This window comes from Ornithorhynchus anatinus, chromosome 5, assembly GCF_004115215.2.
Source record: "Ornithorhynchus anatinus isolate Pmale09 chromosome 5, mOrnAna1.pri.v4, whole genome shotgun sequence".
NCBI lineage: Eukaryota > Metazoa > Chordata > Mammalia > Monotremata > Ornithorhynchidae > Ornithorhynchus > Ornithorhynchus anatinus.
The window spans coordinates 72,114,198-72,601,784 of NC_041732.1; the positions used below are offsets into that span (position 1 = coordinate 72,114,198).

General features: G+C 48.5%; 10 protein-coding genes, 1 long non-coding RNA gene and 1 other non-coding gene across 19 annotated transcripts; 8 read left to right on the forward strand and 4 right to left on the reverse strand.

Annotated features, from left to right (window-relative positions):
- Positions 1-17,257: 17,257 nt before the first annotated feature.
- PLEKHG5 (pleckstrin homology and RhoGEF domain containing G5) lies at positions 17,258-64,130 on the forward strand. Of its 4 annotated transcripts, none has more exons than XM_029066013.1 (22): positions 17,258-17,291; positions 18,599-18,675; positions 44,543-44,672; positions 44,862-44,964; positions 45,706-45,766; positions 45,950-46,041; positions 47,186-47,322; positions 47,927-48,090; positions 49,428-49,613; positions 52,113-52,286; positions 52,466-52,561; positions 52,711-52,761; positions 53,116-53,265; positions 53,509-53,619; positions 53,752-53,901; positions 54,154-54,291; positions 54,591-54,710; positions 54,887-55,019; positions 55,255-55,370; positions 56,561-56,739; positions 61,941-62,870; positions 63,424-64,130. In XM_029066013.1, exons 1-22 carry the CDS (start codon positions 17,288-17,290, stop codon positions 63,431-63,433), a joined length of 3,312 nt encoding a protein of 1,103 aa, XP_028921846.1. In that variant the 5' UTR covers positions 17,258-17,287; the 3' UTR covers positions 63,434-64,130. The 4 variants fall into 4 exon arrangements, with proteins under 4 accessions (XP_028921846.1, XP_039768019.1, XP_039768018.1 ...); XM_039912085.1 differs by having other exon boundaries at positions 61,941-62,672; XM_039912084.1 differs by having other exon boundaries at positions 55,255-55,346.
- Positions 64,131-66,658: 2,528 nt separating this feature from the next.
- On the forward strand, positions 66,659-72,275 carry TNFRSF25 (TNF receptor superfamily member 25). Its single transcript, XM_029065968.2, has 9 exons — positions 66,659-67,841; positions 68,337-68,468; positions 68,947-69,114; positions 70,034-70,178; positions 70,676-70,728; positions 70,854-70,973; positions 71,162-71,202; positions 71,633-71,828; positions 71,986-72,275. The coding sequence occupies exons 1-9, from the start codon at positions 67,691-67,693 to the stop codon at positions 72,273-72,275; spliced, it is 1,296 nt and encodes a 431-aa protein (XP_028921801.2). The 5' UTR covers positions 66,659-67,690.
- Positions 72,276-73,342: 1,067 nt separating this feature from the next.
- ESPN (espin) lies at positions 73,343-131,862 on the reverse strand. Its single transcript, XM_039912086.1, has 15 exons — positions 131,150-131,862; positions 128,001-128,194; positions 104,462-104,648; positions 104,172-104,354; positions 103,067-103,198; positions 100,815-101,034; positions 99,107-99,381; positions 87,354-87,518; positions 86,700-86,755; positions 86,467-86,651; positions 80,871-81,016; positions 80,500-80,769; positions 75,524-75,603; positions 75,417-75,428; positions 73,343-74,824 (listed from the first exon to the last, which is right to left on the reverse strand). The coding sequence occupies exons 1-15, from the start codon at positions 131,441-131,443 to the stop codon at positions 74,677-74,679; spliced, it is 2,547 nt and encodes an 848-aa protein (XP_039768020.1). The 5' UTR covers positions 131,444-131,862; the 3' UTR covers positions 73,343-74,676.
- Positions 88,004-93,648, forward strand: LOC114812259. Its single transcript, XR_003759922.2, has 2 exons — positions 88,004-88,162; positions 93,341-93,648. It is a non-coding gene; the product is annotated as an uncharacterized LOC114812259 (long non-coding RNA).
- Positions 131,863-144,600: 12,738 nt separating the features above from the next.
- HES2 (hes family bHLH transcription factor 2) lies at positions 144,601-146,188 on the forward strand. Its single transcript, XM_001521333.2, has 4 exons — positions 144,601-144,735; positions 144,839-144,934; positions 145,077-145,173; positions 145,920-146,188. The coding sequence occupies exons 1-4, from the start codon at positions 144,640-144,642 to the stop codon at positions 146,186-146,188; spliced, it is 558 nt and encodes a 185-aa protein (XP_001521383.2). The 5' UTR covers positions 144,601-144,639.
- A 46,526-nt stretch (positions 146,189-192,714) lies between these two features.
- On the forward strand, positions 192,715-366,198 carry ACOT7 (acyl-CoA thioesterase 7). 4 transcript variants are annotated; one of them, XM_029065890.2, is made up of 10 exons: positions 192,715-192,952; positions 226,712-226,829; positions 239,969-240,125; positions 254,090-254,181; positions 266,305-266,419; positions 269,846-269,860; positions 275,142-275,228; positions 296,985-297,101; positions 320,730-320,914; positions 365,767-366,198. In XM_029065890.2, exons 1-10 carry the CDS (start codon positions 192,795-192,797, stop codon positions 365,869-365,871), a joined length of 1,149 nt encoding a protein of 382 aa, XP_028921723.1. In that variant the 5' UTR covers positions 192,715-192,794; the 3' UTR covers positions 365,872-366,198. The 4 variants fall into 4 exon arrangements, with proteins under 4 accessions (XP_028921723.1, XP_028921724.1, XP_028921725.1 ...); XM_029065892.2 differs by lacking the exon at positions 192,715-192,952 and adding an exon at positions 218,847-219,066; XM_029065891.2 differs by lacking the exon at positions 269,846-269,860 and having other exon boundaries at positions 192,718-192,952.
- LOC114812682 lies at positions 357,841-357,978 on the reverse strand. Its single transcript, XR_003760333.1, has one exon. It is a non-coding gene; the product is annotated as a small nucleolar RNA SNORA7 (small nucleolar RNA).
- Positions 366,199-377,403: 11,205 nt separating the features above from the next.
- GPR153 (G protein-coupled receptor 153) lies at positions 377,404-400,114 on the forward strand. The gene is made up of 6 exons (XM_029066899.1): positions 377,404-377,461; positions 385,433-385,952; positions 390,043-390,472; positions 396,861-397,050; positions 398,341-398,522; positions 399,276-400,114. Exons 2-6 carry the CDS (start codon positions 385,597-385,599, stop codon positions 400,053-400,055), a joined length of 1,938 nt encoding a protein of 645 aa, XP_028922732.1. The 5' UTR covers positions 377,404-377,461; positions 385,433-385,596; the 3' UTR covers positions 400,056-400,114.
- Positions 400,115-410,852: 10,738 nt separating this feature from the next.
- On the reverse strand, positions 410,853-413,084 carry HES3 (hes family bHLH transcription factor 3). Its single transcript, XM_029065969.1, has 4 exons — positions 413,004-413,084; positions 411,489-411,570; positions 411,229-411,352; positions 410,853-411,126 (listed from the first exon to the last, which is right to left on the reverse strand). The coding sequence occupies exons 1-4, from the start codon at positions 413,082-413,084 to the stop codon at positions 410,853-410,855; spliced, it is 561 nt and encodes a 186-aa protein (XP_028921802.1).
- A 17,220-nt stretch (positions 413,085-430,304) lies between these two features.
- ICMT (isoprenylcysteine carboxyl methyltransferase) lies at positions 430,305-442,280 on the forward strand. The gene is made up of 5 exons (XM_029065678.2): positions 430,305-430,529; positions 434,999-435,087; positions 436,038-436,207; positions 437,105-437,322; positions 438,499-442,280. The coding sequence occupies exons 1-5, from the start codon at positions 430,335-430,337 to the stop codon at positions 438,679-438,681; spliced, it is 855 nt and encodes a 284-aa protein (XP_028921511.1). The 5' UTR covers positions 430,305-430,334; the 3' UTR covers positions 438,682-442,280.
- A 2,607-nt stretch (positions 442,281-444,887) lies between these two features.
- On the reverse strand, positions 444,888-460,363 carry RNF207 (ring finger protein 207). Of its 2 annotated transcripts, none has more exons than XM_029064363.2 (18): positions 460,248-460,361; positions 458,276-458,466; positions 457,183-457,315; positions 456,457-456,601; positions 455,887-455,968; positions 455,654-455,729; positions 455,427-455,552; positions 455,130-455,176; positions 454,315-454,387; positions 454,025-454,093; positions 453,469-453,537; positions 453,279-453,376; positions 450,433-450,619; positions 449,156-449,341; positions 448,426-448,477; positions 447,875-447,992; positions 447,384-447,467; positions 444,888-445,132 (listed from the first exon to the last, which is right to left on the reverse strand). In XM_029064363.2, exons 2-18 carry the CDS (start codon positions 458,464-458,466, stop codon positions 444,961-444,963), a joined length of 1,908 nt encoding a protein of 635 aa, XP_028920196.1. In that variant the 5' UTR covers positions 460,248-460,361; the 3' UTR covers positions 444,888-444,960. The 2 variants fall into 2 exon arrangements, with proteins under 2 accessions (XP_028920196.1, XP_028920197.1); XM_029064364.2 differs by having other exon boundaries at positions 445,043-445,132; positions 447,361-447,467; positions 460,248-460,363.
- A 7,143-nt stretch (positions 460,364-467,506) lies between these two features.
- Positions 467,507-481,757, forward strand: RPL22 (ribosomal protein L22). Its single transcript, XM_001507363.6, has 4 exons — positions 467,507-467,589; positions 472,688-472,792; positions 475,524-475,648; positions 481,559-481,757. The coding sequence occupies exons 1-4, from the start codon at positions 467,578-467,580 to the stop codon at positions 481,701-481,703; spliced, it is 387 nt and encodes a 128-aa protein (XP_001507413.1). The 5' UTR covers positions 467,507-467,577; the 3' UTR covers positions 481,704-481,757.
- The last annotated feature ends 5,830 nt before the right edge of the window (positions 481,758-487,587 follow it).

Here is a 487,587-nt window from a genome sequence, read left to right on the forward strand (position 1 = left end):
GGAGCCTTGGAGCTGATACGACCCAGCGCAGGATTTATTGCTTCAACCATTGCCGCCCCCTCCGCTCCTCCCCCCTCACACTTCTCACCACTAGCATTTAGCCTTTGGCTTTGGCCTCATCAGCCACCCCCTGGCCTGACCCCTGGCAGTGGGAAGGTCCTCAAAAGGCCACATCTACCAGCATCCCAACCCCACCACTGCTCCTACTATTGCCCACCTAGGCCGAAGGGGCAAGGCAAAAGTGGAGGGATGGGCAGGGAAGAGGGATTGTGCCAGCAGAGCTACATGCCTGAACAGTGGGCATGGTATTTGTTAAGCGCTTACTATGTGCCGAGCACTGTTCTAAGCACTGGGGTAGACACAAGGGAATCAGGTTGTCCCACATGGGGCTCACAGTCTTAATCCCCATTTTACAGATGAGGTAACTGAGGTACCGAGAAGTTAAGTGACTTGCCCAAAGTCACACAGCTGACAAATGGCCGAGCCGGGATTTGAACCCATGACCTCTGACTCCAAAGCCCGTGCTCTTTCCACTGAACCACGCATGGCCCTGCCCCTCCTCTCCATGAGCCTCTGCCCCCCGGGTTGACCCCTGCCACCAAACCCTATCTCATTGTCCTCTCATTTGAGCCTTTTGCTGCTGGTTCCTACTTTCTCAGTCGGTCAAGTCAGTCGTATTTATTGAGCACTTACCATGTGCAGAGCTCTGTACTAAGCACCGGGAGAGTACAGTATAAAAATATAACAGACATATTCCCTGCCCACAATGAGCTTACAGTCTAGAGGGGGAGACAGGCATTAATATAAATAAATAAATTACAAATATGTACATAAGTGATGTGGGGCTGGGAGAGGGGATGAAAGCACACAGTAAGCACTTAATAAATACGATTGAATGAGTGAATGAATGCTCTTCCCCCTTTCCAGCCTGTTTTATTGTTGTATTGTATTTTCCTAAGTGCTTAGTACAGTGTTCTGTTCACAGTAAGTGCTCAATAAATACTATTGAATGAAGGAGACAAGTCAGGGCGATGTAGAAGAGAGAGGGAGAAGAAAGGAGGGCTTAGTCAGGGAATTCAATTCATTTTTTTCAATTCAATCATATTTACCAAGCACTTACTGTGTGCAAACCACTGTACTAAGCTCTCGGGAGAGTACAATACATAAGTAAACAGACACATTCAGGCAGGGAAGGCCTCTTGGTAGAGATGTGCCTTTAATAGGGCTTGGATTAATTAATTAATGTTGGTATTTCTGAAACGCTTACTATGTGCCGAGCACTGTTCTAAGCGCTGGGGTAGACACAGGGGAATGAGGTTGTCCCACGTGGGGCTCACAATCTTAATCCCCATTTTACAGATGAGGTAACTGAGGCACCAAGAAGTTAAGTGACTTGCCCAAAGTCACACAGCTGACATGTGGCCGAGCAGGGATTCGAACCCATGACCTCTGACTCCAAAGCCCGTGCTCTTTCCACTGAGCCACGCAGCTTCTCCCGCTCGGACAGAGCCGGGGAGGGCAACGACCCACTCCGGCCACTCCAGGTGTCCCTGTTGGAACTCCGGGTGTCCCTGTTGGAAGTGGGAAGAGTAATTGTCTAAAAGTTGATGATTTCCTAAGAGCCAGGAGCAGAGCCCACTGGGCCCCTGCAGGAAGAGTCTTTGCTTTCCCAAGGAGCTCAGGGCCCGGGGCCCCCCTTGGGCTGCAGGAATCTGGGAATTGGGAAGGCTGTCCAGAGGACAGGGGGAAGAGGCGGAGGAGAAGGCAGAGAGCCAGTGGCCTTTTGCTTACTTGTAGCCACACAGAGGCCGTTCAGTCCCCAGGATCCCCCATGCTATTGATCCAGGCTGGGAGCCTGAAATCTCCTTTTTCCTCTAAGCAGATGGCAAGCCTAGGCTCTACCCTGGGGTGGGTCCTGGTGGGGTGGGAGAAGGGCGGAGTCCAGGGCTGTGGTTGCCCGCTGCCCGGGCAGCGCCTCCTCTCTGAGTCATAGCCAGCCTCACCAGCCTGGATTCTCCCCACCCCCCGCCACAACTCCTCCTCCTCCTCCCTTCCAGCTACACCCAGGCCTCAGCCCCTGACCTACTGGTGCCTGAGGCCCAGAGAGGCATCTCCCTCCATCCCTCGACCTCCCACCAGGGACCTGTTTGGAGGGAAGCCAAGGTGAAGAGCAGAGGCTGGGGTGAGTCCACTCAGGTGACATGGTGGGTGGGTCATCTGGTGCTTTTTCTCCTTTGATGCTTCAAATTCCCTGGTGCCTCCCTTGGAGAACAGATTTGTATTTCTTTCTCTCTCGCTCTGGCTGGAGGCTGGGGCTGCCCCATCCCTGGAGTGAAAAGTGTCACCTCCCAAATTACCCACTTTTGAGGGGTTGGAAAAGGAGCAGGGCGTCTGGAAAGGGAGCCAGAGGAATCCACCCCCAAGCACTAACCCCACCCCTCAGCGCTTATATATAGCTCCTTACACACTGTTGCTACATGTTATTAATGTTAGTTAGTAATGTTATTTAATCTCTGTCTTCCCCACTAGATTGTAAAATCCTGGAGGGCAGAGATCATGCCTACCAAATCTACTATACTGACCCAAGGCTTTAGTTTAATGCTCTGCATACAGTAAGTGCTCATTAATACGACTGATCAATCGATCGATTGATTGGTAGAACTGGGGAGTAGTAGGCTGGCAAAAAGCTAGCAGGTGAGAAAGACCTGTTTTCAGCTGCACTTGGAAACTCCTAAACTCCTTTTGACTTTGCTTCAGGGCTCTCTGGTCTTGTTGGATTACTGGGTTTAAGGAGGCTGAGTCTAACCCAAAAAGTGTGGGTGACAGTGAAGTCTTCATCCGCAATAACTGGAAACCCATGCAGACATTGAGAAGCAGCGTGGCGCAGTGGAAAGAGCACGGGCTTCGGAGTCAGGGCTCGTGAGTTCGAATCCCAGCTCTGCCACTTGTCAGCTGTGTGACTGTGGGCAAGTCACTTGACTTCTCTGTGCCTCAGTTACCTCATCTGTAGAATGGGGATTAAGACTGTGAGCCCCACGTGGGACAACCTGCTTCCCCTGTGTCTACCCCAGCGCTTAGAACAGTGCTCGGCACATAGTAAGTGCTTAACAAATACCAACATTATTACATTAATTGCCAGGACTCCCTGCAGTTAATGAATTTTGTTGCATTCATTCATTCGTTCATTTTTTCAATCTTATTTTTGAGTTCTTACTGTTATGCGAAGTACTGTATTAAGCGCTTGGGAGAGTACAACATGACAATAAACAGACACATTCCCTGCCCACGAGTTTACAATCTAGAGGGAGAGGCAGACATTAATATAAATAAATAAACTTGTGTACGTACTCTCCCAAGTGCTTAGTCCAGTGCTCTGCACGCAGTAGCCACTCAATACATATCATTAATTGATTGATTGATTAGCAGCTGAGAAGCAGCATGGACTAGTGGAAAGAGCACGGGCCAGGGAGTCAGAGGACCTGGGTTCTAATCCTGACTCTGCCATTTATCTGCTGTGTGACCTCGGACAAATCACTTAACTTCTTTGTGCCTCACTTCCATCATCTGCGAAATGGGGATTCAATACCTGTTCTCCATCCTAAAATGGTCATTCATTCATTCATTCATTCATTCATTCAATCGTATTTATTGAGCGCTTACCTTATATTAAGAACTGTACTAAGCACTTGGGAGGGTACATTACAACAATAAACAGTCACATTCCCTGCCCACAATGAGCTAACAGTCTAGAGGGGGAGACAGATGTTAAAATAAGTAAATAAATAAATAAATAAATAAATAAACAAACAAATAAATATATATATATATATACTGTGGGGTTGGGAGGGAAGATGAATGAAAGGAGCAAGTCAGTGTGACGCAGAAGGGAGTGGGAGAAGAAGAGAGGAGGGCTTCCTCAGGGAAGGCTTCTTGGAGGAGATGTGCCTTCAATAAGGCTTTGAAGTGTGGGAGAGCAATTATCTGTCTGATATGAGGAGGGAGGCCGTTCAGGCCAAAGGCAGGATGTGAACAGTGAGATAGAGGTGATCAAAGTTGAGCCCCATAAGGAACCTAATGATCTTGTATCTACCCTAGGGCTTAGTACAGTGTTCGGCACATAGGAAGTGCTTAACAAAAACCACAATCACCTACTGTCCACCTTCAGCTCTGCCACCGGCTACAAGTCCGTCTGCCAGAAGACCATGTTGCAAGTCCCTGGATGACTCGATTTGCCCTGTTGGGGTTTCAGTGCTCCACTGGAATGTTGCTGCCACTGCCTTAGATGGAGTAAACGCCTTCTCCGGCCCCACCCAACCTGACAGCTAGCCAAGGACAGATTCCTCTCAGAGAGAGTTCGAATCTTGGAGAATCAGGATTGGCAATAAACTACCAGGATCTTTGGGTTGGGGGGCGTCTTTCCTTGCCTGAGGGTCACATAGTGTCACACCCACACTCTGCCCTTCTCAGACCCCATGGGTCTTCTGTGGCCGACTGGATCTCCCCATCTCATCTTCTCTCCCCACTCCTTTTCCCTTTGGTTATTGTCTCAGCCAAACTGAGGAGGGGAGGATTGAGGGAGATTGAGGGCTCTGTGTCCTGCTCAGGAACTTCTGGAATGTCTTGTCACCTGGCACCTTCCTCCCCAGCCCAGTACCCCTTACCTGCTCCAGGGCCAGCTGCTCCTCTTAATGTTTGACTCCATTGTCAGTATGTCTAGAGGCTGATAAACATCTCTGCAGGAGACAAACACACCCTGGGTCTCCCCTTAGTATTTGGCTCCCCCCATGCTCAATGTAACCTCTCCCATCTTGAGGCTAAGGAGATGTATCAGGTTCAAAGAACTGAAGGCAGAGATCCCAGCAGGAACAACCTGCCCACCAGCCCAAAGTGATGGTCCGCAAAAGGAGCAGTCCTGGCTCTCTTACCTCTGGAGTTTGAAGGATGTTTGGTATGGTATTTATTAAGCTCTCACTACATGCCAAGCACTGTGCTGAGCAATGGGGCAGATTTAAAAGAGTCAGCAAGTCACACTGTGGTTATTCAGAAGTGAGTTGCTTAAATTGGATTTAACAGATTCAATTATATTTTCTGAGCACTGTGTTCAGAGCACTATACTAAGCACTTGGGAAAGTACATTATAACAGAGTTGGTAGACATGTTCCCTGCTCACAGAGACCTTACAGTCTAGAGGGTTTTCCTGTGTGAGGGGCTTCAGTGATCCAGAAGTGAAGTATCAACCCAAAAAAGATGTGGATTTCAATCAATCAATCAATGGTATTTATTGAGTGCTTACAATGTTCAGAGCACTGTACTAAGCACTTGGGAAAAGTACACTACCAAAGAATTAGCAGACACGTTCCCTGCCCATAACAAGCTTACCACCTAGACGATTCTCCCGTGTGAGGGGCTTTGGTAGACCAGAAGTGAATTTCTGAACCAAGAGAGATGGAGATTGCTCAGAATTGGCTGGGAGGGTGGCAGGCATTATTGGCGTCTCTGTTCTTCACCACCTCTACTCCCTGCTAGATGCCTGGCAGGAGCCTGGGGATGTCCATCCCAGACCTGGCTCTCCTGATTTCTCCCCACCCCTTTGGAAGTGATTTCAGTTTGGGTGTAAAGTGTTCTGTGAGATTGTCTGTGAGTGCAGGGTGCCAGAAGTTTTCTGGTTTATGGACCCATGTGGTGCCAAGGAGCTAGGAGGGGACAAAAGGTTGAGGAGCCCTGGAGCAGAGCCCAGAAGGAGAGAAGGAGAGGGCATGGGGTTGTGCTTGTTGTCTCCCAAGGGGCCTTGTCACATTTTCTCTTGGAGCACCGGGTCAGTTTGGGAAAAACAAACATCACAAGCCCTAAGGCTAGCTCGGCTTTGAGCTGCAGGAAGAAAATAGGGAGGAATCCTGGGGTGATGAGCCCTTACCATGGAAACCATGGCCTGCCTCTGCATCCTCATCCTCTTTATGTCTCCCGGGACTCCGGGCCAGGTCTAAGCTGGGGCAGCAGAGAAGGAAGCTGTTTCCGAGTTAGTTTGGCCACACTGGCCAAGCTTGGATTTCCCTTTCATCATCTGGGATCCAGTCATGCCATCCACACTCCCGGGGTCTGGGGCTTAGCTTGTGGCCCCAAATCCATTCTTCACAGTTCCCTTTCAATCAGTGCTATTTACTGACCCTCTAATGAGTGAAAAGCACCATAATGAATCCTGGGGAGAGTAAAAGAGAAGCAATTTGGTATATCTGTAATCGATTTATTTATATTAATTGTATATATCTGAAATTTATTTATTCATTTATATTGTCTGTCTCCTCTCTCTAGATTGTAAGCTCGTTGTGGGCAGGGAATGTATCTGTTTATTGTTATAGTGTACTCTTCCAAGCACTTAGTACAGTATTGTACTAAGGAGAAATGGACTCCTTTTACTGGGGGACATCCAGGGCTTAGTACAATGCCTGGCCCATAGTAAGTGCTTAACAAATACCACAATTATTATTATTATTATTACATCTCTATTTGGATGTCTTGCCATCACCACAAACTTAACATGTCCAAAAAAGAACTCATCCTCCCACCTATATCCTGCCCTCCCACTGACTTTCCCATGACTGTAACCGGCACCATCATCTTCCCTGTCTCACGAGCCCGTAACCTTGGCCTTATCCTCAGCACATCTCCCTCATTCAACCCACATATTCAATCTGTCACCAAATCCCGTGGGTTCAGCCTTCATAACATCATTAAAATCTGCCCTTTCTTCTCCATCCAAACTGCCACCACGTTAATCCAAATACTTATCCTAGCTCTCCTTGACTACTCAATCGGCCTCCTTGCTGACCTCCCTGCTTCCTATCGCTTCCCACTCCAGGCTGTACTTCTCCTTGCTTTCCAGATCATATTTCTACAAAACCATTCAGTCCACGTTTCCCCATTCCTCAAGAACCGTTAGTCATTGCCCATCCAACTCTGCATTAAACAGAAGCTTCTTACCATTGTCTTAAATGCTCTCCATCACTTTGCCCCTCTTACTTTACCACTCTGACTTCGTACTACTAATAATAATAATGTTGGTATTTGTTAAGCGCTTACTATGTGCCGAGCACTGTTCTAAGCGCTGGGGTATACAGGGTAATCAGGTTGTCCCACATGAGACTCACATCCTTAATCCCCATTTTACAGATGAGGTAACTGAGGCACAGAGAAGTTAAGTGACTTGCCCACAGTCACACAGCTGATAAATGGCAGAGTCAGGCTTCGAACCCATGACCTCTGACTCCCAAGCCCATGCTCTTTCCACTGAACCACGCTGCTACTACAACCCGACCCGCACACTTTACTCCTCTAATGCCAACCTACTCACTGTATCTCAATCTCAACTATTTCTTACCTTTAGCCTGGAACTCCCCCCTCCTTAATATCTGACAGATGATCATTCTCACCACCTTCAATTGTTTATTAAAAGCATATCTCCACCAAGAAGCCTTCCCCACTAAGCCCTCACTTCCTCTTCTCCCACTCCCTTCTGTATTGTCCTTGCACTTGGATTTCCTCTCTTTATTCACCCCTCCCCTAGCCTCACAGCACTTATGTACAGATCCATAATATATTTGCTTCTATTAGTGTCTGTCTTCCCCTCTAGATTGTAAACGCATATGGGCAGAGAACATGCCTACCAACTCTGTTGTGTAGAACTCCCCCAAACGCTTAGTGCAGTGCTCTGCACACAGTAAGCACTCAGTAAATATTCATTTGTTCAATTGTATTTATTGAGCTCTTACTGTGTGCAAAGCACTGTACTAAGTACTTAGGAGAGTGTAATAATAAACACATTCCCTGCCCATAATGAGCTTACAGCCAATATGACTAATTGATTGATTAGGGGAGCAGATTCTGGAGGAAACCTGGATAATAATAATAACTGTGATATTTCCTAAGCACTTAGTATGTGCCAGGCACTGTGCTAAGCAGTGGGGTAGATTCCAGGTAAATGGGCTGGACACAGTCTCCGTTGCACATTGAGCTTACCATTTGTATGGGGGCTGTTGCTTTAGTGGGTGCGGGCAGAGAGTTTGTAGAGGCTCCATCAGGTCTGGAGGTCTGAAAGGGTCAACTTCAAACCCCAAGCCCCCTGCTAGTGACCAAATCCATGAGCGGCTCCTGGCCCTGGAGGGTGTGGAAGCACCAGACATATTGTTCTGGACTAGTTGGACTCTGAGGAGTTTCATCCAGGCTGGCTTCAGATGGTAAACACTCAAGCACTTAATACAGTGCTCTGCACAGAGTAAGCATTCAATTAATCAATGTCAATCATATTTATTGAGCACTTATTGTGTGCAAAGGACTGTACTAAGCACTTGGGAGAGTACATACAACAATATAACAGACACATTCTCTGTCCACATGAGTTTACAATCTAGAGGGGGAGAAAGGCATTAGTATAAATAAATAAATTACAGATATGTACATAAGTGCTGCAGGCTGGGAGCAGGCTGGTGAATAAAGGGAGCAAGTCAGGGTGACTCAGAAGGAAGTGGGAAAAGAGGAAATAAGGGCTTAGTTAGGGAAAGCCTTTTGGAGGAGATGTGCCTTTATTTATTCATTCAATTGTTTTTCTTGAGCATTTACTGTGTGCAGAGCACTTCAATAAGGCTTTGAAGACGGGGAGAATAATTGTCTGTCACATATGAAAAGGGAGGACGTTCCAGGACAGAGGCAGGACACAGGCAAGAGGTCGGCAGCGACATAGATGAGATAGACGAGATCGAGGTATAGTGAATAAGTTGGCACTGGAGGAGTGAAGTGTGCAGGCTGGGTTCTAGTAGGAAAGTAGGGAGGTGAGATATGAGGAGCAAGGTTATTGAGTACTTTAAAGCCAATGGTGAGGGGTTTCTCTTTTATGCAGAAGTGGATGGGTAACAACAACTGGAGATTCTTCATCAGTGGGGAAGCATGACCTGAACATTTTTGTAGAAAGATGATCCGAGCAGCAGAGTGAAGTATGAATTGGAAAGGGGAAAAACAGGAGGGAGGGAGGTCAGCAAGGCAACTGATACAGTAATCAGGGTGGGATAGGAGAAGTGCTTGGATTAATTAACATGGTAGTAGTTTGGTTGGAGAAGAAAGGACAGACTTTAGTGATGTTGTGAAGTTGAACCCACAGGATTTAGTGATATATTGAATATGGAGGTTGAATGAGAGAGGGGAATAAAGGTTTTGGGTTTATGAGACAGAAGAATAGTGGTGCTTTCTACAGTGATGGGAAAGTTAAGGGGAGGACAGGGTTTGGATAGGAAGATAAGGAGTTGTGTCTTGGACATGTTTAAGTTTGAGGTGACGGCAGGACATCCAAGTATAGATGTCTTGAAAGCAGGAGGAAATGTAAGACCATAGAGAGGGAGAGAAAGCAGGGCTGGAGTTGTAGATTTAGGAATCATCTGCTTAGAGGTGGTAGTTGAAGCCAAGGAAGCAAATGAGTTCTCCAAGGCATAGGTGTGGATGAGAAATAGAAGACCCAGAACTGAACCTTTCTGTGTGAGGCAGAGGAGGAGCCCAGGAAAAAGACTGAGAGTGACTGGCCAGAGAGATAAGAGGAGAACCAGGAGAGGAGAGTATCAGTATAGCCAAGTAGCCAAGGTTTGATAATGTTTCCAGGAGAAGGGGTTAGTTGACAGTGTCAAAGACAGCTGAGAGGCCAGGGAGGATTAGGAAGGAGTAGAAGCCATTGGATTTGGCAAGAAGAAGATCATTTGTGACCTTTGGGAAGGAAGTTTCTGTGGACTGAAGGGGATGGAAGCCAGATTGGAGTAGGTCAAGGACAGAATTGGAGGAGAGAAACTTGAGACAGTGGGTGTAGACAACTCATTCCTGGAGTTTGAAGAGGACTGGTAGGAGGGAGATGGGGTGATAAGTGGAGGGAGCCATGGGGTCAAGGGAGAGTTTTTTTTGAATGATAGAGGAGGCATAAGCATGTTTGACAGCAGTGGAGAAGAAGCCACTGGAGAGCTAACAGATGAAGATGGTGGTCAAGGAGGGAAGAAGGGAAGGGGCAAGCATTTTGATTAAGTGTGAATGGATGGGATTGGATGCCCAAGTGGAGGGGGTGGATTTTGAGAACAGGCAGGATGTCTCCTCTTGAGATACTGCTGGGAAGGATGGGAGAGTTGAAGAAGGGGCAGGAGGAGGGAGGGTCTGGAGAGAAGCAGGGGAGATTTTAGGGACATCATGCCTGATATTTTCAATTTTTTCAATAAACTAGGTAGCCAGGTCACTGGGGGCAAGTGTTGGAAAAGAGAGGAGGAGAGGGATTTGAGGAGGGAGTTAAACATCTGGGAAAATTGACAAGGGTAATGGGCATGGACAGAGGGAGTCAGTAAGGCTGGAGAAATAATTTTGCTGGGCAGAGTTAAAGCAAGGATGAACTTGAGGTTGGCAAGGTTGGCCTGATATCCAGATTTCTGCCAGCAGTACTCTGCAGCCCGTGCACAGGAGGGAAGGAAGTGGATTGTGGAGGTGATCCAGGGCTGTGAGTTAGTGATACAAGATCGGCGAAGGGATAGAGGAACAAGTGCATTGAGTTAAGTAGAGAGGGTGGGTGTTGAGGAAGTCAATTTGGTCATCGAGGGAAGATAGTTTGGGTATGGAGGCTAAATGAGGTTTGATTACTTGAGAAAATTGGATGAGGTCAAAAGATCGGAGGTCTCTGTGGGGGAATAGGACAGATTTGCGGAGAGGAGGTGTTTGGGAAAGAAGTCAAGTGAGGAGGTTGTGGTCAGATAGAGGGATTTCAGAGTTGGTAGAAATAATACAGTGACTAGAGATGAATGCAATCAAATGTGTGTCCAGGTTGGTGAGTGAGAGAGCTGGGGTGGGGCAGATGGTGGAGTTAATAATAATAATGTTGGTATTTGTTAAGTGCTTACTATGTGCAGAGCACTGTTCTAAGTGCTGGGGTAGATACAGGGAAATCAGGTTGTCCCACGTGAGGCTCACAGTTAATCCCCATTTTACAGATGAGGTAACTGAGGCACTGAGAAGTTAAGTGACTTGCCCACAGTCACACAGCTGACAAGTGGCAGAAGTGGGAGTCGAACCCATGACCTCTGACTCCGAAGCCCAGGCTCTTTCCACTGAGCCACGCTGCTTCCCCAGCGTTGAGGAAGAGTTGAGGAGTGAAAGAAAGCAGGTAGTTGGAAGGGTTGTCAGAAACATCTATTATGGTCTGGGCACTAGAGGTACTGGGTTCTAATCCCATCTCTGTCTCATCTGCTGTGTGACCTTGGGTGAGCGTGGCTCTGTGGAAAGAGCATGGGCTTTGGAGTCAGGGCTCATGAGTTCGAATCCCAGCTCTGCCACTTGTCGGCTGTGTGACTGTGGGCAAGTCACTTAACTTCTCTGTGCCTCAGTTCCCTCATCTGTAAAATGGGGGTTAAGACTATGAGCCCCACGTGGGACAACCTGATTCCCCTATGTCTACCCCAGCGCTTAGAACAGTGCTCGGCACATAGTAAGCGCTTAACAAATACCAACATTATTACTTATTATTATCTATGTGGCTACCGAAGTCTTCAAGGATCAATGCAGGGATGGAAAAAGAGAGAATGAATGTGAGAAATGGATTAAAATGGTTAAAAAAGATGGAGGTGGGGCCTAGGGGGTGGGAGATAGATGTGACTAGTATCTGAAGTGGGTGGTAGAGGCAGATGATATGGGCTTCAAAGGAAGGGAAAGAGAGGGACAGGAGGGTTGGAATGGTGCAAAAGCAGCCTTGAGGAGCAAGAAGGAACCCAGCTCCTCCCCTTTCCCAGTGAGTCTTGGAGAGAGGGAGACTGACACATAGTAAGTGCTTAACAAATACTATAATTATTATTAAGATGAAGCCCCCTCTAGAAAGAGCATCATGGGAGACCTGGTTATCTGGGGAGAGCCAGGTTTCAGTGGTGGTGAGGAGGAGCAGTGACTGGGTTAGGAACTCATCAAGGATTAAGGGAAGCTTTCATGATGGGGGGGTTTCATTCATTCATTCATTCATTTATTCATTCAAATCATATTTATTGAGCTCTTAGTGTGTGCAGAGCACTCTACTAAGAACTTGGGAAAGTGCAATACAACAATAAACAGTGACATTCCCTGCCGACAACGAGATTAAGTGTAGAGCTGGGGGAGACAGACATAATAATAATAATGTTGGTATTTGTTAAGCGCTTACTATGTGCAGAGCACTGTTCAAAGTGTTGGAGTAGATACAGGGTAATCAGGTTGTCCCACATGAGGCTCACAGTCTTAATCCCCATTTTATAGATGAGGTAACTGAGGCACAGAGAAGTTAACTGACTTGCCCACAGTCACACTGCTAAGTGGCAGCGCTGGGATTCGAATCTCTGACTCCCAAGCCCATGCTCTTTCCACTGAGGCACGCTGTTAATACAAATAAATGAAATTATAGATATGTATAATCTATATACATATATATTTGGGGCTGGAAGCAGGGAAGAGCAAAGAGAGCAAGTCAGGACACAGAAGGGAGTGGGAGATGAGGAAAAGTGGGGCTTAGTCTGGAAAGACCTCTTCAAGGAGATGTGTCTTCAATAAGGCTTTGAAAGAGGGAAAGAGTAATTGTCTGTCAGATTTAAGGAGGGAGGGTGTTCCAGGCCAGGGGCAGGATGTGGGCGAGGGATCGGCAGCGAGACAGGCAAGATCGAGGCAGTGAGAAAGTTAGCACTAGAGGAGTGAGGTGTGCTGGCTGGGTTGTAGAAGGAGAGAAGTGAGACGAGGTAAGAGGGGGCAAAGTGATGGAGTGCTTTAAACCCCATGGTGAGGAGTTTTTGTTTGATGCAGAGGTGGATGGGCAACCACTGGAGTTTTTTTGAGGAGCAGGGTGACATGCCAGGAACGTTTCTGTAGAAAAATGATCCAGGCAGCAGAGTAAAGCTATGAACTGGAGTGGGGAAAGACAAGAGGCTGGGAGGACAGCAAAGAGGCTGATGTAGTAATCCAGGTGGGTTAGGATGAGCGACTGTATTAACATGGTAGCAGTTTGGATGGAGAGGAAAGGGAGGATCTTAGCGATGTTGTGAGGGTGGTACCAACAGGATTTAGGAATGGGTTTAATATGTGGGTTGACTGACAGAGGGGAATCCAGGATAATGCTAAGGTTACAGGCTTGTGAGACAGGAAGGATGGTGGTGCTATCTACAGTGATGGGAAAGTCAGGGGGAGGACAGGGTTTGGGTGGGAAGATAAGGAGCTCTGTTGGACATGTTAATCTTGAGGTGATGGGAGGGCATCCAAGTAGAGATGTCTTGAAGGCAGGAGGAGATGTGAGACTGGAGAGAGGGAGAGAGATCAGGGCTGGAGATGTAGATATGGATATCATCTGCAGAGGTAGTAGTTGAGGTGGTTTGCTTGCATCCATCCCAGGGCTTAGTACAGTCCCTGGCATATAGTAAGCACTTAACAAATACCATTATTATTATTATTATTATTATTGTTATTAGTTGAAGCCATGGGAGAGAATGAGTTTTCCATGGGAGTGGGTTTAGATGGAAAATAGAAGGGAACCCAGAACTGAATCTTGAGGGACAGCCCCCCACCCCCACCCCCCCCAGTTAGGGAGTGGAAGGCAGAGAAGGAGCCCGTAAAGGAGACTGAGAATGAATGGCAAGACAGATAAGAAGAGAACCGGGAGAGGACAGAGTCAGTGAAGCCAACATTTCCAGCTGTCAAAGGCAGCTGAGAGGCCGAGGAGGATTAGGATGCAGTAGGGGCCATTGGATTTGGCAAGAAAATCATTGGTGATCTTTGAGAGGATGGTTTCTGTGGAGCAAAGGGGACAGAAGCCAGAATGGAGGGGGTCGAGGAGAGAAATGGAGGAAAGGAATTTGAGAACGAGAATGTAGTCAACTTGCTCAAGGAGTCTGGAAAGGAATGGTAGGAGGGAGTTGGGGTGATAACTGGAGGGAGCCATGGGGGTCAAGGGAGGGTTTTTTTTAGGGTAGGGGAGACATGGGCTTGCTTGGAAGCAGTGGGAAGAAGCCATTGGTCCCACAGGCCATACTAGGCTGAAGCTGCAGGGGAGGGTCCTGGGGGAGGGGATGATGTTAGGGGTGGGGAGGGGATGGGTGGGAGTGAACTGATGGGGGTTGGTGCGGGGATGAGAAGGATGAGGGGCAGTACTGGAACAGGATAACAGGGATGCGGTATGATAAATATGATTGATTGATAAATTAATGAGGTGGTTATATGAGGGTGGCTGGCAGAGTGGCCCGTCATAGGTTGATGGTGCCCATTCTCCCTCATGATTTAGAAAGCGGTGTCTGGATGAACAGTGATCTGGGAGGGGAATGCAGTGACTCTGGAAAACGGTGCAGGAGGTCGGGGCCTCATGGTGGGCAGGGGATGTGTCTGTTTATTGTTACGCTGTGCTCTCCCGAGCACTTGGTACAGTGCTCTGCACACAGTAAGCGCTCAATAAATATGTTTGGCTGTCTGACTGTCCACATAACGCTCAGGGTCTGGAGGACCAGGCAGAGTCAGATGAACTTCTCTTTGATGGCATTACACTGCACTGCGGGGCTGGTGAAATACAGTGTCAGGCAGCTGCCCTAGGAAAGGGATGGCTTTTTCTTTTTCCTATGCCTCAGGGTGGCTAAAATCTGAAGCCAGTCCAGAGTCCCAATACTGCACTTTTGCCTATAGAGGGATGGGGGGATGCTAGGAATTGCCTCTCCCCGGGCCCCTGATCCACACCCAAAGCTGGGCCGTCCTTTAGCTGCTGGAAGTAACTCTCAGGGGTCAAGTCCGGAGGTTGGAATGGAGAGACGGGGGTGGGGCTTAGAAACCCAAGCTGAACCAAGGGCCTGAGCTATTGAATCCCAAATAATCACTGTGATATTTGCGTGGCTTTCTGTTCGTAATTTACATGTGAATATATCCGCTGGTTTCCCCCTGCCCCCCGTCAGTGCTCCAGCCCTTGCTGGGTGAGCTTGGGAGAGCCCCAGTCGGGCCTGTCTCCTGTTTGCCGAACAATAGCTCGTTTCTCCCGCGGCGCGGCTCATGTTCATTGGGAATGGAGTCCTCCAGTCCACTCCAGCTCCCTCTCCTCCACTGAGGGGCGGGGAGGTGACCCCGGTTCCGGCTCTGACCCCAGCCCCAGCTGCAGGGGGACTCTCAGGTGCAGGGGCAGGATCAGGGCAAAGAGAGATTGAATGAATGAATGAAAGGGGCCGCCCCAGTCCCAGCCGCAAAGGGGCTCTCGAGTGCAGGGGCAGGATCGGTGCAGGGAGAGAATGAATGAATGAATGAATGAATGAATGAATACATTCATTCCATCGTATTTATTGAGTGCTTACTGTGTGCAGAGCACTGTACTACACACTTGGGAAGTACAGTTCAGCAACAGATAGAGACAATGGATGGATGAATGAATGAATTAGAGGGGCCGCCCCAGCCCCGCCTCAGGGGGGGGCTCTCGGGTGCAGGAGCAGGAAGAGAATGAATGAATGAATGAATGGGAGGGGCCACCCCAATCCTCGCCGCAAGGGGGCTCGTGGGTGCAGGGGCAGGATCAGGAAAGGTAGATAATTCATTCATTCAATCGTATTTATTGAGCGCTTACTGTGTGCAGAGCACTGCATTAAGTGCTTGGAAAGTACGATTCGGGAACAGATAGAGAGAATGAATGAATGAATGAATGAATGAATGAATGAATGAATGAATGAATGAATGAATGAATGAATGAATGAGAGGGGCCGCCCCAGCCCTGGCTGCAGCAGGGCTCGTGGGTGCAGGGGCAGGATCGGGGCAGGGAGAGAATGAATGAATGAATGAATGAATGAATGAATGAATGAATGAATGAATGAATGCATGCATGCATGCATGAATGCATGTATGCATGCATGAGAGGGGCCACCCCAGCCACAAGGGGGCTCTCGGGTGCAGGGGTGGGATCAGGTCAGGTAGAGAATAAATGAGAATGAATGAATACATGAATGCATGAATGAGAGAGGCCACCCCAGCCCTGGCCGCAGGGGGGCTCTCGGGTGCAGGGGCAGGATCGTGGCAGGGAGAGAACGAATGAATGAATGAATGAATTCAATTCATTCAATAGTATTTATTGAGCGCTTACTATGTGCAGAGCACTGTACTAAGCGCTTGGAATGTACAAATCAGTAACAGATAGAGACAGTCCCTGCCCTTTGACGGGCTTACAGTCTAATCGGGGGAGACAGACAATGAGAGGGGCCGCCCCAGCCCCGGCCGCAGGGAGGCCCTCGGGTGCAGGGGCAGGATCGGGGTAGGGAGAGAATGAGTGAATGAGTGAATGAATGAATGAATGAATGGGGCGCCCCAGGCCGCAGGGGGGCTCTTGGGTGCAGGATCAGGGTAGGGAGAGAATGAATGAATGAATGAATGAATGAATGAATGAATGAATGAATGGGCCGCCCCAGGCCGCAGGGAGGCTCTTGGGTGGAGGGAGGGAGGGAAGGCAGGGAAGGCAGGGAAGGCAGGGAAGGCAGGGAAGGCAGGGAAGAGAGGGAAGAGAGGGAAGGAAGGAAGGAAGGAAGGAAGGAAGGAAGGAAGGAAGGAAGGAAGGAAGGAAGGAAGGAAGGAAGGAAGGAAGGAAGGAAGGAAGGAAGGAAAGAAGGAGCCGCCCCAGCCCAGGCCGCAGGGTTCTCTCGGCTGCAGGGGCAGGATCGGGACAGGGAGAGAATGAATGAATGAATGAATGAATGAATGAATGAATGAATGAATGAATGAATGAATGAACGAATGAACGAACGAATGAATGAACGAATGAATGAACGAATGAACGAACGAACGAGCCGCCCCAGCCCAGGCCACAGGGGTCTCTCGGGTGCAGGGGCAGGACGAGAATGAATGAATGAATGAATGAATGAATGAATGAATGAGAGGGGCGGCCCCGGCCTCGTGCCCGGCCGCAGGGGGGCTCTCGGGTGCGGGGTCCGGCCGAGCCCCATCCCCCGCCCCTCGGTCATCGACTCCGGGCCGTTCCCGCCGGGGCTCCTGCCTCCGGATGGCCGCCAGCCCGCCTCCGCCTCCGCCTCCGCCTCCGCCTCCGCCTCCCGCTCCACTGCCCCTCCTCCTGCTCCGCCCCCTCCCCCGCCGCCCAGACACACACAGGCACACAGACACAGACACACAGACACACAGACAGAGAGTCCCGGGCTCCCCGCCCCTTCCCCGCCCCCTGCTCCCTCTGCTCCTCTGCGGGCCCGGGCCCTGCGCTGCCGGGGAGGGAGGTGGGGGGGTCCTCTCTCCCTCCCCCCCAAAACACAGCTCTATGGGTGAGTGCTGGGGGCCCGGGGAGAAGGGGGCAGGGTGGGGGCGGGGCCGGGCAGGGGGGCAAAGAGAAGGGGACAGGGCGCTCAGGCTTTGCCCCTAGATGCTGGACCGCCTGGGGTCTGCGGGAGAAGGGAGAAAGGCGACCATCCCCGCCTGAGCTGCACTGCCCGTTGCAGGGCGGGGATGGGCTCTATCTGTTGCCGATATCTTTGCAAGCGCTCCGTAATGATAATATTCATGATAATGACATTTGTTAAGCGCTCACTATGTGCCAAGCGCAGTTCTGAGCCCTGGGGAGGATACAAGGTCATCAGGTTGTCCCCCGTGGGGCTCACAGTCTTCATCCCCATTTTCCAGATGAGGTAACTGAGACCCAGAGAAGTGAAGTGACTTGCCCAACGTCACACAGCTGACAAGCGGCGGAGCCGGGATTTGAACCCATGACCTCTGACTCCCAAGCCCGGGCTCTTTCCATAGAGCCACACTGCTTCCCTAGAACAGTAGAGTGCCCTGCGCAGAGTAAGCGGTCAATAAATACGATTGAATGAATGAATGAATGTTGCAGAATCAGCGGAGGCCCCGGCGGCCTGGTGCTGGAAGCGGGCTCCGCCTCCTCCTCCCTGCAGCCCTCCTTTCCCCACTCCGGGCCCACTGGGCTTCTGCCCGCCCGGGGAAGCAGAGCCAAGCAAATAAAATCTCCAGCCCAGCCACCTTCCCCTGGCCACCCACTCCCGAAGCCGCTAGTGGTCGTGGGGGGAGGCCCCGGAGGGGTCCTGGGCACTGGGCAAGGATTTTGGTTGGGTTGAGATGGGCAGACACCTGGAGGCGAGGTGGCCCATTCCAGCCCCAGTCATATTCCTCCTGACAACTCAGTTCAGCGTTAGCTGAAGCCGGGCCCAGTCCTGCCTAACATGGAGGGGGCCTCCAGTTTGGGCAGGAGGGGCCCCGCGAACTATTGCCTTGTCCGCCGCCAGAGAGACCCGGGGAAAGGATCCAGAGACTTTTATTTCCATCGAGAATTTTCTTCCATTGGAATCTAGATAACTTCCCTGGGGAATAACAAAAAGAAAAGACATTGAGAGCAGATTCCTGGCTAGATAAGTTGGCATTTAAAAGTGAAAGTGACCCTGGCCTTCTCTGAAAGTCCAGGGGAGGCTGAACTCCCTCCCTCTTCTGGGCAGGAGGAGGGGGAAGGATGCGGGAGGGGAGGGCTAGGGGTAGGGGCGGTGGCCATGGTTTGTGGAGCAGGGAAAGAAGGGAGAAGGGCCAGGGCCACAAGGCTCACTGTCCCTCCCCCTCTGGTTTGCAGATGACCGGGCGCTGACAGAGGAGAAAGGGCTGCGCTGCCAGAACCCTGACTGCATCGACAGGAGACGAGCGGCCAAGGTAAAGGGTCTGGGGTCTTCCTTGGCCCTGGGCAGGTGGGTGGCTCTGCTGGTGCCAACTTTCACTGGCAGAGAGGCCTTGGGGCCCAGTGGGGAAGTGAGAACCACTTGTCCCAAGGTGTTTTTTTTTATGGTATTTGTTAAGCGCTTACTGTGTGCCAAGCACTGTACTAAACACTGGGATTGATACAAGCTGATCAGGTTGGGCACAGTCCACGCCCCACACAGGGCTCACAGTCTTAATCCCCATTTTACAGACGAGGCCCAGATAAGTTAAATGACTTGCTCAGGGTCACACAGCAGACAAGTGGTGGAGCTAGGATTACAACCAAGGTCTCTACGACTCCTAGGTCCGTGCTTTATCAAGTAGGCCACGCTGCTTCTCCCCAGGCAGGACACCTTCCAAAACCCACCTTTCCCCAAGGGTCTCGGGTTTTGGGGTGGGAGTCTCAGGGGCTCTCATGGTGATGGAGGGGCGCCATGCAAGCTTCTTCAGGATGAGCATCAGGACACTGCCTTCCCCCAGGGTCTGAATTAACAGTACTTCTGAACGTGCAGGCCCTCTCCTGGTGGTAATAAAATAATAATAATAATTGTGGTATTTCTTAAATGCTTACTGTATACCAAACACTGTACTAAGCACTGGGGTAGATACAGGATCATCGTCCCACATGGGGCTCACTGTTGAAGTAGGAGGGAGAACAGGTATCGAATTCCCATTTTGCAGATGCGGGAACTGAGGCACAGAGAAGTGAAGTGACTTTCCCAGGGTCATACAGCAGTCAAGTGGCAGAGCCATGATTAGAATCCAGGTCTTCTGACTCCCAGGCCCGTGCTCTTTCTAGTGGGCTGTTTTCTTTCCAGTGGGCCGTGCTGCTTCACAAAAGTTGGGGGTGTCCCCTAAGGGGAGGGAATGGAGGAGAGGGAGGCAGGTGGAATAGGGACAGGGTGGGAGGCTCATCTGTCCCCTGGCAATCTGGTCTCCTTGGGTGAAGCTGGTTCCAGTAAGTCGCTGGAACCTGGCAGAACTCTGGACAGCCAGAGGCCCTTCTTCAGGGGAAGCGTCTCCCCAGAGACGTTCCTGTTGGACCAGTTAGTGGCGTCTTTAGAGCTCAAGAGTTCCTGGCCCAAGGGCAGGGAGCCGCAGTTCTCTTCCAGCTCCAGAGAGAAGATGGTGGAAGGCAGCGTGGTGAGGTTTGGTGGTCTCAACTCCCAGATCGAGAGGGTGGGTCTGCCTCTTTGTTCACTCCCTTCTGCACTCAATCAGCTCCCCCCCCCATGTTACCTCACGAATCCCCTACTATAACCCAGCTCGCACTCCTCTAGTGCCACCTACTCAGTGGACCTTGATCTTGTCTGTCTCACTGCCATCTCCTTGTCCATGTCCTCCCTCTTATCTGGAACTTCCTCCCCATTCATACCTTCACTTTCCCCCTCTTCAAAGGCCTATTAAAATCTCCTCCAAGAGGCCTTCCCTGACTAACTCCCACCTATCATTTGCCCTCCTTTTGACATCAGCTGGCTTGCACTTGTCTCTCTAACCCTTAAGCACTTAGATACGTTACAGCACTTATGTACATATCTTTATACTCTGCTGTTTATCTGTAATTTTTTTCACTCCTCTGTGTCTCAGTTTCCTCATCTGTAAAATGGTAAGAATTAAAAACTTGTTCTGCCTCCTACTTATGATGAGGGACAGGGATTGTATCTGACTTAATTATCTTGTATCTACCTCAGCACTTAGTGCAGCGCTTAGTAAAAAGTAAGTGCTTAACAAATACCACTGTTATTATTATTTTAATGTCTCTCTCCCCTTCTAGACTGTAAGCTCTTTGTGGGCAGGGATCATATTTACCAATTCTAATGTGTCGTACTCTTCCAAACGTTTAGTACACTGCTCCGCACACAGTAAGCACTCAATAAAAATGATTGCGGGATTGATTGAAAACCTGGGCAGGTGGATGGCTCCACCTAGGCCCTTATGAAGTCGGGCCATTTTTTCCCTTGTGGGAGCAAAAACTGGACCAGTTGTTCATTCAACTGCCCCAAGACCGGGGCCCAGCCACCATGAATTGGATCTGAGTTTCCCCTAGGCCAAGGACATCTCCGTAAGTAGGGATTCTGGGTTTTTTACCCTGCCGGCCTAGCCTAAGGCACTGTTTTTGTGGTGTTCGCTAAGTGCTTACTTTGTGCCAGGCAGTGTAATAAGCTCTGGGGTTGACACAAGCTAATCAAGTTGGACACAGACCATGCTCTACATGGGACTCACAGTCTTAAATCCCCATTTTACAGATGAGATAAGTGAGGTACAGAGAAGTTAATTGACTTTTCCCAGATCACCCAGCAGGTAAGTAGCAGTACTGAGATTAGAACCCAGGTCCTTCTGATTCCCAGACTCACACTTTAACCACTAGGCCACACTGCTTCTCAGCAAGTGATTGACTCAGACCTAAAGGAGAAGACGGGTCACCCAGATTGTACAATCTCCTGTATGGATAGGGAGGCTTTTATGTGCCTGGCCCCGAGCCAGCAAAGAAGGGTCTGGGCGCAGCGTCCCTATAATAATAATGTTGGTATTTGTTAAGCGCTTACTATGTGCAGAGCACTGTTCTAAGTGCTGGGGTAGACACAGGGGAAGCAGGTTGTCCCACGTGGGGCTCACAGTCTTAATCCCCATTTTACAGATGAGGGAACTGAGGCACAGAGAAGTTAAGTGACTTGCCCACAGTCACACAGCTGACGAGTGGCAGAGCTGGGATTCGAACTCATGAGCCCTGACTCCAAAGCCCGTGCTCTTTCCACTGTGCCACGCTGCTTCCCTATGGCTTGGAAAGTTTGGGTCTGGGAATTCAGGGCCAGTTTCCAGACTTATCCTCTCTTTAGCTCCAGCTTGACTGAGCTTCTGGGGGCACCTAGTGGCAAAGCCTGATGAGCCCATGGGTGGATGTGACCATAACTTCATTTTAACCCAGCCCTGCCCACAGTTACCAGCCTACCTATGCTTCACCAGCCTGCCATGGAGTCTTCAAGAGTGTAGGTGAAACATCAGTCACCTGCCTCCTGTCTCTTCCCACTCCAGTCCATATTTCACTGTGCTGCACAGATCATTTTTTCCAAAAAACATCCAGTCCATGTTTCCCCACTCCTCAAGAACCTCCAGTGGTTGCCCATCCACCTCCACATCAAATAGGTACTGCTTACAGTTGGCTTCAAAGCACTCAATCACCTTGCCCTCTCCTACCTCATCTCGCTACTCTCCTATTGCAACCCAGCCTGGACATTTTGCTCTCCTAATGCTAACTTTCTTCCCTGTACCTCAAACTCATCCATCTTGCTGCCAACCTCTCACCCATGTCCTGCATCTGGCCTGGAACTCCCTCTGTCCTCATATCCAGCAGACATTCACTTTCCCTTCCTTCAAAGCCTTGTTGAAGGCACATCTCCTCCAAGGGGCCTTCCCTGACTAACCACTCCTTTCCTCTTCTTCCACTCCCTTCTGAGTCACCCTGACTCGCTCCCTTTATTCATCCCCCCTCCCAGCCCCACAGGACTTATGTACATATCTGTAATTTATTTATTTATATTAATGTCTGCCTCACCCTCTAGACTGTAAGCTTGATGTGGCAGCAAATGTGTCCATTTATTGTGGTAATGTACTCTCCCAAGTCTTAGTACAGTGCCCTGCACACAGTAAGCGTTCAATAAATATGATTGAATGAATGAGCCAATGACAGACATACTCTTTGCTTTTCCCCAGCAGAAATGGTGGCTCACCCTAGGCAATCCAGCTACTTGCAAAACTGAGGATATGGGCAAGCCCAGGGTCCAGAAGTGATTCTGAGAGGAAAGCTGGCATTTGCGAGGTAGCCGAAGCTCGCCTGGGGCTTGTTTTCTTGGCCTGCCCACATCCTGCTCCTTTTCATACATGGGGACAGAACCAGTTCATTCATTCAGTTGTATTTATTGAGCACTTACTAAGTGTACTAAGCACTTGGGAGATTTCGGTATAACAATAAACAGACAGTAGTAACTTCCTGCCTGCTCCATCACCTTGCTCTGCCTGGCAGGATAAACTGCTAGGGGTTGGGTGAGCCAACTCTGCTGCCAACCTTCTACCCCTTTGGTAGCTGGAGGAAAGTCACTGACTCTGGAGCCACCAGCCTCCTCCTTTTGCCTTGGAAGTATGGCTAACTAAAGTAGAAGTTCAAGTTTCCCAGCCCCCTAGAAGTGCAGGCCCACCACTCTACTCCTCCCTATAGGGGGGTGACCCTATTCCCTCCCCAATTCAGACATCAGACCCCAGGACAATATTTCCAGGACAAACATCAGACCCCAGGACAATATTTCCATCCCTAGGGGCTGGACAGTTGAAGCAATGTGGCCTAGTGGCAAGAGAGTGGCCCAGGGAATCAGAGGACCTAGGTTCTAAACCCTGCTCTGCCAACTGAGTTTTGTGTGACCTTGTGCAAGACACTTAACTTCTTTGTGCCTCAGTTTCCTCAACTGTAAAATGAGGATTAATCAATCAGTAGACTTTATTGAGCACTTACTATGTGCAGAGCAGCATACTAAGTACTAGGGAGAGTACAGTAGAACAGAATTAGTGGACTCATTCTCTGCCCTGATAAGCTTGTATTCTAGAGGGGGAGATAGACATTAATATAAATAAATAAGTTATAGTATATAATTTAAATATATGTACATAAATGCTGTGGGCTTGGGGGTGGAGCAGATGTCCAAAGATTACAGATTCAAGTGCATAGACGACACGGAAGTAATACAGAAAAACCTCTTCTTCCTCCTACTTAGACTGAGAGCCCCATGTGGGACAGGGACTGTGTTCAACCTAAGCAACCCCAGTGCTTAGAACAGTGTTTGACACATAGTAAGCACTTAACAAATACCATAAAAAAAGCCCATCCCAGAGGCTCTGTCACCAGGCAGCGGGATTCCCCTCCCTATTCCGTGGCGGTGGGTCTCACTGAAGACAGATATTGCTGGAGAGGGAGGGCACACGGCTGGGGAACTGGCTGATAATCAATGGTATTTATTGAGTGCTTTGTGCAGTCAATCAACCCAAAGCCACCTTCTTGGGAAGCAAGCTCAGGCCGTCCGGCATCCCCACCAAAAAGCCCAGCCGCAGCAATAGCAGTAGAAGAAGTAACAATATTTATTAAGCCACTTACTCTATGTAAAACATTGTACTAAGCCCTGGGGAAAAATAATAATGAGTGTGGTATTTTTGTTAAGCACCTACTATGTGCCAGGCACTGTATTAAGTGCTGGGGTGAATACAAGCAAATTGGGTTGGACACAGTCCCTGTCCCACCTGGGGCTCACACTCTTAAGCGGGAGGGAGACCAGGCATCGAATCCTCCTTTTAAGGGTGAGGAAATGAGACACAAAGGAGTGAAGTGATTTGCCCAAGGTCACCCAGCAGGTAACTGTCAGAGCCAGAACTAGAACGCGCCTCTTTTGACTCCCAGACTTGTGCTCTTTCCACTAGGCCGCCCTGCTCCTCACTATTCCACGGGCTTTCTGGCTGCCGCTGAATTCCCTCAGCTCACCTGAGGCAGGGGGCGGATTCCTCATGTCTCCTCTAGCTGTTGCCACTAACAATAACAATGTTGGGATTTGTTAAGCGCTTACTATGTGCAGAGCACTGTTCTAAGCGCTGGGGTAGATACAGGGTCATCAGGTTGTCCCACGTGAGGCTCACAATCTTAATGCCCATTTTACAGATGAGGTAACAGAGGCACAGAGAAGTTAAGTGACTTGCCCACAGTCACACAGCTGACAAGTGGCAGAGCCGGGATACGAACCCATGACCTCTGACTCCCAAGCCCGTACTCTTTCCACTGAGCCATACGACTGCTGCTGACTCCCAGATGGACCCGCCGGAGAGGAACTTTCCCTAAACACTGGGATGAGGGTAGCCAGGAGATTTTCAGCCCAGGTTGGGCAGGGCCCACTGACACATCCCCGCCCCTCCCATCCCGGCTGAAACTCTTAGAACAGTGCTTGGCACATAGTAAGTGCTTAACAAATACCATAATTATTAAAAGAAGCTTGGAAGCAGTTCCAGTTCATTGAGTCCTCCGTCTCTGAATCAGGTGCTTGCTGGCTGGGGAGAAACAGAGTTGTGGAGGAGGAAGGGAAAAAGAAAAGGAGGGGGAAGAAGAGGGAAGGATGGGAAGAAGAATGGAGAGTGGGAAGTAGGGGGAGAAGGAGGAGAGGAGGCGAGAAGGGTGAAAAGTGGAAAAGAGAAAGGAAGGGAATCAGTCAATTGTGTTTATTGAGCATTTACTGTGTGCAGAGTACTGTTTTAAACCCTTGGGATAGTATGATGCAAAAAAACCCTCCAGACACATCCCCTGCCTACAATGAGCTTACAACTGACTAAGATTTGGTATTTATATTAATGTCTGTTTCCCCACTGTAGATTGAAAGCTGCTTGTGGGCAGGGAATGTGTTTACCAACTTTGTTGTATTACACACTCCCAAGAAGTTAGTATAGTGTGCTGCACACAATAAATGCTCCATAAATACCATTGACTGATTGAGTGGTAGAGTTCAATAGAGTTGATAGACCAGATCTCTGCCCTGGAGGATCTTTCAGTCTAGCTGGGGAGACAGACATTAAACTAAATTGCAGGTGGGGAAGTAGTTTGGTTTAGAGGATAGAGCATGGACCTGGGAGTCAAAAAGACCTGGTTCTAGTCCTGGCTCCGCCATTGTCTGCTGTGTGACCTTGCGCAAATCACTTGATTTCTGTATGCTTCAGTTACTTCATCTGTAAAATGGGGATTAAGATTGTGAAACCCAAGTGGGACAAGGACTGTGTCCAACCCAAATATCTTGTATTCAGCCCAGCGCTTAGTACACTGCCTGGCACACAGTAAGCACTTAAATACCATAAAAAAGAGGTCAGAAAAGCAAAAGAGAATTAGGATGAGTACATAAGTACATGAGAAGCAATGTGGCTTAGTGGAAAGAGCACGGGCTTGGGAATCTGAGATCCTGGGTTCTAATTCCGGATCCACCATTTGTCAGCTGTGTGACTTTGGGCAAGTCACTTAACTTCTCTACGCCTCCGTTACCTCATCTCAAAAAGGGGGATTAAGACTGTGAGCCCCACGTGGGACAACCTGACTACCTCATATCTACCCCAGCGCTGAGAACAGTGCTTGGCAATGTTTGGCACATAGTAAGCGCTTAACAAATACCATCATTTATTTATTTATTTACTTTAATTTTTTTATCAATGTTGTGCGGGGAGGAGGGGAAGAGGGAGAGAGAGGTCTCTGGCATCCTCCCAACAACAGTTTTTAAGAAGAATGAGTAGTGCCTGAGTCACTAGCGTTGACCCTGGGCTAAGGTCATGGCTACTCAGGAAGGTGAGGGGCAGGATGCCAGAATTTTCTCTGCAGCTGCTGCTACTGGGCCAGGAGGCAGGGCGGGCCAGGGCTAGGCCTAGTCAGACCTAGGGTGCCAGGCTGGGCTCTCGAAACCCCTCCCAGGCTCAGCATCAGGGCTTGGGAAGTGTGGGTAGGGGGCAGACCAGCTCCCCACTGCCCCCAGTACGACCCTTTAATAGCCTGCGGGCGGGGGTCCCATCCTAATCCTCCCGCACTAATGGGTCTGGCTGGAGATGTAGGACTCTTTATCTAAGGGCTGTGTTGTGGCCTTCCCAGGCCTGGCGTCCCTCTCTGGTATCCGCCCCGCCGGAGGGCTGCTCTGTCAGACTCAGTTTCCCCGGGGGGGCGGGAGGAACCCGGATCTCCCCGGCTTGGGGCAGGGGCCCCGGGGGAAGTCGGGGGGGGCGAGCCTTCCCCAAGGCTCCCAGACTGGGGCTGGTCGGGGGCCTTGGGCTTCCTCCCGGCAGCCTCTGCTGACTCATGTCAAGCAGCAGCCGCCGCCGGGCGTCTTCCCGTCTTATAAATAGCCCCAACCCGGGGCTCGGTGGCAGGAACGCGGCCCTGTCCCTGCCCCGCTTTGCCGGACTGTCCGTCCCCGAGGCTCTGGTGGCGGGCCCGGGGCACGCACTGGCCGACATCGTGGTGTCGCGGTTTTATTTATTATTTTAAACTCGGGCCGCTCCCTCGGGGCTTTGGGAGGGGAGGAATCCCAAACTGACACGAGGTATTTTTTTCCCAGTCGATGCCAGGAAAAAGAAAGAAAGAGAGGGAGACAGAGTGTTTTGGAGAGAGGAGAGAGAGTTTCCAGGGCGCGGCCAGAATGATCTATTTAGAGGAGCAGCGGAAATCTGAGGGGGGCACAAAGCCCTTTCTCGTTCCTCTGGGCCCGCACTGTGGGGTGGGCCAGTGCCCTCAATCCCTTCCCCACCAGACCTGTGGCCCACGCAGAGGCCAGGGCCCTTGGGGTGCACATCCAGCTCAACCACAGGATGACCTCAGCCTCCATCTAGGAGTCTGTGACCCCCTTTCACCCTACCCCTCCATTTCTTCCCCGGAGTTCCTGCTTGCAGGGAGCAGGTGAGACTAATCTGCGAGTTTGACTGCTCTCCCTAGTTAATCAGTGCCATCTATTGAGCGCTTACTCTGTGCAAAACACTACCAAGTGCTTGGGAGAGTATAAAAATACAAGTTGGTAAATATGATCACAGCTCGAAGAGTGCTTGAAGTGGAACGGGGAGACAGACATTTAAAATAAATTACAGGTAGGGGAAGCAAGTGAGTATAAATATAGGTATCGAAGTGCCTTGGGGTGGACCGAGAGGTAACTAGGTGTTTAGGGGGTGCGAACAAATGCATAGGAGAAGCAGTAGGGAGGGAAAATAGAGGAGGGGGTTGAAGTCTTAATCTGGGAAAGCTTCCTAGAGGAGGTATGATTTCAGTAGGGTTCCAAAGATGTGGAGCCGATTTGTAGGAGGGAGGGTGTGAGCAAAGCGTTCAAGGGCTTAGTACAGTGCTCTGCACACAATGGGCACTCAGTAATATTGACTGATTGAGGGAGGTGATGTGAGAGCGACAGTAGGTTGGTAATAGAGGAGTTAAGTGTGCAGGCTGGGTTGAAGTGAGGTTAAGTAAAGGGGAGAGAACTAATTAAAAGCCTTGAATCTTAGGGTGAGGAGTTTATGATTTGTTTGGAGACGGATGGGCAACCACTGAAGATACTTGAGGGGAGACGCTTGCACAGAACTTTCTTTTTTTTAATTGATCCGGGCAGCAGAGTGAAGTATGGACTAGAGGGGTGAGAGGTCGGAGGCAGAGGTCAGCGAAGTGGCTCCCCGCGGTCCATTGTCACCCTCGGGGGGGGGGGCAGCCGAGTCTGTCCCTCCGGTCCACTGTGCTAGGCCCATTCTAGATTGTGGCGATTTCTCTTTTGATGTGGAGGAAGAATAAACTCTCTCGTGTCGGATCCCTGCGTCGGCAGCGCCTGAGGAGGTGTCCTTGCCAGCAAGGTCTGGAGGGTCCTGAGCCCATGTTCTTCCTTACCTCCCCACATACACACGTGCATGCATGCAGACGTACATTCATTCAGTAGTATTTATTGAGCGCTTACTATGTGCACTAAGTGCTTGGAATGTACAATTCTGCAACAGATAGAAATGCATGCATAATAATGTTGGTATTTATTAAGTGCTTACTATGTGCCGAGCACTGTTCTAAGCGCTGAGGTAGATACAGGGTAATCAGGTTGTCCCATGTGAGGCTCAGTCTTCATCCCCATTTCACAGACGTGGTAACTGAGGCACCAAAAATTAAATTAATAAATACCAACATTACTATTATTATTATTATTAATAATAATAATAATAATAATGTTGGTATATGTTAAGCACTTACTATGTGCAGAGCACTGTTCTAAGCACTGGGGTAGAAACAGGGTAATCAGGTTGTCCCACGTGAGGCTCACGGTCTTAATCCCCATTTTACAGATGAGGTAACTGAGGCCCAGAGAAGTTAAGTGACTTGCCCACAGTCACACAGCTGACAAATGGCAGAGCAGGAATTCGAACCCATGACCTCTGACTCCCAAGCCCAGGCTCTTTCCACTGAGCCAGTAGCGTGGCTTAGTGGAAAGAGCCTGGGCTTGGGAGTCAGAGGTTGTGGGTTCTAATCCTGACTCCACCACTTGTCTGCTGTGTGACCTTGGGCAAATCACTTCACTTCTCTGGGCCTCAGTTACCTCATCTGTAAAAATAGGGATTAAAAAATGTGAGCCCCACGTGGGACAAACTGATTACCCTGTATCTACCCCATCGCTTAGAACAGTGCCCTGCACATAGTAAGCGCTAACAAATACCATACTTTTAGAGAAGCAGTGTGGCTCAGTGGAAAGAGCCTGGGCTTGGGAGTCAGAGGTCATGGGTTCGAATTCCAACTCTGCTGCCTGTCAGCTGTGTGACTTTGGGCAAGCCACTTAGCTTCTCTGTGTCTCAGTTACCTCATCTGTAAAATGGGGATTAAGACTGTGACCCTCACGTGGGACAACCTGATTACCCTGTATCCACCCCTGCGCTTAGAACGGTGCCCTGCACATAGTAAGCACTTAAGAAATGCCAACATTATTATTATTATTCTCTACGCATGCAAGCATACATGCTTTAGCATGCATACACACACACACACATGCTTCTGCTCGCACACATGCACACACGTTTCTGTGTGCATACAGACATGCTTTTGCATGTACACACACATGCTTCTGCACACATACAGAAACACGTGCTTCTGCATGCATGCATGCATGCAGACATGTTTCTGCATTTACACACACATGCTTCTGCACACATACACGTAGTCAGCAGCATGGCTCAGTGGAAAGAGCCTGGGCTTCGGAGTCAGGGGTCATGGGTTCGACTCCCAGCTCTGCCACTTGTCAGCTTTGTGACTGTGGGCAAGTCACTTCACTTCTCTGTGCCTCTGTGACCCCATCTGTAAAATGGGGATTAACTGTGAGCCTCACATGGGACAACCTGATTACCCGGTATCTCCCCCAGTGCTTTGAACAGTGCTTGGCACATAGTAAGCGCTTAACAAATACCAACATTATTATTATTACACACATGCTTCTGCATGCATACATGCACACCCATGCTTCTGCACCTCTGCATGCATACATACATGCTTCTATGTGCATACACACAAGCTTCTGCACACATACATACACACATGCTTCTGTGTGCATACATACACATGCTGCTGCACACATGCATGCATACATGCTTCTACGTGCATACACACAAGCTCCTGCACGCATACATACATGCTTCTGCGTGCATACATACACGTTTCTGCATGCATACACACACCCATGCCTCTGCACCCCTGCATGCATGCATACATGCTTCTACGTGGATACACACAAGCTTCTGCACGCATACATACACACATGCTTCTGCATGCACACACACCCATGCTTCGGCACCCATGCATGCATACACACATGCTTCTACGTGCATGCACACAAGCTTCTGCACGCATATATACACACATGCTTCCACACGCACACATGCATGCCTACACCCATGCATCTGCACCCATGCTTCTGCTTCTTGGGCCCGGGGGGTGGCCTCAACGCTGGGGGCAGGCGGCCGGACCGGACCGGGGGCGGTGGCAGCAACCGGTCCCTCCTCCCCGGCGTCCCCGCTGCCCTTTCCCACGGGCTTCGGAGCGAACTCCGAGCCCCCCCCCCCCCCCCGCCCCGATGGTACATTCCGGCGGTCTGCGTCTCCGGGGGCGGCGGGTGGTAGAGTCCACCGACGCTACCGTAATTACCCGGCTGCGCCCTGCCGGGAAAGGGAGTCGCCTCCGAGCCGGGACGGGGGGGGGGGGGAAGGGGTCCGTCCGTCCGGACCTCGGACCCCCTGCCATGGGCTGCCGCTCCTTCCCCGCCGCCCCGGAGGATAATGGGGAGCTAACAGCTCGCCGGACGGACCCCTAGCCCGGCCCCTGCGCGAAACGGTGAGTCCCCAGCTGGCTGGAGGGGTGGAGGGGCATCCAAGGAGCAGCAGGGCGACCCTGGAGTGGCCCTCTTGGTCGCCCAGAAGCTGGGAGAGGCCGGGTGACCCAGACAGCCTCGACGAAATGAGGACAGGGCGGTATTTCTTCACCCCTTACTACCCGCCAAGCACTGTCCTGAGCGCTCCGCAGAGAATAAGAATTATGGTGGTATTTGTTAAGCGCTTACTATGTGCAGAGCGCTGTTCTAAGCGCGGGGGGGGGGGGGATCCAAGGTCATCAGGTTGTCCCACGTGGGGCTCGCAGTTTTAATCCCCATTTGACAGATGAGGTATCTGTACTGTACTGTTGGTATTTGGTATTTGTTAAGCGCTTACTATGTGCAGAGCACTGTTCTAAGCGCTGGGGGAGGTACAGGGTCATCACGTTGTCCCACGTGAGGCTCACAGTCTTCATCCACATTTGACAGATGAGGGAACCGAGGCCCGGAGAAGTGAAGTGACTTGCCCAAAGTCACACAGCTAGCAAGCGGCAGAGCCGGGAGTCGAACCCATGACCTCTGACTCCGAAGCCCAGACTCTTTCCACTGCTCTTTCCACTTCAGAGAAGCAGCGTGGCTCCGTGGAAAGAGCCTGGGCTTCGGAGTCAGGGGTCATGGGTTCGACTCCCAGCTCTGCCGCTTGTCAGCTGTGTGACTGGGGGCAAGTCACTTCACTTCTCTGGGCCTCAGTTCCCTCATCTGTCAAATGGGGATTAACTGTGAGCCTCACGTGGGACAACCCGATCACCCTGTATCTACCCCAGCGCTTAGAACGGTGCTCTGCATATAGTAAGCGCTTAACAAATACCAGCATTATTATTATTCTTTGGGCCTCAGTTCCCTCATCTGTAAAATGGGAATGAAGACTGTGAGCCTCACGTGGGACAGCCTGATTACCCTGTATCTACCCCAGCCCTTAGAACAGTGCTCAGCACATAGTAAGCGCTTAACAAATACCAACATTATTATTCTCTGGGCCTCAGTGACCTCATCTGTAAAATGGGGATGAAGACAGCCTGGTTACCCTGGATCTACCCAGCGCTTAGAACATGTACCCTATTTATTTTGTTAATGAGGTGTACATCCCCTTGATTCTGTTTATCGTGATTAAGTTGTCTTGTTTTTGTCTGTCTCCCCCGATTAGACTGCAAGCCCGTCAATGGGCAGGTATTGTCTCTATCTGTTGCCGAATTGTACATTCCAAGCACTTAGTACAGTGCTCTGCACATAGTAAGTGCTCAGTAAATACTATGAATGAATAGTAAGCGCTTAACAAATACCAACATTATGATTATGTCTGGGAATACCCAATGCGTGGCACACAGTGCTTAACAAATACCATCATGATTATTACCTACCCTGCGTCCCCTCAGTCTTTCGGTGTCTCCATCCCTGGAGTGGACATTTCCCGGCCCCGGGTGGGAGCAGCGCTTTGGCCCGTATTCCCACCCCCCTGGGAAATTCCCTCCCCGTTTTCCTGCTTTTCCGCCGCGTCGGAGGGGAGCTGAACCGGTGCAAGGTCCGGGTTCTCTGGGCCCTCCGGCCACAAGCCGACCTAGGGGGAGCGCAGATCAGTGGTTTTTTTGCAGAGGCCCTGCCTCAAAGCAGCTTGGTTTTGCTCGGGGTGACGTTCGTTCATTCATTCAGTCCTATTTAGTGAGCGCTTACTGTGTGCAGAGCACCATACTAACCTCTTGGAAAGTACAGTACGGCAGAAGGGATGCGGGGGGGCCGAGTTGGGCGCGTGGTTCCCATTCCGAAGCCGCAGCTCCTTAAGCCGAATTCAGAAGAGAAATGCAGTGTATCAATCATCAAAGGTATTTATCGAGGGCTTATTATGTGCAGAGCACTGTACTAAGCATCTGGGAGAGGGCAGTGCAACAGGAGTAGGGGAAAGGGCATCCAGGAGCTTCAAACCAGTAACCGTAGCTGCTGGGAACATTTTTGCAACAGCTCGTGCGGCAAGTAAGAGATCTCCCATTTCCCAGTCTGTTCCAAAGCAGGGTGTACCCTCTTTAGACAGGCGGTGTCCCCAACCAGATACCAACCACTGTGCCAAGAGAGGGAAGAGAGGGAAGAGAGCACCTGGAGGCTAGGGGCAGGGTATCTGGGTCTCGCCTTAGCCCTACCCTTTGTTTTTCATTTTTTTAAAATGGTATTTGTTAAGCGCTTACTGCGTTCCAGATCTATATTAAGTGCTGGGGTAGATATAAGCCAATCAGGTTGGATACAGTCCCTGCCCCACATGGGGCTCACGGTCTTAATCCCCATTATACAAATGAAGTAACTGAGGCCCAGAGAGATTAAATGACTTGCCAGTGGTCACACAGCAGACGAGTGACGGAGCTGGAATTAGCAGTTCCTTTTGACTCCCAGGCCTGTGTTCTTTCCACTAGGCTGTGCTGCTTCATTTCGGTCAAACGTTTCCTCCTTGCCATCAACAACCCCCCCAGGGGCTTGGAGAGGACCCTTCCCACCCAGGTCTGAGGGGGAAATAAGATTGTAGCCTCCAGATATGCCCAGTGGTGCGGCTCGGAGGGCAGCATTCCCAGAGCGGGCCTTTTCCATTCCTGTCGCCGGGCGCAGGAGCTTCAGAATGGGGATGGGTTTCGCCAGCTCTGGTGGCTGCATCTGTTTGGTCTCTCTGCACCTGCTGGGCCACGGCAACTGAATCCGACCCTGAGACCCCCAGGACTCTCTTCTCAAGAGTTGGATACGGGGCCCTGCGTGGTTGGGGAGACTGGCACAAGGCCTGGGCTGGAGCTATCTTCCCAGGAGCTCCCTCCGCCAGCCGGTGCAGTCTAGAGCCGTAGGGAGAGTCTGGGACTTCAGCTGGAGGGGAGATGTGGTCGGGGCTCGGGCGATCGAACCGTGACACAAGTGTTTCTGTCCTCAACCAGACTAGTGCTGTGGAAGAGGAGGAGGTCATATGGGAAGTCCAGGTGGAGGGTGTGTGGGAGAGTACAGACTGTACCTAAGTCATTTTCGATGATGTGGCTAGGGAAGGAGATGGGTTGTGCCGTGTGGCATAGGGTGGGGGTTGGCCTGGCTCTGCTGCTGCTTCTGCTCCTCTGGCCCAGGTCAGCCTGCTAGTTCCGCATAGAGGCCTTCAGATCTGTTCCTTTGTCCAACCAGGGTAGGAGGGAGGGGAGAGGGGAGAGAGGAAATCTTCGGGATCAAAGGCAGGAAGGTCGGGAAGACAGAACCATGGACATCCTGAGTCCCGGCTCTGCCTCTGCCCTCACCCACCCTGAGCTGGGGGAACACTAAGTAAACCTTCCCTCCTCCACATCAGGGCCTCAGTTTCACCATCTGTTCAGTGTGGGCTGGCGGCCGGGGGTGGGGAAGACAGGATGTAGACAGTCGCAGGCCCTGGAGTCTCAGGATCCTTCCCCCACTCTCACTCTGGGGCTGTGATCCTGGCCAGCGTGGCATCACTGAGGCAGGGGGTGATGGCAAAGGGCCTGGCTAGTGAGGGGGAGGGGAGGGTGGGGTGGTTGGGGTGATCTGCAGCTCCTTCCTTGGAGATTTCATTATTCATCTCCAGCGATCTGGTTTCTGCATATCAGTTTCAACCAGTCTGCCCCGACTCTTGAGCCGGCAGCCGGGAGACGGAACTCGGTTGAGGGGCGGAGGGGCCTGGGGACCGTGAGGCACTTAGCCTGCCCCCTGTCACCCTTCTCCAGCTCAGGGCCTTCGTGCTTGCTGGTGGAAAGGGTCAATCTGGGTCCTGCCCCAGGGGCCTGAGACAGAGAACCCTCCTGGGCTACCACAGAACCAGCACAGGGCAAGCCCCAGGGTCCTGTCCAGTTCTGGACCATTAGTTTTTGGGGTTCCCCCATTAAGGAGGGGTGGGGAAAAGTGGTAAAATAATCCTTTTGGGGAGGGAAAGCTGCAAAACTGACGTTAAGATTGGTGACAGAACCCAGGTTTTCTGGACTCCCAGTTTCTGGGAGTAACCTCTCCCAGATCCAAATGTATGCCTTCTGCCCCCCTGACCTCCCCTCATTGTTGGAGGAGGCAGAGCCAAGGGATGGAGCTTGGGGCAGCTGGATCGATTCACTTCCAGGATAATTTCACCCCACTGAGTCCTAATGCCTGAATGCTAATTCATTCAATCGTACTTATTGAGTGCTTAGTATGTGCAGAGCACTGTACTAAGCGCTTGGAATGTACAATACGGCAACCGATAGAGACAGTCCCTGCCCAACAGTGGGCTCACAGTCTAAACAGGGGAGACAGATAACAAAACAAAACAAGTGGTCAGGCATCAATACCATTGAGATAAATAGAATCATAGATATATACACATTAATAAAATAGAGTAATATATATAAATATGCACAAGTGCTGTGGGGAGGCAAAGGGGAAAGAGCAGAGGGAAGGAGTAGGGGAAATGGGGAGAGGAGGACGGGCAGAGGGAAAGGGAGAGCCCAGTCTGGGAAGGCCTCTTGGAGGAGGTGAGCTCTCAGTAGGGCTTTGAAGAGGGGAAGAGAGTTAGTTTGCCGGATGTGAGGAGGGAGGGCATTCCAGGTCAGTGATAGGATGTGGGCCAGGGGTCGATGGCGGGACAGGCGAGAACGAGGCACCGTGAGGAGGTTAGCGGCAGAAGAGTGGAGTATACACGGTGGGCTATAGAAGGAGAGAGGGAAGATGAGGTAGGAGGGGGCCAGGTGATGGAGAGCTTTGAAGCCAAGAGTGAGGAGTTTTTGTTTCATGCGAAGGTTGATAGGCAACCGCTGAAGGTTTTTGAGAGGAGTGACATGCCCAGAGCGTTTCTGTAGAAAGATAATCTGGGCAGCAGATTGAAGAATAAACTGGAGCGGGGAGAGACAGGAGGGTGGGAGATCAGAGAGGAGGCTGATGCAATAATCCAGTCGGGATATTATGAGAGCTTGTACCAGCGAGGTAGTTAATGCCTGCGGTGCCCCCTGCCCCCCAATACACACGCACACCACCCCATATTTTGAAGTGGGGAACATGGGACCACATAGCTGGAAGGGACGCTGAGAGGTCATCTGGTCCAGGCAGGTATTGGTTAATCTTTCCGATCAAGACAGATGGGTGCCTTGTCTTGTCTTAAAGTGCTCTATCCATCCATCTCTCCATCCCTGTCACTGTCATTATCCAATCATTTTTCCATGTTGTCTGCTGCTGCTATTTAAACCCATTAACTTTTGTACAGCTCGCTGCAGACATGGATACCTCCCCCACCTCAACAGCTCTCATAAATTTTTATTTACTGAGCAATCCATCTTCTGCCACATGTATGTTTAGTGTGCACATATGCACTGCTATGTTACATTTATTGCCTAGAGACCCTCACTTTTCTGTTACCTTCAGGTCATCCATTTGCTCCCACGTGTCATCCACTTCAGCTGTATCCATCTACATGTCATACGCCCTTCCCCATGTCACCCCAGGTCAGGGCCTTCCCCTCTCTTTCCATCCTTTGTCCTGTGCCCAGGCAGAGCCCGGGCTGTGGGAAGCCTGGGTTCCCTTACCTGCTCCTTCGACGGGCCCTGTCATGTAAGTCACTTACCTTATCTGGGCCTCATTTACCTCATCTCTAAAGTGGGAATTAAGAGTGTGAGCCCCATGTGGGACAGGAATTGTGTCCAACCTGATTAACTTGTATCTACCCCAGTGCTTAGAACAGTGCATGGCACATAGCAAGCACTTAACAAGTACTATTGTTATTATTATTATTATTATCATCACTGTGGCTCTGAAAGTCTCTTCGAACCTTGAAGGGACTGTGTTCTGTGACCCAGACCCCTGGGAATGCTAGAGAGAGGGAGGGGAGGATATAGAGAAGCAGCTTGGCCTAGCGGATAGAGCACGGGCCTGGGAGTCAACAGACAAGTGGTGGAGCTGGGATTAGAAACCAGGTCCTTCTGTGTGACCACAGGCAAGTCACTTCACTTCCCTGTGCATGTTACCTGATTTGTAAAATGGGGATTAAGACTGTGAGCCCTATGTGGGGCAGGGACTGTGTCCAACCTGTTTAGCTTGTATCTCCCCCAGCGATTAGAACAGTGCTTGATACAAAGTAAGCACTTAACAAATATCATCATTTTATATATAGGTTGGGAGCTATCGTTCTTCCGGAAGCAGTACTTCTCTAGCGGGCTTGTCTAGGGCCAAGGTGGCCCCAGTGTAAGCAGAGCCCCAATGCCAAAGGAACCCGCCCCCTCCCCTTCCCTCTGCCGACCAGAATCAATCAATCAACAGTATTTCCTAAATGCCTGCCATGAACCGAGCTCTGTACAAAGCACTTGGGCGAGTCAGTAGAAGTAGTAGATATATGGTCCCCACCCTCAGAGATCTTACAATCTAGAATGGGAGACAGACATTAAAATAAATTACAGGTAGGAGGAAGTAATAGAATTTAAAGATAGGTACATAAATGCTACATGGGCTGGTGAGTACTCGACTGCTTAGGAGGAAGGGAAGTGGCAGTTGGAGGAACACAGTGGAGAGATTAGAAATTATATGAGGGAATGTGAGGGATGTTAATTGATAGACTGAAAATCTGTGGTCAGTGGTTTGATACTATAATAATAATTGTGGCATTTAAGCACTCAATCAATGGCATTTAGCGCTTACTGTGTGCAGAGCACTGTACTATGTGCTTGGGAGAGTACAATACAACAGAGTTGGTAGACATATTCCCTGTTTACAGTGAGCTTACATTCTAGTGGGAGAGACAGACATTAATATAAATAAATACTTTGATTTAAAGACATTGCATAGATATGTTAAGCCCCTCCTATGTGCCAGACACTGTACTAAGCACTAGAAGAGACAGAAGATATCGGGTTGGCTATTGTCCCTGCCTATTTTGAACTCACTGTCTAAGCAGGTGGGAGAGCAGGTCTTGAATCTCCATCTTACAGATGAAGAAACTGAAGTACAGAGAAGTCAAGTGACTTGCCCCAGGTCACAGCAGGCAAACCCTCTGACTCCCAGGCCCATGCTATCTTGACAAGGCCACACCACTTCTCTGGGTGGGGATTAAAATGATCTAGATGACTGAAGAAGGTGACATTTGATGACATACGTAGAAGAGACTGAAAAAGGCTGGAGGCCACTGAAGCATCCTCTCTGAAAGTTGAGGCATATCTGACCCATGTGAAGTGGCCACCTGTGGGGACTGGAGGAGGCCTATGAAATGTTTGTGGGGGAGAAAGGGGTGTCCCCAGATCTCCATGGCAATGTTGGGGTGAAGGGGGCAAGACTGGTGGAGTTGTGACGGCGTTTCGCAAGGGCCTGATACAGCTCTGGCGACGGACTAGCAGGGTCCCCTGAAATCTCGTCCTTCCACCCAGGGACACTACAGTGCCCGAGCCCCAGGTTGTGCCCTCCCCCCTCCCTGTGGGAGCAATTGGAACCATGCACCGGGCACTGGGGGCGGGCAGGAAGGAGGCACTGATCCTGGCTCCATGCCCGCCTGCCCGTCCGCCCCCGGCACAGCCAGAGGCCCCAGTAATAAACCACCTCCGCGTCTCCTCTTCAAAGTAGCACGGAGTTCATGGGCCTGAGGGAGACGGCGGTCAGCATGTCCTGGTTCCCAGATGGGGCAAAGGGGCCAAAGGACCAGGGGCGTGGTTCAAGAGAAAGTACTTGGAGATCTGGGGTTTGGTGGCGGCTCGTGAGGGGTGGAGACTGCTTGGTTCTGGGGGTCACGGTACCCTCTGGGTTGACGGGTTGGGCTTGAGAAAATTGTGGTTGGAGAGAATCAATCAATCAGTGGTATTTATTGAGCATTTACTATGTGCAGAGCACTGAACTAAGCGCTTGGGAGAGTACAATACAAAAGAAAAGCAGCATGGTCCAGGGGAAAGAGCTCAGGCCTGGGAGTCAGAAGACTTGGGTTCTAATTCCTGCTCTGCCATATGCCTAATGTTTGACCTTGGGCAAATCACTTAACTTCTCTGTGCCTCAGTAACCCTCATCTGGAAAATGGGGATTAAATCATACTCCCTCCTACTTAGAGTGTGAGCCCCATGTGGGACAGGGACTATGTCCAACCTGATTAACTTTTATCTACCCCAGGGCTCAGAACAGTGCATGGCACATAGTAAGTGGAGAAGTAGCAAGGCGTAGTGGATAGAGCACAGGCCTGGGAGTCAGAAGGTCATGGGTTTGAATACTGGTTCCCCCACTTACCTGCTGCGTGGCCTTGGGCAAGTTACTTCTCTTTCCTGTGCCTCAGTTACCTCATCAGTAAAATGAGTATCTAGACTGTGAGCCCTATGTGGGACAGGGGCCGTGTCCAACCTGATTTGTTTGTGTAATAATAATAATAATAATGATGGTATTTGAGCATTTACTATGTGCTGAGCACTGTTCTAAGCGCTGGGGTAGGTACAGGGTAATCAGATTGCCCCATGTGGGGCTCACATTTTTTAATCCCCATTTTTACAGGTGAGCTAACTGAGGCACAGAGAAGTTAAGTGACTTGCCCAAGGTCACACAGCAGACAAGTGGCGGAGTTGGGATTAGACCCCATGTCCTCTGACTCCCAAGCCCGTGCTCTCTCCACTAAGCCACGCTGCTTCTCTATACCTTGTATCCATCCCAGTGCTTAGTATACATATGGCACAATACCATAATAATGATAATTATTATTATTAACAAATACCATAATAATTGTGAGCTCGTGTGGGCAGAGAATGTGTCTATTTTTATATTGTACTCTTCCAAGCAGTTAGTACAGTGCTTTGCCCACAGTAAGTGCTCAATAAATAAGAATGAATGAATTGAATGAATGAATATTATTATCAATAGTAATAATATAAGAGAAGTTTCTCATGCTGCCACGAGAAGCAACGTGGCATAGTGGATAGAGCACAGGCCTGGGAGCCCAAAGGACATGAGTTCTAATTCCATCTCTGCCACTTGTCTGTGTCCTTGAGTAAGTCACTTCACTTCTGTACCTCAATTCCCTCATCTGTAAAATGGGGATTCAAGACTGTAAGTCCCATATGGGACAGGGACTATATCCAGCCCAATTTGCTTGTATCCACCCCAGTATTTAGTACAGTGCCTGGCACATAGTAAGAGGTTAACAAATACTGTACTTATTATTATTGCCATTGTTCTTGTCTGTCCGTCTCCCCCGATTAGACTGTAAGCCCGTCAAAGGGCAGGGACTGTCTCTGTTACCGATTTGTGCATTCCAAGCGCTTAGTACTGTGCCCGGCACATAGTAAGCGCTCAATAAATACTATTGAATGAATGAATGAATATTATTAACAAATACCTGAGCTTCTTGTGGGCAGGGAATGTGTCTGTTGTTTTGTGGTTCTCTCCCAAGCGCTCAGTACAGTGGTTTGCACACGGGAAGCGCTCAGTAAATAGGATTGAGTGAATATTATGATTATTAATATTATTGCAAGTATTGAGAGAGTGAGCAGACAGGTTCCCCCGCCCCGTGGCCCTGTGTAAGGCTTTTCCTCCTCCTTTTGGGCCTGGGGGGTGCGGGAGGGTGCGGGACCCCCCTGCCCCAGCAGGGCTCAGCTCCCCGAGCCTGCGGTCCCGCAGCGCCCCCTCGTGGGGAGCGATGGTGCCGCGGGCAGGACGACCCCCCCCCCCCCCAGATAATAGTAATAATAATGATGGTATTTGATGAGCGCTTACTATGTGCTGAGCACTCTTCTGAGCGCCGGGGTAGATACAGGGTCATCAGATCGTCCCACGTGGGGCTCACATTTTTTAAATCCCCATTTGTACAGATGAGGTCACTGAGGCCCAGCGAAGTGATGTTATTTTGTTAATGAAATGTAATAATAATGTTGGTATTTGTTAAGCGCTTACTATGTGCCGAGCACTGTTCTAAGCGCTGGGGTAGACACAGGGGAATCGGGTTGTCCCACGTGGGGCTCACAGTCTTCATCTCCATTTTACAGATGAGGGGGCTGAGGCACCGAGAAGTTAAGTGACTTGCCCGAAGTCACACAGCTGACAAGTGGCCTTGATTCTATTTATTTGCTGTTGTTTTAATGAGATGTTCATCCCCTTGATTCTATTTATTGCCATTGTTCTTGTCTGTCCGTCTCCCCCGATTAAACTGTAAGCCCATCGAAGGGCAGGGACTGTCTCTATCTGTTACCAATTTGTCTATTCCAAGTGCTTAGTACAGTGCTCTGCACATAGTAAGCTCTCAATAAAACTATTGAATGAATGAAGTGACTTGCCCAAGGTCACACAGACATGTAGCAGAGCCGAGATTAGAACCCACGACCTCTGACTCCCAAGCCCGTGCTCTTTTCACTGAGCCACGCTGTTTCTGACCCCCGACCGCCTACCCGCCCCCCTGGCCTCCCCAGTTGTTCATTCATTCGTATTCAGAGAAGCAGCGTAGCTCAGTGGAAAGAGCCCGGGCTTGGAGTCAGAGGTCATGGGTTCTAATCCTGCCTCCGCCACTTGTCAGCCAGGTAACTTTGGGCAAGTCACTTCACTTCTCTGGGCCTCAGTTCCCTCAACTGTACAATGGAGGTGAAGACTGTGAGCCCAAGTGGGACAACCTGATTACCTTATATCTACCCCAGTGCTTAGAAGACAACCTGATTACCTTATATCTACCCCAGTGCTTAGAACAGCTTGGCACATAGTAAGCACTTAACAAATACCATGATTATTATTGAGCACTTACTGTGTGCAGAGCAATTCAGCAACAGGTGGAGATAATCACTACCCAACAAAGGGCTCCAGGCACTGCCTGGCTCCACCCTCCCCTGCCCCCAGGAGGATGAAGGCCGGCAGGGAAGCGGGGGGGGGGGCAGGTGGCCCCCCCGGAGGAAGAGAGCCCCCCCTTGGAGGGGGCGGGCGGTCCCGTGGCACAATGGCAGGAAGTGGAGGCCGGAGCATTGTCCGGAGCATCGTCCAGGGGCGGGGGTGCAGACCCCTGTTTCCTCCATCCTGTGATGTGGCCAGGACACGGGGCTCTGGGGGAGGCCAGGAGGACGAGGGGTGCAGGGCCGGCCCCGAGGCCCACTCTGGTTGTCCATCCCCCACCCCAGCCCCGGACCACCCCGCAGTCCGGCCTAGCCAGTGGGGAAGGTCCTGTCTGAGGGCTGGGCACCCAAAGCCCCTGCCCGGCCCGGGGAAGGGGGGCCCCGTCAGCTCTGTTCCTGCCCTGGGGTCACTTGTCCGGCTGGGTCCCCGCAACAGCAGGGTGGGGTGCGGGAGGGATTGCAAGGGGGTCCCCGACCCCCCCAGCCCCCGGTGCCGGGCAGAGGACAGACATTCTGGGCGGTGCCGCTGCATTGTCCACCCATCCGGTCTTTTTCCGGCCTCTCCCGCCGCAGAGGGCCAGCCACGGGGACAGAGGGGACCCTCACCCCGCAGCCTCCACCGTTTCTTCTACCGCTAGCTTCCTGAGGACCGGCCCCAGCCCCCCAAGGTTTCCCCTCGCCCTCCCCTACCAGCTCCCACCCAGGCAGCCGGGGTGGCCGAACTCTTTCCACGAGCCCGACTGAACCCTAAAACAATGTCCAGAGCAAGCTCAGGGCCCGGAAAAAGAGATGTTGGGGAGGTGGGGGGTAAGAGAGAGTGTGCTGCTTGTGTATATGTGGGTGTGAGAGCAGATGCAAGCCATACAAACATGTGCCTACCTGGAGGCATGTGGAGGGGGTGTGTATATCTGTGGGCACATGTATGAATTGTGTGCATTGGATTTTAGACATAGGGATATATGTTTACATGTATTTTGCAGCGTGGCCTAGTGGATAGAGCATGGGGTTGGGAGTTAGAAGGTCATGGGTTCTAATCCCAGTTCTACCATTTGTCTGCTGTGTGACCTTGGGCAAGTCACTTAACTTCTCTGTGCCTCAGGTCCCTCATCTGTAAAATGAGGGGTAAGATTGTGAGCCGCATGTGGGACAGGGATTGTGTCCAACCCGATTATCTTGTAACTGCCTCAGCATTTAGAACTGTGCCTTGCACACAGTAAGTGCTTAACAAAATACCATAAGTATTATTATTATTGTTATTTTCGTAGGCCTATGTGTATTCGTCCTCTGTTGAATACTTCTCCATCCAATACTTCATACCCACTGACTGCACCAGCTGTTTCAGACTTTTGACTCCCTCCACAAACCCCCATGCCCCTTCTTTTTCCACTAATGATGGGGCCATGTACTTTACTGATTAGGTGTGATCTCCCTAAAATCTCCCCTGCTCCTCTCCAGCAGCAGCAGAAGTGGCTTCTTCCCCACTGCTTTCAAACATGCTCATGTATCCGCATCCTAAAAAAACCCTCCTCTCGACCCTATGGCTCCCTCCATTTATCACCTCATCTCCTTCCTACTATTCGTCTCCAAATTCCTTGAGCGAGTTGTCTACACCTGCTGTTTCAAGTTCCTCTCCTCCAATTCTCTCTTTGATCCCCTTCAATTTGGCTTCCACCGGCAGCGCCCCCCGCCCCCACTCCACCAAAATTTCCCTCTCAGAAGTCGCCAATGATCTCCTTGCCAAATCCAACAGCCTCTACTCTACCCAATCCTCCTTGACCTCTCAGCTGCCTTCAACACTGTAGACCACCCTCCTTCTAGAAGCATCCAACCTTAGCTTCGTTCTTCTTGTTCTCCTCCTATCTCTCTGGCTGCTCATTCTCAGTCTCTTCTGCCGGCTCCTCCTCTACCTCCCACCTCCTAACTGGGGAGACCTTCAAGGTTCAGTTCTAGGTCCCCTTTTTTATTCTCCATCTGCACCCTCTCCTCTGGAGAACTCATTCGTCCCCTTGGCTTCAACTACCATCTCTACCTGGATGATTCCCAATCTACATCTCCAGCCCTGATGGCTCTCTTTCTCTGATGTCTTGCATTTTCTCTTGCCTTCAAAACTTCTCTACCTAGATCTCCCACCTACACCTCAAGCTAAACATGACCAAAACAGAACTCATCTTCCCACCCAAGCTCTAGACAATGCCACTATCCTCCCTGTCTTGAAACCCATACCCTTGGCATTATCCTCAACTCATCTCGCATTCAACCCACATATTCAGCCTGTTCCCAAGTCCTGTCAGTTCTACCTCAACAATATTGCTAAACTCTGTCCATTTCTCTCAAATTCATACTGCTACTAAGGTGATCATAGCAGTTATCCTCTCCTGCCTTGACTACTGCATCTGCCTTTATTATTACAGGGGTGTCGGGGTAGAATGAGACAGCTGATAGTAAAGTGTTTACTATTGCAATATACTGTTGGTATAGAACCATATTTCTCTTAATAGTAGAAAGCCAGAAATCCAAACCAGTTGGAACTGGAGCTAATTCAGATAGTTCAGAGTTCAAATAATTGAACTGGATTTGGTCACTGGAGTGTTTATCCAATTGTATTCAGTTTTTGAAATTCTTTCATCACCAAAACAAACCTGGATTCAGACAATCTGTTGGTTGTATAATCAGCTTCATGCTGTGCATGTCCTTCAGTGGTTTTGTTAGTTCCTAATAGTAGTAATGATGATGATGATGATGATACTTATTAAATGCTTACTGGGTGCCAAATGGTGGGGTAGATACGAAATAATCAGATTGAACTCAGGTCCTGCCCATACAGGTCTCACAGTCTAAAGGGAGGGAGAGTAGGTACAGAGGAGGAAATGGAGGTCCAGAGAGGTAAAGCGATTTGCCCAAGGTCACAAAGCAGGCCAGTGGCAGAGCTGGGACTAGAACCCAGGTCTTCTCAATACCAGGCCAGAGCGGCTGGGTACATCTGTTAGTAGGTCAGGTCTTCCATCCATCAGGACCCCTAGGAACTACCCAGAAATGATGAATTAGCGCAGTGCTCCCGATGGAGCGGGTGGAGAGGTTAGAGCAGGTGATGTCTGACCAGGATCCTCCTTGCCTCCTGCTGTTCCTCACCTGCACCCTTTGCCCCTCTCCTGGCTCCAGGTATGCCACCACGCAGACTGCCAGCAGCTCCATCACCGTGGGCCCCTCAACCTGTGTGAAGCATGTGACAGCAAATTCCACAGTGCCATGCACTTCGACGGACACATCCGCTTCGACCTGCCTCCCCAAGGTCAGAGAAGCAAGGGTTTTGGGGCGTCCCTGGGGCACGGCCCCTCTCTCACACCTTCCCAGCTGGTCCATGACCTTCCAACTTTGGAGTCTTTCCTGGGTGCCATGGGCACAGAATGTCTGGGAAAGAACCGATGGGGGAGGAGGGGCAGAGGTTTACCTTTTCTCGCTCCTCCCTCCTTATTTGTAGGCTCGGTCCTGGCGCGGAACGTCTCCACGCGGTCATGTCCTCCCCGCACCAGCCCCGCCTCGGACCTGGAGGAGGACGAGGAAGGGTTAATGGATGGCAAAGGGTACGTATGGGGGGCGTACGTGGGGGGGGTGGAAGTTTAGCTCAGGAGAGAGGGTAGTTCTTGCCCTTTTTAAAACACGTCGATGTAATTTCCACGCGGGCCATGGAAGGGCATGCCCACATTAGCCAGACCCTGGGCTGGCCCTGTATCCCTGGCTAATAATAATGTTGGTATTTGTTAAGCGCTCACTATGTGCAGAGCACTGTTCTAAGCGCTGGGGTAGACACAGGGGAATCAGGTTGTCCCACGTGGGGCTCACAGTCTTAATCCCCATTTTACAGATGAGGTAACTGAGGCACAGAGAAGTTAAGTGACTTGCCCACAATCACACAACTGACAAGTGGCAGAGCCGGGATTCGAACCCATGACCTCTGACTCCAAAGCCCGTGCTCTTTCCACTGAGCCACGCTACTTCTCCTAATGGGAGAAGCAGGGGCTGGGCTGGGCAGAAGCCAGGCCGGCCCAGTGCAGGTCTCCACCCTTGCATCTCCGGCCCAGTGTGGCTCCCCCTCTGGCTATCCCGTAGTCCCCAGCCTGGCAAGGCTCCCCCAGTGGTCCCGGCCTGGTGTGGGTCCCCACTGTTATGTGGAAAGTGACCACATCTGACCCTTTCTCTGCTGAAAATCAGGGCGCCAGCGGGGTGTAGTGGGGGTGGTGCAAGCGTCGGGGGCAGAGATGTCTCTGCAGCCCCTCCCAAACCCCCATAACCAATGCTCACCTGCCTGCCTCTGTGCCCCTCAGGGACAGGAAGAGTTCTGGCCTGAAACTGTCCAAGAAGAAGGCCCGGCGGAGGCACACAGACGTAAGGCAGCACCGGCTCCCCGCAGAGTCCTGCTCGGTTGTGCTTCCTGGCCCCTGAGTCCTCCCTTCCTCCTGCCCTCAACTCCCATTCCCAGCCCCCTGCTTTTGAACCACAGCTACAGAACTTATTTTCACTTGGGGTTCTGGAGTTTGAGGGTCCCTGATGCTCTCCCCGCACCTCCAGGATCCAAGCAAGGAGTGTTTCACCCTGAAATTCGACCTTAATGTGGACATGGAGACAGAGATTGTTCCTGCCATGAAGAAGAAGTCTTTGGGGTGAGGGCCCTGGCTATCCACAATTGGTGTATGTGAATGTGTGCATGTGAATGTGTGCATGTGTGTATTTGTCCATCTTCTGTGAGGAGTTGGGGTGTGTGTGTTTTTGTGTGTCTGTGAAAGTATGATTGAGTCTGAGTATGTATGAATCAATGGTATTAAGTGCTTACTATGTGCAGAACACTGTACTAAGCACTTGGGAGAATACAATACAACAGAATGTATGTGATGAGTTAGGGAAAAGTTGGGAATGTTGGAAGGTCCATTCCTAACCATGAGATTAGATGTGTAGGAGGGCAGACATCACATGCTTTCTCCCAAGTGTTTTTTTGCTGCTGACAGAGACAGAGTCCTTTTTTATTTTTTTTAATATGGTATTTGTTAAGTGCTTTTGTGTCAAGCACTGTTCTAAGCACTGGGATAGATAGTGTTTTATCGGGTTGGACATAGTCCCTGGCCCACATGGGGCTCACAGTCTAAGTAGGAGGGAGTAGGATTTTATCCCCATCTTACAATTGAGGAAACTGAATCCCAGTGCAGTTGTGACTTGCCCAGTGTCACTCAGCAAGTAATGGGCAGAGCCAGGATTAGAACCCAGGTCATCTGACTCCCAGATCCATGTTCTTTTCCTCGAGGCCATGCAGTCTTGAGCTGGATGGGGCCAGAGGTCAAGTCCAGCAATAGTGTGGCTATGGCCTTGGGTTCTTATATAGTTTAGTCTACAGGAGGTGGGGGTGTGTGTGTGTGTGTGTTTGCGTGTGCGCATGCATATGCATCCCACAGTGTATCAGTATGATTGTAACTGAGTGGGAAGGTCTTTGTAGTTTGTCTTTACATCTGTTGTATGTAATAATAGTAATATTAAGTACTTACTGTGTGCAGAATACTGTACCAAGCACTGACAAAGGTTCACAAGTGGGAATTAAACATGGTCCCTTGTCCCTTGTGGTGTTGACAATCTGAGATATTGTGTGTGTGTGTAAAATCATTTGAGGTTCTTGGGTTATTCAGGAAGAGGAAAAGAGGGACTGGGAATGAGGTTGAGGGGTTGCAGGGGGAGATGGGGCAGGGGCTCACTGCTCCCCCACCCCAAGGGGTGCAGGCCATGGGCAGCGTGAGCAGTGATCCATCCCCCGATCCCCAGGGAGGTGCTACTGCCAGTGTTTGAGAGGAAGGGTGTGGAGCTGAGCAAAGTGGACATCTACCTGGACCAGTCCAACACACCTCTGTCCCTCAACTTCGAGGCTTACAGGTTTGGGGGCCACTACCTGAGGGTCAAAGGTGAGTATCCCTCATCCCGAATGGAGGTTTGGGGGCTGGCGCCTGGAGCAGAGGCAGGGCTGGAAAGGAGGGCGGGGGCGTGGTCTTTCTAAACCTTCTTCTGTGGCTACAATCCGGCCCCAAATCTTCCTGCTGCTTCGGGATCCGAGGCCGGGCCAGCCCAGCGGGCTTGCACTCCCATTGGCCGGGAGCCAGTTCATTAGCATACAGGTGTGTGCCCCATTAGCTGCAGAGATCTTCCCCGCGCCCCAGGAAGAAGCAGTGGAGCTGGTCATGGGGCAGAGGTGCCGACAGCACTGGGGTGGGATCAGTGCAGCCACAGAAATGCCAGGCTCTGAGAACTTCAGGACAGAGCGGCGCGGGGCCAGGGGGCCCAGGAACCTGAGGAGGGGTGAGGGGGTTTTAAGATACGGGAAGGTAACTGGAGCAGGGAGGCTGAAACCTGGGAATAAGGGGTGACTCCCCGCATCTGGGGAGACCGCAGCTGTGATCCCAGGACTGGGCTCACCCTGCTTTCTGCCTCAGTCTCTGATGATAACGAGAGCTCGGGCCGGTGGTAGAGCCAAGTGCTCCGTCCTCACCGTTGCCTCCGACTCTTCCCCAGCTAAGCCCGGCGATGAGCTGAAGGTGGAGCAGGCAGTGAAGGACTTCAAGTCACAGAGCTTACCCATCCTGCGTCCGACAGGGGCCCTGCCCTCCTTGCCTTTCCACCCAGCCCTGGAGAGACCCGACCAGTCGGCCTGCCGTCGGGAGAGCCTGGACATCCTGGTATGTAGGGAGGAAGGGGCTTAGGGTGGGTGAGGGCTGGGCATGGAGCTTCCGGTTCCTGTGGGGCTGACTGCCTCATTGCAGCCCTACTTGGGGCCCTGACTGTGGGCTGGGAGATGAGGGGCAGGGAGCGGGGCTTGCTCAGCTCTTTGGGGACCACCCAGTGCCCTGGTCACATACATAAAGGGTCCCTTTCCCTCCCTCCCGCCCCCTCGGCTTCTGCTCAGCCTCAGCTATAGTAGTTCTGTTCTTTCCTGAGGCAACAGTCCAGAGGAGGGGCGACTGGGTGGAGAGGGAGCAGGATGTGGGTGAGCCAGGCTAGTGAGACTTCCAGTAGGGCTGAGTCCTTAGGGGCTTCACCTTCGGTGCGGGGCAGTCAAGGCAGGTGGGAAGTCAGGGAGTTAGTGGGGATCCCCAGTGCCCCAGTGCATTGTCCTCCTCCTTCTCTCCCTGGCGTCGTCCTGTCATAGCAGCTCTCCAGTGTCCAGGGAAGCTGGGCTAGGGCTTGTTTTTATCTGTCTAAAAGCATGTCCACTCACCTCCTTTCCCACCCCCAAACACTACAGCTGTTCTCTCCCAAATCTTTGCCTCAGGTCAGTCCTGGCTCAAGCCTGGGCTTCCCAAGCTCCAGCTGGGTTTGGAAATCGATAGTATCTCCCAGTCCCTCTACCTGACCCAGGCGGGTTACCCACCCGGCAGGGCTGGGTGATGGCTGGGCTGAGTGACCGCTGGGTGTGCTTGAGAACAGCTGTTTCCGGAGGTGTGGCCAGCCCTGGTTTATCAGCACCCAACAGGGCAAAGCCCAGGGCAGAGTGTGCCGGTGCTTGACTGTGTTCCTGTGTGAGTGGGTGTTTATGTGTGTACGTAATGTGTGTATGAATGATATTGTGTTTGCCTGTGTGTTCAGGTGAGGGGAGCTGAGAGAAGAGGGAGGGAAGGGGCTGGGTTGGTAAGACAAGGGCGAGGTCATCATGACTCAGAGATCCCCAGGCCAGCTGGATGAGGGAATGCGTTTCAGGATGCAATAGGCTGTGCCTGCCGGAGGGGAAGGACCCTCACCCTCAGGCCAGGAAAGGGCAGAGATCTCTCCTTCAGAGAGGGGAGCTGGCAGCCACATCTGTTCCAGCAGCAAGGACCTGCTTACCACTGGAGGAGAGCATGGTGGCGACAAGGGAAGGGTGGGAGAAGGAGGAAGAGGCAGCCCTGGGTGGCCAAGATGGGGCCTGGTACCACCGGGTGGCAGGGGTTGGCACCTGATGGGGTCTTGGAATGGGGTGGGCCTCTGGGTCCTCTCTCCACCACTGACTGGGCTCCTGCTTCCACTCCCCGGGCTGCAGGCCCCCGGTCGGAGGAGGAAGAACATGACGGAGTTCCTGGGGGAGCCCAGCATTCCAGGGCAGGAGTCACCGCTGCCGTCCAGCTGTTCCCTGCCCAGCAACGGCATCGACACTTGGAAGAACCGTGCGGCCAGTCGCTTCAGCGGCCTTTTCGGCTCAGGCCCCAGTGCCGGGTCCTTCGTCAGGGTGTGTGTCCCAGCCTGGGCCCCCTCCTCTTCCACACAGTAACACTCCAGCCCCTCTGTGGTCCTCCACCATGCTTACCTTGGAGGCGGCACGTACAGTCCTTCCCTGCTCCCCTGAGAGGGGCGCAGGCCTGCGGAGGGGGAATGGAACTGAGCTGCAGGACCCCTGAGCCTCACACTACTCTCTTCCCCTCACCTGGCAGTCCTGCCCCTCTCTCCCTTTCCCTCAACGGGCAGTCCTGCCCCTAAAACAGCAGGGCATAGTGGAAAAATCATGGGTCTGGAAGTCAGAAGGATCTGGGTTCTAATCCTGGCCTGGAACAAGTCACTTCACTTCTCTAGGCTTCAGTTTCCTCATCTATAAAATGGGGATTAAGACTGTGAGCCCCATGTGTGACAGGGACTATGTCCAACCTGATTAGCTTGTATCTACCCCAGCACTTAGGGGAAGACTATGTGCCTGGCACATAGGAAGTGCTTAACAAATATTATTGTTGTTACTATTCCCCTCACCTGGCAGTCGTGCCCCCTCGCCTCTTCACCTGGCTGTTCTACCCCATCTCCCCTCACCTGGCAGTCCTGCCCTCTCTCCTCTTGTCCGGCAGTTCTGTCCTTTCTCCCTACCCTTCTCTTAGGAGTCCTGTCCCTTCCCCTTGCCTGGCAGTCCCGTCCCCTTTCCCTTCCTCTTGCCTGGCAGTTCTGCCCTCTCCCCCTTCTTGCCCAGCAGTCCTGTCCCTTCTCTCTCCCGCTTGCCCGGCAGTCCTGTCCCCTCATCTAGCAGAACCGTCACCTCTCCTTTTCTCTTGCCCCGCAGTCTTACCCTCTCTCCTATCCTCTTACTTGGAAGTGTTTTCCCCTCACTTGGCAGTATCGCCCCCGTCCCCTCACCCAACAGTCCTGCCCCCTCTCTTGTCCTCTTACTTGGTAGTCCTTTCTCCTGGCAGGCCTGTCCCCTCCCCCTTCCTCTTGCCCAAAAGTTCTGTACCCTCACTCTCCACCCCCAGCAGTCCTGCCCCTGCTCCCTTCTTCTTGCCTGGCAGTCCTGTCCCCTCTCCCATCCTCTTACCTGGTAGGCCTGTCCCCCCTCCCTTTCTCTTGCCTGGAAATCCTATCCTCTCTCAGCCGGCAGTCTTCCCTACCTCTCCCTTCTTTTTGTCTGGCAGTCCTGTCCCCTCTCCTTCCCTCTTGCCTGGCAGTCTGTCACAGTCAGTTGTATTTATTGAGTACTTAATGTATACTAAGAACTTGGGAGAGTACAACACAATATAACTGACACATTTCCTGTCCACAATGCACTTATAGTCTATAGGGGAAGACAGAAATTAATATGAATTATGAATATGTGCATAGTGCTGTGGGGCTGGGCGACACAGAAGGGAGTGGGAGAAGAGGAGATTAGGGCTTAATTATGGAAGGTGTCTTGTAGATGTGCCTCAATAAAGTTTTGAAGGTGGAGAGAATAATTTTGGATATGAAAAGGGAGGGTGTTCTAGGCCAGAGGCAGGAGATGGGAGAGAGGTCGGCAGCTTGTTAGATGAAATCGAGGTACAGGGAGTAGGTTGGAAATAGAAGAGCCAAGTGTACAGGCTGGGTTGTAGTAGGAGAGTAGCAAGGTGTTGGGAGTGCTTTAAAGCCAGTGGTGAGGAGTTTTTGTTCGATGCAGAGGTGGATGGACAACCACTGGAAGATCTTGAGGAGTGGGAAACGTGGACCGAATGTTTTTGTAGAAAAATGATCCGGCAGCAGAGTGAAGTATGGTCTAAAGTGGGGAGAGACGGGTCACCCGAGTACTTAGTACAGTGCTTCGCAAACAGTAAGTGCTCAATAAATACGATTGAATGAGGCAGGTGGTCAGCAAGGAGGCTGATACAGTAATCAAGGTGGGATAAGATACACGCTTGGATTAACATGGCAGCAATTTGGGTGGAGAGGAAAGGATGGATTTTAGTGATGGTGTGGAGATTGACTTGACAGGATTTAGTGATTGAATATGTGGGTTGAAAGAGAGAAGTCAAGGATAATGGGCTTGTGAGATAGGAAGGATAGTGGTGCTGTCTACGGTGATGGGAAAGTGTTCCCTTCTCCCTCTTCCCTGGCAGTACTATACCCTCACCCAGCAGTCCAGCGCCCTTTTCCTTCCTCTTGCCCAACAGTCCTGCCCTTTCTGTCTCCCTTCCCCTCATTCGACAGTCCTGCCTCCTCTCTCTCTCCCTTCGCCTCACCTGGTGGTCCTGCCCCTCTCCCTTCCCCTTGCCTGGCAGTACTGCCTCTCTCTCTTCCCTTTGCTTGGAAGTCCTGACCCCCTCCTTTCCCCTTGCCCGGCAGTCCTGCCCTTCTCCCTTCTCCTCACTTAACAGTCCTGCCCCTTCTCTCTTCCCCTCACCTGGCAGTCCTGCTCCCTCTCCCTTCCCTTCACTTGGCAGTCCTACTCATCTCCTCTCCCCTCGCCCAGCAGTCCTGCCCCCTCTCCTTTCCTCTCATCCATCAGTTCTGTCCCTAGGAGCTCGACAAGATGGAGCAGCTGGAGAGCAAACTGCATTCGTACAGCCTCTTTGGCCTCCCTAAACTGCCCCAGCGGCTCTGCTTCGACCAGGACTCGTGGGAGGAGGAGGACGAGGAGGACACCGATCTGTGCCTGGAGGACAGCTGGCAGGAGCTCATCGATGGGTCCGAGGTGACACCCTTGGTCATACAACCCACCTGGGGGGGCGGGGGACATAAGCAGGGTGCCCTGGGTTCCAGCAACTCCTCCCTACCCCATCGCCTTCTGCCCCCAGCCCAAAGGGATAAGTGCTCCATCAGCCTTCCCCCAGTCACCCCCTTGCCTCAGCCCCTGCCCCTTCCCCCGCCCAGATGCTGACCCGCCGGCAGTGCCACCAGCAGGAGGCCGTGTGGGAGCTGCTGCACACGGAGGCCACATATATTAAGAAGCTGCGCGTGATCACGGATGTGAGTAGTCCCCGTCCCACCCCCAGAGCCGGAGCTCCGCTGCCAGCAGGGTCGGCCCGGAGGAGGGGCCCCTGGGCCAGGAGGATATGGGAGGGACTATGGACCAGGTCTTGCACTGACCCCCAATTTCCATCCTGCTGTCTCCACAGCTCTTCCTGTGCTGCCTCCTGAACCTGCAGGAATCTGGTCTTCTATGTGAGGTGAGGGCAGGACCCTGAGGCAGAGGAGAGGCTGAGTGACCCCCAGCCGGGAGCTCTGGAACCCAGAGTTGGGGTGTGCTCACTCTTCAGGGGTGTGGAGCAACAGGGCAGGTGGTAGGTCTGGCCTCTTGACTGAGGCTGGGCACTGCGGGCTTCCTGGGAGGGGGTGTGGCTTATTGGAGAGGGGAAGGGCAGAGCAAGGAAGGGGTGTGGTTGATTGGAGAGGAGTGGGGTGGAGCAAGGAAGGGTGTGGCTGATTGAGGAGGGGGTGCCTGCCTGGGGAGGGGGTGGAGCTGAGCTCTCTGTCTCAGCTGAGCTCTCTGTCTGTTTCCCCCCCGCCGGCGTGGGGATCAGGTGGAGGCAGAGCGTCTGTTCAGCAACATCCAGGAGATAATCCAGCTGCATCGGAGCCTGTGGAGCAGTGTGATGGCGCCAGTGCTGGAGAAGGCCAGGCGCACACGGGCCCTGCTGCAGCCCGGAGACTTCCTCAAGGGCTTCAAGATGGTACGAGAGTTGGGTAGGGGTGGGATGGCTGGGTCAGACGACTCTGGCCCAGGGCAGGGGGAGGTCCGCGTTCCACGGATCTTCCCACGGGGCCCACGCACTGCTCCTGGAGACGCAGAGCCTGGGTGGATTGACTGCCTGGGCAGGGAAGATGCACCCCTGAGCCTCCAGCCCTTCACAACCTGGGACCCCGGATCCCAGAGCTGCCGGTCCCTGATGCCCTCCCTACCTTCCCGCTCCCAGTTTGGCTCCCTGTTCAAGCCGTACATCCGCTACTGCATGGAAGAGGAGCACTGCATGGAATATATGCGGAACCTGCTGCGGGACAACGACCTATTCAGGGTCTACGTCACGGTGAGGGGGACCGGCGGGAGAGGTGGGCCCCCAGGGTGGAGGCGGGCGGGTGGGCCGAAGACCCCGGAAGAATTCAGGATTCAGGAATTCTTCGAGAATTCAGGAAGGCACTTCAATGCCCTGTGGTTGCAGTGGGCAGAGAAGCACAAGCAATGCCAGCGGTTGAAGCTGAGTGACATGCTAGTCAAGCCCCACCAGCGCCTCACCAAGTACCCACTGCTGCTCAAGTCGGTGCTGAAGAAGACAGATGAGCCACGCACCAAGGATGCCATCATCACCATGGTAACCGGGTGGAGGACGGCGGGGAGAGGCTGGACCAGTGCAGGGACCGACAGGGATTGAGTCCTGTCCCCCTGCCTCAGTGGATGTGGGTGTGGGTCCCACCTCTTTGGCCCTGCATGTGAGTTCTGCCCACTCTCCCACTCCCCCCGGCTCTGGGTACGTTATCCCCCTCCCTGGTCCCGACTGTGAGTCCTGCCCCATCCTGGCCATGTATGTGAGTTCCGTCCCCCCACCGGCCTTCGCCACCCCCAGATTGGCTCCGTGGAGCGGTTCATTAATCACGTGAATTCGCGGATGCGGCAGCGGCAGGAGCAGCTGCGCCTGGCAGCCATCGTCAGCCGCATCGACTCGTATGAAGTGGTGGAGAGCAGCACGGACGAGGTGGACAAGGTAACAGAGTTCCAGGCCCAGCTTCCCTCCCCCAGCCCCATCTCCCCAACTCCCCATGCCCCTGGCTCCTCATCTTCCCGCTTGCCGTGTCCCAGGAGGGAGGAGGCCTGGTTCGGAGAAACTCCCTTCCAGTGCCCTGGCCATGTTTCCTCAGAGAGTCTGGGCCAGTCCAAACTTTGGTCCTGCCCCCTACCCTGGGGCCTCTCTGCCTTGCCTCTTGCCCAAGTGTCACATTGGACACCCTCACCTCCCAGTCTTCCCTCCCCTGGCTTTCGATTCCTGACCCTTCCACCCCTTAGCTCCTGAAGGAGTTTCTGCGCCTGGACCTGACAGCCCCCATCCCCGGGGCATCTCCTGATGACACGCGGCAGCTGCTTCTGGAAGGCAGTATGAGGATGAAGGAAGGCAAGGATAGCAAGGTGGGGGCAGCTCCTTCTTGGCCAGCCCTGACCCCTCATCTGACCCCTCACCCCATAATGACTGTCACCGCGGAGGCCCCTCTGGAGATCCCCAGCCCCCCCGCCACCCAGTTCTCCCCTACAGCCCCCGCCAGTCCGCTTGGTAGTGACCCCGGCCCCTCGCCCTACCCCTCCAGATGGACGTGTACTGCTTCCTCTTCACCGACCTTCTCCTGGTCACCAAGCCAGTGAAGAAGGCCGAACGGACCAAGGTCATCCGGCAGCCGCTGCTTGTGGACAAGATCGTTTGCCGGGAGCTCCGGGACCCTGGTGAGTGCCTGCGGTGCTTCCTGCAGCACCCCCACCCCCACACCCTCCCAGTTCCCTCCTCCGGCCTGGCTGGGCTCCCCGGCAGCTTTCTCCAAGTGCCCAGGGACCCCTGTTTCCAATGGGAGGGATGCAACCCCCTGAGCTGGGGAGTGGGGAGGGGAGCCCGCTGGGGCATCTGTCTCCTGTGCTGCTGAGTCTCTCCTTCCTAACTGCTCTACCCCCACTGTCCCCTCAGGTTCCTTCCTTCTCATCTATCTGAATGAATTTCACAGCGCTGTGGCTGCTTACACCTTCCAGGCCAGCGGGCAGGCTCTGTGCCGGAGCTGGGTAGAAGCCATTTACAATGCCCAGGTGACGGGGAGGGGTCCAGCTGGGGCAGGGTCAGTAAGGGTAGAGCGGAGGGAGAAGTGGAGTCGATGATGGATCAGTCATTGAGTAGTAATGGTAGTATTAGCATATATTGAGCACCCACTTGGTGCGACATCCTGTGTTAGGCATTAGGGAAGTTCAGAATAATGAAGTGATGCCTTTTCTGCCTATAAGGAGCTTATGCGCTCATGAGGGAGGCACATAAAAAATGTCTACACCTCCAGTAGTCCAGATCAGTAAACTGAGCAGGCATTTGTACACGAGTACAAAGGAGTTCAGTCAGTTGTATTTATTGAGAGCTTACTGCGTGCAAAGCACTGTACTAAGCACATGAGAGAGAGTCATGAGATGAGGGGATGATATGGCCCAGGATGCTGGAGAAGGCTTGTTGGAGGAGCTGGGTTTTGAAGGGATTTGAAAGTGGGAACATTCATTCATTCATTCAGTAGTATTTATTGAGCACTTACTATATGCAGAGCACTGTACTAAGCGCTTGGAATGTACAAATAGGTAGCAGATACAGTCCCTGCCCTTGACGGGCTTACAGTCTAATCGGGGGAGTCAGACAGACAAAAACAATAGCAAATAAATAGAATCAAGGTGATGTACATCTCATTAACAAAATAAATAGGGTAATGAAAATTTATACAGTTGATTAATGATAACATGCGAAAGCGGTAACACAGTAACAGGATACAATAAAATAGTATTAATAAGCAGGTGTTAACCAGGGTCGGGGGTTGGGGGTTGATCTGTTGGTGAGGAGATCCATCTGATGTGGTGGGGAGGGAGCTCCCAGCCTAGGGGATGGTGTGATCGTGGGGACAGAGGACAGAGAACCGAGAGGGGTCCAAGGGGAGCAAGGCTAATGAAAGGAAGGGTTTGGGAGGACTTTTGAGGAAGCCTGTCTCCTGCTAGTCTCTGCTCAGAGGTTGGAGGCCGGGGTAGGAAACAGGTGCTGAGTCCTTGGCCAGGGGCCTCCCCTGTCCTACAACCTCTGCTTCCTGGGTTCTTCCTCACAGCCTCTAGACTGTAAGCTCATTGTGGACAGGGAGCGTGTCTACCAATTCTGTTATATTGTCCCTCCCAAGCACTTAATACAGTACTCGGCACACAGTAAGTACTCAATAAATATGAATGATTGATTTCTCCTCCCCCCCGCCCATTTCCAGAACCTGCTGAAGAGGTTGAGATTACAGGAGCACCAGAGGAGCCAGCAGCAACTGCAGAGCCTGGAGGAGGAGGAGGAGGAGGAAGAAGAGGAGGATGAAGAAGATGATACCAGCACTTCCGCCGCCAGCTCCCCTACCATCCTGCGCAAAAGCAGTAATAGTCCAGACTCTCAGACCTGGTATGTCTCCCTGGTGCCCTCCTGCCTACCCTACCGAGCAGCTCCCAGCCCAACTCGCACCATTCATTCATTCATTCGTATTTATTGAGCACCTACTGTGTGCAGAACACTGTTGTAAGCCTTGGGGAGAGTATAATTTAACAATAAGCAAACATATTCCATGCCCACATGAGCTTACGATCTAGAGGGTGAGGCAGACATTAATATAAATAAATAAATTTCAGATATGGCATTAGTGCTGTGGGTCTGGGATGGAGGATGAATAAAGGGAGTGAGTAAGGGAGTGTGAAAAGAGAAAAGGGCGACTTACTCAGGGAAGGCCTCATGGAGGAAATGTGCATTCAGTAAGACTTTGAAAGAGGGGAGAGTCATTGTCGGATATGAGGAAGGAGGGTGTTCCAAGCCAGAGGCAGGAAGTGGGCGAGGGGTTGACGGTGAGATAGATGAGGTCGAGGAACCGTGAGAAGGTTATGGCATAGTGGATAGAGCATGGGCTTGGGAGTCAGAAGATCATAGAGTCTAATCTTGATTCCACCACTTGTTTGCTGTGTGTCCTTGGATAAGTGATTTCACTTCTCTGGGCTTCAGTTACCTCATCTGTGAAATGGGGATTGAGACTCCGAGCCCCACGTGGGAAAGGGACTGTATTCAATCCAATTTCCTTGTATCCATCCCAGCGCTTAGTAACGTTCCTGGCACATGGTAAGCGCTTAATAAATACCTCATTATTATTATTATTAGGAGCGAAGTGTGTGGGCTGGGTTGTAATAGAAGAGTAGCAAGGTGAGGTAGGAGTGGGCAAAGTGATTGACTGTTTTGAAACCAATACTGAGGAGTTTCTGTTTGATGTAGAGGTGGATGGCCAACCACTGCAGTTTCTTGAGGAGTGGGGAAATGTGTCCTAAACATATTTGTGGAAAAATGATGTGGGCAGCAGAGTGAAGTGCGGACTGGAATGGGGAGAGGCAGGAGGCTGGGAGGTCAGCAAGGAAGTAATCAAGGCAGGATAGAATAAACTATTGGATTAGCCTGGTAGCGTTTTGGTTGGAGAGGAAGGGGCGGATTTATCGATGTTGTGGAGGTGGCACTTTCCCACCCCAGCCTCCTTCCGTGGTCCTCCCCCATAGTCAGCCAGGCTCCAGGACCAATGAAACCTAGATGCCCGGTGGAACTTAGTGAGATCCTCGTTCCAGCAAGAGGCGATCAAAGCATGCCTGTAAGCCACAGCCTGGGGCTTCTCTCTTCTTGAGAAGCAGCATGGCCTAGTGGGTAAACCACAGGCCTGGGAGTCAGAAGGACCTGGATTCTAATCCTGGATCCTTCATTTGTCTGCTGCGTGACCTTGGGCAGGTCACTTCACTTCTTTGTGCCCCAGTTAGCTCATCTGTAAAATAGGGTTTAAGACTGTGAGCCCCATGTGGGATATGGATAATGTCCAACCCGATTTGCTTGTATCTACCCTAGTGCTTAGTACAGTCTCTGGCACAAAGTAAGGTTTTAACAAATACCATAAAAAAATCCTCGGTCTAGGTCAAATTTCTGCAGTGACATATAAATAAATGCTCACCCAATGGGAGCTGAACATGGCTTGAGTAGGTGCAGCGAGAAAAGACCAGCAAGAGTCAGAAAGGGTCCCTGCCCTTGAAGAGTTAATCCAGGAGAGGACAGACACAGACCAGAAACACACAAAATGATGAAATAATTCAATGACACATAAATTCTACCAGGGCGTGATTCATGCAGGAAAGTGGAGTAAGAAAGGAGAGAGATGAGTGAGAATGGCAGAAGAGAAGGAAATATCAGAGAGCTCAAGAGAATAATGGGCACAGCTTGTGGGAGCCTCATTTCCTGGTACTGGATTTGCCCCAGTCACCCTCCCTCCCCTAAACGAAGCATCACAAACAATACCCAAGTTAGGGAAGCCCACAAAATGCACACATTCCCCAGCCCTATAATGTGCTGTGTTTGTGGCAATTGTAGATTCTGTGGATAAGGCAGGTGCATTGTGGGAATTGTTTTTTCTGCAACCCAGACAGGTGCATTGTATCGTAGTTTCTGTGGCAGAGGCAAGTGAGGCCAGGAAGTATGGCAAAAACGCGGTTGCCTGCTGAAACTTAAATGTTCTGCAGTGCTGTAGTGGAGACCAGAAAGATAAAGTGTGTCTGAGCATGTCGCCGTGCGTGCTCAGAAAATATGTCTCTGTGGGTGTCTGAGAGAGCACATTTGGTCTGGTTGGAGGATTGTGCACTTTGCGTACTGAGAAAACATCTCCAGGTTGGGCCTAACTGGCGAGCACATCTATGTTTGTCTGGGAGCACTTTTGTGTGAGTGTATGTCTGATTGGGTGAGAGAGCATAGCTGAGTTCGTACACGTCTAAGATGATGTCTCCTTTGCGAATAGGAGTACGTGCGAGGAAGCCCATCTGTGTGTGTGTGTCAGTGGGCGTGAGAGAAAGCCGGTCCGGGTGTATGTGCATATCAGCACAGGAGAGGCGAGGAGACACGTAAATTCTACCGGCGGGTGATTCATGCAGGGAAGTGGAGTAAGAAAGGCAGCAGGGAGATGAGCAAGAATGGCAAAAGGGAAGGAAATATCAGAGAGCTCAAGAGAATAATGGACCTAGTGTGGTGGAGTCTCATTTCCTGGTACTGGGCTTCCTCCAGTCCCCCCGTTCCCTGCCCCCCCCCCCCCCCCGCCCCGTTGGAGACTCTGAACACTGTTTCCTAGATCTTGAGGAGCCAGGAGTCCCCATAGATTCTAACAGGACTCCTCACCCCTCACAGACCCAAAATTCCAGAAAAAATTAACTCAGGTGGAGCCTACCCAAAGGGCACAGTTCAGATACAGGAAAACGCTGGCTTCAGCCCCTCCAGCACTCCCCCTATTCTTCCCACTTCCTACCCTCTGCCACCAGAAAAGAGCCCAGCAACTCAGGACTGCTCCAGTCCTAACATTCCTCCTAACAATCTGACCCTATTCCCCTCTCCCACCCTAAGAAAAGGGAGCAATCCTCAGTCCTTTGGCAGATATATACACACCACCTCCAGGTCATTCATGCTCCACCTACATTCACTCATGGGCATTCATATACACTCCGGTAGTCCTTATGTGTATACACACTCACACCCATGCATCTGTGAACACCCATGCAACAAATAAAGACAGTAAAGAAGAGGCAAAAGAAATGGAGAGCACAAATGCATAGTTTAGAGAGTGAGCCATTGGGTTAGTGTGGGAGCTGATGAGAGGAGAGGGAGCAGGAGAAGCTAGAGTATTGAAGTTCAGTAAGAGAGGTGGGTTGGTCCAACCTTGGCAGGAGGGGAACCAGAGCCAGGTTTCTGTAACTGACATTCAGTCAATCAGTCATTCAGTCATCAATTAATGGCACTTACTGAACACCTACTGAGTGCTAGGCACTGAACTAACTGCTTAGAAGAATTCAGCATGGCAGGATTCATTCCCTGTCCTTAAGGTGTTTCCAGTCTGATGGGGGGTTCCAGAGAACGGTGAGCCCCTCACCCCATTTTCCAGGAGGATTGATTCCTTGGTTCCAGCCTTGAGTGGTATTTGTTAAGTGCTTACTATGTGCTGAGCACTGTTCTAAGCGCTGGGGTAGATACAAGGTATTCAGGTTGTCCCACTTGGGGCTCACAGTCTTAATCCCCATTTTACAGATGAGGTAACTGAGGCACAGGGAAGTTAAGTGACTTGCCCAGAATCACACAGCTGATGAGTGGCAGAGCAGGGATTAGAACCCATGACCTCTGGCTTCCAACCCCATGCTCTTTCCACTAAGCCACACTGCTACCCCTGTAGTGCCTCCAGGTTCCTGGAGTCATTGGAGAATCCGAATCAGTGGGGAAAGGTTCTGTGTTTCATTTGGTGCAGCCGAGGCAGAGGGATAGGGTGTTGGGGACCCCACTGCAGGTGACCAATGGTTTTGACCTGAAAATAGTTCTTGGGGATGCTGGGATTATAGCACCAGTAGCCTCTGTGGACAGTTACCCAAGTGAATTAGTGCCCTTGGAATCAATCTATCAGTGGTATTAATTGAGCACTTACTGTGTGCAGAACACTGTACTAAGCGCATAGAAGAATATAATATGTAGAGCTGGTGGACATGATACCTGCCTACAAGGAGTTTACAGACTAGAGGAGGAGACAGACATTAATATAATTTCCAGATGGGTATGTACATAAGTGCTGTGGACCTGGAGGAGGGGTGAATATCAAAGTACTTAAGGGGTTCAGACCCAAATGGGTTCAGACCAAGACAGAAGGAAAGACTTAGAAAAGGAGGTGAGAGCATAGTGAGGGAAGGCATCTTTGAAGAGCTATGATTTCAGTAGGGCTTGGAAGGTAGGGAGAATGGTGGTCGGTTGCCTATTAAGTGGGAGGAGCTTCCAGGCCAGAGGGAGGATGTGAGCCAGGGGTCAGCAGCAAGAAAGGTAAAATTGAGGTACAGTGAGTAAGTTGGTGTTCGAGAAGTGATGCGTGTAGGTTGGGTTGTAGCAGGACAACAGGGAGGTAGGAGAGGAGGGACAGAACTGATTAAGTGCCTAAAAGCCAATGGAAAGGGGTTTCTGTTTGATGCAGAAATGGCTAGGCAACAAGTGGTAATTTTTGAGGATTGGGGACACATGGACTGAGCTTTCTGTAGCAAAATGACCTGGGCAGCAGAGTAGTCTGGAGAAGAAAGATATAGGAGGTAGGGAGGGCAGCAAGGAGGCTGATGCAGTAATCAAGACAGAATATCAACAGTGTTTGGATCAGAATAATAGCAGTTGGGTGGAGAGGAAGGGGCAGATTCTAGAATTGTGAAGATAACTGACAGGATTTGGTAATGACAGACTGAACGAGAGAGATGAGTTGAGCTCAGAAGTGAATCAGTCCCCGTTTCTAGGTCAGCTAAAGCTCACCATTCGGTTCAGTGCTCAGAGGCCGCAGATCGGGGCCGGTCCAGATGGAACGAGCCTGGGCCAGGCGTTCTTGGGCCCTGGATTTCCAGCCAATGGGCTTTTGCCTTAAGGAGCAGGCCTCCTGGTGGGGCCCATAGCACGGGCAACAGCTCTGAGGCTGGAAGATCGTGCCAGAGGAAGTGGGGCCAGCTTGCTTAGCTGGAGCGGAGGGCCCAGGCTAGTGGGTGGGTCAGAGAGAGTGGGCCCCTGCTCCCTGACCCTCTCCTCCTCTGGTTCTGTAGCCCGTCTGATGGCTCCACGGAGACCCTGGCGGTGGTGGTGGTGGAGCCTGGGGAGACGCCGTCTTCCCCCGAGTTTGGAGGGGGGCCATTCAGCTCTCAGTCGGACGAGACTTCGCTCAGCACCACAGCTTCCTCCACGCCCCCCGCCCGCGAGCTGCAGGGACCCGAGCCCACTGGCCGGGGCCTGCTGCCCCTGGTCCCCGGCGGAAGCTGCCGCTCCTGCTCCATCGACTCGGCCTATGGCACCCTTTCGCCCACCTCCCTGCAGGACTTCGTGGCTGCCGCCGTGGAGCCTTCCCCAGGGCCACGGGAGCCAGCCGAGCCCCCCGCCTCTTCCGCATCTCCCCGGCCGCCCTCTCCTCGTCTTCGCCGCCGGACTCCCGTGCAGTTCCTGCCCTGCCGGCCGGCCCTGTTCAAGTCCAAATCTGAGGCCAACCTGCTCCAGCTGTTCTCCACCCCCGGGCCCCCCAGGCCACTGCTCCCCCCGAGCAGGAGCCTGTCAGAGCTATGTCTGGTGGTCCCGCCCACGTGGGGCCTCCCCAGGACTCCGGGGGCTACGGGATCCCAGTCCCCATCCCAGGAAGTCCGGCCACACTTGGACTGCAGCATCCCCCAAGGCCCTGTGGGGGTTTCCGGCGGTCATGGCCATAGCGCTGGTGGCAGTGGAGGCGGCGGTGGTGGCAGCTCAGAGCTGGCAGAGGCCAAGGGCAGGGTTTCTCCTGCTGCCCCCAGGTACCCGAGGGGACAGGAAGGGTCCGAGCAGGGTGACCAGGCCCTTCCCCGCTGTGAGTCCAGGGAGCTGGCCTCAGGGGGCCCCCCCAGGACCCCACCAGAGTTCCCCCCAACCTCAACCCAGCACAGGAAGCTGACTTTGGCCCAGCTCTACCGTATCAGGACTACCCTGCTCCTCAACTCCACGCTGACAGCGTCGTGAGTGCGGGGTGGGGGTCCGGGGAGGGTGGCAGTTCAGGGACAACTGGGGACCATATCTTGGGGGAGTAGAGGGTACATACCTCACTCTGAATTCATATGCTCCCTCGGGAGGTCAGAGGTCATGGGTGGAGTTTGTGGCATTACTTGAATTCCCCTCTGTATCTGCACCCCTCATTGACAGGGCCTGGAGGAAGGTGGTACAGAAGTAGTGGAAGTAGAAGTAGTTGGAGCATTTATCGAGTGCCCACTGAATGAGACCCTTGAGAAATGCCGAATAAAGAAGTGACAGATTCCCTGCCCACAAGGAGCTTACATGCTAACAGGGGAGACAGACATAAAAGTATTTATGATTAGAAGGGTCAAAATAATTGAATTGATTACGAGTCCTAAGTCAGGTCGAAATTCGGTTATAAATGAAGGGATGTTAGGGCTCTGGGTGCTGGGAAATTAATCCGGGTAAACTTGGGGGAGGTGGGGATTTAGGGGCTTCGGATGTCAGGATTTGGAATTGCCATTCGCCATTGAGCCGTCCTCCCACTCTGTCCTGCAGGGAGGTCTGAACTGCAGGAGGATCCCAAGGGGCCGCAGCGGGCCAGGGAGCCAGGCAGACGTCCGACTGCCCCTCAGAGACGCCGTCTCGGGTCCCAGTTGCAGGCTGAGACTTCTGCTCCGGAAGCCCCCATCTCCCCCATCCAAGAGGAGGTCGGGGGAGAGAAGCGGGGCCGAATGCTGGGGCCCCCACCGAGAGGACCCCAATTTGCACTTTGTCAGAACTGGCTGGGATGGGAGACGGGAAAGACCTCAAGCCCCCAGGGACCAGGAACCGCCCCCCTCTCTCCCCAACCCCTCCAGCCTTCCCCAGTCTCTGCCCCTGCCCCACACTAATTCGCCAATGGCTTCCCTGCCCAGGGCCACCTTCCTTCCTACTGTCCTCTAGCACCACTAAGGGCTCCAGCCCAGCTCTCCACCCAGGACAACCTAACTGGCTCCGTTCCCACTGCTCGCTGGCCCCGCCCAACTCCACTCACCTTCTTCCCCTTTCCCCTTCACCAGCCCCTCTTCTGCCAATGGAGACCTCCAGTGAGAGTCCCTGGCCTGCTTAGAGTCAGTCCCCTGGGGAGCTCCCTTCCGCCCCCCACCTCCAACCACTGGGTCCTACCTGGGGCTGGGTCCAGGGTCCGCCACAGTCCCCGTCTTTGTATAAAGGTGCATATTTATTGAGCTTTTGGTTTCTTTTATAAAGACTTGTGTATATTCTCTGGTTTGGAAAAGCCTCCTTATGTTTCTGCCAGGCCTTTTGTGTGTCTTCGTGACAACAGACCTGGGGCCCGGGCAACCCTGCCCGCCTGCATGGTGGCTCAGTGAAAGCAGTGTGGCTTAGTGGAAAGAGCCTGGACTTGGGAGTGAGAGGTAGTGGGTTGTAATCCTGGCTTCGCTACCTGTCAGCTGTGTGACTTTGGGCAAGTCACTTCTCTGTGCCTCAGTTCCCTCATCTGTAAAATGGGGATTAAGACTGTGAGCCCCACGTGGGGCAACCTGATTACCTTGTATCTACCCAGTGCTTAGAAATGTGCTTGGCACACATAGTAAGCACTTAACAAATACCAAAATTATTATTAAAAGCTGCTCCTGAGTGGGTGGTCATATCAGCCATTTACCACAGTCTGATAGTGGGTGGAGAGAGCCTGGGCCTGGGAGTCAGAAAGACCCAGATTCTAATCTTGACTCCATCACTTGTCTGTTGTGTGACCTTGGGCAAGTCACTTCACTTCCCTGGGCCTCAGTTACCTCATCTGTACAATGGAGATTAAGACTGAGCCTCATGGGAGACAGGGACTAGGTCCAACCTGATTTGTTGGTATCCACCCCAGCACTTAATACAGTGCCTGGCACATAGTAAGTGCTTAACAAATATCACACTAATTAGTGAGTTGACCCATCTCAACCTGAAGCCTGAGGACTCGAAGTGGTCTGCTCTTGGGGAGATGGGGCCAGGGTCAAACTCCCTCCACCTAGCTCCTGGAAATGTTTCTGGGCCCAACTTCCAGAGAGCGAAGCCATCCTGTGTGATGTCACAGGATGTGGGGAGTGGGTAGAGAGGCTGCTGCACCCCCACCCTCCCTCTGAGGAAGAAACCAAATGGTGGCAATGCCCGGCTCCTGAGCCGATGTCCAGATGGCCGCTTGGTGCGTTGGGATGCGTAGTCTCCTGAGGTTCCCCTTTCCAACCGACCGTGTCCCTCTCCAGGTCCCGAGGGTGCCCACCTACCACCCCTGCTGTGGGGGGGTGGGGGCCCAGGCCAAGGTGTGATGAAGCGGGATGGTTGGGGGGAGAGGCAACCTGTGTACCCCCCGGTCTCAGGGCCTTACCCTCCAGCCGTCATGGGGTTCTGCGAGCCTGCCAGGAGCGGAGAAGGGACCCAGTTCCCTGGCTCGTGAACTCTCCCGTTTTTCTTCCTCGGGGTTGTGGGGGAGGACGGTGTGACCTGAGTCACTGGCCAGGTATAAGGGGGTCCCGGGCCTCGGTAGGCGGACGGGCCCGCCCCCTCTCTCCGCCCGGCAAGCTCTCAGGGCTTTGATCTCTCGACGTTTCCTCCTCCCAGCCTTTTCGCTCACCAGCTTCCCCTCGGGGGTGGTGCCGCGGCTTTGCTGAGAAACGGGGTCGGGGGAAAGGGAAGGGCGGCGGGGAAGCCCCGACCCAGGCCCGCCCCGTGCAGGGGCCCTGGCGCCCTGGCCCGGCGCGCTCCCCTGGGCGCGGAGTCATGCAGCTGCAGCCGGGGGGCCGGCCGGCGGCGGTGAGTGGGGGCCTGCGGCCGGAGAGGGGTCTCTATCCCGCCGACCTCGACGCTCTCGGGGGAGGGGAGAGGACCGGGGTTGGGGGCTGGGGGAGGTCTCTGCCCGTGGAAGAAGGAGGAGGTCGGGGCCGAGCTGCCTCTCGCCGGTAATGGATCCCAAAAGCAGACTTCGGCCGAAGGCAGGGGCGAGGGGATGGTCCGAGGGCAGCTTTGGGCAGCAGAGGGATTGTCCGAGGGCAGCGGCGTTCGGCGGGTGAGAGGGGGTTGCTTGGGATGCCTAGATTCTGTCAGCGGCCCTGTGGCGGGCTGGGGCGAGGGTGAGTCCTGAGGGGTCCTGGAGTTGGTGTCGGGGGGGTCTGGTAGGGCTGGGGCAATCAAGTAGTTAATCAGTTAATGATAGTTACTGCCCACTTATTGTCAGGGGAAGTTCTTCGGGGTGGGGGGTGGGGAGACACGGGACTTGTGGATTGGTGGTGGGAGGTGCTGGGAACTCTTTGGGTTGGTGTAGGGGTAGAGGCCCCTGGGGAATTTGGGCCCGAGGGCCTTGTGGGCTGGGTCTGGGATGGGGGGAGTCCTGGGAGTCGCATGGGTTGGAATGGGGGGTGCCGAGGACCTTTGGGTTATGGATGGGGGACCTGGCACCCTCAGGACTGGGACTGGAAGTGCTGTCGGTTGGGGTGGGAGGCTCTGAAAACCCTGCGGGTTTGGGGGGGTGCTCTGAGAATCCTGTGGGGTGGTGTAGGGGTACTGAGGGCTGGGTGAGCTGAGTCTGGGGGAGTTCTGGTGATCCTGGGGTTGGGGACCACAGTGAGTTTGAAGGGGCTCCGAGGACCTTGTGGGTTAGTAGTGGGTAGCCTGGGGGCTTGGTGGGCTGGGTCCGGGGGGAGTCCTGGGGATCCTGTGGGTTAGGGTCAGGGGGTACTGAAGAACCTGTAACCCACAGGGGCGAGGATGGGGAGGTTCCGAGAAACCTGTGGGTTGGAGTGAGGGAGCTCTGAAAACACTGTGGTTAGGGTTGGGGGGGCTCTAAGGATACTGTGGGTTAGGGTGAGGGTTGGGAGGACTCTGAGGATATTGTGAGTTAAGGGTAGGCCTGGGGGCCCGGACAGTGTTGGGTTGTTCCAGGTTGGAGAGAATCATGGGCCCTGGGTGGGTAGTCAGGGGAGGTGGTAGCCCTGAGGATCTTTCAGGCCCCGCCGTTTCAGCGTTGGCGTTGGGACCGGACGTGCTGCTACTCTCTGACCTAGTTCAGGGAAGAACCAGAGCCGGGGTCGGGGCTGGGGCCGGTGCTGGGGCGGGGCCTTCCGCTCAGAGGAAGTCCCCCAGCCCGGGGCAGGGAAGCCTCGAGGGAGCTGGGCCAGGAGGGGTGAGGGCAAGGGTGAGGGTCACTCCCTCTCCCGCTGAGCCCTGGCTTTCCCCAGATGCTGAACCCCGCTGTTTTATGCTCTGAAGTTGGAGATGGCAGAGGTTGGGGAGTGGAAGAGGGATACGGCCACTGGACAAGTCCCAGGGCTCAGAGTTAGGGGGTGAGAGGGGCCCAGGGGTTTCTGGAAACTACCAGCAGAGATCAAGAGAGTGGACAAGAAGGCCTCCCCTTTCTCTAGGCCAAGCCCTGGGTGCCCTGAAAAGTGCCCATTGTACTCAACCCTGGAGCGGGAGCAGATGGAGAGGGCACCTAGAGAGCCAGGAGCAGATGAGGGCATCCTGAGAGCCAGGAGAAGATGAGGAGGGCACTCTGAGAACCAGGTGCAAATGTAAAGGGCACCCTGAGACCAGGAGATGATGAAGAGGGTGCATCTTGAGGACCAGGAACAGATAAGGACACCCTGAAAACCAGGAACAGATAGATAGGGCACCCTAAGAACCGAGTCTAGAATCCTGACATGGGAGCAGGCGGCAAGCATGGCTTGGGGCCCGAACCCAGCCCCCTTCCTCCACCAAGGAGACTCACTCCCTCTTGCTGGCCCCACAGACCATCCTGCTGGTGGTTTTGGTGGCAGGGAGTGGGCCACGGGGGTTGGAAATGAGCACCTCACTGAGCACCCCAACCTCTGGAGCGGCAAATTTCAGTTTGGTCCAGAACCCCCACCAAAGAATGCCCCGGAGCCAGGAGTGCTCAGCTTCCCATTTCCTGGACAAGTCCAGCAAGTTGTGCTGCCAGAATTGCCCAGCAGGTGAGGAGACTGGGATGGGGTTCGGGGACAGGGATGGGGTTGAGGATGTGTCCGTTCATGGTTGTATTATACTTTCCCAAGCGCTTAGTACAGTGCTCTGCACACAGCGCTCAATATATATGACAGTGAATAATAATGTTGGTATTTGTTAAGCGCTTACTATGTGCCGAGCACTGTTCTAAGCGCTGGGGTAGACAGAGGGGAATCAGGTTGTCCCACATGGGGCTCACAGTCTTAATCCCCATTTTACAGATGAGGGAACTGAGGCACAGAGAAGTTAAGTGACTTGCCCACAGTCACACAGCCGACAAGTGGCAGAGCTGGGATTCGAACTCATGAGCCCTGACTCCAAAGCCCATGCTCTTTCCACTGAGCCACGCTGCTTCTCAGTGAATGAGGGGAAGAGAGGAAAGCAGGGTGAGGGGAGAAACATGGAGGCCTCTGGGCCCCTAGTACCCCGGGCTAACCCCCCCCAGGTTGGTCTTTCTCTTGTAGGGCACTTCCTGGTGACTCCATGCAGCAGCTTCGGGAGTCCTTCCTCTTGCCAGCCCTGCCGCCAGGGCACCTACCTGCCCAAAGAAAATTACAGTCGGAAATGTTTCCGCTGCCAAGAGTGTGACAAGGCGGGTGAGTGAACAGGACCACAGGCACCTTTTTAATTTTTAAAATTATTTTTATGGTTTTGGTTTACCATGTGCCAGGCACCATACTAAGCAATGGAGTAGATACAAGCTAATCAGGTTGGACAAGGTCCCTGTCCCATGTGGTTCTCAGAGTCTTTATCCCCCTTTTCCAGATGAGATAACTGAGCCACAGAAAAGTTAAGTGATTTGTCCAAGGTCACCCAGTAAACAAGTGGCAGAGTTGGGATGAGAACCTAGGTGTCCTGACTCCTAGGTCCCTGCTCTATCCACAAGACAACATTGTTTCTCATGTCTTTTCCGGAAGCAGAAAGGAGGCCTTGTCCCTCAGCCTCTCCAGCTCTAGCTCCAGAGGCCCCTCTGCTCTCTGCCCCACAACCCTGGCTGACCCCCCGGGAATGTCTCCCAGTCCTCCCGCCTCTAACCGTCTCTCCACCCGCCCCCCGTGCCTCCCTTCGGCCCAGCCCTGCAGGTCGCGATCGAGAACTGCTCGGCGACGGGGAACACGCGTTGCGGTTGCGCCCCTGGTTGGTTCAAAGAGTGCTTGGTGAACCGCTGCGAGGATGGCTCCCCCTTCTCCTGCCGCCTCTGCCTGGACTGCCACAAGCTCCACCGCCACAGCCAGGGACCCCGTGAGTCGTTCCCCCACCCTCAACCAACCCACCCACCCCGACCCCTCCGCCGCCCTCTCCAGCGGCCCTTCTCCCTAGGAACAGAAATAAGGCAGAGAACAATGAGGCACCAGTCAATAATAATGCTGGTGGTATTTGTTAATCGCTTACTATGTGCCAGATGCTGTACTAAGCACTGGGGTGGATATAAGCCAATCGGGTTGGGCACAGTCCCTGTCCCACATGGGCTCACAGTCTCAATCCCCAATTTACAAATGAGGTAACTGAGGCCCAGAGAAGTGAAGTGACTTACCCAAGGTCACAGAGCAGACAACTGGCAGAGCTGGGATTAGAACCCCTGACCTTCTGATTCCCAGGCCCATGCTCTATCCACTACGTCATGCAGTCAATGCTATTTTTTAGATAGGTACTATGTGCAGAGCACTGTACTAAGCAATTGGGAGAATATACTAAGCAACTGGGAGAATGCACTACAACAGAATTAGTGGACAGGTTCCCTGCCCATAACGAGCTGTAAAGCAATGTGAGCCCATGCGCTCCTTCCATCATGGATTACTTCAAAAAACACTTTTTGGGGGTGGGGGCTTTGGGGATCAGACTGCCTGTGAGCTCTATGGGGGCAGGGCCACCCTCACTGGCCGGTGCCGAGGAGCGGGCTTGGTCCCAGGCACACCCACCCACTCCGCCGGGTGCCGCATGGGTCCTGCGGGGCATGGAGACCGGGGCGGGGCGTGAGGGGCAGCAGGCCAGAGCTCCTGCTGCTCCAACCCCGGCAGCCACAAGAAGTCGTCCCTGGCTGACCACAGCGGTGGCTCCGTTAGATCTCTTGCCTCTAACTCCATCCTGGCATGAATTAATTTTTCCTTTCACCTCTCTCTCTCCCTCTTCCACCCCCCACTCCCCTGCTTCTCTCTCCAAGACTCTGCTGAGTGCTCCTCCGGAGCCCCCGCTCCTCCCCGCAACATGGAGCCGGTGTTGATTCTAGTTTCTGAAACAGTCTCCAACTGTGGACCCTGCTTATCCGGCTTCTATGAGGACCAGGGCAGCTGCTCCCCATGTCCCACGTAACTGCTCTCACTCCGGGTGGGCGCGGGAGGTTTCCAGGCCAACCCATGACCACGCCTGTCCTGCCCTCTGGTTCTCCCCAGAGGTCAGAGCTGGGGGTGCCCACCTGACTTGGTTTCTGGGCAGGAAAGCTGCCCCGGCTCTCCCCTGGCCCAGATGGAAATTCCCCTCCTCCTTGCCTGCTGACATTCTGGGGACCGAAAAGCTGAACGGGGTCGGGGTGGGAAAAGGAAGGGAGTCCCCTGAGGTCGGAGGGCTGGGGGAAAGAGGAATCCAGTAAAAATTGGGAACCGAGCACCCTCCGGACATCATCAGGAAAGAGAAGGCCTGATTTGGGAATGGGGCATCTGCTTAGACCCGGGGTTCAGGGTAGGAGGAGATGAGGCTGGATGGGGAGGGGATGGGATGGGGATGGGAGCTGGGTCTTTTGGCTTGGGCATCCTGGGCCAGGGGTCGCAGAGGGGGGCCATGATGGTTCCATGTACTTCCTTCGCAGGAAACCGTTTGACAGCTGCCCACAGGCCTGTGCAGGATACTGCTCCCAGATGGGTAGGAGGTAGAGGGATGTGGGGGTGGGGAGCGGGGAGAGAACAGGGCCGTTGCTTCTTCCGGGAGGAGAGAGGTTCGTAGTCTCCCAAGAGACCCTCACTCTTCCCTGCCACCCACCATCTCAGGGTCCTGGGTGCCGCTTCCTTTAACCGGGCTGATGGTGGTGCTGCTTTTCCTTGGGGGAACCCTCACCTACTGCTACTGGAAGCGTCGTCCCCCACAGTCTTCCAGCCGTGGGTATCACGGTAAGCCCTGCACTTCCTCCCACCCCTCGGGCTTAGCCCGTCCTCCTCAGCTCCCAGGGCACAGAGCGGTAGAAGATCCATCATGGAGGTTTGGGGGGGAAACTGAGGCCAAGATCAGGGTACTGAGAGTAGGATGGGGGGAGATGGGAGGGGAACCAGTTCAACGGCTGATTCCTCTTTGTCTCTAGTGGCAGATGAAGCTGTGGCAGAAGCACTGGCCCCGTCGTGGGTAAGAACACTAGAATCGTGGAAGGGCCCTCAAGAGGTCATTTGGTCCAGCACCCTGCCTCCAGGCAGGGGACTGCCTATGTCATCCGGACAGGTGGTTGTCTTTTCTGCCCTTGAAGGGCTACAGGGATGGAAACTTCCCAAACTCTCCTAGTTCTCTCTGAGGGTGGGAGCCAGCTTTCTTTGGGGATATTAGCATTTGCTGGCAGCTCTTCATTTCAGGGTTTTGGGGCCATGATCCCACCCCCAAACCCTTCCACCCGCACCCCAGGCCCTTCCTGACCATAGGGCACCCTGACTACAGTGTCCAGTGGCAGGAGACAGGCATTCTAGCCCAATTCCCAGTACCTTATGGCCTGTCGAGTCTCTGGTGGGGTCTAGCTGCCCCTGCCTTCCTTGGACCGATGGGCAATGGGGTTATTTGCTTCCAGGCCCCTGTGCCGCTGCTTGTGGAAAGCCCCCCGACCCTCCCCGCCCTGACCACCACGTCCAGTCAACAGAAGGTCTGCGACCTCCAGCTGCTGGGGAGCAACTGTGTCGCCAGCGCCCCGCTGGCCCACGAGGCTCCCTGTCCGGAGGACACGTGGCTCCTGCCCTGGAGCCAGCTGCCCGCTGGCAGAGGAAGCGGTGAGCTCCGTGGGACTGGGTTTCCTGAGAGGGTCAAAGGGCGGGTCAGGGCACCCTTCATCCTCCCCACGGAACCACCGGGATGACGGGGGGGACGGAGGGAGGTGGGCGCTGCCGAAGACCCCCGCCTGAATGCTCAGCGTCCCATTGCCCCCAGGCCCGGCGGCCGGATCGCTTCTGCAGCCGGGCCCGCAGCTGTACGATGTGATGGACGCGGTGCCGGCGCGGCGCTGGAAGGAGTTCGTACGGACCCTGGGGCTGCGGGAGGCGGAGATCGAGGCGGTGGAGGTGGAGGTGGTGCGCTTCCGCGACCAGCAGTACGAGATGCTCAAGCGCTGGCGCCAGCAGCAGCCCGCCGGACTGGGGGCCGTCTACGCCGCGCTGGAGCGCATGGGCCTGGACGGTTGTGCCGAGGAACTCCGCAAGCGCCTGCAGCGCGGGCTCTGAGGCGCGGGGGGGGGGGGGGGGGGGAAGGGGACGGGTGGCGGGTGGGGGCTGCGGGGTGAGGCTGGGGGGTGTCTCCCTCCTTCTCACCCACGACTCAGGACCCCCTTCCCTCTGGTCACCTTGGCCCAGGGACGGCGCTGAGCCCGACCCCCACCGGCCGTCCCCACGGGCCCCGGAGCAGGTCCCCGGGAGCCCGGGGCTGGTCGAAGCTCTAAGTATGGTTACTTATGCGTGTAGACATCTTATGTCACTTATTGTCTCTCTCACTCGGCCCTGCGTAGCAGCGGCCGAGCGGTCGGCTCCCCACTTTCCTCGGTTTCCCCCGTACCCCGGCAATCGGCCGTGGGCTTCTTAGCTGCTTCTCGGGTGGGCCTCACACTCTTCCTGTCTTGAGTGAGCGCAGACCTCGGCAGCATCCTCATTAAACCTCTGTAGCCCTGCTCATGTCCGGCTGCGTTATCGTAACGATGATGATGATGATGATATTAGTTAAGGGCTGACTATGTGCCAAGCACTGGGTTAGTTTCAAGATAATCAGGTTGGAGAACACAACTCTGACCCATATGGGGCTCACAGTCTAAGTAGGGAAGGAAATTGAGGCACTGAGAAATTAAGTGACTTGCCTAAGGTCTAGAGCAGGCAAGCGGCAAAATCGGAATAGAACCCAGATCCCCTGATTCCCGATCCTCTGCTCTTTCCACTAGACCCCAGTGCCGTTCGCCCTGAACGGGAATGGGGATGGGGAGGAAGAAGCACCGAGGGAGAGAGTCCGTGTTGGGAATGAGGGCTTGTCTTTGGGTCGGAGAGAGATCACCAAGGCCGCAGTGAACAACAACCTTACATCTGGCTGAGGGACCTAGGAAGAAAAAGTCGCCACAGAGGCCTGAAGAATGCGGTTATTGGCTCAACCCTGCGATCTCCTTACTCGGAATGGCTTATCAGTGGAGGCGAGGCTGAGGTCTGGAAAGCGGAGCGTTTTTCGGTGTTCCTCCCGATGGGAGGGCGGCACGAATTGGTCAATCAGTCGATCGCAAGGGAAGAAAGTCCAATAGCCATTGAGACAAAAGTCCCCAGACCCGAGGCGGAGGGTTAATTCCTTTAATGAGGCAAGGGATGAAGCTGAGGGGCAGAGAGCAGGAGACGGCACCCTGCAGTGGGCTCCGGGACAAACATGCCGAAAACGTCTAGAAAACCCCCCTCAATCTGGGTTCTCTCTCCCCAGATGCTCCAACGGCAAAGAAGTGGGGGAAGGAGGAATGTGGCAGCTGATGAATCTTCGCTGGGGCGGGGAGGGTGAAGGGGAGGCGATTTTTATATTTTCAAAACTCCACTTGCCAAATAGAAACGTAGAGGCGAAGGGGTTGGAGGAGCTAGGTGCTGGCCCGGTGGCAGGAAAGGAAAGGATCAGGCCCGCCTCCCGGGGCCCACGCTACTGTCGGGCCGTCACACCAGGAAAATCTCTGCCGCCGCTAAAGGTTGGGAGGGCAGGGGAGAGGAAGAGGAGGAGAAGGAGAGGAGAAGGGGAAAGAAGGGGGAAGAGGGAGAGGGAGGAGAAGGCAGAGCAGGGAAAGGAGGAACAGGGGAAAGAGGAGGAGGGGGAAGAAGGAGAAGGGAGAGGACGGAGAGGGAGAGGAGGGGGAAGAAGGAAAAGGGAGAGGAAGGGGAGGGAGAGGAGGAGGAAGAGCGGTGGAGGAGAAGAGTGGTAAATCTTCAGCTTCTGGTAAACAAATGACTGAGGAAGCGCAAGCGCAAGCGCGAAAGAGAGAGAGAGATAGCGATCGAAGCTGGGGAAATGAACGGGGAGTTGCAGGGAGGGGGTGGGCGAGGCACCTGACGGGGAGCGGGAGCGGAGATGACGGTATATTGCGGGGGAGGGGAGAGGTGGATTTAGGTCAGATTCCGCTTGAGAAAAACCCCTTCGAAGCGTCCGGATAGCCCAAGGCTGAGTTCACCCAGCAATTTTTCAGTGCCATTGAGGAAAAACGAAAAAGGACGGGGCTGGGGAGGGGCGGGAAGAAGAGGCTGGGTGTACACGCTGCGACAGAAAAGGAACTTCCAAACTGTATGCAAACTACCATGCGAACCAGCGTCACTTAGTTCGGAATCAAAGGCTCCGGCTCTTCTGTTGGGCGGCAGCGCGTTGGTGTTACAACTAAGCGTTCTGGGAAGGAAGTCAGCGGAGAAAAGCGGACAAAAGCGCTTTAGCGAGGAACGGTCACTGTTAGCGCGTTAATGGGGTGGAGGTTAGGATGGGGAGGGCGCGGGGGCGTCGCAGACTCCAGCGTCCCCACCCGTTCCAGCCGCCTCCGAATGAGCAGGTGGCGAAGATGAGGAGCTCAGGGAGGGATGGGAGATTCAGAAATGGGGAGCGTGGGAGAGAGAGGTGCAGTCTGTCCGGCTCCTAATGCTTCGCTATGTCTCCTTTCTTCAGGATTATCTGTCTCTGCCAGGGCGCTAGTTTGGTCTCGTCATACCCAAGAGTCCTGAGTTTTTCTGACTGCTCCTTCTCCTTCCGCTCCTCTTCTTTCCTCAGAGTTTCCTCCTCTTTTCTGGTTACACAATTACAAATGTCAGTCAATAGCGGAGGCTATTTGCGGGGGGAGGGATAAATGAACAAGGGCGAACAGCCGAGGCAACCGCGGGGAAGGGATGGACGAACGGGGCGAACAGCCGAGGCTACCGCGGCGGAGGGAAAGAAGAACAGGGGCGAACAGCCGAGGCTACCGCGGGGGAGGGATGGACGGAACGGGGCGAACAGCCGAGGCTACCGCCGAGGAGGGCTAGAACGGGCTGAATAGCCGAGGCTACCGCGGAGGAGGGCTAGAACAGGGTTGAACAACCGAGGCCACCGCGGGGTAGGGCTAGAACAGGGTTGAACAGCCGAGTCTAACGCGGGGGAGAGCTAAAAGAACAGGGGCGAACAGCAGAGCCTATAGCGGTGAAGAGAGACCCGAACAGTGGCGAACAGCCGAGGCTACCGTGAGGGCGAAAAGGGGAGAGGGCAGCAGGTGAGGCAACTGCTGAAGAAGCGTGGAGGACAGGGCGGCAGCCGAAGCTACCTCGGGGGAGGGGCGAATAACCGAGGGGAACGGAGGGTTTTCGGAGTGGGAGACGAATTCTGTCGGGCCGGGTGACACTCACCGTTTCTGCTCCCTGGAAGGTAAAGGGGAAGGAGAAAAAAGGTCACAGCGAGCCCCCGCCTCCAGTCCCCTTCGCGTGCCGCGTCCCGCGTCCGGCGACCCGCTCACCTCTCCTCCTCCAGTTTCTTCCGCAGGATGTCTCTTCTCCAGGCCGGCATGCTGGCCAGGCGCGCCTCCTCCTCCTGCTCCTGAAACACAACCACAGTCGCTCAGGGGAAGGGGGAAGAGAACGAGCGGGAGAGGAAAGGAGGGAATTGGGTCTGGGGGCGCGGGCAGGGGCGGGAGGAGGAGGCGGGGGGGAGAGCTGCCGCAGGAGGTGCCGACACGTCCTGGCCACTCCGCGGTCCCGCGGCCCCAGGCTCGTAGATCCACTCGGCCTCGACGAAGGCCTCTCTCACCGCATGTATCGCGACATAGGCGCGGGATGGGGAGGAGGCTAGCGCGATAGGTTGTCACGGCGACCGGCCGGGACGAGGCGCAGCTCCCGGGAGGAGGGGGAGAAGGAGGGAGGGGCTGGGGCGGGGGTGGACAGCAGCTGAGGTCGCGGGATCAACCGGACCCGCAGGGCTGCCGTCAGGGGGTGGGTCTTCGGAATTCGGGGAGAAGGAGCGTGGCTGCCTCTGCGGGGAGAGGATGCAGGGCCTGGCGTGAACCCCACCCGGACATTCCCAGGCTGATCAGCGCTCCCCGAGGCCCACCCGGAACGGACAAGGGCGAGCAGAGGCGGAGGGACCGGATTGTCCCGCCTTCCTCCTCCTTCCCCTCTCCGGCGACGCTGACGCCTCTCCAGAGAAGGGGGCTTTATTGTTCGCCGCGTTACAAAAGGAGGAAGGGGCAAGCACACATCACACCGCATGGCGACCAGCTCCGGGGAACGGCCGGATCGCCATTTTTAACCCCCAACCCGGGCAGAGCCGAAGGTCAAAGTCGGCCCTGCCCGACCGGAGGGTGTTGGGCCTAGCCGGTCCTCAAGGAGAGGAGGGCAGAGGAGGCGTTCTAGGGAAGCGGCGGGGCCCCTTGGTCCGTCCCGTCAAGGAGCCTGTAAGTCGAGGGTCGCTGAGGCTGCCCCCCACCCCAGAACCGGGGCCGGGGGGGGGGCGGCATTGTTTCGGCTCCTTTCCTCGCCGCGCTAGCTCTCCTAGATCCCGGCCCCATTTTGGGAAGCCTTGTCCGGCCTGGGCCTCCGTTCCCAAGCCCGTCTGACCGACGATTCGGTCCACAGAGGCCGCAGCATCGGTGCGGCCTGCGCCCTGGTTGCTGCCCGTCAGGGATCGTTGCTGCCCCGGGCTGGGGAGGGAGGCGGGGGGCGGAGGGGCGGAGGGCGACCCTTCCCCTGGCCGCCTCTCAGATGTCGAACATCTCCGCCTCCTTCTCCTTCCAGAACGAGAAGCTGCGGTCGATGTAGCGGCAGATGTCCTCGTTGCTGAATTCGCCCAGCTCGGCCACCAGCTGCAGGGAGTCCTCCCGGCCCAGAGTCCCGACGGGGCCCGAGGCCGGGCCGGGGGCGCTGCCCGGACGCTCCGCCCGGGGGGACGGCGGACAGGCCGGGGCCCCGGGGGCCTGGGACAGTTCCGGGGGCGCCGCCGTTGGCCGCGCCCCTTCCTCCTCCTCCTCTTCCTCCTCCTCCTTCTCCTCTCCGGGCTCCTCCGGCTCCTGGGCGGGCTCCGCGCTGTCCCCGAAGAACTCCAACTTGAGGTCCTCGAAGCCGTCGAGCCAGCCGCGCCTCCCGGCCTCCACGTCCTCCAAGACGGCGCGGTGGAAGCTTCGGATCAGCTCCCACGGGTGGCTGCCCAGCCGGTCGAACATCTCGTAGCAGAGCAGATGGCGGAACTTGCGCTCCTCGCGGCTCATGCCCATCTCCAGCAGCTGGAAGTAGCCGAGCATGAAGAGGTCCAGGGTGAGGCCGTCGTAGCGCACCGGGGTCCCGCCCACGGGCGGCAGGAACTGCTCGGGCCAGTAGAGCCCCGGCTCCCGGCCCCGCAGCGGCTGCGGGGGAACCTGCCGCATGAGGCTCCGCCAGTGGCCCAGCAGCCGGCCCACCACCTGCCTCTGCTTCATGAAGGTCAGCAGGCGCGCGTCCTCGCTGGGCCCGGGGCCGGGGCCGCCATCCGTCGGCTCGGTCCCGCCAGGGTCCGTGTCCCCGGGCTCCTCCGTCGCCGTGGCCGCCGCCGCCAGCACCTCGGGCCGCAGCCGGCGCACCGGTCCCTGGCCGGGCCTCCCGGCGCCGCTGCACGTCCACTTGCGCCAGTGCTCCAGGAACAGGTAGACGATGCGCTCCTTCCTCATGTCGATGTAGTCCTGCACACCACGCAGCTCCGGGGGCCGCGGGAGGCTCCAGTGGAGCGGCTCCGCCTCGAACGGGGCCGGGACCTGGGCCTCTCCCGGTTCCCCAGGCGGGTGGAGGCAGGCCTGCTGGTGGGAGGCCCCGTCCGGCTGGAGGGAGGCCCCGTCCAGGTGGAGGGAGGCCCCGTCCAGGTGGAGGGAGGCCCCGGCCGGCTGGTGGGACACCCTAGCTAGCTGGAGGGAGGCCCCGGCCGGTCGGTGAAAGTCCCCATCCGTCTCGGGCCCGTTGGGCGCGGGCTCCGTCCCTAGACCCCGTTCGGGCGGGAAGGCTTCGACCAGGCCGGACACGTAATCCTCCTCCAGGATGGGCTCGCGGGCGGGCAGCGAGAGTTTGCGGCGGGGGCAGCGCGGCGCGGGGGGCCGGTCCTGCAGGTGCCGCTCGTAGTTGACCTTGAGGTCCTTGACCGAGACGCCGCACTCCAGGATCTCCCGCCGTACCTCCTCCCGGCTCCAGCGGAAGGACTGGGAGCGCCCCAGGCCCGGCGGCCCGGCCTCCGGGGGCCGGCCCGAATCCGCCACCACCAGGTCGGCCACTCGGCCCGCCCGCCCGCCCAGCGCGGCCAGCAGCACGGCCATGCTCCGCAGCAGCGTGGAGATCTTGCTGCACCAGGCGGGGAGGTCGTCGGCGCGGCCCTGCATGCGCCGGGGGTTCACGGTGAAGTGCTGGTTGGCCAGCGCCGCCGAGACGGGCAGCAGCTGCTGCAGCTCCAGCTCCAGCTGTTCCAGCTGCGTCTCCACCTTCTGCACCTTGAGCATCACCTGCAGGTTCTCGATCTGCTGCTCGATGCGGTTAATGTCCTCCTCTGTCATGAGCTCCCCGAAGGGCCCCAGCATGGCATTGTGCGCCCGCGAGTACCTCCAGCCCTCCGGGTGACAGCAGCAGCAAGAGCCGGGCTCCAGCTAGAGGCGGGAGACAAGAGAGGGGAGGAAAGCGTCTCCCTCGGCCCGGCCCGGCCCGGCCCGGCCCGGCCCGCTGGCTCGAGGCTTTACATGTCCCGGGTGGTGTAATGGCGAGGCCGGCCGGGCTGCAGGGCCCGGGCTGCGCTGCAGGGAGGCGGCGGCGGCGGCGGCAGGCGAGGCGGAGGAGGAGCGGGGCGCTCGCTGCGACGTGCGGGGCCGACTCGGCTCAGGCGCTCGCTGGTCGAGGTTCCCGCCACTGGTCGCTCATTACATCACCGAGGGAACATGTAAAAGGTATTTAACCCAGCAGCGACCCCTCAGCCGTCTTCCCCGGGGCGGGGGGTGGGGAGGAGGAAGGAGAGGACGAGCGAAGGGGAGAGGCTGCGGTTAACCGCCTAGTCCCGGGCCCCCTGCTCCCGGCCCCAGCCAAGAGGGCCCGCACGGGGGTCGGGCGGGACGGGTGCGGGGAGCAGCGACTCTGCACGCTGAGGACTGCGGACAGCCTTGCAGCTCGGGCTTGGACGGGTGAGAAAACTTCACGAGGGAGGGAGAGGGGATGAGGGGGACGGAGGCCTGGCCCAGGACTAAAAGCTGACGAAGTCCAGGACCTTAGAGGGGGCAGACATCAGCCCGGCGTTTCGAGCCTCTGCTCTGGTCCTACAGAGCGCTGAGCTCCTGGAGCACCGGGCAACCGACTGGTCGGTCCGAGGAACGCCCCCCAAATCAAATAAAAACAGGACTGGACCCAGAGGTCTTCTCGGGACAAGAAGGACGAAGGTCCTTCGAAATGGGGTCAGCACGCGGGGGGAGGGGAAGGGCCTCTGCTTTGGCCTAGAAAGGCAAGGGGCGCTTCCTGAGGTGGGGAGGTATGTTAGCCCACACTTGACAGCAGAGGTGCGAGGGTGGGTTTTTAAGGGAGAGCGGCTGGTGGAGTTTTATTGGTAGGGAAGAATCCGATTTAGGGCCGGGAGGCGGGGGAATGGACCGCTTTTTCTAGCCTGGTTCAGAAGCACTTGTCCGAGACACGGAATGGGCGAATCTGGGAACCCGGTCCGGGCACAGCAGTGGGGAACCGATCAGTCAATTGAATTTATCGAGTGCCTACTGTGAGCTGACTTTCCCAACCACTTAGTACAGTGCTCGGGACGCAGTAAGCCCTTAATAAATATGATTGAATGCATGAATGCCGAGCACCGTACTAAGCGCTTGGGAAAGTACAATACAGCTGAGTTGGGGGAAACAATGGCCCCGCCCCCAAGAAGCTGGGAGGTGCCGGGCCCCATCGCCCCACGGAGTGTGGGGACGGTAGGAGGAGGTGGAAGGTGGGGGGTGTCCTGCCCTACTGAGAGCTCACCTCCTCCAGGAGGCCTTCCCAGATTGAGCTCCCCCTTTCCCTCTGCTCCTCCTCCCCTCCACCCTCTGCTCTTCCCCCTTCCCCTCCCCTCAGCACTGTGCTCATTTATATATATTATTTTGTTTATTTTATTTTGTTTATGAGGTTATATCTCCTTGAGTCTATTTATCTTGATGATGTTGTCGTTTTGTTTTGCTCTGTTTTGCTTTGCTGTCCGTCTCCCCCGTTTAGACTGTGAGCCCGTTACTGGGCAGGGATCGTCGCTATCTGTTGCCGAATTGTACATTCAAGCTCTTAGTACAGTGCTCTGCTCACAGTAAGCGCTCGATAAATACTTTTGAATGAATGAGTGAATGCGAGGCAGCGTGAGGGCCGGGCCGCGGAGGAGAGGCAGTGTCTGAAGTCTCTCGGGGCCGGGGGGCGGGGTAGGAAAAGAGGGAGGGTCCGCCAAGAGTCGCCCCCCTCCCCCTCCGGGCTCCGTGCCCACCTTGCGCCGCTGCTCCTCCTCCTCCTGCATCTTCAGCTGCAGCTTCCGCACCATGACCTGCCGCTTCCACTCGGGGATGGGACGACCCTGCTCGTCGTACGTGGGGATCAGCGCCTCGATGTCCAGCTGCGCGCTCGGCGCCGGGGCCAGAAGCGGGGCGCCGCCGTTGAGGACCGGCTCGGGGGCGCTGGCCGCGCCGGGGCCGGGGCCGGCCGGGGCGGGGGGACTCCTCGCCGGGGACGGGGGCGGGGGCGAGGCCGGAGAGTCCACCTGGAGGGGGAGGTGGGGAAGGGAAAGTCAGAGCTGAGCGCCGGAGCCGGGCTCGGGGAGGCCAGGCCGGCGGCGAGGGGACGGGGCGGGCCGGGTCGTACCAGGGAGGAGGGCTGACCGCTGCCCGAGAACACGGTGGTCAGCCCCTTGCTTTGCGGCGTGGGCTTCAGACTCTTGCCCGCCTTGATTTCAGCCAGCAGCTCCGAGTTGTCGCCCGTCGGGGACATCATGTTGAAGGACTTGGTACCTGGGGGAGAGGACAGGTCCCCTTTCCCGCCGCCGTCCCACCTCCCGCCCCACGGAAGCCGGTTCCCTCCCCGCGGGCCGCGGATGCCCAAGGGAGCAAAGGCCGTCGAGCTCGCTCCCCTGTGACTTCGGGGAAGCCCAAGTGCCAGGCCGGAGCGGGGTCGGCCGGGCATCAGCCCTGGGGGACCCGTCGCCTTGGGAAAATCAGGTGTGTCTGGTCCAGATCCTCCCTCCGGACCTACGGGGGTGGGCGGCCATTCCTCCGGGGAGCCAGCGGGCTTCTCAGCAGAAAACCCCCCAGCGGGGCGTCCCTCTCCCCGGGGTCCGGCCGGCCCCCTTCCCTGCTGCTCTAGGGCGGCCCCTCCATCCGCCCCGCAGCCCCCTCCTCGCAGCCCCCTCCCCGCATCCCCGTCCCCGCCGCCCCCCCGACCGGACCGGTCCTCACGCAGCGAGGCCGGGCCAGGTGGGCGTCTGCCAACCCTGGCGGAGCGGCCGCCTGGAGGCTCCTCCTGAGCGGTCATGGCGGATCCGAAGCTGGTCCCGGGCTGGGGCGGCGGGGAGAAGTAAATCCCGGTCCCCTGCCGTCCGGCCGCACGGTGACAGCTCCGGCTTGACCGGCGCGACCTTTGCCCCTTCGGTGCCTCCCCGCGGGGCCGGCCGGGGCGGGGCGGGCTGAGAAGAGCCCGGTAACGCCCGCCTCGCTGTGTCAGCACGGCCCGGCGAACCTTGAACCCCGCCGCCGGCCCGCAGCTGGAAATGGGACCCAGGAGTCTGGCATCCCCCCACCCCCCTCCACCCAGTAGCTCAGCAAAGCCTCGGGGCGCTGCCCTGCGCGGGGGCGGGAAGGCCGGGATCCTGTGTTTCCCTGCCCTTGGATAGATAACAGGCAAAGCAGCCGCCGCCTGTGCTTTTCCTAGTCATTTGCGTGCCGGGTTCGAGGATGGAGGGCGGAGGGGATGGCAGGGTGGAGACAACCAATAGCTCAATAGCCCAATAACCCAATAGCCAGGCCGCTTGTCCTGGGGCGGAGAGATGTGTGACCTGACCGCGGGGCTGGGGGGCGGGGGGGTGGCGGTTGAGTGGGATGGCAGTCCACGGGCCCAGTGCCACGGGTTCATTTCCCTAGGCAAAACGGGCGGCGAGGGACGAGGGGAGGGAGGGCGATGGGAGGGACAGGGGAAGGACTGGGGAAGCTTGGGGAAAAGGAGGGCGAGAGGAATGGGGCGCGCTGGTTGCAACCGTATGAAAGGGGGATGTCCGGGGGAGGGCCCGAGGGAAGGAGTAGGGACCGGACGCGGGAAGAGGAATGAGGAGGGCCCGGAGAGGGGAGGGCGCGGATAAGGATAAGGCACTGCCTGCAGTGGGATGAAAGTGGGACGTTGGTGTGAGGGGAGAATATGAGGCGTCGAGGGGAGAGGGCGAGGGATGGAGCCAGAATGGGGAGAGGGAGAGGAATGAAGGGCGCTGGGTGGGGGTGAATATGAGGCATCGAGGGAAGAGGGCGAGGGATGGAGTCAGGATGGGGAGAGGAATAGGGAACACTGAGGGGTGAATATGAGGCGTCGAGGGGGAGAGAGTGTAAAAGGAGCCGGAGTGAGGAGAAGAATGAGGGGCGTTGGGGGGGAAGGGGAGTGAATGTGAGGCATCGAAGGGAGAAGGCGAGGGAAGGAGCCAGAATGGGGAGAGGAATTGGCAACACTGAAGGGAAGGGGTGAATGTGAGGCGTTGGAGGGGGGAATGTGAGAGCGTCATGGGGAGAAGCCGAGGAAAGGAGCCGGGATGGGGAGAGGAATGAAGAGCGCTGCGGGGAAGAGAGGTCCATGAAAACAATGGAAGAAGCGGGAAGCGCTGGGGTATGTGGGGCGAGAGGAGCATGGAGGAATGGGGTATTGTTGGAGGGAGGGGAAGGGAAGGGCGGTGAGCACGGGGGGCTCCGGTCGTGGCCTCTCGCACCCCTGGGAGCAGCCGGGAGAAACTTTCCTGCTCTCTCCGCCCCTTCCCGACTTTCCAACAACAACTGCGGCCCTGAATCTCGACTCAGTTTCCTTCTGAGCCCCTAGCTTCCCCGCCGCCCGGTCTCTTACCTCCCCATCTAAACTTCTCCCCTCGACCCTATCTGCGATCCCCTCCCCAACCAACCGATATTGAGCACCGCCCCCAGCCCCAAAGCCTCCGACAGGCAGGGACAGGCAGAAAGAAAGAAGCAAGTGGCCGTACTCACTCTTCCTGCGCCTCAAAGCTCTCACTTCTACGAGGCAGGGAGAGAAGCGACAGAGCAGTTAGGAGGGAAGGGACCCGGAAATGGGGGAGAAGGAGGAGGAGGAGGAGGACAACCAGAAAGAGGACAGAGAGCATCTGCAACCTGGCTGAACAGGAGTGGAAGGAAGGAGTGAGGGGAGAGGAGAGGAAGAAAGGAGGAGGAAGAAGAGAAGGTGGGGAGCAGAGGAACCCCCCCAGGACCAGCCTTCTCCCCAACCCTAGGGGTGGTTTGGAGCACAGCTGGACTCTTGTTCCTAGGAGGAAGGGATTCAGGAGTCATAGCCCATCCACTCCACCTCTTAGATCCTCCTCAAACTGCTTCTTCCTTCCCCAAGGCTGATGGTGGGTGGCTGGTTGGGACTGAATCTTGGAAAATAGGAACTGGATTCAGGAAACCTCTTCTCCATCCTTGCCTGCATGGAGGGGCCCAGGGGATCCAGGGCCAGGCTGTTAGGGACAGGGTGAGGTAGTACCCTAGGGCACTTCCTGGGGTCTGTGAGAGACTGTAAGCTTCTCCTCTAGACTGTAAACTCATTGTGGGCACAGAACATGTCTGTCAACTTTGTTATATTGTACACTCCCAAGCACTCAGTTCAGTGCTCTGCACATAGTGTGTGCTCCATTGATTCTGGATTGATTGGACTCTAGCTTTCTGGATTGACCGTCTTGGTGTCCTGGTTAGGCCGAGTTTATACTTCTGGACAAAAAGGAAGCAGCATGGCCTCGTAGAAAGAGCACAGGCCTGAGAGTCAGAGATCCCGAGTTCTAATCTCGGCTCTGCCACTGGTCTGCTGTGTGACTTTGGGCAAATCCCTTAATTTCTCTATGCCTCAGTTTCCTCAACTGTAAAATGGGGATTCAGTACTTAAACTGTGAGCCCCATGTGAGACAGGGACTGTGTCCAACCTGATAGCCTTGTATCTCTACCCCAGCACTTAAAACAATGCTTGACACAAAGGAAATGCCAATAAGTACCATAATTAATGAAGGATGAAGCGGGGCCTCCTGCCTAGCATAGGTAGATCTGGGATGGCTATGGGGAAGGATTCCCTTGAGGCCTTTTTCAGCTTCTAGAGAAATTCAAGGAAATCTGGAGCCCAATCTGACCCATCTAGACTCTGTTTGGAATCACTCTTTCCTTGTGCCTGCCTAGCAAGGCCCTGCTCTGACAATGCTCCTGGGTCAGGGCTGACCAGAACAGGGCTGGAGTCTCCTCCGTTCCCGGCAAACTAGGGTCTGAACTGGGCCCCAGTCTGGCTGGCTTCCTTAATGCTGATCCAGCCTGTTCCACCAGGCTACCCAAGCCTGAGCAAGCTAGAAGCAGCATGCCCTAGAGGAAAGAACGTGGGCCTGGGAGTCAGAGAACCTAGGTTCTAATCCCAGCTCTGCCACCTGTCTGCTCTGTGACCTTGGGTAAGTCACTTAACTTCTCTGGGCTTCAGTTTCCTCACCTGTAAAATGGGGATTAAGGCTGTGAGCTCTGTGAGCCCTATGGCAGCTCTGTGACAGGGACTGTGTCCAACTCGATTATCTTTTATCTACACTAGAGCTTAGTACAGTGCCTGGCACATAGTGGCACATATGGCACACAGTTAAGTACATAGTGCTTAACCATTACCACAGTTATTATTATTATTATACACCTCCCCCAAATCCCATCCCAAAGCCACCATATCCCTCTTCCAACCTGATTCCAAGTAAATAGGGTCTTTGGGACTGCCCCTCTAGACTGCAAGTTTGTTGTGGGCAGGGAAAATATCTACCAACTCTGTTATGTTGAACTCTCCCAAGCACTTTATGTAGTGCTCTGCACAGACTGAGTGCTCAATAAATGTGATCGATTGATTACCCCAGCTGACCCCTCTGCGGGATGTATGATGGTGCTAGTCCAAAGGAGTAGGGTAGGGTAGCTCTGGTTCTGCTCACAAATCCCCCCTGCCAGTGCTTAGCCCAGTTTTGGACACATTGTAAGCAGTTAGCAAATGCTGTGACTATTATGGTTATTATTAGTCAAAGTCAGGTCAGATTGAAGCTGGCTTGACTTTTCCTGGACTTGCAGCATTGGCTAAACCTCATGTAGTTCTGGTCTACCTCAATCAGAGAGAAATGTGGAGAGACTGGGGAAGGCCTGGAGAAGAGCAACAGAAAGGACTGGGCAATGGAGCCCTCGAGGAACTAGGGATACTTAGGCTGGAGAAGGGAGGACCAGGGACTGGGTAATTAGAGTTATTTGAGGAAAAACACTAAAGGTCTTCTCCATTTCTACAGAAGACACTGTGGCCTAGTGAAAAAGAACATGGGTCTGAATATCAGGAGTTGAAATCCCAGCTCAGAGACTGGCCTGCTGTGTGATCTTGGGCAAATCACTTCACCTCTCTGGGCCTTAGTTTCCCCATCTGCAAAATGGGGGTTAGGTGACACCTGCTCTCCTTGCTTCCTCAGAGCCCTGGTGTGGAACTGGAATTGTGTCTGGTCTCATTACGCTGAAGGTACCCCAGCACTTAACACACTGTTTTGGCAGCTAGTAAGCTCTTAATAAACACCATCATAATTCTTATTAATACAGGACAAAAGGAAATGGGCTTAAGCTTCAGCAAGAGAATAAAGACTATTAAACAGTGGCGAAGTCCGCCAAGTACTATGCTCTCTGTTTCTTGAACTCTCTAAAAATAACTAGACCTTCACTCCCCCCGGCCCCTAATCTGTTATGGGTACTACAGACCCTAGCTTGGAATCAGGGGACTGAACTAGGTCCACTCCGGCTCTAGGATTTAGGATTCTCTGCCAGTCCCTCTCCTTGACCAACACCTCCCCTCCTTTCATAATAATCCTGTATCTAGTCCAGGGCTTAGTATAGCACTTGGCATATAATAAGCACTTATTGTTCTTTCCCTCCTACTCCCCATCTTGTTCAGTGGCCCGGTAGCCTCGCCCTTCAGCCTAAGGCTCCAAGGTCAGGACCTCCGGTCCGGCCTCCTATCGCTGCGGAGAGGCTTGGCCGGAGAGGCTTGGCGGGAGAGGCCGCTGCCAGGCCCGACAGGTGGGAGCAGAGCTGGGGGTACTGGGAAGGACCAGTGATGGGAGAGGCTCTCTCGGCACTCTGTCCCCCTTCCCCTTTGGGGGGTCTCCGCCCCGTGGCCGGCTCAGCCGTATGTCCCCACAAGCCCCCCAGCGCTTCTCCCCGAGACTCACTGCCGGTGGAGGAGGAGGAGCGGCGCTGGCTGCAGGCGGGGCCGGTCCCGTCGGCGGGCAGGGCGGGGATCGGGGTCGGGGTCGGGGCCGGGGCTGGGGGCGGGGGAGGGGGCGGGGGCGGGGCGCACGGGGCCTCGGGCAGCGGCGGCGGCGGCGGCGGCGGCGGCGGCGGCAGCTCCCGTTCCCTCGACGGCAGCTCCCGCTCCCTCGACGGCAGCTCCCGCTCCCTCGACGGCTTGCCCTCCGCCACGCTGCCGTTGTGCCCGGGGTTTCCGGAGAGCAGGGCCGCCTGCAGGGAAGGGGGAGCCAGGTGAGGGGGCGACCGGGGACGCCCCTCCCTCCCCTCCAGAACCCCCCACAGGTCTCCCACCCGTGGGTCCATGTACACAGAAGTTGTCGTCGGGGGCTGGTCAGGGGAGGAGGAGGGAAGCACAGTCCCCCGTCCGGGGGATAAAAATAATGATGGTATTTGTTAAGCGCTTACTATGTGCCACGCACTGTACTAAGCGCTGGGGTGGATCCAAGCTAATCGTGTTGGAGACAGTCCCTGTCCCACGTGGGGCTCGCAGTCTCCATCCCCATTTTACAGACGAGGGAACGGAGGCACGGAGAAGCGAAATGACTTCCCCAAGGTCACGCGGCGGACGAGTGGCGGAGCCGGGATTAGAACCCAAACGGGAAGCTCCCACGCGGGGAAGGACCGAGCTCGCCTGCTGGCGGGGTCCGGGGCGTGGGTCCAAGGTCACGCAGCAGACGAGTGGCGGAGGCGGGATTAGAACCCACGACGGGAAGCTCCCACGCGGGGACGGGCCGAGCTCGCCTGCTGGCGGGGCCCGGGGCGAGGGTCGACCCCGGGTCCTTTATCCCCGGGCGGGTGGGGCGCTCACCTCCTCGCTGTGCGCCATCCCTAGGCGGGCTACCAGCGGCTCCCCGGGAGCGAGGCCCAGCTGGCGGTAATAGTCCCCGGTGCTGGGCTGTTTCCCAAAGGTGCGAGATTTCCGCCCCGAGTCCACCCTGCGCAGCCCGTCCTGGCCGGCGTCGCGGGAGCTCAGCTGCGAGGGAGGAGCGCGGGGCGTGGGCGGGGGGGGAAGGGGGTCGGGCCTGGGGAGGTGGGCAGGGGGCAACTTCCCCCCTCCGACCCCCACCTCTCCCCTCCGCCCCCGCCACCCGGCCCGGACTCTGGCCCGGTCCACCGGAGGAACCGCGCTGACCACCGCTTTCTGGGCCCGACAGAGAGCTGGCCTTTTAAATCGTTAAATACTCTCCCAATGATTTAAAAGGGGTAATGCTCCTCTTTCATTCATTCTTTCAATCGTCTGTATTGGACGCTTACTGTGTGCGGAGCACTGTATGAAGCGCTTGGAAAGCACAATACAGCAATTAAGAGAGGCAATCCCTGCCTACGACGGGCTGACAGTCTAGTCCTCTTAAAGTCCGCTTAGTTCTTTAACAGTCCTCTTAAATGATTAACTTAATTCAGGGGGGAAATCGATGAATGGTATTTGTTGAGCGCTTACTATGTGCGGAGCACTGTACCGAGCGCCTGAGAGAGTTCCTTACAACACAGTTAGCGGACGCTTTCCCTGGCCGAGAGGCGCTTACTCTATAGAGTAAACTTTGACCCCGGAGAGCCGGACCCGGTCAGCTGCCTCGAAGCCCCCTCGACGACGCTGGAAGCCCGACGGCCCTAGGAAGGGTGAGTGGAGCCGAGCCAGCCCAGGGCCGGGGATTGCTGTGGGCAGAGCGGGGACGGCCTCCCCATCTGGTTCGGGGGTCCTTCCTCGCCCCCCTCCCCCCATCGACCTCCGGCCCGGTTCTTCCCCGTTGCCCTTTCGCCCCGGGCCGCAGTTGGTCCTACCTGCGCGTCTGGCCGGCTACGCCCCGCTCTGCCGCTGCCCGCCTCTGCCCACCTCTGCCCGCCGGCCGCTCGTCCGCCCGCCCGCCCGGGACCTGACACCTGCGCCACCCGATCTGGCCTCTCGGGTTACAGCCCACGGCCCCAAGCCTATCGGTCGGCGGCCCTGACATCACTCGGACGGCCAATCGCCGCCTCTGCGGCCTCCCCGTCCGTCCCCGTATCCTCCCCCCTCCTGGGCATCGAGCGCTGCCAGGGGCCTGCCGTCCGGGGGCCCTCGCCCGCCTCCCGAAGCCCTGGCACCACGCCACATGCTAGCCCCACCCCGAGGCGTGTGAGCCTTTTCGCCGCACCGCTCAGCGACCCTCAACTCCCCCCGCCCCCTCCCCCTCCCTAGCCCGATCCTCTCTCCTCATCCCACCCCGAGGCCCTGGGAAAGGCTTCAATCGTATTTACTGAGCCCTTACTGTGTGCAAAGTACTGTACTAAGCGCTTGGGAGAGTACAATACAACAGTAAGGAGACACATTCCCTGCCGTGTGCGTGTGTGTGTGTGTGTTTGTGTGGTGAGGGGGGTGGAGGGGGCAGTTCTACACCTACTGGGCTTTGGGCTCCCCGATCGGGTGGTCCAGGACGTCTGGGACCACCCTGTGCAATCGCTCCAACACGCTGTCCTCGACAGCTTCCGCGGGCCCGTAGAGGGGAAGAAACGCCACCAACCCCCTTCCTCCTCCCCCCACCCCGCGGCCCCCCGCATCTCGAAATTCGCCTAGGTAAGTGACACCGACCCCTGCCTCCGCCTCGGGTTTCCTGGGGGGTGGGGCCGGCTCAGATGACGAGGCCGGGATCCGGGCCTGTGCCCTTGTTGTGGCTTCCCCTATTTCCCCCATCCCTAATTCACCTTAATATCTGTTCCCCAACTTGGAGACTGTATAAGCTCCTTGTGGGTAGGGATCGTGTCTAACAACTCTGTTGTAGTGTACTTTACTAAGCTCTTAGTACAGTGTCCAGCACCCTATTAGGGCTCAATAAATACCATTGAATGATTCCATTGGGTGGCCCCGGCTGCCGCTCCGGGATGGCCCGGGATCAACACCTTGGGGGTCTCTTTTCCCCCAGTTCCCAGCTGCTTGCATTGCCTTCATTTCCTTGCCTGGCCCTGGATCCCTCTTCTCTTAACGCCGGCCCCGGTGAGCGGCTCATGTTGCAGGAAATCCGACACTCGTGGATTTCCTTTCTGTCCCGGGACATGGGCCACGGCCTCCTCCATCCCATACGGCTGGACCTACTTCCCCAACATACTTTCCCCATCCATATGGGAGCGGGCAGGGCGGACCAGCTCTTCCTCTTCCCCTCTGCATTCCCACTGTCCCCCCTCCCCCATTCCGCTCCCCCGTGCCCAGCCCCTTCCCCCTGCCCCATGTGCTTCGGCGCGGTGCCCTGTCTGCCCACCGGCTGCCCTGGTCAGGCCCGGCCCAGCCCGAGGACAATGGACCAAATGAGGCGCAGCAGGCAGGACTCCCAGCCCAGCCCGCGGGCTGCCGGGGCCCGGAAGCCCACAAAGGCCCATTGTTGTGTGTCTCCCTGGAGCACCAGTTCCCAGGCACGCACAGAGGGTGGGGGGCAGGGCAGACCCACAGCCCGGGCACGCAGGCAGCCCCCAGACATACAGGAGAAAGATCCCAGCCCCCAGATATACAAGGGACAGTCCCCAGTCCCCAGACATTCAGGGGACAGTCCCCAGCCCCTAGATATACAGGGGACAGTTCCCAGCTCCCAGATATACAAGGGAAAGTCCCCAACTCCCAGATATACAAGAGATAGTTCCAGCCTCCAGACATACAGGGGACAGTCCCCAGCTCCCAGACATACAGGGAATAGTCTCTGGCTCCTAGCCATTCAGGGGGCAATCCCTAGGCCCCAGACATACAGAGGACAGTCCCCAGCTCCCAGACATACAAGTGATAGCCCCCAGCCATACAGGGTACAGACCCCAGTCCTTAGCCACTCAGGGGACAGTCCCCAGACCTCAGCCATTCAGGGGAGAGGCCCCAGCATATAGGTGACAGTCCCCAGCTCCCAGACATACAAGGCACAGTCCCTAGCCCCCAGACAAACAGGGGACAGCTCTACAGCCCCACAGACACAAAAGGGACAAGCCTATAGCCCCAGAGATATATAGGGGACAGCTCTCGGCCTCACAACCTTACAAGGGACAGACACACAGCCTCATAGCCATACAGGGGACAATTCCACAGTCCCCAACCTCCAGTCCCTTAATACAGTGCTCTGCACACAGTAAGCACTCAATAAATACGATTGAATGAATGCAGGGTAGAGCCCCCAGCCTACATACATAGAGAGGATAGCTCCATAGCCCCACAGACATACAGGGTAAAGTTCAACAGTCCCATAGACATACAGGGGACAGTCCCCACAACACAGCCATACAGGATAAATACTGCTGACATACAGAAATAGTTCTACAGTCCCATAGATATACAGGGTCAACTCCACAGCCCACAGACATATAGGAGAGAGATCACAGACATACAGGGAACAGTCTTACAGCCCCACAAGCATTCAGGGGACAGTCCACAGCCCCACAGAGATATAGGGAACAAACATACAGCCCCATAGTCACACTGGGGACAGGCACAAAATCCTACAGACATTTAGAGGAGTGGCACAGAGCCCCAAAGACATTAAAAGGAGCAGTGCACAGCCTCACAGACATGTGGGGGACACTCCACAGTCTCACAGCAGTACGGACATTCAGGTGATAGGCACTCAGCCCCATAAACATTCAGAGGAGCATCATACAGCCCCGCAGACATTTAGAGGTGCAGCATCCAGCTCCGCAGAGGTACAGACATTCAGGGGACAGGCACACAGCTCCACAGACATTCAGAGGAGCCGTGGGGCTGTGTGATGCTCCTCTGAATGTCTGTGGAGCAACACACAGCTCCACAGATGTACAGAGGTCAGGCACACGGCCCCACAGACATGCAGGGTACAGTCCACAGTCCCATAGATGTACAAGGCACAATCTCCTCCGGTCCATACTTCACTCTGCTGCCTGGATCATTTTTCTACAAAAACATTCAGTCCATGTTTCCCCACTCCTCAAGAAACTCCAATAGTTGCCCATCCACCCCTTCATCAAACAAAAACTCCTGATCATTGGCTTTAAAGCACTCAATCACCTTGCCCCCTCCTACAACCCAGGCTGCACACTTTGCTCCTCTAATGCTAACCTTCTCATTGAACCTCAATCTCATCTATTTCACTGCTGACCCTTCGTCCAAGTCCTTCCTCTGGCCTGGAATGACTTCTCTCCTCAAATGCGACAGAAAATTACTTTCCCTGCCTTCAAAGCCCTATTGAAGACACATCTCCTCCAAGAGACCTTCCCTGACTAATTCTCCCTTTCTTTTTCTCCCACTTCTTTCTGCATCACCCTTCCATGCTCCCTTTATTTATGCCCCCTCCCAGACACACAGCACTTATGTATATATCTGTAATTTATTTATTTATATTAATGTGTGTCTCCGCTTCTAGATTGTAAATTCGTTGTGGGCAGGGAAAGTGTCTGTTTACTGCTATATTGTACTCTCCTAAGCACTTAGTACAGTGCTCTGCACATAGCACTCAATAAATACAACTGAATGAATGAATGAATAAAAATATACAGGGGACAAGGCACACAGTCCCATGGACAAACAAGGCACAGCCCCACAGACACACAGGAAACAGTCACACAGATCCACAGGTACATAGTGGACTGTGCACAGGGCCCAACAGAGGCACACAGACATTTAGGGGCATATACACAGGCACAGATGGTAGACCAAACCAACTGTCACCTATGCTTAGCTAAGGGGCAGTCACTTATCAGCTGATAGATCCAATCACACAGACATAGAGATGTATAAGAACCAGATTTTCAGTCATCTAGATACAAGCTGACAGACAGACATATGGGAGGAAGCACACAGACATTCACATAGATGTGGGTATACCTATTGATGCATATGCATTCAAAAACCTTTCTCTATATGTACCACTCTCCTCACGCCCCTCAGTCAGAGTTCAGTCTGCCTCCCTGCCCCCCTGCCACCAGCCTCCAGCAGCTGGGAGTCTCTCCTCTGGGAGAACCCAGGGAATTACACTTGGATTTGTACTCTTTATACACCCTTCCCTCAGCTCCACAGCACTTATGTACATATTCATAATGTATTTATTTATATGAATGTCTGTCTCTGTCTAGACTGTAAGCTCATTGTGGGCAGGGAACAGTCTTACCAAGACTGCTATATTGTACTCCCTCAAGCACTTAATACAGTGCTCTGTACACAAGTAAGTGCTTAAGTACATATGATTGATTGATTAACCCAGGGAGCAGGAGTGGGAGGACTGGTTGGATCAGGAGGGGAGAAGCCCCCTGGGTGGGGAGTCATTTCTCCCAGAGCCCCGGGGCAAGATGAGGAGAGTCAGTGACTTGTTGGGGGGATTGATGGGGGCAATGAAAACTCCAGTGGGGCCACACCCAAGAGCCCAAATGTCACGGGAGTACGGTTCATATGCATATTTTTTTAGCTCTTAACTCCATGAGGTGAGGATGGCATCTCTTAGATTGCTCAGAAACAAGGGGGATGATTAATGGTACTACCACCTCTTCTGCTGCCTACTTTCATGAGTTTAGAGGTTAGAGATGCAGCAGGTCTGGGAGTCAGAGGACCTGGGTTCTAATCCTGGCTCTGCCACTTTTCTGCTGGGTGACCTTTTCTGTGCCTCAGTTCTCCCATTTGCAAAAATGGGGATTCAGTGCCTGTTCTCCCTCTTATTTAGACAACGAACCCCACAAGAGACCTGATTATCTTGTGTGTACCCCAGCACACAGTACAGTGCTTAACATAGTAAGTGCTTAATTTGTACCACAGTTATTATTATTGTTTTTAGAGTTTGGGGAAGAATGACCAGCTCTGCTAATTTGGCAAACCCTCTATTTCTTTTTCAGCTGAAGTGATGGATTGCTCTGACCATCGCCCTCTTTCGCCCGGTCCTCTGGCAGCCAACCACACACATCGTGATATGACTGGCAGGGGTAACAGTGCTGCCTGGGGCCAAGAAACAGTATCTTCCTGGCACCCTGAAGCTGGCACCCTATTCCAGAGCCAGAGTGGAGTGAGCACCTGTGTTGGAATGGGGCCACGTTTTACTGGTTGACAAAATTCTGTGGCTATTTAGCAATTAAAAATAGAACACACAGCATAAAGACAACAACGTCCCCCAAATAACAATGAAACATGAAACTACAAAATCCTCTTCTTTATAGTCCTGTTCAGAGATTTCTCTCCTCACTCTTCCCGCAGCTAAATATCAGCCCTGCCTTTCTCCCCTCAAGGTTTCACGAGGGTGTGGGGCCCCGCTAGGGCATAGGGTTGATCCCCAAATCTTTTCTGCACCCTAAGGATCTGCACACCTTTCAGGTTCTGCTTTCACAATCAACGAACACCTAAGGGCAGACCCTCCTGCGGAAGCCCAAGGAATGGACCAGATCCCCACAATGAAGCACATGGATCAGGCCCTCAGGCACACCAGAATATGAGGGATGGATCTGTCACACAGACCCACAGACACACAAGACACAAATCAAGCTGATCGGTACACAAATCTTCAAGGAACAGATCAGATCAAAAGACCCATGGATGAGGGACTGACTGGTCAAGCTTTCAGAGACACTTTGACCTTCCAGTTTCAGGCCCACTCCCATGCAGATATTCAGGCATGCAGAGACCTACCCATATATATTAATGGTAGGCCCACGCATAAACCAGTGCTGGGTGCACACACGCTCACACACACACACACACACACACACACACATTTTACAGCGTTGCACACCTGTAGTAGTCCTTTGAATTTCAAAGATGAGGCCACTCAGGTAAATTTCACCTATGGGTGAGGTGTGGCTGCAAAGGTCAATGCAGGAATGATGTTCCCAACCACACCGTGCACACAAACAGACCCTCCTTTGTTGTGCTGTTGTTTGCAGCACCTGGTACTATTTCTCCTTTTGCTTTTGTCTCGCTATCCCCTTGAAGCTTCTGTCTAAGAGGAGCCGCGCCAGTTCTGGAGTTCTGGATTGTAGTGCACCAGGGTGGTCTGTCAGGGTTGTCTGACAGCTCTCAGCTTCCTTAAAATGATTCCTCCGTATGCCTGGCTTTTGCAGCCCCATTTCATTCTGCTCAGGAATCCCACCGCCATCCATTCTTTTCAGCCACGCCATCCAGTGAAGCTGGGTTGAGGCGAGCCTTGTTTCAAGGTTCAGAGGCTTCTCTTCATTCCAGGACTTTGGCTAACAGAGCCTGCCACTTGCCTGTCCTCTTGAATGTGTGCCTTTAGTACCCAGTCATGTAGATATAGAAACTCTTAAATAATTGTCTCTAGGGTTTTCAGTGATGTGCCTAGCCTGTTGAGTTGGAAGTTTTCTGGAAGATCGGAAGCATGGTCTAACTACTGCATTAAGGAGGAAGGATCATGGCCTCATGGCCTAGTGGGAAAAAAAAAAGCCCAGGCCCAGGAGTCAGCGGACCCGTGTTCTAATCCTGGCTCTGCTCCTTGCCTGCTGTGTGATCTTGGGCAAGTCAATTACTTTCTCTGTGCCTCAGTTTCCTCAGCTGTAAAATGAAGATTCAGTATGTAGACCATGACCCCCATGTAGGACAGGGCCTGTGTCCAACCTGATTAAATTGCATTTACCCCAGTGCTTATAACAGCGTTTTACTCATAGCAAGCACTTAACAGATATCATTTTAAAAGGTCCCCTGTCCATCCTCTAGGATGGATTAGTGGACTAAATTGAACAAATCTGTTTTTTTTCCTAATGGTATTTATTAAGCACTTACTATGTACCAGGCACTGTTCTAAATGCTGGGTTAGATACAAGATAATTGGGTTGGATACAGTCCATGTTCCACATAAGATTTACAGTCATAATCCACATTTTACAGATGAGGAAACTGAGGCACAGAGAAGTGAAGTGACTTGCCTGTGGTGACAAAGCAGGCAACTGGAAGAGTAGGAATTAGAGCCCACTACCTTCTGATTTCCAGGCCTGTGCTCTAGCCATGCTCTAGCCATATGCTAGAGCACAGATGCTGGCCAAATGCTATCATCATCATCATATGCTGATTCCTTCACTGGTAATGGGGACCTAACTAAGCACGCCCTGTTCAGTCACAGCTTGCCTTGCCGACATGGAGTAATCCGAGCCCTGTGGTGAGCTTCCCAGAGCCTCTAACTCTACTAACCAATTTCCAGAGCCTAGATCTCCTGTTAGTGTCAGAGCCTTTTGTAAGGTCTTTGAAGGCTCTAGGGAGACTGCTCCCTGCACATCTCCTGTATCTGACGTGATACAAAGGTCATTACCAATTCTGTTACATTTTTACATTATTCATATTAATGTCTGTCTCCCTCTCTAGACTATAACCTCAGTGCTGGACAACTCCGTTGTATTGTACTTTTCCCAAGCACCCAGTACAGTGCTCTATACTAAATCAAATCATTATTTGATTGGGCCACTGATTTATTTCTCTCTGAAGTTACTGTCACCTCATCTTTATGCAGCCCTAGTGGACTTTTCATTAGCAAAGAATTTAAGGCACAACCAGATTTGGGCAGATTGAGGTTGCCTTTGCAAAAAATCAATTCCTAATGATTTGGTCCAACCCCATTTTATTTCCCTTAGTTAATCCACCTACATTGGCTCTTAATGGTATTGGATTAAGACCACGGAGGCAGCACGGCACGTGGAAAGAGCACAGGCCTGGGAGTTGGAGGGCCTGGACTCTAATCATGGATCTGCCACTGTCTGCTGTATGACCTTGGGCAAGTCACTTAACTTTTCTGTGCCTCAGTTTTCTCATCTGCAAAATGGGGATTCAATTCCTGTCTTCCCTCCTATTTACACATGAACGCCATGTGGGCCCTGATTATCTTATGTCTGCCCCAGTGCTTAGTACAGTGCCTGTATCTACCCCAACACTTAGAAAGGTGCTCTGCACATAGTAAGCGCTTAACAAATACCAACATTATTATTATTACAGTGATGGGCATCTAGTAAGTACTTAACAAATACCTCTAGGGATTATGGGCAGGGAATGTGTCTGCTTATTCTGCTGCACTATATTCTCCCAAGCACTTAGTATAGTATTCTGCACAGAGTAAGCACTCATTGAATATCATTGATTGAATGACTGTGTCCTCCTTCCGTGCCCTGCTGGGGTCTGAAGCTGCACTGTGGTGCCAGGAGGTGGTGAGACTTTTTGGAGATCAGTCCAACCGGGATCTCAGTGCCCTCAGTGGAGTGGAATGAGGTGCCTCGAGCAATACCACAGTCTGATCTTTCACTTTTCTTCTCAGAGAAGGCATCTTGCGGATCTGGTGGCATGGCTTCAGGGTATTCCCTTCATACTTGTAGATATAAACAGAAGCCGTGTGGTCTGGTGGATAGAGTGCAGCCCTGGGAGTCAGAAGGACCTGGGTTCTAATCCCAGCTCCGCCACTTGTCTGCTGTGTGACTTTGGGCAAGAAGCAGCATGGCTCAAAGGAAAGAGCAGGGGGTTAGGAATCAGAGCTTGTGGGTTCTAATCCCAACTCCATCACTTGTCAGCTGTGTGATTTGGGGCAAGTCACTTCACTTCTCTGTGCCTCAGTTACCTCATCTGTAAAATGGGGATTAAGACTGTGAGCCTCACGTAGTACGACCTGATTTCCTTATATATGCCCGAGCACTTAGAACAGTGCTTGGCACACAGTAAGTGCTTAACAAATACTATAATCATTATTATTATCATTTTTATTATCTAAGCCTCAGTTATCTCATCTGAGATAACCATGCCCATGTCCGACTTTATTAGCTTGTATCTACCCCAGCACTTAGTACAATGCCTGGAACATAGAAAGTGCTTCATAAATACCATAAAAACACGTTGAGTCAGTTTTTTTTAATAATTAACAATAGTTGTGGTACTTGTTAAGTACTTGTTAAGTACTTGCCAAGCAGTGCACTGAGTACCAGGGTATTCAGGTTGGACACAATCCCTGTTCCAACCAAGGGTCTCATTCTAAGTTTGAGGGAGAGTAGATATTGGGTCCCCATTTTATAAATGAGGGAACTGCAGCACAGAGAAGTGAAGTGACTTACCCAGGGTCACCCAGGAGGCAAGTTAGAAGCAGCATGGTCTAATGGATAAAACACGGGGCTTGGAGCCAGAGAACCTAGGTTCTAATCCCGGCTCCACCACTTGCCTGCTGTATGACCTTGGGTAAGTCACTTCATTCTTCTGTGCCTCAGTTACCTGTTTTGTGGACTAAATTGTCACAGTTACCTCATCTGCTAAGTGGAGAGTTAATTAATCAATCAATCAGTCAATGGCAATGTGCTTACTATGTGCAGAACACTGTACTAAGTGTACTAAGTGCTTGGGATAGTATAACACAGCAGAATTAGCAGACACATTCCCTGCCCATAATGAACTTTCAGTCTGTTCTCCCTCTTACCTAGACTGTAAGCCCCTTAAGGGTCGGGGACTGTATTCAGCCTGATTAATTTAGAACAGTTAATCTAAGAGTTAGAACAGCGCTTAGAACGTATTTGATGCGTAATAAGCACTTAACAAATACCATAAAAAGAGGAGCAGAGCCAGAATTAGAACCCAATCCCATTCTCTGATTCCCAGCCCAGTCTTTCCACCAAGCCCTCCTGCTTCTCATTTTGTCATTACTCCAGGCTGTTTGGGGATAGTACCATGTCGTCACATGTTGGTGGATGGTCTATGCTGTGTGGGGCTTTGTCTTCAATAGTTGCAGGTAAATTCTGGAGAATATTGAAGTGTTGTGGCCATCTCCTAAGAACTGCCTTCTTATCTGATGAGGCTGGAGCCATTTGTCTTTTCAGAGATGCTGTGATAGTATGTGGAGCTCTTCTTTAGTCTTTAGTGAAGGCTTCTTGGTAGTGTTGGTGTTCTGTGAAGCTGTTCTGGATCTTTTAGCTTTTGGCATCCCTCCCCCGTCCCTTTGGTTCCTCAGTGTGATTTGTTTCTCATGACAGAGACTTCTAGAAACTTCTCTTTGGTCTGGATCATGAGGGGCCGCAAAGTGTCATCGATGCAGTACCTGTTTTTGCTGCAAGCTGGTTTAACTCTGTGTCATGTTCATTGATGAGTGCACCTAGCTAAGTCCCATGTCTTGTTGGCTGCCCGGTAGCCAATATTTTGGTGAAATGGCTGTTGGCGGTTTGAGGTAGAGAGTAGGGTTGAGGGTTGAGGGCTGCAGGAATCCTGCTGTAAAGTTGCTTGCAGGGGTATTTCTTCCCCAAGAGCCTAACATTTAGCCTTCTTCAGGGTTTGGGGAGGATGTGTGCACGTGGGAGTGTGCGCGCACGCGTACAAACACACACACACACACACACACACGTCCCCCACCCCACCAGGTGGGGAACGGAACAGAAATGAACAGGTGCTCTTATAATACCCATTCCTTCTTGGGTACACACACACCTTTTAAGAACCTCTATGCTCTGTCCACATCCACCTGGATCACAACCTGTGGTGGTCACCAAGACTTCCACCCCTCTGCACTGCCAGAACCCAGGGCCTGAGCGAGCTTTCCAACCGAGTGGGGAGACCAGATCAGTCATCCTTGGGGTGGAGGGGGAGGCCGCTCTCTGGGAGGTACCCGACCCTGGGAGAGAAGGACCAGGCCTCTCCGCTGACATTACCTCCCTCTTCAGGACTTGGCTCTCGACGTGACGCAGACTGTTCTTCGCCTGCACGTAGATGTCCGCCGTGGGCTGTCCGTTGGGGGGCCGGGGAGCTGGGTAACCGGGAGGGGGAGGGGGCAGTTCGGCATTGGGGGGTGGAGGAGGTGGGGGGGGGAAGCTGGGCGGGGGAGGGGGTGCAGCTAGGCTCCCCTTCTTGGTCTCATGCGGGTTGATCTCTGGGTTGAGCATGTCCATGTAGTTCTGCATGTCGGTGCTGGTGGGGTTCTGGAGCCCTGTCAGATAAGAGGGAGACCGTGGAGCAGCTCAGGGCCTTGGGAGGCACCACCAGGCCAGGCCAATGGGAGGGGCTGAGGAGGGTGGGACCCCAGTGTGTGGGTCTGGGTGACCCAAGCGGTGCCCCTGCCCCTCTCAGTGCCCCAGTTTCCCAAGTAGTCCAGGGCCCGGGGGCACAGCGCCAAGGATGGGCACGACAGGGGAGCCCCAGGTGAAACCAGGAGCATAGTTCAAGCCTGCACCTTCCAGAGGCAGAGGAATGGCCTGCTATCCTGGGGCCTGGACCGTTTCCTGAGGACAAGGACTGACCCCGTGGCTGCTGCTGCTGAGACCGGCCCTGGGATCGCTGTGCCATCCTGCTGGGAGGGGACAGGTGAGAGTGTGGGGCAGGGTTGACCACCCTCTAGTGTCATGGCAGAGAAGGTGCTGCAATTCTGCACCAACTGGAACTTTTATGATAATAATGTTGGTATTTGTTAAGCGCTTACTATGTGCAGAGCACTGTTCTAAGTGCTGGGGTAGACACAAGGAAATCAGGTTGTCCCACGTGGGGCTCACAGTCTTAATCCCCATTTTACAGATGAGGTAACTGAGGCACAGAGAAGTGAAGTGACTTACCCACAGTCACACAGCTGACAAGTGGCGGAGCCGGGATTCGAACCCATGACCTCTGACTCCAAAACCCGTGCTCTTTCCACTGAGCCACGCTGCTTCCAATGTAGACATGTGTGCTTATGGATGGAGACTGCGGTGCAGCACCACAGCGTGTGTGGAGACTGCGCTGAACCATCAGGGGTGAATGATAATGATGATGATGATGTTGGTATTTGTTAAGCACTTACTATGTGCCAAGCACTGTTCTTAGTGTAGGAGTAGATACAAGGTAATCAGGTTGTCCCACGTGGGGCTCACAGTCTTCACCCCCATTTTACAGATGAGGGAACTGAGGCACAGAGAAGTTAAGTGACTTGCCCAGTGTCACGCAGCTGACAAGCGGCGGAGCCGGGATTAGAACCCATGACCATGACCATGAATGGAGACGGCAGTGCAGCACCAGGGCATGGATGGAGACAACAGTGTGACACTACAGCGTGGATGGAGACCATGGTGTGGTACCACAGTATGGATGGAGATTGCAATGCAGCAGCACATAATGGATGGAGACTATGGTGCAGTACCACAGCATAGGTGGAGACTGCAGTGCAGCACCACAGGGTGTATGGAGACTTGTGGTGTGATCCCACCGAATGGGTGGAGACTGGTACAGCACCATAGCGTGGGTGGAGACTGCAGTGTGGCACTGCAGCGTGGATGGTGACTGCAATGCAGCACCACAGCGTGGATGGAGACTGGTGAAAAGCAGCTATTTGGGGTACAGGGAGGGCTCCTGGGGAGGTCCCACCCCACCACATCAGGGCCCCAGGTCACTCACTTGGGGCCCGGCCCCTGGGCTGGCTGCCCCGCTTCTCCCCGGTGCTGGACTGGCTGGAAGGGCAGGAGTCGTAGTTGGAGAGGGTGCTGGTGGGTGAGCCGGGGCGGAAGGGCAGGGGCTGGGCTGACATGGTGGTGTTGGGCGAGGACATGCCCGAGTCGGGCTGCTTGGCCTCCAGCTCGGCGGCTGGGTCTGGCGACAGGACGCGGTGCTCCACGCTCTGGGAAGGACACGGAGGACCAAAGCGGGGGTGACCTCAGGGGGCTGGCCTGCCAGGCACACCCCTCCCTGCCCTCAGGGCCCTTGCCACCTAAGGTGGGTGGCTTTGCTCCTGAATGCAGCTGCTCAGCTCAGGGGGATGATTCCAGAGCCCATCTGGGGGCTAGGGGCTCAGGGCAGGACCCAGGGACCTGGAAAGTTCCCCATGCTCAGCGCTGGGCAGGAGCTCCCCAAGGTCAGTGGAGGAGAGGGGATGGTCTCTCTGACAACACCCTCTCTTCCAAGAGCTCCCCTGAAGCTTCTGATTCCCTCTTCCCCCTCGGTCCGAGATTTGTGCCCTGGGCCCTCCCCGAGTTTTCTGGAGAAGCCACTCTGAGCCCCTGGCCCCAGCCTCCCACCCCGGGCAGCCAAGCAAGCTGGAACCACCACCTAGGCTGGGTCAAGGCAGGGGATGTGGTTAACCTCCGGTTCTCTGAGCGGCGGCAGCAAGTTTCAGGCCTCAGCCTGCCAGAAGAAAGCCAGTCTGGTTCCCCATTAATGCTTCTCTATACACTGCTGGGTCCCGGGACCTGGACCAGCCCACCCGGGTCCGTCCTCACCCCCAGGCCCTGGTCTGCTCCTGGAGACATCAAAAGGCCTGGCCCAAGGGTGGGAACGGGTAGAGGTTTCTCCCAGCTCCAGGTCTCTTCCCGTCTACTCTGTCTCCCTGTGGCGAGGAGGGTTTGAGCCCAAGGATCCCCAACACTCTACAAAAGGTTCTTTCTGGTCTGGGCAGCAGAGGCAGAGGGCGGTGGGATGTGGACTCCAGAGAAGATAGCTCATACCCCAGCTGGTGGGGAACCAGGGAAATGGGGAGAGGAGAGACTCCTTTCCATACCCCTCGGCCCGACCTTGCTTTGTCCCTGTGGCTGCTAGAGTGTGCCTGGAGTGTGCCCAGGGTGTGCCCAGAGCCCCAGAGAGTCGGGCCAGCTCAGGGCCAGGCCTGGCTCCCGGGCACTCTCAGCCTCCTTGCCACCTCCAGGCCCAAGGAAATCTCTGTCTGGGCCCCAGACCAGAGCCTGTCCCTCCCCGTGACAACCCCTGGGGACTCCTGCCGCTGCCTGGCACAGGCACCGCGGGCAGAGGGGAGCCGCTTACGTTGCCCATGCTGCTCTCCTGGCCGCCGGCCTGGCGGGGCTCTGCTCCCAGGCTCTCCCGGCACTGCCGCCGTCTTCTCTGGCTTCGTGTTCCCACAAACCCGCCCCCCAGTCCCGCCCCTTCAGCTTCTCTCCCTCGCTCCCCCCCACACCTTCAGGGCCCAGAAAACTGTCACAGGTCCCCGGGGAGAGCCCACTGCCCGCCCCGTGCCTGGCGCCAGGTAACGCCCCAGCTGCGGTGCGCTCATTGGCCCGGGTAATTAGGGACTCGGCGTGATTATTTTCCTTTCTAGGGCAGGAGTCCTCCGTGGCCTTCAATCTGTCACAGCTGCAGCCGGGGCCCTGGCCTTGCCAGCAGACACCCACAGAACTGCACCTGGAAGCAGTGAGAGGGGAGCATGCAGGTCTACCCAACTCCCACCCTGCCCACCTCAGCTCCTGGCCAAGGCCCTTCACAGCCATAAATTGGCACCTGGACCATCTGGGCCCTTAGCCAACCGCTGCAGAAAGGATGGTGACAAGGTGTCTGGGCAGAGCTTGTTTCACCAAGGGCTACTCTGTCCTCAGCACCCCCAGGATGGTGGCCCAGCTCATTGCTCGAGCTGTGGGTCCCAGCTGGGGCCTCAAGTCCACGCCCTTCGGCCAGTGCTAGGCCGGGTCGACCCTGTCAACCCCGACGGTGCTCTCCACTGTCAGGCTGGAAGCAGGCAGGTAGGGTAGCCCCACTGGGTGTCAGTCAAATGGGTTCCCTGGGACCAGGGCTGTGTGGACAGTATTTGGACGCCAGAGGCAATGTAGCAGCAGCGGCCCCGACGGCATCAGGGAAGGGAGGGGCACCTAGTTGGAGGAGCTGGAGGGCCTTGCCCCCGGGTGCCGCTGCCGCTGACCTGGCCTTACCATGTTGGCGACGGAGCGCAGGTATCGGGTGCAGTGGCCGTGCCCGTTGAGGTCGGAGAGGTCAGCGGCTGTGTAGCCATCCCGGTCCCGGATGTCCAGCTGCACGCCGTTCACCACCAGCACCTGGCAGCACTGGGGCGATGGGGCGGAGGGTTTGGGGGTGCAGGGGGCGGACGGACCGCCCCAAGGGGCCGCAAAGCTCAGGGCCTTGGGGGCTGGGAGTGGGGCAGGGGAATTCTGACCCACTCCCGCTCTTTCCAGAAGGAGCTTGCCCAAGTGGGCAGGAGGGGGTCCACCTACTAGGGATCCCCTCCCCCAACCCTGGGCCCAGGGCCAGGATCCCTCACAGTTGCTGGGCGAGGCCCCCCTCCTAGACCTATGGATCCTGAGCCTCTCCGGGAGCAGGACCCAGGCCCAGGGCCAGGCCAGGAAGACCTACTTCCTTTCCTATGCCCAGAGGGAGCCTGATCATGGGGAGGAGGTTAAACCTGCAGCCCCCTACTTCTCTTTCCCCTCCCCTTCCTTGACCCTCTCCCCTCCTGTAGCGATCCCTGGGGGTTCCAGAGAAATAGTGTGCCTAGTGGGTTCTAAACCTGGCTCTGCCACTTGTCTGCTGTGACCTTGGGCAAGTCACTTCACTTCTCTGTGACTTAGTTACCTCATTTGGAAAATGGTTCAGACTGTGAGCCCTATGTGGGACAGAGACTGTGTCCAACCTGATCAACTTGTATCTACCCCAGCTCTTCAGTGCCTGGTACATAGTAAGCACTTAACAAATCCCACAGTTATTTTATTATTATTATTATGATTACTATTTTCATTATTATTATTCCTCCCAGAGGAGTCGAGGAAAGAACGTCTGAAGAAAAGAAGTCAGGATGCCCCTCTCCCCTCCCATCTTCGCCCCCACCTCTCCCAAGCTGTTAGGAAGCTGTGTTTTGGGACCATGTTGGCTGAAGGGGAGTTAGGGAAGATGGGGGTTGGACCTAGACCAGGTAAACTGATGCCCTGTGAAGTACCACTAATAAAGGCCATCACATCAGTCAGGATGCTTCCCCCCAGATCCCCTCCAACTTTCCCCACCCACTCCACCCCGACTTCTGACCTCCAGCTCTCCATTCTCAGCTGCATCGTGCAGGGGGGTCCCGCCCCACAGGTCGGTGGTGATCTCACCGCCGTGCAGAAGCAGCCAGCTCAGCACCTTGGCATGGCCCCGGCTGGCAGCGAAGTGCATGGCCGTCGCCCCATCGTCATCCTGCTCCGAGAGACTGACGTCCGTGCAGCTCACCTGGAGGGGGCAGAGAGAGATAGACAGGTAGGCAGGCAGGCTCCGCTCCCCCTGCCCTTCCTGCCCTCCTCTTTCTGCCTCCCTCAGCCCAGGCGGGCAGGGCTCACCAGCCAGACGATGATGGTGTTGTGACCCATCTGGGCAGCAGCATGAAGCGGGGTCATGCCATCGTTGGAGCGCACGTGAGGGTCTGCCCCGCACTCCTGCACCAGGTACTGTGTCACCTCCAGGTGGCCCTCCTGGCAGGCAAGGTAGAGGGGTGTGGCACCATTCTTGGTCTGGGCACTCACTCCACTGGGGATGCAATGGAACAGCTCTTAGTGAGGGGAACAGTCCTCCCACTCGTCACTCCTGCCCCTCCCCCCGCACCTTGCCCCGCTCATGAGCTAGTGAATACAGCACAGGCCTGGAAGTCAGAAAGACCTGAGTTGTAACCCCAGCTCTGACACTTGTCTTCTGGGTGACCTTGAGCAAGTCACTTCACTTCTCTGTGCCTCAGTTACCTCATCTGTAAAATGGAGATTAAGACTGAGAGTCCCATGTGAAACAGGGAATGTGTCCAACCCAATTTGCTTGTCTTTATCCCAGGGCTTAGTTCAGTGCCTGGCACATAATAAGAGATTAACAAATATCACAGCTATTATTATTATTGTTATCATCCTTCCTTAGGGTCAGACTACCCAGACGACATTCAGCAGAAAGCTGCTCTTTCTTGCACTTTTCCACAAGGGGAGCAGCAGCATTTTTCTTTTTTAATGGTATTTGTTAAGCACTTACTATGTGCCAGGCACTTTACTAAGCACTGGAGTAGATATAAGCTAATCAGTCCGTGTCTCACATGGAACTCACAGTCTTAATCCTCGTTTTACATATGAAGGATCTGAGGCTCAGAGAAGTTAAGTGACTTGCCCAAGATCACGCAGCAGGTAAGTGGTGGTGCCAGGATTTAGAACCCAGGTCCTTCTGACTCCCAGGCCCATGCTCAATCCATTAGGCCATACTGCATCTCTGTTCTTATCTAATCCCACCCGCAGGGGGTCATTCGTGACTCAGTGGAAAGAGCACGGGCTTTGGAGTCAGGGCTCATGAGTTCGAATCCCAGCTCTGCCACTTGTCGGCTGTGTGACTGTGGGCACGTCACTTAACTTCTCTGTGCCTCAGTTCCCTCATCTGTAAAATGGGGATTAAGACTGTGCGCTCCACGTGGGACAACCTGATTCCCCTATGTCTACCCCAGCGCTTAGAACAGTGCTCGGCACATAGTAAGCGCTTAACAAATACCAACATTATTATTATTATTATTATTATCATAAATGGTACTTATTGAGCTGTTATTGTGTGCAGAGCACTGTACTAAGCAGGGTACTAAGGTACCACAGGATGTCACCAACACCCTGAAGTCTTGCTTCTGGGAGCTCTGCCCAGTGGTCAGGCATTCCAGGAATTCACCCAGCCAGTTGCAGGTAGTTGACTGCCACTGCCCCACCCCTCCTGTTGTCTCCAAGTTCCTTTCCTCCGAGCAACCCCTTCTCAGACAGCAGGACCGTCTTAAAGGGGCGCTAAAGGGGACACTCCAGCCAGACCCCACTCTTCAACAGAGCCCCAGGGGTTCCCTGCTCCCTCTCTGTTTGGCCTCTGTTGTTCTCCCCCATCCCCTCCTCCCTTCTCCAAGATGCATTCCACCCCTCCACCATGGGGCCAGGATGTTAAGCAGCCTGCTCGCCTTAATCCTGTTTGCTCAACTATTCTGGGCCCTGCAATTTAGCAATCTCAAAAAATAAGCAGATTAGCTGTCAGGCTGACCCAGAGTCATGGAGCTCCCTCCAGGTGGGGTCCGAGGGAGCAGCACGGAAAGACAAGAGCAATCTATGGACCTGGAAATCCAAAGCCCCTCCCCTGGGGATCGATGCCAATCCCAGAATAATAATATTCGTATTTGTTAAGCGTTTACTATGTGCAGAGCACTGTTCTAAGCGCTGGGGGAGATACAGGGTCATCAGGTCGTCCCACGTGAGGCTCACAGTCTTAATCTCCATTTTACAGATGAGGTAACTGAGGCACAGAGAAGTTAAGTGACTTGCCCACAAGTGGCAGAGCCGGGAGTCGAACCCATGACCTCTGACTCCGAAGCCCAGGCTCTTTCCACTGAGCCACGCTGCTTCCCTAACCAGAACCCCCTGGACTCAAGAACCAGCCACAGTGTTAATGTTCCCAGGCTGTAAACTCATTGTGGGCATGGAGTGTTTGTTATATTTTAATAATAATAATAATAACTGTCATATTTGTAAAGCACCTACTCTGTGTCAGGCACTGTACTAAGGGCTGGGGTGGACACAAGCAAATTGAGTTGGACATAGTCCCTGACGCGCATGGGCTTCACAGGCTTTACAGATGAGGTAACTGAGGCCCAAAGAAGTAAAGTGACCTGCCCAAGGCCACATAGCACAAAGGTGACAGAGCGGGGATTAGAACCCTTGACCTCTGACTCCCAGGTTCAGGCTCTATCCTCTACACAATCCGGCTTCCAAGCGCCTAGTACAGTGATCTGCAGATAATAAGCGCTCAATAAATGCGATTGACTGATGGACTGACTGACTAACTGCAAAGATAAGAAAAAAGGCTGTGCCTCCTCTCCCCACCCGCCTCCAGGCCTGGGCCTGCACCTGCGCCTGGACCTCTTGGGTCATGGCTAGGCAGTTACCCCTGAGCACCGCTAGATGGAGATGTAGTCCACTCCTCGACACTGGGCTCCAGTTCTACATTCATTCATTCAATCATATTTATTGAGCGCTTACTGTGTGCAAAACACTGTACTAAGCGCTTGGGAGAGTGCAATCTAGCAACAAATAGTTACATTCCTGCCCACAACGAGCTCACAGTCTAGAGGAGGAGACAGACGTTAATATAAATAGACAGATAAAGAAATAAATTACAGATACATACATACGTGCTGTGGGGATGGAGGGAGGATGAACGAAGGAGCAAGTAAGAGAGGCTCAAAAGGGAGTTGGAGGAGAGGAACACTTGGTCAGGGAAGCCTTCTTGGAGGAGATGAGCCTTCAATAAGGTTTTGAAGTGGGGAGAGCAATTAACTGTCGGATATGAGGAGGTAGGGAGGGCGTTCCAGACCAGAGGTAGGATGTGGGCGAGAGGTCGGTTGTGAGATAGATGAGAGGGAGGTACAGTGAGAAGGTTAGTAGTAGAGGAGCGAGGTGTGGGGGCTGGATTGTAGTAGGAGAGTAGGGAGGTGAAGTAGGAGGGGGCAAGGTGATTAAGTGCTTTAAAGCCGATAGTGAGGAGTTTTGTTTGATATGGAGGTGGACGGGCAACGAGTGGAGTTTCTTGAGGAGTGTGGAAACTTGGTCTGAACGTTTTTGAAGGAAAATGATTTGGGCAGCAGAATGGAGTATGGGTTGGAGTGAGGAGAGACAGGAAGCAAGGACGTCAACCAAGAGGCTGATACAATAATCGAGGCGGGATAGGATAAGTGCTTGCATTAATGTGGTAGTAGTTTGGACAAAGAGAAAGGGGTGAATTTTGGGGATATTGTGAAGGAGTGGCTGGCTGACTCCTAAAGGTTGGCAGCGGACCTGGAAGGGTCTGGAATGATGCCGATCTGACAGACAGACATGCTGGCAATGTGGATGCAGGATCATCTTGGTGGTCGAAGCAGAATTCTAATACCCACTCTTCCACTTGCCTACTGTGTGAACTTGGACATGTCATTTAACTTTTCTGTGCCTCAGTTATCTCATCTGTAAAATGGAGATTAAGACTGTGGGACCCATGAGTGACTGTATCCAACCTAATTACCCCAGTGTTTAGTAAGGAATAGTAAGAGCTTAACAGATATCATTAAAAACAAACAAACAAACAAACAAAACAGTGGCTTGGCTGGTGCTTGAAGTTAGGTTTGCCAGGGAGCAGATTCAAGCACTAAAGGGGCCTTTTTTTTTTTTAAACCAGAAAGTGGTCTTTGGAGAAAGTAAATCTCTCTCAAGCAGATCCAGCCAATGACCATACCTAGTTACAGGCACAGGCCCAAAACCCTTCTGGGCACACATACACTTATACTCATTCATTCATTCATTCATTCATTCATTCATTCATTCAATCATATTTATTGAGCTCTTACTGTATGCAGAGCACTGTACTAATATCTTGGAAAGTACAATTTAGCAAATAAAGAGAGACAATCCCTCCCCAATAGGGGCTCACAGAGTCAATTGGCGGTGTTTACTGAGTGCTTCTAGTGGGCAGAGCAATGTACTAAGGGTTTGGGGGAGTACAGCATAACAGCGTTGGCAGACATGTTCCCTGCCCACAGTTACTGACAGGCAGTCCCACAAACAGACATGGCTCAGGCACACACCCTCAGGACACACATTCACAGACTCACAACTACTCGCTGTCAGACATTCACCCACACAGTCAATCAATCAATGGTAATAATAATAATGTTGGTATTTGTTAAGCGCTTACTATGTGCAGGGGTAGATATAGGGTAATCAGGTTGTCCCACGTGAGGCTCACAGTTAATCCCCATTTTACAGATGAGGTAACTGGAGGCACAGAGAAGTTAAGTGACTTGCCCACAGTCACACAGCTGACAAGTGGCAGAGCCGGGAGTCGAACCCATAACCTCTGACTCCGAAGCCCAGGCTCTTTCCACTGAGCCACGCTGCAGCTTACTCTGTGCACAGTTGCTTACTAAGGCTTGGGAAATTACAGTACAAGAAGTTTGTAAACAAGTGAATAATAATAATGTTGGTATTTGTTAAGTGCTTACTATGTGCTGAGCACTGTCCTAAGCGCTGGGGTAGAAACAGGGTAATCAGGTTGTCCCATGTGAGGCTCACAGTCTTAATCCCTATTTTAACAGATGAGGTAACTGAGGCACAGAGAAGTTAAGTGACTTGCCCAAAGTCACACAACTGACAAATGGCAGCACCAAGATTAGAACCCATGACCTCTGACTCCCAAGACCCTGCTCTTTCCACTATGCCATGCTGCTTCTCTGTAACAAACACATCCCCCCAGGCAGGGGCACAATCAGTGGTACACAGGTTCACTGCCCTCTGACACATTGGCGTATGTGTACCTGGCCTACAAGGATGACTAGATTCATGAGCATATGGCCCCAAGCCCAGTGAACCACCCCTGACTGGGTCAGCACAGCCCAAAGGAAGAGTAAAATAGAGCATTGCGCCCAGCTGATATGCTCCATGTAGGCAACTGGACGGATTATTTTGGCTTCCGAGGGGATTTTCCGGCAGGAATGACCCGGTTTGGGCTGCCTCCTGGAGCACCTTCCCTGCCCCGGTCCCTGCAGACTTGGAAGTCAGGCTTATGCCCAGGGGGGTGAACATGTGCACACGCACGTGCCTGCTTGCCCACACCCACTGGGTCACACCTGTCTCCTTACATGCTGGCAATGCAAACCTGTTTAATATTTCATAAGAGTTCAGCCACCAACGCTTGGTTTTGTTATCAGTGCGGAACTGGGGCCTGAATTATTCACCCTGTAACCAGGAGTGGAACCAACAGGGCTGGCTTTCTGAGCCAAAACCTGGTCCCCCACTCCCATAAGTGGTTCCTCACCAGCCCAAAATTCAATCGCCAGAGGATTAGAGCATCCGAGGTGTGAGGGAAGCCTCCAGCTCCTGCTCCAGGGAATCTCCAGGTCCATTAATAAGGAAAGGCCTTCAAAACCTGAGCAGGAGATAGCAGCCTCTTTACCCTCTCCTACTGACTCTGTGGGTTCTTCTGGCATCCACGGGCATGGGCCGAGGGAACCTGGGTTCTAATCCTGGTTCCTCTACTTGACTGTTCTGTGACTTTGGGCAAGTCACTTAACTTCTCTGTCCCTCAGGTACCTCATCTGAAAGATCCTCGGGGTCAGGGATTGTGTTCTACCAACTCTGTTGTATTTTCCCAAGTACTTTAATTCTGTGCGCTGCACACAGTAAGTGCTCAATAAATACCACTGATTGTAAAATGGGGATTAAATACCTGCTCTCCTTCCTATTTAGACCGTGAATCAAGCCCACATGGCCAGCCTGAATAACCTGTACCTACTCCAGTGCGTAATTCAGTGCATAGCATGGAGTAAATGCTTAATAAATACTGTAAGCCCCATATGTGTCTGACGATTATTTTGTGTTTACCTCAATGTTTAGTACAGCACTTAGCACATGGTAGAAACAACATGTGGCCTAGTGGAAAGAGTAGGGGCCTGGAGTCAGAGGAACTGGGTTCTAATCCTGGCTCTGCTATGTGTCTGCTGTGCGATTTTGGGCAAGTCACTTAACTTCTCCGTATCTCAGTTTTCGCAACTGTACAATGGAGATTCATTACCTGTTCTTCTTGCTATTTAGACTGTGAACCCCATTCATTCATTCATTCATTCATTCATTCATTCATTCATTCATTCAATAGTATTTACTGAGAGCTTACTATGTGCAGAGCAGTGTGCTAAGCGCTTGGAATGTACTGTGTGCCACCTTTTTTTATGGTATTTGTTAAGCATTTACTATGTTCCAGGTACTGTTCTAAGTGGTGGGTTAGATTCAAAGTAATCAGGTTGGACACAGTCCACATCCCACATGGGGCTCACAGTCTTAATTCCTATTTTACAGATGAGGTAACTGAGGCACAGAGAAGTTAAGTGACTTGCCCAAAGTCACACAATTTACAAGTGGTGGAGCCAGGATTAGAATCCATATTCTTCTGACTCTCAGGCCCATGCTCTATTCACTAGGCCAAATTGCTTCTCACCTGATTAACTTGTGTCTCTCCCTGTACTTGGAGCAGTATTTGCCACACAGTAAGTACTTAACAAGTACTATTATTATTATTACTTAGCAAATGCCATCATCAAATACCATTATTAGTATTAGCATTATTATGCTATAGGCAGTGTGAAGGTTGCAGCTTCCATGTCTCCTTCCTGGATCTTGATTCCCCCCACATCCTTAGCCCACTGCTCCTGATGCGGAGATCCAGACTATCCTGGCACCTTTGTCCTGGGCTTCTCTTATCCTCTTCCTGCTGGGTTGAATGGGAGCTGACCCCCTGCTTGGACATCCACCAGCCTCTGCCACTCTCTGAGGTCTGTCTTTTATGGTATTTGTTCAGCACTTACTATGTGCCAGGCACTGTTCTAAGCACTGGGGTAGATACAAGGTAATTAGGTTGGACACAGTCCATGTCCCATCTGGAGCTCACAGTCTTAATCCCCATTTTACAGATGAGGTAACTGAGGCATAGAGAGGTTAAATAACTTGCCCAAGGTCACACAGCAGACAAGTGGCAGAGCTGGGGATAGAACCCCTATCCTTCTGACTCCCAGGCCCTATTCACTAAGCCACACTGCTTCTCAAGGATCTTCTCCTCCAGCCTGTGATGGTGCATAGGGCAAGGGAGAGAGGGACCAGAGGGCAGCCTGGGTTCTCCCCTACTGAAGCCAAGAATATTTCTGGGCTTCTGCTGGGCTCCATATGGGGGCACAGTGACAGCCTCAGACCCTGTGGCCATGGGACAGAGATGAGGGAAGGCAGGTTGAGAGACACTCCCCTCTCTTTCCTGGGCCACTGCCCTCCCCAGCACAGAACCAGCATCGGGGACCCAGCAGAAACCCTACCCAAACCCTCCTGCCCATCCCTCACTGCCTTGCTCATTCCTGAACTCCACCAGATACCAAACACCACCAGATGTTTCTGGCCCTACTCCAGTATGGCCCATACCCAAGTTCTCATTCTAGAAGAGGTTAATCTACCTGGGCATCTCCCTATCTTCAAAGCCCTCCTATTAAAATCATTTCTCTTCCAAGAAACCTTTCATGATTAAACTCATATTTCTCCACATTTCTCTATCTGCTCTCTTTTTTGAGAAACTTATCCACTGGGGTCTGTACCTCTTAAGCACTTGATATTCACCTCAGCCCCAGCCTCATATCACTTATATAGATAAGCTTATACTCTGCCACTCCCCTTATCTGCAATTCATTTAAATACCTATTTTCCCTCCTAGGCTGTAAACTCCTTGAGGACAGGGTTCGTATCTACCAACTCTTGTATTGTACTCTTCCAAACAATATAGTGCTCTGTGCACAGGAAATGCTCAATAAATACCTTTAATTGAATGATCCCAGACTGCCCAGAATCCACAAATTCCACCCTCACCAGTCCCTGGGTTCCCAATTTTTGCAGCTTGTCAGGGCCCATCTTTCCCCTGATCCGACCCATGGCATCTGTGACAATGAGTGTAGGGAGGAGGAGGAGGAGGAGGGAGGGAGGTGCCTCTGAGCGTGGGCAGAGTTCATTTGATCATATTTATTGAGCGCTTACTGTGTGCAGAGCACTGTACTAAGCTCTTGGAAAGTACAATTCAGGGACAAATAGAGACAATCCCTACCCAACAAAGGGCTCACAGTCTAGAAGGAGGGAGACAGACATCAAAACAAGTAAACAGGCATCAATATAAATAAGTAGAATTACAGATATAAACACATCATTAATAAAATAAATAGAATGATAAATATGCACATATATACACACATATGTGTACCTCCACTTGTGAGGGGAGGTCTAATTGGATCTGGGTCAGCAACAGAAGTAGGGCTGAGTCAGGATAACCTCACTCTTTCTTTATTCTCATTCATTCTTTCTCAATCTCTCTCAGCCAGCCCACATATACAGCTATTCTATATGTGATTCGCTGATATATCTTATGGAGTCAAAAATCTAAGGGTACCCAGATTCAATAGAAAAACAGGTTGTAGAGAACCATTTTTCAAATAAACAACTAAAAAGTCCTCAAGGAACACTAGAACATTTCTGGAAAAGATACTGCTTTAGATTTCTAGCATATCCCAGGATGCAGGCCAGCTGGGCCATGGGTCTTCATCTCAAACTTTGTCTCTAAGCAACAAGAAGTCAGAGGGGCAGCCATCCGCTCCACTGCCCCCACAGATATTAGCTGGCCAGGCGTCTCTGGCTCGGGCTCCTACCTAGAAGCCAGTTGGAGGGCTGACACTGCCTGAGGCTCAGATAGCATTCTATGGACCCATCCAGGGCTTCATCTTGGAGGCCAAGTTCTAGGCAGAGCCTCAGGCTTTTCATGTGACTGATTTGGAAGCCAAAAGTTGCCTTGGCAGCCAGCTCCCATAGCTCTCAGGAACACAGCCTCCCAAGTGGGTCCTCTGACCTTGGCATCCCTGTCAGTCTCAGTCTCCTGCCTGGCAGAGTCACGGAGATGGTCCCTCAGTGAGTGTCTAGGCCAGCATCACTGCTTCTCTGAGGGTCCTCCACCTCCAGGTTGTGGGGGTGGAAGGTTGAAGGTCCTAAGTTTGGCAAGGACCTGCCAGTGCCCAGCAGACCAGCCCAACATGCTTCCCGCTTTGCTTCTGCTCTGAGGCACCCAGCACTCAGTTGCAGAAAAATTCCCAGCCCCTTTCCCTGGAAGTAGAGCCCAATGCTGAGGCTTCCTTGCTATATAGAGTCACATGCCTGGATCCAGGTGCCTAACTTCCATGCTTCCACCCCTCACCAAGGAGCCAGCAGGCAGAGGAGAGAGAACTCTGTGATTTCTGGGGGTAGGTGGCTACTGTGTCCTCTATTCTTGGTGTCAGCTCCACAGGAGACTTTTTGCCTCAGCCCTGCCTCCAGGAGCTGGTCTCAGGTTTACACTGAATTTGGGAAGGAGCATGGTCTAGTAGAAAGAGCACAGGCTTGGGAGTCAGAGGATGTGGTTTCTAATCCGGGCTCCACCACTTGTAAATTGTATGACCCTGGGAAAGTCACTTAATTTCTCTTTACCTTGTGTCTATCCCAGCATTTAGAATAGTTCTTGACACATTCATTCATTCAATCATATTTATTGAGCACTTATTGTATGCAGAGCACTGTACTAAGCGCTTGTAGTGCACATGGTAGGCACTTAACAAATACCGCAATTATTATTATTGTTATTAATAATGATTTTAACTCTGCTGGATGGGTCTAGGGGCTCCTTCCTCTCAATGTGTGTGGGTGGGTGGGGGGGGAACTGACTGGCAGAGTCTCCATTTCTCCCCAGAGAATAAAGGAAGTATGAGATGGCCCCACTCCAGAGAGGCTCTGTTAGAAGCTTGGAAGGGACCCTTCTTCTCTGGGCCCCTCCCAGAGGCTGAGTGGACCTCTAGACTGTAAACTCATTGTGAGAGGGAACATCAGCTTCCTTCGACTCTGTAGACCATCTCCTTCTCCTCCACACCTTATCTCACCTTGGCTTCACGAACTCCGTCCTCTCCTCGTTCTCGTCATCTTTCTGGCTGTTCATTCTCGGTCTCCTTCGCAGGCTCCTTCTCCCCATCGCATTCTCTAACTGTAGGAGTTCCTCAAGGGTCAGTTCTCGGCTCTCTTCTATTCTCCATCTACACTCACTCCCTTGGTGAACTCATTCGCTCTCATGGCTTCAACTATCATCTCTATGCAGATGACACTCAAATCTACATCTCTGCCCCTGTCCTCTACCCCTCCCTGCAGGCTCGTATCGCCACCTGCCTCCAGGACGTCTCTATCTGGATGTCTGCCCGCCACTCAAAACTCAACATGTCCAAAACTGAGCTCCTCATCTTCCCTCCCAAGCCCTGTCCTCTTTCTGACTTCCCTATCACTGTGGATGGTACGACCATCCTTTCCGTCTCTCAAGCCCGCAACCTTGGTGTCATCCTTGACTCAGCTCTCTCATTCTCCCCACACATCCAATCCATCACCAAGACCTGCCGTTCTCACCTTTATAATATTGCTGGATTCGCCCTTTCCTCTCCACCCAAATGGCTATCTTACTGGTACAGGCTCTCATAATATCCCAGTTGGATTACTGTTTCAGCTTTCTCTCTGATCTCCCTTCCTGCCGTCTCTCCCCGCTCCAGTCTATTCTTCATTCTGCTGCCTGGCTCATCTTCCTGCAGAAACGCTCTGGGCATGTCACTACCCTTCTTAAAAACCTCCAGTGGTTGCCTATCAACCTCCGCACGAAACAAAAACTTCTCACTCTAGGCTTCAAGGCTTTCCATCACCTTGTCCCCTCCTACCTCTTCTCCCTTCTCTCTTCCTACTGCCCACCCCGCACGCTCCGCTCCTCTGCCGCCCACCTCTTCACCGTCCCCCGTTCTCGCCTATCCCGCTGTCGACCCCTGGCCCACGACCTCCCGCTGTCCTGGAATGTCCTCCCTTCTCACCTCTGCCAAACTAACTCTCTTCCCCTCTTCAAAGCCCTACTGAGAGCTCACCTCCTCCAAGAGGCCTTCCCAGACTGAGCTTCCCCTTTTCCCTCTGCTCCCTCTCTGCCTCCCCCTTCACCTCCCCTCAGTTAAGCCCCCTTTTGCCCCCCTTCCCTCTGCTCCTCCCCCTCTCCCTTCCCCTCCCCTCAGCACTGTGCTCATCAGCTCATTTATATATATTTTTATTACCCTATTTATTTTGTCAATGAGATGTACATCCCCTTGATTCTATTTATTGCTATTGTTTTTGTCTGTCTCCCTCAATTAGACTGTAAGCCCGTCAATGGGCAGGGATTGTCTCTATCTGTTGCCAAATTATACATTCCAAGTGCTTAGTACAGTGCTCTGCACATAGTAAGCACTCAATAAATACTATTGAATGAATGAATGAACATATCTACCAATTTTATTATATTGTACTCTCCCAAGCGGTTATTATAGTACTCTGCACATAATAAGTGTTCAATAAATAAGATTGATTGATTGGTCAGCATGTCTCCTCTGGCTCTGTCCAATGGGGAGCAATTATCTTGCCATTGACCAGGGTTTCTCACCCTGTCTGCAAATCTGAGCCACAGTCCCAACTCCAAGTGTTTGAGTTGGGAGGAGAGGACAGTGGTTTCTTCCAAGACAAAATCTGGGCATGTTTAGCTTAGTGGCAAGGTAAAACCCCCCTTTAGACTGTGAAGTCCTTAAGAGCAAGGAATATGTGCCTTATTTCTATTGTAGTCTCTTTAATGCTTGGAACAGTGCTGTGTTCTCTGTAGGCACTTAGTGGTGGGAAGACAGACTGGAGGCCCTGGGGCAGGGGCTCTTCCGAGATCTGGGGGACTATACCCCAGCCATGGGAATAAGGTTCTTCGCTTGGAGTTGTGTGCTAGCTCAGCTGGCTACTTCATCGGAGTCAGCCCCCCCACTGAGAGAGCCCCAGCCCTGGGCCAGAGGAAATGTCTCCTTTGGGGAAGGGGCTCACTTTCAGGCCAGTTGAAATTCTCACCTTAATTCCAGGCTCCAGGCCCAGGTAAGAGGGTTCTGGGCTTTTCTTGGCCATCCTATGGCCCTCACTGGCCCTCTCCTTACTCATTTGATGACCCTGATGAGTGGGGGAAGGAGAGTGGGATAGAAAGGAGTTGAACACTTGTTTCTTTGCCCCTCTGCCTTCTGGGGCCCAGGGCTGGAGGGGACCAGACCAGAGAGGAGAGATTTCTGAGTAGTCAGTTCCGCCCCCTCACACCGGGCTCCCATGGGCTGATAGTGTGACTGGTAGTGTGACTGGGAGCCGACCCTTGGGTGTTCCTCATTCATTCATTCATTCATTCATTCATTCATTCATTCATTCATTCAATAGTATTTATTGAGTGCTTACTATGTGCAGAGCACTGTATTAAGCGCTTGGAATGTACAATTTGGCAACAGATGGAGACAATCCCCGCCCAATAACGGGCTCACAGTCTAAACTGGAGAGACAGATTTAGTATCAGTCTTCCCTGGCAGCTCTGCCCCTCCTTTGTGGACCCTCTTGGGAGGAATAGGAGGTGGCTCAGGAAAATTTGGCCCCAAAACTTCCTTTTTCTGAGGATTGGGGAGTGGGATTTAGAGTTGGGCCTGGTGGGAAAGGAGTGAGAAATGCTCTGAGTTTATGCTGGAGAGGGACAGAAGCAAGGTAGGTCAAGAGATGAGGATGTTGAAGAGGGAGGATGGAGGAAGGGGGAATGAAGTGGAGAAGAAGAGGGAAGGGGGAGGAACACCGGGGCTGGGAGTCAGAAGGCCATGGGTTCTAATCCCCCCTCTGCCACTTGTGACCTTGGGCAAGTCCTTTCACTTCTCCGTGCCTCAGTTATCTCATCTGTAAAATGGGAACTAAGACTGTGAGCCCCATGTGGGACATAGGACTGTGTCCAACTCGATTTGCTTGTATCCACCCCAGGGTTTAGTATAGTGCCTGACACAGAGTAAGTGCTTAACAAGTACCCTCATTGTAAGTGGTTAGTACAGAGCTCTACACACAGTAAGTGCTTAATAAATACGATTGAATGAATGAGAAAGGAGGCAGGGCAAAATACTGAAAGAGCAGAAGAGCCGGGGCCTAGGAGAGGGTGGGAGGAACAGGCCTTGGGAACCGGGTGGAGAAAGCACATTCTTTGTCGTCTCCACCTGTAGATGAATCATTTGTAGGTACCTGGATGGGGGCTTTGGGCTTTCATTTCCCCTGGAGTTTCTATTTAGGCTGGAGGTGGGAGGGAGAGCGGTGGGCCCCCGCCATTCATCTGTATTAGCTTTCTCAGGCCCTGCGGCCCAGGGTTACCAAGGCTACTGCAACAAACAATACCCGATGGAAAACAGTGCCATGCGTTATCATTGATGGCCGCTGCCTGAGCTGATTAAGAATTAACGAGGACGAGCCTGAGTTGGCCCCCGTGCACTGATCAGGTTTAAAGGGCCTAGATTAGGGGCAGGATTAGAGCTCCAGACCGAGTTGACTCAGGCCACTGTCCTTCCACTCCAGGAGGCCAACATTTCCTTCTAAGCAGGCAGCGGGGCTTTCAGAAGAGGAAGTCGGGCTGGACAGTCTTAGAGGAGTTAAGGGTCAGGAAGATGGGGTTTGCTCGGAAACTCTTGGCTCCCTGTTCTGGAGTCCTCGGGCTTTGGCATGGGGTGGATCAGGCCAGGGAGAAGAAAGACTTAGCCCGGTATTTTGCACTCAGGAGGTGCTCAGTAAATGCCATTAGTACTACTAATTGGTACTACAGCTTCCTTCTTTTCCCCTCTCCCCTTAGCTGGGAAGCAGAAAAAGCAATGCTTGTCTCCCTAACTCTTTTTATGTTGTACTCTCCCAAGTGTGTATACAGTGCTCTACACACAGTAAGCACTCAGTAAATATGACTGTCTCATGCTCAACTCACTAGGGAGTGCTACCCACTGCTGGGAAGAGATCTGGGAATCCCAGAAGTTATTGTCAGTGTTCGTCAGGGGTAGAGGAAAGTCCTCCCGCTTTCAGTACCCCCTCACCACTGGCTCTGAGCTTGTCACAGTTTTGTGGTGAGGGTGACTCAGGAGCCAGAGGTGGACACAGGGAAGAGGTCAAAATGGGGTCAAAATGATCTACCTGTTCATTCATTAATTCATTCAATCATTTATTGAGTGCTTACTGTGTGCAGAGCACTGTACTAAGTGCTTGGAAGAATACAATACAACAATAAAAATTCCAGGCCCACAAGGAGTCCCTCCTGCTCTTCATCATCATTAATGGTATTTCATTCATTCAATTGCATTTATTGAGCGCTTACTGTGTGCAGATCACTGAATATTTATTGAGTACTTATTGTTTGCAGAGTTCTGAACTAAATACGGTGCAATACAACAGAGTTGGAAGACATGTTCTCAGCCCACACTGAGTTTACAATGCGCAGGGATAGACAGACATTAATATAAATGAATAATTTATAATATATAATTTATAGGCATGTCATAAATTCTGTGTGGCTGAGGGTGGGACGAATATCAAATACCCAAAGGTCACAGATCCAAGTACATGGATGACACAGAAGAAGAGGGAGCGGGGGGGAAAGCAAGGCTCAATTGGGGAAGGCCTCCTGGAGGAAATGTGACCTCAATAAGGCTTTCAAGGTGGGAAGAGTGGAGGTCTGGTGCATATGGAGGGGGAGAGAGTTCCAGACCAGAGGAAGATGTGGAAAAGGGGTCAGCAGTGAGCTAGATGAGATCAGGGCACACTGAGCAAGCTGGCACTAGAGGAGCCAATCCTACAATGCCCTTAAGTCTGAGGACTGTGGGGCAATGTTCCCCATTGTTTGGCACTGAAGAAATTATAGTCTGAGAATACCAAGTCCCAGAACAGCTCCTTTTTCTTTGTCATTCATCCTTGGAGAGACTTAACTCAGAGGTGTGACTCTCCATTGGCTTGGTGCAAGCCCAGAGGCAGAACATGTGTGAATCATAACAATATAAGGCCAATCACAATGTCATTTTTGGACAAAAACCAGGATTCTTCCAGCCCAGGATTTTGTCTCCCACAGGGGCAACAGGACGCTTGGAAAGGATGCTCGGAAGAACTGTGGCACAGTTCCCCTCCTGGACAGCAGTCCTAAGGTTGGTGATGAGGGACCCCTACCCAGACTTCTGCCTTAGCCAAAGTCCCTTACTATAGAGAGTGCCTGTAATCCTGCCCAAGATGATTTCTAGATTTCTGGTAAAAAGAGATTCCTAAAAATGGATGATTTTCCTGATTCCCAGCCTTTACACTAAGATTCCAAAATTTTCCTTTCTTTCTTAAACTGCTCTCTCAGAGTCAATTGTTAAAAACAATTATCCAGGCACTAATCAGTCTTCTCTTCTCCAGATCTTAATCCCAGGTCTTTTGGCTCACTCACAGATGATTTCCCAGCATGAGGGGTCCCTAGCCCCCACCCTTCAGACCCAGGTCCCCTGGCCTCAGGACCCTCCCTGCCCTCCTCCCCTAAGTCTGAAAATTGTCTTGAGAGCTAGTTGCCTCCAGCCCCCTCCCTGGGTCTCCCTGCCAGGGTCTGTATAGTTCCAAACTGAAGTTTCCAGGGAGTGTAATGGAGATTCCCCATCCCCCACCCCTAAATAATTAATAGGACTGTGAACTGAGAGAGAGTTCACAAAACAGGGGAGGGGAGGGGATGCAGGGGAGCCTAGGGATGCAGACCGCCCCCTTCCCTATGTCCCCTTGGTAGGTTGGGGTAGTGGAAAGCTCACAGAGGTACAGGTCAAAGGGCTGGGGGAGGTGGGAGGGGCAATCACAATCCCTGAACCATCCCTGACCCTTCTTCTCAAGGTTCTGCTCCAACCATCTGGGAAGCAGCGTGACCTAGTGGTTAGAGCACGGGCCTGGGAGTCAGATGGACCTGGGTTCTAATCCCGGCTCTGCCACCTATCTGCTGTGTACCTTTGGGCAAGTCACTTAACTTCTCTGGGCCTCAGTCACCTCATCTGTAAAATGGGGATTAAGACTGTGAACCCCAAGTGGGATAGGGACTGTGTCCTGCCTGATTAGCTTGAATCTACCCTAGTGCTTAAAACAGTCCTTGACACATAGTAGGTGCTTAACAAACACCATCATCATAACCATATCCCTGGAGATGGGGATTAATGCTGCATTCTTCATGACCTCAGCTCCCCTCTTACTCCAGGTACCGCGAGCACTCATGCATTCTGAGTGCAATCTGGCTCAACTTCCTGCTGTTTCTCTCCCATCTGCTTACTGCCTTGGACAGGCTTGTCTCAGGTAAGGGGGCAGAACCAGGGGGAAACAAGTCCTCTAGATTGTAAGCTAATTGTGGGCAGGGGATGTGTTTGTTATATTGTTAAATTGTACTCTCCCAAGCATTTTGTATAATGCTCTGCACACAGTAAGTGCTCAATCACTACAATTGACCGACGACTGACTTCTCCAGCCCTGATCTGCCAGTTTCTTCCTGCCTCAGGCTGCAGGCTGGCTGGGTGGATAACTGAGTGGAGGGAAAGAAGGCAGAAGCAGTAGAAATAGTAAAGGCTTTTAATGAGCATCTACTAAATTCAATGTTCCATACTAAAAGTTTTGGAAGTAGAAAAATAAGACGTTCCCTTCTTACAAGGAATCTATAATGTAGGAATAATAATAGTGGTATTTATTAAGCGTATACGATGTGTCAAGCACTAAGCACTGGAGTCTTGTCTTGCCTTATGCCATCGAGTTGTATCCGACCCATAGCAACTCCATGGCCACATCTGTCCCATATCACCCCACCTCTGCTATTGTTCTGGTAGTGAATCCATAGAGTTTTCTTGGTAAAAACATGGAAGTGGTTTATCGCTGCCTTCTTCCGCGCAGTAGGAGGAACAGCATAGCCTAGTGGCAAGAGCATGGGCTCGGGAATCAGAGGTCGTGGGTTCTAATCCCAGTTCTGCCACTTGTCTGCGGTGTGACCTTGAGCAAGGCACTTAACTTCTCTGTGCCTCAGTTACCTCATCTGTGAAATGGGGATTGAAACTGTGAATCCCACGTAGGACAACCTGATTACCTTGTGTTTACCCCAGTGCTTAGAACGGTGTTTGGCACATAGTAAGCACTTAAATACTATACTTACAATTATTGTTAAACTTTTGAGTTTCCACCCTAGACTCTCCCATTCTGCTGTTGCCCAGCATGGGTGAGTTTTGACTTGTAGCAGATTGTCTTCCAATTGCCAGCCACTGCCCAAGTTAGGAATGGAATGGGTATGCCTCCCAGGTGCGACCCTGAGAGGGACAAGCTCTGGGGTAGATACAAGATAATCAGGTCCCACATAGGACTCACAGCTTAGGAGGGAGAACAACTATTGAATCCCACACTTTGCAGATGAGGGAAGTGAAGCACAGAGAAGTTAAGTGACTTGCCGAAGGTCACACAGCAGATAAGTGATAGGGTCGGTATTGGAATCCAGGTCCTCTGATTCCCAGGCCCATGCTCTTTCCACTAGGCTATGCTGCTTCTCTAGAGAAACAGATATGTAGATATATTATTAAGCAGAGGAATCAAAATGAATAAAACTGAATGTTCAATCAAATATACCCATCTGTGCAAGTCCCAAGGAGGGACATAAATAAATGAATAAATGAGGGACATTAAGTGCAAGATGTGGCTGAAGTGTTGATCAAATGAGGGATTCTCCTATTTAGTTGAGGACACTTGGAGCAAGTGGGATTATAAGAGTTCAGTAGTAGGATTTGGGACGTGGGACAGCGCTGCTCCCCATCTGGGGCTCAAGGCTAGCCTGATTCCTTCAGGTCTCAGGCTGTCCTTCGAGAAAGTTAGGATCAACTTGGCAACACTCCAAGTGCTTCAGAAGAAGAAGAATCTCAGTCTTGTGAGGAGAGTGGAAAGGAATGGTCTCTTAGTGGATGGGGGAGGAGATGGGGCAGTTTGGGGGGAGCATAGCCAAGGAACTGAATCCCCTGCACGGACAACTCTATACTCTTTGACCCAACTGGTCACACTTTCACAACCAGAGAGGGACAGAAGCATCCTATTAAATGCACACTCACACACACTCTCAACACCCACAATATCATACAAAGTCTATCACGATTTTGCTAAATAGTGGATACACCCTAACATAGACACTCTAAGCATACTCATACACACACACACACACACACACACACACACGAGTAACATGCCCTGTCTAACCCACATCCAAATACATTCTCCCACAGTAATACAAGTGGACACTATTTTCCAAAGTGTTGTCTTTTGAATTCGAAGATGACACAGTCTGCAGTGAAGACTACCTAAAGAGTGAGTGTGGCTGTAAAGGCTGATGTGGGACAGACAACCTTGACAACACTTTTCACTCACAAAGATTGTCCCTTGCTCTACTGATATTTGCTGTTTGTGGCTCCTGGTGCTGTTTTTGATGTTGTTTCTTTTGTCTTAAAATCCCCTTGAGACTTCTACTTTCAAAGAGTAGCTCCTTTCTGGATTGCAGGGCACTAGGGTGCCTGTCAGCTGCAAGTTGCTTTCCATCTTTCAGTTGTGGTATCATATCATTTGAGGCTGTCTTTTGTTGCAGTCTTAAAAACATTTCCTCCACCCCATGTTGCTTTAAATTGGCCCATTTCAGCTCACCGTTTAGCAGCTGTTCTCTGTCACCTGTTCTCTCATGCCCCACTAGGCAAAGTGGGGTTGAGATGGACCTGACTGTGATGCTGGGGAGAATGACTCCATTTAAGGACTTTTTGTTTATGATCCTGCCTTGCCACTTCATTTTGAATATGGCCTGTATGGCTTATTGAACTACTCAAGTTAACTGAGGTGTTTTTGTTGAGTCATGAATTAAAAGTTTATATACAAGGTTGACAGCACTCCAGCTATTTAGATCTTCATTTAGGTCTGGTGCCCTATTCTCCACCCCCAAGCCCCCGACTCTGAGAAGCTCCCCACCAAATTTTCTGGCCTTCTTGACTTGATTTAATATTTGCGATGGTGTTTGTTAAGCACTTACTATGTGTCAAGAACTGTTCTAAGTGCTGGCGTAGATACAAGCTAATCAGGTTGATCACCTTCCCTGTCCCACGTGGGGCTCACAGTCTTAATCCCCATATAACAGATGCGGTAACTGAGGCCCAGAGAAATAAAGCGACTTGCCCAAGGTCACATAGGAGAGAAATGGTGGAGATGGGATTAGACCCCAGGTCCTTCTGACTCCCAGCCCCATGCTCTATCCACTAGCCCATTCTGCTTCCTAGTGCTGGAGTAGATATAAAATATACAGATCCCACTTGGGGCTCATAGTTTAAGAAGGAGGCAGCACAAGTATTGAATCCCCACTTTGCAGATGAAGGAACTGAGGCACCAGAAGTTAAGAGACTTGCCCAAGGTCTCGCAGCAGACAAGTAGCAGAGCTGGGATTATAACCCAGTTCCTCTAACTCCCAGGCCCATGATCTTTCTACTAGGCCACGCTGCTACTCATTCTTCATTGTATATCATTGCATCACTGAACTCTGTGCTGCTCTGATAGAGGGGCCATTCAATTCTGCACTGCCAATTAAGATCTTTGATTGTCTATAGGGTTTCCCTGGTGCAGGCTGATACATGACCTCAGTTTTCTTCAGACTTATTGTCGGCCATTGTGTTGGGCTGACTCTCCAAAGCAGTTCACAATGTCTTCTTGGGTGTGTGCCTCTAGGGTGCAGTCAACCACGTTTAATACTACTCTTGAATGACTGTCTCTACTTTCAATGATGCTCACGGCCTCTTGAGTGGGAAGAGTTTCTAGGAGGATTAGAAGTCTATTCGAATGCCAAGGCTCAGGTCCCTTGTTGCATCCTCCAGCATGACTGCAGAAAAGAAATTAAACTGACTTGGACCTCCTACACAACCCTGATTTCCCCATGGCCTATCAGTCAATCAATCAACTGATGTATTTAGTGCAGTGCATGGGAGAGTACAACATTCCCTGCCCATAAAGATTGACTATGGGGGGTAGATTAGTTAGGCAAGGCATGCCATCCAGCCATGCCATCTCAGGACTATGACCAGACACTCTTTAAACACACATGCTTACATGGGCAAGCATGTTGACTCATACCCTTACATGGATGAATATGCATGGCCTAGACCAATAAAATAACACATGAATGTACACTGGCCCAGTGGAAGTAAACAACACTCACTCACACAGTCACTCACACAGTCAGCCACCAATCCCTCTCCACCTGAATCCTCACTTCACTGATCCCCCCCCAGCTAGTGTCTTTTCCCTCTGCTACCTCTATGTCCGAGACAAAGGCGCTGTCTTATCTTCGCTCCACACACGCTGGGGACAAAGGGCCGGTGGGTGACCTGTCCCAGACTGAGAATCATGGCTCAGGTGGGGCTGATCAGGCAAAGCCATCTGGTCCCACGGTTGGTCGAAATCGCCACCTGCACTTTGGTGCATCCCGAGGCAGTGGTTCTTGTGGAGCGTGGTGGAAGCGCGGGGTACCAGAGCTTCCCCCAGCCCTGGTCTAGGGTAGTCTGAGTGCTGCCTCGAGGATAGGTCTACAATCCACTCTGGGAGCCTTGCTGGACCCCCCCAGCATTTTTTTGGGGGGGACTCAGAATCCCAGTCAATGAGAATCACACATTTGCAAGCTGTACCACCCCCGAGCAGCATAGCCTACTGGAAAGAGCTTGGGCCTGGGAGTCAGGGGACCTGGGTGGGTTCTAATCCCAGCTCTGCCACTTGCCTGCTTTATGACTTTGGGCAAGTCATTTAATTTCCCTGTGATTCAGTTTCTTCATCAGAAAATGGGAATAGAATATCTGTTCCCCCTCCTCCTTAGACTGTGAGCTGTATGTCAGACAGGGACTGTATTATCTTTTAATCTGATTATCCTTTATCAGTGCTGATTATCTTCTATCTACCCCAGCTCTATGCTCTCTATCCCAGTTCCCAGGGCTGACATATAGTGCTTAACCAATACCATTATTATCAATCTCACTAATAATAATAATGATGATAATAAAAACTTCTCACTCTAGGCTTCAAAGCCCTCCATCACCTTGCCCCCTCCTACCTCTCTTCCCTTCTCTCTTTCCACTGCCCACTGCGCACGCTCCGCTCCTCTGCCGCCCACCTCCTCACCATCCCCCGTTCTTGACTATCCTACCGTCGACCCCTGGGCCACGTCCTCCCGCGGTTCTGGAATGCCCTCCCTCCTCACCTCCGCCAAACAAATTCTCTTCCCTTCTTCAAAGCCCTACTTAAAGCTCACCTCCTCCAAGAGGCCTTTCCAGACTGAGCTCCCCTTCTCCCTCTGCTCCCTCTGCTCCCCCCCTACCCCCCCCTTCACTCTCCTCAACTAAGTCCTCTTTTCCCCGTGGCTTAGTGGAAAGAGCCTGGGCTTGGGAGCCAGAGGTCATGGGTTCTAATCCCGGCTCCGCCGCTTGTCAGCTGTGTGACCTTGGGCAAGTCACTTAACTTCTCTGTGCCTCAGTGACCTCATCTGTAAAATGGGAATGAAGACTGTGAGCCCCACGTGGGACAACCTGATGACCTTGTATCCCCTCAGCGCTTAGAACAGTGCTTGGCACATAGCAAGCGTTTAACAAATATCAACATTATTATTATTATTATTGTTCCCCCCTTTCCCTCTGCTCCTCCCCCTCTCTTTTCCTCTCCCCTCAGCACTGTACTCGTCCGCTCAACTGTATATATTTTCATTACCCTATTTATTTTGTTAATGAGATGTACATCACCTTGATTCTATTTATTTGCTATTGTTTTAATGAGATGATCATCCCCTTGATTCTATTTATTGCTATTCTTGTCTGTCTGTGTTCCCCGATTAGACTGTAAACTCGTCAAAAGGCAGGGACTGTTTCTGTTACCTATTTGTACATTCCAAGCGCTTAGTACAGTGCTCTGCACATAGTAAGCGCTCAATAAATACTATTCAATGAATGAATGAATAAAAAGTAGTTCCTGGCATAGCCAAATGGCGAGCCACTGGAACCAGTCAGAACCAAGTGCAGATAGGGCTGGTGAGGTCCTCCTCACCTTGTTTAGGGCTTGGCCCTCTTCAGCCCTTTCTGGTCCTCAGTGCTCCTCAACCCCTTCTGGGGTCAGTCCCTTAAAACCTTATGTGGGGCTTGGTCCCCCTCAACTCTGCCTGGGGCTCAGTCTTTTCCTCCCACTCTTCATCATTTGTCCTCAGATGTCATCAGTGGGATTTGATTTTAATACTCTTGTAAGTTGACAGAATGACGTTCAACCAGGGGATTCTAGATATTGTTTCTGAAGAAACCTTGAAACCAGATGGCTTCTTTCAAACAGCAGACTTGCCCTCCCCCTGCCTCCTCAGAAAGAGGCCAAGGAGTGAACCAGGGACCCCCCTGCTCTCTTATCAATCCTGCCTGGGGCACCCTGCATAGAAGCAGCATGGATTAGTGGAAAGAGCCTGGGCTTGGGAGTCAGAGGTCATGGGTTCTAATCCCAGCTCTGCCACTTGTCTGCTGTGTGACCTTGGGCAAGTCATTTAACTTCTCTGTGCCTCAGTTCCCTCATCCGTAAAAGGGGGATTAAAACTGTGAGCCCCATATGGGACAACCTGATTACCTTGTATCTATCCCAGCGCCTAGAAAAGTGGTTGGCATATAGTAAGTGCTTAACAAATACCACCATTATTATTATTATTTGGCCACAGTTAGGTCTGCCACACAAATTAGCACAGCTCCACAGGCCTGGGATGGGAGAGAAATAATGGTAAATGAAATTAAATTAAAATGGAAACTAAAATCTACAACCCAGTACTGCATGTTTTCAACCCAGTGGATGTTCTTTGTTATCAAGTGCATGATTGCTTGACACAGGGGAAAACTGGGGAAAGGGTTAGAGATGGGGGGAGGGTAATACACTCTTTTTCTTTTTTCCCATTCTGCCAAACAGCTTGTGTCCAGGGTAGACTACATGGGTTCATGATGCATAACGAGCTCTTTGGAAGTTTAGCGTTAAGGAAGAGAAGGTGGCTGGTTTCAAACAGCTTATTGGTAGGGTGAGGAAAGGGAGGGGAGAAAGAAGAATGGACGATCCTGGCTGTGAGAGAGTGGGGTGGTTATCATCCACAATGCCAGGTTTTCTATTTGCTTTAGCAAACCCCGGGGGAGAAGTCATTTTTGGAGACCCAAAGCCTGAGCAATGTTTGGAATGCCTCACCAGAGGGGATTGGGGGCTGTAGAGAGCTGAGCCCCCAGGCCAGAGGTAGCTGGAATCCTCTAATTCCAGTCTAATTCCTTAGAGAGAGGGGTGAGGGCCTCTCCTCTCTCCCTCCCCCACCCCCAACCCAGGATGAATCACACGCAGGAAACCGGGCAGCATCCCGAGCTGAGCGTCTTACTTTGGGCAGTGCCCTGCGAGGAGTCGCAGGGAAGGGAGGTCTCCTTTGGCTGCGGCGTAGTGGATTGGCAGGGCCCCGGTGTCCGTGGCCAGGGTGGGGTCGCTCTCCCCAAAGCGCAGCAACCAGTCCACTATCTCATGGTGGCCAAACCGGGCGGCCAGATGCAAAACCGTGGCACCAGAATTGTCCTTGTCCTGGTGGGGGGAGGGTAGAGACCAAAGTAAGAGAGACCAAAGCAAAAGGCCCCTGATTAGCAGGGATCAGTAGCCGGCCTGCCCTAGATTTTCAGCTTGCCAGCCAGCACATCTTAACACCCAAGCCAGTAACCAAACTCCCGATGGCCACCCCTGGGGCCTTTGAGTTTGAGAGCACACCGCCTCTCTCTACTGCTTCTCTCCACCTTGCCATATTAAAAACACAACCCAAGGGAATGAGTGTTCATTTGAAGTTCTGCTTGTCCTTTGAGTTTTTTTATGGCAGGAGAAAATGCTCCTTATCATAGTGAGCCTCTCAGCTGCTTCTGCAGAGATAGACAGGGCTCAGGGGCAGGGGGCATCTGCAGGCAGAGGTAGAGGCTCCTTAAACTTTTGCAGTGGATAAACTGCATCAGTGGGTCATGAATTGAGAGAGGATGACCCAGAGATAGGCCTGAGGCCCAAACTACTCTGCCCTTTCGAGTCTGGCGATCTTGGTATAGCAGTCCGATACATGGGAGTCTGGGAAAAAAGCTTTTGGTTCGCCCAAGGTTAGCTTTCTTAGCTTTCTGTTCACCCATCAGTCTTGGAATAAGTCAGATGGAGAGTTTGAGGAGGAGAAAAGAATTCAGAGATGAGAGGGATGACTCTTAAATAGCAAATAGTGGAACTGAGGAAGAAAGGAAAGGAACAAGGGGAATCTCATCTTAAGGGAAGTGTAGGGGAAAAAAACAAAGATTTACAGAGTCTGGCTTGTGTCCAGATCTCATTGCCTAGAGTGGACTCCTATGGGAGGTCTCTAGAGGAGGTGTCAGAGTGACCCAGGCTCTGCCCTAAAGGAGGGAGCCAGATGGAGATGGGAGGAGCTGGGAGGAGCAGGAGGAAGATTCGCCCTTCCAGAGGTGAAGCAGCTGGGTGTATAGTGTTGGGGCCCAGGGCATCATGTGGGTGTCCTACCCTGCAGCCTGGAGCCTCTGTGACATTGTGAACTGGTCCTTCCAGAAGCTTCTGTCCATTGGCCAAGTAGGGCCTCTGGGACCCTTGGAAATTGGGCCCCCCTGGAAGTCAGGTCAAAGCCTGGCTCCTGGGTCATTGGCACAACTCTGGACTCCCTGAGCCAGACTGAAGAATGGGTCATTTGAGCTGCACCAAGCTGCCTGCTCCCTCTTCCTCCTCCTCCTCCTTGTCCCCATCCTCATCCTCCTTCTATGCACCCCCCAACTCCCCGTAGAGGGAGCCTTTGGCTTTCAGACCTTGAACCTGCTTGGCAGCTAGAAGAGCTGTGAGGTCCAACAACAGTCTTAACCAAAGCCCTCTCCTCCCCCCCCCCCCCATACCCTGGCCTCCTCTAGTTGGCCTCTTAAGCCACAGGCGGACATCACATGCTCTCACCTGCCACACTGTAGCCAGCAAGCTTCTTAGGGTGGGGGAAGGGGAGAGAGAGGGAAACGGCCAACAGACTACTAGGAGGGTTTCTGGCTTTCTGCATCCCCATGTCTGCATGGGCTGGGCTGAAATGCGCCCTCCTTCCGTTCTTCCCACAAGGTTAGAGGTTGGGGGCAGCCTTGGGGAACAGCCACCCCACCACTGAAGGCCAGGGTGGCTAGGGCAGGGTCTGAATGGAAAACGCCTCTAAACTCAGGGAGGGGCAAGGGCATGCCCTCCCTCGGTGGAGGGGTCAATATGAGGAGCTCCCTCCCTCCAGCAGGAGGAAGCCCACTCTGCCCTGTTTACTTCTCTCATCTGGGTGGGTGGTGGCCCGGACGATCGCTTCTCCCAGCCCCCAGACGCCCCACTCGGCACACACTCTCCCTCTCAGCCCTCCCAGCGGGACCCCCGCCACGTCCTGGGTCCAGATGCTCCCTCCCCAGAGCTGGCTGCATCTCACAAGAGAGGGACGAGGCTCGCATGGGATCCGAGCAAGGGTGGAAGGCCCGCGCGGTGGAACGTGGTTTAGTGGAAAGACCAGGGACTTGGGAGTTAGAGGTCGTGGGTTCTAATCCCAGCTCTGCCACTTGTCAGCTGTGTGGCTTTGGGCAAGTCTTTTCGCTTTGCTGTCCCTCAGTTACCTCACTGGTAAAATGGGGATAAAGACTGTGAACCCCCCGTGGGATACGCTGATTACTTTGTATCTACCACCGCGTTTACTCACAGTGCTTGGCACATAGTAAGCGCTTTACAAATGCCATCATTATTATCATTACTTCACTTCTCTGTGCTTCAGTTACCTCATCTGTAAAGCGGGGATTAAGACTAGGAGCCCTACAACCTGATGACCCCAGCGCTTAGAACAGTGCTTGGCACCTAGTAAGCACTGACCAAATACCATAGTTATTACTATTTTTTTACCTCTCTGTGCCTCAGTTACCTCATCTGTAAAACGGGGATTAAGACTGGGAGCCCCACGTGGAACAACCCGATTGCCTTGCATTTTTCCCAGCTATTAGAACAGTGCTTGGCACATAGTAAGTGCTTAACAAATACCATTATTATTATTATTATTATTATTATTAAAAGGGGTACGCTCTTCGAGCTTCCTCTAGGAAAGCCGTCCAGGGTGGTGGCGGGAAGCCGGCTGGGCCGATGAGCGGTCCTAGGGGGACAAGTCCCAGAAGGACCGGTCCTAGGGGGACAAGTCCCAGAAGGACCGGTCCCTAGGGGGACGAGTCCAGAAGGACCGGTCCTAGGGGGACGAGTCCCAGAAGGACCGGTCCTAGAGGGACAAGTCCAGAAGGACCGGTTCTAGGGGGACGAGTCCTAGAAGGACCGGTCCTAGGGGGACGAGTCCAGAAGGACCGGTCCTAGGGGGACGAGTCCAGAAGGACCGGTCCTAGGGGGACAAGTCCCAGAAGGAACGGTCCTAGGGGGACACAAGTCCCAGAAGGACCGGTCTTAGGGGGCCCCGTGCGGGCCCCGGGCGGGGGTGAAGTGGAGGGAGGCTCGGGGCAGACCCACCTGCGCCCCGCAGCCGCCCTGGGTGAGCAGCCACTGCAGACAGGCCAGATGTCCGGTGGCGGCGGCGTCGTGGGCCGGGCTGGCCCCGTTGCGGGCCCGGGCGGTGGCGGGCAGCGAGGCCTCCTCCACCAGGAAGCGCAGGCAGTCGAGCTTTCCGGCGCGGGCGGCGTGGTGCACGGCCAGCGCGTCCAGCGGGTCCCGCAGCTCCGGCCGCAGCTGGCCGGCCTCCTGCAGCGCCTTCAGAGAGTCCACGTTTCCCTGCCGGGCGGCCAGCAAGACCCGCTCCAGGGCCATGGCCCCCCCCCTCCCCCTCCCCCTCACCGGCCCCGGGGAGCCATGAGCCGCTCCGGCCAGCCGGCCCTGCGCCCCGCTCCTCTGGGGGCACAGGCGGAGGGCACCGGGGCGTCGCCCCCGGGACCCGACCTCTGCCTCTCCTCCTGTCCAAGTCCCTAATGCGGCTCCCGATCCCTGCCGCTTAGTTTGGGCCAGGCCCTCTCTCTACCCTGTCCCTGCCCAAAGCTCTACCTCGTCCCTGTCGACGTCTCTGCCCGTCCCTGCCCCTCGTCTCTACTTCAGTCCTGTCCCCGTCTCTGCCCTGGCACCGCCCACGTCCCTGCCCCCGTCTCTACTTCACTCCTGCCCCCGTCTCTGACCTGTCACCGCCCACGTCCCTGCCCGTCCCTGCCCCTTGTCTCGACTTCACTCCTGCCCCCTTCTCTGCCCTGTCACCTCCCACGTCCCCGCCCGTCCCTGTCCCATTTCTGCCCGCCCCTTCCCCCTTCTCTGCCCGTCCCTGCCCCGTCTCCGCCCCGTTTCTGCCCGACTATGCCCCCGTCTCTATTTCACTCCTGCCCCCGTCTCTGCCAGTCCCTGCCCCGTCCCTGCCCCCTGTCTCTACTTCACTTCTGCCCCCGTCTCTGCCCCGTCCCTGCCCCCGTCTCTGCCCGTCCCTGGCTCCCTTCCTGCGCCCGGCCGGACCCTTGGCCCCTGCCAGCCCTGCGCCGCTGGCCGTGGTGGAGCTGGAGCGCGGAGGGCTCGGAGCCCGGAGAGCTGTCGCTGTCGCTTGTCGCCGTCGATGTCGCCGTCGTGTGGCTGTGGCCGCCCCTGAGACCCCGCTGCTGTCCGCCCTCCCCTCCGCCGGACTCGGGCTGAGAAGCCGCGACACCCACGGGGCTGAGAGGGGGCCGCCCCCTCCCGCCCCTCCCCGCCCCCGCCCAGGGGACACCCATAGGGGAGAGACGGGGGGGGGGTGGCTAGGGGAAGGGGGCTGGGGGCAGTGGGTCCTAGGGGCAGGGGGTCCCGGGGGGTGGCAAGGAGCAGGTGGTACCAGGAGGTGGCTAGGAGCAGGGGGGTGGTTAGGGGCAGGGGGGCCTAGGGGCAGGGGGTCCCGGGGGGTGGCTAGGAGTAGGGGACCTAGGGGAAGGGGGTCCTAGGGACAGGGGGTCCCGGAGGGTGGCCAGGGGCAGGGGGCCTAAGGGCAGGGGTACCGAGGAGTGGCTAGGGGCAGTGGGGCCTAGGGGCAAGGGGTCCCGGGAGGTGGCTAGGAGTAGGGCGCCTAGGGGCAGGGGGTCCTGGGGACAGGGGGTCCCGGGTGGTGGCTAAGGAGCAGGGGGCCTAGGGGCAGGGAGTCCTAGGGACAGAGGGTCCCGGGGGGTGGCTAGGGGCAGGAGGCCTAAGGGCAGGGGGTCCTACGAACAGGGAGTCCCGGGTTGGGGGGCTAGGGGCAGGAGGCCTAGGGGCAGGGGGTCCTAGGAACAGGGGGTCCCGGGGGGTGGCTAGGGGCAGCGGGGCCTAGGGGCAAGGGGGCCTAGGGGCAGGGAGTCCCGGAAGGTGACTAGGAGCAAGGGGGCTAGGGCAGGGGGTCCTAGGGGCAGGGGGAGCCGGGGACGGGGTCCCGGGGAGTGGGGGGAGCCGAAAGCAGGGGGAGCCAAGGAGTGGATAGGGGGCAGGGAGAGCCGAGGAGGGGGAGTTCATTCATTCATTCATTCATTCATTCATTCATTCATTCATTCAATCAATCGTATTTATTAAGCACTTACTGAATGCATAGCACTGTACTAAGCGCTTGGGAAAGTACATTGCAGCAATAAAGAGTGACACCCGCTGCCCACAACAAGCTCACAGTCTAGAGGGGAGGAGTCAAACATCAATATAAATAGACATCAATATACATAAATAAAATGACAGAATTATCCATAAGTGCTGTGGGGCTGAGAGATGGGGGAAGAGTAAGCGGAGCAAAAGGGAGTCGGAGTTGAGGAAAAGTGGGGCTTAGTCTGGGAAGACCTCTTGGAGGAGATGTGCCTTCAGGAAGTGTTTGAAGTGAAATTTTGGGGGGGAGAGTAATTGTCGGATTTGAGCCTGGAGGGTGTTCCAGGCCGGAGGCAGAAGGTTCTGGGTTCTAATCCCGACTCCGCCATGTGTCTACTGTGTGACCTTAGGCAAGTTGTTTCACTTTTCTGGGCCTCAGTTACCTCATCTGTAAAATGGAGATTAAAACCGTGAGCCCCATGTGGGACCGGGACTGTTTCCAACCTGACTGACCTGTATCTATTAATAATAATAATAATTGTGGTATTTCTTCCAGAGCTTAGAATAATACTTGGCACACAGTAAGCGCTTAACAAATGCCATCATTACTATTATTTAGCACTTACTGTGTGCCTGGCACTGTACTAAGCACTGAGGTGGATACAAGCAATGAGCAGATGAGGTAACTGAGACTCCGAGAAGCGAAGTGGCTTGTCCAAGATCATACAGCAGACAAGTGGTGGAGCCAGGATTAGAACCTATGACCCTCTGACTTCCAGGCCCATGCTCTACCCACTACACCATGCTGCTTCTCATACACCATCCTCCTTCTAAGCACTGGTGCCACTTAACAAGTACTATTATTATTATTATTATTTCCCCTCCATCAGGGCTCTCCTCCTTGTCCCCACTCCGAAGGGCTTCAGTCAGCTCGTCCCAGCTACTTTTGCCCTGCGGAACTGGGCTGGGGGGTCCAGGGACATCAGACCTTTCTCTTTCGGGGGTCTCACCCCGGCCCCCACCCTCCCAGGTCCGGGTCCTTCTCCCTCTCCAGAGAGGCAGAGGATGTGTCTCCCAGAAGTGACCTGGGGTGACCTCAGTTTGGCTGTGTTTTTCCAAGGCCTTGGAGAGGAATTGATGAAGTGGCCTAATGGGAAGAGCACAGGTCAAGGAGTGAGAAAATCTGAGTTCTAATCCCGGCTCTGCCCCATGCCTCATGTGTGACCCTGGGCTAGTTATTTGCCTGCTCTGTGCCTTAGTTTCCTCATCAGCATGGTCTAGTGAATAGAGTACAGACCATGGGAGTTAGACCATGGGAGTTAGACCATGGGAGTTAGTTTGTGTGACCATGGGCAAATCACTTCACTTCTCTGTGCCTCAGTTATCTTATTGGTAAAATGGGATTAAGACTGTGAGCCCATGTAGGACAGGGGCTCTGTCCAACCTGATTATCTTGTATCTGCCCCAGTGTCTAGAACAGTGCTTGACACATAGAAAGCTCTTAACAAATACTATCTGTAAATTGTGGATTCAGTACCTATTCTCTCTCTGCCTCAGACTGTGAGCCTTACGTGGGACGGGGACTGTGTAGATCAGTGACGTTTACTGAGTGCTTACTATGCTGAGCACTATACTAAATGCTTGGGAAAGTACAACGCTACAGAGTTGGTAGACACAAGGATTGTGTTGGACCGCTTGTCCACATCCTGACTTTAGCCAGGAACTTCCCCCCCTTCATAACCGACAGACCACCATTCTTACCACCTTCAAAACCTCACTAAAATCCCATCTCCTCCAAGAGACCTTCCCCAAGACCTTATTTTCCCTATTTCCTCACTCTTCTGTGTCACCCTCAAATTCGGATTTGTACCCTTTAAACATTCCAATCTCACCCCCACAGCATTTTTGTACAGATTCATAATTTATTTTAACGTTTGTCTTCCCCTCTAGACTGAAGCTCCTTGTGGCCAGGGGCATGTCTAACCGATTGTTAAATTGTACCCTCCCAAGCGCTTAGTATAGCTCTCTGTGACAATAAACACTCAAAGAAGAAAAGGAGAAGAGGAGGAGGAGGAAGAAGAAGAGTTTAGTTCTAGTAATAATAATGTTGATATTTGTTAAGTGCTTACTATGTGCCAAGCATTGTTCTAAGCGCTGGGGTAGATACAAGGTAATCAGGTTGTCCACGTAGGGCTCACAGTCTTCATCCCCATTTTACAGATAAGGTAACTGAGGCACAGAGAAGTTAAGTGACTTGCCCAAGGTCACACATCTGACAAGCGGCAGAGCTGGGATTAGAATCCATGACCTCTGACTCCCAAGCTCCACTGAGCCATGCTGTTATGTGCCAAACACCGGAGTAGATATAGGAATAATCAGATCTATCAGTCGTATTTACTACGTCCTTATTGTCACAGAGCGCTATACTGTATAATAATGGTGAAGAAAATAAAATAGAAAAGGAGGAGGGAGAAGAGTTTAGTTTTAGTAATAACATTAAACTTTGCGCCAAAAGCTGGTAGCAGCGTGGCTCAGTGGAAAAAGCACGGGCTTGGGAGTCAGAGGTCATGGGTTCTAATCCCAGCTCCTCCACTTGTCAGCTGTGAGACTTTGGGCAAGTCACTTAACTTCTCTGTGCCTTATTTACCTCGTCTGTAAAATGGGGATTAAGACTGTTAGCTCCACCTGATAGCCTTGTATCCCCCCCCCCCACCGCCCAGAGTTTAGAACAGTACTTTGCACATTGTAGGCGCTTTACAAATGCCATTATTACTATTATTATTACATAGGAATAATCAGATCAATCAGTTGTATTTATTATCTTCTTCACCACCATTATCGTTATCATCACCATCATCATTAATGATAAGAGAAATAATAGAAGACCTGCTAATCGGGAGATCCCAGATCAAACCTCCTCTCCTCCTTCCCTCCGGCAGCCCAAAATGCTCCGTGCTTTGAAGCGAGTGGGCGCTTTGCGGTGTTGAGGCGGTGCTTCCCCGTTCCTCTGTGCGACCACGGGGTGGCGCTGCGCAGCGAGGGCCGGGCGAGATTCACAGTCGCATTCAGAAGGGGCAAATGCCAGGGGCAAAAACGCGGCCACGGGGCAGAATCCCGGAGCATCCAGTGAGCAAAACTGTATTCAGCTCAGTTTCCTCCAGGTCTAACTTCCCTGGCCTGTGAGGCCTTTTGAGAACTGTTCTGTTGGTCTTCCCCTTTTTCTGGCTCCCGGTCCCTTTTCAGAGCGCACACCCGGGCGCAAAGTAATAATAATAATAATAATGTTGGCATTTGTTAAGCGCTTACTATGTGCAGAGCACTGTTCTAAACGCTGGGGTAGATACAGGGTCATCAGGTTGTCCCACGTGAGGCTCACAGTTAATCCCCATTTTACAGATGAGGTAACTGAGGCCCAGAGAAGTGAAGTGACTTGCCCACAGTCACACAGCTGACAAGTGGCAGAGCCGGGAGTCGAACCCATGACCTCTAACTCCGAAGCCCAGGCTCTTTCCACTGAGCCACGCTGCTTCCCTAGAAATCTATTTCCCGGATACAGGGACCTGTTAGAGAAGTAGCGTGGATTGGTGGATAGAGCACGGACCTGGGAGTCAGAAAGTCCTGGGTTCTAGTCCCGGCTCCACCACGTGTCTACTGTATGACCTTGGCCAAGTCACTTCACTTCTCTGGCCCTCAGTTACCTCATCTGTAAAATGAGGATTTATAGTGTGAGCCCCAAGTGGGACAGACTGTGTCCAATCCGATTCGCTTGCATCTACCCCAGCGCTTAGTACACTGCCTGACACATAGTAAGCGCTTAACAAAAACCATAATTATTATTATTATACACCAAGGCCCTAGGTCATGGATTCTAATCCTGACTCCGCCGCTTGTCAGCTGGGTGACCTTATGCAAGTCACTTAATTTCTCTGTGCCTCAGTTACCTCATCTATAAAATGGGGCGGAAGACCGTGGGACAACCTGATTACCTTGTATCTACCCCAGCGCTTAGAACAGTGCTTGGAACAAATTATTAAGGCCCTGAGCCATAAGGGCCAACTCCCCCGGGGAATTAAGAACCAGTGCCCCCATCAATTCTCTCCTATGAAGAAACGCCTTATCGTGACAGGAGAGTTTGCATTCGCTGCTGAAGCTTAAAACTTTGCCATAAAGGGCTTACCTGTAATGGAAAGGTCTAAGCCGAAGCGTCAGACAAAGTCGGTCCTGTGCTGGGCATCAGTGGCATGGGCAAGAGTCGAAAGCGGATGATCGAGTGATCAAAACGTTGATCAAAGACAACGCTTATACTGCACGGAAGAAAACAGTGGTATAACACTCCTTTATCTTTAACAAGAAAACTCTATGGATACAAATACCAGAACGACCTTATGATAGAAGATGGGATGTTTCGAAGAGGGTGTGTCCATGGAGGAGCTATAGGTCGGAAACCACTCGATGGCATTTGAAGAAGACCCCCACCAATGGCTTCCAGCTCTGAGGGCGAATGCGTTGTCTGCATCCTCATATTTATTCTATTTCTATTCTATTTATTTGCTACTGTTGTAATGGGATGTTCATCCCCTTGATTCTATTTATTGCTATTGTTCTTCTCTGTCCGTCTCCCCCGATTAGACTGTAAGCCCGTCAGAGGGCAGGGACTGTCTCTATCTGTTACCGATTTGTATATTCCAAGCGCTTAGTACAGTGCTCTGCACATAGTAAATGCTCAATAAATACTATTGAATGAATGAATGAATGAATGAATCCTCACGGTTTGGGGGTTTGACCGTCCAGCTTCAGCTCTCAGAGCTTCCTAGTAGAATTGAAAAGACCCCAAGTCAGTTTTCTTATTATTTCTTTTTTTGTGTGTGTGCATGTGGTATTTGTTAAAGTCCTTATTGTGTTTCAGGCACTGTGCTATTACAGGTTGGACACAGTCAGTGTCCCACATGGGGCTCACAGGCTTAATCCCCATTTTACAGATGAGATAACTGTGGAAAGAGCCTGGGTTTGGGAGTCAGAGGTCATAGGTTCTAATCCTACCTCAGTCACTTGTCCGCTGTGTGACCTTGGGCAAGTCACTTCACTTCTCTGGGCCTCAGATACCTCATCTGTAAAATGGGGATTGAGCCTGTGAGCCTCACGTGGGATAGGGACTGTGTCTAACCTAATATGCTGTATCTACCCCAGCGCTTAGTAAGGTGCTTGGCACATAGTAAGCGCTAAACAAATACCACAATTATTATTATTATTATTTTTATTTTTATAACTGAGGCAAAAGTCACGTAGCAGACGAGTGGTGGAGCCGGGATTAGACCCGGGTCCTTCTAGTAGCAGCGTGGCTTAGTGGGAAGAACATGGATTTGGACTTGGGAGTCAGAGGTCATGGGTTCTAATCCCGACTCCGCCTGACTGCTTTGTCACCTTGGGCAAGTCCTTGGTGAAGCAGTGTGGCTTAGTGGAAGGAGCATGGGCTTGAGAATCAGAGGTCATAGGTTCTAATCCCGGTTCCGCCATTTGTCAGATGTGTGACTTTGGGCAAGTCACTTCACTTCTCTGGGCCTCAGTTACCTCATAAAACTGGGGATTAAGACTCTGAGTTCCACGTGGGACAACCTGACTACCTTGTATCTATCCCAGCGCTTAGAACAGCGCTTGGCACACAGCAAGCGCTTAACAAACACCATTATTATTAGAATATTAATTATTATTAATTATAATTATTCCGACTCCTCGGCATGTGTCCTATCCACTAGACCACACTGCTTCTCCTGACCCCTTTCTTTCCTGACTCGTTAGGTCTTGGAAGCTTCCCCAAGGCCTCTCCCCACCCAACCTCACACTCTCGATGAAACTTTGACGCCACCTTGGGGACAGATCTATCCCCGCAAAGTAAAGTAGAGACTTAATAATTGCCTGGTTAATTAGATGGATCTATTGCGGTTTTGAGTATTTACTCTGTACAGAACATTGGAAACTGAGCGCTTGGAAGAATACACTAGAATTACTAGACACGGTGCCTGACCTCAAGTGTTCTACAAATCTAGAAGAGAAGGTAGGCAGTAAACTAAATTACAGGTAGGGGGAAGCAAAAAAGTTTAAAGATAGGGACATTAGTAATATGTGAGTGAGGGGGTGAATGAGTGCCCAAATGCTGAGGAATTGAAGAGACAAGGGCGTAGGTTTTGTGGAAGTATTGAAGTAGCAATAGAGGGGAGAAAGGGTGGGGAGATAAGAAATTAGTAAAGGAAGACCGCCTGGAGGAGGTATCATTTCAGAAGGACTTTGAAGGTGGGGGAAAGTGGTGAGCTTCCTCAGGTGAGTAGTGAGAAGCACCACTGCCTAGTGGGAAGAGCACGGATCTGGAGTCGGGGAACCTGGGTTCTAATCCTAGCACCGCTGTTTGTTTGCTTTGTGACCTTTTGTAAGTCACTTAACTTTTCTGTGCTTCAGTTTCCTCATCTGTAAAACGGAGATTCAATATCTGTTTTCTCTCCTACTCAGATTGTGATCCTCATGTGGGAACTGTTTATTTTAGTAGAGTGTTTGCTAGCTACTAAGCACTTAAATACCATTACTGTTAGTGTGTGAAGGGGAGGAAGTTTTAGGCTGAACGAAGATAGCAAGAGATCGAAGGCGAGAAAGACAAGAATGAGGCACAGTGAGTTGGAATTAGAGGATCGAAACGTGTGGACTGGATTGTAGTGGGAAAGAAGTGAGGTAGGAGGGAGGTAGGAGGGAGAGAGTCGATGTCTTAATGCCGAGAGTCAGGAGTTTCTGCTTGATGAACGCAGGAATAGACAAATATTGGAGGATTATGAGCAGGGCGATGTGCACAAAAGTGTTCTGGGGCCCAGTGGGATAATTAAAGATTTCAAAAAAAAATCACTCTCATTTTGGGTCCCGAATGATCTGAATTGACAGTCCATGTGGGTAAAATTAGTTGGATAATTGTCAGCTTTTCACTTTGTCCTAGGAAGAACTAGCCTGGGAGTTGTAGATGTGCACATGGATTTGCTTGAATAGCACTTCTTGGTGTCTGAGCCGCTAAAGCCGGGAAATACACGTTGGCCCCAACATTTCAACTCGAAAAAGTCACTTTTCCCCCATCACTGTAGTTTACCTGGGTTTTAGGGGTGGGGTTTGAATTATCTACTTGATTGGCAAGGTTAGAGGCACAGATTGTGTGATTATGGGGCTACGCCTGTGACTGCACACGCTCCCACCCATGTGGACGAAGTGGTATTTATGTCTTTAAGGGGCTATTCAACTATTCAGCAGTCATTCATTCATTCAATCGTATTTATTGAGAATTTACTGCGTGCAAAGCACTGTATTAATCGCTTGGAAGAGTACAATATAGCAATAAAAAGACACATTGCTTGCCCACAACGACCTTATAGTCCAGAGGGGGAAACAGACATTAATATAAATAAATAAATAATATTTCATATATTTATATTCATTCAATAGTATTTATTGAGCGCTTACTATATGCAGAGCACTGTACTAAGCGCTTGGAATGTACAATTAGGCAACAGATAGAGACAATCCCTGCCCATTGACGGGTTTATATGAAGTGTGAGGGTCAGAGCACGGAGCAGACAGACAGACATGAGGAGCAGCATGGTGTAGTGGATAGAGCACGGGCCTGGGAGTCAGAAGACCATTCATTCATTTATTCATTCATTCAATAGCATTTATTGAGCAGTTACTATGTGCAGAGCATTGTACTAAGCGCTTGGAATGTACAAATCGGTAACAGAGACAGTCCCTGCCATGTGTTCTAATACCGACTCTGCCACTTTTCTGCAGTGTGACCCTGGGCAAGTCATTTCACTTCTCTGGGCCTCAGTTCCCTCATCTGTAATATGGGGATTGAGAGTTTGAGCCCCACATAGGACCAATCCGATTTGCTCGTAACCACCCCGGCGGTGCAGGGCACATAATAAGCGCTTAACAGATACCATAATAATAATATTAATAATTATTGGTATTATTAGAAACACCCCCTCCCAGGGTTTCGAATCCCTATGAAGGGGCAACTTCCTTCCCGTCCTCTTTCCACGGCGTCTTCCCCATTCCGTCTTCCACTCTTCCAACGGTCCCACGTCGCTCTCTGCCCGGATTTGGGCCAATATATCGAGCTCAGCACCGGGGATAGCGCCCGGGGGGCCCAGGGAGACACAACCTGTCTTCGAGAGCCCTTTCCGGGGTGGGAGAGGAAGAGGAATAATAATAATAACAATAATAATAATAATGGTATTTAAGTGCTTACTACGTGCCAAGCACTGTTCTAAGAGCTGGCGCAGATACAGGTTGTCCCACGTGAGGCTCACAGTCTTAATCCCCCTTTTACAGAGGAGGTAACTGAGGCACAGAGAAGTTAATTGACTTGTCCAAAGTCACACAACTGACAAGTGGCGGAGCCGGGAATGGTCTGGGGGTCTCTGGAAGGCGGCTGGAAAGGGGGATCCCCCCTCCCTCCAGGGAGGTTTGAGGTGGGGTCTAGGCAGGGTAGAGTTGCCCTCAGGCAGAGGATGGACGAGAAGACTTCGGGAAGCCCCCATATCTCGGCCGAAAGGAACACTTCATCCCTCGCGTCTCCGGCTGCATGGCTTCTGGCTTGGCAGCCTTTCCAAATCTCTGTAAATTTTGCTTTTCCTCTATCGGCCCCCTCCCCCGCTGTCTCTCTATATGGCTTTATCTGTCTCTCTCCTCCTTCGCTCGCTGTCCCTCTAAATCCGTTGTGTCTTTCTGTTTCTCTAGATGGGGGGTGGTCCCAGGGATTCTCAGCGGGGGAGCAGTCGAGGAGAGGGGAAGAGAGGGGAGGGGGCTGCGGAGGGAGGCTTTAGGAAGCTGCACCGAGGTGGGGGGGGGACAGTTTATGGAGGGCTCAGGGATTCCCTCGGGGTCACTTGCACAGATGGGTTGGGGACGCTGGCGGCAACCGACACGCGTCCAAAGGCGGGCCCGGGCTCCGCAAGAAGAACCTTCCCTCCCCCTCCCGTCCCCAATCTAATAATAATAATAATGGTATTTGTTAAGCGCCTATTGTGTACCAAGCACTTTTCTAAGCGCCAGGGTAGAAACGAGGTAATCAGGTTGGACACAGCCCTCTCCCACATGGGGCTCCCAGGCTTCATCCCCATTTTTCAGATGAATAATAGTAATAATAATCGTGGTATTTGTTAAGTGCTGACTTTGTGCCAGGCACTGTACTAAACGCTGGAGGTGGTGCAAGCATATTAGGCTGGACACAGTCCTTGTCCCACGTAGGGTTCTCAGTCTCAATCCCCATTTTACAGATGAGGTAACTGAGGCCCAGAGAGGTGAAGTGACTTGCCCAAGCTCATACAGCAGACAAGTGGCAGAGCCGGGATTAGAACCCACCACCTCTGACTCCCAAGCCTGTGCTCCCAATCATGGTACTTGTTAAGTGCTTACTAGGTGCCGAGCACTCTTCTAAGCTCTGGGGTAGGTTTAAGTTAATTAAATTGGACAAGGTACCTGTCCCACATAGGGCTTACACTCTCAATTCACATTTTACAGATAAGATAACTGAGCCCCAGAGAAATGAAGTGATTTGCCCAAGGTCACACAGCAGACAAGTGGCGGAGGCGGAATTAGAACCCATGACCTTCTGACCCCCTGTCCCGTGCTCTATCCACTAAGCCAAAATTGTTTGGCTAAGCCACTAAGCCCAATTTGTTGCTGAATCGTACTTTCCAAGAGCTTAGTACAGTGCTCTGCACACAGTAAGCGCTCCAAGAGGCCTTCCCAGACTGAGCTCCCCTTCTCCCTCTACTCCCTCTACCCCCTCCCCCCCCCGCTTCACCTCTCCGCAGCTTAACCCTCTTTTCCCCCCATTTCCCTCTGCTCCTCCCCCTCTCCCTTCCCATCCCCTCAGCACTGTACTCGTCTGCTCAACTGTATATATTTTCATTACCCTATTTATTTTGTTAATGCAATGTACATCGCCTAGATTCTATTTAGTTGCCATCGTTTCTACGAGATGTTCTTCCCCTCGACTCTATTTGTCGCCATCGTTCTTGTCTGTCCGTCTCCCCCGATTAGACCGTAAGCCCGCCAAACGGCAGGGACTGTCTCTATCTGTTGCCTACTTGTTCATTCCAAGCGCTTAGTACAGTGCTCTGCACATAGTAAGCGCTCAATAAATACTATTGAATGAATGAATGAATACGATTGAATGAATTGAATGAATGAATGAAAATATCCGCCTCCTCTCAAGCAGGGTGCGTGCTGGGGAGAGTTGGAGGTAAAGGGGAGGAGGTAGGAGGGCGCTGGGGAATGGAAGGAAACTTGGTGGAGAAATGCCTGGGGCTCGTGAAAATTTTAAATTTTCTTTCCACCGCCCTCATCCCCGTTATGCAGCCCGAGAGAGGCCGGGTCCACCTGTCCTTTCCCGCCTCATCCATGTGTCCGCCTGCCCCTTCTCTCCCCAGGTCCGATCTCGTCTACAGTTCTCCGCTGCCTTGATGTGTGAGGGTCCGTCCTTCTGTGCCCGTCGGGTCCGTGTGTCCGTCGGCCCAGGCAGGCCTCCCCGTGTCCATCTGTCCCTCGGCCCCTTGCCCCGGGCCCGTTGTGAGGTCCATCTGCCCCTCCCCGCCCAGTCAGTGCGTCTGGCGGTCCCGGAGGCGAGGATCTTGGAGTGAACCCACGTCCTACCTCTGGCCTGGAACGCCCTCCCTCCTCAAATCCCCCAACAATCACTATTCCCCCCACCTTCAAAGTCCTACGGAAGCGCACCTCCTCCAAGAGGCCTTCCCAGACTAAGCCCCCTCTTCCTCAGCTTCCCCTCCCTTCCGCGTCACCTCGACTCGCTCCCACAACACTTATGCACATATGTATATATCTATAATTCTATTTCTTTATACTGATGCCTGTTTCCTTGTTTTGATGTCGGTCTCCTCCCCTCTAGACTGTGAGCCCGTTGTGGGCTGGGGTGGTCTCTCCTTATTGCTGCAAGGTACTTTCCAAGCGCTTAGTACAGTGGTCTGCACACAGTAAGAGCTCAATAAATACGATCGAAAGAATTCATTCATTCAGTCGATTCATTCTATCCTATTTATCGAGCACTGTACTAAGCGCTTGGAAAGTACACTGCAGCAATAAAGAGAGACCATCCCTATCCTCCCCGCCCTGGGCCCGTCGGCGAGTCTGTCCGGGCCTCGTCTGTTGTCCAGCCCACCAAGCGAGCCCGGACGGGGCGGGTAAGGAGGCCTCTCTCCCCAGAGAGTCTCGGGCCCTGCCTCCCTCCCTCCCTGGCAGCCTCCCTCTCAGCCCAGGCAGTGAGCCAGGAGGTGGAGCCGAGCCGGGGCGGGTCCTTCCATCCGGGGCGGCTCCTTATAGCCGGGTTGGCGGTCGGACGGCTGGGCTTCTAAAGTCCAGCGAGCCGCCGCGGAGGACCGGACCTCCCCGTTGGACGGCGGGCCGGCCGCATGCCTCCCCACCTGGCGGGGTCGAGGCCGGGCCTGCTTTTCCAGGCCAGGATGGGGGTGCCCCGGAGGGCGGGGGATGCCAGCGAGCTGCGCAAGGTAAAAGGGGGCGGGGGGCTGCGGGTCCCGACGGAGGACGAGGGGGGCTATTGGGGTGGGGATCCGGGGTCGAGACCCACGCTGGCCCCGCGTGTCCCCGCAGACCCTGAAGCCGCTGATGGAGAAGCGCAGACGGGCCCGCATCAACGAGAGCCTCAACCAGCTCAAGGGCCTCATCCTTCCCCTCATCGGCAAGGACGTGAGTGGCCCCGGACCCCGAGGATGGGTGGGTGGGCGTGGGGGGCGTGGACAGGGCTCCCGGGGCTAGCTGCCCGCGGGGCCCATCCGATCTCACGGGACCCCCTGTCCGTCCGTCCGTCCCTTCCCGCCCCCCCCAGCAGAGTTCCCGCTACTCGAAGCTGGAGAAGGCGGACATCCTGGAGATGACCGTCCGTTTCCTCCAGGAGCTGCCCACCTCCGGCGCCCCCGCGACGCCCAGTAAGTGACCTCTCCTTCTGGGCTCGGGGCGGGGTGGACGGGAGGGTTTGAGAAGCAGCGTGGCCCGGTGGGTAGAACACGGGCCTGGGAGTCAGAAGGTCGTGGGTTCTCATTCCGGCTCCGCCACTTGTCTGCTGTGTGATCGTGGGCAAGCCACGTCGATTCTCTGTGCCTCAATTCCCTCGTCTGTAAAATGGGGATTGAGAGTGTGAGCCCTGTGGGACAGGTACCTTGTCCAATTTAACTCACCTGAACCTACCCCAGCGCTTAGAACAGTGCCTGGTACTTAGTAAGCGCTTAACAAGTACCATGATTAGGAGCAGCATGGTCTAGCGGCAAGCGCGCGGGCTTGGGAGTCAGAGGTGGTGGGTTCTAATGCCGACTCTGCCACTTGTCTACTGTGTGATCTTGGGCAAGTCACTTCATTCATTCATTCATTCATTCAATAGTATTTATTGAGCCCTTACTATTTGCAGAGCACTATACTAAGCGCTTGCCTCAGTTCCCTCACCTGTAAAATGGGGATTGAGACTATGAGCCCCACCTGGGACAGGGACTGCGTCCAACCCCATTTGCTCGTATCTACCCCAGCGCTTAGTACAGTGCCGGGCACATGGCAAGCGCTTAACAGATGTCACAATTATCAGAGGTATTGTGGAAGGGGGCGAGGGTCTGACGGGACCTCCGGGAGCTCCCCCAACCCCACGCCGCCTCCCGGTTGACCGTTGCCCCTGTCGCCTCCCCAGCGCCTGCAGAGAGCTACCGGGAAGGTTACCGGGCCTGCGTGTCCCGCCTGGCCGGCCTCCTGCCCGCCTGCAGCCTGCTGGACCGCGACGTCTGTGGCCGCCTCCTGGACCACCTGCAGCGGAGCGGCGGCGCCGCAGCCCCGTCCCCCCGGGGGTCCAAGGCCCGGGGCCCCGACCCCCGCGCTGCCCCCGCGTCCCCCGCGCCCCCGGCCCACAGACCCGCCCCGCCGCCCCGGCCCGCCCCTTCGGGGCTCTGGCGGCCCTGGTGACCCCCGCCGCACGGCCGGGCCCGGCGGACTGCGGACTGTGGGGCCGGCGGCTATTTATTTGCCAGCGGGAGAGCGAGGACTGGACGCGTGGGACCGGCTGGACTGCTCTGGCCGGAGCCGCCCCGGCCCGCGGCGCTGGGCATCTGGTTGCCCCCGAGGGATGCAGTTTCCGGGGCTTTCGGACCCAATAAAGCCGGTTGGTGCGGCGCGGGGGTCTCTCTCGGCCGCGGGAGGGCAAAGGAGGGGAAGGGAGGGAGAGGGGCCTGGTCCGTCGTCCCCGGAACGGACAGTGAGCGCGGCCGTCGGGTCGGCGACGGTGGAGCCTGTCTGGGTCCACCCTGCTTCCCACCCCCGGCCTGTCCGGCCCTGTCCGGCCCACTCACACGGGCCTTGATCTGGGGCTCTGCGGAACACCTCTTTTTTCCTGGAGCGGGGGTGACAGCTGCAGCCCTCCGAAGCGGGCAACCCCGGGGCCTGAAAGGGGCGGCTGCCAGCGGAGGGGCCAGCTGATGGCGAGTGCGGGGGGTGCCCTCCCGTCCGCCCCCACCCCAGCGCCGGCCCGCAACCTCCCGGCAGGAGCCCCGACCCGCCTGATGCAATCCGGACCTCGCCGAGCCACTTGGCTGGGGCGGGGCCCTCGCCTGGGCCTGTCTCCGCAAGGAGGAACACTGGCACGCTGGCCACTACCCTCTTGCCTTTGCGTGGTCGGACCTGGCTGACTGTCGCCCTCCCCTGCCCACCAGCCCCCCGAAATCTGAGCCTCTCCCTTGGCCCCTCCTACCTGGGGATGTCCCTCTAGCCCTCCCCCCAACCCCTGGAAAGAAGTCTTCCCCTTTTAAACTGTGACACCTTAATGCGGTGGATATTTATTAATTGATAACGGTATTTGTTAAGCGCTTACTCCGTGCCAGGGACCGCACTAAGGGCTGGGATGGATACGAGCAAATCGGGATGGACACGGTCCCTGTCCCCTACCCCCATTTTAAAGATGAGGTAGCTGAGGCAAAGAGAAGTGAACTGATTTGCTTAAGGTCACAAAGCGGGCAAGTGGCCGAGGCGGAATTAGAACCCATGACCTTCCGACTCCCAGTCTGTACTCTACCCACTACGCCATGCTACTTCCCAGCTTGGATATTTATCTAAGATGGGGGCCTGGATGTGGTTTTTATAACTTCTGGGAGACCCGGAGGAGAAGGGAGGAGGTCAGCGTCCCATCCACTGTCCGCAGCTGAGGGTCCTCAGGACAGCTTTGACCAGGAATACGGTGAGAGAAGCTATCTATTTGGGAAACGGACTCTCAATCACTCTTAGGGAATGCTGCTGCTGAGGGGGTGTGGACCCTATGTGGGTGGGTGCCTGGCAGCTTTTAATAATGTTGGGATTTGTTAAGCGCTTACTATGTGCCGAGCACTGTGCTAAGCGCTGGGGTAGATACAGGGTAATCAGGTGGTCCAACGTGAGGCTCACGGTTAATCCCCATTTTACAGATGAGGTAACTGAGGCACAGAGAAGTTAAGTGACTTGCCCACAATCACACAGCTGACAAGTGTGTCGAACCCATGACCTCTGACTCCGAAGCCCAGGCTCTTTCCACTGAGCCACGCAGTCAAACCCACCTGAACTCAAGTGATAATTCAACCTCAGGCCCTACACCTTCTCTGTTTGAAGAGTCAGGAGACGGGGTGGTTTCCCCCTGTCTCGCTACTGGTCCATAGTGAAAAGCAGAAGAGCCGGGGTGGGGGTGACGTGTGTTCCTCCCGCAGTGGGCGAGAGGTTGTAAAGTGGGTGGGGATTCCTGGCGGCCGGCCCCAGCTCGGACCCTCAGAGGATCCTGCTGGGGTGAACTGATGACAAAGTGACCCCTTTTGCGTGAGTTCTAGCTTCCTGAAACGGAGCGGAGCGTCTGAGGATGTGGAAGAGTCAGCCAAGGCCAGGGGCGGAGGAATTCCCCAGCCCTGATTCGAAGCCGTGGGAACAGCTGGAAGTCTGGTGCCAATAGCAGGTTAGGAAACAGGGGAACACCTTTCCTCCTGTGTTTTCCCCACCACGCCCTCTGTTTATTCCCAGCAGGGTCCTGACAACAGCACCCTGTTCCCAAGTCCATACATGGGCCCGACTGAAGCTTTTTCCACACAGAAGCCAAGATGGATTTATGGCTGGGAGAGCTTTGGGAGGAGGATCTAGGTAGGCTCCAGGGCTCAGCTGCTGCTGCTGCTTGGAACCCCTGTGAGATTTGGGTGTTGAATGTGAGATCGCTGCAGGGAGGGCAGGCTAGCCGCTCCTTAGGGACCTAATCTTACCTAACCTAATCCCCCAGAAGCCACCCCAGTGCCTTGTGTCTGGGACCCCTTCCCCTTGACCCTTTCTTTCTGAATCATCTGAAGACAAACCCAAGAGATTCCAGGACAAAACCTCTAGCACCAACCACAGCAAAACTTAATTATGGGTTATTTGCTCCCATGATCGTTTCATTCCACCCATCCCTGAAAACCCAGGTCTGTTGTAAGACCAATTTCCTGGTCTGAGAGAGGAGCATGAGGAAGGAAAAACCACCAGAATGAGCTGAATATTCATCGTAGTAGTAATAATGGAAGCATTAAGTGCTTACTATGTTTTTTAAATGGTATTTTGTTAAGAGCTTACTATGTGTCAAACACTCTACTAAGCACTGGGGTAGATACAGCATAATCAAGATAAACACAGTCCCTGTTCTGCCCAGGGCTCAGAGTCCTAACCCCTATTTTACAGCTGAGGTAACTGAGGCACGAGAAGTTAAGTGACTTGTTCAAGGTTACAAAGCAGGTAAGTGGCAGAGCTAAGAATAGATGTGGGTTCCAATCTTGCCTCTGACACTTCTCTGCTATGTGCCTTTGGGCAAGTCACTTTGCTTCTCTGTGCCTCAGTTATCTCATCTGTAAAATCAGGATTAAGACTGTGAGACAGTCCCTTTGGGATAGGGACAGGAACTGTGACCAACCTGATTATCTTGGATCTACCCCAGTGTTTGCCTGGCACATAGTAAATGCTTAACAAATTCCATTAAAAAACACACACACACAAATTTCATTAAAAAACACTCCCAGACCTGTGGTCTTTCCACTAGGTCATGCTACTGCTCAAGCAGTATGTGTCAAGTTTTTACCAAGTGCTGGGGTAGTTAGAAGATAATCAGGTTATCTAGGGGATAGAACAACTTGAGGCAGCATTGTCTAGAGGATAGAGCACAGTCCTGAAAAGCAGAAAGACCTGGGTCCCAATCCTGGCTCTGCCACTTCTCTGCTCTATGACCTTGGGCAAATCACTTGGGCAAATCTCTGTGCCTCAGTTATGTCATCTGTAAAATGGGGATTAAGACTTTGAGCCCCATGTGGGATGGCACTTCGTCCAGCCTGATTACCTTGTGTGTACCCCAGCACTTAGAACAGTGTCTGGCAAATAGTAAGCGCTTAACAAATACCATTAAAAAAATGTGGGACACAGTCATTGTCCTTTATCAGGCTCATGGTCTAAGTAGGCGGGAAAAGAAACTGAGGCATAGAGAAGTTAAGTGACTTGTTCAAGGTCACTCAGTAGGTAAGTGGCAGAGCCAGCATTAGAATACAGGTCTCCTGAGTCCCAGCCCCCTGCTCTTTCTTCCCATCTTGGAGGGGCAAAGATTGGGTCACCCTCCCCACCCCCATATTTAGAAAGATTTTCCACCCAGTGTTTGGGGTGCTGGCCACTTCCCAGGTTTCATGGCTGTGGGCCAGAGAGTTCCGGCGACATGGCATTTCCAGTTGGAATTGGCACTTGGCTGTGTGGTTGCCCAACTGTCAGAAGCTTTTAACTCTGGCAAAGGCCGCGACCAAAATGTGCTAGAAGGTTAGGGGTCCCCAGGGGAGGGGAAGTGCCTTTGTGATGCATGAGCCTTTCCGTCTGGAGTTGCAACTCCCAGTACAAATGGACCAGGATCCACAGATTCACAGGGCCATCTGTCCCGGAATCCACCCTCCTTTCCTGAGTCTCGAGGTTCCCGAAGCCTGGGAAGCCTGTCCAGGACGAACAAGTCGGGGGTTGAGGGGGAAGGGGGGCGAAGACAGGGACTCCGCCTAGGCGAGGAGTTCAGAGGAAACATGAGCAAGAAGACGCACCAGTCTGGGGCTTCGTGGGTGACAGCGGCAGGCCTGGGCGAGGTTCTGTGGCCTGAGGCTAGAAGCTGGATCGCTTCCGAGCACAGAAGTGCAAGAGTTGCCCGGAAGGGTTCAGGCTGCAGCTCATTAAGAAATAGGAATGCTGCCACTCTTCCCAGGAGGAGTAAGAGCTGCAGGCCCGGGGAGTGTCCTGGGGAAAGAGGAGCAGGATTGGGCCCTAGGGGCAGAGTGGGGCCTATTTCTAAAAGTGGGTGGAACTCGTTACCCTCGGACCCACGGTGGACGTGGGCGGGAACCTGGGTCCCTCTCTGCTCCAGTTGACGGCCGCTTCAAATTGCAGAGGACTTCCAAGGCGCTCTTAAAAACATGAGCAGGGAGGAAAGTACCTTCCTCGTCTTTGTCTCTCGACATCCCGTTCGACCCCTGGATTCCACTTTCATTGTGCATTTCAGTGAGTCACTGGAGTCTCCCTTCTTGATTATCTCATTCTGAGTGTTGAAAGATCTTGGGAGATTACCTCTCTGCCTAGCACCAGAAGGTCAAGTGATTTAAGTAAGAATAAACAAATTTATCCCGGGTGCAAATGAGCTTTGGCTTCTGAATAGACTCCAGCCTACAGTCTCCACCCGTTTCCTTAGCAACAGCTAATATGGGGAGGTCACATTCGGTTTACTAATGACCATCAAACACGATTCTTACAATAAATTTGTACAAATTGTTCTGCTTTCATCAACCAGATCTCGGTCTCCTGCCTCTTCATCTGGAAGTGGGAGCGGGATGGACATGGGTGAGTGATTCACATATAGGTGCCATCCTGGGGCTCCAAGATAGACATTCGTAGAGTCCCAAATTGGTCCCCGTATGCCAGTCACTAAGAATGAATATCTGCATTAGTTTTTTGGGCACTAGTGTCTGTCCAGTGATCAGGGCTTCCAGGAGCTGGTAGAGATCATAAAAGTTATAGAGGTTTCTGGTTGTGACTATTCACAATATTCAAAAGTAGGAGTAACCTGGGGACTTAAAGCCAATGCCACTGTAGTCTTGCTCTAGAGACTTCATTTTTCTGCATGGTGTGTGAGGTTTCAGTAGCTCCAACTGATAGCCACATCTTCGGCCTTATAGGGGCTGACCATACATCCTGGTTTAGCTGGGACAGCTTTAGATGTTTTACTAAACTACGTGTGGCCTCATGGAAGGAGCACGGGCCTGAAAGTCAGAGAATCTGGATACTAAACCAGCTCTGTCACTTATCGGCTGAGTGACCTTGGGCCAATTGCTTAACTTCTCTGTGCTTCAGTTACCTCATCTGTAAAATGGGGATTAAGATTGTGAACCCTATGTGAGGCAGAGACTGTGTCCATCCTGATTATGTTGTATCTACTCCAGCATTTAGTGCAGTGCCCGGCACACAGTAAGTGCTAAACAAATACCATTAAAAAAATAGTCTCAGAATTGGAACTGTTCTGGCTTAACTGGTCAACCTAGTCAATCATTCATCCATTTCCAGCAGCTCTTATTCACCTTAAAAGTTTAGATTTCGATGTCTGGTCTGGAGCCCTCCCACCAAGTGCTTAGTCGATTTCTCATTTGTAGGATGGGCAGTCCAGAATGATGAGATGTTAATCCCTAATATTTTCTGCCCTCTCTCCCTTCCTCCAACTCAATCAGCCACCAAGAGGGAAAGAGAAGAAGGTGGGTGAGGTTGAAATGGGGCCCCGGGATTCAGACTTTCAACAAAAATGTTACGTTAAAGTATAATTGTAAATATTTTTATTTCTGTCTTTGCTCTTAGAGTGTAAGCTCCTTGTGGGTAGGGAATGTGTCACTCCATTTATCCATATCTCCTGAGAGCTTAGTATAGTTCACCACAACAAATTGGTGCTCAATAAATGCTCTTCCTCCTCCTTCTCCTTTTCCTCCCCCTCCTCTACACTTCAGAGGAGGAAATATATCTACAGACCTAGTTTTAGACAGTATGTGAGATAAGCCATTGACTCAGGATGGTTATCACTGGGGTGGCTGGCTGGACATTCCAGAGATTCATTCATTCATTCAATCATATTTATTGAGCACTTACTGTCAGTCAGTCGTATTAAGTGTTTACGGTGTGCAGAGCACTAAGTGCTTGGGAGAGTACAATATAACAATATAACAGACACATTCCTTGCCCACAGTGAGTCTAGAGGGGGAGACAGACATTAATTTAAATAAATAAATAACAGGTATGTACATAAGATTACAGAGAAAGCAACCACCCAGTTCTTCTCAAAGAAGATGGTGTACAGCCTCACTTGAAGATGGTTGTGCCACTGCCCTTCTCAAAGATGGCAGCCCGTTAAAGAGATCTATCAAGCAGGGTGTAAGTTGGGAGGTTTCAGAGTAGAGTTGTCTGGGACACTTCGTTAAGAGAGAGAGGAAGGTGTGGTGGTTAAACGTTGCATACAGTGTCATGTTATTACATTATGATGGCCTCACGCAGAATGCCAGGGGTGGCCCTTTTGGATCTGCTTCAGGCCATTGAAATGTTTGTAGCTGGTCCTGTATATATATATGGATGTAAAGCTATCGATAGAGAGGAAACTCTTATCTGCGAAATACAAGGTAAAATACTATTCCAAACAAAACGGTGCTACAAGGAAAAACAAAAAACTAGTCAAAATGTGTTTAATGTTTATTCCTTTGCTTAAAGAGAATATGCAGCATGGCCTCGTGGATAGAGCACAGGCTTGGGAGTCAGAAGGGTCTGGGTTATAATCCCGGCTCTGTCACTTGTCTGCTGGGTGACAAGTCACTTCACTTCTCTGTGCTTCAGTTCCCTCATCTATAAAATGGGATTAAGACTGTGAGCCCTATGTGGGAAAGGGACAGTGTCCAACCTGATTTACCTGTATCCACTGTAGCGCTTAGTACAGTAAATAGAGCATATACCACAATTATTATTATTGTTATTATTATCATTAAAACAAGGCCTACTGGATAGAGGATGGCCTAAGAGTCAGGAAACCCAAATTTTAATCCCAGCTCTGTTGTTGGCCAACTTTAATAACCTTGGGCAAATCACTCAACCTCTTTGAGCCTGTTTCCTTATCTGAAAAATGGAGTAAGACTCCCAATTTCCTTCCCTTTTGTTTTTTGGGCACAGTGTGGGGCAGGAATGTCTGATCTGATTATCTTATGTCTACCTCAGCCTGGGGCTTGACATACAGTATATTTAGCTCATTAAATACCATTACTATTAAAGTGCCCAAATTCAAAGGCACATGAAGGGTTCTAGGTAGATGTGCACATGTTTCTGAAGCTGTACGGGTATCTCGGAGAAAGTGTGGGTCTCTGGGTGATTGCTGATTGAGTTCCTACCTGTGGGCGGGCGAGTGTGTCTAAGTGACTTGAGCAGCCGCGAGGAAAGCTGCCCGGGCATGTGGCACAGAGCAGCCGCCTAGCCACCCACTGAGGTTTCCAGTGAGTAAGTAGTTTCGCTCAATGTTTCCAGAGGACTGGGCGAGGCCTCGGGCATCCAAAGAGCAGTAATAAAACCTGAAATAATGGCATCAGCAGCGTGAGAAAAGGGCGAGGGGGCATGCCCCATATGCTTATACACACTCACACACGCACCCACTATGGCAAGATTTCCACACACTATGTGGGTGCATGTGTGTGATATTTTTGCCATCAGATTCATGAGAAGTCAGGCCTAGAACAGACTGCAAGGCCCACCGAAGTATCCCACGCCATAGGAAAGGGGGTTCGATCAGTGTTCTAGGGGAGAAAGGGATCTGGCCTTGAGTGGAAACAACGTTCCCAGCTGAATATGATCCTAGGGAAATCCCTCTTTGGCAGAGTCGGAATCCACATTGAGGGGAACCGTTCATGTGGCATTAACACCATCAGGGGGCGCTGTACCGTTTTTTAAAGAATGAACTTTAATTCCACTCGAACCTGCTATTAGGAAGTCGCTCCAAAATTTTGTCTGCAGGCAAAGGCTATATCAGAAATTGAACGAATGAATATATTTGATGAAAGATTTTGAAATATCCTGTTAGTAATAATAATAATATTTATTGAGCGCTCACTGGATGTAATAGTACTAAGTGCTTGGGGCAGAACAACAGAAGACCCTGTTCCTTGCCCATAAGGAGTTTACACTCTACCAGGGAAGACAGTCATCAAAATATTCACACACACAATGTTTAAAATAATTCACTTGACTAGGAATATTCATTCCTGGACTGAGTGAAAACATTTTCTTCTCTTCTCCTCACCCTATTCCCATCCCTCCCCCCATCCCGCCCCCAAACCACCATCGCCAAAGATGTGGTAGTCTAGAGTTTTAAGGACTGATCTTTCAGTGTCTTTACTACATGGCAATAATAATAATAATTAGGGATGAGATAATAACATTTAGGGTTATTTAGGGCTTAGCATCTTCAAAGCCCTGCCTCCCGAAAATAAATTCAGCCTCTCTTGGCACTGTGGGAATGAAATTTCAGTTCTGTTCCAGGAATTAACAGAGACATTTGAAAGCCTCATGCCAAGAAGGAATTTGGATAATAGGTGTCACTCCGGAGCAAGTTTGAGGAGGAGACACCATCCTGAATGGGAAGAGAATTCCGGGCACGATACCCAGAATTCTGAGTGTCTCTGAATCCCGGAGAGGTAGAGTTGGAATCACAGTTTCGGTCTGCAGTGTCTTTCACAACCCATAAATGCGTTTGAAGCTCTCTGCAAACATCCTTAACAAATGAGATCCCTCTGGCAACTCAGAGAGCAGTTGCTTCGTGCTAGGAGCACGTTGTCATTTCCCCCAGGGGGACCTTGAGAAATGTATAATTACACCTCAGCCTCCTACTATAAAAGGAGATGGGCCGTGGGAAAAATAGAATTAGCAATGAATTTATGTTGTCTTTTATCAATGGTTTCCAGGTGTGTAGTGGAAGGGGTGACTTAAAGAGACACTTGGACAGATTTCCCGAAACAATTTCATTTTACTGTACTGACATTCCTGTTTTCATTGTTTTTCTTTAAGAAGAGAGGTCAAAAAAATGAAGCAATGGCCACTTTTAAGTGAAATAATTTCTCCTCCTTGTCATAGATTCATAGTTATGGGGCTCACTTACTTCCTCATTTCTAACTCGAAACTATGACCTGGTTGTGGGCAAGGAATATGTCTATTTGTTTTTATATTGTACTCTCTTAGGTGCTTATTACAGTGTTTTGCACACAGTAAGCCCTCAATAAATGCAAATGAATGAATGAATACCTTCTGGACTCCTTGCAATCTGGTTTCCCCCAATTCCCCTCAACAGTGACTCTCCTCCTCAAAGTTACCAATGACCTCCTCCTTGCCAACCCTACTCCAACCTCTTCCTCCTAGATCTCTCACACTGCATTTAAAACACTGTGGACCACCCCTGGCTCCTGGAAGCACTATCCTACATTGGCTTCATTGACCCTGTCCTCTCTTGGTTTTCCTCATCTCTCTGGCAGCTCCTTAGTAACTTCTGCTTGCTCCTCTTCTCCCTCCCATTTTCTAACTAAGGGGTGTCCCCAAGGCTCAATTCTGGGTCCCCTTTTGTTTTCCACCTGCATGAAGTCGCATGCAACTCTATCCATGCAGTTGCTTGGATAACTCATTAGTTTCCATATCTTCAACTACCAACTCTACAAGGATGACTCCCAAATCTATCTCTCCAGCCCTACCTCCTCCCCCTCTCTGCAGTTTTACATTTCCTCCCACCTTTAGGCTAACTCTACTTGGTTTTCCTGCCATTACCTCTCATGTCAAAACTGACCCTCTTATCTTCCTTCCCAAACTCTTCCCCACAACTTTCCCATCACTGTTGATGAAACTATCATCTTCCCTGTCTTACAAGCCCACAACTTTGACATTCTCTTGATTCATATCTCTGAATCACTGAATCATATTTAACCAACATATTCAGTCACTAAATCTTGTCAATTTTATCTCCATAGCATCTCCTTTCTCTCCATCCAAACTGCTACCATATTGATCCTGGTTCTCCTAGATCTATATCTCTGGACACTCCTTCTCAGTATCTTTAACTGGCTCTTCCTCTGGTTCCCACTCTCTAACTGGGGGAGCCAGTCAAGGCTCAGTTTTGGGTCTCCTTCTATTCTCTATCTATGCCCACTCCTTTGTAAAACTTATTTGCTCTTATAGATTTAACTACTGTCTCTATTCAGATGATTCCTAAATCTATTTCTCCAGCACTGGCCTATCTTCCTTTCTGCAGTCTCACATTTCCTCTGACCTTAGATTTATTTGGATGTTCTGTCAACACCTCCAACTTAACATGCCCAAAACATAGCTCCTCACTGTTCACAACACCTCCATCCTCCCTTGTCTCACTTGCCCATAACCTTGGCATTTTCCTTGACTCATCTCTCTTATTCAATACACATATTCAGTCACCAAATCCTGCTGGTTCTCTACCTTCACAGCATCTCTAGAATCTGCCCTTTCCTTCCCATCTAACTGCTACTACTCTGATCCAAGGATTTATCATATCCTATCTTGACTACTGCAACAGCCTTCTTGCTGCCCTCCCTATCTCCTGTCTCTCCCCACTTCAGTCCATGCTATACTCTGTTGCCTGGATCATTTTTCTAAAAAAAGTCCATCCCAAGTCTTCCCATTTCTCAAGAAACTCCAGTGGTTGCCTATCCACCTCCACATCAAACAGAAACTCCTTACCACCAGTTTTAGGGCAGTCATTCATTCATTCAATCATTTTTATTGAGTGCTTACTGTGTGCAGAGCACTGTACTGTTTGGAATCTATAATTCGGCAACAGATAGAGACAATCCTTGCCCAACAACGGGCTCACAGTCTTTTAGGGGGAGACAGCAAAATGAGGCACAGGGAGGAGGGTAGTGGCAGAGGAGCAGAGTGTATGGGGTGGGCTGTTGAAGAATAGAAGGGAGAGGTAGGAGGGGGCCAGGTGATGGAGAGCTCTGAAGCCAAGAGTGAGGAGTTTTTGCTTCATGCGAAGGTTGATAGGCAACCACTGGAGGTTTTAGAGGAGGGGAGTGACATGCCAGAGCGTTTCTGTAGAAAGATAATCTGGGCAGAGGAGTGAAGTATAGACTGAAGCAGGGAGAGACAGGAGGATGGGAGATCAGAGAGGAGGCTGACACAATAATCCAGTCAGGTTATTATGAGAGCTTGTACCAGCATGGTAGGAGTTTGGATGGGGAGGAAAGGCAGATCTTGGCGATGATCAGCTTTTCCCTCCTACCTGAACTAGCTGATCTATTTCAACCCAGCCTATGCTCTTCACTCCTCTAAAGCCAACCTAGTCACTGTACCATGATCTCTTCTGTCTCCCCAGTGACCCCTTGCCCACATCCTTCTTAAGGTCTAGAACACCCTCCCACTTCATATCTAACAGACTTCTTTTCTCCCAACCTTCAAAGCCCTTCTAAAATCACATCTCCTCCAAGAAGCCTTCCCTGACTAAGCCTTCATTTCCCCTATTTGTTCTCCCTTCTGTGCCACTTATATACTTCAACCTGTACACCTTAAGCGCTTGATACTCACCCCACTCTCAGCTCCACAGTACTATATACATATCCTTTCACTCTTCCAGGTCCCTTATCTATAATTTATTTTAATGCATTTCTCCTCCTCTAAACCATAAGCTTCTTGTGGGCTAGGACTGTGCCTAACAATTCTATTGCATAATGCTCTCCCAAGCATTTAGTACAGTGCTCTACATACAGTAAGTGCTCAATAAATATAACTGATTGATTGATTCATTAATCCAAGCACATAGCATATCCCACTTTGACTACTGTATCAGACTCCTCACTAATCTCTCTACTTCCAGCCTCTCCCCTCTCCAGCCCATATTTAATTCTGCTGTCCAGATTATCTTTCCAAAAAATCATTCTGCACATGTCTTCTCACTCAGCTTCTCCCAGTGGTTGCCCATCCATCTTCACATCAAGCAGAAACTCTTCACCGGCCTATTCAAGGCCGTCACAATCAGCACTTTCCTCTCTGCTTATCCTTATTCCTCTCTGACTACAAACCCAGCCGGCACACTTAGCTCCTCAAATACCAACTACTCATTGTGTCTCACTCTCAGGCTCCCCCTCTGTCGATCCCTTGCTCACACCCTCCCACCCGGAACTCCCTCCTCTTTCAAATCTGTCAGACCAGTACTTTTGCCAACTTCAAAGCCTTACTTAAATAATTTTTCCTCCAGTAAGTCTTTCCTGACTAAGCTCTCATTCCCCCGACCCTTTTTCTTCTCTCTATTGTCTCTTCTATGCACTTAGCCTCATTCCCATTGTTCTTATGTACATATGCTTATACTCAGTTGTGTTCATTATTTATAATTAATTTAAATGTTTTTTTCCCTTATTAGAGTGTAAACTCCTTGGGTACAGGGATTATGTTCACTTAGTTTACTCTCCCAAGCAATTAATATAGTGCTCTGAACAAAGTAAGCACTCAATAAATACCATTTATTGATTGATTGATTTTCATGCCTTTATCCCAGAATTTAGCATCATGCTTTTCCCAAGAGTACTCACTTAATTCAATGACTATGTAAGAATCAAGAACAAGAGTCAGAAATCCCTACTTCTAGATCTCAGAATGATGATGATCGTATTTGTTAAGCGCTTACCATGTGCCAAACACTGTTCTAAGCACTGGGGTAGATAGAAGGTTACCAGGTTGTCCCACCTGGGGCTCACAGTCTCAATCCCCTTTTTACAGATGAGGTAATTGAGGCACAGAGAAGTTAAGTGATATGTCCAAAGCTACACAGCTGACGAGAGGCAGAGCTGGGATTAGAACCCGTGACCTACGATTTACAAGCCCGTCTTTCCACTAAGCCACGCTGCTAGATCTCAGAACTAATGGCTTCACAGAAATTTTGACTAAATGCCCTCAAAATGTGGCCCTATGGAGCTTCATAGTTATAGATCGTGGCTCAGTGGAAAGAGCACGGGCTTTGGAGTCAGGGCTCATGAGTTCGAATCCCAGCTCTGCCACTTGTCGGCTGTGTGACTGTGGGCAAGTCACTTAACTTCTCCGTGCCTCAGTTCCCTCATCTGTAAAATGGGGATTAAGACTGTGAGCCCCACGTGGGACAACCTGATTCCCCTATGTCTACCCCAGCGCTTAGAACAGTGCTCGGCACATAGTAAGAGCTTAACAAATACCAACATTATTATTATTATTATTATTAGATTCGTAGTTATATATATACATATATAATATATACACATATATTATATATATAAATATATAATTTTTATGGTATTTGTGAAGTGCTTATTATGTTCAGGCACTGTTTTAACTGTTGAGGTAAGTACAGCTAATCAGATTAGACATAGTCCATGTTCCACATCGAGTTCACAGAAGTAAGTGAAGGCAAGGAGTGTGGACAAGATGGTAGGTGGGAGATGAGGTAGTAACTGGAAGGGTCAGTGTGGTCAAAGGAGGGTTTTTTTTAAGTTAGAGGATATGTAGAAGTGTTTGAAAACAGAGCCACTGGAGATTAAGCAGTTAAAGGTAGCAATCAGGGAGGGAAGAAGGATGAGCACAAGTGTTTTGTTAAGGTGTGAAAGTTTAGAGGGGAGAGGTTTAGGTGGGAGGGGTAAATTTGGAAAGAAGACGGGAGCTCTCCTCCCTTAGGAAACAGCTGGGAAAGATGAAAAAGTGGAGTGAGTGTTGGATAAATCATGGCCTGGGGAGAGTACGGTATTCTCCACATAGTAAGCTCTCAATAAATCATATTGAATGAATAACGGTGAGATGGGGGGGATTCGCCACTGATGGTTGCAACTTCATTCATGTAGTAAGGTAAAGCAAGGTCATGTGGGGCGAGAGATGGGGGAGGTGGAGAAACTACGGATTGTCAGAAGGGTGTTGAAAGTCATAAACAGAAGGACCGAGTCTGTAATCAATCCAGACCCAGTCTGTAATCAGACCAGACACAGATCCTGTCCCACATGGGACTAACATTCTAAGAGATGGGAGAGCAGGTATTTGACCCCAATTTTACAGATGAGGAAAGAGGCAGAAAGAGACCCAAGGTCAGAGCAGGTTGTGGTGATTAGGGTTAGAACCTAATTCCCCTGACTACCACTCCCATAACCTTTTTGCTAGGCCACACTGTCTCCCTGTCCTCTCAGTCTGTGGTTTTGTGCAGGTCTTTAAACTGTAGAAAAGAAATATTGTTATTAGTAATAATATTCTGACTCTTTAAAAGGGGTTAGAGCTTTTTTAAAAATGGTATTTGTAAAGCACTTACTATATACTTACTATATTACTATGGGAAGCAGCGTAGCTCAGTGGAAAAGAGCCTGGGCTTTGGAGTCAGAGGTCATGAGTTCAACTCCCGGCTCTCCCCCTTGTCAGCTGTGTGACTGTGGGCAAGTCACTTAACTTCTCTGTGCCTCAGTTACCTCATCTGTAAAATGGGGATTAACTGTGAGTCTCATGTGGGACAACCTGATTACCCTGTATCTACCCCAGCGCTTAGAACAGTGCTCTGCACATAGTAAGTGCTTAACAAATACCAACATTATTATTATATTCCAGACACTGTACTAAATTGTGGGTTAGATACAAGTTAATCAAATTGGACACAGTCCATGACCCACATGGGGCTCACAATCTTAATCCCCATTTTACAAATGAGGTAACTGAGGCACAGAGAAGTTAAGTGACTTGCTTAAGGTCACACAGCAAACAAGTGGCAGAGCTGGGATTAGAACCCTAGTCCTTCTGACTCCCAGGCATCTGTTCTAGCCACTAGGCCAAGCTGCTTCTCAATACCTGTGAGAAGCAGCTTAGCCTAGTTGTGCAGTGATCTCAATACCATGGATTCTCCATATTTTGAAGGGATAATTCATTTTTGCAGGATGTCCTGGATCATATATCTCTGACTGAAAGGAATCACACAGTCTTATCTTGTCTTATGCTGTCGAGTCATTTCCGATCCTTAGCAACACCACGGACACATTTCTCCCACAACGCCCCGCTCTCCACCTGTAATCGTTCTGGTAGTGTATCCATAGAGTTTTCTTGGTCAAAACATGTAAGTGGTTTACCAGTGCCTCCTTCCATGCAGTAAACTTGAGTCTCCACCCTAGACTCGCTTCCATGCTGCTGCTGCACAGCATGGGTGAGTTTTGACTTGTAGCAGATTGCCTTCCACTCGCTTGTCACTGCCCAAGCTAGGAATGAAATGGTTAGGCCCCTGCTTGACTCTCTCTCCCATAACTGAGACTGGTCAAGTACTGGAAACTCTCCAGGTGCCACCCTGAGAGGGCTAATCATACAGTACTTTCTAGTTTATGATAATATGGGACTCAACTAACATCATCATTCTGAACCCGTGTGCCTTCCAAAGTGTAGAACTGTGCTCCATATTTATAAACATGTTCAGTTTTTCTGATGAAATACTCCCACCCTGCAGCCTGGAAACTTTGTTCATTAGATTGTAAGCTCCTTGGTAGACAGGGAACATGTGTTTTACTTCTGCTGTACTTTCCCAAGTGCTTAGTAAAGTGTGTGGCACTTAGGTGCTCAGTAAATGCCATTACTACTTGACTGACTTAGAAAAAGTATTTGCTTTACTTGGCTTAGAAACAGCTTTTATGGGCCCTCAAATCCTAGCTCTGTTTGTCCGAGATTGCTGCCCCAGCCAAACTAAACCGGGAGACTTTTTTGAGGAGACCCAGTTAGGAATAGCCTGGGTTCCAAGTGTTTTTATTGAATAATAATAATAATAATTAGCAGATTCCCAACAGGTGTGATAAAAACCCGGGACTGCTTTACTGAGGAACAGCTGGCTTCACCCCAATCTTCAAGATGAGATTACTGTTTCCACAGTAAAACCCTAATTCACCAACATAAGCTAATATGGAGGACCCTCACTGCTTCGGCCCTCAATTAGTGTCTACCAATGCTACTATCTTCTCCCAAGTGCTTAGTACAGTGCTCTGCACAAGTAAGTGCTCAATAAATACTATTGATTGCTTGATTCCCACCTGTTCATTTCACCATCCCAGGCAACTAGATTCTCCCTTCTCTTCTCAGGTTCATTCAATAGTATTTATTGAGCACTTACCATGTACAGAGCACTGTACTAAGCGCTTGGAATGTACAAATCGAGCACTTGGAATACCACTGGAGGTCTTAAATCTTCCAAAATTCTAAATTTTCTTTCCTAATCCTCAAATGAGGCAAATCAAATTCTTTCAGCCTTCTGATTGGAAGCCAGCTAAATGTTTTGAGAGTCCCATAAAACAAAGCTTCAGTAGTACTGCACCCCAGTCAATCACTATTTATTGAGCATTTACTATGTGCAGAACACTGTACTAAGTGCTTGGGAGAGTAAAACACAACAGAATTAGCAGAACCCTCCCTGCCCATAACAAGCTTACAGTCTGGAGGGGGAGATGGATATCAATATGAATAAGTAATTTATAATATATAATTTAAAGATATATACATGAGTGCTGTGGGGTTGGGGTGAATATCAAATGTTCAAAGATCTTAGCTTGAAATATTTAAGAAGGGAGAATGCAGAAGGGAGAGCGAGCCAGAGAAAGGAGGGCTTAGTCAGGGAAGGCCTCTTGGAGGAGATATAACCTTAGTAATGCTTTGAAGATGAAGAGAGTGGTGGTTTGGCATATATGGAGGGGGCAAGAGTTCCAGGCTAGGGAAAGGACGTGGGAAAGGGATTGGGGGTGAGATAGATGAGATCATGGCACAGTGAGTATGCTGGCTCTAGAGGAGTGGAGTGTGCTTTTGGGCTGTAGTAGGAGATTAGTGAGGTGAGGCAGGGTGGGGCAACCTGATTAAGTGTTTTAAAGCCAATGGTAAAGAGACACAATCCCATTGCTGCAGAAGAGCCAGCGTGGCATACTGGAATCAAAAAAGGAGGGGCTTTTTTAGAGCAGAAACTTAGTAAAGACCATGAAACAAGAAGGCAAAAATGATAACTGCGCCAGGCTCTGCAAATACCAAACGTAACAACACAACAAGAGACTGATTTTGTGTGTTCACAGCATGGCCATGACTATTGGTCTCAGATTGATCTTTCCTGTCACACCACCTGCAGCTTTAACCTCCTTGCTTTAACACTCCCAAAACTCCCGGACAAGACACAGTAGCTTGGTTCGGAATAGGAGACCAGTGAGATAAGGTAGGTTAGGGAGAGATGATTGAGTGCCTAAAGCTGAAGGCGAGTAGCTTTTTTTTGATGCAGAGGTGAATGACTAGCCTTTGGGGTTCTTTTGAGGACTGAAGAGATATAAAATGAATAGTTTTGTGGTTTTTTTTAGATAAATTACCTAGGCAGAAAAGAGTGAAGTATGGACTAGAGAGGATCAGGGAGGTTAGTGAGGAGGCTGATGTAGTAGCCAAGGTGGGATATGATAAGTGCTTGGAGCAGCTTGGCATCAGGAAGAGGCAGATTCTAGAGATGTTGTGAAGGCAGAACCAACAGTGTTTGGTGATCAACTGAACACACAGGTTAAATGAAAGAGATGAGTAGAGAATAATGCCAAGGTTACAGACTTGCGAGACAGAGATTGTGGTGTTGTACAATCAATCAATCAATGCTATTTATTGTGTGCTTACTGTGTGCAAACTACTCTACTAAACATTTGAAAGAGTACAATCCAATAGAGTTGGTAGACACAATCCCTGCCCACAAGGAGCTCACAGTCTAGCCAGGAGACAAATGTTGAAATAAATAACTTAGGGGAAATAGGAGAGTATAGGGGAATCAATCATTCAATCCATGGGACTTGTTGAGTGCTTACTGTGTGCAGAGCACTGTTCTAAGCCCTTGGGAGAGTACAACACAGCAGAGCTGCCCACGACAAGCTTACAGTCAAAAGGAGGAGATGGACATTAATATAAATACATAATTTATAATATATAATTTATGATAAGTCCTGTGGGGTGGACAAGTACCCAAAGCCCAAAGGTCACTGGTCAAGTGCAAAGTCATAGATCAAGAGCATATACATAAGTAATAATAATAATAATAATAATGTTGGTATTTGTAAAGCGCTTACTATGTGCCAAGCACTGTTCTAAGCTCTGGGGTAGACACAGGGGAATCAGGTTGTCCCACGTGGGGCTCACAGTCTTCATCCCCATTTTACAGATGAGGTAACTGAGGCACCGAGAAGTTAAGTGACTTGCCCAAAGTCACCCAGCTGACAAATGGCCGAGCCAGGATTTGAACCTATGACCTCTGACTCCAAAGCCAGTGGAAAGTGGAAAGTGGAAAGTGGCTCTTTCCACTGAGCCACGCTGCCATGAGGCTCAGCGGGGTAGGGTTAATATCAAGTGCCGAAGGAGTACAGATCCAAGTTCATAGACGTTGCAGACGGAAGGGCCAGTAGGCCTAGTCAGGAAAGGCCTTTTGGAGGAGATATGATTTTAGCAGGGATTTGAAGGTAGGGAAAGTGGTGGTCAGTTTTATATGAAAGGAGAGGGAGTTTCAGACCAGAGAGAGGACTTGGACAAGGGGTTGGTAGTGAGTCAGACAAATGGAGGACAGTGAGTAGGTTGACATTAGATGAATGAAGCGTGCAGTTTGGTTGTAGTAGGAGATCGGCGAGGAAAGATAAGAGGGGGAGGACTAATGGAATGCTTAGAAGCCGATGGTAAGGAATTTCTGTTTGAGGCGGAGGTGGAAGGACAGCCATTGGAGTTTTCTGAGGAGTGGGGAGAATGATCCAGGAAGCAGAGTGAAGCATGGACTAGAGGAGAGAGTCAGTGATGGGAAAATCTGAGAGAGGTCTGGGTTTGGGTGGGTGGATGAGGAGTTCTATTTTGGACATGTTAAGTTTGAAACATCAGTGGGACAGTTAATAATAATGTTGGTATTTTTTAAGCGCTTACTATGTGCCAAGCACTGTTCTAAGCACTGGGGTAGACACAGGGGAATCAGGTTGTCCCACGTGGAGTTCACAGTCTTAATCCCCATTTTACAGATGAGGTAACTGAGGCACCGAGAAATGAAGTGACTTGCCCAAAGTCACACAGCTGACAAGTGGCGATCTGGGATTCGAACCCATGACCTCTGACTCCAAAGCCCATGCTCTTTCCACTGAACCACGCTGCTTCTCTGAGTTAAGTAGAGATGTCCTGAAGACAGGAGGAAGTGTGAGACCGCAGAGGAGAGTGGTTGGCTCTGGAGAATAGGTTTGGGAATCATCCATGTAGAGATGGTAGTTGAAATCATGAGAGCTTATGAGTTTTCCAAGCAGGTGGGTGTACATGGAGAATAGAGGGGGACCCAGAAATGAGCCTTGAGGGAATTCCACAGTAAGGGGGTAGGAGGCAGAGATGATGAGCTGGTGAAAGAGACTGAGAAGGAGCAGCCAAAGAGATAGGAGAAACAGGAAAGAATAAGGCTAGTGAAGCAAAGTTTAGATAATGTTTCCAGGAGAAAGGGGTGGTCCACAGTGTTGAAGGCAGATGAGGCCTCGAAGGTGATTAGAATGGAGTAGAGGCCATTGAATTTGGCAAGAAGGAGGTAATGGGTGATCCTAGAGAGGGTCACTTCCATGGAGTGTAGGGGACAGAGGCCAAATTGCAGAACTGTGCTAAGCACTTGGGTAAGGACACTTAGTCCCTGTCCCACATAGGGCTCATAGCTAAAGGAAATTAAGTAATGTGAGCTCTTAGGACAGTGCTCTAGACTGTAAACTCGTTGTGGGCAGGGAATGTGTCTGTTTTTTGGGGAAGCAGCGTGGCTCAGTGGAAAGAGCCTGGGCTTCGGAGTCAGAGGTCATGGGTTTGACTCCCGGCTCTGCCACTTGTCAGCTTTGTGACTGTGGGCAAGTCACTTAACTTCTCTGTGCCTCAGTTACCTCATCTGTAAAGTGGGGATTAACTGTGAGCCTCATGTGGGATAACCTGATTACCTTGTATCTACCCCAGCGCTTAGAACAGTGCTCTGCACATAGTAAGCGCTTAACAAATACCAACATTATTATTTTGTTGTAGCGTGACTCAGTGGAAAGAGCCCGGGCTTGGGAGTCAGAGGTCAAGGGTTCTAATCCTGGCTCTGCCGATTGTCAGCTGTGTGACTTTGGGCAAGTCACTTCACTTCTCTGTGCCTCACTTCCCTCATCTGTAAAATGGAGATTAAGACTGTGAGCCCCACATCGGACAACCTGATTACCTTGTATCCCCCCAGCGCTTAGAACAGTGCTTGGCACATACTAAGTGCTTAACAAATACCATTATTATTATTATTATTATTATTATTGTTATTATTGTACTTTCCCAAGCACTTAATACAGAGCTCTGCACACAGTAAGCGCTCAATACATACGATTGAATGAATGAATGAATGCTGTCATACAGAAAGCACTCAGTAAATATCCATTCATTGATTTCTATTAGTAGTCTCTTCCACTTTTAAGCTAAATGCCTTGATTTCCTCTTAAGAGATTTCTCCACCAGTACAAATTGGTAGCTGTGAGCCTATACGGTGACCTTTCTTTCTGGGTCACTGTCTCTTTCTCCCCGCATGCTCCCCACAGTTGCCCATTGGTAGCATTTGGCTTTGACAATTATTGGACTAAGATCACCATCTTAGTTCAGGATGGATGCTAAAGGGCTCACAAAGAGTAGTATGGTCCCAGTTAAAGGGGTCACTGGTGACCCACAAGAACCCTAGACAAGGAGACAGAGTCATGTTATATGCATCAATCAATCAGTGGCATTTATTGAGCACTTACGGTTGCTAAACACCTGGGAGAGTACAATATAACAGAGTTGATAGATGCATTCCCTGCCCAAGAGGAGCCTACAGTCTAGAGGAAGAACTTACATGCATAATTCTGGGCATGCAGTATAATGCAATGATGTCATATATGGCACTTTGCAGAGACCCATGCAGAGCCCCCAGGACCTACAGTATTTCTCTGGGTGGACCCTGGCCCCCCCACTCACTCTAGAACTTGTGTGTTCATCTTCTGGTTCCTGTGAACATGGCGGCTGTTTTTGAGACAAGGGAATCAGTGGAGAAGGAAGAAATGGAAGGAGGGTGGGCATGAAAATAAAAATACCAGCCACCAAAGTAGTCGGTGCCACATCCATGCCATAAAAGGATCGGACCACCTGAGAACTGGGACTTTTGCCCCCCTATTCCTAGTTCATTTGCACTACATTTGATCGGAGAGTATCATGACATAGTGGATAGAGCATGGGCCTGGGAGTCAGAAGGTCATGGGTTTTAATCCTGGCTCTGCCACTTGCCTATTGTGTGACCTTGGGCAACTCACTTGACTCACCTCTCTGTGCCTCAGTTACCTATATGTAAAATGGGCATGGAGATTGTGAGCCCCAGATGGGATGGGGACTGTGTCCAGCCCAATATGCTTGTATCCACCCTAGGACTCAGTGCAGTGCCTGGTACATAGTAAGCACTTAATAAATACTATAATTATTATTATTTTATTCTGTACTTCAGTGCTCCTCCTCCCTCCTACTTAGACTGTGAGCCCCATAGGGGACAGGGACTGTGGCCAACCTGATTATCATGCATCTACCCCAGGGCTTAGTACAGTGTTTGGCAGATAGCAAGCTCTTATCAAGTACCATATTTTTTTTTTGTCAAACATCCAAGTCACACTCAATTTGTCTTTGAAGAGAAACCTGGGGACCCAGACTGATAACATCTGGGAATTGCTCTAGACGATTGCTCGTAATATTAACAACTGGATGGCGTTGGGTGGTGGTTCTAATTGTTCTTAACTTTCAATTTAGATGACTCCAGAAGGTCAGGCTTTTGGATGGGAACCTTCTTGCAAGTACAGACAACCCCTGAAGTTTTAGGTGCAGCCAGCTTTGCCCTTAGGTATCGTAGATCATGACAAAAGGTACCTTCCTGTCTAGTAGAGCAGGTAGGACTAGAGGGACTAAGGCAAGCTTCCCATCAGAGATGCCTAGCAATTTGTAGGGAGTGAGTTGCCAGAGTTGTTTGCTACTTTAATTGCATAAATCACTCAGTATAGGTGATGGAGGGGCAGACTCAAATTATAGTTCAGCTATATAGTTCAGCTAATTAAGTATTAGCTAAGTCATAATATAAGGACTGAAATCTTTAGTTCTCGCCGCTTCAATCCTCTACCAATTCACGGCAGAGTATTTGGTAAATTCTTTTTCAAAGTTGAAATTATATATAACTGAAAAACAATAATATAAATTTGTGAACTTTAGGCATTTTTTTCCTTGAGTTAGGAATTTGGATTTTGTGTGCTATGATAGTTTTCCTGAAGTATTTTCTACAACACGGCCTAGTGGAAAAAGCATGGGCCTGGAGTCAGAGGAAGTGGGTTCTAATCCTGACTCCACCACATATCTTAACTTCTCTGGCCCTCAGTTCCCTCATCTGTAAAATGGGGATTAAGACTGTGAGCCCTATGTGGGACAGGGACTGTGTCTAACCTGATTGTTTTGTATCTACCCCAGTGCTTAGAAAAGTGCTTGGCATATAGTAAGCACTTAAATACCACAATTATTATTATTATTCTTGGAAAAATTGCCTGAGCCTTACCAGGTAGCACCAAGAGGGATACTGAGACAAACTTGGTAAAAGGTGGCCAATCAATCCATTGATCAAAGGTATTTATTGAGCATTTACTGTATGAAGAGCACTGTACTAAGTGCTTGGGAAACTTCAGTACAGTCGAGTTGGTAGACATGATCCCTGCCAACAGGGAAATTACAGTCTAGTAGGGGGAGACAGACAATAAAATAAATTACAGGTAGCAGAAGCAAGAAAATATAAGGACATGCACATAAATGCTGGGGGTGGGGGTGGGGGTGAAGTGAATATCAAAGCACTTAGGAGGTACAGACACAAGTGCATAGGTGATGCAGAAGGGAGTGAGAATACAGTGGGGTGATAAGAGGTTAATCAGGGAAGGCTTCCTGGAGGAGATATGATTTTAGTAGGAGAGAGTGTTGGTCTGGCAGATATGAAGTGGGAGAGAGTTCCAGACCGGAGGGAAAGCGTGAGCAAGGGTTTGATAATGAGACAATATAATAAAATGTATATATAATGTACACATTATATACTTTATACAATATAACTGTTATATTGTACTCTCCCAAGCAGTTAGTTCAGTGCTCTGCACACAGTAAGCACTCAGTAAGTGCAGTTGATTGATTGGTTGATAGGTTAGAGAAGCAGCAGGGCCTAGTGGATAGAGCCCAGCCCTGGGAGTCAGAAGGACCTGGATTCTAATTCTGGCTCTGCCACTTGTCTGTGTATGTGTTGTATGCCCTTGGGCATTCACTTAACTTCTCTGTGCCTCAGTTCCCTTATATGTAACAATGGGCATTAAAATAGTGAGACCCATGTGGGACATGGACTTTGTCCAGCCTGTATTAGCTTTTATCTACCCAAGCATTTAGCATGTAGTACACGCTTAACTAATACCATAAAACAAAAAGACGGAGACAGGATCGAGGCACAGCGAGTAGGTTTTTGTTAGAGGAGCTAAATGTAAGGGTCAAATTGTAGTGAAGAAGTTCAAGGATAGATAGAAGTCAGTCAAATTCATTAAGCACTTACAAAGTGCAGAGCACTGAACTAAGAACTTGAGAGAGTACAATACAAAATAAACACATTCCCTACCCACAGAGAGCTGATTGAGTACCTTGAAGGTAATGGTGAGTAGTTTCTGTTTGATAAAAAGATGGATGGGCCACTGACAACACTTGACAATACTGGACATAGACCCTTGGGATGTCACCTGTGTTATGTTAGGCATGCACTGTAATGTGATGATGTTATACATGGCATTTGTAGATGTACACCAAGTTCCCCTGGATCTAGAGCGTTTTTCCATGACTACTCCCATTCCGCTGTTCCACACATTTTTTGCTCACCTCCTAGGTCCCTGTGAACATGAACACTACTTGTAAACAATGGAATCTGGCAGCAGGAATTAAGGTGGAAGGAAACTGAGCACTGAAAATGTAAATACTGGACACAAAGGCACCCAGAGTCATAGCCATGCCAGAGAGGGACAGATCAGCTAGAAACTGGACTGTTCAGTGTAAAACTGGAGAAAGCAACATAGGCTCATGGAAAAACATGAGTCTGGGAGTCAGAGGACCTGGGTTCTAATCCTGGCTCTGCCAAGTGCTTGCTATATGACCTTGGGGAAATCACTTAACTTCTCTGTGCCTCATTTATCTTATCTGTAAAATGGAGATTAATACTGTGAGCCCTATGTGGGACATGATCGGTATCCAACCTGATTAACTTGTTTCTACCCCAGTACTTAGTACAATGTCCAGCATATAGTAAGCGCTGAATAAATGTTATTAAAAAAATCCTCCTCCCTCTTTTTTAATGGTATTTGTTAAGCACTTACTATGTGCCAGGCACTGTACTAAGCACTAGGGGAGATACAAGCTAATCGGGTTAAACACATGCCCTGTCCCACATGGGGCTTCCAGTCTTAACCCCCACTTTACAGATGAGGTAACAGGCCTAGAGAAGTAAATTGACTTGCCCATGGTCACACAACAGACAAGTGGCAGAGCCAGGATTAGACCACAGGTCCTTCTGATTCCCAGGCCTGCCTTCTAACCAATAGGCCAGGCTGCTTCTCTCTCCTACATAGACTGAGTCCAATGTGATTAACTGGCATCTACTCCAATATGTAGACCAGTGCTTTGCACATAGTAAGTGTTTAACAATTACCACAATTATTTTTTATTGTTATTTATTATGGTCACTTCAATGGGAGTTAGGAGTAGAAACTAAATATTTTGCTGTTGCCTAGAGAGAATAACAGGAGGAGCAGATAAAAATATAAATTGCTCCTGCCACCTCCACTTCCCCTTCCCAATCTCCACTGTGGAAAACTGGAGTGGGGTGTGGTAGGTGTAGCTATTGTTATTCTTATCTATTCCTTTTTTAATTGCATTTGTGAAGCACTTACTATATGCCAGGCATATAGTATGGTATGCTGTGGTATATAAGATAATCAGATTAGACACAGTCTATGTCCACTCTTAATCCCCATTTTGCAGATGAGGTAATTAATAATAATAATAGTAATTATAGTATTTGTTAAGTTCTTACTTTGTGCAAAGCACTGTTCTAAGTGCCAGGGTTGATACAAGGTCATCAGGTTGTCCCACGTGGGGCTCACCATCTTAATCCCCATTTTCCAGATGAGGGAATTGTGGCCCTGAGAAGTGAAGTGACTTGCCCAAAGTCACACAGCTGACAAGCAGCAGAACAGGGATTAGAACCCATGACTTCTGATTCCCAAGCCCAGGCTCTTTCCCCTAAGCCATGCTGCTTCCCTAATTGAGTTACAGAGAAGTTAAGTGACTTGCCCAAGATCACGTAGTGGAGCCAGAATTAGAAACCAGGTCTCCTGACTCCCAGGCCCATGCTCTTTCTACTAGACCACGTTGACTCCCATTTGTTCTAATGTGTTCTGTTCAGTGCTGTTCTGATTCTTGCTGGGCTCCTTGGAATTCTCACCTCCAGGGAGTGCTTAGAAAGAAACAGAAAGGCAGTACTTACTGGTGCAGGTCAAGAATATGAATTGTTACTGTCCCTGACTACTACCAGATTGTAAAATCCTTGAATTCATTCATTCATTTGTATTTATCAGGCACTGTGTGCCGAGCAGCTTTTGGAGGAGAAGCGCCTTCAATAAGGCTTTGAATGGGGGGGAGTAATTATTTGTCAGATTTGAGGAGGGAAGGTATTCCAGGCCAGAGGCAGGACGTGGGCAAGAGGTCAGCAGAGATTCTATTTATTGCTATCATTTTTGTCTGTCTGTCTCCCCCGATCAGCCTGTAAGGCCGTCAATGGGCAGGAATTGTCTCTATATGTTGCCGAATTGTACATTCCAAGCGCTTAGTACAGTGCTCTGCACATGGTAAGCGCTCAATAAATATTATTAAATGAAAATAAATGAAATGGAAGTACAGGGAGAAGGTTAGCATTAGAGGAGCAAAATGTGTGGGCTGGGTAGTAGTTGGAGAATAGCAAGGTGAGGTAGGAGGGAGCAAGGTGATTGAGGGCTTTATAACCAATGGCTAGGAGTTTTCATTTGATAAGGAGGTAGGTGAGCAACCACTGGAGTTTTTTGAGGAGTGGGGAAATATATCCTAAATGTTTTTGTAGAAAAATAATCTGGGCAGCAGAGTGAAATGCGGAATAGAGTGGGGAGAGACAGGAGGCTGGGAGGTCAGCAAGGAGTCTGATGCAGTAATCCAGGCAGGATAGGATAGGATAGGATAGCAGTTTAAATGGAGAGGAAAGGGAAGATTTTAATGATGGTTGTGAAGGTGACACAGGATTTAGTGATGGACTGAATATGTGTGTTGAATGAGAGAAAGGAGTCAAGGATAATGCAGGGATGGTGTCTACCAATTCTATTGTACTCTCCTAAGTGCTTAGTACAGTTCCCTGCACACTGTAAGCATTCAATAAATCCCACTGACTGAATGATTGATGTATTGATTGCTACTACTATAGTATAGGGGAAGCAGCGTGGCTCAGTGGAAAGAGCCTGGGCTTTGGAGTCAGAAGTGATGGGTTTGACTCCCGGGTCTGCCACTTGTCAGCTGTGTGACTGTGGGCAAGTCACTTAACTTCTCTGTGCCTCAGTTACCTCATATGTAAAATGAGGATTAACTGTGAGCCTCATGTGGGACAACCTGATGACCCTGTATCTACCCCAGCGTTTAGAACAGTGCTCTGCACATAGTAAGTGCTTAACAAATACCAATGTTATTATTATTACTAGCCTGGCCACTCCAGCTAACCACTAACCTTCAATGACACGTGTCCTTTCTACCCTAGGATGGAAATGGGTGCATGTAATTTATAACTGTGCTTAAAGCAAAACATATGACAGTAGATCAGTCAGTCAATCAATCAAATTTATTGAGTACTTAATATGTGTATAGCACTATAATAATAATTATTATGGTATTTGTTAAGCACTTACTCTGTGCCAGGCACTGTACTAAGTGCTGGGGAGAATACAAGCAAATTAGGTTGGGTTCAGATCCTGTTCGGCATAGGGCTCACACTCTTATTCTCCATTTTACAGATGAGGTAACTGAAACTCAGAGAAGTGAAGTGACTTGCGTAAGGTCACATAGCAGAGAAGTGGAAGAGCTGGGATTAGAACTCATGACCTTCTGACTCCCAGGGCCATGTTCTGTCCACTACATCACACTTGGGAGATTACAGAATAAGAGAGCTGATAAATGTGCTCCCTACCCACAAGGAGTTTACAGTCTAGAAGGTATTCAGGATATTTCCTAGATTCTAATATTTCATTCATTCAATAGTATTTATTGAGCACTTACTGTTTGCAAAACACTGTACTAACCACTTGAAAAGTACAATTTGGCAACAGATAGAGACAATCCCTACCCAACAATGGGCTCACAGTCTAGAAGAGGGAGACAGACAACAAAACAAAGCAAATAGACAGACATCACTACCATCAGAATAGATAAATAGAACCATAGATAAATGCATATCATTAATAAAATAAATAAAGCAACAAATATGTACAAATATATAGAAGTGCTGTGGGGAGGGAAGACAGTAGAGCAGAGGGAGGGAGTGGGGCAATGGAGAGGGGAGGAAGAGCAGAGGGAAAGGGAGGGCTCAATCTGCAAAGGCCTCCTGGAGGAGGTGAGCTCTCAGTAGGGCTTGGAAGAGGGGAAGAGAGTTAGTTTTCCAGATGTGAGGAGGGAGGGCATTCCAGGCCAGAAGTAGGACGTGGGCCAGGGGTCGACGGAAGGACAGGCGAGAACGAGGCACAGTGAGCAGGTGAGCGGCAAAGGAGCGGAGTGTACGGGATGGGCTGTAGACAGAGAGAAGGGAGGTGAGGTCGGTGGGGGCAAGGTGATGGAGAGCTTTGAAGCCAAGAATGAGGAGTTTTTGTTTCATGTGAAGGTTGATAGGCACCCACTGGAGATTTTTGAGGAAGGGCGTGAAATGCCCAGAGCATTTCTGCAGAAGGATAATCTGGGCAGCGGAGTGAAGTATAGACTGAAGAGGGGAGAGATGGGAGGATGGGAGATCAGAAAGCATCTTTTTTCTAGAATATTTGGATTATGTACACTTTAATTTTTTGGCATATAAAGAGTATTTTAGCAGTGATATTCATTCATTCATTCAGTCGTGTTTACTGAGTGCTTACTGTGGGCAGAACAGACATTAAAAATTAAGTGTTATAGTCCAACTTCCTCTATTCTAGAGTTTTTCACCATTGATTACGTATCCACTGGGTGAATGTAATAAACCTTATGGGAGTAAAAGATTGTGGGGGAAGACAGTTCCTGCTCTCAAGGAAATTAAAATATTAAAATGAAGAGAAAATGAACATGAAATAAGCAAAGGAACACAGAGCCTTCTGGATGAATGATGCTTGTTATTGAAAAGCAGAGTGGCCTAGTCGAAAGAGCAAAGGTCTGAGACTCATAGTACCTGGATTCTAATCCTGGCTTCCATCATTTTTTAAAAAAATCATATTTGTTAAGACAGTCCATCATATTTATTTAGCACTTACTGTGTGCAGAACATTGTACTAATAGCTTGGGAGAGTACAGTGTAACAATATTAGACATATTCCCTGCCCATACTGAGCTTACATTCTAGAGAGGGTGACAGACATTCACATGAATAAATAAGTGATTTACAACATATAATTTAAAGATATGTTCAGAAGTGCTGAGGGAGGCTGTTAAGCACTTACTGTGTAATGGCACTGTACAGAGCAGCTGGGGTAGATACAAGATAATTAGGTTAGACAAAGTCCCTGTCCCACATGAGGCTCACAGTCTTAATCCCCATTTTATACATGAGGAAACAGAGGCACAGAGAAGTTAAGTGACTTTCCCAAGGTCAAATAGCAGATAAGTGGTGGAGCCAGAATTACAATCCACGTCATCTGACACCCAAGACGGTCCTCTTTCCACTAGACCACACTGCTTCTCTCCACACTTGTCTAATGGTTGACCTTGGGCAAGTCAGTTAACTTGTTTGTGCCTCTGTTTCCTCATCTGTAAAATGGGGATTAAATCCTCCTCCCTCCTACTTAGACTGTTAGCTCCGTGTGGGACAGTGACTGTGTTCAACCTGATTATCTTGTATCTTCCCCACTGCTTAGTATAATGCTTGGCACATAATAAGTGCTTAGCACGTACCAAATGCAATAACAACAACAATAATAACTATTATTATTATGAATTTAGGAGGCAGAAAAGTATTCCACTAGCCCAATGAACATAATCAGGGTGATACCACAAGTATGAAATGCTTAGATACTGCGTACACCTAAATCAGTCTCAAATAGCATGTTTAAAACAGACACAAATACTCAAAACAGCTTTTGGGAATATCTCCAACTCCTGTAATACATGGCTGCTTACCCTGCCAAAATGAGATGGACAAAGGGTCCCAGCCATGTCAACTTGGGGAAGGAGATGGGCTAATTTGAGTTAACAATTAAGTCCCAGTGCCGCTTATAAGGGAAAGGGTGAGCCATAGGCTGAGGGTAGGAGTGGGTAAAAGAGGGGAAAGGAGGTATTGTAGATTTTATGCACCCTGATTTTTCCTTAGGAAAATCTGGTCACTATAGATAATTGACCTTGGTTCAAATATATATAAGTATTCATACATAGAAAACGCATTTTAAAGGATGAGTGGAGCAATGAGAATAGGTTGTGTTGGCAACGGTGCCAATAGGGTTAATGATGTGTGTGAAAGCCTTGTGACACCAAGCTAAATGCTCTTACATCCTAAGCTCTTAGAAGAGCCTCAACGCCCTGCCTCCTCACCTCCGCCAAACTGATTCTCTTTCCCTCTTCAAAACCCTACTTAAAAATCACCTCCTCCAAGAGGCGTTCGCAGACTGAGCTCCTCTTCCCCCTCTACTCCCTCTGCCATTCCCCCTTTACCTCTCCGCAGCTAAAGCCTCATTTTCCCCTTTTCCCTCTGCTCCTCCATCTCTCCCTTCCCATCCCCACAGCACTGTACTCGTCCGCTCAGCTGTATATATTTTCGTTACCCTATTTATTTTGTTAATGAATTGTACATCGCCTCGATTCTATTTAGTTGCCATCGGTTTTTACGAGATGTTCTTCCCCTCGACGCTGTTTATTGCCATTGTTCTCGTCTGTCCGTCTCCCCCGATTAGACCGTAAGCCCGTCAAACGGCAGGGACTGTCTCTATCTGTTGCCGACTTGTTCATCCCAAGCGCTTAGTACAGTGCTCTGCACATAGTAAGCGCTCAATAAATACTATTGAATGAATGAATGAAAATCAGGCACCTTTCCTGTTGAACTTTTTACTGAGATTCAGCAGGGAGTGACGAAGATTGCCAAGGGCTGGTTTGTAAATTCCATAAAGTAGTCCCTGTGAACCCTCCCCTGGTGGGAGCTTGTACTGCAGTGGTTTTGACCCCTCTCCCTCTCTCCTATTCTTTTAAGGCCATGTCCCTATCAATTAATCAATCGGTAAGCAGCGTGGTCTAGTGGATAGGGCACGAGCCTGGGTGTCAAAAGCACTTGAATTCTAATCCCGGCTCTGCCACTTTTCTGCTGTGTGACCTTAGGCAAATCACTTCACTTCTCTGGGCATCAGTTACCTCATCTATAAAATGAGGATTAGGACTGTGAGCCCTATGTGGGACATGGACTGTGTCCAACCTGATTACTTTGTATCTACCGCAGCGTTTAGAACAGTGCCTAGCACTTAGTAAGCACTTAACAAACACCATGATTATTATTATTATTTATTGAACAGGGCACTCTGGGGGCAGAGCACTATACTAAGCACTTGGGAGAGTACAATACAAAGTTTACCGAAATATCTCATTTCCTCCCCAAAATTCGGAGCGTGGGGGTTATATGGTGGAAGTGATTATGTGGGTACAGTACAAAGTTAGTAGTTTACACAATGCCACTGACACTCCCCAACACTTGTCATGGTCCCCGTGGGGCATAGAGAGCAACAAGAGAGGAGGGTGGGAAGGGGTGAAGCATATCGTGATGCTCACGCAAAGTTTTTTTATGAGAAGGACTCTGTTGTGGCGGAAGTAACCATGGCATAGTGGGGATGTGGCATTGCTCGGGCCTGGGAGTCAGAGGGTCTTGGGTTCTAATCCTGGATCCTCCAAATGTCTGTTGTATGACTATGGGCAAGTCACTTCACTTCTCTGTGCTTCAGTTACCTCATCTGTAAAATTTGGATTCCCATGTGGGTCAGGGACTGTGCCCAACCTAGTTAACTTGTGTCTACTCCAGCACTTAGAACAGTGCTTGACACATAGTGTTTAACAAGTGTCATAATTTTTTTTAAGAAGGCAGCTGCCATGGTAACAGCAGAAGTGAAAGTCCACCAGAATAATAATAATTAAAGCTGTGGTATGCATTAAACACTTACTATGTGCCAGGCACTATAGAGACAAGCAAATTGGATTGGACACAATCCCAGTCCCACATGGGGCTCACAGTCTTAATCCTATTTTACATATGAGGGAACTGAGGCCCATAGAAGTGAAATGACTTGCCCAAAGCCACACAGCAGACAAGTGGTAGAACTGGGATTAGAACCCATGATCTTCTGACTTTCAGGCCCATGCTCTATCCACAAGGCCAATAGAATAGATCAGAACACACCTCGACAAAACAATAAGTGCTGGAAAATTGTTTTGGTGTGTATTATTGGAAGAGCTAAGCCTCCCTCCACCCTAGCTCTGGTCGTTGAGTTCCAGGGCTGTGCCATTCATTCATTCAATAGTATTTATTGAGCGCTTACTATGTGCAGAGCACTGTACTAAGCGCTTGGGATGAACAAGTCGGCAACAGATAGAGACAGTCCCTGCCGTTTGATGGGCTTACAGTCTAATCGGGGGAGACGGACAGACAAGAACAATGGGAATAAACAGCGTCAAGGGGAAGAACATCTCGTAAAAACAATGGCAACTAAATAGAATCAAGGCGATGAACAATTCATTAACAAAATAAATAGGGTAACGAAAATATATACAGTTGAGCGGACGAGTACAGTGCTGTGGGGATGGGAAGGGAGAGGTGGAGGAGCAGAGGGAAAGGGGAAAATGAGGCTTTAGCTGCGAGGTCAATGCCAGAATTCACACTAACCCAGGAGGGAAATGCAAAGTCTCTGGAACAACCTTGGGGGCAGGCCCCCAAATCCTTCCTGGCCCAGTGCAGTCCTGGCCATGGGGCAGGGCATAGGTGACCAATGCCGGGACTGCGGTGTACGGTGGTGCTGACTGTTCTTGCAACAAGTACAGTATAACTCTAGAGTAGGATGTGGGGAAAATCCTAACCAGCACCCACGACTGGTCCAGTCCTTCAGCCAGTAATGTGGACCAGGTGGGTTGTGGAGACTTGGGCAAGAGCAGCTCTTGACAAACAATTACTCTCCCCGCTTCAAAGCCTTACTCAAGGCACATCTCCTCCAAGAGGCCTTTCCTGACTAAGCCCTCCTTTCCTCTTCTACTCCCTTCGGCATCACCCTGACTTCCTCCCACCTTCCAGTCCCACAGCACTTATGTACACATTTATAATTTATTTATATTAATGTTTGAGTCCCCCTCTAGATTGTAAGCTCACTGTAGGCAGGGATTGTTATATTGTACTCTCCCAAGTGCTTAGTACAGTGGTTTGTACACAGTAAGCACTCAATAAATACACTGAATGAATGTGCTGGTTGCTGCATGCATTGATAGCAGCAGCAGGTGGAAGGCATATTGGAAAAGGGAGCTGTGTCTGCTCTTCAGCCCTGCTGCCAGGTGCTTAGTAGAGCTGGCTTAGGTGATAAGTGGCTGTGAGGCAGTCGTATTGCAGTCGGCAAGGTCAATTGGATACTTACACCGGCTGGATACAGAGAATTAAACCAGGCACTTGGGTAAGTGTTGTGTCTCAGAAACCGATGTTTTAAATGCCCGTAAGTACCAGTAGGAAAGATGTTTTCCTTTCACCCCTGATCTGTGGTCCTTGCTACCCATGTTAGCCAGCTACTTTGAAGGCTTCCTGCTAGGCCTATCCACCTTGCAGAATTCCCTATGTGGAATGTGTCTTATATTGCTATATTGCCCTCTCCCGAGAGCATTCATTCATTCATTCATTCAATAGTATTTATTGAGCACTTACTATGTGCAGAGCACTGTACTAAGTGCTTAGAATGTACAAATCGGCAACAGAGACAGTCCCTGCCCTTTGACGGGCTTACAGTCTAATCGGGGGAGACAGGCAGACAAGAACAAGGGCAATCAATAGAGTCAAGGGGAAGAACATCTCATAAAAACAATGGCAAATAGAATCAGGGTGATGTACATCTCATTAAACAAAATAAATAGGGTGATGAAGATATATACAGCTGAGTGGACGAGTACAGTGCTGAGGGGGTGGAACGGGAGAGGGGGAGGAGGAGAGGGAAAGGGGGGACAAGAGGGTTTAGCTGTGGAGAGGTCGGGGGGGGGGGTAGAGGCAGCAGAGGGAAAAAGGGGGGAGCTCAGTCTGGGAAGGCCTCTTGGAGGAGGTGAGCTTTAAGTAGGGATTTGAAGAGGGGAAGAGTACACAGTTAACTCTCAATAAATGATTGATTGATGCAATTTGAGAAGCAGCATGATGTAGTGGATACAGCAAGGGTTTGGGAGTCAGAAGGTCATGGGTTCTAATCCCACCTCTGCCACTTGTCTGCTGTGTGACTTTGGGTAAGTCACTTCACTTGTCTGTGCTTCAGTTGCCTCATCTGTAAAATGGGATTGAGAGTGTGAGCCCCACATGGGACAGGGACTGTGTCCAACCCGATATGCTTGTATCCACCCCATCATTGCCTGGCAAATAGTACAGTGCCTGGCAAATAGTAAGCTCTTAACAGATACTATTCTTCCTCTTCGTCTTATTATTATTCAGTCAGCAACCACCCCCACTGATGGCTCAGATCTGGGGCTAAAGCCCAGATCTTATGATTTCCAGTGGTATTTATCGAGCTCTTAGGAGAGTTCATACAGTTTTTAGACTAGCCCCCTGCCCTCAAGGATCCTACAGTCTAATGGAGGAGTCAGACATTAAAATAAATTACAGGTAAGGGAGGTAACCCAGTAGAAGAGTATGAACATAAGTGCTATGAGGGTGGGGATTAGGGGTAGACCCGAGTGCTTAGTGGGTGGGTACGTAGGAGGGGCAGTAGGGAGGGAAAATTAGATAGGAAGATGAGAATGAGACCTTAGTCTGGGAAGGTTGTTTCCTGGGGGAGAGGTGATTTCATTAGGGTTTTGAAGATGGGGAGAGTTTTTGTCGGTCAAACATGCAGGGGGAAGAAGTTCCAGGAAAGAAGCAAGGTGTGATAGAGTTGATAGCAAGTGAAATGAGAGTGAGGAAAAGTGAGTAGGCTGGTATTAGATGAGCAAAATGTGCAGGCTGGATTGAATAGGAGGAGAAGCAAGGAAAAGTAAGGGGAAGAAAGCTGATTGAGAGCCTTGAATCTGAAGATGAAGAGCTTCTGCTTGATGCGGAGACTGATGGGCAACTATTGGAGCAGCGTTGGCCTGGTGGAAAGAGCAAGGACCTGGGAGTCAGAGGATATGGGTTCTAAACCCAACTTTATCAGTTCCCTGGTGTGTGACCTTGGGCAAGTCACTTAGCTTCTCTGTGTCTGTTTTCTGTAAAATGAGGATTCTGTAACTGTTCTCCCTCCTACTTAGACTGTGAACCCCATGCGAATCAGTGACTGTATCTAATCTTATTAATTCGTATCTATACCAGTGTTTAGAACAACATGACACATAGTATGTTTATGATAATAATAATAATGATGGTGATATAACCAATCATATTTATAATTCTATTTACTTGAATTGACACTATTGATCCTGCCTACTTGTTTTGTTTTGTTGTCTGTCTCTCCCCTTCTAGACTGTGAGCCCGTTTTTGGGTAAGGGTTGTCTCTGTTACCGAATTGTACTTTCAAAGCATGCAGTACAGTGCTCCGCACACAGTATACACTCAATAAATACCACTGAATGAATGAATGAGGAATGGGGAGATGTGAACAGAACAATTTTTAAGAAAGATTATCTGGGCAGCAGAGTGAAATATGGACTGGAGAGGGGAGAGGCTGGAAGCAGGGAGGTTACTGAGGAGGCTGATGCAGTAGTTTAGAAGGGATATGACAAGTGCTTGAACCAGTGTGCTAGGAGTTTGGATGGATAGGAAGAAGAGCAAATTCTGGTGATGTTGTGGAGGTAGAATCGATTAGACTAGTGACTGACTGAAAATGTAGATTGAAGGAGAGAGTTGACTCAAGAATAATGCCAAGGTTGCAGGCTTGTGTGACAGGAAGGATAATGGTGTTGTTTTCAATGATGGGGAAGTTGTGGGGAGGGAAAAATTTAATTTTGAATGTGTTCTCTCTCCTCCTCCTGTCCTGTCACCATAGATATCACCATCCTCCCTGTCGCACAAGCCCATAACTTTGGCATTATCCTTGTCTCATCTCTTTCATTCAACCCTCACAATGGCATAAAATCTTGTCAGTTTAACCTTCGCAAAAACCCTAAAATCTGCTCTTACCCCTCCATCCAAATGACTGCCATGATGATCCAAGCACTTAGCATTTCTCACCTTAACTATTGAATCAGACTCTGTGCTGACCTTCCTCCCTCCTGTCTCTTCTTCACACTTCACTCTGCTGCCCTGATCATTTTTCTGAAAAAACATTCAGTCCATATCTTCCCACTCCTCAAAAGTCTCCAAAGTTTGCCCATCCACCTCCACATCAAATAGAACCTCCTTATAATTAATTCTAAGGCACTCATTTGGCCCTCTCTCTTCTACCTTATCTCTCTGATCTCCTAATGTAACCCAGTCCACACCCTCTGCTCCTCTATGCCTACCTACTCTCTGCATCATGATCTTAACTCTCCTGTAGCCAACCCCTGCCCACACCTTCTCTTTGGCCTGGAATTCCCTACCCCTTTATACTGAACAGGCGATCACTCTCCCCAACTTCAAGACTCTCCTAAAAATCATATCTCTAAGAGGCCTTCCCTGACAAAGCCCTCATTTCCCCTATTGGGTCAACTGTACACTTGGCTGTGTACCACTTAAGTACTTTGATATTCACCACGGCCACACAGCCCTTATGTAACTATCCTTGTACTCTGCTATTTCCCTACCTGTTATTAATTTAAATATCATTCTCCACAAGAAGACTGTAAGCTCTTTTGGCGAGGATCATGTCTACCATCTCTACTATATTGTACTTTCCCAAGCACTTTCCCAAGTGCTCTGTGCACAGAAAGTGATCAATAAATATGACTGATTGAATATCGACTGAGGTGACAGTAGGACATCCAGGTAAAGATGTCCTGAAGGAAGATGGAAATGTGAGATTGTGGAGATGGGGTTAATGTTCACCCTAATTTTCTCCCTGCATCCCTGGTCCCTTTCAATAAAGCAGCAGGATGGACGCTGGTTGAGTTGCATGGAACACAGACTCTCGGTTTCTTCCCGAAGAGTTGTCCTGTCCTGCAGAGTTTTTGTCAGTGCCTAGGCTTTTGCCTCCCCTTTTTTTCTCAGAAAAATGTATGTCATGCTTTCTCAGAACAACATTGAGGACGATCTTCAAGGACTGGGAAATGTTATTCTGCACAGCTACTCAAAGGGAAATGATTTGTCATATTGAAATTAGCTTATTCTAGGTGGACCCTAGGTCTGGTGGCTGAAGTGATTCATTCCTAGCCCTCTGGGCAGCTTTAGCCACTGAGGGTACAGTGCTCTGCATCTCCTAAGAGGTCAATAAATATCATTGATTGATTGATTGTCCACCTGACCAAGCAATCACCAAGAATCAGCAAGATTTAGTCGATAAGAGCATGGGCCTGGGAGTCACAGGACCTGGGTTTTAGTCCTAGTTCTGCTAATTGAGTGTTGCACGACTCTGGGCAAATCACTTCTCTTTGACTCAGTTACTTCATCTGTAAAATAGAGATTAAGATTGTGAGCCCCTCATGGGTTTGTGTCTAACCTGATTAACTTGTATCTACTTCAGCAGAGATGAGAAGCAGCTGGTCTCTAGTGGAAAGACCCCAGCTTGGGAATCAGAGTTCATGGGTTCTAATCCCTGCTCTGTCACTTGTCTGCTGTGTGACCTTGGGCAAGTCACTTAACTTCTCTGTGCCTCTGTTCCCTCATCTGTAAATTGGGGATCAAGGCTGTGAACCCCACTTGGGACAACCTGATCACCTTGTATTCATTCAATTCTATTTATTGAGCACTTACTGGGTGCAGAGCACTGTACTAAGCACTTGGAATTTACAATTTGGCAACAGATGAGACAATCCCTGTCCAACAACTAGCTCACATTTACCCCAGGACTCAGAACAGTGCTTGGCACATAGTAAGTGGTTAATATCATTATTATTATTCAGTGCTTAGTAATAATAATGTTGGTATTTGTTAAGTGCTTATTATGTGCCAAGCACTATTCTAAGCGCTGAGATAGATACAAGGTAATGAGGTTGTCCCACATGGGGCTCACAGTCTTCATCCCCATTTTCCAGATGAGGTCATTGAGGCACAAAGAAGTTAAATGACTTGCCCAAGGTTACAAGTGGCAGAACTGGGATTAAAACCCACTACCTCTGACTCCCAAGCCCGGACTTTTTCCACTAAGCCATAGTACCTTGCCTGGCTCATAGTAAGCAGCCTGGGCTTGGGAGTCAGAGGTCATGGGTTCAAATCCCAGCTCTGCCACTTGTCAGCTTTGTGGACAATCTGATTACCCTGTATCTACCCCAGCGCTTAGAACAGTGCTCTGCATATAGCGCTTAACAAATACCAACATTATTATTAACAAATACCATTTTAAAAAAAGCCACTCCCAGATGCAGCATGGCTCAGTGGAAAGAGCCTGGGCTGGGGAGTCAGAGGTCGTGGGTTCGAATCCCTGCTCTGCCACTGGTCAGCTGTGACTGTGGGCGAATCACTTCACTTCTCTGGGCCTCAGTTCCCTCATCTGTAAAATGGGGATTAATAATACGAATAATAATTATGTTGGTATTTGTTAAACGCTTACTATGTTTAGAGCAAGGTTCTAAGCGCTGGGGTAGATACAGGGTCATCAGGTCGTCCCACGTGAGGCTCACAGTTAATCCCCATTTTACAAGACTGTGAGCCTCACGTGGGACAACCTGATGACCCTGCATCTCCCCCAGCGATTAGAAGGGTGCTCGGCACATAGTAAGCGCTTAACAAATACCAACATTATTATTATAGCCCCCTTCAATCTCTCTCCCGCCCTCAAACCAACAGTCACGGAATGTTCTAGAACCTCCCTGTGACCGTTAAAAACAACTGGGGGCGCGGTGGAGGATGTGCCTTTCCCTGCCAATTTGGGCCGGGCCCCAGGCCGTTGGCGTCCTCGGGGCCAGAAGGGGCGAGGGCAACGGCGAGGCCGCCAACGGCCTGCAGAGGGCGCCCCGCCCGCCGGTCCCCCGAGGAGGCGGGGCTGGAGGCGAAAGGCGGCTGCCCATTGGTCCGTCTCGCTGCTGGGGCCCCGCCCCCCGGGCCGAGGCCCCGCCCCTCCCCGCCCAGCTCCATGGCGCCGCCCGGCTCCATTCATTCCCAGCTGGGCCTGCCCCGCACCTGCCGCCGCCGCTCCCGCAGCCCGACACCTGCCTCCTTCCTGCCCTCCTCCCGCAGCCTCCTCGTCTTTGCAGCATCATGTCCGCCGGCTCCCCATCCGCCATCCAGATCAGCAGGTAAAGGACCGGCAGAGCCGAGGAGGGGGCTCCTCCTGGCTCCCCGGCCTGCTCCCCTCTTGGCTCCCAACGGGCATCGATGGAGGGAGAGCAGGTTTTCAATTTTCTAATCTCCTGTCACCCCTATTATTATTATTATCATCATTATTATCGCCCCCTCCAACCCCGAGCTGGGTCGGCATCGCTTTATCTCCAGGCCCGTGCAGTCTCCCCAGCCCAGGGCCTGCATTGGGGTTCCCCCGACCAGCCCCTTTTTCGGCCTCCGTGCCCGATCGGTTGGGGGCAGGTGGTGGAAACACAATTCATTCATTCGATCGTATTTAATAATAATGATGGCATTTGTTAAGCGCTTACTATGTGCGGAGCACTGTTCCAAGCGCTGGGGGGTTACAAGGTGATCGGGTTGTCTCACGTGGGGCTCACAGTCTTCATCCCCATTTTAGAGCACTGTATTCATTCAATAGTATTTACGGAGCGCTTACTATGTGCAGAGCGCTGTACTAAGCGCTTAGAATATATAATTCGCTGTAATAAGCGCTTGGTACAATACAGCAATAACGAGAGGGCATCCCTGCCAAAAAAGGGCTTACAGGCTAGAGACAACGGCCTTACAGTCCCATCCCCCATTCCTCTTGATGAAGTTCTGGATTTTTCTGATGCCACCCATTTTTAAAAACCTTGTCATCTTTAGGCATAGGTATCCAATCAATCATATTGACAGAGAGCTTACTGTGTGCGGTGCACTGTACTAAATGTTTGGGAGAGTATAGTATAATAGAGTCGGTAGGCACGTTCCCTACTCAAAATGAGCTTACCGTCAAGAGGGGGGGTGCAGACATTAATATGAATGAATAAATTACGGGTATGTACCTAAGCGAGAAGCAGCATGGCATGATAGACCACGGGTCTGGCAGTCAGAAGGTCATAGGTTTTAATCCCGGCTCTGCCACTTGTCTGCCGTGTGACCTTGGGCACTTCTATGTGCCTCAGTTACCTCATCTGAAAATGGGGATTGAGGCTGTGAGCCCCATGAGGGACAAGGACTGTGTCCAACCTGATTTGCCTATATCCACCCCAGTGCTTAATACAGTGCCTAGCGCAAAGTAAGTGCTTAACACCTACCATTTTAAAAATTATTATTATTATAAGTGCTGCAGGGCTGAGGGAAGGTTGAATTTAGAGTGCAAACGAAGGTTCAAAGGGGTCACGGAAGGGAGTGGGACAAGAAATGAGGGCTTAACTGGGGAAGGCCTCAGAGTGGATGTGCTTTTAATATCCCTTACCTGGCTGTTCCCCCTCCTAAATCCATTGTCTCTTGTTTCAGTCCACCTTACCCCATCCAGCATTTCAGAAAGTCCTCCTGACAAGTGCCTTGCAGAGATCCCTGTAGACTATGAGTTCCTTGTGGGCAGCAATACCGTCTGCCAACTCGACTGTATCATCCTTTCCCAAGCACTTAATACAGTGCTCTCTGCACAGTTTACACTCAGTAAATATCATTGGTTGATTGATAGCAGCAATTCCAGAACACAGAACAAACATGATTACAGATATTCAAGATCAGGGTCTTGGGATGCTGTGACTATCACTTCATATACCTCCCTTTCTTTAGAGCTGCAGTTCAGCTACTCCCAGAAACATTACTTCCATTGGTTTGCATTTTCATTTTGTAGCCCACATTTCAGTTTCTGGCTGTGAGTCTATGGAAAAAAACAAAACCTCAAGGACAACGGGGTACTAGTAAGGGAATTTGACCATGAAGGATCGTTGTAGAGAAGGATCATTGTAGAGACTGAATTACAGTAATTAACCTACTCTTCCTTGTAATCAGGTAGAGTATATTATCCTTGTCACTTCTGAGAGCCATTTAAGATGTGGCTTGTAATCTATATAGGTTGGGGACCTAGTTATTTTAGTCAAAGTTTATGCAGTAGTAAAAGCTAACCAGCATGTGAATTAGAAGGAAGAGACTTCATTTTCCTTGGCAACCTTTGCATATTTTTTTAAATAGTATTTGTTAAGCACTTACTATGTACTAAGCTCTGAGATAGGTAGAAGTTGTTCAAGTTGGATGTAGTCCATGTCCCACATGAGACTCAATCTTAATCCCCATTTTCAGATGAGGTAACTGAGGCTCAGAGAAGTGACTTGCCCAAGGTCACACAGTAGATGAGTGTTTGAAGGAAAATGTGAGAATTTTTTTCCTCCTTTTGGAGAAAAATGTACTCAATTATATGGAATTCTCCCAAGTACTTAGTTTAGTACTCTGTACACAGTAAGCGGTCAAATAAATACCATTGATTGACAGCAGTTTAGTGTACTGCCAGGCAGTGCTTTTGTACATCATGGTCTAATGTGGGCTGAACTTGGAGCTTTTATGAAATATAAACAAGAAAACCTATTTTTCCAGCAAGCAGGCTATTTTCTAAAGGAATAAAAACAAGTTTAGATGGAATCTGAGAGAGAACTCTGAGGTCCTGATCAACTGCCCTTTGAGGCAATTTTTGGTGAACCCACTGTGCTATTTTTTTAAAAGAACCCCACTTCTCAGGTATTTGGTGACAGGCTAACTGCCCACTTTTGAGTTGGGGTAGTGTGTTGACAGTGGTGAACACATGCATTCCTTGTTGATTCAGATGTTCCCCAACTTTCATTCATTCAATCGTATTCCCCAACTCAGTTGTGTATCCCCTCTCCCAGCAAGAGAGGTGGGGGCTGTCCCAACCATGCTTTCTAGGAATTGGGAAATGGGGTCACATGTGTCTATAATGGATCCTGGCTGTGGGTGTCCTGGTTACATATTTCCGATTATTCTTTCTTGCTCAGGAGTGGTTTGGTTGTATAATCTAATGCCAGTATCCTCACCTCTATTTCCTTTAGGGAAGATTCTAAAGATGTGGTGGGATTTTAAAGAGGTTAAGAGTTGAATTTTGAGTGGGTGGCTGTTGCAAGGGTAAAGAATGACTTAGTTGGGCGTAGGTGAACCAAACCAGGTGATAGAATGTGGTTTGGCAGGAGTGGACTTGAGGAACACGGGGAGAGGAGTCCTTGTATGATGTAGGCAAGAGCACTTGAGGAACCTATGAAAGGGAGGAAGTTTTATGAAGAGGAAACATGGAAATTTCCCATGCTCAAGTCCAGTAGTGTTATCAGTAAAATGAGGTCCTGTCTCAGGTGGATGTAGGTGGGACAGTGAAAAATGTCTTAAACATTTCCTCTTTGTCCTATTTGTGGCAACTAAAGTCAAGTGGAATTTCTACTGCCAAAACCTGGCCTCTTTGAAGAAAGGTTGTTTTTAAGAAGGTTCATGAGCTCTGGAACTCCCTCCTTCTCTTGATCTGATAGAGCTGTTTTTCAAGACCCATCCTTTTGGTTTGGTCTTTTTTAGGGTGGACTGTTTTGGAGAATTTTAGATTCAAGACTTAACGCTTGAATTTATATCTACCACAGGACCTTAGAGCAATGATGGCATGCCACTGGGCTTCTTCCGAAAGGCAAATTGGGAGTCATAGACTCTGTCATAGGTTTTGATGTTTTGTTATTATGGGATCAGTGATGATTGGTGCAGCTTTCTGTAGCAGGATACAGGGAAGTTCTCCTGAATTTCTGGGATTTGACTATTTCAGGAGTGCAAGATGGTGGCATTTCTGCTTCCCCCACTGGCCTTTCCTACCCACTGCCACTGGCTCATCTGCTGCCTATCCCCTGGCACCATGTTGTCAGAGATCCTGTTTCAGAAACGAGAGCCCTGGCTTCTTTCAATGTCTTTCTCTGATGTCAGTCACCAAAGTACAGGGATAAGGGAACTGCTTGATAAAATGTCCCCAAGTATGAGAAGGCCACATCCAACAGTCCTAGAGAAGCAGCTTGGCTGAATGGATAGAGCACGGGCATGGGAGTCAGAAAGGTCTGGCTTGTAATCTTGACTCCTCTTGACTTCTGTGTGACCTTGGGCAAATCACTTCACTGTGCCTCAGTTACCTCATCTGTAAAATGGGGATTAAGACCGTGAGCCCCATGTGGGACGTGGACTGTGTCCAAATGGATTAGTTTATTGTTTATTATGTGCCAAGCGCTGTTCTAAGCACTGGGGTAGGTACAAGTTAATCAGGTTGGACACAGTCCCTGCCTCACATAGGGCTCACACTCTTAATCTCCATAGAAGAGAAGTTGTGACATGCCCATGCCCACTCAGAAGACAGGTGGCGGAGCTGGGATTAGAAGCCAGGTCCTGACTTCCAGGCCCATACTCTATCCATTAAACTATGCTGCAGCTTGTATCTACTCCAGCTTTTTGCCCTTTAGAGAGTAAGCTCGTTGTGGGCAAAGAATGTGTCTCTTTATTGTTGTATGGCACTCTTCCAAGTACTTACTACAGTGCTGGGCACATAGTAAGTGCGTAATAAATATGACTGATAGTAAAAGCTTAAGAAATACCATAAAAATTATTGTTTATTAAAATCTTCTAGCCCAAGCAATGTCTGGCCTCAGTTTAGGAATAGGGGCAGGTGGGGGTGCAGGCCTCATTCCTTTACCCATTTGTGGATGGCAGGGGCAACCGTCCTTCATTTGCCAGCCATATTCACTCGGGATCCCTAATAATTAGCCCCTCGTGCCTGCTCAGCTATTTAAACAAGGCTGCAAGCCCTGTTAACCTCCTTTGAGGGTTAGTAATCTGCTTATTCCTCGGGGGCCTTCTGGCTCTTAGAATCAGGAGTCACTTAAAAAAAATTGCCTCCCCTTAATCCACTTCCCTCCCTGCAAAGCTATGTGTATTGTTTGGAGTTTTGCACAGCACCCACCCCGGACAACCTCAGGGCCCCCCCGCCGCCACAGGGTTATTTGGTCATGAGCTCTGGGACTCTCTCGGCCGCTGGCCGCTTGACTTGGAGTCTGATCGGGTAGGGTCGGCTCGTCCCCCGACCCTGGTCATCGCCTGCTTATTAACACTATTGTAGTGTGCCTTACTGTAGCATGTTGCTATATTTGCGATCTCGCTTTTTATTGTTTATTGTCGTCAGATTTTGAATTTGATCAGGTCGCCCCTTAATCGAGTCTACCCCCGACCCTGGTCATCACCCCTTTTATTAACACGACTATATTGTATCATACTGTATCATGTTGCTATATTAGCACCACTGTATTGTATCATATTGTATCATGTTGCTATATTACCGATTTCGTTTATTACTGTTTATTGTTGTCAGTGCTGCCACCCACCTCTCTGGCCTCGCCATGTCCCTCCTCCCTCCCTCCCCCCTCCCGCCCCTTCCTATCCTCCCCTTCCCCTTCCCCTTCCCCTCTCTCGCTCAGCTCTTTCCCGCTCTCTCCTCTGTCTCCTCCCCCCCCCTCCCGCCCTAGAACCCCACTTTACCAGCGCTACCCCTCTTCCCCCTCCCCCTACTCTTCCCCCCACCTAACCCCTCTTCACCCCCTCCCCCCTTCTCTCTTCCCCACCCATGCCCCATCCCAGTCCTCTTGTCCCACCGCCACCCCTCATCCCCCTCTCCTCGTCCAGGGCCCCGCCACCTCCTTCCCATCCAAACCCTCCCCTCCCCCCGCCCTTCCCCCTCTCCTCCCCTTGCACCCACAGCTACTTTCAAGTGTGGCCTCTGGAACCCCCGCTCTATTACAGGCAAAATCTTAGAACGAGTCGTCTACAATCGATGCCTAGAATTCCTTAACTCCCATTCTCTCCTAGACCCCCTCCAATCTGGCTTCCGTCCCCTCCACTCTACCGAGACTGCTCTCTCTAAGGTCACCCATGACCTCCTTCTTGCCAAATCCAATGGCTCCTACTCCATTCTGATCCTCCTTGACCTCTCTGCTGCCTTTGACACTGTCGACCATCCCCTCCTCCTCCATACCTTATCTCACCTTGGCTTCACGGACTCTGTCCTCTCCTGGTTCTCCTCTTACCTCTCTGGCCGATCATTCTCGGTGTCCTACGCCGGAGCCTCCTCCCCCTCCCATCCTTTAACTGTTGGAGTTCCTCAAGGGTCAGTTCTTGGCCCTCTTCTGTTCTCCATTTACACTCACTCCCTCGGTGAACTCATCCGCTCTCACGGCTTTGACTACCATCTCTACGCAGATGACACGCAGATCTACATCTCCGCCCCTGTCCTCTCCCCCTCCCTTCAGGCTTGCATCTCCTCCCGCCTCCGGGACGTCTCCACCTGGATGTCGGCCCACCACCTAAAACTCAACATGAGCAAGACTGAGCTCCTCATCTTCCCTCCCAAGCCCGGTCCGCTCCCAGACTTCTCCATCACCGTGGATGGCACGACCATCCTTCCCGTCCCGCAGGCCCGCAATCTCGGTGTCATCCTTGACTCGTCCCTCTCGTTCACCCCACGCATCCTATCCGTTACCAAGACCTGCCGGTTTCACCTCTACGATATCGCCAAGATCCGCCCTTTCCTCTCCACCCAGACGGCTACCTTACTATTACGGGCTCTCGTTATATCCCGGCTAGACTACTGTGTCAGCCTTCTCTCTGACCTCCCTTCCTCCTCTCTCGCCCCGCTCCGGTCTATTCTTCACTCCGCCGCCCGGCTCATCTTCCCGCAGAAACGATCTGGGCATGTCACTCCCCTTCTTAAACAACTCCAGTGGTTGCCTGTCGACCTCCGCTCCAAACAAAAACTCCTCACTCTAGGCTTCAAGGCTCTCCATCACCTTGCCCCTTCCTACCTCTCCTCCCTTCTCTCTTTCTACCGCCCACCCCGCACGCTCCGCTCCTCTGCCGCCCACCTCCTCGCCGTCCCTCGGTCTTGCCTATCCCGCCGTCGACCCCTGGGTCACGTCCTCCCGCGGTCCTGGAACGCCCTCCCTCCTCACCTCCGCCAAACTGATTCTCTTTCCCTCTTCAAAACCTTACTTAAAAATCACCTCCTCCAAGAGGCCTTCCCAGACTGAGCTCCTCTTCCCCCTCTACTCCCTCTGCCATCCCCCCTTTACCTCTCCGCAGCTAAAGCTTCATTTTTCCCTTTTCCCTCTGCTCCTCCACCTCTCCCTTCCCATCCCCACAGCACTGTACCCGTCCGCTCAACTGTATATATTTTCGTTACCCTATTTATTTTGTTAATGAATTGTACATCGCCTTGATTCTATTTAGTTGCCATTGTTTTTACGAGATGTTCTTCCCCTTGACGCTGTTTAGTGCCATCGTTCTTGTCTGTCCGTCTCCCCCGATTAGACGGCAGGGACCGTCTCTATCTGTTGCCGACTTGTTCATCCCAAGCGCTTAGTACAGTGCTCTGCACATAGTAAGCGCTCAATAAATACTATTGAATGAATGAATGAATGAACTCCAGGCAGAGTTTTTTCTGAGCCTTTGGGTATGTCCCAAGTTCAGAAATAGCGAGGAATCACTTGCTGAACTTGACTGGGAGGAAGTGGTGGGGGTGGAGTAGGATTTAAGGGGCTGCTGGCTTGAACGAAAAGGGGCGGTTCATCAAAAGAGGGAAAGGGAAGAACCCCGATTGGTCCTTGTCTAAAAGAAGGTTGGTAAACAACCTGACTTCCTAACGTTTGGCAGTCACGTGAATCATAATTGTAAAGGCTTACTCATTTTGAAAGAACAGAGTGAGGGAATGCAATCGAATTTGCCTGATCATTTCAAGAGAGGACGAGACTAGGCAAGGCCAGGATGATGAAGCTTCTGGCTGGTGCCCTCCAGATAGGATTGATTTTCAGCTGCCGGGTTCAAAGAAGGACGCTTGCTGTTCACCGAAGGTCTCTGCTGGTGTCCTATACTGGCTTAAGAAAAAAATCCAGTATTTCCTATGAAGAAGTGGTTGGAAGCAGGTCTGCCCTCTTTTTTAGCTCCTTTGGGAAATTGCATGAAGGAATGAATGCTTTAGGAGTTGGGGGATCCGGGCCAGGGGTTTATAGATGTGTGTTCTTAAATATCATTGCCAAAATCCCTGTCACCCAAAGAACAATAGTAAAGCTTCCAAGTAGAGTTCATTGCATTTTGGGAATTAGGGTAATTTTCCCCCAAAGACCCTGAAGCTCTGTAGCTATTTTCTTCAGCAGTGATGTACTTCTATCATATTTTAATTTATATATTTTGTTTGTTTAGCTGAACATTCAATTATTTATTAAGCTATTTTATCTTGATGTGTTTGTACTGCTTCATTCTTCCTACTGTAAAGACTATAAACTCCCTCTAGACGGTAAGCTCGTTGTGGGCAAGGACATTTTCAAGCAACTTTGCTATACTGTTCTCTACCAATCACTTAGTACAGTGCTCTGCACACTGTATGCACTCAGTAAATGCCATTGATTGATTTTATACTTGTTCTACCACTGGCTTTCACTATCTAAATACTTTCTGTCTCTTTCCCACATTACTTTATATGTTCTCTGAGGGCAGGAAATACATTTTAGAGAAGCAGCGTGGCTCAGTGGAAACAGCACGGGCTTTGGAGTCAGATGTCATGGGTTTGAATCCCGTCTCTGCTACTTGTCAGCTGTGTGACTGTGGGCAAGTCACTTAACTTCTCTGTGCCTCACCTGTAAAATAGGGATTAAGACTGTGAGCCTTACGTGGGACAACTTGATTCCCCTGTGTCTACCCCAGAGCTTAGAACAGTGCTCTGCACATAGTAAGCGCTTAACAAATACCAACATTATTATTATTATGTCTTTCTACTGTGATATTCTCTTGACTACTTAGTACAGTGCCTGGCACTTAGGGGCTCAGTAAATGGTAATGATTGATTAAAGAGTTGTTATAGTAAAACTCAGCTTCTGGAACAAGAGATGAGGGAGGCTCATCTCTACTAGAAATCGAGGTTATGGTTCACTAAAGCTTTGAAAGAGATACTCTTATTTAGACAGTGCCTCATTTTTTTGGATGATTTATTGTTTTATGGTGGATCTTGGGTTTTGTCCATTCATCCTGTGTTTTTCGTTGGGTGAAGGGTCAGTGAAGGGCCTTTTCTTTATGCCAGCTCACTGAGGCCATTGAGAAGAAAGGTCACTCTGCTGGGTGTTTTCTATTAGGTACAAGAAGTCCTGGGTTTCAGAGAGTGTGGGTGAGTTCTGAAGGATCCCGAGTATGTTTGTGATTTCTGTGTGGCCATTCTTGTGCAAGAGAACTTGCTTTCTGCAGTTGAAGCCCTTCCTCTCTTCCATGTTGGTTCTGCCTTGGAAGAAGACACGATACTGGTTCATCATTGCAGGCTGGGTAAGAAACTGCTCTTCTGTGTCCAAAAAAAAAAAATACGAGACATGGTCTCTCAGGTTTTCACTGCCACTGAAAGGGAGTTTTCCTGGTCTCTTCCCCAGTTTTTCCTCAGTTCTTTATTTCTGAAGGTCCTGCTGGCTCCTTCCCTATTCTAGAAAGTTTTTCCAGATTCCAAGAAGCATAAATGTATTTTCCTGAGTGAATGGAACCTATTGGGCTTCACACTTGAAAGGGAAGATTTGCCATGACAATAAGGTTAGGGAGGTTCCTTATTGTCAACTGGATTAAAGTTCAAGCAGAGGCAGCTACCAGCCATAAAATGGGCAGTGACCTTGTAGACTCTGAGAAGCTGAGTTGCCCAAGGAAGAATTTTAATAAGTGTTGAAATTGTCCTGCTGAATAAGTGCTGTACAACACCAGGCTTCTCGTACACTGAGCCACCAGGTGCATCAACTTGACACTGGTAAATGGAAGAAATGGACTGTTAAAACACTGGGGTGGGTGTTGCTGGGATAAAAAGCGTGAAGCAGCGTAGCTCAGTGGAAAAAACACGGGCTTGGGAGTCAGGGGTCATGGGTTCAAATTCCAGATCTGCCACTTGTCAGCTGTGTGACTGTGGGCAAGTAACTTAACTTCTCTGTGCCTCATCTGTAAAATGGGGATTAAGACTGTGAGCCTCATGTGGGACAATCTGATTACCCTGTATCTACGCCAGTGCTCATAACAGTGCTGTGCATATAGTAAGCGCTTAACAAATACCAACATTATTATTTAAAAGAAGACCTGTAAGGTCAGAATTGATCTCAGTGCTGCACAGGAGGCTGTATGGCCTAGTGGAAAGACTGAGGGACTGGGAATCAGGAGCCCCAGAGCTGCCACTGGCCTGCTGTGTTGGCTTGGGCAGGTCATTTAACTTCTTTGGGCTTCAATTACCTCGTGTGTAAAATGGAGATGTGCTACTGCTCTCCCTAGCTCTTAGAATGAGAGCCTCAAGTGGGTCAGATGGTGTCAGATCTGATGATCTCATTTCTACTCCAGTGCTTAGCAAAATGCTTGGTACGTAGTAAAAGTCTAAGCATGGCGTAGTGAAAAGCAGCATGGACTAGCAGAATGAGCATGAGTGTAGAAATCAGAGGACCTGTTTCTAATTCTGATTCTGCCAATTGCCTATGTGAATTTGGGCAATTCACTTAACTTTGTTCTGCCTCAGTTTCCTCATCTGCAAAATGGGGATTAAATACCTGGACTCCCACCTATTTAGATTGTGAGCCCCAAGTGGGACAGGGATTCTGTCCAAAACTTGGCACATAGTAAACACAACAAATGCCATGCTTATTCATTATTATAATTACCATGACTATTTGTGAGATTATCCAAGTTTTATGTGCCTAATAAAGGCTATTTCCAGGGCTATTGAAGAAGTGATTTAATTTTGTAGGAAACAAAGTCTGGGATTTACTCTTAGATGCTTGCAAGTAATCAAAGAGCATAAACAGACATGAGGATAAGATGGAGATAAGGAGCAGAAGGGCAGGGTGAGTGGGTCTTGCCCAAGCCCGTATGCAAAGGTAGTGCCAGTTCCGTGAGTGTGTAGAACTTCACTCTTCCTGGTCTGAGGCCTTAGCTTCAACACACATTCAGTGAGGGCCTTAGAGACTGGTTTCTGCTATAGCACCAGGACAGGAATTTTGTACTTGGTACAGCCGCTTCTGTCTTCAAGGAGTAGAAAGAACGTAGGCTTAGCCGAGAGGCTGGTGGTTACATAAATAATAATAATAATAATGTTGGTATTTGTTAAGCGCTTACTATGTGCAGAGCACTGTTCTAAGAGCTGGGGTAGATACAGGGTAATCAGGGTGTCCCACGTGAGGCTCACAGTTAATCACCATTTTACAGATGAGGTAACTGAGGCACAGAGAAGTTAAGTGACTTGCCCACAGTCACACAGCTGACAAGTGGCAGAGCTGGGATTTGAACTTATGACCTCTGACTCTCAAGCCCGTGCTCTTTCCACTGAGCCACGATTCATGATATGGGGTGGAGCAGGGGAGAGAGAGAGAGAGATTGTGATTCTTTGGGGACAAAATCTTATTAAATGCTTTGCACCTGCCCTCACAAAGTCCACTGGCCCTGACCTTTCAAGAAACCTACCCAGGGTCTAATAGGTTCTTTTTATATTGTTTCCATTGGAGTGCAGAAGCCTTCCTTTCAGGGGTGTCTGAAGTGGAAAACAAAACTAATGGTGGTATTATCAAGGGCTTAGTATGTGCTGAGCAGTGGGGACAATGCAGGATAATCAGTTCAGACTCAGTTCCTGACCCACAGGGGCTCACAGTCTAAGGGGAGGGAGAACAGGCTGAATGCCCCACCTCTCAAGAGGTGAGTGAAGATGGAAATTTGAGTAGGAATCCGCTCCCTTCCCCGTGGTAACTCCTGCCTTATGGAAGAGCACAAAGATTTTCTCTCCGGGAAGATGATGAAATCATCAAAGGCTTGTTCACGCTTGTTCTCTTGGGCTATGAATCACTGAGAAACCATAGGTTAGAGCTTCCCCTAATTTCAAAGGCTGCAAATATTTATTCCTTTAGCCAGAAACTTCCATTTATTTTCAGATACCTGCTTGGAGTGATGAAACTAACAAACTGAGCTTTCAAAGCGATATCCATTTGGGCATCAGCAGAGGTCCCCCTTGTCCCATGATGGTCTCTTGTTTGTAGCAGGGAGAAATGACGATCATCAACAGCTTCACTGGCCTAATAATAATGATATTTGTTAAAGACTTTCTATGTGCCAAGCACTGTTCTAAGTGCTAGGGTAGATACAGAGTAATCAGGTTGTCCCACGTGGGACTCCGTTTTAATCCCCATTTTATAGATGAGGCAACTGAGGCACAGAGAGATTAAGTGACTTGCCCAAAGCCACATAGCTGACAAGTGGCGGAGCTGAGATTAGAACCCACGACCTCTGACTCCCAAGCTTGTGCTCTTTCCACTAAGGCATGCTGCTTCTCTATCATCACAGCAGGTAGGTCTGGTCAGGGCACTGTGCTAGCTCCTCCAGGTGAGGCCACTTTGCAGCATGGTGCAGTGGATAGAGCATGGGCCTTGATAGGAGTCAGAAGGTCATGTGTTCTAGTTCTGGGTCCTGCACTTGTCTGTTGTGACCTTGGGCAAGTCACTTCACTTCTCTGTGCCTCAGTTACCTCATCTGTAAAATGGGGATTGAGACTGTGAGCCTCATGTGGGACAGGGACTCTGTCTAACCGGATAAACTTGTATCTACTTGTTATTATAATTCTGTCTTTTTTCTTTGTTTTTAAAATAGTATTTGTTAAGCACTTCCTGTTCTAATTGCTGGTATAAATACAAGGTTATCAGGTTGGCCACATTCACCTTTCCTGCATGGGGCTCGTAGACTAGATAGGAGGGAGGAGGAGGATTTAATCCTCATTTTACAGGTAGCGAGAAGCAACTTGCCGGAGGTCACACAGCAGACAAGTGGCAGAGCCTGGATTAGATTTTCTTCCTCAGGCCCCACTGAACACCCCATGACCTTGGGGCAGGTTTGGAAGTTAATTAGTGAACAACTCAGAGCAGGAGTAGGCAGAAGATCCTCCCATTCTCCTGCCTCCTATTCCCCAAGGGAACTTGGCTGATGAGGCACTGCAAACCACTGCCGATTAGTCTTCTCTGCTTACCCACGGTGGCGGGGTCAGGAAGGGAGAGGCAGGAGGGGATGGGGCTAAGTGTGGTTTCAGAGGCCAGCTGGAGTTGACATATTTTGTAGGCCAGGTCACTCATTCCTCACCCTTGCAGAGGCCTATGTCCAATAGCAGGTGCTGTTGAAAGCGGCAAACATCTCTTGTTATTCCTCAGGGTTTGAGTTTGTTGTATTCAGCTGGAATCAGTCAGTGGTATTTATTGAGCTCTTCTTATGTGCAGAGCACTGTTTTAGGCACTTGAGAGAGTACAACACAACAGAATTAGAAGACACATTCCCTGTCCAAAAATAATTTTCAGTCTGGAGGGGGAAGAATAATCTTACATCTTGGCCAGCCTTGGGCTAGGGACAGTCAAGCTTCAGTGACCGGAACGTCTTAAAAGATGGACAGAAATTGTAGTGAATGGAAACTTCGGCAGTTGTGTTTGATTGATGGTTGAGGTCGGGGAAATATCCCTGCTTTTGCAAGTAAACCAGAAGAACTAAATTAACCCTTTGAGTTTTTACTGTATTGATCCTTAAAACCGAAGCTGATCCTGAGAAGCTGCTGATGTAAGCACTGGACATTTTCCTAGCTACCTAATAATTCAGGATATTTAAAACTCTCCCTGGAGCTGCAGTTACAAGCAGATATCCATCTCTGGGCTAGCTAATCTACCCAGTTTAGAGTTGGACTGCTTAATTGGCCTCCATTTATAACTTGTATAAGTTGGCGATTTCAGTGTTTTTCACTGTTATAACCATATTTAAAAACTACCTCTTCATTTTTTGGGGGGGAATCAATTTTGAAGCAAGCAGAACTGTGTAAGATTTCACAAATATACGATGCTGTGGCTCTTCAGCCCTCTGCACCTTGGCCTTACCCTCAGCTCACTTTGACAGGGAGGACAGTGGAGTTGTTCAGCAGCTCCCACACCACCTTCCCAACACCCCCTAATAATAACGATAACAACTGTGGGATTTACTAAGGGCTTGCTGTGTACCAAGCACTGGAGTAGAGTCAAGACAGGTTGGATGCACTCCCTGTCCTATGTGGGGCTCATAGTCTAAGTAAGATGGAGAACAGATATTGAATCTCCATTTTCCAGATGAGGAAATTGAAGTGCAGAGAAGTGAAGAGACTTCCCCAAGGTCACCTGGCAGACAGAGAGTAGAGCCAGGCTTCGAACCAGGCCCTCTGACTCCCAGGTATGACGTAGTAGAGCTTGGACTTGGGAGTCAAAAGATCATGAGTTTTAATTCTGGCTCTGCCAAATTGTCTGCTCTGTGGCCTTGGGCAAATTACTTCACTTATCTGTACCCCAGTTACATCAACTATAAAATGGAGGATTAAGACTGTGAGCCCTATGCGGGACAGAAACTGTGTCCAACCCAATTTGCTGTGTCTACCTTAGTGCTTAGTTCAGTGCCTGGCATGTAGTAAGCACTTAACAAATACCATCGTTATTTTTATTATTTCCTTTATGCCTCACTGCTCAGCAAAAGCCTGAAATCACTGCTGCTTTCGGTAGGTCTCTGCCCTGCTTGCGGGCACTGACCTGAAGCTGCAGGTCATGTTCTGCTCTTGCTATGCTGTGCTCCTCCTCCCTTCCCCATCCTCCATGGCTCTCTTTCCTCCTTAGTCTGTGTATCTCTGTGTTGGTATTTCTTGGCCCAGGCTACTCCAGAGACGTGTCCTCAGACACTAATATTGCCGAAGAGAGATTGTTGCAACTTCCTTAATTCATTCCACCATTCTACCATTCCGGCACTCTTTGCCAACCACACAACTCATATATGTGCAACTACTTAAAAAAAATAATTTAATAGTATTTGTTAAGCACTTATTATGTGCCAGGCACTATACCAAATGCTGGGGTAGATTCAAGCTAATCAATCCCTGTCCCACATGGGCTTGTTTCAATCCCCATTTTACAGATGAGGTAACTGAAGCACAGAGAAATTAAGTGGCTTTCCCAAGGTTACACAGCAGGCAAGTGGGAGAACTGGGATTAGAAACCAGGTCCTGCTGACTCCCAGGCTCATGCTGTATCCACACGGCCATGCTCCATCTCTGTAGCAGTCTTTTACTTAAGCTTTGACCTAAAATGTGTATGCTTCCATAAAATGTAAATGGATATTCTGGTGTTATACAGCACTGATTCAGCAGAACAATTTCAACACATTTTAAAATCCTTCCTTGGCCTACTCAGCTTCTTCTCAAAGCTTTCAAGGTCATTCTACAGCATTTAGCAACTGCCCATTTTATGACTGGAGTCGCTTCTGGATGAACTCTCCTTTTTCCTTTCTTTCAATTATTTTCGTGTCCGTCAATCAATCCCAGTTTTTGAACACTTACTGCATGCAGAGCACTGTATTAAGTGCTTGGGAAAGTACAATATAACAGAGTTAGTAGACATGTTCCCTGTCCGCAGTGAATTTACAGTCTAGAGGGGGAGACAGACATTAATATAAATAAATAAATTACAGATATAAGCCCCCATAAGGGACGGGGAGTGTGTCCAACCTGGAAAGCTTATATCTACCCAGCGCTTAGTATAGCATCTGGCACATAGTGCTTAACAAATACTGTAAAAAAAACTCCACAAAACATAAGTGCTGTGGACCTGAGGGAGGGGTGAATAAAGGGTGGAAATCCAAGTGCAAAGGTGGTGCAAAAGGGAGTGGGAGAAGAGGAAATGAGGGCTTAGTCAGGAAAGACCTCTTGAAGGAGCTGTGCCTTCAATAACGTTTTGAAGGTGGGGAGAGTGATCTTCTGTCGGATATGAAGGAGGAGGGCATTCCAGATCAGAGGCAGGACGTGGGCGAGAGGTCAGTGGTGAGATATACAAGATCGAAGTACAGTGAGTAGATAACCCCAAGAAGCTCCTTGAGAGCAGGGATCATGTCTGTTAAATCTATTTTACTTGCCCAGGTGCTTAGAACATTGCTCTGCACACAGCATTCTGTAAATAATATTGATTGAAAATGCACCCAGAGTTCCTCTTTTCCTAATGGTATTTAAGTGATGATGATGATGATGATAGTAGTTGTAAAGTGCCTACTATGTGGCAGGCACTGTACTAAACACTGGTGTCGATGCATTGGTGATTGACATAGATTCCAAGATTTCATTTAGAGGAGTTCCTAGGTGTAAGCAGTCATAAACCTTGGCTTATATTCCATTTTGGCAAGGCATTAAATGAGAGAACTTATTTATAAAAGAATCAGATGGTTTCCCCCTTTGGTCAAAACCCAAGAGCTGAGTATGAATTTTGATCAGATATTGTTTGGAATCAGCTTGGGTGGTGGTGGTTTCCGCGTGTTGTAACATTCAGCTGCTAAAGCTGACAGAGACCAGTTTCCTGCAGCAACTCTTTATTTGGCTGACTGGAAATCAACTTTTTAGAGGGAATGCTTTTCTCGTTTTCAAAAGCAGGTCGCTTTGCTTATCATTGAGGATTCTACTTTTGCAGTCAGATTGACCACAGCTCATGTTTTAATTTTGCATTTTGGGAAGAACACTGTATTGTTAGTATTTTTTGAGCATTTATGTGCTGAGCACTGCTCTAAAGCATTTGGGAGAAAACATTTCAGTAGAATTGGGAGACATCGTTTCCTGCCCACAAGGAGCTCATAGGGAACGTGTCTCCCAACTCTGCTGCAATATTTTCTCCCAAGTGCTTTAGAGGGGTAGACAAATGTTAAAATTAATTATTGATAGATGAGAAGAGAGTATAAAGTTATGTGTATAAGTGCTGCAGGGTTGGGATGGGATAGGTATCAGGTGCTCAACAGTACAGATCCAGATGTAAGCTAATGTGGGCAGGGAATGTGTCTGTTTATTGTTGTATTTTACTCTCTCAAGTGCTTAGTACAGTGCTCTGCACAGAGTAAGCTCTCAATGCGATTGAACATGTTTAGACAACAAAGAAGGGAGGATGAATGGGAGAAATGGTATGGTCAGGGAAGGCCTCTTGGAGGAGTTGTGATTTTAGTAGGGCTTTGAAGGGGGGTAGAAAGGTGGTCAGTCGGACCTGACAGAGGGAGTAGTTCCAGGCCAGAGGGAAGACATGGACAAAGTGTTGGCAGCAAGACAGACGAGATTGAGGTATACTAAGTAGACTGACATTAGAGGAAGCAAGTGTGTAGGGTGGGTTTTTTAGGAGATCAGTGGGGCAAGGTAGGAGGGAAAGGCTGATTGCCTTAAAGCTGATAAGGACTTTCGGCTTGTTGCAGAGGTGGATGGGCAGCCATTGGAGGTTTGTGAGGAATGGGGAGTTGGGGATTTAAATTTTTTAAGGAAAATAATTCAGGCAGTAGCGTGAAGTATTATCTGGAGCCAGGGAGGTGGCTGATGCAGTAGTCAAGATGGGATATGATAAGGTTTGGATCAATGCGGTAGCAGTTCAGATGGAGAAGGAACAGATTCTAGAGATAATGCGAAGGCTTTTGCGACCATGGACTGCCTGAAAGACAAACAAATGGATTTTAGAGCAGTTTAAACCAAAGTGGTCTTTGGAAGGCCAAGTGACTTGACTTAGATTAGCATATATTGGACACATAATCAGGAGGACTAATTCTCTGGAGAAGTCACTAATGCTAGGAAGAGTCCAGGGAAAACGTGGAAGAGGCAGACCAGCAGCCAGATGGATAGAGACCATAACCATGATAAGTAAAACTACTAGAAAGGTTGTGGATTATGGCAGAGGACTGGACATTTTGGTGAAAGTATTTCCATGGAGTCATATGAATTGGAAACGACTTGATGGCACTTAATAATAAAGAATTGACAGGTTTTGGTGACAGATTGAACATGTGGGTTGAGTGAGAGATGAGTCAGAGATAATGCCAAGGTTATGGACATGTGAGACTGGAAGAATGGTAGTACTGCCAAGCAGTGATGGGAAAATCAAGGGGAGAGGGTTTGGGTGGGAAAATCAGGAGTTCTCTTTTGAACCTATTTAGTTTAAGGGACATCCGGTGGGACATTCATTCATTCAATAGTATTTATTGAGCGCTTACTATGTGCAGAGCACTGTACTAAGCGCTTGGGATGAACAAGTCGGCAACAGATAGAGACAGTCCCTGCCGTTTGACGGGCTTACAGTCTAATCGGGGGAGACGGACAGACAAGAACAATGGCACTAAACAGCGTCAAGGGGAAGAACATCTCGTAAAAACAATGGCAACTAAATAGAATCAAGGCGATGTACAATTCATTAACAAAATAAATAGGGTAACGAAAATATATACAGTTGAGCGGACGAGTACAGTGCTGTGGGGATGGGAAGGGAGAGGTGGAGGAGCAGAGGGAAAAGGGGAAAATGAGGCTTTAGCTGCGGAGAGGTAAAGGGGGAATGGCAGAGGGAGTAGAGGGGGAAGAGGAGCTCAGTCTGGGAAGGCCTCTTGGAGGAGGTGATTTTTAAGTAAGGTTTTGAAGAGGGAAAGAGAATCAGTTTGGCGGAGGTGAGGAGGGAGGGCGTTCCAGGACCGCGGGAGGACGTGACCCAGGGGTCGACGGCGGGATAGGCGAGACCGAGGGACGGCGAGGAGGTGGGCGGCAGAGGAGCGGAGCGTGCGGGGTGGGCGGTAGAAAGAGAGAAGGGAGGAGAGGTAGGAAGGGGCAAGGTGATGGAGAGCCTTGAAGCCTAGAGTGAGGAGTTTTTGTTTGGAGCGGAGGTCGACAGGCAACCACTGGAGTTGTTTAAGAAGGGGAGTGACATGCCCAGATCGTTTCTGCGGGAAGATGAGCCGGGCGGTGGAGTGAAGAATAGACCGGAGCGGGGCGAGAGAGGAGGAAGGGAGGTCAGAGAGAAGGCTGACACGGTAGTCTAGCCGGGATATAACGAGAGCCCGTAATAGTAAGGTAGCCGTTTGGGTGGAGAGGAAAGGGCGGATCTTGGCGATATCGTAGAGGTGAAACCGGCAGGTCTCGGTAACGGATAGGATGTGTGGGGTGAACGAGAGGGACGAGTCAAGGATGACACCGAGATTGCGGGCCTGCGGGACGGGAAGGATGGTCGTGCCATCCACGGTGATGGAGAAGTCTGGGAGCGGACCGGGCTTGGGAGGGAAGATGAGGAGCTCAGTCTTGCTCATGTTGAGTTTTAGGTGGTGGGCCGACATCCAGGTGGAGACGTCCCGGAGGCGGGAGGAGATGCGAGCCCGAAGGGAGGGGGAGAGGACAGGGGCGGAGATGTAGATCTGCGTGTCATCTGCGTAGAGATGGTAGTCAAAGCCGTGAGAGCGGATGAGTTCACCGAGGGAGTGAGTGTAAATGGAGAACAGAAGAGGGCCAAGAACTGACCCTTGAGGAACTCCAACAGTTAAAGGATGGGAGGGGGAGGAGGCTCCAGCGTAGGAGACCGAGAATGATCGGCCAGAGAGGTAAGAGGAGAACCGGGAGAGGACAGAGTCCGTGAAGCCAAGGTGAGATAAGGTATGGAGGAGGAGGGGATGGTCGACAGTGTCAAAGGCAGCAGAGAGGTCAAGGAGGATCAGAATGGAGTAGGAGCCATTGGATTTGGCAAGAAGGAGGTCACGGGTGACCTTAGAGAGAGCAGTCTCGGTAGAGTGGAGGGGACGGAAGCCAGATTGGAGGGGGTCTAGGAGAGAATGGGAGTTAAGGAATTCTAGGCATCGATTGTAGATGACTCGTTCTAAGATTTGGAAAGGAAGGGTAGTAGGGAGATAGGACGATAACTGGAGGGGGAAGTGGGGTCAAGAGCGGGTTTTTTTAGGATGGGGGAGACGTGGGCATGTTTGAAGGCAGAGGGGAAGGAGCCCTTGGAGATTGAGTGGTTAAAAATAGAAGTTAAGGAAGGGAGGAGGGCAGGGGCGATGGTTTTAAGAAGGTGAGAGGGAATGGGGTCCGAGGCGCAGGTGGAGGGGGTGGCACTTGCGAGGAGGGAGGAGATCTCCTCTGAGGATACTGCAGGGAAGGATGGGAAAGTAGGGGAGGGGGTTGTTGGGGGGGAGGGGAGAGGCGGAGGGGTGACTTTGGGGAGCTCAGACCTGATCGTGTTGATTTTCGTGAGGAAATAGGTGGCCAGATCATTAGGGGTGAGAGATGGGGGAGGGGGAGGAACAGGGGGCCTAAGGAGAGAGTTAAAGGTCCGGAACAATCGGCGGGGGTGACGGGCATGGGTGTCGATGAGGGAGGAGAAGAAGCTTTGCCTGGCGGAGGAGAGGGCAGAGTTAAGGCAGGAAAGGATAAATTTGAAGTGTGTGAGGTCGGCTTGGTGCTTGGACTTTCGCCAGCAGCGCTCAGCAGCTCGAGCATAGGAGCGTAGGAGGCAGACGGAGGAGGTGATCCAGGGCTGTGGGTTAGTGGAGCGAGAGCGGCGGAGGGAAAGGGGGGCGAGAGAGTCGAGATGAGTAGAGAGGGTGGAGTTGAGAGCGGAGACCTGATCGTCGAGAGTGGGAAGAGAGGACAGGGCGGCAAGGTGAGAGATGCTATTGGAAAGACGGATGGGATCGAGAGAGCGGAGGTCTCTGTGGGGCAGTAGCGAAGATTTGCAGGGGGAGGGAGTGTGAGAGATGAGGCAGGTGAGAAGGTTATGGTCAGAGAGAGGGATTTCAGAGTTGGTGAGTCCAAGTTGAGATGTTCTAAAGAAAGGAGGAAATGCAAGACTGCCGAGAGAGAGAGATCGGGGGCTGGAGAGAGAGATTTGGGAATCATCCACATAGAGATGTTGGTTGAGGCTGTAGGAGCATATGAGTTCTCCAGTTTTAGTGGGCATAGATGAAGAGTTGAAGGGGACCCAGAACTGAGCCTTGAGGGACCATCACAGTTAGAAAGGAGGAGTCAGTAAAGACGACTAAGAGGAGCGGTCAGAGAAATAGGATAACCAGGAGAGGACAGTGTTAGTGAAGTCAAAGTTAAGCAATGTTGGGGGTGGTCCACAGTGTTGAAGGCAGCTGAGAGGTTGAGGAGGATTAGGATGTGATAGAGTCCATTGGATTTGACAAGAAGGAGGACATTGGTGACCTTAGAGGGGGCAGTTTCGATGGAATGAACGGGACAGAAGCCAGATTATAGGGGGTCAAGGAGAGAATCGGAAGGGAGGAAAGTAGAGGCAATGGGCATAAACAACTCACTTGGAAAGGAATGGTTGGAGGGAGATGGGGTGATACCTGGAGGGTGACTGGGGTCAAGGGAGGTTTTTTAATACAGAAGATACCTAGGCCATTTTTGAAAGCAGTGGGGAAGGAGCCATTGGAAAGTGAATGGATGAAGATGACGGGGAAGAAGGGAGGAGACAAGTATTTAAGGTGGGAAGAGATATGATTGATGTTGCAGGTGGAGGGAACAGATTTTGAGAGGTGGTGAGAGAGCTCCTCTTGATACTGCTGGGAAAGATGGGAGAATCAAAGAGGGGGCAGGAGGATGGTGGGATTGGAGAGAAGCAGGGAAATTTTAGGGAGATACACTTGATGGCTTAAGTTTTATTAATGAAATAGGTGACAAGGTCATTAGGAACAAGAAAAGGTGGGAGCGGAGCACAGGAAGTGTGATGAGGGAGTGAAAAGTTTGCAACAGCTAGCATGGGAAGTGGATATGGGAGTTTATAAGGATAGAAAAGTATTGTTGCTGGGTGGAGAAGATGGCAAAGTTAAAGCAAGAGAGGAAGAGTGTGAGATGGACTAGGTTGGCCTGGTGTCTGGATTTCTGCCAGCAGTATTCGGCAACTCATGCCCCAGAGTGGAGGAAGTGCACTGTGGAGATGATCCAGGGCTGTCCATTCTGTCCATGTCTCCCCAGTTCTCAAAAATTTCCAATGGTTGTCCAATCACCTCTGCATCAAAAAGAAATTCCTTACCATTAGCGTTAAAGCACTCAAAATCTTTAAAAACTTTAAAGCCCTCTCCTCCTACCTCACCTCTCTGATCTACTACAATCCAACCCATACCCTTTACTTCTCTGCCAACCTACTTTTTGTACATCGATCTTATCTATTCCAAGGCTTGCCCACATCCTCCCTCAGGCTTAGCACTCCTTTCCCCTTCTAATCTGAAAGACCACCACTCTCCTGACCTTCAGAGTCCTCCTAAAGTCACAACTTCTCCAAGAGGCCTTCCCTGACTAAGGCTTTGTTTCTCTTATTGGCCCTCTCCTCTGCATTACCTATACATTTGGATCTGTACCCCTTAAGGACTTCCATTCAGCCCCACAGAATTTAGGTACATATTCTTACACTCTGCCGTTTCCCCTGTGTGTAATTTATTTAAAGTCTGTCAACCCTCTAGACTCTTAAATTCGTTGTGGGCAGAAGCTTATGACCTAGTGGAAAGAGCACAGGCCTGGGAGTCAGAAGGACCTGGGTTCTAATCCCGGCTCTGCCAATTGCTTGTTGTGTGAACTTGGGCAAGTCACATCACTTCTTTGTACCTCAGTTCCCTCAAGTGTAAAATGGGGATACCTGTTTTCCTTCTTACTTAGACTGTGAGCCCCATGCAGGACAGGGACTGTGTCCGACCTGATTAACTTGTACCTACCTTGGTGCTTAGAAAACTATTTGACACATAAGTGCTTATCCATAGCCATAAGGTTTTTTAACCATAAGAAACTTCTGTAATGTTGTACTCTCCCAAGCACTTAGTACAGTGCTCTATACATAGTGCTCAATAATAGTACAGTGCTCATAGTAAGTGCTCAATTAATTAATTAATTAATTCATTCAATAGTATTTATTGAGCACTTACTATGTGCAGAGCACTGTACTAAGCGCTTGGAATGAACAAGTCGGCAACAGATAGAGACAGTCCCTGCCGTTTGACGGGCTTACGGTCTAATCGGGGGAGACGGACAGACGAGAACAATGGCAGTAAATAGAGTCGAGGGGAAGAAGATCTCGTAAAAACAATGGCAACTAAATAGAATCGAGGCGATGTACAATTCATTAACAAAATGAATAGGGTAATGGAAATATATACAGTTGAGCGGATGAGTACAGTGCTGAGGGGATGGGAAGGGAGAGGGGGAGGAGCAGAGGGAAAGGGGGAAAAGAGGGTTTAGCTGCGGAGAGGTGAAGGGGGGGTGGCAGAGGGAGTAGAGGGAGAAGAGGAGCTCAGTCTGGGAAGGCCTCTTGGAGGAGGTGAGTTTTAAGTAGGGTTTTGAAGAGGGGAAGGGAATCAGTTTGGCGGAGGTGAGGAGGGAGGGCGTTCCGGGACCGCGGGAGGACGCGGCCCGGGGGTCGACGGCGGGATAGGCGAGACCGAGGGACGGTGAGGAGGTGGGCGGCGGAAGAGCGGAGCGTGCGGGGTGGGCGGTAGAAAGAGAGAAGGGAGGAGAGGTAGGAAGGGGCAAGGTGATGGAGAGCCTCGAAGCCTAGAGTGAGGAGTTTTTGTTTGGAGTGGAGGTCGACAGGCAACCACTGGAGTTGTTTAAGAAGGGGAGTGTCATGCCCAGATCGTTTCTGCAGGAAGATGAGCCGGGCAGCGGAGTGAAGAATAGACTGGAGCGGGGCGAGAGAGGAGGAAGGGAGGTCAGAGAGAAGGCTGACACAGTAGTCTAGCCGGGATATAACGAGAGCCCGTAGCAGTAAGGTAGCCGTCTGGGTGGAGAGGAAAGGGCGGATCTCGGCGATATTGTAAAGGTGAAACCGGCAGGTCTCGGTAACGGATGCGTGGGGTGAACGAGAGAGACGAGTCAAGGATGACACCGAGATCGCGGGCCCGAGAGATGGGAAGGATGGTCGTGCCATCCACGGTGATAGAGAAGTCTGGGAGAGGACCGGGTTTGGGAGGGAAGATGAGGAGCTCAGTCTCGCTCATGTTGAGTTTTAGGTGGCGGGCCGACATCCAGGCGGAGACGTCCCGGAGGCGGGAGGAGATGCGAGCCCGAAGGGAGGAGGAGAGGACAGGGGCGGAGATGTAGATCTGCGTGTCATCTGCGTAGAGATGGTAGTCAAAGCCGTGAGAGCGGATGAGTTCACCAAGGGAGTGAGTGTAAATGGAGAACAGAAGAGGGCCAAGAACTGACCCTTGAGGAACTCCAACAGTTAAAGGATGGGAGGGGGAGGAGGCGCCCGCGAAGGAGACCGAGAATGACCGGCCAGAGAGGTAAGAGGAGAACCGGGAGAGGACGGAGTCCGTGAAGCCGAGGTGAGATAAGGTATGGAGGAGGAGGGGATGGTCGACAATGTCAAAGGCAGCAGAGAGGTCAAGGAGGATCAGAATGGAGTAGGAGCCATTGGATTTGGCAAGAAGGAGGTCACGGGTTACCTTAGAGAGAGCAGTCTCGGTAGAGTGGAGGGGACGGAAGCCAGATTGGAGGGGGTCTAGGAGAAAATTAATATGATAGACTGATCAGGTCACCTTGGCTTAGTCCTTATGGTGGGTCAGGAGCCCCTGAGTGTCTCCATCCCTCTTGCCACTTGTCTTGACTCTCCCAAGCTCTTAGTACAGTACCCTGCACAGAATAAGTGCTCAATAACTACAATTGATTATGTATATAGCCTTACACTCTGCCAATTTTTCCTATTCCTAATCTGTTTTAATGTTTATCTCTACCTGAAGACTGTAAGCTCCTTGTGTGCAGGGATCATGTCCACCAACTCTGTTGAATTGTACTTTCCCAAGAGCTTAGTTCAGTGCTCTGCCCACTGTAAGCACTCAGTAAATACCACTGACTGATTTGGTTGGGGTCAACATCCTATCCCATTAGTGCGCTCTCAGGCTTCTGGTGAGTGGATTCATTCAGTTATTCACTTGTATTAATTGAGTGCTTACTCTGTGCAGAGCACTGTACTAAGCACTTAGAAAGTACAGTTCAGCAACAGAGACAATCCCTGCCTACAGTGGCCTCATAGTCTTGAAGAGGGGCTTCAAGGCATCAAAACAAGTAAATAGGCATCAATAGCATCAATATAAATAAATAGAATTATAGATATATCCTCATTAATATAAATAAATATTAGTGGGGATTAGTGACCCATCTTCTTTGTGCAGTTTCAGGCTCCTGGTGTGCAGAGTGGGACTAGAGGATTGCCTTCCTGCCTCCTTCACATGGTTTCAATGTCCATATATTTGGAGCAAGGCTGGGGAGGCAGGGGGTCAGCGTTCCTTACCCTTGGCGTGATCTCAGTGTCCACATGTATGGAGCAAGGGTTGGGGGGGTGGTTATTGTTCCTTACATTTTGCGTGGTCTCAGTTTCTCTATGTGTTGAGCAGGGCTGGAAGGGGGAGATGTCATCATTCCTTACTCTTGGCATGGTCTCACTGTCCACATGTGTGGAGCAAGGCTGCAGGAGTTAGAGTCCCTTCCCCTTGGAGTGGTCTCGGACTCCAAGTGTGAATTAGGAAACTTTCTTCCGAAAGCATCCATCTGCTGGGCTACAACATAATGAGATGGCTGAAGGAGTGATGGTTTTGCACATGGGCCCAGTGTCATACATGGCATGAGAACTATATCACCACCAAACTTTAAAGCCAAGTTCTTTAAGGACATAACCTTTTTATTTCATGGGAACTTGCTATACCCATTTTTGCTGGTTTTGGTTTCTTTTTCTGTTTCATCAGATGGCTGTTACTGCTTTGCCATTTTACTAGATCTTAGGACATGACAGCTTATTCATTCAATAGTATTTATTGAGTGCTTACTATGTGCAGAGCACTGTACTAAGCGCTTGGGATGAACAAGTCGGCAACAGAGACAGTCCCTGCCGTTTGACGGGCTTACAGTCTAATCGGGGGAGACGGACAGACGAGAACAATGGCAATAAACAGCGTCAAGGGGTAGAACATCTCGTAAAAACAATGGCAACTAAATAGAATTGAGGCGATGTACAATTCATTAACAAAATAAATAGGGTAACGAAAATATATACAGTTGAGCGGACGAGTACAGTGCTGTGGGGATGGGAAGGGAGAGGTGGAGGAGCAGAGGGAAAAGGGGAAAATGAGGCTTTAGCTGCGGAGAGGTAAAGGGGGGATGGCAGAGGGAGTAGAGAGGGAAGAGGAGCTCAGTCTGGGAACGCCTCTTGGAGGAGGTGATTTTTAAGTAGGGTTTTGAAGAGGGAAAGAGAATCAGTTTGGCGGAGGTGAGGAGGGAGGGCGTTCCAGGACCGCGGGAGGACGTGACCCAGGGGTCGACGGCGGGATAGGCGAGACCGAGGGACCGCAAGGGACATCACTAGCATACTTCTGGCTTCACTGATTTACAGTTTTAAAATGGGAGACCAAAGGAGAAGGTAAACCAAGGCATAGGGTACCAGTCTTTCATTTTGAGTTCATGTAAGTGGGACTGCGTTTGGAAGTGGCGGTCAGGTTTTGAAAAGTTGTGTTAGGCCTGATTTGTAGTCCTTTGAGCCCTGTTAAGAAACTCTTAAGTCTTGTAAGATCTAGACAGGGCTGAGAGAGACTTTGAATAAGTGATATTGGAAATCCAACTCCTAAATCTCTGAAGGTAAAAATGTCCTTTTCCAGACGGAAACCAGTTGTCTTGTTCTAAGTCTCATGCTGTTATAGAGTTGGTACCATTGGCTCAAGACTCTACAATCTATTAGATCGGGAGTTGGCATCCTCTTCGTGCAGAAGTCAAGTAGCATAGAGACTTCGAGCAATTGATGCACAAAGAGCCAGTCGTACATTTTGAACACATTTCGGCATGGGTTTAAATGCGTTGTCATCGTAGTCCCTACCCTTGTCCAGGGAAGGGGCAGGGGGTCTAGGGTTGCAGGCTAGGGCCTCGAGTTAAGGGTCTTTCTTCCTGGCTTTCGCCTGTCTCCACTAAAAGCCTCCTGTAAGTATGGTGTTTTTTATGGTATTTGTTAAGCACTTACTCTCTGCCAGGCACTGTACTAAGCTCTGGGATAGATACAAGCTAATCAAGTTGGATGCAGTCCGTGACCCTTATGGGGCTTAATCCCCATTTTATAGATGATGAAAGTGAGGCACAGAGAAGTTAAGTGACTTGCCTGTGGTCACACAGCAGGTGTGTGGTGGAGCCGGGATTAGAACCCAGTCCTCTGACTCTCAGGCTCATGCTCTTTCCACTAAGCCATAGTACTTTAAGCACACTTTCCCTCAGCTCCCACCAGGCACTATTAGTGCTTGTCCTCCCTCACCTTCATGGAGTCACCCTTACTTCCTACTTGTAGCCCCAGCTTCTCTTCCCAGTCCCAGGTGTGGTAATAGAGGCAGGGTCAGAGCAGAGCAGTCTTTGCTGTGGGTTTGACTTCCAGTGCCATCACACTTTGGTGCCACCTCTCTGTTTCTCTCCCCATGCCCTTCTCCTAGGCTTGGGTTTAAGGTAGGGGCCTGAAGAATGGGAAAAGGGATGAGGGTCTGGGGAACATGAGAGGGTGTCATGGGAGGCATTTTGGTGCCCTTGACAGTAGGCAAGAGCTAGCCCCCGACAAACTCTGTCATGACCCTGCTCCTGACTCCGGCCTCTGTCGTCGCCACAGTTGTCACTGCTGGGCATAAGCTTCACCCTGCGAAGGCCCTGGGGGTTCTGGATTTTGTTCTGACCTTTGGCTGCCTCCTTCCCTTCTACCCCCTGACGGCCTCCGCAGCAGGTCATGGTGCTGCACCCTGGAATTGCCGGACCTGACCCTGTCTCTTATTGCTACTCTGAGCGTGGAGAATGTGTCACTGTCACTTGTGACCGAGTTGTCCTTGATAAGCAAAACTCCTCTGAGGAAATGGCTCTCCAGGCAGTCGCCAGGCTTGGCCTGAGCCTGGGCCAGGCAAGCTCTTGACATCCAATCCATCACCAACACCTGCTGGTCTCACCTTCGGAGTATCACCAAGATCTGCCCTTTCCTCTCCATCCAAACTGCTACAGTGCTGATACAAGCTCTTATAATATCCCGACTGGATTATTGTGTTAGCCACCTCTCTGATCTCCCTTCCTCGTGTCTATCCCCACTCCAGTCTATGTTCATTCAGCTGCCTGGATCATCTTCCTACAGAAATGCTCTGGGCATGTCACTCCCCTCCTCAAAACCTCCAGTGGTTGCCTATCAACCTTTGCACAAAACAGAAACTCCTCACTCTTGGCTTCAAAGCTCTCCATCACCTGGCCCCCTCCTAACTCACCTCCCTTCTCTCTTTCTATGCCCACCCCGTACACTCCGCTCCTCTGCTGCTCACCTCCTTGCCGTCCTCTATTCATGCCTATCCTGCTGTCGACCCCTAGCTCACATCCTACCGCCGCCCTGGAATGCCCTCCCTCCTCACATCTGCCAAACTAACTCTCTTAGCCTCTTCAAAGGCCTACTGAGAGCTCATCTCCTCCAGGAGGCCTTCCCAGACTGAGCCCTCCCTTTCCCTCTGCTCGTCCTCCCCTCTCCATTCCCCCTTCTCCCTCCCTCTGCTCTTCCCTCTTCCCCTCCCCTCAGCACTGTGCATATTTGTATATATTATCTACTACCCTATTTATTTTGTTAATGATGTGTATATCTCTATGATTTTATTTATCTTGATGATGTCTGCGCTAGACTGCTTGTTTTGTTCTGTTTTGCTTTGCTGTCTGTCTCCCCTGTTTAGACTATGAGCCCGTTATGGGGCAGGGGTTGTCTCTGTATGTTGCCGGATTGTACACTCCAAGCGCTTAGTACAGTGCTCTGCACAAAAGTGCTCAATAAATACTATTGAATGAATGGGATCTGGGAAATGAAGGCTAGAGCTGGGTGGGCTTCCACAGGGAGGGGACTCAGCCTCTCGCTCCTCCTCCTCCTTCCCTTTCCCATCTCTCTTCTCACCCTTCTCAGTTCTGAGTTCATATAGAACCTGTGCAGCCTGGTGGTTTTGGCTCTGGGTGCGGGCTTCTCTAGCAGGAGCTACCACAGGCAAATCAGAGTCCCTGGGCTTAGGGCAGGGGGAAGCTGAGTTCTCAGCCTTGTTTCATCCACTGGATAACCCTTAAGCCCTTTTTCTTTCCAGAGGCACCCGCATAGCCACTGGCCACCTCCAGAAGGTGAGGGAGGGGATCATGACTGGGGAGAGACGAGTTAACACCTCCTCTCTGGCCCTGGCTCAGACACGTATCTGAGACAGGAGCCTAAAAAGGTACAGCTCTCTTTCCATTCCCCTCCCCATCTCACAGTTTTAGGGGGAGTAAGAAAAGACATTTAATCCCCATTTTACAGATGGGGGAACTGAGCCACAGAGCAATCAAGTGACTTCCCCAAAGGCACAAAACAGGCGAGTAGTACAGCTGGGATTAGAACCAAGACTCCAGCCTCCCATATCCATGCTTTTTCCACAAGGTCTCATGGCTTCTCTAAATTGCTTAGTCATTACTCTGCACAGAGCAATGGACTAAACTCTTGGGAGTACAGTGAAGCTAATAGACCCAATTCCTCCCTTTAAGGAGTTTGTAATCTAGCAGGGGAGATATACACTAAAATAAATTACAGATAGGAGGAAGCAACAAAGTTTAAAAGTATTTACATAAGTATTATGAGGGGTGGGGGCATCTAAGTACTTAGATGAAACAGAAGCACCGGAGTAGCAGTAGAGGGGAAAATAGGGTAGGGAGATAATCTGGGAAGACTTTCCTTATGATTTCCTGAGGGTTTGGAAAATGGGGAGAGCAATGGCCTGTCAGATATAAAGCGGGAGGGAATTCCAGGCAGAAGAGAGGTTAAAAGTAAGGAGTCGGCAGCGAGAAAGATGAGAATGAGGCACAATGGATAGGTTGCCTTAAAAGGAACTGAAGGGTGTAGTGGGACAGGAAGGAGGAAATATAGTGGGGAGGGGGTTGATTGAGTGGCTTAAAGCCAGTGGTTAGAAATGTCCACTTAATGTGGAGAGAAATGGGCAGCCATTGCAGGTTTTTGAAGAGTGGGGAGACGTGCACAAAACGATGTTTTAGAAGAATGATCCAGGCAGCAGAGTGAAGCATGGACTGGAAAGGCTGGAGGCAGGGAGGTCTGCGAGGAGATTGGTGCAGTAGTGGAGTTGGGATGTGAAAAGTGCTCGGACCAGCCTGATGGCAGTTTGGATGGAGAAGGAAGAGTGAATTCTGGAGACTTTGTGAAAAAATAATTGGTGACAAACTGAATGTGAAGGTTTAAAGATTCATTCAGTAGTATTTATTGAGCGCTTACTATGTGCAAGCACTGTACTAAGTGCTTGGAATGTACAGTTTGGCAACAGATAGACAATCCCTGCCCAATAATGGGCTCACAGTCTAAATGATAGAGGAGGGGTCAAGGGCAGCACCAGGGCTGGGGGCTTGAGAACCTGGGAGGATGGTGGTGGTGTCAACAGGGAAGGGAATGTTAAGAAGGGAACAGGAAATGTGAGAGAAGATGGTTACTCAGTCTCCTGGGTACAATCTCATTTTCATCTTCAAGCTGAAGGACTACTCTACTGGACTGACTTTTTTATTATTATTATAATTATTATTGTTATGCTATTTGTTAAATGCTTACTGTGTATCAAGCACTGTTCTAAATACTGGTCCTTGGACTTGGTCCTTGTCCCAAAAGGGGTTCTCGGTCTAAATTGGAGGGAGGAGAATTTAATACCCATTTGACAAAGTAACTGAGGCACAGAGAAGATAAGTGACTTGTCCAAGGTCACAGAGCAATTGGCAAATGACAGAGCAGAGATTAGAACCCAGGTCCTCTGACTCACAGGCCTGTGCTCTTTTCACTAGGCCCTGCTGCTTCTTGGAATTGACATTAATCATGGCTTTATGTTACCCTTGCACAGTGAGTGTTCAGTACATAATGTTAAATAACTGAAGAAGGCAGTTAAATAGATTCTCTCTGTAGGTGGGGAAGGTGTAAAACAATAAGGAGGAAGGGCGTGTGTTTGCCTTTCTCCTTTTGGCTGGTTTGCATCTTCATTGCGCTGACTGTACTAGGAGCTGGTTTAGAACAGAACGTACACTGGTATCCTGCCTTTGAGCTTTCTTTGAAAATAGCTCAACAGGAAAGTGTCTCTTGTCTCTCCACTTCTGAAACTGACTTATTGGTAAAGTTAGAGAATTTCAGTAATAGCAGTTGAATATTTGTTTTAATAAGTTATGTAGAACCTGAACTCTTGAGACAAGATGTGAACAGGTCTTTGTAAAACTGAGGAAGGAGCCAGACTCCTGAAAATTGTTTAAAACATTTAAAGAAAGTGATGACTACCTGATAATAGGAAACTTTTACACTATTTTAGTCTTTTTGTCCCTGTCTTTATCCTCTCCTTTATAACAGTATTTGTAATTTTGGTGGTTAAGTACTTGCTATGTGCCAAACATTGTGCTTAATCCTGGGATTGATAAAAAAAAAATTGGATTAGTTACATTCCCTGTTCCCCATGCTGCTCACCATCTAAGTAGGAGGGAGAAAAGGTGTTGAATCTCCATTTTACAGATGAGGAAACTGAAGTACAGGCAAGTCAGAAGATTTACCCGAGGTCACACAAAAGGGTTGTGGTGGAAGCAGGATTAGAACCCAGGTCTTCTGACTCCCAGGGCCATGCTCTTTCCACTAGGTACAGTGCTTTCCTCCTACTACAGTGTTCTGCACACAGTCAGCCCTCAAGCCTGGAATGCCATCCTGCCTCAGATCTGACTTACAATTACCCTCGCTCTCTTCAAAGCCTTATTGAAGGCACATCTCCTCCTAGAGGTCTTCCCTGACTAAGCTCTCCTTTCCTCTTCTCCAACTCCCTTCTGCATTGGCCCGGCTTGTTCCCTTTATTCATTCTGCCCTCCCAGCCCCACAGCACCTAAGTACATATCTGTAATTTTTTTTATTTATATCGATGTCTGTCTTCCCCTCTAGACTGTAAACTCGTGTGGGCAGGGAGTGTGTCGGTTTTATTATTGTATTGTACTCTCCCAAGTGCTTAGTACAGTGCTCTGAACACAGTAAGTGCTCAATAAATACGAGTCATTCACTAACTACATACCATTGATGACTTGGTCATGCTTCTGCTTATCCATTCTTCTCGCTGTTGTGCCGTCTGTCCTTCTTCCTCATCTTCCCCTCTGACTGTCCCTTTCTTTCTTCTCTCTCCCTCTGACTCTTGCTCTTTCCCTTTGCCTTTGCTTCAGCTTCCTCTTATCTATTCTGCTCACCTTTTTATCCCCTCTTTGGCCTCTGATTTTCTGCTTCTCTGTTCTGTTCACCACCCTTCTCCCATTCCACTAATCCCCTAACTTCACTTCTTAAGGGGTTCCTTACCTGTGGTGTGTTTGGAACTTTAGTTTGCCTTGGACTGGTTGGGGATGAGGGTGATCCTTAATGCTTTGGGCTCCAACAGCTCAGATGCAGGAGCACATTACTTTATCAAATAGGAAGTGCCTTATTTATATGCTGCAGGAAATGAGATAAAGTGCATTTCATTCTTTCACTGTTTCCATTATTGGTTTGATTTTTCTTCACTGCTGTTTTCTGGCCTTGTATTTCTCCCTTGAGCTCTCTGCCTACTTCTTGTTATTGTGCACACAGAATTGGTATCTCTGTCCCTTTCTGAGAATCCTGTCTGGGCCTTGGTGGCTGTGGAAAGGCAGGCCAGGTTTGGACAGAAGTGAAGTTTGACCTCTTCCCTGTTTCTTTTCCCCTTTCTTTCTCGCCCCACTGCACCCACATTACATCTCCCTGTTTATTTTCTCTCTGGGTTGGAAAGGAGGGGACCTCTGCCCTTGTTAAGAGTGAGTCCTGGGTTGTTCCTGCTTCACCGGTTTTGTGGGAGTGAACATTTTTTTTTTAAAAAGTGGTATTTAAGTGTTTACTTTGTGCCAGGCACTGTACTAAGTGCTGGGTTAGATACAAGCTTATCAGGTTAGGTACAGTTCCTGTCCCACAGGGGCTCACAGTCATGCATAAAAAGCAGCATGGCCTAGTGGAAAGTGCTCGGGCCTGGAAATCAGGACCTGGGTTCTAATTCCAGATCTGCCACTTTCATTTATTCATTCAATAGTATTTATTGAGCGCTATGTGCAGAACACTATACTAAGCACTTAGAATGTGCAAATCGGCAACAGATAGAAACAGTCCCTGCCCATTGACGGTCTGTGTGACCTTCGGTAAGTTACTTCATTTCTCTGTCCGTCAGGTTTTTCATCTGTAAAATGGGGGTGTTATCCTATTCCCTCTTACCTAGAAAGTGAGCCCCACATGGGACCGGGACTGTGCCCATTCTTATTATCTTGTATTTACCCCAGCATTTAGAAGAGTGCTTGGCGCATAGTAAATGCTTAATAAATGCCATTATTATTATTATGTGTTTCTGGGCACTCCGGTGGCCGAGTAGGTCTGGCCTCAGATTTTTAGTCCATGCAGAGGTCTGTGCAGCCTCTGGGAAGCCCAGCATCAGATTCCTTTTTAACTTATTACCAGTCTAGAAATAATTCCTTTCAAATTTGCATTTGAAAAAGATACATATGAGCATTTATAGAGAATCTTATGGGGGTAAGATACATTGCACTTGGATTTTTGAGCCATTTTCCCAAGTTATTTCCCCTTTCTGCAGGGATCTTTGAGCCTCATGACCTCAGCAAGTCAGCAGCAGAGCCAAAACTAGATCCTGCACTGTGACTTAGCACATTGAGATGCCCTGCCTCCTAGATGAGATTTTCCTTTCCTCAGAAAATCCGGGCTCAGCTGGCATGTAGAGCCGAAAGGAGGTTTTCAGGTCCTAAAATTCCCAGCTGGATCAAGCGAGCGGTTGTTGGTAAAGGTCAGAGTTCAGGCCAAGCATCGAAGACTTTGAAATTTCATATCACAGCAGCGAGGAAGTATTTTTTTCTTCTCCTATTGTTATAATTATTTATAAAATGAGGTTCCTATGACAACTGGCTTTCAGGAGAGCTTTCTGATTGGCCAAACGCAGTCTTCCTGGTTAGATTGGGTAGGACAGGAAGCCAGTGTGCTCTCCACCAAACACAGTGTGATTGGGAGGCTGACAGCCATTGCATCAGGAATGACCTCACGGGCTGTGTGACTACAAATGATGAATGACTGAAGCTGGTAGTGCTTTCTGCTTCCCATCCCTGCCCGGCTTAGTGCGCTGCTTCACAGGATTCGATCTTTTCAACAGCAGGGATGGTGACCTACAACCTCAGCAGGTACCGTATGCTCCAGGACCTCTTTGTGCCAGTTGCACGAAGGTGGCTTGCCAGGGATTATGCTTATGAAATTGTTAAGAGCAGTAGTGGGGTGAATAGAAAGTGCAGAATGGTGTGCCCCCCCCCCCCGTCAGCTCTCAGGGCTGGGCAGGGAGACGGTGCAGAAATGGAGAGCCGAGTCCTGGCTCTGTCTGGTTTGCAACCCTGACTGACTTCCTGGAACCAGTCCCCACAGCACGGACAAAGCTAAATGTTTCTCTTAACGAGAGCAACAGCAGGAAATCGAACCACTGACTGACCCGCGTGTGCTTGTAGAGTGGAAATCAGACTGGATTTCTGACAAGTCAGAGAGCGATGCTTCTCTCAAGACCAATGTATGATAAGGGCGCACCTTATCATTTTAGCTCAGTTTTCAAGTCTCTCTCTCTCATATGGAATGATTTTTACTGTGCTCTACACTGGCACAGACTAGCAGAGTATATAGTCCTAAGAGTATTAGCAGGCGTTTTAATATTTGCTCTAGGTATCTTTGGCTCTTTTATTTTCAACAGTTTTATTTTTCATAGCACTCTGCTTGTGCTTCACTTTCCAAATCTCTACCAAATTATGACTCATTTTAACTTGAGAATTAAGTTAATAGAGTAGCATTTAGGTAGGAGAAACAGCCATGCTAAGTGGGGAATTTTGTTAAGTTTCTTCATGACCACGAGGCAGAGGTGTCATGAATCTATGGCCTGGTCGCCTACCATGTGGATCCCTCTCTTCAGAATATTGCTGTAGTCATTGAAAGGATTAGGATTTAATTTGGGTCTTGGTCTTTTTGTTCTTTGATCCTTTTTTCTCCTGCTCCACAGCAGGCAATGTAGGGATGTTCTTTTTTTTTTTTTGAGTGATATTTGTTAAGCGTATACTGTGTGTCAAGCCCTGTTGTAAGTGCTGAAGTGCTGAGGTAGATACGAGTTAATCAGGTTGGACACGGTCCCTATCCCTCATAGGGCTACCAGTTCTTAATCTCCATTTTACAGACAAAGTAACTGAGACCAGAGAAGTGAAGTGACTTGCCCAAGGTCACACAGCGTGCCAGTGGCAGAGCCGGGATTAGGATCCAGTTCCTCGTTCCACAAAGCCACGCTGCTGCATTTCCTTAGTGGTATGTTGGTTCATTCAATTGTGAACCTAGCTAAACCAGTAGGTAGCACCCCATCCTACACCCTCAGAGTGTTTTGAAGGGTATTTAAAAGTTGGCCACGGTGCTGCTCCCTGCTTCAGACATGGAGACACGATGAGCTGCCCAGGGAGACAACTTCCTGCCTCCGCCAAACAGGTGGAAGCCCCGAGAGGACTTTCCAGAAAGCCTGTATTTTTAGCATGAAATAAATCCTCTAAATTCGGCCTTCACATCTTCCGTCTCTTACAGTTATTTTGGTTGCAGTTATTGTAAAGAGGAACCCAAAAACCCCCCGAGCCCTAACCTTCCCCTGGTTACCATGGATTTCACCCAGCGATACTTTAATTTTAGGGCTGGCTTTTCCTATCAGATTCGGGGAATATTGGCCACGAGCCCAGCCAGCTCCAAGCTGCTGATGCTGCTGGGGAGGACTGACGGGGTCAGACTTGCTGTTGTTGTTGCTGCCACCACCCACTCATGGTCCCCTTTGCATGGGGTAAGGAAACAGTGAGTATGGGATCAGGGTGCTGCACTCAGTCCCACGGCAGTCCATTAAGCGAGCGGGAGTGGAGGGAGGGGTGGGGGCCGTGATGGAATTCTTCCTTTGAGGACTGAACACTTAGGGGTAGTTTAGGAAAATTATAGCGAAGCAACATGGCCAAATGGAAAGGGTACAGGCTTGAGAATCAGAAGACCCGAGTTCCAATCCCATCTCCATCGCTTGTCTGCTGTGTGACCTTGGTCAATTACTTCACATCTTTGCCAGTTCCCTCATTTGTAAAATGGGGATCATAACCTGTTCTTCCTCCTACCTTAGACTGTGAGCCCTGTGATTATATTGTATCTACCCCACCATTAAGTATAATGCTTGGCACATAATAAGTGCTTAATAAATGCTAAAATTATTATTATCATTTCCACATGTCTCTCCTCTTCCTTCCTTTTTCACCTGGATAGTTTTAGCTCATTTCAGGGAGGGGAAAGCAGTTGTGTGATCTGGTTTTTTTCAGCATCTTGGGGGCTCCTACAACTAGAAAAGACACATTTGATCATATTGGCACCACCCTTGGAGCTGGTATTCCCTTCCGCAAGTTCTGCTGATCTTTGCTGCCTGTTTTTAACTGCCTCCTAGGGTCGAGGAGACAGAAAGCAGAGTGAGAGGGGAGAGGACTTTCTTGGGATGGGTAGGGGGTCCACTGATGGCTCTCTCCAGTGTTAAGTAAGGAGACACACATGACATAATACGTTATACACTGGGTCTGCTGCAGTCAGGCAATCGTATTTATTGAGCACTTACTGTGTGCAAAGTACGGTACTAAGTGCTTGGGAGATGACAATATAACAATATAACAGACACATCCAGTGCTTAGTACAGTGCCTGGATATAGTAAGTGCTTGACAAATGCCATAATTAGTGTTCCCTGCCCACAGTGAGCTTACAGCCTAGAGGGGGAGACAGACATTAATATAAATGAATAAATTACAGTTATGTACATAAGTGTTGTGGGGCTGGGAGGGTGGATGAATAAAGGGAGCAACTCAGGGCAACACGGAAGGGAGATGAAGAAAAGAAAGGAGGGCTTAGTCGGGGAAGGCCTCTCAGAGGAGATGTGGCTTAAGTAAGGCTTTGAAAGGAGGAGAGAGTAATTACCTGTCGGATATGAGGAGGGAGCGCATTCCAGGCCAGAAGCAGGATGTGGATGAGAGGTCAGCGGTGAGAGAGAAGAGATCAAAGTACAATGAGAAGGTTGGCATTAGAAGAGCAACATGAGGGCTGGGTTGTAGTAGGAGAGTAGCAAGGTGAGGTAGGAAGGGGTAAGATGATTGAGTGATTTGAAGCCAATGGTGAGAAGTTTCTGTTTGATTAAGAGGTGGATGGGCAACCACTAGAGGTTCTTGAGGAGTGAGGAAACAAGTCCTGAATGTTTTTGTAGATGTGATGTCACCTGGGCCTTTTGTGGATGTGTTCCTGGAGCTGCCCTATCCTAGAGTGTTTCTCTGAGAGTTCCTTGTGTTCCTTCCACCACCCTTGCTCTGGAAGTCCTTGTGTTCCCTTTCCAGGTCCCTCTTACTATACGCACCTCTTCTGAGCCATGGACCTCCGCCACTGGGGATGTGGCCGAAGGAGGCTGAGCTGAAAAATGAGACTGCTGGACAAAAAGGCGTCTGGTGCCACATCTTTCATTCATTCATGCAATCATATTTATTGAGCGCTTACTGTGTGGCGAGCACTGTACTAAGCGCTTGGAAAGTACAATTCGGCAACAGATAGAGACAATCCCTACCCAACACCGGGCTCACAGTCTGAATTGGCTAGGGGGTTCAGAGCAGCTGTAAATGGACTAGGTGTTCTAAAACCAGATGACTGGTCACACTAGGACTCAGGGGAGGAGAGGAAGAGCTCTTTAGTTGTGAGCGCTTTGTTAAGGGACAGCTGCTTACAAAGTTTTTTTATGGGGTTTTTTAATGGTATTAAGCGCTCACTATGTGCCAGGCACTGTACTAAGCACTGGGGTAGCTACAAGTTAATCGGACTGGACACATTCCCTGTCCCATGTGGGGCTCGCAGTCTTAATTCCCATTTTACAGATGAGGGAACTGAGGCCCAGAAAAGTTAAGTAACTTGCCTAAGGTCACACAGCAGACAAGTGGTAGAGTTGGAATTTAAACCCAGGTCCTTCTGACTTCCAGGCCCATGCTCTATCCACTGGGCCCAGGCTCTCACTCCCTATCCACTGGGCCCAGGCTCTCACTCCAGCTGTTACTGAGGGCTAAAGGCTGCAGCTTGAGGCCTGCTTCCTCCCTAAATCAAAGCCAAGTAAGCGGCAAAGACTCCTCAGAGCAGGTCCTGAAATGGGGTGAAGTGAACCGGCCTGTGTTCTCAAACCTGTTTTTGCCATCTCCACCTTCTCAACCCTTTGTTCAGGTAGAGCAGGTTGGTTTATCACAGAAGTTGAAGGGAATTCTGTTTTTCCTGTTTCTACTAGAGTAACACCTAAGGCCCTTTAAAATGCCGGCATTGTAATGGAAGTGACTCTGGATCCAGATAACCCACGGCACCCTTCTGCATGTTTTGTGTTCAGTGGAGAGGAGGTGAAATTCAAATCAGTTGCTCATTAGCTGCCCTTGGAGAAAATGTTCAAAGCAAGTTTGTAGATTATCTGGGTTAGTGCTCTGTCCCTAATCTTTGAGAGATGGCTGTTTTTGACTCAAGATAGGCCTTGTTAAGGAATCGAGCAGAAGAGCCTTCGTTCCAGCCTCAGGCTGTGGCCTTCTCTGCCACTGGAGATATAGCTGAATCCTAGAATACACAAATGGGACTGATTTCTTTTTTCCTGGCTTTTACCCTGGAGCATGCCCGTCTCATCCCCTAAATTAGGCCCCAGGCCAAGGTCTTCACACTGACAGCTTTGGCTGAGAGCCCGGCCTTTTCCTCTGTTGAGGGAATGGAAATCTGACTAATTAGAGTGTCCGAGTAAGTCTAAGGTGGAGGCTAAATTGCCTCTGAAAAACCTTGCAAACAGGGTCAGTCGGTTCTAATTGTTTACAACTAAATAATCTGTTCAAAATTCACTTCCTGTCATTCATGAAAGGGAGCCTTTCTCTTGCATATTGGGAGCAGATCCTGGTCATAGTCTTTCTGTGTGGTCACTTTCCAGTGGTTCAGTCAATCAATGGTATTGAGTGCTTACTATGTGCAGAGCACTATACTAAGCTCCTGGAAAAGTACAATACAACAGAATTAGTGGGCACATTCCTTGCCCTTCATCCCTGATCTTTCTCCCTCTCTGCAGTCTCACATTTCCTCTTGCCTTCAAGACCTCTCTACTTGAATGTCCTCCCATCACCTCAAGCTTAACATGTCCAAAACAAAACTCCCCGTCTTCCTACCTAAACCCTGTCCTCCCCTTGACTTTTCCATCACCATAGATGACACCACCATCCTTCCTGTCTCATAAGCCCATAACCTTGGCGTTATCCTTGACTCCTCTCTCTCATTCAACTCACATATTCAATCCATCACTAAATCCTGTTGGTCCCACCTTCCCAACGTCGCTAAAATCCACTCTTTCCTCTCCATCCAAACTGCTACCACATTAAAACAATCTCTTATCCCATTCCGCCTGGATTACTGCATCAACCTCCTTGTTGACCTTCCAGCCTCCTGTCTCTTCTCACTCCAGTCCATTTCCAGTTCATACTCCACAGTTCGGTCTGCAGTCCAGTTCACACTCCACAGTTCCCACTCCAGTTCACTCTGCTGCCCCGATCATTTTTCTACAAAACATTCACGACGTGTCACCCCACTCCTTAGGAAACTCCAGTGGCTGCCCGTCCACCTCTGCATCAAACAAAATTTCCTAACCATTGGCTTTAAAGCACTCAATCACCTTACCCATGCTATCTCACCTCGCTTCTCTTTTACTACAACCCAGCCTGCACACTTTGCCCCTCTAATGCTATCCTTCTCACTGTGCCTTGATCTCATCTATCTCCCTACTGACTCCTCTCCCATGTCCTATCTCTGGCCTGGAATGCCCCACCCTCCTCAAATCTGGCTGACAATTACTCTCCCCCCAATCCTGGAGGAGATATGCCTTCCCTGACTAAGCACCCCTTTCCTCTTTTGCCACTCCTTTCTGTTTTGCCCTGACTTGCTCTATTTGTTCTTCCCCTCTCCCAGCTCCACAGCTCTTACATACATATCTGTAATGTATTTATTTTAATGTCTTTCTCCACCCCCACCTAGACTGTAAGCTCATTGTGGGCAGGGAATGTCTGTTATTGTATCGTACTCTTCCAAGTGCTTAATACAGTGCTCTGCATATAAGTGCTCAATAAATATGGTTGAATGAATGAATGAACTCTCGATCTAGAGTCTCTGATGCAGAAGGAATCTACCTATTTAGTGTGCTTAGTCAGATGTAGACTTGGTGAGATGGAGCCGAGAGATAATGGTCTGCTAGACTTTAATGGGTTGGCTCAAGGTAGGGAAATAAAAAAGAGTTTGTGCAGAGTTGCAACGTTCATTTTAGTGTAAACCCACTGAATTTCTTGGCCCAGTAATCATTCTTAGAGAGGAAAATGGCTTTGGAGTGTTTTTCTGTCCAGTTTAGACCAGAAGACCCATCCAGTTAAGGACCTGGGTTCTAATCCTAGTTCTGCCACTTTGCTACTCTGTGACCTTGGGCAAGTCAATTCACTTCTCTGTGCCTCAGTTTCCTCATCTGTAAAATGTGGATGAAGACTGTGAGTGTAAAAATGTGGTCTGATCTGTGTCTAACCTGATTACCTTGTATCTACCCCAGTGCTTGGTATAGTGCCTGGCACATAGTAAGCATTTTTAAAATACCATTAAAGAAAGAAGGAAAAACAAAACTGCCTGCTGACCCACCAAAGTGGGAAACAGCATGGCCTAATGGAAAGAGCAAAGGCATGGGAACTGGAGGACCTGGGTTCTAATCCCAGCTCTTCCAATTGTCTGCTCTGTGACCTTGGGCAAGTCACTTAACTTCTCTGTGCCTCAGTTTCCTCAGCTGCCCCATGCAAATTGAATACCTGTTCTCCCTTTTACTTAGGTTCTGAGCCCCAAGTGGGACAGGGACTATATTCAGCCTCATTAAGTTTTATCTCCCAAATGCATAGAACAGTGCTAGATACATAGTGCTAGACAAGGGAACTGGGAATAAAAAAGCCTTGGAAACAGAATTCTTTCTGCTTCCCAAAGTTTTCTGTTTCCCTCCTTCCAGATAGCACAGAGAGAGCTCATTTCCTCCTTTTTCAGTCTGCACCGTCAGGTGGAAAGGAGAAAAGCAGGGAATTGGCTCATGGGTGTTAATCCAGGCTCTTTTCTCTTCCACTTTGCTTAAAGCAGCGTGGCATAGTGGATAGAGCACGGGTCTGGTAGTCAGAAGGACTTGGGTTCTAACCCTGGGTCCTCCACTTATCTGCTTTTTGACCTTAGGCAAATCCATTCACTTCTCTGGGCCCCAGTTACTTCCTCTGTAAAGTGGAATTAAGGCTGTGAGCCCCTTGTGGGTCAGGGACTGTGTCCAACCTGATGATCTTGTTTCTACCCCAGTGCTTAGAACAGTGCTTGATACATAATAAGCACTCACCAAATACGATTATTATTATTGATTCATTTACTCAATCATTTATTGAGCACTTCCTGTGTACAAAGCACTGTACTAAATGCTCTGGGAGAGTACAGTATAACAATAAACAGACACGTTCCTGCCTATAATGAGCTTAAGAAGATAAACTCTTTAAACATTTAAACATTTCTTATTCCTCTGCCCTCTAGATTCTGTAGGTGTACAATTTAGGCCATTATCTATTGACTTTCCTGTTGCGGTGTCTTTCCACTGACCTGGGTGAGCGGGTTGCGGGGAGATGGTCTAACAGTGTTGATTCCATATCCAGTGCTACTCCAGGAGGCTTCACTCTATTTTTCTTTCTCCCCTTCTGCTGTAGAATAATGCGCCCAGATGATGCCAACGTTGCAGGGAATGTCCACGGAGGGACCATTTTGAAAATGATTGAGGAGGCCGGGGCTATCATCAGTACCCGGCACTGTAACAGCCACAAAGGAGTAAGTACTAACGGGATAATCCATCTCTAGCTTCTAGCTGAGACTACATGGAAAAGCACCAGGCTTCCTTATTTGTCCTTTCTATGTGTGAGACACCCCCTCCCCCACCATGAAGCTTGTTGGGGTAGGGGGGAGGGGGTGTCTGTTATATTGTTATATTGCACTCTCCCAAGCACTTAGTACAGTCTGTGCCCACAGTAAGCACTCAGTAAAAACAACTGAATGACTGAAATTATTTTGCTGGCAGTACTCATATAATCTACTTTATCTTAATAATAATAATAATAGTATTGAACGCTTATCATGTGTCAAGCACTGTTTTAAGCGTTGCGATAGTTACAAGATCATCAGGTTGGACACAGTCTCTGTCCCACATGGGGCTCACAGTCTTAATCCTCATTTAACAGATGTGGTAACTGAGGCCCAGAGAAGTGAAGTGATTTGCATAAGGTCACACAGCAGGCAAGTTGCAGAGCCAGGATTAGAACCGAGGTCCTCTGACTCCCAGACCCTTGCTCTTTCCACTAGGCCACACTGTTTCTCCTCTGAGGGGCAAATGTTCTTTCCATGCTCAGTGGCCTGGGCCCCGTCAAAGAGGCCCTGGGACATCATTTTTACAGAAGGCATTGCGCTCAAAGGCTAAAGAACCCCATTTTCAGAGTGCTTTCTCTTTTTTTATGTATGAATAATTACCCCTCTCTCCTTAAATGAATGAGTGCCTGGTTACTATGCAGGTGAGGATAGCATTAGTAAAGCCCTTTCTGCTTTCACGGAGGAATGCTGATGGCAGATGTGCGTGTCTGGAGTCTGTTCTCTAGTCTCTGACTCGCCATCTTGCTGGGCCATCCTCTTTGGCAGCCTCCGTTGGACTTTAGGTGCTGTAAAAATCCAAATCTCAGTCCCTTCCTTGCCTCTGCAGCTGCCACCTTGTGGGAAAGACTGGGAGGCCCATATCTATTTGTGAAAAGTGGCTTCTAAGCCTATTGCCTTTCTCTTGTGGGAATAGAGTTGAATACTTAAAGTTTAGACTAAATGTTAGAAAACCCACATTTTCACAGATGACCTAGGAGTCTTTTTCCTGGCCAAGAAATGAGAGGCTTGGGCAAATCCTTGGCTCCTATATTTTAAGTCTTTGAAAGGTCACTTACCAGAAAGAAAGGCAAGGATATCAGTGACTCTTTGTGGTCTTCTGCTGTTCCTCAGTTGTGCCCTATGTCACTGCTAGGCAGAGCTATAGGTGAGACCAGTTCCCTCTGCTGGTCTACCCCTTTAGATTGTGCTTACCATGGAACAGTAGGGCCTAGTAGAAAGATCAGAGGCCTGGGAGTCAGAGGACCTGGGTCTTAATCCCGACTCTGCCGTTTGCTTGCTGCCTGGCTTTGGACAAGTCTCTTAACTTCTTTGTGCCTCAGTTTTTCAAATGTAAAATGGGGATTCAATGCCTGTTCTCCATCCTACTTTGACTGTGAACCCATATGGGACAGACACTGTGTCTGACTTAGTTATCCTATATGTACCCCAGCACTTAGTACAGTTTCAGTGCTTAGCACACTGTATATTGGCCTCCCTGCTACCAGTTTCTCCCCACTCCGGTCCTTCCTTCACACTGCTGCCAGGATCTTTTTTCTATTAAACCATCCATTTCACATCTCCCCACTCCTCAAAACCCTCCAATGGTTTCCCATCTACCTCCGTGTCAAACAGAAACTCCTTACCATCAGTTTTAAAACTCTCAATCTGCTTGCCCGCTCGTATATTACCTCACTGATTTCCTACAACAAAACCTGCATGCTTCGCCCCTCCAACACCAACCTGTTCATCGTTCCACAGTCTCGTCTGTCTCACCGCCAAGGCCTCACCCATGTCCTGTCTCTGTCCTGGAACTCCCTTCCCTTCATATATGACAAACTATCACTCACCCCACCTTCAAAGCCTTAGTAAAATCATATCTCCTCTAAGAGGCCTTCCCCCACTAAATCTCATTTCCCTATCTCCTTCTCCCTTCTGCATCATATATATCTTTGGATCTGTGTCCTTTAAGAACTTGATATTCACTCCATCCTCAGCCCCACAGCACTCATGTGCGTACTGGTAATTTTAATGTCTGTCTCTCTCTATATAGATTATATGCTTCTGGTGGGCAGGGAACATGTCTACCAACTCTGCTGTCTTGTACTCTATCAAACGTTTAGTACAGTGCTTTGTGCACAGTAAGCACTCAATAAATACCATTGACTGAGTGATAGGAAGTGCTTAAATACTACAATTATTCTAAGGAAATGCTTTTTGTAGCTGACTCAGGCTTGTGAGCTGGTTTGGGGTCTATTAACTTTTGATTACGTTCTGTGTCTGCATGTCTGCTACAAACAGGAGAATTTTTACTGTATGTGAGTCTGAATCAAAACATTAACTGGCCTTGTGAAATCTTCTTGTCATAGATAAGGAATCCCATAACAACCCTTCTTTGGGAATCCCCATCCTTAAAATAAGAAACTTCTGTCACAAGGGCAGTGAGAAATTGTTTTTTTCCACTATAACTGTAGAGACACTTGTGAAAGATTTCCTAAGTAAGATAAATATTCAACTTCCTTCCTCAGAGAGAGCATAAACAACCATAAACACAACCATTCCAGTTCATACTTCACTCTGCTGCCTGGATCATTTTTCTACACAATTGTTCAGTCTGTTTCCCTATCCCTCAAGAACCTCCAATGGTTGACCATCCACCTCACACCTTACAGTCAATCAATTAATTGTATTAAGCATTTATTGTATCCAGAACACCGCACTAAGCTCTTGAGAGACTACAGTATAATAGGGTGGTAGATACATTCTCTATCCACAGCCATTTTACAGTCTAAAAGGGGGAGACAGATGTTAATATAAATTACTGATAGGAGCATAAATGCTGTGGGGCCAAGGATGAGGTGAAGAAAGGGTACAAATCCAAGTGCAAGAGCAATGCAGAAGGGAGTGGGAAAAGAGGAAATGAGGGCTTAGTCGGGGTAGGCCTCAGAAAAGTGCTTTCAATGAGACTTTGAAGGTGGGGAGGGTGATGGTCTGTCAAATAGGAAAGGGGAGGGAGATTCAGACTTGAGGACGGACATGGGTGAGGGGTCAGTGATGAGATAGATGAGATCCAGGTACAGTGAGTATGTTGGCATTAGAGGAGTGAAGTGTATGGGCTGGATTATAGTAGGAAATCAGAAGGTGATTGAGTGCTTCAAAGCCATTGGTAAGGAGTTTCTGTTTGATGTGGAGGTCAATGGGCAACCACTGGAGGTTCTTGAAGAGTGGGGAAACATGGACTGAAAGTGATCCGGGCAGCAGAGTGAAGTGTAGACTGACATGGGAAGAGACAGGAGGCAGGGAGGTCAGCAAGGAAGTCACCAAGGTCAGCGGAATCAAGGTGGGATAGGATAAGTGCTTGGATTAATGGAGTAGCAGTTTGGATGGAGAAGCAAGGGAGATTTTAGCAATAAAGCATTCAGTCATCTTACTCCTTCCTATTTTACCTTTCTGACTTCCTCCCACAACCCAGCATGCTCACTTCACCTCTCTAATGCCAACCTATTCACTGTATCTCGATCTCGTCTATCTTGCTTCCGACCCCTTGCCCACCTCCTGCCTCTAGCCTGGAATTCACTCCCCCTTCATATCTGACAGACTATCACTCTCTCCATATTCAAAGCCTTATTAAAATCACATCTCCTCCAAGAGGTCTTCCCCGACTAAACCTTCATTTCCTCTACTCCTTCTGCGTCATCCTTGTACCCTTTGGATTTGGTAGGATTTGTACCCTTTAAGCACCCCATCCTTAGCTCCACAGCATTTATGTACATACGGATATTTTCTTTATATTCATATGTTTTTCCATCTAGATTGTTAGCTCCTTGTGAATGGGAAACATGTCTTCCAACTCTGTTATAATGTACCCTCGCAAGTGCTTAGTACAGTGCTCTGCACACAGTAAGCACTCGATAAATATGATTGATTTATTTTTTTCTCTTCCTTGATGCTTCCCAATGCTTCCCATTGACATTACAATCAATGAATAAGGCTTTGAAGGTGAGGAGAGTGAGGCAGATTTTAAGAGGAAGAGCATTCCAGGCCAGGGGCAAGATGCAGATGAGAGATCAGTGGCGAAATAGAGGAGATTGAGGTACAGTGAATAGGATGGCAGAGGAGTGAAGTGTGGGGGCTGGATTGTTGTAGGAAATCAGGGAGGTAAGATAGGAGGGGACAAGGTGATTGAGTGGTTTAAAGTCCATGGTTAGGATAATAATAATAATAATGTTGGTATTTGTTCTAAGCGCTGGGGTAGTACAGGGAAATCAGATTGTCCCACGTGAGGCTCACAGTTAATCCCCATTTTACAGATGAGGTAACTGAGGCACAGAGAAGTTGTGACTTGCCCACAGTCACACAGCTGACAAGTGGCAGAGCCGGGAGTCAAACCCATGACCTCTGACTCCGAAGCCCAGGCTCTTTCCACTGAGCCACGCATTTTTGGTGGATGTGGATGGGCAACCACTGGAGGTTCTTGAGGAGTGGGGAAGCATGGACTGAACATTTTTGTAGAAAAGTGATCCAGGCAGCAGAATGTAGTGTGGTTTGGAGTGGGCAGACACAGGAGGCAGGGAGGCCAGCAAGGAGGCTGATGCAGTAATCAGGGTGAAATAGGAGAAGTGCTTAAGATTAACATGGTAGCAGTTTGGATGGAGAGGAAAAAGGAGGATTTAGTGATGTTTAGAAGGTAGAACCAACAGGATTTGGTGACATTGAATGTGTGGGTTGAATGAGAGAGATGAGTCGAGGACAATGGGCTTATGAGATGGGGGATGGTGGTGCTGGCTACAGTGATGGGAAAGTCAGGGGAGGACAGGGTTTGAGTGGGAAGATGAGTTCTGTTTTGGACATGTTAAGTTTGTTGTTGGTGGGACATCCAAGTAAAGATGTCCTGTAGGCAGGAGGAAATACGAGAATGCAGAGGAGAGACACTGGGGCTGGGATGAAGATTTGGGAATCATTCTCAGGGTAGTTGAGGCCATGGGAGAGAATGAGTTCTCCAAAGGGAGTGTGTGTAGATGGAGGGGACCCAGAAATGAGCCTTGAAGAACTGCCATAGTTAGGCGATTGGAGGCAGAGGAGGAGCCTGTGGAGGTGACTGAGAATGAGTGGCTAGAGAGAGAGAACCAGGAGAGGACAGTGACAGTGAAGCCAAGGTTGGAAATGTTTCCTGGATAAAGGTGTGGTCTACAATGTCGAAGTGGGCTGAGAGGTTGAGGAGGATTAGGATGGAATAGAGGTTCTTGGATTTGGTAAGAAGGAGATCATTGGTGATGTGTTAGAGGGCAATTTCTGCTGAGTGAAGGGGCCAGAAGCCATATTGGAGGGGGTCAAGGAGAGAGTTGGAGAAGAAGAGGAGGCAGTGGGTACAGACAACTTGCTCAAGGAGTTTGGAGAGGAATGGTAGGACAGGGTTGGGGTGAAAACTAGAGGGAGCCAAGGGGTCAAAAGGGAGGGTCTTTTGGGGGAGCTAGGAGGGATAGGAACATATTTGAAAGCAGTGGGGAAGAAGCCATTGTACCGTGAACAGTTGAGGATGGGGATCAGGGAGGGAAGAAGGGATGGGGCAAACATCCCCTCTGTCCCTACTATATTTTACCTCTGGTCTGGGCCATTTTTTATCTTCCAGGTCTCTCTTAATTTAGCTGGAGGTACTGCATCTGTTTCCTTAGATGCAGTTCTCTCTGCCGAATCTTGGCACATAGGCTCTTAGCTCTGGGGTCTCTTGGCTTGATCCAGGGGTCCTTTAGCTCTCAAGGCTATCTCTTGCTCCTGAGCTATGATTCCCCCAATTTTCAAGGCAGCATTTCCCATTGCTTACTGTAACCACATCTAATAGGATTGGCACTAAATCTCTCTCAGTACAACCAGATGATATTTCTGAAACTGTGCCCTATACTGATACCGTTGCCTAAGGAAAGGTTCCCAAATGTCATTGTGGAGGGGCTCAAAACATAGTACAGCATAAAGAAATTCACCTTTCATAAAATATCAGTGATTATAGCATATCTTTAAAGTTCCATTTCATGTCTCTTTTCAGCCAGCATCTACATTTATAAATATTTTTCAAAGCGTTCTATATCACAAATATACTAAAATCTGTGGACCACATAAAGTACCGTGACATGTGGCATATGGCCCTAGTCAGAAGGACTTGGGAATCCCTCTGCTAAGGGTATTGACAGCTCACTAACAAACTAAAGTCCTCATATAGGTCAGTTGTCTAGTAACCAAATATCTGCCCTTGCTAAGCCCAATGGTAATTTGCTAATCAAATATTTGCTCCTTTCAAGTTGGCTCGTAATTTGCTAGTCTCTGTAAGGTGTAGATTCTAGATGGGTTTCTGTATTAACAAGGGTTTTCCTCAGCTTTTACCTTGAAAATAGTATCTGTTATTGAAAGGCTTTAGTAGCTGAAAACCAGACTCCTCCCAGATTCCCCATTCTTCCCCGATTCCCCTTTCCCCCAAAATCGCTTTCGGAAAAGAACCAAGGAGACAGACAGACACACTCCCTCTCTCTCTCTTTCTTTTTTCTCTTTCTCTCTCCCTTTAATCTCTTTCTTCCCCTCTCGTCTATTTCAGTGATTCTGTGAACTAGGCCAGTCTCCTGAAGATTAAGGTCTGCATTATTTAGACCTTTCTCTTTTTTTGGCTAAGAACACACGTGTCTCATCCATTGTTTTATCCTCCCAGATTCCATTAGGTGGTGCTATTGGTTTATCACTTGGCTTGTGTAAGACCAATTTCCAAGGGCAGAGAGGAAAAAAATCCTTTTCCCTCTGTAAATCCCGAACACTTTCTTAATGTAACTCACGAGCATCTTACCCCTGAGAAAAGTTCCACTGCTACTTACTTTTGCTCTTCCTCTTTAGGTCAGTCTCCCAAGTGAAGAGCTTAACGTTGAGATTTCCTTTTTTCTTTTCTTTTTTTTTTTTATGGAAATTCCTCTTTGATGATGGAGAACAGTACTGCCCTTCATTAGGAAACCTGAGGCTGCCTATAAAAGAGTGCCTGGAGGGCCTCTCTGTGGATATAGTGATGGTTATGCCTTAAGAGCTAAGTTTGGGAGGCAGCAATAATGGATGAAAGGCAATTGGTGAATTTAAAAATTGTCAAGGGAGGCAGACAGAGCAAAGCTTAATGGATAGAGCATGGGCCTGGGTTCTAATCCTGACTCTGCCACTTATCTCCCCTAGACTTTGGGCAGATCACTTCTCTGTGCCTCAGTTACCTCATTTGTAAAATGGGGCAAATGTAAAGTGAGACATGAACTGTATTCAAACTGATTGGCTTGTGTCTACCCCAGCACTTCATACAGTGCCTGATACATTTTAATTGCTTAACAAATGCCACCTGCCCACCCCTCAGTGCCCCCCAAAAAGGCATTTGGCTCAGCTCCAGTTTGCCAGTCTTTCTCACAAGTGATTTATTTAAAATGTATTCATGTGTATATCTAAAGCTGAATACTCAAGTGATTATGGATAATGTCTATAGAGGCAGGGTCCATGTCTAATTCCCACTTGTATACTCCTTCATTCAATCGTATTTATTGAGCGCTTACTGTGTGCAGAGCACTGAACTAAGCTCTTGGAAAGTACAATTCAGCAACAGAGACATCCTTACCCAATTCTCTCTGCTTAGTACAGTGCTCTGCACTCAGTAAGCACTTAATAAATACAATTATTGCTCTAGAAGCTATTATACAATTATCTTAAGTAACCACTCATAGTATTTTAGGCTTAAACTCTGAGTAAAGCATGTGAAAACAAAATCTTTTCTTTCATGGAGTTTACATACTAGGAATATGGGCAAATTAATAGCCCGGGCTTAGGAGTCAGAGGTCATGGGTTCTATTCCTGCCTCCACCGCTTGTCAGCTGTATGACTTTGGGCAAGTCACTTAACTTCTGTGCCTCGGTTCCCTCATCTGTGAAATGGGGAAGAAGACTGTGAGCCCTACGTGGGACAATCTGATTACCTTGTATCTACCCCAGTGCTTAGAACAGTACTTGGCACATAGTAAGCACTTAACAAATACCAATATTATCATTATTATTATTATTATTATTGAACTCTCCCAAGCACTTAGTACAGTGCTCTAAACATAGTAAGGGCTCCATAAATACCATCGACTGATTTCAGTGTTGTTGTTTTTTCATTGTATTTAAGCATTTGTGTTCTGGGCACTATACTAAGTACTGGGGTAGATACAAGATAATTGTTAGAAAGAAACAGGGAGATAAACCATCCTTTCAACCCTCTCTCATGGAGCAGGATGCAGGTTTTTTTTTTAATAGTATTTATTAAGTATTTACCATGTGCGAGGCATTGTACAAAGTGCTGGGGTAGATACAAGCTAATCAGATTGGATGCAGTCCTTGTCCCACATGGTCCTCACAGTCTTAATCCCCATTAATAGAGGCCCAGAGAAGTTAAGTAACTTGCCCAAGGTCACAGAGCAGACAGGGGGCAGAGCTGGAATAGGAACCCATATCTTCTGATTTCTGGGCCCAGGCTCTTTCCACTAGGCCAAACTGCTTCTCTGTAAAATGCAAACACAGATTAATCCAGTCAGGGGCAGTCGGGGCTGCAGCTCTCAGCCCTAGGCTAAAGGGAGGGAGGAGCCGAGTGTGGCTCTGTCTCTTGATTCAAGCTATCACCATTTTATATGGCAATCACAGGCTTCCTGAGCCTACCAAGGTGGTGGCTATTTGGGACGTTCAATGGAGGAGTTCATTCTAGACCGTATTAAAATTACTGCTGGGCATGCACTGTGTCAGAGGGAGTGGGTTGCTGTTCGAGTTTACGGTCACTGCCATCTGCCCTGACCTATGCGTAAGTGATAGTCATCTTTTTATTTCTAATCAATCAGTCAATCAGTGTGGTATTTGTTGACCACTTACAGTGTGCACAACAGTCTACTAAGCACTCAGAGAAGTTCTCCACTTTGCAAATGGTAGGGAAGAATATAGAGACCATTCCTTGGGGGAGAAGGGATTAGGGAAGGAAGAAATGGGGAGAAAGACTTCAGCGGGCAGGAAGGGGACTGGCAAAGCTGCTAGGGGTTCCAAGCTCAGAGCTTGATAGAGTATGGGCCTGGGAGTCAGAAGGTCACGGGTTCTAATCCTGGCTCTGCCATTTGTCTGTCGTGTAGTCTTGGGCAAGTCACTTCACTTCTCTGGGCCTCAGTTACCTCATATGTAAAATGGGGATTGAGACTGAGCCCCACGTGGGACAGGGTCTGTATCCAACCCAATTTGCTTATATCCACCCCAGCGCTTAATACAGTGCCTGGCACATGGTAAGTGCTTAACAAATACCACAATTATTGTGGCTCAGTGGAAAGAGCACGGGCTTGGGAGTCAGAGGTCATGGGTTTAAATCCCGGCTCTGCCACCTGTCAGCTGTTTGGGCAAGTGACTTTACTTCTCTGTGCCTCAGTGACCTCATCTGTAAAATGGGGATGAAGACTGTGAGTCTCATGTGGGACAACCTGATTATCCTGTATCTACCCCACCTCTTAGAACAGTGCTCTGCCCATAGTAAGCGCTTAACAGATACCAACATTATTATTAGTACTACTTACTGGTGCTGAAATATCTGGCCCACAGCCTCCTAGCCAAACACTGCCCAGGGATGAGGCAGCACATCCATCCCATGCTGGACAGCTGCTGCCTGAATGACTCTCCCAGGCAAATTAGGCTGCAGAGTTGAGATGAAAGGTAGCTGCTGGGTGATGGGTCCTAGGGATATCTTGAGTTGACCCTGGAGGCCTTTGGGAGCTGCTAGGGATCAGATATGGCCACCTACCGCATGTTGCAGGGGATAGAGCACATGTCTGGGAGTCAAAAGGTTGTGGGTTCGAATCCCAGATCCACCACTTGTCTGCTTTGTGACCTTGGGCAACTCACTTCACTTCTCTGGGCCTCAGTGACCTCATCTGTAAAATGGGGATTGAGACTCTGAGCCCCATGTGGGATAGGGATTGTGTCCAACCTGATTTGCTTGTATCTACCCCAGAGCTTCATTCAGTGCCTGGCACATAGTAAATGCTTAACAAATACTATCATTATTATTATTATTATCATTATTATTGTGTGCTCTTTCTCACACATTCTTTTCTGTTCTAGCCTTTTGGCCAAGTGATATCTCTTGGCTGGGGTCAGAGAGGGATCCCCTGCCACTTCTCCAGATCTGCCACCAAGAGCCAATATAGTAGTCACCTATCTTTCATTCATTCATTCATTCATTCAATTGTATTTATTGAGCACTCTATGCAGAGCACTATACTAAGCGCTTGGGAGGGTACAATACAACCATAAACAGATTCCCTCCCCACAATGAGCTCAAAATCTAGAGGGAAGAAGACAGACATGAGTATAAATAAATAAATTACAGATATATACATAAATCCTGTGGGGCTAGGCAGGGGGAGGAAAAAAGGGAGCAAGTCAGGGTGACTCAGAAGGGAGTGGGAGAAGAGGAAAAGGGGGATTTAGGGAAGGCCTCTTGGAGATGTGCCCTTTGAAGCAGGGGAGAGTAATTGCCTGTTGGATTTGAGGAGGGAGGGTGTTCCAGGCCAGAGGCAGGACATGGGTGAGGGGTCGGCGGCGAGGTAGATGAAATCGAGGCACAGTGACAGGGTTAGTGGGTGGCAGGAGGACAGGGTGGCAAAGCTGGGGAAGTGGCAGAAGACCCTGATCTGAATCCCATCAGTTATTGCCACGCTGCTCCTGTAACAGGACAGTAACAGGACAGCATGGCCCTCCTGGAGGATCCCAGCATCAGCAGCTGCTCCTGCCTTTCCTGGCTTTGGGGCCTGGGTCTGTATGGCAGGTTGTGGGAGGGTCATTGGGAATACGTGGATGTCTGTTGGTGGGACAAGACTGGAAGATGGGCATGGGAGAGCTTAGCACTGGGGGTAAGAGGGGGAGCCCCTAAAATTGGAGACCCATGGTGTTGTCCAGTGCCCCACCCCATGGTGCAGTGGAATGACTTCTGGGATGGGGTAGGATCAGGGTGAAGCTGGGGAGATTATCATCATTATTATTGTTGTTATTATTATTATGGTATTTGTTAGGTGCTTACTCTGTGCCAGTCATTGTCCTATGTGGTATTTGTTAAGGACATACTATGTGCCAGGCACTATATTAAGCACTGGGGTGGATACAAGCAAATAGGGATGGACACAGTCCCTGTCCCATGTGGGGCTCAAAATTTCAATCCCCATTTTATAGATGGGTAACTGAGGCACAGAGAAGTGAAGTGATTTGCTCAGGGTCATATAGTAGACAAGTGGAAGAGCCGGAATTAGAACCCATGACCTTCTGACTCCCCCAGGCCCATGCTCTATCTACTACGCCATACTAAGTGCTGGGATAGATACAGATCATCAGGTTGGACACAGTCCCTGTCCCATATGGCGTTCACAGTCTAAAATGGTCTTAAAGAAGCCATGCAAAGCATGACGTAATGTCATCAGATTGTGTCACGCCTTGTGAGTTAATGATGCCAACCACCACATACGGGAGTTACTTCCAGGTGGATCAGCTCTGGGGTTTCTGTCGGGGTTAATCCAGTCCTGATTTAATCAGATTAATGCTTTCAACTCTCTAACTCACCTAAATCAGTTTCAGTGATGTGGAATAGGCTTGTCTGGAGCAGGCCTAAGGTAGGGTTTGAGGGAGGTGAGAGAGAGAAGTGTATGGCTCACAGGAATTGGATGTTGTGTGTTGGCATGGGTGATTAACTTAAACTGTGAAATTACAATGAGCCATTCTGGATTGACAAGACCTATATAGAACTATCAGGTCATAACAGAGGAACTGGCTAGAGCAAGGCCAGCTAGACCTTCATTCATTAATTCCGTTGTATTGATTGAACACTTACTATGTGCAGGGCACTGTACTAAGCACTTGGGAGAGTACAATACAACAATATGCCCACTTGCCCACAACAAGTTTATAGTCTAGAGAGGAGCTTTCAGTCTAGAGACAAGTTTACAGTCATTCCTGTGGGTTGTAAGTTGCTGAAGTAGCCTTACAAGTGCTGGGGAAGCCTGAGGCCGCCTCTGTCGTACTCAACCCACATATTCAATCCATCACTAAATCCTGCCAGTTCCACCTTCACAATGCTAAAATCCTCCATCTCCTCTTCATCCAAACTGCTACATTAATTTAATCATTTCTCCTATCCCGCCTTGATTACTGCATCAGTCAGCTTGCCGACCTTCCTGCCTCTCTCCCCACCTCTCCCCACTCCATTTCATGCTTCACTATGCCGCCTGGATCATTTGTGTACAAAAAGGTTCAGGCCATGTTTTCTCACTCCTCAAGAAACTCCAGTGGTTGCTCATCCACCTCCACATCAAACAAAAACTCACCATTGGATTTAAAGCACTCAATCACCTTGCCCCCTCCTATCTCACCTCACTGCTCTTTTACTACAACCAAGCCTGCACGCTTCTCTCCTCTAGTGCTAACTTCACTGTGCCTTGATCTTGTCTAACCTGCCACTGACCTCTTGTCCATACCCTGCCTCTAGCCTGGAACACCCCCCTACCCCCCTCAAGTCCGACAATTCTCCCCCTTCAAAGCATTATTGAAAGCACATCTCCTATAAGAAGCCTTCCCTAACTATGCCCTCTTTTCCTCTTCCCCAACTCCCTTCTGCATCACCCTGACTTGCCCCCTCATCTGCCCTCCCAGCCCTGCAGCACTTAAGTACATATCTGTAATTTATTTATGTTAATGTCTGTCTCCCCCTTTAGATTGTAAGCTCATGGGCAAGGAATATGGATGGTTACTGTTATATTGTACTCTCCCAAGTGCTTAATGCAGTGCTCTGCATATAGTAAGTCTTCAGTAAATGTGATCCAATGAATGAATGAATGGATTTTATGTTTCTGGCTTGCTCATATTTACTGGTTTGGCTGAAATGTATTAGAGGCTGAATCCTTCTCTTTATTGGTGGCTTACAGCACTGGGCCCATGTTGTTTACAGGCCTGTTTGCCTGGGAAAAAGCCCTGCGGGAGTCCAACTAATCTGGTTTATTTTTGGATGACCCCTAGGAGACCTGTGTAGCTGCTCTGGCCCGAGTGGAGCGCACGGACTTCCTGTCACCCATGTGTATCGGCGAGGTGGCCCATGTGAGTGCCGAGATCACCTACACCTCAAAGCATTCGGTGGAGGTCCAGGTCAACGTGATGTCTGAAAACATTCTCACAGGTAACGCCCATGAGAGTCTCATTAGAGGCACTGGGGTAGAGAAGTGAGGCAGGGCGTGTTCTTTGATTTGTGTGAGCCACCAGTGGCGTTGAGGTTGGTGAGGAGGCGGAATGGCCGTGTGTGCTCTGTGCTTGTCTGTTTCCTGTTTTAGTTGTTATTTCCAAGTGTTATCTCTGTGGGGAGATGTGGAAACCCACACCTTTGCTGTTCCCAGAAGGTGGCCTGCTTTAAGGCCCCATTTTCTGCTGCTGCTCTAGGCTTCCAGCTAATCGCTTCTGGATTGGAGATTCACTGGGATGAACCTTTGGCTTGGGCTTGATCTGAATATTCTCTTCCTCAGCAGTGGTAACCATAGCAACCCATTTTCATCTTCCCACATGGCAACTGCAGGGGGATGTGGTGATGGTTCTAACATGCACACACATTTCTTTTTATAACTGGGTTTGCGGTGATCAAGGCAGGACTCTTCCTTTGTTTGTAATCTCTCTTGCAGATTCTCTTTTTTTTCCCCCCCACACAACTACAGTTCACGGTACTGACATACTCAGAAAAAATTCTGAAGTAATAATAATTATTATGCTTGCTAAGCACTTATTATGTGCCAAGCACTATACTAAGCCCTAAGATGATTTGAGTTTAAAGTATTTGCATATATATATATGCATATATGTATGCAAATACACACATGTATTGTCATCAACTGTTGCTCATAGGTTATTATGGATTTTCTTAATTTTGGAGAGTTAGGATTTTTTCTCATCTGTATTGTCTTCTCCCAGTTTTAGGTTGTGAGCTTCATAAGAACAGGGTCACAACTGTTAACCTTTATTTCATCTCCCAAGCCTGGCACAATGTGCACCCTTAATAAATAATTATAATGTTGCTACTGATCAATTTAATTCTGAGAAAACCTATTAAATTCCCTTAATGTGCAAGGTGCTACACTACGTGCTATTTTAATAAACTTTCACTTTTCCCACATGAACACATTAAGCGATTTTTCAAGTCCCATGGCAGTACAGCTGTTGAGAATGTTTTATTTATTTTGGTAATTGGGTGGTGTGAAATTTTTGTTCATCTCGGCATATACGATGAGTAGAATAATGCCTTAGTTGATCTAAATTATTGATTGTAGTTTGGTAAAAGAGCAAGAGTTCTGGAAGGCTGAAGGTGCAAGTGGTTGGGAAAGCAAACTGGGTGATTATCCCACATTTCCAGAATAAGGATGGGGTGACATCTAAGAAGGTGCAGGCCACTTTGGGGTAAAGATGCTTTTGGATAATTGCAGAATATTAGTGGGCTCAGGTAAGATCATAATGTGGCTCTCCCCTGCCCAGCTGGAAAGGGGTAGCCACTGGTTCAAATGCCGTAGAAAGGCTGAACTGAGGGGTAATGTTCATTCAACCATTCAGTCGTATTTATTGAGTGCTTACTCTGTGCAAAGCACTGTACTAAGCACTTGGGACAGTACAACATAACAATAAACAGACCCATTCTCTGCCCATAACAAGCTTTATGTCAGAAGGTTGTCTGGTTCCTCTGACTGGGTTTTGTGCTAGTTGGGGAGAAGGAGGGCAGTTGGCCTGTGAGTGTCACCCATCTGCTGCTTTTTCTTGCTGCTGCTATTGGATAGTTGCCAAGAGGAGAAAAACAGTAGAAGGAGGTTGCAGGGAAAGGGCTTGTAACTAAAGCACTGGTTAAGAGCACAGTTAAGACCAGGCATGTCTCTGCTTTCCTCTGTTCCCTCTTTAGTGATGGTTGGGGAAGAGATTGGGTGTTTGACCAGTTTGATTTCACTTTGTGTGGAGCCCTATCCATAAAAATAAAACCAGCCCTCCTTTGTATTTCTTATCTGACTTTTCTCAGAAGCTAGAGAATATTGTTCTTAGAGCAGGCTTTTGCAGTTCTGCCCGATCAACTGCACCTGGTGTTCCTGTGGTGCACTGCAAGCATGTGAGAAACACAGAGGGGACAAATTTCCCCATTTTCTGAAATTGCTGTCATGGGAGGATGAGAAGGTATAGCCCGGGTGAGCCCAAGAAAACAGAATATGCCACTGAGGTAACTAGAGTGGGATGGAAAATGTCCCCTGGAGTAAAAATGAGACCTGAATCCATATCTAATTGAGGACTAATTGATTCTGTTCTTTGACTTGCAGAATCGAAGTCATAAGTATCTCTTTTTCTCTATTTAAAATTGACTATTTCAGAACTGGGTTCTCCATTTAGGAGTTTTTGTAAAAGTTTTCTGGCTATTGGGCTGATCGAAGCTATCCTGTTGCAGTCAGATGGATTCTCTGCTTCCAAATGGGCAATTTTAATCCAGATTCTGACAGGGTGGTTCTCAATCAAAAAAATGAAGGAAGGGATTGGGAGATTTTTGACTTTGGAAAGGAACGGAAAGCATTTGAACACCATTTGCCAAATATTTAATCATAAACTTTTACCAACTGGGTAGTTGAATTAATAGGCGGTTAGGATTGTAACTGCAACACTGACGTGCTAAGGTAATGGAGTATGGAATGGTACCGAGAGAGCAACAGCCGATGTTTATGTATTATGTTGTTGGTGTTGGAGCCCTGAGATGTCTCATTATCTCAGAAAGCAGGACTGGCCCTTCATTTTTATAGCAGTACCAAATTGCAGTCTACTCACTGATGGAGCAATTAGAAAAAAAATCCATAGCTCCCAGTGGCAGAACCAGAGGGTCAAAGTCACTCTTCTTATCTGTCATTCTACTCCCCAGATTACGTAAACCTGTGCTCCCCAAGGTGCCCGAATAACTGCCCAGTACACTGAGTCAGCTTCATCAGCTTCTTCGCTTTTCAGGCCGTGACTTCTTTGTTCTTCTACCTCAAGGTGGGAGGGGGGGTGGTATTTTAGGACCCCACCCCCACTCCTGGAATCTCCAGTTGTTTCCAAGGTGTTGCCAGCTTAGATTTTCTGAGACCATCTTTCCTCCAAACAGTCGTTCCTCCCTCCTGCAGCTAGAGGAATTTTTTTTCTTTTCACATTGCTTAATATGTGGCGAATCACCATCCTATTAGCAGAATGTCTCCCATGTTACCTTCTCACGTAGGGAAGATCCAAGTTTCCCCTCATCAGTAGACCCTTCAGGCAGCATTTCCCCCTTTTCTGTTTGAGGATCATCTATCTCTTCATCCAGCTATGTACAGGGATAGACTGGCTTTTCCCTTCAATGAAGATTTTTAATTAGATTCTCTCACGTTAAGGCAAACTCTCTCCTTTTATTTTTCCGGAAAATTGAGTTCCTTTGTTTTGGGCTCCTGCCGAGTTTTAAAATTCATGACACATGTGGAATGGGGTTTTCAGTAGCTCTGAATTATTTGCAAACAAATTGACTCTTTGGTTAGCATGCTTATAGGCCTGTACTTGCTGGGGCCAAATACTCAGCTAAGATCATACTTCAGTTTAGGGTTGAGGAAACTTTACAGAGACTTCACTTTGCCCTGACGTTATGAAAGGGCTTACATTGCAATGGAGTTTCTAAATAAATCTGAGTTCTGAGATGCTCCAAGGGCAAAAGTGACAGCAGTATAGTAATCCCTTGGATAAACTAGTCTGTCTCACCAATTTCACACCTGAATGATTCCCTTTCTTGCACCCAAAATTTGTAAATATCAAGGAGGATTCACTGGTGAATGTTTTAGGGAGAAAAGAAATCAAAGGAATGAAAAAATAGAGAACGCCCCTCCTCCTCTCCCCGCCCCAGAGAAGAATTGTGGTATTGTGGTTGAGCATGTCATGTATGTACTTCAAAGGTGAAGTGAGACATTAAGTGTGTGGTATTGGAGCTGTGTATTTTTCAAGTCAAACTTGACTTGAATTTGCATGGACTTTCACCCACACTGGAGTCTCCCATTGGGAGAGGCGGATGAGACTCAGTCCTGGAACTTCAGGTTTGAGAATCTGCTTGAAACTGCTAGTGACTTGTACAGCACCACTGACACTCTCTCATTCCAGCCAGTCATGTTCCCGCTGGAATATGGAGAATGAGGGAGTAGGCACACCCCAATACAACAAATTGTGGAGTACCTGTAAAGGTTTCTTATGTGCAGGACGTATTTAGGGCTGAGGAGATCCCAGCAATGCTGTGCTGAAATATCACGACCCAGAAGGCAGTTGCCATGAGGGCTGCTGTGAGCTTTGCCGCCCACATTGACCAGCTATTTGTTTCAGGGTTCCTGCCGGACCTGTCCATCTCATGCAACGCCCTAGGAGATTCTTCAGTCAGAAATCTTCACCACTGATGGCATAGGCCCTAAAAGCAGAAGTGGGACTAGATCGTAGGGTTCCTTTCACTGGATCCACCGCAGACTCACCAATATATTCATTCATTCATTCAATAGCATTTATTGAGCGCTTATGTGCAGAGCACTGTACTAAGCGCTTGGAATGTACATTTCGGCAACAGATAGAGACAGTCCCTGCCCACTGACAGGTTTACAGTCTAATCAAGGGAAACAGATGGACAAAAACAAGACAACTTAATCACAATAAATAGAATCAGGGAGATGTATACCTCATTAACAAAATAAATAGGGTAATAAAAATATATACAAATGAGCACAGTGCTGAGGGGAGGGGAAGGGAGAGGAGGAGGAGCAGAGGGAAAGGGGGGAAAGGGGGCTTAGCTGAGGGGAGGTGAAGGGGGGGCAGAGAGGGAGCAGAGGGAAAAGGGGAAGCTCAGTCTGGGAAGGCCTCTTGGAGGAGGTGAGCTCTCAGTAGGGCTTTGAAGAGGGGAAGAGAGTTAGTTTGGCAGAGGTGAGGAGGGAGGGCATTCCAGAACAGCGGGAGGACATGGGCCAATACAGGTATTTTTGTGTAAGGGGTTAGAATAATTTCCTTTTCCTTTAATAACCAGCTCTTGACATATATGTGCCGTCAACTTTGAGCATGGCAGGTCCTGTCTAGCCACTTTGGGATTGCAGAGGATGTAATTGGAGTGCTGGTAACTCGTCACCTCTGGGATTTGAATTGCTGTGGTTGAGGAGTGAGCGATCTGTCAGCACCCCAGCCAGGAAGGGCTCCCGAAGGAGTTGCTTTTAGGAAGCAAAATATGTTAATCAACTTCAACGGTTTAAGGGGTTTCCTAGGAAAGCTGGGGAAGGAGGAGCACCCAGGGCAGTGAGCTATTCATTTTTGCATTTTTATGAAGCCATTCACCGAGGCATCTATGGAAGAAAAAAAAAAGTGTCCCTTAGGCAAAACTGCTAAGATAGCATGTAACAAACATGAAGTGGGGCTAGGGAATAAGTCAGTGCCCAGCCCAAAATGGCAGTCTCAGGAATGAGACAAGGATGTAGTTCAAATGTGGAAAAATGGTGAAGTCTGTTAGCGCTTTTCAGATTAGTCAGTGAATCCTGACTGTCCTTCAGTTGGACGATGGCACTGGTGAAGGAGAGGCTACATCTATGAGTGGTGTAGATTTTCTGCAAAAATGACTAAAAGGCTCTACAGTCCATGGCTATTGCTGTTTCAGGTTGCCTTGCTGACTCTCTGCCCCTAGGAAGCCTGAACAGTCTTTGTCTTTTCCCTCAAATACATGCTCCACCTTCCCTACCTCTTTGAGGGGTGGTTAAGGGTTGGATAGCACCCAGGATGAGTCTTTGACTGGCACCTGCTAACCTGAGCATCTTAACCAGACAATGTTGACTTCCTCTGAGATTCTGTCAGTCAAGCCATGTGGGCCCACACTCATTCAGACAGCCCCAGAAATCTTTGCAATTTAGATAGCACATTTGTCTAATCCAAGTGTCAAAATATTAAACTCACTTGGGAGTGAACAGGTGAGAATTACCCCAGAAAATATCTGTGCAGCTTTTAAGATTTTTAAAATGGATGTTTTCTGAATTTGAATTGTCTTTTGATGATTTTATTAGGTGATTGAAAAATTGAAATTAACATGTTTTGCATAATTTAGTGCACAGTGTTCACTTAGGCTTAGAAAAGGGACCCTCATTGTTACTATGGTAACCAGCTTGTCAGGATGGTTTTAGCCGAATGGAACAGTAAATCTTTATTCCCAAAAGCATGTTGTCAGATTCGCTCTCAGTCAAAGTGCAGTGAAAATATTTTTCCATATTATTTGCCTGTAGTTTCAAAATCATGGTGTCTCTTTTTTTTAATCTCACATTTGTGTTGGCAACACATTAAGAACTTGGAGCGACAAAATAGATTCAGGCTGGCAAGACCCAGGGAAGCAAGGTTAAGTAGAGATGTGCAAGGCCAAAACTCCAGGGCCCTCCTGGATTGCTTCAAGTCAGCCCAACCATGGCTCAAGCAAAGCCCAAGAAATTAAGTACCTCTACCTGGCCCAATACCTGTGCCTGGCCCAACCTCAGTCATTTGGACAATAATAATAATAACAACAATAATAATAATGATATTTAAGTGCTTATTATGTGCCAAACACTGTTATAAGCACTGGGGTAGCTACATGGTAGTCAGGTTGTCCCACATGGAGCTCATAGTCTTAGTCCCCATTTTACAGATGAGGTAACTGAGTCACAGAGAACTTAAGTGGCTTGCCTAAGGTCACACAGCAGACAGGCGGTGGAGTGGGGATTAGAACCCATGTCCTCGGACTCCCAAGTCCGTGCTCTTTCCACTGAGCCATGCAGGAAGAGAATGAAGTGTTGGAATAGGAAAGGGATGGGTGTTTGGTGCATTGAATATGTGCAGTTCTCCTGGCAGGCCCTTAGGTGGAGGGGGTAGGCAGATGGAGCTGTCTTATAATAATAATTATGGTATTTGTTAAGCACTTAACTATGTGCCTGGCACCATACTAAGCGCTAAGGGGTGGATACAAGCAGATCGGGCTGGACACGTTTCCTGTCCCACTTGGGGCTCACGGTCTCAATCCCCATTTTACAGCTGAGGTAACTGAAACCCAGAGAAGTGAAGTGACTTGCCCACGGTCACACAACAGACAAGTGGCAGAGCCGGAATAAGAACTCATGACTTTCTGACTCCCAGGCCCATACTCTATCCACTACACCATGCTGTTTCTGAAGAGGGGTAGCCTGTGGAGAAAACATCCATGACTGGGTCCCTAAACTGGTATGTCTCTAGCTCCAGACCCAGCATCCAGCCTTCCAGCTTCCCTAGCTATATCTACTTAATTAATGATGATCATTATAATAATAATAATTGTGGTATTTTTAAGCACTTACTCTGTGCCAGGCACTGTAAAGCGCTGGTGTGGATACAAGCAAATTGGGTTGGACACATTTTATAGATGAGGTAACTGAGGCATAGAGAAGTGAGGTGACTTGCCCAAAGTAACACATCAGACAAGTGGCAGAACTGGGATTAGAACCCACAACCTTCTGTCTCCTAGGCCTTGGCTCTGGCTGTGACTGAGTACCATTTCCATGGATATCTTCCCACCGAACCCTGGACCTCTTTGAAGATTTCTGTCAGTGATTATGGGATGCTCCAGGAATACTGTCTCCCTTATGCAGAAGAAACAAGGAAGTCCTGGAAACAGGAGGGAGGAGAGTGTTAGAGCAGCTAAATCCCTCTAAAATGTGGGCAAGGCAACAGTGCTTCATCTAGGTAGTGCAGCTCCCAAAGGGAACCATTTCTAGTGCTTAGAACAGTGCGTGACACATAGTAAGTGCTTAACAAAACATCATTATTATTGGGAGAAACATTGCCAAATATGTATATATATATATGAAGAGCGAGCTAGACTTTCAAAACCATGTTTCATTCAAGATAAAGCAAATGGTCATGGGTTTGAATCCCAGCTCTGCCATTTGGCAGCTGTGTGACTGTGGGCAAGTCACTTCACTTCTCTGGGCCTCAGTTACCCTGTCTGGAAAATGGGGATGAAGACCATGAGCCCCCCGTGGGACAACCTGATGACCCTGTATCTCCCCCAGCGCTTAGAACAGTGCTCTGCACATAGTAAGCGCTTAACATAGTAAGCACTTAGTTCTGCCTGTCTCCCCCGATTAGACTGTAAACCCGTCAAAGGGCAGGGACTGTCTCTGTTGCCGATTTGTACATTCCAAGCACTTAGTACAGTGCTCTGCACATAGTAAGCGCTCAATAAATACTATTGAATGAATGAATGAACAAACACCAACATTATTATTATTATTGGTGGGTTTCAGTGGCTTGGAAAGAATTCAAATAGCAGCAGTGGGGTGAACTGCCCCACTTCCCTTGCTTCCCTTGCCCCCAGCATCCAGAGTCTACTGCCGGGGAGAGAAACCACTCCACCCCGTGCCACTGGGTCTCCCATCTGCCCCTTCTCTAGGCCAGGAAGGACTCAAATAATGGCCGCAGTACGACCCTCTAGCTTCTCCAATGTTGCAACTTCCAGCACCCGCTGGGCGGGAGGAAGTCTTCTCCATCCCATGCCCCTGGAACTCCCCCATGGGCCCCTCCTCCAGCCTTGGCAGAACTCAAACAAGGGGCAGAATGCCATCTCAAATTTTAGAAAGTTTGGCAAGCCACAATCGTAACCACAGCTATGATTTGTGTGACTGTTCAGTTGTGAGGGCCTGAAGTTCTGCTGATTTTGTATTTAGCATCATCCTTGTCTTTTATATTTTTATTTGGTTTTTCATTTTGTGTCTGTCTCCAACCCCTCCACTCTCGCTTCCAAAACCATATTCTTAGATTGTAAGCCCCTTGGGGCCAGGGACCGTATCTATACCTCCTCCAGGTTCTTTCCCAGTGCTTAGTAAAGTACTTTGCAGATGGGTGCTTAACAAATCCTATTTTTACTAGTCATCTCATGTTTCCCATCTGAGAACCTCCATATCCTTTCAGAAACCCATGAATCAAAGCCTTCAAACCTGTATTAAAAATCCCAGTTCTCAATGTGATCTTGCTCACTTTAAAGAGAAAAGGGTGGCAGAAGATCCTGTGGTGGAGAAAATGAGGCTAAACATCTATAATTTCAACAGAAATTTGTTTAGTCCTTCACTGCCATTCTCCTGAGTTATTAATTTGTTTCATTCGTCATAGAGAACAATTCGTAAAAGAAGCTAGCCGGAATGACCTAATCAGACTCTTCCAGCTCTTAGTTTTCGAGCTTCTTTGAACTTGTTAAGAAGGCCTCATGGCCTCTTTGTTTTGTGTGGAAGGTAGTAATATGGTTCTGTTTGAACTTATACAATAGTTACCCCTCTTCCTGACCCTTCTCTAGTGTTTTAACAAGTGTGTCTATGTTTAATAATGTGTTCAGGTCATGTGTCACCCTCGATCTCACACTCAGCTGGGTAATTGGACTGTTTCCCTTTTTGTCAGTGTTTAGACAAGGGAAGAAATTTCTGTCAAAAGTCATCCCACATATGAAGACGAAGTTCCTCAACCAGGTATTTTGAGTTTGAAATTCAGTGTCAGTCATAATCTGTTAGTGGAGACCTAAGCATTGTCTGTGTTTGAAGAAGAATTCGATGAATTGCTCTCTGGCTTTGTTTCAACTTTTCTGCTCCTACAGCCTTCTTCCAAGCTGATTAATCTTATCCTCCTACTTAATTATTCAGCTATTTTCATCAGAGGAAGGCTTCCTTGAATTGTAACAAGGTTTAGAGATTCTAGTTAGAAACATATGACATATTTTCACAATCAGACCTTCTGCTTACACAAACAGTACCTGAGATGTGTGCAGTTTTCTTGACAGAGTGACAAGGAGCATACACGATATCAGAAGCATGATAAGCCCCCAGTACTCCCATGGGTCTGTAAGCCTTGGATCTTTGGCAAACCCTGCACTTGATCTGAGTTCTTTCTAGAGAATACTTGGGAGCTGAAATTTGTCAGAATGGTCTTAGCGATGCCGTCAAAAGACTTCAAGTGTGAGGGCTGATTCTGTCCTGAAATTTCAGATTCTAGGCTTAGTGGGCAAAGCACAAGATGGGGAATCAGGAGACTGGGAGTTCCAATCCCCTCTCTGTCACAGTATATAGTCAGTTATGTCAGAATGTGTGTTTTCAATATGCATCTGGATAGAAAACATGGCAGAGTTAGAGAATGTTCTTCCAGGAGTGTACTTCCGTTCGGGTAGAACACAGGGATCGCCTGTTAGAAGAAACAGTCATTGTGTTATAGAAACAACCCTGACCATGGAGTGAATGCTGAAACTAGAATTTTTAGCACGAGACTCTTCAAGAATCTTTCTCTCTAAAAGAGCTGACTGGCTCTATTAATTGAGCACCTATATATATGCAAGCACTGTATTAGTTGCTTCAGGAATTTACAGAAGAGGATGGGATTACTGCTCTTGTAAGAAGCTTTCAGTCTCATGGGGATGGGACAGACAAACTGATGAAAAGACAATAGTTTAGTAAAAGAATAGCTATGAGTAATAAATATAAGAGAAGGAATGAATAGCAAATAGATACATGTATGAGGAGTGTGGCTTACTGGAAAGAGCACGGGCTTGGGAGTCAGAGGTCATGGGTTCTAATCCCAGCTCTGCCACTTGCCAGCTGTGTGATTTTGGGCAAGTTACTTGACTTCTGTGTGCTTCAGTTGCCTTATCTGCAAAATGGGGATTAAGACTGTGAGCCCCATATGGGACAACCTGATTACTTTGTATCTACTCCAGTGCTTAGAGCAGTGCTTGGCACATAGTAGGCACTTAGCAAATACCATAATCATCATCATCATGTGCCTGCTAAGTGATCTTGGGCAAGTCACATAACATCCTGCCACTTGGTTGCTGTGTCATCTTGGGCAAGTAACACAAATTCCCTGTGCCTCCATTAACTCTTCTATTAAATGGGGATTAAATACCAGTTTTCCCTGCTACTTAGACTGTGAGCCACATGTGGGACAAGAACTGTATCTGATCTGATTGTAATATATCTTCCCCAGCACTTAGTATGGTGCTTTGGCACATAGTAAGCTCTAAACAAATACCCCAGTTATTACTAGATTTTGTGCACCTTGCAGGTTGGTACAGGATCTTCATTATTCCTCAGAGGACCTAGTGTTGTATCATGCATCCTGTGAGGGCTCAGTAACTAAAATGTTGGTGGTACCAGTGCTGTGCAAGACAAAAGTAAGGGATTGATTAATATGTGACATAGAGGAGATGATAGACATCTTGACTTATGAGATCAGTTGCACAGAACTTTCTTTCTGAACCTCTTTTCTCTCCTCTCCCTCTGTCTCGCTAGCTTTTTGTTTCCTTTTCCATATTTACACTGATAGCCCATTTCTCTTTTTGGAGAAGTCCATAGAGGGATGAACATTTGAGAAGTGACTAATGTATTCCTGCTTCTTAGCACCCATTTTCCCCCTGAAACCACACCAGAGACGACTCCTGCATCCACTGCCCCTGGTAGCAACCTGATTGAATTTCTCTGCCTTCATTACACTGTGAAGCCCAAACCTGAAACCACTCTGAGGACCCCTTTCTCCATCTCCTTAACCTCAACTTCTCTCCAGGCTTATCCTTCCTTCTGCCTCCAGGACATCTCTAGATGGTTGTCCCACTGGCATCTCAAGCTCAACATGTCCAAAACTTAAATCTTTATCTTCCCTACCAAATGCCCACTTCCCCTTGACTTTCCCATCACTGTTGATAGTAACTCCATCCTCCCATCTGTCAAGCATTATTCTTGACTTGTCTCTTGCAATCTGCATTATCAGCCAATCCCCAAATCATGTTGATTCTTCACAGCATGTGCAGAATCCACCCCTTCCTCTCCAGCCAAACTGCTACTATGCTGGTCCAACCACTTGTCATGTCCTGCTTCAACTATCACATCAACCTCCTCACAGATCTCCCTGCCTCCAGCTTATCCTGCCTCCAGCTTTTCCTGCCTCCAGCCTCTCCCCTCTCCTCTACATATTTCACTCTGCTGCCCAGATAATTTTTCTAAAACATCATTCTGCTTCAGTTTCCTCTCTCTTTAAAATCCTCCAATAGTTGCCCATTCCTGTGCCCATCAAGCAGAAATTCCTACCCATTGGCTTTAAGGCACTCAATCAGCTCTCTTCCCTCCTACCTATCCCCACTCCTCTAAAATTACCATATTCACAGGGCCACCGTTTCCCTCCTGTCTGTAACTCCCTTCCCTTTCACATCTGGCAGACCCTATTCATTTTCAAAATCTTTCTAAAATCACATGTACTCCAGGGGAGGCCTTCTCACCTGACTCTGACAGCTGTCACTTCTGTATCACCAGTGCACTTGTCTCCACCCTCCCAGCACTTGGATCCTCACTGACCCATCCCCCTTCCCAGATGGAGAATTTATAGACATAGCTTTAAACTCTGCTGCTTTTCCCATTTGTAATTTATTTTAGTATCTGTCTTCTGTGATAGATTGTAAACTCATTGAGGACAGGCATAATGCCTGCTAACGTTATATATTCCCTGAAAAATTAGACTAATCCTTTGTAGAACTGGGTATGTTTCCAATGATAATATCATTCAGTATTATATCCTGGGCAATATGAAATGTATACATCTACCCAAATATTATATACATAGTTGTCCTTCATACTCCAAGAAAATACAATTGACAGCAAAATTCATCCGGGGCAAATATGTGACTGAAAAGGCTGGTGTGGGACCCATAGGTCTACATGCATTGTGCACACACAAAGACTGGCCCTCATTTGGCTGTCCTGTTTATAGCTTGCTGCACCTGCTGCTCTTTTTGTTCTTGCTGCCTTGTTTCACAATCCTTGTGGAGCTTCTGCTCCAACAGAGCCACCCTTTTCCTGTTTGCAATATGCCATGCTGGTTGGTTTGCAACAATTGACTGGGTCTTTGTTTTACTTGATCCTTAAACTGTTTCCTCTAGCCTCCTTACTCTTGGTTTCCCAGTTTCAGGTCACCATACAGCAGCTGCTTAGATATCCTGATATTAGTGCATAAGTTGTGAGTGCATAAGTGCTGAGGTGGTAGTTGAAGAAGAAAAATTATTCAGGGGAAGTCTCCTGGATGTGCTGAAGGGATTTGAAGGTGGAGGGATCTGTGGTCTGGTAAATTTGAAGGGGGAGGAAATTCTAGATAAGAGTAAGGCTATGAAAGAGGGGTCAGAAGCGAGAGTTAGAGAATGAAGTACACTGAGTAGATTATCTTTGGGGGAATGAAGAGTGTGAGCTGGTATAGTGAGAAAAGAGTGCTGATAAGAAAGAAGAGCTAATGGTTTGCCTTAACGTTTCTGATTAATTTGGAGAGGAGTGAGTAACCATTGAAGATTTTTGAGTGGCGAGGAAACATGCAGAATAAAGTAAGGACTGGAGAAGGGGTGGAAATTATTTCTGCTATGACTGGGCCTAAAAATGTCAAGAATTAGTTTGACTTGATTCTTACTTTTCCATCTCATCACCATCATCAGTATTTAGTATGTATTTTATATTAGATACTGTAGATGTTGCTGTAAGGATTACAAAAGCTCTATAAAACAAAATCACAATCCATGAGGAGTTTATCTAATCAGAGAAAATGAACCTAGTGCACAAATATGCAAATTGATAAAGAGCAAGAGCATGAATTACAAAAGTCTATGCATAAATCGAATTGCATATGTAAGGAAATGAAAAGAAAGCAGCAGTAGTGGTGGGGTGGGGGAGGCATGATCAGAGTAACAGGAGTTTAGGATGGAGGTGACTTTTAATAGACATTTGAAAGGGGCAGGTTGTGGTCAGGTGAGGGATAGGAGGATATGGGGTGAGTGGTGGTGGAGGTGAGAAGAGCCAAGGGTAGAGGAGGTAAGGGGATTTAACCTGGGCAGATTAGACAAAATAAGCTGAGGTTTAGCTGAAGAAGAGTGTCATTGAGCTATGGGCAGTCAGATGGTGAAGGACCTTGAATATTTAGACGGGAGCTGAAATAGGCTACAAGCAATGATCAGGAGAACACCAGGTTTTTGAGGAGGGGAGTGTTGTGATTTGACGTTATGTCACACATTCATGGTGTGATGTGCCATTAGTGACCCAAGTGCATTTTTCTTTTCTCAAGGTACTAAGAGGATGACTAATAAGGCAACTCTCTGGTATGTGCCCCTTTCACTGAAGAATGTGGACAAAGTGGTTGAAGTTCCTCCCTTTGAGGTAAGATCGCCTGTTGCTTTCCCCTCGTCCTTCTTTCATGAACATTAAAAGGTTCCAAACCTCAAAAATGGTTGAAATGACAAAGCCTCCTTCATGTTAAGTCTGTTCTGTTAATACTGACCCTCAGTATTAAGTAAGGGGACTGACAACACTCCAGAGTACTAAACAGGAGGCAGACTAGTAGAAAACCGAACTGTCCAGTATAAATCCAGAAAAATGGCTGCTCTAATGTAAGGAAATTTGATCGATTTGAAAAACCTGGAAAAGTTGGTGGAATATGGGGGTTTTGTTTTCAGTTTTTCTCCCAGGAGTAATTGCCTAGAATTATCACCTAGCCCAACCGGGCTCTTTAAAGCCTTTGGAAAGAATATTTCAGTTTTTAATGAAATGCATAGCAAAGACATCTTAGGAAAACAAAACCTCTGCTTTTGCTTATTTTCACTTTTCCCCCCAATCATTCGTGTGTCTTTTTGTGGTTTTTGTATTGCTGATGACTCGGAAAGGTTCTTGAGAGTTAAAGGTGATGTCCTACTTGAAAATTCCTTCTAATTTCCTGAGACCATTTTTGGAAAATACATATATTGCTTTTGAAAACCTCAGATGGGGACTTTGGTGCCGGCGTATTTGTTGGCTACAATAAACCAGTTCAGTTCTTTTCTCTCACCCCTTTTTCAGTAATTTGAAGACCATTAATTGGTTCTCTAATGCAGTAAGTGAACAGTCTGAGCCGTGTCTTGATTCACTCTTGAAAAACTGCCACTTACTGACTCATGGACTATTCAGCAACAAAAAATGGATTTCCAATAGTGGGCCAAATTTCATTGCCACTGACTCTCTGATGGAATTTTCTTTCATATGGCTTTGATCACTGATGGATGTTATGCCCATGTAGCTGACCTTTTCTCACCCACATCATTGCCCTTCAGTTCTTGTGCATTTCTTGCCCGATGCCATTCAGCTAGGGATTTGGATTTTAAAGTTGTATTAGTGGCTAAAAGAGATGTAGAACAACAAATTTCTATTTTACATTATGGACAGTGGCCGAAACAGTAGAACTCCATTATAAACTGGCATGATCTACTGGAGATCCAGTATAACACTGCCACTTAATTGATCACAGTTTTCCTGCAGTTCCTCCTGGGAGGCAGCATGGCATAGTGGATAGAACACTGGTCTGGAAATCAGAAGATCGTGGGTTCTGGTTCTGCCACTTGTCTACTCTGTGACCTTGGGCAAGTCCCTTCACTTCTCTGAGAAGCAGCATGGCTCAGTGAAAAGAGCGTGGGCTTTGGAATCAGAGGTCATGGGTTCGACTCCCGGCTCTGCCACTTGTCAGCTGTGTGACTGTGGGCAAGTCACTTAACTTCTCTGTGCCTGTTACCTCATCTGTAAAATGGGGATTATCTGTGAGCCTCACGTGGGACAAACTGATTACCCTGTATCTGCCCCAGCGCTTAGAACAGTGCTCTGCACATAGTAAGCGCTTAACAAATACCAACATTATTATTCTCTGTGCCTCAGTTTCCTTATCTGTTAAATGGGAATTAAGATTGTGAACCCTATGTGGTACAGGGATTGTGTCCAACCCGATTTGCTTATATTCACCCCAGAAGTTAGTACAGTGCCTGGCACATAGTAAACTCTTAACAAATACCAGAATTATTATTATTATCATTATGCAGCATGGCCTAATGGAAAGAGCATACACCTGGCAGTCAGAGGACCTGAGTTCTAATCCCAGATCCACCACTTTTCTGCTGTATGACCTTGGACAAATCACGGAACTTCTCTGTGCCTTGGTTTTCTCAACTGTAAAGGAAGATTCAATTCCTGTTCTCCTTCCTACTTGGACTGTGAGCCCTAGATGGGACAGGGACTGTGTCTGACCTAATTGATTTGCATCTATCCCAGCACTTAGAACAGTGCTTGATACATAATAAGTGCTTGACAAATACCATAAAAAGAAAAAGAAAAACTGGGGAGCTCAGAAGGGCAAGGTAGCATGAAAGAAATATATCAGGCAGTAAGGGTACTCTCACCCCCTGTATTTATGTACATATTTTTATGCTCTGTTACCTCCTCCTGCCTGTCATTTATTATAGTGTTGTAAGGGACAGACCAGCTGTAAGAATGACTGCCTAATATAAGACCAAATGAGGGGCCACCCTGTGTGCAAACAGTTGTCTAGAGAAGGGAAGTGAAACTTCTTCCAGGTAACCTAAGTCCTTCCACTGGCCTGTGGTGGTTGTTGGCACTTCCGTCCTGCTTAAATCAGAAGTCAGCAACCAGTGGCTTTTAAGCCACGTCTGGCTCTTCTTGATACCAAACGTGACTCTCGTCCCAAGCAAGGTACCCACTGTATATGCCTTACTGAAGCCACATTTCCTTCAAGAGGCCTTCCCTGACTCTGACTCCTGTCCTCTTCTCCAACTCCCTTCTGCATCGCCCTGACTTGCTCCCTTTATTCATCCCCCTTCCCAGCCCCATAGCACTTATGTACATATCTGTCATTTATTTATTTATATTAATATCTGTTTCCCCCATCTAGACTGGAAGCTCACTGTGGGCAGAGAATGTGTCTTTATTTTATATAGTACTCTCCCAAGTGCTTCATACAGTGCTTTGCACTCCGTAAGCGCTCAATAAGTACAATTGAATGAATGAATATATGACTGCTATCATCCCCATGGACTCAGCACTGTGAGGAAAATGCTGTTTGTTTCACCCCTAATAGAAAATAGCTGGCCCACCATGCCACTTTGCTTTGGATCGGGGCTAAGGTGGAGCCAAGTGGCTGTTCTCCTCCTTGTCCTCTGTTGGCAGGATGTGATCTAACACAGCCTGGATCCTTGTGGGGTGCCCATCTTCCTCACTTGAACTGCTCTCAACCCTTCCTGTTGCCCATCCCCCCCAACAAGGTCCTCCCAGCACCTATCCAAGCAGCTGTAACACCAAGGCAGGTGAGCCAAGCAGGTCAGGGAGGGGACCGCTCAATTCCCATGGATGTCAGTGGCAAGAGTAGCCCCCATGCTGAGCATCCCATGGGCTGCATGCTAGGAAGGGAAGCTCTGGGGCAGGAGGCAAGAGCAGTTCCTATGCAGTACACCACATGCACTTTTTGCAGTCCCCATGGGTGCCACGTGTTTTTGATCCCAAGAGCTAAGCAGTGGCACAGGAGGAGTTGATGTGAGGGTGGTGAGTAAGATGGGATCAGCAGTAGGCAAGGGGGCTTACAACTGTCTTTAACCCTTTCCTTTTCCTAAATGAAAAGAACCAAAAATACATTCTTTCATTTTCACTCTCTCCTTCACTCTCTCCATCTCTCTGTCTCCTCTGTTGGTTTCTCTCTGGCTCCCTCTCTCTCTCCTCCCCAGTTTTTTTCTTTCCTGCTCTCCATCCCCTCCTCATCTTGCTTTTCTCTCCTTTTCTTCTTCAACATGATCACAGAGCCCTGAGGTTTGGGAACTGCACCATCTGTCATCCACCTACCTTTCCATCTTAATCCCAGAGTTCTGCCCCATCCTGTTCTGCCTGAACACAGGGGTGGGAAAGACTCAAGCAGTAGCAAGTTGTCTTTCCAAAGTATAGAACACTGGAAAAGCTTTGTCTATTGAACCATGAATAACTCCACCTGAGTGGTAAGGATCCTGAAAACAGTTCCTTCAACTACAATGTTCTTGTGCTTTTTTATTGTGCTTATCATTGTCCTTGTGTTATGTTTGGTTGGGGGAAGCAATAGAGTATAAAATTTGCCCAAGTGCTATGGAGGTGGAGGATAGTGAGTACCCAAGTGTTTAGGTGGTGTGGAAGTGCTGAAATGCCTTGGAGTGGGGGAAATAAGGTGAGGAGGTGAGAGGTGAATCAGAGGATATGTGATTTTAGAAGGGTTTGGAGATGGGGAAAGCAGTGATCTACCGAATGTGAAGGGGAGGGAGTTCCAGGCAGAAGGGATGGTGTGAGGAATAGGCTGGTGGTGGGACAGATAAGAAGGGGGGACAGTGAGTAGGTTGGTTTGAGGGGAGTGAAGTGTGCAAGCTGGGGTCTGGTGGGAGAGGAGTGATAAGTAAGCAGCACAGAGTTTGATTACCTTAAAGCCAATGGTCAGATTTATCTGATGCAGAGAGGAATGAGCAGCCATTGATGGTTTTAGAGGAGTTGGGGGAGATGTGTGCAAATTTTTTTTTTTAATGAACTGTGAAGCAGAGTGAAGTATGGACCTGGAGAGGGGAGAGACTGTAGGTAGGGAGGTTTGTGAGGAAGCTGATGCTGTAATAATAATAATAATTATGGTATTTGTTAAGCACTTACTATGTGCCCAGCACTGTTCTAAGCACTGGAACAGTGGAATACAGGATATTCGGGTTGGACACAGTCCCTGTCCTACATAGGGCTCATAGTCGTAATCCCCATTTTAAAGATAAGGGAACTGAGGTACAGAGAAGTTAAGTGACTTGCCCAAGATCACACAGCAGATAAGTGATGAAGTTGGGATTAGAACCCATGACCCTCTGACTTCCAGGCCTGTGCTCTGTCCACTAGGGAAGATATAAGGTTGTCGCACATGGGGTTCACAGTCTTAATTACCATTTTACAGATGAGGTAACTGAGGCACAGAGAAGTGATTTGCCCAGAGTCACACAGCTGACAGGGCTCTCAGTTATCCAAAATAAGTTCAGTCCTTCAAATACACATGGTCTAGAATGGCCATTCATCTAGTTTGCAGCTCATCTGAAAATGCAGATCCAAGTACACAATTGGCCCAGCTGGTGCTGATAAGAATGGCCAAGTAATTGTTCAGCGTACAATAAACCTCTCCTCTAGGGTGGCCATTTGTCTATTTTTCAGCTGGTCCTTCCCCTGACTGCTTCTGTGAGTTCATGAGTGTATATGGGGTTGGGGGTGGTCAGCAGTTATTGAGTGCCATCAGTGGTCACTCTACTGTGATCTCTGGGGCAAAATAACTGAAATGTATTCAATACCCATTTTTCTGGTGTCAGTAGTTATCAGATCAGCTTTTGCTTGGGTTAGAAAAGAAGAGGTGAGCACTCAAGGTTTCAAGGTGATGAGCTCAGATATTTGGAACTGTAGCCCCTAATTCTTTAAGGTGCTGAGGCATCTACACAGACTTGATTGAAGAAGTGCCCAAGTTGCCTCAAAAAGAATCCCCATTTCCAATAATATGGGATTTTTTTCACTTAATGCAAAATGGGAGTACCCTTGCATATTAAATGCTAATTTCACCCATGTGGCAAAAGGAGTTATACACCTAATGTCATAACTTTAAAGTATCTTTACATATCTAAATGCCTCAGAAACAAAGATAAACCTATTTAATCATCAGTGAGCACTTTTTATGCATTGGAATTTAGCCAAAATTATTTTGCTACATTCGAAGTTCTCATATCTTGCTTTCCTGAAGTTCCTATCCTTTCAATCTCATTCTTCCATCTCTCACACATCTGAAGAGAGTACACCGTGGGACAATGAGGGAAATAGTGCAAGATATATCTTTAAAAAATGCTGCTGTATAGATAGGAGGAAAAAGAGAATGTGAAGATGGATGAATGATTGTAAATCTATTATGGCATCAAGTAGAAACTCCTCACCATGAGCTTTAAGGCACTCAGTTATCTCCTGCCTACAGTAATAATAATAATAATAATAATAATAATAACAATTATGGTATTAAGTTCTTACTGTGTGCCTGGCATTGTACTCAGCGCTGGGGTGGATGCCAGCAAATTGGGTTGGACACAGTCTTAGTCCCAAATAGAGCCCCCATTCTCAATCCCCATTTTCATATGAGGTAACTGAGTCACAGAGAAGTTGTGACTTGCCCAAGATCACACAGCAGACAAGTGGTGGAGCTGGGATTAGAACCTTCTGACTCCTAGGCCTGTGTTCTACCCATTATGCCATGCTGACTTGCTTCTCTCTCACTACATCTGAGCCCACACACTTCTCCCCTCTAATACCAACTTACTCACTGTACTATGATTTCATCTTTTTCACCATCAACCCCTTGCTCATGCCCTCCCTCCTGTCTGAAACTGCCTCCTCCTTCATATCTGACAGACCAGTACTCTCCCCACTTTCAAAGCCCTACCAAAATTCCATCTCCTCCAAGAAGCCTTCCCTGAAAAATTCCTCATCTATCCTCTGTGTTTTCCCCTCTCTACGGTTTCACCCATGCACTTAATCTAACCCCTTAAGCACTTAGGAACTCACCCCATCCCCACCTACAGCATTTACGTACATATGGTTTCACAAAGGATTATTACTTTGAATTACAGTCCATTTATCAGGTGTACTTCAAGATGTATAAGTGTCCACAGTGCATCGCCACCTCATCCATTGTCTAAGTGGTTTGAATTACATAATCGATGGCCGGGTGACAAGGAGGTGGAGCCAGGGAAGAGAAAGATGGAATATTCTGGTGAACCTACCTTCTTCCCTTCTTGCAGCTGCTTGGTGTGTCTCCTCCCCAACCCTTGACACACATACACACCTCGTCTGTTCTCCAGAGGGGTGGCATGACACCCCGGAGTCTCCCTGAACCTCCTTTCTGTCCTCCAGAGGGGCAGTGGTGGTGGCATAACTCCCTTGGAGCCCACCAGCACCTCCTCTTTGACCTTTGGAGAGGTGAGAACAGGGGATTATGGAGGGGAATGCCCAAGTGGCAGTGGCAGGCATGACCCTTCCCTTCCACCCGTCTAAGTATAACTACTACTATTAAGTGTGGTATTTATTAAGCATTTACTATGTACCAAGCATTGTACTAAGCACTGGAGTAAATACAAGATAATAATGCCCCACATGGGGCTCACAGTAGAGGGGAGAACAGGTATTCATTCTCCATTTTGCTGATGAGGGAACTGAGGCAGAGGGAAATTAAATAAGTGACTTGCCCAAGGTCAAATAACAAATCTGTGGCTAATTAGAACCCAAGTCCTCTAACTCCCAGGTCTGTGTTCTTTCCATTAGGGAACACTGCTTCAGTTTTGTGAGGCTCACGGGTTGCAGGGGGTGGGTGGGGGTGAGGTCTGTGGGGATGCCCCTCTCCATGAGGAGTCCGGATGAATTGTGTGAGACTTGTGTGAGACACTCACAGAGACCATCCACCTTCCATATGGAGCCAAGATGAGGTGTTGTGAAGCTCACGGAGACAGCAACCCCTACCCCCCCAACTTAATGCCCCCTCCCCACCCAACAAGGAGTCGAGAAGCAGAGCACAGTGATGTGAGGCTCACAGGAACAACCACATCCCAAGAGGAGCCAGGACGCAGGTGTTCTATAGCAAGTAAAAATCACTGGCCTGAAGTCTCTGCTCATCACCTGTAATGACAAGCACCAATAGGAGGAAAAATTGTGCGAATAGCAGATATTCCATCCAATCAGATCAGATTTTTGCGGGAACCAAACATAGAATGCCACTTGGGTGGTAAATCAACCTTTTCACCTAAGTGAAGGGGGATTAGATACAAGGACCCAGACCAATCAAAAGTACCACACATGTACCCGTACATATTCATTCATTCAATAATATTTATTGAGTGCTTACTATGTGCAGAGCACTGTACTAAGCGGTTGGAATGTACAGTTAGGCAACAGATAGAGACAATCCCTGCCCAGTAACGGGCTCACAGTCTAAATGGGGGAAGACAGCAAAGCAAAGCAGAACAAAAAAAAAACAAGACAACATCATCAAGATAAATAGATCATGGTGATATACACCTCATTAACAAAATAAATAGGGTAATAATATATACAAATAAGCACAGTGCTGAGGGGAAGGGGGAAGAGCAGAAGGTGGGATGGGGGAGGGGAGGAGGAGCAGAGGGAAAGGGGGGCTCTGTTTGGGAAGGCCTCCTGGAGGAGGTAAGCTCTCAGTAGGGCTTTGAAGAGGGGAAGAGAGTTTGGCAGATGTGAGGAGGGAGGGCATTCCAGGACAGCGGTAGGGCGTGCGCCAGGAGTCAATGGAGGGACAGGCGTGAACGGGGGACCGTGAGGAGGTGAGCGGCAGAGGAGCCAAGAGTGAGGCCAAGAGTGAGGAGTTTTTGTTTCGAGCGAAGGATGATAGGCACCCAACCCCTGGAGGTTTTTGAGGAGGGGAGTGACATGCCCAGAGCGTTTCTGTAGGAAGATGATCCTGGCAGCAGAATGAAGAGGAGACAGGAGTGGCAAGAGACAGAAGGAAGGGAGATCAGAGAGGAGGCTGACACAATAATCCAGTCAGGATATTATGAGATCTTGTACCAGCATGATAGCCGTTTGGATGGAGAAGAAAGGGTGGATCTTGGCAATATTGTGAAGGTGGGACCGGCAGGTGTTGGTGATGGATTGGGTGTGTGGGGTGAATGAGAGAGCAGAGTCAAGGATGACACCAAGGTTGCGGGCCTGTGAGACGGGAAGGATGGTCGTGCCATCCACAGTGACAGGAAGTCAGGGAGAGGACAGGGTTTGGGAGGGAAGATAAGGAGCTCAGTTTTAGACATATTGAGTTTTAGGTGTCAGGCAGACATCCAGGTGGAGACGTCCTGGGAGCAAGAGGAGATAGGAGCCTGGAGGGAGGGAGAGAACAGGGGAGGAGATGTAGATTTGGGATATCCTATTCTATATCCCTTATAGTATATCCTATACCATATGCTATACTTGGTTGTCCCCTACATGTAATTTATTTTAATGTCTGTCTCTTTCACTAGGTTCTAAGCTCCTTGAAGGCAAGGATCATATCTGTTTACTCCATTGTTATCTCCCAAGTGCTTAGTACAGGTCCGTGCACAAAGTTAATGCTCAGTAAATGCCACTGATTGGTGAATAAGTGCTTAAATTAAGATAGACTAGTATGTACAAAGTGCTCCAAATCATAGGAACAGTTTCCAGTAAGAACTTCACTGCTTCATGTGACCATTCATGTAGGTTAAGAAGGGAGGAGCTCTGCATTTAGGAGTTCTACAAAGCCCTTTCAGAGAATCTACAAGGTACCTTTTCTATTTCTGCTGAATAAAGCTCCTTTTGATCTTTGGTGATATTATGTTTAGTGGACAATATTCATCAAATTGTTTTGAAATTTTAAGTATTGGGTATATACTGGGATTGTACTCTCCCAAATGCATAATACAGTGCACACAGTAAGCTCTCAATAAATGCCAGTGATTGATTGATTCCCGTAAAAGTGGCCTCAGTGGAGGGCTAGAGCTATCTGCTCTTAATAGGGGAACAAATTAGGAAAGAGAAACCACCATCACTGCCTGGGAAAATGCCTTTGGAGTTTGTTGTTGTTTCGTATTTATTGCATTCCCTCAATATGCTAGAACCTGTCTTTTCCTGGTCATGGCCCAAAATCAACAACCATCTTGGAAACAAGTTTTCATCTAATTTTAAAGTGGCTTATTTCTCTTGTCTGTGTTTTCAAGCTTCTATTTTTTAGCGTGGGCAACAGGACTCCATTTCCAATGTTGTAAATGAGGCCATCTAAATGATCTTAGCCTAGCCCCAGTTGACTGAAAAATATGTACTTTTTAAAACTACCTCATAGTCTCCCTCTCATGAGCTCTAAATGCTTTGTAGGTAGGTATTAATATATTCTGTTAACCCTCATTTTACCCTTGTGATAAAAGGCTTGCCGCCATCTTCCTTGGTTGTGAAAGAGCGGACAGAAATTCTGGGCATGTTGGATTAGTCATCTTGAGAAGTAGTTTTTCAAGACTTGGCTAAAGAGATGGACTTTTTATATTTCTTATTTTTAATTCAAGTTCTGAAGTGAGTTTGAGTTTAGGTTACAAAAGGTCTCGCTGAAGTCACCAATAGGCCAATAGAATCATTAAGTATCATAAAAATTAGCTGAAAAAAATTGGAGGTAACACAAAATGACTAGTCAATTAAAAGGTTTTTCTGGAAAGTTAGAAATCAAATCCTATTAGCAGAAAAATATTTCAAAATTCTATCTTCGAGGTTTTTCCTAAAATAATTCTTCAAAAATGTGCAATTAAGTGATTTCTCTGGGTTGTAGAAGTGTACATTTTGTATTGTAATAAGCAAAACTATGGTTTCCTTGCTTTTAGGTGAGAAGGTGAGCAGTAACAAATAGTTCAGTTTAATTGGCTAGTCATACTTGGCACAAATTCTACTCTTATACCAGTTACTTCTGACACCAAACATTAGTTTCATGTGTATTGTTTATGGAGGAAATGGTTAAGTTCACCACTGTAGCTTAAAACAGTCACCTTTAGGGTGTTTTTTTTTCCATTTGAACCACTCAACTTCTTTCTCATTCCCCTCTTAAGTGTTCTCAAACCTAAGATAATGGCTAATTAAACCACAAAGTGGTATTCAGGCACAGTAAAAAAAAATCTGAAAAATTCACCACAGGCTGGAAGATTTTGTCCATATTGGCTACTGACCAGAAACTTACGTTTGTTGGAATGAATTTGTCTAATGAATGATTAAGGGATTCAGACGGGCATATGAGGAGAGGCGTTGTTTGAAGCCGTTTTTCAAAGTGGGATTCAAATTCCATCATGACTCATTCATGGACCATAGAATAACTGTGGCTTTTGGTAAGCTCTTACTATGTGCAAAGCACTTTACCAAGTACTGGGGTAGATAAAAGGTTTTCAGGTCAGATGCAGTCCCCTGCCCTAACCTGGGAGTCAGAAGAGCCTGGGTTCTGATCCTATCTCTGCCACATGTCTGCAGTGTGACCTTGGGCAAGTCACTTAACTTTTCTGTGCCTCAGTAACCTCAACTGTAAAGAAGAGATAAGATTGTACGCCCCATGTGGGACAGGGACTGTGTCCAACCCAATTAACTTGTATCTACCCCAATGGTTAAAATAGTGCTTGACACATAGTAAGCACTTAGCAAGTACCATTATCTAAGTAAGAGGGAGAATAGGTGTTGAATCCCCTGTTTTACAATGAGGAAACTTGGGCACGGAGAACTTGTGCCCAGGGTCACAGAGCAGGAAAGTGGCAGAACCAGGATTAGAACCCAGGCCCCCTAACTCCCAGCCCATGCTCTTTCCACTAGGTTATGCTGCTTCTCTAAACCTCAAAGAGTGGGATTAGGGATTGGGGTGGGGAAGCACTTGAAAAGACTGCTCCTAGGGAAATCCTTGATTTAAGATACTTGAGTTGAGATTTTTAAGATTTACACCCCATCAATTTCAACTTCACACACTAGTCTCCTTTAAAACACCAGCTCCAGGGGCATGGGGGCACAAAGGAGCTGCAAGGAAATGGGAAAGCAATTTTATAAGCAGTGATGCAAGAGATGGGGATGGAATAGAGGAGAAAGTTTAAAAAGGATGGAGCAGAAAAGGCCAGAGGACCAGGAGTTCGGTGTCACCTGATAGCCAGGGAGAGCCACCAGGTTGGGTTGTAGTTACCATTTTACTTTTGAAGAAGGAAAAGTTGGCTATCCTGCTGTAGAATCCTTCAGACCTTTTATGCCTACTTGAATGTGCTATAATTGACTGAGTACACGGTTCTGGGTAATTTTAGTCAAAAATAGGGCATCTGACCGTGCCAATCCCCATTTAAATCATTTTTCCTCTGAGAAAAACTGCGACTTGTGTCATGAGTTTGAGGGCTTCCCCTAGGAGCTTTGAATGGGAGAAGGGGCCTTAGCAAGGGTCTGGAGATCAAAGATCAAGACTGGCTGTAGGGCATGAGAACTGAAATTCAGGTACACATATTGAAAGAGGTTCTTTGAGATTGTCAGAGGCCAAAAAGAATTCTTGGCAGGAAAAGCTGTGGCCAGAGAAGGGATGGTGGAATGAGCTGCTTCTCTTTCTGAAAGAATGCCCCTAAGTTTTGCTGAAAGGCTTTTGGAGCTCAATTTTTTTTGTGTGTTAAATCTTTTATTAACATTTATTTTTAACTACATGGCTTAGCAGCCACCATGTGACCTATTAAAACACCATTAGATGGGCCAGTTTTGCTGTGCCAAAGCCACTTGTTTCCTCTCAATGTGTAATCCAGCAATCAAAAGTAGTTTCTTATCACAATCAGGTAATAATGATGAGTAACCCCACTTTTGTGGCATTTCTGTTTATGAGAACTGAGCCTTCAGGCAAGTAGAGAACAAACTGTGACCAGTCTATTTTGTGGTTTCTTTCAGTACACCCGAAAGGAGCAAGAGGAAGAAGGAAAAAAGCGATATGAAGCTCAAAAGATGGAGCGTATGGAAACCAAACATAAAAATGGAGACATTATGCAGCCAATTATCAACCCAGGTAAAAAACCTACAGGCTGCTAACACATTAGGTTAGATTTTGTTAAGCTGTATTTATGTATACTAATATCAGGGAATGCTGCTGGATTCATTAGCTAATTGCCTCAGGGCATTTGTGCTGCGTCATTGCTTACACTGAAAAGGGATCAGCTTCATGGCCCGAGGGTTGTGAGGAGAAGCAGCTTCTTGGGTGATGGGTTCTGGACCCTGTTAATTTGTATTAACTCGAAAAATCCAGGCATTCAAAACTGCTTTCCTTCAAACCTTTCCCCTGCCTGCTACATCCCAGTGAAGAGTATTATCATAGGGTGTCTGAGAGATTTAGTATGTAGCAGCAGGAGTTGATCCATCGACAAGTATTTATTGAGCCACCCACGGGGCTAGTAGTTCCGTCCTAGGCATTGGAGGCACATATTAAAGATTAGACACGGTCCCTGCCTGGCAAGAAGCTTTCACTCCCATATGGAAGACAAAAGAGTGCATGCAAAAAGGCAATTCTAATCCCTAACCTAAAAATAGGAACGAAAGGAGCAGTTCCACAGACTTGACTTTTGGAAGGAGAAAGAAAAGCATCTGGGTAGTCCTTGTTCAGTCCTGAGAAATTTTCTTCCTTTCATCACTCTTCTCCCATTAAAGCAACCTTCTCTTAATTCTCTCCTCTCAGATCCTCAGTGGCTTGTCTAAAAACTAAAAGCAACATTGTCCAGGCTGCAATTCTTTCCCTTTCTGATTCCTTGTAAGCACCCACCCTTCACAGATCCCTTTTGTTCACAGAGTTGCTTCCTAGCACTTTTCTTCTTCAGATAACCTCTTCATTTCTGTTTTTCATCTCCTCTTTTCACTTACTTTCTGACTTCTGGATTTTCAAAATCAAGAGGTATAACAGAAGGAAATTAAACCCAGACAAATGCAGATTATTCACCTGCAATTAGAGTTCTCCAGACACACCTCTGAAAGCCAAGAGTCCCCTACCCCTGTTTTGTGGGAGGTAGGCCCATTTTGTGACAGGGTGAAGCAGTTAGTAACTGAAGGAATTTTGAGTCCAGCTCTGTTGTGGTTGTGTATTGGGCTCTATGGTGCAGGACAAAAAGGAGATAAAATATGATTAGAAAGATGTGGCTATGAACTTTCATGAAGCCTGTATTAAAAATTGTTTGAATATTTAATCTTGAAGGTAAAATTTGAATGTATGATACAGTTTAAAAAAAACTGAGCAAGAAAGAGTTGAAAAGCATCTTCAAGATACTTGAAAACATGCACTCCATACATACCACTGTTTTGGTAATGCTTCCCTTTTTTTCCATAGCTCCGTAACTCCCTGGTCATTTTGAGGACAGGACAAGGTTTCAGACACTTGTACAGTAGTTGCTTAGCAACAAATCGCAAGGGAAAAGCTAGACCTCTTGGTCCCTTTGCAGACAGTCTAAGCATTCTCGCACAACGGTTTCTTTTGTTGACTTCACACCGCTATAATCAAGAGAAAATAAAAATACCCTGTTAGCTTGAAATATCTTGAATAGTCTATCTTCCTTGATAAAATATGGAAAATATTTGATCCATGAGAAAGTAGAATTAAATCTGTTTTGAGTTTATCCTTTGAAACTCCGAGTAATGAAAACAGATCGTCAAAGAACGGTGAGAGCATGAATGTTTATTTCAAAGGGGCCAGTTCAGACATGCTCTTGTTAATTCTGATGGGATTATGGGACGTCTTTATTTCTGTCCAATCATGATCACCTAATGGTTTTGGTGGAAGTCATCTCTGGAGATGAGCTAGCCCATCCTGCTGCTTCCCAGAAAAATGCTTCTATTTTTTGATGAATATAAAATAATTCCAAGGAAAGATCTTGCACTACTGCCAGATTGAGAGAAGCAGTGGCCTGGTGGAAAGTACAGAGGCCTGAGAGTTGGAGGGCCTGGGTTCTAATGTGCCTTTGCCGCTTGTCTGCTGTGCGTGACTTTGGGCAAGTCACTTAACTTCTCTGTGCCTTATTTTTCTCATCTGTAAAATGGGATTAAATCCTCCCTTTTACCTAGATTGTGAACTCCATATGGGACAAGGGACTATGTCCAACCTGATTATCTTGTATCTACCCGAGTGCTTAGAGTGCTGGGCCCCTAGTAAGCGCATAACAAATACCATAATTGTTGTTCTAATTATTTATTATTGGTCCATTCTTGTGACTTCCAACCCTGAGTGTAAGAGTATTCTTCAATTCTAATCTTAATTCCTCTGCTGTCTCTCCAACTCTTTTCTTTGAATTTTTCCTTCATAAGGATGCCTAGCATCTCATCACCAACCTGTATCTAGTATTCCCGGTGTACTTAAGGATAATTAAGTCACATCTCTTCTCCAGCCTGGACAATAATACTTCCTTTAGTCTTACCTAGGTGACAAAATTTTCATAATAGTTTTTGCTGTTCTCCGGACACATTGCAATTAAATTTTTAAAAAATCATGTCTAGGGTCCTAAGAATAAACACTATTTTAACTAGAGCCTGCTCCATTTAGGATGTTCATAAACACATTTTATCAAACACTTAATACCCACCCTTTCTGGTAGTCCCAAGGGAGATGCCATAATAGTTAATAATTAATATCAATTATGATATATAAGTGCTTACTATGTGCCAGGGACTATACTAACACTGGGTAGATGCAAGCAAGTCAGATTGGACTCACCCCTGTCCCACGTGGGGCTCACAGTCTCACTCAATCCCCATTTTACAGATGAGATAACTGAGGCACAGAGAAGTAAAGTGTCTTGCCTGAGGTCACATAGCAGCCAAGTGGTGGAGATTAGAACCTATGTTTTTCTGACTCTCAGGCTCATGTTCTATCCACTATGCCATGTTGCTTCTAATTTGGAAGCAATCGGAGTTAATTTGGAAGTAGAAACTTTGTTTTTTCACCATGAGTGGGGGAACAGTCATTACTGTTGTTTGGTTATGGGTTTTTCCCCATGAAAATGATGGTGCTTTTGTGTACAGGGAAAACTTGTTCAATGAAAACACAAATGACTGGGGAAAATGGATTTTGAATTAATAGGATGCAAATTATCCAACACTCTTATTAATGAAAAATAAGACATCCAGGCAGATGGAAAGAGCAGTTTCTTTAAATTAGGCACAATTTTGAATGAACCAATTTTGACATACTTTACTATACAACATTATCAATCTAGGTTGTTTTTGAAATAAATCAATTTTAGAAATAAAATAGGTTTATAAAAAGTTCAGTTCAAGATGCTGCATTCTTAGCTGACAAAAGCAGACATTGGAAATAGGCCAGAACTTCAGTTTTCAAGAGTAAATTTGTGAGTAAAATATGTACTCTTAGAGAGTCTTTTAATAGGAAGGAAATTAAAGCTGTTTAGAGCACATTGGTTTAAATGCCCTTTTTATTCTTTACCCGCCCGCTTCACAGATAGGCAGACTAAAGGTAAGACTAATCTTTTAGATAATAGATGTTGTAGTGTGGGGATGTGTAGTTGTGTGGTGTGGATGTGATGTTTCTGTGACATATGTTTGTGGAGGAGGGAATTTGTAATGTCTCCTTTAGTAATGGTCCAGGGTATCTACTCAACAGTAATGAGGCTGTTTGTTCCACATGGTTCAGGAGTAGCCTGGTGTTCCTAAACATCTGATGGAAAGATATAGCTTGCAACTTCGGTGGGTGCTCATTCAAACTGTACTTCTTAATACTTGGGGAAAGTGGAATATGCAATTAAATTTGATTATCTCATCCACCAGCACATTCCTCCTCTTCCAAGGGAAGTAATGGGAAGCTGTTGAGAGACTTAAATGTAGAATTCAGGTGGTAATAATAATACTACCATTAATACTAAGTGCTTACTATGTGTCGAACACTGTTCTAGGGGCTGGGGAATATAATCAGGTCAAACACAGTCCGTGCCCCACACAGTGCTCATAATGTAAGGAAGGAGAACAAGTATCAAATCCTCAATTTACAGACGAGGTAACTGAGGCACAGAGAAGTTAAGTGGCTTGTCCAAGGTCACACAGCAGCCACTTGGCAGAGCCATGATTAGAACCCAGGTCCTCAGACTCCCAAGTCTGTGCTCCTTTCATTAGGCAACATTGCTCCTCTAGAAGCAGTTTTCTTCTCTAGGAGAGAAGAATAAACTTCTGCCAAACCAGGTTTTTCACTGTATTGATATATAGCCTTCTTTCTAGTTCTGCCTTGGGATTACCAGTGGACCTTGAAGACTCAGAAGTATCCTTGAACTGTCAGTCATTCTTTTCTTCCAAGGCAAAGAAGCACACACGCACACACACACTTACTCTGAACTCTTTCAATAGTATAACGATCCAGGAACGTCCCTCAAATATATTTTTCCTTTTCGTGGCATCCTCAGCGGTTTTCAGTGCTGCCTGAAATTTGTTCTCTATTTTCCTGTTTAGTTGACTTTTAAGGAAGTTTTCTGGCTCATGGGTTGAAAATGGGCTATTGCACATCTGGGAGCAAAATGCTGTCTCAAATGGACCTTCTTCTTTGATTATTGGTGTGATGAGTTAACAGCTTGGAGGACTAGAGAGCTATGTCCTATTATGGTCACTGGCCTAAAAAAGCAAAAAGCAGGCCAGGCTTGGCATGCATGTGGTTTGTGGTGAATCCCCTTTTCTCTCTGATTCTGCAGTAGTCCCAGCTAATTGGCCTGGTGGCGTTTTGAACTGTGCTGTTCATTCCAAAAGAATACATAGGATTTACTCCCAGAACATCCCCCACAAAACTTACCCTCTGAGCAGGCATGAGTAAGGAAAACCATAAGTAATGAGCAAAATCTGCCTTTGAAATTCGAATGATGTGGCAAGGCAATGAACCCACTCAAACTGAGGTAAATTGAATGCAGCTGAGGTCAGCTGGAACAATATATTAGAGTTCCAGGATCATCAGTGACAGACAAGTAAAGGTATTTTTCATCTTTTCAAGCCAGCAGCCCAGAACTAGACCCAAGCAGAAAGAGATAGACATTTCAACATTTAAGCTTCACTCTTTGGTTGGAAAAATACAGTCCCTATATTAAAACTTCCAAGCTTATGGAGCAGCTTGGGAAACCCAGAGCCAATTTTCTGGTCTCTGAGATATTAGAGGACTGAATCTATATAAAATACTCCAATATTCGGGAAACCTAAAAAGGGAATTAAGGTCTGACTTTGTGATCCAAGTGTCTCCTCTCTCATCAACAATTCTGGATTTGGAGTTAGCAATCACTCATTCAATCATATTTATTGAGCCCTTACTGTGTGCAGAGCACTGTACTGTAAGTGCTTGGGAGAGTACAATACAGCAATAAACAGACACATTCCCTGCCCACAACGAGCTTACAGTCTAGAGGTGAGGACACAGACATTAAATAAGTTACAGATATGTACACAGTGTTATGGGGCTGGGAGAGGGGAAGAACAAAAAAGATCAAGTCAGGGTGATGCAGAAGGGAGTGGGAGAAGAGGAAAGGGGGGCTTAGGGAAGACCTCTTGGAGGAGATGTGCTATCAATAACGCTTTGAAGTGGGGGAGAATAATTGTCTGTCAGATTTGAGGAGGGAGGGCATTCCAGGCCAGAGGCAGGACATGGGTAAGGGGTCGGCAGCAAGATAGATGAGATTGAGGCAAAGTAAGAAGATTAGAATTAGAGGAGCGAAATGTGTGGGCTGGTTTGTAGTAGCCAGGCAAGGTGATTGAGTGCTTTAAAGTCAATGGTGAGGAGTTTTTTGTTTGATGTGGAGGTGGATGGGCAACCACGGGAGTTTTTTGAGGAGTGGGAAGACATGTCTTGCATAAAGCACAGACCTGGGAGTCAGAAAGACCTGGGTTATAATACCTCTCCACTGGTCCGTTGTGTGACTTAGGGCAAGTCACTTCACTTCTCTGTGGCTCAATTACCTCATCTGTAAAATGGGGATTAAGACTGGGAGTACAATGTGGGAAAGGGACCGTGTCCAACCCAATTACCTTGCATCTATTCCAGCCCTTAGTATAGTGCCTGGCACAAAGTAAGTGCTTAACAAACACAATAATAATAATAATTACTATAATAATAATTGTTATTTTCATTAGCAAATTTGGGGGCAAGAACTGTAGCTGCTGGAAGGGATTTACACTGCTGGAGGATGAATACTCCAAAGCAACTTTAAAGAGGCAAAAAAGACTTGATAGAAGAGGCAGACCTGCTGTGTACACTGTAGAAACCATTTGTTCACCTACCCTACCAGGAAGACCAAGATTGATAGTTTCATTGTAAAAATTACCAGTGGATAATTCCTGAAGAGCTGAATCAAATTTGATTACTGCTCCATTTCCTGCAGAATGCTAAGTAGCATCATCTAATTTACATTAAGTCAGATAGGAAGCTGCTTGTGCTGTTCGATGAATCAATCAAAAGTAATTATTGGGCACCTTAGGTACAAGCACTGTACTGAGTGCTTGGAAGAACAAACTAGAATTAGTAGGCATGATCCCTGCCCCCAAGGAATTACAGTCTAACAGGGAGACCGATACTAAAATTAATTACAGATAGGAGAAAGTATAGAATGTAAAGTTATTCCCATAAATACTGTTAATGTACATAAATGTGTTTGAATGTTTAAGTACTTGGGTAGCATGGCGGTCTTTAGGTGACATGAGGGTGCTGATGCTGAAGTTAGGGTGTTTTCGAGGGTGAGACTAGAAGTTAATAAGGAAGCCCTCCTGAGAAGACGTGATTTCAGCAGGGCTTTAAAGATGTGGAGAGAAGTGATAAGTGGAGAGGGAGTTTGTCGGGAGGCGGGCATGAGGAAGAGGTCAGTGGTGGGAGAGTCAAGAATAAGGTACAGTAGGTAGATAGTTTGAGAGGGATAAAGCTTACAAACAGGATGTAGTGAGAGAAGAGAGTGGAGAGATAGGAGGGGGAGAGCTGATTGAATAACTTCAAGCTTATGGTCAGGAGTTTCTCTTTGAAAAAGAGAGGAGCGGGCAACCATTGGTAGTTTATGATGAGTGGGGAGACATTCACCAAAGCATATTTTTGGAAACGGATCTGAGTAACAGAATGGAGTTAGGGACTGGCAGGGGAGGAGATTAGAGGCAGGGAATTTAGTGAGGAGGCTTATGCATCAAGTCAAGCGTCAAGTTTGATTTTCTTTCTCTCAGTTCACCTGCAGGAGACTATCACGAGGTCAAAGAGAGTTATAGAAATGCATTTTTTAGACAACTGTGGCCTGTGATCTTCAATGATCCATCACAAGTTGACTTTGACTCAGCATCTTCAGAGTATTGGTTTTCTGTTCTTTTGTTTAGTCCAATGGAAAGAACACCATTCTGGGAATCAGGAAACCTGGTGTCTAGTCCCAGGTCTCCCTTCTGTGTTAGGTGATCAGTGTTGAAGCTTTCTAAGCAAAGGACCAAAGAGCACATTCCACAAGTTTGGCAGGTTCGGCAAACATTCTGAAAAATAACTGACTACTGTGAGTGGCGAAGACCTCAAAGCCAGGCAATCTGTTTTGTTATGGTGGGTTGGTGCAGCATCAGCATTATGCTGTGGTCACTTGTGCCCTAAATGAGTCCTCTGTGTAAAAAATCTTAGCATGCATTTAGCAATGTCCTGCACCTTTGTCTGCCCATTCATTTGTTATTGTACTCCGTTCACTTGATGTTGTGGATAAATCATGGGGCTGGAAATCAGGTCATGGGTTCTAATCCCGGTTCTGCCACTTGTCTGCTGTGTGACCTTAAGCAAGTTACTTTGCTTCTCTGTGCCTCAGTTGCCTCATCTGTAAAATGGGGATTGAGTCTGTGAGCCCCACTTGGGACAGGGACTGTGTCCAACCTGATTTGTTTGTATCTACCCCAGCGCTTAGTACAGTGCCTGGCATATAGTAAGCACTTAATAAGCACCACAGTTATGATTATTATTATTCCTCGGCCAGAACACAACTGGCAAGTGGCATTGTTCAAGCCATTATCACAATAATCAGTTCCTCCATGCAGTCCTGAAGTCTTGATGGGAGACTTCATCCATCCTGTTCTTTTTAGTATAATTAACTCTCATAAATTTATACTGTGTGTGTGTGTGTGTGTGTGTGCTTGTGCGTGTGTGCGCACGCATGCTCAAGCACTTTGGGTAAACATCTGTCATGTTTGCCGTAGCAAAGAAGGATAAGGATAATCTATTTGCTCAGTCTCCTACTACTTTTAGAGTTTCTTTCATGAAAAGGGAATGTTTACTGTTTGTTTACTGTGTCCTAAATCAGTGGTAACAATAATTTGGGCTGGAGAGCCATTTAAGGAGTTTTCAAAGCTCTGGGTAACCAGTTATGCAAGAATGGGGACAAAAAGGGGTGTTTAAGTAGAAGTCGATGATTTCTTTCCACCATGAGCCCCATCTGGCTCTGAGCTAGTAGCTGCCCTTCCTACCCCCTGCAGATGCCACAACAACCTGTTGGCATCTTGTATTTGTCCAACCAGCCAGAATGAGTCTATTGGTGGCCCAGATTTAGTTTCTGAACTGTGATTTGCCCATCCTTGCTGAGTTTTCCATTCCAAATCTTTTTCACTTCCCGCCGAAGGACTTTCAGTAATGCAGCAGAATGGGAACCAAATACTACCTAAGTGATTCTCTCAAACATAAACGTTGAAAAGCTATATTGTTCCTCATGGGACTACACTAATAAAGCATGTTTACCATCAACTAATTTCTCTCTCTCTCTCTCTTTGAATTTTAGAACCATACACTGTCAGCTACAGCCAGTCCAGCTTGATCCATCTGGTGGGACCATCCGATTGTACTCTACATGGCTTTGTGCATGGAGGTATGGCAATGGCTCCTTTTGGCTACTCTTTTCTTATATTCAGGTTCTGTTCAATAATATCCCTCAAGAAGCTGTACATCAGGGTGACCCAATTTTGGCTTTACTGTTTCATGAAGTATAAATTTAAACTTTAAGAGGCTCAAGAATACATTACCAAAATACTGCTGTTACACCAAGATAAAAGCTTAAATTTAATTGAATTTACTCATTACTCATTGTTCACCTTATAATGGAAATCCATTGATGAGGGTCTTAACTTTGGGTTTTGCATAGAACTTACATAGAACATTGGTGGAGCTCTTACATTATGACAGTTATTTCCAGAGTTACATTTAAAAAAAAAAAACACAAGAGAAGTTACAAGCGGTCAAGCAAATTGAAATATATCCAAAGTCCAGCTCTCCCTAGATTTTCTGAGCAGGGGGTAGACATATTAGGCTTCAAAATTGAAAATTGCCCCTTTATCAAAATACCTACTGCTGTAAATTTGCTTTCCTAACCCATTTTAAGCCTCAGAGTCATAGGAAATCAAACAAATTGGCTCAGGTAGTGCAAGAGCGGTTTTAAAATTCAACCCAGCAGGTATTGGTAATGTCCTACAGTTCACTCCAAAAGAAAAATTTATAATCTTTATTGTCATTTTAGGGTGACTTCCTTAGTTCTAGAAAGCAGACTGCAGTTCAATCAGTTCCGCTTATAAAATGACTTGTTTTAGAAATCATGTACACTCCCCCTAATGTTTCATCACCTAATTTGAAAGTACAATCTGGCTCTCTAACTCTGCAGTTGTCCAAAGGACTCGGTAGTAGCCAGAGGACTATTTGAGCTATTTTCAGAAGTGGAACTATATTTGAAATGTAATTGAGGCACTGCTCCTTTGCTGCAGAGCTAGGGAAGATGAGAGAATTGTAGTTGTTGGAGCCCAGGCACTTGGTTGCTGGAAGGAAGGATCGTAGTCTTTTTTTTTTCTAAGTGTTTTATCATGTTAGGAGAAGAGATTCCTGGAGCCAGTTACCAAAATTCTTACTTTAAAATAAGCTAAGCATGTTGTAAATCTGGGTCCCAGAAACTGGAGTAATCAAGGGGCAAAAATCAATTTTGCAAAGGAAGATTCCCTTTTGACTAGGCTGCTTGTGGTTCAGAGATTTATTTTTTTTTAAGTCAAAATCTTGTTAGGCCTTGGGGAAAAAAAATCATCCAGGAAGTTTTAAGAACTGATTCGCTAAAGAGGGAAGGCTATCTAGGGGTTAGAGTGGAGCATCTAGCAGGCAGTCTTGAGTTCTTGGCTTGTCTTCATTTTGAATGTGACCGGAGGCAGGTCCTTCCAACTCCCTCTTAGCCTGCGTTGGCTGACTTGTAAAATGGTGGTTAATTAGTCTGCCTCGATCTGGTGTGAAGGTTGAAAATTCCTCTTCAACTGTGAAGAAGTATGTCTATATTTCTGATGATATGGCATGGAATTAAACGTGAATTTACCAAATCCTGTTCTTAGTCTTTTGGAATCAATTAATAGTATTTATTGAGTGTTTCCTAATAATAATAATAATGCTGGTATTTGTTAAGCGCTTACTATGTGCCGAGCACTGTTCTAAGCGCTGGGGTAGACACAAGGGAATCAGGCTGTCCCCCATGGGGCTCACAGTCTTAATCCCCATTTTACAGATGAGGTAACTGAGGCACCGAGAAGTTAAGTGACTTGCCCAAAGTCACACAGCTGACAAGTGGCCGAGCCGGGATTTGAACCCATGATCTCTGACTCCAAAGCCCGTGCTCTTACCACTGAGCCATGAGCACTGTATTAAGCGCTTGGGAGAGTGCATACAACAGAATTGTCTTTCACCCCTTGTTTTTCAACTTGCTTTTCCTCGTATGATTGTTTTGTTTCAATTGAAATTTTTATTCAGAAACTCATGAGTATTTGTAAGAAATAGGAGACAGATTCTGGCAGAAGTTCTTTATTATCGCATTTCAATTCCTGTCGTCTTGTTGAAAAGATATGTACTTATTGCTGTGCTCCAAGGAATGCTTGCACATGCATCAGTGATGTTCAAGATGGAGGAGGCCTCTTAATCCTTCAGTGAAATGCAGAATTGTATAAAATTTTCCATAGAAGTGCCATATCATTAAGTTGTCCATTTACAAAGTCTCAGCTCCCTTCCAGTTAACATAGGCATAATTTTTTATCCATGTTTAAGAAACGTTTACAACGGCTTTTGAATGTATAATTTACCTCTATTTTAGTGGGTGTTTTGTGCATACAATTTTTGAAAATGGACTAAATAATTTTACCAAACAGCACCATCTACTATAGTACCCAGGGACTCACCAGGAGTGAATGAATGAAATGAATACTATTTTGAGAATAATTGAGAACTGTAATCTTCTAGTATTTTCCCATAAAGAGCTGTCGACAAGTACAGTATCAGAAGTAATTTGAATCAGAATTTTTCACTAAGCAGTAATTCAGTAGATTCCATTTGCAGGAGAAAAGTTGAACTGATATAGATCTTTATTTACTCTTTATTCAAGAAATTCTGTGCTGAATGCAGCATGTGCTTTTAACAAACTATTTCTGTGGATTTTAAGATCATGATCCTGGATAACAGATTGTCAGTCCTTGATACAGAAAAGTTGTTTAGCCCTATCTTGGTTGTGAGAATGAAAATGTCAATAGACATATTGGGAAAAGCCTGAGCTCTCCTCTTTGAGACCACAGATTAAGTCAAATAGCTCTAATGAGCAGAACCACTTCGGGGTTATAGCTCATTTACTCAGTACCTAGAGGAAATCAAGTACATTTCAGTGGAAGGAGGAAAAGATTCAGATTGAGCTATCCTTTGGCATGAATTACCAGGCTCTTTTGGCTATTGGTTTGGGAAAACTCTCCAGAGATATTGATGATGGTACTGGGGAGAGACTTTTTGTCTTGCCATACAGTTTTGGGTAAAGGCAGTAGTCTTGGAACACTTGTCCCCTTTCCTCCTTGTAAAGTTGAAAATGAAACAGTCTGTGGACCATTAAAAGCTGTTCTCATCCTTTGTCCAAGGAAAGAGGTTCAGAACTAAATGTTGCCCTTAGTCGTATTTATTGAGCACTTACTGTGTGAAGAGCACTGTACTAAGCTCTTGAGCAAGTACAATATAACAATGAACAGACATATTCCCTGCCCCAAATGAGCTTACAGTGTAGCATAATAGTATTATAGTATTACTATAAATAAATGTTACGGATATGTACATAAGTGCTCTCAGGCTGGGAGTGGGATGAATAAAGGGAGTAAGTCAGGGTGATGCAGAAGGAAGTGGGAGAAAAGGAAAGGAGGGCTTAGGCAGGGAAGGCCTCTTGGTGGAGATGTGCTTTCAGTAAAGCTTTGAAGTGGGGGAGAGTAATTGCCTGTCGCATATGAGGAGCGAGGGCATTCCAGGCCGGAGGCAGGACGTGGGTGAGAGGTTAGTGTCGAGATGGATGAGCTCGAGATACAGTGAGAATCTGTAGGTGATTCTGTTTATGATAATTTGTTCAGATTTTTTGTGGACACAAAGAGGATGATGAAAGGTAGCCATGAAAGCTGTAAAATAGTCTTTTTTAGAAATTCAGCTTTCAGGAGTTCATATGAGATCTTCTTTCATTTGTTTTCAGTGAGTCTGGAGTTATTCATACAGACCCCATTGTTTTGGTCTTGGAAATACCTGGATTTTAGGGTAACAAAATCTGTTTTCCTTTCCCTGTGAATTGTTTCTGACTAGTATAGCTAGTATGGTCATATTGCAGCTGGACTATTGTATCAGCCCCCTCGCTGTTCTCCCTGCCTCGAGCCTCACCCTCCTCCAATCTATACAGATGAACTTCTGAGGAGCATCACTTTGTACTCATATCTTTACCCCTCAAAATCCTCCACTGGTTCCCCAAGACTCTTCTTATTAAGCAAAAACTCATCAGGATGGGCACAAAGACTCTCCACCCACTCACCTCCCATTACATATCTGCTCTCTTCACCGTCTTCTTCCTACACCACTCTTCAATAGATTCCTTTCAATCTAACCTAACTATGCCTTGTTTTGGCTCTCCTATTTACTCCTCCTCACCCCAAATCCAGCAGACCAAAACCTTCCAGAAAGCTCACCTCCTCTAATGCCTTTCCCAAGTAATAATAATAATAACAATGTTGGTATTTGTTAAGCGCTTACTATGTGCAGAGCACTGTTCTAAGCGCTGGGGGAGATTTACAGGGTAATCAGGTTGTCCCACGTGAGGCTCACAGTCTTCATCCCCATTTCACAGATGAGGTAACTGAGGCCCAGAGAAGTGAAGTGACTTGCCCACAGTCACACAGCTGACAAATGGCAGAGCCGGGATTCGAACCCATGACCTCTGACTCCCAAACCCAAGCTCTTTCCACTGAGCCACGCTGCTTCTTAATTTGGAATCAAAGTAATTCCAAAACCCCAAGTCATATAAACCCATCAGCAATCTCTAGCATTTATGAATTTACTTGTACCCCATCCTAGTACTTAAGCATATATTTTTATTCAATTATTTATTTTGATTACTTGGTAGATACTTTTTCGATCTGTCTCCTCAATTAGAATGTAAGCCCCTTGTGGGCAGGGAATGTAGTAATAAAAAGAATAATAATTGTTTGTGACTTGCACGTAATACAGTGCAGTTTCCCCAGTGGGTGCTCAATAGATGTTATTGTCAAATCCTTGTGCATTTAGCAATAGGTGGTATACTCAATATATGCTATTACTGCTACAACTACTACTATTACTACCCTTCACTGTGGGGGAATGAAGCAACTATAACTGCCACCTCCACCTTTTCCAGGGCCATCCAGGGCCCCATGCTCTGTGCACCCTGGCCTTCAGGGGATAAAGGGGCAGTTGAGAGCCCTCAGCATCCCCTCAACTGAATTGCCACACTGCCCCTCCAGGAATCCTCAATGCTTTTCCTCTGCACCACTGAGGAGACTCCGTCCCATCCTGCCTTCCACCTTTTCTGCAGGAAAGAGGGTAGCATTCATGCACGAGGCCACCATATGAGAAGGACTGGTGACTGATAAAATGGTCGCTGTGGCCATGCCATGGTCTTTAAGCTGTGAGTAGATTGAGATTCACCGCCTCTAGCCACAGCACCCTACTCATTTTAGTTTTAATTTTGTGTATTTGTCCTTGTTTTATATGTTATTTTAGTGTTTCATTGTTTCATTGCTGCTTATGTGTCTGCCTTCAGTCTCCTCTTCCCCTTCATCTTCTTAATCACTTTCCCTGAACACTTGCCTTGTGCAGAGGACTGTACTAAATGCTTGGGAGAGTACAGTGTGAAAGATTTGATAGGCATGTTCACTGCCTACAAAGAGCCTGTAGTCTATGATCTACAGTTTTCGATTTGAGGGCTGGGGCCATTGACTAATTCCCACCTAATGTATTCTTTCCCAGCACTTTCCCAGGACCCAGAACAATGCTTTGCACATAGTAAGTGTTTAATAAATGCTATTACTTTTAGAAACCTCCCTAGGGGAAAAAAAGCCATTTCAGAACATGGAGAAGCAGCGTGGCTCAGTGGAAAGAGCACGGGCTTTGGAGTCAGAGGTCATGGGTTCGAATCCCGGCTCAGCCACTTGTCAGCTGTGTGGCTTTGGGCGAGTCACTTAACTTCTCGGTGCCTCAGTTACCCCAAATGTAAAATGGGGATTAAGACTGTGAGCCCCACGTGGGACAACCTGAGTCCCCTGTGTCTACCCTAGTGCTTAGAACAGTGCTCGGCACATAGTAAGCGCTTAACAAATACCAACATTATTATTATTATTATTATTATTATTAATTTCTTATTTTAATTAAGTTTTGTTTTTTCATATAATTTTTAGATTATCTGCACTTGGTAGAAGCTTACTTTTATAGTGGAACATTTGAACATAAAAATAGTGTGAGATCAGGTTTTTATTCTGTCAATATAAGATATAACTTTGCATACTTCACAAACTTTATTATTTTGTTTTAACCTTTTAATCTTTAGCTATCTTTAAAATACAATCTGGCATTTCATTTCTTTTTGGTGAAATTCACTTTTAACTGTTTTATTGAAAAATCTAAGAACTTGTTTTGTTTTGGTTTTTTTGCTGAGACACCCTTGCCTTATAATGTCCTTGAAACTCTTGGAAATCAGGCTAAGTTAATAGTGTACAGATAAAATGTGAAAATTGAAAATCCTGTCTCTGGGCCAAAGAGATAAAGAATGAAGCTTCTAGTAAGAGCAATGGCAGGGCCTAGGTGCCAGCCACAGGGGATTATTTGAAATGGGCAGTTCACTTTGGAACCCTCAGATGGCTTTAAATCCATGCCTCAGTTTCAGGGGAAACATCTGGGTTGCAAGAAGCTCCCAAATGGTGACAAAGCATTCTGTTGTCTTGAGTATCCAGAGAGGATGTTTTCTTCTCAGTTTGGGTTTCCCAGTTGTAGTAACTCAAGATGTTCCCAGCAGACAACTCCAGTGTCTTTTGTGGTGCTAATCGAAAAGGGAGGGGGAAAGTGAGAAAGAGGATGGTAACTATAGTTACCCTTCATTATCTAGGAGTCATCTTGCTGTAATTACACCATGAAAGACAGATCACTCTGAGGAAAGGGTCATCTTAAAGCCTTCAGTCTAGGTATGAATTTAAATGGCAACAGCAGCTTTATCCCCAGCAGTGGTGTGGTTAAGGTTCATGTTTTCCCTAAACTTCTTGTTGAGCTGCCTGCCAGGTTATCCCAACTCCTGCTTGCCTTAGACTGAGGTTCGCCACAGAGTGTTGCTCTCAGTCCAGCCTCAGAGACTTGTTTAAATCTCTTAAAAAAAAAAAAGCTTAAAGAACTGGCTTGAATTTAGCCTGGTTTTTGCCCCATCATCTGAGTTCTAGGTTGGCTCTTCCAGAGTACTTGTATTTCAAATCCCTGAAGGGAGGAGGAGTGAGTGAGAGTAGGAGAAGTGGGGAAAGTGAAGGGAGAAGCTACTGTCCTGAACCCTCCATTCTGGCATCTCGATTGGTTGCTTCCCCTAGACTGAGAACTCCTGGGAGGCAGGGAACGTGCCTTTTCAACTCTCTTATATCGTATTCTCCCAAGTGCTTAGTACAGTGCTCTGCACTTAGTAAGCACTCAATAAATACAACTGATTGATTGATCCATCAACCAAAGACATTGAATTGAATGCTTACTGAGTGCTAGGCACTATACTAACAACTTGGGAGAGCGCAACAGTAGCAAGACGCATGTTCCCTGACCTCAGACTTACAATCTAATGGGGCAGACAGACAATTACAGAGAATGAAAACTGGAGGAAGAACAAGAATGTGCAGGAAGCAATGCAGACCCATCAAGATGAAGCAGCTGTAAAACAATGGAATGTATCAGTAAATATAAAAGTTAACATAGAAACAAAAATACTAGCATGGCTCATTGGAAAGAGAACGGGTTTAGGAGTCAGAGGTCATGGATTCTAATCCCGGATCCTTCAGCTGTCAGGTGTGTGACTTTGAGCAAGTCACTTAACTTCTTGGTGCCTCACTTACCTTATCTGTAAAATGGGGATTAAGACTGTGAGCCTCACCTGGGACAACCTGATTACCTTGTATCTACCCCAGTGCTTAGAACAGGGCTTGGCACATAGTAAGCACTTAAATACCAACATTATTATTATTATTATTATTGCTGAGGGTGCTAGGATAGTACATGAGAACCAAAGTTGGATATTGGTGTGACACAACTGGGGTGCTGTGAATTAATCAGGAAGTCTTCCTGGAGCAGATGGGATTCCAGAGTAGCTTTGAAGATGAGGAGAGCTGTGGCTCACCTGATTTGGAGGGGAAGGGAGTTCCAGGCCAGGGGAACAAGCATTCATTCAATCATATTTATCACTGTGTGCAGAGCACTGTACTAAAACCTTGGGAAGTACAATTCAGCAACAGAGACAATCACTGCCCACATCGGGCTCACAGTCTAGATCTTTAAGCTCAGTCTAGCTCAGTCTAGTATGAGCTAGGTGTCAAAGGCATGGGAGAGTTGAGCATGACTGGGAAGCTGCTGAACCCTTTGGTTCAGGGACTTTTGGAACTCTTTTCCCTGGAAAATAGCTCTAATTCCCAAAATGAAATTTGGCAAGACATTGGCCATCCAGAGAATGCAGCTTCTTTCCCTCCAGCAGGACTTGGTTGGGGGGGGGGGAGCAGGGGGGAATAAGCTGACAAGGGCATATGTCTAAGAATTTCAAAGGGCTGGGATTTTGTGTTGAGAGGTTTGGGAGTAGACTTCCATCTGATACTGCCATGCTGACTGTGCCTTGTATTATCGACAGCTTCTCTCTTAGTACACAGTATAAAAAATAAATCTGGTATGTGGCCCAGCCATATGTATACCCTACAGTACTCTTCTGTAGCTGAAGCTGTAGCTGTGTATGAATCCATTCCATTCTATAGGAATATCCCTTCATTATCCAAGAACCCTTTTCTGAAATTCTTGGAACCAAAGTAGGGGACATTTCTGTCTGACTCCAGACCTGGTGCTGGTTTTGGCAACTTAAGGGTGTATACATTTGACAGTGGGACTCAATCTTAATGTGAGCAAATTCTTCTTAAAATGAGCGGATTTAAGACTGTCCCTAGGGTTAAGGTCATATACTTTTGGAGAAAGCTTAATTTTTTCAGAATCTATCAAGAATATTATTTATTGAGCACTTACTGCGTGCAAAAAACTGTATTAAGACTTGAAGAGTACAGTGTAACAGAATTGGTGCACACGTTCCCTCCCCACAATGAGCTTACAGTCTAGAGGGATATTTTTGTGTAATTCTGCATATTCTGGGTATATTCTGCTGCAATGTAGTATATGCCTATAAGTGATCTGAGAGAGTTAATATTTCTCCCTGTCTACTTCATCATCAATCAGTGGTATTTACTGAGTGCTTATTGTGTGTAGATCACTCTACTAAGCACATAGGAGAGTAAATATGAGACCTGTTCCCTGTCCATAAAGAGCTTGCAGGGTATTCACCATACTGTCAGACCACTTGGCACTAAAGGTCCCCCCGGCCACCCATTTGCATTTAGTTTGGGATGAAATGATATTTTTGCCATGTCCTGGATCTGCTAGCCCGTGGACATCCGTTTTTGTTCATAAGCATTGATGAAGGTGGAATGCTTACACTGAATGGCAAAGGGACAGCCAAAGAACGTACACTACTGTATTTTCATGGACAGATTGTGCAAAAGATTTTCTCTTAGCTGCACTCATGGATGCAACCTCACCATTGACTACATTGCCTTTGAACTGAACACACTAGATTGTATGCTGCTCGAGAGCAGGGATCATGTCTATCAACTCTTTTATTTTTAATGGTATTTAAGTGCTTATTTTGTTTCAAGCACTGTTCTAAGTGCTGGAGTAAATACAAGTTTTTCAGGTTGTTCACAGTCCCTGTCTCACATAGGGCTCACAATCTAAATTGGAGGGAGGTGGATTTAATCTCGGTTTTACAAGTAAGGTAACAGGCACTGAGAAGTTAAGTTACTTGCCCAAGGTCTCACAGCGTGGAAGTGGCAGAGTCACATTAGAACCCAGGTCCCCAGACTCCCAGGCCTAAACTCTATCCAGTAGGCCACGCTGCTTCTCTATTGTACTCTTCCAAGTGCTTAGTACAGGCTCTGTACGTAGTAAGCGCTCAATAAATACTGTTGATTGACTGACTGAAGGGCAGCCCTATCACATGTATTGGAGAGAGGAGGGGGCTATTATTGACCAGATTCAAGCAAGGCAGAAGTTCAATCAAACCTTTGTCAGTTCTTGCCTTCAATTTCTCCATTATACTGTCAGAGATCCAGATCATGGATTTTTTGTCACTGCCCGGGGGCCAGGTTATGGAAATGAGTATGATGTATCAAAACACATGAACCTAAGGACTGATTGAGATCTGTCATTATTGACCAGCTAGCTCAGACTTTGTCAGTTTCAAGTATATTTCTGGCTTTTCTGTTTGGAGACCTCCACAGCTGTGCTTTCTGTCAATGACATGCTTTCATGCTTTAGGACTTACCTCTCTTCTCCTCTCAGCTTCCTTACCTTCCTTAAATTTTTTGACCCAGAACCATTTAATATTTTTACAACTGACCAGTTAATAGAATATGTTTATGAGCGCTTTCTGAGGTTGATGCGTTGGAGTTACTTTTCTTGTCAGACTGCTGCTTGGGCTTTTCCTCTTGGAGAGCCATTTTAATTAGGGATCTCCACACACACACATAATCTACTTTACACCCTTCAGTGTGATGACTTAAAATCCAACCTATCTTTCAAATTAATCTCTTTCTTCTCCTTTTCCAACTCAGCCCCCACCTCCAATTGTAGAAATGACCTCTTCCTATCAGAAACAAATACCGCCGCCACCCCCCGGACCCCCGCTCTCTCACCCCCTGGTGAACATAAACCTCTACTCTATTAAAGAAAAAAAGCCCATTTTTGAAAGTTGGATAATTTTTTTCCCTTTGCTCAATTTTTGGCCTCTAGGTTCTTAAACATCAGGATAATCACTAGTATTTTGGCTAAAAATGAATAGAGTTTTGATGCCAAAACCTAAGTAGATTTAAATTTGCCCTTTTAAAGTTCCCACGTGTAAAATATAGGGAATTATATAGCCATTATAATTACACCCATAACTCAGCCTTCAGATGTGTAAAGTGCAATTATTTATATAGCTGTCCTTCGGGTTTGGAAACTGCTGGCAATAAATGTGGCTGAAAAAACCAAATGCTCCAGCAGTTTCATCTGTACTGTGAACTTGAAGATAATTCTTTGCCATTTACACTTTCTGGCACTCTTTTCAGTCCTGCTTCTTGTCTCTCATGACCTTTCTGAAACCTCTGCAGTTATTCCCACTATCAGACTGGTCTGTCTGGGAGGTTCTTTCCCAGTAATCATTCCTGGCTCTGCCATTAATGCCCGGGGTTGAGCTTCACTCTGATTTATGGCCCTCCCACTTTGATTCATCATGTAGCAGTTGCTTGGGTACTCTGCTATTTAATTCATTTTCTTCACATCCCACCCTTCCCAAGCCCCCAGGAAACCTGTGTTACAATAAACATTGTTTTGATCCTGGTAGAATAATTTCAAGACATTGTTGTTTATGATCCTGACTTAAAGTTTGCTGCTGAGTATGGCATATGGCATATGGGTGGCACTGATGAAACTGTTTAAGAAGTTGGATGTGACATTTATGACTGGCCCAGATTTCACAGTCAACGATTCTCTAAACTTCAGTTGGTTCTGAGGCTTAATGCCGCACTGGCACCACACTTTTGTCTGTCAGTCTCATAAAAGGCAGTCTAGCTTTCTTGATTTAACTTGCTATTTCTTTGTCTTTTTGTTTATTATTGAACATTGTGTTACCTAAGTAATATGATTCTGTGATAACATGCAGTTCTGTCACAAATAGATTGTGATATTAAGCAGTTACTCTGTGTCAAAAGCACTGAGCTAAGTGCTGAGGTAGATACAATAAAAATCTTTGGTTTGGGATTCATTCAATCCACCACTGGTATTTATTAAGCACCTAATGAGAGCAGAACACTGTGTTGACCACATGGAAGAGTACAATACGAAAAAGTAGGTATAGATGATCTCTTCCCAAAAGGAACTTTCAGACTAGTCGGAGAGACGGACATTAAAATAAATTACAGTATATGAATTCCATGGGCTGGAAAAGGGGTGAGCATCAGAATGCTTGAGGGGAACAGACATATGGGGAAGTGACACTGAAGTGAGGGCTTAGTAGAGAGAGCTTCTTGGAGGAGATGTGGTCTTAGAGCTTTCAAGATGGGAAGAGTGATGGTCTTTAGGATATGAAGCAAGAGGGAGTTCCAAGCCAGAGGGAGAACGTGGACAAGGAGTCAGCTCTGAGGAAGATGAGTTTGAGAAGGTTAAGATGGGTGAGAAGATTGGTGTTGGAGGAGTTAAGTGTGAAAGCTGGGTTACAGTAGGAGATCAGTGAAGTAAAGTAGGAGGGAGAAAGCTGATTAAGTGCTTTAAAGCCAGTTAAAAGGAATTTCTGCTTAATGTGGTGTTAGGCAACTACTGGAGGTTTTTGAGAAGAGAGGAAATATAGACTGAGTGGTGTTCTAGAAAAATGATCCATGCAGCAGAATGGAGTATGAACTGGACGGTAGAGGGATGGGAGGCAAAAAGATCAGCAAGGAGTCTGATGTAGTAGCCTGCAGCCAAACCTTAGTCTTTGGGCTTAACTGACATCTTTCACTCTCTTCTGGATGTAGAAACCCATTAATAATTAGTTGTCAGTCTTGTTAGATAGTTGCTTCAAAATTCTTGTCAATAGTATAACAGTTCCTGGAACGGTTGAATCAAGGACTTTCAGTGATGGTTAGGATTAGGGTTGGCTGAGTTTTCCAAAAGAGTACAAGAAGCATTTTCAAACATCAGGTAGTGCTTAATAAATATTGGCAGTTGCTGAGCACTATGCGGTATTTAAGCACTTACTATGTGCTAGGCACTGTACTAAGTGCTGGGGCGGATGCAAGGAAGTTCATTGGACACAGTCTCTGTCCCATGTGGGGCTCACAGTCTCAACCCCCATTTTACCGATGAGATAACTGAGTCACAGAGAAATGAAGTGACTTGCCCAAGATCACACAGTAGACAAGTGGTGGAGCTGGCATTAGAACCCATCACCCCAGACTCCCATACCCGTGCTCTGTCCATTATATTATGCTGCATATAACAGAGCAAACACAGTCCCCATAAGGAACAGTCTAGTCCTTTAGGTCCCTTTGTCACCATATCAAGAATAACTTTGAAAAATAGGTTGAATGAGACTATCCCCATTTCAGAACTGTACTTTATTTTGATAGCCTTTGCTTTTGGTCCACAGGAAAGAGCACTGCTCTGGGAATCAGAAGAAATGGGTTCTAATCCCTAGAGTTTGCTAATCTGGGTGCAGAATGCACATGCACTTTGCAGTGTCATGCAACTGTGTGTATGTGTACAGTATATTTAAATGGGTGTAAATATAAAGAGGGTGTAAAGAAACACATGATAGCTAAAATTGTCACCTCATGGTACAGCGAGCTATAGCTCCACAAGACTCTGGCTTCTTATAGCTGCTGGTATTCATTGTAGAGAACATAACCTAGTCAACCCTCCCAGACGTTTGGGGAAAAAATTAAGGATCTATTTTTAAGATAGTCATCATGCTGTCAACACTTTTTAAGATCGGCAGGCAGCTAAATGTTACATTCAAAAATATCTTGGGTACCAGATGTTTACCGTCATGTGAGTAGCCAAGTGAGGCTGTTGGTTTTTTTTCCTTGCCATATTTCCCATAATGAATGAAGCACCCAAGCACTGGAAATCCTACAATTTTGTTGTCATCCTTGAAATCACAAATCTCCAATAATAAATATAAAACCCAAAACACTGTAATTTGCCAGTTATTTTTCCTTTAGTTGGCAGCTTCTTTTAACCCTAAATGAAAGAAAATCATGAGGCTTTTTAGTCAAAACCTGGAAAATGTATTTTGAAGAGAATTCCAATACTAGGGTTTTTGATGAAAATGTAAAAATGTCAAATAAATATGATGGGCAGTAAAAATGTTTTCCCAAAAGTAAGAAAGGCCAGGCCACATGATGTGTCTGCTCCAGCTGCTTGGTGGGCATGGGACATGTTATTAAAAATCTTCAAGTACTTGGCTTGCTGAGATTCAAATTGCACAATCCCAGAAGCCTGATTTTAGCCATCCAGGAGGGCTAGGAGGAGACAGCCCCTGCCCTTCCATTTAACGCCCAAGGCGTTTCTGGACCAGATTTTTCTAGGAGAAATATCTGGTTTCTAAGGTACAGAAGGCAAGCTTATTGAGTAAGAGAAGCATTCATTCATTCAATAGTATTTATTGAGCACTTACTCTGTGTAGAGCTCTGTACTAAGTGCTTGGGATGTACAATTCAGCAACTGATAGAAACAACAACTGGCTCACAGTCTAAAACGAGGTCTAGTGGATAGAGTACAGGCCTGGGAGTCAGAAAGACCTGGGTTCTAATTCTAGCTCCGCCGCATATCTATGTGACCTTGGGCAAGCCACTTCACTTCTCTGTGCCTCAGTTACCTCATTTGAAAAATGGGGATTGAGACTGGGAGCCCTCCGTGGGACAGAGACTGTGTCCAACCCAATTATCTTGTACCTACCCCAGTGCTTAGTGCAGTGCCTAACACATAGTAAGCGCTTAGCAAATATTATTTTTTAAAAAAAAAGGAAGGCAAAGGCTTCCGCTTGCTGACAGAAGGGTCTGTGCTCTCCTGTGTCCCACTCAGAGGCACAACAACCAAAAGGGGAGATTTTCTAAGACTGAACGAGTCTCCCTCCCTCACTGTCCTTCTTACAGGGTTTATAGGCACAAACTAGGTCCGCAATCTTCACTTCCCCCAGACAACTCTTATTACAATGAAGTGAAATCTGGTCCCACCAGGTGGAAACTATGCCTTTCTTCAGTGCTGGCCATCTGAAGGACCATTCTTTTCTGTTTTGAGAATGTGACTCTGAGGTCGTTTTGTCTGATGCAATCTGGAGTGAGCTTCCCACTGCCCCTTCTAGGACATTTGGAGAGGAGCTTAGCTGACCAAGCACTCAGTAGAATGTTTCACAGTAAGTTGGTGATAAAAGACCCCCGACTAGGAGAATTTGCCACAGGGCCTGCAGCTTTTGTACAGGCAGGTGGTGCTCCCCTTCTGGGACCTTGAGATTTTGGGGAGACAATTCCAAGTCTTGTCTTCTGAGAACCTCTACCTGAAGCTCTTTAGTAATGAGTTCCGCAACTTCTAGCACAGATACGGAAGGCAAGTCCCTTTAAGAGTCGCATAGCATACCGTTCTCCGTGGTCACGTACAGTTCAATCCATCAGTGGTATTTTATTGAGTGCTTACTGTACACAGAGCACTGTACTAAGAGCCAAAACACTGCCAATCTACAGGAAGAGTTGAGGAGAGGAAAGTGTTTGCTGAAGTAGGAGCATGGAAGAGTAAAACTGGCTTGAGGCTCAGCTAATTTATGGTCAGTAGCTATGGCCCTGAACCATGTGATCATCAGACATGCCACACACCACATATCTCACTTCGAACTCTGTATTAAGGCTAGGCGAGTCTCTTAAATACGATTGACTGACTGACTCTTTGTGTTGAAATGTGGAGTGAAAAAAATGGAAAAGGAAATGAGGAGGGTGGATGATTTAGTAAGATGTGTCACTGTCAAAATGAAAACAAGGCCTTATAAGCCCCAATTTTATGATTCAGAATGGCTGTTGTAAAAAATTAAAACAGGGGATAAGACTATGTGTATGTGTGGAAAAAGGAAATTTGAGCTTAAAATGATAAGAATTCCTGGGGTTTTCTCCACCCTCTCTTTTACAAGTCTTCATAAACTTCTTCATCATAACATTAAAATATTAAATTAAGGATATTGTAAAAATCAATTGATTCTCCTTAGGGACCTAATCCTTTTCACCCCGCTACAAATGGTGAGGCGATTCAATCCTTAGAAAACTGGCACTCGATGGCCTTTGTTGAGAATGCTGCTTACCAGGAAAGCCTGTTCTGGACTGTGAAAAAGAGGCACTAATAGTACGTGTTCTCTTTATTTATTGTATTTTTAGACATAAAATTATATTATGTCTCTTTTAGTGGCCCAAGGGCACAATTTGCTTCAGGTTTATGGCAGGTTAGGTTTATTCTTGGCTGTTCTGCTGTGCCACTGGGGGGCAACAACCGAGAGGACAATTTTATGTCAGTTAACTTTGGCTTCTTTTTAAAGTGAGAGGAAACTAAAAAGGCCGTCCTGATTTCAGCAGGCTGGTGCTGAAAAGGCTATTTTTAGCAACAACTGGAGGTTCTGTCACTGGGAGCTTCACAACAATCAGCATTCAGGGCATGTGGAGCTAAATCTGGGTGGACGCAAATGAGATCTTCCGAACAGCAGCACGCTGCAGACGCCTTCCGTGTATTTTTACTTAGCCTTTCAGCTTTCCGGAATGTATAATCTAGGCAAAGAGAGTAATTATACCCATTTTTGATCGAATAACTTCCATATTGGGCAAATATAACTGAGAAATTCACACCACAGGATGACTAGGCTACTCGTTGAGTACTGTTCAGCAGGGGGGTTTTGTCCAGCAAAAAAGAGGAAAATGTTTTTGGGAGGATTGGTGCAAGGTGTGGTGTATGCTTTTTTTATTATTCGTTAAATAATCCTGCATTGCAGCTGAAGGAGCTCATCAATCAATCAGAGGTATTTATTGAGCCCTTGGATGCAGAGAACTATTCTAAGTGTTTGGGCATGTGCAGTATACCGTTGGTATACATGGTTCCACTCTACAGCTCATATTTGTTTCCTTTGTGATCCCCTTCAACTTTCACTCTCCCCCTCTCTCCCTCATACTCCCAGGGCTTCTTTTCTGCCCTTCTTCCTCCTTCACCTCCATTGTCCTCTCAAAACTCCCCTCCTCCCCCTGCAGCCCAAACAAAATGAACATAAATTAAAAAACCTTAACAGATGCCCTTGAAAGCATTTGGGGAAATATTCCTACACTTCTGCATGCCTAACTTTGTTTTCAGTGACCTGCCTTTTGACTTGAGACTCTGTGCTCCTGGTGGACAAGTACCAAGCAATCGGTGGTATTGATTGAGCACTTGCTGAGTGTAATAAGTCCTGCTGCTGATCCAGAGGAACAAATACTGCTCCAGGAATCAGGAGTCCTGGCTTCTAGTCTTAGTTCTCCCTGCTGGGGCTGTGCTACCAGGGGTGGAGGTTTACAACTGAAGAAACACCTCGGACATTCCACAAGGTAGACAGACCCAGCAGGAATCCTGAAAAACAAAAAAGCTGGCTAGTGTGGGCAGCAAAGACCACAGCCGCTATAGAGATAACTGCTTACTGAGCCGTGGCACTATGGCACAACATCAGCACTCTGCTCTGGTCACTTCAGTGGTAAATGGGTCGTGCACGTAAAAAATGTGTGCTTTACCTTATGCTGCATTCCGCCCAACTACTCACTCCTGCTAGATTCTAAGCTTATTAAAGGCAGAGATCATGTCTACCTACTCTATTGTACTTTCCCAAATGCTTAGTTCAGTGCTCTGCATGCAGTAAGCACTCAGTAAACATCAATGATCGATTGACTGATCGTTGCGTTTCATGCCCCAAAGTAAACATAACCAGGTAGGCCAAGAGAGGGTGAGTGGTGCTCTGCAAAACCACTGAAACCAGCATCAGTTCCTTCACACAGGTTCTCAGTCTCCATATCTCCGGTCAGATGCTCATCCATCATAATCTGGATAGGAGAGTCTATCACTGAATCTAAAGCACTGTCGTAAATGCTTGGGAGGGTGTAATACAAGCAAATGGCATGTTACCAGCCCTCAAGGAGCTTACAATGTAATTACAATGTAATGTCCACCTTATCCTAGTGAATGGCCCCAAGTTTGGCCAACAAAGCAAATTCCAGATCTTGGACATGCAGTTTCACCTGAATATCTGTCCTTGGAGACATCAAGGAGCACTGAAGAACTGGCTTCTATTTTTTGTAGCTAAAAAATTGCAGGGGCAGATTTCTATTGAGTCTGAAAGGCCATGACTTGAGGTAACCCAGTGTGCTTGTTTAATTGTGCATTAGGCAAACCTCACCGTGGGCAGTTAATATTGCTAATAATCATTCTAATAATGAAATTGGTGTTTAAAGTGTAGCTCATTGAAGGACCTCAGTACTGGTGCCCTGAGTCCAGAGATATGGAGCTTGCACAGTAACTGCCTGTGGTTGAGACTATCTTAGAGCTAAAAAGACTCTTCTTTAAAATGATATTTATTAAATGTTTGCTATGTGCCAGGCACTATTCTAAGCTCTGGGGTATATACAAGGAAATCAGGTTATGCACAGTCCATCCATGTCCCACATGCAACTCACAGTCTTAATCACCATTTTACAGATGTGATAACTGAGGCACAGAGACATGAAGTGACTTGCCCAAGGTCATGTGGTGGAGCCGGGATTAGAACTCAGGTCCTTGGAACTCCTAGGCCCATGCTCTAGCCACTAGACCACAGTGCTTCCCTATTTGAATTCCTTGGCCTGTTGATCTGACACCTGTAACTAGTTGAAAAAAATAAAACAAATGTACTTACATGCAGAGCGTTAGCCCTGAAGCACATTTTGGTACCTAAATCAAGTGGTCATAGCTAGGTTTCCCTGGAGGCTACTAAGCTTCAGCCAAGGGGCACGGGTTTTAGGGGGTGTACCACCACACTGTTCAAGAAGATGTCAACTCCCAGCAGCCTCTCTGTGATGTTCTGGCTGTTCCCATTTTCTTTCCTTCTTCCTTTCCCTCCTCTCCGTCCTCCTTGCTCTCATGTTAGGGCAGGGGCAAAAAACTGGGTGTGACCTGATGTGTTGGAAACAGCAGAAGGGGCCAATTTGTAAGCCCACTATTGGAAATGTGATGGTCAAACTTGCCTTTGAGTGCTTTGGAGTGAAGGAAAGGGAATGGACATTGTCCTTGACAAGGGGAAATAGAGCAAGCCCTGCTGGCAACACACTTGGTATCCCCTAGGCTAGAGGTTACTGTTCCCTTCTCAGGGTTACACCTGGAGAGTTTCCAGGACTCTACCAATCTCGACTACAGGAGGGAGAATCAAGCAGAGGCATACCCATTCCATTCCTAGCTTGGGCAGTGGCTAACAAGTGGAAGGCAGTCTCCTACAAGTCAAAACTCACCTGTGCTGGGCAGCAGAGGCATGGGAGAGAGTCGAGGGTGGAGACTCAAGTTTACTGTGCAGAAGGAGGCAATGTTAAACCACTTCCATATTTTTACCAAGAAAACCCTACGGATACACTACCAGAACAATTGCAGATGGAGGTGGGGTGTTCTTTGGGTAAGTCACTTAACTTCTCTGTGCCTCAGTTACCTCAGCTGTAAAATGGGGATTAAGATGGGGGGTGAGCCCCATCTGGGATAACCTGATAACCTTTCATGTCGCCCAGTATTTATAACAGTGCATGGCACATAGTAAGCACTTAACAAATGCCATCATTATTATTATTATTATTCATTCACTTTTATTTATCGAGTGCTTACTATGTGTAGAGCACTGTACTAAACACTTGGGAGAGTACAATACAACAATAAACAGAAACTGCTTACAGACTGGGGGGCGGGAGGGAGTCCTAGGGAGTCATAGGGAGTGGAGCTATGTCTTTACTCCATGGCTTTGCCCCAGGCTAGCTCTGAGAGCACGAAGATGTTCTCAGTCAGAACTGAATGTGACCCATCCTTAAGTTAATGGGCTGAAATTATTCTTCAAAACAAGAGTTCACCCAGGAGACATGGTCCCCAAAAGAGGGACAAGTTGCTCCAAGAGACTTAGGAAGCTCTCACCAACAGGAAAGCCCTCCGGGCCTTTTCCAGGCAGGGGCTATGTACAGACACCCAGAATTGGGGGATCTTTCTCTCAATGGAAAGGAAAGAAAAAACCAGACTGCCTTGTTCCTTGCTCCTACTCACAAATACTTTTCTTAAGTGCCACCCTTGCAGGGTTAATGCATAACTCAGGAGCTCTGTGGTGAATGGAAATGCTTTTGTAGGCCAGTTGCTGGTTGATTTGAGAGCTCCACTTGTACCAATCCTCCCACAGATGCTCTCCCTTTGATCCCAGGAGTCCAAAGACCTTTTATCTTCTGCCATCCCTGGCCCTTTATTGTGCCCCATCAGAATGCATGTAAATTCAGTGAAGGAGCAGGCTCTGGCTGGCCGCTCTGCCTCTGACAGCCAGCTCCTCGGAGAAGAATTATTCATCTCTCCCTCCTGTTTTCCCATCAGCAAAGCCAGCAGACCCTATCTAGGGAGAGTATTTAATCCGAACCTGTAGAAAATGTCCCTCTCCTAAGAGTATTAATAAGCCCCTGGAGAGGGACTTTCAATCATTATTACTATTCCCTCTTCACAAGCCTGAACGGTCTATTAGCATTAATTGCTCTTTTAAACAGATGAGGGCACTGAGACTCAGAGTAGCAAAATCCTGCTACGACTTCATTTTTTCAGAAGGGAAGGTCTACTTTAGTCGTTGGACCTTGCTTTCTGCCCTCACTCCCAACTTGAATATCTTATGATTTACTCTCACTTAGGGAGCTGAGCATTTACCTGACTGCAAGCTCCACTAGACTTTAAGCTTCTTGTGGGCAGGGACTGTGGCTGCCAACTCTATTGAATTGTACTATCCCAATCTCTTTGTACAATACTCCGTACCTAGTAAGCATTCACTTAATACCACTGGAAAGAGCACAGGCCTTAGGAGTTAGAAACACGTGGTTCTAATCCTCAATTTGCCATTTGTCTGCTGCGTGACCTGGGGCAAGTTAACTTCTCTGTGCCTCAGTCTCTTCATCTGTAAAATGAGGTTTAAGTACCCAGTCTCCATCCCCAATTGGGACAGGGATTGTGTCAGATTTGATTATCATATCTAAATACCCCGGTGCTTAGTAGAGTTCTTGGCATATAGTAAGCACTTAACAGTCATCAAATGATTGATTAATAAGCTTTGGATTTTTGCAAGAGAAGGCCCCACTACTATAAATTTCCAGGTCCTTGGCAGGGCACTGTGCACTTTACTTTAAATAGGGCTTCTTGCTACATTATTTCAGTGTATTTGGCCCATCCTATAAGAGACTTCTGTTCTTTCGTGCCACTAAAGTTTTAGGTGACACTTCAGATGTACACAAGAAAAGATTATCTAGTGTGTGCTTTTTTTGCTTCGTCATGATTTATGGAAAAAGCTCCATGCTCTTCTAAGACTTGTTAACAGGGGTCATGGTTTCACAGAAAAAAGAGAGGATGAGACTTCATAGATGAAATACATTTTTTTCCCCGTTCAAAGGAGATCCTGGATATCTCAGTTCAGAAAGCTTTGCTTGGTACTAATATCATAAATAGCCGCAGTTGTTTTTGCAATTTCCAGCCAAGAAGGCCATGACATCTGCATGTTAGGATTTAAAGGCACTGTATCCTCATAGTATTCTCCAGCTAAGCCCATTTTGTAACTAGATATTCTTGGCAGGACTTGATATTCACTAGGGATATAGTAAGCAGGGTCATCATTCTGTTAGAAACTTGGAATCGAGCTTTGGTGTTCTGTGGTGTGCCTTACTCATTTGTTCAAAAGCTTCAAGTTGGTACTTTAGTTAATGCAACAATAAATAAGAATAGGAACATCTCTTCAGCCTCTGAGGAGCAGCAGGGTGTATTGGATAGACCACAGGCCAGGGAGTCAGAAAGTTATGAGCTCCAATCCCGGCTCCACCACTTGTCTGCTGTGGGTCCTTGGGCAAGCCACTTCACTTCTGTAGGCCTCAATTACCTCATTTGTAAAATGGGGATGAAGAATGTGAGCCCTATGTGGGACAGTGACTGTGTTCAACCCAATTTGCTTGTATCTGCCCCAGCGCTTAGTACAGCGCCTGGTACAGAGAAAGTGCTTAACAAATATCATAATTATTATTATTTTTACTTTTACCAGCATTGAGAACAGTGCTTGGCACATAGTAAATGCTTAATAAATGCCATTATTATACGGTCACCTGTCATTTTTCAGTTGCAAATCTTGATGCTAAATTAGACCATTTTGATCAGCTTCCAGAATTTGAGATTGCATTCTCTTTCTTTCTGTTACCATGTGCCTTCTTTCTCTCTGCAGGTGTCACCATGAAGTTAATGGACGAGGTAGCTGGAATTGTGGCTGCTCGCCACTGCAAGACCAACATTGTTACCGCTTCTGTGGATGCCATTAACTTTCATGGCAAGATCAAAAAAGGTAACAAAACTATGGGGACTGAAGCTAAAGCGAGGGGTTACTCTCTGCGTGATTATGTCTGCTTTAGCTGGTGTTTTGCTTAAATACAACTTCCACTGTGTGTGGAATTCCCATGCAATGGGGTGAAGACCTTATCTGACACTTGGATACAAGAGAGCAGGTGTGTGGCAAGAAATGAAAGCTCTATTATCTACTTGGGAGTGGAGGTCCTTACCTATGAGATTGGTCTCTGATGTACTGATTACTTTAGCCAAAATAATGATGGACTTAAAACCACTGAAAACTCAAGATCAGTATAAGCCCATCTTCTATTAAGTATTCTTGTGGCTGAAATTCATTTTTATCTTCACCACAAATAATAGTATTGGTTCTCTGGGCTTCTTAGTAGTCAGACCAAACATCATTTCCAGTAGTAATGGACTAGGCATATTCCAGAAAACTATAAAAACTTCATTACTGAAGTGTTGTCTGAATTCAGTTTGTAAACCAAAAAGATATTCTGCTCAGTCATCCCTGAAGAGAACTCCTTAAGACAGCTTCTCCCGACCCTTGATAGTCTTTGCTATCATGAAAATACTATGCAAGCAATTGAGATTCATCCACCACACCTAAATAGTGTGAGTGACTATTGGTTATAGGATCAGGAGACTCTTTCCTTGGTTGATTACTTCTTATTTTGTCATGCATTATTGCTTACCTGAAAATTTAAAACTTTCCTCATCTTGACATATGGTAATTTATACTTGGATTGTTTGCACATAGATACTGGACATAAGTATTAAGTAAGCCTGGTATTGACCCCTTAATAGTAATTCTTATTATTATGGTATTTGTTGATCACTTACTTTGTGCCAGGCACTGTTCTAAGCACTGGGGTGGATACAAGCTAATAGGGTCAGACACGATCCCTGTCCCACATGGAGCTCACAGTCTCAAACCCCATTTTACAGATGAGGCAACTGAGGCACAGAGAAGTGAAGTGACTTTCCCAAGGTCACACAGCAGACAAGTCGGGGAGCTGGGATTAAAACCCATGAACTTCTGACTCCCAGGCCCATGCTCTAGCCACTACACCAGGCCATAAATGGATTAAGATTAAAATTCAGGTCTTTGGAAGTGGCTTTCTTTAACAGATAGGCCCCCTTCAATGACGATAAATGAAGAGAAAGGAAAGCTTAGCTTATATTGGATCACTTGACTTGAAGACAACTGAATTGACGATGCTTTGCTGCAAATAAAACACAATTCCAAACCAGATCAATGCAATTTTGTAACCTGCCCAGGCAATTTCAGTACTGCAGATCTGGCCTGGAAGAAAGATTGTGCTCTGCTAGAACTTTAGTTCCGATTTGTTCTCTCTTCCTTGTTTTGTTGAAAATAACCATTGACAATTTAAGCAGGTGTAAGGTCCTATATGGATGCCAGGCTCCAATCTCCTGCTCAAAACAGCCCAAGGACTGAGAAACATATTTTTTCTCTCCTTGATTTGGTTTGCAGCTATTAAGAATTTGGAAATGACTTGGATGGTGGCCCAAAAGTAATGGCCTTTTTAAATGTGACAGTTTGCACCAGTGAGTAAGGTGGTACCTTGAGGGTTCTTTCTCCTATTCGGAATGAACATTTGCCCAGTTCCTATTTTAATCATTAAGCATAAATATTTCTTGAAGATCCGAACTATTACTGTAATGTTGAAATTTGTTTATCTTTGTTATATGACCTTTCATTTAGCGAAGTAGTTTCTGTAGTTACTAAGGAGAGAGATATAAAAGCCTACCCATCCAGATGAAAAGTCTTTAACCAGTTTGTCGGTTTGTTGAACAATCAACCAGTCAATCCTATTTATTGAGCACTTACAAGGTGCAGAACACTGTACTAAGTGATTGGGAGAGTACGATACAGCAGAATTGATAGACAGTGTTCCCTGCCCATAACGAACTCAGGAAAACTAAACACATAAATGAAGGAAAGATTCAATCTTTGCTAGAAGTGAGGAAGTCATTTCAGAAAATCTCACAGTCTCCATCATTAACCGTTTGATTGGAGTTAATGTTTAAGGGAAAGTTCACAAGCTCTTGAAGGTTCCAAGTTACATAGAGCTAATTAGCAGAGATTATTTTTTGAAGGAAAAGCATGAATTATGGCCTTGTTCAGCCCCTTCTCCAGAGGTTAATTTAGCAATCCAGATGGCAGCAGGGATCTTCTTGCATAAGAAACTGCTCTTGGACAAAGGTATTTACATTATCAGTGTGGGAAAAAAATGATCCTAATTTCAAAATGTGAGTCAATCTTTCCTTCTTCAGAGAACCAGCTTTTCTCAATGAGATAACTCTGCCTGAATTCCTGCCAAGCAAGGATTGTGTCCAGATGTGGCCCAAAGGTGATAGTAGTAGTAATAATAGAAATGATGGTATTTATTAAGCACTTACTACCTGTGCCAAGCACTGTACTAAGCACTGGAGTAGATATCAGATAAGCAGTTTGGACACAGGCCCCTGTCTCACCAGGGGCTCACAATCTCAAAGGGAGGGAAAACTGCTCTCTTAATCCCCCTTTACATAGGAGGAAAGTTAGGTCCAGAGAAGTTGAGTGGTTTGCCCATGGCCGCAAAATTGAGATAAAAATAGAAAAAATTGAACCTGGGTGTCCTGACTTCTGGTCCTGCACTCTTTCCATTAGGCCATCATGGAAATGCAGAGTGGCTTAATGGATAGAACACAGTCCTGGGAGTATGAATAACTTGGGTTCTAATCCTGAATCTGCCACATATCTTTTGTGTGAGCTTAGACAAGTTATTTAACTTCTCTGGTCCTCAGTTATCTCATCTGTGAAATGGGGATTGCGAGTGTGAGCCCCAAGTGGGAGAGAGGGTGTGTCAACCTGATTAAATTGTATCTACTCCAGTGTTTAGAACAGGGCCTGACACACAGTAAGCGGTTAACAAGCACCATAATTAGTATTATTAACTAGTATTCTAAGTGAACACTAGAACAGTATTCTAAGTGGCTGTTTTGTATTTAAGTTTGTAGAATTGGAGTGGTGTTCAGATCTGACAGACAATTACTCTCTCCCCACTTCAAAGCCTTATTGAAGGCACATCTCCTCCGTAAGGCCTTCCCAGACTAAGCCTCACTCTTCCTCATCTCCCACTCCCTTCTACATCTCCCTGCTCTCATTGCTCTTCCCCTTCCCGGCCCTACAGCACTTATGAACATATCTGTAATTTTATTTCTTTGTATTGATGTCGTCTCCCCACTTCTAAACTGTAAATTCGTGTGGACACTGTTTATTGTTGTACTGTACTTTCCCAAGCACTTACTACAGTGCTGTGTACACAGTAAGCACACAATAAATGTGATTGAATGAATTAATGAATGAATAGAATAATTGGTCAAGTGCCATGAAGCAAAATGGAATCTCTGAGCTTTCCACTTTAGGATTGTGACATCCCGTTTGTGTAAACAAGGCATGTGGGGAAGGGTTGAGGCACTGCCTCGGAGCATGCACAGTGACAGTTTCATAATTCCCTAATGCTTGTGCTTTAAGCTCCAAAGCCCAATTTTTAGAGCTGTTGCACTGGTCTCCCACATACCCTGGACCCCAACTAACCCATTAGTAGCTCCAGTCCTCAAAGGCTGCCATTTTCCTAGTGGTTTTACTCCATGCACTTTGGTCTTGGGCCACCTTAGAGGTGCATTTGGTTATCCCCAGGATAACAGTATTCATGAGCTGTAAGCTCTTTGTGGGCAGGGAACATGTCCCAGGGTTCTATAATGATGATGGTATTTATTAAGCACTTACTATGTAACAAGCACTATTGTAAGTGCAATGTAATCAGGTTGTCCCACATGGGGCTCACAGTCTTAACCCCCATATTACAGATGAGGTAACTGAGGCACAGAGAAGTGAAGTGTCTTGCCCAAAGTCACACAGCTGATAAGTGGCAGAGCCAGGATTAGAATCCATGACCTCTGGCTCCCAAGCCCGGGCTCTTTCCACTAAGCCACTCTGCTTCCCAAGCTTTTACTTTCCCAAGGTTTTAGTACAATGCATTGCACTGCAGTGTGTGTTCAAAAGCCATTACAACTAACAGCATGATTGTGTCTCTTTCTCTAGGGGTTGCCTTGTTTTTCTAAAGAAATGGGAAATAATACAGTTTTGCTGAAACCAAAGAAATATACATGGAGCACTGTGATTTTCCGTGGAACCACCTGTGAAGGGATTTTAGATGCTAGCACAACTTATTCAGTGTATTTCCAGTGGCATGTCAGAGAGTCAGGTAGTTTTTGGTCCTCTCGGTTTTCTCCTTTGAGTTATTTCTGTGCCTAAAAGGCTACATGAATCCATTTCGACTGAAAGAAATGGAAGCAGTTAGTTCACCTCATGGTTCAGTTCTTAGGAGTGTGCTGAGGCCCTCCTGTTCTAGGAGTGAATCTGTGACCTCTTTTCGTGAAATGTAGCAGAGCAGAGAAGGAAAGTCTGTTCCAGTATTGTCCTATTAGACCATTCCTTGACAAAACCCGCTTTGCTATTTTAGAGCATGGAAGGGAAGGTGTCTTATGTGCAGCAGTATCTGGGTATAGTGCTGCCTGCAGTGAAACAGTGAAGGACATTTTCTTCTCCCGTGGGGATGAGCTGTTCTCTAACAGCCACTTTTAATTTTTTTGGCTTGTAAGATCATTCCATAGTTAGCTTTGAATTGTGTATTTATCAAAGCAGTACAAATAATAGTAATACCAATTTTTTATTTTTAGTTTTATGGTGTTTGTTAAGCACTTACTATGTGCCGGACACTGGGGCAGATACAAGCTAATCAGGGACTCACAGTCTTAATCCCCATTTTACAGATGAGGTAACTGAGGCACAGAGAAGTTAAGTGGCTTGCCCAAGATCATGCAACAGATTGTGGCAGAGCCGGGATTAAAACCCAGGTCCTTCTGACTCCCAGTCCCAGGCTCTATCCATTAGACTACGCTGCTTCTCAGACTGTGGGATTCTCAGATTCTTCTTCTCAAATTCTTATTTCTCTCAAATTGTGGTATTTGTTATACATTTATTAAGTGCCAAGCATTTGTTAAGCACTGGGGTAGAGACAAGTTAAGTCAGTCACAGTCCCTGTTCCATATGAGACTCAGTCTAAATGGAAAGAAGAACAGGTATTGAATTCCCATTTGATAGGTAAGGAAGCTGAGATTCAGAGAAAATAAGTTACTTACCCAAGATTCCACAGCAGGCAAGCAGCAGAGCCCATGCTCTTTCCACTAGGACATGCTGCTTCTCTATTTATTTATTATGACTTATATTAAAAGAAACACCCAAGGAGATTCTAAACTTGAACCACAGTCTTCTGTTAGGGTTTTTTCTCCCCAATTCCAACCTTTCTCAGAACTAATGTTAAGTTGGGTAATTATTTGGGAGATTGCAGAGTTATATTCCAGAAAGAGCCTTCAATAAATAATGAAGAATTGGAATTTTTCCAAATGTAAGGGGTTTTTAATACACTATAGGAGCATTATATCTTATAATAATGTGTAATGCTTTTCTCATTGAACCTCAGACATCATAGTCAACATCCCTGGGAGGTAGATAATGGACTCTTCTTCCGAATCTGTAGGAGGAGGAAGGAAATTAAGGCATGAAAAAGATAAATGACTTACCTGGGGCCATTTATGAGCTATTGAACGACCCAGAAATAGAACATACATTTTCCTGATTCTGAGCCCTAGATTTCAGTCATTAGAAAGCATTGTTGTGATCGTCAACAGGATTTATTAATCATCTAGTTGTTCAGAGCACTGTAATAGATATTGTAAGGAATTAGAAAAGAATTGCTGTGGTCTCTGCCTCAGAAGTGCTTACAATCAAATGGGGAAAATGGAACAAACACAGAAATACCAAAAAGTAGATGTTAATCAAGTGCCTAAGGTCTAAAAAAAAAAAAGTGTAAATATCCAAAATACATACCTGGGATTTTAAGAATGATTCAGGAATGCTCAGATGATGGCGTGACTGAGGTCAGGGAAGGTTTTCTTGGAAGGGGAAGTACTGCTTGTTTAGTAGTTTTTAAGTAGTTTTGTTTAAGAAAATATGATAATTAAATACTCTACTGTTTGAGATGGTTTGGCGTGACTAAATCCCACTGTTTCAGCACTGGGAGATATTTATCAAAGTTGAAAAGTGGTAGGTTCAAGACAAAAGAAAATACCTCTTTTCAGAAGCACTGTGGCCTAGTGGAAAGAACATGAACCTGGGTTCTAATCCAGCTCTACCACTTTGCTGTTGCATAACCTTGGGCACACCAACTTAACTTTTCTGTTCCTCAGTTTCCTCATCTGTAAAATGGGAAATTAAATACCTCTTCTCCCTCCTACTTACTTTGAACTCTGTGTGGAACAAGGACTGTCTCTGACCTGATTAACTTGTATCTGTCCCAGTGCTTAGAACAGTGCTTAACACATAGTAAGCACTTAACAAATACAAAATTAATTAATAATGATTCAGAGCAGGGGGTATACATATGGAATTTGGAAACACAGGAAGTTGTGGAAGCAAAAATATCAAAAAGTAGAAGAAAAACTTGATGAGAAAGCCATAATGAATTTTTGGAAGGAGAAGAGAGGATTTCAGAAGGTTCATCTTTAACCATAAGGGTGATTGTCATGGAGAGAAGCTATCTTATCATTCTTCCAAGCATCTTTTGGAGCCACTGTCAAAGACCAAATACTGGATTAGGTAGACCGTTAGTCTGAGCCATTGAGGCAATGCTTATTTGCTTTCTGCTTTAACCAGTCCACTCATTTTACAAATAAAGGAATCTAAAGAGCTGTGTCTTTCTGTCTCCAGAAAGTATTTTAGTGTTCGTTCTTTACTTCACCAATTGTTCTAATCATGATCAGTCAGCAAAATAGCAATCCCAAAGAACTTGGCACTGATTATGTGTTTAGCTACTCATTCACTAGGGACACCAAGCAAGAAATGATCCATTCCCTCTATCCCTAAAATGATCCAATTTGGCCCTGAATCAATTTGGATTGTCATCTATGAACTTGTCTGTTGCCGCTTTTCCAAAGGAAGAAAAAAAAACCAACATGCTCAACTCTAGTCTTCGGCTTTCCTTCTAGACTGTAAGCTCCTCGTGGACAGGGAACATATCTTCCAACCCTTTGTTATATTGTACACTTCCAAGTGCCTAGTACATTGCTCTGCACACAGTAAGCACTCAATAAATATGATTGATTCCCTCTGCTAAAGCAGTGCATCCTCCAAAGCTACAGAGGAGAGAGGGCCACCTGCTTCTGGTCCCCCTCTGATCCTCCAAGTGAATGCCTTTCTAATGGACAATTACTGATGAGAGCAAGTGGACTTTGCTGTCTTGCTGTTATCCTCCATCTCAGTTCTGAGGGCCAGATTGTTAGGTTTGTAGTAACAGACTATGACAGCAGTTACTGTGCTGAAACCTCAATGGTTTTCAGAGACCACTAGCCACCCTGCCCCAGATATACTTCCAAATTGCTTGCCATTCTCTTAGTATGTGCCCTTTGCACAAACAAGGGTGCACAATCTCCTTCCCTCTCCCAAATAAATATGGAACAATCTAGGTGTTCACAAACCAGTCGGGACCAGGAGTCGTGCATTGGCCATTTGTCACACCTGCATCCCTACTTGACTTTCACTGTAAATGGCCTCTTGAGGACAGCTATACATATCTGAGGAAAATTAGGGTGACTATCATTTTCTAAACATTTTATTCTAAATTTAGTAGTAAATAGGAGTGTTGAGTTATGAAACAATTCCTGACCTTAGCTTTTTCTAGCTACCACCCATACTGTATCATTCTTCTTTTTCTTACCAAGTCCCCTTAAGGGAAATAAATGAAGCTGAAAAAAAATGTAAATTTTTCATGCAGGTCATTTGCTCTGCTTCTCACTTCACTTAGTTGAAATGTTAAGAAAACTTAGCTCTCTCTGTATTTTTTTTAAAAAAAAAAAAGATGGGAAAAGTGTTGAATATGGTTAAATGGCATTTGAAGGTTTTGGTGAAAAAATATTTATAGAAGTTCTCCCTGGACTAAGCAACTTGGTGTAGTTGGAAAAACAGAAAATTTCTAGTTCACTTAACTGTAAGAAGCTAGTGGCATGGCAATGTTATAATACCTTTCTTGGTACCTTTCTTATCTCCATTGTCGCAGTAACTTAGAAGACATCCTAAAAATTTTTCCAAGTCACATGCATATTTAAGTTAGCTTTCATAACATACAGCTTCAGTTGAGGGTCAGTGAAGGGTAAATTCTACTACTGTTCATTTCTCTTCCTACATTCCCCTGACATATTGTTGAAAGCCTAGCCCTTGCTTCATCAGGAGAAATGCCCATCTGGTTGATGTATCTAATCTGGATCACATTCAAGGTTTTCACAGTTGCCATCTCCTCATATGTTGTCACCCCATGTTTAAAAATTGTTTTTAAAAATCAGTCATAATTTTGACTCCATTTCATAAAACACCATGACTTTCTCCCTTTCTGCATACCACCCAATTTTCAGCACCTGCAGAAATGACCTCCAACTTGTGCACTACTGAGGCCAAATGTATTGTGGTATGTTTTAGGATTTTGTATAAAATTGCCCAAACCTCCCTTTTAGTCACAAATCTCATGCTCTTATAGAAGGCTTCATGGTATAGGAGAAAGAGCCCTGGGTTGAGAATCAGAAAAGCCCAGGATTCTAATCCCATAGCCACCACTGATCTACTGCATGACCTTGGGCAAAGTGACTTAAATACTCTGGGTCTCATTTTCTTGAAGTGAAAAGTAGTAATAATTTGGATTTGGGAGAAAGAGAGAAGTGCTTTGAAAAATAAAAATGCTATCTATATAAATGTAGGAGTTTATGTAATGTAAATGCAATCACCATTGGAACAATGTGGCAGACTAAAGTAATTTCTGGAGTTCAGTGAAAATGATGTAAAAGGTGTTGTAGACAAACATTGAATGGCGGTGCATTCCTGCTATTTCCTTGGACTTTCAAAACTTTTGCATTAGCCTGAACTAATTGAGCAATCAATGATATTGAGCATTTACTCTGTGCAAAGCACTGTATTTAGCGCTTTGGGAGAGTACAGTAAAAACAGATTGGTAGATAGGTTCCATGCCTACAGGGAGCTTAGGGGACTCTGCTTCTTTCAGAACCCAGGTTATGTTCCGACTACTTTGAGAGGGCCCCATTCTTTTTCTGGTCACTCATAGGCTAAACAGTTAAGGGTCAGGTCTTCTCAGACACAAGGAAGCAGATGTGGTGCAAATATCTGATGAATTGGACTAGTCTGGACAGCCAACCTGAATGATTCAGTCCTCTGAATCACATCCTGTTGGTGGTATTGGCAGTGGTTTTGAAGCATTGTCATATTAAAACATTCTGGCTATTCATCTTCCATGTGTCCCTAAAACCTTAGGTATCCGGACTAAATATCTGGGGAATATCTGGGTTGGCATGCCCTAATATATAAAGACCTAGGTTGGAGCAACACCATTCTTTGAAGAGTGTAGGAAACTGCATTTTCTACTGGAATTAATCTCCCACTTCTAAGGGAAAGACTGGAAAAAACTGCTAACCCAATCCATTGCAAAGAATGGAATCCTGCAGATAGAGAAGCAGAGTGTCTTAGTGCAAATAGCATGGGCCTGCAAGTCAGAGGACTTGGAGATTCTATTCCAGTCTCTGCCACTTGTGTACTGTGTGACCTCAGACAGGTCACGTAACCTCACTGTGCCTCAGTTACCTCATATGTAAAATGAAGATTAAGACTGCAAGTTCCATGTGGGATGAGGACTGTGTCCTACTTAATTATCTTGTACCTACCCCAGTGCTTAGTTTGGTGCCTGGCACATAGTAAACGCATAACAAATACCATTTAAAAAAAAGCACATTCCTCTGAGAGGGACCCTTTAAAGTACTATGAGGTACCCTTTAAAGTGCTATGTCTTATTTTTTTGCTGCCAAGTGGACCTCATTGAATCATTTCATCTTCCACGTTGTCCACAGTGGGAAATTAACAGTGTAGCCAATAAGAGTGTGTAGTTCTAACAATTCCCCAAGGTCAAGTAGAACAGGAAGATACTCCATTTATTATGTTGCCATATTTGATTAGGCATCTAACTGATTTACTTAATAATTGGCTCAATCCAGCCTAAATCGAAACTTGAAATAAAATTGTCCCACCGAGTCAGTCAGAAGCTCTTTTTTGGCATCAGCGGAATAGAACAGCAGGTATTGACATTCCAGAATCATGATGGATCAAATTAAATGATTTCCGCCTGCTGTCAGTAAGCATACTTACCTTCAGGAAATCCACCTGGTCCCTATCCCTGTGTATTCTGAGTGCCAGCCTCTTGGCAAATGTCACCATTTGAATTCATCTGGGAAATGTTAAGAGTTAGATTGTTACAAAGACTCCTAGAAGATTGTTCCTGCTTTTAATAGGATGCTGCATTATTCCTGTGGGTTTGGGATGGGGAGGGAAGGAGAAACTAAGCAATTAGAAATGGTTCTCCTCTGTCTCAAGCATCCAGGAAATATCCATACAATCTTTCTCCTCCTGATTTTTGGTTGATGTTAAGGTTAATGTTAGAATCCCATCAGGTTTCAAGAGTGTGTCATTTAAGAGCACCCTGAATTTTAACTGAAAATGAAATCATTGAGAAGAATTGAGAAGGAAGCAAAAGTGAAAAAAGTACCTGGCATCTCAAACACGTCAGGTATAATAATAATGGTACTTATTAAGTGCTTATGATGTGACAAGCACTGTTCTTAGCACTGGGGAAGATGCAAGTTAATCATGTTGGACATAGTCCCTGTCCCACATGGAGCTCACATTCTTAATTCCCATTTTACAGATGAGGTAACTGAGACACAAAGAAGTTAAGTGACTTGCCCGAGGTCACACAACAGACAAGTGGCTGAGCTGGATTTAGAACTCATGTCCTTCTGACTCCCAGGCCCCTGCTTTATCCACTAAGTCACACTCCTTCTCTAAGGCATTGCAAGTATGCAGGGCATTCAGGACCTTCAATTCGAAGGTGATTCTGGCAACTGTGGATCCACAGCTGTGGGTGGAAGGGTCAGGGCTATGATCTCACATGGGCCTTTACAGCCACACATGCATCCTTAGGTGAATTTCACAGTCAGAGCAATCTTCAAGTTTAAAGGACAAGTATTTCAATGTCACTAATGTCTAATCACTAAAGATATTATATGGCCCTGTTCATCAACCAACCAATCATATTTATTGGGCTTACTATGGGCAGAGCACTCTTCTAAGCACTTGGGGAGAGCACAGTAATAAAAAAGAATTAGCAGACACTTTCCCTGCATACAACAAGCTTACAGTCTAGAGAGGGAAACAAGCATTAGTATGAATATGCCATCGCTAGAGAGAAGATGGCATTAGTCTCATCACAAACAAGGAGGAAATCAAAAAAAAGTGATGAACATCACTGTTCTCCTCAAACTCTCTTTTGCTATTAAAGATGAGGCTTTGGAAAATTTGTGGAGGAAGTCACTTCAGCAGTCATCCATGAAAAATGGAAAAAGACCTGGCCCCTGCTGAGATCTGTGAACATGGAATGGACACCCTGCTTAAAGACTTACACAAAATCTTCCTCAACATTCTCAACACTGAGGAAATTCCACAGTATCTCAAAGATGTCTTTATCATCACCATCTTGAAGAAGAAAGACAAAATCAGTCAGTGGCATTTATTGAGTGCTTACTATGTGCAGAGCACTGAATTAAGCTCTTGGGAGAGTACGGTACAACAGAGTTAGTAGGCACGTTCCCTGGATCTGATGGCAGGAATTATCAGGGTATTTTATTACTCTACATTGCCAGTAAGATGCTAGTCAGAGTACTCCTGCATCAACTACTGAAGAATACTGTCAATCAAATGCTCTTGGAATCACCCTCACAATGTGACTTCAGAGCACAACGGGGCACAACAGACATGATTTTTGCACACATCAAATACAGGAAAAGTGCAGGAACAGTCATCAGGACCCCCATATAGTTTTCATAGACCTTAAAAAAGTATTAGATACTATAAATTATATTAATGCCTGTCTCCCCCTCTAGACTGTAAACCCATTGTGGGCAGACATAGTGTCTACCAACACCGTGGTATTGTACTCTTCCAAGTGCTTAGTAAAGTGTTCTGCATGCAGTAAGCACTCAATACAATTGATTGATCTTGGCTCTAGGAATTGCTTAGCAAATTTCGCTGTCCTAAAAATTTCAAAGTTCTGAAACTCCTTCATGATAGTATGGCTGGCTAGATCTGATGCTCTGCCTGATCAATTCCCCATTGTCAGTGGAGTAGAGCAGGGATGCATAGTTCTTTTCAGCTTAGTCTTCACAGCCGTGCTAGAAGATACAGTAAGAGAACAGGATGCAGGTGTCAGAATATGCTTCCACACCTCAGGGAAACTTTTCCAACTCAACAGACTTCAAGCACTATTCAAATTCTTGGAGCCATTAATTCAAAAATGGCTGTAGGCAGGTGGTTATGCCTTAGAGGCTCTCACCCAAGAAAATGTACAGATGATTATCAGCCTCTTCCCTGAATCAGTTTACAGCAAGGAAATGATATATAAAAGCCAAAATTTATATAGGCCACTCATAGCTAAACACTGTCACAGAATTCTGTTACCTAGGCAGCATAGTGGTCAATGACACAAAGATAGACAAGGAAGTAGAAAATTGGTAAAAGGACAGCACATCCTTTGGGAGAAAGTCAGATTATGGCAGCAGAGTAGAGTCAGGCTCCAGACCAAATGAAAAGGTCTGCAGAGGTTTCGTTCTGCCCAACCTTCTCTATAGCTTTTATGTGCCACATCTGGTTTCTTGAGCCATTTCATCAGGGTCATTTACTGGCCATACTCAATATCAAATGGCAAGACAAGATCACAAACAAGGAAGTTCTGGAACATAGCCAGTCTACTGATATCTAAGTTATGCTGTGTGGGACTCTTGAGGAGAATGAGTGACAGCTTATGAAGAACTGAAATCGGAAAACTGAAAGCAAGGAGGATAGAGGAAGTGTGCTGAAAAGATGGTGAAACCAAACTTCAGATAATGTTGTATCCCAGCTGAAAACTGGGATTCAATTGCTGAGGATAGACCAGCATGGTGTACTGCTATCAAGAAAAGAACAGCTGTCTTGAACAAAAGCTTTGAAAAGAATGAGAGATCAAGAAGTAAAAGAGAAAAGGGAGCCAGGTGCTGCAAACAGCAAACATGGCAACACACTTAGGGACAGCCTTTTTGTATGCATGATGCCACTTGTCTGCTCTGTGACCTTGGGCAAGTTACTTAACTTCTCTGTGTCTCCGTTTCCTAGCTGTAAAATGGGGATTAAGACAGTAAGCTCTATGTGGGACACGGGTTGGATCCAACCTGATTAGTTGGTATCTACCCCAGCGCTTGGTACTGTGCCTGGCACATAGTAAGTGCTTAACAAATTTAAAAAAAAAAGGATGTGGTTAGAATTGTGTGCCCCAGATGGGTCTTTTCAGACACACACTCAAAGGTGAAATTGACCATCAGTGGTATATTCTTCAAATAGGAAGGACAATGCTCTCTATATATAGATATAAACTTCTATGTCTATATATAGTGAAACCAGGGAGGGTTCCTGCATGCAGCTACTCTTTTTCCCTCCTGTTTGCATGACATAAGCAAATCTAGGGAAATAAACCTAGGGTCACCTTCATGTATTCAGCGTAGTGAGAGAGAAATGACTGCCATACTTTGCCTCATGCCCTTCAGAAGTACAGCCACAGGTATCTAGAGCATTTGGAGTGAGTAGTAATGAGGAATAAGGAGTCTGATGCTGTGAGCCATTTTTGCTTTTTATAAGAGTAAATAAAGTGCCTTTATTTGAAAACTGGATATCTAAAGTGGCTTTGTGAGTGCCCTTCATGGTTTCCTTTTAGCATAGCTGCTCTCCTGAGCTCACCTTTTTTGGCCTGTTGAATATATATTTGAAAGTGGGGTTTGTAATGCAGTTGGAAGAGTTCATTGAGAAAGTCAAACAGGATTCAGACCTTTATCTTGGGGTTTTATCTAGAACAATAACTAATCTCCTGGAACCCAGGGAAAAAGTGTGGTGGATAAAAGGCTTTATTATCCTGTTTTCTTCACAGGCTGAGAAGATTAAAACTCTCTCACAAAGCTGCTGGCCATTTTATTCACTTAGGCAACATTAGAGGCAGTTTCTTCCCCACAGTATATATGCTGTAGAGGAAGAAAAATGTGCAGAATGGCAGGACAAAAAAGTGTCACTTTTTATTTATAGATCCTTCTCCCTTCTCTCCTCATCTTCTAACCCCCCCAACCAACTAAATTTCCAGACCTGCAGTTATCTAATGGAAAACTCTGTTCAAAAAAATTCCATATAGTAATAAGATCTTCTCATATGAGCTTCAAGTTTTCTGGGGGTCTTCTTTATCCCTGGTTTTTATACCTAAGCAGAGGCTCTGAAAAGGGCCTCTTAACTTCTTGCAAATTCCATTTATTCTGATTGCTGTTTCCCCATCAGAAATAACAGTCTTTGGTTGAGTCAGATGATATTAATGTAATAAACAGCATGAGCAGCTGAAGGTCTTCAGAAGCCATAAAGTTGCTGACTTGGTTCAAAAAGGCCCTCTAAGGAATGTGACAGAAATGCCTCAAGAGATTTGTTAGCTTGGCAGAACTCTTTCTCAAGAAAAGCCATTTCATTCATCATCAACAACATTTATTGAGCAACTATTCATGTGCAGAGCTCTGTTCCCAGTGCTAAGAAAACATAAAATAGAGGGGAAAACCCTGACCTCGAGTAGTAGTAGTAGTAGTAATAATCTTTATTAAGCACTTCCTGTGTGCAAAGCTTTGTACTAAGTGCTGAGAAACTAAATAAATGGGAATTAGACATGGACCCAGTCCCTGGAGGAACTACAAACTAATGGAGAAAAAAAGCTGACCCAAATGGCCAAGACTGCAATAGACAGAGTTAGAGCATTAGATAAAGTGATTTTTTAAAACACAAATGCCTATTTAAAAGATAAACATATAATTACATAAGTGCTAAATTGAATGATGGGGGGCATGATGAGGAAGATGGGGAGAATTTTAAAATTTTACATCAAATATTAACTGACTGCACCCACTGCAAAATAGACAAAGCCACCTGTTTCTCTGCAGAAATAGGCATTCAGAACGTATTCAAACTAGTGTAAAAGGCTCTCACCTCCTATCTGGAGCAATTTTGGGGCATTAAGTAAATTACCTCAGCAGGTGCCAGAAGCCTGCTTTTTGCCAAGCAAATGAGAGTGGAAAACAGAATTTGCTCTTGTAGTCTTAGTCTCTGTAGTCCATTTAATGGCATCTATTTTGGTGTCTGCATAGATTTATCAGTCTGGATTTATCATGAAGAGAACAAACTCCCTTTCTCTATTTTTCTTTCTCTGTCTCCCTTTGGTGTTCTGATTCTCTCGCTTTCCACATCCATAGTAGTGACTGGTTGATAAAGAGATCCTGTGTATCAGCCTCCACACTTACCATGTCCTAGATATCATTGCCTTTTTATAATGGTATTTGTTAAGTGCTTACTGTAGGTCAAGCACTGTTCTAAGTGCTGGGGTAGGTGCAAGTTTTATCAGATTGGACACAGTCCTTGTCCCACGTGGGGCTCTCAGTCTAGAGAAGCAGTGTGGCTCAGTGGAAAGAGCCCGGGCTTGGGAGTCAGAGGTCATGGGTTCGAGTCCCGGCTCTGCCACTTGTCAGCTGTGTGACTGTGGGCAAGTCACCTAACTTCTCTGTGCCTCAGTTACCTCATCTGTAAAATGGGGATTAACTGTGAGCCTCACATGGGACAACCTGATTACCCTGTATCTACCCCAGCGCCTAGCACACAGTAGGCGCTTAACAAATACCAACATTATTATTATTATTAATAACCTGGAGGGAGGAGGATTTAATTCCCATTTAGCAGATGAGGTAACTGAGGCACAGAGAAGTTAAGTGACTTGCCCAAGGTCATACAGCAAGCGATTGGCAGAGCTGGGATTACAACCCTGGGCCTCTGACTCCCAGGTTTGGCCTTGTTCCATTAGGCCATGCTGACCATATCCAGTGTCAAAGTGATCTGCATCTCAGTGACACACTTTTTTTTTGAGCCTGTGCTGCTGTATCTGAACTAAATGTTAGTTCCATCTGTCGGGTTGGGATGGGATTCCTCGAAAAGTCCTAATGAATGCTATGTCCTTTTGCAAGTACAGGCTCTTATAGTCCTCACCCTCCCCCCCCTCAAATCTGAGTTTTTCCCAACCTTTTCTTGAATTATGCTTTCTTCTTGGACAGTTTACTGAAGTAGAGGAATGGAAATTAAAAGGAAAACAAAGTGGAGTAAGGAGTGGTTTGATATGATCCAGTGACAACAAATCTTGACTTCAGGACTAGCTAGTAGTAGAAAATCTTCCTAGTAAGCAGCAGTGTTCTCTTGTTGCTTAGCCACTTACAGCCATATTTGAGGACAAGACCTCCTTCTCTCTTGGTTTCTTGCTTCTTCTTTTGAGCCCTGATGAGGATGTTTAAGTAACTCCTTGTTGGGAGTCCTCAAGTCAAATAATATTTTAACATCTTTGAAGAATCATGTAGAGTGTAATTGGATTTTAAAGATTCTGGCTCTAAATTGTGGTGAGAATTACATTGGCTTCTTAACAGGTTGCCCTTGAAAAGTTGTTTTTTGGTTTTTTTGCCCAATAGTAATAATTGTGGTATTTAAGCACTTGCTATATGCCAGGCACTGTACTAAGCACTGAGGTATAGACAAATCGGGTTGGACCCAGTCTTTGTCCCACATGGGACTCAGTCTCCCCATTTAACAGATGAGGTAACTGAGGGATAGAGAAGTAAAATAACTTGCCCAAGGATACACAACAGATAAGTGGTGAAGTGGGGATTAGAACCCACAACCTTCTGATTCCTAGGCCTGTGCTCTGTCCACTACTTCATGCTGCCTTGGCCACCTTTGAGCCTCCCTGACCAACCACACCTCATTTAGCTGCACTGTGGTAAAAGGGCATCCACTGCACACATTCACCATTCTGAGCTAGGAATTAGACAAATCCAGGCTCTGATTTCTCAAGATGAGCAGTGTTGGAGGTAGCAAGGAACCCAGATGGAAAAATCTACAGGGAGATCTACACGAATCAATCAAGCAATGGTACTTACTGAGCACTTACTGTGTACCAGGCACTGTACTGGTTGGACATTGTCCATGTCCCACATGGGGCTCACAGTCTTAATCCCCATTTTACAAATGATGTAACTGAGGTACAGAAGTATAGTAACTTGTCCAAGGTCATGCAGCAGAGAAGTAATGGATAAGAATCCAGGTCCTCTGACTCCTGCTCCATCCTCCAGGCTGGGTTCATGAGCACTGTACTAAGCACTTAGGAGAGTGCAACACAAAAGAATTGGAAGGCATATTCCTTGCCTACCGAGAGCTTAAGGCCTAGAGTGAGTAGTTTGAGTTGATCAGCACTCACACAGCTTGGAGTCAGTGTTGATCCAGTCCCTCAGTGGGCTAGTAATAGTGGCAGTGGAAAGTTCCAACCGTTTCTAACTATTTATAGTCACTAGTAAATTCAGAGCAGCAGATGCTAGTGTAAAAGATTTTCAGTGTGAATCCCAGCCAGACTTCAGTGTGGGCACTTTCTCCTAAAATCCCTCCTAATTTTCATTTCCCATTTTATCTGAAGTGCCATTAGGCAGCTGTTATCGAGCCACTGAGTTATACTGGAGTTGAGACCATGTATCAGTTGTAGGATGCTTGAGTGGAGGATTCACACAAAAGCTGATAAAACCCTTTGGGATCTCATGGGTCAATAGAAAAGGCAGCCATCTACCCAGTTACAGGCATCTAGAAAGGAAGTAAGTGTCCTTTGTTAGTGAAAATTGATGTTTGATAAACCAAAGTGTTACAAATTGAAGTCAGAACGCTGGGAAGAAGCAGAAAGGTGCAGGTTGTAATGAAGAAAGTAGTTGGTTAACAGCTCTGCTGTAATCAGTGAGCATATATATCCAGGTCTGTTTTGTGTGTAGGTTTCACCCTTACAAGTAAGACTGTCCCCTTTTATCTCTCCGTTTAGTTCAGCTGTGTCTGCCTGTAGAATGCATCCCAATTCCTGTCATCCCCACCATTGTCTGCAGTAGCAGAGGAGTCTGATGAGGGCATAGGGCAGGTGATAAAGGTTGAGCTCACAAGAAAGCAATTGCTCAACACTCTGGGAGTTTAAATTATTCATTCTGTGCTCTCATTGCTCTACCTTTGGTGACAGCTTTGCCACCAGATCTGCACAGGAATTCTAAATCCATATTTGATGCAAAGCAGCTAAAATACTAGCTAGGCCTAAAGGTTAATGCAGAATCATTCTTTTAAGTGAAGAGCGAAAGGAAGACCGTGGGCTCAAATAGTGTTTGCTTGAAAGAGTGCTCTTGTTTGTAAGGGTCACTGTACAAGCACTTCAATAGCATATTCATTTTCATTAAACTAAATTATGATTATACAGTTGGGAGAATGAGAGATTAGCCCACAATATGTTGTTTGGGGCCTTAGGAGCATGGACCCTATTACTATAATGAACATAATTTATGAACAGTGTGAGATTTCCCATGTCGCTGTCACTTCCAAATTCTCCAGTTTTCTCTTTGGGCCTCAACATAGTAATGGCCTTGGTGAGGCCTGAGGCTGAGTGTAATGCTATTTTATTGCAATGGGAAGGGATGGACACATGGGCTGTCTACAGTTTTGGGTCTGACTAGCATCTTCAAAATGTTCTGTAGTTGGCACTGTGTTAGTTTTCAGTGGTAGAGAGAAGGGGATTGGTCCCATTTCTCAATGTTAAGAAGAGGACTGCCATGCTTTCACACATGCAAATGTTAAATCTGCTTGAAGGGTGAGCCTAGTAAAGGTCAGTCAGTATGTCACCCAGTAAAGGTCAGTATGTCACCCCGCAAGCAAGGTGAATGAATCACAGTCCAAAAGGAGATGTGTAAACTGCCATCGTCAGTTAATCTTCATTGAGCACTGCCTGGGTTTATGGCACCGTACCAGACACTTCATGTTTGTTCTTAATCTTATTAATTTGAGGAATTACTTGCAGCCCAGACACCTTGTGCAAAATCTTAGCTGTGCAATGTTGTCGATGCGAGATGAGTCCTCTCATCTCAAGGTGGAGTAGAAGGCAACCTATTTTAAGAGAAAGTATTGGAATACATTTCCTGCTCTCCTCTGCCTGTCAGGAAGATTTGGAAGTACAGTGATGGCGGGGTAAAACTGGAAGCTGAAGGTATTTGAAGCAACAAAACTGATTTGATGTTTTAATTTCTTTTTGAAGCTCTGGATCGTTTCTAGTAAAATAAGTTATCAACTAGGTACCCAGGTTCATTTTTGAGAATTAAACAATACAGAATATGATGGGAATTGCATGACAAAATTGTCTTTGAAAATTGAAAATAGTCACTCTTTTATAGTGATTAGAACTTCTTCTGTCAGTTACAAAATGCCAGTGAATATAGTATAATCCAGCAGCATAGCTTAGAAGAAAGAGCACAAACCTGGGAGTCAGAGAACTTAGGTTCTAATTCTGGCTCTGTCACTTGTCTGCTGCATGACCTTGGGCAAGTCACTTCACTTCTCTGTGCCTCAGTTACCTCATCTGTAAAATGAGAATTAAATCCTGATCCCTCAGACTTAGATGGGGAGCCTCATGTGGGACAGGGACTATGTCCAATGTGATTAACTTGTTTCTATTCCAGCACTTAGAACAGTGCTTGACACATAGTAAGCACTTAAATGTCATAATTATTAGTTATTATATAACAGAAGTAGCACTTAAAGTCTTTTTTCTAGTAAATTGAGATTGATGTAATTTTGAATTGAAGTTGGATGCCTCTTCCGGATGAGTCCTTATGATTCACAAAAGGCATCATTTGTTATTGTGTAGATTGCTTATTTAAGTAGAAGTATAGTGATAGTCGGCCTTCCTTTATGGAAACAAATGTGTATTCAGGGCACATTTTAGACAGATCATCCCTGTGTCCTTTTCAATCTTTTGTTGCAAACTCACATTTGGCCTCAGAAATCCCCTCCATCAAGCAAGTTTTTCCTCAGTTTCTTGACTAAAATCCCCCTGTCTTTAAGTTCTCAGAATTACTAGGAGTGTCAAATCCTGAGTTTTTAAGTTTTGCCCTGATTACTTAGAAGCCAAAGTTAGAATCCGAGAGCTATCGCTGACCCTGAGTTGCCCTGATGAGCCTGCCTCCGTTCTCCATCTGGGAAATAGGGATCATGTTACTTGCCTTCTTCCCAGGGTGCAATGGTGCCTGACGGTCAGATGCTTTGAATATGATCTTAATAAACCCTACTTCAGAACTCATATACTGCTGATCACCTGGCTCTTTCCTTCCAACCCAGCAATGGCCGCATTTCAACATGAAACAATACTGTAAGTATAGAGGTGACGGCTGGGTGGAGAATACAGATTTGTATGTAATAAATCATCACCAAGATGTTGCATTCCCATCCCTAATAACTATCAAGCCATCCCTTTCACACTTCTCTCCCAGGCTGTTATTAAACATGACTTGCTATCCACCCATCATTTAAAAACAGAGGCTGTGGGAGCCTTGAAACATTTGTGGCAAAGTAAAATCATCTGTTTCCCAGAGACCTCTGGGGATATAGATGTTTCTATCTGCCTTTCCAGATGGGAACCATAGTAGCTCCTATCTCTAACTAGACCTTATTACAGATTGAGCGCATCAACAGCATTTAGTAAGCACATACTATTGGCAGAGCGGTGTACGAAGTTCTTGGGAGGGAATAATAGACTTAGTGTTCAAGATCTTTGCCCACAGGGATCTTACCATCTATTGGAGGAGACAGACAATAAAGTAAATTATGGATAGGAAAAAGTAATGGAGTATAAAGATATGTACATAAATGCTGTGGTAAGTTGTGAGCATCTAAGTGCTTAGGTGGCGTGGAAATGCTGAAGTGGCGGTAGGGCAAATGTGATGTGGGGACATGATAAATTAATCGGGAAAGTTTTCCTAGAGGAGATGGGATTTTGGAAGAACTTTGAAGATAAGAAGAGTTGTGGTCTGTCAGATGTGAAGAGGAAGAGATTTCCAAGCAGAAGGGAAGGCGTGAGCAATAGGTCAGTTGGAGGGAAAGATGAAAATGAATCACAGTGAGTAGATTAGGGTGAGAGGAAAGAAGAGAATATGTAAAGAAGATGGAGAAAGCTTATTGTGTGCATTAAAGCCATTGGTAAGGAGTTTGTGTTTGACGTGGAACAGCATGGACAACCATTTGAGTTTTTTGAGTAGGGAGGCATGATGTGCAAAACACCTTTTTTGAAAAAATATCCTGACAGAAAAGTGAGGTATAGACTGGAAGAGGAAGGGATTGGAGACAAAAGAGATTAGTGAGGAGGTTCATGCAGTAAAGTCAAGATATAACAGCGCTTGGACCAGTATGATGGCTGTTAAGATGGAAAGAAGGGGTATATTGGGAAATGTAGAGAAAGAACTGACAGGATTTGGCCACAAATCGAATGTGCGAGTTGAAAGAAAGGAAGGAGTCAAGGATAATGCCATGGTTATGGGCCTGAGAAATCTGAGACTGGGAAGAAGGTGGTGGTGTCAACTGTGATGGAAATGTTGGGTGGAAGAGGATCTGGGGAAGCCGAGTTCAGTTTGAATCACGTTGAACTTGAGGTGCTGCGGAGACATCCGGGTAAAGAAGTCCTGGAAGTTGGAGGAGAAGCGAGATTGAAGAGAATAAGAGAGAGAGAGGTAGATTTTGGAATCATTTACTTAGAGGTAGGGTAGTTGAATCAGCGGAAGAGGATCAGCTCCCAAGACAGTGAGTGTAGACTGAGAAGAGATGAGGACTCAGAATTAAACCTTGAGGGACACTCACTGTTAGGGAGTGGGAGAAAGAGGAAGAGACAGCAAAATAATAATGATAAATTGTGGTATTTACTGTAGTAGGCACTGGAGTAGATATAATTGTGTTGGGCACAGCCCTGTCCCACATGGGGCTCGTATCTCTTAATCCACATTTTATAGATGAAGAAAAGGCGCAGAGCAGTTAAGCAACTTGCCCAAAGCTACACAGCAGATAAGTGACAGAGCAGGATTAGAACCCAGGTCCTCTGACTCCAAGCCCTGTGTTCTTTCCACTAGGCCTTGTTACTTCTTGAGGCTGAGAAGCACTTGCCAGAGTGGTAGGAGGAGAACCAGGAGAAAACTGTGCACAAAAAAAACAAGGATATTTAATGTTTCCAGGAGGGAAGGATTGGTTTGTGTTGAAGACAGCCAAGAGGACAAAGAGGTTTAGGACATTAGAGCCCACTCAGTTTGGCAAGAAGGAGGTCAGTGGTGGTCTTGGAGAGAGAACATACAGTAGAGTGAGAGGGTTGAAAAACCAGTTGTAAAGTATCAAGAAGGAAGTTGGAGGAAAGGAGGTGGAGACACAGGGTTTATACAGCTCATAGAGAAATTTGGACAGGGTAGGTAAGAAGGGAGGTGGAGATATACCTAGGTGATGGCATGATGTCTAGAGAGAAGGGTTTCTTGAAGATAAGGAAGATGTGGATGCGTTTGAAGTCAGAGGAGAAGAAGCCAGCAGAGAGTGAGTGGTTTAATGTGGTGGTCAGGGAGGGAAGAAGAATAAATGCAAGCATTTTTTGAAGGAGAGAAATGATAAATGGGAATTGCAAGTGGCAGGGATAGATTTTAAAAGCAGGTAGAAGAACTCTCGAGAGATGGCTGAGAAGGGTGAGAGTGGATGAAGGGATGGGAGGGAAGATTTGGGGGAACTCAAGCCTGACAGCTTCAATTTTGTCAAAAAAATACTTGGCAAGGTCATCGGGAGTGAGAGAAGGGGGAAATGGGGAGCACTGGGGGTTTCAGGGAGGGAATTAGAGGTCTGGAAGATGTGGTGGGGGCAGTGGGCTTGGGAGTTGATGAGGGAGAAGTAGTGTTGTTGACCCAAAGAAAGAGCAGAGTAATAACAAGTGAGAATGAAACCAAAGTGGCCAAAATCAGTCTAGTGCCTGCATTGCTACCAACAGCAGTCCATTGCACGAGCGTAGGAGTGGAACTCATCTAGGAGCTTGAATCTTTTGGATTATGACATAGGTTGGTTCTTTAGATTACTGGATAGGCACATTCAGTGGGAGGCATTAGCCTTCTATATGACTTCTTCAGTTAAAAAGATTTAATGAAAACCTTATCTCTTTAACATCCAGCATTCTCAAACATGTTGTTGGTGAAAATAAAATTCAGTTAGGCAGGCAGAAGGGTACAAAAGCCACAGTAACCAGAAGAAGGCTAATATTTGTCATTTTAACTTCATCGTAGTAGCTCTCAAAACCATTTTTATCACCTAACAAAATCAAAGTGTCTCCTAAAATGTACTTATCAGTGTCCTTCATCCCGGCGATTGGTCATTTTTGCAAATTTCCCAGGGTACGGGCAGTTGCAATGTGAGAATGATGAGACTAACTAACCCACCTGTGTTTTGCAGGTTGCGTCATTACTATATCTGGACGCATGACCTTCACAAGCAATAAATCCATGGAGATTGAAGTGTTGGTGGATGCTGATCCGGTTGTTGATGATTCCCAACAGAGATATCGAGCTGCCAGTGCATTCTTTACTTATGTATCTCTGAGTAAAGAAGGAAAACCCCTTATTGTACCTCAGCTGTTGGTGAGTTTGCTTAATTCAAGCATATTTATTTGGTATTCCCTATTCTGAAGTGTATGTGATCTGTGGTGATACAATGACCCATCCTATCTTCATGAATAATTCTTTCTTGTAAAGTTATTCATCATGGAAAGTCATTCCTCTGAAGACCTTTCCATCTGTTTCTATGACTGGCGGTTGCATGCTGGATATTGCTGTGTAAAGGCCCCAGAGCCAAGTAACAGGCATCTGGAGTAAGAAGACTGAGTTTCAAGTGCTCTTTGGGCTTCCTTTTTTTTGATTTCATGACATTCAAGTCCCTGCTAACTAACGTTGCAACATCTCTAGTCTCAAGCATTATCACCCCTGTTTACATGAGAGAAAAATGAGGGGCAACATGGCTGAGAGATTTGCCCAGAACATACAACCCCTAACTTCTAGTTAGTGAGTTTTCATTTTCTAGGTATGACTTGTTTAGCTGCCATAATAAGACCAAGAGAGACCAGGAGAGGTATGGGTTTCCTTTCAAGTTGTGCTTCATCCTCATTTATCACAGCTGACTCTCTACTTTGTCAGAAACAGCACTGACTGCTGAATCCAAACAAGTGTCCCAATCTGGTTCATCTACAACTCATTCCCATTCTCCAAGTGAGTGAATTAGGATCTACTGGCTCCAGCTTACACATGTGCTGAATGAAAAATCTTTGTTCTATTATGGCAGCTAAACAAGTAATACCTAGAAAATGAAAACTCACTAACTAGAAGTTAGAGGTTGTATGTTCTGGGCAAATCTCTCAGCCATGTTGCCCCTCATTTTTCTCACATGTAAACAGGGGTGATAATGCTTGAGACCAGAGATGTTGCAAGGATTAATAAGGATGTATGTGCATGTTCCCATCTATGTAGCAAAATACTTTCAAATGAGTTTCCTGAAATAGGGATTGCCATGACCATTCATGAAATCTCCAATGAGTCTGAGGCAGGAAGCCAAGGACCGCTGCTTTATGGGGTCATGGCTACTTAGCAGAATCTGCTAGATTTCTGCAATTAAGCTTTGATATCTCTTGAGTGCGCTGTTACAAAATTGACCATGTTCCACTCACAGCTTCCTGCTATAATCTCTCTCTGACATCTATGGTATCCACACTTTAGGTGATAAAACTAGGAGAATCTAAAAGGCTAATATTGCTATTTCCAGCAGCTTTGCAAATATCGATGTGTTGCTGGTTCTCTCACACTCCAGTGCTCTGTGTGACTAGGAACTCTTGGGAGCTATAAGATGGAACTTTGTCCTCCCTCTCTAATTTTCCATGTCATATGTAGCTTCACAAAAAATTAAGGAATAAAAAAAGAAACCCCTATCCTAGTCTCAGCACCAGGCTCCCCTTCCCCAGCACCTCTTCTAGATTTGGTTTATCCTCCTTTTCCCCAGAAGGCTTCCTTGCATTTGCAACGGGTTGTGGAAAACTTTCCAGATCTCACCTCCCTGTGCAACCGATGAGGAAATCAGGAGGGTATAATAAGGAGCTCATCCTGCTAGCAGCTGATAAGAGGGGAGAAATTGTGTAGGAGGGGAGGAGTGGATGAGGGGCGGGGGGTGGAAAGCAGTGCAGGCGTAGTTGTGAATCAGTGCCAATTCATGGACCAAAAATTGCATCAGGGCTAACACATGACTGACACATTGGTGGAAGAGTCCAAGAAGTATTACCCAGGCGTCCTGCCAACACTGAGCCAATTCTCAGAGAAGCTCCACCACATGGACACCCCCTCAGCCATCGGCTTCCTCCTGAACAGCCCGTATTGACATTCATAGTTCAGTTTCCTGAAAAAAAACCCAAAAACCATGAGTTGTTTTTTTTTTAAAAAGCCCAGTGAGCAAGAACAAATAAACAACTTTTCTTATAATTACATTCCCATTTTCCCAGAAAGATCGGAATGAGGATATTCAGATTTTCTTCCTTGGCTGAGAAATGACACCTGGCTGGCCATTCTGGTGTGTATGTGGCTATGTTGTTTCTAAACTGCAGCTACACTTTATTTCCCAAGCCCACTACAGCCCTGTTGGTCACTCATCAGCTCCTCTATCGAGCTCAGCCTCCTCCCCCAGCAGTTCACGGGGCTCCCTCTCAGGCAGTACATCACAATGATCCCAGCGGGCCAGATTAGGAGGTTTGTTTTGTGGAAATTTAGGCTTCAGAGAAGCATCAGGAAGCAGCATGGTCTAGCGGAAAGAGCACAGGCCTGGGAGTTAGAGTCCCTGAGTTCTAATCCTGCCTCCACCACTCATTTGCTATATGACCTAGGGCAAGTCACTTAACTTCTCTGTACCTTAGTTCCCTTCTCTGTAAATTGGGGATTAAGCCTGTGAGCCCCATGTGGGACATGGACTGTGTCCACCCTGATTGTCTTGTATCTACCCCAGCGTTCAGTACAGTGCCTGAAGCCGAGTAAGCACTTAACAAATACCATTAAAGAAACACCTGCTTCCTACTCCGTGTGACAGGGTTGAAAGGATGGTGTATCTCCCTGTTTCTTCTTACTCCCTTTTTCTTTTCCATAGCTCTTTTGGTAGCTCATCAAATTCATTACAAAATCAAGGGAGAGAAGAGAAATCCCACACATGTGCAAAACTTGTCTCTGTTTCCAAATTGAGGTAACCGACAGTATTTTGTCCATGTGTGCCAGTCTGGCTGAACAGACTGATCAGCAACAGACTGTAGTTCCCACACTGGCATTGGTGGGCGTTGAATTGGCTTTTTGCAGTTCTTGATGTCGTTGTGGGTGCTGTCTCTTGCTATCACAATATTCCCAGGGCCATTGCTGTGAAAAAATGGAAATAAATAATAATTGTGGTATTTGTTAAGCTCTTACAAGGTGCTAGGCATTATACTAAGTGCGTGGGTAGAGACAAGATAATCAGGTCAGACATAGTCCCTGCCCAACATGGACTCACAGTCTAAGGAGGAGGGCATAGATTTAACCCCCATTTTATAGATGAAGAAACTGAGACATGGATAAATTAAGTGACTTGCATAGCAAACAAGTGGCAGAGCCCGGATTAGAAACCAGGTCCTCTGTCTCCCAGACACACAATCTTTCCACTAGGCCACACTGCCTCACTACGCCACCCCATTTCTGATTGTTGCTTGCCAAGCTGAGCTGACTGCCACTTTTACCCTCCCAATAGCCGCAGCGAGCCACAATGTTTGACTTTATGCACCCTGTAATAATAATTATTATTATAATGATTATGGTATTTGTTAAGTGCTCACTATGTGCCAGGCACTGTTCTAAGTCCTGGGATAGATAAAAGATAATAGGGTTGGACACAGTGCCTCTCCACATAGGGCTCACAGTCCTAATACCCATTTTACAGATAAGGAAACTGAGGCCCAGAGAAATGAAGTGACTTGCCCAAGCTCATACAGCAGGCAAGTGGCAGAGTACAGATTAGAACCCATGACCTTCTGATTTCCAGGCCCGTGCTGTAACCACTATGCCACGCTGCTTCTCAAAGCCCTTATTTAAAGAGCTTATTCTGCTCTCCTCACTCACTTCTGCAGAACATATGACAACTGTTTTTGTATCCTGTGTCACTCATTCACATAACATATCTCATCATGTTCACAACATAGTTAAGACTCATTTATCCAGAATGCAAAGAAAAGAGACCAATCTGAGTACAGGAATACTCTGGAAAGTTCAGTTTTTATAAATGTCCTGCAGTAATGCAAGAGCTTTGCCTTGGGTCTCCATTTTGTGGATTTTTGTAACTGAGTGCAGTTATAGGAGCTTGTCTTGTGGATTCATCATAGGGTTGGTGACCAAGGAAGGTTGTCCAGTCTCCTCCTCTGATAATCTTTTATTAGAAGCTTCTCTGATCGGGAGAGTTTAAATTCAGTAAATGCATGAGAAGCAATATAGCCAATTGGAAAGAACATGGACCTAGGAGTCAGGGGATCTGGTTCTAATCCTGGCTGTCACTTGTGTGCTGTACAACTTGGACAAATCACTTGACTTCTCTGTGCCTCATTTTCCTAATTTGCAAAATAAAGAATAAATAAGTACCTGTTCTCCCTCATCATTAGGCCGTGAATCCTGTGTGGGATAGGAACTATGTCTAATCTTTTTCTTTTGTATCAATCCTAGTACTTAGTACAGTGCTTTTTATATAGTAGACTGTGAGCCCGTTATTGGGCAGGGATTGTCTCTATCTGTTGTTGAATTGTACATTCCAAGCCCTTAGTACAGTGCTCTGCACATAGTAAGCGCTCAATAAATACTATTGAATAGTAAGCAGTTACCAAATAGCATTATTATCCTTTTTAGTATTAGTAGTAGTAATTCTGCCATGAGGTAATGACAATTCTGCCTAGAGGTAGGAAGATTAGTTCTAGACCTAAGTCTTAGGCTTTGTCTGTTATCCCTTTAAACATACCCACAAGTTAAAATGATTTCTTATCATTTCCCTGCACTATTCAATCCATGATATTTATTGAGCACTTAACTGTGCACAGAGCACTGTACTAAAGACTTGGGAGAATACAACAGAGTTTGTAGACATAAAAATAATAATAACGGTATTTGTTAAGCGCTTACTATGTGCCAGGCACTGTTGTAAGTTCCCTCCCCAAAGAGAGCTTACAGTCTAGAGGGGGAGGCAGACATTAATATAAATAAAATAAAATAGTCGTATAAAGTAAATACTACTGATAGCTGAATCATTATCTTCCAGTATTAGAGGGATTACAGTATTACAGTATTAGCTGTATCAACAGCTCACTTTCTCGTTCTCAACTTTTCAGCCTCCAAACACTGGCTCAAGGCCTTCCTCATACCCTAGAGAACTTCTTCCTCTGACCTTCAAATCCTTTAGCCCTCAACTTTCCCTAATTTCAAAGCCCTCTGAAATCCCACCTCCTCCAGGGGACTTTCCCCAGTTCAATTTTCTTTTCACAGGTCACACTCTACCTATTTCCTCCTCAGCACGCTTGTACCGCATGCACACACTTAAAACTCACAAGTGACCCTTCTGGACAAAGAGACTTGGGTACTCTACTATTAGGTAATTATACTGGACGCAGTCCATGTCCCACATGTGGTTCACCATCTGAGAGGGAGAACAGGAATCTAATCTCCATTTTACAGATAAGGAAACTGAGGCTGAGACTTGACCCTGGATCACGTACCAGGCCAATAATAGAGCTGAGATTAGAAGTAGGTCTCCTGGCTCCTAGTCCCATGCTTTTTACACTAGGGAAGCAGCGTAGTCTAGTTGAAAGAGTACGGGCCTGAAAGTCAGAGGCCCTGAGTTCCAATTTTGGCTCTGCCACTTGTCTGCTGTATGATCTTGGGTAAGTCACTTTAACTTCTCTTTGCCTCAGTTCCCGCATCTGTAAAATGGTGATTAAATCCTAATCCCACCTACCTAGACTGTGAGACCCGTGGGGGACAGGCACTGTGTCCAATGTAAATATCTTGTATCTACCCCAGGGTTTTGTACAGTGCTTAGCACATACTAAGTGCTTAACAAACATCATAATTGATATTACCATTTTTATTATTATTATTAGGCCTTAGTAGGGTAATACTAAAAATATCCCAGAAGGCATTCAATATAATAATCACTATTTGTGGAATTTTAAACAACTAAATGGGTTATAACATTATGGTGATTATGTCTTGAAAAATAAGGAAAACATCAGAGCCATTCTAGTGAGAGATAAAGCAGAAAACCTTTCAACTGACAGAAAAAATAAAATGCAGTATGAACCCTTTGGCCAGAACATCACAGGCACTGTATCCCACGGTGAAGCATTAGGTCACAGAAAGTCTAGTTACAATCTCATCACAATAGAGACATGCTGGAAGCCTGGCAAGCTCTTACAGCTCTAGTTCAGGCAAAGGGGAAAAGGTCCTTGTTCCCTCCTTGAAGATCTCTCTGTAGGTGCTCTGGAAGTCTTCTCTGACAACAAGACTACCATGGTCTCATTCTTAGTTTAAAATTCATAAATCATAAAAAGGTGATCTCTGGCCTCTAGGATTTTCTCCATCAATTCTCTGTTAATACTAGTCATTGCCATATTCCCAGGGATGGACCCTTGGTGTAAGTATGGTAAAATATTCATCAGTTTTGTTATTGCTGCATTCCCAGAGAGGGATATATACCCATTATGGATTCGATCCTTTTTTTCTACAAGTTTTCTCTCATTTCTACCTCTGTCTCAAAGAGTCTCTTTTTATTCTCCTTTCATTGCTAGACATTCTTACAGCTTTCACAGCCTCCGTCTCTGAACTCCATTCTCGGGATTTTCTTGCCTTGTGTCAGTGAACTGCTGTTCTTCCATGGCCTAGGCTTTTCCTGGTTTTCCCAAGCCTTTGACCCTTGAGCCTGAAGTTTGTCAAGTCTCCCTGACCAACTCTGTGCCAAATAGGAGCTTACTGGCACATCAGCAGGGCTCTGTTTTATGAGAGGTCCAATTTTCTTAAAATCTAGTGCAGTTGGAGGGAAGCTCCCGTTACCTAAAAGATCTGAAAATGATAGACTCCTGTCACCCAGCCTCCCTTATTTCTTGCCCCTAATGACCTGGCCATGAACTTTATTGAGAAAATTGAAACCATCAAGAGTTATCTCCCTAAAATCTCCCCTACTCCTCTCCAGTCCTTCCTTCCTCCTGCCCCTTCTTCAACTCTCCCATCTTTACCAGCAGTATCTCAAGAGGAGATCTCCTGCCTCCTCTCAAAATCCACCCCCTGCACCTCCAACCCCATCCCTTTGCATCTTATCAAATCTTTTGCCCCCTCCATTTTCCCTTCGCTGACCCCCATCTTCAACTGTACACTCTCCATAGGCTTTTTCCCCACTGCTTTAAGGCTCACTTATTGTCCCCCCATACTGAAAAAAAACCTCCCTTGACCCCACAGCTCCCTCCAGTTATCACCCCATCTCCTTCCTACCATTCCTCTCCAAACTCTATAAGCAAGTTGTCTATATCCGCTGTTTCCACTTCCTCTCCTCTAATCCTCTCCTTGACCCCCTCCAGTATGGTTTCCATCCCCTTCATTTCTTCTTTACCTCCCACCTCCTAACTGTGGGAGTCCCTCAGGGCTCAGTTCTGGGTTCCCTTCTGTTCTCCATCTATACCCTGGGAGAACTCATTTGCTCCCATGGCTTCAACTACCATCTCCAGCCCTGAATTCTCTCCTCCTCCACAGTCTCACATTTTCTCCTGCCTTCAGGACAATTCTACTTGGATGTCCTGCCGTCACCTCGAACTTAACATGTCCAAAACAGAACTCTTTATCTTCCTACCCAAACCCTATCCTGCCCATGCCTTTCCCAGAACAGTACACTCTGTATTCAACCCTCCCTCAGCTCCACAGCACTTATGTACATATCCATAATTTCTTTATATTAATGAATGTCTCCCCCTCTAGGCTACAGGGTCACTGTAGGCAAGGGAATGTGTCTACCAATTCTGTTATATTGTACTTTCCCAAGTGCATAATAAGCACTCAACAAATTTGACTGATTGATATTGATGGAAAAAACCCTAAATGCCTGAACATTTAGAATAAAATTAAAAAATAATGTATGGGGATATCTGTTTTGCTCCAAGACATGAGAAATCCCTCAGCACTTCACTAGGCACATGTAGCCATTGTGGAATAAAATCATCTGTGAATTTTCCTAGCTTCATTCATTCATTCAATTGTATTTATTGAGTGCTTACTGTGTGTAAGGTAGTGTACTAAGACTAAGAGCTTGGGAGAGTACAGTGCAACAATAAACAACACATTTCCTGCCCACAGCGAGCTTACAGTCTAAAGGGGGAGTCAGACATTAATATAAATACGTAAATTACAGAAAAGTACATAAGTGCTGTGGGGATGAAATTATGGAGCAATTCAGGACAAAGCAGCATGGAGTGGGAGAAGAGGAAAAAAGTGTTTAGACAGGAAAGGCCTCTCAGAAGAGATATGCCTTCAATAGGGCTTTGAATTAGGGGAGAGTAGTTGTCTGTGGAATATGAGGAGGGAGGGTGTTCTAGGCCAGAGGCAGGATGTGAGCAAGTAGTCAGTGGTGAGACAGATGAGATTGAGGTACTGTAAGAAGGTTAACATTAGAGAAGTGAAATATGTGGGCTGGGTTGTAGTAGGAGAACAGCAAGGTGAGGTAGGAGCGGCAAGGTGATTGAGTGCTTTAAAGCCAATGGTGAGGAGTTTTTATTTGATGAAGGGGTGGATGGGCAACCACCGGAGTTTCTTGAGAAGTGGGGAAAATGATAATGTTCTCCCTCCAACTCCCCTCCTTCCACCCATTTGATCCAAAAACAGAAAGCCTTATTAATAAGAATAGTAATAGTAATGATAATAGTGGCATTTGTTAAGCTTTTACTATATGCCAAGCACTGTACTAAGCCCTGGGGTAGATACACGATAATCCAGACAGAGTACCTGACCCACATGGAGCTCACAGGCTAAGTGAGAAAACAGGTATTGAATCCTCAATTTAGAGATGAGGCAACTGAGGCCTCCCCAAAAGAGTTAAGCTCAAGATCTCACAGGAAGCAGGTGATGGAGCCAAGTTAGAACCCAGGTCCTCTAAACTCCCACACCCGTGCTCCTTCCATTAGGCCATGCTCCTTCCTGAGAGGCAGGAGAAGGGGATCTTCCTCAGGACCAGAGGCTGGAGAGAGGTCTAGGAGGATTAGAATGAAGTAGAATCTGTCAGATATGGCCAAGAAAAGTTCCATGAAGATCTTGGAGAGGTCAGTTTCAGTGGAGTGGAGGGGAATCAAGGAGGGACTTGGAGGAGAGGAAGTGGAGGCAGCAGGTGTAAACCACTCTTTCAAGGAGTTTGGAAAGGAGCGGTAGGAGGGAGATAGGGTGATATCCTGAGGGTGCCGTAGGGTCAAGGGAGGATATAGTACCTCGATCTCTGTCATCTCGCCCCTGATCCCTTTCCCGTGTCCTCCCTCTTGCCTGGAACTCTCTCCTCCTTCATCTATGACAGTCCATCACTCTCCCCACCTTCAAAGCCGGAAAATCACAACTCCTACAGACCTTCTCCATCTATGCTTTGATTTCTCCTATTCCCACTCCCTTCTGTATTGCCTATGTAACTTAAATCTGTGTCCTTTAAGCCCTTGATATTCACCCCACCCTCTGCTCCACAGCATACATGTACATATCCATAATTTATTTTAATGCCTGCCCCACCTCTAGACTGTAAAGTCCTTGTGGGCAGGGAACTTCCCGACCAACTCAGTCGTCTTACCGTTGCCTAAGTGTTTAGAACAGTAAGCTCTCAATAAATACCACCGATTGAATAAAATTCATGGGTGTGTGAACATCTCCACCCTCTGTGGCCTTCTGGAAGGAATATATTCTTCTCTCCTTCAATTCATCTGAAGCCCCAGAAAGCACTGATACACGAGTGACAATGAGGATAGAAATAAATATGCCTAGTATAGATCTGCTCATACAAAAATATTTGAAATGTTTCTTTCACATTTAAAAAATAGAAAGAGGGATTCATACATCAGCTGGTCCTACCGTGAGCTGGTGTTGAAAATGTGTTTTGGCAGAATATAAACTAGTTAAGGTGATATGAAGGAAATTTGATGTCTGAGCATCAAAAGAAATATCAAAGTACAGTCTTAAATAAGGAAGAAAATAAGTCTATCCTAGACTTGAGTATAACATCTGTGCTTTTCAGATTCAACTACTGATTAAATCCAGTGAGGTCCTCCTCCTTCCTGTCAGTATTTTCTAAGGACAGTATTCCTCAGGCATTTAGAATTCTCCCACCACCTCTTCATCGCTGAGCTGCCTCTGGAGAGAAAATCTAGAGAAGCAGCATGGGTTAGAGGATAGAAACCGGGCCTGGGGGTCAGAAGGTCCTGGGTTCTAATCCTGACTCCACTTGTCTGCTGTGTGGCCTTGGGCAAGTCACTTCATTTCTCTGGGCCTCAGTTCCCTCATCTGTAAAATGGGGATTTAGATTGTAAGCCCCACGTGGGACAGGGACTGTGTCTAACCCAATTTGCTTGTACCCACCCCAGCAATTAGTACAGTTCCTGGCACACAGTAAGCACTTAACAAATACCATCATTAAATCTCTCATCTCCTTTCAAAATCTACCTCTTCTGTCAGCATCTCCACCCTCATCCTTTCACCCCTTATTAAAACACTTGCTCCCTCCCTTCCTTCCTCCCTGACTGCCATCTTTAACTGCTCACCTTCCAATGCCTTCTACCCCTCTGCTTTCAAACACGGCCATGCATCCCCCTATCTTTAAGGTTGGTGTTATAGGAGTGAAGCATGTGGGCTGGAAATCAGCATGGTAAGTTACGAGGGAATGGGGTGACATTGTTTTAAAGCTAATGGTCAGGTGTTTCTGGTTGATGTGGAGTTGGGTGGGTAACCATTAGAGGTTTTTGAAGTGTGGAGAGACAGGGACTGAACTTTTTTTTTTTTAAGAATTATCTGGGTAGTGGAGTGAAGTAAGGACTGGAGTGAGGAGAGACAGGAAGCAGGGAGGTCAGCGAGGAAGCTGATGCAGTAGTCAAGGCAGGATAATAATGTTGGTATTTGTTAAGCGCTTACTATGTGCAGAGCACTGTTCTAAGCACTGGGGTAGATACAGGGTAATCAGGTTGTCCCACGTGAGGCTCACAGTTAATCCCCATTTTACAGATGAGGTAACTGAGGCACAGAGTAGTGAAGTGACTTGCCCACAGTCACACAGCTGACAAGTGACAGAGCCGGGAGTCGAACTCATGACCTCTGACTCCAAAGCCCAGGCTCTTTCCACTGAGCCACGCTGCAGCACTCAATAAATACGACTGAATGAATGAATGGATGAATGAAGTGCGTGGATCACTGTAGTAGCAGTTTGGGTAGAGGAAAGGGTGGATTTTAGCGATGCTGTGAAGGTAGAACCAACAGGATTTGGTGACAGATTGAATACGTGGGTTGAATGAAAGAGATAAATCGAGGATAATGCCAAGGTTACAGGCTTATGATACAGGGAGAATATAGTGGTGTTATCTACAGCAATGGGAAAGACATGGGGAAGATAAGAAGTTCCGTTTTCAATGTATTGGAGGTGAAGGAGGGGTATCCAAATAGAGTATTTCCCTCCTTTCCTCCCTTCCCTTCCTCCCTATTGTCAGTTCTTCCTCGTTCTGCTTGTCTATTTTTAGGTTCCCATCCCCACAGCTTGGTGCTGACACAGAATGCAGTATGCTGTTTGGAGTTGTTTCTTGATTAATATTTTATGCTGGGGAGATGCCCTGCTGCACTACAGTCTTTAGCATCTCCTAGACTTTCTTTTAATTTATTATTAGCCTGAGAAGAACATATAGTGGTTTTACAGAAAGATATTGCCTACCTTAAATTCTGCCCAAAGGGTATGAATTTGCTAGTTCTGGGTGTTTAGAGCAGTCTTATTGCATCAGTGTGTGAAAAGAGAAATATTGCCTCTTGGTGGACTCTATTTTGGAAAACTCTCTCTTCCCTTTTGCTTTGGCCTGTATTAAAAGCTGTAGAAAAGATCCAGTGATTGCAAAAGGAAATCAAAATTTCCACCTTCCAAGGCCCCTTCAGAGCCTATCATCAATTCACAGCCCGACAACTGTACTACAATTACAATTACTGCTACCCAGCCACATCAGCTTTAAGTCTAGACCAGTGGTATTCAGCCAAGACCATGGGAAATTTCTAGAGCAGGAGTAATAGTATTTACTAAGCGTTTACTGTGTGCATACCACTGTAGTAAAGTCAGGGAAAGGATGCAGAAATGGGAATTACTCACGGTTCTTGGCCCTCAAAGGGCTTACAGTCTAAGAATATAAGAGGGTGGGAGGGTGACAGACACCTTAGGAAAGTTGGAACAATGACACACTAAAACAACATATAAGATAAGGACAAATGCACAAAATAAAAACAAAAATCATTTGAGTGTTGAGGTTTAGTGGAGCACAATTTCAGACTCCTCATGGCTCAGACTCCAAAGCACACCCATCACTATGGCAACTTCTGTAGCAGCTGCCACTCTTTCCAGGGTTTTCTAGAGACCTCATGCTGTGTGGCTGCTTTACTGTTTCCCACCAGGACGGTGCAAGACAGAATGGGATGGAATCTCCCATGGCATGGCATGATGATGGTATGGAGGAGAGCTGAGGCAGCTTCCCAAAGAGGAGGACGTAGCAAAATAGGTTAAGATATGGAAAAATCCTTGTTTAAAAAATAATATCTTAGTGAATAATAATAATAATAATAGTGGTATTTGTTAAGTGCTTACTGTGTGCCAGGCACTGTACTAAGCACTGGGACAGATATAAACAAATCAGGTTGAACACAGTCCATGTCCCACATGGGGCTCTTAACCCTTTGGGCAATGAGCAAGTTCCTTTCCATTCATTAGTTCATTGAGCACTTACTGTGTGCAAAGAACTGTACTAAGCACTTGGGAGAGTACAATATAACAGTAAACAGACACATTCCCTGTCCACAATGAGCTTACAGTCTAGAGGGGGAGACAGAAGTTAATATAAATTAATTAATTACAGAGCCCGATGAAGTCTGTGACTTCCAACACTCACCAGCAGTCATTTCTTGCGGCATAAACAAGGGGTAAAGCTACATATCATTGAGAACAGTCCTAAGGCCACAGTGGTCAAAGAGGGTGGCGGATCATTGCTTGGACTTTTTGACTGAGGATTGGATAGGGGTTAGTTGTTGGGCTCTGTTCACTTTGCCAGAGATTAAGTTGAAAAGTCCCATTAATATAAATAAGTTTCACCAAAAGGAGCTCTCCTTCGCTTTGGTAAACAACATATGATAGGCTGTGTATCCTTTCCTATGGAAAGGATATGTGTATCATATCATATGATAGGCTGTGGAAGACACCACCTCATTGAGATTTCAAAAAGGCATCTTTCAAGTGAGTTTCAAGGACGTCAGGTTTGTAGTGTTATTTTTTTTCCTACCTGTTCTCTGATGTCAGAAAATTGATTTTTAAATAAAATTGAACAGAGAGAAGCCATTCATTTGAAAATCAAATTACGAAACTAACTAAATTTGACTCTATGGGGAAAAATCTGCTCTGAAATCTTTGTAGTAATCAGTGATTTGGCTCTTTTATTGCATTCACAAAAGCAGTTTTGAGTCTATTTCTCTGGGAGTTCGTTCACTGCTATAGTAAACTATGTATTAATAGCATCTGGACTTCCTTTTTCTTCTCCTGGTGTCTGATTAATTGATGTTCACAAGCCAAAGCCAGCCACTGGCAGCAAAAGTATTCAAGTACCGTTTCTCAACTGCAGTCATGGGGATCATCTGATGAAACCACCAGCAAAATAATCAAATAAAAGGGTCGCATTCATTCATATACATTCAATTATAGTTGAGTGCACTGTACTAAACACTTTGGAGAAACCAATAAAAGTAAAAAACACAGTCCCTGCACTTGAGAAACTTGCAGTCTGAGAGAAATAAGTAGCCATTAACTGGGAGCAAAAGGAAAACATAGAATCAACTGGTAATAGCAAGAGTATGGGAAAGTGCATAAATAAATAAACTAATGAATGAAGTACAATTAGTTCTGCCATCATGCACACTTTCACTATGCATTTTGGCACTAGTATATTTTGAGCCTCTAATGTATACAGAGGACTGTACTAAATGCTTGGGAGAGTGCAGTAGAATTAGTATACATGATCCTGCTAACCTTAGGAAGCAGCTTGGCTTAGTGGATGGAACATGGGCCTGGGAGTGAGAAGAACCTGGGTTCTAGTTCCGGCTCTGCTGTATGTCTGCTGTGTGATCTTGGGCAAGTCACTTCACTTCTCTGTGCCTCCATTATCTCATCTGTAAAATGGGGATAAGAGCGTGAGCCCCATGTGAAACAGGGACTTTGTCCAACCTGATTAACTTGTATCTACCCCAGTGCTTAGAACATTGTTTGGCATATAGTAAGCACTTAAGTACCATAATTATAAATTTCTCTTTGCCTCAGTTTCCTCATCTGTAAAAAGGGGATTTCAATTCTGCACCCTCCAAATTGGACTATGAGCCCCATGCAAGACTTTGTCCCACCTGATTAACTTGAATCTACCGCAGTGCTTAGTTCAGTGGTTAACACTTAACAAATACAGTAATAATAATAACCGGTTTGGATACAGCACAGTGATGAAAGAAGTGTTTTGTGCACATGCAAGCAGCATTGGAAACTTTGAGTACTAGAATCTTTCCTTAATGCAAGGTTTTGCAAGAATGCAAGCTTCATATTATATCAATAGCAATATATATATATCGATTTATACAAACTAGATGCTAAAAGTAGTTGTTGGAATGACCTGACTTGGCGAGGTGGGAATTAGCTGGGGACTGCCGCTTGGCCGAAGTAGTTTTTCAGGAGGGATTAGAACACTGGGAGGACCGAAATCTGGCAGATTTGAAAGGAGAGGGAGTTCCAAGCAGGGAGAAGGAAAGGAGCAAGGAAAGGAGCAAAGGGGAGAGTCCAGAAAGAGGCAGAGGTGGTGAGTTTGAGAGGTAACAGGTCAGGAGAACAGGTGAGTACAGATATCTGATGAAGACTGGAAACTATAAGCTCGCTGGGAGCAGGGAATGTGTCTGTTTATTATTATATTGTACTCTCCCAAACCCTTAGTAGAGTGCTCTGCACACAGTAAATGCTCAATAAATATGACTGACTGACTGACAGGCAGCCAGGAGCTCCTCTCTAATGAGGAGGGTGAAAAATAGCCATTGGAGATTTTTAAGGAGCAAATACTGTTGATTGAAAATGTTGGTTTTCAGATGTTTTGTTAAATTGTTATAGGCCTAGATTCCTCCCACTTGAAATGACTGTATTTGAACTGAAAGACATCTCTATGTAGCATGCTAAAAAGGGATTTCCTGAATTGTAAAACCTGGTAGGAAGAGACATCAGATAGCATTCCAGTATTTTCTGATTTTTTTTTTAATTTGTTACATGCTATGTGCCTGGTACTGAACTAAGTGCTGAGGTGGATACAAGCTAATCAGGTTCGACACTGTGTGTGTCCCAAATGGGGCACACAGTCTCAATCTTCATTTTACAGATGTGGTAACTGAGGCACAGAGAAGGCACAGAGACTTGCCCAAGGTCACACAGCAGACAAATGGAGGAGCTGGAATTAGAGTCCAGGTCCTTCTTGACTCCCAGGCCTGTGCTCTATCTACTAGGGCTTGCTGCTTCTGATATCCCACTTTTAGTCTGAATATAAATAATTTTATTGTAGAGGTCAGGAAATTTGCTTCTGGATGTACCTCACTGCCTATCATTTTCAGGCTTTAGTATAGTTAAAATTAAACTCACAAAATATTTTTTTTTACTTGTTGACTTATTGAAGAGCTACAGATCATACTGGAATAAAATATAGTGGTTTTATGCATCCATCCCTGAAGTGTAGAGAGTTGCTCACTACCCTTTTATCTATAAGATAGTATATCTATTTCTCTTCCCTTCCTTATTCTAATATTTATCGTCATGTATTGAATAACAGATCCGGCATCTCCTGGTAATTCTCCTTCATTTTTGATGGGGGTTTTTTTCCAAGTAGTTTGTCTTATGTGATGGGAGAATGGCTTGATCCATTGATCATATTCTCCTGCCTGAAGCTGCTCTTTTTACTTGATTGATTTGTACTTAGTCAATTCCTAATGGGCTGTGATTTTCACATCCAGAGACAATGGGGGGTGATGGAGTGGGGGGGAAGTGGAGCGGCAGCAGTAGGCAGCTTGGCACTGAGTCATAAACTAGACTCAAAATAAGATGGAGAGGAATTGAGTCCCCTTTCTCACTAAAACATAGCCACTGTGGATTTGTGTTATCCTAGATGAGGGCAGAGCCTTTAATGCTTAAAGATAGTAGGTAGCAATTTATATACATGTTCGTATCCCCCTCTAGGCTGTAAGCTCCTTGAGGGCCGTCACTTGTCTACCAACTCTGTTGTATTGTACTCTCCCAAGCACTTAGTACAGTGCTCTGTACCCAGAAAGCACTCAATATCAAATCAATATCAAAATCAAGCATTGATTAATTGGTACCAGATAGTTGACATGTAAAAAGCCAGCAGTGCTATATACAGTGCTCTCCATGCCCGTAATAAACTTCAGCCAAAGATTTCCAAGCACCTTCCAAGCAAGTGTTATGCTTATCTTGCCGATGGAGAAGACAAGACCCACAGAAAGGTCAAGTGAATTTAGATCGTCCGCCCACCTGTTTAACAGAGGAACCTGTTTAAATCCAAACAGCATCTCGTACTTCAATATTAATAATAATTATGGTATTGGTTAAGTGCTTCCTATGTACCAAGCACTGTTCTAACCTCTGGAGTAGATACAAGCTAATCGGATTGGACACAGTCCCTGTCCCATATGGGGCTCACAGTTTTTATCCCCATTTTACAGATGAGTTAACTGAGGCACAGAGAAACTAAGTGACTTGTCCAAAGGCACACAGCAGACCAGTGGCAGAGCATGGATTAGAACCCATGACTTTCTGAGTCCCAGACCTGTGCTCTATCCACTACGTCATGCTCAGAAGGGTTGATTCTCCGAAGCCACACTGTGAGGCAGGGCTGACACCAGAGCTAGAGCCGCACTTCCGTCCCCCAAATCTAAACCTTGGAAAACCCTTCAGAGTAAGAGGAGAGGTGACGCCTCTGCTGAGGGAGTTGGGCACACATATACCAAAAGGGCCCAGGTGTGATCCCCCTTGTAAAGTGGGAACTTGCTATGTTTAGGGGCTTCCGCTATTCATTCAATCGTATTTATGGAGCCCAAACTGTGTGCAGAGCACTCTACTAAACACTTGGGAGAGTACAGTACAACATTAAACAGACACATTCCCTGCCCACAGCCAGCTTACAGTCTATGCTATGCATGGGTTACTGCTCTTGGAATATTTCTGCATTGCATCAAAGCTGCTCCTTTCCATAGTCCTCTGGCTTATGGCCCCTACGGAGGCAAGGAATCTCTTCCTACCAATAACTTTTACAGGAAATCCAGGGTATAACCCACCCTTCCCCCCATTTCATGTTTTCCCACTTGGAACATTCTGAAGCTCACCCACTATGAAGAGGTTCCAGAGTGGTTTCTCTCCTTTGAAAATCTTATTTTTCAATTTGAATCAACGGAAGTGTTGCTGCCTTGCCCCACCCCCCACTCCCCCCCCAAAAAAAATCTGACATAGTTCTGTGGGTGGAATCTGTGAAACTGTAATAGTGTGATGAGTGTACTGTAATCAGTGCTGAGGCTCTTGGGAAGCAAATTTGGGTATTGGTCCTCTTTGTGAGAAAGAATGAGTGCGTGTGAGTGAGTGAGTGTCAGCCGTATTCATTGAACGCTCACTATGTGAGCACTGTACTAAGCGCTTGGGAGAATACAATATAACAATAAGGTGTGCCTATATATGATGCACAGTTTCTCTCCCAGTAACTCAGAAGACACTGGTTCTGAACATTCCCAGAATCCGATCTGTGTAAGAATCATGGTCAAATAACTCTCCCCTAGTACACAGACAGGTGCTTCGTTTAGGTGAAACATTAAGCCACAACCATTTATAATGAGCAGGTCCTGTTAGAGTGTGAAAGAAGCACCATTTCTGTGATATCTGCTAGGGCTGCTGTAGTTGCAGATATCTGCAGTAGGTTACAGAGGATGGCCCTTGCTAGAACTCAACTGAAAGGAATGAAGCAGAATGATCTAGTGGATAGAGCGAGGGCCTGGCAGTCCTGACTCCGCCAGTTATCTGCTCTGTGACCTTGGGTGAGTCACTTCACTTCTCTGTACCTCAGTTACCTCAACTGTAAAATGGGGATTGAGGCTGGGAGCCCCATGTGGGATAGGGACTGTGACAAACCCGATTTGCTCATACCCACCCCAGCACTTACTGCAGTGGCCGGCACAGAATAGGTGATTAACAAATACCATCAGATGCTAGGTCCTCTGTGTCCTCTTCCTATTAAGTTCCTTCTTGCTCTTGTCCCCTGCCTCAATAATAATAATAATAATAACAATAACAATTGTGGAGTTTGTGATGAGTTTGCAAGGGTCAACAGGTAGAGAAACATTTCTGATTTAGAGGATTACTGTAGAGAGATCTTTTAGCTCTTTGGGAGGACTCTCATCTCTGCCACCTTCTCTAGACTTATTCATCAATAGCCCAAGATAGGTTATGCCGTGGTAGCTTAGCAGTAGCAGTTTGAATTTCTACTGTGCTTTATTTTCTCAAGTGGTTTTTTTTTTGTACATCAGATATCTTATTTGCCTTCTCCACTTCCCTATAAAGCATAAAAAGACATTATTGTCTTATTTTTACAGATGTAAAAATTGCAGACCCCAAAAGAAGTCAAGGAATTTGTTCCCTCCCATCACCTCCCCAACTGATCTGGATTTGAGCCCTGGATTTGCCACTGTATTCTGGTACTATGCTCTTTCCACAACACAAATCTGTCTCTCACTGTTGAGATTAGCAGAAAGTCTTTTTCCAACTACAGCAGGAGCAGCATGGCCTAGTGGAAGAAACATGGGCCTGGGAGTCAGAGGATCTGGGTTCTAATCCCAGATCCACCACTTACCTGCTATGTGACCTTGGGCAAGTCACTTAACTTCTCTGTGCCTCAGTTTCCTATCTGAAAAATAAGTATTCATTACCTGTCCTGCTTCCTACTTTGACTGTGAGCCCCATATGGGACAGGGATTGTGTCTGACCCAAATAGCTTGTCCCTCCCCCAGCATTTAGAACAGTGCTTGATATGTAGTAAGCACTTAAGAAATACTATAAATAAGCATCAGTGTGAGAAAATTCTGCAGGCTTCTGTCAGTCATATTTATTGAGCACTTACGGTGTGCAGAGCACTGTACTGAGTGCTCGAGTGAGTATAAGACAACAGCATACTAGACACATTCCTTGCCCAAAATGAGCTTACAGTCTAGAGGGGGAGACAGATGCTAATATAAATAAATAAATTACAATTAAATTAAAAATAATTAAAATTTAATTAATTAAGAATTAGAATAAATTCTCCTGATCCTGCTGCTGCAGTTTTGTTGTGCTTTGGATAGGGACTCAATTCAGGAAAGCCAGCTCCCTGGGTCAGGATGGGCCCATCCCTAAAGGGAATGCCACTGCCTTCAAGGCATTGCTCTGGTCCCTTAGCACCAAGGGACTTTTAATAGCAGTTGACAGACTCTCCCGAGTCAGGCTCACCAGCCAAAGGTAGAGTTGAAACTCATTTGAGAAAACAGGGAGTGCACTTCCCATGCATTTTGGGAAGGTAGTTGAAAATCCCTGAGCACAGGAGTGTGAAAACCCCTTTGGGAGAGTCTAGTGCAGTGTGCATACTGAGTAAATAGGTGTTAACCAGTTGTTCCTGGTGCTGTCAGTGAAATGGAGCAAGAAACAGAGCTTGAGGAGGCTCCAGGCTTCAGTTTGCTTGGTACAGGCACTTGACAGCTCGAGAAGACGTCCTTCTCAGCAAGTAGTGTGGCCTATTGGAAAGAACAAGGGCCTGGGAATCAGAGGACTGGGTTCTAATCCCACTCCACCACTTGTCTGCCGAGCGACTTCGGGCAAGTCACTTACGTCCTCTGTGCCTCAATTACCTCACCTGTAAAATAGGGATTAAGACAGTGAGCCCCATGTGAGACATGGACTTTGTGTTCGGTGTGGTTAACGTGTAACTACCCCAGTGCTTAGTACAGTACCCGGCACATAGTAAGAGCTTAAAAATACCATAAAAAAACCCAACCTACTAACCATTCATTCAGCCATATTTATCGAGTGCTTACTATGTGCAGAGCACTGTACTAAGTGCTTGAAATGCACAATTCGGCAACAGATAGAGACAATCCCTGCCCAACAACAGGCTCAAAGTCAAAATGGGGGAGTTAGACAACAAAAAAAACACCAAGTAGTCAGGCGTCAATACCATCAAGATAAATAGAATCATTGATATGTACACATCATTAATAAAATAGAGTAATAATATATACAATTAGGCACAAGTGCTGTGGGGAGGGGAAGGGGGAAGAGCAGAGGGAGGGAATAGGGGGAATAGGAGGGGGGGAGGGGCAGAGGGAAAGGGAGGGCTCAGTCTGGGGAGGCGAGCTCTCATTAGGCCTTTGAAGAGGGGAAGAGAGTTAGTTTGGCAGATGTGAGGAGGGAGGGCATTCCAGGATAGTAGTAGGACGTGGCCCAGGGGTTAACGGCGGAATAGGTGAGAATGAGGCACAGTGAGGAGGTGAGCAGCAGAGGAGCAGAGTGTACAGGGTGGGCAGAAGAAAGAGAGAAAAGAGGTGAGGTAGGAGGGGGCAAGGTGATGGAGAGCTTTGAAGCCAAAAGTGAGGAGTTTTTGTTTCATGCAGAGGTTGATAGGCAACCACTGGAGGTTTTTGAGGAGGGGAGTGACATGCCCAAAGCGTTTCTATAGAAAGATAATCCGGGTAGCGAAATGAAGAATAGACTGGAGCAGGGAGAGGCAGGAGGATGGGAGATCAAAGAGGAGGCTGATGCAATAATCCAGCCAGGATATTATGAGAGCTTGTTTGTGGCTAGTTTGACTCCATGAGTCAGGCCAGAGCGTCTGGGATAACTACTGGATACAAGAGCAATCAGTATTCTGGCGAATCGGACTGTCGCTTCTCACCTTTCTGAGAGTCATTTGGTGCTGCTCTTCTGTGACTCTCCAGTACCATTTCACATCCACCGGGGAAAGCTCTATGTAAGGGCTTCACCAATATAATGGAATAGGTGCTACAGAAGTGAAGGCATTGTCTTTATTTGTAGAATACAGTAGTGCCTTATTTACCCCAGCTCACAGAGTGAGTCAGCACCAACAACACTAAATGTAATTATTGTTGCTGTCAGCAGGGATATACACTGTCAATCCTATTTTATGGAGGGGTGAGTGTGTTGTTGAACGCTGGAAACTGCCAGCATTCAATGAATGAAGAAGAATAGGCATTATTACTGTATTGTAGTGTTTCTGTTGAGTACAAATGAGAATTCTTGTCTTTGATCACTTTGGGGTTGAATTAGGACAACTGTGTCCTCCATGTGTTGCGTTTAATAGACTTGAATATCAGCTTAAAGTTGCTAATACAAAGACATAGCACAAACAGAAGTATATCTAAAAATCATAAACCATTTCAGTTGCTCCAAAGAGTATTTATGGAGAAGGGTAGGATATGTATGTGTTATATAAATGATCCTATTTTATAAAATAGAAATGATTCCAAGACTGAGTCCACTTCATGATTCCAGGCATTTCTTTTTTGAAGAGTTGCTAATAAGGCCCTTGAGATCTAGTTGGAGCTCATCAGTGCCTCTTTTGGGGTGTGGTTTGGTGATTCAGCGAGAGATAAGAAACCCGTTATTTGGGATTTAGAGTGGCAATGGCATTATCCGAGATGTCCGGCTGCTTCCCTGGAATGGTTGCCACGTTAAGATTGCGTTTCCATAGGAACTGCAGTCAAGTTCATTAACACCGTGACACGTTCACTGCGCCGCTTCATCAGGCAGCAGTGGCGCGAACATCTCCTGCCAGTCTCTCATTCCACCCTGATGCCTGCTTAACAAGGTGTCATGGACAAGCCGTGCCAAAGCAGCGCGCACCAGGGTATGCAGGAGATGGAGTGGCCACAAGAAGCCGTTGCTTGCGGCAGCCAATCAGTATCAGATTGGGCCAACAGAATCACTTCACTGGGGATCACCGGCCATCTCACGTGTCACACACTTGCAGAGGCAGTTACGGCATCTGATTAAATTAAGAAGCCCGAATAATCTGGACTATTTTAATTGAACTTATTATCAGCCAGAGACCCCGTATGTTCCCCATTACAAGCTCCAGCAAGGTTACTCTGCAAGGCTTCCCTAATCAAGAAGGTCTGGGTCCTTCAGGCCTACAGGAAATTATGCCACTGTTGGATACCCTCATCACACTAGACATTCATTAATTACAAAAAGGACAAGCTATTGATTTTACTAAGAGTGGAACTTGGTCACTTGCGCCAAGTTCTAAATGTGTTTTCTCAAAGCATAGAAAAGGGAAAATTGAAAACATTTGGTTTGCAGCTTGGGTTGTTGAAAACCGCAGATTCCCCCTCCAGTGAAAGTGAAGCCTGGAGGCAGCCGCCCGGGGGACAGGCTGGGAAGCAGGAATTACATTGGAGAGAGAAGGCAGGAGGGCTGGGTGGAGGGGGGATGATGACAGGAGTGAGGAAGGGGGAGGTGGCAGAGTCAAAAGGAGGAGTGCAGTAGGAAGCAGTGTAGCCTAGTGGAAAGAACCCCGGGCCTGGGAGTTGGAGGACTTGAGTCCTAATAATAATTAATACCTAAGGAATTTGTTAAGCAAATGGAGTCGGACACTTCCCCTGTACCATGTGGGGCTCACAGTCTCAATCCCCAATATGCAGATGAGGTAACTGAGGCCCAGTGAAATGACTTGCCCAAGGTCACACAGCAGACAAGCAGACAAATGGTGGAGCCAGGGTTAGAACCCATGACCTTCTGACTCCCGGGCTTAGGCTCTATCCCTAAGCCATGCAGAAATCTGGCCCTGCCTGCCAGTTGCGTGCTGTGTGCCCTTGCACAAGTCCCTTAACTTACCTGTGCCTCAGTTTTAGTCCCTTAACTTACCTGTGCCTCAGTTTCCTCATCTGTAAAATGGGAGTTCAATACCCGTTCTCCCTCCTACTTAAACTGAGTCCCATGTGAGTCGCGGCCTGGGTCTCATCCATTTAACTTGCATCTAACCCAGTGCTTGGCTCATGGTAAGCTCTTAACAAATACCACAGTGATTATTAAGTGAGAGCCTTGTTCAAGCTTCTCCTCAGGCCACCCAGGCCAATTTACCATGAGAATCTTGGAAACCCTAGCAAAGCCTTCATCCCGAAGGCGAGGAAAGAGCAGCCTGCCTCGTAGCCCTCCTCCCCCGTCCCAGTGGCAAACACTCCAGAGTTCCATTAGCTGCTTTGACGTCATTCGTCTCAACCTGGTGTGCGTGCGTCGAAGTGCACATGTGGTCTGAGGCCAAGCTCTCCAGGGCCCCACTCAAGTTTGCTGTGCGAGTTCCTGCTTTGAAAGCGCAGCCAGATGCTAGCCGTCTTGCAGTCCGCACCAGCCTGTTTACAGTAACATCTTTTGGCCCTCCAAAAATTACCACTTTTGGAAAAAGAGCTCTATCCTACTTCCCTCCTCCCCTGTTTTCTTCAGGGCGGAGGGAATTAGGTTGTTAGGAGGCAGCTGGGGTGTGGGTGGGTGCGACCTACGAGTTAACCATCTGCCTTATGATTTCATTGCTGTGCCAAGCGGAGAGATGGTGGCTTCTTGTCGTCGCTCGGATCGGGAAAATGCACACTGGACCTGAGACTCAGACTGAGACTGGGGGAAGGGAGCTCAGCAACAATAACTGTCTCATTCCCCCAAAAGGTCCTGGCCAATGGCTAAGGGCTGCTTCTGCTAAAACTCATCTGCACCACAGTTTAACTTTGAAGAATTCAAACTATGCCCCAATTTGACAATGTATCTTTGAAAATTCTGATGCCCATTTCTGAAAACTCTCTTTGTTGAGAAGGGAGTTTGGGGTAGTATTATGAGATATGACAGTACTTTTTTTTTGACATAGGCCAGGCATCTTTCTTCTCCAAACAGTAATTTCTTCCAGCGCAATGATTCCAAGCTACCTGAAGCTACCCTAACTATGGCTTTAGAAACTGCAATATATTGGTGGGCGAGCACACTGAAATAGCTGAAATATCTCTCTACCCTCAATCTCAATGCTTATGCTTATGCTGTCGAGTCATCTCTGACCCGTAGCGATGCCATGGACACATCTCTCCCAGAATGCCCTACCTCCATCTGCAATTGTTCTGGTAGTGTATCCTTAGAGTTTTCTTGGTAAAAATACAGAAGTAGTTTACCATTGCCTTCTTCCACGCGGTAAACTTGAGTTTCCATGACATTATCTCAAAATGTCTATCTCCCCCCATTAAATTATAAATTTCATATAAATAATCATAATATATAATCAATATATTAATTAGAATAAATCAGTCTGATGTATAATTATGTTTATATATAATTATAAACTCCTTGAAGCTGAGGGCCACATGTCTTGCTATTTTGTACTCTTCCACATGCGGGCTCACGGTGCCTAGCATTTATTAGTCACTCGAAAACCATCGATTGAGTCAGTGATCGAGACCTGTGTTTTTCTTCATCCATCCTATATGGAACACTGGCCTAGATGGGCCCTCTCAGTTGGGGCTCTTTCTTCTGATATAGCCAACACCACTGAGATGGCCTGAAGATAACTAGAACACCTGCACCGTGTTCAAAAACTAGCACAGTAGGAGTTCCATGTTTTGGAGGACAATGGTGAGTGCAAATATCACTTGTGTGTATGCCTCAAAATATAAGGCATAGAGAAAATGTCATTGGGTTTCAGAGATGCTTAATATTTAGAAAAGGAAAGATTAAAGAAAAAAATATTGAACTGGCATCCTGCTCCCTGAGTACTTGCTTGCATCATCTTGCCCAGAGTTCTGGACTTTTTCCCACCCATTCACAAGTGTGTCAATCAGGCCAGACGGGTTGTGTCAGAGGTCTGGAACACAGGACAGCTATTGCAGACAGAAGCTGCGTGATGTAGTGGATAGAGCATGGGCCTAGGAGTCAGAAAGTCATAGGTTCTAATCCCAGCTCCACCGCTTTTCTGTTGTGTGACCTTGGGCAAGTCACTTTACTTCTCTCTGCCTTACTTACCTCATCTGTAAAATGGGGATAGAGATGTGAGCCCCACATGGGACAGGGACTACGTCCAACCCGATTTGCTTGTATCTACCCCAGTGCTTAATACAGTGACTGGCACATAGGAAGTGCTTAATTAGAGAAGCAGCATGGCATAGTAAATAGAGCACAGGCCTGGCAGTCAGAAGGTCATGGGTTCTAATTCCAGCCCCGCCACTTGTCTGCTGTGTGACCTTAGTCAAGTCACTTCACTTCTCTGGGCCTCAGTTCCCTTGTATGTAAAATGGGAATTGAGGCTGTGAGCCCCACGTGGTACAGGGACTGTGCCCAGCCCAACAGTGCCTGGCACATATTAAGCAGTTAACAAATACCATTATTATTGTTATTATTAGATAAAGCACAGGGGAATCAATCTATGGTATTTATCAAGCACTTCCTATGTGCAGAGCACTGAGTGAAGTGCTTGGGATAGCACAGTGTGACAAAGCTATCAAGAAACATTCCCTGCCCTTAAAGAGCTAACAGTCAGTCTAGAGGAGGGAAGAGCAAGGTGCCTCAGTAATATGTTTATTGTAACTTTACTCATCTGACTAATGCCAGGTATCTGTGCCCTGGCAAACACTTTGGAAGCCTGGCTGTCCAATGGAATTTACCTTCCCTGAGCTGAGAAGCAGAAAGAGAATTTCAATCTGTGCATTTCACTCATCTCCCCCGACTCCCTTCTTAAAATGCTGTGATGTCGCTGACTCGAGCCAGATAATTCTGCTTTTGACTCTCACCTTTTTTTTTTTAATGACATGAGTTAAAAATAAAGCCAGAATCTCAGTTTGGAGTTTCCTGGCTTTTGTCAGTTTGGGTCACAAATCCTATGTTGCTTAAACAGCTTCTTGTGTGTAGGAAATGTGAGCAGATGGAACCATTTGAAAGTGCCTCCATTGTTGTCGCTAGCTGCAGCCCAGCCTGCCAGCTACCAAGGCGCCCCATTGAGGGCCTCTTCCCTCTCCAACTGCCTATCCTTCGCCTTCCCTCTCTCTTATCCTTTCCAGCTTGCTTTCTCTCTAGACAGAATTCCTAGGGCTGGTGAGAAGGAGGTACAGAGTAGATAACCCCTTTCCCTCCCAGCTCGGCACTAGACGTTTTATAAATATTATGGAAACTTCAACATTCTTTTCCACGTTGCTGTAAATCCAGAAGGGATTCTGGCTCCCTGGCTCTATAATAGTAAACATCTGTTCTGGAAGGGAGCATGTTCCCGCATGCGGGACTTTGGAGCTCCGGCGCTCTGGAGGCTGTAGCAGATTTTTGGAAAATGCATTAAGATATTTGTTTTTCTTCAGGGATGCCAGAGCAAAAAAAAAGTCATCCGAAAAGGATCCCAGAAACTGACCGAAGAGTCCAGTGCTGGGCAAACAGAGGTTTCCCCCTAGGGGGGCTTAGCTCTGCTCAGCAGGAGTAAGGGAGGCCAGGGTGTAGTACGTCATGGAATGCTAGAATTTAAGGGTTGGTGGGGACCTCAGAAGATCATATCTGGACAGCCTCCAGCCTTAACCATCCAGAACAGATGGTCGTCTTTGCTTTTCTTAAAGGTCTCCAAGGGTGGAGGCTCTGCATTTGCCCTTGGTAGCGCATTTCAACTTACTTCATCGAGCTCCACTGGCCGCTTCTTGGAACACTCAGTTCAGAGAAGCAGCATGGTGTACTGGATTGAGCACTGGCCAGGGAGGCAGAAGATCATGAATTCTAATCCCAGCTCCTCCACTTGTCTGCTATTGTGAACTTGGGCAAGTCACTTCACTTCTCTTTGCCTCAGTTACCTCAGCTGTAAAATTTGGGATTAAGACTGTGACCCCCATATGGGACAAGGACCGTGTCCAACCTGATTAACTTGTATCTATCCCAGCACTTAGAACAGTGCTTGGCACATAGTAGTCCTTAACAAATACCATAATCATTATTATTATTATTGTTACTATAACAAGTGTTTGCATTGCACATCTTAGATACAACGTGGTGGAAGAAGTGGGGGAGCATTCTTCCCATAACATGAATCTGTTCTGATATAACGAAGACCCTCAAGTTGTCATGAGTAGATTTGGTAAAGGAAGAAACAGTTGGTTATGTGTTTGCGACATCAGTCGTAGTGTGAGGCTACTGCCCCTCCCATTCTCTGCCTTAACCTTACTCTACTGGCATAATGGAAAGAGCATGGGCCTGGGAGTCAGAGGATCTGTATTCTAATCTCAGCTCTGCAACAGACCTGCCATGTGACCTTGGGCAAATCCCTTAGCTTCTCTGTGCCTCTGTTTCCTCATCTGCAAAATGGGGATTCAATACCTGTTCTCCCTCCTACTTTGACTGTGAGCTCTATGTGGGACCTAATTAGGGAGCTATGGAACCTAATTATCTTGCATTTACCCCAGTGATCTCTATAGCACTTGGTACCTAGTAAGTGCTTAACAAATATCACAGTTATTATTATAAATTATTATAGAATGTTTTGTGTTCTGCTACAAGGCAAAACTCCCCTGCGCTGGGCAGCAGCAGCTTGGGAGAGGGTCGAGGGCAGAGACTCGAGTTTGCTGCATGGAAGGAGGCAATGGTAAATCACTTCTGTATTTTTACCAAGAAAACGCTATGGATATACTACCAGAATGATTGCAGGTGGAGGTGGGGCATTCTGGGAGAGATGTGTCCCTGACGTTGCTGTGGGTCGGAGACGACTCGACGGCATAAGACATGACAAGCTTTGTTTTCTTTAGTTTTTTAGCAACTTTACAGTAGCTGATGCAGTAAACCAGCAATGAATGGCAAAGATATAAAGCATTCTTAAAGGGGTAGACATAACAGTATATCTGTTTGTATAGAAAAAGTGGCATTCAGAGTGGTGCCTGGGCACCATCTATGCCCTAAGCTATTAATTCCCACTGAATCGATGCCTACTGTAATCATCCTCGTTGTCATCATCCTCAGTGACATTATCTGGAGGAGGGTGACAGAAGCAAGACATAGGATCCCTGCCCTCCAACAGCTTAAAGTCTAACGAGGTGGACAAAGGGAAAGGATATAGCGGAAAGTAGTAGAATCTGAATTCATATGGGTATTTATATCACGTATCCATATGTGTATTTTTAGATATGTGAGCGTATTCTATTTGTATGCTTATTCATTTATATATTTACATATATGTAAATATGTCCTGAGTCTAGGAATGAAATATGTAAGTGCTGAGAGTGGTGGTTTGACACTGGGCTGTTGAGAATCAGGGATGGTTTCCTGCATGAGGTGGGCTCTTTCAAGGGCTTTGTCTATGGTGATAGCTATGGTCTGGCCTATTTTGAGTGGAGGGAGTTCCAGCCTGGAACATTCACTGGGAAAGAGAATGAGCAAGAGATTGGAGATGGGAGAGTTGAGAAGGAGATCGGCAAGGGGATTGGAAGGAGTGAACAGTGCAAGCTAGGGAGTAACGGTTGATAAAGGCCTTCCCAGACTAAGCCCCCTCTTTCCTCTTCTCCCACTCCCTTCTGCGTCGCACTGACTTGCTCCCTTTGCTCTTTCCCCATCCCAGCCCCACAGCACCTATGTACATATCTGTAATCTGTTTATATTTCTGTCTGTCTCCCCCCGATCGAGACTGTGAGCTTGTTGTGGGCAGGGAACGTGTCTGTTTATTGTTGTATTGTACTCTCCCAAGTGCCTTAGTACAGTGCTCTGCACACAGTAAGCACTGAAAGCGCTGAAATGAAAGAGAGCAGATGTCCAAATTGGTAAAAGGTATTGAGTGCCTCAAAGCTAAGAGGAAAGAGCTTCTGCTTGATGCAGAGAGTAGGTAGCCATTGGGGTTACTTGAGAAATGGAGTAATGAATGGTTCAGGAAGATAATTTGTGCAGCAGCCTATAGTGTAATAATAATAATGTTGGTATTTGTTAAGCACTTACTATGTGCAGAGCACTGTTCTAAGCGCTGGGGTAGATACAGGGTCGTCAGGTTGTCCCACGTGAGGCTCACGGTCTTCATCCCCATTTTACAGATGAGGGAACTGAGGCACAGAGAAGTTAAGTGACTTGCCCACAGTAACACAGCTGACAAGTGGCAGAGCTAGGATTCGAACTCATGACCTCTGACTCCCAAGCCCGTGTAAACTAAAGGGGTGAAAGCCTGGAAGCAAGGTGACCAGTGAGGAAGCCAATGCAGTAGTCGAACTGTGTTAAGACAAGAGCTTGAACCAGGGTGGTAGCTGCTAGGGTGGAAAGGAAGGAGCTGATTTGAGCTATGTTATAGAGGAAGAACCATAGGGATTTAGCAGATGAATGAATGTGAAAGCTGAAGGACAGCCTCCCTTCCAAATCCTCTCATCTACCTAACTTTTCCTTCATCGTTGGTAACACCACCATTCTCCACATCAAAGCTTTTTAACGTTCTTGTTAAACACTTAGTATATGCCAGGATCTGTATTAAGTGCTGGGATAGCTACAAGATAACCAGGTTGGACAGTCCCTGTCCCACATGAGCTAACAGTTTAAATTGAGGGAGAAGGATTTAATCCCCATTTTACAGATGAGGTAATTGAGGCACAGACAAGTTAAGATAAGGTGGCGGAGCAGGGATTTGAACCCAGGCCCTCTGATTCCCAGGCCCGTTCTCTTTCCACTAGGCCACACTGCTTCCCCAGATGGGGAAAATGGTGATATTGTCAACAGTGATGGGAAAGTCCAGGGAAAGAGAGAATTTGGAAGGGAAAATGAGTTTAGTTTTGTACACGTTGAGTTGAGGTGGTGTCCTTGAGTCGAGTTGCCCTTTTCCAATCCCCACGGACCTCTCCTGGCCTCAAAGGAATTCTCAAAAGTCACGGTTAAGTGACCCTGAAGTAACTTCCTCAGTCCCCTACTGACTTAAATATACTTGTGTTGGGGGTTTTTTGATCCTTTTTAATAGTTTTGTTGTCGATTCTAGTTTGGCATTCCAACCGCCCATGGCATATAGGGCTTCTTCTGATCAATTACCCTCAGCTGATCTTTTTCATTAACTCAGTAGTCAAGAAAGCATCAAAAATCACCTCCTTTTCATAAACATTGATTATCCATGTTCTCTTCCTGTCTACGAGGACAGTAGTTCTATATTTTTATGTATGGTATTTACTAACCACCTACTATTTGTCAGACACTATACTAAGCACTGTGGTAGATGCAGGTTATTTAGATTGGACACAGGCCATGTCCCACATGGGACTCACAGACTTAATCCCCATTTTACAGACAAGGCACAGAGAAGTGAAGTGACTTTCCCAAAGTCATTCAGAAGACAAGCAGTGGAGCCAGGATTAGAACCCAGGTTTTCTGGTTCCCAGGCGCATGCTCTTTCCATTAGACCACTCTGTTTCTAAATTGGTTAAGAGGGGAAGATGCTCCCATCCAATATAATTACATTTTTTTTGTTCCCATCTGCCTTTTGCGCTAGTTGCCTCTCCTTTCCAGATTTAGCAGTTTATAATCTTATTCCTACATAATCATGCTGGTTCTCTATTTTCCTCTTCAGTAATCTGGTCTAATTTCCACTTTGGGTCACTTTCCCTTTTGTCCTTCTGGTCTCTCTCTCTCTAATCCTCAGTTTAACCGACTTGCCTGCCAATCTGTTGTACTGGACTTTCCGTAACGGTTAGTTATGTTGCTTAACCCTAAAGTAACGGTGAAGTTACTGCCCAGAGGGTGACAGACACGATAGGGGAATCTGAGCAGTCTCAGATTCCCAGTGGCAGAACCTGTTCCTGTTCACGACTGCCAGTTCCTTCTCAGCATTCCAGGCGTGGGTGGGATCGGGGAGGGGAAGGAGGGAGAGGCCGGTGGGTTGGAATGGTTACTGGGCCTTTGGGACCCCTGTCCCTGCCAGATCCTGGGGGCAGGGTCACATGGAGACCCTCCCAGCAGCCCTGCAAGGGTGGATGGGAGAGAAGCCCTTCTCAGTCACAGCTGTATGTACAAGGGCCATTATGTTTCTGTGGGAAACCTATTCCATCTGTGAAAGGAAACTTGGACTCTGCATTGTGTTCAGAAGGGTATGTCAGAAACATGTTTCATTCATTCGTTCATTCAGTCATTTATTGAGCACTTACTGTGTGCAGAGCACTGTACTAAGCACTTGGGAGGGTTTACTACAATAATAGACACATTCCCTGCCCACAACAAGCTTACAGTCTGGGGTGGTGGGAGGGAGACAGACATTAATATAAATAAATGAGAGGTATATACATAAGTGCTGTGGGACCAGAGTTGGGGGAAAGAACAAAGAGAGCAAGTCAGGATGACGCAGAAAGGAGTGAGAGAAGAGGAATGGGAAGGGAGACAGGGAAGGCGTCTTGGAAAAGATGTGCCTTAAATAAGGCATTGAAGTTGGGGAAAGTAATTGTCGGATATGAGGAGTGAGGGTATTCGAGGCCAGAGGCAGGACATGGGTGAGGGGTTGGTGGCAAGGTAGACAAGATCGAAGCACAGTGAGAAGGCTAACGTTAGAGGCCTGCAATTATTACTAATTTTTCTAGCACTACTTGGGAGTGGTGGTTGACTTGCAGTTTCCTCTGGTAGTCAAGGCCAGCTCAACTTCAAGCAATATAGATTTTCTTTATATTCAGTTGGTACAGCAAAGTAGACTAGCATCACCCGTGATTGAAGAGCACAATGCATTGAGAAGCAGCGTGGCGCAGTGGAAAGAGCACGGGCTTTGGAGTCAGGGCTCATGAGTTCGAATCCCAGCTCTGCCACTTGTCAGCTGTGTGACTGTGGGCAAGTCACTTAACTTCTCCGTGTCTCAGTTCCCTCATCTGTAAAATGGGGATTAAGACTGTGAGCCCCACGTGGGACAACCTGATTCCCCTGTGTCTATCCCAGCGCTTAGAACAGTGCTCTGCACATAGTAAGCGCTTAACAAATACCAACATTATTATTATTATTATTATTGTATATACCATAATACAAACAGCAGTAAATTCTACTTGCGATAATTATTGGACCCTGCCTGGTTCTCTCCATTATAGATCTGGTGGGCAAACACTATTGATAAGCAGGTTAGGAACCATGACCTGGTTCTTTCCTGTCTCAAGACCTTAACAAACCAAAATTCCTGATAAGACAGATAAAATGAAATAAAGGAGAGAGGAAGAGACATGCCTGCTTCAAGTAAATGGCAGCTTGGTCAGACAAAATGGAGTCCAGACCTATAGGCCCATCACTTAATAATAATAATAATAATGATGGTGGTATTTATTAAGTGCTTACTACGTGCAAAGCACTATTCTAAGCGCTGGGGGATACAAGGTGATCAGGTTGTCCCATGTGGAGCTCACAGTTTTAATCCCCATTTTACAGATGAGGTAACTGAGGGACAGAGAAGTGAAGTGACTTGCCCAAAGTCACACAGCTGGCAAGCGGCGGAGCCGGGATTAGAACCCATGACCTCTGACTCCCAGGCCGGGGCTCTTTCCTTTGAGCCACGCTGCTTCATTTTCCATCTGTTGATATTCTACCACTCCTAGGAACTCTAGTCCCTAGAGTTAGCCTCGTTCACTTAAAGTGGTTAGAAGACAATCAAACAGGCCTAGAAACAAAATGGGTCGGAGGGAATGGTTAGGCAAGAAGGGGCTAATTTACCAAGGCCTAGATACATGACACATCCTTCCTTGGATCAGAGCCTCTCAAAGAGGCTGATCCACTATACTCTAAGCACCTGTGGGTAAGGATTGTGTCTTCCAACTCTGCTTTATTATACTCTTCCAAGTGCTCTGCACACAGTAAGTGCTCAATAAATACCATTGATTGATACAACTTGCTTCCACAGAAATCAAGAGGCCATGAATTCTCCTAATAGTCATTGCTTTGGGAGAGACAGTCCCCTGTTCTCCCTCCTCGAGATAGGGACTGTGTCTGCCCTAATTACCTTGTACCTATTCCAGTGCTTACAACAGTGTTTGACACATAGTAAGAGCTTAACAAGTACCATAAAATAATAGAACAAACATCACAATGCAGTTGCACAGCAAGGCAGGGCAAAATGGAGCTTTAGGATTCATTGGAGAAGTAGAGCAAGGAGTTTCGTTTAGAGAGCACTTTAGGTGGTCCCGGTATCCCCTTCTGTCTCACTGTGTTTAAAAATAATAATAATAATTATGGTCCTTGCTAAGCAAGCTAATCAGGTTGGACACAGTCCCTGATCCACATGGTGCTCACAATCTTAATCCCCATTTTGCAGATGAGGTAATTGAGGCACAGAGAAGTGAGGGTTCGAATCTCGGCTCTGCCACTTGTCAGCTGTGTGACTGTGGGCAAGTAACTTAACTTCTCTGTGCCTCAGTTACCTCATCTGTAAAATGAGGATTAAGACTGTGAGCCCCACGTGGGACAACCTGATTCCCCTGTGTCTACCCCAGCGCTTAGAACAGTGCTCTGCACATAGTAAGCGCTTAACAAATACCAACATTATTACGCGACTTGCCCAAGATCACACAGCAGACCCATAGCAGAGCTGGGTCCTTCTGACTCCCAGGTCAGTGGTCTATCCACTAGGCCGTGCTGCTGATATTTCAGCTCAGACTGAGCCATCCCTCATCCAGTGGTTCCAGGAAGCGGTACTGAGTTTGCTATCAGGTTATCTGGAAGAGGAGGGTGAGCCAGGGCCATGTCACACCCTACCAAATTATCAAGTGGAGATACACTTGAAACAATTGAATAGCAACCGTTATCTGCTGCTGAGAGATTCTGCTGAGTGCTTACTGTGTGCAGACCCCTGAACTAACCCCTTCTCTAGCTCCCTCGCCTTTCTGCGTCACCTGTGCACTTGGCTCTCAACAAATACCACTAATTGATTGACTGGAAAAAGCATGGGCCTGGGAGTCAGAGGACCTGGGTTCTAGTCTTGACTCTCAGGCACTTGCCTGCTATGTGACCTTGGGCAAGTCACCTAACATCTCATCTGTAAAATAACACCTTCTCTGTAAAATACTCAGTCCTTATTTTCCTTCCCTCTTAGACTAGGACAGGGACTGTGTCTAACCTGATTATCTTGTATCTACCCCAGTGCTTAATACAGTGTTCAGGACATAATAAGTGTTAAACACGTATCACAATTGTGATTATCCTTCCAGGCTAGTTGAAAGGCAGTTTAGAATCACTCTTTGCCGGCCCTCCCAAGCAGAGTAATTGAACCTCAGATGTTCTGTCACTAATTATGTGGTGGCGCCTCCAGTTTGGCTGGTGTTTTTGGAGCTGCCTATAATGTTTTGAGTGTGAATCTTTTTTTTAATCAAATGAATCAATCAGTGGTATTTGTTGAGTGCTTAAGTTTACAGAGCACTGTACTAAGCTCTTGGGAAAGTACAATTCAACGAGGTTGGTAGGCACGCTTCCTGCAAGCTTACAGTCTAGATATGATTATTAGCATTTTGAGATGATGGCTGTTAGAAAGCATTCAAAATTATTAAGAAATATTCACATGGCACCATTCAAAACATGGAGTTCATTGACACAGCCTCTTACCAGGCTGTCATTTTTGACCTTTTGATTCTCATCAGTCAATTTCCAACTTGTATTTTTTTTTTTTTTGCATTGAAATCCATGCCAGCAGGAAATCTGGGAATTTTCTTTAGAGACGTTGCGATTTTTAAAGTGAAAGGTGCCCTCCACTGTAGCCTCCCCAGAAGAGAGGGCAGTAACAAGGCTGCCCCAAACACAAACACCTCATATGATAATGGCCACTCCCTCTTGTCTCCAATAGAGTCTGGATCGCAGGGAATGGGGCTTCACTTTCGCCATCTCTGCCTAGCTCCAGAGCCACAACTCATGGGGGCAGGCCAAGTTTTCACTGACGGGATAATGGTCGCGCTGGCTTCCCCCGGCCTCCACTCGGCCCCAAAGGATCAGTTTCTGAGCCTCGGCCAGCCTTTGTGGATCTCCTCATCCTCCTTACTATAAGTGGTGCCCTGTGGTAGGGCTTGAACTGTTATTATCTGAACACTTGGCGCCTAGCCATCAAAAACTGGCAGAAAAACCAGGCACCACCCATGCTAGCCAGGAGTCAGTCAGGAACAAGGGCTGGTCCTCACTCCTGAGCTGGCTCAGCTCTAGGCTAGGGGTCGGAAGGTGGAGACTGTGGGATCTTGGGGGTCGCAGACTGAGAAACCAGATGGTCCTGGGCTATGGCCTTCCTCCCAGGAATTCTCCTTTCCTTGAGCAGCTATTGTTCGGAGCTTCAGTGATTGTTTTTAATTAAATGGACATTTCATCTTCCCAGAAAACAAATCTGGGGTCATGCTGTGTATCATAGTGATCAAAACCAGCAGCTCTCCATCTGGGGAGCACTGGAGCTGTCTGTGCCCCTCTACCGGCATCCTCTCGCTGGATCTCTCCACCCAGTGCAGCCTGGAAGAAGCCTGGGCGTAACCTGGAAAGGCCTCCACCTGCCCTGGGGGTTCAACTGTCCTGAAAAAGAGGAAGTGCTCACTGCATTTCCACAGCAGCGAGGAGCCCAGACTGCCCTCATCAGTCCTCTCCCAGCCAGGGTGGAAGCTCAGGATGAGGCCTCAGCCAGCACTACCTAAGAAGAGAAGCAGTGTTGCCTAGTGGATAGAGGTTGGGCCTGGGAGTCAAAAGGATCTGGGTTCTTATCCCAGCTCTGCCTCTTGTCTGCTGTGTGACCTTAGGCAAGTCACTTAACTTCTCTGGGCCTCATTTTCCTCATCTGTAAAATGGGGATTTAGACTGTGAGCCCTGTGTGGGTCAGGAACTGTTTCCAACCTGATTAGCTGGTTTCTACCCCATTGCTTAGAACAGTACCTGGTGCATAGTAAGTGCTTAACAAATAACACAGTTATTAATTATTATTATTAAGATAATAGTTGATCTGCTCCATCCCTTGGGCTTCCCATGGACCCCCTCCATCTAGTCTCCGCTTTCCATCCCAAGCCTTTCAGACCCCTCTCCACCAAATTAAAGGAATTCCTACTCCCATGTCTCTCCCCCTGTTTCTAGGACTAGTGCATGTTGTTGTATTTTTAACTTCCATAATCCACTTTTCTCCCAAGGAAATAAATATTACCTTTGCTGGATTCCCATGAAGTCCCTTGGATTTTTTTTGTTTTTAATGTGTGATTTCTGGCTTTGTTGTTATTGCTTCACTACGTGACCTTGGACAAAACGCTTACCCTTTCTATGCCCTGAAACCACCAGCCATAGAGACTTCAAAGACATGGCAGTGTGTCTATTTCTCTGTGGGTGAAGTGAAGCATAATACTTGAAAACATTCTGGACTATATTTGCTGTTGTGTTTGCAAGTAATTCTCTGTGCCCGTGTAGGAAGCAGCAGTTTCCCTAGTGTATTTGCAAACAACAGACCTCATTTTGCCACAGTAGAAGCTACCTGAAAGGCATTTTAAGAGAACAGCAGTAAATCAATTAGTCAGTGGTATTTTTTGAGTGTTTACTGTGTACATTGTACTGACCACTTGAGAGAGTACATTACAGTAGAGTTGGTAGACACAATCCCTGCCCATAAGGAGCTTACTTTCTAGAGGGGGAGACAGACATTAAATTAAATTACAATTATGAGAATGGTAGAGCCTAAAGATGTGTATATAAGTGCTCTGGGATAGGAGGTGAGGTGAGTATCAAAGAGGTGTGGACTCAAACACATAGGTGAAGGCGACACAAAAGGGAAGTTAAATGGGGGAAGTGAGGGCTTAGGGTAGGTCTCTTGGAGAAGATGTGATTTTAATAAGGCTTGGAAGTTGGGGAGAGTGGTGATCTGTTAGCTACGAAGTTCCAGGCCAGGGTTAGGACCTGGGCAAGTGGTTGGAGGTCAGGCAGAGGAGATCAAGGAAAAGTGAGTAGGTTGGCATAAGAGGAACCAAATGTGCAGGTTGCAGTAATGTAGTTGTTGTTGTTGTCTTATGATGTCGAGCTATCTCCGACCATAGCAACTCCATGGACACATCTCTCCCAGAACGCCCCACCTAAATCTGCAATCGTTCTGGTAGTGGATCCGTAGAGTGTTCTTGGTAAAAATATGGAAGCGGTTTACCATTGCCTCCCTCCACACAGTAAACCTGAATCTCAGCCCTCAACTCTCTCCCATGCCACTGCTGCCCAGCACAGGTGAGTTTTGACTTGTAGCAGACTGTCTCCCACTCGCTAGCCACTGCCCGAGCTAGGGATGGAATGGATATGCCTCTGCTTGCTTCTCCCTCCTTCAGTCAAGACTGGTAGAGTACTGGAAACTCTTCAGATGCAACCCAGAGAGGTGAGTAGTGTAGTAGGTATAGTGAAATGAGGTAGTAGGCATAGTGAGGTACCGTGGTGGGGGGTGGGGGGGACCTGATTGAGTGTGTTAAGAAAGGCGATGGTAGAGGGCTTCTGTTTGATGCAGAGATGTGCAGGCAATCATTGGAGGTTTTTGAGGAGTGGGGAGACACAGATGTAGAAAAAATTTACGCGGCAGTGTGAAGTATGGACTGGAGTAGGAAGAGGTAGGAGGCAGGGTGGTCAACGAGGAGGCTGATGCAGTAGTCAAGGCAGAATTTGAAGTCTTGAATCAGTGTGATAACAGTCTGAATAGAGAAGGGGTGGATTCTAGAGATCTTATGAAGGTAGAACCAACAGGATTTAGCAACAGACTGAATACTGTGGGGTTGAATGAGAGAGAGGTCAAGCATGTGAATTAACAGTAAAGACACACTCAGCTGTTTATGCACATCACTTCCTCAATTTTCCCAACCATCCTATGGTGCCATGGCAGCAAGCAGTCATCTCATCCCATTTTATAGATGGGAAAGTGGAGGCAAATGACTTATCTATGGTCATTCAGTATCTCTTCACTCAAAACCCATATCATTCATTCATGAATGAGGATTAGACATGGTCCCTACCCTGTGCCCCTGTGTTTTTGCAGTGATGAATAGGCATCAGTCAATCAGTGGTATTTATTGAGTGCTTACTGTGTGTAGAGCATTGTACGGAGTGCTTGGAAGAGTACAATATAACAGTTGGTAGACTCATTCCTTGCCCACAACAAGCTTACAGACTAGAGGGAGATACAGACATTAATATCAATTAATAAATTATGGATATGAACATAAGCACTGCTATAAACCTCTACCCTACCCATTCTACCTAGGGAGGCCAGGACTGTCCTTATGACCTCCCCAACCCCTGCTTCCACTACCTTGTGCTCTGGTTTGGTCACTTGGGGTATCCCGAAGGGGCAGGAGTAGGACTAGATTAAGACTTCGGCCCCTTCTGTATTCTTCCTACGCGGGTGTTCATCTGAGCAGATGCTTTCTCCACCATCAGGTGCCATGTAGAGAGCTGAATGAATCAGTCGGTGGGTTGATCAAGAGCAAGGACAGCTAAAGAAACGTCTTAAGCAGTGCAGCGTAGCTGCGGCCTGATGGGAGGCAACCTCAAACATAGCATTAGGAGAGCAGGGGCTCTTCTCGAGCAGGTGCTTTCAGAGAAGAACTGAGTACTAAGATGGAGAGTCAAAAATAAACACAAAGTTCTACCATAAGGAAATGCAGCGTCACCGCAAAGGACACTCTTTATGTGTCCTTGGCATGGGACAATCTTTTCAGCCATACTACACATGGGGTATGGCATATGATCATCAGAAGGGTTGTCTTCGAAGCCCTAGGTCAGTTTTATATATTCATTCATATTTAATGAGTGCTTACTGTGCGCAGAGCACTATACTAAGTGCTTAGAAGAATGCAATACTACAATAAACAGACACATTCCCTGCCCACAGTGAGTTTACAGTCTAGAGGTGGGGAGACAGAGATTAATATAAATAAATTACAGATTTGTACATAAGTGCTGTGGATGTGTATGTCTGTGTGATTGTGTGAGGACCATTGGCATACACCAGCTATCCTGGGCTCTGCTCTACAGTACTCATCTGCCCCACCTCAGGCCTACAAGTCTCTTCCTACAGGGCAGCCAGCTATTTTAAGGCAAGCAAGGGCTTCTCAGTTGCATGGCCAGTTCTGGAGTTGTTGCCAACAGAGTCAAGCACACAAACAATGACTCTCCCCCGCTTCAAGGCCTTATTGAAGGTACCTCTCCTAAGCCCCACTTTTCCTCATCTGCCACATCCTTCTGCATCACCCTGACTTGCTCCCTTTCCCTTCTCTGCCCCCCAGCCCCACAGCACTTATATATATCTGTAATTTAATTTGTATTGATGTCTGTATCTCCCCCCCCACCCCCGCCAAAACTGTGAGTTCATTGTGGGCAAGGAATGTCTCTGTTATTGTTGTATTGTACTTTTCCATGCACTTAGTACAGAGCTCTGCACACGGTAAGTGCTTAATAAATACGATTGAATGAATGAATGAATCTAATCTGTCTGGCCCAAATCTCCTACTTCTTCTCCTCCTATCTCCAGGGCCACCTTCTTTCAGGATCAGACTACTTCTTCCAAATAGGCTGGGAATGCAATCTTGATAAATACCATTGATTGATTGATTGATTGCATAATGGCAGGGCAGTGGGCAGAGCCTCAGAGGGTAGGACTGCTAATGGGATTGGCAGCTTTTTTTGTAATATTTGTAGGGGAAAGGGCAGAGGTGAAGCTCGGCAGTCAGCAACCACTATTCTTTACCCCACTATCGTCTAAAAGAGTGGGGGTTAATTAGTTAATGGTATTTATTAAGTACTAAGCGCTTGGGAGAGTATAGACATTGGGGCATATACATACAGAGCCTCTGGCGGTAGTTCTACCCTGCCACCTTCTCTCTAGCTGCCACTCTCTCTCTGTGAGCAAAGCCTGTTGTTTACAGGACCCAGCCATAAATCCATCCTCAAGGAGACGATGGAAGTCAGATCATCTATTTCCTGGTGTTTGGCAAGAAAAATGGAGTTTGCTTCAAGCCACGATTCCAGCTGAGACATGGCAGCTGGTTCCTGCAGAAAGAATGTGGTGAGGCAGGAGTGTTCCCGCACTGTTTCCAAGCGAGACTTGAGGGAACAGGATAGTTCTGACCCACCCTCACTAACACATCATCAACTCAGTCCCGGCGGGGGTTGGGGGGAGGCTTTGGTAAGGTAGGTCCCAGAAATTCCCTAGTTTGCTTTGCTTGAGTTGAACAGGAAATCTTAAAATTGACCTTTTTCATGCTGATCTATGAAAGTCCGCATCCCCACTTGACCACCGGGGCTTGGGCAAGATCAGCTTCTGGGAGAAGCAGCCTGGCCTAGTGGATAGAGCATGGGCCTGGGAGTCAGAAAGATGTGGGTTCTAATTCCATTTCTGCCAAGGATCTGCTGTATCACCTTGGGCATGTCACTTCACTTCTCTGTGCTTCAGTTACCTCATCTGCAAAATGGGGATTAAGATTATGAGCCCCATGTGGAACAGGGACTGTGTTTAATACAATTTACTCGAATCCACCCCTGAATTTAGAACAGTGCCTGGCCCATAGTAAGGGCTTAACAAATATCACAATTATGTTATTATAACCTCTGGTCTTTTCAGATCAGGGTCCAGATCAAAGATCAACAAATCATTCCCAGGGATTCTGATGGCTCACTCAGAAACTAAAGAGCTCAAATGGTCAAATCCCCATGTTTTAGGGGCTCCCTTGGGTAAGCTGACCCAAGTATTGGCTAGGGCCAAACACTAGCCCTAAGGAGCTCTAAACCTTGGAAAAGACCGGAGCTCTGCTGCCTGGGAGAGAAGCCAACCGGCCCTCACACCACCAGATTTCCCCATCAGCTCCTGCCCTAGACTTTTAGCTCATGGGCAGGGAATGTGTCTGTTAAGTCTGTGGTATCGTACTCTCCCAAGCGCTTAATACAGTGCTCTGCACCTAGGAAGCACTCAGTAAATACCACTGATTGATCATTAATTGATTGCTCTGCTTCCTCATGGCAGGGAGAGGCGGTAACAATAGCATGAAGCATTCTCAACCTTCAGAACAATTGGGAAGGCTGAGACCCATCACTACTGTGCCTGGTGGATTCTGAACTGAGAGGGGCCCGAAACTTTGCTCCTCTAGTGACAGTACACTATAGTGCTCTTTTGGTATTCACTTATTTTATTTATCACTGTCCTGGTCTTTTATGTCATTATTATGCTTTTTGCTGTTTCATCTTTCCTTATGTATCTGTCACCAGTCAGTCAATCAGTGGTATTTATTGAGTGCTTACTGTGTGCAGAGCACTATACTAAACTCTCGGAAGAGTAACATATAATATTGTTGGTAAACGCTTTTCCTACCAACAATCAGCTTAGTCCCCTCTCATGTCCATTATTCATGGGTTGATAGACCCTGGCGGTGCCAGAGATCATGCCCAATTCTCAAACTTTTTTTCCCCCCAGCCCTTAGTACATTGCTTTGCACATAGAAGAAAGTTAACGTACTAATTCCATTAGAGACAACTGACTTCCAATGGCATTTGGCACGTATATGTATGTGCACTTTATTTACTTGGTTGTTTTTTGCTTCCTTTTGTTCACCCTCATGTTCCCTTTGTTGATCTCCTCTCTGTGCCTGCCTGTCTCCCTGCCAGTGTTCCTCCTCAGGGGACCTGAGTCTTCTACTTTTTTTGTATATCCCTAGGCGCTTAGTAAAGTGCTGTGCGCACAGTAGGCACTCAATAGATACTGACAGTGATGATGATGAAAACTGATATGAAATATTTTATTAGCTGCTGGGTCTCAAGTAAAATTTGCATTTCACCTCAGACTCTTGAAGAAAATGACCATCTAGGGAAAAAGGACTGGGGATTCTGTGTCGGAAAAGCCCAAAAAGAGAATCAGATGCTACGTTGGGAGTTTGATACTGTTTCTTTAAATATCCAAAAGTTTAGTTGGCTCTGAGCCTGCAAGGTTTTGACGGTTTACACCTGGTGACATTTAGAGAACAATTTCAGAGCTGTCTGAGTGGGAGGAAATATTTGGTGTAACTTGACATTACATTCTAAAGCTGATTGTAGTCATCTCTGCCAATACCCTGTTTGTCTGTAAAACACTTAAGGCCAAAAATAGCCTTCGGGGTTTAGTGTCATTGCAAATGAAGGACATTTACCCCTTCAACAGAGGTTTTGTTTTTTTTTCCCCTTCGAACTTCTTGTCGATCTATGTGTGCCAGAATAAAATGTCTGAAGCGATTAGTTCAAGATCAACTGACTTGTGGAGATTTGAATTACTGATGAGGAAGGTGCTGGAAGAAGATGCAATAAGATGTGGGACTCTCAACTAATTGTATTTACTGAGTGCTTACTGTGTACAAAGCACTGTACTAAGTACTTTGGAGAGTACACTATATCGTAGTTGGTAGGCATGATCCCTCCCCACAAGTAGTTTACAGTCTAGAGGAGGAGGCAGGCTTTGATATAAAAAAATAAATTAAGGGTATGCACGTAAGTGCTCTGGGGCTTAAGGCAGGATGAATAATGGGTATAAATCTAAGTGCAAGAGATGACCCAGAGGGAGAGAGAATAGAGGAAATGAGGGCTTAGTTGGAAAAGGCCCCTTGGAGGAGATGTAATTTTAATAAGACTTTGAAGGTGGGGAGAGTGATGGTCTGTCGGATATGAAGAGGGAGTTCCAGGCTAGAGACAGCGTGTGGGTGAGGGGTTGGCGGTGAGATAGATGAAATCGAGGTACAGTGAGTAGTTTGGCATTAGAAGAGCAAAATGAGTGTGCTGAGTTGTAATAGGAACTCAGAGATGTATGGTAGATGGGGGAAAGACAATTGAGTGCTTTAAAGCTGATGTCAAGGAGTTTCTGTTATGATGTGAAGCTGGATGAAAAACACTGGAGGATTTTGAGGACTGGGGATAGGATAAGTGTATCTTGGATGGGACTTCAGGCAGGCATGGCATCTGGGAGAAGGGACAGCTTGGAAAATTCAGTTTGGGGATATTTCTCCATCATGTCTCGGATGGGACCTCAGGCAGGAGAGAAGAAACAGAATAGGGACCAAAATGAAGCTGTGCATCCAGCCCTAACCAAAGAAGAGTTTCATCCGCAATGCAACCGCTTTTCAGTGTCACCGTTACCCACACCGTTTTTCCACCCTGCTGCCAGCCGGTTTGGCCGGTGGCAGTGATGTGGGTGGGCGAAGGGTTCTGATGGGAAGAATAACCTCTGGAGATAGGCCCCAGTGACAGTAACGTCCTCGGCCCACATCCACTTCTCACCTGTCCTCCTCCCCCTGACGCATCCACAGCCACGTGCACACAAATACCAGGAGGATTGGGCTGCCGTAACTGCTCCCTGCCCCCAGCTGAAGCTGCCTTTGGTAACTGCCACTGTTACCCAACTCTTGGCCAAGAGTTCTGAACAGCTCATTTTTTCCCAAGGAGGTCCTTTTGAACTGTTTGTGTGACTCTTGGAGATGGATTGCTGATTTTTTTTCAATGTTTTTCTTCAGCTCCTCTCCCTGAGCTCCAATTCATCTCTACTTCCCCTCATGCGTTTTATTATTAATGAATTTTTTCATCCCAAACTCATTACCAGTGAGACTCTCTGGCTGGTATGCAGCTCCATGACTGGAAAAAGTTGTAAAATTGTACAAGGGGTATAGCAAATTATCTAATTTTCTAAATTAATGGCCATGAAGATATTATCCCATCAGAGGCTGCACAGCCTTCGCTTGGCAGAGATTGGAAGAGCAGGTCTCTGCCAACACCCCTCTGCGGAGGGCCTGTATTCAGCAAGCGTTTCCTGCAGCGGAGAGGGAAACCCCGGGACTGAGAAACCTTCCCCAACTAAGCCCTCTTTATCCTTACCCACTTTCCCTTCTGTGTCACCTACGCCCTTGGATCTATACCTTTTTAGCAATTGATATTCAGCCCCACAGCGCTTCTGTACATAACCATAATTTACTTTAATACCTGTCTTCCTCTCCAGACTGTAAGCTCGTTGTGGGCAGGAAAGGTGTCTAATAGTAATAATTGTGGTATTTGTTAAGTGCTTACTATGTGCCAGGCACTGTACTAAGCATTGGGGTTGATAAAGCAAGTTGGGTTAGATAATAATAATAATGTTGGTATTTGTTAAGCGCTTACTATGTGCCGAGCACTGTTCTAAGCGCTGGGGTGGACACAGGGGAATCAGGTTGTCCCATGTGGGGCTCCCAGTCTTCATCCCCATTTTTACAGATGAGGTAACTGAGGCACAGAGAAGTTAAGTGACTTGCCCACAGTCACACAGCTGACAAGTGGCAGACCTGGGATTCGAACTCATGACCTCTGACTCCAAAGCCCATGCTCTTTCCACTGAGCTGCTTCTCTGTTTCTGTCTCTGCTTCTCTTCATCTTCTCTTAGATGCAATCCCTGTCCCACGTGGGGCTCACAGTCACAATCCCCTTTTTACAGATGAGGGAACTGAGGCACAGAGAAGTGAAGTGACTTGACCATGGTCATACAGCAGACAAGTGATGGAGCTGGGATTAGAACCCATGACCTTCTGTCTCCCAGGACTGTGCTCTATCCACTACACCGTGCAGCTTCTCTACCAATTCTGTCATAGTGTGCTCTCCAAGCACTTAGTAAAGTGCTCTGCCCAGAAGTGCTTAATATATACCATTGATTGAAAGATTGAACATGTTCCAAGCAGCACTGTAAGCACTGCTTTTGTCAGGAGCCTCCTGAGGTTCTGCAGAATTACCACTGAAGAATGGTTCTGCAGAGACCTCTCTGGAAAAATTGGTTTCAGGAATGCCAGAACCCCACCATCTTGCCTGCTGTGTGACCTTGGGCAAGTCACTTAACTTCCCTGTACTTTGGTTCTCTCATCTGTAAAAGAGGGTTTCAGTGCCATTTTCCCTCCCTCTTAGACTGCAAGCCCTATATGGGATAGAGACTTTGTTCAGTATGTTTATGATGTTTGGCACATAGTATGTGCTTAACAAGTATCACAGTTGTTGCTAGCTGAAATTCAGGTGGTTCTGGAGGAAGACTAGGCCTCCAGGAAATTCCTCAAAAGAAAGCCCTCACTGCCACAGGGATTCTCTCTACCCGACACCAACCAGCAGAACGCAGTAAAGAATCCGCTTTAATCTTCTTGTCTTTTGCTGTTAACAGGCAGAAACCGAAGATGAAAAAAGGCGTTTTGAAGAGGGCAAGGGGAGATACCTGCAGATGAAAGCTAAACGTCAGGGTCAGACACAGTCTGGCCCTCAAGAGTGACCTTCTTCTGGGCGACGGAGCACCGGGGGCAGATCCCGTTGGGAGGAGTCACTCCATTTAGAAATAACTCACTTGGCCAAAAACTTAAACTCACATTAAAAATTGGTGTTCTGTGAAGTATTCGTAACATGGTGTTGTTCTACAGTATATCCTGATCATGTACACCAAAGCTTATTTATACAGTATTACTCCAGTAGAAGTGCTACATACACAATATTGTTTCAAGCTGTCTTGAAGCATTCCATTCAAAACGTAAAGAAAACTTCTGGGCACATGTATGATATTTAAAGACTAAGGTGACATTAATAAAGCTGTTCTCTGGCTGAAGCAGTTGTCTCATGTCCTCATTTTTCCCTGGGGATTCAGTGGTGGGATGTTCTGTACATTCGGGAGGCAGCTCGAGATAGGAGCCCTTAACCACCGTTCTGCTGCTGCTTTGGAGAGAAGGAGCATGGCCTAGTGGAAAGAGCATAGGCCTGGGAATCAGAAGGAACTAGGTTCTAATCCCGGCTCTGTCACTTGTCTGCTGTGTGACCTGAGCAAGTTACCTAACTTCTCTGAACCTCAGTTACCTCACCTGTAAAATGGGGATTGAGACTTTGAGCCCCATGTGGGACAAGAACTGTGTCCAACCCCATTTGCTTGTACTTAGTACAGTACTTGGCACATAGTGAGCACTTAATAAATACCATTATTATTATTATTACTCCCCGGCAGCGGGGCTGTGACGTCCGTGGCAGCCACGTTTTCCAGCGCAGTCCTGTTAGGGTGGCTGCTGTCAGGGTTCACTAGGTCCCGCACCTGGCCTCCAGTCTGCTTCACCTGGTTGCCACCCAAAGCATCACCCTGCACCTCTCCACAGACATTTCAAGTCTTCCCACTGCAGAGACAGTTCCAAAAATGTTCACTTTGGCATTTTTAAGTGAAGGATGCCTACACCCAAGTGTCCTCAATCAGCTCACTCCCTATTTGTCCTCATTTCCCTTCCACTACAACCTGAATCACAAACTGAACCGCGCTCTCTTCTGTCTCACCACCAGCCCCTTGTTCATACCCATCCTTCTGGAACTCCTGTCCTCTTCACAACTGGCAGATCACTTCTTTCCCTATCTCCAAAGCTCTTTTCAAATCTCCTCCTCCAGAAGCTTTCCCTGATTTACTCTCATCTCCCTGCAGCCTCCGGCCACTTCAACACTTCTGCATCACTTTTGCATCTGGTACTCATCCATCCCCGTACCACTTAAATACCGATCTTTCCTGTTGCTTCCACCTACCTGTAATTTCTTTCGGTATCAGATTCCCCACTAGAGTGTAAACTCCTTAAGGGCAGGGATCAGGTCTTCTGACTCCACTGTACTCTCCCAAGCACTTAGTATACAGTGCTCTATCCAGAGTAAGCACTCAAAAAATGCTATTGACTGCGTAAGCACAGAGCTTGGCAAACAGTAAGTGCTCAACAAATATCCCAATTGTGATGTATTACTATTAATAATAATAATGTTTTTTGTTAAGCACTTACTATGTGCCAGGCACTGTACTAAACCCTGGTATCGATACAAGCAAATTGGGTTGGACACAGTCCCTGTCCCACATGGGACTCACAGTCTTAATCCCCATTTTACAGATGAGGTAACAGACCCAGAGAAGTGAAGCGACTTGTCCAAGGTCACACAGCAGATGTGTCGGAGCCAAGATTAGAACCCAAGTCCTTCTGACTCCCAGGCCCATGCTCTGTCCACTAAGACACACTGCTTCTCTAACAAATAGCCTTCTTCTCCCTCCTCTCCCCAACTGGAAAGGGAAACTTTGCCCGCTACGTGCACACTGCTGGTCTAATGGGGGAGAAAAACAAGGAGAGGAGAAGCATTGAGAAAATGAATGAACTGTTCATCTGCTTATATTGTCCCTATCCCAGTGGGTATTACAGTGCTCTCAGTATAATAAGAGCTTAGCGAGTTTCACAAATACCACAGTCATTATGAAGAAATCCAAATTTGAAGAACATTATGAAGAACAGCCGACAAGTGGCAGAGCCGGAATTAGAACCCACATCCTTCTGACTCTCCGGCCCATTCTCTGTTCACTAGGCTATGCTGCTTCTACTCTCTCTGTCCACCCCCACCCCTCCAGACTCCTGCACTTGGGCCTGAGCTGTAGCCAAAACTGATGCACCCAACAGAGACTCCCTCCCTGTATCTCCTACATATCTTCTCTCTCCTTCAGGGCAGCTTGGGCCCCTGGGGGCTCCTCTCCCCCATCTTTTAGAGAAGCAGCATGGCTCAGTGGAAAGAGTCTGGGCTTGGGAGTCAGAGTCTTTGAATTCGAATCCCGACTCTGCCACTGTCAGTTGTGTTACTGTGGGCAAGTCACTTCACTTCTCTGTGCCTCAGTTCCCTCATCTGTAAAATGGGGATTAACTGTGAGCCTCACGTGGGACAACCATATTACCCTGTATCTACCCCAGCGCTTAGAACAGTGTTCTGTACATAGTAAGCGCTTAACAAGTACCAACATTATTATTATTATTCTGACCCAACCAAGCCCATGAGGTCCGGCTGTCTGTTTTCAGGGTTTGAGGAAAAGAGAAGCAGAGCTCATCTGGAGGAAGAAATCAACCAGATTAAGGACTCCAAAACCCAAACAACTAGAATTCTGAGTTGACTCCGAGTCATTCTGTCTCAGGAAACCACCAGAGGTTATGAGAAAACAATAAGTTGGATCGCTCAACTGTGACCCCGAGAAGTACACTGACTGAGCAAGGAGCTCAGGGACCAGACAAGGGAAACAGGACGGATGTTGAGGCTCACCCCAGGGCACTTGGGAGCAGATTCACAAAAAAGGTAATAAAACGAAAGAAGCAAGGGGAGGTGGATGTCAATGCTTTTCTGCCAGAATAATGTCATCTTAGGTAAGAAACACACAGTTCTCCAAAGCCTGGAAGAGTGGAGGGAATGTATCCTTATCTTTGGGGGAAACTCCTGCATGGCTCCACAGTCAGAACACCTCCAGCTGGGTCTTCTTGAGGCAAGATGAACACTTCTCTCCCCACCTTCAACCCCACAAATCCTGAATCACTTGCTTCTGCACAAGGTGACTATGTTCAGTTCCCATTTCTCTCAAAGTGAAAGGAGATTGGCAGTCTTTTCAACACTAATCTAGTGGAAAGCCATTGGTTTCAGAACAGGAAATTCTGGATTTGGGGCTATGAGATTCAGTTCTCCATCTCGCCTCAAGAAGACCCAGCTGGAGGTGTTCTGACTGTGGAGTGCTGGGGGAGGTTCTGTGCTGCTCCCCTCACTCTTCAGCTTAGACTCAGCACTGCCATAGGTTCTTCAGGATAGCAGTGGGCTGGGCTGTTTGGGATGGGGGCTAGAAAACTCCAGAATGTTTTGCCAGCTTGGCAGACACTCCAACCAGGGTTTCTAAGGGCCACCGCAGGACAGGCGACATGCTACTTGACTCTGGAGACTATTTTGGTCTGTACCACACTTTCCTCATGAACATGGGACAGATTCTGTCCCAAGGAGATTTCTGTGAAAAGAGTTTGCTTGCCCTGTGTAAAACACTGTGTTAAGGACCATAGGAAGGAAAAAAGACAATCTATAGCCAACTTGGATGCCCCTGTTCCCTTGCTTATGACCCAGCTTCATCGTGACTTGTGAAATTGTTCTGCCCGCCCTGGGGCTCTGATTCCCCTCATTTGGTTTTCCGTCTGTAATCCTTCCAGTGTCTGCTGCCTACTGGTGTCTGCCCACCCCGACAACTCCAGAAGGACCAGGAAAGACTGTTGGCTCGCTAAGGTGAGTTCAGCTAGAGCCAGGCCTGGGCCTGGGTTAGAAGGGGCAGCTCACCCTCCTCTGGGGGGTGACAGCCCCTCTTGTGTAGAGATTGACTCCATTATACTTCTCCCAAGTGCTGAGTACAGTGCTTTGCTTCCAAAAGGTGCTCAGTCTGACAGATTGCTGAAAGAAATGCAATGCTCCTGGGTGGACCATTGTGGGAAGGAAGCAAGTAGCTCTGTAATAGGAGAAGGAACCAACATAGGGCATAGCTCTCCTTCCTGCAGCAGAGCCTAAAGCAGTCTACCCTGCGAGTGTCTCCATGTGACTATCACCTGTGACTCATGAGTTGAGGGGAGAACTGTTTGACTTGTAAACATCACATTCGATTACTTGAAACATTGTGTATGGCTGCTTCCCATTGTTGGTTATTCTAGTTATACTGGGCACCATGTGTTTAAATGTGTCAAATGGAATGCACACGTACACTTTTGATGCAAGCCATAGTATTGTCCTCTCTACTACCTCGGGACAACCTCTCCACCCCTTGACGTTTTAATAGGGCCAGAATTGTTTGAGATCCTCGAGCCTTCAGTTTCCATGGAGAGGGAAGCAGAGTGGCCTAGTGGCAAGAGCACAGACCTGGGAGTCAGAGGACCTGGGTTCTAATTTTTGCTCCACCACATCAATCAAGCAGTTGATCATATTTATTAACCGCTTACTGTATGCTTACTGTATGCAGAGCATAGTACTAAGCACATGGGAGAGTACAGTATAACAATATAACAGATAATATAATATCCCCTGCCCTCAATGAGCTTACAGTCTAGAGGGGAAGACCGACATTAATATAAATAAGTAAATTATAATGTTGGTATTTATTAAGCGCTTACTATGTGCCGAGCACTGTTCTAAGCGCTGGGTTAGACACAGGGGAATCAGGTTGTCCCACGTGGGGCTCACAGTCTTAATCCCCATTTTACAGATGAGGGAACTGAGGCACCGAGAAGTTAAGTGACTTGCCCACAGTCACACAGCTGACAAGTGGCCGAGCCGGGATTCGAACCCATGACCTCTGACTCCAAAGCCCGGGGTCTTGCCACTGAGCCACGCTGCTTCTCTAATGGATACGTTAGTGCTGTAGGGCTAGGAGGGGGGATGAATAAATGGATCAAGTCAGGGAGATGCAGAAGGGAGTGGAAGGAAAAAAAGACTTAGTCAGAGAAGGCCTCTTGGAGGAGATGTGCCTTTAATAAAGCTTTGAAGGTGGGAAGAATAATAATTTGTCAGCCAAGAATCCATCCTAAAGTTGCTGAGTAAAGCATCTGGGTTTGGGTGGTCCACAGGCTTGGGAGTCTTTAAATATGCGTGACCCTTGGGTCCTTGGGGAAACATCAGACTGTTCCTTTTGGACAAGAAGGGTTCATACATCAGACCCACTTGAGAGAATGACCTTATAAATCCTGCCTTTCCCCAGAAATTCAGCTGAGTTCTCCATGTGCCAGGGCTATATCAGGGGGATGAGGTGGGGAAGTTGGGCTGCTATTCCAACATTGTCCTTTGTTATCAGTCAATCAATCAATTGATCAAAGGTCATTTCAGCATCAAGGAAGCACGATAGGTAATGTTGTTGCTAGGAGCCCAGCCCAAGTCTGAAAGAACCTTGCTACAAACTGATCCACCCCACGAGCCTTTTTGAGATTTGGTGGAAATTAACAATCTCATCCAATCCTGTCAGTCAGTCAGCAGTCATCTTATTTATTGAGTGCTTATTGTGTGCAGAGCACTGTATTAAGCGCTTCGGAGAGTACAATATAACAATATAATAGACACATTCCCTGCCCACAACAAGCTCACAATCAATCACATTTATTGAGTGTTTACTGTGTGTAGAGCACTGAACTAAGCACTTCGGAGAGTACAATGTAACAGAATTGGTAGACACATTTCCTGCCCACAGTGAGCTCACGGTCATCAACCCAACCCTCTCCCTCCCCAAACTTCTCAGAATATTACTTTCCCAAGCTCTTAGTATAATGCTCTAGCACACAGTAAGTGCTTAATAAATACAGTTGAATGAATGAGTGAATAATTATTAGCTCCTAGGGGGTTGGGGCCTAGTCAGCTAACTCTCATGGTGACCTCAAGTTGAGTGGCCACTGGCCTGGCACTCCTGGGGAATACTGGACTTTCAGATGCATATGCCTTCACACGGTTACACCAAGCATGCAGTGTTAAGTGAGAACATCACACCCACCATATTGGGAAGCATCCTGAGAGGACTCAAATCCACAGCATTCCTACAGGGGGGAACCTCATCCCTTCTCTTAGCTTCAGGGTCATGGCATTGTCTCCTTGCATCTGTATGAACATGAGTTTAGCTTCTGAGCTGCAGAACCTGGGCAGGAGGCATGGCATTTGAAATTAAAATACTGGATATTAAGGGTGTAATGCAGTATGTGCACGAGCCAGCCAGAAATTGGACCGTCTCACATAAAACTGGACAAAAGATCACCCTACCCTTAACCCCTGTTGAGATCTCAGAAATATTCTGATCTCTAACCATAAACTGCACCCATTCTCCCTACCGGGTGCCTCAAAACGTGTGTCACTGGACATAAGGGCCCCGGATAAGAGAACGCGAATGGCTGAGTGCAAACCATCACCACTATGCTCCCATCCTGCTGGTGAGAGGACATACCTTTTTATGGTATTTGTTAAGTGCTTGCTATGTGTCAAACACTGTTCTAAGCACTGGGGTAGATACAAGTTAAGTTGGAGGCAGCCTCTCTCCCACATGGGGCTCACAGTCTACATAAGAGGGAGAACGGGAGAACTGAGGCTCAGAGAAGTTAAGTGACTTGCCCAAAGCCACCCAGGCATTTGGCAGAGCTGGCATTAGAATCCACGTCCTTGAGCCCATCACTGGGCAGGGATTGTCTCTATCTGTTGCCAAATTGTACATTCCAAGTGCTTAGTACAGTGTTCTGCACATAGTATGTGCTCAATAAATACTATTGAATGACTCCCAGGCCCGTGGCCTTTCCACTAGGCATGTTGCTTCTCCCAAGAAAGGTATATTACTGTACTTTCCAAGAAAGGTGTACTCCTGAATTTATATACTGGTACAAAAGATTATCAAAGACAATCACAGTCAGGAATGCAGTCATAGTATCAAAATTGTCAAAATAATAATAATTTTGTTGATTAAGGCTTACTATGTGCCAGGCACTCTACTAAGCACTGAGTTGGACACAAGCTATTCAGATTGGACACAGTCCATGTCCCACTTGGGGCTCACAGTCTCAATCTCCATTTTACAGATGAGGTAACTGAGTTTCAGGAAAATTAAGTGACTTGCCTATGGTCACATAGCAGACAAGTGGCAGAGGTAGAATTAGAATCCAATCCTCGGACACCCGGTACCATGCTCTTTCCAGTAGGCCATTCTGCTTCTTCAAATTTAAGGGCATTTCTGCTCCCAGGATGTCCCCATGGGTAGCGGGGAGCACTGACTCCACCAAAAGTCCGGCAGACTCCTCGGAGTTGTAGATAAGGTTCAGATGAGCACTAGTGGCCTTCACAGATGGCTTACCCAGGGGGCGGGGGAAGGGGATGGTTGTTAAGACACATCCTAAATCTGGACCCCAGGACTGTTTTGACCCCAAAACAGAGTAACTCTGCCCCAGGAATTCCGGGAGAAGGAAAAGGAATACCAGCTTGCTCTTCTCTGCCCCGAGGTCCTTCCATCACTTTCCCACTGAGAGCATCGTTTGGTTTCTATGCCTTTCCAACTTTTCTATGACAAAAGCCCCACGGATGCCTGCAGCTTCCTCCTTTCCGTCCCTCCTTCTTCATTCATTCAATTGTATTTATTGAGCGCTTACTGTGTACAGAGCACTGTACTAAGCACTTGGAAAGTACAATTCGGCAACAGAGACAATCCCTAGCCAACAACGGGCTCACGGTCTAGAAGGGGGAGATAAACAACAAAACGAAACAAGTAGACAGGCACAGGGCAAGCTGCCACCTCCGACGGCTTCCCATACTCTCCAACCCTGAGATTTCGAATCCGAGCGGAAAAGCCACTCTTTGCCCCCAGTCACAGACAGAGACCCCCTCCCACGGCCTGCTGCGGTCTGTAGACCGTGCCCCCGACCCCTAGGGCGCATGCGGCCATTAGGAGGGAGAGCTAATTAATAAGCTGAAGGATGGTCTGCTGAAGGATGGTCTCTCCCTGTCCCCAGATGTAGGCCCTGAGGGCTGATGTCTCTAGCTGCGGGAGCGATGGCTGAGGGAGGGGAACTGGCTGCGGGCAGTGTGAGCCAGACTTTCCAGAGGCGGCCTGTCCATCTGGAGCCCAGAAGGGGCTGCGAGGACTCGTCTGGAGGGCCTGGTTGACCGTGCCCTGCTTCCACCCGACTCCCAAGGAGAGAGACAGGAAGAAAGCTGCTCACCTGCGGGGCCGGCTTTCCTCGAGACTGACCAAACAGCAGGGCATCAGGCGGGGCGTGGGGATGATTCCCAGCTCAGAAGCTCTCCGGGAGCTCCGGTGGAAGCCGGACCGGCAGGAGAGCCGGGCCAGGTTCTGCTCCGGGGAGGGAGGGAGAGGAGTCACCCCCCTCTCCCTCGCGCCCCTCCCCGGCGTGCTCAGGCTCTCTCTGGCCCCGGCCCTCCCAGGGCGTGAGAGTCAGAGGACGTGAGTGCTAATCCTCTCTCCGTCTCTTGTCTGCTGTGTGACCTTGGGCAAGTCACTTAACCTCTCTGTGCCTCAGTTACCTCTTCTGTAAAATGGGAATTAAGACTGTGAGACCTACGTGTGACAACCTGATTAACTTGTATCTCCCTCAGCGCTTAAAACAGTGCTCGGTACATGGTACGCGCTTAACAAATACCATCATTATTATTAATCCCACCGCCGCTACTTGTCTGCTCTGTGACTTTGGGCAAGTCACTTCACTTCTCTGGGCCTCAGTTAACTCATCTGTCAAATGACGATGAAGACTGTGAGCCCCGCGTGGGACAACCTGATTACCTTGTATCTACCCTCGTGGTTAGAACAGTGCTTGGAACATAGCGAGTGCTTAACAAATACTATAATTACGATTACTATTATTATTCTGCCGCTTCCTAAGATCCGATGCTCCCACTTCCCTGAGCCCAGCCATCCCTGCGCCCCTCTTCCCGCCCCGACCCGACTCTTCTATCTCTAAAATGGGCCCGCCCGGCCACAGAGCCCACCCACAGCCCCGCGCAGACTGGGGTGATGCGGGAACTGCCCCCCGTGTCCAGGAACGAAGGACCGGATCAGCCAGTCGCGTCCAAGCCGGGTTAGGCCGGGGAGGAGCCGGGAAAGGCCCCTCTTGGCAGAGAGGTCGGGGAGGAAAGGAGAGAGGGGACTCTTCAGAAGTGGAATTTATTGAGAGCTTACTTTGTGCCAAGCACCGTACTAAGTGCTGGGGCGGATACCACCAAGTCGGGTTGCACACAGTCCCCATTCTACGTGAGGCTCGCAGTCTTAATCCCCATTTTACAGATGAGGAAATTGAGGCCCAGAGAAGTTAAGTGACTTGCCCAAGGTCACACAGCAGACCAGATTCTTCTGACTCCCAGGCCCATGCTAAGTCAACTAGGGCACGCTGCCGCCCGCTTCTGCTGGCTCAGGAAAGGAGGAGTCGGTGGCCTTCACGGCCTTCGCGGCCTTCGAGTGGCCTTGGGGGTTCAATCAATCCACAATATTTATTGAGCACTTACGGTGTACAGGGAACTGTATTAAGCGCTTGGGAGAATTCAACAAAACAATCTGACACATTCCTTTGTCCACAACGAATTTACAGTCTGGAGGGAAGTTGGGTCCTCTTAGGGGCTAGGGAGAGATGAGGTCTTGGGGGCGGGGGGGGGTGGGGAGAGGGGGGAAGGGGCGCGGGGGGGGGGAAAGGAGGAGGGGGGAGCTAGCAGGGAGGAGAGGGAGGAAAAGGAGGAAGAAGGAGCTGACAGAGAGGAGGAGGAGGAGGGAGCTAGAAGGGAGGAGAGGGAGGAAGAGGAGGAGGAAGGAGCTGACAGAGGAGGGGGAGGAGGAGAAGGAGGGAGCTGGAAGGCAGGAGGAGGAGGAAGCTGGAAAGGAGGAGGAGGAAGAGGAGGAGGAGGAGGAGAGAACTGTCAGGGAGGAGGAGGAGGAGGAGGAGGAAGCGGAGGGAACTGGCAGGGAAGAGGAGGGGGGAACTGGTAGAGGAGAGGAGGTGGAGGGGAGGAGGAGGAGGGAGCTAGAGGGGAAAGAGAAGGGAGGCGGAGGAGGGGGCGGAGGCGGAGAAGGAAGGCGGAGGAGGAAAAGGAGGAGGAGGAGGGGGAAGAGGAGGGAACTGGCAGGGAAGAGGAGGGGGGAACTGGTAGAGGAGAGGAGGTGGAGGGGAGGAGGAGGAGGGAGCTAGAGGGGAAAGAGAAGGGAGGCGGAGGAGGGGGCGGAGGCGGAGAAGGAAGGCGGAGGAGGAAAAGGAGGAGGAGGAGGGGGAGGAGGAGGAGGAGGGGGAGAAGGAGGAGGAGGGGGAGGAGGAGGACGGGGGAGGCGTCGGTGGAGGGAGCCGGTGGAGAGAAGGATGAGCGAGCTGGCCGGGGAGGAGGAGGGGGCAGCGTTGGGCAGCACATCCCTCCTCCCTCCCACCCACCCCAGGAGGCCTGCCCGGGGACAGCGGAGGAAAGAGGCGGAGACCTCAGTGGTACAGGGGTAGGAGAGGGAGGGCGGGAAGGACTGGAGTCCCGGTGGGAGTCCTCTTTCCACGTGGGTCTCCCTCCCCGACCCGCACCCGCACCCGGGGAGTTGGGGGGGAGGGGGGCCGAGACCAGAGGGTCCCGGCCTGGCACTCTCCTTGGCCGGGGTGCCCGAGGCCAGGGGATTGGCTCGGAAGATCGGGGCGCCCGGGAAGAAGGGCTGGAGCTGGGCTGGAGCTGGGCTGGAGCTGGGCTGGAGCTGGGCTGGAGCTGGGCTGGAGCTGGACCGTCCTGTCCAGGCGCAGTTGGGGACAGCAGGGCCCCGGGTGGGCGCGGGCGGGGGGGTCCCGCCCTCGGGGGGAGGACGAGCCTGGGCGTGGCCGGCGGGGGCCCAGGGGGGCGGTCACTTCACTGCCGTGGCCCAGTCCTACCCCCGCCCACGTCCTGCTCCCTGGGATGCCCCCTCCCCAGACGGCCTGTCCGGGCCGGACCGACGACCAGGTTGGGCTCGGTGAGCGGCGGCGGCCGCCGGTGCCAGGCGCCCTCGTCCCGCAGCAGGGGAGGTGGGCGAGGGACGGCCGGGGGGCGGGGGGCAGCCAGGAGGGCGGCCTGGGGGAGGCGGCGGGTCTCCCCGGGCCGGTTGGGCGGGGCGCGGGGGGCCGGGTCTCGGCTGAGGCATGCGCCCTGCTCCCGCCCCCCCGGACCCCGCGCCCCCCGGCCCGGCCCGCCCCGCCCCGCCCCCCGAGCCCCTCCCCGAGCCCGCCAGGCTGGGGAGCGCCGCGGTCGAGCGGCCCGCCGGGTGCCCGAAGCCCCCGGGACAGGGCAGGACCGGACCGGACCGGGCAGGGGGCGAAGGGCAGCTCCGGGAGGATGCTCCGGGCCCGGGGCCGCTCCGCCGCCAGCGACCCCCGCGGCTCCCTGCAGCCCGCGCTCCGTCCGGGGCGGTGGGCACCGGGGCCGGGGGCACAGCGCGACCCGGGATCGGGGTCGGGGTCGGGGTCGGGGCCCGGGCCGGGGCCGGAGGGGGCCGGAGCAGCGCCCACCGAGCGCGGGGCGGGGAGCCGTCCGGAGCGGGGAGGCCGGAGAGCGGGTCCCACAGCCCAGGGGTAAGTGCCCGCCCGGCCGGGCAGCGGGCGGGCAGGGGGCGGGCAGGGGGCGGGCATCGTTCGAGGATCGGGCGGACCGGAGGGACGGACTGACGGACAGGGGGTCCGGCCTGGCGAGGGGCGAGGGGCGACCGGGCAGGGAGCCGCCGGGGCGAGGACTGTGAGAGCCCCTGGGACGGTCCCGGGATGATCCTCGGACGGTCCTGGGAGCGGCCCTGGGACGGTCCTGCGATGATCCCGGGGCGGTCCCGGGAGCGGCCCTGGGACGGTCCTGGGATGATCCCGGGACGGTCCCGGGAGCGGCCCTGAGACGGTCCTGCGATCATCCCGGGGCGGTCCCGGGAGCGGCCCTGGGACGGTCCTGGGATGTTCCTCGAACGGTCCTGGGAGCGGCCCTGGGACGGTCCTGGGATGATCCTGGGGCGGTCCGGGGAGAGGCCCTGGGACATTCCTGGGATGTTCCTGGGTTGGTCCTGGGAGAGGCGTTGGTCTCTTCTGTCTCGGGCCGGGGCCGCTTCCGCGGGACCGGACGGAGGACGGGGTTTCGGGAAGACTCCCCCGTCCACCCCCGAGCCCAGGACGAGAGCGTTGCGGGGCCTCCCGAAAGTTTGCGGTCAAAGGTGCGAATCCCCAAACTTACCGCCCGCCAAGCACCTGGTCCGGGAGGGAGGAGGGAGTCCAACCCGGCCCTGATCTCGGCCCTGCCCCCCACAGGGAGGCGCCCAGACCCCCAGACCCCGGACCCCCAGCTCCAGACCCCCAGACTCTCAGACCCCAAGACGCCGTCGCCGCTTGCTGCCTCGGGGCAGGGACGGCCTAATAATAATAATAATAATAATAATAATAATAATAATGGCATGTGTTAAGCGCTTTCTATGTTCCAAGCACTTTTCTAAGCCCTGGGGTAGATCCAAGGTAATCAATTTGTCCCACGTGGGGCTCACAGTCCTAATCCCCATTTTACAGATGAGGTAATTGAGGCACAGAGACGTTAAATGGCTCGCCCGAGGCCTTGCCTAGTGGCAAGAGCACGGGCTTGGGAGTCAGAGGTCTTGGGTTCGAATCCTGACGCCGCCACTTATCTGCTGTGGGATCTTGGGCAAGTCACTTGCCTTCTCTGTGCCTCGGTTACCTCATCTGTAAAACGGGGATTGAGACGGCGAGCCCCACGTGGGACAGGGACCGTCTCCAACCCCGTTACCTCGTATCTACCCTAGAGCTTAGAACACTGCTCGGCACATAGAAAGGGCTCATACCATAATTATTATTATTATTATTATTATTATTATTAAAGCGGCGCTCCCCGCAGAGCCGCTCGGAGAGGGACGGGGCGGGGCGCGGTGGACGGGACGGACAGAGAGGGCCAAGTCTATCCTGAGCCAAGCGCTCAGTCCTCTCCTCCCCTCGGGTTCCTGGGGCGGGGGGCGGGACCTGCCGGCCTCCGGTCGGGGCTGCTGTGGGGCCCGAGTTCAGGACCAGCCAACCCCCTGCCCCGATCCCCGGGGACGAAAGGCGACACGAAGCGTCGGGGCCTCCCGCACCGGCCCCGGATGGCGGCGAGGGGCAGCGGGGCGGTCCTTTCCGGACAAGCCCCCACCTCCAGCCCCGGAACGACCTCGGGGACCCACACCCCGAGTTTCCGGGGTCCCCCCGGCCCTTGGGGTCCGGAGGCAGCTTGGCTTAGTGGAAAGATCCCGAGCTTGGGAGTCCGAGCTCGTGGGTTCTAATCCCGGCTCCTCCACTTATCTGCTGTGTGACCTTGGGCAAGCCACTTAACTTCTCTGTGCCTCAGTTACCTCATCTGTAAAAATGGGGATTAAAAACTGTGAGCCCCACGTGGGACAATCTGATTACCCTGTATCTACTCCCGCGTTTACAGTGCTCAGCACATAGGAAGCGCTTAACAAATACTATTATTATTATTATCCCGGCCTGGGGAGGAGCCGCAGATGGGCCCCGGCCCGGCCGGCTGGCGTCCGGCTAAAAGGTCGCCCACCAGCTCGCCCTTACTGACCCCCCCGGAGCCCAGGCAGAAGGACCGGTCCCGTCTGGGGCCCGGGGACACTTGTCTGGGGGAGGGCAGCTCAGCCTGCCCACTTTGGAATCGCGAATTCGGGGGAAACCGGAGCGTGCGGGGCAGCCAGGACGGAGGACGCCGCTCAGCCCTCAGCTCGGACCTTCCATTCGTTCGTTCATTCCATCGTATTTATTGAGCGCAGAGCACTGTCCTAAGCGCCGGGGAAAGTACCGTACGGCAATAAAAGGGAGCCGATCTCTGCCCACAACGAGCTCACAGTCTAGAGGGGGCGGGGAGACAGACATCAATATAAGCAAACATCCGTATAAATAAATAAAATCGTCCCCTCCGCGGAACCTGCGTGGAGAGACACGTTCCGGGCCACGTGAATTCCTCTCCTCCCCTTCTCTTGCCCACCCCTTTCCGCTTCACCTCGACTTGCTCCGTTTGGTCTTTCCCCCTCCCCGCCCCAAAGCATTTATGTATATATAAAAATACATAAGCATATACATAAGTGCTCATAAATATATATACATAAATGCTCATAAATATACATAAATGCTCGTGTATTCATAAATATATAGATAAATATATATAATTCTATTTATTTATATTAATGCCTGTTTATTTGCTGCGAGGTCTGTCTCCCCCCCCAAAAAAATAATAATTATGGTATCAAGCGTTTACTATGTGCCACGCACTGTTCTAAGCTCTAGACTGTAAACCCGTTGTGGGCAGGGATTGTCTCTATTGCTATACTGTACTTTCCAAGCGCTTAGTATTCATTCATTCCATCGTATTTATTGAGCGCTTACTGTGTGCAGAGCACTGTAATAAGCGCTTGGAATATACGATTCGGCAACAGTAGTACAGCGCTCTGCACACAGTCAGGACTCAGTAAATACGATGGAATGAATGAATGACCCCAGACGGCTGGTACCTGGGCTGCCCAATGCCGGACCGAAAGCAGAGGGAGAGACAGGCCCCGAAGATCCAATCTGCCTCTCCCTGCTTCTCTTCCTCCGCCGCCCACCCTCCTGTCCAGGCAACTATTCCCGGCAAGGAAGGGTCCCTCTGGCCTGGGAGATCTGCAACCTAATAGACCCCCCCTCCTCCTCCCCCACGGCTGGGGCTGAAAGCATGGCTCTTCATGATGCCAGGCGGAGCGAGGGGTCTCCAACCTTTTTCTCCGCAGCCCGCCGGAGAAAAACACTCTCCACGCCACAAGGGAGAGGCAGCTCCAGGCTTCAGTGCTTTGCAGTGAAACGTCCAGCCAGCTCCAGCCAACCCTCCAGGCTGTGAGCTCGTTGTGGGCAGGGATAGTCACTCTTTATTAATAATAATAATGCTATTTGTTACGCACTTACAATGTGCCAAGCACTGTTCCACGCACTGGGTTGTAGTGCACTTACCCAAGTGCTTAGTACAATGCTCTGTGCACAAGGGCTTAATAAATGCGATTGAATGAATGAATTAATTCAATCAATGGCATGTACTGAGCGCTTACTGTGTGCAGAGCATTGTACTAAGCACTTGGAAAAGTATAACAGAGTTGTTAGACGTGATCCCTGCCCACAAGGATCCAGCAGTCTGCTGTGAACTCCCTCATTTGTGTGACGGGCTGGTCTGGGAGGAAATCGGAAACTCCCGGGAGTCAAGGAGACCTGGCCGCGGGGTCTCGAGTGCAACACTGGGAAACCCGCGCTGAAAGAGATCACCGGAAAGTGCAGTATGACGGGCTTAGGTTAGAAATAAGAAAGAACATTCTGACTTTGAGCGTTGACAACCCTTCAGTGGGTTTCAGTAGGAGTCTCATATGGATGTGTAGGGGGTGAGAGGAGGCTCAGAAACCTTGCGAGGAGAGTAGATTTGAGTGACTTCTTGATTTGAGATTTCTCCCTAGCTCCCATTTTGCAATTCCTTCCTCCTGCTCGCTAGCCGGGCCTGGGCTCCGGATCAAAATTTCCCACTCCGAGGTCCATGTTCCCAGGGGACCAGGCTGGATCCCCCGCATCTAGAGGTCAGCTGGACACTTTTTCTGACACTGGAGCAACTCCTCCCTGCACCTTGCTCTCAGGGACCCAGGCAAGGTGGGTTGGAAGAGTAGCCCTGAGCCTGTCCTATGGTCCTGGCTGAGACTGGATCTGACACAAGTTATGACCCTTCAAATCTGTAGAATGCTTTTATTTCTCCTGGAGTGCTGTCACATTGATCTCATTTTGACTTCTTAACATCCACTGGGAGGTAGAGAAAGACAGAGGTGATTATTATCCCCTTTTTAAAGGCTGGGAAACTGAGACCCCAGAGAAATGGAGTGACTTGCTTGAAAGCACACACAACAGTGCTATTGACAGGAGTGGGACTAGAACCCAGGCCTCCTGACTCCCAGATTTATGCTTTTTCTAATCTCCTAGAGATGCAATTCACAGGATCATCATTTCAGAGTTCCGCTGTTTCAAGCAATGTGGACTGGATGTTGTGATTAGACCTGAGGCCTCTTTGAGAGGGATTCCCAAGTCCACACCCCACACTCCACAGCCCCATCTTTTCCTTTCGTCAGGGTGATCCAGTCTACTTGTCAATTAGACAGGAGAGGGACTTAGGTAGACTGAAAATGGTTCAGGTTGCGAGGTTTAGGAAGTTGTCGAATCTCATTCTTGGGGGAACAGATTCTCAGCAGGCTGAGCTAGGCAAGGAACAATCCTGCTTGGAGATAGGAGGATGGACATGGTCATCTGTCCAGGACTGTGGTCCTTTCACCTTGGTGCTGGTGGTCCAGGGAGGGGCCTTTGGTCTGGGAGCAGAGGTTAAAGGGCTATCTCTGGACCATCTCAAGTCAGGTCCTCAGGTCTGGCAGGGTCACTGCCTGTTTGGTCCAGGAACAGGGCTGAGTATATTCTCTCCATCTGACAGGGGTGTGGGGGCCAGGCTGGGAGGGTGGTGGTGAGGGGGTCCTGTAAGAATTCACTTGGGATTTCAACTTTCCCTTTCCTATCTTCATTCCTCAGGAGAACTGTGTTTTACCTATCTGTAAGACTAAATTGTTATGGCAGTGCCAGAGGAAGGAAAAATATGTCTCTTCCCAGCATGGCCTAGTAGAGAGAGCATGGATTTGGGAATCAGAGGACTTGTGTTCTAATCCCAGCTCAGCCACCGTCTGCTGGGTGACCTTGGGCAAACCACTTGACTTCTCTGTGTCTCAGTTACCTTATCTGTAAAGAAGGGATTAAGACTATAAACCCTATTTGGGACAGGGATTGTATCCAGCTGATTTTCTTAAATTTACCCCATTGCTAAGTAAAGTGTCTGGCACACAGTAAACATGGCCTAGTGGAGACCATGAGCCTGGGAGGGTTCGAATCCCGGCTCCGCTTCTTCTCTGCTGTGTGACCTTGGGTGAGTCAACTAACGTCTCCGTGTCTCAGGTCTCTCATCTGTAAAATGGGGATTAAGATCGTGAGCCCCACGTGGAACAGCGACTGAGTCCAACCTGATTAGCTTGTGCCTATCCCAGCGCTTAGAACGGTGCTTGACGCATAGTAATTGCTTAACAAATACCGTCGTCATCATCTCATCATCATCAACAAATACCATAAAAAATAAAAATTGTCCAAAGTAACTCTGCTTTCCAGTCCCCCTGAGACCAACAGGAGACGTCACTGCCACCAAGTATGTGGGCTCAGTCTCCTCTGTTCTAAGCCTCCAAGGAGCAGCATCCCCCGGATCTCCTGTTTAGAGCCTGAATCCTTACTACCCTCTACTTTGTCCTCCCAGCCCACCCACACTATTAACCTCCTGCTCTCCTTCCCCTCTACCCACCCTATTCCCAGGAAATGCCTCATGTTTTAACACTTTACTTCCAGGTAGCTCATCATTTTGTCTTAGCCTTTTTGATCAACCCCCTATGCCTATGGTGGGGGGATGGAGATGAGGCAGAGTACCCAGAAAGTGGATCTTTCTCTCCATGGGTGACTGGTGCCTCTCCCCAACCACCCATATCTATCTAACATAAGCCGTCCTAAAATCCCTTCTTCTCTTCCAACATTAACTGATTAATCCTCAGTACCCCAAGTCATGTCAACCCAAAGTCCACCCTTAGCCATTATGTATAATAGTAATAATAATCATAATAATATTACTATAATAATAATACTATTACTATTATTATGATATTTGTTAAATTCTTACTAAGCGTCAAACTCCGTTTTAACCCTTGGGATAGATGCAAGTTAATCAGGTTGGACACAATCCCTGTCCTCCAGTAGGGCTTACAGTCTAAATAGGAGGGAAAACAAGTATTAGATCTCCAATACACAGGTGGGGAAACTGAGGCACAGGTAAGTTAAGTGACTTACCCAAGGTCACAGCAGGTAGGTGGCAGAGACAGGATTAGAATGCAGGTCCTCTGACTCCCAGTCCCATGCTTGTTCCACTAGGCCCCAATCCTGACCACTTAAGTATATATGTATATCCAATTGTACATTCAATTATTCATTCTGATTTATTTTGATATTTCATCTTGGCATACTCATTTTGCCACCTATCTGAACCTTGTTCTCCCATTATTTGTAAGTCATTTTGTATAACTGCCTTCGCCATTCAATTAAAGCTCCTACTTGTACTCTCCCAATCAGTCAGTAATTACTGAGTTCCAACTGTGTGCAGAGCACTGTACTAAGTACATGGGAGCAGAGGGAGAACAAATGATCCCAGCTTTAAGGAGTTTAAAATCGAGTGGGGAAGATAAGCACAAAATAAATAAAAGATAAATGGAAGGAGAGAATGGAATGATGGATGGGGGGGAAGAGAAAGTGCTTAAAGAGAGTAAGCAGTCGATGTGGTGTCCAAATGGTATGGTTGGTTGTGAGTGTATAAGTGCAGAAGTGATGCGGAACTGCTGAGCTGGTAATTGGGAGGTTTTGACCTGGGGAGAAGAAAAATTGATCGTCAAAAGTCTCCCAGAGAAGGTGGGATTTCAGATGGGCTTTGAGAATGGGGATTGACCAGACCTGTGGTCTGGTCAATTTGAAAGGGATGGGATTGAGGAGAGGGTGTTCCAGTCAGGAGGAAAGACATTAGCAAGGGGTCAGGAGCAAGGGAGAGAAAAAGAATGAGACATAATGAATAGGTTAGCTTGAGGGGAACAAATAGTGTGAGCTGAGAGGTAGTGGTAGCAGAAAGGGAATAAGAAGGGAAGGATGCAATTCATCCACAGTTCAGCTCACAGCCTGTTGTGCGTCTGTCCTGCCCAAGGAGTATCTCATCCCGAACCCAATCCAGAGTCTGACCCTCCCAAGGAGTATCCTTTCCCCTTAAAAAGTATCTGTTCCCCACAAGGAGGGTTTTGTAAGTGATGGCTTTGGGAAACCCCTGAGCCGAAATTTCCAGCCATCCAATCTGTGGTTCTGTGGGTTCAAGGGGAGGATCCACTTTGGCCCTGGGGCCAACAGGATGGCAAACTGGGCTCGAGGTATAGACCAGTCCCAGGAAGCCCAGTTTGGTTCTGACTGGACACCGTTGCCCCCAGGCAGACCTGAAGCTATCACCACTCTGGGAGGGCAGTGGTGGTTAGCCTGGGCAAACCTCATCCCTCACTTTTCCCCTAATGACAGCCTGACCCCAGAGTCCCCCAGTTGGCTGTCCAGAAGGATAACTGGGCTTTAATGGGTGTGGTGAATGGGCCTGGCAATGAGCCTGAGTTGGCACAAATTTTGAAATGGACTGGTACCACCATCTTCATTAGCCAGTGAAAACCCAAAAGAGCTCCTGGGCCCAGAGCCTAGCACCATCTCTTCCCTTCCCTGCCCTGCTCTGGTCAGAACACATTGAGCCCAGGGACCCGAGGGCAGTGCTCTGCACACTCCAAGTGCTTAATAAATACTATTAGTACTTCTACTGCTGGGGAGCAGCCAGTTTGGCCAGGGGCTGCTCAACTCCTCTTTCTGTGCCCACAGGTCGTGGAGTCCCGGGGTCTATTCTCTCTGAGGGGGGTTGTTCCGCTCCCCTCCCTGTGCCAGCCGGTGGAGCCCGGGGCTCCTCCAGAGGATGCCCGTGCCACCCCCAGACTGCCTCCCGCCCTGCTCTTGGCCCAGGCTGCGTGGGACCTGCCTCTTCCGCCATGAATGATGAAGAAAGGCTGCCCAACAACGCGGTGGCCTGGCTGGCCTGCGCCGGCATCTCACTGCTGGCCAACACCTGGGGGATCCTGAGCGTCAGCGCCAAGCAGAAGAAGTGGAAGCCACTGGAGTTCCTGATCTGCACACTGGCAGGCACGCACATGCTTAACCTGGCCATCCCCATCACCATGTACTCGGTGGTGCAGTTGCGCCGGCGCCACTCGGAGTACGAGTGGAACGAAGGTCTCTGCAAGGTTTTCGTGTCCACCTTCTATACCCTCACGCTGGTCACCTGCTTCTCCGTCACCTCTCTGTCCTACCACCGCATGTGGATGGTCCGCTGGCCAGTCAACTACAGGTAAGGGGTCTGGGAGGACTGAGAAGGCGGGAGGGAGGGAGGAAGGGAGGAGAGGGGAAGATGCCTGGCCCTTACAGGCTGGTGCTTCACCCTTTCTCCTGCCCATCAGGGGCTGTTGAGCTCTGGTGGAGGGTTGTGGTGGGATCCTGGGGGAGAGGGTTCCCTGGGCTCCCCAGAATATGAGAATGCATGTTCCGCCCCCCCAACATCAGTGCTTTTTTGATCAAATCCTGGCCAGGCATGAGGAGTGACCCTGTTCTCTGCAATCATCCTACTCAGCCTTCTCAGGAATGTTAGTCCTGAGCTTGGGCCTTCAGCCCACAGCCCATTGTCTGGTCCCCTGGCCTGGAACTCTTGGAAATTCTCAGTCCGGAAGGAGCAGTGGGGGAGTTTTTAGCTAAATGGGGCCTCAGATCCGAAGGAGACAGAGAAGGAAGAGAGAGGGCAGAAGCCTTAGAGTGTGTGTGTGTGTGTGCGTGTGCGCGCCTGGGTGTATGTGTGTGTAAGGACTAGAGGGCTGTGGGGAGATGGCTGTGGGGAGATGGGTGTGGGCTTGTGCACAGAGAATCTGGGCATCTGCATGAGTGTGCCGTGTGGCTGTGTAAAGGAATGAGGTAAGATGTGGGTGGGTATCTAGAGTATATGAATATTTGTGGGTGGATTTGGGTGTGCAAAGGTGTAAAGGGGTTCTTAATGTGTCTGTGGGGGAGTGTAGGGGTCTGTGTATGTGCATGTGTGTGAGGGATGTGTGTGCATGTATTGGTTTGTGTGTTTGGTGGTGTGCATGCTTCGGCTAGTGTTTGTGTTGGTGTAGGTTTATACCTTCCCCTCTCAGGGTCACACCTGGAGAGTTTCCAGTACTCTACCAGTCTCGACTACAGGAGGGAGAGTCAAGCAGAGGTCTGTCCATCCCATTCCTAGCTTGGGCAGTGGCTAACAAGCAGAAGGCAATCTGCTACAGGTCAAACCTCACCTGTGCTGGGAGAGAGTCGAGGGTGGAGACTCAAGTTGACTGCGGGGAAGATGACAGTGGTAAACCACTTCTGCATTTTTACCAAGAAAACTCTAGGGTTACACTACCGGAACGATCGCAGATGGAGGTGGGGTGTTCTGGGAGAGATACGTCCATGGTGTCGCTATGGGTCGGAGAGGACTCGGCGGCATAAGACAAGACAAACTGTATTCGTTGGGTGGGTGTGAGTGTTGGTATATATGGGTGTATTGGTATGAGAGGGTTTGTTTGTGCTAGTGTGCTTGCTTGTGAATGTGTCTGAGCTGTTTTGAGTCCCCGAACCTCGACCCAGCCCTTTGCTCCCTTCCCTGAGGCTGGTGGCTCTTGTGGAGAATGGAGCTGGAGCAGAAAGGGGTTGGGGCTGAGACTTCTTGCAGCAGGTGAGGATAACACCCACCCAGGGCTGGGCCGGGCCGGGCCGGGCTGGGCCGGGCTGGGCCGCTGGGAGGGAGCCTCCAGGGGAAACAGTCCCAGGCTGGGGGCTCACTGGTCTCTAAGGCCCTGGGGGCTGAGCCTTTTCCCAGTTCTCTGGGGCTGAGCTGGCGGGAGAGTGAGGATTCAGAAGCGGGCGAAGGACCATGGACTGGAAGGCTGGAGGGGCCCTCTCGGCCACGGGCAGAAGCTGCCTTCCCCTGCTGCCAGAAGCCCCAGCCCCCAGGCCTTTTCTGCTCCAGCTCCATTGCCATTTCTCTGCCTGCCTGACCGGCAGGGAGGGTGGCAAAGAGCTCACCCACAGAGGGAAACATTTCTGTTGGGTTTCGAGAGGGGGTGCACTAATACCACCTTGGTCTCTCTCCGGCAAGCTCAGTCCCAGGACTCTTCCATTCTGAACCTGTGGGGCTGCTGAGGGGAGACACCTGGGGGCTCGACCGGTCTGGAGCCTGATAGTCTTCCTCGCACAGTCGGAGAAGCGATAGGGGAGGGACGGCTCCCTGCTGCCCTCTTGGAGCTCCCTGGGCTGGCTCTCCGACACCCACCTCCAGAGCCTCTGTTGGGCTGCGATGTCATGGTAGTAAAAATCCTGAGCATTTAGATAGACCCACACCCACCTCTGCTCCTTCATTCTCAACCGGTTTGGATTTTTATCCCCACTTTACGAATCGGGAAACTGAGGCCCAGAGAGGGAAAGAGACTTTCCCAAGGTCACCCAGCTCTTCACCCTCAAAGTCCCCATCACCCGACTCCAAGGCTCTGCTCTTCTCCCAGAAGAGACCACCCCAGGCCACACCCCCCAGTTCTAAGGGAGAGGCCATTGGCAGTGCCCACCGTGAGGGTGGGTCCAGAATTCCTGCCACGGAGACCACGCCCCTTCCCCCTCACAGGACACAGTCCATAAAGCCGCCCCCTTCCTTGTTCAGAAAATGAGCCTGCTACAGCTGCTGTTTCTGCCTCTGGCTTTTGCCTCCTGGAGGGCAGGATCTATCATGAAATTATGGTTTAGAAACATCATGATTGAAGTCATCCTGCCTCCCCTTAGTGCTAGCCTGCTCTCCATGCCAGCCTACCCCAGGCCTGGCAGAGAAGGCCGAGGCTCTGAGGCCCTGGAAGTTGGCAGAACTGGGAGTGGTTCCCAGCCATCTGCTCAGGCGGACATCTCAGGCGGGAGGCGAGGGACTCCAGGGGCCCCAGGAACTGTAGGGCGGAGCCAGGGGGCTTGGGCAGTCTCAGCTGGGCACTGCCCTTTCCACCACCAATGTTTGTTTTTCCAGGAGCAGAGAGGGGCCCAGGCCACTTTGAGCTGTTTGTTTTCCAAAGTAAAAATAGGCCTGATGGATGGAGGGTGCCTCTCCCTGAGAAGGCGGGGGGGGGGAAGGGAAAAAGAAGGGCAAGGTAGGCGTGGCTGGAAGGAGCAAGATGAAGAGGCCCCATTATGTTTTTTGATGCTCTATTGCCTGTCATAGAAGGAAGCCCTCCCCCTCCCTTCAAAGCACACACAACCCAATAATAATTAATAATTATGATATTTGTTAAGTGCTGACTATGTCCCAAGCAATGTATTAAGCATGCTAATCATCTTGGACCTGGTCTCTGTCGTATATGGGGCTCACAGTCTAAGGATGGGGATTATTCTCCATTTTACAGATGAGGAAACTGAGGCACAGAAAAGTAAGTGAGTTGCCCAAGGTCTCACAGAAGACAAGTGGTAGAGCTGGGATTAGACCCAAGTGCTCTGACACCCAGGCCTGTGCTCTTTCCACTGGGCCTCACTACTTTCCAAGTGAATTTCTGACACGAGTTAACCAAACTGGCTAGACTTGCTCCAAATAGATCACACCGAAATCTTTGCTCTTGGCTTCGGGGTGTTGGTGCGGGGTGAGTTGCAATTCTGAGATATGGAGTGAAGCCTTTTGATCGTAAGCCATCTGACAAGGAGGAAGTTTGGGTATATGGAATGTTGCCATATGCCTAGAGTCATGTGTCTGATGTGGCCTCTTATGTTTGTAAACTCCTGGAGGGCAGGGACTAAGGGCTCTTCCTGTCCCACGCTTCAAATGTCTGACCCAGTCCTGGACACTAGAGATTGGTGTCCCAGCAAAGCTGTGTGTTGGGCCCAGAAATTCATGTTTCTGTGGTGATCCAGTTTGGGCCTGGTTGGAGTCTACAGTGGTAAAGTCCAATCCCCACCCTTGTTCCATGGTTACTGAATGGTTGGGGCTGGGACAGCCCATCTCTGGTGTGAAGTGTCCGGAGAAGTGTAGGGGTGAATTCATCTCAGAAGTGGAAGGGATTATTTCATATGTTTGGGGCTAGGAGAGAGAGGAGAAGGGCTTAGTCTATTCCCAAGGTGGGGCAGAAAGAGGAGTTTCGCCCATTTAGGAAGGTGAAGAGGTATGCTCTTCTCTGGACCTCAGTTTCCCTTTCTGTTTATGGGACAAATCCTGCTCTCTCCTCCAAGTGTGAGACCACAGCTGGGGAAGACTGAAAGAAAGGGGCCGGGCCAGAGGGGGGAAATGGAAGGGTCTGATTCTGGATGTCCTTCTGAGGTCTTGTCAGGGGTTGGGCTCCCAATCCAGAGAGGAGCCCTTAGCATGTGCCCTTCACACCCCGATCCCACTCTAACCTTCTGCCCCGTTTCAGGCTAAGCAACACCAAGAAGCAGGCGGTTCACACAGTTATGGGCATCTGGATGGTGTCTTTCATCCTCTCCACCCTGCCCGCTGTAGGCTGGCACGACACCACCGAGCGCTTCTACGCCCACGACTGTCGCTTCATCGTCACTGAGATTGGGCTGGGCTTCGGGGTCTGCTTCCTGCTCCTCATCGGGGGTAGCGTGGCCATGGGCGTGGTCTGCATGGGCATCGCCCTCTTCCAGACCCTCACGCTTCAGGCAGGCCCCAGCCAGGACCGCCACCGGTTCACCGTGCCCACCATTGTGGTGGAGGATGCCCAGGGCAAGCGGCGCTCATACATCGATGGTTCCGAGCCCGTCAAGACCTCTCTGCAGATCACGTACCTCATCACCGCTGTTGTCGTCACCTATGACTGCCTGATGGGCCTCCCCATCTTGGTGAGTGGAATCGGTGGGAAGCGGGGTGGGGGAGCTTTCCGAGAGACACCTTGGGGGGTCTGAGCACAGCATTAACCCAGTCTTGGCCGGGGGGTGGTGGTTAGGACCGTGTCTCTAGGAGGGCAGGAGGGACAATATCAATGGATTCCAGAGGAGGGACACCTCTGCGGGGCCGGGGAACTGAGCCTGGAGGGTTGAGAGCCGATATCTGTGGGGTCGTGGTGGCTGACTCTGGGCGGATAAGGGGCCTGTATTTGTGGGGTTGTGGGTGCTCTCTCTGGAGGATCAAGGGCTTGTATTCTTGGGGTTGTGAGTGCTCTCCCTGGCGAGTCGGGGTGTGTATTTATGGGGCTGTCTGGGGGAGGTCGGGCCTGTATTACTGGGGTTATGGGTGTTCTCTCTTGGGGACAGGGGCTTGTATTCTTGGTGTTGGGGGTGCTCTCTCTGAGGGGACAGGGGTTTCTTTCTTGGGACTGTGGCTGCTCTCTCTGGGGAATTAGGGGTATGTATTCAGGGTGCTCTCTGGGGAAGGGTCAGGGCTCTGTATTCATGGAGTTGTGGGTGCTCTCTCTGGTGGGTCAGAGGCCTGTAGTTGTGGAGTTGTAAGGAATCAGGGACCTATACCTCTGGAGTTGGGGTATGTCTACTGAGGTCCGGGGTGGGCCGTACCTGGAGTCAGGGAACTGTGTCTGCAGGGTCAGGAGGAAGTCTCCTTGGGGATCTGGGAACCAACTCTGTCTGCAGAGGGTCCCTCAGCCCAGTCTTTTGAGTTGCTCTGCTCAGATTGTGATGGAGTGAGGCGAGTAACAGGCTTGGGTGCAGCTTACTCCCCCCACCGAGGGCTGCATGGCCAGAGGCTCCCGCAGAAGGGAAGGAATATTAAAGCACTTTTTCCCTGTCGTCTTTCCTGTGATGGATGACCAGAGGGTAGGGGGACGGGGCCCAGGGGGCAGAAGAACTGACTCAGCACCCTTCCCCAGCATCCCCTCCCCACCCCCAAGAAAAGAGGCAGTGACTTGAGAGAAGCTGCAGCTCTGCCAGCCCGTAATTTGTTTTAGCATCTGTCTCCATTGCTAGACTCTAAGCTATTTGAGGGCAGGGATCATGTCTAATATTCCAAGCACTTAGTGCAGTGCTCTGCAAAGAGTAAGCACTCAAAAAATAACCTGGCCTTGTGGATAGAGCAGAGGTCTGGGAGTCCAAAGGACCTGGGTTCTAATTCCAGCTCCACCACTCATCTGCTGTGTGACCTTGGCTAAGTCACTTAACTTCTCTATGCCTCAGTTACTTCATCTGTAAAATGAGAATTAAGACTGCGAGCCCCATATGGCTCAGGGACTGTGTCCCTGATTAGCTTGTATCTACCCCAGCACTTAAAACAGTGCCTGGCACGTAGTAAGCACTTAACAAATACCATCGTCAGCAGAATCATCAAGAAATACGACAACCACGAGGGGAGAAATGGGGGTACCAAGGCTCTTCATTCTGCCCTGCCGCTCCCAGGGTAGTTGGGAACAAGGCAGTCAGAACGGTCCATTCTCCCCCTCCCCTCTCTCTCTGCTTCCACAACCCACCACTGGCTCCAGCGCCAGGCCACAGTGGGCATTAACCCAGCTGAGCAGGTTGATGCCTCTGCAGCTGCATCTCGATCCTCCCTCTCCCCCTCCCCACCCAGCGGGACCCGGCTGGGAGCAGCCCACCCTCCCCAGCCTACCCTCACCCTTCAATTTGGCCACTTCTTCTTGGAGTTGTTTAGGATCCCTACCCCCAGCCCACAGATCACTGCCACGGTGGAATAGAGAGACCCCAGTGGCCCTTGGGAAACAACTGAAATGCCATTTTCTCACCCCAAAGTGGGTGGACCCGGCAAGGGACAGCAAAGGCAGTCCAGGCCTGCAATGGGAAAGGAAGAAGACGGACATCTCCTTCCCTGGGTACCTTTCCAACTTGTGGGAGGCAGCACTGGACTGTCTCTTCTTCTGACAGCTCCCAGATCCCAACCTACCTCCCCACTCCCTGTCTGCCTCAGCTTCTAAATTGTTTCCATCTCCTCGACTTCCCGGGTTTCATTTTCCTTCATGTATTATGCTGCAGTAACAAGGAGAACCACTGAAGCTAAGGCTGGTAGGTGGCGGGGCAGGATTGCAGGTGGCAAACGGGGTTTAGAAGCCAAGACCAATCATTCTAAGGTTGTGTGCGGAGGTCAGCTCTGTCTATGGACAGACTACTTGTCTCAGCCTGCTTCCCTCCAAGGCTGAGGGAGAAAGCCAGAACTGGACAGAACAAGGTCTTCTCCAGTGGCCAGCTGGCCACCACCCCCAGTCCCTGAAAGCCCACTGCCACTATGGTGGCTGAGGTGGAGGGGAGGGGGACAGGGGAGGGTCATTCATTCATTCATTCAATATTTATTGAGCGCTTACTGTATGCAGAGCACTGTACTAAGCACTTGGAATGTATAATTCAGCAACAGATAGAGGCAATCCCTGCCCAATAATGGGCTCACAGTCTAAAAGGGGGAGACAGACAACAAAACAAAACGAGTAGTCAGGCATCAATATCATCAAGATAAATAGAATCATAGATATATACACATCATTAATAAAATAGAGAAATAAATAATATATACAAATAGGCACAAGTGCTGTGGGGAGGGGATGGGGTAGAGCAGAGGGAGGGAGTAGGGAGAATGAGGAGGAGAGGTGGGGGGAGGAAAAGGTAGGGCTCAGTCTGGGAAGGCCTCCTGGAGGAGGTGAGTTCTAAGTAGGGCTTTGAAGAGGGGAAGAGAGTTAGTTTGGCGGACGTGAGGGTCCTGCTTTTCAGGTAGAAATTGTTTTTACTTTCAGCTCCACTTCCTTTCCCCCCAGGTCCCCGGCTCCCAGCCTTCGGCTTAAGGAGAGTTGGCCAGTGTCCAGTCAGATCTGTCCTGCATCCTTGCACACAGCTCTTGCCATCTTTCATGAATTGGAGGCTTGTCTTCCCCACAAAAGGACCAGGGGTTAAGGGCTGAAACGCCAGGTAGCCTGTGGGGAGGGTGTCACGGGAATTCCACTTGGGCCTGAGTAAGATCCAGATCCTCCATCTGGAAAGTAGAGCTCTCGGCTCCAGGCCTGGGGCATCCCACCCACTGTGGAGGCCTTGGGCCTGGAATAGTTTGGGAGGATTCTTGTCGGAAGTGTCAGGATGGACTCTGAGGTCACACTGGGTGGTCTGAGATGGTCTGCGATGGTGGTCTCAATCCTGCCCTGCCCCCACTGACCTACATACTGGCCCTTGCGGACATCTCCAACCCCTAGGACTCCCTGCTTCAACCAGACTCCCTGGCAACTCGTTCCCCAGGAAGAAACAATGTCCCTGGGTCAGGGGCACGGACAGCCCATCAGACAGGTCTGGGGGTCAAAGGCTGCCAGGGCCCTGGGCAGTGCAGATGGAAGCTTTAGCTAACCAGCAGGCCCAGAAGTGAAGACTCTTCTCTCTTGGCCTGGGCACTGGCTGTCGCATCAGCTCTGCACCTGTCCTTGGGCTTCTTGAAATGTGCTGCCTGTCTGGATCCGGCCCACTCAGAACATTGGGTCCCCCGGCCTCATCCTCTGTCTCCCCCTCTGTGTTGCTCCAGAGAGAAAAATGAGAAATAAGCAACATTCATGGCATCAGCTCCATGGGACAGTGACCCCAGGAGCCCCAGATCATGGAATGGAGACTATCATTGCTGTTACTAGTGCCCTTATTTCTCCGTCACTCTCTCTCCTGGCCAACACTTGTGAGGAAAGAAAGAGTTACTCATTGACTCAGCGGAGATGGTTTGAGTTCTGCCAATTCTGCACAAGTCAGTCGGTCAGTCAGTCAGCTGTATTTCGTGAGAGTTTATGGTGTGCAGAGCACTCTACTAAGCGCTCGGGAGATTACAATTTAACAGTAAACAGACATATTTTCTGCCCACAATGAGCTTACAGTCTAGAGGGGGAGAGAGACATTAATAAAAGTAAATGTTACAGATATGTACATAAATGCTGTGAGATTGGGAGGGGGGGATAAATAAAAGGAGCAAGTCAGGGTGATGCAGAAGGGAGTTGGAGAAGAGGAAAGGAGGGCTTAGTCAGAGAAGGTTAAGTCCACCTGTTGAACAAAGCTCTCTCTGCCAGGATCAGAGAGAACATGAGCAGCCTGGAGAGAAGCTCAGGAAAAGCAGCATGGCCTAGTGGGTAGAGCATGGGCCTGGGAGCTAGAAGGATCTGGGTTGTAATCCTAGCTCCACCACTTGCATGTTCTGTGACCTTGAGCAAGTCACAACTTCTCTGTGCTTTAGTTACTTTATCTGTAAAACTGGGATTAAGACTGTGAACCCCATGTGGGACATTGATTGTGTTCATTCATTCATTCGTTCAATCGTGCACTGTACTAAGCACTTAGAAAATACAATTCAGCAACAAAGAGTGACAATCCCTGCCCATAACGGGCTCACAGTCTAGAAGGGGGGAGACAGACATCAAAACAAGTAAACAGGCATCAATAGCATTATTATAAATAAATAGAATTATAGATATATACACATCAGAACAAGTAAACAGGCATTAATATAAATAAATAGAATTTAGAAATGTACATGTATATATACAATTGAGGTGGGGTGGGGAGGGGGTAATAATAATAATAATAATGATGGTATTTGTTAAGCACTTACTATGTGCCAAGCACTGTTCTAAGCACTGGGATAGATACTAGGTAATCATGTTGTGCAACTTGGGGCTCACAGTCTTAATTCCCTTTTTACAGATGAGGTAACTGAGGCAGAGAGAGGTTAAGTGGCTTGCCCAAGGTTACCCAGCAAACAAGTGGAGGAGCCAGGATTAGAACCCACATCCTCTGACTCCCAAGCCCGTGGTTTTTCCACTAAGCCATGCTGCAAGGGGGCGAGTCGGGGCAATGGGGATTGAGGCACAGTGAGAAGGTTAGCTCCAAAGGAGCGGAGTGTGCCGGCTGGGATGTAGAAGAAGTGAAGGGAGGGGGCAAGGTGACAGAGAGCTTTGAAACCAATACTGAGGAATTTTTGCTTGATATGGAGGTTGATAGACAACCACTGAAGATTTTTGAGGAGGGGGGTGACATGCTCAGAACATTTCTGTAGAAATATAATCCAGGCAGCAGAGTGAAGTGGGGAGAGACAGGAGGTTGGGAGATCAGAAAGGATGCTGATGCAGTAATCCAGTAGGGATAGGATGAGTGATTGAATAGCCTGTGTCTGCCCTAGCACTTAGTTCAGTGCCTGGCACATAGTAAGTGCTAAACAAATGCCATAAAAAAAATCCTGTGGCTTTGCGCAAGTTCTTCATAAGGGCCCCAAACTAGGAGAGTCTATACCTACCCTTGCCCCAACCCTAACCCCACCCCAACCCCAGTCACAGTATTACAATAATAACATTAATTTCAACTCATTTAATTAGCAACTTCCTTCAAAGGGCTCAAAGCTCAGTCCCAACCATGATCTCCTTCAGTCTCAGGAAAGGGCCACTGTTGTTTTACCCATTTTACAGGTGGGGGTTCGGAGAGGTGAAATGACTTGCTTGAAGTCACAGTGTGAGTCAGCTTTGGAGCCACAAAAGGCCCGAAGCCTCCAACTCTTAGCATCGGGCTTTGCCCACTGGACCAGTGGTTTCCATCCGATGTGGCCATGGCACACAGGTCTGGTTTGGGGATCTCCCAGTCGTGTGCTCTAGGAATCCTGGGTACTGCCATAGTTCATTTCATTGTATATGCGCAGGCAGGCTCCCCCGCCGGCTTACACATGCTCTGAGTGAACTTAGGACTGTTTTCATTATGAGCCCATGTGTTGAAGCAGCATGGAGAAGCAGCGTGACCTGTGGATAGAGCACAGGCCAGGGAGTCAGAAGGACCTGGATTCTAATCCCAGCTCTGCCACTTGTCTGCTGCGTGACCTTGTGCAAGTCACTTCACTTCTCTACGCCTGTTATCTCATCTGTAAAATGGGGATTAAGACTGGGAGCCCCATGAGGTACAGGGACTGTCCCCCACTGATTAGCTTGTATCTACCCCAGGGCTTAGTACAGTGCCTGGCACGTAGTGCTTAACAAATACCACGTTTATTATTATTATTATTATTAATAAAGACATGAGGAGCCATCTGTAAGTGGCCCCCACAGGCTCAGATGACAGAGGAGGGCCATAATGTCATAGTGCTGCAAAATGGCAAGAATGGGGATGTTTGTAAAGGGTTGAGCTGCATGTGGGAGCTGGGAGTCCCCGCTGAGGTTGCTGCCTCTCACACAGTCCCCCAAGTGTGCTGGTGCCCATGTCGGAGCCTGGATCTTGGACTGGGTGGCCCTTGGGCCTGAGCCAGGAGCAATTTTGCTCAGGGTCTGACGTTCCCATGCAGGTGGTGAGCTTTGCCAGCCTCAAGTCGGACACGTCCTACACCTGGATGGTTCTGTGTGTGCTCTGGTGCTCCGTGGCTCAGTCTCTGCTCTTCCCCCTCTTCCTCTGGGCCTGTGACCGCTACCGAGCGGACATCAAGGCTATCTGGGAGAAGTGCGTGGCCCTCATGTCCAACGACGACACGGACGAAGGTGGGAATCGGGGTGGGAGGGGAGGGAGGGTGAACTGACTCTTTCCCCTGATGCTGGGGGCTCTGAGGCCCAGCTCTTCCCCAATACCTCCCCACCCTCCCCAGAGACCCGGCAAGGCCAGAAAAGATACAGGTTGGGGGTGAGGCAAAGGGGGAGGGGAGATGGGAGGTGGCCAGGAACCACACTGGGTTTTTGAGAGTTTGAGAAAGGACTGAATTCCTCCCCTTTCCAATGTCCCCTTGCTCTGCCCAGCTTGTGCCCTCTCCAGCGTGAGTTTGATAAAAATCATCGTCCATTCCCACCTGCTCCAGCCAAGGTTCAGCTCCTAGTGCTGAGACTGGTACCAAAGACACTTAAATACTCTTTAGGATGCACTCGGATTCCTTCCAACAATTTAAAAATTGAGATTTATGAAGCAGCATGGCTTGGTGGAAAGAGCATGGGCCTGGGAATCAGAGGACCTAGGGTCTAATCCCAGCTCTGTCACGTCAGCTGGGTGACCTTGGGATGTCACTTAACTTCTCTGTGCCTCAGTTACCTCATCTGTAAAATGAGGATTCAATCCTACTCATTTCCACTTAGACTGTGAACCCCATGTGGGACAGGGACTGTGTCCAACCTGATTAGCTTTGATCTACCCCAGCACTTATGAGAAGCAGCATGGTGTAGCGGATAAAGCACGGGCCTGGGAGTCACAAGAATCTGGGTTCTAATGCCGGCTCCGCCAATTGTCTGCTGTGTGATCTTGGGCGAGTCACTTCACTTCTCTTGGGCTCAGTTACATCATCTGTAAAATGGGGATTGAGATGGTGAGTCCCACATGGGACTTACATAGTAAGCACTTCCATTATTATTATTGCTATTGTTAATTTATCTAAACTCACCTAGTAGTAGTAATCGTATTTATTGATGATATTGCTGCTAATGGTATTTGTTAAGTGTTCACTATGTGCCAGGCACTGAACTAAGCGGTGGGGTAGATACAAGCTAATCACCACAATTATTATTACTATTAATAACAGTGCTTGGCACATAGTAAGTGCTTAACAAGTGCCATAAAAAGTAAAATAACCTCAGTCACCTCCTCCCGTCCTCTGGATTCCAGCCTATGGTGAATGCCACAGCTTCCAGGCTCTTGGCACTGCTTGGAGGGAGTCCTCTGGCCCCTTTCCCAGCTTCCCCGCTGACAAGTGGCCCTTCTGAGGCTCCCACTAGGCAGGCTCCCGCACGGCTGTCGGCCCCGACCTCTGCCGGGGCGCTGACACCGGACCCGGGCCTGGCCTCTCGCAGAGAGCCTGGACGCGGGGCTGCAGACGGACCTGATGTACGAGCGGCCCTTTGACTACAGCTACGGCGGGGAAGTGCTGGCCCTGGACCCTCTGGCCAAGTACGACTTCCCCACCCTGGAGAGAGGCTTCCCCCGGCTCTACCCGCTGCGGCCAACGCCGGAGGACAAGATGCAATACCTCCAGGTAATCGGTGGGGAGGAGGCCTAGCGGGGCAGGAGGGATGACGGCGGGGCCCTGGAGACCACCCAGCCCCCAGCCGTTGCGGCCCTGGGCTCCTTCCCACCCTACAGCAGATCCGGCGCCCGGCAGCTGACCAGAGGAGCCAGCATCATTTCTGCCCTAAATTTGAGGCTGAACGGGACCAGGCATCGGGCGAAGCCTCATTTAATGTTAATTAATGGTGATGGGGAGCTCACCGTCACCCCCGCAGCGAAAGCAGCCCCCTTCCTAGGGTAAGGGTATGGTCTCCTGTTGGTTTGTTCCCCAGGAGGGGGTTAGAGGCAGGCATCTTCGGATGGGGAAACGGAGGTACGTTCCAGGGCGTGCCCCAGGCCATGAGAAGCAGCGTGGCCTCGTGGATAGAGCACGGGCCTGGGAGTCAGAAGGGCGTGGGTTCCAATCCCGGCTCCACCACTTGTCTGCTGTGTGACCTTGGGCAAGTCACTTCCCGTCCCTGCGCCTCAATTACCTCATCTGTAAAATGGGGATCGAGACTGTGAGCCCCACGAGGGACAGGGACTGCATCCAACCCAACTTGCTGTATCAACCCCAGCGCTCAGTACAGTGCCTGGCACACAGTAAGCGCTTAACAAAGACCATAATAATTATTATTATTACGTGGCAACGGGCCAGCTGGTCCGGGACCCCGGACTCCACCCGTTGGCCCTGGCGTCCATGTCCAGGAACAGGGTCTCTCTGCCCGTCTCCCCTCCCCAGGTCCCTCCCACCCGGCGCTACTCCCACGACGAGACGGACATGTGGCCGGCGGGCCCGCCGCCGGTCTACTTGCACCGCTGGGGCTCCAGTGAGGACATGGCCACCCTGGCCCGGCTGGTGCTGCCCCCGCGGGCCACCCGGCGGCGGCGGGGCAGCCTGGCGGCCTCCCTGGAAGAAAGCGCCCCCGACCGCCAGCGCCGGCGGTCGGCGGAGAGCCTGCTGACCCTGCGCTCCTTCCCCCGGGAGGAGCTGGCCGCCGGGGGCAAGTTCGCCTGCTTCAGCCGGGAGGAGGTGGTCAGCTTCATCGACGAGTCGCCCCTCCCCAGCCCCGGCCGGACCCCCCGCCGGACCCCCCATCGGACGAGCCTCGGCCGCTCCTCTTCTGTCTCCCTGCTCCCCGACGCCTTGGCCTCGGCCTCCCTCGCCCACGTGGCCCTGACCGACTTGGAGAGGGAGGCCCAGGCCCCTCGACGCCTCTCGGCCCGGATGCCAGGCTGCCTGCTGGCCCTGCCCGGGCCGTGCTGCCCTCCTCCAGACCGCCACCCTCCGGGCCTCGCCATCCGCCTCGACCTGGGCGAGGCTTCGCCCGGGCGGGACGCCCCGGATGGCCCGGGGCCCTTTCGGACCAGCTTGAGCGCGGCCTGGGGTGACCAGGACGGGCTGCGCAAGGCCGGGAGCAAGGCCGGGAGCAAGGCCGGCAGCTGCAGCTTCCTCGGCTCGCCCTCCTCCTCTTCCGGGTACATCACCTTCCACTCCGACTCCATCGGCTCCGCTTCGTAGGCCCCGAGACTCACCGACCCCCGCATCGCCCCCACCCTCTGCCCCTGCCCCTGCCCTATCCCCTCCCTGCCTCTCCCCCTACCCTTATCCTGACTCTCCCCCTACCCACCCATGTCTACCCCCTCCCCTCCCTACCTCTCCCCCTACCCCTATCCCGACTCTCCCCCTACCCACCTACATCTCTCCCATCCCCTCCCTGCCTCTCCCTCTACCCCTACCGTGACTCTCCCCCCACCCACCCACATCTCCCCCATCCCCTCCCTGCCTCTCCCCTTACCCCTGCCCTGATTCTCCCCTTACCCCTACCCTGATTCTCCCCCTACCCACCCGCATCTCCCCCATCCCCACCCTGCGTCTCCCCCTACCACCATCCTTCATCTCCTTGCGCCACTCTTCCCCCTGCCCAAACCCCCCTTTCCCCCTGCCCCCGCCCCACACCTCCTCCCGGGAGAGCGGGGAGGGCGCGGGAAGGGTTTGCCGGCCCATTTTCTCTCGCCTCTACCTTCCCCAGTTTGGTCCCTTTTCGGGGATGGAGAGGAAGTGGCACCGGTCAAAGCACCAAAGAGACTTGAATACCAGTGTTCGTGCAGTCACGCTGGGACCCCGGGTCACAGGCTGGGCCCTGCCCTGCCCTTCCCAGCCTGTGGAGATGCCCCTGGCTCATCCCAGCCACAGTCGCAGGGCAGAGAGGTTTGGTTGGAGCTGCACGCGGGGCAGCAGGGGGAAGGGGCCCAGGGGACAGGGGACAGAGACAGGGCAGGGCCGGGCAGCCTCCTATACACACACCCGCCTGCACCCATTCCCCTGCACTCCCGTCAAGGTCATGGGTGCCCTTGGGTATGGAAAACGAGGCAGACGCCACGGGAGCAGACCCTCCACTTCCCACTCTAGGTGGGCTCCAGGGTCCGCAAAAGTGAAAACCTTCCCAGTAGGAGCTGCCCCTTCCCCTCCCCCAGCCCTGCTGATTCTGCCCGTGCCCTTCCCTCCCTGCCACCAACTCCTTTAGCTCCTGCTGCTCCCCTGGGTATCAGGGGGCTGGGGACTCGGGGTGCCTTGCAGCACACACTCCCAGCATGGGGTGCCAGATAGTGTTCACCGAGACGTTGGATGGCTGGGTCCGGTCCTGGGAGGGGGCCAGCCTCGGAGACTCTGGGCCTCCGGCTGGATGAGGAGGACAGGTAACTCCAGTGTGAGGCAGGGGCTAGACAGAAATCCCGGGGAAATATTTTACCAGCCAGATGGAATAGTTGGAGAGGAGGGGAAGACTGAGAAGGACACCCGCAGTGGGGTGAATTGATTCTCCCCCTTTAAATGCCCGGGGAACAGATTGATGCCTAGGCCAGATTGAGACGTTTGTCCTATTTTCCAATCGCGATCTCCCTCCCTGCTGTTTAAGCCTGGTCTTCTTGGACTGTCACTGTCCCTTTTGTCTGCCTTTCTTGAAAAAAGATGGGAGGGAGAGCCCTCGAGGGAGAGGCAGTGTGGTGAGTTGTGCTGTATTAGGGTGAGGGGAGCATGTCATTGCCAGAGAAGGGTTGAAATTCAGGTGATGATTTGAAGAAACAGTTGTGAATGAGGTTCTGAAGATTGTAGGTTCCTGGCTGGGATTGAGATGCCTTTAGAGCAGGAACCAGCTTCCCCACCTGCTGAGTGCCCGTAGCTTTCAGAAATGGATGCTCTGAATGACCTCAAATTGGGAGAAATCACCCCTTCAAACCCCCTATTCCCTTTTTCCACTGTGACCCTCCCTCCAGAGGAAGAACGCTCCTCCTTCACCCACCTCAAAGCACAGAAACCTAGAGACCAAAAGAGACCCCGGAGATGGTGGGGTAGTGGGTCTCAGAACAAGCCCAGGAGGACCCCTCTGGGGTCCTGGACCTGTCCCTTCCCCATCTTGACTCAGTTACCCCACCTCTCAAATGCGGGTGAAACCAGTTAACTCTCAGGGTTGTCGTGGGGATTCATTTCATTCTAGTGGGCGGAGTTTGCTGGCCAGAGGGGTGAAAGGCCTTTTAAATGAGGATTAGGGCCAGTGTCCCATTGTCTTTCCCCTCACCAGCAGATTGCATGAATGGCACTTCTCCCTAGCTGGTGGAGTCTCGGAGGTCCACAGAGAGGGTGGCGGGTTTCCCTGAGGGGCAGCTTCAGGCCCTGCCCAGCCTTAACCTGTGCATTGACCCAGAGTCATTCCAGCCTCCTGTACCAACCCATATCTCTCCCCATATACTCAATTCTGGAGCCAGCACATCAGTTCTTGGAATTTTTGACTTCAGAACCTTCTCTATATACTCACAGCTGGAACTAACACCACGATCCTTGGCATCTCTGCCTCCAGACTTCAGCATGGGCTATACCAACACCACATCTTTGGTCAGGATGCTTATGGCCAGACTGTAGGGCCTCTTCCCCGAGGGAATCCAAGCCCTCTCTCACCTTGATACCCTGCCTCTTTCTCTCCTTCCTCTTTGACTACCCCTGGTCTCTAGGGGTCTTTTCCTAGGTCCCCAGACTGCCCCCTCTGCACAATTTTTGGGTTCCCTGCTCTTCCCAGCTAGACGCTGATCAATGCTCATTAGACTAGATCAACTGTGGGCACTGAATCAGGAGAGCTGGCTGCTGGTGAGGCGTAGATGGGGTGTCTGTGTCTCCAGAGGATTGTGGCAAGCAGTGAAGGAGTCGGCAGTGAAGAGAAGAAGAAGGGTTAGAGGTGTTCCTGGATCTAGCTGCCCTTAATCCTAAAACTGGGAGGAAGAGAATAGAAAGGGCACCCACACAAATATTTCTGGGAACGATGAGGCATGCACATAAATATCTCGGGGAACAATGGGGCATCCACACAACTATCTCTGGGAACAATGGGGCACCCACACAACTGTCTCTGGGAACAATGGGGCATCTACACAACTATCTTCAGGAACGATGGGGCAACCACTCAAATATCTCCGGGAATGATACTGGCCATAGAAGAGGCCAAAGCAGATGACAACCTGTAGTAAAAGAAAGCAACACTTCCCAGGCTTTGCCCCTGAGCCTCCCTAAAGTCTCCAAATCTAAGCTAGTGGTACTGCACATGCTCAGAGCCATGATCAGCTACAAATCCCAGAACCTCCTGGAACCACCAAGCTCACGAGCCCCACTATCCACAACTCTGACATTTGTCAGGCTCAGTTGGTGGCTCCTGCTTGTGGAGTTGGGGTAGGGAGGCCAAAGCTCATTACCCCTATTCTTCCAGTTTAACGAAGGCTGGCATTGCCCACAAACAGGGATCTTAGACACCACACCCCACATACCCCAATGCAGCCCCGCACAGAAATCATTCTAGATGGTGAGGAGGAGGGAAAGGTGTCTTTGCTCCTCATTAAGGTCTCCAAGTGGCCCTCCTCAGCTACCAGGCCCACATCCAGAGACAGGAGAGAAGGGCTGAGTAGAGAACCAGAGGGCTTGTGATACGTGACATCTTTTCAGCCATGGAGAGTTGGCCCCCAGCTCCCCGCTTCCTTCCTTCCTGCTGCAGCATCCCACCTGTGAGAGCTGAGCCCACCCCAGGGGTCCCTGGGCCCCGGACTGCTATCTGAGCCCCAACTCGGAGCAAACCACAGAGCGGCCAAGTTGCAGTTCCAACCGTCCTTGACAAGGTGTCCAACCCAAACACGACTGGATCCTTCCCCGTTCCCCACCCAGGCCGGGAGAATTTGCCCAGCCGCAGATGCATCTTGTCCAACAATCTTCACAGTTTTTCGTAAGAGGAAATGTCCATCTTGACCACATCCCAATCCAGGGCTGGAACACCAAGCCATTGCCCAGCACTGGACTGTGACAACCACCGATCTACAGAATCCTACAGAACCACACAAAGAGGCTCTATGCAGGGGGAAAATGCTTTTTATGCCCAGGTGCCTGACCCAAAAACAGACTACATTTGTCAGGCCACTTTCTTCTCAGTCACAATGAAAAAATGTATAAATAGTGTCCTGAGTCCACGCCTGGTTTCTAGAGCTGAGACAACTTCTCCAGAAATAGATGCTGTGCCTTTAAGGACTAAATCAATCTACCCGGTCACTTAGTCCCACCTCTGGGGTGAGTGCCCGTCACACCTCACAACAGGGGAAAATATGGCTTTAAGCAATTGTTAAACATTTGTAGTACTGTATATTTTTCAATACGTATTTATAGTGTCAAAAGGCAATACTTTGAGATGAATGTGTACAGAGACTCCATATTACTACTATTGTATCCTGGTTTTTACTGAATTTTAGAAAAGCTTAAAAAAAAATTCAGATCAAGAAAACCAGGCCGGACAGAGGCTGTTAAATTCCTTGGGGTTACAAGTCTTAAAGTCTTTTTTTTTAATTGCACAACCATTTTTAGTGTTCCATTCATTTGGATTGACTCCCGTGTTTGTGTTGCACACAAACGTCTGAACTATTCTCTGTGGGTTTCACATTTGTAAAGAATCTTTGTTCTATCGGTGATGTTTGATGCTTTGCAAAATCTCTCTTCCTATTAGCCCCAGTGGGTTTGTCTCTAATACAATGTGAAAAGCATTATACTCACGGTATTTTGGATTTGTTTGTAGTTCTGCTCTTTTTTGACAATTTGAGAATTTCTCTTCTTAAAAAGACTGAATAAAACTTCCATATTGTTTGCACTTATCTCTGAGGGCTGGGTCTGTTCACTGCAGACCTGAACTGTTTCTTCCCTGTCGCCAGTCCTCCAGTCAGGGCTAGGAGCACACTGTTGTTTGATTGATTGAGGGCTCAGCTTTCAAGGTGCCCAACAAGTGTGAGGAGGACGGGCCCGGGGCTTTCTTGTGGCAAGCATGTGGCCTGTGGGTTTGATTTAATCCTGCAAATTCATTTTGGCCCTTATGCCACCTGCCATAGATGTCAGCTCTGTGGGAGAGAAGAGGGCTAGTGCCTATGTGCCTAACGTCATAGATGACATTCATTCACTCATTAATTCAATTGAACATTTACTGTGTGCAGAACACTATACAAAGTGCTAAGTGCTTGGGAAAGTACAATGCAACAATGACAGTGACATTCCCTGCCCACAGTCAATTTACAGTCTGGGGGCGGGGGGAGGCGGGGGGACGGTGAAGGGGCTGTGGGAGACAGACATCAATACAAATAAGTAAAATTACAGATACATACATAAGTGCTGTGGGGCTGAGAGGGGGAAAGAGCAAAGGGAGCAAGTCAGGGTGACGAAGAAAGGAGGGGAAGATGAGGAAAAATCAGCTCTGTGAGAGTAATGGAGGCCGGTGCCTTTGTGCCTCTCGTGGCTCAGTGGAAAGAGCACGGGCTTGGGAGTCAGGGGTCATGAGTTCGAATCCCAGCTCTGCCACTTGTCAGCTGTGTGACTGTGGGCAAGTCACTTAACTTCTCTGAGCCTCAGTTACCTCATCTGTAAAATGGGGATTAAGACTGTGAGGCCCACGTGGGACAACCTGATCCCCCTGTATCTACCCCAGCGCTTAGAACAGTGCTCTGCACATAGTAAGCGCTTAACAAATACCAACATTATTATTATTATTATTATTATTATAGGTGCCAGCTCCGTGGGGGCAAAAGGGGACAGTGCCCCCTGGCCCTGGATGCCAACTGCGGGGAAGACAAAGCTTTGCTATTGTTTCCCCAGACGGTTGTTTGACTGGCCCAGCCTTACTCCTCCGAGGATGAGATTCCAAATGAGAAGCCTCTACAGCCCCCTCCCCCTCCTCCCAGGGCGCCCCCTGCACTTCTAGAGCCCCTTCCCCCTCCGCCTCTGGAGCTCCCTCCCCCTCTGCCTCGGGAAAAGAAACTTGATTCGAATCCCGGCTCTGCCACTTGTCAGCTGTGTGACTGTGGGCAAGTCGCTTCACTTCTCTGTGCCTCAGTTCCCTCATCTGGAAAATGGAGATGAAGACTGTGAGCCCCACGCGGGACAACCTGATTACCCTGTATCTACCCCAGCGCTTAGAACAGTGCTCTGCACACAGTAAGCGCTTAACAAATACCAACTTTAAATAGGACTGAAAAAAAAAATCAGGCCTTTCCACCTCCTTGGCTTTTCAAAGACTCCCTGCCCCCTACCTTAATGTGCCCACCCCTCTACCCCCATATCGTCTCCACCTCCCAATAGTTCACGGAAGTGAGGTCGGGACTGGTTTTCTTCACAGCCACGATTGGGAGCACTTGGAATCTGTGTCTTCAGAGGACTTTGGGATCTCCGCCCTCCTTTGCCCGCTGGTGTTTTCGACCTTCCCAACCATCGTTGCTGGGGCGACGCCGCCATCTAGTGACATGGACTCTGAAATATCTCTTCATCCCTCGCCGCCCCATCCCTCCCCGAGCTGGGCTGCCGACCCTGAAGCGACCCCCACCCCCTGGCACCCGACCTGAGGGCGTGAGGATGAAGGACAGCCCGGAAGGCTACGAGAAGCCAAGGTGGATAAGAGCAGGGAGTCAGAAGGTCGCGGGTTCTAATCCCGACTCTGCCACCTGTCCGCTGTGTGATCTTGGGCAAGTCACTTCACTTCTCTGGGCCTGTAACCTCATCGTAAAATGGAGATTAATAATAACGTTGGTATTTGTTAAGCGCTTACTAGGTGCAGAGCACTGTTCTAAGCGCTGGGGGAGAGGGGATTAAGAGTGTGAGCCCTACGTGGACAGGGATGGTGTCCACACTGACTACTTTACTTTAGTTGCCATTGTTTTTACGAGATGTTCTTCCCCTTGACGCTGTTTAGTGCCATTGTTCTTGTCTGTCCGTCTCCCCCGATTAGACTGTAAGCCCGTCAAACGGCAGGGACTGTCTCTATCTGTTGCCGACTTGTTCATCCCAAGCGCTTAGTACAGTGCTCTGCACATAGTAAGCGCTCATTAAATACTATTGAATGAATGAATACTTTGTATCTACCTTAGAGCTTAGAACAGGGCTTGGCACAGAGTAAGTTTTTAATAAGTACCATTATTAGGAAAAGCAGCATGGTCGAGTGGATAGAGCACGAGCCTGGGAGTCAGAAGGTAATGGGTTCTAATCCCGGCTCCACCACTTGTCTGCTGTGTGATCTTGGGCAAGTCACTTCCCTTCTCTGTGCCTCAGTTACCTCATCTGTAAAATGGGGTTTGAGACTGTGAACTCCCTGTGCGATAGGGACTGTGTCCAAGCTGATTTGCTTGTATTCACCCCAGCTCTTAGTACAGTGCCTGGTACATAGTAAGCACTTAACAAATACCAACATTATTATTATTACGATCCTCTGAGAAACAACAACAATAATAATGGTATTTGTTAAGCGCTTACTATGTGTCAGTGACTATACTACTTGCTGGGATGGTCACAAGCTAATCGGGTTGGACAAAGCCCCTGTTTCACGCATGGGGCTGACGGTCCCATTTCACAGATGAGGGAACTGAGGCACAGAGATGTTAAATGACTTGCCCAAGGTCACACAACGGACAAGAGGCCGAGGTGGATTTAGAACCCAAGTCCTTCTGACTCCAGGTCTGTGCTCTGTTCACTAAGCCGTGCTGCTTCTCCCACGGTGTTGCTGTGGTGGGGGTCAAGCTCAGGAAGGCAGAGAGTTCCTTAGGCTGGTCCCGGCCTGACCCCGTGAGGCCTACATTTATTTGTCCCCACTAAGGGGAAGGAGGGGTCGCATTTGGCTCTCCGGTTTAGGGGCAGGGCTAGCTCTTCTAGACTGGAAGGTTGTTTTGGGTAGGGAGCGTGTCTGCTAATTTTATTGTATTGCATTCTCCCAAGCGCTTAGTACAGTGCTCTGTACCTAGTAAGCGCTCAATAAATAACATTGATTAATTGTTTTTCCCTCTCGGGCGACGTGGGAGTTGGGGTTCTGCAAGTTAATGGTCAATCTCCGAAAACAGAGCCGCTAGGGTCACCTGGCCGGCGTCCAGACAAACCACTGCCCGGCTTCAATAAACTCCTCCCTTCCAGTCCTTTCTTTTCCGCTCCGGCCGTGGAGCCCCCTCCACTTTTGGAGCTCCCTCCCCATCTCCTCTGGAGCCTCCCTCGCCCTCCTCCCCGGGAGCCCCCCCCCCCACCTCTGAAGGCCTCCTCCCCCTCTACCTCTGGAGGTCCCTCCCCCCCGCCCTTGGAGCCCCCTCCTTTTCTGGAGCCCCCCTCCCCCGCCACCTCTAGAGCCCCCTCCCCCTCCTCCCAGGGAGCCCCCTGCACTTCTAGAGCCCCTTCCCCCTCCGCCTCTGGAGCCCCCTCCCCCTCTGCCTCGGGAAAAGAAACATGACTCGGGTCAGGAAAGGAAGAGGGTCTGCCCGGCAGCGGGGAGGGGTCCTGGATGCTGCGGGGAGGGGTCCTGGGTGCTGAGGCTCCCGTTCCTGCCCCGGGACACGGGCAAGGGGCTGCCGGAGCGCTGATCCCCGAGACCCCGGCCCTGACCCCTGACCCTCCCCTTCTCCCTCTCTCTCCCTCTCACCGGCCTTGGGGTCCCACCTGTCGCTCCCTTCCTGTTGGTCCGGAAGCCCGGGTCCGGCCAAGGCCTCCCGGGGTCTCCCGGCTCGGGAGGGCCGGGGGGAAGGGGGGGTCTGGCCTCGGATCCCTTTGTGCTAGTGACAATCTGCAGGCTCCGGGCCGCCTGAATTGGGGCGGGGGGGGGGGGGGGTCTGCTCTGGGCTCCTGCCAAGTGGCGGCCTTCCCACGGGCCGGACCCAGGGAGGGGCGGCCCCCCGGGGGCAGGGGGGAGGGGGCAGTGCGGGCATCCTTCCCCCGGGTCTCTGGATCCTCACCCCCTCGACCTCCTCTCTAGGTTCTCCGCCGGTCAGTCGGAGGAGGGAAGGAGGACTGCCAACCCAGCAAGAGGGATTTAGGGTAGACATAGGGAAGACCTTTCCGTCAGACACTAGAAAGGGACGGTGCCTGAATCAACATTCACGTACCTTTCCCCAAAACGAAGAATACTATTTCGTACTGAATAAACGCTTAGAAAAGGCACTAAATAATAATAATAATAATAGCAATACCTATGATGGTGGTAATAATAATGATAATGACCTTTAAGTCCAATAAACGCCCATCTGGATCAGGTTAGGCATGGTCCTTCCCGGAAGCAGGGGGATGGACAAGATGCCTTCATCAGGACTGCGTCGGGAGGCAGGGAAATCCCAAGGACGCAGAGTGGAAAGGTAGTAGGTTCAGAAGACAAGCTCGAAGTGGTGGCGAGGGGTCTCCCTCTTTCTGACCCCCAAGGCGCCACCCTCATGGCCTAGTAGCGAGAGCACAGTTTTGGGAGTTAGAGGTCGAGGGTTCTCCTCCCCACTCCGCCGTTTGTCTGCTGTGTGACCTTGGGCAAGTCGCTTAACTTTTCTGTGCTTCAGTTACCTCATCTGTAAAATGGGGATTGAGACTGTGAGCCCCATGTGGGACAGGGACTGTGTCCAAATTGATTACCTTGTATCTACCCCAGGGCTTAGAACAGTGCTTGGCACGTAGTAAGCGCTTAATAAACACTATTATTATCATTATTATGGTTTGCAGGAGAAGAAGAAGTGGGTTCTCCTCTCCCTGAGCCCCCCAACATGCTGAACTTGGGTCCAGCCTAGGGAAACCGTGTCCGAGATTTGGGAGCTAAATCTTTTTGAAGGGGGGTGGGGAGTCCCAAAGGTGTGGGGGGGAGGGGGCAGGGGACAGAAGGCTCAGGGAGGTTGTTGAGGGGTGGGGGTGGGGGTGGGGGGCTACCAGGGTTACATTTCACTTCATCCCCTGGAGATCCCGCGGGGGGGGGGGGGGGGGGGGCGGGGTGTCCGCGGAGAGACAAACCGGGAACAAACTTTGTGACTGTTTATTTCACTCGAGACGGGGGGACGGCGGTTACACGGGACTCCAGAAAGGGAGGGGATTCTCGGGGCCTGAGATTTAGAATGAGGGCGGAGGAGGAAGGAGGCACTGAGCGGCCTTGTGGCAAGAGCACGGGCTTGGAAGTCAGAGGACGTGGGTTCTAATCCCGCCTCCGCCACTTGTCTGCTCGGTGACCTTGGGCAAACCGCTTACTAGCCCTGTGCCTCAGTTGACCTCGTCTGTAAAATGGGGATTAAGACCGTGAGTCCCACGTCTCTACCCCAGCACTTAGAACAGTGCTTGGCACATAGTAAGCCCTTAACAAACACCATCATTCTTCTTCTTCTTCCTCCCTCTGTCTTCCCTCCCCAATCCCTGAGTTGTCTACCCTCTCTCCTGCTCCGGACCCTTCCTCGCCACTCTTACGGATCCAGGACTGGCCCCCCCGGGCCCCTAGCTGGGGCGGGAAGCTTCACGCCCTCCGTCTCTCCCCACCCCCTCACCTGATGCCCGGACCCGGGTTGGAGCCTAAAAAGGGCTTCGAGTGAGGCCAGGAGCGAGGCCAGGAGCGAGGCCCGCCGGCCCCGGGCCTCCCTGGCTCGGTCCCTTGGCTCTGGAGAGCGGTCAGCTCCAACCGCGGCCTCCTCTCCAGACCCCGGGGCTCCCTTCCGAGCCTCCCCTCCGGGGGGGCCTTCCCTTTGGGCCTCTTCTCCGGGACCTCCCCTTCGGACCTCCCTTCCAGGGCCTCCCCCCTGGCCCCCACCTCCTGGCATCCTCTTCGATCCTCTTCTCCGAGCCTCCCCTCCTGGCCTCCCCCTCCTGGCCTCCCCTCCGAGCCTCTTCTCCGGGCCTCCCCTCCTGGCCTCCCCTCCGAGCCTCTTCTCCAGACCTCCCCTCCTGGCCTCCACCTCCTGGCATCCCCTTCGAGCCTCTTGTCCGGGCCTTCCCTCCTGGCCTCCTCTCCGGGCCTCCCCTCCGGGCCCTCCCCCGCTCCTGGCCTCCGCGTCACCAGGGCCTCCAGACGGGCTGCTCCCTGCCTCCCCCGCCGGCTCCGTCCGTGCCCCGGGGTTCGTTGCTCGGCGGGGTCCCGGGCTCGGGCGGGAGATGCCCGGGCCGCGGGGTCGTCGGGGGGCTGGTCCTGCAGGGCCGGGGGGCGATGCAAGCCGGAGCAGGGCGCCGGGGGTCCCGCGGGTTGGGGCTGCCCAGGACCGGCAGCCGCACCGGAGGAGGAGGCGGAGGCACCTCGGGGCCCGCTCCCGGGATGCCGCTGTCTCTGGTGCTGCAGGAGGGGCCGCCCGGGAGGGACCCTGCTCCTGCCCCTGCCCCTGCCCCTGCCCCCGCCCCCGCCCCCGCCCCTGCCCCTGCCCCGGCTCGGGCGAGCTCCTGCAGCAGGTGGCGGTGCCAACTGGGCCCGGTGTCCAGGGAGCGCCCCAGGAACTGGCTGACGCCGTGCAAGCAGCTCCGAAAGCCCGCCTGGTACTCCGCGCTGGTCAACCCGGGCATCCCTGCAGGACGGAGGACGGTGAGCTGACCCCCCCCCCCCGCCCCGGCGGACCCTCACCCAACCTCCGGGTGGGACCGCGCCCCACTCCCCCCCCCCCACCCTCGGACCCTCACCCAACCTCCCATCCCCGTCCCTACCTTCAACGGAACTCTGAAGGCTCTTCATGTACTTCACGCTCAGCTCCAGGATATCCGCCTTCTCCAGTTTACGCTTTCGGATCTGCCGACAGTCAACCCGTCATTCATTCATTCGATCGTAATCATTGAGCGCTTACTGTGTGCAAAGCACTGTACTAAGCGCTTGGGAGAGTACAGTGGAATAACGAAACAGACACGGTCCTGCCCACAACGAGCAGTCTGGGGGGGGATACCCTCTACGAAATACTGATCCTAAATAATAATGTTGGTATTTGTTAAACGCTTACTATGTGCGGAGCACTGTTCTAAGCACTGGGGTAGATACGGGGTAATCAGGTTGTCCCACGTGAGGTTCACAATCTTCATCCCCATTTTACAGATGAGGGAACTGAGGCCCAGAGAAGTGAAGTGACTTGCCCACAGTCACACAGCTGACAAGTGACAGAGCTGGGATACCAAATACCAAATGCAGTCGTGTTTATCGAGCACAAACTGTGTGCAGAGCACTGTACTAAGCGCTTGCGAGATTACAATGGAACAACGAAATAGACACAGTCCTGCCCACAACCACCAGTCTACTAAGGGGATGCCTTCTACGAAATACTAACACCGAATGCCAAATGCAGTCGTGTTTATTGAGCACAAACCGTGTGCAGACCACTGTACTAAGCGCTTGGGAGAGTTCAATAGAGCCGGATTGGTAGACACAACCCCTTCCCACAGCGAGCTTACAGTTTAGAGGGGGCAATGCGCCCTTTTTCAATAAAAAGTTTAAGTGCTTATATTACGTGCCAGGCACTGCACTGGGCGCAGGGACAGATACAAGCTAATCAGATTGGACGCAGCCCATGTCCCACATGGGGCTCGCAGCATTTATTTCCCTTTTACAGGTGAGATAATTGAGGCACAGAAAAATGAAGCGACTTGCCCAAAGTCACTCAGCACATCAATGGCGGAGGCGGGATTAGAACCCAGGTCCTTCTGACTGCACTAGGCCACGCTACTTCTTTCCCTTGCTCCATTCGAGTGGAAGATCCTTCTGGGCAGGGATCGGCCCATCGACCTCTAGTGTACGCTCTCAAGAGTTTAGCGCAGTGCACTGTACATCGTAGGCCCTCAATAAATACGACTGCTTGATGGAAGCAGCGTAGCTTAGTGGAAAGAGCACGGGTTTGGGAGTCAGAGGACTTGGGTCCAATCCCGGTTCTGGCACTTGTCTGCGGTATGACCTTGGGTAAGTCACTTAACTTCTCTATGCCTCAGTCACCTCATCTGTAAAATGGGGATTAAGCCTGCGAGCCCTTTTGGGACTACCTGATTGCCTTGTATCTATCCCAGAGTTTAGAATAGTGTTCGGCACACAGTAAGCGCTTAACAACTACCATAATTATTACTATTAGGTCGGCGCAGAGGAGGGGGAGAGGGTGCCCCCGGAGCTCAGGACCGGAGTGCGGGGTTCAGGGCCCCAGAAGCAGGTCCGAGGGTGGGGACCAGAGCATGGGGGTCACGGCTCACCTGGTGGGCGTAGTGTTTCTCCAGAAGCGCCTTCAGCTGCTCCAGGGACACGTTGATCCGGGCCCGTCTCTTTTTCTCCATCAGCGGCTTTGAGATCTGGAAAACCCGGAACCCCGTTAGAGCCAACCGCGCAGGCGGCGGAACTCCTCCCTCCCACCCCCCTCCAGGCCACCCCTCTTTGCCCCCCTGTGTCCGGGTCAGTCTCTCTGCCCCCCAAACCCGGGAACACCCACTTTTCGGAAACTGCAAACGGACGGGCTCCCCCGGGGGGCCGAGTGGGTGACCATTCTCCGGGGCTCCTGTGGGTCCGGGGGGCTGCAGCGAGCACAGGAATGCACCGCCTTTATAGGGGCCCTTATTTTACATGTCAATGCCAGGCCCCCGCCCCCCTCCCCCGCCTAGCCCCCCGCTGGAGGGAGGGGGAAGGGAGAGAGGGTCGGTCACCCCACCGATTGGTCCCCGGAGGTCAGCCCGATGGAGGAAGCGGCGTGGCTTAGTGACAAGATCCCGACTCCGCCACTTGTCTGCTGGGTGACCTTGGGCAAGTCGCTTAACTTCTCTAGGCCTCAGTCGCCTCATCTTTAAAACGGGGATTAAAACTGTGAGCCCCTCCGTGAGACAACCTGATTACCCTGTATCTTCCCAGCGCTTAGAACAGTTTTCGGCGCTTAACAAATACCATCATTAGCGTTATCAGAAACATGACTTCTTCCCTCGAAGAGGGCTCGGGCCTGTAGTGTTCCCAGCCCCCAGCCCTCCCGGCCTCCCAGCTCCAGTCGAGGGGGGCGTCTCCAGAACGGTGATTCCCTTGGGAGAGGGTTGCTCCCCCGGCCAGCCCCTTCCCCCGCCCCTTCCCCAACCCCGCAGGTCCTGCGGGGCGTCTGGGCGCGGGTCTGGGCGCGGGGCGCTACCGTGGCCGAGGATAATGACTGTGACCGAGCTCCCGGCCCCCGCCGAGCCGAATGAAGACACCAAGAGGAGCCGCGATTCAACGCTTTCTCCCCCGGCTTCACGGTCCGGCCGCGCCCGCAACGCCGCATTAGTAGCCCTAATGTCCGGACAATAAAGCAATTTTCTGCCTCTGGCAATTCAAAGCCCGGGAAAGGGCCGATTTCCCCGCTCCTAACCGAGACATAAAATAACATATGTTTCATTAAACCATGCAGGCCCCGGACCGGCCATCCGCAGGTGTCCTGGTCGGGGGCTCCCTCTGGAAGTCACGGCCGCCCCCGACCAAATATTCATGGCTTTGCCTGCTGTCTGAGGAGAGAAAGATGTTGTGCTTCTGGGGAGGAAGGGGCTGGGGCTGCGGCCTTGGGTTCGAAGGGAGGCGACCAGCAGTCTATAGGTGAATATACATGTCCCTTGGCTCCTTTACGAATGCCCACTGGATGCTCCCACCGCCCGCGACCTTGGGGTGTGTGTCTGTGTGTGTGTGTGTGTGTGTCTGTGTGTCTGTGTGTTTACACCAGACCATGAAAATCCGGCCTCATCTGTCCGTTCAGTGCCGCACTCTTTCACAGCCCCCAGAGAGTAGGGGTTCAGGGGGAATTTTTTCTTCCCTTTAAAACCCCTTCCACACATTCCCTAGCCCAGATCTCCCTTGCCTCCCAAAACGGTCCATCCCAGCCGGCCCCTTGCGTAACCACAACCGGGGAAAGGTTTTTTTTGTGTGTGTATAGTTTTGGTTGTTCTTTTTTTTTGGCGGGGGTGGTGGGGGTGGTCCTGGGGCCCAGGCTGCAGTCTGGGCGGTCGCTTTGTCCCGAGCTAATGAGTTTTCCCGGGATCGCGCGGGTCTCGGTCACCGGTCCCAGGGTGGAAAATCGGCCAAAGAGGCCGGGAGGCCAGGGGCGGGTCCCCGGATTCTCCTCGCTTGGAAATGGGCTTCGCCGGGCAACATTCCTCCTGCTCGCTCACACTGAGGACCTCGCAGGGCGTTGGGGGGACAGCCGGGGGAAGGGAAGGGGAAGGGGGAGGGGAAGGGGAAGGGGAAGGGGGCATCCAGCCCTCCACCCCTCTTCTGATCCAGCCTCACGGGAAACAGTCCCCTCGCGGGGTGGAGTGCGAGGCTAGTGACGGCCAGGCTTCCCCGTTCCCACGTCCTCCCGTGGGGAGCCACGAGGCTGAATAGGGAAGGGGGGGGGGGCTGCTCTCTAAAGCCGCTCCAGGGAGGAGGGTAGGTGTGGCGTGGGATGGGGGTGGGGGGTGGGGAATGGGGCGAGACACAATGACCCATCTGTCTTCCTCCCGCAGTGGTTCCCCGCGAGGGGGACGCGGCCCGCAGGAGCCCCTCTTTCGGAGCAATTTGTCCTCCCGTGATTGCTTTATTGTGGCTGGCAGGCCCCCGGGAACGAGGCCTTTCACGGGGTTCAATGGAGCCCGTTTTGCCAGTCAAAGACGACCCGGACGGCCGGGACAATGGATCCAATGTCTCAGCACAAACCACTTTCCTGCGGGCCCGGGCCGGTTCGGCCCAGCCCAAAGCTTTCCAGCTGGGCGCGGGCTTGGCCTTCTCCCCATCAGGGCTCCCACCTGCCTGGTCAGCTCTATCGTCACCTCCTCCTCTTTCCTTAACGGCCTCGGCGGACCCCAGCCCGGCATCCCCGGTCCGAAAGGCCCCCCCGAAACTGGATCTCCTCCCCGTGGCCAGGCCGGGTAAGGGGCTAGAGGCCCGACCTTTGGGAGGGGAGGTTTGGGAAGAGGGGTGGAGGGAGGGAGGTCAGTTTCCGCGGGGTCAGGCGCCTTATGAACTTTCATTCAGATCCTGTGCAGTTACTGAGCTGCTCAAGGATCTGCTTTCTCCGGCCCAGGAATGTACATCCCAAAGAGGCAGGAGGGCGGGGAGCGATGGGGAACCACCCAAGAATGTGAACCAGGGAAGAGTTAGGAGCCGTTGGGGCAAGCTTGAGCCACGTGCTGGGCATGGACTCTTTTCCTTTGGGAAGGTTTGCAGAGAGAGACTGCTCTGACCCCGCCCCCCGTCTTCAGAGATATTATTATTATTAACTATAATTAATAATGTATTTAAAATGATTTTAAAAACGCTTACTCTGTGCCAAGCACTGTTCTAAGCGCTGGTGTAGATACAAGGTAATCAGGTTGTCCCACGTGGGGCTCACAGTCATAATCCCCATTTCACAGATGAGGTCCACTGGGGAACAGAAAAGTTAAGTGACTTGCCCCAGGTGACACAGCTGACTAATGGAGGTGCCAAGGGGACGCCGGCTTAGGCACGTCTCCCTCCAGCCAGCTAGGACCGAGGTTGTGCGGGCTGGGGTCGGAGACAGAGGGATGGACTAGATGACCTCAGGAGACGGAGGAAACAGCCTGCTCAAGGTGTCTAATTCTTGATGCAAACCTCCGACCACAGGGGCGTATGGCGGGACAGGCGGAGATGGAACAGAGAGGATGATGCTGGGCATCCCCTGCAACCTGGACCCGGAGAAAAACCTCCAGCTCAGACGCCACTGCGGGGTCCAGGGTACAAATCATGCGTTCTAAACCCGACTCCGCCACTTATCAGCTGTATGACGTTGGGCAAGTCACTTAACTTCTCGGCGCCTCGGTACCTCATCTGTAAAATGGGGAGTAAGTCTGTGAGCCTCACGTGGGACAACGTGATTACCCTGTATCTACCCCAGCGCTTAAAACAGTGGCCCGCACATGGTAAGCGTTTAACGAATACCAACAGCATTATTATACTGTGCTCCGCACACAGTAAGCGCTTAACAAATACCAACAGCATTATTATACTGTGCTCCGCACACAGTAAGCGCTTAACAAATACCAACAGTATTATTATACAGTGCTCCGCACACAGTAAGCGCTTAACAAATACCAACAGCATTATTATACAGTGCTCCGCACATAGTAAGCGCTTAACAAATACCATCAGTATTATTGTACAGTGCTCCGCACATAGTAAACGCTTAACAAATACCATCGGTATTATTATACAGGGCTCGGCGCATAGTAAGCGTTTAACAAATACCAACAGTATTATTATTATTATTATGATTACCAACGTGGCATGGTGAGTGCGGGGGAGAAAGGGGGTCGTGGGGGAAAGGCAAAGGACACCCCAAACAGAGGCCGGGCCAGACAGAGGGCCCATTTGGAAAGGCTGTGGGGGCAGTTCCCTGGTTCCCTGAGGACCCCCCCCTCCCCAACACACACACACACACATACGATATCCCCTGCCCCCCTCCCTCAGGGCGGGATATTGATGGGGCCTGTCTAAGCGGGGGCTTCTCTCCCCATTGCGATTCTCAGGCAGGACGGCACCTCGCAGCGTGGAGAATCGCGGCCCCGCCCTCCCGCCTTTCAGGCCGGAGGCCGGTTATTCCTCCCCGGCCGAGGGTCCTCCCTCCCTCCTTGCCGGGAGCCGGGGACCCCGGGGGCCGGGGCCGGCGGGGGAGCCGGGGGAGCGGGGCCGGGGGAGCCCGGGCCGGGCCGGGGGAGCGGGCCGAGGAGCCGGCAGGCACGTGTCCGGCCGCTTTGATGCCATCCGGGCGCGCCCGGCCTCCGGGGGGGAATTTCTATGGACTGGGCGGAAAGTTGTTTAAGGCTTTGTGGCTCCGGCGGGCCGGGCGAGGGGGTCGACGGCACAAAAGCCCCGCGCAGATTAACGGGACACTGCGGGGTAGCCGAGTGTTAAGAAGCCGCCCCTGAAAGGGGCCGGGGGGTGGGGTCAGCCCCATTGTGCCAGCCCCACAAAAGCAGCCCGGGCCCGCCGCCTTTGTGCCCAAACACGAGGCGCCTGACACGGCCGGGTTTGAATTGCTAAACATCTGGAGCGCCCCCCGCCCCCCACCTCCTCCTTCCCCTCGCCCTCTTCTCCGGGATGGGGGCTGCAGACCCAGGAGGGGATCCCCACCGCTCGATCCCAGCCTTCCAAGCCCGGGCCTCGCTCAGGGCAATTTGTCCCCCCCTAATTACAGCTTCCTCCCCATAAACCCTCTCCCCTCTCCTGCTTCTCTCTCCCGCCCCCTCCCCCCCCTTTAAACCCCGGGCCCATTAGCAACCCAATGGCCCTTGTTATGCGGCTCTCAACTCCCCGCGGGGTGCGGGGGGAGGCTCGAGTCCCGGGCAGAGCTGGGGGAGCCCCTGCCTCCCCCTTCCCTTGGGTTAGGGTCGCCATAAAGGGGCCGGGACCCTCTCCGTTCCGCGCTATTGCATTGCTTTCCTCCGGTCCTCCCCTTCCCTCTCCTCATGCAGGTGCGGGAAGTTTGCCGTTCCCGGGGTGAGGGGTAAGACTTATCGGCCCCTGCCGAGCTCTCCACCAAACCCCTCCCCACTTTAGGGTCCAGCTTCTCCTGCCCCTTCTGCTGGGGGGCAGCCCTGGTTTAGGCTAAGGTGTTACCTCCCTGCTCCCAGCCTGGCTCTCCCTCTCCATCCCCCTCTCCCAGCCTCAGCCTCCTGCCTTCCCATCCTCTCCACTCTCCACTCTCAGTCTCAGTCTCCCTCTCCCACTCCTACTCCCATCCTGAGCCTTCTTCCCCACTCCCCACTCATTCTTCATTTCAATCTTGATGATGTCTGTGCTAGGCTACTTGTTTTGTTCTGTTTTGCTTTGCTGTCCGTCTCCCCTGTTTAGACTGTGAACCTAAACACAGGGCAGGGATTGTCTCTATCTGTTGCCGAATTGTACGTTCCAAGCGCTTAGTACAGTGCTCTGCACATAATAAGTGCTCAATAAATACTATTGAATGAATGAATGAATCAATCCTTCAACCATTCAATTGGTCTTTCTGAGCGCTTATTGTATACAGAGTCCTGTACTAAGCTCTTGGAAGAGTACACTATAAGAATAAGCAGACACATCCCCCATCCACAACGAGTTTACAGCCTAGAGGGGGAAACAGATATTAATATGAACAAATTAATGAATTACGGCTATGTACATAAGTGCCATGGGCGCTGAGAGGGGGGATGAATAAAGGGAGCAAGTCAGGGCAACGCAGAATGGAATGGGAGAAGAGGAAAGGAGGGCCAGGGAAGGCCTCTGGGAGGAGGTGTGCCTTCATTAGGACTTTGAAGGGGGGGGAGAGTAATTGTCTGTCAGATTTGAGGAGGGAGGGCAATCCAGGCCAGAGACTGGAAGTGGGCCAGGCGTCTGCTATGAGATAGATGAGATTGGGGCACAGTGAGAAGGTTGGCGTTAGAGGAGCAAAGTGTGAGGGCCAGGTTGGAGTAGGAGAGTAGTGAGGTGAGGTAGGAGGAGGCAAGATGATTTTCAAGTCAATGATGAGGAGTTTTTGATGGGGAGGTGGTGGGTAACCAGCCAACCTCCCCACTTCCACCTCCCAGTCTGAGCCTCTCTCCCCTCTCTCTGCTCCCAGCCTGAGCTTCCCTGCCCCCTCCCCGAGACCAGGCTGAACCTCCCTCCCTGCCTCCCTCCCTTCAGTGGTTCCGGCTGGGGTGGAGAGGCCTCCTGTGGGTGGCACAGTCACTCTTAAATGGTGGAAAATTGACCGAAAAATGTCACTAATGTGCAATGTTCTGCTCTGGCTGCAGGGAGGCGAGCCCCGTGCCGCGATGGTGGTGCTGGCGGGGCATCATTCTCCCCGTCACGCTCCCGCCCTGTCCTGTATTAATGGGGCTGCCTCCCGCCCCTCTCCCAGCCTCCAAGTCAACCGACAAAGCAGGCCGAGTGCCTCACTGTCCACCGTGGCATCGTTCCAGCCTGTCCTCTGGCTCTTCTTCCTCCCTTTCCTCCTCCTCCTCTCCTCTGATACTTTCTGGTTCCGGGAGCCTCCGGATGTAGGTTGGGCTTTATCCCATGGTGGATTTTAGGCCCTGCCCTTCGCCCTTCTCCCTTCCCGCAGACGTGACTCCCCTTTGCTTTCTGCAGCCTCCCCACAACATTCCTCCTAGTCCTTGGTTGTTTCCCTCTAAAGCTGGGAATTTTCTGGAGAAGTGTCTTTCTTGGTCTTTGTGGGAAATTGCCCCTAGCCCTGACCCTAAAGGCAACCCACTTTCTTGCAAGAGGGTGTAATACTATCATTACTACTAATATTGGTAATAATAATAATAATTTGATTCCAGTGGCTGTTTTGTTAAGTCCTACGTCTCATGGAGTCCCATCCCTCTGGGACTCAGATGAACTTTATTAATAATAAATTATTATTATTATCATTATGGTATTTGTTAAGTGCTTACTATGTGCCAAGCACTGTTCTAAGAGTTGGGCTAGATACAAGGTAATCAGGTCCCACATTTTACAGATGAGGAAACTGAGGCACAGCGAAGTTAAGTGGCTTGCCCAAGGTCATATAGCAGACAAGTGAAGGAGCTGGGATTAGAACTCACGTCCTCCAACTTCCAAGCCCATGCTCTTTCCACTAAGCCACACTGCTTCTAGTGCTACTTCTTTAAAAACGAAGAATCCCATCTCCTTTAAAAGAATGTCTCTAGGGTCAACATTCAACACTCAGTCAGTCAATCGAATTTATTGAGTGTTCACTGTGTGCAGAGCCCTGTACTGAGCGGTTGGGAAAGTACAATATAACACTGTAACAGGCACATTCCCTGCCCACAGTGAGTTTACAGTCTAGAGTATTAGGCTTTTGGCATTTACAAAAGGGAAAAAAAAGATACTGCAGAATGCCTCTAACTCGTTGCCTTGCCTACAAATCCAAGATTGGGATTCTCTCTTTCCCAGCTCTAGGAAACCTTGGGAATGGGGGATTTACAGAGTGGTTTGAGGTACTAAAACTCTGGAGAGACAGATGTGGGAGTTGGGTTGACAGAGACTCTCAAAACGATGGATGATCTTCGGTCCAGGCAGGAAGAACTCAGACCCAAGCACCAGCGGGAAGGACCTGATTAGAGTACTAATGGTCTGCAGAGGGTCACTTTCCCTCTCTCATGCTTCCAGTCAAGTTCCCGCTGGAGGAGTGGAGTGTCACTGCATGTATCACTGCCTCTACTGCACTGAAGACAAGTGGTAGAAAAGGACACAATCTGCTGGTTGAGGAGGAAAGGCAGGGCTAGTCTTAGAAATCATTGCTCTTGGACAGTATAACCTAGTGGGACAAGAGATTATAGGGACAGATGGGTGGGGGGGCGGGGGGGGGGGTGGTGTTGGACTATATATGATCCTTTAAAACCTTTTTCAAATTTAATGACCTGCATAGTATCTTTCTTCCCTGCTAGACTGTAAGGTACTTGAGGGTAGGGATCACTCCTATTCATTTTATTGTCCTCTCTCAAGTGTCTACTATATTCATTCCAGTGTATTTATAGAGCACTTAGTGGTCTGCACACCGCAAGTACTTAGTAAATACCATTGATTGATTGGACTCATGGCAGTATGTGAAATAGACTACAAATGACAGTGAGAATTTGTAAAAAACTCAAAAAATAGTTATCTTTTTTTCCTAAGATAGAAGTCTCACAATCATAGTTAAGCAGAAACAAAGCACATACAAATGCTTCAGAAAGATTCTGTCTTCTATCTGTTGCTCTTGCACTCCTAACTAAGAGCATATTTCAGAGCCCAGAACTGAATGTTCAAACTGGAACAGAAAGGAAAGACAAGAAGCAGTTAAGTGGTAGGGTTGGACAGTCTAACTTTGCAATCCTTCAGGTTGATGGAAACATCCAGTCTAGGTTAATAAACTAAATACTAACTTCTTGAGCCCTAGCTGTCTGTCACTGGGGTGATTACGCAGTCCTCGAGGATTCATCCTGTGCAGATATATTTCAAAGAGGAAGTAAGTGATTCCCAAGTGTAATTAACTTTTGGGATACAGCAAATGCGCTTAAATAACTCTGTCAATTGTCTCCAGATGGGTTTTGAGAGGCCACAGTTGTTTAAATCTCTTTAGTTTGGTTTGGACTACAAACACTTTGACAGCCAAAGGACACTTGAGGAAACACAAAAGGGCCAGGCACTCTAGCTAGTGCATCAACACTGAACGGGGGTTTGCAAGAGTTGGGAAGAGTGAATTCAGAAAGACCTCATTGTTCCTGTCCTTTGTATACGTCTCCAGCTGGTTCTAATCTTTAAATATTTACCCGGCTCTTTTGTTCAGATATAACTTATGCGCTTTAGGTTGATGCTCTAATAAATTACGCATCATTTGCAGTTTTCTAGAGGCCTTTAATTCGCCAATGCAGAATGCACCAAAAAGGTACATTTTCCAGTCACCAGATATAGTGAGACCCTGCAATTCTACTCAACAGGCTCCTCCTAGAGCTGGTGTGATTCAATGCAAACAAGGAACCCTGCTTTTAAAAGCAAACGATCTAGGCAGAATAATTGCGGTTATTTAAGGCTGATTGAATATATCTACGTAAAAAAAGTATCAGTTAAGACCCCAGATCACTAAGAGATTTGGAGGTTGAGATGATAAATGTTCATGTTTGACTCTGTTTATCTCCTTACTTTACTTCCTTTGGGGAGTTGAACTTTACAGTTTTTAACCTAACTGGAATGCCAGATCTTTTATGCGATGAGATATCGGTAGCATCATTACTTGGTGGAGACAAATGCACCTAACCTTGAACTTGGTTCGTGGAAGGATAAAAACATATCCACTCTCTCTTTAAAACATACTCTTTCTGTCCCACTTCAGAAAAATAAAAGTAAATAAATTCACACTGCTTTGCATGTTTCAGCTCCCTTCACAGAGGGAAGAATTTTGCTCTAAAAGTTAATAAGGAGCTGTTGGGAGCTGAAGGAAAATAATGCTCAATCCAGAAGAGGAGGTGTGATGTGTAGATCTCTGCAGTCTGAGTACGATTGCAGCCGAGGGTTCCTGCATGAGAAAGGGCTAACTTTTTTGTGGTCCCTGTATCCCCTAGGCTTTGTCACTAGAACAAAACACATTCAAATGCTTATTTAGGAGAAAAGGAAAGTGAGGGATATTTTTAGACTCAGATGCTTCTTAATGCTGTGTTCTGGGTTTTTTCCCCTTTCTAAAACATACTAGTAGCTGTCTTATCTGGTTTAACCTCTCTGTGTGTGTGTGTGTGTGTTTGTGTGTGTGTGAATAGTACCTTCAATTATTTATTCTGATTTTATCCTGCCATGTATTTGTACCCCCTACCTGATCCCTGCTCTATGTACTGCTCCCACTATTTGTAAATACTGTGTTAGCCTGTCCCCTCAAAGTCTAAGCTACTTGAAGGCAGGTAGTGTGTCTTTTGCTTTGGTTGTACTTCCCCAAGGGTTTAGTATGGTTAAATGCATGTCATAGGGGATTATTATTAATAATAATATAAAAATAATAATAATGGTATTTGAAAGGTCTTACTAGGTGACAAGCACTGTTCTAAGTGCTAAAAAAGATACAAGCTAATTATGTTGGGCACAGTCCCTGTTCTACATGGGGCTCACACTCTTAATCTCCATTTCACAGATGAGGTAAAATCTGCCACTTCCTCTCCATCCAAACTGCTACTACATTAATACAAACACTATCCTATCCCTCCTTGATTGTTGTATCAAGCTCCTTGTTGACCTCCCTGTGTCCTGTCTCTTCCCAGTCCAGTCCATACTCCACTCTGCTACTCGGATCATTTTCCTTCAAAATCGTTCAGACCATATTTCCTCACTCCTCTAGAAACTCCAGTGATTGCCCATTCACCTCTGCATTAAAGAGAAACTCCTCACCATTGACTTTAAAAAGCATTCAATCACCTTGCCCCCTTCTACCTCACCTCACTACTCTCCTACTAAAACCCAGCCTGTACACTTAATTTCTCTGGGCCTCCGTTACCTCATCTGTAAAATGGGGATTAAAACTGTGAGCCTCACGTGGGACAATCTGATCACCCTGTATCTACCCCAGCGCTTAGAACAGTGCTCGGCACATAATAAGCGCTTAACAAATACCAACATTATTATTATTCTTATTTCATTCCTCTAATGCTAACCTTCCTACTGTACTTTGATCTCATCTGTCTAGCCACTGTCCTCTCGCCCATATCCTGCCCCTGGCCTGGAACGTTCTCTCTCCTCATAACAGACAATTGCTCTTCCCCCTTCAAAGTTTTATTGAAGGCACATCTCCTCCAAGAAGCCTTCCCTGACTAAGCCCTACTCTCCTCTTCTCACACTCCTTTCTGCATCACCCTGACTTGCTCCCTTCATTCATCTCCCACTCCCAGTCCCAAGCCACTTACGTATATATATACCTGCAACTTACTTATTTATATTATTTGTGTTATTTATTTATATTAATATCTGCCTCCTCCCTAGACTGTGAGCCTGTTGTGGACAGGGAATGTGCCTATTTATTGTTATATTGTACTCTCCCAAGCACTTAGTACAATGCTTTGCACACAGTAAGTGCTCAATAAATATGAATGAATGAATGAATGAATGAATGAAGGTAGCAGCGTAGAGAAGTTAAGTGACTTACCCAAGGTCACACAATAGACAAGTGTCAGAGTAGGGATTAGAACTCAGGTCCTTCTGACTCTCAGGCCCCTGCTCTATCCACTAAGCCACACTGTTGCTCAATAAATACTACTATCACTTTTCATTTTTTATGGTATTTGTCAAGCACTTACTATGTTCCAGGCACTGTACTACGGGCTAAGGCACATACAAGCTAATCAGTTTGGATGCAGTCTATGTCCCACATAAGGCTCTGAGTCTTAAGCCCTCTTTTACAGATGAGGTAATTGAGGCACAGAGAAGTTAAGTGACTTGCCCAAGGTCACACAAAGACAAATGGCGTTACCTTTACTACCACCACTACTATTACTATTGGATTGGAAACTCTCCTTTCCCTTTATCCTTCTCAAACGGGGTGCCTTTTCCGAATGAGATGGTGGAAGGAGAGAGCGCATTTGAGTCCTACAAATATATATACATAAATATATATGTATATTTTTTATGTTGAATATATCTACATTAAAAAGTATCAGTTAAGACCCCAGATCACTAAGAGATTTGGAGGTTGAGATGATAAATGTTCATGTTTGACTCTGTTTATCTCCCTACTTTACTTCCTTTGGGGAGTTGAACTTTACAGTTTTTAACCTAACTGGAATGCCAGATACAACTATCACTTTTCATTTTTTATGGTATTTGTCAAGCACTTACTATGTGCCAGGCACTGTATACTACAGGTTTAGGCACATTCCAGCTAATCAGATATCTTTATCTGAATAACATATGCTGAATCACTCTTCCCGCCAGGAAAAAAAAATAAACGCCAAAGCCTCCTCTGCGAACCGGAGAGAGAATGGAAGGGGTAAAAGCAGAAAGGTGACGAAGAGAGGTAAATTAGCGTTCCCAAATGAGTAGCTTTCTAGCCCGCCTTGTTAAGCATGCGACTCCCCCATCCCCAGAAGCTGAAGAGTAAGGGTTTAGGAGTGACCAATGAGCTCCCTCTTGCGTCCCCTACAATTTCCTAATTTAAAGTAGAAAACAGAGGTCAGTCAGGCTTCGTTGTTGGAGACCCGTGTTAAATCTAAGTATTTAGATTTAGGAAGAGGCCCCCAGTGAAGCATCTCCTGAGAAATCCTCGTTTGCAGTTAGACCTGCTTGTAGACCCCCTCGTGCAGGCACAATAATAATAATGATAATAATAATGTTGGTATTTGTTAAGCGCTTACTATGTGCAGAGCACTGTTCTAAGCGCTGGGGTAGACCTAGGGGAATCAGGTTGTCCCACGTGGGGCTCCCGGTCTTAATCCCCATTTTACAGATGAGGTAACTGAGGCACAGAGAAGTTAAGTGACTTGCCCACAGTCACGCAGCTGACAAGTGGCAGAGCCGGGATTCGAACTCATGACCTGACTCCAAAGCCCGTGCTTTTTCCACTGAGCCACGCTGCTTCTCTACACACAAGTAGATGTTGGTGTTATTCTTAACCCCCTCAGGTTTAGAGAGGGTCTGCCATTTGCCTGTGATCTTAGCATTTTACCTAAATCCTTGGTGCTGCAGACTGCAGATCCTTCAGGGAAGAGGACAAGGGTTAGGGGTTAGGTCTTTAATACTGTTGGTATTTGTTAAGCGCTTACTATGTGCCAAGCACTGTTCTAAGCGCTGGGGTAGATACAGGATAATCGGGTTGTCCCACATGGGGCTCACACTCTTAATCCCCATTTTACAGATGAAGTAGCTGAGGCCCAGAGAAGTGAAGTGACTTGCCCAAGGTCACATAGCTGACAAGCGGCGGAGCGGGGATTAGAACCCATGACCTCTGACTCCGAAGCCTGGGCTCTTTCTACTGAGCCACGCTGCTTCTCTAAGCGCTTACTATGTGCCATGCACTGTTCTAAGCAATGGGGTAAATACAAGCTAATCAGGTTGTCCCTTGTAGGGCTCACAGTCTTTATCCCCATTTTACAGATGAGGTAACTGAGTCACAGAGAAGTTAAGTGACTTGGCCAAGGTCACACAGCTGACAAGTGGCGGATCGGGGATTAAAACCCATGACCTCTGACTCCCAAGCCTGGGCTCTTTCCACTAAGCCACCCTCAGTCTTTCTGTGCAGGGAAATGGGCACAAGCCCCCAACGCCATCTCGATCCTGCCTCTGCCAGGGTTGGACCCTTCCATTCAGTAGTATTTATTTTCAGTTGGTTGGGGAAAATGCTGCTACCATCAACAGTTTCCACATAAATTCATAATTGCAGTATTGCAGTAACAAAATGGTGAGCGACAGACAAATTCTCCAGTGTTGAGTGGTGTCTCCCAAACTCTGAAACAGTACTCAACAACACCGGTGGGATGAATGCCTCTAGTGGGGGAGAGGTGACCGTTGAAGTTGCCGCTAGGGTGGTTTGATGTGAAATTCGGTAGAGGAGGGAAAAACTATACTTGAATTTACTTCTGGAAAGTAGTGGGGCCTGGTGAAATTCATTCATTCATTCATTCATTCATTCATTCATTCAGTCCTATTTATTGAGCACTTATTGTGTGCACAGCATGTCCTAAGCGCTTGGAAAGTACAATTCAGCAAGAAATAGAGACAATTCCTACCCAACAATGGGCTCACAATCTAGAAGAGGGAAGACAGACATCAAAACAAATAAACAGGCATCAGTAGCATGAATATAAATAATAGAATTATAGATATATATACACATTAATAAAATAAATTGAATAATAAATGTACATGTATACACAAGTGCTGAGGAGTGGGATGGGGGGTAGAGCAGAGGGAGGGAGTAGGAGCGATGGAGGACAGGAGGAGGAGCAAAGGAAAAGGGGTGCTCAGTCTGGGAAGACCTCATGGAGGAGGTGAGCTTTCAGTAGGACTTTGAAGGGGGGAAGTGTGCTAGTTTGGCAGATGTGAAAAGGGAGGGCATCCCAGGCCAGAGGTAGGACGTGGGCCAGGGGTCGACAGCGGGACAGGTGAGAAGGAGGCACAGTGAGAAGGTTAGAACCAGAGGATCGGAGTGTGTGGGCTGGGCTGTAGAAGGAGAGAAGGGAGGTGAGGTAAGAGGGAGCCAGGTGATGGAGAGCTTTGAAGTCAAGAGTGAGGAGTTTTTGCTTCGTGCAGAGGTTGATAGGCAACCACTGGAGGTTTTTGAGGAGAGGAGTGACATGCCCACAGCTTTTCTGTAGGAACATGATCCAGGCAAAGGAGTGAAATATGGACTGGAGTGGGGAGAGACAGGAGGATGGGAATCAGAAAGGAGGCTGATGCAGTAATCTAAATAAATGTAATTAAATGTAGTATTTCTTAAGTGCTTACTATGTGCAGAGCACTGTTCTAAGCGCTGGGGTAGACACAGGGGAATCAGGTTGTCCCACGTGGGGCTCACAGTCTTAATCCTCATTTTACAGATGAGGTCACTGAGGCACAGAGAAGTGAAGTGACTTGCCCACAGTCACACAGCTGACAGGTGGCAGAGCCGGGATTCGAACCCAGTTGGGCTATGATGAGTGATTGTACCAACAAGGTAGCGGTTTGGATGGAGAGGAAAGGGTTGATCTCGGTGATGCTGTGAAGGTGAGATCGGCAGGTTTTGGTGACGGATTGGATTTGTAGGGTGAATGAGACAGCGGAGTCAAGGATGACACCAAGGTTGCGGGCTTGTGATACGGGAAGGACGGTAGAGCCGTCCATGGTCCAAAGTCAGGGAGACCTGAGAGTGAGAGGACCTCTACTTGTCTGCTGTGTGACCTTGAGTGAGTCACTTAACTTCTCTGTGACTCGGTTCCCTTGTCTGCCAAAAGAGGGATTCAATACATATTCTCCCTCCCAGACTGTGAGCCCCAGGTGGGACCTGATTATCTACCCTCCCCACGTTTAGTACAATGCTTGGCACACAGTAAGCGCTGACAAAATCTTTATTATTATTATTGAGCTCGTTATGGGCAGGAATGTGTCTGTTGTATACTCTACTTTCCCGAGTGCTTAGTACAGTACACAGTAAGCGCTGGATAAATACGATTGAATGAATGAATATTATTACTACTTTCCCAAGCGCTTGGTACCGTGCTCTTCACACAGTAAGCGCTTAAGAAACACGACTGAATGAATGACGGAGAGGAGCTAGTGTCTGAAAGGGGAACAGGTTCCCCCGAGGTTGCCAGGTAAGTTATCCACAGGTCTCCCTCTCAAGCACCAACATGTTTGCAAGCAGCATGGCTTACTGGATAAAGCACGGGCCTGCGAACCAGAAGGACTGGGTTCTAATCCCGGCTCTGTCAAATGTGTCTGCTGGGTGACCTTGGCCAGATCATTTGTATATATTATTTATTACCCTATTTATTTTGTTAATGAGGTGTACATCCGTGTGGCCGTGGGCAAGTCACTTAACTTCTCGTGCCTCAGTTCCCTCATCTGTAAAATGGGGATTAAGACTGTGAGCCTCACGTGGGACATCCTGATTACCCTGTGTCTACCCCAGCATTTAGAACAGTGCTCTGCACAGAGTAAGCGCTTAACAAATACCAACATTATTATTTATTGTGATGATGATGTCTTGTTTTTTTGTTGTGTTTTGCTTTGCTGTTTCCTGCGATTAGATTGTGAGCCCATCATTGGGCAGGGATGGTCTCTATCTGTTGCGGAACTGTTCATTCATTCATTCATTCATTCATTCATTCATTAGTATTTATTGAGCGCTTATGTGCAGAGCACTGTACTAAGCGCTTGGAATGGACAAATCGGCAACAGATACAGTCCCTGCCCATTGACGGGCTTACAGTCTAATCGGGGGAGACAGCCAGACAAAAACAATAGCCATAAATAGAATCAAGCGCTTAGTTCAGTGCTCTGCACATAGTAAGTGCTCAATAAATACTCCTGAATGAATTTATTTTGTTTATTTTGTTTCATGAGATGTACATCACCCTGATTCTATTTAGTTGCCATTGTTTTTATGAGATGTTCTTCCCCTTGACTCTATTTATTGCCATTGTTCTCGTCTGCCCGTCTCCCCCCGATTAGACTGTAAGCCCGACAAAGGGCAGAGACTGTATCTGTTGCCAACTTGTCCATTCCAAGCGCTTAGTCCAGTGCTCTGCACATAGTGAGCGCTCAATCAATACTACTGAATCAATGAATGGCCATTGTTCTTGTCTGTCTCCCCCGATTAGACTGTAAGCCCGACAAAGGGCAGGGACTATCTCTCTCTGTTGCCGACTTGTCCGTTCCAAGCGCTCAGTCCAGTGCTCTGCACATAGTAAGCGCTCAATCAATACTACTGAATGAATGAATGGCCATTGTTCTTGTCTGTCTCCCCCGATTAGACTGTAAGCCCGACAAAGGGCAGGGACTGTATCTGTTGCCGACTTGTCCATTCCAAGCGCTTAGTCCAGGGCTCTGCACCTCGAGAAGCAACGTGGCTCAGTGGAAAGAGCACGGGCTTTGGAGTCAGCGGTCATGAGTTCGAATCCCAGCTCTGCCACTTGTCAGCTGTGTGACTGGGGGCAAGTCACTTCACTTCTCTGGGCCTCAGTGACCTCATCTGTAAAATGGGGATGAAGACTGTGAGCCCTACGAGGGACAACCCGATTAGCTTGAATCTACCCCAGCCCTTGGAACAGTGCTCTACACATAGTAAGCGCTTAACAAACACCAACATCATTATTATTATTATAGTCAGCGCTCAATCAATACTGTTGAATGAATGAATGACTGTTAGGGAAGGGCGGGGGAGGCGGGGCGATTCCAACTCCCGCCCAATTCAGGTCAACGGCCCTGCCGAAGGCCGATCTCGCGATAGCTCGCCCGGGCGGCGCCGAGTCCGGGCAGGCGGCCGGGCGGCGGGCTTCGGAGGGGCCAGTGCGCAGGCGCCCTGCCGGCGCGCAGGCGCCTGGGTTCCCCCCCCCCCCCCGTTCTGCCGCGGCGCGCAGGCGCGGGCCGTGGCGGCCGCCTCAGCCCCCCGCCCGAGGCAGGGCCGGTCCGCCATGGCGTCCGGCGCGGCGCGGCTTCGGGCGGGCTCCGAGGCGCGGCTGAGCCTGGCGGCCTTCCTGCTGGGCGGCTCGGTCACCGGCCTGCCCCTCCTCACCAGCGCCGGCCTGCAGGGCCGCACCGGCCTGGCCCTCTACGTGGCCGGCCTCAACGCGCTGCTGCTGCTGCTCTACCGGCCGCCGCGCTACCAGGTGCGGGGGCGGCGGGGCCCGGGGGCGGCGGGGAGGGACAAAGCGGGGCGGCGGGGACCCCCGATCCCCGGCTCCCCGGGGACAAAGGAGAAGGCGGCGGCCAGTGGGGCAGGGAGGCCAGTTGGGCAGGGAGGCCAGTTGGGCCGGGCGGACGGACCGACCGGGGGCAGGGCCCAACTGAAGCCAAAGGAGGTGAGGGGCGATGCCCCCGGTGCCTCTCCACCTTCAGTTTCACCATCACCCACTGGACCCCTCCCCCCCCACACACACACCCTGGACACACACCCCAACACACACACACACACTGGACAGCCTCCCCCAACACTTACACCGGACCACCCCCCACAAACACACACACAGGACACTCTCTTCCCCCCCCCCCACAAACACACACTGGACTCCTCCCCCCCCAACACACACAGGGCACTCTTCCCCCCACAAACACACAGAGGACACCCCCCACACACAAACACACACACAGGACACCCCCCCCCCCCAACACACACTGGACCTCCCCTCCCCCAACACACTCTCCCCCCCCCACAAACACACACAGAGGACACCCCCCCATACAAACACACACACACAGGACACCCCCCACAAACACACACACACAGGACACCCCCCCCCAAAACACACACTGGACCCCCCCCCAACACACACAGGACACTCTCCCCCCCCAAACACACACAGAGGACACCCCCCCCAAACACACACACACAGGAAACCCTCCCCCCCACAAACACACACACACTGGACCCCCCCCCAACACACACAGGACACTTCCCCCCCATAAACACACACCCACAGAGGACACCCCACACACACAAACACACACACAGGACACCCCCCCAAACACACACACACACACACTGGGCGCACATCCCCAAACTCACACACTGGACTCCTCCCCCCAACACACATACCCACAATGGACTTCCCCCTAAACACACACACTGGACCTCCCCACCCCCATCAAATACACACACACACACACACACTGGACTCCTCCCCCCAACACACACACACACAGGACCTCCCCCCAAACACACACACTGGACCTCTCCCTCCCAATATAATAATAATAATAATAATATTGGTATTTGTTAAGCACTTTCTATGGGCCGAGCACTGTTCTAAGCGCTGGGGTAGACACAGGGGAATCAGGTTGTCCCACGTGGGGCTCACAGTCTTAATCCCCATTTTACAGATGAGGGAACTGAGGCACTGAGAAATTAAGTGACTTGCCCAAAGTCACACAGCTGACAAGTGGCCGAGCCGGGATTCACACACACACACACACACACTGGACACCCCCCCAACACATGCACACTCTGGACCCCCCTCCCCCCCCCCCCCCCCGCAACCGGACCACCCCCACAAATACACAAACACCCAAACCTGACTGATAGAGGCCCTTAACCAACTTCACCTACACTCCAGTGACGGTCACAGGTTCTAACCCTGCCTCTGCCACTCGTCTGGTGTATGACCTTGGGCAAGTCACTTAACTTTCCTGTACCTCAGTTCCCTCATCTGTAAAATGTGGATTAAGACTGTGAGCCCCCCTTGGGACAGGGACTGTGGCCAATACAATTATCTTCTGTCTACTCCAGTGCTTAGAACAGTGCCTGGTACATAGTAAGCACTTAACAAACACATAATGGTAGTGATAATTATTATTGTTACTATTAATAATAATTGTGGGATATAAGCGTTTGCTATGTCCAAGCACTGTAGCCAGCGCTTAGGACAGGGCTTGGCACATAGTAAGCGCTTAACAGATACCATAATTATTATTATTACTAAGAGCTGGGGCAGATAAAGCCCCACTTTTCCTCATCTTCCACGCCCTTCTGTGTCGCCCTGACTTGCTCCCTTTGCCCTTCCCCCTCTCCCTGCCCCACAGCATTTACGTGTAGATCTATCATTTTATTTATTTGTACTTATGTCTGTATTGATGTCTGTCTCCCCCCCTAGACTGGGAGCTCATTATGGGCAAGGTTTGTCACTGTTCGTTGCTGTATCGTACTTTCCCAAGCAGTTAGTACAGTGCTCTGCACACGATAAGTGCTTAATAAATACAATTGAATGAATGAATATGGGTAATTAGGTTCCACATGGGACTCACCATCTAAGTAGGAGGGAGAGCAGGTATTGAATGTGGCAGAGGAGGAAACTGAGGCACAGAGAGGTCAAGGACCTGTTCCTATTGAAGGCACAGGGGCACCATGTTGGTGTCCTCTCTCTCCTCTCATTTCCTCTCTTCGGGGACCTTCTCTGACTGTGAATGTGTGTGGCCTAGATAGAGCCCCTGCCTGAGAGAAGGACCTGGGTTCTAATGTTGGCTCTGCCACTGAATAATAATAATAAAAATAATTATGGTATTTGTTAAGCACTTTCTGTTCTAAGCGCTGGGGTAGATACAAGATAATCAGGTTGTCTCATGTGGGGCTCACAGTCTTAATCCCCATTTTACAGATGAGGTAACTGAGGCACAGAGAAGTGAAGCGACTTGCCCAAGGTCACACAGCAGACAAGTGGCGGAGCCGGGATTAGAACCCACATCCTCTGACTCCCAGGCCCCACCCTCTTGCCACTAGGCCATGCTGCTTCTCACTTGTCGTCTTGCACTTGTCTGCTTTGTAACGCTGGGCAAGTCTCTTCACTTTTCTTTGCCTCAGTTACCTCATCTGTAAAATAGGGATTAAGAGTATGAGCCCTAGGTGGGGCAAGGACTTAATCCACCCCTTTAGCTTGTGTCTCTCCCAGCGCTTAGTACAGTGCCTGGCACATCTTAAGCACTGAACAAATACCATTTCTTAAAAAGTGACTTGTCCAAGGTCACACAGCAGGCAAGTGGTGGAGTCAGGATCAGAAACCAGGTCCTCTGACTCCCAGGCCCATGTTTTTTCCACTAAGCCACACTGCGTCTTGTGCAACGAAGTGACAGTGCATGATGTGCTCCGAACCCAAGCTGCTGCTATGGCAGATGTGCGTGGGACAGATGGAGGGCCTGGTGTTTGGTTTATTTTTTAAAAGTAACTTAAGGTTTAGAAAATACTCATGTCAAGTTAAGTGAGAGTTAAGTATTGGGGTTTTAGGGCAGGAGCTAGGCCTGAGCATGGTTCTTGGTCTAACCTGAGATGGAGGCTCACATTTGTGGGGCCTCCTGAGAATCCATCAGCTTCTTTGGTTTTCTCCTCTATAAGGGGGTTCCTTTGGAGGTTTCTCCCCCTCATGACCTGGCCTGAACGCTTGAAAATACGTTAAATCACCGAAAGGGAAAGGACGGCAAGCATGTGGGTGCCACATTCATTCATTCAGTTATATTTGTTGAGCGCTTACTGTGTGCAAAGCACAGTACTAAGCATTTGGGAGAGAACAGTGTAACAATAGACACATTCCCTACCCACAATGAGCTCACAGTCTAGAAGGGGAGACAAACATTAATATAAATAAATAACAGAGTAAGCCCTTTGTGGGCAGGGATTGTCTTTATTGCTGCATTGTACTTTCCAAGTGCTTTAGTACAGTGCTCTGCACACAGTAAGTGCTCAATAAATATGATTATGAGTGAATAATTATTATTATGGTATTTGTTAAGCATTTACTATGTGCCAAGCACTATTAATAATGATGGTATTTGTTAAGCGCTTACTATGTGCAAAGCACTGTTCTAAGCACTGGGGGGATACAAGGTGATCAGGTTGTCCCACGTGAGGCTCACAGTTTTAATCCCCATTTTACAGATGAGGTAACTGAGGCACAGAGAAGGTAAGTGACTTGCCCACAGTCACACAGCTGACACGTGGCAGAGCAGGGATTCGAACCCATGACTTCTGACTCCCAAGCCCGGGCTCTTTCCACTGAGCCACGCTGCTTAAGGGCTGGGGTATATACAGGATAATCAGATTGTCCCATGTGGGGCTCACAGTCTCAACCCCCATTTTACAGATGAGGTAACTGAGGCACAGAGAAGTGAAGTGACTTGCCGAAGGTCACACAGCAGACAAGTAGCGGAGCCGGGATTAGAACCCACAACCTCTGACTCCCAGGCTCTCTCCACTAGGCCATGCCGTTCCTCTAATGAATATATACATAAAGTGCCTTGGGCCTGGGAGGGGGGATGAATGAAGGGAGCAAGTCAGGGCCAAACAGAAGGGAGTGGGAGAAGAGAGGAGGGCTTAGTCGGGGAAGGCTTCTTGGAGGAGGTGTGCCTTCAATAAGCCTTTGAAAGCGGGGAGAGCAATTGCCTGTCGGAGATGAGGAAGGAGAGCGGTTCCAGGCCAGAGGCAGGAGGTGGGTGAGAGGTCAGCGGCGAGATAGATGAAGTTGAGGTACAGGGAGAAAGTTAGTATTCAAGGAACGAAGCGGCCCCATTCCTGTGCTGCCCTGTGGTCCCCTGTTAAATGTTAGGCGATGCAGAGCTGTGTCTTCCCATTTAATTGTATCTGGGTCCATTTCAGATAGCCATTCGAGCCTGCTTCCTGGGCTTCGTCTTTGGATGTGGTTTGCTGCTAAGTTTTAGCCAGACCTCTTGGAAACATTTTGGCTGGTAAGGGAGAAAAACTATTTTTTCCTTCTGTAATTGTAGTTGTAAGGAGGGGTGGATAAATCACGGGATTAGAAATGGAATGTCTTCACCCCCTTGCATGACTGGGGCACGATTTCATCTCCGACTGTCAGTATTCTGTATAAATACATTTGTTTCTGTTTAGTTTCTAAGGCAAATATCCTGTCTCAGTCATAATAATTAATACCCTTTGGCTCTACTGTTGACAGAGACTGAGGTCTGAATAAAAACACCTCTCCTACAAGTGCCCCTCAGGCATTTTTACATCAATATGAATCCCCTAAGCTGGAAGGGACTCAGTTCAGTGACATAAAGGTGTGAAAGGCTCTGCTTTTTCTTCATAGGCCTTTTCCATCTCTAATTTCTATTAGGTCACATCTAGTGCCACCCCTACGGGCCATTGTAGGATTTTTCCCTACAGTATGATTTCAATCCCTTGAACCTTCTAGTCTCTGACCTGGATTTGAACCAGTGGCCTAAAGGTAAAAAAGCTTTACATCCTCTTATCAATGCTCTGAGCCATCTAATCCTTTTTTTGCCAGAATTATTTTCAAGCTATGTTGATTTTTTTTTTTTAATAACTGCCATACACTGGAACTTTGCTTGAAGTTCCCCTTTTTACTATTTCCCCTCATTTTATGGTCATTTAAGCCTCAATGGTCCATAAAGCTGTGCTAACCGTTATTTTCTTGACTGTAATTTAGTCCCTGTAAACTTCACTGTGTGCTAGCTAACCCAAAGGAGTAATTTTACAGGTGCTAGACTCTTCACACGTGAGCAGGTTTAAAAAAAAAAAGATATAAATCTCATTTTAGAGGGTCAGGCAAAATCCAGCAGAACCAAGGCACAACTTTTAATTATCATATTTGTAAATAGTTTAAGTTATTTTCCTTCTCCCACCCATCCCTTCCTGTGTATTATTTCTTTTTTAGGTACATGTGTTCCCTGTCTTTATTCCATTATTCTGAGTATTTGGTGACAGCAGTCAATAATCCTAAAAGTTTGTCCCTGGACTCCTTTCTTCTGAATCACAGCGTAGAGTATTCAGTTGCTGCTCTCTCATCTTGGATAGAGTTCACAGTTGAAAATATCCTTTTTCCAGGTCAGTAGGACTTTCAGATGGTTTCTGAATTCACTAAGGGATACTGTTTCTCACTCTGGGGTCCAATTGGATAGGGGTTTGGTGGTTTTTTTTCGTTTTTTGGTTTTTTAAACCACTCCACTATCTTATAAAAGATATTTATGAAATGCATTCCTTGTGATTGAGTGCCACTTTTGCATTTTGAATCAAGAGCATCCTGAACAATTCATTTACGTTCAGGAAGAATAAAGAATAAGTGCATTTGACCACTTCATGGACCTTCCTGAACCTTGGTGAATGAAGGTTTTTTTAAATTTCTAATTAAGGGCTTTATGGACATTTTCAGTTTTGATGTCATTGTGAGAATGCCATATAAAATGTTCTTTCACATTAAATGATCCTATTAAAAAAAACAAAAAATATTTTGCCCAGTGTTTTGTGTGAAATAGAACTCTCCAGAAAAGTAGGTACTATTTTAAAAAAAAATGAAGTTAAAGGCTTAAAATGCAATGGGTTCAGCCAGGTGGCAGAAATTTAAATCCAGGTTGCTGTGGATTTACTGTGTGATAATCTAGGTCACTCACCTGGCCCCAATGTGGTCATTAGCTGGGGGACTGTGATAAGAGGGAGGTCGTGAAGAGTAACTGGTCAAAGTGTTCGAACATATACAAAGGAAACTGGAATTTTAACATCTGCTTTCCTCTTAATTTTTCTCCCATTTCACATAAATTGAAAAATTCAACTTGAAAAGGAATCATGAATGTTAAAAGTTGTCCTGTAAAATATTTCACAGCCTTACTCTTTGTAGAAAAGATGACAGATAATATTCTTGCCTTTAATTTTGAGAAGGGCTGGTGGGGGGAAGTGAGGGGACCTTTTATTCACTCCTGTTTGTAACCAGAATTTCTGTTTTTGCAGAAATAAAGCAGATTTTCTGGCTCAGTACCATTGGGTTACTGATGGTGGTCTTTGGGGAATGTCTGAGGAAAGTGGCTATGCTTACTGCTGGTTCAAATTTCAACCATGTTGTTCAGAATGAGAAATCAGAAACTCATACTTTAGTGACAAGTGGAGTCTACGCGTGGTTCAGGCACCCCTCTTATGTTGGCTGGTTCTACTGGAGTATTGGAACTCAGGTATTGTATAATACATGCACGGGACGGTGGTAGTCTTAATCCATTGCTTTGTTTTACTGTAATGCGTTTCCATTTACGTAAGTGAAATTAGGAAGCCATTAGGGAGGCCTTTGGCATGATTCAGCCAAGCTATGCTGTCATCTGTTATCTTCCTCTTTAATTTAAGGCCTTTAAAAAAAGGAATGACAGCCTGCTTATAATCAGATCTTGCAGTTGACGTATCTCAGATACTAAAGTCAGTGACCAGGCACAAGAGAACATCTTTCAGGGACCTTATCTGGGTCTTTTCTATAGTCCATATAGCATTTAGGATGCTATTAATGGCAATCAAGAATAAAATGTACCATGAGCTCTGAACCATACACTCAGTAGTGTGGACTAGTGCAAAGAACCCGAGCTTGGAAGTCAGCAGAACTGGGTTTTATTCCCGGCTCTGTCACTTGCCTTCTGTGAGACCCTGGAAAAGTCATTTAGCTTCTCTTTGCCTCCTCATCTGTAAAGTGGGGCTGCAATACCTATTCTCCTTCCCCCTGAGACTCTGAGCCCCATGTAGGCCGAAGACAGTACTAACCTGATTCTCATATCTACTCCGACTCTTAGTACGGCGCTTGGCACATAGTAAGCACTTAAATACTGCAGCTATCAGAACCGGAAGGCAGTTAAGAGGTCATCTCATCCAGTATACCATTTCCAAAGCAGGCCATGGCCTGACCCATCTGTTGCTTTTTTGTTTTTAGATCTCCAGGGTTGGGGATGGCCACAACCTTTAACCACCATGACACCAAGTTCTTCCTTATGTCTGACCAAACTTCCTCTGCTGAGACTCTAAGCATTTTCCTCGAGTTATTCAGCCCAAGACGTGGAGAGCACCTGGTCCGCATTTGCCTCATAGGAACTTTTCGGGGTCTTTCCCAGACTAAATCACTGTAACCCCTCATTAAGTCGTGCTCACGTCCGGCTGCAGGGAGAAACCGAGTGGCCCCCTTGTCCGAAAAGACAGTGCCTTACTTGCAGGGAGGGAGGGACTTGGCTCTGGGGAGAAAGAGGCCTCAACCTGAAAATGTTTGGTGTTAGGGAAAACAGCTGAGATGTAGAACTCTCAGCAGAAATGCCCCATTTGGAGGAGGCCTCACTCAGCCTACTGCTTTGCTTTCTTCTCTTGTCTCCCTTTTGTAGGTGATGCTCTGTAACCCCATCTGTGTGGTGGGCTACACTATGGTCGTCTGGCGATTTTTTCGCGATCGAACAGAAGAGGAGGAAATCTCATTAATTCACTTCTTCGGGGAGGAGTACCTGGAGTATAAAAAGAAGGTGCCGACGGGCCTGCCTTTTATAAGTGGCGTCAAAGTGGAGCTATAATGGGTGAAATACAATCCAGGGGCATATTTGGTCATAAATGAGACCGAACAAGGTAACCTTGGGTGCTGGGCAGCAACTAAGAGTGAACGGCACATTGTACTACACCACAAAGGATTTTAGTAGCCATTTTTGATCTTACCCTCTGAGCGCCTCTAAGAGCTAGGTGGCCAGAAGGCCTAATGAATGCACGAGATCTAAAGGTCCATCATTGCCCCCTAGCCAAGGTAGAACTTCCTACTAATATGAAGCGAGGAGCAAATCAGTTATTTACTTATAGTGATCCTTGAAACTTAATACTGGTAAGAAGTTGAAAAGAAGGCCTTTTCCCGTGAGAGGTATGGTGTTTTACCCTCATTACCCTGAAGATTTCCTGGAAACAGATGGAGTCGCTACTTCCCCTTAATGTGAATATCATCGAAGGGGTAGTGGCATCTATAAGTGCTTCTTATTTTTAGTGCAAACTCATTTTAAAGCTTTCTCACCTAAAGAGAAAGGCCAGACAGCATAGCTTTACCCACTTTGTTTCCATCTTTTAAATTCATGAACATCTATTTCATTTTGAAGACAGTGTCTTTGGTTGTTCACGTTGTTCTTTTTGATGGCTGGGTTACCGAGTATCTTTTGGCATCTGCCTGAATCACTTCCACTGAGTGAACCAGTCACCAAGCTTGCATATATCAGTAAGTAAGGGTAAAAATGGACATTGTTCAATACCTGGATTGTCTTCAGGTGTGGGACAGTTGAGTGTGGCATTTTTTCCTGTGATTTTTGGGGGGCAGTGGTGGCCTACTTGCAATATAGCTACAATCAAAGCCTGATCAGCCCCATAATGTTTTTGGAGAACTAGTGTCCCTTGCTTTTTTTCCCCTCCTTCCCAGGCTTGTAAAAAAAAGTGTTATGAGTGGGAAGGGGGTGCCTGGGTATTGCGTGTTTCACCCACTGGAAAATTATGCAGCTTTGTGGGAAGGAGAGTCGGGCCTACTGAAAATTATCACTGCCCACAATTGAAATAGGTCACTGCAATAGTTCTCTCCTCTTTTGCTTTGCCATTCTGCTCTAGTGCATTGTTTATGCTTTAGATGCTCACTGTGGGACTCTGCTAAACTGTTTGTCCTCCATCTTATCCATTCCATTCAGGTGTCCATAAGTGGCTTTTCAGATTATCATTTTGGGGTTGGGCAACAATTTCAATTCACTCCCTGGTGAAAGAAAACTTAATTGTTGAGAGAAATCCCAGCTGCAGGCCAAACTTCAAAAAGTGCAAGCTTTTCTGAATCAAATGTACAGGCTTTGAGAAGTACGTTCATGTTTGGTTCTGGAATAGGTTTGTAGATGAGGAGCTTTCATCTGGGGACGAAATCCTTCGAAAAGGGTGGGAAGTGACACTGGTGAGATTTGAACGAGGAGGCAGCCTGGTCCAGTGGGGAGAGAGCACTGGCTTGGGTCAGGAAATTAGGGTTCAAGTCCCAGTCTTACTGCTGACTCACTGTGTGGCCTTGGGTAAGTCACTTAACCCCTCTGTGCCTCAAGTTTCCCCATCTGTGAAATGGGGTTAATAATACTTGCCACCTACCTCACAGGGGTTCTTGTGAGGACTCATGAGATAAATGTCTGTTAAACACGTTAGATGAGACGTGTATAAACACAAGCTATATTTATATACGATGATTCTATGGAAAATAGGGAAACATTCGGATGACTGTCTCCATATAAAAATGACACATTTTGCCACTTAGAAATCTTTAATTCCAGATTTTGCAATTTTATTTTATTTCCTGTTCCAATATACCAAAGAGGTTTACAGGTACTTTGATAACTTGGTAGGAGAATTAGTTGGGAAATTGTTAGGCTTGGAAGTATTTGCCTATTTACAGAACTCTAATAGGATGAAGAAAAAAAGATTCGTACTGAAGCATTCAGCGGTGTTTCTAACTACCACTTAGTCCCTGAGGGAGAGTTTAAATGCAAATATTTTGTAACTTCATTTGAGGTAATTCCAAGCTCGTTCCCCCTCCAAACCATGCTCCATTGAACAACCTCCTTTCCTAGAGCAGCAGAATATTGGAAGGAATTGTGGAACTTTTTAGGCAGTCCTTTCTCCAGGCCTTTGAGTCTTCCTTGCTGAACCCGGCAAGAGGCAAATTCAGGCTTTCAGTCCATGTGGAGGGCAACTTGTTTGTTTTGGAGAGACCTGCTGCTGGGGTGTATATGTTCTGTAGACTTTACCAGGACAGCAAGGCTGAAGGTGTTGGAACAGTATTCTTCCCCCTCCGCCGTCAGTCTCCAAGTGAAGACCTTCATTCGACTGTCCCTGGAGAGAGCCAAGGCTGTTCTAAACCTAGGTCTTAAATGTTGCACTGTGATATGTTGCTGCTATTAAGCTACCCTAACCGAGCTCTTCTACCCTCTGGTTGGTTTAGGGAGATGACGATGATGGAAATTATGAGGGTGCCGGAGAGAGGTCCTGTTTCCGCCTTAAGACGTAAAGCCAGGGTGGAAGTCGCAGCTTACTTTGAGAGAATGCAAATCATTTTCAGGACAGTGTTTGAGTCCTTCTTATCACACCCCAGTTCTGGCCCCAGTGCTCTTCAGTTTCGTTTTAGATATATAAACGTAGCAATAACAATATACATTGCAGAAAAGTAAGTGCTTCTGTGGCGTTCACTGCAAGATCCACATCACTGATTCCTTCTAGTTAAGAAATTCTCCGGAGTATTTCGTTTTCTGCTTTTTCTCCCTTTCGATGGTTTTTAAACTGAAATTTTTATTCAGAAAATGGGTTCTGTGAAACAGAAAGCTTTTTAAAATACCTGAAAATGAATTCTCATTACTGCGTCAAGATTTGTAGGCTACTCCATGTTTGGCTTATGGGGAATAAGTTCCACTGTGGGTCGGTTAGGTGTTGCAAGATCCCTAGGTGATCCCAGTGAGAGCTGGAAATCTCACTAAACTGGCCTCTAGGCCTTTAGAGAGCCAGTTTGAGAATGGCCAATTCTTGCCATCTGTTCACGCACCGTTCTCCCCTGTTCTCTTACATTTCTGGACGGTCGACCAAATAGAAAACAATGATTCCTAATTCAAACAGTAGTGTTAACATACCGACGAGTTCTTCTCGAAAGACCCGGGACCAAAATCAGTCATTGGTTTGACCTCCCAGAAAAAGGCACTTAGCAAATTGGCCATCCCTTGCACTTTCTTATTGCCTGGGGTAGTTTCTAAACTCCCACTGTATGTTGTTTCTGTAAGAATTTGGTGGTGATCGCATAAAGGCCTGAGCATTTCCGTGGTAGTGGGAGATCATAAACTGGTATGTTGTTCCCCTTCTTACAAAGGCTTGGTAACTTGTGAGGGGATAGGGAAAGTTCTTTCCCAGCTTCCACCTGGAGCAGTCTGGTTTGCCTGCTCTTTGGATAGCCTGCCCCGTACCAAGGGTGTATTAAACTAATGGAGTAATTGTTCTACTCTTCTTTTTACATGAAAAAATGTTTACATGAAAAAACGTTTATTTAAATATTTGAAAATGGATTTTCTTTTCACAGATGTTGATTATGCTTTCCATTTCTTAAATAAAACTGAACTTGACTTCAGTATGAGACGGCTTTTTGATTGTCGATGTGGTTATCTTCCCAGGGCGGTTGCTGGGATTAGCCAGTTGTGGGGAGAACTGCGGCAAAGATAAATTGTTAGGTGCGAACTGAATCCCAGTTCCCTCCTCTACTCTCAGCATCACCTAGGTGGTTCACCGTGAACAACTTGGGACAAGTTCATTCAGGAAGTCTCAAGACCTGTGCCCAGGAATGGATTGTCTTGATCGTGGTCTATGCAGCACCACTCACGCTCTCGCCCTTGCCAGTTGTTTCTGCCTTGGCACTTAGTGCAGCAGGCAAGTAGGCAAATAGGGGTGCAACACATTGTTGAGGGCACCCAACAACTTTCTACATGCAGACCTATTTAGCTCCTTAGGGAACGGCAGCGTACAACTACGTTAGCTCCACCCAAGGAGGAACAGCTGCTCATCTGAAATGAATTAACAAGATGTCCGCACCGTGATCGAATATTGGCATTATCATGAGAACTAAACCATCCTCAAAAGAATCTTAACATTTATGGCTACTGTGGAGAACCTGAGGGTATGGAGTCCCCTCCCCCCCACAGTCAGCTAGATCACCTGTTCAAAGCTGGGATGCTGCCCTACCTTCCTTAGGGAAGGGTCCCAGCCCTTCATTCTTTCATTCATTCAATCGTATTTACTGAGCGCTTACTGTGTGCAGAGCACTGTACTAAGCGCTTGGTAAGTACAATTCGGCAACAGATAGAAACAATCCCTACCCAACAGTGGACTCACAGTATAGAAAGAGGAGACAGACAACAAAACAAGCAGGCATCAAAACCATCAAAGTAGATAAATAAAATCATAGATATATACGTCATTAATAAAATAGAGTAAATACGTACAAATATACACAAGTGCTTTGGGGAGGGGAAAGGGGTAGAGCAGATGGCGGTAGAAGGGATGGGGAGGGGAGGAGGAGCAGAGGGAAAGGGAGGGCTCAGTCTGGGAAGGCCTCCTGGAGGAGGTGAGCCCTTGAAGGGTGTGCTGCATTTTGACATGTAGTGGAGATGAAACCTCCCATCTCAGTATTCTTGGGGACAGAACTAGGTCGATGAAATCTCCAACAAATAGGAAGCCAGGAGGGGGAGAGAGGATGGCCCTGGAGCTGAGGAGGATTTTTGCAGAGAACTTTTGGTCTTTCTGGACAAGCTCGAGAGGCTATTTCTTATCCAGGTCCTGAGAAAGAAAAGTCTGAAAATAATTGGCTTATAAGGAAAAGCTCAGGGGGCTCGGTGAAGTCTTTAGGCTTCAATTAGGGGAAATGAGTTTAAATTAAGGAACTTGGCGAAACCAGCTGCAAAGGTATTGCATCTGATCAGGAATCTTAAAATTAACTAGAGACTCTAAAGTTTTATAAAACCATCAGTCCACTGCCTACAACTGGACAATATGAGGGAGGGTCCTGAGCCCAAGCCCTGGCCTGTGACAGGGTACAACACAACTTCCATTCTAGGATTACAAGAAGTGGTTCTTGCCGAGTTGTGTTTAATCAAGTCTTAAACACATTACCTAGCTAATGATTTAGCAGAGCCAGATTTTTCTGGGGAAAATTCAATATAAAAAACCATCCATCCCTTCAAGAATGTCTTAATGACGTTTCGTGCTAAGCAGTCTAAAGGCTTCCTGGCTGCTATTCCTTTATAAAGCCCAGTAGAAAACAGTTACTTTCTTCCTCCTGAGCTAAGATTTTAATTAGAGAGGAGGCTTCCAAGTGACCTTGCGTTAACATTGCTAAAGGAAGGTTGTGACTCAAGAGAAACAGGACTATCTGTTGCGGAGGAAGATGTAGTGTGGACTTCAGCTTTCAAAGTTGTTATTACCCCTCAGAAATATCATTTTGGGCTAGGTGGCCATATGTGCCCAAATGGGTATGTAGTAGGGCCTCAGGGCTCTAGAGTTAGGTACCCAGCCGTGACCCCTCAAAAAAAAGAGACTTCAAGACGTGACATTACAGTCACGCTAGCGTGCAATGTACAGTGATGTTGTCATTTAGATGTCATCTTGCCTGTTTCCAACCATGTTAGCCTGAACATAGAGTGAACACATTGCAGAGGCAGGCTTGGCACTGAAAATCAAAATACTGGACATAAAGAGGTCCAGGTCTCTATTTGTACTGGCTGGCCACCCTATGCCAAAGTAGGTTCATTCAACTTGTCTGTGAACTTTCACTCCTGTATCTGGTGTCAAATAGCTGGGTGAGAGAGAGCTGTTGTTTTGATTTCCCTGAACCCTCCTGCTTTTATCCCCAAATGGCATGTCATGTGGATGTGTAGAAGTTAACAAGGCATGTTTAAGGGAAACAAACCAGTTCTTAAAATACGCTACTGTGAATTCATCCTAAGAACTAAAGACAGACATGCAGGAATAGGGAACGGAAATGTTACCTAGAATTAAACCTCCAAACAAGTTTTCTTTTGCAACATCTTTTTAACATCTCTTTTTTTATTAAAAACTGTCAGAGAATAATAATCAAGCCTGCAAAGGCTTTCTGGAGGAGAAAGTAAAAATTTGAAAACAGTATTATTATTATTATTATTGGTTGCTTAAATCTGTTTCACCGTTGTTAACTGTCTTTGAAAAATCACAGATGGGCTAGGAAGGAAGTTTTTCCAAATATATTATTTGCACACATGCTGAGAAAGACTGAATTATCCTGGACTTCTCTGCTAGGATGTGAACTCTTTCTGGATAGGGCCAGTCACCCCGCTCTTTGGTTTGTGTTTGTAATAATCTTTATTTTTCAGGAATGTTTCCTCTGGGAAAGTGTTCAGGGTCTGGCCGTCCTCTCGGGACTCCAGGACTTTCTCTCTGTCTCCAGGGCTGCGTAGTGGATCATTCCTAAGGATGGAAATTCACACAAATTAAGGCTACGATTACTCTCTTACTGCATCCTGAGATAAATGTTCGTGTGGGCCAAAGCCTCAGAATTATAGTGTCGTGTTGCAGTTAATCAGCCATACTAAAACGTGAAATTCTAAAGGACAGTGGGTCGTGATTATCTTCATTGGGTAATGTTTTTTTATCTTTTCCTTTATCCTCTAGCTTAGCAATGTTTTAGTACCGTGCAGCAGGTGAATAGCAGTTTCTCCAGCTCAGTCAATCGGTCGTGTTTACTGAATGCTTACTATATGTTGAGCACTGTACTAAGTGTTCAGGAGAGTACAATAGTGACTAAGTACAATCCCTGCTCTCGAGTTTACAGTCCGGCAGGGGAGACAGACACTAAAATAAATTACAGGTTCGGGGAGTATCCAAGTGCTTAGTGTGTAGATTCATTCAATAGTATTTATTGAGCGTTTACTATGTGCAGATCACTGTACTAAGTGCTTAGAATGTACAATTCAGCAAAAGAGACAGTCCCTGCCCAGCGACAGGCTCACAGTCTAATCGATGAAGTGGAAGTGCTGAATTGGCAATAAGCAGCCCAGACTAGTGGGAAGAGCATGGATCTGGGAGTCAGAGAACCTGGGTTCTAATCCCTGCCTGCTGTGTGACACTGAGAAAGTCACTTAACTCCTCTGTGCCTCAGTTTCCTCATCTGAAAGATGGGGATTAAAATACCTGCTCGCTGTCCTACTTAGTGTGAGCCCCATGGGAGACAAGGACTGTGCCCAACCTAATTAGCTTATCTATCCTAGTCCTTAGTACAGTGCTTTGTAACAAATGCCACAACTATTATTATTATTGGTAATAATAAGGGTGGAGAAATGAATTAAGGGAGAATAAGAACATAGAATAAGCTTGACACTTTTTCCCATCCAAATAAATGAATCATTTTGGTGAAAGTCAACTTGTATGAAACTAGCCCTGTCAGAAATCCCTTGAAAGTCAGTCACTTCTTTATTCTTGTACCTGCCTTTAGTATCAAAAACAAAATAAAACTGTCATTCACTCAAAGGCCTCGTCAAACAAAAAGTAAATGCTTTGGCTGCTGTTCAAATGTTGGCTGCTATGTTTGCCTTTTAAGAGTTATATCAACTAATTTGTACCCAAAACTGCATTTCAATTTCTATTTTCTGGTCGATGGTGGCCTTTTTGACCTCCGTTTTTGTATCGAAATTGTGCTCTTTCTAAGCCCAGAGGTGGAAATTAATGGCATTTACTGGGGCTCTGTACAACAATAGCAAGACATGTTTCGTGTCCTTGAGGAACTTACACTCTAATGGAAAGATTCCTTTGATCTGTCACCAAATCCTGTTGGTCTACCTTCACAGCATCGCTAAAATCTGCCCTTTCCTCTCTGTCCAAACTGCTTCAAGCTGATCCAAGCACTTCTACCCTGCCTTGACAACTGTATCAGCCTCCTAGCTGACCTCCCTGCCTCCTATCTCTCTCCATTCCAGTCTGTACTTTACTGCTCGGATCATTATTCTAAAAAAAAGGTAAGTCCAGTTCTCCCCACTCCTCAAAACCCCCCAGTGGTTGCCCAACCACCTCTACATCAAACAAAAATTCGTTACTATCGGCTTTAAAGCACTCCATCAGTCTTGCCCCTCCTACATTACCTCACTGATTTCCTTCTACAGCTCAGCCTAGCTAAAGCTATCAGTAGTGTTAGTAGCCTTTACCTACATCCTCCCTCAGACCTGCAACTCCCTCCCCCTTCATATCTATCAGACCACTACTCTCTCCACCTCCAAAGCCTTATTTAAATGGAGGCCTTCCCTGACTCAGCCCTCATTTCCCCTACTCCCTTTAAGTACTTAAGTTACCCTGTGTCTCCAGCCCCACAACACATAGGGACATAGTCATAATTTTATCTTAATGTCTATCTCCCTCTCTAGACTGTAAACTCCTTTTGAGCAGGAAATATGTCTACCAACTCTTCCCCTTCTCCCTTTCCCTTCTGTGTCCCCTATGCACTTCGATTTGTACCTTTAAGCACTTGATAGTCACCCTGTTTTCAGCCCCATAACACTTAGGGACATAGTCACAATTTACCTTACTGTCTCCCTCTCTAGACTGTAAACTCCTTTCGAGCAGGGAACGTGTCTATCAACTCTTGTATTGTACTCTCCCAAGTGCTTAGAACACTGCTGTGCACACAGAAGGTGCTCAGAAATTACCTTGATTGATTTTGATTGATTACCTGGGCTGGGTCTCGCTGACTATAAGGCTGTCATCATAAATTTTTGGCAAAGTCTCTGGCTGTTCATCTGTTGGTTCCTGAAATCTAAGAAAAAGGAGCAATCCTGTTAGCTAATCTGTCAAAAGGACCATAGCAAGTTCATCATCAGTCTCTCTTTTAGGTTGAAAAACAGCCCAGGCAAGTGCAGAAGGGGGCCTGCCCCTTTTGCCAATCTTGGTCCAATTTGTCAAGAGGGAGGTGGTTGGTGACTTTCCAGTATAGATACCCACTTAGCAGGCACAGGTTCCTCATCAAAGTAGCAGGTTTCTCCAGGGGCCTTTGGAGAGCCTGATATGCAACCAATTTTCTGACCCTCAGTGATGGAGAAGCAGGGAGATTTGAATTTCCGCTAAGTGTGTGCTAAGCCTGCAAATCCAGCAGTGCCTTCGTTTAGAAGGAGGGAGAGAGAAACCCTCCCGCCTCCCTCCTCGGAAGCCCCAGGGGCCTTCTACCTGGGCTCCAGCCGCTCCTTCACTTTGGCAATGGAGCGGACATAGGGTGTGATCTGCTTGGTGATGGTGGTCAGGTAACTGTTCTCCTGTTTCAGCTGGAGTAGGTCATGGAGCTGGGCTGTGAGGGACATTAGAATTAGGTCAGAGAGTTTAACTCTCCACCCCTCCACTCTCTTTAATCCTTAGATGAAAATTAGGCATGCGGTCAGACAGCGCCTATTCTGAGGAGCAGAGGAGAGAAGCATTTCCCCCATGAGATTCCCAAATCTAGGGGAGTGTGCGGAAAGCTCTTGTGCAGAGTGGATGTGAAGCCCCTGAAGAAGACGTAATTGGATTCGGGCCAAATTCTGCTTTCTGGAGTGATGCGTAAGAAAAGATGAAGGATTAGGATTAAGGAGAGGAGCCAAAGGGGAGACTTTTCCCTGCCTCTCTCAATAAGGGAAAACTTACAATTTTTCAAGTAGTCAGTGGGGCTTTTTTCCCCAAGGGATGTGTTATGGTGAGACAGTTAAGACAAGGAATTCACTCAGCAGGCAGAGCTTCCCAGATACCTTCGTAAATCTCCTGTTCGTTTGCCACCCTCTGATATGTCTCCTCCCAAGTCTGAAAGAAAGAGTGCGCTAGAGAAAGCAGTGCCTCAGATCCTCTAAATGGAAGCCTGTTTCGGGGCTTCACCACCATTCCCATCTCGGTGAGTAGATTGGCAAGATGTTCACAGACCTTTGTATCCTTTTCAGCGTTTCCTCAAGGTTGAGGGCTATATAAATAGCAAGGGCTAACCAGATAATGAGTCCTGTGTAGAATGCAGCAGGCTGAATGAGGACCAGCCAGTCTTCCGGGAAGACTGCTTTGTGGCAGAGAAGAAGCGTGGCCTAGTGGATAGACCATGGGCTGTGAGAGGCAGGAGAACCTGGGTTCTAATCCCGTCTTTGCAACTGGTCTGCTATGTGACGTTGGACAAGTCATTTAACTTCTCTGTGCCTCAGTTACCTCATCTGTAAAACAGGGATTAATATTGGGAGTCCCATGTGGGACAGGGACTGAGTCCAACCTGATTAGCTTATACCTACCCCAGTGCTTAGTACAGTGCCTGGAACATGGTAAGTGCTTAACAAATACCATAAAATAAAAATATCCTCATCTTACACTTGTTGCCTTACTCCTCTAAAGGATGAAAAATGGGGATGAGGGGATCTGGTTCAGCCAGTTCTTGTAAGATTCTGCTCTTGCCAACTAGGGGGAAGGCTAAGGTGGAGCTGCCTCCCACGATGAGCCTGTTACCTCCTCGAAGATGCTCCTCATCATCTCCACCGAACTGTACTCGGAGGCGATCTGCTTGTCCACCTGCAAGGACTTCTGTAGGATGTCACTCATGATCTCGGCCTTGATCAGAGAGTGGTGCTTGGTGAGGTCACGATGGAGCTCCTGCACCTGGTCCTTCAGGTTCTGGATCTCCGACTGCAGGGACTGGGTTGAGATTTACCCGGGTAAGTGAAGCTCGTTCCCCAAGCCGCTGAGTTATGAAGGGGTCTGGGCTGGGGGAAGCAGGGTGAAGTTCCAGGAAGGGCTTGGGGATTCTAGCCAGGTTCTCTGATTCTGGGTTTCTCCTCAGCTGGGTTTTGCCCACTTTATTGCAGGCAGGAACCCAAAGACCTATGCTTGATGGAAAAAACAGTTCGTCAGTCAAACTAGTAAACTGGGGAGGGAGGAAGGTGAGGACAAGGAGTGCTGTTTGATGAAATTCAGATCCTTTCTCTAGTTCAGTGGGGGTGGAATGTTAAACGTTTCCAGGATGCACTGCAAAAGCTCTGGTGAGGTTTGATCGCTTTGATTCCTACCTCAGGGATCCAAACTTGATGCTGTCTCCCCTCCCCAACTTAAGTTGTCCCGAGACTTGACGTACTTTCTTAAGCTAACTGGGTTCCTTTAATATCATGGAATCGACATGCAATTAGTTCTACAAAAGCTGTTTCCACTACCCACTTTTTGGTGGAGCTCTTTTGGGTAATTAGGAAATGTCCTTCCAACAACACTTATCTGAGCAGCGTTGGAAGAAATGGTTGAGTGCATTTCCCCAGTATCAATCAAGGCATCAATAAAACTCATGAGTTTTATTTGAGAAGCTAACCCCGTGTTACAGGATAACTGAGTGCTTAAATTTTCCCCAGAACTAGGTCTCTACCGCTATTTACCTCAAACTCCACCTCTTGCAGGCAAAAAACCTGCTTGATGCTCACCCAGGTCCTCTCCCTGCCTTCCAGACACTGATGGACTCTCCCTCCATTCAGAGCGCGAAGGAAGACAGGCCTTCAGCCAACAGGCAGATAAACTGAGGCAGAATGAGAGCCCAGACTGTTAGCTGGGGGCCCAGATGCCCCTGCTACTGTTCTCCGGCTGGCGACCAAATCCAAGGCCCTCTTTGAGCTCAGCCCTGAACTAGGCACTGTGGGGAGTTATAGTGGATGTGGAAAACCCCAGCACCACTAGCAAGATACCAGAAGGCATAAAGATCATTGAGATTAAGCTGGGCTCCCACCAGAGGCTGGGGAGGTTCTCACCCGGTATGCGTTCTCGTAGTTGCGGCAGTGCTCCGTGAAGGGGGTGTCCCCACCCTCGGCCAGCAGCACCTTGGTGCTGATGTAGCGGTGCAACGTTGGCTTGCGAACCGGTGAGCCGGACATCTTTCCGCAGGAAGACAGGCAGCCAGGCCTGACTAGCGTCTTCGCACCTGGCCCCCCTGAAAGTCTGGAGAGAAGAGAGTAGGCCTAATGGCTGAAGAACCCACCGAGAGTGGCAGGGGAACCTTGGCTATTCCTTCCTGACACCATCTCAGGATTCTGCCCAAGGCACAGGTGGCTTTACCCATTAGAGCACAGGAGAAGTTGCGGGATTCAGATTAGTAGTTTAGCCCTTCCCTCTGGACTCAGAAAACTGATGCTTCCTTGAGCTGCTTCACCCCATCTCTGGGGAAGGGAACATGCCTTGTGGCCTAGCGGAATGAGAATAGGCTGCAAGTCAGACACAGTGGACCGTGTCTAATCTCATTTTTTATCTACCCTAGTGCTAAACACGGTGTTCGACACATCGCAAGCAATTAATACATTTCAGAATTAAGGCCAGTATGTTACTTAAAGTGCAAGGCGAGCAGACCTAAGGAGGCATCTTGTCTGGAGAGATGTAGGGAAAGCTATTAAAAGTCTAAATCTCATCAGATTGGGGATGGAAGCTACCTGTTTGGACACCTAGAGGAGTCACTGATGCTACCCCGCCAATGCTTCCCCTCTAACCATTTTAGATTCCCTCAGCCCATAAATTACAGATAGGTAAGTCATATTATGTACTCAAATTGGTGCCTAAGGGGCAGAAAAAAGACCCCACTCCCTGGAAACAAGGCAGGGACACCACCCCAGCAGGTAGTAGGAAGTTTCAGACCCACATTGCAGCGTGGCTCAGTGGAAAGAGCCTGGGCTTCAGAGTCAGAGGTCATGGGTTCGACTCCTGGCTCTGCCACTTGTCAGCTGTGTGACTGTGGGCAAGTCACAACTTCTCTGTGCCTCAGTTACCTCATCTGTAAAATGGGGATTAACTGTAAGCCTCACATGGGACAACCTGATTACCCTGCATCTACCCCGGCGCTTAGAACAGTGCTCTGCACATAGTAAGCGCTTAACAAATACCAACATTATTATTATTATTACTTGGGCTATTATATGTTCCCCACCCACTTGAAACCTTATTCCTCCTTCCCCATTCTCCCCTCCCAGCACCTGGTCTCCACGGGCCAGCATGAGAAGCAGCATGGCATAGTGGATAGAGTGTGGGCCTGTGTGTCAGAAGGCCTGAGGTTCTACTCCCAGCTCTGCCACTTGTCTGCTGTGTGACCTCGGGCAAGTCACTTCTTTTCTCTGTGCCTCAGTTACCTTATCTGTAAAATGAAGATTGAGACTGTGAGACCCAAGTGGAACATGGACCCTGTCCAACCTGATTAGCTTGTACCTAACCTTAGTGCTTAGTACAGTGCCTGGCACATAGTAAACACTTAACAAATTACCATGAAAAAAAGTGCTCCCTTGTTCGGCTTGGAGGTCTGGATCTCTGATCTGAGCTGCATGCGTCTGATCAGCACTGGTGTTTGCTGAAGATCCCAGCAAAGCCCAGCTCTTCCCTGCCCCTTTCTGGTGCAGCTGGTGCGAGGTTTGGGGTGGTGTTTGGTTTTTTTTTTTTTAAAACCCCAGCTCTGATCTCTCTCCTCCAAGAAAAAAGCCCCCAGCTGACAGCCCCGAGGATCTGGGCCCCTGCTGGTCTAACCAACCAGCAATAGCAGCTGCAGACCCCCAGTATCCTCCCCTGTGTTAGTCTGGCTGGTGGGGCATTTTTAAAGGAGGAGGGGGAAGGGTTTTTTCCACAGCTCCCAGCCTCTGCTTGCAGCGCGCGGCAACCTCTCTCTCAAACCTCGGCTAGTCCGTCTGCTGGAGCCGGAGACTCTGGCTAGACCCTTTAGCTCCAGGGAGTCCCGGCTGGAGGACAGCGCTAACCCTACCTGTCCTGGGAAGGGAGGGTGGCCATGGCCGTGATGCTCCGATCCCTTGCAGGGGTCCAGCTGGTACCAGTCGGGAGCCCAGCGGAGCCCCTGCCCCACCGAGTCAAAATGTGTCCTCTCTGGCCCAGGCGCAGCTGAACCAGCCGTCCTGGCCTGGGACTAATTATAAACTCCAAGGTTGGGGCAGCGGGCCGGGGATTTCCGTGAACTTCAGTTAAAAATAGGGGTGGGCACGTCGCCGGCCCTGGCATAAGGGCCCGCCCTGGGGTTCGCTGTGGGCCAGGGCCCCTTGGGTGCTACCCAATCCCTCCCCGTCTCGGGATGCCCCTCCGAATCTGATATCTCCTCTCCCTGCTGGTCTGGGGAGTTGGGGGTTGCAGGGGGTGGCGTGGGCATGACACAGTGGATGGAGAAGCAGTGTGGCTTAGTGGAAAGAGCACAGGCTTGGGAGTCAGAGGTCATGGGTTCTAATTCCAGGTCTACCACTTAGCTGTGTGACTTTGGGCAAGTCATTTAACTTCTCTCAAATGGGGATTGAGACTGTGAGCCCCAAGTGGGACAAGGGCCAATGTCCAACCCCAACTGCTTGAATCCACCCCAGCACTTAGTACAGTGCCTGGCACATGGTAAACGCTTAAATAACAGAGTTGTTATTATTAGGAGGCTCCTTTATCTGTGGAGTGTGGCACTTCCAGGAAGCAAGGTCCCAGCCCGGCTCGGCCCTTCCTGGGAAGCGGCCACCTATTCCTGGCTCAGGTCTGGACAGTGGTCTGCTGCCCCTGGGACCCCGCCAAGGACACCTGGAGAATTCAGCCTCCAGTGCCCTTACAGGGTGGCCCTGCCCCTGCTCCCCACTGCCCTTACAAGGTGGCATTGCCTCCGCTCCCTGCCACCCGGCGGGGGCTCAGCAACAGCAGCGGCTCCAAGCAGCGGGCAAACTCGGCGCGGTGGTCACTGGTGATCTGCAAGGGGACATGTGGCTCAGAAGGCACCCCTTCCCCCCTCCTCCAACCCACCCCTGGGTCCCAATCTCAGTCCTGGCCCAGGGTCGCACCTTGCTGCTCTGCGCAGGCCGCAGCCGGTGAGGTCGGGTGACAATGCCCTGCAGCCGCTCCATCAGCTCCTGCCACACCAGAGACACCCACCCCGTCACCATCCACCACCCCTGCCACTGCCCAGAGCTGTCCCCCCAACCAGGGGCAAGTGGGGGACCCTCCCTCTGACTGCCCACCTAGCTCTGGGTAGGGTCGGGGGTCGGGGTGGAGTGTAGATCCTGCAGAGCTGTTGGGCAGGGCCAGGATGCGCACAGTGGCAAAAGCATGAGCTTGGAAGTCAGAGGATGTGGGTTCTAATCCTGGCTCTGCCAGTTGTCTGCTGTGTGACCTTGGGCAGGTCACTTAACTACTCAGTGCCTCAGTTACCTCATCTGTAGAATGGAGAATAAGACTGTGAGCCCCATGTGGGACAACCTCATTACCTTGTATCTACCCCAGCACTTAAAACAATGCTTGGCACAAAGCAAGTGCTTAACAAATGCCATAATTATTATTATTCCTTTCCCGCGGGGCAGGAGGAGGTGGGGCAAGACCCCCGTTTTGGGGGAGACTCACGTAGCCCAGGTCCAGGAATTCCGCCTTATTGGCCGAGCTGAGGAAGGCGGAGCAGGTGACCAGGTGGACCTATTGGGCCGGGGGGCGGGGGGATACAGTCAGGGTGTCTTGGAAGCCGAGCCCAAGCCCCAACCCACGCGCGCTGGGGAGAGAGGTCCAAGACCACTTTCGGTGGGACCTGGACAGGGAGCGGGAGGAGGACCAGGACTTGAACGGGAAGCCCTGGACTCTCAGATCATTGGTTAGCCGGACCACTAATGATGACCAGGCCCCCAAGTCTGGCCACGAACCTGCAGCGTCGGGAGCAGAGACGCCAGGTGGGATAGTTGATCTTTGAAAGCTTTTTCCTTTTCTTCGTGTTGGCTGTGAGGAGGAGGAGAGGCTGGGTGAGGGCCCAGAATTGGTTTCTGGATGCAGTCGGGGTGCAGGGCTGGGCCGGGGAGGGGGGAGCAAGAGGAGTTCTGTGCCTGGGAGTAGCAGGAATTTTATTAACTTTGACTTGGAAGATCTTCAGGCCCAGCAACAAGTATGATGGTGAGGCTGGGAGTGATGGATTCATTTGGGTAAATGATCTCCTCTCTAGGCTGGTGGAACAATCTTAAACTGTTTTGAGGGAAGGATAGATGGTGCCCAGAAAAGTGATTTGCACAATAAAGAATTACATACAACACTAGTGCTCAGAGCTCCAAAGAAAGGGAGCAAATGAGGTGTGGAAGGCAACCCAAGGGAGGTAAGATTTTGTATAGCCTGGTGCAGAGGATCTGTTCCTGGCCAGTTCTAGAGCATAGGGCGTGGGGTGGGATGGGGTCGGGGATAAGGGTGGTTCTCGAGGATCTGGAGTGCCATGGTTCCCTACTGGTTTGGTGATCTGGCTTCCCAAAAACCCTTTATTTTATTATTTATAACAGCTGGATGGGGCTCTAGCAGTCGACCTGAAACTCTCTCTAGGGGCATTAAAGGGAACTTCTATCAGGAGCTTTCCAGGTCAGTTCTTTCCCCAAGGGGCTCAGAGAAGTTGGGAAGGAGTGAAGGTGTCTCAGGATCTGGCAGCGTTGTGTACGTGGGGCCAGTCTCAACACCCACCTGGACCCAAGGTGGCACTAACCTCTGCACAGCCTTCAGCAGCAGCGTCTTCCTCTCTGCCAGCTTCTCCTGAGAGAGACCAGAGCTTAGACATCCAGCAGCCGAAACACACACACACACTCTCTCTCTCCCTCTCTCCCTCTCTCCCTCTCTCTCTCTCTCTCTCTCTCTCTCTCTCTCATGTGCACACCACCTTTCGGCCTTTCAATCTTCAGTCAGGGCCAGCAACCTTCCCTCCCTCACACCTACTCTGCCTAGGCCTGGCCCTAGATAAGCAGGGTTGGCATCCCCGAGTGGTCAAGGCCACCCTCTTCCCCACCTGCATGCTGCTGAAAAGCGCGTGGATGTCACCCTCCTCCTCTGCCGCACTGCGCCGCACCTCCTCCAGCATGGCCTGCAGCAGGGCGATGGCCTCCAGCGTGGCCACCTGCAGAGACTTCACGGCCTGCAAGGGACCCAGGCGGGCTCATCGGGACACTACTCGCTGGTAGGTTGGAGGACACCCCCCTACCCCGACCCCCTCACTCCCCAGTGCTGCCCACTCACCAGCACAGCCTGGTCCAGCTTCTCACAGCCTTGCAGGTAGGCCGTCTCGATGTCGATGCAGTGTGCCCGGCTCTCCCTGCAGGGATGCCCATCTCTGATGGGACGATTCTCAGCGGCCCGGCCCAGCCCGTAGCATCTGGGTTACGGGGCCCCCCTTTCCCTCTGCCCTCTTCCAGCTCAGCTGGGCCCGGCCCCCACTGCAGAGAGAGAAGGCCGAGCCCGGGACCACATACCCGTGCATGTCCCGGAAGCAGCGAATGCAGACCATGGACTTCTTGTCAGTAGAGAACATGATGTAGGGCTCCGAGTGCAGAGCTGCAACACAGATAGGGGTGGCTCTGCATATGCAGAGCGATTTGGGGTTTTGACCATTTCCCCAATAATTTGTTCCCTTTAGAAAGCTCAGGTAGATCTTTCAGGCAATCCTCTATTTATCTTGTAGAAGCAAGATTGGCCATCCACACAGAGCAACTGGATAATTGTCAGCTACCCTCTTCGTTCTGTTGACAAAGTCCACATGAGATTTAGCACCGAGGCAAATTTAATTAGCTCGGTTTTTTAAACCTGCTATTTAAAACCACTTGTCTTACAGTTTCCAAATTGGCAGTCCACTCTCACTACAATCCCTGGATACCTGTTTAGCCCTCCAGTTCATACTGCCTGTGTAGACTCAGCCCCCCGGGCTGTGAAGACCCAGTCGCAGACTATCAACTCCAGGTTTGAAGTCGGGAGCTCAGAGTCTGGGCAGAGTCTGAAGTCTGCTAGGGGCCAGCTGGGCTCTCCCTCTCCCAGAGACCACTCACAACACTTCTTGTGAATGTCCATGGTGCGCTTGCTCAGAGCCACGATGTCATGGCAGGCGAACATTTTGGCCTTGTGTGTTTCATCCCTGCAGCGGGCGCACAGGGGCTGCCCACACGTGTTGCAGAAATAGGTGGTCTCGGCATCCTGTTGGGAGAGGAGGGAATACTTTGGTAATAAAAGCACCACCTAGAAACACAGTCCTTCAGTTAAATGCTTACTAGGGGCCACTAGACTGTAAGCTCGTCCCTGTATAAGCTCACTGTGGGCAGGGATCGTGTCTGTTAATTATTGTACTCTCCCAAGTGCATAGTACAGTGCTCTGCACACAGTAAGTACTCAATAAATACGATTGAATGAATGAATGAGAGCTATATTGAGCCTGGAGTGTGAAATAGGGGATGACCTGCACCTGGTCTTTTCCTCTCCATCCCAGGGTCAAGTTTAAGGGATCATCCTAGAAGCAGGGCTTGGACAAACTCCTGCTAATAGACTAGGCAAATTTCTGAGTTTCCAGATCACATTTGGGGATTGGTGGTCCTTTGTGATATCTGAAAGGGTGAAGTTTGAGATACTGAGGGATACTGAGGGACTGCTACTCCTTACCCCCCGAAAGGCGCAAAATATAGGAAAAGTCCCTCAATTTTCTCTGGAGTAATCCAGCCCTGTACGGTGGGTGGGGCGCTCTGCTCTGCCTATTCTCCGTGGTAGGCCTCTGCCCCCCCCACCTGCTTGTGGCACTCCTGATCACAGTTGGCACAGCGCACTGCTTCTTCGTTGTCCGATGAGCTGTCCACCAGGAACTGGAGCAGCCGGTCCACGGGTGGGAGCCCATTATTTCCTTTCACCACTGACTGGTGTCTGTTGGAAGAGGCTGGAGCCAAGATCCAGACAAACTGGGTCTGCCCCCTTCCCCACACCCACCCTCAACCAGCCCATGCACCCTCTCCAACCCGGTACAGCTAAGGACTAAAAATAGCCCCTTTCTTGCCCCGTACATAGACTCTTTCCCTGAATCGCCCTTGAAACAATCTGGCACCTGCCTGTTGTTTCTGCTAAAAATATCCTGCCTGAGCTCTGAGCTTCTCCCCACACTTCTTTTCTGACGGCCCAGTCCTGTGGGGAATGGCGGGTGTCGGTAAGGGAGGAAGGAGCCTTAAAAGAGTATAAAATCTCTTTCTAACCATCTCCCTGGGGTCAACTGGAGAGAACAAAGCCCCCTGGAAGGACCCTGAAATTCCACAATCTTCCCTGTCTCTCTCTTCTTCCTCTCTCCATGCTGCCTGGATCTATCTTCCCCTCGTCCTCCTTCTCGCAGTCTCCGTTTCCCAGGATGAAGGAATCTCCAGATCGCAGGATGGGGGCATGGACGGCCTCGGACTCCCCTCCTCTGGGAGGGGTTGGAAGGGGTGGAAACTGGGGTTCAGGGATCCTTCCCCATCCCACCCTCAGAGACCTCCTCAAGACCTGCCCCGCTTTTGCATGCCTCCCCTATCTAATAATAATGACAATACTGGTATTTGTTAAGCACTTACTAGGTGCCAAGCACTGTTCTAAGCACTGGGGTAGATACAAGGTCATCAGGTTGTCCCACGTGGGGCTCAAAGTCTTAATCCCCATTTTACAGATGAGGTCACTGAGGCCCAGAGAAGCCCAAGGTCACCCAGTAGACAAATGGCTGAGCCAGGATTGGAGCCCACGTCCTCTGACTCCGAAGCCCGTAGTCTGGCCACTAAAGCCCCGCTTCCCCGGCCTTTGGAGGGATGACGCGGTGCCCCCATCCCTCTGCGCCCCTCTGCGCCCCCATGCCCGGCTCCTCACCCACACAGCGGGCAGGCGAGGCGTCCATCGTTGGCGCGGCCCCTGAGGCAGCTGGCACAGAAGTTGTGGTAGCAGTCCAGCAGGCAGGGCTGCTCGTACTGCTCGTGGCACAGGAAGCAAACGAGCGGGTGGCATCGTGGTCCATCCAGGGCGCCCAGGCCCTCCAGTGGTGAGAAGATCCCCCCTGACATCTGTGGCGAGACGGGGGCAGTGGGGCCGGGGGGCAGAGCCGGACACGGGCACACCGGGCCCGGACCCCCGCACCGGCCGGAAGGGATCGCGAAGGCCGGGGGCCCTGGGCAGCCTCGTTCAACGTGCCAAGGGGATTCATTGCTTCCTTCCTTCCATCGTATCTACTGAGTGCTTACCTTGTATCTCCCCTAGCACTTAGAACAGTGCTTGGCACATAGTAAGTGCTTAACAAATGCCATTATTATTACTGTGTGCAGAGCACTGTACTAAGCGCTTGGATAGTACAATTCAGCAACAGAGACAATCCCTGCCAACAATGGGCTAACAGTCTAGACGGGGGGGGGGGGGATAGGCATCAAAACAAGGAAATGGGCATTAATATACATAAATAGAATTACAGATATAAACACATCAAAACAAACAGGGATCAAAATGAATAAATAGAATTAGATATATACATAATGGGGGCCTGCATTTTGGATTCGGTGTGAATCTGGATCTCTCTATAAATATATATATATTCAATCGTATTTATTAAGCGCTTACTGTGTGCAGAGCACTGTATGAAGCTGTTGGAAAGTAAAATTCGCCATTAAAGAGGGACAATTCCTGCCCACGCTAGGATTACGGTCTAGAAAGGGGAGACAGACATCAAAACAAGGAAATGGGCATCGATATAAATAAATGGAATTATAGATATATACACAACAAAAGTAAACAGGGATTAATAGAGTTTTAGGTGCATACATATATACATAATAGGGGTCCGTATTTTGGCCTCGGTGTGAACCTGGATCTCTACATATACATATTCAATCACATTTATTAAGCACTTAGCACTGTATTAAGCACTTGGAAAGTACAATTCAGCAATAAAGGGGGACAATTCCTGCCCATACCGGGCTTAGGGTCTAGGAGTGGGGAGACAGACATCAGAACAAGTAAACAGGCATCGATATAAATAAACAGAATTATAGATATATACAAAGCGCTCTGCACACAGAGCGCTCAATAAATACGATTGATTGAATGAATATATACATAATGGGGGTATGCGTTCTGGAATCGGTGTGAACCTGAATCTCTCTACATATATATATATATATATATATATATATATTCAATCCTATATATATATATAGGAGAAGCAGCGTGGCTCAGTGGAAAGAGCACGGGCTTTGGAGTCAGAGGTCATGAGTTCAAATCCCAGATCTGCCACTTGTCAGCTGTGTGACTGTAGGCAAGTCACTTAACTTCTCTGTGCTTCAGTTACCTCATCTATCAAATGGGGATTAAGACTGTGAGCCCCACGTGGGACAACCTGATTCCCCTGTGTCTACCCCAGCGCTTAGAACAGTGCTCTGCACATAGTAAGCGCTTAACAAATACCAACATTATTATTATTATTATTATATCCTTTATATATAATCCTATATATAAACATAAATAGAATTACAGATATATATACACATCAAAACAAGTAAACAGGGATCAATATAAATAAATAGAATTACAGATGTATACATGTACACATAATGGGGGCCAGCATATATATATATATATCCTATATATATAATCGTATTTATTAAGCGGGTGCTGTGTGCAAAACGCTGTTAATACAGCGCGTGGGAAAGTACACTACAACGAGTGACCAATCCCTCCCTCCAACGAGTTCACAGTCTAGAGGACGAGCTCGCAGTCTAGATGTGTGTGTGAGTTTGGGGGTGCCCGCGGGGGCGTCAAGGAGCTGTGGTTTGGGCCTTTGGGGTCCCCCTCCTACCTTTTGGGCTCCTATCCCGGCGTCCCCGCTGCCCTTCCCGGCGGCTGGTGGCTCCTTGGGGTCGGACTGGGGCCTCCACCGGAGCCAAGGCCAAGTGTCACCCCCCCCACCCCCCAACCCGGGGCTGGCCGGGCACCAGGAGGGGCTGGGCACAGGGCCCACCAGTCCGGGGCCGCCCCTGGGGCTGGGCAGGACTGACCGGAGTCGATGCCCCTCCAACCACCCACCCCTTCACCCTCCCGAGGAGAAGGAGGGGGAGCAATGGGGAGGGAGGGGCCGAGCCATATTTACACGTTCTCACCATCCCTGGCATTTATTGAGCGGAGGCCCAGGGCACGCCTTGTGCCCTTGGCAAAGTACCCTAGGACCCACGGAAATATTTGATCACCTCAGGGAGCTCACAATCTAATGGGGAAGATGATAGGACAAAAATGATTTACTAATAGTGGACTCGGGAGGGAGGACCGTATGATAGGAAATATTAGAAATGAATCAGGACAAAATAGCTAAATAGCTGAGTAAATACTGGAATGGGCAAATAAAAATCCAATAGGTTCATAAGTGCGGAGTGGTCAGAATAAATAATTAATCGAACAATAAAAGATATATAAATGCAAGTGCGGAGGATGGATATTAATAAATACATAATTGGGGGTGTTGTGCAGTAATCTTAACCGTCTTCACTGATTCATTCATTCAGTGGTAATAGTTAGGCACTGTGCTAAGTGCTGAGATAGCAGCGTAGCTGATAAGCAGCTCAGTGAAAAGAGCACGGGCTTGGAAGTCAGAGGTCATGGGTTCTAATCCTAGCTCTGCCACTTGTCAGCTGTGTGACTGTGGGCAAGTCACTTAACTTCTGTGTGCCTCAGCTACTTCATCTGTAAAATGGGGATTAAGACTGTGAGCCCCACGTGGGACAAACTGATCACCTTGTATCCACCCCCAGTGCTTAGAACAGTGCTTGGCACATAGTAAGCGCTTAAATGCCATCATCATCATTATTATTACAAGATATTCAGGCTGGATGCAGCCCTCTTCCTCATGGACCTTACAGTTTAAGTGGAAGGGAGAACAGGTATTTAATCCCCATTTTACGGATAAGGAAACAGAAACCCAGAGAAGTTAGGCTACTTGCCCAGCGGCAACAGCAGGCAAGTGTTCCCCCGTCTACACTGTAAGCCACTTGTTGGGATGTTGTTGTTGGCCGAATTGTACGTTCCTAGCACTTAGTACAGTGCTCTGCTCACAGTAATTGCTCAATAAATACGAATGAATGCAAGTGGCAGAGGCAGAATTAGAACCCAGGTCCTCAGACTATGCTGTCTCCTAGAAGAGGCCTTCCAAAGTGGGTGGAATTTTTTTAGGAGTCGTTTGAAGGAATGAAGAATTAAGTTTCTGGCTCTGCTAAGGGTGGGTACAAGCTAAGGAACAAAGAAGACTGATGAGGCAGCAGCACTTGGTAGCAGAAATTGACTTGAAGGGTGGGGCGGGGAAGTAAGTGCCTGCAGTGAGTAATAGTGGAATGGAAGTGACATAAATACCTCCACTCACCTCCTCCTCACCTCCTCCAAGAGGCCTTCCCAGACTGAGTTCCCCCTTTTCCCTCTGCTCCCTCTCTGCTCCCCCTCCGCCCTCTGCTCCCTCCCCCTTCCCCCCTTCACCTCCCCTCAGCTAAGCCCCCTTTTCCTCTGCTCCTCCCATTCTCCCTTCCCCTCCCCTCAACACTGTGCTCATTTGTATATATTTTTATTACCCTATTTATTTCGTTAATGAGGTGTACATCCCCTTGATTCTTTTTACCGTGATTATGTTGTCTTGTTTTTGTCCATCTCCCCCGATTAGACTGTAAGCCCAACATTGGGCAGGGACTGGCTCTTATCTGTTGCCGAATTATCCATTCCAAGCGCTTAGTACAGTGCTCTGCCCATAGTAAGCGCTCAATAAATACTATTGAATGAATGAATGAACTACCTCATCCTCTGGTCTGTAGCATTTCAATTCTTCTTGCCTTTCCCGTTCTGCTTCCTGGTCCTTCTTGGGGCAGCATCCTCTGGCCCATGTGATTTTGGGTTTAGGAGGAGCTGGATTCGAGTCCCACTCTGCCAGTTTATGACCTGCTGGGAAGGCTACCCAAAAAACTTTGATATCCTCTCATAATATTCATGGACCGATGGAATGCCCCCTTCCCCCACTTCCTTTCTTTTCCCAGAACTGGGTATCATCCTCTTGTTTGCAGTGCTAAGATTGGGGGACTATTTATTGATTTATTACTGACTCATTTGAGAAGCAGAGTGGCCCAGTGAAAATAGCATGTCCCTGGAAGTCAGAAGACTTGAATTCTAATCCTGGCTCTATTTGTTTGCTGTGTGACCTTGGGCAAGTCACCCAACTTCTCTGGGCCTCAGTTTCTTCACCTGTAAAATGAAGATTTGATACCAGGCCTTCCTCGTCTTTAGAGAGAGAGTTCCATGTGGGACAGGGATTATGCCACACCACATTATCTTGTCAGCTGTGTGACTTTGGGCAAGTCACTTAACTTCTCTGTGCCTCAGTTACCTCATCTGTAAAATGGGGATTATCTGTGAGCCTCGCGTGGGACAAACTGATTACCCTGTATCTGCCCCAGCGCTTAGAACAGTGCTCTGCACATAGTAAGCGCTTAACAAATACCAACATTATTATTATTATTGTATCCACCACAGTGGTTGGCATATACTTAGCACTTAACGAATACCGCAATTTATTTATTTTCTATTTTTATTACACAGGTGTTTAATATTTAAAGCTATTCTTCCACTCTCTTACCTAATGCATTTTCATCAATTTATATCTTCTTATCTTGCCCATTAAATGCAAAGAAGGAGTAAGAGAAGAAGAAGAAGGGATGTAAATACTATTCTTCCACATTTAAAAGCAAAGCTGCAGGACCAGTTGGAGTTGAGGTCTCCAGGATTCCCCTGGGCTCGTCTGACCTGGGTTCTGGGTTCCTGCCCTGTTGAGGTACCAGCTGTCTTTCCATAGGGGACCGCTGAGATGATTAACTCTGTGCCTCAGTTATCTCATCTGTAAAATGGGGATTAACTATGAGCCTCACGTTGGGACAACCTGATGACCCTGTATCTCCCCCAGCGCTTAGAACAGTGCTCTGCGCATAGTAAGCGCTTAACAAATACCAACATTATTATTATTATTAAGGTCCCGGGAGGGTGGCAGTTTATAGTTCAGAGTCCCTTCTGCGACCCTTAGTGTGGATACAATATTTTTTACACCTCTTGGAGGGCTGGACCTGGCTAGGCCGGCTGACAGAGACATCATCAGAGACTGGATTGATTGATTGATTGTGGTATTTATTAAGCACTCACTATGTGTCAAACACTGTTCTAAGAGCTGGGGAAGTTACGAGTCAATTAGGTCAGAACGGAATCCCAGTCCCGCAGGGGGCTCACGGTCCAAGTGGGAGAGAGAACAGGGAGCTCATTTTATAGTTGAGGAAACTGAGGCACATAGCTGTTAAGTGACTTGTCCAAGGTCACAGAGCAAGCAATTGGCAGATTAAGAATTAGAACTCAGGTCCTTCTGAATCACAGGTCTGTGCTCTCTCCACTCGGCCAAGCTGCTTCAAGAGCACGGGCTTGGGAGTCAGAGGATGTGGATTCCAATCCCCGCTTCACCACTTTCATTCAATAGTATTTATTCAATAGTATTTATTGAGCGCTTACTATGTGCAGAGCACTGTACTAAGCACTTGGGATGAACAAGTCGGCAACAGATAGAGACAGTCCCTGCCGTTTGACGGGCTTACAGTCTAATCGGGGGAGACGGACAGACAAGAACAATGGCAATAAATAGAGTCAAGGGGAAGAACATCTCGTAAAAACAATGGCAACTAAATAGAATCGAGAATAGAATAGAGAGAATAGAGAATAGAGAAATAGAGAATAGAGAAAATAGAGAATAGAATCACACTTGTCTGCTGTGTGACTTGGACAAGCCACTTAACTTCTCTGTGCCTCAGTTACCTCATCTGTAAAATGGGGATTAAGACTGAAAATCCCACGTGGGACAACCTGATTGCCTTGTATCTGCCCAGTGCTTAGAACAGTGATTGGCACATAGTAAGCACTTAGAAAATACTGTAATACTAATAATGATTATTATTATACTTGAATTCTGTATTCTATATAATAATAATGGCATTTGTTAAGCGTTTACTATGTGCCAAGCACTGTTCTAAGCACTGGGGTAGATACAGAGTAATCAGGTTGTCCCACAAGGGGCTCACACTTTTAATCCCCATTTTACAGAAGAGGTAACTAAAGGCACAGAGAAGTTAAGTGACCTGCCCTAGGTCACACAGCAGAGAAGGGGCAGAGGTAGGATTAGAACCCAGGTCTCCTGACTCCCAAGTCCGGGCCTTTTCCATTAAGCCACGCTGCTATTGGTCAAATTGGTTTTTAATGGTGTGGATGCCAAGGAAGGGTGCTCTGCACATAGTAAGCGCTCAATAAATACTACTGAATGGAAGGGTCCAACCCTGGCTTGGGAACTGGCAGAGGCAGGATCGAGATGGCGTTGGGGGCTTGTGCCCATTTTCCTGCACAGAAAGACTGAGGGTGGCTTAGTGGAAAGAGCCCAGGCTTGGGAGTCAGAGGTCATGGGTTCTAATCCCCGCTCCGCCGCTTGTCAGCTGTGTGACGTTGGGCAAGTCACTTAACTTCTCTGTGCCTCAGTTACCTCATCTGTAAAATGGGGATAAAGACTGTGAGCCCTACGAGGGACAACCTGATTACCTTGTATCTACCCCAGCGCTTAGAACAGTGCATGGCAGAGAGTAAAGGCTTAGAGAAGCAGTGTGGCTCAGTGGAAAGAGCCCGGGTTTAAGAGTCGGAGGTCATGGGTTCTAATTCCAGCTCCTCCACTTGTCAGCTGTGTGACTTTGGGCAAGTCACTTCACTTCTCTGAGCCTCAGCTACCTCATCTGTAAAATGGGGATTAAGACTATGAGCCCCATGTAGGACAACCCGATTACCCTGTATCTACCCCAGCGCTTAGAACAGTGCTTGGCACCTAGTAAGCACTTAACAAATACCAACATTATTATTATTAACAAACAAGTCTGTTTGGCTTTGCTGCCTGTCTCCCCCGATTAGACTGTGAGCCCATTGTTGGGCGGGGACTGTCTCTATCTGTTGCCGAATTGTACCTTCCAAGCGCTTAGGACAGTGCTCTGCCCATAGTAAGCGCTCAATAAATATGATTGAATGAATGAATGAGGGACCTTCCCCATGGTACAGTCAGCGAGAAAAGCTCTGCACATAGTAAGCACTCAATAAATACTATTGAATGAATGAATTAATATTATATGAATACATACTATATAACATATACTAAATATATACAATATATATTTATATAATATAATGATATTATATAATGTCATATATAATAATAAGCAGCATGGCTCAGTGGAAAAAGCCCCAGCTTGGGAATCATGGGTTCGAATCCCAGCTCCGCCACTTGTCAGCTGTGTGACTGTGGGCAAGTCACTTCACTTCTCTGAGCCTCAGTTCCCTCATCTGTAAAATGGGGATTAACTGTGAGCCTCACGTGGGACAACCTGATTACCCTGTATCTACCCCAGCGCTTAGAACGGTGCTCTGCACATAGTAAGCGCTTAACAAATACCAACATTATTATATAATACAAGCATATTATTATATTATATAATATAATCATATTATTATATTATATGTAATATATGATATATTAGAGAAGCAGCGTGGCTCAGTGGAAAGAGCCCGGGCTTGGGAGTCAGAGGTCATGGGTTCAAATCCCAGGTCCGCCACTTGTCAGCTGTGTGACTGTGGGCGAGTCAGTTAACTTCTCTGTGCCTCAGTTACCTCATCTGGAAAACGGGGATTAACTGTGAGCCTCCCGTGGGACAACCTGATGACCCTGTATCACCCCCAGCGTTTAGAACAGTGCTCTGCACATAGTAAGCGCTTAACAAATACCAACATCATTATTATATCATACAATCATACTATTATATATAATATAAAATGTGATATATCATTGAATGATACAATATAATGATATGTATTAAATAATACAATCATATTAATATATTATATAGTACAATCATATTATTAAATTATGTATGATAGGATACATATCAATATATCATATAATGATATTTATTAGATAATATCATTATATGATATTATATAATGATATTCATTAGATAATACAATAATATGATCATATAATATAATTATATCATTATATAATATAATCACATTGTTATATTATATGATATCATATAATCACATTATATGATATAATGATATGCATTATATAATTATAATTAGAGAGGCAGCATGGCTCAGTGGAAAGAGCACGGGTTTGGGAGTCAGAGGTCATGGGTTCTAATCCCGCCTCCACCACCTGTCAGCTGTGTGACTGTGGGAAAGTCACTTCACTTCTCTGGGCCTCAGTTCCCTCCTCTGTAAAATGGGGATGAAGCCTGTGAGCCTCACGTGGGACAACCTGATTCCCCTGTGTCTCCCCCAGCGCTTAGAACAGTGCTCTGCACATAGTAAGCGCTTAACACATACCAACATTATTATTATTATAATAGAATACAGCCATGTTATTATATGATATAATCATATTATCATACAACATATGATATATCATCATATGATATAATGATATTTATTATATATTACAATCATATTATATAATATAACCATATCATCATATAATACAGCATTAGATATTATAACGATATGATATAATGCACAATAAAAACACGTTATATTAGATTATATAATAATGAATAAATGATAATTTATTATTATTACTTCTCTGTGCCTCTGTTCCCTCATCTGTAAAATGGGGATGAAGACTGTGAGCCCCACGTGGGACAACCTGATTCCCCTGTGTCTCCCCCAGCGCTTAGAACAGTGCTCTGCACATAGTAAGCGCTTAACAAATACCAACATCATCATTATTATTATTATTATTACCTCTATTTCCCCCCCCCCCCCCCCCCCCATGGAACACTCCAACAATCTTCCCTCCCCTTCTGTTTCCCCTGGACTAGTCCACCTCTGCTCCCTCCCCGGTGGGAGCTGAGGCCGGCCTTTCCCCGCTCCGCCTCCAGGGGGCGGGGGGCCCGGGCGGCGCTCATCCCCGGCCGGCGGGCGAACGGGCATGCGCGGGGAGCGCCGAGGGGCGTGACGTCAGGGGTGGAGGGGGCGGTGCGCGAGAGCGGCGTTGGCGCCTGCGCAGTGGGCGGCCCTCCCTTTCTGCCTCCTGGGCCGCCATGGCGCCTGTGGTTAGTAGGGCTCCGGCCGAGGCCCGGCCCGGGTCCCGCCGCGAAGCGGCGTCTCCGTCTCCGTCTCGGGGTCCGGGGACGGGGCCGAGGCGCGGGGAGGGGCCCGGGTTGGGCCCGAAGGGGGCGGGCGGGGGGGGGAGGGAAGGGGCCGGTCCTGGGGGGGGGGGGGGAGCACGTTGTGCGGAGGAGGCCGCGGGCCTGCGGCGCGGGCACGGAGGGTCCCAGCAACCGTGAGCTTCTTGCTGTTGTTTAAGCGCTGGCTGGGGACGGAGCGCTGCCCTGACCGCTGGCGGAGAGACGGGGGTCATCGGGGGGCCCCACGCGGGGCTCCCAGCCTCCATCCCCATTTGGCAGAGCAGGGAACTGAGGCCCACACCAGTGAAGGGGTCATAATGGGGGGGGGGATTTGTTAAGCGCTTACTCTGGGCAGAGCCCTGTTGTAAGCGCTGGGGGAGAGACAGGGTCATCGGGTGGTCCCACGTGAGGCTCGCAGGGCTCGCAGGCTCCATCCCCATTTTACAGAGGAGGGAACTGAGGCCCACAGAAGTGAAGTCATAATGGTGGTATTTGTTAAGCGCTTACTCTGGGCAGAGCACTGCTCTGAGCGCTGGGGGAGAGACGGGGTCATCAGGTGGTCCCACGGGGGGCTCCCAGCCTCCATCCCCATTTTACAGAGGAGGGAACTGAGGCCCACAGAAGTGGTCATCATAATGGTGGCATTTGTTAAGCGCTTACTCTGGGCAGAGCACTGCTCTGAGCGCTGGGGGAGAGACGGGGTCATCAGGTGGTCCCACGTGAGGCTCCCAGCCTCCATCCCCATTTTACAGAGGAGGGAACTGAGGCCCACAGAAGTGAAGTGGTCATAATGGTGGTATTTGTTAAGCGCTTACTGTGGGCAGAGCACTGTTCTAAGCGCTGGGGGAGATCCAGGGTCATCAGGTTGCCCCACGGAGGGCTCCCAGTCTCCATCCCCCTTTTACAGAGGAGGGATCTGAGGCCCAGAGAAGTGGTCATAATAATGGTGGCATTTGTTTAGCACATACTGTGTGCAGAGCACAGTTCTAAGCGCTGGGGGAGAACCAGGGTCATCAGATTGTCCCACGTGAGGCTCGCAGTCTTCATCCCCATTTTACAGAGGAGGGAACTGAGGCCCAGGGAAGTGAAGTGGTCATAATGTTGGTATTGGTTAAGCGCTTACTGTGTGCAGAGCACTGTTCTAAGCGCTGGGGGGGATCCAGAGTCATCAGGTTCTCCCACGGGGGACCTCCCAGTCTCCACCCCCATTTTACAGAGGAGGGAACTGAGGCCCGGAGAAGTGAAGTGGTCATAATAATGTTGGTATTTGTTCAGTGCTTACTGTGTGCAGAGCACTGTTCTAAGCGCTGGGGGGGATCCAGTGTCATCAGGTTGTCCCATGTGGGGCTCCCAGTCTTCATCCCCATTTTACAAAGCACTGTTCTGAGCGCTGGGGGGTACAAGGTGATCAGGTTGTCCCACGGGTGGCTTACAGTTTTCATCCCCATTTTACAGAGGAGGGAACTGAGGCCCAGAGAAGTGAAGTGACATGCCCACAGCAGGGGCAGCGGGGTCAGGATGGGCACGGGCAGGCAGCCACCACGGAGAGAGGGCCTGGAGGGGAGGGGGTAGGGTTTGGGGCCAGGCTGGCCCGGGGCGAGTGTGTGTGTGTGTGTGTGTGATCATCATCATCATCATCATAATGTTGGTATTTGTTAAGTGTTAGTATGTGCAAAGCACTGTTTTAAGCTCTGAGGGATACAAGGTGATCGCGTTGTCCCACGTGGGGCTCACAGTCTTCATTCCCATTTTACAGATGAGGGAACTGAGTCCCAGTGAAGTGAAGTGACTTGCCCACAGCAGAGGCAGCAGGGCAAGGGGGCAGCGGGGTCAGGGTGGGCACGGGCAGGCCAGTCTGTGAGCTGTGAGTGTGTGTTTGTGTGATCATCATCATCATAATAATGTTGGTATTTGTTAAATACTTACTATGTGCAAAGCACTATTCTAAGCGCTGGGGCATACAAGGTGATCAGGTTGTCCCACATGGGGCTCACAGTTAATCCCTATTTTACAGATGAGGTAACTGAGGCACAAAGAAGTTAAGTGACTTACCCACAGCAGGGGCAATAGGGCAAGGGGGCAGTGGGGTCAGGGTGTGCACGGGCAGGCCAGTCTGAGCGAGTGTGTGTGTGTGTGCGTGTGCGTGCACGCGCGTATCATCACGATGGCATCTGCTAAGCGCTTAATAATGATGGTATGTGTTAATAATAATAATAATAATGTTGGCATTTGTAAAGCGCTTACTATGTGCCGAGCACTGTTCTAAGCGCTGGAGTAGACACAGGGAAATCAGGTCCTCCCACGTGGGGCTCACAGTCTTCATCCCCATTTTACAGATGAGGTAACTGAGGCACAGAGAAGTTAAGTAACTTGCCCACAGAAGGGGCAGTGGGGTCAGGGTGGGTTTGGGCGGGCAGCCACTACAGAGAGAGGGCCTGAGGGGGAGGGGGTTGGGGCCAGGGCAGATAGTCTGAGCGAGTGTGTGTGTGTCTGATCACCATTGGAATCATCATAATAATGTTGGTATTTGTTAAGCGCTTACTATGTGCAAAGCACTGTTCTAAGCGCTGGGGTAGATACAGGGTCATCAGGCCCCTCGTGAGGCTCCCAGTCTTAATCCCCATTTTACAGAAGAGGTAACTGAGGCATCGAGAAGTGAAGCGACTTGCCCACAGTCACACAGCTGACAAGTGGCAGAGCAGGGATTCAAACCCATGACTTCTGACTCCCAAGCCCGGGCTCTTTCCACTGAGCCACGCTGTTTCTCAACTATGTGCCAACACTTCTGAGCGCCGGGGGAGATGCAAGCCTGACAGATGCCCCACACTTCCCTGTGCCTCCACTACCCTTCTCTAATAAAATGGGGATTAAGACCGTGAGCCCCACGTGGGACAATCTGATCACCTGGTATCTCCCCAGCGCTGAGAATAGTCCTTTGCACATAGTAAGCGCTTAACGAATACCATCATTATTATCATCATTATTATTATTATTATTACAAGGTTATCAGCTCGTCCCACTTGGGGCTCCCAGTCTCAGTTACCTCCTTTGGTATCGGTAACTCCAGCCGATAAGTGATGCTGAGAAGCAGCGTGGCGCAGTGGAAAGAGCCCGGGTTTGGGAGTCAGCGCTCGTGGGTTCGAATCCCGGCTCTGCCACTTGTCAGCTGTGTGACTGTGGGCAAGTCACTTCACTTCTCTGTGCCTCAGTTACCTCATCTGTAAAAGGGGGATTAACTGTGAGCCTCACGTGGGACAACCTGATGACCCTGTATCTACCCCGGCGCTTAGAACAGTGCTCGGCACATAGCGCTTAACAAATACCAATATTATTATTCTCTGGGCCTCAGTTACCTCATCTGTAAAATGGGGATTGAGACTGTGAGCCCCACATGGGACAACCTGATCGCCTTGTAGCCCCCCAGCCCTTAGATAAGTGCTTTGCACATAGAAAGTGCTTAACAAATGCCACCATTATTAAGTGGCGGAGCCGGGATTAAAACCCACGACCACCGACTCCCAAACCTGGACTCTTTCCATTAAGCCTTGCTGCTTCTCTAGGGGTGGGGTGGGGGGAGAATGCGGGGTTTATGAGAACAATAATGATAATGGAGTTTGTTAAGCGCTTCCTGTGCACCGAGCAGTGTTGGTGATGGATGATGGTATTTGCCAAGCGTTTTCTGTGCATAAAGCACTGTTCTAAGCGCTGGGGTAGAAACTAGGTCATCAGGTTGTCCCACGTGGGGCTCACAGCCTTAATCCCCATTTTACAGATGAGGGAGGTGAGGCCCAGAGAAGCAAAGTGGCTTGCCCAGGGTCACACAGCAGACAAGTGGCAGAGCCGGCATTAGTACTCACGTCCTCTGACTCCCAAGCCCGTGCTCTTGCTACTAAGCCACGCTGCTTCGCTCGTATGGTCCCCGCATCTTCAGGGGGGTGTCGGTTCAGGCCCGGCCCTTGGTGGTGGGGTGTCACTGAAGCGCCCCAACCTGCGTGGAGGCTCCTTTCTGAGCGCGGAGACTGCCTGCCCCTCCGCCTCGGGTGCCAGATAGAGGCGGCAGCAGCAAACCCATCCCACCCCCAGGCTCCCCTCCTGGCCTGCTTCCTCTCATCCGACCGGCCCGGTTGTCCCAGGCCCTGACTGGGGCGGCTGGTGGTGTTTCCACCTGCAAATCTGGCCTGCCTGAATGGGGAGGAAGAGAACACCCTGTGTCTTAAAAATCCTACGGGAAAATACATTCCTTTTTATCTCGTCACACCCATTGAAAAAATGAATGGAAGAGCTAAGTACAAAGTCTTGAGGAAAATCAGTCAACTCTTGGCTCAGTGGAAAGAGCTTGGCCTTGGGAGTCAGAGGTCATGGGTTCGACTCCCGGCTCTGCCACCTGTCAGCTGTGTGACTGTGGGCAAGTCACTTAACTTCTTTGTACCTCAGTCACCTCATCTGGAAAATGGGGATTAAGACTGTGAGCCCCACGTGGGACAACCTGATTCTCCTGTGTCTACCCCAGCGCTTAGAACAGTGCTCTGCACATAGTAAGCGCTTAACAAATAGCGTTATTAGGTAACAAAAGGACAGGTTGTGTTGGCTTTAAAAGCTGCCCTGGAGACTTTTGATTGGAGGCTTCACTTGGGAAAAAATAAGTATGTTAAGGGAATGACATAGTTTTATTTTTGGAATAATTAAAGTTAGCAAAACAATGGGAAATTCTGTCCAGAGATTATTTTGAGGGGCCGCACGTGTAAAGGAGAAGGCTGAGGACTGCCTGCAGGCTACTGTTTGTTTTTTGTCTTTGAAAAGGTTGTAGGACTGCCGGTAGTATAGTAGCAGACGCAATTTCACGTAAAACAGTTTTGAGGGCATTAAATTTCCCTTTGAGACTTGCACTGTACTCTCCCAAGCGCTTAGTACAGTGGTCTGCCTACCATAAGCACTCAATAAATATCATTGAATGAGTTGAATGATAGCAGTGATTTGATCAGTTTTTGTTATGCCGCATCTCTGACACTGTGTTTATCTGTAGAAAAAGCTTGCGACGAAGGGTGGCAAAAAAAAGAAGCAAGTTCTTAAATTTACTCTTGATTGTACCCATCCTGTGGAAGATGGAATCATGGATGCTGCCAACTTTGTAAGTGATATCCTTAAAGCCGTGGAGTTGTTACACTGTGACCAGAGTCACCAGGAGGAGCTGCTTAGCCAAAGTCATTGTAATCTCTGAAAATCTTATGTGCTCTCTGAAAATCTTATATGCTTTTGTAGCATTTCAGCATGAAATAATCCCCAGCAGCAAATGGATTTCACAAAGCACTCTAGGATCCAGGCTCTCTGGGCTCAAGTCGCTTCATGGCATAGTCCTCAAACCTAGGTACTGAGGTCATTAATTCTTTGGATCAGTTGAGCAATAAACTGGATCCAGGCTTTGTTTTTATGGTATTGAAGCGCTTACTATGTGCCGGGTACTGTACTAAGCCCTGGGGTAGATACAGGCTAATGGGGTTGGACAAAGTTCACGTTCCACATGGGGCTCACCGAGTTATTCGGTCGTATTTACTGAGCGCTTACCGTGTTCTGACTGTACTGAGCTCTTGGGAGAGTACAATATAACAATAAAGGACATATTCCCGGCCCACAGTGAGTTTACAGGTGAAGTTACTGAGGCACAGAGAATTTCAGTACCTTGGGTCACACAGCAGACAAGTGGCAGAGTTGGGATTAGAGCCCAGGTCGTCCTGACTCCCAGGCCCGTGCTCTTCTGACTGGGCTGTGCTGCGTTTCAAGTGATGTGATAGAGTGATTCAGGCCCCAGAATCTGGTTCAGTGATCCCAAAGTACTAAGTAATATCAGCAGATGAAATCAATCGATGGTAACTCTTGAGTGTTTACTGTATGTGGAGCCTGGTACCGATCTCTTGGGAAAGTACGATGCAGTAGAGCGGGTAGCCTCGATCTGTGCCCACAAGCTCCGCAGTCCACAGGGGATGAAATGTTAGCACCCTGGAGCTGAGGGTGGAAACCTGGAGGCTGCGGCAGCCTGGCAGGGGGTGACACCCAGTCACAGGCTGGGGCGGAGGCGGGCAGGTTGGCCGGGACATCCTGGACTTCAGAGTAGGTTGCCCGTATAGACCTGGGAGTGAAAACATGTTGCGTGTTTTCTTCTGCTTCTGATCACTAAAACTGAGAGAGGTAGAGTGTGCTAGACTAGGCTATTCCATCCTTGTGGGGATTCAGAAGTCGAATAGCTGTGTGTGGTTTTTGGTTGTAAATGCGATCTGAGCCACTGGCATTACCATCCCCATCGACCAATGGTTGCCTATTGCCTTCCCAGGACACGCCATCTCAGTTTCATGTTTTAAGGAACACATACTCTGAAAGAGCAGAATGCTCCAAGCAGTGGGATCAGCATCTGAGTTGAGAGGAAGGTTATACTGCAAAACCACTTTGTTGCCGGGCCTAGGAATGAAAGCGGTTGTGGGCTCCATGCATGCCCTCAGGTACTCCTGCATAGCCAAGAAGAGCCGTTGCCCTGTAGAGATAGCTGCAGCAGCGCCAACCGGCATCGGTACTGTTCGTGCAGCGGCAAAGGACCCAGAGGGTGTCCACGTGTTTGGAAGGGAGCATACTCTCCTTTGTTTCAGACGGCGGTGTACACATGAACGTCAAAAAATTTCGCCTATAAGCTAAAAGATCTTGACACGCACTACAGTACATCCAGCCCAGCCACTGCTAACTTAGTAATTACTATGGTATGGGGAAGCTGCCCGTTGCTGTGAGAAACAGGTTTTGGTCGGTTTGGGGAGCCACCAGGAAAGCAGATGACACAGATAGTTCCTGGAAATTCTGCTAGACGGCCAAGAGGCTCTTCAACAGGGTCCAGAACCATCTATACTGGGTGAAGACAATAGGAGCTGAGTGCCAGAGTGCTTGTGAGATCCCCAGAGACCCTGGCTAGGGGCCCGAGTGAGCCAGAGGGCACACTGGGGATTAAGGCTTCTGGTGTACGAGAAAACTGCGTCTGTGATTTGCTTGGGGTATCTCCCCCATCAAGTCTTGCGGTTCCTTGAAACACTGGGCTTATTAGGTGATATCAGGCACATCTTATTGAGCTCCATTTTGACAGCTAACACCAGTATTGGTGGTGTGGGGGCTTCAGCTGCTTGTGGTTTTGGTCAAGAAGTTACTGCTAAAACTCGACATTGACTCATGTTCAAAGTAGGTCAGTAAGCAAGCTACCCTACCGTAGGAATCTTAACAACTGGGACTGTGGTGGGAATTTAGAATAGCCCAGTCCTCTCATCCCATTTCCTACGCTTGGGTGGTTCCAGGCAGATCACCTGTAGTCCAGGCTTCTGGCTGATGTTTTTCAACAAAATCCAGGACTAAATCAGGGCAAATGGGGAGCCTACTTGTAAATCAGTTTATTCTAACACTGCTTTCCTCACAGTAGGTCACCTTGGGTTAGACCTTATTGTAGTTACTCTGGAACTCTTCCCCAAAGAACTGAAACGTCAGGGGAAGCTTCTGGAGAAGGAGTGTGGCCTAGTAAATAGAACACAGTCCTGGGAGTCAAAAGGACCTGAGTTCTAATGCTGGGTCTCCCATTTGTCTGCTGTGTGACCGTGGGCAAGTTCTCTGGCCCTCAGTTACTTCATCTGTGAAATGGTGACAAAGACTGTGCTCCCCATTGGGGACACAGACTGTCCAACCTGATTAGCTTGTGCCTGGAACATAGTAAGCCCTAGTGAATACCATATATAAAACAGGCTTTGATTGTATCTTGAACATGCTTTTCTTGCCTAAAAACTTTGAGTACAAAGAAAGTGATGGAAATATCACCATTTCATTGTTTTATCTTTTACCAGGAACAGTTCTTGCAGGAAAGAATCAAAGTGAATGGGAAAGCTGGAAACCTTGGAGGAGGCGTCGTGACCATCGAGAGAAGCAAGAGTAAAATCACCGTAACCTCAGAGGTTCCCTTTTCTAAAAGGTAAGGTTTCATGTGCTTTTCTCGCATTGAGTGCTTAGTTGTTTTTCCTCCAAGATGACTGGGTCATTCAAAGGCTTGGGCATGTGAACCCAATTGGCGTCTCACCTAGCCCTATTTGGGAGAAGCTGGAATCGGCAGCCTAGTCTTTTCTGTTAACATGAGTGGAATTTCTCATTGGAAAGGATGCCCAAATGGCAAGTTAACATTCTCTGGAAGTGTCAGTGGAAGCTAAATGTTTTTTTGTGTGATCTGTAATGAGTTTCAGGCTAAAGAAGCTATTAGCTCTAAAAAATTTATTTCTGTTCCTTAAAGTAACATAAACTTCTTTTAAGATCCTAATGAATAGAGTTGGTCTGCAAGGACCTGGTGGAAACCGGAAAAAAAGATGTACAAATTGACTTCAGTTCTAGTGCCCGGAGAAGCAACGTGGCCTGGAAGGAGCTCGGTTCTGGATTCTAATTTGGCTCCCCCACTTTCCTGTGTGACCATGGACAAGCCTCTTGACTTTATTCATACCTCAGTTTCCTCATCTGTAAAATGGGGATTCAGTACCCATTCTCCCTCCCCCTTAGACTGTGACCATCCAGTTTATATATTGAATCCTGTCTTTCCTGTGACTGTTGACAAAAACACTATCCTCCTTGTTTCGCAAGCTCATAACCGTGGCATTATCCTCAACTCATTTCCCTCATTCAACCCACATATTTAGTATGTCACCAAATCCTGTTGGTTCTATCTTCACAATGTCTCTAAAAATCCACCCTTTCCTCTCCATCCAAACTGCTACTATGCTGATCCAAGCATTTATCCTATCTCACTTTGATTACTGCATCCGCCTCTCCACTGATGACTCCGCCTCCTGTCTTTTCCCACGCCAGTTCTTGCTTCACTCTGCTTTCTGGATTATTTTTCATTTTATCATTTTGATATCTTCCCCCCGCCCCCCCAGTGCATCTGCAAATACACATCTATTATTTCCTCCGTCCCTAAATATTATTTTGGCATTTAAATGTTACTAAGTGTCAAGCACTGTTTTAAGCGCTTAGGTATTTACAAGCTAATCAGGTTGGAAACAGTCCTTATCCCCACATGGGGTTCCCAGTCTAAGTAGGAGGGAGAACAGGCATTGAATCCCATTTTTAGATGAGGTAATTGAGGTCCTGAGGAGTGATTTTTTTTCCCCAAGGTCACACAGCAGTCAATGTCTGTCTTCCCTTGTAGATTGTATGTTCTTGGTGGACAAAGATTGTATCTATCAACTCTGTTATATTGTAGTTTCCCAAGGGCTTAGTACAGTGGGCTGTACAGATTAAGCATCTTAGTTGATTGATTTTTCTAGAAACCCCACTCTCGATCCCCACACCACTTAGTGTATGCCAGTAATTTGTTTTAATGTCTTCCCCTATAGACGGAGCTTTTGGGGCAGGAAGTACATCTATCGACTCTGTTTAGTACTCTCCCAAGAACTTAGACCGGTGCTCTGTATACAGTGAGCCCTCAGTAAAGACATGGACCGATGGTGTTTATTTTTTAGTTCAGTGTTTGGCACATAGTAAGCCCTAGGCAAGGACCACAATTAATAGAAGTACCCAAATTTCAGACTGTAGCAATTTGGGGATGCACTTTGATGGGAACATTGTCTCGGTAGATCACTGGGGGGCCATTTTAGGAGCAAGAAGGACCTCAATGCACTAAACTGCACTTTAATGGTTTGAAGTAGTTGATAACCCTCCCAAAGTGCCTGAGTGAGTGAAGTGGGATCAGTATTTGTATGCTGTTAGTATCTTAGGACATTAGTTTCCAATAGAAGAATGTTGACCCCTTGGGCCATTTTTTGAAAATGGTACTTGTTAACTGATTGAGCCTGGGATTGTACTAAGCGTTATAGTGGCTACAGTATATGCAGGTTATAATGATAACAATGGTTCTTGTTTCGTGCTTAGTACAGTGCTCTATCCACAGATCAGACCCTGTCTCTGTCCCACACAGGGCTCACAGTCGAAGTAGAGGGGAGAATGGGTATCGATCCCTCATTTTACAGATGATGAAATTGAGGCCCAGGGAAGTGACTTTCCCAATGGCACGCAGCAGACAGGTGGCAGAAATGGAGTTAGAACTCAGGTCCTCTGATTCCCTTACTGCTAGGCCACAAAGCTCCCATGTTTGAGCTGTAGCTTTCTTGCTAATGAGCTGTGAGCTTTAGAGGGTTCAAAACCCGTAGGTTTGTTTTCAGGTATATCAGTCTTAACGATTGCCTTTCAGGCAAACTGATTTAATGCCATTAAGAATTCGGGATCTGCATTACTGTATTGGGCATCTTGAGAGATGTAAGATGTGAGGGGAATTAGAAACCCATGGTTGGCAGGTCACTTAACCCACCCCCTGCCTCCAGGCAGTCTTCTCCTATATCATTTAGGAGAGATAGGATTTCCAGAAAGAGTTTTCCCAACCTGTCTGCCCTCAGTAGATATAAGATATCTGGCCATCCTGCCTCTTACAACTCTAAATGTACTCTTGGCTAATTAGCTTTCTCCCCTAACCATCTCATCTGTTAAGTGGGGATTACATCCTAGAGAAGCAGCGTGGCTCAGTGGAAAGAGTACGGGCTTGGGAGTCAGAGGTCATGGGTTCGAATCCCAGCTCAGCCACTTGTCAGCTGTGTGACTGTGGGCAAGTCACTTCTCTGTGCCTCAGTTACCTCATCTGTAAAATGGGATTAACTGTGAGCCTCATGTGGAACATCTTGATTACCCTGTATCTACCTCAGCGCTCAGAACAGTGCTCTGCACATAGTAAGCGCTTAACAAATACCAATGTTATTATTACTCCCTTTTACACAGAGTCTGAGCCCCGTGCGGGACAAGGACTGTGTCCAGTCTGATAACCTTGTTTCTGCCCCAGCTCTTGAAAATCGTGCTTGAGGAGCAGAATGGCCTAGTGGGTAGAGCACGGTCCTGGGAGTAAGGAGGACCTGGGTTCTAATCCTGAATCTACTGCTTGTCGGCTGTGTGACTCTGGGAGAATTAGTTAACTTCTCTGTGCTTTAGTTCATCTGTAAAATGGAGATTAAGACTGAGCCACCTGTGGGACAGGGACTGAGTCCAACCTGATTAGCTTGTATCTACTCCAGTGCTTAGCACAGTGCCAGGAACGCAGTACTTAATACCATAAAAACTAAAAAAAAAACCAACCCACAGATGGTAAGTGCTTAACAAATACCATAAAAAAATCTTTGTGAATTCTCCCTCTTAAATTTGGTGCACCCAGTACACTTCTGCCATAATGCGTGTTTTCTATATGCGTTTTGGCTAGAATGCGTTGTTTCCATTAAGGTGAATCTCTTGTGGCTAAGTGCCAGGTTATTGGAAAAAAAATTGCTTCCATGCATTTGTGCATGCACGCATGTTGGAAGAGGTGAATACTGCAGTGCAAGTTTTTCTTAACATGAGGCTTCGCAGAAATGCAGCCCTTGTGTGACTGGAAATTTGGGTGCTGTATTAGAACATGGGGACATTATATAGTTTTGCCCTAAAGGTTTGTTTTTTCATGGTGAAGTGCTGATAGGTGAATTTGCTTCACATTTAAAAGTTGAAGTTGGATGGGCTCACACACCGGGAGAAGATCTGTGTTTGGCTTGTTTGAAAAAATCGTTTTTATTCCCTGTAAATGTTCGGATCGAGCCCGACCTGGTTTTTCTTCTCTCTTCTCCTCTCCCCACCCTACAACCTGTGTCTGGTATCGCAGTGACCCAGTGGGGCTCCATCTTGGTGAAACTGATCTGTAGCAAGGAGTAAAACTCACCTACCCTACTTAAAACTCACCTCCTCCAAGAGGCCTTCCCAGACTGAGCTCCTCTTCTCCCTCTACTCCCTCTACTGCCCCCCTTCACCTCTCCGCAGCTAAACCCTCTTTTCCCCCTTTCCCTCTGCTCCTCCCCTTCTCCCTTCCCATCCCCTCAGCACTGTACTCGTCCACTCAACTGTATATATTTCCATTACCCTATTTATTTTGTTAATGAAATGTACATCGCCTCGATTCTATTTAGTTGCCATTGTTTTTACGAGATGTTCTTCCCCTTGACTCTGTTTATCGCCATCGTTCTCGTCTGTCCGTCTCCCCCGATTAAACCGTAAGCCCGTCAAACGGCAGGGACCGTCTCTATCTGTTGCCGACTTGTTCATTCCAAGCGCTTAGTCCAGTGCTCTGCACATAGTAAGCGCTCAATAAATACTATTGAATGAATGAATGAGTCAAAAGGGAATTGGAAGTCCCGTTCCCACGTGGCAGCATATCAAAACTGCCGCTGGCCATTTATATATTCCTCCAGGGGTGTCTGTGGTCTTTGCAATTAGGCATAGAAAGCCAGTTACTGTTTTGGAAGGAACGTTGAATCCAATAACACAAGCAAAGAAGTTCTCCCAGAATGAGCCTGACTGACTCACTTGGCTTATAATCACACTTGAAAAGCAGTGATTGGACTGAGGCAGCAATTACGCAAATTGATTGAGAATCCACATACTTTTACCCCAGAGAGCTGTAGTTAGCATCTCAGCAGGGGGGACATGTACAGTTGCACTACTTTTCCGAAGTGGACATCCAGCACCAGGGAGTGAGGTCTGTCGGTAGGGCCGCTATCGAAGGCAACGTTAATCTCCGTAACCGCCTAGTAGGGACGTAGAGCATCAGTAATACTGTGTGAGCAGCTCTTTGGGCTTCACAAGAGCCAGGTGCTATTTATGAGTATACAGAGTTTTCTGTGGGTACGTACCTGTCAGAGCACTCAACATAGTAATAATTATTATGGTAAGCAGCATGGCGGCGTGGATAGAGCACAGGCCTGGGAGTCAGAAGATCAGTAATAATAATAATGTTGGTATTTGTTAAGCGCTTACTATGTGCACAGCACTGTTCTAAGCGCCGGGGTAGACACAGGGGAATCAGGTCGTCCCACGTGGGGCTCACAGTCTTAATCCCCATTTTACAGATGAGGGAACTGAGGCACAGAGAAGCGAAGTGACTTGCCCACAGTCACACAGCTGACAAGTGGCAGAGCCGGGATTCAAGCTCATGACCTCTGACTCCAAAGACCGTGCTCTTTCCACTGAGCCATGCTGCTTCTCAAGGTCAAGCGTTCTAATTCCAGCTCCGCCACAGATCTGCTGTGAGACCTTGGGCGAACCACTTCACTTATCTCTGCCCCTCTTAGGTCATCTGTAAAATGGGGATTGAGACTGGGACCCAGGTGGGACAGGGATTGTGTCCAACCTGATTTGCCTCTATCCACCCCAGCACTTAGTACGGTGCCTGGCATATAATAAGCGCTTAAGTAGCACAGTTGTTATTATTTTTAAAGTGCTTAATATGTGCCAAGCATTGTTCTAAGTTGCTGGGGTCGATACTGCTTAATCAGGTTGGACATAGGCCCTCTCCCATGTGGGCTTCACAGTTGTAATCCCCTCTTACAGATGAGGGAGCTGAGGCCCAGAGGAGATAAGTGACATGCCCGAGTTCACACAGCAGACATGTGGCAGAGCCAGGATTTGAGCCCACATCTTTCTGAAGCTGTGCTATCTAAGCAGTCTGTTTAGTAGTCATTACTTTTTATGGATAACTAATTTCTCTGCAGGTGATATTTTCATTGGCATTCTGACTGCTCGTGGTCAGAATTTAAGCCTAAAGTGTTGGTTATCACGGACTAGCTGGTGTCAAGAGCTTTAAGGAGATTTTGGGTAAATTTTAATCTCACATTTTTGCCAAGGTATTAAAACCCGAGGGGTAACGGGATGTTGAAGAATGAAGAAAATGCCCTCTTTTTTGGTGCAATTTCATCAGTGGTGTTTTTTTTTGAGTGCTTACTGTGTGCAGAGCACTGTACAATGCAACATTTGGTAAAGAGTCTTCTCTCTGCAGGTATCTGAAATATCTCACCAAGAAGTACCTGAAAAAGAACAATTTACGTGATTGGCTACGTGTTGTTGCAAACAGCAAGGAAAGTTATGAATTACGTTACTTCCAGATTAACCAAGATGAAGAAGAGGAGGAGGATGAGGATTAAATACTCTTGGGTCTGGAAACATTTTGTATATCCTGAATAAAAAATGGGAAAAAACTGGTGGTTACTCTTTTCTGGCTACGGTGTGGAATACACAGGATGAGGAAGGGATTTTTCTCTGGGTTTCTCTTTTTCTGCCACTGTGTGGATGTTCCAGTTATTCCCAATTTATCGTTTCTATAATTTTGAAGTCACTTGAAATGATCTGATGCCGAAGTGATATTATATACCTGGGGACAGTCTTCTATTTCGAAAGATGGAGACATGAGCTCTTCATAAGAACATAAAATGTCATGCTGGGTCAGATGGGTGGATCATCCACCTCAGTCGTCTTATTGCGGCACTGACCGAATATTAACCTGCCATTGTGTGGCGCTTAGCAAGGTCTAACAGGCTCTTTCTAAAGGCTCAATTGAAGAATATGAATTTGAGGAAAGATAAGGGGACTTCCGGGCGGGGGTGGGGGTGGAGGGGCCTTCGTATGGAGTGGAATGAGCCATATGAGCAGAAGTGCTTACCAGCTCTCTGAGGTCTGTGTTTCCTTCTTTCTGAATAGAAATTAGACCTGGGATACTTGTTAGCTATCTGGCCACCCAAAGAGGTGGATTCAGAATTTTGAATGTACTGCTTGTCCTTTAACGGAGCGGAATTCGGGGAGTGCCTTAAACTGAACTGTTAAGTGTAAATCAACTGTTGTGTGGAAATTAATGAGCAGATAGACACTGCATGGGAAAATCCTGCAGTTTACCTTGTATGTTTGCATAATTGCCTCCACCACTTAGTTCACCCAATCGGTGGTATTTTGAGTGCTTACTGTGTGCAGAGCACTGAACTAAGCACCCTTCCCAGTTCTAGAGGTGGAAATCAAAAGATTTTTGTAAGCCCCAATAGCGCCTTTTTTTTTTAAGGTATTAAGCGCTTACTGTGTGCCAGGCACTGTACTAAGCGCTGGGCTCTTTTTTTCCTCTTTCCTCATTTTCCTTCGTTTTTCCTCTTGTTCCTCTTGTTATTATTAGACTTAATTTCCAATGCAATAGCCCTTTCCCTCCTGGGTTGCAGAAATTATGCAAAAATATGGGGCATCTATAGGAGTCAATAGGATATTGTGCAGCTGCAGGCAGTGGCAACCAGTAGGGGATCTCAAGATAAGCCCAGAAGGATTCTTCCTGGCTGCATGGGGAAGCCAAATGATCATTCCTCTGTGTACATGTACGTGTACATGCACAGTTGTACGGGGGGGATAGTATATGGAAGTGAAGGAAATAGGAAGTCAGAATACTGGGCAAGGGAAGATTATCAGGGACCCATGGTTTTGGCATATTAACTGAAGGACTAGGTTATGTGGCAGCCCAGTATGGGCTACTTTAGACGGGACAAAACTAGAAGTAAATTCTTGCATTAATATCTGAGGAATAGAACAGGATCTTCTGAGCTTGGGATTTTCTGTTGCTGTAGACATCGGCTCCAGTAATGGAAGTAGTATTGGAAGTCTGATGATCTAGTCCATAGGGACAGAATAACCAAGAGCTTGGGATGACTTTGAAATGCTCCCTGGTGCCTTATGAATTCTTTTTTAAATCTAAGAAGAATATTGTAATGTTTCTTGTCCTTTCTGTTGTTTCCTTCCCTCTTTGCAACTAGGGATGTTTGCATGTGAAAATGGGGTGTTTACTGTGCGCAGGCCTGTGATTTCTCTGCTGGCCTGCTGCTCAGCAGCATAGCTGGAGGCAGAGAACGGAAATGATTGCAAGTTAGGAGGAAGATGGAGTGCTCATGCTAAAGGTCTCTGTCTTTAGCTCTGCCTTCTGTGAGGTGGTGATAATCAAGTTGAGATTAGGACTAGTTCCACCCTGACAAGAGGGATACACAACCTTCCCTTTCCACTCAAATGCTCTTTAAAGCAGAGCTGTTGCCACCCCTTTCTCCATCTGAAATAAAAGGATTTTCCAAATGCAGCATGTCATTTGCTGGACTTTGGAGGAGCATTACCTACTTTGCCGTGATTATTAAATTTCATTTCTTTTTGTCTCAATATGACAGTTCAACGGTTCTATTAATAGTGACATCTCGGTATGTTCATGCTTGAAGCTGGCTCTTCAGAAGGATATAGTTTGTGAAACTTAATTATGTGTTAAAAATTGGTTAACAAGACATTTTTCCTAAAGGAAACATCCCATGTTTTTTAAACTTGTAATGAAAGCAGACTTCACTGAAATTTTTTTTAGATGCTTTTTTGAACTTGTAACTGGGATGATGGATTACATTTTATATTAAAGTGGCTGAAATTCAGTGGTTACTCTTCTTGTGCAAGTACTGTTGTTTTAGGAGCTTTACCTTTTAACTAATCAATCAATTATATTTGAGTGCTTACGGTGTGCAAAGCACTGTACTAAGCACTTACGAAAGTAACATACAACAGAGTTGTTAGACACATTCCCTGCCCACAATGAGCTAGCATTATAGACCTAGACCTGGAAGCTATTCTGAAAATGCTTTTTTTGGAAAGGAGGAAGAACTTGTAATAATATTTACTGCTCATCCCCTGGGTGCAGTGCACTGTACTAAGGATTTGGGGAAAATACAGTAGAAAGAGATGTAATCCCTGCCAACCGGGACCTTATACTCTGTAATAATATAATACATATTATACATATAATATATAATATATAGTATATATAATACATTCTATATATGCACTAGTGTTGAGGATGGGTAAAAATAAATGCATAATGCTACAGATGGCCCTCTTGGACTAGAAAAGGCAGTTCTAAAGTGTTCATCAACTTCCAATCGATAGTATTTATTGACTGCCATTTGTGTGAAGGGCACTATTAAATTCATAAAGGATAATAGAGTTGGAAAATAGGAGGAGCCCTGCCCTAGAGGAGCTTATAACCTAGTGTGGGAGGTAGATGCAAAATGATTTCCAGGTAGAAGTTATCCCAAATAATGGTGGTATTTGGGCCTTATAAAAGCCCTGGGGTAGATGAAAGATAAGCACATATCACAAGAACAAGTACTTAATGTTCATTTTCCAGATGAGATTACAGCAGCACAGAAAAGTAAAGGAGCTTTCAAGGAAACACTGGGTAAATTCAGTTTAGGTGTGCTTATTTCTCTTCAGTCAATTTCAACACGTGTTGGCTGACTACATCTTTACTAGGCTAAAAAAATAATGAACCTCCCTATTTTCCTCTTGAATTTTGCTTTTCTCTGCTTCTTCCCCAGTAATGTGGAGCAATAGATATGTATGGACTTTAGATTTGATAAGTCTAGTAAATTTTAGAAGTTGTCCATTGCTTTGCTCCTTGATGAACGTGGGATTACTTTCACTCAGGAGCCTGGAGAGCAACTACTCAAATAAATAGAATGGCAGTTGAATTTGAATCTGCTCCCAGGCTTCTGAAGTGAACTAGGGCAGAGTAAATAGAAACAAGGATTTGAATCACTGTAATTCCCAAAAGTGCTAAACGTAAGGTTTTGAACCAATTGTATCTGGAGATGAGTGCTCACGTAGTTGGCTTGGTTGGAAATGATTATGCAGAAAAAACTGTCAGAGCTTGAAAAGCTGTTCTCTCCAAGCTGTGATTTAAAAATGAAATTAAAAGTTGGGGCTAGAACCTTGTCCTTAACCATCTTTAAGTCTAGGTATCTCTCAGACACTGTAAATCACGAGCTCTATGATGTGGAATCAAGCGAGGACATGGCTGGATTAATGAATCATTTTAAAATATCTTTGGTTTATTTACACTCCAAAATGGGGAAACCTTTTGGGTGTCCCCTTATTTGCCACCTTATTTGCCTTGAACCTTGAGGCACTTTAGACAATAGAAGGAACAGGAAGCAAATTTTGCATCACTGGCAAGCTTAGGTAAAATATAATGGTGTTTTCAGCACCCTGTCTGTGAGAAATTTAACAACCAAAGTCAAAATTAGGCCCAAGTCCCTTGGCTTTAGCTTGTTGTCTTAGATTTCTCTTTGGCTCTCATTCTGCAACAGGAGATCCTGTGGCAAAAGGAGCCCTCCATTCCTTGTACTTTCCATAAATGTTTTTAAATGTGACTAGAGCATTATTGTGGTTTTCTCCCCATTCTTGGCATGCATCCTCATGTGACTTGACATCCTGCAATAGGCAGGATGGTCACGATCTTGGGGTCTCTGTCCTGCCATCTCAAAGGCCTGTGGGGGATCCCATTGGGATCCAAATTTTTTGCAGGAGTTGCAGCAGGGGACCTCTCAGCTGTGGTGGTGTGACGGGGAGGAGGAAGATTGGAAATGAGTTTACCCAGTCTCCTCCTATTCTCCTCCTCCACCTTCTCCTCCTCCTCCTGTAATAGTAGCAACAGGAGCTGACCTGAACTGAACTGGTCCCGTCCATAGGCGTTTCTGGCAGAGACGGTGCTGGCAGCAGCGGTGGCCAGTGCCCTCTTCAGCATCACGGTGAGTTCCACTTTTTTCCCCTCTCTTAAACACCCCTATCTGTCTCTCTCCTAGGCAGCCTAAAGTGACCAGATTTCATTCATTCATTCAATCGGATTTATTGAGCGCTTGTGAGCAGAGCACCGTACTAAGCGCTTGGAAAGTTCAATTTGGCAACAGAGACAATCCCTACCCAACAACGGGCTCACAGTCTAGAAGAGGGGAGAAAGACAACAAAACAAGTAGACTTGCAGCATCAAAATAAATAGAATTATAGACGTATACCCATTAATAAAATAGAATAATCAATATGTACATATATACACAAGTGGGGTGGGGAGGAGAATAGAGCAGAGGGAGAGAGTAGAGGCGATGGGGAGGGGAGGAGGAGCAGAGGAAAAGGGAGCTCAGTCTGGGAAGGCCTCTTGCATGAGATGTATTTTCTCATCACAGCTGTTGAAAAGAAGGAAGAGCCTTTAGACTTAGATTTTACTTTTTGACATGGGCAGTGGGGTTAGGGGAGATTGTAACATGAACATTACATTGCCAGTCCAATTAAGAAAGCTTAAAGGGAAGAACATGATACTGGGAGTCAGAAGACTGGGTTCTAGTCCCAGCTCTGCTTAATGACCCATAGAATATGGGCCTGGGGGGTTTAGAAAGACCTGGGTTCTAATCCTGACTCTAGAACTTGTCTGCTGGTGACCTTGAGCAAGTTACTTAACTTCTCTGTGCCTTAGTGACCTCATCTGAAAATGAGGACTGGGGCTGGGGAACCCTATATAGGACATGGAGTTTGTCCAACCTGATTATCTTGTATCTTCCCCAGCGCTTAGTACAGTGCCTGGCACAAATTTAGCATGTAACAAATACCACAATTACTATTATCATTATTAACCTTTCTGCTTCAGTTTCCTCCTTTCCTTAGATTGTGAGCTCCATGTGGGACAGAAACTGTCTGATGTGATTCTCTTATCCACCCAGTACTTAGCACATAATAAATACCTTTTTATTATTATTGTAATTATGCTAAATATAGTAGTTATACATTCCATTATTATTGTTATTGTTGTTTTGATAGGTGTGATATTAAAGTTACATACCTGCCAGCCCTCTGTCCTGGCTAGAGAACTGAAGTCTCGCACAAGGTTTGGCAGCCCAGGAATTTATTTCAAATATGAAGATCATTAACCGTTGGAGCATTAGAATCATTTTCCTTCCTTGGTGCCCTTGTAGAAGAAACTGCCTATATAGTGCCGGATGATGGGCAGTTGCAAGTACCATGATCAGGAAATCCATGGTAATGGGCTCTCTCTAAATAGTCCTGACTGATGCAGTCCCTCTTGGGTCCTGGATTGAGTTGTATTCTTACCCGATGGGTGGCAGCTGGTGCTGAACTCCTCCATTTTATTGGTGGTGTTTGTTGTACTTACTAGTCCCCTATAGACTGTAGTCTTGTTGTTGGCAG

Bases quoted from the DNA above. Each gene is read 5' to 3' on its own strand.
- PLEKHG5 (XM_029066013.1), top strand. The intron at 45,767-45,949 runs GTAAGGCAGCAC...CCGCACCTCCAG, and splicing joins CCCGGCGGAGGCACACAGAC to GATCCAAGCAAGGAGTGTTT. The intron at 52,287-52,465 runs GTGACACCCTTG...TCCCCCGCCCAG, and splicing joins AGCTCATCGATGGGTCCGAG to ATGCTGACCCGCCGGCAGTG.
- TNFRSF25 (XM_029065968.2), top strand. From the start codon at position 67,691: ATGAGCACCTCACTGAGCACCCCAACCTCTGGAGCGGCAAATTTCAGT. The intron at 69,115-70,033 runs GTGAGTCGTTCC...TCTCTCTCCAAG, and splicing joins CCGCCACAGCCAGGGACCCC to ACTCTGCTGAGTGCTCCTCC. The intron at 70,179-70,675 runs GTAACTGCTCTC...CTTCCTTCGCAG, and splicing joins AGCTGCTCCCCATGTCCCAC to GAAACCGTTTGACAGCTGCC.
- ESPN (XM_039912086.1), bottom strand. From the start codon at position 131,443: ATGGCCCTGGAGCGGGTCTTGCTGGCCGCCCGGCAGGGAAACGTGGAC. The intron at 104,649-128,000 runs GTAAGACGCTCA...TTGCATCCCCAG, and splicing joins CTCGCAGGGCACTGCCCAAA to TGGAGTGAGTGCCCAGACCA. The intron at 80,770-80,870 runs GTACGACCCGGC...CTCCCCCTCCAG, and splicing joins GCGGTCAGCCCTCCTCCCTG to GTGGACTCTCCGGCCTCGCC.
- HES2 (XM_001521333.2), top strand. From the start codon at position 144,640: ATGCCTCCCCACCTGGCGGGGTCGAGGCCGGGCCTGCTTTTCCAGGCC. The intron at 144,935-145,076 runs GTGAGTGGCCCC...CCCCCCCAGCAG, and splicing joins TTCCCCTCATCGGCAAGGAC to AGTTCCCGCTACTCGAAGCT. The intron at 145,174-145,919 runs GTAAGTGACCTC...TCGCCTCCCCAG, and splicing joins CGGCGCCCCCGCGACGCCCA to CGCCTGCAGAGAGCTACCGG.
- ACOT7 (XM_029065890.2), top strand. From the start codon at position 192,795: ATGATGAAGCTTCTGGCTGGTGCCCTCCAGATAGGATTGATTTTCAGC. The intron at 254,182-266,304 runs GTAAGATCGCCT...GGTTTCTTTCAG, and splicing joins TTGAAGTTCCTCCCTTTGAG to TACACCCGAAAGGAGCAAGA. The intron at 275,229-296,984 runs GTATGGCAATGG...TTCTCTCTGCAG, and splicing joins ACATGGCTTTGTGCATGGAG to GTGTCACCATGAAGTTAATG.
- GPR153 (XM_029066899.1), top strand. From the start codon at position 385,597: ATGAATGATGAAGAAAGGCTGCCCAACAACGCGGTGGCCTGGCTGGCC. The intron at 385,953-390,042 runs GTAAGGGGTCTG...GCCCCGTTTCAG, and splicing joins CGCTGGCCAGTCAACTACAG to GCTAAGCAACACCAAGAAGC. The intron at 390,473-396,860 runs GTGAGTGGAATC...GTTCCCATGCAG, and splicing joins TGATGGGCCTCCCCATCTTG to GTGGTGAGCTTTGCCAGCCT.
- HES3 (XM_029065969.1), bottom strand. From the start codon at position 413,084: ATGGAGAAAAAGAGACGGGCCCGGATCAACGTGTCCCTGGAGCAGCTG. The intron at 411,571-413,003 runs GTGAGCCGTGAC...GACTGTCGGCAG, and splicing joins AGAAACACTACGCCCACCAG to ATCCGAAAGCGTAAACTGGA. The intron at 411,127-411,228 runs GCTCGCCCGAGC...CCCCTCCTGCAG, and splicing joins CACCGCCACCTGCTGCAGGA to CACCAGAGACAGCGGCATCC.
- ICMT (XM_029065678.2), top strand. From the start codon at position 430,335: ATGGCGTCCGGCGCGGCGCGGCTTCGGGCGGGCTCCGAGGCGCGGCTG. The intron at 430,530-434,998 runs GTGCGGGGGCGG...GGTCCATTTCAG, and splicing joins ACCGGCCGCCGCGCTACCAG to ATAGCCATTCGAGCCTGCTT. The intron at 437,323-438,498 runs GTATTGTATAAT...TCCCTTTTGTAG, and splicing joins ACTGGAGTATTGGAACTCAG to GTGATGCTCTGTAACCCCAT.
- RNF207 (XM_029064363.2), bottom strand. From the start codon at position 458,466: ATGTCAGGGGGGATCTTCTCACCACTGGAGGGCCTGGGCGCCCTGGAT. The intron at 455,730-455,886 runs GTATGTGGTCCC...GCATCCCTGCAG, and splicing joins TGCTTCCGGGACATGCACGG to GGAGAGCCGGGCACACTGCA. The intron at 453,377-453,468 runs GTGCGACCCTGG...GTCCCCTTGCAG, and splicing joins GGCCTGCGCAGAGCAGCAAG to ATCACCAGTGACCACCGCGC.
- RPL22 (XM_001507363.6), top strand. The intron at 472,793-475,523 runs GTAAGTGATATC...ATCTTTTACCAG, and splicing joins TCATGGATGCTGCCAACTTT to GAACAGTTCTTGCAGGAAAG. The intron at 475,649-481,558 runs GTAAGGTTTCAT...TTCTCTCTGCAG, and splicing joins GAGGTTCCCTTTTCTAAAAG to GTATCTGAAATATCTCACCA.